Source organism: Crotalus tigris, unplaced genomic scaffold, assembly GCF_016545835.1.
Source record: "Crotalus tigris isolate CLP2741 ecotype Arizona unplaced genomic scaffold, ASM1654583v1 scf7180000017729.2337069, whole genome shotgun sequence".
NCBI lineage: Eukaryota > Metazoa > Chordata > Lepidosauria > Squamata > Viperidae > Crotalus > Crotalus tigris.
In genome coordinates, this window is record NW_024096596.1 from 51,951 (window position 1) to 538,210 (window position 486,260).

Consider the following 486,260-nt stretch of genomic DNA (forward strand, 5'->3'; position numbering starts at 1 on the left):
CTTTGAATCCAAGCCATATCTCATTAGAGCCAGTCACACCAATGGGCAGAGTGAAGTGGCAGCACTAAAGTGGAAGAGGTGTCATAAAACAGCAGAAAATTATAACGGTTAGTTCTTACTTAACAACCTAGTTCAGTGGCCATCAGTTACAACAGTGCTGAAAAAGGCAATTTTTGAGTCATCAAAGTTGCAGTCATCGTAACAACCCCATTATCATGTGATTCCCATTTGTTAGTTTCCTTGCCTGCTTTTGACAAGCAAAGTCAATGGGAAAGCCATCAGGAAGTTATAACTTGTAGTCACTGCATTTAATGACTGCAAGTGAGTTGCTTAACTATCAATCCCAGAACTGACATGGAGGGAGTCTTCGACTCTAGTCACAACTGGGACTAGACTTTCTTGTTAAGCAAGATGGATGCTAAGTGAGTTGCACTTGATTTTACAACCTTTTTTTGCTAGAGTTTTTAAGTGAATCACTTGTTTAAGTGAATCAGGTGATTGTCCATCTTCCCCAATTGACTTGGCTTGTCAGAAACCTGCTGAGGCAATCGCAAATGGCTATCACATGACCTTGGGACACTGCAACTGTCATAAATACATGCCAGTTGCCAAGTGCCCAAGTTTTGATCATGTGATCAGGGGGATGCTGTGACAGTCATGAGTACTGCTTGTGAGTCATTTTTTTAGTGCTGCTATAGCTTTGGTCACTAAATAAATGGTTGTAAGTCAAGGAATATCTGTAATAAGTCAGTATGGTCCTGTGATGTTTCGCTTTATAACTGCATTGCTTTGGTGATGAAGTTGCTGCAGTCATTAAATAAGGAGTAGTTATTTAATTTGTTATTGTTTCATATTTTGTTGCCAGAGATGCTTGAGGGTTTTTCTGCTGTACAAAATAATTTGGCTCTCTGTTCAGTAGGAGTTTTCTCTATACATTTAACAATACTTGATTTTTTCCCCCAAACATATATTCTCATATATCCAGAGGTTTTATTGCATATTAGTGCTTTCCTGATTATTTATTTTTGGGAATACCCACTGGGTGAAAGCTTTTTCAAGAATACTGTTTTGCTCTTAGTTTGTCTGAATGGGGCTAAAATAGAAGTCTTATCATTTTGACCTACTCTTTGTCTCAAAAATACTTGAGGCAAAAATGTTTAATCTTCCGGATGTCACGAAAAAGTATCACAAAGTGTGTTTGTGAACCACAACTCAACACAGAATAAACTAGAAAAAAAAACCCAAACAACATCAAATCAGATATTTTCTGTGCCTGTTGTTTTCACGTAAAGCCTCACGGTGTTGAGGAGGGTGATCTACAATTTTATACACAAATAAGTTCTCATCAGTTAAAAGGGACTCTGTGAACTTTTGAAAGTGTTCTACCTCTCTGCCTTCTGGCAGCTGGGCATAGAAATGTCTTTCGTTTTAAACAGGCTTTGACTAATTAATTTATTCCATCTGTTGTTTCCTTTACCAGTGCAACCATGACATGGACATTTCCGAAAAAGATTTTGTTCTTATATTAATAACTAAGTCATAGATGAATGAAAAGGTAGGAAAAGGGAGGGAAGGAGAGAGACTGAGAAAGGAAATAGGGAGTAATTTTTGCATTCTGAATGGATTTCATGCCGATTGCTGATGTTTTCAATTATGATGCATGTATTAAGAAATCAATACACCTGATAACAATTCACGCAACTGAAAGAAGCAAGGGAAACTTGTATGCTGTAGACGTATGTCTGAAATATATAGTATATTTGCTTTATTTTTGTTCTCTGCTATAGGTTTTCTTTTATATTTATTTCAGCTTTTTAAATTGTAAGCTATCCAGAGTCACTGTGGAATTGGAAGGCTTCAAAATTAAAAATACTAAATAAAATAATTATAGTTTTGTACATGCCATATGAGTTGTACCACTGAATTAATGTGAAAAGTTAATAATCGGCAGGACCTCACAGGGGTGACAAATATCATTTTGCAGTCCATAATATGATAGTCTATTTGGCTATTAACTTGCAAAGCTGTATATATATACTGTCATCGTCCTATTTAAGATGAAGATGAACTGTGGAATAATGGATTTGGAGGACTGGTTTGAATTAAGGATATCAGGGATAAAGTTCCCGCTTGGCCTCAAAACTTTCTGAATTACTTAATCCATGACAAAATCTATTTGACTAATCCCACTGAAAGGAAATGCATATACAATTGCCCTCGACTTACGACCACAAGTGAGTCAAAAATTTCTATTGCTAAGGAAGACAGTTGCTAAGTGAGTTTTGCCCCATTTTACAACCTTTCTTGCCACAGATGTTAAGTGAATCACTGCAGTTGTTAAGTTAGTAGCACAGTTGTTCAATGCATGTGGCTCCCCCATTGACTTTGCTTGTCAGAAGGTGGCAAAAGGTGACCCTGGGACACTGAAACTGTTATAAATACATGCCAGTTACCAAGCATCCTAATTTTGATCACGTGACCATGGGGATTACCTGTACTTAATCCATCTGACAAAATCCATCTGACTAATCTCACTGTATGAAAATGCATGTGTTGATATTCTGAGTTGCCTTCAGAGGAAGGGTGAGACCTAAACATTTTTAAAGGTCTTCGGTGCCCTTTGGGTAGAAATTTGTAATAAAATGAGGAGGAGGAGGAGGGCAAATGAAAAAGTGAGTGAGGAAGTTCTTAATACTAATCAACAGTCAGCTTTTCAAGTCCCCCAATTAATTGGGGGCAATGGACCAGCTACAAAACCAACAACCCAGAATTTCATTCAAGCTATTATGATTTCAGTAAGATTCTATAAGATTAAAATATTTTATCTTAAAGATCACCTTATTATAGAAATCTCACATTTAAAAAAGGTGTTGGAATTGCATAAAATTTCAGTGATACTTTTTAAAAAAAAAAAAAACTACTATTATTTTGTTAATGTGGGAATCTCTTGAAAGTCTTGGCAGGCCCCCATCTCTGCAATTCTTATTTCTGGTACCATTTTTATCTAATAGCGCACCCATGATTTGACCTAGTTACTTATGGAAATTATCCAGGAACTATTTATGATTAAAGTAGCATCATGGCTATTAAGTCCTTGAAACGAAGGTGAAGAAAGAGGACACATCTCTTGTAGAACAATTCTCTTTATTGTGCTTCGCCAAAACTCCAACAACGAATAGAGACACGCAGGACTCCTTTTATATGCCCAGATCCCCGGACAACATAGATACATACTCAGGCATCTTTCGCGCCTTGCACACGCACGCAAAGCCAGCGCCACTCAGTCTGGTCCTGGGCAGCTTTTGCAAAGCCCTGGGATCCTTGCAACGTCCCGAGCCTGCATTTGCAGGCTCAGGACACAACACCCCTCCCCCCTAGTTGGGACAATCCTGACATATAACACGGAAGGAGTTCCTGACTGTTGACTCCCACAACTTCCTATCCTTGTTTCCCTTATCACAAGCCACTTAAAATAATAATCAAAACAAATTACATTATTACAAATATTTCTTAAGGGTAGTACCCCTCGTAGCTGGACAGAAACTTTACAAAGTCTGAAAGATATTTGGGGGGCTTTGCCCTTTGCGACCTCCTTGGACTGGGAGAGTTCCCTGGGTCCAATCCTTGGCCCACTATGTTAGGCGAGCGAGGACATTGCTGCCCCCTTGCTTAGGAGACCCTGGTGTTGTTGGCTGACCTACCTGCTCGCCTGCCAGGCTCAGTAGGTCAGGGCTTTGCGGGCCCCACTACCTGGTTGATCTGCTGATCAACCCAGTACCCTCTGCTGATTGGCTGAGCCCTCTACACTCAACCCAACTCCCTTGGATGGGTGGTATTCCCCAGATCCACAATGGACCCCTCTAGGGAGCATTGTCCCTCGAATCCAGGGTCCATAGAGGGATAATCAGGGGTGCCTACAGGCCTCCGGTATTCCATGGACTCCGATGTGATGCCTGGGGTGCCAGAGTCAGGAGTAGCCTCTCTGTTTGCCCCCTGTACAGAGGACCTCCTTCTGGTAGCAATTGCAGAATTGAATCTGCTTCCTTGCTGTATTGCCAGTTCTTGCACATTATGTGAGTTATGTGGATACCCCTGGTTAGTCTCCCTGTTTGGAGTGTTACTGTTTCTGTGTGAAATATGTGGATGCCCCCGGGGTGACTCTCTGGCTGGAGTACGTATTGGTGTGTGGAGTATTTCTCTGCCCCATGAATTCCTGTTCAGAGCACTTGCGGAATCTTGGGATGGGGAATCAATGATCACCTCAGCTGCTGTTAATGGCTGCTGACATTGATCCTCAGAATGCACTCTATAACCTTCCTCCCCCCCCAGGGCCGAACCAGGAGTAGAAGGGTGTAAATCCAGCCTCACACGCAGCTGATCTATGTGCCGCCGAAGAACGTGGCTGTCTTCCAAGGACACTTCATAGGACAGAGGTCCAGAGACCTTGCAGACAACAGCTGGCACCCATGGATGACCCAGCCCGTAGTTCTGAGTCCAAATTGGAGCACCCAATTGCAGGCTCCTTGGTGGCCGTGGATGCGACCCCTGAGATGCCACCCGGTCTGGGTGCAGTCTGTCCAGCTTAGTGATGAGCTGGCGACCCCAGCGAAGTTCAGCCGGGCTCTTTCCGGTGGCAGTGCAAGGTGTGGTGCGATGTGCAAGAAGAAAGTCTGCTAACCTGTGATGCCAATCCCCATACATCAGTCTCTTGAGGGCGTCCTTGGTGGTGCACACTATACATTCAGCCATCCCGTTGGTGGAAGGGTGGAAAGGAGCTGAAGTTGCATGGCAGATCAGGTTGGCCTGAAGAAAAACCTGGAACTCAGAAGAAGTGAATTGAGGACCGTTATCTGAAACCAGAACATCTGGAAGGCCATGAGCAGCAAAAATGCCTCGCAGCACCTGGATAGTCTTGGCAGTAGTAGTGGAGGTCACAGGGACAACCTCTAGCCACCTGGAATGGCTATCAACAACAACCAGGAAGAATTGCCCCTGAAAGGGCCCAGCGTAATCTATATGTACCCTAGACCAAGGGGTTTGAGTTTCTTCCCACCTATGAACTGGGGCCTAAGACATTTTAGGCCGTGACCATTGGCACACATGGCACCCATGCACCTGGGCCTCTATAGCCTTATCAAGGCCAGGCCACCATAAATGGCTGCGTGCAAGCGCCTTCATCCTGACTATCCCAGGATGTCCCTCATGCAGAGAGATTAAGATTCTAGACCTCAATGAGACTGGGATCACTACCCTATTGCCCCATAATAAACATCCCTTGAATGTAGACAATTCATGCCTCTTCTTCCAGAACCCCTGGAACTCTGTGTCAGGGCACGTGTCAGGCCAAACTGACAATACCCAAGTCAACACACGTGTAAGAGTGTGATCAGTGGCAGTTTCAGCAGCCACATCCCTAGCATTGAGGGGAGACTCAGGCAACTCTTGAATGGACAAAATATTTATTGCAAGAGCAGGCTCCAAAATTGGCAGAGGCAATCTACTCAGGCCATCAGCATGGCCCATTTCCTTTCCAGGTTTGTGCACCAGCGGGTAGTCATATGCTGACAAAAAAAATGGACCATCTCAGCATACAGGGGGAAAGTATATGAGGGGTCTGTTTGGTCATGGTAAACAACCACAGCAGTGGCTTATGGTCAGTGTAGACCATGAAATGGCAGCCATATATGAAATCATGAAATTTCCTAATATCAGCCACAATGGCCAGCGCTTCCCTATGAATCTGGGCATAATTACGCTCAGCAGAAGACAGTGTTCTAGAATAATAAGCCACAGGGACCTGTGTCCCATCATCCATCAGATGGCTAAGAAATGCCCCAACTCCGTAAGGAGAAGCATCGCAGGCAATGCAAACAGGCAGCTGCTCACTGAAGTGAGCTAGTACAGCATTGGAAGTAAGCAAGGCTTTAACCTCATTGAAACTTTTTTCGTGGACCTTAGTCCACTGACAACAGGCCTGTTTGTCTAAGAGCCTATGCAAGGGTTCAGCTATTGCAGCTTTATGTGGCAGAAAGCATGGTAGAAATTCAAAAGGCCCAAAAAGGCTTGTAGCTCGCCCTTAGACTTAGGGCTTGGGGCCTGCTGGATGGCTTTTAATTTAGCTTCAGAAGGATGAATGCCCTGAACATCTATTCTGAATCCCAAAAAAATCAGTTGAATTTACACCAATCTTACACTTGTCCTTTTTTAACTTAAGGTCTGCTCTTCTAAAACGAAGCAAGACAGCACTTAATCTTTCTGCCAATGATTGAAATGATTCCCCAGCAAAGAGGACATCATCAAAATATGGACAGACTCCAGGAACACACCTCCATGTGTTATCCATGACACTTTGGAATATGCCAGTGGCTACATTCACCCCAAACTGCAGTCTCTTTACTTTAAAAGCTGCTCTATGGGTCACAATTGTCTGAGCTTCAGCAGCAGCCTCATCAACAGGCAACTGTTGATAGGCCTGTGCCAAGTCAAGTTTCACAAAAATGCACCCCCCCTTTCAGGGAAGCCAGAATGTGACTCACTACTGGTACTGGATAAGCGTGTTGCTGTAGTGCCTTGTATAGTGTGCATTTGTAATCTGCACAAATACGTATGTCCCCATTAGCCTTAAGAGGCGTTACTATTGGGGTCTCCCAAGGACTAGAATCAACAGGTTCTAAGATGCCCTGCTGGAGCAATTTATCCAATTCAGCATCAATCTTGCCTTTGAGGGCAAAAGGTACCCTCCTAGGCTTGATCCTACTGGGTACTATGGAAGGATCTCAACGCAATGAAACTGGAGGCCCCTTGTAGGATCCAAGCTCAGAACTAAACACATCTGCAAATTCTTTGCAGACTTCTGCAAGTCTTAATGTTTGCAAATGGTGCAGCCCCGTGACCTGGATTCCCAGAGCCACAAACCAATCGAGTCCAATGAGACTCGTGCGTTCATCCCCAACAACCAACACATCTAATGGACCCTCAAAATTCTTGTACTGTACCTTAAGGGTGGCCTCCCCCTTAACACACACCTTAGAATTCTGAAAGTCTGTGAGTTGGATGGCCTGAGTTTAACTCGAAGGCCACAGCTGCTACAAATCTTCCTGAATATGTTGAGGGAAATTATGGAAAGAGCAGACCCAATGTCCAATTCCATGGATAAAGGAACCCCCTGTAACCTTACTTTAAGGGACAGTTTGTTCTTTAGGGTTTTATGTGTGCCTGTCCTTAAGACACTTCTACATGTTGCACAGAAACCCACCCTATTTTGGCTGGGGACCCTGGTACCTTTCAGATGCAATTCTTCTCTAGGTTGTGTCTTCTGATGACTAAACAGACGGATGTGATGTGACCTTGCCTACCGCATGCTCTGCAAATGGCGGAACGGAACCGGCAATCAGCTCTTTTGTGGTGTCCTCTGCATGCGAAGCATTGAAGGGCTGTTGACGCCTTTTCTGCTCGCTCCTTCTGTCTTCTTCCGACTGCCTGGTAAAACTTGTCCACCTCATCTTCAGGAACTTCTTCCGACTCTTCTCGCACATTCTCCTGGTGGACAGAAACAGTCTCCGGAGAGTTTCTAGTGGGCCGCATGGTCTTTACTGCCCCTCCTGCTGCTTCCTCTGCTGTAACCTCTCACAGAGCATCTTGGAATGAGACATCTTCCTTAGCAAAGATCTTTTGCTATAAGTCTCTATTTCTCAGCCCACATACGAAACGATCACACAGACTTTCTTCTAAGTCTTTAAACTCACACGGTCTGGCTGCTCTTTTCAAGGCCGCAATAAAGTCCTTCGCAGATTCTCCTGCCTTCTGATCCCTCTGTTCGAACGTGTGTCTCCATGCAATGATGGACAACGTGGGCTGGAAGTGCTCTTTTAGAAGCTTCTTTAAATCTGTGTATGTTACACCTTCCAGAGAGGCAGGGGCCACTAGGTTTTCAGCAATCTCAAAAGTCTCTTGACCGCATACACACAACAAGGTGGCAACCTTTAGCCCATCTTCACGAATTTGGTTGACTCTGAAGTAGTTCTCCACCCTCGCAATGTATGACTCCTATTTTTCTGGGTATGAGACGTCAAATTCAGACAAGCGGTGAATCTTCACCATAGTAGCTGGCGCCACCACTCGCTTCTTCAGGGAAAGGGTCTTTCAGCCAAACTCACCCTCCAGTGACGCTGTGCTGGCAGGATGGCTGCTGATGTTAATGCCGTCTTCCCTCTGCAGGACTTCTTTTGGGTGAGTCTTATAGCTTCTTTTTGTTTACCATTTGAAGCATCCCACCTTCGTCACCAGTGTTAAGTCCTTGAAATGAAGGAGAAGAAAGAGGACACATCTCTTGTAAAACAACTCTCTTTAATGTGCTTCGTCAAAACTCCAACAATGAACAGAGGCACGCAGGCCTCCTTTTATATGCCCAGATCCCTGGACAACATGGATACATACTCAGGCATCTTGCGCACCTTGCGCACGCATGCAAAGCCGGTGCCAGTCTGGTCCTGGGCAGCTTTTGCAAAGCCCCGGGACCCTTGCAACGTCCCAAGCCTGCATCTGCAGGCTCAGGACACAACCTGATCCAGGATACCTTTTTATATTCCTTCCATTGACCTCTGGAATTTAGCTTGTGCTTCAAACTATTAATCATCAAATTCCAGTCTAGATTAACAATTTATTCAATATACTTCTGAATATACAGTAATACCCCCACCTGCCAATACTATTACCCCTAAAATATATATATATTACCTCATTTTTAAACAGCATGGAAGCATTTGAGAAGTACAAAAATAGATAGATTACTAAGAACCTTGTCCAATAATCCTTTCATTGTTCTGTCATTAAGTTGTATCTGACTCTTCACAACCCCATGGACCATAGTACACCAGGTCCCCCTGTGCTATATTGTCTCCCAGAGTTTTCCCAAATTCATTTCATTGTGCCAGTGACACTAATCATTTCATCCTCTGACGTCTCCTTCTCCTTTTGCCTTCAATCTATCCCAACATCAGGATCTTTTCCATCAAATCTTGTAGAACTAGTCAATTAGTTTGTTTTGAATTCAAATTGTTCAAGTGTCCCACACCACAATGAATTATTTAGTTCCAGTAATATCAGAGATTGGAAAAGAGAAGCTGGGGCTGCTATTTATTGATATTTACATCTTTTCAAATAATTTCCAGAGGAGATTTTTTTTTTAAGGTATAAAGGTGTACCCAATATCTGTTTACAATTTCTGAGAAACATAAAGATATGCATGTTTTTAAGAAGAAAAATGATAATAATTTCTGCAAGTGAAGCTATACCATATTTGCATAACTGAAATAGTAGCAGATATGTGGGATTTTTCCTATAACAATAGGAGCAGTGCTTTTTTTGTAAAAAAAAAAAAAAAAAAAAAGGTGCCAGAACTCACACACGTCATACAACCCGCCTTGCCTACCCTACAAGGCTCTGTCCAAAAAAGGTGCCAGGACTCACACATGTCATACAACCCGCCTTGCCTACCCTACAAGGTTCCAGCCAAAAAAGGTGCCGGAACTCCGTTCTGGGCATTCTGTGACAAAAAAAGCCCTGAACAGAGGTTTATATTATATGATTATTATCAAAGGTAGGATTTCTTCTACTACTCTATCCATTTCCAACACCGACAGGGCAAAATGGTGGTTGGTATCAATCTGCCTGTTCACATTAGCTTAGAAGTAAAAAAAAATAATTCTGAATCAAACATTTACACTGTACTCACTCTACATAGTTATCCAAGAATTCTGTCCAGTATTCTCTGCAGTAGGGATCCCTAACCCCCAGGCTGCAGACCAGTTTGTGGCCTGTTAGGAACCAAGCCATATAGCTGGAGCTAAGCGGTGGGTGAGCCAAACTGCACATGAGCAGTTTCTAAGTTGTGCATTCTCTACCTTCCCCTGCCCATGGAAAACTTGTCTTCCACAAAACCATCCCTAGTGCTAAAAAGATCTGGGAGAGCTGCTCTGTAGCATTATGAGACACTGTATTTCTGGATTGCAGGCTTTCTGGATTGTATTTGTTACACTTGGTTTTATATGTCTGCCACTATTGCTTAATTGTATTGTTAGAATGAACCAGAAAACTAAGATTACACAGGATTAACTAGAGTGAATCTGATGTCAGTTTAGTCATTCTTCATTAGAACTGACAATGGATAACAGAGGAAAAGAGATAAAATGTTACCATAATTGGAAATGGCCAAATTCTCACTGTATACTCACTATGTAGCATAGTGAAATTGTATTGGGCCAGCATCATGTAAAATGATACACACAATTCTAGTTTCCACAATTCCAGTTAACCAACTTGCAGCTAAAGCCAAGAAATACTATTTTGATCACTGTTAAGGAAACTTTTAATCCAAGTGAAAGGTTACCCCAGCAGAAACCTAAATCATTAAATGTATGGAACAAGGTTTTGTGCAAGCTGATATATTATTTGAAGTAAACCCTGTGCACAGTTACTCAAAGCTAGTAAAAACTGCATTTTGAGAGAAGCAATTTTAACAAGACCTTTGAACAAAATTCCTCTTCCAGTTCTGCAAAACCAATTACATAGATCCTTTGGACAGCTCTGCTTTATACTGACAATAAATGGACCAGAGAAAACAGCAACACAGCAAAAATGATTGGAAAGAGATGGTTCCCCATATGTAAAAATGTACATAGTTTGGCCAGTATTTGCAGAAGCAGTTAAAACCTTTTTGAAAAAAAATTGAAAAGCTTCATTATAAGTGTTCTTTAAATAGTAAGATTATTTGTAAAAGAATGTGTCCATTTATTTATGCAATTATGCATATTAATGCATATGCAGTGCACTTAAATATTTTCTGTTTCTATGCTACTTCTGATTTTTTAGTACAGTGTTTCTCAGCCTCGGGAACATTAAGATGTGTGAACTTGAAGCTGAAGTCCACATATCTTAAAGTTCCTAAGATTGAGAAACACTGCTTTAGTGTCAGGCAGAGTGGCCCAGCAGTGTTGAAATAAATTAATTAGTATTCTTCAGAATTACACAAATATCTTATCTCAGTCTCAAATGTTTTCTACTGCTTTTTTAAAATCACATGACTCAATCAAACCTATCTACAGGTAGTCCTCAAATTACGAGCATAATTAACCCCCGAATTATAGCTGTTAAATCATTGAGATCATAAACTGAGGCAAAGTTAGGGCTACTTTTCTATAGTTGTTAAATGAATCCATTTTCCTCAATGGGTGCCTTTTGCTGGAAATCGGAAGGAAACACTGGAAATTGGCAAAATTCACTTAACAAATGAAATTTGGGGCTCAATTGTGGTTGTAAGCTGAGGACTACACCCACACACAAAAACACACAAATACATATACACATACCCACTGTACACACACATATACACAGTGTACACATACACACACAACAGTGTGTGGATGCATTTTGTTTTTTGCAGAAAGCACAATCACTTGCACAATTACTTTCAAAACTATAATTTCAGCCAAAAAGCAAAAACTCATGTACCTGGGAATGGAATTTGTTGGATAGAACTGCCATTTATTGGTAGAACTGGCATAGCATAGCATCCTCTTCTACGATTTGTTTATCAACTACTGAATTCTGCTTACAAGATTGGAGTGTCCAACCTTGGCAACTTTAAGACTTGTGATTGCAACTCCCAGAAGGACTGGCTGAGGAATTCTGGGAGTTGAAGTCCGCAAGTCTTCAAATTGCCAAGTATGGACAGCCTTGCACTAAATCTATTCTCTGCTATTTTCTTGGCTCTTGTTTCTGTCCAGAGCAAAAGCAATGGAAGACAGATAACAAGAGCAGAGCTCTAACCATATTTAGGAAAGGCCATAAAGCATAATGGGATTTAAAAAAAAAAAAAAAACATCTGTGGCTGTTTCATTTTTGCTTGTGTGTGGACTTCCTTGCAACTTTCTACCCCACTTTGCCTTTTCTACAAAAATGAAACAGCCACAGATATTTTCTACAAAAATATGTCTAGGGTATATTTCACAGAATCTGAGAAACAAAAAAAAGGCATCTAGTTATCGTTCTCATTTTAATCTCTAGGTGAACTAGACATTCCTGACAATTTGCGGAATTTGATCTTAAAGGCAGGATGAGCCAGCATGTAGCAAACCTATCTGCCAAATCTCAATATATATATTTTTGCCAAGGTATCCAGGTGTTCCATTGTGTTATTGTACAAAACTAACTTTTTTTTCTCCTCATCATTTTTGAAGAGATGATCCAAAATGTTTCAGCTACATTTTGTTGAAACATGTTAGGAAGTGAATGTATTATCTCAGCCCCAATAGGTCTTAATAAGCCTTACACAACTGTTTAGGCATTTATTCTATTAACGGCTGTTCATTCCAGTCGCTACACCTGAATATTCATGATCTTCCTATTCCCAGTGGTTCGGTGTAGCAGCTGTTGGAAATCCACACAGCAAATGTTCAAGAGAGTTCCACAAATATAAACACCCTCACAGCTAAATGTTTGGGGCCCAGGCACCACCAAGGAGAGACATGAAACATTTATGTAGAGCGGGTTTAAGATTTTTTTTTTTTTTTAAGAAGACAGCATTTATAAACAACATTTATAAAGCTTAAATAGCTTTTGCTCTTTCGGGAGCAATTCAGCCTGATTTGGGAATGTTTCACTAGGGAGGAGAGAGAGTTTACATCTCACTAAAATGTTCATTCTTCTATTACACTGAATTACGCTTGGATTCTGATTTTTATTTTATTTTATTTTATTGTTTTAATATATGCCAAAGGAAAGACTGTGTGAATGTCAAAAGACAAAGGAAAAAAGAGAAAGTTAAAAAAAAAGGACCAATCAGTGTAATAATGAGAGAATTCAGTATTCATTGCCATATAGATATTTAGAGCTGAATAATGGAAAGAAGGGTTGAGGATGCCCCTATGCCAAGTGAAATATTCTGATTTCTTTAACAAGGATTTTTCTTCTCATGATAGTCTCTTGGTTGGCCCAGCAATTATGATTGCTCTATTTTCACCACTTGATCACTGATGATTATTATTCCTACACGTCCCTTCATGTCATGTAAGTATAGATGACAATATGTTCAAAGATCCAAATTTCCTGTGATAGCCTTCTCCAATTTGAAGAGCTTCTTCCATATCATTTGAAGAGACCTCTCAAACAATTGTTTTGAAAACATCTAATGACATATTTCCCCACCACCACCACCATCATACTGTGTTTATGAATTGGAGCATATTTTGAATTCTTTCCCCATTCTCCAACCCTACTTTGATATGTCTAACTATTTGAAAATATTGTTTATGATAGGTTGGATATTGAAAAGGTCTTTAAAATCCAGCTTCATTTAATTAATACTTAGTTCATAATAGGATACATATTTTTTTCAAAAAAAGTTGTCTTTGTTATTTGTAGCTACTCGATTAGGAAATTTTGTAAATTTCTTTTTAAAGGGTGTTTTCTCGTCTTTAAAAAATAAAATCCATGTTACTTTTCCTCGTCAGTTCTTCTTCCCACCTTTTATCCTTTTTTTGTCTTGGAATCTGGCTTGGATCAGGGCTGGTGATGTTTACGAGTTAATAACAAATACTCAAATGCAAATAATGTAATATATTATTTTGATCCCCATTCTCCAAGACTTTAAACTTCAGCACTACAAATCATGTTATTATTTTTGCCTTGATAACCACCCAGGATTTTTGCTACTGTATACCACTCCATTAGAGCTATCCAAGTTTTTAAAGAGCCAGAGGGAGAGAGGAAGCTTTCTTTATGACAGTATACAACTAAATTTGCATAATTCTGCTAATTATGCAGCCAATTCTTAATGCTATCAAATACTAAAAGCTGGTTTCTTTCCACATTTGAAAGAATGTGATTTCCACATTTAACATTCTGTAAATGTAGAAAAATTATCGTTTCAATATTCTGTATCATTCATACTGTAAGATTTGTTGTTGCTGTTGGTGTTGTTGTTACAAAAAACTACTTGGGAAAGTTAGCTATCATGGTATTCTTACCAAGGAAAGTTTAAGCTGAGTTTATAACAACTCTGGGCTTTTAGTAATAGAGTAGGAAAGGAATTGTTCACACACAGACCTGACTTCTGTGAACAGTAACGGTTCCAGGGTAATAATGAAATAATCTATTTTTGCCAGATGAAAGAAAAGGAGATCAGGCATGTAACATGAGCTGAAATTCATAACGATGCCAAAAGCTTATAATGAAAAATATCTAAAGAATTCAAGACTTTCTTTGTTGGATATGAATGATTTCTTTTTTCTTGTGAAAAGTCTATGAAGAACTTGAGAAGAAGGGGCTGGGTGGATTTTATGAGAAAAACCTCTGTTTGGGAAAGAACGTCTGGTGTTAGGTTGCAAGCCTAAGTAAACACATCTCACTGTTACGTAACAAGAGGCTCAGATGAAAGAGGTCGAAAGAATGATGCACGGCAAGCTTGAAAGTTTTCATCTTTTGTCTCTTTTTAGCCCAGAGAGGGGGGAGAAAGGGGTAGCAAAAATAAAATCAAAACGGATCATTCAGTAAGAGATGCTTGGCAAAGCTAACTTTCCCTTGAAACCCGGTCAAATTTAGTTATTCATAATATAATTTTTCATAGAATACATGACTTTAGCATTTCCACTTCAGCCTGTAATTCTCACTCAAGTGAGCACTCCTTCAGGCACATGCCACAAATAATTGAAACCATCCACTTTCAGTGTATAAAGTGTTTTACTTGGACATAATATGGTTGTTTCATTTTGTACCTCTCTCTGAATATTTCTGACTGGGCAAGAAAAAGGGAAGGGAGGGGGGACAAAATATTTCAGTTTTTCTGTACTCTGTTTTCTTTTCTGCCTTTTTCCTGGCATCAGTCAAGGGTTGGGTTGGACACCTGCTGAAACTGCAAACTATTCAAGGCCCTGCTAATGATTACTGCTGCTCAGGAACACATTCATGATTTGTTCTGTGCCATTTACCCTAACCTCAGGAATATCTGATCCTCCCTTTCTTCTCTGAAGACCTTTTTAATTTTAGATGTTTGAACTGTTATTATTTCAGGTGGGCGTAAACAACCTCAAGGTGGCCTAAGGAAACATTTCTAGGAGGACTATTGGGGTGCCCCTCATTGCGAAGGGGTACATCCTATATGTACATGCAGATGGATATGGTGGAGATCTCGGGGGGGGGGGAGGTTCTTTGTTTTTCAGTACTGACATGCCTATTTTACAACTTCTCCTAGAAACACTTTTTGAAACACTGTATTTCAAACGTAATTGAAAGATGGACAACTCATAGTTCAGTCCATAGTTAGAAAATGCTGATTACACTGAATTCCATATCCCTTCAGGGTATCTATGCAGGGGGTTTATGACATCACTGGGTAGGTCAAAACAAATGGTAAGAGCTGCAGAAGCCTAACTGCAGACATCTGTATCTTTTTCTCAGCACAGAGGTGCGGCTAACTGTCCATGGAAAATGAGAGTCATGTTTTCTTCCATTGCTCAGTTTCTGTAATTATCTCTGTGAATGACCTTGGAAGACAGGCAGAATGATCCACAGCCTAGACAACAGTCATACAAAAAAGGCCTTGAAGAAGGCCTGTGCCGGTGATACTGTTACAAAAATGTCAGTTTAGCACAAAAAAGACAGGATGGGAAGAAACTCCAGATTGCCCAGCTTTCATTGTCTTTAGTGCAAGATAGAGGGAAAGAGAAACTTTGTCAGGTTTTCAAGATGCTTTTATTATATCTTATGACCCTAAAGTAATGTCCCCAGTAATTCTTATGGTGCCTAATTAATGATCGGGTCTATCTCAAAGAACTGGCAGTGTGTGTGTGTTTGTTTGTGTGTGTATATATAGATATAGAAGTTTGCCCAAAGTTTAGTATTGTTCAGGAATCTGTATGTGTCTCAAAAGTACAATAACATTTAGAAAATATCATTTCTTCCTGACATCTCCTGTGCTTTTTTCCACATATCCAACTACTCTTGCCCATCCACTGGTCTGTCTCATTCTAGATCTCTCCTTCCCAACAGTCTATATTTCTTTAAGGCTGTTTTTGGAAAAAAGAATACCATTAATTATTCATTCTACCAAAATGATGATGTTACTTTCTTCAATCTTTGAATTATAAATCCAAAGAGGGAAAAATGGGAACAAAAGTATTGGTATTTTCTATTTGTACAAAGTTTACCGTACTCTTTCTGATAGTCTGTTAATTATTTTTAAGAGAATAATTCTGATTCTAGGCTAGCTAACACAGAACTAAAATATTGTGTAGACGGTGATGATGATGATTAAACATAAACCAAGATAGTGAAGGGTAATGGCAAGAGATTATTTTTCTTCTGCAAAACTTCAGAATGGTGTGCACCTTTCCTATTAGCTTCTAAACTGTCAATGCTCATTGAATTTATACTTTGTATAATTGGCCTTAATCTCCTTCATTTTGATAGGAAGCTGAATTAGTGATCAGCAAAAAGTGCATTATGTTGAAGAGAAAGGATGTATATGTTAACTTATGCATACAAGAAAGAATGTCACATTTCATTTTAGCTGCTCAGTACCTTAAAAATCCCAGTTAAACTTTATACACAACAAAACATGCATTTGTTGCTTGCCTGTGTACATATCCAAGTGCACAAATCTCTGTGATTTACACGTACACAGAGGCAGATAAATCTTCTTTCTTTCAGTGACTACTGTCTAGAGAGTGAAATAAGAAATAGTCCGTTGATTAGTAGAGTGATTAAAAGGATCATCCTAATTCCCACCTAGCCAGGCCCAGACCTCAATAATAAACACTGACTGGTTTAATATGAAGAAAAGCAAGATTTACTAGACACATCTGCTTTTCATTAGAGAGAACAGAAAGGAAATAAAAAAATGCTGACCTACCCAGTCATGGGCCACTGTGCTTTTGATTCCAACACTAACACAGAAACCTTGGAAAGCAGACCTTTGCAGGAAAGCAACATCTCCCTCTTGAAATCACTGAAATAAAACTGGCATCTTGAGTCTGTGTCAGTATATTACACATACTCTGCAGCTGATGGGATATGAAGAAGTACTATGTGGAGATGCAAGCTTGTTTCATACAATTAGTGGGTTTTCTTTGTTCACATGAAAAAGTGATCAAAATATCTTTAGTGATCCTATCTCTAGAGAATGCTACACAGGTATTCCTTAAGTTACAACACTTCACTTAGTGACCGTTCGAAGTTACAACTGCACTGAAAAAAGGGACTTACGACCAATTTTCACACTTATGACTGTTGCAGCATTTCCATGGTCATGTGATTTACATTCGGATCCTTGACAACTGGTTCGTATTTATGACGGTTGCAGTATCCCGGGTTCATGTGATCATCTTTTGCGAGCTTCTGACAAGAAAAGTCAATGGGGGAGCCAGATTCACATAACAACCATGTTACTAATTTAACAACTGCAGTGATTCACTTGACGAGTGTGGCAAGAAAATTTGTAAAATGGGGCACAACTCACTTAACAAATTTCTCACTTAGCAACATAAATTCTGGGCTCAATTGTGGTCGTAAGTCAAGGATTACCTGTATATGGCACAGGTACAGCTAAACCTGTTAAGTTAGTATAATTTCTAAAATGATTAACTAACTAATTAACTACTGTAAGCTTTTTAAGCAAGCTGCTAGCTCAACAAAATGCTTATTCTTCTAGCATATTTGAAAGGGTTATGTGAAAGCTCTGATTGGGAAAAGGTTAGTACTTATGGACCTATCTGGTGATGATGGTAGAAAACAGGAAAAAATGTAATTTGGTAGGGAAGGGAAGTAGAAGGCATGAATTAATAAATCAAATGAAAAAGAAAAATAGGGATGCTGGGTGTTTATAAACTAGGAGAAAAGCGTAGGCTGGAGTGGTTCCGAATGGAGGTGGCCTGATCCTATGGAATGAAGTTGATGAATACTAGGAAAGTGAAGATGCAGGCTTAATTACAAATGAAAGGGCTAAAATGTAGTGTAAATTGGTGTGCTATAGCTTGTGGGTGCATATGTAAATAGAAACACTGAACTGAAACATGACTAATAAAAGCTGGAAAAATAAATGAAGGATACAAGAGTGATGAGAGAGTCTGTGGGTGAGGTAGATCATTATTTGGTAAATCAAGGGTAGGTCTGGGGCAAAAATATACATGAAGAATAAGAAAAGCCATGAACTAAATTGAAGTGAAGGAAGAATGACTCTAAGAAGGAAAAGGATGAGCCCTGTACAAAAAGAAATACTAGAAAACAGATTAATTTCATAACAGAATGTAAGTAAAGAGAAGGTTGCATGGGAGAGTTTAAAGAATTATGTGACAGCATGCCATACAAGTACTGGAGTCCATGGAAAATATGAAAAGGGATGATTGGTGCAAGGATTAAGTGCAAAAAAAAAAAAGATGAGAGAAAAATATTGCATAATGAGAGGGGGAAATAATTTCAAAGAATGCAATCAAAGAAATCAAGAAATGGTTAAAAGAGCCAGATAAAATTTAGAGCAATGTTGATGGAATTAAACTGTTTTGAAAATGGTGGGAAACCTCTGAGAGGAGAATCCAGCAATGTGATGAAATTGCCTTGGATGAAACTGAAGTAATAAAATGTTCATAAGAATGTGTCAGAATTATTTATGGGGATGATAAAGAGTAGAACTGAAGCAAATGTATTGGTTTCAAGAACCTTATCCAACAAAACACCTTTTTTAGAGCTAGGGTTGATGTTTCCCAACTCCTTAGATTTAAGTGGGAGATGTCCACATTGAAAACCAAGATTGTTCAAAAAAAATCTTGCCCTTTGCATGAGATACTGTTGACACTATCCAACACAGTATTTAAGTCCTTTCATAACAGTCAACAAGCCCTCATTTTTCCTTTATAGACATATCTCACCCAACAAAATGACTTGTCATGTTGCAGGTTTTGCATGGCAGTACTCAAGATCCATAAATACATACTATAACCAAGACTGGGTTAAAATACTTCAATTTATTGTTCTTTATCTGTACTGATCATTGGTCAAATAAACTACATCTTTTTAACTTCCACAAAAAATCAGTGAGAAGGAATTCATAAACATTGCAAGAAAGGCTGCAGGTGTTGATGGCTTAAAAGGAGAAATATTAAGATGTAGATGTGATTTGCTTATGGAGGGCCATGTGACTCATTTAACATGGCATTTTTAATGGACAATTGGAAAAAAAATAACATCACTGTTTTCCCAAACAAAGGAAAAGGTAGCAAGAGTGAATATAATACTTCAAGTAGATCAATTTGGAGAGAGTGTATAGATGATATTTTTTGCTCTTTAGCAGGTCATTGTGAAATGAAAGAAATGTATTATAGGTTCACATAAGATAAATAGCCTTGATTTATAGGATGCTTCCCACACAAATGAAGTTGCAGTCTGTTAAATGTGTAAAATGCAGTGCGATTAAATACAAGATTAAATGGAATATTTGAAGATCAGGGAATAAGAAAAGGATGTATGATCACCATTTAATATATCGACCAGTACATGCAGAAAGAATTAATAAAACCACACCATACTGCATCCAGTTTTGGTCACTGCATTACAAAAAAGATGTTTAGATTTGGGAAAAAGTGCAGAGAAAAGTAACTTAAGTTGATTAAAGCCCCGGAGACTAAAACAAATGAGGAATGGTTGCAGGATTTGGGTATGGCCAGTCTAAAGTAAAGAAGGACTAGGGGGTAGTAGTAGTCCAGTGTTTGAGGGGCTGCCAGAAAGAAGAGGGGGTCAACTTATTTTCCAAAGCACCAGAGAGCAGGACAGGAAACAATGGATGGAAACTAATCAAGGACAGAAGCAGCCTAGAATTAAGGAGAAATTTCCTAACTGTGGGAACAATTAACTAGTGGAACTGGTTGCCATCAGAAGCTGTGGGTGGTTCATTGCTGGAGGTTTTTAAGAAGAGACTGGACAGTTACTTGACTGTAATGAGTTCTCCTGCTTAAGTAGAAGGTTGGATTAGAAGACCTCCAAGGGCCCTTCCAGCATTATTCTGAATTGAATTGAATTGTGATATTGTTATGTGTATGAGGAGACAGGAATGTGAATGTACTTTTGTATGCAGATAATGCCATGCCATTAGTCAGGAACTCTAATGATTTGCAATAGTCGATATGATAAAAGGAATAATGGACTCGGAAACTAGTATATCAAAGGACAAGGTTTGGCATAAGGGAGATGGAATAAATGATTGTATGTTGCAAAAGTAAGTAGACGTCTATCTTAGTTTAAACCCCACCTCCAGTAGAAGCAACTGGTCTTCCTTATCTCTCCCACACAGCTGTGCACCAATTAATTGTTCTTTAAATCTTCTCAATTCTCTCTTTCTGGGATTTTACCAACTCCATCCAGTCTCAACCTTCTTGGTCATGCCCCCCCCCCCCCAACCATTCATTCCTCCTTCATATATTAATTTCATTATTTGATCCCTTTCGTTCTCTTTATAAGGCTGCAAATATTCTTCTGGACCTTTCTTGTTTCACTTTCTATCACTTTTTGTTGCTATTCGTTACACTGGATTTGTGTTTGTGAAGGTGCACCTGACTATTTCCCTAACTGGTAGCTTACCGGCCTATGTGTGTTTGATCCAATAACCAGACCAAAATCAATTGATTCGACAGCATACTAGAACAGCCACATTGGAAGTTAAGAATGGTTTCTCTCCTGACTTTCAAAATTATTCTAAAACTCTTTTGCACAACTAAGTAGCAGTATTTCTCTGACCTTAACTGAATTTGAAAAAGTAAACTGGATCAGAGCTACTTAATGTTTGACTGGGAAACCACCAAGATTCATTAGGGCTAACCAAAATGACAAAACATGTACCAAGATGTCACAATGAATCAAATTGATGTGATAATGTACTTATTTTGTGAGACTGTATGCAAGTATGAGAAGAGTTTGTACCACGATGTTACTGCACACACTTTTGTTACATGCCCCTCCCTTTGCATCCCTATATGCACCATCATATGTCAGCACTATAGATTATACTGGCGAGCTGGGGGGGGGGATGTGAATGGCAAATTGCTTCTGTTGTCAAAAAAACATACATGGATATAGTCATGTAGGCATGAAAGCCAACTGGGTGACATTGGGCCAGTCACTCTTAGACTAATCTACCTCGCAGGCCAGTTGTTGTGGAGAAAGTAGAATGAGGAAGACATATGTCCACTGCCTTGAATTATTTATAAAAAATAATAAAGGTGGGATTTTAAAAAAAATCTAATAAATAAAAAAGAGAATAATCATGGGTTGAGATGAGTTTGGGGGGGGGAACCCTGTTTTTTTTCTAGGCTGCTTTAGGCTCCACCATAATGGCAATTTTGCCTCTCAAAATATAAGAAACAATATCATTAATTTTCTATCATTCTGGTTAGAAGGGCTTTAGATGCATGGGGTTACCTAGTCCCAGAGGCAATCACAGGAGGATCAAAAAAAAAGTCAACATGGTAGCCCCAATCATGCCACTGAAGTCGTACTCCTTTATTGAGTATGTTCTGCATGTGCTATACATGTAAAAATGGAGCAAACGTTTGCTCGCATTTCTGCAGCTGCCATGTTGACTTTCTTGATCCCCCTGCTGATTTCCGTGCCCAGGTCCCCCTTGAAGACATTTTACTTGCAATGTTCAGGGTTTTTTGTTTGTTTGTTTGTTTGTTGTCATTTAAGCTGCCCTGGAATGAGAATTTTTACATTGTAAATGCCATTAGCATTCTTCTCTCCCAGCTATCGAAATAGACACAGGTAGCCCTCTACGTACAATTGAGCCCAAAATTTCTGTTGCAATTGAGACATTTGTTCAGTGAGTTTTGCCCCCTTTTACGACCTTTTTTGCCATAGTTGTTAAGTGAATCAGTGCAGTTGTTAAGTTGTTAAGTGACTCTGGCTTCCCCACTGACGTGGCTTGTCAGAAGGTTGCATGACCCCAGGACACTGTAACTGTCATAAACATAGAGTCAGTTGCCAAGCATCTGAACTCTGATCACGTGACCGTGGGGATGCTGCAACAATTGGAAGTGTGAAAAACGATCATGAGTCACTTATTTCAGTGCCGTTGTAACTTTGAAGGGCCATTAAACAAACTTGTAAGTCGAGGACTACCTGAATTGATGAACAGCTTGGAAAAAGAATGTGCTCTCTACTTGTGGGGAGCGCAGAATCCTCCAGAGTTTCCTGAAAAAAGTCCAGGAGATGAAGCCAACAGGGCTAGGGTGTATGGGATTTACTTATTGTTACTAATATTGTTGACTGGGTGCAGGTCAGAGAGTATAGTGGGACCTACCATGCAGCAAAGGTGATATAACCTCTCCACCATCTTTGCAACGCCAATGAAACACCCAGGAGGGATTTCCCAGATCGTTGGATGTGCTGCTGAACGCTGCTCAGACAAAGTCAAATCACTCTGTAGTTTTCTGGCATAATTTTGCAAAGTTTTTTCAGGGGAAAGATGTTCACAACTGTTTCCAATTTAGATGCCACAATTATTGCAGAAACTGTTGAGTTTACAGGGACATTATCTAGTCAGAGTTTGTGGGATAGGTTTCAGTTATTGTGGCCTGAGGAATTGAAAAATATACTTGTGGGAACTTGGCCAGCTACCTGCTCTTTGCTTTTATGGCTGTTAAACCCAAGCTGGAAGGATCCAAGCCGGTGGATCAAGGGAGAAGTCAATCATCTTTGTGTGAGAGAGTTGGTTGCTGCCTAAGGAAAAAAAAACTGGTTAGACCTCTTGAAGAGGCAGCTCCTCAGCTCTGATTTTTTTTTAAAGTTGCATTTCTTTGGAGCAATGGGCTAGAAAGATGTTTATTTTTACCCAAGAAGATTCCAGATTTTAACCCTTTCTACCCATGGTGATGGCTTACTGTTCAATGCAGAGTGTATTTATTGCAGCTCCTGACTGTTGCATTCCCCCATTTGTTTACCTCTTTCTAGACAGTAAAAGCAACAAAAGAATGGTGGGGTACCTCACCAGATTCTGACCATTTTTCCTGTCACTTGGGCTAGCAAGAAGTGGCAAAATGCTTGTCAATTTGGTTGAAACAACCAAAGCAGAGAGACATGTGTTTTATAGTTCCATCAATGAACATGAAAAAGAAAAAGAAAAATGAAGCCATTTCTCTCTTTCCACAGGTGAATTTGTAAGGAAAAAAAAAAATATTCCCATAGAGATCAGTGACCAGTGAGTGGAAGAGAAGGGCTGATCCTGCCATATGCCCAGTAACTCATTGCCCAGTAGGCAATGAACCAAACAGGGCAGTGCAACTAGAGGTGATGTGCAAGGGAACTATTTTAATTCTGATCCAATACTCAAGGACATTGTTATCACAAATTATTTATAGCTTGCCTATAAATACATGGCTTTGGGTGGAGTTAAAACAGAGGGGGGGGGGGAAGAGCAGCTAAGAACACTTATAAACACTCAAACTAACCCAAAGCTATCTGAGCCCCAGACCATCTCACAAAGCTGGGTTTTTTTTAGTGCCTTGTGAAAGGCCAGGGGGCCAAGGCAAATCTAATTTCTGTGGGGATGAAGTTCTGGGGAGGCACTGTAACAAAGACCCTCCTCTTGGGTCAGAATAACAGTTGGAAGGGACCTTGAAGGTCTTGTTGTCCAACCCTCACTCAAGCAGGAGACCTTATACCATTTCAGACAAATGACTGTCCAGTCTCTTCTTAAAGACCTCCAGTGATGGGACAACCACAACTTCTTGAGATAAGCCAGAAAATACTTTTAGTTTGGGTCTCTCCTTGATTAGCTTCTATCCGTTGCTTCTTGTCCTCTCTTCTGGTGCTTTGAAAAACAGGTTGACCCCCTCTTCTTTGTGGCAGCCCCTCAAACATGGAAATACTGCTATCATGTCACCCTCTAGTCCTATATTTCATTAAACTAGGCATACCCAATTCCTACAACTGTTCTTCTAGTAGGCGAAACTCTTGCGGTGATACCTCTGTTCTATGCCAGCTTCTTTCTTCTAGTGCAAATTTGCCTTTGAAGGTAATTAAATACTTATAGTAACATAAAGGAGAGTTTATAAATCAATGGGCTAGCTGTTTTAAAATTGTTGCCTGGATTATTTTTTCTTCCTTTTTTTATTTAATAGGCATAAAAAATACACACAATATTTTCTTCTTTTACTCATCGTAGGAATAAAATAAGGTTGCTCCCGAGCAAAGGGTAACAAATATTAAGATTGTTCCAATTTTTTCTTTCTAAAAAAAAAATGGTTCCTTCACTTTCCACTGGGTTGATTTTCTCAAATGTAACAGATTGGCTTCTGTTAGATGACACAACTGTTTGCAGCTATTTCCAGGACTAATCCAGATGTGAAAAGCATTGAGCAAAAGACCTGAAGAAAGAAAATAAAGAAGGAAGTGTCATATTGTGGTTTGTATACGAGTAGTCCTTGACTTATAACTGTTTAGTGATCATTCAAAATTTCAATGGCACTAAAAAAAAGTTGACTTACCATCAGTACTCACCCTTACAACTATCACAGCATACTCACAGTCACATACAGCAATCAAAATTCAGGTGCTTGGCAACTGGCATGTATTTACGATGGTTGCAGCATCCTTGGGTCATGCGATTTCCATATGTGACTTTCTCAGCTGGCTCCTGACAGGCAAAGTCAAGATTCATTTACAGCCAGATTCATTTACAGACCATGTGATTTACTTAACAACTGCAGCGATTTGCTTAAAAAGGTGGCAAAAAAGATTGTAAAATTGGGTGTGCCTTGGTTAACAATGGAAATTCTAGTCCCAGCTGTGATCATAAATTAAGAACTGACTGTAGTACCCTACATGAACCATGATTCCATGGCTTGTTCAGCTCAAAGAAGCCATTTCTTATCCTGTAAACCTATCTATAGTCTCTCCTATCCCTCCACTTGCAGAGAGGAAATATTTAAACATACAGTAGAAGGAAAAAAAATAATAAAAAGCTTTCCAGGTTGGCTAAAAAGTTGTACTGCAGGGTTCAGGCTCACAAAAAGCAATACAATGCACAATACAGACAAGGCTCCTTGACTGCAGAATTTGTCAATGTATACATTGTGCTGGGACAGAAAATGTCTGGGGCAAAACTGGTGTGAAATTTTTACCTGGCTGGCTGGGGAATTCTGGGAGTTGAAGTCCAATGGTCTTAACATTGCCAAGGTTAAACACCACTGCTTTAGACTCTTCCTCTAGTCTAATGATTGAATAAGACATTGAATTCACCTGAAATACACGCTGAAAATGCCAATGAAAAAGACTGCAAATTGACCTTATTTAAAAACAGAGGTCAATATTTGTTTTGGAAAGCAAAAATATGATCAAAGGTCATATTCCTCCATTTGTAAGTAATATTCACTCAGGATGATAATGATTTTCTAAAAATAAATTAAAATTATTTTAGATTTTTTAATGCAAATTACTAGAAAGGTAGCAAAAGAAATCCATAAGAAAATGAATTTTTTGCTGTATCATTTTTTTTTTACAATTGAGTTGTTTTATTTAACATGGCAGCTCAGTATTATTTCTCATGCACAGTAGATTGTTGCTTGTTTAGACAGGTTTAAACATAAGGTGAACCTTTTCTATCGTTTGAATATTTTAGGTTGATAACATTTCATCCCAGCGATATACAGAATACTATTCCTTTTTAGTAATGATCTGAAATTTCCCATAAGAGGATTAACAGCCTTGATCTCCCCTCTATATGAAGACATAAATAAATTAGCATCCTGTGTGTAGAACATTCAATTTTACAGTAGGTGGTGTTCTTGTTACGCTTTCATACATGGCATGCTAATTAACTATCTTAAAGAGAACATCATTAAATTATTCCCTCAACCCGCTTAAAACATTTCAATGTTTAATGTACTCCACCACTTCAATTATATTTAGAAAGAATAGCATAACCACAGCTTTCTTCCCTAATGGCTTTCAGAATAGATTTTATATTTTACTGTGGACACAGAAGAAATTTGAGAACAGAAAGAGAAGCCTGTATTCCATCTGTGATATTTAAACTAAAACTGTCTAAGAAAATTCACAAAGGAGAAAGCCTTTTGTCTGTCCGAAAGTGTTCACTTATTTGCAAAAATGCTAAGTGTAACTGATGCAAAAACTCGAGTTTTTTTAAAAAAAAAAAATTAGAAAGATACTTACCGATTTGGAGAAAGATGCCTGAACTTTTTTTTTCTTTTTCTTTTTTAACTGTTCTCAAAGGTATTACAAGCATGTTGAGGGAATGCTTTGGAGAAGATAAATGCACAAAAGCTCCTTTGTTGACATATCTGAAATTAAGTACCAAGAGACAAAAGGGGCTAGGATAGTGTGGCTAGTCTGTATATTATAACATGGTTTTCATTTTAATTCTGAACTAGGAGCAAAGGGGAAATACTTGCCTTTAACTCTTTCCTGGTAGAGTCTGATATAGAAAGCTGGTATTTTATACCATCTCACCAGACCTTGTAGCTCCAAATAAAGATATGCTGCAGTGCAGTATCCCAGCCCTTACCAAGCACATCTGTTTGCTGGCTGAATAGGGTAGAATTTCTTGTCAGGTGGATTTAGTTTGAACACTTTTCTTGGGTAGTAAATAGGACTTAGCAATAGCACTTAGACTTATATACCACTTCATAGTGCTTTACAGCTTTCTCTAAGCAGTTTAGAGAATCAGCATATTGCCCCCAACAATCTGGATCCGACCTCGGCTAAATCAACTTTGAGCCGGTGAGAATTGAGCTGCTGGCAGTTGGCAGAATTAGCCTGCAGTACTGCATTCGAACCACTGTGCCATTACGACTCTTTTAACCCCTTAAGTAATTCTATATAAAGAGGAAAACAGCAACTGCAGTTTTGCTTTCATCCATTGCTCGTATCTGAGGGAAAAGATCTTAATATCATGTGAAAATACATAATTTTAGTTGAAAGAATTCTAAATAGTGTAGTCCATTAACTTCATATTAGAGAAGGGTAAGATTAAATCTGGGAATTTAGCATGTAGGAAAAATGCTGGTCCACTTCCTGATGAGGTGCTGATGACAGTGTAAGGCAAAGCCAGAGTCAAGACAGATATTGAGTGGCCACTGACTGCCTGACCATCAGTGGAAGGAATGTGGCAAATACTCTCCCAAACTCTGGAGAACTGGTTAGCTCCTGGTGCTGGAGGACTGGGCAGCCTTGTCTGGCATTGGCTATTTTGGCATTTTATTTGTCTGGGATGCCAGTTTGCTGGCAGCAGAAGCAGACAGGACCTCTGCCAATCCTGTCCTGAAGGCATTGCCAGAAAAAGACTGGCTGCCACTCAGAAATTCCCGGATCAGACTTTGCTGTAGGAACTTCCTATACTATCGAGGTCATTCTGAAGGTTGGCTTAGAGGAGGGTGATTATTTATTCTTTCGTCCTTTGACATAGCCTGGAACAAGAACACAACTTAGGATAGCTTGAAAGCCAGATTTTACCCCTGCAAAGCTCCTCGGAGTTGCTCCTCGCCACGGACGGAGATATCTCCCTGTCTCTGCTAAGGAGGCAGTTGAGGAGGCAGGCTAGGTATCCAGTATATACTGAAGATGGGAGTGGGCTGACTGGGGTGCCTGAGGGGCTTTGGAATCACCTGATTCATGATGGGGGATTGTGATAAATGATAAGTGATAAGTGGGCTTTCTGGGACAGAGGCTATTGTGGGAGAATGAAACTATAGTTGTGATGAGCAATGGAAGGTATGGTAGGAAGCTCTGGGTGGCTGGCATCCAGAGAAAGAGTTCACATCTTTGATTGTTGCCCGTTCAGCACCTTCAGCTTCAGCCTTCATCTCAAGAGCCAGAATATAAATCTTTGGAGCCCAGGAGTTTCAGATGCTGTTAAATGCAAGGCTTATCTGTAACAAATCCATATTCATCCATAAATTAATCTAAATGTTGGCAGAAGCTGTGAGAGTCTGGATGAAGAAAAGCAGGCTTTAGCTCAACTTTACCAAGACTTACTAGGGATTTTGCCTCAGCCCTACTCCCAGATCCCAGAACTGGAGATTTTACACTTTGGCCCTGGATGGGGTTGCATTTCCCCACTCATACCTAGTGTACAATCTTGAGGTCCTCTTGGATTCACGGCTCCTGCTCAAGGAACAGCTGCCAGCTCTAGTTAGGAAAGATTTTGCATAACTTCATTTGGTGGGCCAATGCCACCCATTCTGCGATGAGGACAACTTGTCGATCATTCATGCCTCTTGATTGGACTATTACAATACACTCTACACGGGACAGTCCCTATAAATTATCCACAGTTTTGACTGGTCTAGAATGCAGGAATGTAGATCATTATGGGTATAACTTGGCATATCCATATAACTCTGGTACTTTGCAAGCTGCACTGGGTGCCTCAGTTCCTGGGTGCAAATCAAGGTGCTGGTTAACTTCTATACAGCCCTACAGAGCCCAGGATGGCCGAGACTTCATCTGATGATGTCTCTGGGATCATTTTGGGTTTAAGAGCCCTGAGGAAATTGATAGGCTCAGCTCTGCCAGTTTCTGTTTGAATTACAGTCTCTCATGGCTAGTGAAGACTTTCCATGAGATGGCTGTTTTGCTGAGGAAGTTGTGTTTTCATTGGGACTGTAGTGTGTCCCTGCTCAAAAAGCTTTCACTCAATCTGATTCTTTTGGATACTTTAGGTCTGTCTATGCCTTTCCTTTCTACCCAAGTAGAAAACAACTGTATCCCCAGAGAGCCCTAGGGCCCTAGATTATTAGAAACTGCAACAGATTTCAAGCTAGGGTACATCAGAAAAACTAGATTGGTCATGGTTGCAGATGGAAAGACCAGGGTTGGGAGATTCCCACTAACATTGGAGTCCTTCTTGGCATCTCAGTAGCTTTCAATACTATCAACCATACTATGCTTCTGGAACATCACCGAATAACTGGACTCATCTTGCAGTGGCTCTTCTCCTTTCTGAAATGATGTTTCCAGTTGGGTGAGGGGAAATATATGCTTGAAAACCTCTACTTTGTGAAATGCCTCATAGTTGTATCCTGTCCCTACTTCTCCTTATCATCTACAAAAAACTGTTGGGGAAGAGCATTATGAATATGATGATTATATCCAGCTATACAGTTCAGCTCCAGGCTGAAAAAAATGATACGGCGGAAGTGCTGGTCAAGAGCCTTTAAGCCGGAAGGTCTGGATGGGGAGAAACAGACTCAGACTGAATCTCTCCAAGATGGATCATCTTAGGGTTCGTGGGCCTAACAAGTGCAGTGAAATACTGATTCTGAATGGGTTTGTATTCTTTCATTCAGAGTGGTTTGGGAGTCCTTCTATACTCATAGCTCCTGCTTAGTGAATGATTGGCAGGTGCGGCTAAATGGGCTTCAGCACTTTCTGTGCACTTATTGCATACTTTCCTGAATTGGGAGGACCTGCTCACAGTTACACATGTCCTAGTTACCTCTCAATTAAATAACTGTGGTACTCTACATGTGGCTACTCTTAAAGTACATGGGAAAGGTAGAGCTAGTACAGAATATGGCAATCTGGACAGAGATGAATGTATCCTGGCATACCCTGTGTCCTTGCTATTTTGGAAGCTGCACAGGTTGCCAGTTGGCTTCTGGATACAATTTAAAGCCCTGCTTGTCATCTTTAAGGCCCTTCATGCCTCCCAACTTTGTTAGGACTGCCTTCTCCTATATACAAGCCCACCCTACTTGTGCCAGCAGAGAGGGTCTACTATAGATTCTGTTAGTTAAAGAACTCTGACTTTTGGGATCTAGAAGAAGAACCTTCTCTGTCATAGCACCTGTCTTTTGAAACATCCTATTCTTAGGATAAGATCTGTTCCCATCTGCATATCCTTTCACAGGAGCCTGAAGACCTGGCTTTGTGGTTGGTCTGGGGACTAAATAGGAGAGTTTCACGCTGGAGGTGGCTGCTGGATTGATGGCATACTCCATCTCTCCCCCTCTCTGTTCTCCACCCATCCACTCAGCCACCATCTTTTTTATCATATCATATTATTAAGTAAATTAATAAACAAGCAAGCAAGCAAGCAGCAATGGATATATGTCATTGAATGAGGGATTATTAGGAAATATTTAGATTCAACTGAGAGACTGAAAAATTGTTGGGAAAGAAGACCATACCAAGTCACTTTTATACTGTTGCCAAGAAATCTACCTGAATGTATCCACAAAGCCACCTCCAGTTGAGCCTGACTCACAGGAATCTTTGCTTTCTTCTGCTAATCACTCCCACAGTATGCAATAGAAGTTAATCTACTAAAACAGTGTTTCCCAAACTTGACCATTTTAAGGCATGTGGACTTCAACTCCCAGAATTCCACAGCCAGCAATGCTGGCTGTGGAATTCTGGGAGTTGAAGTCCACATGCCTTAAAATGGTCAAGTTTGGGAAACACTGTACTAAAAGATCATATTGACCTTTGAACCCATTCCACCAAAATCCAACAATCAGCTTCATAATAAAATCTTACGCTCCACGCAGTTTTTATCGAGCCTCGACCAAGGTGGTCTGGTGGTCTGCCTTACAAGTAAACTTCTTTGAAGTTGAGTGGGGAATAATAGCAGGAAGCTGGAAAGGACATCCAGGATTTGAAAATATAGCTTAACTCCCAATACTCACTCAAGCCAGTACTAGACAAGGATAAAGTTCTCTACCAATTAATCATTAAGATTGTCCAACAAGTTTGAAAATAAGTAATTTAGTAGAAACTATGTGCAAGTAGACCTCACTTGTCAATTCCCTTGTTTGAAGGTATGATAGTGCTGAAAAAATAGTTCTGCAACCAAGGCACACATTTATGAACATTGCAGCATCCCTCATTCATGTGATCACCATTACCATCAGTACACATCCTGTCACTGATCTTGGTCTTAATTTGTTTCCCCATTGCAGATGGTGAGATTGAGTGGGAGGGATTAGAAGAGAATAAGTAAGCACACAATAAGAAACATATCAAGTGTTTGCTAAGTGCACTCGTGGCTGCTAGTACATTGCTTTCAATCTCTTCCCTACTGTGTTCCTGCTTACTCTCTTCTAATCCCTTCCTCTCCAACAACGGTAAATGCATAATTAATTTCCTTCTTGCTATATACTCCAGCACTGGAGCATTCCAAAAGACAGGGGAGTAGGGAAAAAGAAAGTCACAGTCACAATCATGTAATCTCCCACTTAGCAACTACTTCACTTAAAGAAATTGCTGCTGGTTTTAACTAGGGTCACTAAGTGAGGACTACTTGCATTTTGTTTTATAGTATGGGTATGAGACAGGAACAATCACTTAGCCGCTATCATTTTCCATATTTCTAAAACATTTGGGTTTTGTCCAAAATTTTTCAGAGATGCAGAGAGGCCTGGGCCAAATCCAGTTTTTGAGGTCCTTAGCTTTAATAAAAAAATTTAAAAAATAACAAAATATGAAAATAAACCTCAGCCTTCAACCAAATGAGTCATAATGTGAAAAGCAAATATTTCAATTTTAGATTTTTAGTTTAAGGTCTCCTGCCTAAATAGTTCTTTATTCCACAATGGTATTATTCTTACAATTAATCTGAAAATTCTGATTAAACTGTAATGATAGGGTAAATAATGGGAGATAAATAGACTGAATATTCTTTGAGAAAATTTGAGGGAGTTAAGCAAGTAAGTAATATTATTGTTAAATGTATGAAAAGTTGAGATAAACATCCTTAATTTTTGCTACCATATCTGATCTTCTAGCCCAGGGGTCTTCAAACGTGGTCCTTTTATGACTTATGGACTTCAACTCCCAGAATTTCTGAGCCAGCGTGCCTGGCTGAGGAATTCTGAGAGTTGAAGTTCACAAATCATAAAAGGGCCAAATTTGAAGACCTCTATTTTAGCCAGTTCAATTCTGCTAATCTGATCTCCTTTTCTCAAAGCTGCAATTATTCTTACAGATGCAGCAATCTGGTCTCTCTCCATTCCATTTGGATTTTATGAAGTTGCTGCCATTTTGAATAGCCTTATATAATTATGTCCAAATAATCATTTGCCATATACAAATATCAAGAATGAGCACGTTGTACCACATTCCAGGTACTTGAAAAGCAATTTAGTAACAGATTTTCAAACATATGTTCAGTGAGTTATCCAGAATGTTTTCTCCTTTTTGTTCTTGTTTGTACTCTACTTAGGCTGTCTGAATAAAAACACCAACTATTACAAAAATGGAAATGTTTATAATCTATAATATAAATATGGATAGAAACTTGTTGTCTTGCTTTGTCAATGTCTCAGGGTTGCTTAAAGATGTCTAAAGCAGTGTTTCTCAACCTTGACAATTTTAAGGCATGTGGACTTCAACTCCCAGAATTCCACAGCCAGCATTGCTGGCTGTGGAATTCTGGGAGTTGAAGTCCACATGCCTTAAAATTGTCAAGGTTGAGAAACACTGGTCTAAAGGGACCCATTTAAGAAGATACTTAAAAATTAAGAAACTCCTGATAAGGAATTTTACTACAAAAAAAAGTCAACCGAATTACTTACTGACCAAATTTCCAGTCCCAGCTGTGGTGATAAGCTGAGAACTACCTGTATTGGCAAACAAAAATTTCCTATTTACCCCAAACCTCACAGTTGCAACAGAAAGAAACTTAGGCCAATTGTCCAGAGACTTCATTGACTGATCACTGTTTAGAATAGAATAGAATAGAATAGAATAGAATAGAATAGAATAGAATAGAATAGAATAGAATAGAATAGAGCTGGAAGGGATCTTAGAGGTCTTCTAGTCCAGCCCCCTGCTCAAGCAGGAGAACCTATGCCATCTCAGACAAGTGGCTGTCCAGTCTCTTCTTAAAAACCTCCTGTGATGGAGCATCCTCAATGTCTGAGGGCAAGCTGTTCCACTGATTAATTGTCCTCACTGTTAGGAAGTTTCTCCTTAATTCCAGGTTGCTTCTCTCTTTAATCAGTTTCCAACCATTGTTTCTTCTCCTGTCCTCTGATGCTTTGGAGAATAATTTGACCCCCTCTTCTTTGTGGCAGCCCCTCAACTAATGGAATACTGCTATCATGTCACACCTATTTCTTCTTTTCTTTAGACTAGCCAAACCCAAGTCCTGCAGCTATTCTTCCTATGTTTTAGTCTCCAGGTCTTTGATCATTTTAGTTGCTCTTCTCTGAACTTTTTCCAAAGTCTCAACATCTTTTTTGTGATATGGTGAACAAAATTGGTTGCAGTATTCCAGGTGTGGTCTCACTAGGGTTTATAAAACGGTACTAATACCTCTCTTGATTTTGATTCTATGCCTCTGTTTATACAACCCAGGATTGTATTAGCACACTGCTGGCTCAAGTGATCGTCCACTAGGATCCTAAGGTCCCTCTCACAGTTTGTGGAAGGAGTCATCAGTTTCACTTCATGTACTGATCTTAATCTGGTAATGCTGTAGGGCTTTAACATGAAATAAAGCTATCTGATGGGATTTCAGTTGACTTACGAACTTCTAAAATTAACAGGATGGGGAGAGAGAGGCAGTAGCTAGACTAGTTTCAAGCTGAACTACATACAGTACATGACACTTCAAACTACAAATAATTTCCCTAGCCTAGAATTGACCTGAATTCAACAACTTCTGCTTTGGAATTCTACAGTCAACAATAGGTGAATGCCCAGGCTTCTAAGTGCTGTAGTGCTCTTAACACTGCTCTTAACTACACTGGAGAAATAATATGTAGCTGTTGAAAATGGTACCTACCTTGGTGCAGAATCTAATCTTCTAACTGGAGTGGTTTTTCTTTCATTTTGCACAGTTTAAACAAGAGATAAAGAACAGCACGACAGAATAGTAAGACAGTGACATAATAGTGATACTTGGACTGGGTAGTGAGGAAGTGAGAAAGTATAAGCAGCTTTGTGTGTGGAAAGCAAAGAAAAGGAACTAGTTTTTGTGAAGCTAAAACAAGAACAACCCAGGTGGGGAATTATCAGAACAGGGATATTTGCAGCATATGGTCAAAAACATCAAGATGGTGGTTGGGACACTGTTATGAGCTTGTGCGATACATATGAAAAACAAGTGAAACATTCCTGTGGCCACCATATTACTTTTTTTTTTTTACCAAATAGCCCTGCAGGAAAACATGGCCCACGTTTTCCATGGTGTCATATCTCCCAACTGTGACAGTACGTCTAGGTTTATTAGCCATTTGCTTGGGGATTGAAAGCTGGTGCAATGTCTTTTTACCAAGCTGGACTAGCAAACATGTTGCCATAATGTGAATTATATATGTTTCCAGTTCTTAACACTGTTCCAGAATGGGGAAAAAAACCTTGTTAAAGGAAAGTCATCTAATTGGCTAACTCATGAATTCTGTATGGAAACAGCACTCCCTATTTTTTTAAAAAAAAATCTGATAAAATTGAAATATATTGAATGCTGATAGTTAATAGATTAAATGTTGATTAAATGTTATGGTTTGATTCTTGCTCATTAAATATATACCAATATCTGCATTATTTACTGTTCTTTTTTCTTCTTGCAGCTGTAAGCAACCATTTTAAGTAGCAAGCAATTTAAATTTGAGTTATGAAAGAAACAATTTCAGTCTTAGAGAGGCGAGGACTTTTCTGTAGAATATTGTGAGGAAAGTCTTTGATTTTGACACCACTTTGTGGTTAAAAACATCTCCCGCGTTTTTTTAAACTATAAATCCCTGAAATAGTTTAATGAACAATTGTTAAGGTTTCTACAACTGCTGCAAAGTATGTTCTCTCCTCACACCACCAATGTTCTTTGAGTAACCCACACACCAAATGTATGTTTATATAAAGCAGCTTGTTTAGAGGCAGTTGGTACTTCTGTATATGACCTCTTGTGTAAAACACAGCATGTCTGGCTTCAGTTGTGTTATTTTGTCAGCAGGTTCCAGTCTGGTCTAAGCTAGAAGCAGCTCTCTATACAGCTGGTCAGGAAAAGTGGACATCTGTGCAAAAAATAATAATAACCCCAAACGGAATTCCATAGAATATTGTTCTATCTTGGGAAATACAAAGAATTTTTTTTGTATTTGTGACTTACACATCTTTGAAAGATCGTCAGATTGTACAGTAAATTAGCTAGCTTCATGGACAGGTGAGAAGTTTAAGATAACTCTTTTTCCAAAGGGAAACATGTTTACTCCTCTGCCAAATAATAGGACTTAAGTTAAAAGGATTTAATTTCATCAGAATTAAAATAGTTAATCTTGCATTAGCAATTATTTGTCTTTCTTTCTGGTTTTCCTATGACATCGCATGGATATTATACTATTATCATTACTATTACTATTGTAAAATTTAACCAAAAAGATATGTCTGTATTGATTTCTCCTTTATTAATTACACAATAATTATAGAAAATGAAGGGCCAACAAATACAGCAGTAATCTACTCTAGCAATCAGGTCATTTATTTTAAAATAAAATAGTGATAAGCCTTAGGTTTTCATGGAAATTAGCTTGTATCAGATACTTTCAGGCTGCTTAAAAAAAATTGGTTACCCCCTACTGCAACTTTTATGAAAGTAATGGATAACCATTAAGGAAAAAAAAATCTCTTTTTTCTATCTCTCAAGGCAAAATGTAGGAAGGAAAGAAATCTGTCCTTATTGTCTTGATTTCATAGCAGATTCAGAACCAAAATTCAGGATTTTTGCATATATCCTGCAGCTGACTGAGAAAATATTCCTATGAACCAACTTGAAAAATGTATCAGTTCGGCTCAGATAACACATGTATCAGTCTTCATCAAATATTGTATGCCTCATAACACATGTTATGCTCAATCACCAGAATTCACTTTTTTGCTAGGACTTCTGTATTGTTCTGTTCCCTGTGGTGGCATACAATCATCAGAAAAAGGATGAAAAATACCTTAGTACTACAACCATATTGATTCAGAAATGCAAAAACAGCACCATTCGTGAGGGACCGATCAGAATTTAACATCATCTAAATCAGGGGTCTTCAAACTTGGTCCTTTTATGACTTGTGGACTTCAACTCCCAGAATTCTTCAGCCAGGCATGCTGGCTGAGGAATTCTGGGAGTTGAAGTCCACAAGTCATAAAAGGGCCAAGTTTGAAGACCCCTGACCTAAATGTTCAGTCAAAGAGCCATACTTTAAAACCCTGTGAAAAGTTAGCAGGGAGCCGATACTTAATGTGCCACGGCCATTTGTTTTATAAAAGGGGGCCACCACTGAGCAGGTAGAATTCCCTCAGGGATGGGACCACAGCAAACTCTGCCTCTCTAACCTTCATTCACACTCCCTTGGAGGTCTAAAAGAGATGGTATGAAGGAAGTAAACAACCTTGAATGTTTATTATTTAAACAATAATAATGCACCAAGCTTGAATTTTACCTACATTATTATAACATGAAAAACCTTTTGCAGTGTTCAAAGACTCACAGAATCAATGAACCACGGGACTGATTAAATGTACATCCAAATATATTGCTTTTCCATTGCTTCCCATGGAAAGTGCTTGAGTTTCCATTTCCAAATTTGCATTTCCATCCGTATATGTAGTGTGAACTTGGAATAGATATACAGTGTACCTAAATGCAAATTCAGTGAGATCAGTGTAGGATAGATAGATATTATCTGTCCAATATTTTTATCATTTAGCCCGGGGTCCCCAACCCCTGGTCCATGGATCAGTACTGGTCTGCAGCATGCCAGCAACTGGTCCACACAAACAAGCAAAGCCCCATTCGTGGGATGCAGGCAGCACACAAAACCACGCACTCTCCGATCTGCAGAAAAATTCTCTCCACGGAACCAGTCCCTGGTGCCCAAAAGGTTGGGGACCTCTAATTAAGCCCATATAAAACCATGATTCCTATGCTGGCACATATTACATCACTCTCTCCAACTGTTTTTTTCCACCAGGAGTTCCTTAGGTAGATTGTTCAAAAGTGTGGGTTGAAGATAAAAAGCAAGAGAAGAAATACAAATCATTGCCTATCCTAAGTCTGTTCTTTATTTGGGATAGGAAAGATAGAAACAAGCAAATATCAGAGGCTTCACTTTAAATAAACAATGTAGAATTTGAAAACTTCTAATTGATAGAAAACCTAATCATCTTTTTTTCAGGAATGAAGTTAGATTTATGCTCACAAGCAAAATTATACTGTCTCTATTCAACATGAATAGTCTTTGCTGTCCGCTGAGATAAACCAGTCTTGTTTTACTGTTTTATGTTTTATGTAGATAGGCATATATATGTATGCTATTGTAATGGTATGCGGTAATGGCCTTGGGAGACAGGGGAAGAGCCACAGCCAAGACAATGGTTGGACAAGTGGCAAATTAGCCCAACATCTTAGAAGGGACCCTCCATAGTTTCTTGGGCTGTATAAAGACAATGGGAAAGAAATGTACCTTCAGATTTATACTAATGTAACCTTACAATAAATTTAGAGCTGGGAACACGCTAAGCATTGGTGTGCTTCTTGACTGGACTAGCTCACAAAGCTGACAGCTATTTTTCCATTCATGAGCTTCCAGCCTCCTCTCCTCTCTAGTCAAAGTGAAAATTCAGATGTATCTTGATAGCAATAAATATGTGCCAGTATAGCAACACTGAGGATACAATATTGAATGTGGTTCTCAAAGAGAACATGTCATTGCACCAAGTGGTGTTTTCTTCTAAAGACATATTGACCAGCACGCAATATGGCACCATCTACCAAGATGCTCCATGATGACTAGGACAATTACATGAACTAGGTCAAGTTCAATCTCAAATATTGGTCCTCCTGGGATTTCCCAGAGGGATTCAATTTGGAGATTACACTACATACAAACAGTCCTTGACTTACTTTGAATGGTCATTAAGCAAATGGTTGTAAGTCAAGGACTACCTGTAGTAGTAAGTTATGTCCTGATTTTCAGCAAATTCTACAATGAACTCTTTGTAGACTGCAAATAGCAATAGCACTTAGCCTTATATATTACTTCAAAGTGCTTTAGGGCCCTCTCTAAGCGATTTACGGAGCCCACAACAATCTGGGTCCTCATTTTACTAACCTCGGAAGGATGAGTCAACCTTGAAGCTGTGAAGATCGAACTACTGGCAGTGAGTTGAATTAGCCTGCAGTATTGCATTCTAACCACTGCACCACCATGGCTATTGTTATAGCTTGTTTAGAGATTGCTTGGAACCCTGGTGCCACCAATGGATATTCCAATCTGCTGAATCATGTTTTTTTCCATAAGATCATCTGTGAAACCATTGAAAGATGCAAAACTATGACTTCTAGTTGAATCCATCTGGAGAAACATTATGTGTACTAATGGCTGACTGCATAACAATCCCCCCATAAAATGTGTCTCTAAAGGTCGGATATGACATTATTGGCAATGCAGTAAGATATAGCTGGCTGTAAATTCCAGAGTTTCTGTAGTCTTAAACAGATGGCTGTGAACCATTTATGAACATATGCCATAGAATATCACGAAACTTGTATACTGCCTAAAATATAATCATTACCATGGTTTTCTTCTTCTTTTCATTACGGTATTTATGTACAGCAAAGCTTTAACAGTGAATATATTTTCCATGTTGACAGAAGTTGGTGAATACCTTCTTAATCCTTTCAATTTCTCCATTTCTGAAATGGATTCAATTAGGATCTTCCAGTCGTGTATCCCTCGATCCTTTGATTGCTACAGTAGCAATATAGTGTTAGTAATCTGTAGGCTACCATTTGGGTTAATGAATCGGCTTGGCTTTAATTTTTATCCAGATGTAATCTTTCAGATTGTAATGATTTGATTTAACATAAGCTCCTATTAATTGTAAACAACTTCTTGGGTATATGTGAAAACGGTCTCTTTAATAATGTTGCCTCTGTTTCTAATTAATCGTAGACAATTAAATGGAATCCAGATCTGTTGGGATCAAGATTAAATCATAAAACGGGCTAGGCATTTTCCATCTTTTGTGAGATCATTACTGTCAAGACCAAGATTAATCAAGAAAGGATGATGTAGGAATAAAAGCGAGGAAGCTATTTTTATACTGAATATTGTCTTTTCATTAGACTTCTGGCTTGTTTAATGCATATAATTCCTCTTACATAATAGCTTTACAATAAGATCTCAGAATATGTGATGTGGTCAAAATTCATATCATATAAGTTTGTTGGGTATGAAGGAATGTAGCTCTGAGCAGAACAGATTGGGCCATTAAGAGAAAATCTTGAGAAAAGAGTACACTTAATAAAATGGAAAGCATGAGAAAGTAAGTCAAAATAACATTTCCTTGATTTTGTTTAGTATAGGTTGAGGCAGAGAGAAATTTGGGAAAATCTTTCAAAATCATCTGTGTGGTTTTTTTTTTATCCTACCAAATAGAGAGCATCCCTCAAATATCTGCCATGCCTGCTTTAAAGGGCTGACTTTGAGAGATATTTCCAATATAGAATCAAGACAAAATCCAAGTACATAACATATTTGTGGCTGATTAATCTTTGATTGGCTACAAAATTCTTACATTTCTTTTGCTCATGTTCAATGTTTGGCACATATTTGTTAATGAGTAATTTTGTAGGAGTAAAATTTAATGGGCAAGATGCGCTTGGATTAAATCCTGTTAATTAAACAGCACATTTTTTATGATTTGTAAAATGGTAAAGGAACATCAAACTAAAATATGGGAATGAGTAACACTATGTGTCTTTTTGAGTAAGCAGTACAATAGATTAAAAATGAAGTCATCCTAAGAAAAATAAGCCAATATGAAGGGAAACTGAAAACATATTTTGTTAAAATACAGCAGAAAGGTAGCTTAGAGTTATCCCCAAGCTACAGAGGCAGCAAGAAACAAGACCTCGGAATACAAGTATAGTAGTCTTCACATTATGACCACAATTGAGCCCAACATTTCTGTTGCTAAGCAAGACAGTTATTAAGTGAGTTTTGCCCCATTTTGCAACCTTTCTTGCAACAGTTTTCAAATCAATCATTACACTTGTTAAATTAGTAATATGGTTGTTAAGTGAATCTTTGTTTCCCCACTGACTTTGTCAGTAGGTCGCTAAAGGTGATCACATGACTCCAAGACACTGCAACTGTCATAAATACACACCAGTTGCCAAGTGTCCAAATTTTGATTATGTAGCCATAGGGATTCTGCAATGGTCATAAGCAGTGGTGGGATTCAGCCGGTTTGCATCAGTTCAGCAGAACCGGTAGCTAAATTTTTTGAGTTCGGAGAACCGGCTGGAGGAGACCTCCCAGGCCTAGAACAGCCCACTGTAAGTGCATGGATGCCACTTCCGGAAGTCTGTTCTAGGCCTCAGAGGTCTGGAGGAGGCCTCTCAGGTCTAGAACAGCCCACCAGAAGTGCATAGATGCCACTTCTGGAAGTCCGTTCTAGGCCTTGGACACCCAGGCCTGCATCAACTCAGAGAACCGGTTGTTCAGGCATTTGAATCCTACCACTGGTCGTAAGTATGAAAAATGGCCATATCACTTTTTTCAGCACTGTTTTGACTTTAAACAGTCACTAAACGAATGATTGTAAGTCAATGACTACTTGTATGTGTTACATGGGGGAAAAATGTTAGCTGCTGCATTTTTTTGTACCATCTTTTCACTGTACATACCTCATAGACATTGCAAATGAAGCCATTGGAAGCACATTGGAGCATAGGAACAAAGGGGTCAAGAACATATGATGATGTCCAATGAGATCAAAGGCATCATCACATCATTGCAAATTGGCCATGAATGGCATACTTGTGCCATTTAGTTTGCTCTCCTGCTGGATGCCCATGAGCAACATGAGTAACTAGCTGATGGACAGGGAGTACAGAGTACAGAGACTGTTTGTTGTGTGGTGTGTTCATGGGGGTGGAAGAGATAAAAGAGGCAAAAAAATCTTGGAAAGCAAGAAACACAGTTTCTAGTGCAGGGGTTCTCAACCTTGGCAACTTTAAGACTTGTGGACTTCAACTCCCAAAATTCCTCAGCCAGTAAAGCTGGCTGAGGAATTCTGGGAGCTGAAGTCCACAAGTCTTAAAGTTCCCAAGGTTGAGAACCCCTGTTCTAGTGTGAGAAAAGGGGCATAGATGAAGGGTCCCCAACTCCCGATCCAGGGACCAGCACCGGGCCACGGCATACCAGCAACCGGGCTGTGCAAACAAGTGAAGCCCCATCCACTGGATGTAGGCAGCGTATGAAACCATGCCCTCTCTGGTCCGCCCAAAAAAAACTTTCTCCACAGAACCGATCCCTGGTGCTCAAAAGGTTGGGAGCCTCTGGCACAGATAATCTGCTATTGTTATGTCAAAGTTCTCACCACTCTATGCTGTAATTATTGTTAGATGCATCTGTGGCTGATTTAAGCTTGTATCCTTAGGGTAATCATCCTATGCTCATTGACAACTACAATACAAAAACTATAGCTTGGGAAGCATTTTCAGCCTGGCTGTGCCTTTTTTGTGCCACCAGAGTGAGTGGACTCCATTTTTAAAAATATTTCGAGAGTTTCTTTTTTCTTTTTTTTTTTTTTGAGGGAGTTAAAAAGGATGAAATGGATATCAATCCTTTGTTGTTGTTGTTGTTAATTGCGAAGTCGTGTCCAACCCATCGCGACCCCATGGACAACGTTCCTCCAGGTCTTCCTGTCCTCTACCATCTTCTGGAGTCCATTTAAGTTCTCACCTACTGCTTCAGTGACTCCATCCAGCCATCTCATTCTCTGTCGTCCCCTTCTTCTATTGCCTTCAATCTTTCCCAGCATTAGGCCCTTCTCCAGTGAGTCCTTCCTTCTCATTAGGTGGCCAAAGTATTTGAGTTTCAACTTCAGGATCTGGCCTTCTAAAGAGCAGTCAGGGTTGATCTCTTCTAGGACTGACCGGTTTGAATGCCTTGCAGTCCATGGGACTTGCAGGAGTCTTCTCCAGCACCATAGTTCAAAGGCCTCAATTCTTTTGCGCTCAGCCTTTCTTATGGTCCAACTTTCACAGCCATACATTGCAACTGGGAAAACCATGGCCTGGATTATACGCACTTTTGTTGGCAGGGTATCCTTGCAGAGACATAAATCATCCATTTAAACCTTTTAAACTCCAATTCTTTCCCAAAATGAATGTTGGTTCTGCTGAAGACTGCAAGCCAATAGAATTTGTGCATCTCTTATGTAAGAACAAAAGATCCATACTCAATTAAATCCCAATGAGAAGAAAACAATCAGGATATACATTACTAGGATCCAGAATTCACTTTTACAGTCATGTTTTACAAGGAGTAGATAAGATCCATTAAGTTCCCAGCTACACCATGCCAAACTGAAAAAAAAAACAACCTCTTCCAGCTCTGGTCTTTGTTATCTACTAATTCCACTCTGTTTTGCTCTGAAATTTTTATCTGGTCTAATACTGACTTTGTTATATCTATATTGTTTTACTATATACAGTGGCTAACCCGGGCAACTTTATGACTCTTATAAAATCCATAGGTCATAAAGTTCCCATTGATGCTCATCCTGGTATACAGTAATTGTGATTTCAAAGTATTTTATAAGAGCATTTATGAGAGCTTTCTTAACTGAAGACTATACAGGAAACAAACAGGTGGGATCCTATTGGTTCCCTTTGTTACCTGATATCAGTTGACTTGGCAGCTGTAGTAACAATTTAGCCATAAGATAAGAAAAAAGATAAAAGCTCAGTTCCACTGGTGGAACCCTTACCTTGTGTCCCATGTTATTTTGCACTAACCCCTTATGACAAGGACCATGAACCTGGGACTTTCTAGATCAGTGGTTCTCAACCTTGACAATTTTAAGGCATGTGGACTTCAACTCCCAGAATTCCACAGCCAGCACTGCTGGCTGTGGAATTCTGGGAGTTGAAGTCCACATGCCTTAAAATTGTCAAGGTTGAGAAACACTGTTCTAGATATTGGTTATCTGCAGCTTCCCTCATTCTGGCTGTGCTGATGGAAACATCTAGAAGCAGCAGTTCAATAACAAGAAGGCGCTCAATGGCTCATTCTGCTTTAAAGGCGGAACTATTTTAAAGCTGATCTGTTCAAAGCTGCAGAACAATTAATGTGATTTCTTCTTGTACAATAGCCAGTTAACCTCAGGTAAGCCGGAAATGTCAAATCAAGGTGAGACAACCCAGGTTGTCTTTGGGATGCCAAGTACACTGCAGCAGAAATGAAGCTTACTACAGAAGTAGGAAATTTTATGGAACTTACTTCAGTTCTGAATTAACTCGCAAGGGAAACAGAAGGGTGCCATTTCTGATTGAATTTTAAACTAGGAAAGGTTGCAAATTAATGAGAATTATGCCATCTTTGTGCCAAATGATAATTTACAGCAATTAATTATTTTAAAAAAAAAATATTTCTATCAATTATAGTAGTACTTGCTCTTTGGTGAGAAGGAGCTATTTAAGTCTCATTGAAATCCTGTTATCTTTTGGGGGGTTTTCAATTAAACTGTTATAATTTGCTTTTCATCTGCCAAATACAATAAAGACTTATTAGGCACTAACAATGTTAGTGTAACCTTCTCTTCTTCTTTTGAAGATCTGAACAAATTCCAGTCACAATCAAAGCTCCCAATGAATCAACACCCCTATTGTTACACCTGCAAATTGTACATAGAGTGAAGCATCCTTCAGCATTAATGAGCACAGCTGCAGTCTCTTACATCCAACACTTGTAAAATAGACCTCTTTAAAGTGCCATTATCACAATATTGATAGAGTTATTTATAGTACTGCAAACGTTCCCAGTCATAACACAGTCCTTGTTATTCCACACAGCCCCAATGCTCCCTTAGTAGTACATGCTGTTGCCATCTTCTGGCACTTTTCCAAAGCCCATGATAAGGCACCAGGTGGACAATCCTTCACAGATGAGCACATAAAGGCAGGAGGGGGGAAATCTTGTCAGCAGGGAATTTTATAAGCAAGGAAAAGTGAGTGTGTCTTCAGCCTGATATATTTTCATCTTTCTGCCTTCTTTAAAAACAAACCAACAAACAAGTCCTCTATGTTTCCAAGGCCCCAAGAGGTTGTTGGAAGCTTGAATGTTTCCTCTTCACTAGTGTAGTCCAAGTGAGAAAACTTCCGTTTTTGCAGAACCTGTGCTTGTTTAGCCTCACTAAAATCATTGAGCAAAGGATGGCAGAAAACAAAAACCTCTGATGCCAATTTCAGTTGCTGTAGAAGGAAAGAAGTGCTGGTGTTCTTGGAGATGAGTCTCACGGTTAAATGTTGGATGAGGTAGAAGCCATGTTGATTAGTTTCCTTGATTTCTTCTAGGTATTCAAAATGGACGGTGATTAATATTTAAGTAGGAGGACAAAATGAATCCTTCTAATATTTTAGAAAGCACTGGATATAAAATAGAATAGAAGCTCAAGCAGCAGAACCTACACCTTTTCAGAGAGGTGATTGTCTAGTCTCTTCTTAAAAATCTTCAGTGATGGAGTGCCCACGATTTCTGGAGGCAAGTGTTCCACTGGTTGATTGTCCTCACTGTCAGGAAGTTTCTCCTTAATTCCAGATTGCTTCTCTCTTTGATCAGTTCCAACCATTGTTTCTCATCTTTCCCTCAGTGCTTTGTTGAAATGCTTGTACTATGGTAGTTCCATGGACTCAATAGTTTTTGCTTATTCCTAAAAATTAGGAATACAGGTAAGTAGGATTACAGGTAATCCTCAATTTACAACGGTTCACCAAATAACTGCTTGAAGTTATAACAACACTGAACAAGTGACTTATGACCATTTTTCACATTTATGACCGTTGCAGCATTCCTATGGTCACGTGATTTACATTCGGATGCTTGACTACTGACTCACATTTATGATGGTTGCAGTGTCCCAGGGTCATGTGACCTTTTGTGATCTTCTGACAAGCAAAGTCAATGGGGAAACTAGGTTCACTTAACAACTGTGTTACTAATTTAACAACTGCAGTGATTCACTTAACAAATGTGGCAAGAAAAGTCGTAAAATGGAGGAAAAAACTCACTTAACAAATTTCTCACTTAGCAACATAAATTTTGGGCTCAATTGTGGTCATAAGTTGAGGACTACCTGTATACATATATACGCATTGGAAGATGTATGTATTTTTGTTACAATACAACTGTCAACTTCTGAAACGATCCTGGCTGAAGCCATCTTTTTCGTTCTCAGTTGCCACATAGATGGGGGGAGAAGGGGGAAAGTAGTAGTGCTTTTTTTACCACAGACAAAACACCAATCAGTCTCGTGGGAACCAAGGCCATTCCCACAGGTGCAGGAAGGAGGAGCAAAGATGATTTGAGAAGCCAATTACTTTCATTGGGCAGCGTGATTTATAGCATAGTAGAGGGGAGGGGAGTATTACTTTTAGTTACTTCGAATCTTTAGGGAAATTTCAGAGTTGGTTTCACTTTTGACTGTGCCAATATTATGAATCCAATAAACATGTGCTTTGAGGAAACTGCAAGCCTTGGAGTTCTATATGTGGCTTCATTAGTCAGAACCTTGACAACAACTTTACTGAATTCAGAAACCATTCACCATCTACCCTTTTAAAGATCTTTTTTATTACAAGCAACACTACTGGACTAGTTTGGCCCCTTTTTAGCAAGAGACCAACCCATAATTTATTTATCCCACCTTGATGTATGATATTTATTTTGATAACACATCAGGTTTGTACATGAAGTATTTTTTTAAGCAAATTTGTCAATCTGTAAATTAGTGTTTACAGATGCTTCCATGTTCTATTGGCTTATGTTGTTTTCCTTAGATCACAATCAGTCAACCTGGAAAACAGAGTAACAAATGTGTGACTTGTACAGAACTGGTCAAAACTGGTTTGCATTTGCTAACAACAGTTTTGAAGTCTCGTAAGAATAACCATCTATCCTTAAAAGGCTAATAGGAAGAAAGGATGAATAGCTTCAGTAGAGGAAAAGGAAAAAATTTCTCTTTTTAAAAAAATACTGCTGTAACAACGTATGTATGCCTGGGTTCCTCTGAAAATTATTTTCACCTTGATCTATTTTCAGTTTCACATCTCACAGGCTACTCTGATGAAGACAGCAATTTAACTATACTGATGCAACAGCAGGCATTTACAGCCACAATATCCCTTGTTGTTTCTCAGATTACTGTTGATTCACCATGGATGCTGCTTGCTGGAGACCTGCTTTCAACTAGATAGATAATACTGTCAGAAACACTCATCAATATAATCCACAACTGGCTTACCAATACCTGTCATCCTAAGGCGGGCTAAGATGGGAGTCTTCACATGATGATGCATTAATGAAATAGTGTCCACTTGGGAGGGAGAAACACCCAAACATATTTCAACAGTTGACCCATAGCTAATAGGTTGACACACAGGTGACTATTCATTTATATAAACCAGAGGTGTGCAATCTGTATTGGGCTAAAGATTACACAAACTCTGAGAAAAGGAATTTCAAAAAAGAGGAGCTAAGAAGCGGCAAGGCAAGACAAAGATTAAAATTAATTCAATGGTCCTTTATTTTTAATGTAATTAATTAATTGCAGCCAATATGATTTCTTATATATTTAATCATATTTCATCTCATTAGATGTTACTTTAGGAGGCACTTTTTGAGTGCATTCAAGTCTTGAAGGGCTAATGTAGCCCTGGAGCTGCCAACTGTGCATCCCTGATCTAAAGGATCTTGTACTAATTGGGCTTTTCATAGTCAATGAACAGTTAATGTCTAAGGAGTCTGAAATGGGGTTGTGAATGAGTTCCTCTGAGCCAAGCCACCTCCGTTGGTATCATCCTTTCAAGAACAAATTGAAAGGATTGCTTCTGAGAGAGTCTCAAAGGAGAATGTCAAAAGATATATTATGGTAGGATAGCTCTATATAGAAGACATATTTTGGTTTTGAAGCCTTTTGATGGCAAAGTGATAGGTTCCATTCTATCTTACTCCAGATTCTCCTCTTTTGTTGTATTTTGTAAGGCAGCAACAACCCTCCTTTAACCCACCAATGTTCCCATCACTCAAGAAAAGGAACCTGGGAGTGAGATGTCTATTTCATTGTACGATTTACTTTCTCTACTCTTCTCAAATTAGCATGTAATGTTTTTCCATAGCAGCCTGCCATCCACATACCAGCTGTGCTCGGTCTTCCTACCTTCCAAAAAGGGACGTGTGGGCTCTTCACAAAGTGTTCCTCTGCTGTCAAAATACCGTCTTCAGGCAGCATAGGACTTCGTTGTGTATACCCTGCAAAATTAATACACTTAAAATCAGAGAAAGAATTCTCATAACTCATTTGGGACTGTTTTTTTTTTTAAATTTGGACATTGGTCAAGGACAGCTTATTGATTGAATCTAACTGCATATATTTCCCAGCTCTTATTGAAGCCTATTTTTCATGTCACTCGAGAAGGCTGCTAACGTTTCAGTAAGAGAATATGCCAGAGCACTGCTTTAATTCATTATCTTTTGGACACACAGTAGTTGTGGTTTGGCCTGAATTAAACCCTGTGGAGAATGTGATAGTGTAATTACTTACAGGTATCCTAAACTGCTTTTAATTGAATTCTCTGTTAGAGTATTCTTTTGATTTCATTGCAGATTATTTCATCTCAGAAATAAATGTTAGGTGCAAGTTTTATCAACCAAGAAGTTATTATTTTGGTACTTCATGATCTGGAAAGTTAATGTTTTAGTGAAACCCCATTTAATGAAGAATTAAATAAAATTTTCCATCCTCTCACCCCATGCATCATAATATGTATCCCTGGTGACTTCCAAAGGAACAATTTGTGATTTTGCTTGTCTCTAAATCCCGAGAGATCTTTATAGGCAAAACTGAACATTAGCTAGATTGCCTTAGTCAAGCAAAGTCTTTTGCACATCCAAAAATTTATGTCATCCTGCTACAAACTGTAGTTAAGATCTATATGTTCCCAGATTAGAATGAGCTATGGGCTGTAAAGAAAGATGAGGTAATGTTGACAATTTCTGAGACTGCATAATGCAGCAACTTCTGAAAACATAAACTTCCTATCAAGCGTTACTTGTGAATCTTCCCACATTACATTAAGAAAAATGGTGTCCTGTTACATCTGGGGTGCCATGTTGCAGGATATAAAAGCCCACATACAAGAGCATGTCTTCTATCTGCCATAGATCTTAAATTTGGTTAGGTTTAAAAAGCACAAATTTCCACCATAGACATTTGGCCCTGAGGAATTCTGGGAGTTGAAGTTGAAGTTCACAAAACTTAAAGTTGCAAAGACTGGGCAGCTTTGATTCAAGCTGGATTTCTGATACTTTTCATGGGTACAGCTTTTGCAGACGACACCAAGCTGGCAGGAATAGCCAACACTCCAGAAGACAGGCTTAAGATACAGAAGGATCTGGACAGACTTGAACACTGGGAACTATCTAACAAAATGAAATTCAGTGGTAAAAAAGCAAGGTTCTACATTTAGGCAAGAAAAACCAAATGCACAGGTATAGTATAGGGGGTACCTTGCTCAATAGTAGTAACTGTGAGAAGGACAATCACTTAAATATGAGCCAGCAGTATGCTGCAGCTGCCAAAAAGGCCAACACAGTGCTGGGCTGCATTAACAGAGGGATAGAATCAAGATCACGTGAAGTGTTAATACCACTTTACAATACCTTGGTAAGGCCACACTTGGAATACTGCATCCAGTTTTGGTCACCACGATGTAAAAAAGATGCTGAGACTCTAGAAAGAGTACAGAGAAGAGCAACAAAGATGATTAGGGGACTGGAGGCTAAAACATATAAGGAACGGCTGCTGGAATTGGATATGTCTAGTTTAATGAAGAGAAGGACAAGGGGGGACATGATAGCAGTGTTCCAATATCTCAGGGGCTGCCACAAAGAAGAGGGAGTCAAGCTATTTTCCAAAGCGCCTGAAGGCAGGACAAGAAGCAACAGATGGAAACTAATCAAGGAGAGAAGCAACCTAGAACTAAGGAGAAACTTCCTGACAGTTAGAACAATTAACCAGTGGAACAACCTGCCTCCAGAAGTGGTGAATGCTCCAACACTGGAAGTTTTTAAAAAGAGACTGGACAGCCATCTGTCTGAAATGGTATAGGGTTTCCTGCATGAGCAGGGGGTTGGACTAGATGACCTCCAAGGTATCTTCCAACTTTATTATTATTATTATTATTATTATTATTATTATTATTATTATTATTATTATTATTAGCTATTAATTGGGGCAGGAGGGGAAATGGTGTAGAAGTGATTTGCCATTGTTTTTTCAAAAACGTTTTGTTTCAATTTGACATTCTAGTCTGCAGCTCAGGATTCCTTATCCAAGTCCTCACCAGGACTGATCCTGTTTAAGTTTCCAGATCAACAGGCTTGGCTAGGTGCTACTGCTTAGCTGGGAATCACAGAATAGAAAATTTACTATGGTTTCCTGTGCATGCATTTGGAAATATGATCACATAATCCAAGCTTGCTTGCTTGCTGTTCCCTACATCAACAACGCTTGTGGTAAGTTAGGCTGAGAGAGAGTGTCTGGCCCAAATTCACCCAGCTGGTTTTCATGGCTAAGATGGGGCTAGAACTCACAAATCTCCTGGTTTCTAACCTGGTACCTTAACCTCTAGACCAAATTTGTTTCCCCGCCCCCCCCCTCTCTCTCTCCCTCCCTCCCTCCCTTCCTCCTCCTCCTCCTCCTTCTTCTTCCTTCCTCCTCCTCTTCCTCCTCCTCCTCCATGCTCAGCGAATAGTCCTCAATGTCACAAAATCCATATGGAGAGAAGTACCGTATATGCCGGCGTATTAGGTGACCCGGTGTATAAGATGACCCCCGTCTTTATCGCCAAGCCGCATTCCTAGAATGTCGTCTTATACGCCAGAAACTACCAGTATTTCCAGCATATAAGACAACTTGGCGTATAAGACGACCCCCGTCTTTGGCGCCGAGTTTAGCACTTCCAGAAGTTGTCTTATACGCTGGCATATACGGTAAGCAGTGGGGTATCACAAGGCTCTGCCTTAGGCCCAGTATTCTTCAATATCTTAGATGAGGGAATAGAAGAACTCATCAAATTTGGAGATGACACTAAACTGGCAGGAATAGCCAACACCCCTGAAAACAAGCTCAGGATCCAAAAAGATCTTGACAAACTTGAACAATAGGCCCTATCCAACAAAATGAATTTTAATGTGGAAAAAAGCAAAGTTTTACATTTAATCAGGAAAAATCAAAGGTACAAGTACAGATTAGGTGAGACCTAGCTCAAAAACAATAACTGTGAGAGGGAACTTGGAGTCCTAGTGGACGATCACTTGACTATGAGCCAGCAGTGTTCAGCAGCAGCAGCCAAAAAGGCTAATACAGTCCTGGGTTGTATAAATAGAGGCATAGAATCAAGATCACAAGAAGTATTGTACCACTTTATAAAACCCTAGTAAGACCATACCTGGAATACTGCAATTGCTACAAAAAGATGTTGAGACCTTAGAAAAAGTTCGGAGAAGAGCAACTAAGATGATCAAAGGCCTGGAGACTAAAACATATGAAGAACGGCTGCAGGAATTGGGTTTGGCTAGTCTAAAGAAAAGAAGAAACAGGGGCAACATGATAGCAGTATTCCAGTATTTGAGGGGCTGCCACAAAGAAGAGGACATATATTCTCCAAAGCACGAGAGGGCAAGACAAGAAACTATGGTTGGAAACTGACCAAAGAGAGCAGCAACCTGGAATTAAGGAGAAACTTCCTAACAGTGAGGACAATTAATCAGTGGAACAGCTTGCCTCCAGAAATCATGGGCACTCTATCCCTGGAGGTTTTTAAGAACAGACTAGACAATCACTTGTTTGAAATGGTATAGGTTCTCCTGCTTGAGCACGGGGCTGGACTAGAAGACCTCCAAGGTCCCTTCCAACTCTGTTATTCTATTCTATTCTATTCTATTCTATTCTATTCTATTCTATTCTTATTCTTCGCCATATATATGAATAGATGCTTGGCTCTAACTATCAGTTCTGTCTTAGTGGTCCATATTTGATGACACTCAGTCTAAATAATTGCAGCATATTTTCAAATAAGCAAGCAGAGAAAGTGAGTGTGTGACAGTGATTGTGACATCTATAAAATGCTTTATAATCAGGACTTACACCCCTCACTGAAATGGCTATATCATAAATTAGTACATTACTGAATTATCAATTGATTCAATGGACTCAGTTGTTGTGACTAAATAAGAAGGACAAATCGACTTGTATCACTATTTAATTTGCAATTCTGTCATCACATTGTCCAAGCTTGTAATTTAGTGATAGATGATCATATGGGAAATTTAACTCTTATTCTTGAAAGAAAAATAAACTACCAGTCCTAAAGCTGAATTTGAAAACTTGTAGATAATGCTTGAAGAAATGTCAAGAATTAAGTGAACACCTCAATTCCAAGACTCAGAATACCAGATAGGCATTTTTATGATTATCAATAGCATGTTAAATTGGGCAAAGCAAAGCAAGGATGTTTGCTGTAGGATTGATTTGCACTAGTTAGGTAGATCATAGTTTTTTCAGCACCAAATTTAGATTCTTGGGCTGATTTTTACATCATTATATTTTAGCACAGAATCTTGTCTATCTTTAGGGATCAGTAGCAGTTGATACGTCAGGTTCACTCAGGAATTAATTAAGAACCAGATTCCACAAAGACATATAAAGATTTCATTAGTACACTTGGTGTTATTGAGTTAAACCAGCAAGGCACTTGGCTTACGGGATTTCATTCATTCCTAATGCCTGTGGCTTTATGTCTGCTCTACACCTTTCCAATACACCTATTCCATAATTATTTATGTATATATTGAAGTTATTTCTAGCTTTTACTCTGATCGCACTATTTCACCTGCTATTTCATCGGTTAACAAAATAAAATCTCTTGGGTTCATTGTTGCCATTGTCAGAATACTTTTATCTCAACATATTTAGTACCTTTTCCCTTCCCCATCTGAACCAAAGATTATACTTGGCACAGATACAACTTTTACTGTCCACCAATGCAAAATATATTATGGGAAAATACAGGAGCTTTGCATGTTGTCATGCCAATCAAGCAGGCTTCAGCAACACAAACTCATTAAATTCAAGCAATCAAGAAATATTTTATTACATAAAACAGGGTCCACAAAATATAACAACTAACAAAATGATGCTGGCATTGCCTTTAGACACACTTTAAAAAGCAGGAAGCCAGATTGTTAATCAAGAGAGTGACCTGCTCATCCAAATTTCTTCATGAGTTGCCATGGAAAATAACCATGGAATTATTTATAATAACCTTGAGCTGGTGGGAATCAAACTGCCGAAGTGCTAGCAGAATTAGCCTGCAATACTGCATTCTAACCACTGGACCACCACAGCTCCTCCTTCAAGCATGAAAGAGAAGATCAATGAAGCTAATTTATTGCTAAAAACCTATATACCCAGGAATCTTCTCAACTAACAATTACATCTGATTAGTAATTAGTGTTAGACAAGGATCAATGGTACTGAGGGGAAAAGTTGAACTTAGTTTACTTGTGGCTGTGTAGGGATTATAGGCTGATCCCCTTTTCACTCCATCCCCCACCATTCCTTTTCCTACACCACCTTGGATATTGCAGAATATTGTGCAAATATAATCAGTCTGCTATATGGTGGTCTGTTCTATACTATTAAAAATTACACTGGTGTTTGCATTAAGATCTTCCAATTGTTGTTGTTTTTATTTAATAAATTATTCAAAACTATATTTTGTTGGGATTTGTCTGAATTATGTACAGTGGATCCCATTCATTAGAATTGTCACACGTGGGCTGCAACAATCCTCTAGACCAGCGGCTCCCAACCTTTTCTATACCCCGCACCCCTAGAACACTTCTGATATAGTCTTGCACCCCTTACAAAAGTTCAAAATAACGGCAAACAAATTATGCTTATACGCTATAATTTTGAAAACCCAAGTTTTTTCACCTCCTGGAATATCGTCTCACACCTCCCAGAGGTTGCGAGCACTCCGGGTTGCGAACCCCTGCTCTAGACCATTAGATGACATTGGAAGTGGCCACTAGATGATAGCAAAGAACTGTTTTCTCTATCACTTTGCTGCCACCTAGTGGTCACTTGGATTTTTGTAGTTCAGATGAGCAGCCTGTACAATTCCTTCTACAGTTTCAAAGCCATTAAAAGCTTAATACAAATTTATTGCCATAGCATGGTTCCTCTGCCTTGTTGAAAAGCAGCAGGGCACATAACTGCCTCTATTTTCTTGTGAAAAGAAATATTTTAGGATGGTGTGTGATCATTTACCACACCTGTACTTTAGAATTCTTATTTGCATGTGCCTTATAGTGACAAGAATACAGGTAGTTCTCCACTTAAATTAGTGACTGTTCGAAGTTACAAAGGCATTGAAAAAAGTGACTTACGACCATTTTTCATACTTACGACTATTGCAGCATCCTCATGGTCACATGATCAAAATTCAGATGCTTGGCAAATGACTCATATTTATGACCATTGTAGTGTCCTGGGATCATGTGATTCCCCTTTGGTCACCTTCTGAGCAGCCATGTCAATGGGGAAGCCAGATTCACTTAACAACTGTGTGACTAACTTAATAAGTACAGTGATTCACTTAACAATTGAGGCAAGAAACACTCACTTAATAAACGTTAAGAAATTTTGGGCTCAGTTACGGTCATAAGTCAAGGACCACCTGTATGTGTCCTCCATGCTTCTAAACAGTTACTAAACAGTAGCTGGCTCAGGAATTCTGGGAGTTGAAGTCCACGAGTCATAAAAGAGCCAAGGTTGCCTACCCTTGGACTAGATATAGGCCAATAATGCATTGATCAGAATGATGGATTCAATGCTTCCTAAAGTCTTCCATATCCCGTGTATTTTTTAACTTATGGAAGATTTTATGGCAATCTTGCATCTGCCATTTTTAAAACCTTTAATTAGCACATTGTAATTCAATGATGTCTGTGCATTGGGCATTTGGGGTGGGCTCCTTGACACTTCTTCAAAAAGTGTGGCCAATAGGCACAAAGGATTAGAGACTAATTTTCAGATCACAATATTTTACCCATTTCTCGGGAGATTCCACAAAACCCAAATCTGAGGCCGTTCAAATGTTATTTTCCTACAGTTTTTTTTTCTAACATTAGAGAAGGAAGATGGAAGAAGAAGCCAACAAGCATCCCAGAAGCCAACTTTTGCAACTGAGAATTTTAAGCAGCTCTCTTTTTTTTTCAGTTTTTTTTCAGTTGGTGGGCTTCAAAACCAAAGAATGGCCCATAAAAGTTCTCCGAGACCACCAAGTTAAATTCAGGACTTTGCAGGTAAAGACTACCACTTAGTTAAGAAATCACCCCTGTCCTTTCATCTTTCTCTTTGTATTTTAGGGTGCTCTGCCATAAACTATTTCGTATTATTTGTCGAGAAAGCACATGACAAAACATTGGCTACTATGTCTACATTTCTGAAACGTGAGTCTGCCGAGTCATAATTGAAGGTTTGAAAAGCAAATGATTTGAGTGCTAGTTTTAATTACCGCTTCGTGAACTTTTAGCGTATGAGGATTGTCACAACTTTCCTTGAGGATTAATTTCAAGCCAGACACTACAGTGCGAAATTATTAACTTGTACTTTGGATCGCCAATTATCTGCATTACAACATTTATGCAATTAGCTGTTTAAGATGTCATTATATTTGCCATCTGGTACACAGGAGTTTATGCATATGAACAAGCGCGTGTTGAAGTGATTCTCACTGTGTGACTCTTGTTCTCTCCCAAATCGCTGGTGTAATGAGATGGAGACACTGTGTACAATATATTAATGGCAGGTGCATATCATCAGCCTCATTTTAAAAAAAGATTGTCTCTTTTTCTTTCTTCTCCCCTCCCTCCCCCAATTTAAATGAGATGTCATAAGTGCTGAAAAATGAATTGTTAATATGTAATTTAGCAATGATTCAGGACAAATTTCAGGCATAGAGCTTCAAGGTTTTCATTTTGCTCCTTCTCAGACACACAGGTAGTCCTCGACTTATAACCACAATTGTGCCCAAAATTTCTGTTGCTAAGCAAGACAGTTGCTAAGAGAGTTTTGCCCCATTTTACGAACTTTCTTGCCACAGTGGTTAAGTGAACCACTGCACTTATTATGTTATTAACATGGTTGCTAAGTGACTCTGGCTTCCCCATTGACTTTGCTTGACAGAAGGTCGCGAAAGGGGATCACGTGACCCCAGGACACTGCAACCGTCATAAATATGAACCCACTGCCAAGCATCCAAATTTTGATCAAGTGACCACTTGGATGTTGCAATGGTCATAAGTGTAAAAAATGGTCTTAACTCATTTTTTTCAGTGCTGCTGTAGTTTTGAACGGTCACTAAATGAACTGTTGTAAATCTAGGGCTAACTATAAGTAATCCTTAATTTACAACAGTTCATTTAGTGACTCTTCGAAGCTACTTCAGATCTGAAAAAAGTGACTTTCTCACAAAGGTGCTTTTTCAAAAGCACTTGCTGAAGGAAAAGTCTTCAGTCCAGTCCAAGCTGGGAATAAACAACATGGTGACTACTTTAGAAAGAAAGTTGCAGATTATTGAAGAGGAGAGCCAGACAGAAAGATGGCTCTGGAAGAAAGGAGAGAGCACATGTAGTAGAGAGTGGGTTTTTATACCTTCTTGAGCTTTTGTTTGAAGTTGTTTCTGTGGTATGAACTTTGACCTGAGTCTGAGTGTGCCTTTCTGGTATTCTGATGGTGGTGGGTTAATCCTATTATGTCCCAAAGGTCATATCCTGCTTCCCTGGAGCTGTGGCTGAGGACTGTTGGATTTTTGGTGTGAGGGATTGTTGATTTTAGGGATCTTTCTTTCTAATCCCAGTTTCCTGACTCCAATCTTTCTGACAAGATTATCACATCTGCATTTCTGTCTGGGCAGAGAGACTTGGGGGGGGGGTTAGTTTCTGCCTTTAAAATCCTTTGGGGGAATATATTCTGCCTTTTTAATATTTCCCAAAATATTTCTTTCTCTGCGTTCTTCCCACACACCTTTGGGACAACCATGACCTGGATGACTGAGAATCTCCAGAGACTGTTTTTCATACTTAATGACTGTTGCAGCATCCTCATGGTCAAAATTCAGATGCTTGGCAACTGGGTCATATTTATGGCAGTTGCAGTGTCCTGGGGTCACGTTATCACTTTTTGCGACCTGACAAAGTCAATAAGGAAGCCACATTTACTTAACAACCAAGCTACTTAATTAATAACTGCACTGATTCATTTAATAACTGTGGCAAGAAAGATCATAAAACAAAGCAAAATTCACTTAACAACCACCTTATTTAGAAATTTGAGGTTCAATTGTGGTCGTAAGTCAAGGACTATCAGTAGTTATGTCAGTGGGCGAATGGATCAATTGACAGATCAGTCAATCCACTGTAATGGAACATGATAGACAGAGAAAGTGACAAGTGATCTGGTACTTGTAAAGACAAAGAATTTGGCAGGAAAAAAACGTGCCAACCTTTTCTAAGAGGTACCGTTTTTATGTTTGAAGTACAAAATATTGTTTTGCTTTCATACCTAGAATGAAATATAAAGTGATTTGTTCTGCAGAAACTTCTGCATTTATCTGATAACCTTCAAGGGCACAAAATATAATTTATCTTGGTATTGTAAGCAACAGTTTCTTTCCCCCAAAAAAATCTAATACAATAAAGTTGTAACTCATTTCAGCAAGTGCTAATAACAAATCTACTCCTGCAATCATTTATCTGTAAATTAAACCACTGAATGTGCAATTGTGTTGATATTATTTAGGGCAAGGCTTTTCAACCAGTGGTACGGGTACCACCTGTGGTACATTGGCACCTTGCAGGTGGTACATTTCCCTCCTAGAAAAGTAGTGGAGGAGAGGAATGAGCTGAACCGGTGGCAGCACTGTACAAGCCTGACCAAGAGACAACTGGAGCTGCAGGGCTGTCAGGGCTCAGAGGAAGTGCCAGGATCAGCACCAGGTTCCAGCTGGAGCTTGGCACTGATCCTGGCGCTTCTGCTAAGCCCAGAAGAAGCACTGATCAGCTGGAATGTTGCAGCATCTCCAGGGTCTTGTAATTTACATTGAGATGCTTGGCAATTGATTCATATTTATGATGGTCATGGTGTCCCAGGGTCATGTGAAGTGACCAAAACCTGCTGCAACCACCCAGCAGACGGGGGGGAATAAAAACCAAACACCCCCTACCCCACTCTGCTGCCAATCCTCAACAGAAATGCTCACAACAATGAAAACCTCAGATAGGAGGAAGAGCGCCACCAGGTGGGCAGGCAGGTGTCTTGCTCAGCTGTGCCTTGGGGGGCACTTTTTTCAGTGCCATTGTAACTTCAAACAGTCACTAAGTGAACTGTTGTAAGTTGAGGATTATCTGTACTTCATCACTTTTTTTCCTTTTTTTTTTTTTTTTTGGTCATCAAGTTTTTGACACCTTGCTAGGCGACTGGTGGTACTCGGATATTGCTGTATCCTAAAAGTGATACAATGGGTGAAAAGGTTGAAAAGCCCTGATTTACGGCACATAAGCCATAATATTTTTCCCTTAAGGTGGGCAAGTCTTCAAAGGATGTTCTCTATAGCCTATAGCTTTATAGGTTCAAACTTTAGATACAAACTAACAACAAACAAACAAACAAATCTTAATCTTACAACAGGTTTGGAATGTATTATTATCCATCTTGATAAATTATTGAATTAATCTCCAGTAAAAATAAAAGTTGGTAGCCCCTAAACTATGAAGAGGAACAAAGTTGGCCCTCCGTTTGGTTCAGGGACTATTGACAATTCTAGGATTCTTGGATAGACTGTAAACACTATAAAGATGTAACCACCGGGAATCAAGGTTTCTTTTAAAAAGTAAGAATGTACTTTTTAGCTGAGCTTCACTATTGGTAAATTGCAAATTTACACAATTATGCAGGGGGTTGCTCAACATAGTGATTTATTACTGCCTTCTTCTGGAATCAGTCTCTAGCCTATACAATAGTCCTTGACTTATGAGACAGCAATTAAGCCCAAGATTTTCTTTGCTAAGCAAGGCAGTTGTTAGATGAGTTTTTGCTCCATTATACAATCTTTCTTGCCACATTTGTTAAGTGAACCATGCAGTCATTAAGCAAACCTGGCTTCCCCCATTGACTTGTCAGAAGTTGGCTTGGAAAGCTACAACTCATGATCATGTTACCCACACATAGTACAACTGTCACAAATTCATGCCAGTTGCCAAGCACCCAAACTTTGCTCATGTGACCATGTGGATGCTGCAGTGGTTATAAGTGTGAAAAACAGTTAAAACTCACTTTTTTTCAATGCCGTTGTAACTTCAAACAGTCACTAAACAAATGGTTGTAAATTGTGGACTAGCCCATTTTTTAATTTTTTTCTTATTGCAAATTTTAAAAGAAACATAAAAACATTTAGTACGTATATAGCCAACCAACAGATTATCCACTATTAACAAAATAAAAAATAAATGAGACAAATACCCATTAAGACTTAACATTACATTAATATAAATTACCTAAATACATCAAATATTAATAATTAATACAATACAATACAGTATAATGCAGTACAGGACAGGACAGGACAGGACAGGACAGGACAATACAATACAATACAATACAATACAATACAATACAATACACCTCAAAAAGAGCCAGGTTATGTTTAATAAATTCACCATAGAAAAAAAATATATATCTGGAGAACTAGGCATAGTAGACCACTACATTTACCTTGGCCAACGGATCTCAATGGAAAGTGATACAATAAAGGAAATTGAACAGAGCATTAAATATGGTTGGCAGGCATTCGACAAGCTAAGCGTAATTTTCAAGAACAACTACCCCCTATGCCTTTCAATCAGTGTGTGCTACCTGCTCTAACATATGCCGGTGAAACATAGACACTAACCTCACAATCGATACAAAAGCTATGAGTGGCACAAAGAGCCATGGAAAGATACATGCTCGGCATTACAAGACAAGATAGAAAGACCCGTACATGGATTAGAAAACAAATGAAAGTATCTGATACCATCAAGAGAGTAAAAGAGTTGAAATCAGTGGTGGGATTCAGCCAGTTTTCACCAGTTCGGCAGAACCGGTAGCTAATTTTTTGTTGCCCAGGCCCAGAATGGGCTTCTGGAAGCAGCATCCACACAAAGAACCAGTTGTTCATATATTTGAATCCCACCACTGGTTGAAATGGAAATGGGCTGGTCCCATAGCAAGGAAATGATGACAGGTGGACCAAGACAGTCATAGAATGGATCCCACTTGATAAAAAGCATCCACAAAAGAGACCTAAAACAAGATGGACTGACCACATTAGCAAGTATTTGCAGGCTCACCCGGCAAAAGAAAGCTCAGGACCGTATTGGTTGGAAACATGCAGAAGAAGCCTTCATCTTTGCAGTGGATAGACAGTGGACAGAATGATGATGAATATATAACATAAAATAATGTAATGTAATATAATGAAACATAACATAATATATATACATGATTTTTGCACATGATTTTTTTTCTATTCTTGTAAAATATTATGAAATCTATGCAAAAGGCAAACATAGTGTCTTTTTTTATTAGTAGGGGAAAATTGCCTTTTCTAACATTGATAAATTTTACATATTGTTTGAATTCAGTCCTATATTTCCAGAGTAATACTACATTTCCAAATTTTCTGGTCTATGTCAATGCCTGATACATTCAAAATTCCTCAAAAATCTTCAAATTCAATAATCAGGAAATATAATTCAAAACAGACATATTCATATATTTAAGATAAAACATTTACTTATAACTGTAGTTAGGTTATAAAATTAATGAAAAAGGATCAATAAAGGACATATGGGTTATATGGGTTAACATACCTTCAAATTTCTTACATCACCAATAAAGAAAAACTACAGCCCATCCTTTCTATTGCATTGCTTGAGGTATCCAATAAATTTGGGATAAATTTAAGTTTTTAAACAGCTGTATCCATTGATATTCTACTATGAGGCATTCCAACTTTTTATTTCATTTATATCAGCTAAAACTTTCATGTCTGTAACCTTTAACTGGGTGAAATGCTGCATCATAGAGCATCAATTTTTGAATCACTGATTTCATTGCCACTGTTATGTGCATTAGCAAAGAATCTTTTATCTAGTCAATCTAATACCTTAAAAGAATTGTTATAAAGTGATTGATTTAAAATAATTACTCCACACTCTGCCTATATTTTCCAACAGAAACAGGACAGATTTTTATAGTAGAATTTTTCCATAAAGTTAAGTATTCAAGAAATTCAGCACTCAAATCCAATAAATGGCCCAATATGCCCCAATATATCTTACTACTCTCAAACCCAGGAAATGAAAGACTTTTTTAGGCATAGATGGATCCAAGTATTGCTAAGAACTTGATGGAGGTAAGTTGCAATTTCCCAATTAAACTCATAAAGATTGATAGTCAGCTGAATTTGATTCAGATATATAGATATAAATGTCTATATAGATATGGGTATAAATATAGAGATATAGATACTGTATAGGTATGTATATATACATACTGTATAGGTATGTATGTATGTGTGTGTGTGTATACATACATATACATATACATTAACAATTACACTACATATATATTGACAAGTTATAAAGCTAAAAATTCGACTCTTGGGTAAGTCCATAATAAAACCAATAAATACTGATCACCAAGAGGAAAATAGTAAAAAAATTTAATGAGCCAAGCTTTCATCAGGGCTTTAAAAGTAGTCCCTGGGAAAGAGCCTTTATACGATGTTAGTAGCCTTTATCCGGCTTCTAGAACGTGTTATTGGACCCATTATATATATATAATGTGAAATAAAATAAGGTGATCACCAGGATAAAATCATAAACACAATTTTTAATCTACAAAACCAAGCTTTCGTCGGCCACACTACCGACATCGTCAGGGTATAAAATACTGGCTGGCTGCCTCTGCGCTTTGACCCTGGATCGGGTCATTGGTCCGCTCATTAGCATCGGTTGTGTAGTTCTTAAAGGGGCCGTTTCTAAAGTTGTCCTCTCCTCTCCAGTTGCTGTTTTTTTCTTTGTGCATGTGTGGATGCCTGGAGATCCGCTGTTCATCCACTCCCAGTCATCTCTCCCCACCCCCTCATTCATCTTAGTGTGCTTCAAGCTCTGTTTTTCTATTTACCAGCCCTGTTGCTTTCCTTGCCTGTGTGTAAACTCCTGGGGGTTGGTCGTTGTTGTTCCTGTTTCTTATTGCCCCCCCTTCTCTCTCTCGCTAACGGGTGAGCTCCTGTGTGTGTTAATGGGTTGCTAACCGGGCGTGTCTTTGGAATGGCTCCACTACTTGTTACCCTCATTGCCCCCTCGGTACATATATGAGAGCGCAGGAGGTACCCATCCCATTTGCGCTCGCTATTACTCACCTGTTCTCCCATTGATCAGGGCTATAATTCTATTGCCGAGTCATTCATAAGGCATGCCTCTGGTTCATTTCTCCCATTCTTAAGTTCTATTGCCCCTCCCCTGCATCTATAGTCATCCGAAAGCAACCGGACTGGCAAATAGAAGAACAGAGCTTGAAGCACACACGCTAGATAGCGCAGCAATACAGAGGCAAACTAAGATGAATGAGGGGTTGGGGAGAGACGACCGGGAGCGGATGAACAGCGGATCTCCAGGCAGCCACACACGCACAAAGAAAACAACAGCAATTGGAGAGGAGAAGACAACTTTAGAAATGGACCCTACACTACACAGCCGATGCTAATGAGTGGACCAATGACACAATCCAGGGTCAAAGTGCAGAAGCAGCCAGCCACATAAAAACGGACTCCCAAATCCAGCATTTTATACCCTAACAATGTCGGTAGTGTGGCCGACGAAAGCTTGGTTTTGTAGATTAAACATTAGTGTTTATGATTTTATCCTGGTGATCACCTTATTTTATTTCACATTATGTGTATACCCAGGATTCATGTTTTTAATACTATTAAGGATAGATAGATAGATAGATAGATAGATAGATAGATAGATAGATAGATAGATAGATAGATATAGATGATAGATAGATAGTTATAGTTATACAGATATACAGTGCTTTTTTTGTAAAAAAAAAAAGGGGGGGGGAACTCACACAAATCATACAACCCACCTTGCCTACCCTACAAGGTTCCATCCAAAAAAGTTGCCAGAACTCCGTTCTGGGCATTCTATGACAAAACAAAAGCCCTGCAGATATATAGATAAAATGGATGTATAGATATAGATGATATAAATGGTATAGTTATAAAGGCAAAGGCATAGGCGTATATATAAATAATAAAATTCCTAATGATACTTTGAAAATCTGGTAAGTTAAAAGATCCTTCTTCAAAAAATGATGTGAGTTTAGCCATACTTGATGACAAGTCTTCCCACATAAATGTTTTTGATAATATGTTAATTCAAATAAAATAACAGCTCTATCCTACAGCCCAGACACTTTTCAATAATCTCTAAGTATTGCCCAGACTGCTGGATTTTAAAGACCAAATCTACCAAGTCCTGTCACCTGCTGAGAACATATTTAAGTACCTGATATAAATAAAATTAGTCCTCTGGAAAATGTCATTGATTAGATATATAAACTAATGAAAAGCTAGGACATTTTCTGTCGTCCAGGATTATTTGGACTAGAGGTTTCTTTGGGCATGCCTTCAAGTCTCTGAATAAGTCACGTGCCCTTTATTCACAAATGCTTTTGATTCTATTATCTTCAGCAATGAGCACTTGAAATGTAACTATGTTTTTTTATTAGACTGTAAAAATTAAGCTGGCCTGCATTTGTATAACTTTGGCTACTCCTAACACATTCTAGTATCTGATTTTTCTTTCTTTCCTCATCTTCAACCCCTAGTACAGTATTCTGAATTGGCTGGAGCAATGAGAAAGGAAAGGAGGCATTTGGATAAGGTGTGTTTCCAATTAGAATCCTTGAGAGCTACAGTATTCTTTCCATGTATTTATGTCCAATTATCTGGAACTTCACTACTGAATTACATTAAAAGGGCGCCCTCTACTGTCACATTATATTAAGGGAGTAAAGGGACAGTATGTGTTGCCTTAGACAGAGCCAGTGATTATAATACACCATTTTCTATGAGCTGTTCAGTTCCAGCAGGAGGAAGTGGTCCTGGGGCATATATTTAAAACATCATGTTCATTTACACCATTCCCTCTCCCACTCTTAAAAAAAATCTGCTGAAATTTATACACATACACACACACACACACACACACACACACACACACATATATATATATATATATATAACTCGCTAGATTTTTTTAAAAACACAAAGATTTTGAACACCCAGTTTAGCTAGACATGAAGGTTGCAGTTTAATTATTAGAACAAAGGCTGGTCTTCTCAGTGGAGCAAACTCAATCTTAAATGTAATGTGTTAAATTAATGCCTAAAGGACAGTATTGTCTGGACCTAGTAAATGATTTGGGAACAACAGACTTGCAATGATCATAAAGCTAAGGTGGAATATCTCTATCTATCTATCTATCTATCTATCTATCTATCTATCTGTCTGTCTGTCTGTCTGTCTGTCTGTCTGTCTGTCTGTCTTCTATCATCTATTTATCTATCAAATTTCTGAACTGCCCTTCTCCCTCAAAAACCTGTTGGAACTTTTTGTACATTGAAGAAGAAAACCATTGCTTGACTCCAGTTGACTTGTTTACTTTTCTAAACTCCCTGCAAAAATTACACTTCTTTTTTGGGCAAAAATGATCTGAAGTAAGCTGGTACTGAATTGCGTATGTAATTACTTATCATCATAAATCCAACTGAATAGTTAAAAAAAATGTGTTATGAATACTAGGGATACTGTCCTAGGAAAAGCAGATTTCTAGCATTAAAAATGAGCTACTTGTAAACATAAGAAAGGAGGGATACAAATAAACAAATAAAATATGTCTCTTATATATTGCTTCCTTAATTTTTCCCTAGTTGGCTTTTATCATGAACAGTGATCCATGGAACTTATGTTTGGAAACGATACACTGAGTCATTTGGAGCAGCGTACTGTAGAAATATTAGCAATAAATAAATACATCTGATTATTACTTGCCTAACTACACTAATTAGAGGGGTACAATGCCATAGATCTGTGTTGTACATACTTTAATGCAAATTTCTTTACCTAGAAGACAAAGCAGCGGAATTTGGTCTTTGTTCTTTTGACAGAATTCCCTTCTGTTTTTGTTTTTTTTTTTTTTCAGTCAATTACAGGGCCTGAAAATAACATTAGGATCTGGTTTAGATTACATATCTCAAATGACACCAAAATGACAAACTGTCCATTATTATGTCACCATGCAACTATATAAGGGGCGGAGATTCTTTGCAATGCACATTTTATCACAATGCGGAGTTTCTTTGCAATGCACATTTTATCACTTTGCCCCACTTGCAGATGCCTCTGATTTGCACCTTGCACTAAACCAACATGTTATTTGCATCTGTGCGGCCTAGTCATTATGTTTTGGGATTTAGCAAGTTATACAGTATAAACAAAATGACTTGTGGCTTGTTCCTAGAACTTTAAAATTGTGGAATTGAAGAGGCCATTTAGGCCCTCATGACCAGCCCTCTGCTTAGTACATTAAAGGGTTAAAGGCCACCAAGTCTCAACTCAAATACATCTAATAATTGGTAGCAGTTGTACTGTTCAAATCCTTTTATTGTTAGACACTTTTTTATAACGGTCAATAGGGACTCTGCTTTCTATAACTTAAAAATCCATTATTCTATGTCCTGTATTCTGAAACGAGAGAGAGTTGATCTTGATCTTCTTCCATAGGACATTCTTTCAGATGTTTGATTGTTTTTTTTTTCATCATCCTTCATTCCTGTCTGTTCTCAAGTTAAGCATATTCTGCTCATTCAGTAATTATTAATTGGGCTTAATTTTTAGACCATAGAGCATCTTTTTTGTTCTATTTTGAAGTTTTTTTCTGCATCAGTTTTAAAGTATTGGAAGCCAAAATGTAATATAGTGTTTGAGGGGATATCTGTCCAATGATGAACACAATGGAGTGACTTTATGTGATTTGGAAATCATTGCTGCCCAAAATTGCATGTTCCTTTTTTTAACAATATCATGTCATTGTGTACATTTAGTGTGTAATCAATTACTATTACAAGCTCTCCTTGCTCAGGAAGAGTTACACCGAAGTGTAGATGAGACAGCACAAACATTTGTACATGTGTACCAGCAAAACTTCATAAAGTGAAACAGTCCAGAAGTGGGAGTTGCCTTACTGATTTATAATCTGGTGGGTTTGAATTATGTGGGGTTAATTGTGAGCAACAATGGTGCTTAGTGGTTGGAGTAATCTGCCAGCATGTTCTGAAGCATTTGTTATGTCTGCAAGTGTTATAAAAGTCATCATTTCATCATGTTTTATTTCTGTGTCTGAGCTATCCTTTGGTTCTGTGTTGCTTCCCAATGCATTTTTAATGACGTGGAACAGGAGAAGGTATTGATTCTTCTTGTATATGCTATGGAAATATTTGAATTTAGCTTTTCCGAGAGTTAGTGAGTTGCAGTGGGTTTTTAGCTACCTAAAACGCCTAATCCACAGAGCAAGAACACACTTCCTGCTATGGAAGTGAAGGATTTGATCAGTATGGGTGAGTTTTCTCTAAACTTGGAACTGCAAGCTATTATCCCTCAGTATGGTGATGAAGATGTCCAGGAATGTGAGTTTATCATTTGTCTCTGTTCCTATAGTGAATTTGATTCCTGGGCATGTATAATTCAGGGTCTAAAGTTGTTAATAATTTGGCTTTTCTTCAAGATGCCAAAAGTGGTCTCGACATAATTAATTGATACTTCTAGGTGATGCATAATAGCTTCTGCTATCTATCCTGATAATCCAATTCTTGAAAAGATCTGATTCACAAAACAATGGATTTGATTTTTCGTTTCTCAAATGAGAAACTTCTGCAAACTATTAAGATTTGCTTTGATTTTTTTTTTCTGCCTTCTGAGGTATTGGCTATCCCCATCAACTTTTCATTACCTGCAAATTTGATAACCATTCCTCCAACCTCTTCATCCAAATCATTAATAAAAAATATTTAAGAATTGGGACTAAGGGCTGGAATATGCAGCACCTCGCTTTATACGTCTCTCCAATCTGATGCAGAAGATTGGTGAATATGCTAAGTATGATTGTTGAACCCTGCAGCACAGACTTTTCTGCAAGCCATTGTTAAGCAAACATAGTTTAGCGTGATGCGTCAACCAGGTCTCTCTGATTCTTCTGTCTGTTCCTTTTTTAGCAGCATCCTTTCAGAGCTGGATCAGATGGAGAAAACCACAGAGAAGGAGTTGTGTGAATTGGCTGCAGTTATTATCCTGTGCAGGATTAATTTCTCCCTGAGTATAAGCAGGTCCAAAATGTTCTTGTGGGACCAACCATTTTTAAAACCACTATATCAAATGGGCAAGTCTCAGCTGCAAAAACAATGCTCCTGAGACCCCTTTTTCAACCTCTTGGCTTTCGTATATTTTTTCCGTTACACTGCAAAAAAGAGCAGGGCGTGATTTGTTCATCTGCAATAGCCAAAATATACATCCCTTCAGCTAATTCAGTTAATAATACATGGACTTTGGGTCCCCTTCAGCAGCCCTTCCCCTCCCTTTTGTATGAATTAAGCAGAAGGCAGCCCAATATTTTTCACTCTGCAAGATCTTGTGTGTGTGTGTGTGTGTGTGTGTGTGTGTGTATGCGCACGCGCAGCTAGAGAGTTATTTTTAAAAGTACACTTTAAGTAGCAAAGTTGAGTAGAATGGAACGAAAGATAAGGAAGATTTGTGTGCATCCATTTATTTCTTTTTTTAAAACAAAATTTTATTAAGTTTATATAGATAAGGAAAAATAGGAACAATACAGGTATGGTAAAGGGAGGGGTGGAAGGAAAGGGGAAGGGAAATCCATTTATTTCTTTTAAAAGTCTGTCCACGTGCACACTTTTGGTATAGCTTTACATTCCCTTTTGGAATCAGTTTGCCTTTTCCATTTTGTTGCTCCATTATCCCTGATTATCTCTGAATATATGTCTCTGCTTTTGCTGACGAAGCTGTGATTCTAATACATTTGTTTAGAGTTATTTTCGCATGTTTTGATAGGACATCTCTACCATAATACCACCTTTGAAAGTATGCTAACATGGTTCACCTCTAGGTGGCGCACTAATTGTGCCTTCCTGCTTCCAGCCTGAATAACTACTCAAAGCATGCCTTTGATTATCCTGCATGCTAAACTCCAGAAATATTTAACTGTTTCTCTTAGCTTCCACTATTGATTTTTGTTGTTCCTGTTGTTTAAAGATATAGATACCTCCCAGTCCTTGGGGCCTGGGGCTTTCTCTTGATGAAGAAGAATGTTTTCCCTTCAAAACACATTTATTCGTAAAGTGGAGAGAGACTCTGACTGCTAAAAGCAACATTAATATGCAAGCTAGCTTGCTTTTACAAAACCATTCACTATCCCAGACAGATTTCCTGCTTAGACCTAGAAAGGGGGAAATTGAGGAGAGATCAGAGGTTGCCCAAAATCAGATCAACAAGAACGTCTGCATCAGAAATCATTTTATATCAAACAGTAAAGAAAAATAATTAATCATGCTCAGTGATGTGTAAATGTCCCAGGCTGTATATATTTCCCTGGGTGGCTGTATTTCTGACGTGGCAATATAGGATGTTGACCATGAATCTGTCACAGTTTGTAATGCCTTCACCAAAACCCATTTAGGATTACACTGTTTACCAGTACACCTCCAGAGGTGGTCTAATTTTCACTATGGCTAGCTACATTTCATTTTTGCTACCTCTATGTTTTAATTGTTGAATTCTGCAAATACATTAGCTAGGGATTTACTATTCTTAGTATTTCATAAACTATATGCAGATATGTCTTATTCTCAGCAAAATCAGGAAAATTCATGACATTCTCAGCAAAGTTTTGGAAAAGTGAAACTTTTGTAGTAGTAATCAGACATAGCTGATAATCTGTAAATCAAGTACTGTAATTCGGTGTGAACCTGTGAATCATAGAAAAAGCCCTTCTTTGAGGTAGATGGTTAGTCAAATATGAAAAGGGAGGGAGGGAGGGAGGGAGGGAGGGAAAGAAAGAAAGAAAGAAAGAAAGAAAGAAAGAAAGAAAGAAAGAAAGAAAGAAAGAAAGAAAGAAAGAAAGATGAGGAATTTAGTTCTGAAAATGTAGTAGACGCTTCCCTGCACAAGCTGGAAATCAAATTGCTTTTCCTATTTTAAACTATGGGTGTACAGCTATATATGTTCTGGGTATTTCTCTGGGCCCAGAAGATGACATTTACCTCCAAATTAATTATATAATCCCATCTAATAATGTAGATATTTTTAAATAATAGCAAGTATATTAACAATACATATGTATAGCAAATACGTTAAATCAATCAACATGATTTATAAGTTACAAATTGGAATTAAAATTTATTTTTGTACACTATAGTAACAGCTTTAAATTGCCGCTGATTTTTTTCCCTCAGTGATGTTCTTTAAAAATTAAAAATGTCAATATCAATTTACCTTCTCCATGTAATATTAATTTTATAAAGCAGGATTTAACACTCTTTCACACTTTCTGAAACTGTGATTTTAATATATATATGTGTGTGTGTATGTGTGTGTGATTTGTTAACTTGAAAATATTTTTGATATAATCATATGTAGTAATAAACTGAGGTTGAAAACACATATTCAGTATTTAATGGGAATAATTTAATAATCTTCTCTCCTATGAATTAAGGGAATAGCTAACAATTATTTTTCACTAGTTTCTTTAAGCTAGTTGATGGCGTATTAATTATTTTGATTTAATAATGTTAATTGATTGTGGATTCTGGTCTTGATATTTATTTTAACCTGTCTTTTAAACAAAATATTTTTTTAACAAATCAATGAATAAAGATTGAATTTATTTCAGACCACTTATGTTTGCTTTCTTACAGCATATTTGCACTGATCTAACTATACTAACTGCACTTTCTGTTCTGTATTTTATTTAAAATAAGAGAGAAAGCATTATATAAAGACAAAAAATATGGTCTGAACATTAATGTCCAAAATTTGTAAAATTGTCATATAGACATCAAATCAACTTACGTCTCTGTGTAGTTTGGTTCTAGACATCAGAAACCCTGAAGAATGTAGCTTAAACAAATAACCGAATATATTTTGAGACTCTACAATGATCTTTTAACAGTATAAAAGATATTGAAAGTTGTGATAGATACACACACATGCACATGTTCCATACCCAGAGTAATATATGCTGTGATACATATAAATTCACAGTAATAAGTAAATACAAATATCCTGTGCTATTTAAGTATATGCCAATTTTTATAGATAGCTTAATTATCAGGAAATAACTCAGCTTCAATAGAAAAACATATAAGAAATTCAATTGGCTAAAATCCATAGGCTAATTAGGATTAAATTGTTGGGGGCAACATGCCGACTCTGTAAACCTCATAGAAAGGGCTGCAAAGCACTATGAAGCAGTATATAAGTCTAAGTGCTATTGCGATTGCTATTAATTGTGGGTAGTTTTATTTTTATTTTTTAGCCATCAAGAACTTACAAAGTTATAGGAGCCAAAGAATCTTCCTATATTTTGAAACAAAGGAAGCATGAATTAGCCCTGAGAGCTTTAAGATAGATTATTTTTTTACAAAAATGAATTTTCACAATACTTTAACAAACAATGTTATTGTAAAAAAAAGAGTCATGATTAAAAGTTGCACGTGGAATTATATGAAAATTTGTTTCAGGAGCATGCTTTATTTTTTGTTCAAAATAGGCATTTTAAGTTTAAGGAATGGTGGTGGGGATTTTTTTTAAGTGAACCAAAGTTAGCCCTAGAAACAGTAAAAAAAAACATAGTCCAGCATATATGTTTATTGTATATATAAATTTGCATCTCATATACCACAAAAACATGTAAAAGATCAATTGAAGTTATAAAATGGAATGAATCATTAAAATATATATGTAGTTTGCACTAATTATTTAGAAGAAATTGGAACAAACCTACAGTTCTTTGCAATATAAATAAGAAAGTAAAATTGGGACCGAAAGTTATATCTACCCAAGTGAGTGTACCTTATGTACAGATATGCTTGCAAGAGACCAATTGCAGTGCGAAAGAGAAAAATACCTATTTATATGAGAAAGAAATTAAAAGATCTTTACATTTTAGATTTGGGGGAATTTGTGTTACTTTGAAACTGCACTATTGTGCCTGTTTATTTAGAAATGAATCCTATTTCATCTAGTGAGGCCATTCAGATTTGCCATCTAAAAATAGTTTTCAAACCACTATTACATAAAATGGTTAATTTCAGTCAAGGGAACAACAGATAGGATTCAATCCTGGATTAATATGAATATAGATATAGTTTACTTGTTCCTTTTACCTCGGTATCTGTTTGTTGTTGTTTTTTTAAAAAAATCTATCCAGACATTTTTAATTGCATCTGGAATCTTGACTTGTACACTGAATTTGGCAAGAATAACTGAAGTCAGCAAAGAGACTGAAATTAAATTTTGCATATGTTCTACCTTTAGGCTTCATTACAATACTCAATGCAAAGGTAATGTGGAAAAATCAGCTGGAGCTTCCTGGCTGTCTGTAAGTTAGAGCAGGGTTCTTTTCTTCTGTTTTTTGAAAATGATTTCCATCTGCTTTGGACCCTCTGACTCTTATGATAGTTTGTAAAAGCGGAATTATTTTTGTAGGCCCAGATTTTCAGCTTATGTATTGCTCAAGGAAGACTTCTGACTTGATGCCACACTTTTGTCATGTCATGACTTCTGACATGATTCCAAAATGGTCCTTAAAGTAAAAATAAAATCTTTGGTTGATTGGCTTGAACCTCCATAAATACATGTCATATATATATTGGGGGCTTAACTTCAGAGCCAAATAGAAAGTGGAGATAGCTTGCTTCAAATCCTGCCATATGAAAACTCCCTGGTTGATATTAACACATCATTCTGTCATTCATAGTCCTCTGAGTAGCATTATATTGATGTAACTGATATTTGCCATTCAGACACCAATGTCTATGATATTTGCCATTCTATCTATATCCATGTATCTTTACATTGCACTTAAGACCCCTCTATGTCTCTAAATGAGACATTCAGTAGGGCAGGCATGTCAAACTCGCGACGTCACGTGACGTCGCGCAACGTATTGAGCCTGTTTTGCCATTGCCAGCAATGGGGTGGGCGTGGCTTCCACATGATGTGTCCAGCCCACAGGCTGGCTGTTTGACACCCCTGCAGTAGGGAATAAGAAACTATATTTCAAAGCCATTTTCTTTCCAGTAATAGAATTAATAGACTTGAGACTTTCTAGCTTTTGAAACAAAGGGAAAGTAAATTGGCCTTGAGAACTTTAAGATAGATTACTTTGTACAAAGATGAGTAAGAACTACAAGAGATAATGACAATATACGAACTTGGGAACCATTACATTGGAGGTAGAGATGGAATTGTGAACCAAAGAGTGGGTGCTTACTTATACAAATGCCCACCTAGAAATTTTTAAGAAGACTAAAGGCAGTCATAGCTGACTTGGATCAACTTACTGTAACTTCCTTCCATTCTGTTCACAAACCTGGTTTGAAGCAGCCAATAAATACATGCCTTATAACTGTTAAAGTCAACTCATGTGTAATCTGAAGCCAGATTTTTTTATTATTATTATTGAACCTCCAAAGCCACTAGGAACATACTATTGATGCAGCCACATCCCTGGGTTGGGCAAGACTACAATTTTTGATGGATTGCAGGGGGTGGGGGTGGGAATCTCATGAATTTGCACAAAGTAGATGCTTTGAGGGTGACATTAGGCGAACTTTTCTGTCTCCATCTCAGGAAAATGGTCATGGCGAACCATTCCTGAAAATTGTATCAAGAAAATTGCACAAACTTATCTGCCAACCACCACAAGACTAGACAAAGGCACTATCTAATATAGAGAAGATCCTAGTTGCCTGTTACACAGATTTTTTTTTCCTACGCATGTCATATCATCTTCAACATTTTGAGATTTATCAATCAGTCTTGTAAACTTCTGATTTACCGGTATTCCATTGGAACTTATTTAGGACAAGATTCCAGTCAAGTGCAATCTTCATATATGACTGAAACTGATCATGGATCAGTTTGATCCATGTAGTTTATCACAATAATACTCTCTCTCTGGTTTTTGGAAATGAAAAAAAAATCTGGTAACATATCCATCACTCATCAAAGTGACTTCTTGCTGAAAATAATGGGTATGTTATCAACTGTTCCCAATCTTGTTCTCAAAAATGAGAGTCAAAAAATGGCAGGTAGACCTTTTACAAATAGCAATTATTTTTTAATATTAGCAGATTTCAAAACTTCTTAAAAACAAATGTATATCACTAAAGTGCAAGTAGAAAGCAGTTAAATTAAATGCATACCTGCTTCTACTTAATGCAGAACAGCAGTTGTTACCTGCAAATAGCACATGTGGATCACTCATTGACCTTAAGGACTAGCATAACACTTAAATATAACATAGCGCAAAATATACATGTACAGAGATAATATCCTCAGGACTGTTTTCTGAAAATCGTCAGATGCTCATATACTTTCCAGGACTATAAAGAAAATGCATAATATGATATAGAGCAGTGTTTCTTGATCTCAGCCCCTCTAAGATTTATCACTAAGAAATTCTGGGAGTTGAAGTCCACACAAATTAACATTGCTAACTTGAGAATCACTGATACAGAAGACAGAATTTTAAAACTATGTGGTGGCTTAGGGTTATTACTAGTATCCTCTCTCAGATTAGAGGTCCTATGTATGTTACTCAAACTCTACTGAACTAGTGAATTAAGTTTTGGCTTACTCCTACAAAAATATACGTATACATAAGATTACAGCTATATTACACAACAAATAACCATTCAAATACCCTTTGGAGGTTCTCATCAGAAGGATATTTGGATGGTTATTTATTTTGTATTGTAGCTGCAATCTTTTGTGTGTGTGTGTGTATGTGCATGCGTCCGCATGCCCACCCTTCCAGCCAGGTTCAGTAATGAGAAAAGAACATCTTTGACATTGGCCAGGATACCAGTTTCAGGAATGGAGGAAATGTCTATATTGGCTTTGAGCCTCCCATCTCAAATTATCCTCTTGGTGGGGATATTTTGCAGTGAAATTCTAATTGCATTTGGCTGTGCATGATTTAGCTGCTTTGTGCTATCACAAACCCTGCCTTGCCAATCATTCATACAATGATAACAGCATTTTTTTTAAAAAAAAGACCTTTCCTATCAGGAGAGGGACTGTGAAGTAGTAGTCATAATAATAGTTTTATTTCATATGTGCTAAATCTAAGGCATTAATTTACAATAGAGTAAAAAGAACATAAAGTATAACAAGATGGGACACTATTCTGAAGTGGAAAAGGTAGAATATATTCCTATCCCTCTATTGCACATTTAGGGTATATCAGTGCTTAAAGAGGTGTCTGTTTATCTGTATCTCAACCTTGCATCCAAGAAGGTAGGAAAGATTACACAGAGTTATTCAATTTGATCCTTGCTCTGAGCTAGGCTGGATAAAGAGGTAGTGATGTGGCCAAGGTCATCTAAGGTGCTATTGTGACTAAAATGTAATTTAAACTTTGCTTTCACTGGTCTAGGTTCAGTGCTAATCAACTCTCCTGACCAGGTGTTCATGGGGACATAATATATTGAATAACACTGTGGTGGGAATAGGAGACTTTCTCTGAACAATATCAGCATTGGGTCTTCTCAGTGCTCCTTGTACCACAATCTCTCCTCCTCCTCCCCCTCCTCCTCCTGCTCCTCTCTCTAGAGCTAGTTTTAATACTTAGTGATGGGCTGGGCCAGTCCCTGCAGTTTTCTTAGCAAGTGGTTTGCCATTGCTTCCGTCCTAGGGCTGAGAGAGAGTGATTGGTGCAAGGTCTCTCAACTAGCCTTGTATTTAAGATGGGACCAGAACTCACAGTCTTCCAACAGTCTCTCACTTGATGCCTTATCCACTATACCAGACTTGCTCTGCTCTTACCTCTACTTCAAACCAGAAATGTCATCAAACCGTATTACAGGGTTTTTTTAATTAATTAATCACTTGGCTAGTTCTTCAGGGTCAATATCAATTCTTTCTGGACAAGCAATTTTCCAAACACAGAGTTCAAAGCACCCTGTCCATTTTTTTTTACAAGCCCATTTTAATGTTTTGCTCCTGTCTGCTAGGTTGAGCCATTATAATTGATATACATAACAGCGAACCTAAGATTCAGATATTTCAGAGTGCAAAATTGTAATGTTATTAATGGAAATGGGAAATGGCTTCCTGATAAGGATGCATAGTTTCAGTTTAATTAAATAATGCATTAAACAATATCTCAACAAACTACAGAGTATCATTTAAACAACAGAATGTGCTATAGTAACATGGCAATAAAAATAAATGCATAATCTCAAATTGAAACACATCAGGCTAGTTTACAGTTATAACAGTTGATCTGTGAATGAGATGGGTGGTTTCTAAATTTAATATATAAATAAGTAAAATATGGAGACAGAAACTAAAAACAGGTCAGATAAAAGAGTCAAAACTCAGATGCATATGTTGAGATATTTTAAATGCTTAGAGAATCAGGAGAGTAGTAGCCTGATAAACACTGTACATTCTGATGAACTAGGGAGCCACCACTAAAGAAGGCCATTTCTTTTATCATGGGGGGGGGAATGTCACAGAATGAGAGAATCATGGAAACCAGGCATATGTTTGAAACTATAGTGGAAGCCATTTCAAATCCACATTTTACTTTTAATCCAGAGAAAGTATGTTAAACTCAGCACTGATCATCTTTAAAATGCCTATCTGTTGTTGATATAGGACAGTTTGTTGGTGCACTGGACAATTGTGAGTGCAAGTTTTCATTCAACTGAACCCCAACTGTGTAAAACCTTGGATGATCTTGAAAAAGTTAAGCTGGGTTATCCAATTCTTCCTTGGATGGGAGACTACAGTACTGGGAAACCTTTGAGATATAGACCCAACAGCACATACACCAGAAGAAGGTAATGGGAAACAAATATTCCCCATTGTTTCCAAGAAAAGAATCTAAACGTGCCCATGTAATCCCTAGAAGTGGTGCCCGATTTGAAGGCTGCTCTGCTTTCACCCACAGCCATTCCCAGGAGCAAGTCATTCCCTTTCACGTGTTTTCTTTGACTGAATTCAACCAATGCTTGGAAATACTTAATTTGAACAAGGTGGAACACATTTCCCAGCAAGGACGGCGATAATGCCTGGAAAATATTCTGAACCCATCTATGGAGACCTCATACAGCCGGGGGGGGGGGGTGTTCTACCAGGAAAAAGGAAAACGCGAGTGTTCTTTGCCTCGTCCCGGGACTGTTTTTCTCTCGGCGCCCGTTTCGTGGAAACAACCCCCCCCCTGCCGCCGCCGGGTCTCCTGAGTCTCCTCTCCACTTACACGCGTCCGTGGCCCCTGCAATTCTCCCATCCCTGTGCCTTTAGATCCTAGTCCAGCCGCAGCTATTGGGGTCGTGGGGAAAAACAATCCCGGGGAAAGTCTAACGTTCTCACTTTCTTGGGCAGAAGTGGAAGTTCATCTGCCCGGGACTCCCCACGCCAGCCCTCCGCTGCTGGGCTTACCTTTCCCCCAACCCGGCTCGGTCCGCAGCCGACCAGCCTTCCTCTCCGCTCCCCCGCCTGCGTGTGCGTGTGTATGTGCGAGATGAGTGGCGCCGGAGGGGTGCAATTACCCGGATTCTGACACGAGCGGCGTCCGCGTCAGTTTCAGCCTCCTACCTACGTGCCCGATTCTGTTGTCTGGAGCCCGTCTCCCCTCTCGGCCCCACCGCGCACCCCCGTTTCAGTCTGCGCTCCAAAGCGCTTTCCCACTGTAAGGACCAGCGCTCTTCTCTTGGATGGGAAGCTGCGTGGGATTTGCCTAATTTGCCCGGGAGGAATAATAATAATAATAACAGGGTTAGGAAGGAGGTGCAGCTTTGCCCCCACCACCGCCGTCTCCAGCGACTTAGAGCTTCAGCTTTGGGGAAGTGATTCGCGGGACGCCGCTCAGGATCGCTGCGTAAAATTTGGGAGATCTTTATCCATCTTTGTTGGCTGGATTCTCCTCCGCGTTGCCACGTCCATCGTTCAGAGGAATATTTAAAAAAAAAAAAAAAAAAAAAACCACTCCGCACACTCAAGCTCTGCCACACACGCGTGCGCGTGCACGCACACAGACACACACGCTGGACTGCGGCAAAAGGGGAGAGAGAGAGAGAAAGAAAAAAAAAACCCAACAACGCACCACTCAGCCGCCTCGCTACACATTACAGTTGTGCCGCAACCGGAGCGGCTGAAGTAGCCTCGGCGTGGATTGTTTTGTTTTCCCCTGCCTTCTTTTGGCTTCTTTCTGCCCGCCGCAGAACAAGCGCTGGAGATCGGCGAGGATTTGGTTCTGTACCCGAAGCTGCGTTTCTGTGTCTTGGCAATTGGTGTCCGTCCGTGTCTTGTCTTGTGTGGCTTCTTGACTTTCCATCCGTGTCGTGTGTTGTTCCCCTCTGCATCGCTGTCCCTTAAAAAAAAAAGGGGGGGGGAGATTGAGAAGGCAAAATGGCCCATATTGTGTCCCTATTAGCAAATGCTTGTTGTCTGCGGGAGGGGTGAAAGGAAACTGTGTTGGGGGGGCATACTTTGGGGAAATAAATGTGGCTTGGAGGAGATATTTAGGAGCAGGAGGAAAGATGAAATATTTTTCACGCCCATACCAGTTGGAAGGAGACGCCCTTTGGGGTGCTTTCTTATTCTTGTTTTGGCTACTATTGTTAGCATTATTACTATTTGTTGGGAGTGGCTAGTGATCGATTAAAACTGTCACGGTTGCAATGGGAGGGTCTGAGTCATAAATTTTATCACCACCACCACCACTACCACCACCACCACCACAAAATCACTGTGACCTCTGTGCGACCCCCACCCAGTCCAAGTCACGTATCGCCATTGGGGCTGAACCTGGAGAAGGGCAAGGATGGCTGATACAGCTGAGCCCACCAGCTTCTCTCCTACCTCTCGGGTTTAAAAGAGAGGCCACTTTTACCAGGATGCTGAAAAAAGGGAATCAAATGATCATTTTCGTAACTGTAGCAATTGCTTCCAGAGGCCCCCCCCCCCTTGCAGGAAAGATGTCAAAAAAATATCACCATCCCTTTTCTTTAAGAATAATTATATTTATTTTATTCATCATTATTTCATATTGATTTACCACCTGTCTCTCCCGGACAGTTATAGGTAGAATGAGATGTGTATTGGGGAAGGAAGTGATGGTTTAAAATACTCTCCATTACAAAAGAGAAAGGGAAAAATCTCTGATAAAGCCTATAGGTTGCAGAAAGGCACAGTCTAATGTGTGGTGGCAGGAATTGGCAAAGTATTGTTCTACTTTTCTGTCAATTTCCGATGCATCCTCCAGGGAAGGACCAACTACACGTTCCCCTGCACTTACAGGTTAGAAAAGTTGTAGACTTACTGTAGAGTTACCTCCCAAATCTAAATGATTTGTAAGTAATGGGGGCAAAAAGGGTATTCAAATGACATTCCCTTCCACACCGACCCTGTACTCTGCAACAACTGGAAAATGAAAAGTTCATTGGTTGTTTGAATGCAGAATTTGTCCTTGAAGTAAAGTGCTGTGTGTGAGACTTGAAAAATGGCTTTTCAAGGTTCATTAAAAATAGAAAGAAAGAGTCAGTCAAAGCCAAAAGAGGTATTTTGTTTTTAAACTGCTTGGTTATTTAAAGTACTAGTTAGGACAAAGCACTTTTGGGGTATAAGCCAATGTCAGTCTGCCAAATACAGTTAATATGCACAGAGTTAATTTGTGATTATTTAATTATCTATCTAGCCCAGTCCTAAACCAGCTGCATCAGCAGTTAAACACTTAAAATGGGATGAAATAATAGCAGAATGACAGTGTGGGCTTCTGCCAGTGATTTACAGATGCAGCATAGTTAAAAATTGGGGTGTTTGGGGAATTTGCTCTTTTTAAAAATTAAGTAAGTTGAAGCCTTCAATTTGAACAGGGAGATTTGCTTTAGCTAAAAAAATATTTACCGGTATTAAATATTCTAACAAAAAAGATGTTTCATGCCAAACTTTATACTGTGGTTGTCAGTTTGACAACTACTTCCATTTGCAAAAGAGGGATAGTGGGATGGTAAACCCATTCCACGAGTAGCTGTTTTCCTTCTATTTTCCTTCCTTCATTTTTTCTATCCACAGTGAATATATATTAAGGAAAATGGGGTGAAAATATTTGCATAGTGTTTTTTGAACACCAAGATCTTTCTGTCTGGAAGTACTCAGCATGCAATTATGATATGCAACACAGTTGTTCTATTGTAGGCCAACCGGAGCAGCTATAACAATTGTTTAAAGACTGAAATTCAGAATAATGTTCAGCTTGAATTTAGGCCTGGTCCCTACCAAGTACATTCTGTGGAATTCTGTGAAGATGTCTATGGAGTGGATATACTCAGATATATAGGGTGATATTAAGAGTTCAGGAATTAACAGCTTGTACTGATTGACTTAAATAGATGTAAAGTCTACTGATATTGATAGGCTTTACTTCCGAATAACTCTTCTTGGGAACATAATCCAAAATATAATTTACTTGTAAATTACTTGTAAAGTTTCTTATTCACTTTTCTATAGAACTTTGTAATATTTTGTAAAATACGAATAAATACTGTGTTTAAAATAAATAATATAAATTCAGAACAAAATAAGTCAAACAATTAATACTACCTGTGGGAAAGTTGTAAAGGCTCTAACTAGACATATTTCTAGGCAAGTATGGAGTTAAAACATTAAAAATATTTTAAATATTTACAATTCTTTTGACACTGTTAGTTTAAAGTTTAAAACTTTTCCAGTTTTACAGTCCCCATTATCTGAAAAAAGTTTTTTTCCTCTTTTCCATGTGTTAAAATCTCTAATGTATATGGATTATTTATAAAGTCTAGTGTAGGAATCTGTGTTCCAACAATAAAAAATATGAACCCAAAGCTAAATCTTTGGTATTTTGTACATAAATCCATATTTTAGATAGTATATTGCTGTTACTTACAAAGACCTCATTCAGCATTTAGTGTTGAAATTTATTTAGTGACAGGCATTAGATACATATGAAGCAGAAATAAAATGAGTTACCAGTTCCTTTAATCCTTTAATAAAGTCAACGGAAAGTGAAAAAGTTGGCCCATGCCATTAAGTTCATTGTTTTCTTTTGTTTTCTTTTCATTTATTTGTATTGAATTCAGTGTGGGTGAAAAAATGTATGGATGAAAAGTAATCACCCAGTGGGAAAAATATTCTTCGGACTTCATCATACTAACCTCAGACACATGGATGTCCCAGTGGAAAGGGCCTTGCTTCAAATAAATAAATAAATAAATAAATAAATAAATAAATAAATAGGTAAATAGGTAACTAAGTCTATAAGCCAGAGGTCCCCCATGCCTGTGCAAACAAGTGAAACTCAATTTGCAGGATGCAGGCAGCACACAAAACCACGCCCCCTACAGTCCACAAAAAAACTCTCTCCATGGAACTGGTCCCTGGTGCCCAAAAGTTTGGGGGGGGGGGCTGCTGCTATAAGCAACAGCTGCAGAAAACACGGTATTACTGCCTGGAAACATTTATAAAAGTGATGGAATACCTAGGTAATCATAGTTTCAAGAGACCCAAATTGCTGTTCATAATTGCTCTTACAGTTCAGATGATCTTGCTCGGTTCAGTTGATTAATCAGAAGCCATCTTTTATAAATCCTTTGTTTACTGAATTTTAATTTCAACAGAGTTGAGCAAGTGAACTCTCAAGTCTGGCTAATAATAATGATTTTATTAGGTTTAGTTGTCACTTGACTCCCATCAAATCTGGGTGGTTAACAAATTACTAAGAACATTCAAAACAAGAAAACGACACAAAACAAAAAGATGGTAAAAGTAACAAACCCAAATGGGGACAATGAAAAATAAATGACATGATAGTGAAACAACCACATCAGCCCTTCAATTAACTATTGAAATGCGGGGGGAGTAAGACATATTAATGCTCTATTGCAAATTTTGATAACTCTATTTTTTCTACATGCATATATTTTTATTGCTTGCTGCCTTGTTTATTCAGATTTATATGGACTACATGTTGGAATAGGTTTTATATTCTCCGACCTCCTATTTATAGTTTTTTCTATCAACTGGACTGCAATCTTTTCTGAAAGAAAGTGCAATTAAACTTAACAATACGGCTTATTTTTGAGCATAAATGAACAGGATTTTGTTCTTAAGAGTTATATGCTGTTTTTAATGGAATATTGGATAAACATAATATTTAACGTTGATACCACTACATTTAGATAGTTTTATCTTTAGTGTTATAATGTAGATAAATTCTATGTTTGTATTGCTGAAGCTGAGAGATTTATAACTATGCTATCAGCATTGATCTCCTTTTAAGAGGGACAGTCCTGATTAAATACCCCACAGTTTTAAGTGTGCAGTGAAAGGCTTCATTGATTATTTGTACCAATAATTGATAAATGTTCTTAGTATAAGCAATAATTAGCTTTTAGTGCTAATTATTTATAACTTGACACAATATAAAATTATTGATTTGGAAGGCAAGACCTATCGGTAGTACTAAAATATGAAGACCCAAATTTCTAAGTGCAGATGAATAATAAATAGTAAATTACCATTGGCCTAGTAGACAATCACTTGAGGGTGATTTCTAAAGTCAAGGATAGTGTTAGATGTTGAGCTGAATCAAGGGCATCAGTTATGCTCAGAATAGGCCCACTGAAATCTGTGAGATTTAATTTAGCAACAAAGCATTTATGTCTCCCTGGTTTTAATACATCTGCCTCCAAGCAAGCCTAAATCCAATCTATTTTTTTTTAAAAAAAAAATACTACTAAAGAAAGATCATTTATATATTATGCATTGATGGCAGAATTTGCTGGAGAGTGATTACATGTATATTACTGTTTTGTATCTTTAATTACATATACAGATTTCTTAGTTTCCTTTCTTTTGAAGCTAACAGCTAAGCCATAGCTGTCCAACCTTTTGGGTTGCCTGGGCCACATTGACTGAAGAGGAATTTCCTTGGACCACATGTAGAAGATATAATATAGTTATTGTATATATAGTGCATTGACAAAGTATTCAAATACTTTCAAATCTAAATGTCATTTCAAATCCAAAAGCTTTGGGGTCTGAAAAGATTAGATTCAATTAGTACCCTTGCTTAATTAGAAGCACTTTTACAGTAATAACAATCTGGGGAAAAAATTTCTGGATCAATTATTTGAAATTTAGTTCCACATTTCATTCTGAAAGAGAAGTGAGCCTTACTAAATTGCCTTCATATAGTTCTCTCAAATGTTATATACAGTAAATAAGAAACTTCCTTTTTTATATATAAATCTTGTGGGGCCACATCACCAGTGCCCAGGGCCGCATATGTACACCTGTGGCCTGTGGGTTGGACATGCCTGCTCTAAGTATTCATTTTAAATTCAGTTTTCACTTTCAAATTAATTTGACCTTGGAGTCAAAATATATGCTAGACTACAGCAATGTTAAAAAAAAAATTCAGGTAAATATGATGTGCATTCAACAAATAATAAGAAAGAAGACAATAGTTAAACTTTCCTCATCCAATTGCTTTTGTCCCCTGCAGTTTTTTAGACTATTGCTTATATCAGTTTCAATTCTGTACTGGTTGATTTTTACAATTGTAGAGACTTACAGGATTGTCTACAGCATGGAGTTTCAGAGGAATGATTAAGTATTTTCTTTCTTCCTGGAATCCTTTTCTCCCATGCAAATCATCCCTGATCAAGAATGTTTTGTCAGAGTAAAAAGAAAATTAGGTTCGCAGATGACTGGAGTGTAACATGTAGCTTGCCCTTGAACATCCAAGGCAATAGTTCATCAATTGTAACCTAATTAATTAGGGATATCTTAGTTTATATACAATTGCTTCTTAAAAATATACACTTGTTTTTTACTATGGGTTAAGGATGATGAGGTCTCCATGAAAAAAATGGACTATTTTAAAAAAATAATTTATTAAATATTATGAATGAAAATGTTACCATGCTATTATTACATGGATTTATTGGCGCCACAATTTTTCTTTATCCAATTTGGCTAGGAATAAATGATATTGATAAAACTGCCCAATTTGGCAAGGTTTAGTGTGAAATGCTTAGACCCATTAGCAATTCCTTGACCAAGATAGGAAGGACGTAAAAACTACTGTTGGAAGATGTTCAAGCTAAATTTTTTAATTGTTTCCAGTAGGATGGAAGTTCAGAACTATGTGAATGTATTATAATATTTTTATTGACATAAGAAGGTGATGTCTTGAGGCTATAATCAAGGAGGTACTCTCTATCTTGCTTAAAGGACATTATTAGCACATCACTTAACAGTTTGTTGCTTCCAATAAGCATAATGATTAGGAAGAGGTAGAGAAGGAGGAAGATGGGGCAAAATGTTAAAGATATTTAGGATTTTCTTTGTTTTATTAGATTACATTAAACCTATTCTAGAGCTTATCTATCTTTTTATGTTTCCCAGTTCAAGATAGTAAGAAATGTGCCACTAGTTTTTAGAAGTTATGGCCAAAAATGGCTTTGGGACATACAAAAAGGAGACTTGGAAACTGCATGTAGTCTGGTATTCAGATTGCCCATTTCTGCAAATCACGAATGAGAAGATGTCCCATCTAGTCTTGTGTTGGCATCTATAAATTTATCTCCTGATTTGCAAATCCCACAAATGTATTAACTGAAATAAATATATGATTAACATACATAGTAAATCTTAAGCAAGAAATAATAAAGACTGGATCAGAATTTCCGGGATCAAACATCTACCCAACCTTATTATTGGTTACCAGGCTTGATAAATCATTGTTGCTTAGTTACTCATCATTACAGTGAAAAAAAAAACATATTCATCAAGAGCAACAAACTGCCTGTAACAGCCAAACCCCTGTAACTTCTGAGTGCTTGAGCCGTAGTAAACACAATAATATGCAAAGCTTGAAAATCAATCTATTATTCAACTCAGAGACATGGTGATTATAAAATATCCATTTTGTTATTTTTAACACTGCACTGAAATATATTTTAAATGTATTCAAACATGCAGTCAGTATAAAAGGAAGAATATACACCAAGATTCCCAAGTCCATCAAAACTGAAAGAAACAGAAGTAGGAGAAAGAAAGGCAGCGATTACATTCTTTAGTAAACCATGGACAATTACTATAAATAGTGCTTGCTTTGTTTGCATCATCTTTCTACTTTATTGATAGAGCTTATTCGGAGACAGCAGTTGCTTGTCTTAAAATGTGTTACAAGCACGTTTTGAGTTTGGCTGGATAAGCTTTTCAAATGAATATATCACATCTAAGATGGGCTGCAGTGGTGCCTTTTATTCAGCTGCTCAATTTGGCATTGGTTAGCCTCACTTTTCCCAATAGGGACTTTGCCAAAGCAGGCCAAGCTTTTATGATTACAATGGTTGTTGGTATTATTATTGCCACTGTTATACTATTACTCCTGTTCTTTTCTCTCTCCCCCCCCCCCCAGCGTTAGTGCTTCTCTATTGTCTGGAATCTGTACCAATCACAGCAGTGTGACTGCTTATTAGCCAAAGAGGTTGTATCCATATTAGGCCAGCTCTCCACTCTATCCATTGGCTTCTTGTCCCTGAAGACTGGCAGATTGAGTTTACAATGACATCATTGTTAATAAGGTTGTGAACGGTTTGGGTCCTGGCCATGAGTGAGATTCACTTTTAAGCCTTTCTGTGTGGAATATACATACCTCCCTATGTTCCAGATACAAAGGGTCAGATCTGAAACCATTTATTATGCTTTTGTGATGATAGTTTTGACAAAGGAAAGCTCTCGTGTTTCTGATGCCTGCCTTGAGGATCTTTCCATCTTTCAGAAAGATGTTTAACCAGATGTTTTATTGTTTTTAGTAACTTACTTTGACTCCTGCCAACTATACAAATGCAGCAAAGAAAACTGCACTGATGTTGCATCATAGTTTATGTGTACTAGGATCTAGTGTGTAAGTCCAAAAATTAAAACTGACCACGCAATCTAGAGTTGATACCTGGATAGAAAAGCAGGTGAAAATGAGCAGAGACAACTTTACTGTTGTGTTTTCAATTTTTCAGGAAACGTATACCTCCTTCAAGTTTGTTTGAAAACTTTAATTTCATAAAGTCAGAAAATGAAACCTACAAACATTTACAAAGAAAAATTAAATGTTTGGCATTGTTAAGTAAGTAATACATTCAGACTTTTTATTTGAAATGGCCAAATATTCAGTTCTGACATGCCTCCTTAAGTGAAGCCCATCAAAGGACTTCTTTTCAATTTTTCCATGTCCATGCAAACTTTTATTCACGGGTTTTTAAATATTTTAAATATTTTAAAAATATTAATATTAATATTGAATATTACTTTTAGGTTATATTTGCATGGATAATTTAAATTCACTTCTGTTGTTCTTTGGCGTTATTGTTTATATCCTATGTATTTGTAAATATTGCTTTTAACTTATAATTACTGTATACATTTGTGTGGTAAAAATATTTTTAAAGTTCTCTGGGAACACTTTATCTTGGCATTGTAAATATATAAGTAAGTTGATATTTCTTTTTCCTTCCAGCTTTCTTTAGCATTAGCCTAGAGGTTTCTCAGCTTGGCAGATGTAATTTGGTAATACTTAAAATGTATATTTTTAAAAAAAAAAGAAACTCCCCCCCAAAAAAAAATAAATTTCCCAAATGGGAGAGAGAACTATGTCACTGGAAATTAATGATGTTACTGAAATTATCCTATATGTATTATGACATCAAGTTATCTACAATAAAGCTGATACAAAAATCTTGGACATGTGTTTTATTGAAGATGATATCCGATATACAAGCTGAAAATCACATGGCTGTCCTTTTACTATTTCAGTCCGTAGCAATACTGTAAAAGAAATTACACAGATTGAGGAAATAAATGTTATTTTTATATATAGGGATAAATAAACTATATATATTGTAACACACCTGTGTTTATTTAGTCAGGCATACAAGTAGTCCTCAATTCATGACCACAATTGAGCCCAAAAATTTCTGTTGTTAAGTGAGATATTTGTTAAGTGAGCTTTGCCCCATCTTACGACATTTCTTGCCACAGTTGTTAAGTGAATCACTGCAGTTGATAAGTTAGTACGACGTTGGTTAAGCAAATCTGGCTTCTCCATTGATTTTGCTGATCAAAACATGATCATATGACCCTGACACTGCAACCATCATAAGTCTGAACCAGTTGCCAAGCATCTGAATTCTGATCACATGATCATGGGGCTGCTACAAAGGCCGTAAGTGTGAAAAATGTCATGTCACTTTTTTCAGTGCTGTTCTAACTTTGAATGGTCACTAAATGAACTGTTGTAAGTTGAGTACTACCTGTATTTCACTGAGAGCTACTTCTACCATTCTGGTTAGTAGTTCCTAGCATGACTCATTTTAATGTTCTCTGATCTCAAAGTATTTTCTAGTCCTATAAGGTAAACTAGAGATACAAGATGTTAAAACTAGACTTAATGGGCTTTACTATTCAATGGTGGGCTTCCAAGTACTAAACTAGTTCCATGGAAGTCAACTAAACACATGCTTCGTTGCAATCTAGGAAATACCAAATCACACTATAATTTTTATTCTTAAATGTGTATTTCAAAAATAAAAATGTCCTATTCTAATCATCTCCCTCAACTGGGTGACCAGGAACCACAGTGTTCAGAGAACAATGATCCATCCAATTCTTAGAACTCCACAAAAAAATGATAGCAACAATAATGCAGGATATTTAGCTGTTGCCATGGCTCAGTTGTGTTATGTAATAATATCAAGAAAAGTTCCATAGGAATGTTTGGCTTTTGAAAGTCTTCTGCCATAGACTTGCAGTAGTTGTCAATGATAACAACCAACGCATGTTATGAACAGTGGTACATTTTGAACTTAACCTTCCTATTACTTTCCCTCCATATCAGTGGTTCTTAACCTGTGGGTCAGGACCCCATTTGGGGTCGAACGACCATTTCACGGGGGTCGCCAAACAATGCAGTCCGCCGTTTTTCCCCCTTTTTTCCTTAGCTGTGCTACTCCCTTTTATTCTATTGGCTTTTGAAAGCCAATAGAATAGACTCTCTTGAATAGAGCCTAATTCTATTGGCTTTCAAAAGCCAATAGGAATTGTCCAGGCTGTCTCTGCCCTGCTGAGCCCACCAAAAGTCCCATTCTGCAAACGGTGCTGCACCAGTTGAGTAGTCCTCGACTTACGATCGGTTGAGTAGTCCTCGACTTACAACCGGTTGGGGGTCGCGACATTAAAAAGGTTGAGAACCACTGCTCCATATGTTTGTCATTCAATGATATTCTATTTGTTGGCATGTCAAAATATGATAATCTAACCTGCTTCTTTCATGTGCCTCTCTTTATAACCCAAGGTGTCCCAAGGCCTAACTCAGGATGGACATAGAACAGCATTCCTTGTTTCTTTAACACATCACTATATTTTATTTGGCTTAAGTGTTAACAGATTCTCAGGAAGGCTTCTGTAAAAATAAGGGACTGACTTGTCATGCTTTTGCAGTCAGTGAATCAAGTTCATCTATGTTCATTTTAATTGACCACTTAAATGCATTGGGTCTCCCTAAGAATAATAAGGTTGGTTTCCAACATCCCAAAGGTGCTTTACAAAAGGCAACTGGATTTTCTTAGTTTTTTCTTGATTCTTGGATGAGAAGCAAAACATTTTCAAGAAGAAAAAAAACTAAGAAAATCCAGATGCTTTTTGAAAAGCACCTTTGAAATAACCATGACCTGGATGATTGAGAATCCCCACAGATGTTGTTTTCCAACCTCCTGGCACTCATTCCTAAAGATGGATTCTGAAAGCATGAGTAATAATAAAATTGCTGAACTTGCTTTAAAAATACTTGTATCTATTAATATTACAATGTTACTGTAACATGTTCCATATACTAAACATTATTTCCAAATCATTTTGCTGGGCTAATTACAACTGTGTTCACTGAAATTTTTAAATTAATCTATACTACATTGCCTATCAGGTTAGTTTTCTGCTACAAGTAATTAGTTTTAAACAAGTGGTAAAAATGAGGATCTGTTTTTAAACTATTCAGTAATATTCACAGGAGAAACTTATTTTTTTACATCTATAAATCTGTATGTAATTCAAGTTAATTTCTATAAAGAAAAACGTTATATAGGAATGTTCTGAAACTCTAGCCTTACAAGAGCCTTCCTTTTATTCCTGTGAAATTTGATACAGGTACAATTATTTATTTTGTGAAAATGGGAGACTGCCCCCATATAGCAAGTATTGAGAATTATTTAACTAGCATACAGTAATTAAATCTTGCTTATAAAAGGTCTGTTTCATTGGATTTCCAGAATTCTTGAAAATTCCAAATTTTCTTGAATAGACATTTCAGTAGTGGCTAGGACAAATTATTCCTTATGCTCAGCTTTTTCCAGGCAAAATATCACAAGACTTACTTGAGTTGTGGCTAACTTGGTGTGTGCTGCATAGTTCTTCAGAAATGGCCTTATGCAATATGTCCCATAGGGCAGGGCTTTTCAATTTTTTCACCCATTGTACCACTTTTAGGATATGGCAACATCCAAGTACCACCAGCAAAGGGTCAAAAACTTGATGACCCCCCCCAAAAAGGAAAAAAGTGATAAAGTACAGATAGTCCTTGACTTACAACAGTTCACTTAGTGACTGTTCAAAGTTACAATGGCACTGAAAAAAGTGCCCCCCAAGCCACAGTTGAGCAAGACGCCTGCCTGCTCAGCGGCGCTCTTCCTCCTGTCCGAGGTTTTCATTGTTGTGAGCATTTTTGTTGAAGATTGGCAGCAGGGGTGGGGTAGTGGAGGTGTTTGGTTTTTATTCCCCCTGTCTACTGGGTGGTTGCAGCAGGTTTTGGTCACTTCACATGACCCTGGGACACTGTGACCGTCATAAATATGAATCAGTTGCCAAGCATCTGAATGTAAATCACAAGACCCTGGAGATGCTGCAACATTCCAGCTGATTGATGCTTCTTCTGGGCTCAGCAGAAGCACCAGGATCAGCACCAAGCTCCAGCTGGAGCCTGGTGCTGATCCTGGCACTTCCACTGAGCCCTGACAGCCCTGCAGCTCCAGCCATCTCTCACTCAAGCTTGTGCTGTGCTTCCACCAGTTCAGCTCATTCCCTTCCCCCAATACCACTTTTCTAGGATGGTTGCGTACCACCTGCCAGGTGCTAATGTACCACAGGTGGTATCCGTACCACTGGTTGAAAAGCCCTGCCATAGGGTTATTAATTTACAGTCTAAATCATTCTGGTCCCTCTCTTCCCAAAGATTTTCATTCAAAAGAAGGAAATTCTGATTATTCATAAGGAATATATCAGGAAATAAACAGCACTGTAGGTTGTAATTAATTATTAACTTTTTATTAACATAGATGTTGATTATCAGACTGAACATTCCATTTAAACTCTCCATTAACTTGTCATATGAGGCCTTCATTCCACAACCTGTTCTTCTTACGCTTACTGGACGAATCCTCAGACAGGAAGTAGGTATCTCAGTCTAGATCAGTATTTTTCAATCTCAGCAACTTTAAGATGTGTAGCCTTCAACTCCCAGAATTCCCCAGCCAGTTCCCAAATCCCAATTCCACACATATCTTAAAGTTGCTAAGGTTGAGAAACACTGGTCTAGAAGATGCTCCTAAGAGAAACCTAGTCTTTAAAAACCCTTGAGGTACAGTAATGCCTTTGCTATTACTTTAATTTCTATGGGCAACTTCAGCACAGACTTGAGAACTCTCAGAACAACCTACAGCAGGGGTGTCAAACTGCCGGCCTGCAGGCCAGATGCATCATGCCAAAACCGCACCCACCCCATTGCCGGCAATGGGAAAAAAGTCATGATACATCGCGACACTTCATGTGACGTCGCAAGTTTGACACCTGTGACCTAAAGCATCTCCTGGTGCTTTCCTGAACCTTGTTTATGTCAATGACAACATGACACAGTTGACCAAGTTTAAGCAGCAGGTAAAAAAAAAACAGCTTCCCAGAAGATTAGCTTCCCCTAACCTTCCTAATCTTCCTAGCCTTGTTTGATCAATGTTTTCATGGGACAGATCCTACAATAGCAAAAAACAAAAAGGAAAATAACAAAGGGAAAGAGACTCATCCTAATTTTGCTTATTCCTAAATAGCTTGCTCAAGGGACCACTTTCAATATTTACTCCCTATGCCAGTGGTGACGAACCTATGGCACGCGTGCCAGAGGCGGCACTCAGAGCCCTCTCTGTGGGCACGTACGCCATGACCCGGAGATGGCAACCATCTCTCTTCAACCAGCTGCCCGCTAACTTGCTGAGGTCCCATATGGATGGATGCATCCCAGCACCCATGCGCTCGCTGGCCTCTGTGTGCAGGGGCCAATGGTGTCAGGCAGCAGCCGTCCCGGCCCCTGTCTCACCTTGTCTCACCTCACCCTGCAGGACGAGCCTACTGCCCACCTCCCCACCTGCCAGAGACCCCCTGGATCTCCCCCCAACCCTGCCCAGCCCTCACAGGCATCCCTCCCCATGAGCAACATCGAGGTGATCATGCCCACCTTGGTCACACCCACCCAATCTGCCATGACCACCACAGCCACTCCCATCCAGTGCGTCATGCCCACCTGGCACCCGGTGATAAATAAGTGGGTTTTGGGTTGCAGTTTGGGGACTCGGTCTCTAAAAGGTTCGCCATCACTGGCCTATGCCAATGTGTTTTGCTTTGGTTGCCATACACTTTCCCAAATTAAGAGCTGAAACTGAAAGGCTTGCAGCAAATTTTTCAGGTGTTTGTACTATATTAGTTTTCAGTGGCCTGGTTTTCACATATACAATGCCGTTTACTGGCTCAACGGTGAGGAACCCATTTTAACCAGTCAGTACTGTGACAGAACAGTATTTTTAAGCCTCCACGCAAGAAGTTGAAATTGACTGATTGATTGACAGTTTGACACCCCTGCTTTAGATGCTGTAATCTGAAGCCATAAAGATTTAATAGGTTAATAACAGTATTCTGAATTGAAGGTGAACTGGGATTCAATGGAATTTATAAAAATGAGACAATATATTCATAATTCCCATTTCCAGTCAGTACTCTTGCTGCAGGCTATCTTCAAATGCAGATCCACTTTTACAATATTAGTCTTAGTAATAAATTGTCAGGGCAGAAATAAGTCAGCCAAGGTTATCTTTATACAAATAGGATTAGCTGATGCATCAGCCCAAGCCAGTGGTGGTGAACCTATGGCACGGGTGCCAGAGGCGGCACTCAGAGCCCTCTCTGTGGGCATGTGTGCTGTCGCCCCTGTCCTAGGCCTTCAGCTGGGTTTTATAAAACCTTTTCGCTTTAGGCCTCCGCCGCCATGTGCAAAAAAAAAAGGTTTAATCAATCAGTCAATTTCAATTTCTCGCGGGGAAAAAAAGATCTTGCAAAGTTGGAATTGATTGATTGAACTTTTTAGTCCCACCCAGTCTGCCATTACCACCGCAGCCACGCCCACCCAATGGGCCACACCCACCTGGCACCCGATGATGCATAAGTGGGTTTTGGGTTGCAGTTTGGGCACTCAGTCTCTAAAACAGTGGTTCTCAACCTTTTGGGGGTCACATGAGCCTTTCACAGGGGTCGCCTAAGACCATCGGAAAACACATATTTCCAATGGTCTTAGGCAGGGCTTGTCAATTGCCTTCTCTCCCCCACAGCAGTGCCTCCCTCCTCCCCTCTGCTCCATCTCACTTGTTTGTGGAAAATATGCTGCTTGGAGGCAGTCTGCACGAACTCTACCAAATGTGCCCTGCAGGGGGTGCATGAAGAGCACAGGCACAGAGCAAGGCCCCGCCCTCCCCAGAGACTCATTGTGCAGCAACTTCTTCTTGTGCATGCAGGTCAGCGAACAGGAGGCTGCCACAGCACCCAACTCCTGCGCCCATCAGCTGGCGACCCCCAAACTTGCGTTTGTCAGCTGGGAGGTCTGCCGCTGGCCGCTGGTCTCCTTTGCCACCCCGCCCATCCTTGACTCCTCCTCCACCCATTCATGTCGAGCCCACCGGGGCTTGACAGGGAGAGAAGGAGGGAAGGAGGAAGGGACTCCTCCTCCTCTCCTAAGCTTCAAAGCATGATCGGCTTCCCAAGGGGGCCACAATCCTCATGAAAGGGGGGGAGAAGCAAAGGGGGCGAGAAAGCTCACGGCGGGCTCGAAGGAGCACCTGTCAGCATTGGTGACGAGAAATTCCCCATAAACCCAGGGAAGGGGTGGAGAAAAGGAGCCCCCTTTGGGAGGAAACCGCCACCTTCTTCTCCTTGGCTTTGTGCTCTTCTGCTCCTCGGCAGCCAGGCTGCCAAGCCTCTGCTGGCTGGAACTTCCTTTCCTTCCCTCCTTTTGGTCTCTTCCTCTTTCCCTCCCTCTCTCATTGTCCCTTCCTTCCTTCCTTCCTTCCTTTTCCTTTGCCTCCCTCTTTGTCCCTCCTTCCCTCCCTCTCTCCCATTGTCCCTTCCTTCCTTTCCTTCACCTCCCTCTTTGCCCTCCCTCCCTCCCTCTCTCCCATTGTCCCTTCCTTCCTTTCCTTCACCTCCCTCTTTGTCCCTCCTTCCCTCCCTCTTTCCCCTTGTCCCTTCCTTCCTTCCTTCCCTCTTGTCCAGGATCAGGGTGAGCCTCTACAGCTGATCCACGCTTCTGCAGAGCAACCCAGAAGCAGATCAGCTGTAGCAGCTCTCCTTGGCTCCTGGAAGAGAGGGAGGGAAGGAAGAAAGGAAGGGACAAAGAGGGAATGAGGGAAGGGACAAGGGGAGAGAGGGAGGGAAGGAGGAAGACACTAAGAAGGAGGGGAAGGAAAGAAGGAAGGGACAATGGGAAAGAGGGAGGGAAGGAGGAAGAGACTAAGGGAGGTGAAGGAAAGGAAGGAAAGAAGGGACAATGGGAGAGAGGGGGGGAAGGAGGAAGAGACTAAGGGAGGTGAAGGAAAGGAAGGAGAGAAGGAAAGAAGGAAAGAAGGGACAATGGGAAAGAGGGGGGGGAAGGAGGAAGAGATTAAGGGAGGTGAAGGAAAGGAAGAAAAGAAGGAAGGGACAATGGGAGAGGGAGGGAAGGAGAAAGAGACTAAGAAGGAGGTGAAGGAAAGGAAGGAGAGAAGGAAGGGATAATGGGAAAGAGGGAGGGAAGGAGGAAGAGACTAAGGGAGGTGAAGGAAAGGAAGAAAAGAAGGAAGGGACAATGGGAGAGGGAGGGAAGGAGGAAGAGGGAGGTGAAGGAAAGGAAGAAAAGAAGGAAGGAAGGGACAAGGGAAGAGAAGGGAGGGAAGGCAGACAGGCACCCACCCCAGTCCCATCCCAGAGACCCACAGATTCCCCCCCACAGGCACTCTGCAACCTGAGTGATCAGCTGGCCACACCCCCTGGCCATTGATCACGTGACCCTGGGACACTGTGAACGTCATAAGTATGAATCAGTTGTCAAGCATCCAAATGTAAATCACATGACCTTGGGGATGCTGCAACAATCATAAAGTGTGAAAAATGATCATAATTTGCTTTTTCAGTGCTGTTGTAACTTCAAATAGTCACTAAGTGAATTGTTGTAAGTTGAGGACTACCTATACTTTCCCATTTTTTCCTCTTTTTTTTGGTCAAGTTTTTGATACCCCCCCCAGCGAGCTGGATGGGGAGTTGGGGGTCACCACAACATGAGGAACCTGTATTAAAGGGTCGCGGCATTAGGAAGGTTGAGAACCACTGCTCTAAAAGGTTCGCCATCACTGGCCTAAGCTGTTAAAAAATGTGTTGTGCCACAAAGGGACTTGTGTTTCTAACAATAAAGCTCAACCTAGAAAATTGTGTCCAAACTTAGTGGGTAGAGAAGTATTCAATCCTATCCAGAACTGGTTGAATACCACTCATTTAGACCAGTAAGGAATTTGGTGGAAAGGAAAGATGCATGACATCAGGACACTAATATTTTATTCTAAATCTCTAAATGGTCACAATTAGTGGTTCTATATAAATATTTCACAGCAGGGGGGATTAAATGACTTTTTATGGAATTGAGGAGGAATTCCCTAGTGCAGGGGTAGGCAACCTTGGCTCTTTTATGACTCGTGGACTTCAACTCCCAGAATTCCTGAGCCAGCATAGCTCAGGAATTCTGGGAGTTGAAGTCCACGAGTCATAAAAGAGCCAAGGTTGCCTACCCCTGCCCTAGTGCTATGTTCTAGAGATGCCCATTCAGGTATCATCAGAAGCACCAGAAAATTGGGTTCATACACACTCAACTGAAGCACTTTGCTCAGGAAGGGGATTTGGCTCACAGACTTATAACTGCACAAGTTTTCTGGATTCATTTTTAGGAAGGAATGCAGCATAATCTTATTAATGAGATTAGGACTACACATTGGTCTAGCTGAACACTCCCATACTATTATGTGTAATAACAGGCGAAGAGAAACAGTCAAGCAACCGGCTGATTGGTCAAACTCTATCAAGCATTTTTCCCTCACCTTTAAAATTGATGCATGTTTTATTTGAATATCAACAATTAATGGATAATGTGGCTGAGAGAAGCCTTCCCACTCTTAGGAAAGCTCAAAACATTCTTAAAGACTCATCTCATTCTGGACATTCTTTTTTTGAACTATTACTATCGGGCAGACGGTACAGGATAATAAAAACAAAGACAAATAGGCTGAAAAATAGTTTTTATCCCAGAACTGTAACCATAGTAAATATTACTAGTGCAACGTTGAAGTGCAGTATTAGGGACAGCGCAATGGTGAACAGAATGTGAAGGATGTGTGTATATAATGTATCTCTTTATTTGTGGTTTTTACTTGTTTGTAGTGTGCTCTGTGGACAGCACTTAATTCCATTGTGAATTACACAATGACAATATTCTATTCTGTTAAGTTGTGTGGACTTCGCCAGTACTGGCTGGGGAATTCTGGGAATTCAAGTTCACACAGCTTAACATTGCTGAGGTTGAGAAACCCTGCAGTAACTCATATGTATCATTAAAATTTTGCTTGGATATAATTCCATCTCATTCAAAAGAATCCATGCCTATGAAGTGGAAGGACAAATAACTGATTCGTGTAGAAGGAGATCTGCTCCTTCAATCTAGGAGACTTCCCACTTGTACTGAAGCACAATACTGTACAGACTTGCTTGGCCACAATTTTTTCCATCACAGGCCAACAATGAAAAAAAGATTAAGTCTTCCTTAGCTATACCAGTGGTAAAGCAATGTTTTCCACCTTCACCGGTCTGTATTCAGGGACAGCCACAAGGTGTGTACTATCTTTTATACATTAACAAGATGTGTACATTATGCTGGAAAGAAATTCAGGTGACCTAGACTAGGGGGAGGTCATTATAAAGTTTATGACAGGTACGCCGATTCCTTTCCATTTCCTGTTCAGTCTCTAACCCTAAGAGTGCCATTCTCCCTAAAGAGCTGGATACAGTATTGCTTTGCCAATGGCCTATCAAAACTGGGCAACTGTGAAAAAGTAGAATGTCAGGGACATTCAGGCCAGATTGGTCTAGTGCAGTGGTTCTCAATGTTTGTGTGACGGCAACCCCCATCACACAAATGTTCTGCGCATGCGCGGTGCGCATGCGTGGCGGCGCCCCCTGAGGGGAGAAAATGGCGGATCACATTCTTTGGCGACCCCCGAAAAATGGTCGATCGACCCCAAATGGGGTTGCGACCCATAGGTTGAGAACCGCTGGTCTAGTGGTTAAGGTACCATGCTAGAAATTGGAAGAATGTGAGTTCAAGTCCTCTCTTAGCCACAAAAGCCAGCTGGGGCCAGTCTTTCTCTCTCAGTTCAGCCCACCTCACAAGCCCAACCCACCTACAAATAAATAAACATTATCTCCACAACGCTACAGAGGAATAAATGGAATAGGATGCCAGGCTAGAAACCAGGAGATTCTGAATTCTAGTTCCACCTTAGGCGATGAAAGCTTAATGAGTGTCTTTGGCCATTCATTTTCTTTCAGCCCAACCCACCTTGCAGGATTGTTGTGGAGAAAACAGGGGAGGAAAGAAAATGGACAGTCCTCATTTAATGACTGTTCGAAGTTACAACAGCACTGAAAAAGTGACTTATTGACTGGTTTTCACACTTACCACCATTGCAGCATCTCCATGGTAACATGATCAAATTCAGGTGCTTGGCAACGGGCACGGGGGTTATGTAATCAGCATTTGTAACCTTCCCAGATGGCTTTTGACAAGCAAAGTCAATGGGGAAAACCAGGTTCACTTAATAACATGATTCACTTAAGAACTGCAGTGATTCACTTAACAACTGTGGCAGAAAAGGCTGCCCTATGGGGCAAAACTCACTTAACTGCTTTGCTTTCTGGTCAATTTCAACTGTATTAGGTATGCTCCCTGCTTTGAGTTATTTATTTTTTTAAAAACCAAACCAAGAAATGTGGGTTAAAAATAAATCTGGAGAACTGACATTCTTTATCCATGCAAAAGAAAGTGCTGCTTATCCCTCTTCCTGACTTTTTCTTTTTACTTTATTCAGCTGAGTTTTCAATAAGGAGGGGGACATAGGAAAGGGCACACCTAGAAGGGGGCCATCTCTGCCCCATCCCTCCTGCAGCGCCAGGACCGGCCCACGACATCCACCAGGGGGTGATAGGCCGAAAAGGGGAAAGTCCCAAGAATCCACCCACCACTTTCTTTCCCAGGGGTTGCAGCCCCATTCAGAGGTCATTGGAAGGGACGCAGTGGAGGCGGGTCAGGGTCGGGTGAAATCTGGGTGGCAGGAGATGAGCAGCCCTTTCACTCAACAGTGTAAAAAGTTCAAGGTTGCCTTTTCTGCAGGCTGGATTCTTTCCCCCCCCCCACTGGCAAACCATTTGTTCGGGGCCAATTCTGGGGGGCTCCGAGAGGGACTGAGTGAACGTGCCAGGACCGGGCTCGCACGTGCATTATTAATCTTCCAGGCTTAGGCACGCACCAGATCCACAACTCGTCCTTCTCGGCTTCCCCCTCCCCCCCTCCCTTTTCATTCATTCAGAAAGGGCTCGCACTGCGCATAAAGAGCGTTTCTCCTTTTTCTCCTTCCTGCTGTCGCCGCTGCCGCTGCGAAGCTTGGAATTGGGCCTAGACCGTTGGCAGCGCCGCCTGGACCAGAGCGCAGCCTGAAAGGAATTCCGGCGGCGGCGGCGACTGCGATTGGCCCAGGGCTGGGGCTCCGTGAGAACAAACCTCCTTCGGGTGTTTCTCTCTCTCTCTCTCTCTCTCTCTCTCTCTCTCGTGTGTGTGTGTGTGTGTGTGTGTGTGTGTGTGTGTGTGTGTGTGTGTGTGTGTGTGTGTGTGTGTGTGTGTGTCCCCTATGCAAATTGCAGCCGTTGCGGAAATCCACGCGCTGCCGCGAGGGGGGGGATGAAAGAAGGAGAGATCGCAACCGACTGCAAGTGCTGCAAAGTCTAATACCAGTCTCCAAACGGAGAGAGGCCGGAGTATCTGAAAACCCAGCTATCGGTAGTTCCCTCGGATGGATCGCCTTCCAAAAGACACAGAAACTAGCCAGAATGCGCCAGTGCTTCTCTAATTTTTATAATGCCCCCCCTCTCTCTCTATATATATATATGAACACAGAAGCTTGCCCATGAAAGTGTTAATTAGGTTTTTTTTAAAAAAAAAAAAATCATAAGCACGAGCCATTCCAAGTTTTCATCATTCCACGGTGAAGGAAAAAAAAATAGAAACCCTATAAAGTCAATCCTTTAGTTCTCTTTTAAAAGTTGCTCACGTGTTTTTTTCCCTTCAATAAGGGACTTTTGTAGCCTTCCCTTGATAAAAGTAGGAAAGGGACACAGTGCGGTACAATGTCGCGAGTTTATAATGGTTATTATATTGCAGACGTTTGCTTAGTGACCTTTTTTTCGATTTGCTACAAAATAACATGTGTACTCAGTGCACTATGCAGAGGAAAGCGGCAGGGTGGGAGGATTTGTCTATGCACTAGTGTTTTCTTTTCTTTCTTTCTTTTTTCCTCCCCAGCGATTTAGGAAAACCGCTGAGCTTGACAGATTTCCCCCCCCCCCTTTGCTTCATAGCGCTTGCTCGTTGCCCCCTCCCCCCTCCCGAAAAGTACGTGCTCTGTTAAAAGACGTCTGGGATCGGCAGCCAGGTTAGCACAAAAGGAAGTGTCTAGACTTGGGATGTAATTGACAAGCGCATTCTCTAATCAGTGTAGTAAAGCTTTGTGATGGACTCCAGCGCGGTCCAATCAGAGAGCAGCCTGGATGTGGTTACGTTCGAAATATCCCAAGTGGGAGAAGGCGGGGAAGGGGGAGGGGAGAAGAGCGGAGTTAGTTGTAACCCTCCTCCCATATTCTCTGAAGTTTCTTCCCGCTCTGGAGCGGGAGGGTTAGCTACAAATGGTCGAGCGGATACATCCAACTACTCGCCTATTCAAGAATCCTGAACAACAAGAAGAGGGTGGTTTGTTTTTCCCAAAGAAAATACTGAGCTGCATTACTCTGGCTTGTAATTCTGTCACTTGAAAGACTGGAGTTCTTCCACTGGCTTTGCCCCATATTTATAGTCGCTGTCAACGGAATTTAATTTTTAGGAGGGGGGAGGGGATAGATATGACTCCCCCCCCCACATTATTATATTTGAATGCTTGTACAGGTAATCCTTGATTTACGACCACAATGGAGCCCAAAATTTCTGTTCTTAAGTGAGACATTTGAGTTTTGCCCCATTTTACGACTTTTCTTGGCACATCTGTTAAGCGAATCACTGCAGTTGTTAAATTAATAACACGGTTGTTAAGTGAATCTGGTTTCCCCATTAACTTTGCTTATCAGGTCACAAAAGGGGATCACATGACTCCAGGACACTGCAACCGTCATACATGGGAGTCAGCTGTCAAGCATCCAAATTTTGATCAATGACCATGGAGATGCTACAGCAGTGGTAAATATGAAAAAATAGTTGTAACTCACTTTTTCCAGTGCAGCTGTAACTTCGAATGGTCACTAAATGAACTGTTGTAAGTTGAGGACTACCTGTACTTTATTCTGAGTGACCAGCTCTATGGTACTGTAAATCCATGATTGTACTGATTTTGTCCCAGAAGAGTGCAGCCTGTTTACATGGAATTATGACACTCTGCTTTCTGGGAGGAAGCACAACCAGGAGTGAACCCATGTGTTAACATGGGCTATAAACTTTTTCTTCCTCTACCCAAGTTAGTGGTTATTGTCCTATATGTATTTTCCCATTGAAGCAATAATGGCACTGTCCAGCCCAACATGGACACCTAACTCTTTGTTAATCTCAAATGCTGCATACACACTAGTTTAAACCAGGGGGCTGAAAAAAGTGGATAAGTCAGGGATCTTGTAAACTATTGGGAAAAGTGAGTGGATGCAAAGATGGGTATGCAAATAGGTGTGGTTCTTTCCCACCCTTCCTGCCCATACTGCAGGGAATATAAGGAGATTTGTACCCAACTAGTTAGAAATCTGGCCCTATTGTTCCAGAATCCCACCACCCAGAAGAAAGCAAACTGAAGATAACTTTTGGCCTTGGAGATAAGATCTACACCCCTTATTTCGGTGTAAATCTTGAAAGCTGCCTAAGAAAATGTGTCCTTGAACTCAGCTGGGCTTCCAGCAGACTGCATCAAGAGTCTCCTTTAGCAAAAAAAACACACAAAAAAACCACTTGCCTGGTACAGTGGTGTAGGGTCTCTGCACACTTTTATTTTTGGAAAAACTTGATGGCTGACAGAATCCTCAAGGTTGAAAATTTAGTGGGAGCAAAATCCCACAGAAGTCCTGGGTATTTGTGTTGAACTGACAAAAGCAGAGTTGTGCCTTCTGGGTGCAAAATATTGTCTCCTTGGCCCTGGGAGACTTTTTTTAAAAAATTGGTTTGCATATTGTACAAGGACTTGGAAGGGATGTTTGTTTTAAAATAAAAATTATGGGGTGGAGAGGTGGGGGAATGGTGTTAAAATCCACCATTAATTCTGACTTTGAAGTCATTCTACTCCGTAGTTAGCTTCCTTTTCGGCCCGACCAACTAATCTCGAGGAAGTGGTTTCAAACATCCCAGGCTCAAGTTTTTAAATCATATTAATGCAATTTCCCGTTAAGCTTCTCCTTAATATATATTCAAGATGGTCCGTATAAGTGAACCCTTCGCAACGTAATTTATATATCTAAGAGGATTTCACAGAAGCTGGCGAGGTAAAAGTTTCTGCAAATAAAACATTGTAAATGCAATGCCGGGCAGCGTGCCAGGTACAATATGGATAGCAGGGATCATGGCAGAAAGTCTTTTCACAGAGACATATACCATTTCACGGTAGCAGCCTATAGCGCTTTTCAAAAGTTCCCATTTTCAAGGGAAGACGTGCTGGCTCAAGTGAGATTTTTGTCCTGGTTTTGTAATGGAGGAGCGCTCTCCTTTACGTATACTTGGCTTTCCAAGCTTTTACGCGTGCACACACACAAACGCACGCACATTTTAGATTTTGGAGACTTCTCCCTCCACCCTCCGTGAGAGAAACCTTTCCGGAGAAAGATTTCATACCGTTCTCTCTCTCTCTCTCTCTCTCTCTCTCTCTTTTGTACCTCTCTACCTCCTTTGGGGTCTGGGAAAAGAAAGATTTAAGCTTAGGCTTTATTGTTTGTGCCTCCCCCTTCTCGATTTTTCACTAGCTCTACTGTGTTGGGGGGGTGCGTGTGTACTTATGTGAGGAAGAGGGAGGGAGAGAGCGCTCCTCAGAGCATTTTTGTGTAGGTTTTGCGGGCGGGGGAGGGGAAGGCGAGGAGGGAGCGGATGTGAACGACTCGGCGCTGAACTTGGATGCAACGACTGCCTAGAGGGCGCAAACCAGCATCCCGCGTCCAAAAGTCTTACGAAGGGCGCCAAAAGTTACTTAAGATAATATTGCTAACCACAAAGAGCTGGAAGTCGTGGAGCAAAACTGCTTGCCAGCGAGGGAAGGACAGCCAGGGGCTCGATCCTGCCTCCATCACCAGTTCCTTCTTGACTCTTTCCTTTTCCTCTGCTAGGAGAAATTGGAGCAACAACAACAACAAAAAATCTGGCTTAAGTTACACAGAACGATCAGGAAGGAGGTGGGGGAAAGTGTGGGGGAAAGGGGGAAAGTTTGAAATGGACACCCACAATAGAAAACAGAAATATCATCAGTTCCCCCCCCCAAAAAAAACCCGGTATTAAACCATAAAAAATAATAGTTTTTGTGGTCTTTTGCTCAACAAAATAAGCTTAGTGGTCTCATTAAACCCAGTGCCTGCTTAACTTGTCTGCCCGTTCACACAACTATTGGGACTGCTACAACTGGTGCCAAGCTGTCAGTCTGTGGCTAACCAATGGGGCACTTTCACTACCATGGGTAGAGGTTTCAGCTTCCCCTTGCCACCACAGACACCGCTTTGGAAGTATTTGTGGCTGTAGTGCCCCACAGATGCCAAAACCTGTGTGTGGTGTCTGGTGTAGGGACTGTGAATAGCCTCAAGCTGGACTGGTTGTGGTAAGCAGCAGGAACTACACCTAATCTACATCTGGGATACAAAGCAGAGGGCAGGAAAATGTTCTCTGGACGAGCAACATTCTGGAGTTCAGAAAATGATGAAGAAGGAGGGCAAACCACATTTGGAGCATATAGAAAGTAATAAAAAGGGTGTTTTCATGGTATTTGAGTTGTTTTTCCTCAGTATTTTTTCTCTAAGCAAGTTTTGTCAACCAGAAAATCCTGTCCAGGAAACTTGGAAAATGAAGAAATCCCATTAAATTTTTTTCCATGGCTTTATTTTAATCAAAGGTATCTTGACCACTTTTTTTTGTTGTTGTTCTTAAGAAGCTTGGAACTGAAAGTAAAGCCTTCACTGAAATCAACTATCTGCAACCTACAAATCATAAGATATGAATGAAAGATTCAAAATGAATCAAGTAATATAGTAACATAGGCCTTATCCCCTGAATAGACTTTTAAAAGTTTTCCTGCCTTTTTTTTTAATAAGTCTGTAACATTTTAAACTTTCAAGGCGCCTAAATCTAAGCTCCATAAAGGAAGACTGGCAAGCAGAATGTGGTTTGTCTTGTGGTATCCTCTTCCCCTTTTTAAATGAATGGTTATGGATCTGTCAAGTGTCTGAAGACTGCTGTTTTTTGGGGGGTGGGGGGAAATGGAAAGAAGATCAGAAAAGACTCCACTTAGTAGATTTAGTAAGACTGGAAAGAAAATATAAAGCTCAGGGCAAGAAAATGCTGGCTGGCTGGCAATTTTCCAAACCCCCAAAACCAAAGCTTTTCTTGTGCCAGAACAATGCATTATGATAAATAAAGGATGGAAGGCTGGATTCTTAGTTTAATCACTTTTAAGTAGTAAATACTGATGCTTTCTTCTTGTGGGTTGCAATGCAGTCATTAAGTTCTGCATTGTTAGTAAAAGCAGCAAAGCTTTAACATTTTCAAAGTGGAAACAAACAAGCATGGACATTCATGAGATAGCTGGAAAGTATGGTTTGGTGCTGAGCTTCTCACCATGATTATTTTGTCAAATGAGCCATACAGATTGATGAATGTCAGCATCTGTAGGTAAATGCATTGTCATCTGTATTATTTAAAGAAAATAACTTTCAAAACCCCAAAGAATTTCACTTAGGCAGAACATTCTTTTTGGGGTACCCCAACAATACAATTTTGCTACATGGAGAAGTGTGTTCGCGATAGATATAGTGGGCTGAATCCTCTGGACAGATTATTGCCACCATCAGATTTATGAATGGTTCTTCCTGGCAGAAAATCTAGAAAATTCTTTTTTGGGGTACCTTAACAATACAATTTTGCTACATGGAGAAGTGTGTTCACGATAGATATAGTGAGCTGAATCCTCTGGACAGATATTGCAACCATCAGATTTATGAATGGTTCTTCCTGGCAGAAAATCTGCAGGAGATGAGCGGTAGAAAAGTTTAGTTCGAAATCCTTCGGAAAGAGAAAGGGAAAAAAAAAAAAAAAAGACGTGTGTGCACATGGGAGTCGGGGGTGGGTGGGCGAGAGACACCGAAATGCCAAAAAGAAGTTTTGGTTCCTTAAGCCCATCCTGCATAGCCTATTGCCGCTCGGGAGCCCGACCTGCAAGCGGCTCCTAATTGCGTTCCCAGTAATGCACTGAGCGCGGGGATCTGGGATAGGGAGGGCTGGCCGAGCAGTAGCACTGCAGCCCCCCTCCCCCGGGCAAGGCAGCGAGCGAACGAGCAAGCGAGTTGCTGCTGCTGCTGCTGCTGCTGCTGTGGAGCGGTGCAGAGCGGAGCAGAAGCTGGCTGGAGGCACGCTGGCAGGCACCCGGAGAAGCTGGAGCCCGAGGCTTGCTGCTGCTGCTGCTGCCGCTGTCGCTGGAAGCGTGGGGAGGGTGGGGGGGGGGAAGTGTGCACTATGCCTTTAACGCCTGGGTACAGTAGACATGTATAGTGTGTAGTGTAGGGAAACTCTAGGCGGGGTTAAAGTTCAGCCCATGGAGCTGATCAGCGCTGGCTGCAGTTTAGCAGAGTTGGAAATGTGAAAGCAAGAAGCAGGCTCGGTTCTTCCCCCTTTCTTTTTTTTCTTCTCTCTCTCTCTCTCTCTCTCTCTTTCTCTCTCCCTCTTTCTATTCCTTCCCCTCCCCTTCTCTCTCCTTCCCCCCCCCTCTCTCCCCCTCTCACTCACACACCTCCAAGCCACAAACCCCCCACAGCAATCATGTACTCTCCTCTCTGCCTTACCCAGGTAAGAAGCTCTTCGGATTGAATCGGGGGGAGGGGAATGGCGGAGGGGGGGGGTGCGGGAGGGTCGTCTGAGCGTTGCGGGGGGGGGCGCGTCGAGGGCGGGAGGGCGAGACCCAGCTTGCGGAAAGTAACTTTCTTTTCCGCGAGGTTACATTCTTGCTCTGGCTCGGCCATTTGTATAGACACATGGCTAATGGCGCCTTGTTATTAAGGTTTTATTTAATTAATATGGGAATGTGCGAGTTTTTTGTGTTTGGAGAAACCGGGTGTCTCTCGGCAATGGGGAGGGTTCGTACCGAAATGCGGTGTGGATGTCTGCGTTATGTGGGGTGTTTAGGACGATCTGCACGTGTTTACCAGCATTACATGCTTGGTCATCTGAAATCAATACTTACTGTTTGTGCTTCCGAAGCGGACGAACGTGGAACAAACGCAACCCAGATACAATTAGATGCTTTGTGTGTTGTTTTTAAAGTGTAGCATTAAGTAATTGAGCGCTGCGTGTATTCTTTTCCCCGCCTCCCGGACTGCTGGAGCTGCATTGCTTCCCCCCCCCCCCAAAGTCCTCGCACACTTTGGTGTTGGGTATACGTGTACTGTGTTCGGCAGCCTTGGGTTCAGCCTTTGCCCGTACGCGGCGTGCAACGTGTGCTCCAGTCCTCGTCGGAACCGGAGATCTGTAGAGATGCATTGCACCTAAGCCTCTAACTTTCCCTCCCGTACGTCGCAGCGCGCTTTGATGGAGAACTTAAGAGCTTTAAGGAATCCACATTGCGCACCGCTCTAGCTGCAGCGGCCGCAGTTCTGCAATCCGTTCCGTTATTCTCCTGCACGGCCCAGTTCGGGATCTTCGGAGTGTCCAGCAGCCTCCTGCCAGGCGGCTGAGCAGGGCTACCCATCGCCAGTCAGAGCTGCCCTCCTGGCTGCCTCTAACGCTTGTCACTTGCTCGGGTGTCATATTTGCCTGAGGTTGTTTCCTTTGGGAAGTTAGGTTTGTTGTAATGTCCTGCCCGGGGAAAGAAGGAGGCGGGGAAGGGAGTTGCTGTTTGGAGAAAGTTGCTGGGTTCCTTTTGTTTGCAGCTGAGCGAAGTTCTTCGTGGATTGCAAATCGTTCCAAGTGGGTCTCCAGCCCACTTCGCGCCTCCCCAGATCTCCTGATTGCGTTACTTTGAAATTTGAAGAGTTGTGCGGATGACGCCTAAATACTACCCAGGCAGATCTTTCTGGGAAGCTGCGAACTTTTAGGAGTTCGGCAACTTTTCTAACTCCCTGCATAACTCCCCCCCCCCCCACACCCCTTAGCGCTTTGCACCCCCCCCAAAGAAAACTCTTATGCAGCGCCAGATTTTTTTGGCAACATTCCCACACTACCCCCATCCGTGCTCTTTGTGAGATACGTTGCCACGGTTTAAAATCAGAAAAATAACTTGCATTTCTGCTTCTGCTGATGGTTTTAGCAAATTACATTGTTCGCCCCCTCTTTTTCTAACTGATAATCTTTGTTAGACCTTTGGTGTTTGCCCTTCTGAACAGTGAAACCGGAAAAGTTCCTAGGGAAATTGTGTAGTTTCTTCCATTGCCATTTCAGCACTTCTGTTCCCTATAGAAAAACAACAACACTTGCATACTTTAGTTACTAAATGGTGACAAAAAGGGTAGTTTGGAATTGAGCACTTTGAACACCTTTAAAACACCGGAAAGAGGGAAGAATGAACAATACACGTTTCAAATATTCTAATAGAAACTTAGGAATGAATAACTTGGAAAGAATTGTGCCCAGTGATTCACAAAAGCTGTCACCTAGAGCTAAAGAATAGATTTATTTATAAGAACATATCAAACCAAAAGTACTACACAATGCCATTAAACTCCATTGATTTACATTGATTATAGGTAGAAGATAACTGCTACTGCATTTTGAGGGTGAATTTTTCAAAGCCAACTTTTTCAGAAGTTTTATCTCTCACAGAAAACTCAAGTCAGATCTATTTTCTGTTTGTTTACTTTCTTAAAATAGCTAATATTTTTTTATTTAAACACAATAATCTGTTCTCGGTTGCCACCTCCCACAAGGGGGGTGACTCTATTTTATTAGGCCTTGCTACACATTTATAAGTTTTCAGATCTATTTTTTTTGTACCTTGGTCTTTAACCTAAGAGCTACTCTGTGGCATGTTGCTTTCCAGTCTCATAGTACATTTGGAAACGTTTAGTGATTCCGAGACATCTTTATAGAGAACCTGTTTAAAAAGTTGTGCACATGGCACCTGATTTCAAAATTAAGAAAGGCTTAGCTTAACATGTTATTTTCTTTAAATTTAAATAGTCATCCACAGTACTGGAAGATTAGAATATAATACCTGCTAAGGGGCTTTCTACATTTATCCTGTAATATAGGGGAAATTACCTGTTTGCTGTTTATTATATACTGTTTTGGCTTTATTTTAATATAAGCTATTATGTAGATAAGAGAAGATTATTATGTAGATTTATGGACAATGGAAATATTAATGCTGTGAAAGTGTATAAATCTGACAAAGTTTCAAATGGAGCAGACCAGTGAATTGTTTCTAAATATTGCTGTGTTATGTTTTTACTTAAATATGTATGCTTGACTTTTGTGTTGTATATTCCATATTCAAATATACGTTAACAAGATTTTTCTTAAATAATTCAAATGGATCTATAAATATGGCAAACTGTTATTTAGAACCCATAGCTGTGAACCATAAAAAGTATTATAAACTCACTTTTGTTATTTTCCTCTCCTGCCAATCTGAAAGATATAAATGGGATCATGTGATATATAAAAAAATCCTAAAACTCTTCATTTAATTTTCTAGCACTTTTATTTATAATTACAACTTTAAAAATAAAACCATACATAGCTATATTTTCTTTTTTGGGGTGGTAGTTGTTACTTTTAATTTTTAAATAATTTTGACCCACATCTAAATGTTCTTAAATTTTCTGGCTAACCTGGAAATCAATAATTCATCTTACATATACATAATAATATTGGTTATCTTAATTGTGAATATACATAATAATATTCCTTATTTTTTTTTAAGACAATGTATTATAGAGTAGACAGATCCTTGTTGAACAATTGATCTTTCATACACTGTTTGGCGGAAGCCAATCTGGATAGCATTACTTATATCAGCAGTGGGGAATCTCTTAATTATATCATTATAAGAAACTCATTTGGTGGATTTTGAATATTTTAGGTAGATTTTTAAGCTATTGTCTTCCTTTTTGAATCATATTTAGCATTGCTAGATTTCATAATATGGTAACATTATTTCAAAATGTGAGCCTCTAGGTATAGTTAATAAATGGTAAAAAAAGTTTATAAAATAAGGTCAAGATGCATTTAAGAAAGTACAAAGATTTGTAGTAATCTTTTATTTTAGAATGGGTAATTTTGTAGATGTTGGTATGGCATAGAAGGATAAGCATTCCCAATTTTTTTTTTTTTTTTGTATCATTGGCGATTATAAAATGTATGCACATGAGAAAGGCCTTAACATTTTCTATTCTGTGCATAATTGTTTTATCTTTAGTTGTAGCTCCTGTTAGTGAATAGCTTGGATTTGAGAGAAAATGTTTGAAAATATAGCTATTTATTTGTCAATATAATATTTTTTCTATTTTTTATGAGATTTATGTAAATTGCTACTTTGTTCCATGTAACCATGTATTAAACGGTATAAATATTAAGCCATTTTTCCTTCAAAATTTGGCAATACACTTAATCTAGTTTATATTATTTTGAAAAATATTTTCTATAGAAAATTAATACAATTCAATATTTTCATTATATTGGTAGAAAACTGGTAATTATTTTTAGAAGATAGCACCAAATCCAACTGGTAAAACTCTTTCGTATATTGTGCTCTATTATCCCTGATTGTTTGGTTCTGAAATTTCCTACATTTGATCAAGGAATTTTAGATACTCCTCTAGCATTTCATAACAATATCCTTTATAAGAATACCCATCAAATTATTTTAAGAATTGATTAGTTTTAATCAATTAGTTTTAATCAATTAAATTAAGAATTAAGAAATTTAGACGTCAATCTTATTCATTATTAGGGGAAGTAAGTCTCAATGAATTCACAAGAACATCCTTTTGAATAGGCATGTATATAGATTTGCACCGTAGACATTCAGTATCGAAGGACATATACTTCTAGCAACACGAGGAAGACCATGTTGTCTTCTAGTATGCCAACAGCGCTTCTTCCTCTTCTTACCAAGAAAGCCCAGATTCAGTAAGAGACATCCTAATATTTTAAAATAGTGCATTTTCTTGATCACATTTTTACATTTTTTTCTATACATGGTTTTATAACTAACTGCATATGTATCAATAATGGGCACCGATACTAATTTCAGGTGGTGTTTTATAGCAGTGAAGGATGCTTTATTTATTTAAATATTTACAATGCAATCTTTCTTACTGTATGGTAGACATTGGAGAAATGTTTAAAACCACTTTTTGGTTTTATAACAGGAAAAATTCATATAAAAGACACAAAAAGGTAGACAATGCTTTCATTAGCAACGATTGTCCACATAATATTTTTTTAAAAAATGCAGAAGCCTTTGTATACATGCATACATACAATGCATTTTAAGACGCACTAGCTTTTCAATTCTATTTCTCAATTTTTTTAAAAAATATTTGTGGCTTAGAGTATACAGTATTAAAGCCATAATATATTCTATGCCATTATTGTTTCCTAAATAAAGACCAGAAAGCTTTGTTGAATGTTTCCTGTTTTATTGTGTGTAGAAATTATTATTATTTTGTTAGTGCAAAATTCTTTTGATATATTTCACTTTATTTAGCATTTTATTGTGTTATGTTCACAGAATTAACCTTGAATTAAATATTTTTTATCATATATCAGATGATAATTGATTGAACATGTTCAGACTTTCAAAAGTTAAAATTTTGCCAATTTGGCAAGCATATAGCATATTGGTCACACTCACAAGAGGGTCATTGAAAAAGCAAAAGAATATACTACTTCCTTTTTAAAAAATGGATGAAAATTACAGTGGTCTTATTGCAGACTTGAAATAATTGATTTTGGAGTTACCTTGTTGACTTACATTGAACTATTGTAAAGTCAGCTGATTAAAGCTTAAGAGTCTCACCTTTCGGACCCAAAATAACATTTGCTGCAAAGTCAGTGCCATGAGTTGTATTGAATTTTCTTGTTTTAGCAAATGCGATTCACAGTGCTATGGCAAAATATTTTCAGCACTTAGTGTCTGGGACTGAGTAACAGCAGAAAGTTGATTGCATGATATATTTTAGAGATTTTATTGTTTTATCACGATGTAGAAACGTTTATGTCTGTACATAATGTAAGTGTTGCTCTGTTATTGGCCTAGTTATAAGCTACAGTCACCAGTTCAGAAAACAACAAACCCTTCACACCTCAGCTTTCCTTGTGGTAATTTTTTTTTTCACTTTGATTATTTTCAGGATGAATTTCATCCCTTCATTGAAGCACTTCTTCCCCATGTCCGAGCATTTGCGTATACATGGTTCAACTTACAAGCTCGAAAACGAAAATACTTTAAAAAACACGAAAAGCGCATGTCAAAGGAAGAAGAAAGAGCGGTGAAGGATGAATTGCTAAGCGAAAAACCTGAGGTTAAACAGAAATGGGCATCCAGACTTTTGGCAAAGCTTCGGAAAGACATCAGGCCTGAGTATCGGGAAGATTTTGTTCTAACTGTGACAGGAAAAAAACCTCCTTGTTGTGTTCTTTCCAATCCAGACCAGAAGGGCAAAATGAGAAGAATTGACTGTTTACGGCAGGCAGATAAGGTCTGGAGGCTGGACCTTGTTATGGTGATTTTATTTAAAGGTATTCCGCTTGAAAGTACTGATGGCGAACGCCTTGTAAAGTCCCCACAGTGCTCAAATCCAGGGCTGTGTGTACAGCCCCATCACATAGGGGTTTCTGTTAAGGAACTCGATTTATATTTGGCATACTTTGTGCACGCGGCAGGTAAGTGCCTATATTTAACATTGTTGAATACGTTTGTTGTGCAAGGATTTAACTGAATGGTTATTCCAGTGCGAGGCGTGCTTGCACCTGACCATGTAAGTTAATTAAACTGTTGCTTTGCACTGTGTCTCTGATGGTGGTCCGGATGTCCTCAGAAGCAGAGGGGCTATAGATTGTGTAAAACTGCAACATTGTTAAAAAAAAAAAGTGATTGTGGAAGAGTGGTGTCTTTCACTATAGGCCTAATGTGCAGTGTACTTAAAGCATCTTTATTAGAATGCCTTTCGAAAATGCTTGTCACTAGAATGTTGTGCAATTTTTAAGAATTATTTTTTCATTTGATGTAAATTTGGCCATGAAGAAAAGAAATGAAAACAATATTTATGATATAAGCCAAGTGTTTAATTGGTTAGCATACTTAAAAAGAAGTGTACAAAGATGGAGGCCTTACCAGCTGGTATATATAGCTATAGATTAAATAAATTTCTGCTTAATGAAGGAAGAAAAATTAAAAGACATTCTTAGTAATTGCTCTATATAAATAGAATATTATTGATTTTGAAGGACGGTTTATTAATTTAACAGTGCTGCATGTTGGAAAATAGATATATTCATTCTTTTTTTTTTCTTAATGCAAAACGATACATTTTTCTGTAGCCTGCTTTGAGAAAGTTTGTTATCTTACGACTTTTGGAGGCTAACATAAGCACCAGAGTGATATTTCTAAGCAACTCATTGTAATTTAGTTTTTCTAAGAGTTCAGTTTATTTCAGATGTGGAAAAGAAAAGACATAGGTTTTTCAATTTGTTAAATGCATACATCTGTGTTTGTATGCAGCCTTTTTAAATGTGAGGCATATTGTTAACTTTTAAGTGGTTTTGTACAAAAGTGAAGTTGCCTGTGTCTCTTAACAGCTTTATATGTATTAGTGTTACTGTGATAATTGGTATATGCAGTTAAATTTTTGGTTTTGTGCTACGGAATCACACAGAGTGGTGTGCTCTGAATATGAACTATTATGCACTTTTGACTAATGAAGCCTCTGAAAATATTGAGAAAGAGATGATTAAAAAAAAAAACAATACTGTAAGTCAATGACTTTTATTTGGGATCTCTGTTTTGTGTGTAATAATGACTGGGTTTTATTAAGTGCAAATGTTTATAATAGATTGTGGCCTCTGTGAGAGTTCATAGCTATATATAGTGTGCTGAGTGGAAAAATACATGAATTAAGAACAGATTTAAAAATACAAACGTTTAATAAATTTGGTGTTAAGGGCATATTGCAAACTCTTTTTGCACATTTGTTGATGTACAATGCAAATTTTAAATTGATTTTTAAAGGATCCATGATATTTCATCGAAAGTATTTGTTAAATGTTATTCCTTTCTCACTTTAGTTATTTAAAGTTGTTAATCACTAACATTGCAAAAAAGCTAAACAGCTATAAAAACTTTTCTAGAACTATAACCATGCAATAATATTATTAGAAAAAATAAAATGCACAAAGTGGAAAAAAAAACCCAATGAATACAAGTAGGCCAAATATAACCCCTTGCTGTCATTATAGATGTTAAAAGCATATTGTTATATTTTAATTACTATTCTTCTGCTTTGCTATCACTGAAGAGTACCAAATCTCATTTTGAATAACTTTTTCAATTATTTTGGAAACCAACTAAAGGTATCGAACCATATAATTTGTTTAAAACTTAATTCGTTTGAGTTCAGCAGTGTTTTTATATAAAATACAGGTGGTACTTGTAGTTTTATTTATAAATAAAAATAGATTTGTATTGCTTTTAAAGTGTGCATTATTATGGGTTTATTACATGTATGTATTATATCACATGTTTTATGCCATGTTTTGGAAAATATTTCAGTAATCACCTGTAAAGAATGAAAGGCATTCCTATTATCTTTATATGCAATATATCACTGGCAGCATTCATTATTTGTGAACGAGGAAGAAAGATTGTATTTGACATCTGCTTTATTCTTACATTTCCCAGAATCCTTTGTCACCCCAGAGTACCAGTGAGGTTCTCGCTAACTGCCCGTGGATAGCTGTAGTAATGAAACCAGCCTTTATTTAATTATTTTTTATTTATTTAATTTATTAAATTTGTAGAGCCACCCAACTCACATGTATGTGACAGTTTACAGTTTACATCAGATGCGAACACTAACACAAGTGTTAGACATCCATTGTTGTCAGATGTTTCCAAAAGGTGATAACCTCTTAATTATAGTAAGAAATTTGCCAGTATAAAATGAAGAAATAACACAAAAATCAGCTTACGTGCAGTGATAATTGAAGAGCAATTCAGAAATCCTCAACATTTTTATGTGATAAAACTTTGTCAGAAGTTATCAGAAATGGACAGAAATTCACATTGTGTAAGATTTTTCTCACATGTGTACTAAAACTGTTGCAATATCTTCACTTCATATATTATTACTATTACTTTATACTCTTCTGAGGTAATTTAATGCTCAACCCATACTAGACAAGCTGTCCTTTTCTTTTTAAAAGTTCACTTACCACTGTTGATTTAAAATCTCTGTTTTTCTTCATTTTTCTTTTTTTAGTCTAGTTTAGTCTTAACTTTTAAAATTATTTAGCCACCTTGTCCTATTCCAAGTAGGCTAAATCACAAGAAATATTGGTCCTATGTAGTAACAAGTAAATGCAATTTTCTAACTAAAAAATATTTTCCTTATATTAAAAAAACCTGAGTAATAAATCATTTGCTAGGAGGTCTCAAGATGTTGCTCTGATTTTACAGTACTGAAGGGGGAAAAAAAGCTGATTCTTGTAAACCTTCATTAAAAAAAAGGGATCTATATCTATATCTGTATTCTTTTAATTCTGCTTCAAATGACAAGTTGGAAATGACTGTGGCAAACGCTTTGTGGGAGTATAAGTCTCCAGGAAATTTATGACCAGTCTTTTACCAGATGATCTGTATCAGAATCTCCCATATACTAGGCACGTGGCAAGGTCACCATTTAAGTTGTTGGGGTCACAACCTTCGCCACCAGGCATTTGACCTTTGTGATAAAGTTAACCTTTGTTCATTAGGAGGCACTCAAGCAAGAACTTCCTTGTTTTTTACTGCGGCAGCTAACATGATCACATTGTTAAAAGTGATTCTTAGCTCAAGTATTGGGTTCAGTGAAAAAGTTTAAAGATTTTCTGTGTGGATTTCTTTTCTCCTTTTTTTTTTCTTTTTAGCCTTTTTCCTGCAGGCAAAGCTGTGTCCTGTTGGCCACACAATAGTCCACGGCTTTGTCTATTGTTTGTTTTGGATATGACTTTTAATAGCACAAGCCTATTCATTTTTACTCTGAAGTAAACTCCATAGCCTTATTCCATAGTGAGTTTATTTATTAAAGAATGCAATCTGTATTTAAAAAAAATAGTTAAAAAACTTCAGGAGGAATTTTTCAAAATGATAAACTGTATATTGAAAAAGTTAGGCCTTTTACATTTGAATTAGGTTGTTTTATATAGATTTTAATGCTATTAAGTACTGAATCAAAACTAGCTTCGAAGCCAATTTAATTTTGATAATGGTGAAAAGGTATTTTGTTCTAGAAATAAATCAGTGTCTAGTAGAGATGGGATCATGTCTTTAATCTGAAATAAGCTGATATGTATTCAATAATAAAATATATTGGATACTATTATAAGACTTGGGCTTTGTAATTTTATAATGTACTCCTCTGATATATAAATTATACTCATTGTACTCATCCTGATCTTAGATCATTTTGTATTTTGCAGCATTTCTGCAGGTATACTTGTATAGGAAGTTGCAAATAAAATAATTACAAGTCTTTGTAGTCCATGATACTTTCCAGGAAAAAAAATATATATTATTTTATCGCATTATTTCTACATCAGTGTAGGACTGAGAATTTTTCTTAATTATTTAGCTTTTTAAATAATAATTTCTTTTTCTTGTTCAATATGTTATTATTTACTATAAATAAAACAAAAGTCTGCTTATATCAGGTTGCATTTTCCTAGGGTTTCTAGTTATTATTGCTATTCTTTCAAATGATAGTACAGTTATTCATGATTTGCTGATGAACCAGATGGCCAAGGTAATGGACTGAGAACCTGCTCTATACTAATAAAAAGCAGATATAAGATCACAGAGGTTTCTAGTTTCTCCTGAAATGGATTGGAAATTTCTTTCAGAATTGTAAGTGACTCATAGTAAAGATAATTAATTTCATTTTAAATTTAAGCATTACATTTAAGCATTAAATAACATTAAATATGCTTTATTCACAATATCTGAACCAGATGCCATAATGGATTTAGATTCAAGTAATTTTGATCGTCTGTATTAGAACTTAAATTATTTGGGTATCCAACACTGTTTGGATTCGTGTGTGTACACTAAATGAATAAATCACGAGGGATCATGATTTTAAATATGACAGTCAGAAACATTTTGAATAAGTTCTAGGCAAGCAAATCTCAATGATATTCTGATGAGCAGGTGAGCAGAGGTGCTTGTATCTTCTGCACAGTTGGAAAACAATTGTAAATCAAAGTTGTATGTGCAGAATGTTTTGGTTCCTGCAGAAAACCTACCTGCCCTTGTGATAGGGCAGTGGTTCTCAACCTTTTTAATGCCGCGACCCCCAACCGGTCATAACTCGAAGACTACTCAACTGGTCGTAAGTCGAGGACTACTCAACTGGTGCAGCACCGTTTGCAGAATGGGACTTTTGGCGGGCTCAGCAGGGCAGAGACAGCTTGGACAATTCCTATTGGCTTTTGAAAGCCAATAGAATTAGACTCTATTCAAGAGAGTCTATTCTATTGGCTTTCAAAAGCCAATAGAATAAAAGGGAGTAGCACAGCTAAGGAAAAGGGGAAAAAATGGCAGACTGCGTTGTTTGGCGACCCCTGTGAAATGGTTGTTCGACCCCAAATGGGGTCCCGACCCACAGGTTGAGAACCACTGTGATAGGGATATATCTGTGCACGTTACATATTCGGCTAATTATGCTTTACCGTTTACATAAGGAATCCTAATATGAGTGAGGCAGCAGAGTATCCATATTTTTCTGAGTTGTATCAAAAGCAATGAATTATAGCAGAAGGATTGTAAACCTTTTCCAAGGCATTTTGTTCAGTTACATTTATACCAATGCAAACTGTACCTATAGAGCATGTTGATGCTGCAAGATGATTTTTATATTACACTTAACTCTAGTTTGGACCATAGTTTTCCAACATTTTATTGATATTGGTGGGAGGATATGCAGATTTTAGCAGTTTAGCACTTCAGCAGAGTCTGATACTAGAGAATTGTCTCCCCAAAGAGACTTAAAGGTAACTTGTCCCTACATCTCCGCCAACTTGAGATCTGAAAACAGCTGTAGGATCAAATTGTAGAAGAGCTATTTACATTATTAACACTTCAGCCAGTCTTGATTCTTGCACTTACAAAGTTTTTGTGATGAATTAACTTAATCTCTCAGCTAAAATGCTTATGATCTGATCTCTCATACTTCTGACTCTTGTCTCTCCTGTGAGAATTAGTGTTGTACAAAATTCTGTCAAGGGTTTGCCAAGATAATGCCCTTCCTTCAAGTTTCACATGTTCAGAATGGAATTCTGCAAGGTCTACCCTTTGACTTGGAAGAGTCACCTATAAATATTTGCATGGTTTTTAATCTTAACTGCCAAAAGATTTTATATTCAACTCCAGGTTTCAACACTTGATCTAAAACTTCATAGAAAAGAATATTTTCTATTCTGGCAAGCAGAAGATTCTGTTTCTACTGTTAGCAGTGAGTGATTGTACTTGACAGAAGCAGGATTTAGATGAGGACAACTGCAATTTCCCTGGTGCTGTAACTGAGATGGTAAGCATTCATTCTAATTTGAACCCTAACAGTAGTGGAACTTAGGAGTATTTGCTATATCATGAACTGTTGGCACCTATTCAGTCATGAGGCTAAGCTTTCTCCAAAACAGAAACAAATAAAGCCAGGCAGTATGCTAGGGTTTTAATATTTCTTAGAATTCTCCCAGGTGTTTTCAGAAAAGAAATATCACATGATTTAAATGCTGTTTCCTGTATCCTGAAATAGCAGATGGATCCAATCAGTCAGAAAAGAAGGTTCCTAGTCTATGCTAGGAGAGATGGCCAAATTGACTGTGCAAATAAAAGAAAAAGAACATAAGTACTTTTGTTTCTACTTGAAAACCGCTTCTGGACTTTGTGCTTGAGGTGGAAAAAATGATATTATGATTTTGGGTTTTACTGATTAGACTGATTTGCTGATACAGAAATGGCTAGTGCATTCTACTATAGAAATGTAAAAAGTTGAGATTTGATTTTAATGTCTGATTTTACTGCAACAGGAAGAGTCAGAAGTCAATGCCTTTTGTTTCTTCCCCTCTCTTTCATTACATCTTTTTTTTGTTTTCCCTTTCTCTACTGTTGTCCCTTGCTATTTGCTTTTGTATTTTCACATTTTATGTTATAAATGAATAAAACTAATAAAAGAAAAGAAAAGAAAAAAGAAAAGAAGGTTCCTAATGTAACATTAAGAAAAGCCTTTGAATAGAATCCATTGCTTTTATAGCTATGAAGCCAGCATAATAGTATAAACATTGCCCAATGTCCTGGCCAGGCTGGTCTTTCTTAAGTTACTGTACTTTTATATTTCTTCTTTTTTTTACCCAATGATGAATAGCATTAATTTAAATCTATTTAAAGCAAGTGTGGGAGAAACCACAGCCTTTGTTGTGGTCAGTGGTGTACATAACAGGGTTGGATGTTTCACTTGACTGAGGCCTGAAAGTTGACTATAGTAGATGCCATGTCATCTGTTTTCTAACTCTGCATGAGAAGAAGTGAAAGTTCTATTATAATGACAATAATTATTACAGAATGGGTATTTAATGTTCCCAGTGGCAACAACAGAGCAACAACAATTCAATTTTCTGTGAAAATAACCATCCTGAAACCTAATGGAGTCCACAGTCACAACCAGTCAGTTTTTATATGCTCTACCCCCCCCCCCTTTTGAAGCAAGTCCCAATAGTAAACAGCTCTCACAGTTGTTTCAGTCAAAGTGTAGAATTGAACTGAAGGATTATGATGTTAGGTTTTGTGTTGATGATCTTTCTCTTAATGTACTCAAAGAAGTATAGGCGAAATTGGACAACATCTGAGGTTCCAGTACCTCATTAGAAATGTGCGAATTTATGACAGTAATAGCCTGATGTTTAGACTTTTAGACTCCTTTCTATATAGTATATAGAAATTACAAAAAAAAATTCTGGGGTGCAGCATTAGAGGATCACCACTATATAGAGTTTTAGTCAGACCCCATTTGGAATACTGTGCCCAGTTCTGGAGACCTCACTTAAAGAAAAACACAGATAAGATTGGGCAGATCCAGAGACAGGCAACAAAAGGCACAAGGTCTGATGGGCAGAAGCATATTAGAGTTTAGAGAAACAGAATATGTATAGCCTTAAGGACAGAAGGGAAAGGAGAGACATGATTGAAACCTTTAAATGTATTAAGGATGTGAATAAGATTCTAGAAAGCAGTATTTTCAATAAAGTATTAAGCAAAAATCAAGAACACAGGGGCATAACCTCATACTGACAAGGAGGGAAGTTCAAAAATGTTAAAAAAGTATTACTTGAAAGAAAGAGTAATGGAGATTTGGAACCAACTTCCAGCGGAGGCAATGAGTCAATCATCAGGAACTGAGTTTAAACATTCTCGAGATAAACAAATGTCCATCATCTGACAAAAAAAAAAAAAAAAACCCATTAAAATACCTCAAAGGACAGAATCCATGGACTACTAGGTCTTTTTTTGCCTTCAGTTTTCTATGTTTCTAAATTGATGGTCCTGCGGAATCAGTTGAATTTTGTAAATGCGTTCTGCAGCTTAGAGAAAGAAAGTGAGATCTGTGCTATGTTTTAGTTCTAATTCACTCCAGTTGGATTTGCAGTGCAGTGAATACCTGGAATCTCTTTACTTTTCTTTTTAAAACAGTGTAGCACAACTTTTAGCATTTATTGTATTTTTTGTTGCTCCTCTGCTGTCTTAGAACCTTTAAGACTAAGCCTGTAAAAACTGTGTTCAGTCAACAATCTTCAGCTGATTAAGAAAATAGATTGTGGATGGACAGTCTTTTTAAAGGCACACAATGATAAAGTTACAGCATATTAAACCAGAACTGTTAAGCCATGGCTTGTTAAATGTATCCTAGTGGCCAGGTTCACAGACCACACCAAGCCAAAAATGGTATTATGGGTTAGAGTTATGTGTGAACAAGACTATTTTTGTTCCTTTGCTTTATCATTTATAACCTAGTCCTAGATAGTTTATAAATGTATTCTACCTGTAGTACATTTTTTGGATTCTTAGCTTTCTCCTTTTGCTACTGCTGACTATGTACTCAGGAAATTATATGGTATACTACTATAATATATACATATTAATTGTTATTCTACTTATTGCCTTGGCATTTTTTTTTAACTATATGAAACCATAGGCTACCTATGAAAATAACAATACAGACACAATGATGTCATGATGGAGATCATGCTGTTGTGTACCTGTCTTTAATGGCTGGTAAAAGTGTGTAGATTGTTTATACAAATGAAACCAAATTAATGAACAGAAATGATTGACTAAAAATACAGATTCACATAGTCAAAATGTAAAGAACTAGGCCACATCATAACAGTGCTTAATGAATTGATCTGCACTGAACTTACTGTAAAAGAAAAACGGGACAATTTTTTGGGAAATCTCTTATCAAATTTTTTTTTCTGTTTTGAAATAAATTAATAATAAATGAAATGAATTAATTATTGGATTATTTAATTGCATTAGTAGAAAAACAGATATTAATCAGTTGTTTCCTGATGGCAGTAATTAGGAATTTTATTTTATAGTTAGGATTTTGTTCCTGGGATTTCAAAAATCTGTTTCCTCATCTGTTTTGGATACATCTCCATGAAATTTTAAAAGAATGGATTTGTATTCTGATGTCATTTGAATATTAACCACATCTAATTCCATAACTTAATTTTAATCTAATCCAGGAACTATTTTTTTACCATAAAATACACCATTTCTTTGGAAGTAGATAAGAAAAAGTACAAGAGAATTGAGATAAAATGGAAGTGATTAAGGTGGTCAGCTAAGTGATCTGAAGCCTGCATATTCTAATGCAATTTCATTGTCATGAATAAATCAGTTTTTAGTTCAAGAATATCTGGGATCTGGCTTTTTTCCTGGAGGCACAGGTGGCAGTCTTGGACCAGAATGTTTTTTATCTGTTTCATTTGCTACTCCAGCTGTGCCTGTGCCTGTATAAAGTGGACTGAGTAATCATCATCATCCATGTCTTTGTAAAATAGAGAACAGAGTATTGCAGTGTCTTGATGCTATTTATCTACATTTTTAAAGATTTACAGACAAGTGTGATGATAATACGGCCACATCCTCCAAAAGTACCTTTTTGGTATTGAATCAAAGCATCGTGGAGTCCTGTGAAGTATTCAACGAACAGATTAAATAAAGTATACTTAATGTCATGTATGAAACAAGCACTTACATAGAGACGTTTAGTAGTATTGAGGGCAACATTTTTCTCCCAAGATAGATACTCCATGAGGATCTGCTAATCTCAGAATTAAATGTATTACTGTCTGGTGAGATAAGAATAGAAAAATGGAAAAAGCAAATAAGTTGTCTTCTAACAATTTCTTTATATCACCGTCCTCCAAACTTTCTGGCTCCATATACCAGCAGCAGAGGCGGGCAGGGGATAGTTTTGCATGTGTGCATGCCGCTTGTGCAAGTGGAATGTCCCTCACTTGTCAGCCACTTCCATGACCCAGTTGCCAATGAGCTGTGGACCAGTGGCAGTCCGTGGACCCAGTGTTGAGGACTCCTGCTAAGACTTCTTTTAAATGTCATGGAGTGTATCTTCCTTCCTTCCTTCCTTCCTTCCTTCCTTCCTTCCTTCCTTCCTTCCTTCCTTCCTTCCTTCCTTCCTTCCTTCCTTCCTTCCTTCCTTCCTCATTTCAATGTAAATTATTAGGTTTTTGAAAATACCAATTCCATTTCTTCACCTCTTGACTATGAGTGGTTTGCTTTTCTATTAGCACATTTATCTTGACTGAAATCAGCCATAAGATTAATTGCAGATACAGGCGTCATTCAAATTAGTTACATAAAAACCAGGGAGTTAAATCGTTCTGTAATTCCCATAAGAATCAAACCGCTTTTCTGCTAAAGTCATTTGCCTACAACATGTGCAGGGCATTGAGGATGAAAATGGATATAAGAACGGAAGTTGAAGCCTTGACTACATCTGGCAAGTTCTCTTGTTTACAGTTTTTTCTCTTTTCTTCCATTTTGTGGGTCATAAAGGAAATATTGGCAAGGTATACAATATTGTCAAAATCCTGCATGTATAAAGATAGCCAGTGAGGGAAAAATGAACTTTTGATGTGTAGAACAAGATTTTTCTGGTAGATTTTTGGGACCAAGTCATTATATCTGTGAATTTGTTTATTGATATTTTCTCAGTGTAATAAATGAAGTCATCAACTAAACTAGTTATTGTGATGGGTTTGTGCATTGCGTAAAATCAAAGCCAAACCACATTATGACGCTGAATATGTCACACAATGGTATTTCTGCATTTTAATGGTATTGTATATTCTCTATAATTTTTATATAAAAATAAATATGTAGATTATACCATGGTGTTTCCATTATGACAGCTACATTTTTAAGTAAAGACTATAACTTGGAAGTTAGATAAATGAAAATTACATATATTTTAACATACCTAAAAGACAGAAAAATATTACCAGGTTTTAAAAAGCTGGTCAAAATCCAATCTTCTCTTTAAAAGAAATGTATTTGTATTATCACTTTATTTGCATGGGCATTCTTAAAAGATTAAATTATCTTGATTGAGGTGCATGAAGAGTGTAGAGTACAATTTAAAAACTATTAAATATCACTATAGCAAGGAATATACTTGGAAACATAGCATCATGAAAATGGATGTACAGATTTTAAAGAGGGTATGTGGTACTTAATGTGCAACTTTAATGATAGCTGCTTTTGTGAAGGCAATATAAACAGCACCTGTGTTACGTTACATTCTGAAGCAGAATGAAAACTGCTTCAGTGTGATCTCTTTCTAACTCACGGAAAAGCCCAAAGAAACCCTTGATTAGATACTGCTCCATTTGGGGAGCTGGATGGAGTAATCAGCAAATGGAATGCTATTGAAAGATGTACATGCATTAGAAAATAGACTGCATTTATTCTTTCTAGAAGTACATATTTAGGAATTCTATCTGCTGCATTGCCAAACTTTGTTTGCTTAAAGATGCAATGTCTGTATATCAATGTTATATCAATGCCTCTTATTAGCTCGAGCCATAACTCATTTGTTTGTCCCTAGCAAACTAATAGACTGGTCTTTAGTGTACAGCTACAAAAATGGGATTATTGCAGTCAAAAGGTACCATGTAAATATGTACCTTTTTATTTATATGTTCTTCAATTATGAAAACTCTGGTTTTGTAATTGTTACACCAGGGTATTTAATTTACATTTGCATTTAATTTACGTTACATTTACATATTGGCCTTCAAGACTAGATTTTTCCAGAGTGGCTTAAATTAATATAAAACTCAAAAACAACTAAAACAAGTAAAGTATGATTCAAATCATCACGATTACAACAATAACAAAATAATTTGATGATTATGGGTAACCTTTTCCTTGTCCTTTACTGGTTGGGCTTTGGGGAATTGGAAATTCAGCAATGTTTGGAGAAGCTACATTTATTTATTTATTTATGAGACTTATATACCGCTTTAAGTGCAAGCACTCTCTAAGCGGTGTACACCAGTAAGCAATGTATACATATATTTACATTGCCCCCAACAATCTGGGTCCTCATTTTACCTACCCCGGAAGGATGGAAGGCTGAGTCAACCTTGAGCCGGTGAGATCTGAACCGCTGACCTGCTGAACACAGTCAGCTAAAGTGGCCTGCAGTACTGCACTCTAACTGCTTTGTTTGGTCTATATGGTGAATTAAGACCTTATCCAGATTCTCTGTTTTGTTTTATATTCTGCAATACGGCAGGATTTCATGAAGTAGCCCAGAAATCTTTAAAAAAAAGTTGAAATTCTATGAAAAGTAAGCATATTAGCAAAATATTTTAATAGGATAATGTGTGTGGGTCCAGAATCCTGTCTGCATGTGATGTCTTTTGTGCAGACATAGCTCAAGTACTGGGAAAACTCCCCTTTTCCCCTCAGTCTTTTGGGTTGCTGTACTGACATTCTAAAAGTTTCATGTATTAGTTTGTCTTGGATCTCAGTGCTGCTATTTGCTAGGGTCTAGTTTCAGATGTGTCTATAATGCTTATCTGTTCCTTTATTGTCTGTGTTGCCTAGCTCCCTTTAATCTCTGCCAGAATGCAAAAAATCTGTGTGTTCGATTTCAGTGTGTCACTCACAATACTTTTAATAACTTCATGTTCCCTTTGATTTCAGTTATCAGAAACCGTCTGGCTTGATTTTCCTGTATCATGGTTAGTGGCAGGCTCAAAATGAATTGTTCATCCAAAGAGATGATGCAGCATCTGAATTTGACAAGTTCTTTTATGTCGCTTTTTCTATAAAGAAAAAAATCCTTTTCAGATTTTCTACTTTTTTTTCAGTTAAAAAGTATCACTTTTTCTTACATAATTATTACAAGTCACAGTTTGAAGCTTAGCAATATGCAGAATCTAAATGCAAGTTAATCAAGGATTCTTTGACTTGCTTGCTGTCATCTCTATAACCTAGCAATGGTGCAAGAAGCCGAGGGAGCTTTTAGAGGTAGAATAAAGGAGGAATTATATATATATTTGTAAATATTTCGGGTAAATCCAATTTTATGTGCATCACTCATTGGAACAGAGAAATAATGGGGACTGTGGATATATAATGACTGAGCTAGTTACACTAAATATGAATTGATGCTTGTATGCATTATTGCTCAAAACTCTCAAGTATCTTGATTTGACATTGAAGACCATGTTCAGGGATGAAATACCTCAGTGACCAAGATGGGCCTTCTTCTGGCATGTTCTCAGTTTTTTATGAAACTTGGAGCAGCCTTAGTCTCTTGATATTATGGAATTTGATCTGATTAGGAAAAAGTTGTTTACAAGATTAAATTCTTACTACAACGTCATAATGAACTTAAACCTTTGTATCTTGAGTGTACAGTTCAGGAAGTGGTAAAGATTTCTAATACACACAACTTTTCAAAGTTCTCCAGCCCAGGGGTAGTGATTATAACAAAGCTAAACATCAGAACCAAGGACTACAAAGAGACTTCCAAACATCTCACCAAGTGGAATATAGATACAATGGACAATAGAGACTGTCAAGTTTGTTTCATATTTGGGTCTTATGATCACTAGTAAGAAATCTTTTTTAAAAGTCTTTCTAATGGAATATATTACAAAGGAACATTTCCAAATGTGAAACATGAGAGTCTTCTACAAGAGTGAACAACCAATGAAAGCACTATTGAGTTCAGTTGGACTTTCTTTAAGCTGGCACAGAAAACCTATGATTGATTTCCTATTTATTTCTGTTTTTACTTTTACCAAGAAGATGGCCCAGCTTCTTAGAACAATGAAGTAGAAATGGGTTTGTATTAACTTTAGCAAGCACTGAAGGCTCTCTATTTTCATTTTGCTATGAATATTTATTATGGATTCTTAAAAGATTGGAAAATGGACATGTGTTGGATGTTTCTGCCTTTCATCTTGTAAAAAACATGTAAGCAGCTGCTCAAATCTTAAACATTGTTTTAAACAAAGAATGAACCAAGATTCATCCTTTAAAAATGGTGAATAACTGCATTAAGGCACTTTTCTGGTACCAATATAAAATGGTAAAAATCAAGTGTGTTTTTTGAGAAGAAAAAATACATCATGTAATCTAACTTAGATTTTCTAAATGAATATGTAAGCAACATCATAACAATTTAGTTACAAACAAATGGACAAGTCTTGAACCAATTTTTCTTTGCAAAATAATTATTTTATACTTACAGCAATTGTTCCTCTCTACCCCTTTCTATAAATCAAGCAACCAAATATTACATTATATTTTGCAACACTGAAAATAGAAGCATTTATAGAAGTATCTTCCTTTAAGCAGTTGATTCAGACTTCTGCTATCCAATGCATGTGGATGGGAAATTCCCCCTCCATCCACATGCATTGGATAGGACAAGTCTGAATCAACTGCTTAAAGGAAGATACTTCTATAAATGCTTCTGTTTTCAGTGTTGCAAAATGTAATGTAATATTTGGTTGCTTGATTTATATATATAGGTCTCCCATCCTCATTTCTAAATGTGCATTTCTTCTTGATGTGGTCCTCCTTTCCTTCCAAGTTATACCTGTGGCCAGATAACGTTGGCATTTTCTGATCCAATATGGCAGTAATGTTTTCCATTTTCTGCTGACATAAAGCTTGTTGGTCCACAAAGCTGTCCTCTTTTTAACCACCTTTGACTGCTGCTCTGCCCTTCCAGTCACTGATTGTTTTCCTTCATAGTGACTGTGACCTGGACTACAGGAGCAGTGCAGGCCTGTAATATAACACTTCCCAGGACTACAGCCAAAACTGCTGTCAATTTTAGTGATCTGTCAGAAGAGAAAAAGGCAGAGCTTTGTGTCACACATGAAGTTTTCCAGGAAAAAAGAAATAGCCCTTCCCCCTTCTAATTTCTGAAATATATAAGACTGGCTCTTAGTTTCTTGATATAGGCTGTTAATTATTTTTTTACAGATGTAAATTTGATGGGAGGAACCATCTCCATTGATTTGTTGGTCACATCCATCAGACTTGTCATGAAGAAGCCATTTGCTCTCACTAGGGTTACATTACCACCAGTTCCTCCCTATAGAAAACATCACAACTTTCAACCATTGAGTCAGTATCTGAACGAGGTAGAGATGTATACCTGAGTGTCATCAGCATACTTATGATACTAAGTATGAGCTCATTCAGCAGCTTCATGTATATATTGAATATGAAGAGAGATAACAGAGCCCTGAAGCACTCCACATAAGAGGGGCATAGGGGGGACTGGCCACTGAAGAAAAAGAAGAATCATGACTCCCACCCCAATCCTTTAATCCTTTATTCCATTCCAGAAGGATACCATGGTTGATGGCTTGGGAGAGCTAGGATGGATGTATCACCCACACCCCAAGCCCTCCAAAGGTCATCCTCAAGCAAGACTAATTTCAGTACTATAACCCAGCCCAAATTCCAGTTAAAAAGGATGAAAATAATCTATTCTTCCAGAGCCCTTTGGAGATGAGTATCAATGAGATTTAGAGATCTCATAACAAAGGTTTTATCCTTTGTTATTGAATTCCTTATTTTCAAGAATTTCCAAGCACATCGAGATTCTTGAAAAATATAGGCATTTTGAGGAATATTAAAGATGGATGAACATTCAATGAAATATAACACATTTTGGGTGGGAGGATTCTTTTATCAGTTTTTCGTCAAGATACAACATAATGTCCTACATCTCTTTTTATAATTCATTGTACTTCTGTTTCAAAGTAACAATATGTAACTTCCATGTAGCAGGATGTATGTAATAAAATAATCTATGCTATAGGGGGCCAAAAATCAATTGTGAAAGAAGTAACTTTATGTACTTGCAGTATGAATTATGCTAGAATGTCTTTTCTTTACACAGTCACATGCTGAACAAACAACCTTGTTCCCAGAGAAATATTTGCTAATACTTATATTCTGGACTAAGTTTATACATTGGTTAGTAACATGGTAGAACTAGTTTGGTGTAATGTTAATGCATCAAGCTAGAAGTTGGGAGATTGTAAGTTTCACCTTGTGCCAGTCACTCTCTCTTAGCCCTAGGAAGGAGCAAATGGCAAACCGCTCCTGAAATCCTGCCAAATGAACTGCAGGGACTTGTCCTGACTGACTCAAAAGTGCCACAATAAAATAAAAAGGCAACATTGTGCCTATGGAGATTTCTCTTGTTTCATGGCAGGTTCTGTATCTGATCTGAAGAATGTATGTATATTTGCCTATGTATGATATTCTAACTAAAAATTAATCCACATGCTTATATATTTATCATAATTTACAAGGTGGCATCTTTATTTTCAAACATGCATATTGGCTCCACATTGGTTCTTTAGAAGTTCTCAAATATTAAAAATTATGGATGCAGCAGTGTGCCCTCTCCAAAAAGAGCTGGGAATTATATTAACACAAGAAGGTAAAATCCTAGTGAATTGAATTCATTGACAAAGGCCATCTCTACTTTTTCTTTTCTTAGTTGCCAATTTTGTGATTTACTGTGCCCATCATTCATCCATTTTGTGGCTAGGCAAGTCCTTTATTGTCAGCCATTTTATGAAGTTGTCCAGAACATACATTAAAATTCCAGATGTGCTCACTTATTGCCTCCTCCTGGTTAACAGCATTTGTAGCGATTGATAAGAATGCTCATATTTTGCTGATTTTTTTTAAAAAAAGTCTAAATAATAAGATAAATAATACCAAATTGGAAAAGGAATTACACTTCCATCTACTTAGTAGAAATGCATTTTGTAGTTAATGCTATGGTAGCCTGTGGAAGGGCCTTTAAAAAAGCCATTATTCACAGTTACTTTTTCCATCCTGCCAAGTGGCAATCTACAATCTCATCTCAGTATGTAGTTCAGTTTGGAAATGCTTAAGACATTTAGATTGCCCGGATCATCCTGAAAAAAGACCCACTAAATTTAGGATTGCATTGTTTCATTTTTTTTAATCTTTTCTCCATCTCAGAATAGTAATAATTATGTAAAATAATGATAATTTGTTGAGATACATAATATCTCAAGAGGTATTGGACTCACACAGCTCATTGTCCTTCGCAGCATGATATTCTGGGCAAAACCCCAAATACCTCATTCCTAGAAGAATTTGTTTCCACTGAGGTCACAGCTCTTTCTTTTTCCTTTTTGTGGCTGTAGACTCTTTTTGAAGGAATTGTGGCAAATGCATTCTCTCCCCCCCCCCCCCTAGCTTAGTATGAGGACTTCATCCAAAGGCAAAAGTTGCATTATTGAAAAAGAATACCTACTGCAACTTTTGCCTTTGGATGAAGTCCTCATACTAAGCTAGTACAAAGTCTGATTCCTTCCTTGGTGATGGGCGTGACTATATAATTTCGGAATTGTGGACAGGAACAGGCTGGTTGAATAGTCAGCCAATGCTGTAACAGCTAATGAGGGATGAATTGTGTTTTATAAAAGTGAAGTAAAATTTTCGGACTGTTTTAATTTTAATTTTATTTTTTTTACTATGCATGGATATATTTTCTTAACACCTTTCATCCCATAAGCTGGACTCTAAAATGTTTTCAATCTTAGGAAGGATCAACAATAAAACATTTTCATTGTTCTTTCTTTTTTTAAAAAAAATGGTAGGGGGAGAGCCTTTTGCTGAGATGACCTGTATGTTAGGATAATATCTTTTCATATTTGAGAAGAAGACAAAGGAACTACAGTGCTAAGCACAGAACAGTTATTAAAAACAGTTGCAAAGCATATAAAAGGTTCCGTGTGTGTGAAAAACGGGACAGCTGTGATGGTCTATTGGGAAAGTATGTACAGATGGTAGTAAGGAGGAGAATGATGACTGCATGGCTGATAAATGAAATACCAGAAAAAAAGGGGGGGATGCATTATGTTGGTTGATCATTGTAAATTATACGTTTTTGGGGTGCAGTATTTAATTCTTGGTTTTCCAGGGATTCAGCCAGCAAATTTAAGTGACTGCAGAGTTTCAGGTCAGATTCTGTTTGCAATATGAAGAAAATATTTTACAAATTACATGACATAGGATTATTAGAGGAAATAATTAAACATATGGTTTTCTTCACATTTACCATGTCACGAGTTTGTCATAATGGTGTCCATAAGACTCTGCATGAATTTTGGTCTGAATTAGTCACAGTTAAAATGTGGGATTTTTTTTTAGATAGTGATGATGGTGTTTGTTTTCTGTTCATAGAAAAAGTGAAAGTAAATGACACAAACCTGGATTTGGCTAATTGGTAGGAAAAAAAATAAAATTACTTCATTTAAAAAATAAATGGAAGTAACTAATATTTATTTATTCTGATATATCCCAGCATCCTATCAAATATATGTAGTCTTGAATATACAGTAATTTCTTTAGTGACCGTTTGAAGTTAGGAAAAATGTCTGGTCCTCACACTTGCAGCCAGTCTTCACACTTATGACCTCATACCACCTTCATGATCATGTGATTACAAATCTGGCACTTGGCAACGGGCCATATGATCGCAATATATAACCTTTTTTGCTAGTTTCTGGCAAAAAACATCCATTTGGAAGTTTGTCTAATGACCATGGATTTGTTTAATGACTGATGATTCATTTAATGACCATTGTAAAAATGATCACAAAATTGGGTCCAAATCAACTTATGACTCCATTGACTTACAGTGGAAATTCTGGTACCACTTGCAGTCATAAGTCAAAAGACAATAATGACTATAGTGACATATGTTACTATTCAAGTCTCATTGAAATGCTTATCTCTGAGTCATAATGAAAAGAAAGTTGATGGCTGAAGAACCAAGTTGCCAGGGTTCAGACCAAACCCTGTCCCCAGATAGATGACATTAAAGTTTCATCATACTACTTCACTGTTTATGTACAACAATAGTCATAACACTTGGCTTTGGGGAATAATGCATATATAAATGATCAATAATATATCTACATTTCAGGGAACGTGAGTCAACTGAGGGAGTTTCTACCTATTATTCCAGCAGTTCAACAGGAAGCAAGAAGATGTGGGCATAGAAACTGGTTGTATGGTTTTATTAGTGAAAAAAGTTTCTAATATAAAAAGAACTTCCTGCTTCTCCAGGAATCTATTCATCCTCTCCTGAACAGGAGAATGCCATCAGGAAAAAGAAGAAAGTCTGGCTACCAGTGGAATATTTTTCTAATAGTTTAAAAGAAAACTTTCTTTTCTGAAAAAAGAAAATGTGTGTATTTCCTGTTTTAGAGGCTATAAATTGTTACACAAAAGCTTTCAATGGATATTGAAAATCTATTTTGAAAGAACAGCCCATTGTTTTTCCTGTTCCTTTAGAGCTAGTTTAGGCCTCCAGTTCTGCTTTAGGGCACCATTCTCCTTAAAAAGAAATCCCATATTTTGAAAAACCCAACACATTTGTCTGACAATAATTGCCCATCTGTTTGCCATTTGATAAAACCAGGAAAGATAATAAAGTTTCAGTAACAACAATCCAATAGTTAAACCAGTAGTGTTTCCAGTGGCAATGTACAGCTCTGAAAACTGGACAACTACAATCTTGTATGGTAGCTAGACTGAACTAAGACTCACAATAAATGGCCAGGTGGATTTATTAAGATGGATGGGTTAAACCTGGGTTTTCCTGCTCTGAGTCCAGCACCTAACCACTATACCATGCTGGATCTCTTACCCTGATTGCCTTATCTTATAGAACAATTCTTGACAATTCTTCCCTAAGTTCTGCATTACAGCTCTTCATATTCCTGAAGACAATTAATAAGTCTCTATGGAGTTTTCTCTTAATATGTAGTATAGTTCCTCATAGATTTTTTCTTCCAGGTCCTTTAACATTTTAGTTGCTGGTCTGAAAATGCTGAGTTGCTCTTGATGGTTTGATGGGCAGCATATTATTTTAATAAACAAACATGTATTTTGTCAACGTCCTTCCTAAAATGAAGACACAGTATTCTAGGTATGGTCAGACCAGGATGACAGAAAAGATTGCTGTTCAATATGGGCAGGTTGAATAGTAGGTTGATTAAAGTTAAGTGTTCTTCAATTGGAATAGATGTAACTGCATTACATTATTAATGTTCAATTTGTAGTCTACCAAGATCCCCAGATCCTTTTTGCATGTGGCCCTGCCCAATAGAGTCTGTTCCATCCTTAATTTCTGCCTTGGAATTTTCTTTTTTAAATGAAGAACTGCAGGAGAAGAGGCAGAGCCTGGGGGCAGAGTCAAGAGAGGACTAAGCCCAGAATCATTACATGTCCACACATGCTCCAAATCCAGCCCCCCCCCTTGAGTTTTGTTTACACTTATCTAACGTCAATTTAGTACTGACTATTAGTTGACTAGATTCTTGTTTATAGGCTCAAGCAATAAAACTTTATAGAAACTTAATGTATGGTCCTGATTCTTTGTGCCTGACAAGGACTTTGCATTTGTTTCTGTAGAAATTATTCTTGTTGGATCCTGCCTACTGTTGTAACTTGTCACAGGTTTTTTCCAGCATTTTTCAAATTATTCTCTTCAGTCCTTGTTGCCCCATTACTTGCTGTCTTGTGTGATTGTTCAAGATATAATCAGTAGATGAAAGCATTTTCCTTAATAATAAATAGGTTCTAGTAATGTACCTTTCTGCAAATAAACAGTGTCCAGCTGCATTGTGATCCTCAGTGATGTCATCTTACTCTGTTTCCTCCCTGTGTTTTGTCTCAGAGTGCGTTGCTCCACAATAGCATATTTCCAACCCCCTGCCCTACACCTGGAAATTGATTGCTTTTGTTTTAGATTGGATTCTCTCCAAAATTGCACAGTCTTGGTTGCCAGCCTAGCAGTTCAATATACTAATGCATCAGCTTTAGTGCTTTGACTTTCTGCTCCCTGGTACTTCAAGTTCAAATCAGAAATAGGAATTAAATATGTGACTTTGGAGCAAGATGCTGAGTTTCATTTATGCTAGTTCAAATATTCCTGTTAACCATATAGTTCATATGGCCATAATTTTCACATCAAATAAAATATGGTCCTTTAGCACTAGGAAATTATGTTTTAAAATGCCAGCCTAATAGGTAGCATTAAAAAGCATGAAGTGCTTGGTCTATATGTCTCTATTTTAGTGTTTATTCTCTCGCAACAGTCAATAATTGTACCGTGGAAAATGGAAAATGCCTTAATGAATTATTTGTTCATTAAAGTTTCCTACGAGCCTCCATTTAGTATAAATTGGCAATAGCATAAATGACCATCTAAACATTTATCTCGTTTGCAAAACTCTTGATGTATTTTTTTCATACAATTTGAACAAGTCCTTCTGTCCTAAAGCATTTTTTTAAACAGGGCATAAAGTTCTTGCCAAAATTACTGAAGTATTTCAGCACAATTTTTGAAAAGTAATCTATAATTAAACAAAAGGTGGAAAAGGAAGAAAACAGCCATTTACAATAGTTATAAGTGTGTGACTGGAAGAGAGCATAATGTGTATTCTGGTAACATATTTGTAAAATATCTTGTAAAAAACCATCAAAAAGAGTGCATGTCTTAGGAGCATTATAATTTTAAAACCCACTTGAGGCTTGGATAATTTGTTTTTATTATACAGCAATCCCATCAATTTATTTAAAACTCCAGTGAAAAAAAATACTATCTTTTTATGTGTAATCTATTTTGTACTGAGAGACCTTTAATGCTACTTAGTAGACAATAATTTTGGGGGGGGGGATGTACAGTGAAGTAATATTGTAGTTCATATTTGTCTGCATACCTCCAATACATCAGTCATAATCAAAAGTTCTAAAATGATAGAGAGAAGGGAGAATCCATCCTCTTTGACCATCTTATTACATCTAGAGAAGGCTACCACTGTCATCATTTTATTGAAAGTAGTCCGAAAGCAGTTTAACAATTGGGCATTCCTGGTACAGAAACAGCTTTGAATCCATTAGATCTGAAGCCCTGACCTTCTCCAGTGAAAGTCCCAAATGAGTTTCACCCATGCAAGAATTTCTCTGTCATTTCAATGGGGTGGGGTATTCTGAAGGGAACAAAAGATGAAAAATCATGCCCTTATTCTCCATCCTGGCTACTTATGTCCATCCAAGGTTTGGAGTTATAGCTTGGTTCATGAGAAGCATTACAAATTAAAGTAGTGGGTTCTCTGATTTGATTTTCATAGGGATGGTTTATGGATGTTTATTCTGAATCACATTTTTTTCATTTTTTTGTCACTGATAAAGGCAATAGTTATTGTAAATCAAAAGAATGTTAGATACATGTTGGAGGAATAGTGGGTGTCTCTTAAAATATTCCCAAAGTTGAGTAAGCTATTGACTAATGGCACTGTCAGATTTCTTCTGGCCTAGAGTAGAATTGGAAGCCTTGTAAGCAGTGATTCAAGATGTAGGTCCTTGATAAGTTATGTTTATAGAATGAACTAGAAGAAATCCAAGAACTGCCAAGTATAAAATGCAAATATTATTTATTGTAAAAATATCTTTCTCCTGTCCATGTGGTATTGTTATTGCCATTGACCAGTGAGATCTCAAACTACCTGCTTCTGCTATATGGATATTAATGATATAAGAATAAGTATAATATAAGTGTTGATTCTAGAATAGTGGTCAAAGGAATTAAATTTTGAATCAAAAGCATTTCTGCATGGAATTTTGGCACTATTTCAACAGTAATTCTGCATCTCTAGATTTGCCACACTTGCATTTTTGTTGGCAATCACGATAGGTAGGTAGGTAGGTAGGTAGGTAGGTAGGTAGATAGATAGATAGATAGATAGATAGATAGATATACATATATGTATATGTATACATATGTTTGTGTATATGTGTTTTTATGTATGTATATACATAAAACATATGTACACACACATAGACACACACAAACACACACACATATATACATATACATTTAAATCTGTTTGAATGCCAGAAATCTGTTTCAGTAAATGATGTTTTTCCCTGCTAATGGAAATAGAATGTTGAGGAAAATAGACTGGATTGCTTGTTCAGTTCAAGATATTTGGGATACCTCAGTTCCTCTTAGATGATATCACACAACTTTGATGTTTATTGCAAACAGTAAAGAGGGTGGGAGGAAAAAGCTATATGGACATTAATGATATAAGAATACGTATAATATAAATGTTGATTATAGAGTCTGGCATAGTGGTCAAAGGAATTAAACTTTGAATCAGGAGATTTGACTTTAAGCTCCATCATAAGTACAAGGTGGGTGACCTTGGGCCAGGCAAACTACTTCTGAAAATCTTGCGAAGAAAACTGCAGGGACTAGTCCAGGCAGTTGCCAGGAGTCAAGACTGACTCAAAGGAACTCAGCCCAATTTTGATTAACTGCTTACATGCATTGATGAACACAAATAACACATATATAACATTTTAGGATATGAAGGCAATTTAGTAAGGCTCGCTTCTCTTTCAGAATGAAGCATGGAACTAAATTTCAAATATTTATCCGGAAAAAGGATTTTCATTCTGTTATTAGTGTAAAAGTATTTCTAATTAAGCATGGAAAGTAATTGAATCTAATCTTTTCATACCCCAAAGTTTTTAGATTAGAAATGACATTTATCAGCTAATTTTTCTTTAAAATGATTTTGTTACGTTATATAATAAATTAAAATCCCCTGAAAGAAAGATGAAACATTATGGCTTTAAGTACAACACAGATAGCAGTTAATATTCTGATAGTGGAATGCAGTTTAAGGACATTCTTTAGTTGAAGAGAGAGAGGGAGAGGGGAAGATTCCATTACATTCAGCACAGTATGAGACTAAGTCAAAGTAGTTTCACTAATTAAATTCAATTGCCATCCATTAGACCAATGGAATGAGATGAATCTACTATACAGCTGACACAGCACAGGTATGCAATTTGGTTAAATGGCTATTTCTAAACTGCCACACATATTTCTTTGCTTGCTCCTTTTTTTAAGAGTTAGAATTTCTGCATGCATGGTGCCTATGTGTCTTAAAAAAAAAAAAAAACAAATCAGAAGCCTGCTGAAGGGCAAAGATATCAGTTTAAATTATTGGTCCCTAAGGAATACATGATAGTGGTGAATCAGTTTGAAAATGTGTGCCGATTTAAGTTTAAAATGAGTGGAGTCAGTGGAAGAGAGACATAAGGTTTGGGCCCTACTGGCTGTTTCTCTTTGGGCCATTAAGTAACGATGATTTATTTATCAAAGGACCAGAATCCATTTTTAAACCTGCTGGAAGCAAGTGCTGTTTTGTTTAACAATTCAGGATTATTTAGGTTTGTGTATAATTAAAAGTAATGCGATTTTAAATTCGGATGGTAGCTTTTTTGGCTTAATTTGCTGGATTAGGACACTCAGCCTGCCAGTAGAAGAATTTTTTATAATTGCCTATACTGACTTGGCAAAGACAAAGTTAGGTGACCAGGAAGCCTATAATGCTTCTGAGTGCAGAATCGCTGGTCCTACCAAGTTGAAATGGGCTAAAACTAGACATTGGGGAATTACACTTCAGGAGGAATAACAGAATAGTATTTTGCACTGAGTTAAGAAATATTGATATCCTTGAACTGCTTTACATCCCTAAACTCATGAGGTAATATATAGACATCAGAGTTGACTCTGTTGTAAATGCCAGTTGCTTACAACATAGTGCAGAGAGCAAGCCAATAAAGCCCTCACGGGGAGCAATTGTTGATTCCCATGTGAAGTTAGACATGACAAAATCCAAACGTATCTACTTGGCTTTACCTCAAACAGACATTTGTTGGAAGGAATGCTGTACAATTAAATCTACAATATGGGCATGTAATTGTCTTTTTTTAGGGCTCAGCAAAAGCTGCAGTGCAAAAGTAGAAGTCTTACAGTTGAGAAAGCGGAACCATCAGCCAACATTATTCATTGAAGGATGTCATTACTTCACAGTGATTTTTCTTCTAGACTTTTCTTGAAGGCATTTGATAAAGTAGATCACAACCTACTACTTGACAAGATATAAAAATGTGGGTTAGACAGCATCATCACCAGATGGATTCATAGCTGGCTGACCGGCCGTACCCAGCATGTGGTCCTGAATGGAACCGCATCTACATGGAGGGAAGTGTGTAGTGGGGTACCCCAGGGCTCTGTTCTTAGCCCAGTGCTCTTCAACATCTTCATCAACGATTTGGATGAGGGGATAGATGGAGAACTCATCAAATTTGCAGATGATACCAAGCTGGCAAGAATAGCTAACACTCCAGAACATAGGCTTAAGATACAGGAGGATCTGGACAGACTTGAATACTGGGTGCTATCTAACAAAATGAAATTCAATGGTGAAAAAAGTAAGGTTTTACATTTAGGCAAGAAAAACCAAATGTACAGGTATAGTATAGGTGGTTCCTTGCTCAATAATAGTAACTGTGAGAGGGATCTCGGAGTCCTAGTGGACAATCACTTAAATATGAGCCAGCAGTGTTCTGTAGCTGCCAAAAAAGCCAAAACAGTGCTGGGCTGCATTAACAGAGGGATAGAATCAAGATCACATGAAGTGTTAATACCACTTTATAATTCCTTGGTAAGGTCACACTTGGAATACTGCATCCAGTTTTGGTCACCACGATGTAAAAAAGATGTTGAGAATGTATATCTCCATTGACAAAAAATTCTTTGAATAGCTGTTTTTGGCATAGCTCCACATGGGTATCCTGTTTCCTTAGTGATTGATTCCCCATTTCGTTCAGGCATCAGAGGCTCTCGGCCACTACAATAAGGCCCATTGTAGAGATGTACTTCATTGGAGTCCTTCTATATATCTAAATATATTACAGTAGCCAAAATCATTGCTTATATGAAATAAAATCAGTGAAATATGAAAGGCAGTATGATTTTTTTTTCCTTAAATGCAGAATAGCAGGCCTATATCCTTGTTTCCTGACCAAAAAAATGCACATATAAATGTTTGGATGGATACGGAATAAAGGAAGGAGAAATTTGTGACTATTAGTGTTTCTTTGTAGAAGTCCATTTACCTTTGATATTTCTAATGCTAAATACATTTTTTTGAAAATTCTGTTAGTGAACTCATTACATGATGTATATTTTCAACTATGGGGGCATAGAATTGTAACTTCAGTGTAATTAATTAAGTTCTTTCAGCATAAAAACAAAGCTCGTTTAAGGAGTAGGGTGTTAGTATATTAACATCTCCCAAATTGACAGAGTATATTATTTCAAAGTGTTTCTATCTAAAGAAAAGTAGGTGCTCTTTTAAGGTTTAGATAATATTCGTTGTTCTATCCAAATAAAAAACTCTGTCTAGAGATTGATATATTCATAATAGTTTGGGTTCTTGAAATAGGTGTTTAGTGATGTTACAAATTAAATTGGATATTGCTAATTAATTAATTCTAATATTGCACCTTTGAATTGATTTTAAAATTATGAACTATATGTTGTTGTATTTCCAATAAAAATTTGCTTCCTGCTAATTTTGATCAGACATTGCAAGTTTTTAGGAAAGATGGTTTTGAATTTATAATTAAGACACTGAGGCTGCTTATGCATCATTTCATATACATGGTTAACATACAAGTATACAGTATTAATTTGTTCCTTACATGTCACTGAAGACTTAAGTACTATACTATCTACAAAATTGGATGGGAAACATGTGGCCCTGTAGCTATTTCTGAGCTACAACTCAACCCAAAGTAAAGTTTGGAGAATGTTGTTTTGTGTTACAATTTCCCACTTCGGCATGAAGGACATAATGCAAATGATTGAATAACTAAGCCATTACTTTACTTAGGACTGATTATGTGCCATCAAGTTGATGTCAACCCTTTGAAAATTAGAGATATAATGTATTCAATCCTCAGTTTATGTATCTTTTTAGACATAGTTCATATGTCTAAAGTACTAACCACCATTAGTACTTCATGTACTCTAATCCTGTGTGCAATGTATTATAGCAATGGTGGTTAATACCACCATTTGTATTTGTATACAGGATTATAGTAGGATGAAAAGAGATAATGCTTCCATTGAGTAGAATTTTTTCATAGAAGAATTTTCGTCTACACAATTTCCCCGTTTCTTGGAGTGCTGAAGGAAAATTACCATCTGTGTCTTACTATTAATGTGAATGGGGAACTATGCATGAATCTCATGTGCTTTCAAAGCCAAATGTTTGTAGAAGATAAATCTAATGTAAAGCTCTGATGATCATTAGGGCATCTGCTTCAGCAATGTTCTATCTTATGTTTAGATTTTGACTTTACAACTGAAAAAACTAATCTCTTTCAGTTACCATATTTTCACCAAATATAAAATATCCTTTTGATTTCAAAGATGGGTTCTTGGGGAAAAGGCACAATCTTCCTTTGTATTATTTGGAGAATGACTGTGGGGAAAAAAAATAAATTAATATGAACCACCTTCAGATTCTTTTCAATGACAGAAAATGCACAATTGGCTAAGAGCTCCAGTGCCGATGGCCACCTGGTATTCAGAGATGCATTTCCCCTCTAACAGTCTGAAAACTCATTAGAAGTAAAGTCTGGATTATAACTATTTATGAGTTTTGCATAGTGTAAAACACGCAAATTTAAAGATGATATCCTAAGCTGAAAATTAATGCTGCGAATTATGTGCATTACGTGTAATGCTTTTTAACTGTCTGTCCAGCTGTTTGGGCACAGCACAATTTCAAAGGCAGAAACAGGAAAGCAGAAGATGAAACATCATACAAATGTTAATTATTTCAAGAGTTGCAGTGGTCAAACTATTGAGTTAAGAGGGTATAGATTCTGTTCAGATCTAACTAAACTATGAATTTTATTGGATTATTTTGGACCAATTCATCTCTCACAGCTCTAAATAAATAAAATAAAATGAGCTTTGCATGTTTTTGTATCCATTTACAATCTATGCCATGAGCTCCTGGAAGAAAGGTAGGATGTAAATGCAGTAAGCAAGGGAAATATATAATATTTGAGTGATGGCATCAGTATGATAGCAGCTGGGAGAATGTACATACATAGTTGTGCAAAATACTTTCTTAGTTGTAGTAATATTTTGATGGTGACATAAAGAATGCCGAAGTTTGCAGTGGAGAATGAAAGTAAGAAAAAGTGGTATAGCAGACTTCTAGTCATAATTAAAGATTAGTGCCCAAGACTGCTGAAAATAAGCAAGTTGGGAGAAAACGAGAATCTCATTTATGTTAGTTACCATCTGTATCTGTGATGTGTGCAACAGTTCAGCAATCGAATAAATTGATTTTTGGAATAATTATAGATCAAAGACAAATGTAGTTGTTTAGGGAGGTTTTCTATTATTCTATTTTATTTACACGTTGTCATACATTCTGGAGCTGATTCCACTCAAGTGCTCTGCAAGCAGCACAGAATGTCCAGATCGATTCTTCAGGATTTTCAATATAAAGAACCATTGCGTACTTGGATTATTAATTCCTCTTAAATAAAAATGAGTATCATTGATCAAGAGAATTGAATTAAATACACAACCAAAGAAAGCACTACGAAGTTAAGTGATATGCTCTAAACTGTTTTAGGATGGACAGATACTGTGTGTCCTGTCCTAGGAGCAAATGTAAAACAGTGCATCTTACAATCATATTAATCAAGAAAATTGTCATTCTAGAGCATTTCTCATCTTTATTTGGCATACATTTGTTCATTTAAGTAATTAGACTAATGGAAATAGCTCTTTTTGATATTTAATTAATGGCAAGTGGTTTTTAAAACATTCACCCAAAACTATGATACTCAAGGACTTCAATATCCTGACTCATAGTACTTCGTCAGAAGCTTGCCAGTTGTCTTTACTTTAGGCTTAATTACACATAAAAACATCTCCATGCAGGAACATTTTTATTACCTCATTGGATTTTAGAGAACTCTGCTTTTAAGTGTTTATAATGGTTTGAAAGAACAGGAGTTACAGATACCTCAAAAATAAAAATTCTTCAATCTGAAGAATCAAGTTTTTCTCAGAAATAATCCTTATCATCTGATTCAGTTGCCAGTCTTTGCTGACTGATTCTCATTATCTTGAATCATTGATTACCTACAGATCTCAGTCATTTTTCTCTTGTTCCCCAAAATTCACTTATCTGATAATGTGTCCCTGGCACAAAATATTTTTCATTCCAAGGCAAAGTCCAAATTATAATCTTTCATTGTATTGGACTGCCAAACCAGTCTCTAAATTTTCTTCTTTGTAATACAACAGTCCTTAATGTATTTATAAAACCTATAAAGGTAGTTCTCGACTTACAATCCACAACCAAGCCCAAAATTTCTGTTGCTAAGTGAGACAGTTGTTAATGAGTTTAACCCATTTTACAGTCTTTCTTGTGACAGTTATTAAGTGAATCACTGCAGTTGTTCAATTAATAACATGGTTGTTAAGTGAATCTGGCTTCCCCATTGACTTAGCTTTTCAGAAGATCGCAAAAGTTGATCACATGACCCCAGGACACTGCATCTGTCCTATATATATGAGCCAGTTGCTACGTGTCCGAATTTTGATCACGTGACCATGGGGATGCTGCAACGGTCATAAGTGAAAAACGTAATAAGCCACTTTTTTCAGTGCCATTATAACTTTGAATGGTCACTAATTGTTGAAAGTTGAGGACTACCTGTAGAATGCAGTGCAGGCTGTTTCTGGATAGAGCTGCAAAACCTGACTTTTCCTGTTGGAAGGATAGGAAATCTTATATGAAGAGAGAGAAGACAGAAAACCGTCAATTAAATGGAAGCAGAAGAAAGAAAAAGGACAGGAAAGAACATAGACCAGGTGATAAAACAGATTATATTGCTGTTACTCACAAGTAAGTAATAATAATAATAATAATTACTTACTTGTGAGTAACAGCAATATAATCTGTTTTATCTCCTGGTCTATGGAACGCTCTTCTTTTGGAATATATACTATACATATATATATCTAGTCTTACTATTATATTTTTAAAGCACCTTGAAGATCCAGATTTTTCCCTTTTCTGCCTTTGAATGCAGCTTCAACTACTTTTAATAAATTAAAATTTTAAGTTTTTTATGTTTTAATTTTTGAGATACTTGTATTAGAATTTTATGATGATGCCATAGTAGTAAATAACAGAAGAAACAACGAGAAAAAAATAAGATTAAAAAAGCATAATGTAAAACCGAATTCTGAGATGAGTGCCCATGAAAAGGTCAGAGATGGGGAAAAGGAGAACTCATAAAATATGAGTAGAGATTTTGTCATATGGGTTCACTATTGTTGATTGACAAGGCAGTTGAAGTACTTTTTCCCTGCTGAGAAAATATTAACCAGAAAATATTAAAATCAAGAATGATTTCCATGTTACATTAAGTACTCCTGCTATTTATTGTTTACTAGAAAACAATCCCTATACACCAGTGGTTCTTAACCTGGGTGATATTGCCCCCCAGGGGGCAATTTCATTTTTCAGGGGGGCGATGGAACAAAAGGGGGCAACGCGGGGCGAAGGAACGAAAAGGGGGCGATACTGGGGTGATGGAGCGAGAAGTTTTGGGGATACTTTTGAGACTTTTTCGTACACTGAATCGCTGTGTATCTGTCATACAAAAACATCAGATCGCTCGCTATTAGTGGATTGAATTGTGTTTTCAAATGTTCCTCCAGCTAGCTTCAGTACAGAACGCCGTACATATGTGAATAAGCATCGCTTATCTTCATGCGCATTGCGCAGCAGCCTCTACCCACACAGTGGCCCGCCATTAGCCAGAATATGGGAGATATGGGAAAAAGACTGGAAATAAATTATTTGCATTGATATGTCCTGATGACAATTTTAAAGAAAACAAAAAAAGGGTTTGCATAAATTGAAAAATTATTTCCTAGGTTGTGATTGAGAGGTTATGTTGGAGGGGGGCGATGACAACTTCCTCATCGGCTCAAGGGGGGAGATTTGTTCAAAAAGGTTAAGAACCACTGCTATACACTATGGTCACATTCCTACTGATGTCATCATATGCTGAGAGAGGGTTTAATCCTTTTCTTAGAAGTTAGCCATTCAAAGTGCAGGTACAAAAAAATGTTTCTTTGACTTACCCATACCCATACATACTAGCTCTTTCCACATTTAACTTCTCTGTTGTCACAATCAACTTAGTTGTTATCCCATACATTTACGTCTACCTATATACTATTACAACTCTCGCTATCATGCCCTTTCATTTGCTGAAATGATGCATCGTGGAGTAACAATTTTTGAACCAAGGCGCCTCAAATGTGCTAACTGACCCAGCATGTTCAAAATCCAGTACCCATGATTCTCAAAGAAATGAATGTCAGGAAAGTTGTGGCTGTTTCAGTGCAACTGGCAGCTTGGCTGCTGCTGCGGTCATGTTTTCAATTTTCTGTGACAGTTTCCCAGCCAGTCATAATCCCTTGCTTCCTTTCCCACCCATCAGCAGCCACTTACCTGCCTGCTGGAAAAGTGAGGGGAAGGAGGGAGGGAAGGAAGGAAGGAAAGAAGATTTCTTATGCTTCCTATCAGCTTTTCACAAGGAAACTCAACAGCAGGATTGCTTTCCTCATAGTTGGCACCTTTTTTGGTGCAAACCAAACAGAAAAGTGGTAGGCAATTTCACTGATCAGCCAAAGAGGAGGAGGAGGAGAAGGAGGAGACTTCACCAGAGCTCTGCTGAGTGTCATGAAAGGAAGGGTATATTATATGTGCAAAGAAGAATTAGCAATGGACTGTGGGCTTTTATTATTCTGAGATAGATAGATAGATAGATAGATAGATAGATAGATAGATAGATAGATAGATAGATAGATAGATCGTCTCATAGAGGCTAAATGAATGATAATAAATACATAAAATACTCTTGCTTTTTCAACTGTATCACCTCAGAAAGTATTAATTAATTTAAATGCTGTCTCTTTCAAAACAACTGGAACTTGACATTATCAATGAAATATCGACAATCCAAATAAATATAGCTTTAGATTATTCTGTAATCAGCATATTGTGAAGTTGCAATTTTTTGTTTCTTTTTATTTTGTATTTTTTATCATGTAAAAAACAAAGGGAAAAAACTTCAAGCCATCTGTATGATCATTAACACTTATGAGAAGAACTTCTTGATGTATAAGTACTGTGTTTGATCATGTTTGTTTGAAATTTTAAAGACTGGAATCTGATATTTTGATGTTCATTCTAAATTCAATGTTTAAAAGGGGAATCTGGGTAGGGAAAATTAATATTTGATCATAAACAATATATTTGTTGAAATTTCTCTTAGTAATAAATTTGTATTTTTCATTTTCTTTAATTATAAACAACTCTATACTGTGCAAAACATTGAAAAATGAAACTTTATAGTGTTAATCTGAGCCAAGCTCCTCAAAGGGTTAAAGCAGCCACGTTGGCTTTAAGGACTTTCCTGGTTTGCACATGTCCTTCTTTGTCTAAAGCAGTGGTTTTTAATGCCGCAACCCCCAACCGGTCGTAAGTCGAGGACTACTAAACTGGTTGTAAGTCGAGGACTACTCAACTGGTGCAGCACCGTTTGCAGAATGGGACTTTTGGCGGGCTCAGCAGGGCAGAGACAGCCTGGACAATTCCTATTGGCTTTGAAAGCCAATAGAATTAGACTCTATTCAAGAGAGTCTATTCTATTGGCTTTCAAAAGCCAATAGAATAAAAGGGAGTAGCACGGCTAAGGAAAAGGGGAAAAAAATGGCGGACTGCGTTGTTTGGCGACCCCCGTGAAATGGTCGTTCGACCCCAAATGGGGTCCTGACCCACAGGTTGAGAACCACTGGTCTAAAGTCATCATCTAGATCAGGGGTGTCAAACTTGCAATGTCACATGTGTCGCAATGTATCACGACTTTTTTTCCATTGCTAGCAATGGGTGGGCGTGGTTTTGCTATGATGCATCTGGCCCACGGGCCAGCAGTTTGACACCCCTGATCTAGACTAATACAACATAGAACAAAGATGAGACTGGGATAGCATTTTTTTTCATCCAGGTGCAGTAATTTAGACCACAAAAACCCAGCATTCTAAGGTGACAGAAACTTGCTGTTTTTTGCAATTCCTGTTATGTCTTTGTCCCCTGGAGCCTTACTAGAACACAGTTCATATGAATACTGCGTGATGGCTATTTGGCTTAACATGCAGGGTGATTTCATTTTGGAAACCATAAAATATGACATAGTATGTTTAGTGAGTAGAAATAGTTCTGACAGTTAAGCAAAACAGATTTACTTTTCTCCCAGGATGGGATAGCATGAAATACCTAGCATTACTTTCCATATCCCATCTGCCTTTTGGCCAGGGTAAATCTGCAAATGCCTGGGTTATGTGAAAAGGAAAAAAAAGGCCATGGATGGAGTTACATCACTTGGAGTGTGTCACATAAATCTCTTGGATGTCTTTAGTGTTCACACATCACTTGATTCCTTTCAGGATGAGGAGATGTAATGAATTTTGCTAAATAGACTTCAGCTGAATAGATATCATGCTGGTTTGGACAATATATACAACAGATAACCCAGGAAATGCTTGGTTTGGTGAATGGTATGCAAAAGCAAGTTGGTGATTTGTAGGAAGACAAAAAGAAAGTTAATGCTACTCCCTTTTGCATGGGGAGAAAATAGTGCTTTTTTGTGTCTTGATTTCATTTCCTCTGCTCATACATTTTTAGTGAATAAAAAATGTGTGGAAAACGTGATGTTTTCATGTACCATGCACTCATGAACCTTTTTGTTTATGTGCAGTATCTTTGTACAGAATGTTGCGTTGATTGGGGTTTTGCATCCATCCTTCGTTGCTAAATGGAAACATTCTGTTGTACAGTTCATTCTTTGTACATATTTCCTAATGTTTCCATATAGCCTGCATGTGCAAAAAATACTTAAATTACAGAAAAAAATGTCAAACATATGTAAAATACGAGAAGATTAGTAGTAATAAGAATGAATTAATTGTGGCTATGGCAGTCAAGACATCGTAAAGACCATATTTTTAGAGTTTTAGGCAAATCCACATGTCTCTCAGAGTTTGCTATAGATTTATGTTAATGTGGCTAATTAAATTATACAACCTATTTAGTCCTACAAAATGGATAAAAGCAGGCTGACATCCAGGAAGTTATAAGAGCACTACGGATTTTTAATACTAATGCTAATCATTGTGCATCATGAATCTTCTCTGTCTAATATGAGTTGATGGGGGGGGAGATGGTACTGATGTTTGATGTGCAAATAATCTTGCTAAAAACATCTTTATAATAAAATTTCAAAATACACATCATTGCAATTGGATATTGTATCTTATGTATTTTCTTTAAAAAAACTGAAGCTATTTTCCAAGCTGCTGGCTAATGAAAGTAAACAGTTGCCCATAGACCTGTGAACAAATATATTCCCATTTCTCAGTAGGAAATTAAACTCCTGTGTTTGTACTGTACATGTAGTGGCTCTTTTTTTTTTTTTTGCATAGCTAAAGAAAGGCTGAGCGCCAAAGAATTGAGGCCTTTGAACTATGGTGCTGGAGAAGACTCCTGCGAGTCCCTTGGACTGCAAGGCGTTCAAACCGGTCAGTCCTAGAAGAGATCAATCCCGACTGCTCTTTAGAAGGCCAGATCCTGAAGTTGAAACTCAAATACTTTGGCCACCTACTGAGAAGGAAGGACTCACTGGAGAAGGGCCTAATGCTGGGAAAGATTGAGGGCAATAGAAGAAGGGGACGACAGAGAATGAGATGGCTGGATGGAATCACTGAGTAGGTGTGAATTTAAATGGACTCCAGAAGATGGTAGAGGACAGGAAGACCTGGAGGAACGTTGTCCATGGGGTCGCGATGGGTCGGACACGACTTCGCAGTTAACAACAACAACAACAATTGAAAATTTATGCTGTATTTTTCAGGATTAAAAATTATCCTATTTCTGCTGTAGGTGTTATTTCAAAATTCTTCCTTTTCCTTTAAAAAAATGGCCAAGAAAATCTATATGCTATAATTCCTGTAATTATTTTTTCCTACAGTGAATACATTGTTGCTTCTAAATCTTTCCAGAGAGCCTTGATAATAAATCAATTTCATAGAGAATACTATCAGTCTCGTGTAATTTTTCATTTTAAAAAGAAAAAAAAAACCTAAGGGTTTATTGCTTGCCTGGTTTAAATCAAAGTTACAAAAGTCTTGCATGGATGTGGCTGGGTTCAAGTGAGGCTACTTTGAATGCTTTACCAAGCAATTAAATATAGGTGACGGAAATGCTACTTTGCTAATTTGAGCGGAATGTTTAAAACAAAGTGCTACTGTTTAATCTGAGCACATGACGAGCAAATGAATGTTTGAATGAAATGACATAATTGTTGGTTAGTCTGTATAATTTAGAGGGGAACGTGGCTCAGCACAAGTTTCAGTTCTTGAACACTGGGAAGAAATTTTATTTCAGAGGAGGAATTTTCTTTTGAGAACAAGTAGCACAGTTATTTTTCACTTACATTTATTAACTTTCAAATATACAAGCATATCTTTACTCATACTGAGTACCTCTTGCTTAAAGAGCATTCTTTTTAAGGTGTTTTCATAGCATCTCACATTTAGTCTGTAGACCCTTCCCCTTACTTACTTGGGAATCACCCTCATTGATCTCATTGAAATAGATGTAAAGACTATAGAATTTTCTTCTAACATCTTAGTTTTAAATATAATACACAAGGATAACAGTATAAGCCTGACAGTCCATCTGGAAAATTAGAACACGAGACAGAGAAAATACATGAACTATAACTACTGTAATATTTATATTTGTATGTTTGTGTGTGTGTACATGTGCATATACCATACATAGGATCTTACCATAAGTAGTTCCTGATGTACCACCACAATTGAGTCCAAAATTTCTGTTGGTAAGGAAGACAGTTGTAAAGTGAGTTTTGCCCCATTTTATGATCTTTCTTGCCACAGTTAAGTGGAACACTGCAGTTTTTGGTTAGTGCAGTTTTTGGTTAGTAACATAGTTGTTAAGTGAATCTGGCTTTTCCATTTGTCAGAAGGTCGCAAAAGGTGATCCCATGACCCCAGGAGACTGCAATTTCGAATGATTACTAAATGGACACTTACGACAATGGTTGTAAGTTGAGGATTACCCGTACTGTGTTTTCATTGTGTTCAGCAGTCAGAATTCTTTCTGGTAATCTGGTAGATAGGCAGCTGTATAAATTGTTGAATAAAATGTCCAGGTTTTTTTTCTTCCTGGACTATATCCATTTTCTTGGCTATTTGGAAGTAGTTCCAGTAAATACAGTTGAGAAAATTTTCCTCTTGACAAAATTAATAAAGGATTGTAGCAGATACAAAGTGGCTTTTCGTCTTCATCCATACAGTGTATATATATTTTTAGCTCTACCAATACAGTGTCCATCAGGAATGTGCATCGTTATTGGATTAAATCTTTTGATTCATTAATTTTGGGCCAGATCCAGTTAACTATAAGCCTGGCTCAGTCCCATCAGTCTTACTTGAAATAAATTAAGAACATGCATTATTCTGAAACTTATGATAGTTAAAAAGTTCAGTTTTCATTGCTTTACGACAGATGGTTTTAAGACAGTGATGGCAAACCTTTTAGAGACCGAGTGCCCAAACTGCAACCCAAAACCCACTTATGCATCATCGGGTGCCAGGTGGATGTGACCCATTGGGTGGGTGTGGCTGCGATGGTAACAGCAGACTGGCTGGGACTAAAAAGTTCAATCAATCAATTCCAACTTTGCAAGATCTTTTTTTTCCCTTGAGAAGTTGAAATTGACTGATTGATTGAACCTTTTTTTTTTCTACATAGCAGCGGAGGCCTAAAGCGAAAAGGTTTTATAAAACCCAGCGACAGCGTGTGTGCCCACAGAGAGGGCTCTGAGTGCCACCTCTGGCACCCGTGCCATAGGTTCACCACCACTGTTTTAAGACATTAGTTGGTTAAGATCAGCATTCCTATTTGGGGGACGTAAATACCATATTTTCCGGCATATAAGACGACTAAGCGTATAAGACGACCCCCCAACTTCGGAGAAGATTTTCATGGTTTAGAAAGACGTCTTATATGCCAGAAAATACAGTACATTCTTAGAAGATTTTAAGTTTCTGGCTTAGCACCTTTTCTAAGATATACTGTATTGAGGAAATAAATCTTTTAACTTAAGAGCAAGAAGTACTACTAGCATTTTGCTGTACTTATGCATTACTGGATATGTCTTTGTGTAATCTCCCGTATAATATCTTACAATTACTATTTTTGAGCCAAACACTTATTTAAAAAAGACAGCCATTATCAATTAGAAAAAAATAATTTGCAAAAACTGATTAGAATTCATATGTACACATGGAGGTGGTATTTTTATGCATATTTGTGCACACACATATATGTACACATACCCTGATTTTAATGATTGTACATAAGAAATTGTGGAGATAGCAGAAAAAAATTACATTTTACTGAAGTAATGGCAGTAACTTAAATTATCTTTAAGATCTGGTCCGTATGATAGAACTTAAAACTTTTGGAAAAATGCAGGAATGAACTGAAGGGGAAATATGGATTGCAGGGATCTTAATAAATAAATAGGGCTACACCTCTGGAATGTGTACTTTAGTTATATGCTGACTTTAGTTAATATGCTCAATCTTTCCGATTAATACATACAGGGAGGCTAAATGTAAAAGAAATAGTTTCTGAAATGCATTTTTTAAATGTTACCTGCATATTAGAAGATTAGTATACATAATCGTGTGCAATAGACTAATAGATACATTTTCATTTTTTAAAGTTGCAAATGTTTAAGGCCTCTATGCCAGAGCATCTGACCTCTTCATAATAATTAAAGTGGGCTTCTCCATATGCAATAAATAACAAGCCATCCTCTTGGGCAGCTAGTAATATGCTTGCTCCATCTATCTATTTCCTTTTTGCTGTCTCATACATTTTAAATAAATGGACTTAGAAGCCTGTCCTAAGTTATGGGTGTCTTTTCAGTAGGTCATTACACAAAATGAGAGTATGGTTAATCCTTTTATTTCTTCCCCCTTTCATGACTCCTGTTTCATTCAAAGGAAAACATATATATTTTCTTTTGCTTCATTATTTTAATAGAACTAATCAATTGTTGTTTCTCAGTTGACCTTTTTGTTGTTGGTTTTTTTGGGTTTTTTTTTTTTTTTTGGCCATGTAGCTTCTCTTTGAAAGGAAGTCTGGAATGGGGGAAGCTTCTTCTTGTACTCTAGGGAAGAAGATACTTAATGACTAGAAAATGAAAGAGAATTTACTTGGGAAAACTGTGGAATTAAAGTTCCAGATGAAACATGCACCAATGATGCATAACATTTTTGTTAATTGGGTCTTAACAGGTTTCTGACTCAAGCTGCAGTCATTTTAGAAATGGGTCACACTAGGAAGTGCCAGCAGGGCATCCCTACAACTTACCAGAACATTTGACTTGCAGTAAAGCAGCATCTACAGTTGAACTTATCTTGTTGTGTAATAAATCTGTTTACTTCAGTGCAGTTATAACAGCATGTACCCATTTGATGAGCTTGTTGTGTGTTTACAGTTGGAAAACCCATCCTTTGGGGTGTTTGGCCTTAACGATTACTATGTCTGGAGATAGCATCTGTGGATAGCTTCAGCTTACAATGAATGGCAATAGCCAAAAATCCAGGCCATATCTAAACCATTTAGATAACAAGGCTGGATAAATGGGAATCAAGGACATTGTGGCATTATGAGTGCCCTCAATAATCAAGTGATCCAAATTAACAACAGGAGGAATTGGAGAATTGCATTGCACCAACCCTATTTGATATATCGAAGTAAGCCAGTTTGGTCTAGAGCAGCGGTTCTCAACGTTTGTGTGACGGCGACCCCTGTCACACAAATGTTCTGCGCATGCGCGGCGCCGCCCCCTGAGGGGAGAAAATGGCAGATCGCCTTCTTTGGCGACCCCCGAAAAATGGTCGATCGACCCCAAATGGGGTTGCGACCCATAGGTTGAGAACCGCTGGTCTAGAGGTTAAGGGATCAGGCTAGAAACCAGGGGATTGTGAGTTCTAGTACCACTTTAGTTATGAGAGCTGGCATGGGTGACTTTGTGCCAGTCACTCACTCTCTCAGCCTAACTCACTTCACGTTGTTGTTGTAGGAAAATAGGAAGAACAGGAAGTATTAGATATGTTCTTTGCCTTGAGCTATTTATAAAAATAATAAATGTGGGATTAAAAGAAATCTAAAAAAAAAGACATTTCATCTGTGGGGACATCCTTAATGTATATCATGCTTGCTCAGGAAGAAACAGAGTGAGGCAAGACTGTTAGTAATCAATTTCAAAGCACTGCAGATGACAAAGATCAAGGCTGAAGAAGATAAACTAGCATGCTTAGTCCATCTTCCTATTTTAATCTGTTAAAGCAAATTCAGATACTTAGGTGCTCACAGAGTAATCATTTTGCATGCATCCCCCATTGGTGTTCATGTGGGAGATAGTTTTGTCCATATTCTAATTTGTATGTGAAAGTCATGTTGCCAGAAAGAAGCATTCCATATACATGAGGCATTGATGTGAAGACATTTGAAAAAAACTCCCCCTAGATTTTCTGTGATGGTAGAGTTCCACAGAGAACTATAGTACTTACATGCATGAACATCTGAATCGGTTGACTTCCTTCAGCCTGTATAAAAAAGGGCAGGCGATAACATTCCCACAGTAGGCATCTTATTTTACTGTTCCAATCTTTTCTCTCTGTGTTCTCTGAATTTTTGAATTCCAAATATGTATATAAAGCAGTGCAAAAGTTTCTGCCTTTTCTAACCACAGATTATGTAGTTATACTGGTTATGCCAGTTAAGATTCACTTGTGCTAAATCTTATTTCTGTATGCAACCCATATCTGCTTTAAATTAACTAAGAAGACAGTAAAAAGACCAAAGGCATATTACACACATATATATATATTTGCTTTATGAAATTTTCAGGTCTGAGTAACCTATGTTTGCTTCAGTTATATTATCTATATCGATATTACATATGGACACAAACATTTTGTCATGAAAGAATAGCTAAATTGATTACATACTCTTTCATGAACAAGAAAAATGTTAGTTTACTTGAAAAATATGCAACTGCAAAAACAGGTAGAGCAAAGACCTGGAAATTGAGTCCAAAGGAAGGCTAAAACTATTTTATTGAACTTGGCTGTACAATAATAATGTAAACCTGCAAGCTTGATTGTACTGTACCTCTTCCCCCATTTTTAGACAGTTAATCAGGGAAGTGTCTGTCTGAGCTACTTCAAAATGTTATTTCCTTGCTCTGGACTTAAATGTTTCCAGTCCTTTTTACCTAAGTAAAGGTTCCTGCATATTTCCATCCTTATCCTCTACTGGTGGAGTAAGATCCATGCTTTTCTAAGGAGGACAATTGTACTTGGGTTTTTCTACATGGCATTCTAAAATATTCAAAAAGACTGTGTGCAGAATTAAAAACAATAATAACTGAGGAATATTCAGTCATGGAAATCTCCATACGTTGTTTCAGCCTAATGACCATTCACGTCAATGGTGTGGTAGCATTCTATATCATTTATCCCTTGTTTAGAATAAATGTCTGAAAAGAAGAAATTTAAAGGCACCTTGCAAAGTGAAATAAAATTGTGAGACTCCTGAAGGAAATTTTGCAATGATTCAGCATTTAGAACAATCATTGCAAGACTGAAAATAGAAAGTTAAGAACAAGTCCATCTATAGTTGTCAAAGCCCGGCAGCTGTACTTGGCACTATGCTAACATTCAAAGCTCTGAGAAAAAGTGGACTTTTGATGTATATTTATTAATTATTATTATTTATTAATTAAATGTATTGGTCGCCAATCTTACCACAGGTGCTTCCTGTATGTATACATGTATGTGTTTCCTGTTACCCAGCCATCTGGCATTTCCTTTTCCAAGAAAGAAGGGCAAGAAATATTCTGTATTATATGATACAAATTGCAAGGTAGGAATGTAGTGATATGAAAGTTGATGTTAAAATAATTGTGGCCATCAAACCTGGTTTTCAACAAGGCTGTGTTTGTAAGTGTTCTAAGTTCTTACGGTCATTTTGGATGTTCTGCATCTTCAGGGAGTTGAAGGAAGATGTCTTCATTAGTTACAAGTTATTGTTAAAAAGGCAGAAGGAGCAACTGGAAAGAAAATTACCAAAGAATAAGCACAGCATTCAAATAAAACCAGACATGTCAAACTGAATTACAACAGGCAGATAGGATCTAGCTGATGGAGAGTAGGCTGAAAATGAAGGTCTGTTTGAGCAAGAGATTGGTTTTGTTGACCAACAATCCCTTTTAAAGAGCATCCTATAGTAAGATGAGCGCAGTTGGAAAACAAACTTAGGAATATATTTTCAGTAAATGTTGGCCCAGTCCAGTAAATTTTGTATGTCCTAACTCAGTCGTGTGCTGGTCACAATCTGAAGACAGAAGAGATTTAATCTTTAGCTAGATACAGCTGAATGATTCCAAAGAAAATACAGTAGTTCAAATAAACTAATGCAGGCAGATCAAAGTCAGGCTTCCCTAGCTTGGCATAGACTTTGTGCTCATGCAGAAGTTGAAGTACTAACTGTATATGTTCCATGTAGAGAGTGGAATTTTCAGGAGAAATAAGCAAGTAGTCCAAACAAACCTACCAAAAAGTTTTCAAAGATCAGGAATGTTATATTAATAAATGAATAAATCACTGAGAACAAGACACATATTCCCAAGCTGTATATTTAAATTTCCATGCTAGGGATCAAAGACTATTACACATTTATGGCCTTCTTTCATGTAAATCCAATCCAGCTTGGTAAAAATGGATGAATTCTCTACTATTCCAAGACTTTCAACATGAGTGAAAGTGGATAGAAATTCCTACTACTACAGCATTCTGGTGCTAGTATTTGTGGACTATATGGAAGAATCTATCCTTTCCCTCAAAAAAGATAGAATCAGTTTTAGTGTGAGAAGGATGGTGAGATAAACCTTTTCTACATATTTTCCAGTTTTCTTTTATGAAGGCTGACTTTGTCTTTGATATTGGGCACTGGTGCATTATAGGAATCTGAACTCCAGCAGTGAGCTTAATAGAACAGTCATAACATTGATGTGGTAGAGGTGAAGTCCTGTGGCTAGCTTCAGTCCCAGAAGGTCAGATCTAGACCATTTGGGACACTTGCAGCAAAATATGACCTTTTCTACACAAGTATGGTGCTTAGTTGATGAACTAGAAGTGGGGTGTTAGCAAGGCATTCATACGTAACCAGATTCTCCACAGTATAAATGTAGATTTTGCATATATTGATGCAGCTTTTGTCATGCAGAAAATCTTCATGGTTCAGCTTCTGAAATATCTGAATTGGGAGGCAAGAGCAGGTGGGAATTCTCGTATAAATACTCTGGCATATTTTCTCAGGTTTTGTATTGATACCAAAACATTGAATTAAGAAAGGCAAAATCTCTGGTTCTCTGCCAAATTAGTTTAGACTGTATTTCATCTGATAAACTCCTGAGCTACAACCAGCATTATTGTAAATGATGGATAGTGGTTGGAAGTCATCCATTTGATGGTATCATAAAAGATTCAGGAATATCATGAAATTGGCATAGTTGCCTTAGTGTTTCTCTTTATTTCAAGAAGGCTTCCCATTTTGCAGTCATTGGTTTGATTATCCAAGATGAATTATGGTAAGCTATATATCGAGTAAGCTAAATCATAAATTTACAAGGATATCTCTCATGCTTGCCATTAGAGACATGGGTATTTTTTTGTTGGACAACTTCTGTTGCAATATCAGTGGCTAGTGGCTATTCTTCTAGGAGCAGAACTAGAACTACTTGTTGCTGAGTTAGCTGTTTCATTATCTGTATTAATGTGTTGGTTGATTCTGATACTGGACAAAGTACTGGTCAGCATGCTAACAAAAGTATCTCTAGCCTTTGTTTAATCTCAAGGTCAGAGGGTGGGCTGTGATCTCATTGTGTTGGAAGTAATGAGATGCTGAACTAGCTGTCAAGGTGTTATGCCAAGCTGGGCTATAAAACTCTTTTAGCTGCACATTCCCAACCAAGCAGAAGGATATGAAATACGTTTCTTTACTACACAGAATTAGGAAGCCATATGTACAAAGAAGCTCTATGTAGAGTAGCACAAAATTGTGTGTGTGTGTATACATGTATATATACATGTATGTTTGTATATGTGTATATGTATCTACATCTAGTACCTGACTCTATCTCTATCTCTGTCTCTCTATCTCTGTCTCTATCTCTATGGGAGTTCCAGTGTTCAAATCCGGGTTAATCTGGGTCGGTCACCGAGATCGGAAGTTTAATCTTCCGACTTTTGGACTCCTGCTGGAGCCCATCCTCTCAGAGAACTTCTCTGTGGGCTCTAGCACAAGTCTGAAAGCTTGGAAGACAAAATGTCTGGTCCCAGTGAATGATCCAGATTGGCTCCTGCAACTATGAGGTCTTCATTCTTATATATATATGGAAATTTGTATGGCATTCTTTTTCTGCCAAAGTAACATATTACAGTTATGTATGTATATTCTTGGGTATATGTAGAAGAAACTATTATACAAATCAGCTTATCTAGCAGCAGTTCAACATGGTGTAAATGAAAAAAGAATAGCTTCTAATCAATTCCACTACTGATTTTCCCTAATACTGGGTAATGCTGGACATTAGGTGAAGCCTCACTCCCTACAGAAAATAATTGCCCTAAAATAGTTGTAGGAAATTTAAAGGTGGACACACACTGCTATTGAATGGGGATATTTTTGCGAGAAAGAGAAACCAGAATTCTGTAGTGGGAACAATTGCAGGCTTGTTGGATATGAACCTGCTCTTCAGTTGTTTTTAAAGAACAACATGTCATTTCTCAAAGGAAAGTGGATGTATAAATTAATTTTCTATGGAGGAAGTTAACTGGTCTGTACAAAATGTTATTGTCTTTGAAATTCCCAGTGGATGTTTGGAATAGAGCCACAGAATGCTGTCACAAAAGCAGATGACAGTTACATGTTTTCAGAAGCTGAAAGGTTTCCCAAAGTCCATACCAGAGTATTTTCAAGTAATGATAGTTAATAAACATATAGGATCCTCAACTGTATGTTTATTGCAAATACACGTTTCTTCTGAAGTTACAGCATTACAAAAAGTATCAATAATTGGAAAAATTAATCTAGGGCTGTACCGCTAACTTAAGTGAGGATGCATAAAGTAGTTTGCTCCAAATTAATATTTTGTAATTGTTGCCATTGGCTACATGGTGGAGAACTTTGGGAATTTTAATTCCACATATGAGGAGGATGTGAGTTTGGCCTATATTTTAATAAGATATGACAAGATGCAAAATGACTATATGAACGATGGAGAAACACTGAAATATCCCCAGCGTAAAGAATTTAAAATTAGCAGAAATGGTTAATCTGTGTAATATGGTCAGAGATAAAAAAATAAGTACTATAATAAAAAACTGAAAACCTTAATGGACTTTTTGATGAAAATGGAAAAAAGGGTGATTTTTAGATTTGTTGATTGAAAAAAGAGTTAAATATGGGGCAGAAGGGGTCTTTATAATGTAATCTTAAAAAGGGGAAGAAGAATACAAAGTAAGAACAGAGTAAGAAGGGCCTTTGGAGATCTTGTAGTCCAACCCTGTGATCAAGCAGGAGACCCTATATATACCCTTCTGGACAAATAGCTGTCCAATCTCTTCTTAAAAAGAAAATGAAGTTTGTTTGTAGTTGCTGCTAGGAAGTTTGCAACTTTTTTTTCCCTAACCGTATTGCTTTTCACACTTTCTCTGTTGTTTTGCTTCTTTTTTATAATGCTTCTTTGTATGTTTTCATGTTTATCTATGAAAAAATCTTTTCCCTATGTATAAAGATCGGGCATGGCAAGAGAACAATTTAATTTATATTGCTCACATTTAGTACTCTAAGCGATGTATGTTATCAGATCTGAAGCAACGTATTTATTATAGCAGAGGAAACGAAAATAATCTATATTTTTGCAGGGCTCCTTCCTGCTTCTTTTTAGGAAAAGAGCAAGCTGTTATAACTTAGGAAAGCTCTGTTAATAGTTAAAAGTGCAACATTATCTACATTGGAATTATTGCCAAGCAGATACAGGATTTTGGGATTTTCTCAGAGAATTCATACAATTGGTGTTTTGTTGAGTTCTCCAGTTTTTTCCTTATTCTTGTTTTCATTGTTTTCAAATAACTGAAAGACAAAATTTTATATTATTATAAATATAAATTCTATATTTGGGATATAATACTAAATTATTTCCCTCAATAATCCTAAGATTGTGAATGTCTATATTAGGTTTGTCCAATCCGTGGCTCATGGGCCACATGCAGCCCTGGAAAATTAGTAATACAGCCCCACAGGTGAGGCTTCATTATAAATTTGTATAAGGACATAATTTGATTCTTAATGATTCCAAGCATGGAATTTATCTTTGACATCAGTTACATTTTGAGGCGATGCTGCCATTAAACTATCCATCAGAACTTCAAATTTCCTTCTTTTGTCAATCTCTGCTAGCTCATATCCCATTAATGTATAAATGAAGTTTGTAATTTCTGTGCCACTAGGCATACTAAACTTCATTTTTCATTTTGAAAACCATTGATCTAATTTGGAGAAATCCTTTTGGTGTTATTCAATTCTGTCTTTAATTTTCATCATCATCATCAACATCATCATTATCCGTTTAGGCATTGTCTATCCACTGCAGGATGAAGGCTTCTTCTGCATGTTTCCAGCCAATACGGTCCTGAGCTTTCTTTTTTCCAGTTGGGCCCACAATACTTGCTGATGTCATTGATCCATCTTATTTTAGGTCTATTTCATGGATGCTTTTTATCAAGTGGGATCCATCTATGACTACCTTGGTCCACCTACCGTCAGTTCTTCTTGCTATGTGACCAGCCCCTTTCCTTTTCAATTCTTTCACTTTTTTGATGATATCGTATACTTTCATTCTCTAATACATGTGCAGGTCTTTCTATATTTTATCACCCTGAATGTAGTTTGCTAATATCTATCAACATAGCTAAGCTTCAGTCTTTAGTCCTAACACAAGATCATAACATTGATTAATTGGAAACTTCAGTCTGGATATTTACACCAGCAGCATTTCACATTTACTGTATTTTCTGACTCCTATCCATTGTTGTTGTTTAATCAGTTACTATTCAGGAGAACATTTGTCCTCTTATCTCATTGAAACTGAATTTGCTCAGTAGCCTTTGGTTAGAGTTCAAGGATACAGTGCCTGTTAGGTCTCCCTTGTCTATCTGCTTGCTAACCTCCTAAAAAAAAATTAGATTGATGAAACAATTATTTTTCTAGAAGCACATTTCAGCAAGCTTTTCAACTTCTTTTCCCAGAACAGGTGTCATAAAAGTTTTGTGGATACGTGGGACATGATTTTAACTCATAGCACACAAGACACCTCTCATGGATTTTTCTTTTCTTAAACATGCAAAACACTTAAGATTTCAGATATCAAATATAATAAAGGCACTAAAATTTTTCCACTCTTCTAATGAGCAATAAGGAAAGGCCATAAACAGGTTTCATTTAGTATCTGCCCAGGTAATTAGAAGTTATCTCTCTCCTAGATATGTAAGGAAGTTACTTCTATATTTATACTTCTACCTAAATATTATGTAAGGGATGGTTAGACTTGCTGGCTTTCTCTTTCAGGATGGCATTTTTTTCCTGGTGGTCGGCCAATCATGCTTTCTCTCCTATCTTCTTCAGCTTTCCATGAGAGTTGGCTGTGATGTGTAGAATAAGTTTTTGTATTTTGACTTCCAGTGAGTCTTCTCTAGAGCCTCTGCTTATCTCCAGTTCAAGAGTCCTGCACCTGGTTCTCCTGGAACCAACAGTGTCTCAACATTTTATCTGCAGCTATTACCCTTCTTGTTCTTCTTCCCAGTATTCCTTTTTTTTTTTTAAGCCTTCAGTTTTCTCCTTGCCAGCATACAGCAGCAATATTCTTCTACTCACTAGGCCTGCTACATATCTGTTGGGTAAATGAATGTCAGGATAGTAGAAAGCCATGGGAGAATGAGTTACCTCACATGACCTATAGCAGTATTTCTGAACCTCAACAACTTTTAAGATGTATGGACCTCAGCTCTCAGAATTCCACAGCCAGTGTGGGAAATTTCCCAGCTCTGGGAGTTTTAAGTCGATGCATGTTAAAGTTGCTGAGGTTGAGAAATATTGGCCTATATAGGTATCATTCTTACTTTGAAAAAGGAAATCACATTAACTGTTTTCCAGTCCTCAGGAACAGTCGCCTACATTAAAGAAAAAAAAATGCAATTTAAAAAAAAATGAAAATAACAGTAATTTCATTTTTTTAGTTGTTCAGAAGTTTTGCATGAATTTATTTATTTTTACTTTATTTTAATTTATAAGTTTGTGTGTGAGAGAGAGAGAGAGGGAGAGAGAAGAGAACAAACAAGACAAAAGAACTATGTGTGGTCATTTTCTGTGCAAACATAACAGCATACTTCTGTGATCACTGCCATAAATGTATCTTTCTTTGTCAACTTTGCTTGACTTGACAGAATTATGGTGCGTATTTTATGTTTGCTTTTACTTTTATTAATGATTATAGGTTTATGTACTTTATTGTAATTTTCTCTCAAGGCTATAATAAAGGTTTTGGTTTGGTTTGATTTGATTTGATTTGTATAGGTAAGAGGAAAGAGGACTGGGGCAATGGATATGTATGTTCATTCATTCATTTATCTCTCTTTAAAAAAAGCTCTTACTCTTCAATTTGTCTATCATGATGCATAAAATTATAGGATCTTATCAGTCTTTCTACCCTGGTACAGCTACAGAGCCACATACAGTAAATTGGTGTAGCTGAAGGATCCCAACAGGAATAGACTTACCACCATTGTTCTTTTCCACTGCAACAATCAACTAGGCTTTGCTCACAATGGTGAAAAAACAAAACTTGTGAAATAGACTGATGCTATTTAATGCCAAGTCAGTCTGTAGTAAGACCTTCCTGACCCATAAATTGGATGGCTTGTGTTACCAAAACATTGGTGAGGGAGGAGGAGGAGGAAGAGGTTTCCTCTCAGAAATCTGTCCCACCTAAGTTTCATATATTTAGCATCAGAGGTTACTGTTGTCATCCATAAGAATATTGCACGAGGAGGCACTCCTCTGCAGGAAACCAGATATGAGGTCTTGTTTGTGCATTTGAGCCAGAGGGGCCATCTGCTGCACATTAGCATCCTTGATAGGATTGGTTCGCCTAATCATTGAGGTCATGGTAGAATTTTTCCCAGTCAATAACATTTGGGAATTTCAACTTATCTTCCCTTGATTAGATTCTAAAAACAGCTTGGTGTCCGCAATTGCTTTGAGAGCCATGGACCTGAATCAGTTCATCAATGGCATGAGAGATCACACAGGCATGATGTGATTTCAGTGTGGAGATATTGAACTCCATCCATTGTCATAGACACATCACTCCTTGATTGCCATGGAAGTCTGTGATGCAATCCCTCCCATGGTACAGAATTATATTACTGAACTCCAAGCACCTGGTGGATCCTGTGAGCTTTCTAAGGGATCTTAGGACATTTCTCAAAGTGGGCTGTGGGAATAGTCTCATTGGTTGAGACTATAGATTTCAATGGACCAGAGAGGCATCTAGGTGATGGAATGGCTTGCTTTGAAATAGCCTCTCCAGGTTTGTCCATTTACTTTAGTCCCTTGGTTTAATGAAGCGATAAAGAGATAAAGCATCTGGGAAAATATATGGGGAACCAAAGGAGGAAGAGCTGATTTGAGTCTGACTGGACCCTGAAAAGATCTCGACACAGTGGCAAATTGAGTGACAAAAACTAAACTGCCTTTACTACTTCTATCATGGCTTGTTCCCTTTTATGGAAGGATCTTTGCCAAAACTATCTGAAAGTCTGTTGTGAAACATTTTCACAGTATTTGGCAAACAAAACCCCTTGGATATAAAATGAACTGAATTTCATCTGGAGAGTGCCAATGAAGTTGACTAGGGCCTCAGCCTATGAAGTGATCGAAGAATTGTTTGCGATTCCCATAGCCTCATTGTTGGATAAGGCCCTTCATGAGGTAGCAAGAAGTAGGATTTAATCAATAAACAAAACAATTGGGTGGTCTATTGTATCTGAAACAAGTGGCGAATGTCTGCTGCTCAAGAAGCCTTTCCTCAGCCAAACTGTCTTGGACAAGTTAAATCTGTTTTCTATCTCTTTTTCTTGGAAGAGTTGTGGAGAAGATACCCTTGAAGAAATGGATTCTTCATTATTTGGACCTTTAATGATCAGGGTTCAGACTGGGTTAGAGCATAGAATTTTTATTAATCATACTTACCTTGCATGACAGTAAGCAAAATGCAACTGTCCTAGTCCTTCTCAAAATCTCAGCAGCTTTTGATACCACTGACAATGGTACTTTTTTTGATTCACCTCTGAGGAGTTGGATTGGGGGTACTGCTTTGCAGTGCTTCTTGAATACGTTACTTATTTTTCTTTCTCTATCAAAACTTACTGTTACTAATATAAGTAACACTAGGGCTATAGAAAAAATATAGTATAGAAAAAAACCTATGAGTATATAAAAACATTCCAGAAGGTTTAGAATATAGATAAAATATGAACATGAGGCCTGCATACACAATGGGGACTTTTTTCAGACTCATTCTTGGCAAACAGGCCTGCTAACAGGATATCCTTGTGTATACCTCAAGTTCTAGGAACCATTTTTATAGTTAACCTTAAAAAGCCTCACCCACAATGCTTTCTTTTATTGTTGAAGTCATAAACAGATGTGAATGGTCTTGATAGAATTCTTACAAAACAGAGACTTAAGTATTTGATTTGGATTGATTTGGTGCCATGCCAAATTAAGAACGCTATTGAAATTATAAACATATCCAGTTCTAGCTGGTATAATATTTGTACAATAAAACAAAACATAAAGAGAGGATGAAAACATAGGAATAAGGAATGCATTTCCTCCACTATCTTTTTCTTTTTTACATGTACAGAATTGGAATGGACAGACTGGCTTTTATTATGGTGATATACAAATACTGTACTGTAAGCTATATTTGTTTCCCTCCATAAGCTTGTACAAAATTAACCCCTTATGATTTAGTATAGTAGTTGATGTGTGAATTATGAAGGAAGAGACTTTTCACAGGACCTTTAGTGCAATTCCAATAAAGAACCAAAAATAAAAGTGTTCAAGTAAGTGTGTATAAGTTTTATTTAATGGTTGTATTGATTGATTATCTGATTGGAATTCTCTTTATTTTTGTAATGGAATGTGATATAAACATTTTGCCAGCTGCTTCATAAGCCTGATGGTCTTTGTTAGCTTTAGAAAATACATACAAACTTTTTTTATGCATAAGTATACCTCTGACTAAATTGGGGCTCTTTGACCACTTCTGTTTTCAATTAATAAATAGAAAAAAATTATAGGCTTTTAGACAAATTACTCCATCTCGTTCAAGCTTCACTACTTGTCCCATTTCCAGCTACTTATTCATAATCCACTTTTCACTAGTTTGATATTCCTAAATTATAATGTGACTTTTTTGGCTCTTAGCTTAATATGGTATAAATCTGTCCCAAGATATAAACTGTATTCTCTGTTGGGCCAACATAACATTCATTGAAGCCATAATATGTTACTGATTAATGAATCTGAACTTAATCATGGCTTGACTTTTTGCCTTCACTGTAAACCTTGTTCTGGTATTCCAGCATGGTGTCCAGGGCCACAATTGTGTCTTTACATACTTTACTTGATACCTATCAATTTAATGGGTATGAATTTAATCAAAGGAAGTGATGCGGCCGGCAATGTCCAGTTGGCTTTCTTTCACACCTTTGTGCACTGATATTCTGTTTACAGCTCAGTGAGCTGGAGTTGTCTATCTGCTGTGAGCAAAGATGCAAAAATCTAGGCAGCCAGTAGATATTGATATCTTAAAAAAAAAAACAGTGACTGCTGCAGAGGTCAGAAAGCAGGCTTCCCCATCATTTGGCGCCATTAGCAAATTTCAGTCTACATTTATGGTCCCTTGTAAATTGCTAATACAGTCCTACCAGGTAAAAACAAAATATTTAGTGAAGTTATTTGGCTTAATAAACATGATAGAACAAACTAAAAAAAACTCCACTGATAACCCTCAACTATTATAAATATACTGGAGTACCCTTACTATCTTAACTGCTTAGTCTCTGCAGCATTAGACTATAAACAAGGATAATTGAAGTTTCCATTTTAAATTTTCAGTTGGTTTTACTCTTTCCCATCCAATTTGGAAGCTTGAACCCTGCACCCCTCTCCCCCCCAAAAAATTAAAAGACAGGAGCATCCCATCTTTGACAAATGGCATTTGCATTAGTTTAATAGCTGGACATATCTTGTAATTGAAAATCCCACAGAATTGGGTTTTTTAAAATAATGTGTTAAAGAGGCAGAAATAATCTGTTTTGTTTTTGAGCTTATCTACCCAGAGATTTCTTACAGGGCATTTGCTTGTTTGCAACTTGAATCCACAGTAAAGCACTAGGTAATAATTAAGGATGGCTAAACGATTGTATAATATCACAGAAAGAAGTCTTGGTTATGGAGCATTGTTCCATGGTTCCTTAATCCTCATCATCTTTCCAAAACTTATGGGTAGGAGAGGGAAATGTCCAAAGGGCATTGTAAAATGGTGTAAATGCCACCTGCATAACAGTAAGTTGATAGACACTCACTGTGAGGCTGATTACACCTGCATACTACTGAAATTGATGAGCTTCCTCCACACTGATTACCATGGCCTAAAGCAGGGGTTCTCAACCTTGACAACTTTAAGACCTGTGGACTTCAACTCCCAGAATTCCTCAGCCAGCTTTGCTGGTTGAGGAATTCTGGGAATTGAAGTCCACACGTCTTAAAGTTGCCCAGGTTGAGAACCCCTGGCCTAAAGAAACAGAATATCCTGTAATAATTTCTTGCATATTTAGAAACTGCAAAACAACATTTTGGAGTCAAAGGGTATATTTTATATTTGGAAATCTTGGGGCTGGTATTCTTCAAATCATGGCTGTTGTGGGTAGCAGTAGAAAATAAATATTTCTTCCATTTCATTCCTGCCCTTTCGCCTCTTGATGCTCCATATCATCCCAGCTTGTCTTTGACAGCTTTCTTGACAGAAGGGAGGCATTTGCTGATTTCTGGGGAAAAAATAACAACGCCCATTCATTTGACAGCTGCTGCTGTGTAAAGGCTATAAAATTATTTCTGATCATGTGAGTAACTCATATTATGACCATAAGAACTTATGGCTGGATTTCTGTTTCCAATTATGGTCACAAGTCAAAGACTATCTGTAATTAAAAATAACATTAAAAACCATAAAAAGACCTGTGTCAGAGCACACTTTCCTTCCTTTCAAGCGTAAGAAGTAAGGAGCCAGAATGGTTTAAATGACTTCAGGTTTATTGTTAGATAAGCACCAATGGAATTCAAGATAGGCTGCACTTACAGTAGGTCTCTTGTGGGTGCGAAGGGACTCAACATTGATGTTGTGTTTGACCCCTCCCTTGGGTTCAGCCTAGTCATACTCCTACAACAGCCACTTTGCAAGCTCCATACCCACCTTCCTAGATCCCCAGACCGGAAGGCAAAGCCAAGAGTTCAGCCTATTCTGAAAAGTCAGCAAATTTTGTCAGATTTGACCTCAGAATGAATGAAGTTCTAAAGAGTGAGTGTTGTGACATGCTCTTATGAAGTGGGAGCTAGAACATGTAGCTAGGACTCTAGCTTGATTAGGCACTCTTTTCCTTCTTGATTAGCCCCAAATCCTCAAGGGTTCCGTGAACTTAATCAAGCTATTTTTCTGGATGAGTTTAAAAACTCATCTTAACAAGGCGAATGAACTGAAGGCAAGTTAAGCTAGTGTTTTAGGTCCTCATTAAAGGCCACAGCATGAAGCCCAAGGTCTGTGTGTATGAGCCTGAGATATGCTGGCGTAACACAAAACATCTCGTATTTACATTTAATTAGACAAATTATATGCAACCTAGTTGATGCCCTAAGAGTGTAATCAACATTACGGTTAATAAGGAGTTTACAGACAGCAGGGGAAAAAAAATGTAAGCCCTGTACTGAGAAGAAAATTAACACCAGGAGCCAAACTTAAAAGCTCACATGAAATCTCAATGTTGCTTTGTTATAGTCTTCTTCCTGATTTTTTTTTAAAGGTATTATTTATGGGGACTTGCCTCCATTCTGTTTAAGGTTTGCATGACTTGCAAACCTATCAGGTTGAAATATGTTGCGAAGGAAAGTTGTGGTGGTGGCGTTTTTTTTTTTTTTCTATGCAGGCCTTGCTGCCCAGTTAATGCTGACTCATGCAGGTTCAGTGAAATACTGACTGTTTTGGTCAAGCAAACAGAGAGGGCAAGCAGTGAAGGAAAAGTCCGGGAGGAAATGTTGGATAAAAATGGTTTGGTAATATACTACGAACTGGGGACAGAGGCAGCTTTCTCTTTGGGTGATGTCCCTGATATTTACTAGCTGCCTGTTTATTACCATGCTTATCAGCTAAACAGCCAGCAGATATAATCTGTGCCTCACCTTTTTTTTTTTTTTTTTTTTGTAGTCCTTTTATTTTAAACAGGAGGCTGCTGACAGGACATAATCCACCTCTTTTTTTATTGCAGGGTTTCTGCATGTGTTATAGCTCAATCCAGCAGATAATTCAGGAACTTGAAGTCTTTTCCCTGTTGAGCTAAACTGGTGGGGTCTTGGCTGACTTCTCATAAAAACCAAGGCTGCTTAAAGTAAACAAATGATTTGTTCATGTCAGAAGCATGTTACTGCTTACCCAGATAGCGTGCTGAGTGATTAATGCTTTTGATAAATGGTTGTTTCCTTGCATGATTTTTAAAGTACAGAATGTTTGTTATAAATCTGTTAGAAAAACGTGCCCCAAGTCTGTCCAGCACCCAGTGAGTTCTGCATGGATATGGATGGAAATCAGGTGTTAGACTTCAGTTCCATTCCATGCTCTCTGGAAACTTTTGAAAGCCCAGGATATGTAAGGCTGGTGTATATCAAACCTGGTCATTAGGACTTTTAGAGAAAACAAAGATAACGTTGGACATGATAGTCAAGCCAACAACAAAGCAAGATCTGCCTTGCCATGTTCTCCCTTGTTTCCTGTTACTTATTTCCCCTCTTTATGGTGAATTTCTCTGCTCTTTCCCATTGATTCTCCTATTGACAATGGGCTGCCAAAGAATTTTTCAGAAAAATAGCTGACAACTCTTTTTCCTCCTCTGGGTGTCCTCTGTATGCACTGGGATAACTAGGTCTTTATAGCAACTTCAAAAGTGATAAGTCATCCATTGTGATAATCCTGTAGTGAGTTGCATGAATGAATCAGCATACATTTTAGCTCCCTTACTGTCAAAATTTAGCTGGAACAACTATCACTTCGTATTTATTATTACTGTTGGTCATATAATCAGCCAGATTTTATGTTAGATTTGGCATTTTTATCCATCTATCAAGTCCTTTCTATCTATCTATTCCTATCTGGCAGATGTTGTGTGTTAATGCTAAAGGTATAATCCCAGGAAGTAAGCTGTTCTCTGTTAGATGGCAAATAATAAAATGAGTGTTGCTTTGTCGTGATATAAGTTCCATACCTTGTGAATGTGTTTCATGTCACATATATGTACTGCATGACAGGGACGCAGGATACATTGTGCTGCAATTGGGTATTGGGTTAGTCTATAACAGTGATGGCGAACCTTTGAGAGACCGAGTGCCCAAACTGCAACGCAAAACCCACTTATTTATTGCAAAGTGCCAACATGGCAATTTGATTTGAATACTGAGGTTTTCATTTAGAAAAAAACAACTCATACATTAACATCTTTTGTCTTAAAAGAAAAACACAATACCAAAGCTTTCAATGATACAAACCACTTTTTACTGAAAGGTAAAAGTTTGCATTTGGCATGATTTTGAACAATTAATGTGATTTTTGCTGTTGTATGCATGCTGATAATTTGTCTGACCTTGGCTTATACTTTGTAAGTTTGAAAGCAACACATGCAGCACTTGGGTCATCTGTTAGTCTGTTTCTGGTATCAGATTTGATATAATTCAAAGCTGAAAACAGTGTGTTCATTCTGGAGGCTTGTTTTGGCTAGGAAGGGGCTTGAGAAATGGCTTTTTCCTGCGAAAACCTAGCCAAAGAGCGAGGCGCATGTGCCCACAGAGAGGGCTCTGAGTGCCCCCTCTGGCACGCATGCCATAGGTTTGCCACCACTGGTCTATAACATGATGAGATATAAAGAATTTCAAGGGATGATGCTAATACTTGTCACGTAGCTAAGAAAAACTTGGATCGACAAGTGACAATTTATTGTAGAATAAATTAGGATTTTTTTAAAGTTGGTTTCATTGAGGCTCAATGTGTTACAGTTACATGGATAAAAAACAGATTTGATCAGAACTTTCTAGATCAGAAACAATACTATATGCAGCTTCTGCTTCTTGCAACCTGTAACGTACTTCTTGTGATCCAAAACTAAGAAGGCAGTTGCTGAAGGAGAACTGCCTGTGTGCAGAATGAATTTTTGAGTTTCTATCTCCATAAAATATAAATGTTCTTTTGAGACACAACCCATGCCTTTAATTTATTAAGATTCATGATCTTTTTATGATGGTTCTTAAAATGCTAAAAACAAACACATCCCTGCTTATAATGTTTCCATTTTGCTTTTATTCTATCATGGTAGGAAATTATGTAATTTATTTGGCAAGAGAAATTCCTGCTAACAACAATCTAAAAAAAAATGCTAATTTTAATTAAAAAGTACTATTTTTCCAAAGTTTCCTTTGACTTTTCATCTTAAATTTTTGAATTTTTAATGTTGAAAGTAACTTGCAGAAGAGAATATTGATTTTCCCTTTGATGTTTTAATAAAAGTTTGCCAATTCGTACTCTCTAAAAAGGTTTCTTTGTCCAGTACCATATCATCATCACCATCATCATCAATCATCATCATCTTGTTAGTCTTGGGGTTTGGTTCTGCTTTAATTCCAAGAACTATATTAACTTTAATTTATGAGGAATTTTAATTTTGTTTTGAAAAACTTTAATGTAATGATCACATATGGCAGAAAGTTTCTCCTAACAAATATTTTTTAAGTAAAATGTGATTTGACAAATATTAATGTATTAAAATCTTATGAAAACTAGAAACGAGAAAATTCATATATTAGCACCGTGGTTATAGCTTAACAATGGTATAGACAATTGAAGATGAATTTTCTCCCTCTCCTCATATCAATTATAATAAAAGCTTCTAAAAGTGAAAATGCCTAAACTACACTGAGTTATTTTTTTATTTTATTCAGTTAAAATAAACAATTACATTGTCCATACTCCTATGTAATATGAAATCATAAATATTATTGAGGATCTGTTCCTCCTTAACTTTTGTGGATGAGCCTTTATGGTTCAAAGATACAATTAAACAATTTATTTTAGCTATTGAAATAACAATCCTGCATGTATATACACAGACCCACTGGGTTTTTAGATCATTACTGAAATCTAGATCAGTGAGAGAAGATTGTTTTGTCTTAATAGTACACCAGCACTTCCCAGCCTACACCTCCCAAAATATTGGAACTGCAACTCCCAAATTGCAAATTCGAATGAAATGTATAATGTTCTAAATTGTGGTAAGGTTCAGTAGATATTTCCAAGAAGCGTACAGTGTTTTGGTTCAGTGTTAGTTGGTCCTTGGTATGATAGGGTCTGCATTTCAGGATAAAAATTTAGTTTGAACATACTATGTGTACTCCAAGTACATGTAATCAATTCCTTCTTCCATCATGTTTAAACAGTGCAAATTATTGATGTATTTTGAAGAGATTTACCTAAGGCTTTGAGGGACTGTATCCATCTGGGGAAATAAAGAATTTTCACATCTTCCAAAGGTAATGGGAATCACAAATCACTATGCCTGGCATTACAGAGATTACAAATTGTGTCTTGCAATCTGCACAAAACCCTTAACATTTCATTTACGGACACACCTCCCATTCTGCCAGTGAGATGTAATAGCAAAATTGTTTGTATCTGGGATTTCAAAATTTTATTCAGCATTTTTTAAAAAAGTGGAAAAAGCTGTCATTCATTTATTTCTAGCTTAATAATCTGCCCTCCCCACACAAAGAACAATTAATCAGGGCTCTAGGCACCAGCTCAAGGAAGCAGAGACTAACCATATAATGGTTTCCTGCAGTGTGAACCTGTTTAGTGTTAACTTTAAATTAATATTATATTATATTAATTGTAGTAATGTAACAGTAATGTACCGTTATTCATTTCCAGTTCTTGCAATGAAGACGTGTTCCTTAAGAGGATTTGGCCATATCATTTTTAAGTATGTTGAATGTGAAAACCATTTTGTTTATTTAATTAGTAAAAATGTTGTTGTACTCTGTCATAAATGTTTTTAAGGCTATCCATTCATCACTTCATGTGCAGCTGATGGGATTGTTGGAATGACTCTTAATACTTAGGCGTCTCAAGTGGCTACTTTAAGTGACATTTTCTGTTTCTGTTCCTGTGTCCTTTAGCAACTTCCTTAGGGATGCTTGATTCACACTTTTTTAGAATTCATTTAAGCAAAGCTCTTAAGGAAGCATTTGCATTAGGCAATTGCTTTCACTCTTACTAGTTTCAGTAGAATGCAAGCATTCTAAGTAAAGTCAACTAAATATTTACTTAAAGATCAGTATGATTCAGAATGATCCATGAAGATCAAAAGCTGACAGTGCTTGAGGACATCTAGACTTATGTTCAACAGAAGTTTATATGCAAAGCAGCCTGTCACACATTAACCCAGGGGTCCCCCACTTCTGGTCCGTGGACCAGTACCAGGCCACGGCATGCCAGAAACCGGTCCACACAAACAAGCAAAGCCCCATCCGCAGGATGCAGGCAGTACACAAAACCACGCCCCCTCTGGTTCATGGAAGAACCTCCCTCCACGTAACCGGTCCCTGGTGCCCAAAAGGTTGGGGACCTCTGCATTAACCTAGACCAGTTTTAGATAGACAGACAGACAGACAATTTCTATCTCTCTGCCCCCTTTGTATTTTCAAGTAGCACTTTTAAGCAATATTTTTCTCAGGAAACTATCAACTTTAGGTGACGGAGATTTATGTGCTGCTGGAGAAATGAAAGTGAAGAGCTTCTCACTCAAGAAGCAGAACTAAATCAGTTGCCGTGGATTAATGGGAAGCTGTTAAGAGGCCTTGATCTGGAGGCTAATGGTTAAAATTGACTGAATGTCATATTTAAATATTCTAATTTTTTTGTATTTGTAGCATGTAGTGTCTATTAGCATATGCATTGTCCTACATGAAACCTTTATTCCATTTAACTTAAAGCCTGCCACTTTAGTACTATTGTTTACATTTGTATAAAGATTTAACTAGTACAGTACTTGCCAATATCTTGATCTATTCCATTTTGCACAGTGAAGGTTTTTCATTAGCACAGCATTCATGCATGTGTGATAGTAGCTAACTGATGTAATTAACCAGCATGTCAAAGGCTATTTATTTCTTGCACATGCAACAATCTTTCTGTGGTAAAGAGTGGTTTCTGCTGACATAGTGTGTACGTAAACATGCTAAACTACAAGCCATTGCCCTCACAGTCTGCACTGTACTTGCAAATTACAAGTACTGATTCCATTTAAAGTAAGGTTAAAATAATGAGATTTGCATTAAATTTACCAGGGCATTATGTGAAGATGCAGTAAGGAGTACAAATTAAAGAGAGATCAGAAAGGAGAGTCATAAGTCAAGGAGAGGAAGAACAAATTGCCTGTTGGATTGTAGGTCAATTAACTGCAGAAATGTATTGCTGTATTTCTGTGCCCCGTGTGCTTTCTTGCCTGTTGCTTTTTGATTTTACTTCTTTAATCAGTTCTCTGACAAAGCCCGAGGGACTAATCCTCCAACTCAATTTGTCCTTCTCTGTGAATACATGTAGAATTAAGCCTGCTGCTAGTAAATGTCTGTGGTGAATAATAATAATAATAATAATAATAATAATAATAATAATAATAATAATAATAATGCCAAATGCCAAATCCAGTCTGAACATCTGGCTGACTGTGCGATGATCGATAATAATAATAATAATAAATGATAATGATAATAATAATAATAATAAAGTTGGAAGGGACCTTGGAGGTCATCTAGTCCAACCCCCTGCTCAGGCAAGAATCCCTATACCATTTCAGACAAATGGTTGTCCAGTCTCTTCTTAAAAACTTCCATAATTGGAGCATTCACAGTTTCTGGAGGCAGGTTGTTCCACTGGTTAATTGTTCTAAGTGTCAGGAAGTTTCTCCTAGGTTGCTTCTCTCCTTGATTAGTTTCTATCCATTGCTTCTTGTTCTACCTTCAGGTGCTTTGAAAAATAGCTTGACTCCCTCTTCTTTGTGGCAGCCCCTGAGATATTGGAACATTGCTATCATGTCCCCCCCTCGTCCTTCTCTTCATTAAACTACACATACCGAATTCCAGAAACCGTTCCTTCTAAGTTTTAGCCTCCAGTCTACTAATCATCTTTGTTGCTCTTCTCTGTACTCTTTCTAGAGTCTCAACATCTTTTTTACATCATGGTGACCAAAACTGGATGCAGTATTCCAAGTGTGGCCTTACCAAGGCATTATAAAGTGGTATTAACACTTCATGTGATAAATGTCTTTAGAACTTAGAAGTTTATTTCCTTCACTCCATTCCTTCACTCTATTCAATCTATTTACAGCCTCTTTCAGAATCAAGGGATCAGGGTCTTGAATGAGATTTAAGAAAACTATGCATGCTGAAATATGGTTTGTCTTTGGAGCAGGCTCTTCAGGAAGAACCTGCCTTATTAAGTATGATACCAACATTATTTCCACTCTGAAAAACTCTTATTGCTGGAAACACTACACATTATCCCTATACAGCAGATATAGCTTTAACATTTTAGGATTGTATTTGTATGAGTGGGGGATCATTTTTCATTTAAAGAAAAAGTGGAGATCCAGTCTCCAAATCACATTTGTTCATTTATGCAGAGATTTTTTTTTGTTTATTCATTTGTATTCCACCTTTATTATTATAGCTCAAGGCAGCAGACATATCCAATGCGCCTTCCTCCTCCTATTTTTCATTTAAAAACCCTGTGAAGTGGGTTGGGTTGAGAGAGAGTGAATAGGCCAAGTCACTCAGCTGGCTTCCATGGCTAAGGCGGTACTTGAACTCACGATGTCTTGTTTTCTACTAGACCAGGGGTCCCTAACCCCCGGCCCGTGGACCAGTACCGGCCCGTGGCATGCCAGCAACTGGTCCGCACAAATAAGGAAAGCCCCATCCACAGAATGCAGGCAGCATACAAAACCACGCCCCCTCCTGTTCACGGAAAAAATCTCTCTCCATGTAACCTGTCCCTGGTGCCCAAAAGGTTGGGAACCTCTGCACTAGACCAAAAATGGCTGATAATCAGGGCAAAGTCAATGGTATAACAGAACTAGCAAATGCAGAACCTACTTCTGTACAATATGATGTATGGAATTACATGATATATTGTCCTTTATGGTCACTGCAATACACTCTTTTATTTTTAGGAAGAAACTTCAATTAATGATCTAAAGCAGGATTTCTCAACCTTAAGAAACCTTAGACTTCAACTTCTAGCCTGCTGGCTGGGGAATCCTGGGAGTTGAAGTCTACATATCTCCAAGTTGCCAAGGTTAAAAAACCATGATCTAGAGCAGTGATGGCGAACCTTTTAGAGACCGAGTGCCCAAAATCCATTTATTTATTGCAAAGTGCCAGGGCCGCATCAGCATTGTGGTGCCCTCAGGGGGGAGGCTCCTCTGAGTGCTGCCTCTGGCATGCAAAAAACGGGGGCACAAAATGGGCCACCATGCTACAAGGCACAAAAATGGCCACTGCTGCGCCGCGGGTTGTAGATGCAAGGTGCCGCACCACATAAGAACAGAGCAGGGCTAGTGAGTATCATGCAGGTATTAGCCCTGCCCCATTTGCAGTGTATTGAGGCTCACAGCCCCTTGTGTGTACGCACGCATGTAAAATGTTTTCCCCTCCCTTTTCTTCCAGTCCACCAATCGACAATGGTTGGTGACCTCTGCTCTACCACCTCTACTTGAGCTTGCTAGTCAGCTGCTTCGCCTCCTTTGGGCTGGGCAGGGGTCCTGCTCTGGGTGGCGGTGGTGGCCTAATGGACCTGCTCTGAGTGCCGCCTCTGGCACACATGCCCTAGGTTCACCACTGCTGATCTAGAGTTAAAGGAAAATAATCACCCTTTTAAACTTCAAAATGTGTAGATAAAAGAAAAAGTTTTTTTTTAAAAAAAGAATTGAACCCCAATTTCCCCAAATTGCTATATCTGTATCTGATACATTACAAACTGTGTGCTATGTTACATCTCAACCTCTGCATCTTTAAGATGTGTGGACTTCAACTTCCAGAATTCCCAGCCAACATCCTGGAAGTGTACACATCTTAAAGCTTGCTGAGGTTGACAAATAATGTGCTAACAGATTTCTTTTGCTTTTTTTTTTTTTTAAATTCTGAAGGATTCTAAGCTTAACATGAAGCCCAGTAGTCAGTTAACATGTGGACATGCTTATATCCTGGAAAATACAGTGCAAATAAGTTATCAGAATTGAACTTCTCTTCTGAATGAAAATGTGTCCTGGCAAAAGATGCTGGCTTATTGATCATGAAGAGCTCTGATCTTGAACATTGTTGTTAACACCACACACAGAAACATTTTGTTCCCAGGAGAGCTTTCAGATAAGGCCACTGGCACTGCTCTGGCATCATACAGCCACATAATTTGTCTTAATTTTTGTGGTACTGTCTAAGCAAGGGTTAGTTTACAGGAGGCCACCACATAGGGTCTTATAAAGACCAGCAAGCATCTTCATGTGGTCTGCTTGGCAATAAGATGATTTAATAATCTGTGTGCCCATTTTAAAGAGGTTTGGCTGCTTACCATCCAGCCTGCCCTCAGGCATGCTTTACTTAACCATATGCTGCCATAGAAGCAGCTGGATTTGATTGCATCTACCAAACTCTGAGGTTTATCCTCCAAACAGCTCAAGGCTTCCACTTGACTTGGCTGTATGCCCCTGAAATCATTTGTGTTTTAAAGGAGGACAGTGAAAACCTTTAGCATGTATCTAGATGTTGACAATCTGAATTGATGAATTGATCCTCTGAGGGTCTATAAGCAATTTGCTGAAGCATCAGTAATAAAACTCTTGACATTATCTGCTGCTTACTTGCTGATATTGTCTGTTGTTGAAATTGTCACTAAAAAAAAAAAAAAATAGTTTCAGTGCCTCCTAAGATGCAACTGCTATTACTGACCATTGTGTTAGCTGCACCGTTTTAAGCCTTAACTACTGATTCTTTTATTTGATTTTAGTAATTTATTTTTCCTTATATTTTTGAATGGTGAAACTTAGGCGTGCATTCTGTTTTAATATAAGCTAGGATAGCACTGAAGCCAAATAGTGTTTTAGCAGTTGAAATCATATTGCAGAATGCCCTGAAGTATAACATACATCAAAGATGTATCGCTGGATTTCAGTAGAAATCTTGCTTATTTCTGAAGTAATAAATACCAAAAAGTTACCTAGAAGCCCCATAACATCTCTTTAAATTTGGCCCAATATCAGAGAATATGTTAGAGACATGGGAAGGTTAACTTCAATGGCAACCAAAAAGATTTGTGGGCCACTAAGGCCAATTAAATATTTGTGGAGCATACTTTCTTTGATATTTGACCATGGACCCATTTTTTTTTTCATTTTCTCATTTTCACTAGTCTTTGTTATTATATTGTGCAATCCTATGTCTTTGATATTATCTTGATAGTAATAGATTGCCATTCCAGCAGGATGATACATCCAACCAAGTTTCCCTAGTGGCATTCATAATATTATTGCCTTATTCACCTATGATAAAATCATTTGCCTTTCAATAATGGAATTATTAGAGTAGAAAGGAATGTATTCAGTTTTTTAATATAAGGAACTCATTCTGTTATTGAGCTAAAAGCATTCAGTGATATTTATTGTAATGGGCCAACAGACCAGGAGATTCTTAAAACTTGTGTTGCCTTTACCTTCAGAAGAAGGAAAAGATAATGAAATCTGTTGCTCCTGCTACCTCGGGTTCCTACCGTAATTTATAATGTGAATAACTGTACTTTTTTGTTTGAGATTTATATATTTTTAACCTCTTTGTATTTTTCCTGATATGGCATTTCATCTGACAGGCTTTATAATATGGAATAGATATTTGTGTGAAAGGTGGGAGGTCTTAATTATACAAAACATTCTTTTCTTGCACCAACATAAAGCTCATTTTGCAGACATTCGTCTGTCCTTCTTCTAAAGGACCATCCAGCTCTGTCTTTGCCTTGGATTCTTTTTTTATTATTATTATTGAAAATTTTTAAGTTTTACAAAAAAAATTCCCTTCCCCAAACTCTCCCAACCCTCCCCTACCCTCCCCCGACCTTCCCAGAGCTGAATACAGGCTTAATTAAATTTTTTTTAAAAAAAATCTTAAGACACATATAAACCATAAACAAATCTAAATACATTAATTAAACAAATTATAAAATAGTTAACAATGATATATAAAAAAATACAAGAAGAAAAAAGAAACAGAAAAAGAAAAAATCAAATAAAAAAATAAAAATAAAAAAATTAAAAAAATGTCTATAAAATATCTTAAATTTTAAATATAAATTATTCAAAAACTAAATAATATTTTTTTATATCCAACTTATATTGTATAAAACCTATCCATTTTTTCCATACCAGGAGGTACTTCTCTTGCGATTGATCTTTCAAGAAAGCCGAAATCTTTGCCATTTCCGCCAAATAAGAAACTTTAAGAAACCACTCTTGCAAAGTAGGCAAAGATTCCTTCTTCCAACATTGCCCTACTAACAACCTGGCCGCTGTGATTAAATTTAACATCAATATAATCTCTTTACTATCACAATCAGAAACAATACCTAACAAAAACAATTGTGGGGTAAATTTTATCTTTCTTCTAAAAATTCTTTGAATATTCCACCATATCTTAATCCAAAAAGCTTTTATATTTTTACATGACCATCAGATATGATAATAAGTAGCATCCAAACATCCACATCTCCAACATTTAGGCTGCAAGTCAGGATACCTACGAGACATTTTTTGTGGATCAAGGTGCCATCTATAAAACATTTTATAAAAATTTTCCCTTAAATTTTGGGCTTGTGTAAATTTAACATTCCTCACCCAAATAATCTCCCAAGTATCTAATGGAACCGGTTCATCAAAATTTTGTGCCCATTTAACCATACATTCTTTAACTAATTCTGCTTCTGAATCCAATTCTACTAACACCCCATAGATTCTCTTAATATGAGTTCATCTTTGATCTTTTATTTGTTTTAACAAATTCTCATCTTCTCTAAGCAAACCCATGTTACGATCTATCTTCCACCTCTCCACTATTTGTCTATACTGAAACCATGAATAAATAATATTTTCTTGTGTTAAATCTTCCAAAGATTTTAATTGCCAGTTTTTACCATCCCATCTAAGTAATTGTGCATAAGAAACACTATCCATCTTGACTCCTCTCCTTATCCCTTCTATCGCATGCCATGGTATAGCCCATAGTGGAATTTTAAAATCACTTCTGTAATATTTCTTCCAAACCCGAAGTAAAGAAATCCTTATAATATGAGATTTAAAAATCCTATCAACCTTTTTATTAAAAATTAAATAGGCATGCCATCCAAAAAGTAAATCCCAACCCTCCAAGAGGAATACTTCTACATTTGTTAAATTAACCCAATCACTAATTAATGTTAAAACCGCAGCATCATAATACAATTTCAAATTCGGTACCTTGAGTCCACCTCTCTCACGAATATCTTGTATAATTTTAAGTTTTACTCTTGGTTTTTTCCCTGCCCAGATAAATTTATTGATACCTTTCTGCCATTCATTTAAATTAACCTCATTCTTTAAAATGGGTATCATTTGAAATAAAAAAAGAAACTTTGACAGAACATTCATTTTAATTGCTGCAATTCTCCCCAAAAGAGATAATTGCAGCTTCTCCCAATTTTCCAAATCTCTTTGTATTTTGACCCACAGCCTTTCATAATTATTTTTATACAATTTTGCATTAGAAACAGATAAAGTAACCCCCAAATATTTTACCTTATTAACAACCTCGAAATCTGTCAACCTAACCAGGGTCTCCTTGTCCAGATTGGTCATGTTTTTATCTTTGCCTTGGATTCTGAAAGGATGAACACAGTAATTGAGGGAGGTCTTTGGTTTGAGAAAATTGGAAGTTTTATTAGTGTTGACAGTGTGTGAACTTGACATCTTTGTAATAACAAGGTTTAAAAAATTGAATTATTCATGCCTTGCTTTGAATGTGGGCTTACTCTGTTACAGTAGCTATAGTTGAGAATATTTGGGAAAATATTAATTAAGTAAGCAGCAATGTTCTAGAACAGAGGTACCCAACCTCTGGTCCGTGGACTAGTATCGGGCCGCGGCATGCCAGCAACTGGTCCACACAAACAAGAAAGCCCAATCCAGAGGCTCCAGGAAGCATTAAAACCACACGCTCCATGGTCTGTGAAAAAAACTTTCTCCATGAAACCGGTTCCTGGTGCTCAAAAAGGTTGGGGACCTCTGTTCTAGAAGATTATGTGAGATTAAACTGTTCTAGAAGATTATGTGAGTCCAAAATTAATCTAAAAATTCAAAAAGTATTTCAGAATGCAGTTACATTTCCAGACACGTTGAGTCATGGTTCAACATAATCATAAACAGGATTCAGCTCTAACCAGCACGAGCAATTGGGAGAGAATTTAGAAAATTTAGTAATTTAGTTGGTCATAACTGTCCCTGTCATTCAGATGGGAAACTGTAGGTACCATTGTTACAGACAAATCAATTCTAGAGGGCTTTTTTTTTTTTTAGGAGATGAAAGATGAAAGATGAAGCCCAGCTATTATCTTAGATCATGTATGTCATGTTAAAAGATGGTTCATTGTGATGCATGAAATCAGCCCAAATGAACCAGACTATTGAAGTAAGATTTATAGATAACAGTAATACTATAATATAAGTATCAAAGTAAACTCAGAGTTAAAGTTTACAATGATATTGCTTGTTAAAATGTTAGATCTAAAGAGGTGGTTTATGCAGATTTTAAAAGTATTCATTGAGATCTGTGCCATATGTTTTAGAGTGGAATACCTGGATATATATATTTAGATTTAAACATTTACATTTAATGTGATATTTTAAAGGGATGTCTTCTTTATAGCTGAGAAGAACTGCCTGATGCATAGAGAAGCCTGCTGAAGATGAGATATTTTATTCAAGACCCAACTATAATATTTTATTAGCTGATATCTTCCTTTGCTTTAGTATCAAATAAATATTCTACCATAGCATTGATAGTGCTATTGAGATAAAAGCACTGGACTACATGGCTATTAAAAACCTCCTAAGTAATTTTTGCAGGTCGTTGGAATAGAAGAAGAGGAAGAAAACTTCATACAAAGTAGATTCCAGTCTGCCACTTTAAATTTACCCTGGACAGTCCCTCTAAATGTCATGAAAGTTTTCTTTTCCTGTTCAGGTCTGCTTCATTCTTTCACAATGTATTTGTTTGAAGTGACTCCTATGCAAGTGTGCCCAAAGTTAATGCCATTTGTCTAGCTTTGACACATGGTTTACTTTACCATGTATTGAAAATGGAATTAACACCATTACTATGGAGGTCTGTGCTACAAAGGTCAGTGAAAGTGCAGTGCACAGAGTTCTCTACTAAAAATACACAGCACAAAATATTGTTCTTGTTATTTCCAAAGCTCGTGATAAGATAGTTAAGGAGGAGGTGTGAATTATGATTGTGAAATAAACTATAATGCCTGAACTTCTGTGTTTGAATTGTACTAGGCACATAGATATTTGAAGAGTGTTTACATTTCACACTGATGCACACAATTCTTGGGGCACTTGTATACTTCTGTATAAGTGTGTACATAAGAGAGAGGTAGGAATCATGTTTTTTTCTGTTAATCTTTAATCTAGGAAGGAGCATAAAAGTAGATCCTGGGTTTTTGCATTCCGGTGGTTGCATTACCTTTGAATCAGCATTGTATTGTTGCTATGCTGGCTGTTCCTTTCTACATCTTTTTTCTCATTTTATTATTTAGTGAAGTGGCCCCCCAAGATCACGGCATGTAATATAAATCCCATTAGAAAATATTCTGTGATGTCAGAGTATAGACACTTTCATGTATTTTTTTTTAAATTAATACACATAGCCCTCAACTTAAAACTATTCATTTAATGGCTGTTCACAGTTACAACGGCACTGAAAAAAGTGACTTACGACAAATTTTCACATTTATGACCATTGCAGCCTCTCCAGGGTCATGGAGTCAAATTTTGGATGCTTGTTAACCAGTATGTATTTACAATGAATTGCAGCCTCCCAGGGTGCTGGGATTTTCACTTGCTACCTTCTCAGGTAGCTTCTGACAAGCAACGTCAGAAAGCCAGATTCACTTAATCACCCCATGATTCACTTAACAACCGTAGTGATTTGTTTAACAATCATGGCAAACAATATCATAAAATGGGGCATGACTTACTTAACAATTGCCTTGTTTAACATGGAAATTACCAATCTATATTAAATCAACGTCTAACTCAAGTTTCACCAAAACAGTATTACCTGTTATATAACCCAAGGTTAAAGCCACATTACAGGTAGTCCTTGACTTACAACTATTTATTTATTATTTATTAATTGCTTGAAGTTACAACATCACTAAAAAAAGTGACTTATGACAGTTTTTGTAATACTTAAAACTGTTGCAACATCTCCACATGGCCACATGTGTATTTATGGCTGGCTCAGGAATTCTGGGAGTTTGAAGTTCACAGGACGGAAAGTTGCCATAGTTGTTCGCCCCTGATCTACACTGGTGTCTGCTGGAAGTTGCTCCCTGCAAGGGAAGGGAGAGGAAAGTGATGAAAGCTAGGCTTATGTTGTTCTGGAAAAACACACGCAGGTAAGAGAGAGACCAAGAAGCTCCTGGAGACCTTTAAGGTGAAGGGGGATTTCAGGGATCTGCCTCCTAGAACCATTGGGCTTGTATCAGAGAAAATAATCCTCTTGGTAGCTTGATGAATTGCTAGTCATGATTATGGGACATGAGATAATGTGATACTGGAGGACAGTACTCAGTTGAAAACAATCTGACCAGAGTATTGGAAAACACTTGAATTCCTAGGCCAGTGGTGGTGAACCTATGGCACATGTGCCAGAGGTGGCACTTAGAGCCCTCTCTGTGGGCATGCGTGCTGTTGCCCCAGCCCCGCCTCCCCCGCAGTCCCCTCCTCACCAGCATCCCCCCTGGAGGAGAGTTGCCCCCAGGTGTGGACGTGGAGCAGCACAGCCAAGCACATGGCAGCCATACAGCGGGGGCAAGACTCCATTCTCACGCCCTGTCACACACAGATGATGCGTGAAGTGTGGAGGGCATAGCCACCATGGCGCTGCTGGGCTGCCTGGGTGATCAGCGGGCCGTGGAGGTGGTGAGTGGCCCTACGGGTGGGCGGGGTGGGGGCAGGGCAGTTTTGGGGCACTCAGTCTCTAAAAGGTTCGCCATAACTGTCTTTTCTAGGTTCACGGTTGGGTATATTTTGCCCAGAGAAGAATGGGAAAACATACTGCACAGATTTATGAATATATTTTGGTCATTATTAGTGATTTTAGCTTAGTTTAAACCTATACAGTGATTGTCTTTTTATTTGAGTTTGTTCACTGAAGAGCAATGGAAAGCTCTCAGAGGAATAATACTGCTTTGTAACATAACAAATGCCTTACTAACTTTTTTTCCTAAACTTGCTCAGATTATACAACTGATATGTGAAATGGATTCTGGTTTGGTAAGAGAAGTGCAGTGAACATACTTGTCTCTATCCAATACTTTTCATAAATTTGACCTATTTATTGGGTTATATCTATCCTTATGTCATACACATAGGGCAGATTAGTAGGCTTGTTAGTTTTTGCATCTTAAATAATTTTGGTATCTTTTTGAAAATATTTAAAAGAATGTCCAGGCTCAGTGACCAAGAACACCAAATTTGGTTATGTTATATCTTTCCCCCTTACATAAAGGGTTGTCACTTATGGAAATAGCAATAGCACTTAGACTTATATACCGCTTCACAATACTTTACAGCGCTCTCTAAGTGGTTTACAGAGTCAGCATATTGCCCCAAACAATTTTAATGGTTATATAAGATAGACATTTTATTTTATATACTTTCTAATCCTGAAACCTTGTGATTCCTGTAGGAGAAGGAATGGTAGAACCTGGGGGCAGAGTGAAAAGAGAGAATCAGCCTAGAATTCTTACTTAGCCACAAGGTAACTTAGTTCAACCTCCCCTCTTGAATGCCATTGACCCTTATCTAACTCAAACCAAATGCTGACCATTCATTAGCTGAGAAGATTCTTGTGCATAGGCTTTTAGCAATAAATCAGTTTAATTGAATCTTCTGATAATTACTGATGTTGATCCTGTGGTGAAATTCATCGATCTTAAAAAAAGGTAGTGTTTCTTACAAAAAGTTATTTCTCTGTGGTTACAGAAGAAAATAAATTAATGGGCCAGAGGAAACTGGATGAGGTCTTGTATTCTTGCTGCATCTTTACATTGACCTATTGAATAGGAATATTCATTTTCTTTGTCTCAGGACTCCATAATAGTTAACTGGATAGTTGGAGATGATAGTATATCACACAATCCTAGAGCAGTACTTTTCATGATTGTATTAATTCACCCTAATAAAATAAGTCTTTCTGCTTTTATCTAATCATTGGCAAAACTTGTATCTATGTTTAAGCATCCTAGATAGAAAGCAATATTATCTCTTCTTATTTTATCTAGCTTCTGGACAAAGAATGCATTTTCTCTAAATCTGGTTTGAATTTTATTCATGCCTTTTTTCAATGCATTGGAGAATTTGTTCCTAGCTGTGGTATGTTGATTTGAGAGAGATCCGAATTGTATTCCTCTAAATGGAACCAACATGAATCCGAATCCTTCTGCATCTTCAGTAGGGTCTGCTCTTCAAAGTAGACCTAAGTAGGAAACCAAACTTGTGGATGCTAATTCTTTTATTGTAAGTTTACAATAACAGAACCTTGCAAGTCTGAATGTGCTTCTCTCTTCCCTCCCTTCCCTCCCCAGAGAAATAGGGAGGCGCAGGGCTGAGAAGCTTTCTCAAATTACATTTCTGTCTTGGACTCAAATTCCTTTTGTGTGATCATTGTCTTGGTTGTGACTCTTGCTCCAGTTCCTCAAGGTTACTTTTACAACCCATTACAATTACTTTTTCACAGTATTGTAGAGACCTTGAGATGTAGACAGCCCGAAAAGAATGGTACAATTTTCCCTAAAATTGTTATATAAAGTAACTTTCAGGGTGACTAAAAAAGAAAGAGAGAGGAAGAGATTTAGTTTTGTGACCGGCAACTCTAGTTTCTATTTACAGTGAATGATTTGCTGGGACTTGCCATCCAAGTGTTGCAGTGAAGACTATAGAAGCAATTTATCTGAACCAAAATGGTCTCCCAAAAGCAAAAACAGAAATGTTTTGAAGGAAGTTGTATTACAGGGAAGAGTTTATTATTGGATGATTATTTGGAAAATGCTGAATGTCCAGGTTGAATCTCTGTCATGAATCCCAATCCAATAATCGAGCTCTCATCTGAAATCTTGCATTGGGAACTGAATTGAATCCTGGAGACAGTGTGTTCTCCTGGTGAATGAATACCCTACATTCAGATATATTCACTTATCATTCTTTGCTAACCTAATACATGCCTAACATTTATTAACTTGAAGGAAACATGTAAACATTTTTTTCTTGACAAAACTACATTAGTGTTACCGTATTGGTAATAGCGCATCATAGTTTGTTTTTAAAAGAAAAGAAAATGCAACGTATAGTGATCTTTTAAACACAACAGGTGTCAAACACTATTAATATATAATCTATTTATAGAAATGAGAATTGTAGGGGACCTGTTCATTGTGTTCAGGTCAGAATTGAACTATTAATAAAGGACCTAAAACATTGCAGCTACTTAAAATTATTAAAACTCCTGAAGCAAATAAAAAAATTAAATTAAATTAAACCTTTAATCTTTCCGTTCTATCCAGCTACCCTTTTGACAAATTGTAATAAATGACATAAGCTGATTATGTTGCAGTTACATTGTCATGTCTTCTTATTGTAAAATAAGTTTTTAAATAGCAATAATAAGGTTTCTTATATTTTGACCTCATTTTATTTGAAGCTGTAGGTTTCTGAAAATATTTAGATATGAATCAAACTGTGAACTTACTCTTTTCAAAATGCCGTTTCTAAAATTGTTCTTGGAGAGGAAAAAAAATCCACACCAAATTGATATTACAGTAACCACTAACCATTGTAGCTCTTTTGTTTATACATTTGGTAATGCATATTCTTAGAATTAAAAATGGTTTTTATAAAGTTAATAGTTCTGAAAGTAAGAAATCGCCTTAAAACTTTTAATCCATGTAGCTTTCTCAGAATAGATTGAAATACTGCTTTTTATTCTTGTGGGATTGCTCATGAATTGAGAGGAATTATGTTTTTTTTCTAGGAATTTGCAGTGCTTCTTCTCCCATAACAAGATCCAGATGATTCAATAAAATGCTTCTGCTTTCTTGGTCAAAATATATTGCAATTTATGTTGTATGCTATAGGACTTTGTACCCTATGGTGAACTTTTTACTGTAGGCAGTTTATGATGAGGATAAGGCTTCTACAAGAGCTTTTGCTGGGGAAAAATGCAGATGAATTTTAAAAGAGTTGGATGATTTGATTTGAAAAAATTCAAAATCTGTAAAATTCCCAGAATTTAAAACGGTGCAGGAAAATATCCATGTTTAGTTTTTTTCAGTAGAAATCCCCTGAAATCTGATACACATATAATAATTATTCTTTAGTTCCTAGGCACCCACAGGATGATATTACATATATTCTACCTAGTGATTAGAGGTCTACTCTACAACAGGAAGATTTAGGTTAAAAAAAAAAAAAAACCAAACCCCAAAATATCAAGCCCTCATGAGCAGAAGTCTCAGTCCTTTCTTTTTCTTGTGAAAAAAAAAAAGCCAGTGTTTCTTCAAGAACAGTTTTATTGTCCGTACATTTGAGGGTTACTGTATATACCTAGTCTTCTGTGCATAAGAATTATAATGATGTGATCGAAGCTTTATCCATCGTTTAAATATCTTTTAATTTGAAGTCAGATTAATTATGGTAGCCAATATGATCTCTATTAAAAATCAGTATGTTTTATTTTATTTTAAAATAGAATATGCATTTTACTTTCCTCTCAACTATCAGAAAACCAGATGAGTACCAGAAGGAGACAATTTTAGAAAACTTCAACAAAAATGTACTTGATTCATACAATAGTATCCTCACTGGGTAGGGTCTAAACCATAAAACAATAAAAGTTAGAGCTTGATTTTTTTTTTTAATCTTAACTCTTTTTTTCCCATCTCTTTTTCTTCTCTTGATTGCAGCCCTTAAAACTGAAGCAAAAAGTATGTGAAATTCAGAGGACTTCTTTGAACAGATTTGAACTCTTGGCTACATATCAGTTTTTTCCCAGACTTGTTTTCTGTTTCAACCAGACTCCTCTATGTGGCCAAGATTCTAAAATATAATAAAACAGCTGAGGTTATACAGCAAATTTTGAAATATCACTGTTGTTAAACTTCTCAAAGAACAGCTCTTGAGCAGCCTTTCTCAGTTACCTAGTGCAGTTCAACCCATCTAATCTAACCTGTAGCTTTGCAGAGTGACAATTGATTGCATTATCCCTGTGTAACAATACTTGGCAGAGTAGTAGACTATTATACAAGCTCTACAGCAGCATGGATATCTTAGAGCAGGGGTGTCAAATTGCCGGCCTGCAGGCGGACACGTCACATGGAAACCACGTCCACCCATTGCTGGCAATGGCAAAACCGGCCTAATACATTGTGCAACGTCACGTGACGTCACAGGTTTGACATGCCTGCCTTAGAGTGGTTATGCCTCCTTGGGACTCCAGTAAGAAAGCGTTCTTGAAAAGCTAAATGGGCATGCACTACAGGCAGTCCTTGAGCTATGGCCACAACTGAGCCCCAAAATTATGTTGCTAAGTGAAAGATTTGTTAATTGAGTTTGTCCCATTTTATGACTTTCCTTGCCACAGTTGTTAAGTGAATCATTGCATTAATAACATGGTTCTTAAGTGAATCTGGATTTCCATTGACTTTGCTTCTCAGAAGGTTGCAAAAGCTGATCACATGAGTCCGGGACACTGCAACCGTCCTAAATATGAACCACTTGCCAAGCACCTGAATTTTGATCATGTGATCATGGAGATGCTACAACGGTCGTGAGTGTGAAAAACGGTCACTAAATGAACCACTGTAAGTCAAGGACTATCTGTATTTCCTGCTATCCTGTGAACACTGCTCACTTAGGGAAAGTCAGGGCCTGTTGTCTGTGTGTGGTACTCTGTTATGGCCAAGTCTCTCTAGGTCTGGTTACAAAACCGGATAGGGTCAATGGCAAGACAGGAGTTGCAAATCAGCTGGATGAAGGGTTAAAAATATCATATCAGTCCTCATTTCTTTTCTAGGGTAGGTAGTTATTGCTTTTCTGTGCCCTAATCAGGGACTTTTTAGTTATCCAAGGAATCATACAAAGCCTCTTAGACCATCGTGTTATGTTTCCATTAATGTGGGATATCTTAGGTTTCTCTCACATAGCAAATATTAATGGGTGGACAGGTACGAGACTTAGAGCTCCTTCTGTAATATGTTGTAATATATTAGCTGGCACTGAAATGCAGTTGAAGGGCATAGAACATTGGTTAACCAAAATTCAGAACATTGATCCTCATATCTGACCTGAAGCTTTTTACTGAGAGAAAGAGGAATAAATGAAACTTTTTTTCCATTTATATGGAAGAGATAGGAAAAACTGGTGCTACAGTATCTTGAGTAATCTGGGATGGTTCTAGGAGGCAGAACTGTACCACAGACTTCACTGATTCTTAACACATCTCTAAAAAAGAACCATTGACATTGCCTGCTTATAGCAGTAAAATTAAGTAGCTAATAATTGGCTTTACTGCCATCATCATCCTGGATGGGACTGGAATTGATTGGGGTTTACAGATGTTCTGTCTGTAGAACCATGGCAGGAACATTATCTGGGAACCAGGGTACAATAAGAGATGGGGTATTTATTATCATTAATCACCTTTATTTTACAGCAGACTCAGACTGATATGGAGATTACATATAGTCCTAAGTCACGGCTTACTTTGACACAGTTTGTTGAATAAGCCACACTTGGTTGGGTTCACATTATATCAACTTGTAATTGCTTTACAAACTTTAATGATTGAACCGACAACTCACCCTAAGGTTTTTCATACCAGGGTTTCCCAAAGTGATCGGTATTGATCACTATCACATCAGAGGTGATAGAACTATCCATTATTGTTGTTATTGTCATATGACAAATGTTTGTGAGTTGATGAGCAATCTGAAATTTTATGCAGGGGTCAATGAAGGGGTCAATGAGCTGAAGAGTTTGGGGACCCCTGCTCTATAGTATCATTAGAAAGTTTAAAGATGACTCTTTTCAATATTAGTATGTGTGCTTTTGAGTGGTGAGCAGCCATATTCCAAAATCAGCCTTTAGATTGTACTTCTGCTTCATCCCTTTGCAGTGCATCCTGAGAAACAGCTCTTTGAGAATAACATGTTCAAAGTAAACTTGGATTCATGATAATATGCCTCATTCCCACTGAAATGAAAAAACAATATCTAAACAGTATTGTTCCAGAATTTAGACTGAGAACTTTCATGATTTATGTTCTTCGATTAAAAAATAGAAAATGAAGACAAAAAGGTTTCTTCTTTTTTCCTATAAATAATCCCCCCCCTCCTTTATGTGGGAAATTGTTTATATTTTGAACAGAAATGCCCCACCTGCAGCTCAAAGGACATCCACAGTGTAGACTTACCACTTCTCCGTGAAAACCTGACCTTCGTTTCACAAAGTCTTTGGATGCAGGCCATTGCATTTAGTCTGGCTATCAGTGAAAACAGAATCTGTCAGTTTTGAAGAGCACAGATTACAAAGGAATGTGTAGTTTGGAAACGTGGCAGCACACAGAACTGTGTATGATTTAAATTAAATCTTTTTGGGAAAGCTGAATAACTGCAGGTCACATTTCAAGGAAAAGCAGCCGTAGAGAGGGTTGTCTGTGGTTTATCCACTATGTAACAGACCAACTTTCTCTAGTTTTAACACAGGGCAGAAAAATGGAACTGGTCTCCTTCAGCCCAACCACACACAGCTTCTCAGCTGACCACAAAAAGGAAGCTAAGCAGGCAGGCTGAGGATTAATATCCACTGTCTCTCTTAAGCCAAGAGGGTGTGAGAACTTTTTATAGAGAGCTTTTTTTCCCTTCCTTGCCTTTTGCCAGACTGAGAGTGTGGTCAGAGTTTAGACATCTTGAAACAAGCACAAGTTTGCATTACATTGTGTTCCAGGCTTCTTTTTTTAAATTGCATCTTAAATTCATTTATGCCCACTGCTGAGCTTTTAGCAGGGCAAACCACTAATAGCTTTGTGCTACTTTCTGGAGGAGTAAGAAACATTAAACAATATGTCTTGAACATTCTAGGCAGCTGGCAGATTCTGACTGCCTGACAGGCTAGACCCGTGTTTAATGAAAGAATAAAAATCAATTCTTTTTTTTTTTCACTGTCTTCTCCCTATTTCCCTCAAATAACATAATACGTTTAAAATATTCCATTTCTAAATTATATTTCTATTACTACTAAACCTGTTTTAAAACTTTATCAGTTTACAATTACCAAAATCAAATTTCACTTTAACTCAACAAGTTATCAATTCAGGAATCCCTTCCATATATATTCTAGTTCTTAATTTCTCTCATCTCTCCTTTTATCACCAATCTCATATATTTCTTCTTCCATTACACAATAGCTATCTTAATTAAAAAGTAATGTTAATTCACTTCAATTCATTACAGAAACTTCAAATTTCATCCAATTGATTGTCATACCTTATCACATCTATGTTATTGTACAAAAAAAATCATCTAAGTTAAAACACTCCATTAATTATTAAAACCATCCCAGTCTAAAAAATCAACGTTTTTTCAATTCCAATATATGACAGGCTAGACCCATGTTTAATGAAAGAATAAAAATCAATTCTTTATTCCATGAAAAGAATAACATTAAAATTATGGAACTCAGTTATTAAACCAAATTCTTGAATTAGTATTTTGTAATTTATTGATCTTCTAAAAATATAATCTAGTATTTCTTCTTTGTTGCCTATTTTGCACTTTGCACAATTGTCTGAATTTATATACATGTCATTACAGTGCAGTGATAGATGAAAGGCTTTTTTTAACTTGTATTCCTAGGTTGTACCTCTGTTCTAATATTAATATCTGTTCTGCAGTGTGACGTTATTAACTGTATGATGTCATAATAAATCTAATTTGTGTTATTAGTTAATAAGGTCATTTTGTCCATGGAAAACTATATACTGTTATTGGTAACTGTACATATGTTTAATCAAAAAGTAGAGGGTGTGTGACTGGCTCATCCAGAATTGTTTTTGATAGAAACAACAAACTTGATTTCCGGTTGAATATTACATTTCAAGGTTGTTATTAAGAATATTTTATTGAAGAAATAATGTTCTCTGAAACAAGCATGCCATGTAGAAATCTCCTTCTTTTCAGATATTATTTGATTCTTTGTTCTTTGTTTATATGTGACTTATCACAGAACAGGAAATAGAAAGTAAGTAGAAAGCTTTGTGTTAATTTATTTGTGCTGAATTGAAAGGTCTGAACTGAATCCTAATAGTTTTTTTAACTGTTGAAGAGTTATACTATAATAAAAGGACTTCATTGGTTACTATCTTATTTTAAACTCTTTTCTGAAGGTACACTGTACTGGTTTCAATACATTAATCCTTCAGTAGAATTACCAAAATCAATAATTAAGACAGTCTAATTGTATCTTTATACTGTATAACAAGGAAAACATAAAGCACCTATGTTGTACAAAATAAAATAACTATATAGTTATAGAAGAGACAAACAGTCGGTATTTTAATTAAATTAATAAGTATTAAAAAGGAGATAATAAGCAAATATGTTATAATGCAAAACTTTGGTCCTATATGCTCCAACACCTAGGATTCCAATAAGACATGTACAGGACTAAGTATAGACACTTTCCCTTAGCATTCAGTAAGCTCCGTATTACTTGATTTGATTTTTATATATTATTTCAAAACAATTCAATGGAAAGTGAGTATATTACAAAACTGTGCAGCCTCAAAAGTTTATTAGTAATCATCTCTCAAAGCCTAGAGGCATTGTATAAAATAAAAATGATAGGAATTTTAACCCTCTGTTTCATTTGAAAGACTGCTTACCTTCCTTCAAAAGGCAGAGGTAAGCTGGGAGGGCAGAAAATATCCTAGAAAGTTAGTTGGGAAGCAACTTCATCAGTTTATCTTCTGGTAAAAGACAGCCTGTGATATGCTCTCAAAATCCATATTGCCCATGATTCTTGGGACCTTTGTTTAGAACTGATTCATTTGTTACTTCCAAGGAAAAAATGACAAAAATGACTTTTCTTTAGGATTCAATAGCCAAGCATTTCTAAAAGACAAAATTTACAATTACATATTTTCCGAATAATTCAGGAGATCCAGCTTTTCATTAACATGCGCTGATTTACAATACAATAAGTTAAATATATTTGTTATCCCATGATTATATAGAAAGCAGTTGGGGAGACAATGGGGTAGACTGAGATAATATGTTCCCTTTGCTATTGTTGTATAGGCTTTGTAGATGCTTAGGTTTAACTGTAAAGAGGCAAGAAATCTCTTTGTGTGAGTAGATATATTTTCTTCAGTAAATTCTTTTGGGCTATTATTTCTTGGCCATTAAAATTTGCTATCTTGATACTTGGTTATTCACTATACACTATAAAATATTTATTAAGGTTATAGAATTGTAGTGCACTAGGAAAAAAATGTGGAACAATATGCTTGCTGTACTTCTGGATAAGAACATTTTTACTGGGTTGCATCACTGTCTGTAAATTTTATTGATTATAATTAAGTTCGTCTGTATTGTCTCTGAGAACATACATAGGATTAAAATCAATATATTCATTAGGAAAACCAGCTTGAAGGGAGGGTTAGTAGAAATAAGCAGCAAAACTGCAGCTCTGCTTGAATTTATAAGCATCAGAGGCTCATCATATTTTTCTATGAGAGGGAGGATTGGAATACTATTTTGTTAATTTATCTTCATATTTAGCTATTAGCCCATTATCCATATTCTTTATATAAAGCCTCCATTAAAAGCAGAACTGTTCTTTTTGTCAATTGCAGGTTAAGCTTTGATTTCAGGTATCTAATTTTCATCCAAGTGGCTTCAGCTGCATTAATTTCCACAATACATCTGTCCTGCATCTGTATCGACTACTTTGATAACATATGGAACTATTATATACACACAGAATTTCATGCTGTCACCTTCCTAAATTTGTGTTGAGTTAAATGGGCAACACTTTCTTCTTTAATTTTCTGCAGCACAAAAAATGATGTACTTGAGCTCTCTAATTTCATTTTTTTAACACTTTTAATACTTTTTAAAATGTTTTGTTTCAATTCAGCACAGTTTCACAATTCTATTATTCTCTATATAGAAACAAAGACCTTTGAAAATGTATTTATTTATGGAGCATTATTTTAAAAACACATCCAATAAAATTATACTTAAATTATAACGGATTTTGCAACACAAAGACTTTCTAACAAAGACCCAGAAGAAGAAAGTCTAAAAGGAATATCCTAAAAGGAAGGATATTCCAGAACTTTGATGGTACACAAATTAGCACTGCAATTATACTTTGCATAATCCTTGTTTTGACTAATGACAGTTTGATATATAAACCACATTTGACTTGCTTCCTACATAACCAAGCAATAAACCACACTTGGAATACCTTGGCCACACTTGGAATACTGCATCCAGTTTTGGTCACCACAATGTAAAAAAGATGTTGAGACTCTAGAAAGAGTACAGAGAAGAGCAACAAAGATGATTAGGGGACTGGAGGCTAAAACATACAAGGAACGGTTGCTGGAATTGGGTATGTCCAGTTTAACGAAGAGAAGGATGAAGGGGGACATGATAGCTGTGTTCCAATATCTCAGGGGCTGCCACAAAGAAGAGGGAGTCAAGCTATTATCCAAGGCACCTGAAGGCAGGACAAGAAGCAACGGGTGGAAACTAACCAAAGAGAGAAGCAACCTAGAACTAAGGAGAAACTTCCTGACAGTTAGAACAATTAATCAGTGGAACAACCTGCCTCCAGAAGCGGTGAATGCTCCAACACTGGAAGTTTTTAAGAAGAAACTGGACAGCCATTTGTCCAAAATGGTATAGGGTTTCCTACCTGAGCAGGGGGTTGAACTAGATGACCTCCAAGGTCCCTTCCAGTATGTTTTATTTGCAAACCTCCTCTCCCTGTCCCCAGAATACACTGGTCTAAAATGCCACATTCTATACATACAAAGCAGTGTGATCAAAAATATCACAAGTTCAAAGGGAATCAGTATAAATCTGAGTGCTTGAATTCAGTACATTTTAACAAAGGCTTACTCTGTAGCAAAGAGATAACAAACAATGGCAAAACCCGCATGCTAGGCTTTACTTAGAAATATAATTTCCTTCCCCCGCTACTCTCAACCCAAAGTATTATTTTTTTTTTCTGCTTATTTTCTTTAGTGGCCATGCCTAGAGCAAAGGTACCTCAGGCACAAAGTATTTTTTAGGTATACTGGAAGAACATTGGTTTACCAATTTTATTCCTGGCAACAGTATACAAAGAGGCCTGGAAGCATCTGCTACAGCAATATCTCCTTTGTTTTGTATTTTTTCGGTTCATTAAAACAGATGTTAATTGTGGCTGGTAGTGGAGAATCTTTCCCTTAAAGTCACTTATCAGCAGTTTGGTTTTGCATGGCTGCTTAGCTGATGGGGAGCTGTCCATTTATTTAAAAAACAATGCCTCAGTTATCATATTGTTTAGTGTAGGGTGGAGAAATGAAACATTCAGATGAGAGCAAGAGTAAAGGCGCTATCAAAAGCATTTTTTTTCTATTCAAAATTTGTAATGTTAGTAGATCAGTTCAGTGTCATTGCTATTTGTTAAATATTGCAATGTTTTTAAATATTTAGAATTTTATACAAAAGCAGACTTCATTAATTTTCAACTTTATTTGTATCTATGTGCAAGACTTGTTTCAAATATCCTAATTGGACAAAATTACTATATCTTTTGTTTAGGATACTCTTAGACTACGAAAGGCATATGAAGGAAATTCCATCCAAAATATAAGTAGAAATTCTTATTATATTTAGTGCAAGTTATTACTGTACACCAGGGGTGTCAAACTCAATTTCATTGAGGGCTGCATCAGCATTGCAGTTGCCCTCAGGGTGGGTGTGGCCAGGGTACCGGGTGGGTGTGGCCCACTGGGTGGGTGTGGCCAGTTCTACATCATTTGCGTCAAGGGTGCCTGTGGGGGCCTGGGCAGGAGTGAGATAGATCTGAGGGTCTCTGGCAGAAGGGGGTGGGACCAGGGCAAATGCCAAGGCATGGTCCACTGGAGGAGCCTCACTGTTCCTCTCAGGCCATGCGGGGAGGGGGACTTATGGAGCTAAAACTGAATGCGTTTCAGCATAGATGGCCAAAATTGTACATTGGCTCCCAGCTGATCCGGGGGCCGTTTCCTCACTGTTTCCAGGATGGCTTCGCGGGCCATATGAAACCACTTTGTGGACCACATCTGGCCCCCGGGCCTTATGTTTGACATGTCTGCTGTACACCATTCACAATATATTCAGTAAAATGAACAGTGGTTGTCATAGCCAATACATCTTGTTGTTTAAGTGATTTATGAAATTAAGTTGGTACAATTGGGAGAGTTAACATGTCCAAATTTTTAAAAAATCGAGCTTATTCAATATTATTCATCAGTCTAATATTGAAAGTGAACTTGAAAGTGAATATTGAAACCTGAACTCAATATGTGTTTCATACAAAATCCTTCTTAGTTTCCATTCTGAAAACTTATGCTCATGAAAATAGACTATCTGAGATCAAACTGGATTATCAAATGAAGCAAAGAAAGGTGTGTCTTTCTGCTCCATCTGACATTTTTTTGCTTTTCTTGCACTAACCAAAGTGCAGTAGAGAACGTGTTATCCACAGACACCTACATTTATACACATATGGTCTCAATTGATACCTGGAGTTTAATAATAAGAACAACGTCAATAATAGCTGGCTGAGAATAAAGAGCTGAAAGCCAACATCCTGCTTTTAGACTTCACATAGAGCCCAAAACTAATTAGAAAGTAAAGATTGTGGAAAGGGGGAAGCAAGTCTGTTACTCAGAAAGATTTAACCTAAAATGTAAAGGAAGGAAGGGATAAATCATGCAGTATGGAGATGACATTCCAGTAGAAAAATAATCCAGAAGATTCTGGAAAGGTCCTATGAAGTGAGAAAGGGAAGTTGGAAGGTTTTTTTAGGCTAGCAAGGTGAAAGGAGGAAGAAAACAGGAAAATGGGGACTAGGATCAAGGAATCTACCGAGAGCAATGGGGGATTTAGGAGTAACTATAAAGTAATCCAAACACAGAGGAGTAAGTAAAAGGTGTAATCAATTGGTTGTATTTTCAGTGTTAGTGAGAGAAAATGAAAAAAAGTGAAGAACCTGTTATGTGCTTAGAATGTGGTGTGTGAGAGAAGAGAGAAGCTGTGGTAAAATTTGGATGAAACAAACTCTGTGCATTAAAACCCATGATGTACACCTGTCGTGTATTCCAATACTGAACAGATTTAACATGCTCCCCAATTGTCCATTCTATGAAATTGATATTTTGGTACTAACTGAATCCATCGTGGCACACATTTTGTGAGAATAGCCATTATTCATGGCACATATTGTAGATAGTGCCCATGTTGTTTCAAGATGTGCATGAACTCAAACAAAGTTGAAGATCTCACTCTATCTGCATGAATTATAACACATGTGCTATCCCATAGTACAGTGGTGGCAAACCTATGACACTTGTGCCAGAGGTGGCACTCAGAGCTCTCTCTATAGGCATGCATGCTGTTGTCCCAGCCCCATCTCCCTCCGCAGCCCCTTCATCAGCAGCCCCCCCAGAGGAGAGTTGCCCCCGGGCGCGGCCCGCATGTAGCAGTACAGCCAAGGACATGGCAGCCAGGCAGCGGGGACAAGACTACGCCCTTGTGCCCCATCATGCACAGATGATGCTGCAGGCGTGGTTGAGGGCATGGCTGCCATGGCACTGCTGGGCCACCTGGGTGATCTGTGGTGGGCCGTAGAAGCAGTTGTGGGCTGTAGAGTGGGTGGGCGGGCCATAGGGTGGGGTGGGGGCAGAGCAGGGGTGGGCAGGGGGGGGCTGGTTTTGGGGCACTCAGTCTCTAAAAGATTCGCCATCACTGCCATAGTATGTAGTAAAGTCCTGGAGAGAAGGGAGATATGTCACCCATACTGCATGGCTAACTTTCATACACACTGAGATGCAAAATAGGCCTGAAACCAAAAGGAAAAAATCTGGTGCATACAAAAATATCTATCTTTTGTTTTTGGGATTCATAAATTGGAAACATAGGACAGTACTGAAGGAATTGCATTCCTATCCAGTGCTTTCTCTTTTGGAGCTCTTGACATGCTTATTAAAACAGGTTTTTAAACATTGAAAATATGAATTATGAAGATTTTTATGTAAAAAAATTCATACAATACAAGAAAGAGTGAGTGTGTCTTAATATTTTCTTCTGCTTTTCTATAATTTTTTTTAAGGTATTGATAGGATTGTATTGTATACAATGCCTTGAAGGGTATCTGTTCTAAAAAGTGGCTTAGAAAATCATTTGCTGAATTCATTAAATTGATAAGCAGAACTGCTTAGTATATGAATAAGTTTGGGAAAATATTGCTCTGCAAATTTTATAATATGACATTTGTTCATAATAGGACATTTTTATATACTAAAGTTAGAAATTATGTTTCACATTGTTAAAATAATGGAGATATTTTATACCATTTGCACACGTTGCATTTTTCTTCTTTAAAAATATGGCAAAGACTTTGGACTTAACATACCAAAAGTCAGTATAATATAAATGAGGTTAACATTAAAATAGCTAACATTAAACTTAAGCAGCTTTACTGGCTACTTTTTAGCTAAATATTTTTCAGTATTTACCCTTGTATAGGTACGTATTTATCTATATATACCTTTTAAAAATATTTTAACAAAATCCACAAATAACAAATAAATTCCCCTTAGAATTTATATATACACTGATGTGTAATATCTCAGAATGTAAACTCCACCTTCCACCTTTCACAGGTAAGGGCAGGGGTAAAGATTTTACTCCTGTAGTTCTGTTCTTTTCTCCCCTGGTTCTTAGTGGGGAGACTTGCACATGATTTTTACATCCAGTGTGGTTTGGACATACAATCCTGTTTTAACATGGTATCTTTGTTTTATTTTTGGCAACCAATTATTTTTTAAAATATGACTTGTTATTGCCATATGTTTGGCCTTGTTTTGTCTGTAGCCAAATATGTGATTTTTGGTTTGGCTTGTTCGACAGTGGTTAAACAAGTCTTGGTTTAGCATTATGTATAAATGTGGGTGTCATCTTTGCACGTGGAGAGTAGCAAGAAATTTTCCTCAGTTTGAAGGGAGCTACAGAAAAAATAACCAGAGGATATCTGTGAAGCTATTTTTTTGGGGAAGCAGTGTCAGTAGATTAGTGGGACAGTTCATCCCTGTTCTGTTTCTATTTAGCTCGCTTGTTGCCAGTTGAAGATATTGCAAAGATTGCTATAACATCAGCATCACAGAATTGCTGCCCATAACAGAGAAAAAGCAGCTCTCTTGAGTCTATCTTCAACCCTTAACTGTCACATTTATAAATATCATGATCCTATGTGAGATCCTGAAGTGGAAATTTAGGATGGATATAGCTATATATATTTCTGGCTGTTAATCTGTGGAAATTTTGATTACTGAATATACAGTTCTCCAGCAAGGATTAGCCAGTTATTTAAGTCTTAATAATCACTAGGGTATCTTAGATAATGTGACATTCTACATGCTTTATCCGTCCAACATTCGAGTAATTGAATTGTTGGTTAATATTCATGCAACTGAGTTATTAATCAATAAAACTCCCAAAAGTCAACTTTTAAGACTTTCGGGATATATGATTTTATTACTAGTGGTGGGCAAAAAAAGGAACAAGAGCCCAAATAAGGGCTATTAAGGGAAAACAGAGTAAACTGCAAGTAAAAATAAATAAAATACAGGGTTTAGGTCAAATGATATGTTCATGAAGAACCATGGAAGGGCATAATAAGCCTGGTTGCATTGTTTCATTAGATAAAATCTAAAATCAACTTTGGTTGACACTAATGGTCATAGGTGGACTTCTCTGTCACTGACAATTTGTAGTACAAATACATATAATACACGTGTCCCCTCTCACAAACCTGTTACTTCAGCTTGTGTTTCTTTGGGCTTATTTATGCAATAAATAGGTGCATACTTTAAAATTAAAATTTAGAACACCTGAGTCCTTTAAATTTTCTTCCAGCTTGTTGTTTTTGTTATGCAAATATCTTGAGCAATTTCACTGAATAAGACTAGGAAAAAAGAGGAAAGATGCTCTATGGATAAAATCATTTCTATAAATAAGAGTACATAATTGGATATTTGCAATCTTATCTGCTGTATTAGAAAATGCAAAAACTGTTCCCTGAATTGCAATTCATATCAGAAGATTTTTTTTTTTTAAAAAAAAGATGTTTTAGTGGGGCGCTGTCTTATAATCTTTCCTCTAATTTTTGGTCTTTTAATTATTGGTGAAATTTATTTAATAAATTTATTTGCTGTCTGTCTTGCTTTGGGGCTACTCTAAGCAGCTTATATAATAAAAAAGAGAAAGAAAAAGAAGGCTAAACTTAACAGCAGTAAAGTAATGGAACAATGGAATAAACAATGAAAAAGAAAAAAATAATACAGTGATATGAGAATAATGGATAAGCAGGGAGCAAGGAGGGAGGTGGAGTTTAAGAAATAAATAACTGCATGTAGGAAGTAACAACTATGTTAACTAGCTTAACAACTGCAGTGATTCACTTAACAACTGTGGCAGGAAAGATCGTAAAATGGATAAAACTCACTTAACAATTGTCTTGCTTAAAAATGGAAGTTTTGGTCTCATTGTGGTTGTAAATCAAGGACTACCTTATTGACTTTATGCTCCAGGCACATGATGGGTATGGGTTTATTTAATTCCAAATCTAATGCAGATGTATTGAATTAATCACTATTAAATAACAATTCACTAAAAATAAGATCCCACTTGTAAAATGAATGTAAACACAAACCGTTTTCTTTTTTTCTATTCAATCATATCTAATTCTCAGAGTCTGCCTGAAAAACTCCCTCCAGTTTTCTTGGCAGGGTTTTTCAGAAGAGGTTTACCATTGCCTCTTTCTTAGGATTGAGAGAAAGTGACTGGCCCAAGTTCATCCAGCTGCTTCATGCCAAGGCAGGACTAGAATTTATGGTCTCCCAGTTTCTAGCCTGATGCCTTAGCTACTACCAAACTGGCTCTCAGTATTCTTTTACACACATGCATGACATGTGTCAATGCACATATAAAAGGCAAGGTCTCAAGTAGTACCCACCAATTTAGCACCTGCCATCTTGTCTTTTTACTGTCTCCCCAATCAGACTGCTGTCGATGTCACTGGCTCCTCAGGAACAATGTTTATGCTCTGAATGGCCCCCAGAAAAAGGAGGAATGATACTTAGAGATTCAGTGTAACTTAATGAAAACATGTGTATTCTAGCATGTTATATTGGATGAATACAAACAGCTGTACCTTGGGGAGAAAACTGTTTAAACCAGTGGTTCTCAACCTTTTTAATGCCGCGACCCCCAACTGGTCGTAAGTCGAGGACTACTCAACCAGTTGTAAGTCGAGGACTACTCAACTGGTGCAGCACTGTTTGCAGAATGGGACTTTTGGCAGGCTCAGCAGGGCAGAGACAGCCTGGACAATTCCTATTGGCTTTTGAAAGCCAATAGAATTAGACTCTATTCAAGAGAGTCTATTCTATTGGCTTTCAAAAGCCAATAGAATAAAAGGGAGTAGCATAGCTAAGGGAAAGGGGGAAAAAATGGCGGACTGCATTGTTTGGCGACCCCCATGAAATGGTCGTTCGACCCCAAATGGGGTCCCGACCCACAGGTTGAGAACCACTGGTTTAAACCCATTTATTTCTTAAGATTAATTTATAATGGTAAGTGTCTTAATTTATTAATTTGCTGCCAATTTACTTACTGTGTTGAATTCTATAATACAATGTTTATGCTGCACATTGAATATATGAAATGTGGTATTTGAAAGTTCTTCAATGTTCTTAGAACCATAAAAATTATAGAAGTTAGAAATCCAATAGGTCAATATGTTTTTCTCTCGAAGTTGCTCCCTACAGTATGTTTATATTGTCCAGCTTTCCCTTTTTATCAGTTCTTTTGTGAGATTCTTTTTGCAGGTCATTCGGTTGTATTGCAAGGACAATTTTCATAATCTCCTGAATGATTTTAACTTTCTTAATTTAATAACTTGGTTCTTAGCTTTATCATCTTGTATTACTCTTTTCTGATGTTTATACTATTAAATATTTAGAGCCATCTTTGATGCTGTTGCATAATCAAGCTGTACATGTTTAGCTCTTTGAAGTGTTAATCATTTAATCCATTTCTCTAGTCCCTAATTAGTTTGGTGGTTCTCCTTTGATATTTTGTGTAGTGGGCTACAACAGTGAGCATTTTACTGAAGGAGTTGGAATTTTCAACCGGCCTTTCTGGGTGGCTGATTAGAGATAAATCACTTAATGCAGGGGAAGAAAGTGAAGTGTGAAAGTTCATGAAGAAGAGAAGCATTTTCAGACACTTGATGAATCTTGTTAGGGTTTTGTCATAATGGACAAGTACCTGTTTGGCCTACCTGTATTCTTTTATCCCATAATATGGTTACTCATAACAATGTTATTTATATCAGGTGCCTTCTGCTTGCATTCTCCAATTTGCAAACAAATAAAAAGAAGGCAATTTCCTTTGCTGGAAGGAAGACAAGAAAAAGTGGAGTTCATGAAGAAACTCAGTATAGTCTAAAAAAATAGAGGAATACAATTTCACTTGAACATGTTGGCTTAAAAGCATATATGATCCTGAAGAAGCAAAACCTTGAATTGTGTTTTGCACTATGAGTGATTCCTTTTTTGAATTAAACTTCATACTGTATAACTTCTTATTTGGTACTCCTAGTTCCCAACCTACAACACATTGCTTAGAATGTCTAGTCAGAACTAAATTATACTAATTTCATTGGGACTTGATAAGGATTGTAAATTTTAGCTTGCGATAACAGATTACTTTACAGTCAAAAGTGACAATGTTTGATTTAGCAAAATATTCAGACCAGGAATTCTTACTGCATATACTCACCAGCACTATTGTTAGGGTCCATAGAGAATCTTTAGAGCGGGTGGTGCTAAATTGTTTGTCCTTTATGTGTTTGGGCTGTAAGGCATATAAGGGACAACTTCTGTGGTTTAGGTAGTCATTTTACCTCTTAACTCCTTTAATTCTTCTCTCTATAATTAGCAAAACAAATTGGTCTTTCCATGTCAATAGTATCATGAGCTCAGCTGCATTTGGGAGGTACAAACAGCCCCCAGCTGCACGTAGCAAGTGCATTGATGAGATGGGCCAATCTTTCCTTTTTGAATCCATAGTAACTTTAGAGAGAAATTTATTTATGGTATCCTACTTGTGCTATCATATTTATTTCATGGGTTTGTATATCCTTTAGATATAGTTGATCTCAAAGTGATTAAAATATAATAATGAAACCTATGTATTAAAAAGAGGGGAGCCTGCAAAGATGAAGTGAGGAAAGCTAAGGCTCAAAATGAACTAAAGCTTGCAACCAAAGTCAAAAATAACAAAAAAAAAAGCTTCTTTCAACATGTAAGAAACAAGAAAAAAGTGAAGGAAATGATCGATCCATTAATGGGTGAAAGTAGCAAGAAGGTGACAAGCAACAGGGAGAAAGCACAACTATTTAACTCGTTTTTCGCATCCGTCTTTACACAAAGGGAAAAAACAGACCAACCTATCAAAAATAGTGCTATAAAAAACAGAATAGAAATACAAGTTAAGATAGGCAAGAAAATGGTAAGTGAGCACCTCTCCAGCCTAGATGAGTTCAAATCACCAGGACCAGATGGATTACACCCCAAGGTTCTCAAGGAACTGGCAGATGTGATCTCAGACCCACTGAACTATATTTTTCAAAGATCCTGGAGCACTGGGGAACTACCAGAGGACTGGAAAAGAGCTGATGTAGTTCCCATCTTCAAAAAAGGAAAGAAAAATGGATCCAGGAAATTACAGACCTATCAGGTTGACTTCAATACCTGGGAAGAGTCTGGAAAAGTTAATCAAACAACAAATCAGCGAACTCATATAGGTAAACAAAGTCATTACTAAAAGCCAACACAGGTTTGTCAAAAACAGATCATGCCAGACAAATCTTATTGCATTCTTTGACCAGAGGAATGCTGTGGATATAATTTATTTGGACTTCAGTAAGGCATTTGACAAAGTAGATCACAACCTACTACTTGATAAGATAGAAAAATGCGGGTTAGACAGCAATCACCACTAGATGGATCTGTAGCTGGCTGACTGGCCATACTCAGCGTGTGGTCCTCAATGGAACCACATCTACATGGAGGGAAGTGTGTAGTGGGGTGCCCCAGGGCTCTTTTCTGGGCCCAGTGCTCTTCAACATCATCAACGATTTGGATGAGGTGATAGATGGGGAACTCATAAAATTTGCAGATGACACCAAGCTGGCAGGAATAGCCAACACTAGAAGACAGGCTTAAGATACAGAAGGATCTGGACAGATTTGAACACTGGGTATTATCTAACAAAATGAAATTCAATGGTGAAAAAAGCAAGGTTCTACATTTAGGCAAAAAAACCAAATGTACACGTATAGTATAGGTGGTACTTTTCTCAATAGTGGGTAACTGTGAGAGGGATCTCGGCGTCCTGGTGGACAGTCATTTAAATATGAGCCAGCAGTGTGCTGCAGCTGCCAAAAAAGCCAACACAGTGCTAGGCTATATTAACAGAGGGATAGAATCAAGATCACGTGAAGTATTCATACCACTTTACAATGCCTTGGTAAGGCCACATTTGGAATACTGCATCCAGTTTTGGTCACCACGATGTAAAAAAGATGTTGAGACTCTAGAAAGAGTACAGAGAAGAGCAACAAAGATGATTAGGGGACTGGAGGCTAAAACATATAAGGAACGGTTGCTGGAATTGGGTATGTCTAGTTTAATGAAGAGAAGGACGAGGGGGGACATGATAGCAGTATTCCAATATCTCAGGGGCTGCCACAAAGAAGAGGGAGTCAAGCTATTTTCCAAAGCACCTGAAGGCAGGACAAGAAGCAACGGGATGGAAACTAACCAAAGAGAGAAGCAACCTAGAACTAAGGAGAAACTTCCTGACAGTTAGAATAATTAACCAGTGGAACAACCTGCCTCCAGAAGCGGTGAATGCTCCAACGTTGGAAGTTTTTAAAAAGAACTGGACAGCCATTTGTGCAAAATGGTATAGGGTTACCTGACTGAGCAGGGGGTTGGACTGATGACCTCCAAGGCCCCTTCCAACTTTATTATTATTATTATTATTATTATTATTATTATTATTATTATTATTATTATTATCGATCATCGCACAGTCAGCCAGATGTTCAGACTGGATTTGGCATTTTGTCTACCTATCGAGTCCTTACCCAGGACCTGGGATAGGCAGATGTGGATGTTTGATGGTATTACAGATATCGTCGCAGGATGGAAGCAGTTCCTAATAAGGCCGCCTTTTGCAATTGACTAATAGCGAATTTGTCAATGCCAATGGTGTTCAAGTGGTGCTCCAGTTGTTTTGGGATTGCACCCAAGGAGCCTATTACTATTGGTACTACCCTTGCTTGCTTTTGCCACAGTCTTTCTATTTCTATTTGTAGGTCTTTGTATTTTGTTATCTTCTCCAGTTCTTTCTCTTCTATTCTGCTATCTCCAGGCACTGCCACGTCCACTATCCAGACTTTTTTGTCTTTCTTATCGACAATTGTTAAGTCTGGGGTGTTATGTTGCAGGTGCTTGTCTGTTTGAATTCTGAAGTCCCAAAGCAGTTTAATTTTATCATTTTCTATGACTTTCTCTATTTTATGATTCCACCAGTTTTTGCTTACAGGCAAATGATATTTTTGGCAGATCTTCCAATGCACCATTGTTGCTACTTTGTCATGCCGCTGCTTGTAATCAGTTTGTGCAATCTTTATTATTATTATTATTATTATTATTATTATTATTATTATTATTATTATTATTATTATTATTACCACCACCACCAAACTGGGATTATTCATTTCTCTGGCAAGGCTTGAAAGATGAAAACTCATTTAACAACCCTCTAAATCATATAATAGTGACCACCAGTGCAGGAGGGAGAGCTATCCTGGGTTCAGGCATCACTCCTGATAAGGTTTATTTGTGAGTGGTTCTTGGCATAAACCTCAGGGTCTCCTTAAGTGTCTTTTCTGGGCATCTAGGTCAGAGCAGTCATTGTGTGAAGATGTAGGTCTTTAAGTTTTTAGGATTTTTTTTTTTACTCACCAGCAATGCAATTGTTTCAGCAGAAATATTAGCTAACTCATGGGTAAGTAAAAAGAACACAAAGCCATTCTCAAATTTAAGATGCCAAGACTTCCTTCCCTCCCCACCATCAACGGATTAATAGAGATACCTGGAACAAGTGTGAAAGAGTTTGATAAAGGGAATACATGAGGTTGGACTAGAAGACTTCCATGGTCCCTTCCAGCTCTGTTCTGATTGGTTGTTTTCTTACTCTTTTCCTTGTCATGTTATCTTAGTTTCACTTAACTTCTGTCCTGCTTCCTCAGCCATAAAGCTAGTCTGCGTTGGGTTTGTACCTCCAAAGAGCTTTTCCCAAGGTTTTCTTTATTGTTGTTTGTAAAGTGCTTTGGGAACGTGCCGAAAGACGTGCAAGGAATCATTATGGTTAATAATCCATTATTTAAAATATTTAGGGCCATTGAGAAAAATAATGGCACGTATGTAGTGAAGTGGTTAATGCGATTGCATCTCTTACAGGTTTCACCAGATACACTCACTGTACAATGGATAATTGTTAGCTCTTGTTGTGCAGATGCTGCTGCAGATGGAGCCCTGTACCTGCATGCATAGCAAATGAATTAGACTGGCAATCCCCTTTATAAAGCATAAATATGTAATTTGTTCAGCTGTTGTAATTAAATATGTATGTGTGAAACAGCCACCATTCAGGTCATTAATGATGCGCTATGCCAAATTAGAGCTTACAGACAGTAATGTACATTGTTGTGCAGTGGGGGAATTGCAAATAACATAGCTAAGCCTTTTCCTAGTAAAATGATGGATTCAGTGGCATTAAAGGGAATATTTATATTTCTGGCATTTTGATTACTTCAGACTATATTGACATTAATGTACAACGAAAGAAAGCACAATTGGATGCTGTTAGTTTTATTTGATTATTGTTTGAACATTTTAAAATGCCCTTTAGGTGCACATGTTGCAGGATTTTATGGAGTATAGCATTTTGTATCCATTCGGTACATATGCTGATTCAGTAATTAAGACACATAAAAGCCTCAATCCATACAGTCTTGTGGGTGCGGACGTTGATAAGCACACAAGGCATTCCTGTACATAGAAAGACTTGCCCAAGTGCAGCAATATAAGACAGAATTTTAGATACACATTATTTCTTGCATCATGTTATATCTGACAATGGGGAAATTACTATTGTTTAAAAACTCTATGTGTACATTGCATGTATGTTTCAGACTCTTCATTGATAGTGGAATTAGTTCACAAATTACCATTGCTAAATAACTTTCCATTTCCCTACTAATCTATAAGATCTGTTAATTATTTCTCATTAATGTATTTGTGGCAGTTCAAAATTCTTTTCATGTATGTCACTTGCAGTATCTTCCATAGGAAATAGAAAGAGTCCAATGAACCACTGGATTAAGCAGATGACCATGACCAGAATATGATTCTTATAATCCCTCAGTTTTAAAGAAAGTTTTTTATTCCTTCATCTCTTGTAGGGATGGGATATTTAGGTACAGTTTTGAGAACAATATTTTGATCATGGCATGGAAGAATGAAATCTGATCAGGTACTGATCAGATCTTTTGTAAGAATAAAGCAACAATATTAAGGAACAAAATTAAGAAAAGTCTGAAGTTATGGGACTATAATATTGCAAAATATAGACTATTTTACATGGAGTTAGACTTAACCTTAGAGTACAGTCTTTAGGATTCTAGTGAAGAAAATATTGCAGATTTTAAAATTGCTGAGATTCTTCTTTCATTGAATGATTTAGCACTTAAATTAGGATGTGTCCTGTCATAATTTGCTTATTATATTATATGCATTTGGGCATCATTATTTTGTATTAATATTTCAAATATAGATTTAATACATTATTAAAGCCAGATTTTCATTTGCCCATGTTGATGTAACTAGGTTATTTTCTTACTGTGTATACTTGGTCTGTATTATGGTTTTACACATGTTTTGTTTTGATTATTAGTAGTGAGTATACAAGCACTAATCATGTTGACCTTTCTGACAACAGAGTAACAGAAGGAGGGACCTTCCAGAATTAATTGCAACTTGTTCTCAGTGGAACAGAACATTTTTTATTATTCTCTGTTGCATGTTTCGGATTGGTTTCTTCTTGGTAATGTTAGTGGTGGATACCTAGATTTAAAGTAAACTGATGTAAGTGACATCACAGTTGCTTTGTAATTTGGGGAAAGATTGGACCAGCCAAGTAGAGCCATTGAGAACTATTTCATAAAAGCCAAGTAGTAAATGAGATTAAGTACCAGGGCACTTTTCTGCATCTGTACTTCTGAATTTGAATCTGCAGTTAAGCAAATTAAGAGTTAAGAGTTGGTAGTTTCTTCCCTGGGAAGTGCTGTTTAGCGTCACTCACTATCTTCTGATTTATTTATTTTTTACAACCATCTGAAGCTGCTTAGGAGGATCATCAAACAGTTCAGGATGAGGTATCAGCACCCTCAATACCTAGTTATACAGTTCCATCTCAGGCCAAGTGGTGGCTGTAGCTAGGTCTCAACCTGGAATTTAAAATCTGTGAGACTTAATGAAAGAAATTAAACCTTTGCAGATGGAGGTCCTGTTTGTGGAAATACTACTTATCTTTTGGTTGACCTTATTCTGAGATGAGTGGCACCACTCCTGAAGGACTGCATCTGCAACTTGGGATTCATAGCTACTGCTGGATTTGCAAATGAAGTCTACTGAGGGATCTATTGTTCAGATTGGTGTATCAGTTGCAGACCAACTTGAACTAGGAGGTCTTAGATTTCTTCAGTGCATGTTCCATTAGATTGCCCATAAAGACTGCTAGTAGCCTACAATTCATACAAAATGGGTCACCCCATCTGCTGCTGGATGAACAGCTTTACTGCTATGTTACAATTGTTATGAGTGTTGCAGTGACTTCCAGTAAGTTTCCAAAATGCTGACTTTAACCTATAACTTCTTTGATGCTTTTCAGGTTTTTTTTCAGGATTGTGTTCTTCAAATAAAAAGCACCTTGTTCTGAAGACTTATAACAGGAGGGGACAGTTATGTTTCCTCTCCATTCAAAATACTGATGAAGAGTATGGAGGCACTGTTCTTCATTTTCAGCCCTTTCTCTTTGGAATAGCCTTCCCCCAGACATTGGACAGGCCTCTAGCTTGATACTGTTTAAGAAGACTTTAGAATTGGTAGAGTTCCAGGAATATTTAAGATATAATTGCTACCACTTGATTGTGTCAGGGTGCATTTTGTTTAATTTGTTATTTTTAATTAAATTTAAATTAAACTGTAAACTGTTGGGAACCTTATTGGAAATACTATGATATAAACACTGTAAATAAATAGATAAAATATAATATAACGCTAACAACTTGATTTCATTAACTTGATAGTGACAATTCTGTACTAGTGTAGTTTGATATGAGTTAATTCATGTAGATATATTAAAGTATTAGTGTAAAATTTATGTAAATTTTATTTAAATCATTTGATCATGAATTATATTTATATATAATAAATGTTCATTCTTTCTATTGTTATATGACAAAGCAATTAAGCTTTAGATTTAGGTTAAATTAATTTAATGAATTTCAGACAGAAACAGATCCCCCCCTCCATGTAGACCACAATGAATGTTGACATATAGAAATATTTTTTCCAGATTAGATGTGGGTTTTCTAATAGGAAAGTTTCTGCATTTAAACTCATTCAATGTTACTGAGATTTGCTGTTTTTATAATGGTTTATTTTATTTCCTCTTAAAGTTTGCAATTATCTTGAAAATATGAAAATAAACCTGTTTTGAGAGGATTGTGGTGCTAATGGGAAATGTAAATTCTGTAAAGGAATAGGGTTCTGTGGAATAATTGAAATCTCTTGGGTTTACCTTCATTCATCTTGGAACTACCTTTTCCCCTCTGAAGTAACACACTTTTCAATTCCATGTTGATTTTAAAACAAAGCATATATCATGAATCTGAGAATGGCCTTAATATTAAGGAAATTTAAATGAAAGAGAGCACAGAAAAACCTCTCTGATAATGACTGATAATGAATCAATCATTTCTATAATTCCCATTATATTATAATTTTCCAGTTACCTACTTACCTAAGAATTATGTATCCTAAATTTTCCTCTGACAGAACTACCGGTAATTTTTCTATTTCCTATTACTTCTGTTGCAACCACCTTTTCCTTAGCTTTTGTGACTAATACTATTTCTGGTTGTTCCCTTTAATGCATTGGGAGGGTTTTTTTTAAAAAAAAATTATCTACAACATTTGATTATTGATTTAATATATAGATTCATAAGCAGCCTTCCAGTTCCAAGGGCTCCAAAGCAGTTTATAACTGAAATGAAAACTATTTAATTCAACATCTGAAAATATATTTAAAAACCAAAAGTCAAAAAGAGCAATAGCAACAATGGGGTAATCCATATAAAATGCTGACTACTGAAGCAGCAGGAAACACTCTTAACTTCTAAATTAAGATAAAATGTTGATTATCTAAATAAGAGGATAATGGTTTGCACTGAATTTCTAGACCAAGAAACTTTATACCAACACGTGGATTACATATTAAAACACAGTGGGAAAAACCAGATACTCACTTTGAGTTTTCTGGAATATTTAGCACTTGACAATAGTGTATATCCCTTACAGCACCACATATATACAATTGTATGCGAAAGGTATTTCAGTTAGCCATATGTCTAACTATTTGGGCCTGCAGCACTGACCAGTTAAATGAAAATACTTGAGGGAGAATCAAATGGAGCTGGTGTTTCAGCAGAGCAGATGACATGATGTTAATCTTAATCCTTCAAGGTAATCTAGAGAAGAAGTACACCAGGAGTACTGGCATTATTTTTATTGTAAAGTTATGCTTAACAAAGGTTACTTTAATTTAGAAGTCTGAAAGCATTTATTTATTAATTAAATTTATATATCGCCCATCTTGCCATTGGCTTGACTCTTTGTCCCCTCCTTTACTTTCCCCCAAAAAAACTAGGGATGGTCCTTTCTGAAATCCTTCAGTTATTTTCATTCATCTAGATCAGAGGTGGGGAACAATGGCTTCTTCATGACTTGTGGACTTCAACTCCCAGAATTCCTGAGCCAGCATGGGAGTTGAAGTCCACAAATCATTCCCACCCCGATCTAGATGTACCCACTAATTTTTCCCCCTGAAATTAACTAAGATTTATATTGAATTGGAGACTCTTCAAAATATTCCTTCAAATTGAGATATGTAACCGCAAGGGTTGTTCTTAGCCAGCCAGACATAATTCAACATTGTACCATGAGGGTACTACCATCCTCAATATAAGCAGGAATGAGAGACATCTATTTTTTTTTTTTAAAAAAGAGAGGCCTTGGACCTCCAGAATGAAAAGGCGTTGTATGAAAATGTCCTGGGCCTTGTTATCCTTCTTAATTCTCTTCCTCTAAGTTGATGATGTTTGTTTGCGGAGGAATTATTTCTAACTCTGACTGTACCTTCTTCTGTAAACAGAGGATCAAGTTCCAAATCCATACTGAAAGTAAAAATATGGGACAGCTGTTTTAATGTGACTCATCCTACCTTCCTAAACTGAAAAGATGTGTAAATGAATTGGCCCTCACTGTAAACATATTAAGCATGGAAAAGCTGTGTTAGATACAGTAAATCAGCCATTAATAAAAAGGGTGGATACACACTGGTGGCATCTGGCCAGGTTCTTTATGATAAGCCTTTGCAGGCGTGGGCCAATCGAGTTTGATAGTTTGCTGGCATTGGCTTCTTCGGCCAGGGCTGCAGTAAACACTTTTTCTTGAAAGTTGGTTTTCTGTTGTGTCTGGCAGCCACACTGGGCTGCTTGAACTTTAGCCAGAGGCAAATATTTATTCATCAGAGCATGCAGTGTTCAACTGGTCAGGCCTGCAAGAAAGGGGGAGAGCAGTTGGGCTCTTTGACCGTAAAGGATATGTCTCCTTTTTTTAAAAAAAAAAATGGCATTTATGATGTGGTGAAATGGAGCTCCATTTGAGTCTTATTTCAGTGTCAACTGTGTATCTTGTAACATAAACTTTGCAAATTTGTTTAAACATCAGGCTTAGATGTATTTTTAAAAGAGGAGCATCCTGATCTGAGCTCTGTTCCTTTAATTCCTGTTGGAAAGTTTACAGTTAATATTTTCCCTGGAACGCTGTCAAGCTTTTGACAGAGCCTGAGTGTATGCTGAACTGTGAAACTGAGAAGCAGAGCAAGTTGTGAGAAATCTGTTTCTACTCAAATCTGTAAGGTTTATAAAAACTTCAGAGAGGCAGAAAGAGGGGGAGAAAAAAAATCTGAGACTGGCTCTCATTTTGCTTCTCATGGAGCGCAGCAAGTCCGCCATTTTAAGAATTCAGCAAAGGGCGAAGCTTTCAGACTCCTTACATGGCGGCTGTATTTACTTCAGTACCGGCCAATCGTACAGTCTGTGCCAAATCATGTGACATGCCACGAATGCACTTACAGTCATTTCCTTGTTTCTAAAACTTTGTTACCTCGATAGATTACTTTACCTTGCTTTTGATGCCAAATGTTCTTTGCCGAACGTGTCTTGCAAGCTGGCATTTGTCCACAAAGTTATTTTAGTAGGTTAAAAAAAATCTTCAAGCACTTGAGCTGTGTGCATTCTTTATGGAAAATGGATTTCCCCTCCTGGCCTCAATCCAAAAGCACAGAACACTCGCTGGGCGAGAAGAGAGCTTCTCTGCAGAGGAACTGGTGGACTGACACACTCTAAATTTTTGGCACTTGACCAGACAATGAGATAGATGCCAGAATTCAACAAAATAACACATTATTGTGTAATAGGAACAGGACTCAAAATGAGCAAAGGCTCACAAGAACTGAACACCAGTGCTGCTTTCTTTTTTTAATATAACAGAAGCTCAAAACGGCACTTTAAAAATGTTATTTCAGAAGAAGGAAGGAAATAGAACTGTAAAGTATTGAATGAATACAATCATACAGTTTCAACATAAAACAGGAGAGCTGGAGAGAGGGAGGGAGGGAGGGAGAAAGAATGGATTAAAATTACTTTAATGAGGATTTTTTCTGTCTCCCAAACTTGCACTGTATTATTCAGGTTAACCCAATGCTTTCCGATCCAGAGTTCTAAATTATATGGGAAACATTTTAAAAGAGGACACTTTTTTATTTTAAGAGTCCACAAACTCAAAATCTTAATTTTAGTGTTAAAAATAAGTTTTAAATTCTTAAAATCAAAGTTGTCAGTGAAAAAAAGATAAGAATGGATTGCTAAAGCATGCATGTTGTTATATTATTCATATAGCAACTAAAATCAAACTGTCTTTAAGTTAGATCTGTTAGATAGTAAGTTTTATGGACTAGCAGAAGAATGTGACATTACTATATCTCACTGGGGTCAATATGTGCTACACTACTGTGATGCTGACATAACTGACTTTGGTACTACTGGTTAGGAATGGCTATTTTGCTCAGAAATCATCACCACCTATAGGACAACATATTGAATCAATGGGTAAACCCAAACATATTTGCCCTTTATCCTCATAATTAGACCTCATAATTAGAATGTAGGATAGGTCCAGGCTTTTTTTTCTCATATAACACCCAGAACAGAGTTCTGGCACCTTTTTTGGATGAAGGTTTTATGACATGTGTGACTTCTGGCACCTTTTTTTTTTTTTTTTTTTAAAGAAAAAAAGCACTGGATAGGTCTAATGTGCAGTCACACAATTCAAATAGCAGTGTATTCGACCTAACTAGTAGACAGAAATCTCATACATCAGGGGACAAGATTGCCATAATCTCCTACAGAACTTGACTTTCATAAATGGGAACTTCATTTGATGAATTGAAGTATTTGACTGAAACAGTCAAGGTTTCAGGAGGAGGACATAACTTTAATACTTGATTTCTCAGAACTCTTAGAGATACTCTGTCTCAGGACTCCAGATAAAAGGACAGAACTGGAATTTCAACTTCAATCCTGGAACTGGGGCTGCATTGATAAATTTTTCCACAGAGGTAAGCCAATGATTGGGGGAATGACAAGGAGGAAATACTGCCTTAGGGTAATAATGAGAAGAAACAATACTAGTTAAACCTACTAAAATAATAAGTTTTACAAACAGGGGATGTAGATCAAGTGCCTTGTAGAGAAAGAAGGGTCCTAGTGGCTCCCCAATTCCAAAGGCAAGTAAACTTCATAACATTTTAGTGAGGACACTGGGGTTTGTAAGCATGTGTAATGATAATGATAATAATAAAGTTGGAAGGTACCTTGGAGGTCATCTAGTCCAACCCCCTGCTCAGTCAGGAAACCCTATACCATTTCAGACAAATGGCTGTTCAGTCTCTTCTTAAAAACTTCCAGTGTTGGAGCATCCACCGCTTCTGGAGGCAGGTTGTTCCATTGGTTAATTGTTCTGTCAGGAAATTTCTCCTTAGTTCTAGGTTGCTTCTCTCCTTGATTAGTTTCCATCCAATTGCTTCTTGTTCTGCCTTCAGGCGCTTTGGAAAATAGCTTGACTCCCTCTTCTTTGTGGCAGCCCCTGAGATATTGGAACACTGCTATCATACCCAATTCCAGCAGCCGTTCCTTATATGTTTTAGTCTCCAGTCCCCTAATCATTTTTGTTGCTCTTTTCTGTATTCTTTCTAGAGTCTCAACATCTTTTTTTACATTGTGGTGACCAAAACTGGATGCAATATTCCAAGTGTGGCCTTACCAAGACATTGTAAAGTGGTATTAACACTTCACATGATCTTGATTCTATCCCTCTCTGTTAATGCGGCCCAGCACTGTGTTGGCTTTTTTGGCAGCTACAGCACACTGCTGGCTCATATTTAAATGATTGTCCACCAGGACTCTGAGATCCCTCTCACAGTTACTTATATATGGGTGAGCATCAGACATTCTAGACTTTTACAACAGCTAGCTACATATGAATTCATTTTCTTTGCAGAAGTCTGACACATTGAGTATGAAAAAAAAGTCTATATATCTATTACCTATAGAAGTGCCATTAAACAGAGATTAAAAGAACAGGGCCAAAGAAGGAATGACATCCAATAATGAGAACTAGGAGAGTAATGGCTTATTTAACCCTCTTGTCCATCTGTTTCCAATCACAAATTAAACACAAGATCTGTTGCATCCATTGGTCATTGCTACTTCATATGTATCTTTTCTCCCCCACATAACCTGGCAAGCAACAAATTAAGAGGCAAAGATGTTCACTACTCTAGTGTAAAGCACAGTGTAAAGAGCTTTGTGGACAAACCTAAAGCAGAAAACAGCAGTCGAATAATTCTCCTTTGAAGCTGCTTCCCACTTTGTCCTTTCAGAAGTCCTGTGTTTGAATAACAGACCATTATACAGGATGGGCAATTTATTGAACATGGAATGATACAAAGTGTTGCAGCTGTTCTCATTCTGTCTATCATACAAGTTGTTTTGGAGCTGCGCCTCCTTTCATGTATAAGGCTGCCAGGATTTTCCACCTTAACCAATGTTGTTCAATAAAAATTATATTTTACCTCAATTGTCATGAGAGTTAGCTGTTTCCTTTCTTCCAGTTATTCACTACAGTTTGGGGGGGGGGGTGGAATAAGGCATATTGATCTGAAGAGATGCTGGGGTCCTCTAACATGTTTTAGTAGGAATAACCACAAAAACATCCAAAGGGGAAAGATTTTCTTCAGATTTGAATATATATTGCTTGCAAATTAGAGGTAAAAATGTCCAGTCTTTAGACTTGAATGTTATTGACAAGCTGTATTAAGATCTCAGACAGTCTTATCCAAGGATGTTTATGGATGTTTCTGAAGTAGAAAGTTCTGCAAGTAGCAAAAAATTCAAAAACATGAATAAAAAGATATTTAGCTGTGACAGAAAATATTTAGAAACTATTATTTCCTTCAAAGAGGGTGTTACATATATTGATTGAACAGGTGTTTACACTTTTACACCAGACATAGTCAATGTTTCCTTATTTCATTTCTTTAAATGATGTCACATAAATGGTATATATTTAGACTTGTAGAATGGTTATATATTTAACTTTGAACCATGTAATAATTATCTCAGCCTCTGTTCATGAAGCATATGGTATGACCAGAAGTGCCTAAGTGTTTGCATTTATATTTACACCTCACCACACATGATGTTCACAACAACGTACTCTATATGGGACTGCGCTTAAAAAGCACTTGAAAGCTGCAACTGGTCCATAATGCGATCATGTGGCCTATGCCCATGTAACACCACTGTACCAGAGTTGTACCAGATCCCAGTAGGCTATCAGGTGCAATTTGAAGAGCTGGTTATCACCTACAAAGGTCTCAATGGCACAGTGTGTAATGGTATGTGGGAATGACCTTGGGAGATGGGGAAGAGCCACAACCAGGCCAATAGCGATATAAGAAACAGCTTTACCCCTCAGCAGGTATGTGGGCATGACAAAGTCAGGAGGGACCCTCCCTAGTTTCATCAGCTGTAAGAATGACAGCAGAGAAATGTATTTTCAGATTCTATTAATGTAATCTTACAAAAAAGATGAATTAGTTCAACTGGATGTGCTTCTTGTCTGGACTATTTCACCAGGCTAAAGGACCAGGCTATTTGCAAGATTGCCTTTCCCCCATTGTTTCTGCTTGTCCTACAGGTCCTTTCTATTAAACAATGCCATCTTGCTGGACTCTGAAATTGTGATTTATAAGTGGCAGTGCCTAACCTGTGGAGTACTATTCCCCTGGAATTTTAAATGGCCTTGATCCAGTTATATTTTTGCAAGAAATTGAAGACCTGGTGTTTCCCCAGATATCTGTCTCTATCTATTCTGACAGCTTAAGGGAAAGTAGACATCATATACCACACTTTAGAAATTAAACTTTTACATATAACTATATAGTGGCACAGTACATGTTTAATTCATTATAGTGCATCAGATAGCTACAAGTACAGGGGATATTTGGTGGGTCTCATTTGGAACATTTGTGAGGAGTAAAAGCTTTATGCAGTGTTTTTTTTTTTTAATGTGTCAGTTTAGGTGGCAGTTGTCCACAGAAGCTAAAGTTGCTTTTCTTTTTGTTTTCCTTCTCTGTTCTCATACTAGTTTAAGAATGATCCAGGGCTTAGGGTTGAAAATGTTAGAATTCCAAAAAAATGTTCAGCTTATGGTTGAAAATGTCTAAAAATTATCCAGACTTAGGGTTGAAAATATTTTATTTTTCTCAGTTGTATCCTCCCAGTAATTGATCAAGCTGAAATACCAAACTCCAATAGACAAGGGGAAAGAAATAGCTTCTTCATGTTGATGAATACACTGGGTATGAATATCTGTTATCTTTTTTTTTAGATTATGTATGTATGGCAGAAATCCCATTGCTATAATTTGTTGTTGCATTTGTGCTGGGTTTATAGATTGCATGGTTGCTAACAATAATAGGACCAGAAGAACTGTCCTGCTAGATCATGTGAAGTTCCATAATAGTCCAGCAGTTTGCATCTCACAATGGTAAACCAGATGTTTTTGGATTCCTATGCAATAGAAATATGCCACTCTTTCACTATTGCTTTTCTTCAAAGAATATTTGAAGAATCCTAAGTCAAGTTTATAAGATGTTAATATCTGTTATATGCTTCCTTGACAGGAGCAGTATAGGTAGGTAGCTACCACCATGAAGATTTATCCACCTTAAGTGATATTTAGATTCACACAACCTAACAACCACATAGATAGATTTTCTCTGGGACAATTTTCCCTAACCTGGTTTTCAGTTCTTTTCATGGTGCACTCATTGCCAGAATAATTGATTCTACCCACTTTATTTATCTATATCCCCCTATTTTGTTTTTACAAATAACTTGACACAGTGAACGTGTTCTGCATATCTTCCTTCTATTGAATTGAAGTGAATACTTTAGTTGTCCAAGCGTGATTAGACACACAAGGAATTTGTCTCTAGTACAGAAGTAGTCAATGTACTTGCAAAGCAACAGTTAGAATAGTAATAATAATAACAATAAAAGACCAAAGTAAAGACAACACAAAAGATAAATAATAATACTATTAATCCTTATTATGATTTATAATAATAGTATTTTCCTCAGAAAATAGCCCTGTAAGTTGTGTTGGGCTGAGAGAGAGTGAATAGCCCAAGGTCACCCAGCTAGGATTCATGGCCAAGGTGGAACTTGAACTCATGGTCTCTTACTTTCTAGCCTGTTGTCTTAACCACTAGACAAAACTGGTTTTCATTGCTGCTGATTGTCCTCTTCTTCTTTTTCCTTCTACTTTTTCCAACATTAGAGCTTTCTCTAGAGAACTAGGTCTTTGCATAAACTGTCTGAAGTAGGATGCTTTTAGCTTCATCAGTTGTGCTCTGAGTAAGAACTATGGTTTGCTTTTGGGGGGGGGGATAATCTATTGGTTTGTTTTCTTGGCTGTCCATGGTATTCTCAGGAGACTTTTCCAAAGCCAATATTCAAAAACACTTGTTCTATCCTCAAATTCCAACTTTCACTTCCGTGGGATGTCATAGGGAATATCATAACTTCCACAGTTCTGATCTTTGTATGTATAGCCACATCGCTACAGTTTGAATATCTTTTGGAAGACCTTCATGATTGTTCTACCAAGGTTTAGTCCTCAGAATATTTCTTGACTGCTTTTTACTTTAGTGTTGATCATAAAAGGCTCAAGCTGTCCATGAATAGAAACAAACAATCAAACAGAAAAACACACTCAAATGCTATAAGAAAAGCAACCTTTTGGAGGCAACCAGACTTGCAGGACTCACCACCATTTTGACCAGGACCCCGCAAAAGAGGCAAGTTCCAAGAGCTCTTTTGAACCCATCCAGGGTGGGCACCAGGCATATCTCAGAGTGAGGTAAGGGTGTTCAGTTTTGTGTATTCATAAACCCTGCTGACTTGTTTAGGAACACTGGTTGATAACTCCTACTTACTAAAGAGTCACCTGATTGAGACTAAGGGAACCTGTAAAAATATAAGATTGTATAGCACAGGCTGTTAGGGCAGAAGACTTGATTCTCCATAAGTATCATTAGCCTATAGCTCACACAGTTGTGGTTATTTTTGTTTTATTTTAAGGATTGAAAATGAGCCCAGGTGCAGTTAAGAATAGCTGATACCAAACAAACAGCAATTCACACTTACCATACGGGAAGGATAAAGCAATGTCATGTACATAAGCAAAAGACAACTGACATTAACGCAGCAGGCAAGGTGATTACTTAGCAATCTAGTAACTATATGTGATCATTATTGCTGGTTGGTGGGTTGTTTAAATGAGTACCTGAAGGTTAAGTAATAGCTGTAGGAGGGAGGAGAAAGGAATGGGGGGGGGGGTGAGAAGAAAAGGAAAGGAGGTGATAAGAAGGTAGGCAGATGTGCATGAGAAGCTATGCGGATATCTTGGGAAAGAGATTATTTGTCTGTGTTTTTGTAAGTGATACTTATGGGCTTTGATTGTATTTGTTAGAGACTCCTGGGGAATAATAATAGATTTTGAAGAGATTCTTTTATTTCCGTAAATCACCTACTCTCAGATGAATGTTTTCATAAACTATCAGCTGTTTTAACCTATTTTAGCCTTTTTAAGCCTATTTTTGGGACAATAAGAATAAGTGTAATAAACAAGGAAATATCCAGAAGGTTTTGATTTCTCCTATGTTATAGTCCAGTGTCTTGTTGTATTATTGGCCACATGGGAAGGGCTATACAAATTAAACAGAAGTCAACTGTTGTTTTCCAAAGTTCTATTCAAATAGCTTTACCCAAAATATATCTTGACTCTTAATTTGTGATCAAGATATAAAATATAAAAACAGAGCTTTTGATGTTAGATTTTGATTATCTGAATATATATTCACTGTGAGAGGAGCCTCAGTAATTCTAATATGAATGCTACATTTTTATGCTCTATGGGTTGCTATATTAAAATATGTAACAAAAATCTTTGTAGATTTGTAATAATGTCCATTTTACTTGTTTGTGACAAATAATTTTCATAGAAAATGATCGTGAAATGTTTCTATGTATGATGGACCTGTTCTATTTCATACTATGTTACCTTAATGGAATAAATATGTATTTATTATTTTCGATTCTTGCATCAATGTGATTGAAAAGCATATTTATTATTTAGTTGTCCTGGCAATAGTGATCACTATCTCATTTAATTGAATATGTAATGGAGATGTATTTGCAAATTTTTATAGATGCATGCATGCGTAAGTGGAAATTTATTTAGGGAGTATGAGCACCAAATAAGTATTTGCTATCAATCCAATTTAATAGATTTGCAATTACTGAGGATAAAACTGTAATATTTTTATTTCTTAGAGTGTAGCAGTGGCTTCTCAAGTCTGAATAACTGATGCTAAACTCAAATTTGTTTTATGGCTTTCCAAAATTGAACTTGAAACAAAGTTCAACATTATTTAAATTCATTTATTTACATGTCCATTGGCAAAATCTATTTTACTTTTGAAGTAATTCAGTGCAAAATAAAAAGTCAAACAAGATAGCATAGAAGATGATATGTAATCTGTTAATTGCATACTTGATCTTAATAACAAAGTATGCTTAAAAACATTTTTATTAGGACCACAATAGTGTAATTAATCAACTAACATTTTAAAAGCTGATTAAAAATTACTATTTGAATTCAGAGCTTGTTAAAATCTGCTCACATGAGGATAGGGTATCTAAATGCCTTAATTCTGTTTTCCCTTGACCAGATCTGTTAAAACAGAAGTGGAAATGCTTTTCTTGAAATTTGTCTTCAAGATTGGCAGAAATTTTAAGATGAAATTAATGAAAGAGAATAATTATTCCAAACTCAACTGAAGTTAATAAAAAAAAAACTTGCTTAAATTTGTTCTACAAATCCACCATTATGTGAAAATTATGAGTGGTTAAGAAATAGAGAACTGAGAAATAAAAAAGGAACATTTTCTTAGTACCTTTTTCAGTTTTAAAATTTAAATAAATCAGTTTGGTTTTCTCCCTACACTTGGTAATATTGGGTTTTCACAGCATTGCCTGATAAATTGGAAAACAACTAAAGATGAAGTAATCTGAAATAAATGTTCTAAACTTCTAGAATGATTAGAGATCATAATTGGTTGTTCCTTGTTTTCTTAAAAATAAGGGTTCTGTTTACAATTAAAATTAGTAATGAAATTTTTATATCAACTTTGTGATTGAATTTTTTTTATATTTTATTATGAATATTACTGAAGTATCTTCCAGTTGGCCTCTGTTTTTGTTTTTTGCAGAAACATAGCTTTTAACAGTAGCTATAACATTGTTAAATTCTGAAATGCATTTAGTTTGTTTTCAGTGTGTAACTTTGAAAAACGTTGGGAAGATCAAACTATCTTTTTACATTTCCATCCTTTAGTTAATAGAAGAAATACAGATTATAAAATCTTCAATATATAGTGCCTTAGTCTTGTTTTGTCTCTCTATAACTGCTTGCTGACAGAGGCTAATGCTTACACATAAATACTTATTTTTTTCTTCCTCTTTTGCTGTAGACATTCTTTTTTATGTAATGTATAGTAATTATGAGTATCTATACACTTACACATTGAACGTACATAATAACACTGAAAGGTAGATGGTTTGGTAGTTTTAGTCATTTTTTTCTTGCACATATCTTCACCATACAGGGCAAGCAGACAGCCTGCTATTGTGAAGTAAATAATGCAACCAGAGGTGGGTGGTTTTTTTTTTTTTTTTTTGTGGGTTTCTTTTAGCAGAACCTTCCCAAACCAGTCTGACCTAGCACCTAGCAATGTTCTTGGCTTTGCTCAGCAACAGCTTGGGAACCCAAATTTCCTTGTGAACCCAGATGGCAGTGTGTAGCCATATGTCAACAGCATATGCCACCCTGATTTTTTTTTTTTTTTAAAAAAATAATCACATCAATTTTGCCAGCTACATAAATGGATCTTAACCCATTGTGCAGCAAAAAGTCTCTTCCCTGCCAATCCCATTTGTCCTCTATGGACATGTGTCTGCCCAGGCAGCATCATTGAAAAAGTGTAATTATAGATGCTATAGCAACATTTAAAAAAAAAACAACAAAAAAAAACGAGTATTCTGTTTCAGAGCCATTTGTCAGGCTTCTGTTGGCCTTGATGTTGGGGAGAGAGAGAAAAGTGAGGAGAAAATTTATCTGTATTTGAGTTTTTGATTAGGAGATCCAAACGGGCTTTTAATTTCTTCTTAGAATCTGTTCACTTTCAAACCAGTTGAACTGAACCTCTTAGAGTGAACCATTCTCAAATACAGAGCTGCAGGGATTGCTTTTTCAGCCTCCATACTGTTAATTGCTTTCGCCAGTAATCCACAACCATTCAAACAGAACGACAAAATAAATATAAATTTGCTGTCCAAGTCAGTATTTCCATAGTAAATATCTCAGCTACGATAATCAAAACCAGCTTCCCTTAATATTAATGGTACAATTTCATGGTTAAATTGAAATAGCCTTTGCAAACAGCAGTCTAATTTTGGATTAAACAAAACAAGGAAGGCTGCACTGGGAAGTTGTATCCTTATCATCAACTGAAGCTTCAGTTTTCAGAACTGAGGTTGTATTCCAATGTGTTATGCAGCACATTTTCTAGATTTGTCCAGACGTAAAATCCACAGTGAAGTTACATATGGGTTTATTCAATGATTATGATGAAATCCATATGCAACAGATTGTGAAAAGAAATCAAGTGTCTGATGGATTAGAACACAAGTTTTCACAGCCAAATTTTTTAAATCCAATTTTGAGCAAGAACCACTTTATAGTAAATGCAAGAAAGAAACATCCTGTATCTATGATATACTGTTCGATAGGAAATTGGGTGGTAAAAGACAATTTTCGAAACCATGATGACTAATGCTTCATGACCTTTGACAAGGGTTAGCAGCTACTGAGGTCTTTGTGGTAAAAACATTGGTTTCTGAAACTGACTCATATCCTCTACATATTTTCCTTTTCCATTTATCTTGGGCATCCTGTTAGTCCTTGTGAAAACTAAATTATTCCGACACTAGGATGATGAAAGGACTTTTAAATTTTCATGCGGGTTAGCAAACTTCTGATATTTTATTTTTAAAGAGATGTATTTTATTCTTGTAATTACTATAGAAGCTCCCTTTTTATGACCCTGTAATCCCTTAATTCGGGGTAAAGTCAGAACAACTGGATGGAGCTGAGCATTTACTGGCTGGATGCCCTTCCTGATGCCAAGCTGTTACAGAAGGTGTTCCCTTGTATCTTTGCATAGATATACATAGATAGGTGCTTTGCTTTGCTACAGAAAACACTTCTGTCTTCAGTAGGAATGAGAGCGGTAACTCATATGGCCACAGAATCAACAATTTCTGGCTGTACAATTGTACCAATAAAGACACATGTTGAATATGTGTGAGTGTATGAGAGTGTAAATAATAATCTGAATTAGGCTAAGGAATTCAATCAGCAGCAAAACACATTAAAAAATTCCTGCTTTCAGTGTAGGTACAGCTGTGTTGATATTATAATATTAGATCAGACTTAATAAGAAAATAGAGCATCAGCTTGTACACATATTAAAGTGGTATAAAAGATTTATATACATAATCCAATACAGAGTAACCTTCTTTTAACCTGTGCTTTTAGAGGGCTCCATTGAGTTTCTATAGCAGGAATTCTGGCTCCACTGAAATCAATGGTTATATTCCCATTAACTTTGATACAAGCATATCGTTTGAGGTGTGAAATAAGAATTATGGATAACTTTAAACAACAACAAAAAACAGAGTGAGAGACAATTCTTTTACATAAACTAGAAAAATGTTCACAGAACAACAGAAAGAGATTAATGTAATTTTCTCAATATAAAAATTATTTATTGGTTGATTCTTATGACACAATTTTTGGGAAAATTCAATCAGATTACTGTAAAATTATTCCATTAAAACTGGTGATAATTCCAGTACCCTTTTGGTCATTATATTGCAGAGCCAAACTCTGATTGTCAGAAATGGAGATTACCTCATTGACTTCCCTGAGAAATCAAGCCTGACACCACATTGCTTAATTTGCATTGCTATTGATTTGTCCTGCAGTATTAAAAACCTTGTCACAGATAACCAATGATGTCCATTCCAGGGCTAACCTATTGGTAGTACATCTATTAATAACAAAGTGGGAATGTAAGAAATAAATGCACTGTTCTTAATGCAGACCCATATTTTTTACTCCAATTTGATATTTCTACACACGCGCACACAACTAAAGATTCAGTGCATTTGATTGCATTTGAGATTGTTTTCCATCCTCTGTGGCTTTTTTCCCTATACATATATTGATGCTGAGGTGGCAAAATAGTTCTATGAGGTTTCTTATTGTTGATTCAGATCCACTGCAGTTGGTGGCTGGAATCCAAATAGCTACTTCAAGCATCCTTAAGTGTTTTAGCCTGGCCACCAAAATTTTTCTTCTCTTTTCCCTTCTGAAAAATAGATCACCATACACATTGCAAGCAATTTTTAGAAGTTCCTTCTGTTTCAAAACAGGCTTGTGCTGTAGCATGGTAGAAATGCAGGCTCTACATATTAGGGAATACAAAACTAGTTGAAAATTTCAAATGTTCACTGTTTGAAAAAATTGGTCCATGTATATATATATCCCTCCCCTTCAGATGTAAATAAAAATTTATGTTAATTCAAAATGATGGTTGAGAGTATTTCTTTTTTTTTCATTAAAATTATATGGGACTGCTTGCATAAACATATATACATATTTTTTTCTTCTGTTCTCTTTTTCTAATTATTCTGTAAAATAAAGTAAGAAATAAAAAACCAAAGGTCACAATGAATGCTCATGGAGTGAAGGCAGAATACTGTAACATTTTTTGGAATATATTTCCTTTCAGGATCTTTCTGTTTGAAAATCCATTAAATATAGCATTTAAGGCAGAGGTCCCCAACCTTTTGGGTACCAGGGACCAGTTACGTGGAGAGAGGTTTTTCCGTTGGCTGGAGGGGGCATGGTTTTGTGTGCTGCCTGCATCCCACGGATGGGGCTTTGCTTGTTTGTGCGGATCGGTTGCTGGCATGCTGCGGCCCGCTACCGGTCCACAGACCGGGGGTTGGGAACCCTTGGGTTAAGGCACCACGCTAGAAACTGGGAGAGCATGAGTTCTAGTCCTATATTAGGCACAAAACCATATGCGTAACCTTGCAAACAAGTGATGGCAAACTACTTTCAAAAAATCTATATAGGAGAACTGTAGGGACTTGTGCAGGAAGCCACCAGGAATCAACACAGATTGTAATGTGCATACAAACATCTTTCCATTTGGAGAAAACTGTTTCTTCATATTGGATGCTCTCTAATATCTCTAAAAGAACATCATTCCATTTGTAATAACCAGAACTCAATGGGTTTTAACTTCCAGCTAAATATATATTGTAGTACAGGTAATACTCAACATACAAACAGAACTGAGCCCAGCATTTTTGTTGCCAAGTGATATCGTTGTTAAGTGAGTTTTACTTTTTTTACAGCCCTTCTTGCCAGAGTTGTTAAGTGAATTACTGCTATTGTTAAATTAGTAACATAGTTGTTAAATGAATTTGGCTTTGCCATTGACTTTGTTTGTCAGGTCACAAAAAATGATCATGTGACCTTGGGACACTGCAATGATCATAAATATGAGCCATCTGCCAACTGTCTGAATTTCGATCATGTGACCATGGGAAGGCTGCAATATGAAGAACGGTCATAAGTCACTTTTCAGTTCCATTGTAACTTTGAATGGTCACTAAACAAATGGTTGTAAGTCAAGGACTATCTGACTTACAAAGGTAGATAGATACAATGCAATGCATTTATGCACCATTTATGTATGGCTTAATGATTTGATTTAGTTGAATATAATTTGTGCACCTAATTTTTCACTTTACATTTTTAAGTTATATGGAATTCAACCTATTTTTTTCAAATCTTGCTGTGCTCTAGTATTAATACAATATTTTCTTCCTAAGATGCTGCTATAATAAAGTGGCCCCATTTTTATGTGCTCAAAAGCTCTAGACTAGTCTTCTTGTGTAGTTATTACTGCTTTCTGCATTACTTAAATGCTTGGTTCCTAATAGGAGTATTATAAAATCTATGTTTTTAAATTTGAAAACCCCCACCTTGGTAAGTAGTTCTGACATGAAATATAATTGAAATAGCTGATGTTTGTTCAAGTGTTTCTAGAGAAGAAAAATGAAATATCCCTCTAGGAAATTTTAAGTTACAATTGTTTCAATTGTAAGATATAAGCAAAACTAACTTCTGTGTATTGTTGCACCTAGTCCAGGAGTAGGCAACCTTGGCTCTTTTATGACTTGTGGACTTCAACTCCCAGAATTCCTGAGCCAGCATAGCTGGCTCAGAAATTTTGGGAGTTGAAGTCCATGAGTCATAAAAGAGCCAAGGTTGCCTACCCCTGACCTAGTCCAACACTGCTTCTCATCTTTACAGGGGAGTTTCCTCTGAAAGGTCTTATGAAAGTTAAAATCTTCCCCAAGAAGATTTTAGAGAAATAAAGCAATTCATGTATAAAATCCAGAATGCAAGCTGAATGGATAATTCTAAAATCTTAGTCTAAGACAGGGGTAGGCAACCTTGGCTCTTTTATGACTCGTGGACTTCAGCTCCCAGAATTCCTGAGCCAGCCATGCTGAGGGGAAAGGGAGAGGTTTCCAAGCTGAGCCAAGCTGGCTCAGGAATTCTGGGAGTTGAAGTCCACGAGTATAAAAGAGCCAAGGTTGCCTACCCCTGGTCTAGGAACTCATACCCTGTATTTTGCTAAACAAATTATATTATGTGTGCATATGTCTTTTGACTGTCACTTTTTTAAATGCAAAAAATAAAAATGAAAACGCATCATATTCCTTAGAGCTGAAGCTATTTATGTAGTGCAGTTCGGCCCAATTGTTCTTTATGTATTAATGAGTGTCTCTTTCAAGTATAGCTAATTCTGATGCCTTTATATATATATATATTTCTTTGTACCTTTTTGGCAACAGTATCTGAAGGACCAGATCCAGATCCTTCTGGAGAAACTCTATGTGGTTGCTAAGAGTTGATTCCAACTTAGTAGCACATAATCACATCATCAATAAAAATTGCCTGCCATGGCCTTCCTAACGTTTTTTTTAATGTCCCAGTTTAATTTATAAAAATGACAAGACAAGAGAGTAGAAATGAGAATGTACTCTTCATTCACCACTTCACTATATAGTTTTCCCATCGACCAAAAACAGAGTACAGGAATATCAGCTTCGAATCTCTTATTTGAGGTAGTCTGCAGAACCATTGAAGCAAGGAAGAAAAGACAGCTTGGGGAGTTAAGAAAGAGGTCCGCCCTTTACACCCCCAAACAATTCCATTGAAACCACAAAAAGAGATGCACCTCCTTATTTTCAGATACTAATTGGTTTCTGGCTGCCTATCTTTAGTTAAATATTGGTTAAAAGTTATTAGGGTTAACAATTCAAGGCCACAGGAGGAGAATAAAATTTGACTTTATATGAACTGTTAGTCTGTCCTGTACAAACATTGATGTGGTTTGGTTTGGGAAGGGTTCATACTCCAGCAGCAGCTTCTATCTGTTCATGTAATGGCTTATTTTGCCCTTTTGTCCTTTGTACATCTGCGACTCTTCCAAGACAATTGGCAAAGTGTTACGAAGAACAGATGTTAAGGAATTGTTCATCTGTTATCTGTAAATCCCACTAGTGAGTGACTTGTAATCACAAAATGCTTCCAGGAATATTTCCTTCAAAAATTCAAATTATATGCTGAAAGCAAAGCTATACATAATTTAAAACTATGGGCCTTGTTTGACCAAGGATTATGAAGTAGGTTTTAAAATTTTGTTACGGATAGTGTTCAGGAACATAGTGATTTGCACCACCTTGCTATGTATGCTATATATTTATGCAAGGTTGGAAGAGAAAAAGTGACAAAAATGTGTTTGGTTGCTGCCAGGAACATAGAACAAACCTACTTTATTATAGGTAGGCATAAAATTTGGGGTTGTTTTTTCTGGACTTAGAAATTATAGTTGTCCCTTTTTTATTAAAAACAAACAGTACACAATAAGACAACTTTGCTGATCAGAATGTATTAAAATACAGGATGCCCACTCATTTTAAGCTAAATAAAATATTTTAAAGATCATTTATGCACAAATGTGTTATCCCATTGATGCATGCCAAGTTTATCTTCCTGGCTATTAACTGCGTTTGGCACTAGTGTGCCTGAAACTGCTTATGGATATTGCATTTAGTAGAAAATATAAGCATTTCATAACTTTAACTACTTTTTTTTTCTAATCCAACCAAATCCTTATATCCTGTTGTGTTATACCTAATATTTGGCTGGCTGGCTGGCTATAGGAATCATTCGCAGCCAACTTCAGAATGCCAAACTTATGATCCATATCTATTTTGGCTAATAGGTATTCATGAGGAGGAGTAGCCATGATAAATTTCTATATTACCAGATTAAATATTATAGACCCCACAAATTATTAATTCTAATAGCATTGTATGGTATGTATAGTGTGTGTATTTGTTTGCATCCGTCTTTAATTTGCTTTCTCGTAGTTTGTAAAAAAGGAAAAGAATACTGAATGTTCTGTACTTGCTACGCTGAAAGCTTCAACATGCACTTTCCATTGTATCAGAAAGAGAAAGTGTGTGTGTGTGTGTGTGTGTGTGTGTGAGAGAGAGAGAGAGAGAGAGAGAGAGAGAGAGAGAGAGAGAGAGGCTGACTTCATCTTCTGTGCCTGCCTGTAGCCTCAAGGGACTGTTCTATGAGTCCAGGGATGCCAAGGCAGAGAGCTTTTCCTCCTGGCCTCAATTCCTTGTGTTCTCTAGCCAGAGAGACAGTGGCTGAGTGCCACAGGGATTTCCCTTGGACTTGGAACACCAGAGCAGGAAGCTTTAGCAGGTCATAAAAAAAAAAAAAACCTGAAACAGAACAGATAAACAGAAGCTTCTCTTAGGATAATAGAGACAATTCATCTGAACATAAAGCACAAGCAGTTGATTACTTAAGCTATACTTTTATATAGTGGAAAGCTTTTACTCTGGAGAAAATGATGTAATTTGGACCTAGTTCCCACTTCTCCTATTGTATAGGTATATGAATATGTATATATTTTGGTCATCCCTAAAGCAGTCATCTGAATTCCTATTTTGCAGATGATTCAAGACTTATTTGTTAAAAATATACACTTTTATTTTGTTAATCAAGGTTTTAACTGTGTTAGCTGTGTATTCTGATATTATAAACTGCCCAGAATTTTTTTTTTGAATGGGTAGCTATAATAATTTAAATAAGAATAAGAATCTAAATTAAGTATTTGGAGCAGGGAAATGGGGAAAGACTTAAAGACTAGTTGCAAACTGCTTTTCTATTCTAATAAATTCAGTCCAAAGTATGATCTTAGTTATAGATTCACTTAAGATGAACATAAACTCTGCAGGATTTTTCTACAGTCCCCTTTAATTTTCACAGAGCAAAGAACAGACAGTTTGCTGCCTGAGGCAGAACACCAGATGATACCTTCTTGATTCAAGGTGCACAAAACCCAAGTTATTTGGACCCAAGGCAAAATAAAGAAATGTACAATAATCCATGAAAACTCCTCATATTAATCTGCCTTTGTTTTGTATTTGAAATGACTTGTAAAGACTACAACAAATTGAAGATATACTGAATTTACCCCTTTCAGGATTTGTTTTTCATAGTATTAATTGATATTCTAAGTCTAGTCTACATCTAGTCTTATGTTCTCAAATTTTTATTAGATTTCTAAACAAAGATTGGTTTACCATCTGGATGTATTTCAATAAGGTACTAAAATCACTAGGGAAGAAATCTGCACTAATTTGTAATAGACTGTGTTCTTATTCAATATGATCAGAGTGTACTTTAATATAAATCTATGTGTCTTTTAGATAATATTTTTCAGAATATTATTAGGTTTAAAAGGGACCAAGAAGAATTATATCTTTTAGCATAGTGTACTTAAAAGTACGAGCTAGTATGTAAAAGAGAATTTCAAATGGTAGTTGAACTCATATACCAACCATGGCAAGTTCCTTATATTTAAGAACAAGATTATCATGTGACCTATTAAGCAGAAATTTGGAATTAATACATATGAATCCATATATGCTGTTAGTAAATCCATAATTAGATTTTCCATTTTAGGTAAGGCAGAGGGATCATCATATTAAGATAATTTTCCAATTCCTCAGATATGCTAAAGCAGGGGTCCCCAACCTCCGGTCTGTGGACCAGTACTGGGCCACAGCATGCCAGCAACCGGGCCACACAAACAAGCAAAGCCCCATCCTCGAGATGCAGGCAGCACACAAAACACACACTCTCCAGTCCATGGAAAAACCTCTCTCCACGGAACCGGTCCCTGGTGCCCAAAAGTTTGGGGACCTCTGTGCTAAAGAGTATGTTTTAAAATTCATTGGATGTGTATCATGTCAGGGAACACTACCCTATCCTTTCTCTAATGAGAGAAAGTGATTAAATCTACACGTGTGTCATTTCAGGTGATTCCTCTAAAGTTGCTTTCAGTGTGACACACTGCAATGGTATCACTAGACTTCTGTTACTTTCTGCAATGTGTACAACATAAGTTATTTTTCATGATACATTTTATCCTTAGTGCCACCTTAAGCAGAGATGTAAAATAAAAGCATACCTGCAATAAGAAAATAGAATATAAATAGATGTAAAATAGAATCATCCATGCAATAAGAACATTGAATCCTCCTGGAAAACCTCAGTGAACTTCCTGGTATTCTTGATTACTTTTCAAATTCGATTTACTCCAGAAAGATTGGCTTTTTCATCCTATTTAGAAATTGAACAATCAAATATACTTTCTTCATTTCAAGATGCTGGCTTTATTTCTGTAAACATAAATGGACAAAATATATTATAGTTCTCATTGACACTTGGTTTTAAGCCATCTTCTCAGCATCAGCTGTGGTCTCATGTGTTTTCTTTCAAATAAAGCCCTCGGCATCCATTTATGGAACACAAAGTTTACAGCTGATGCCACAAGAGACAAATCTACAACTTCTTGTAGGAAAAATTAGACCCCCCCCAATTTCTCCCATTTTTTATTTCCACAGCTGAAGTTCATGGATTCTTGTTCCTGTGAAAAGGGGGCTGTTCAGACATGATTTTATTAGTATCCAGGTTCTGATTCACTTGGTTTCTTTCCATCTGCTTATCATATATCTTTCTTCCGCAGTTATTGAGCCAGAAAAAAAAGAAAACTTTTGCATTTCACATGAACACTGTATTTGCCCATCCCTTTCTTCGCCATATTTAAGCCAACTAATTTAAGCCACCAGAACAAAGACAAACATTAGGTATAGGAACAGATAGCAGTGATACATAGTAGATATTGTAGTGCAGGGCTCCCCAAGCTCCAGGCTGTGGTCCGCTACCAGGCTGTGGCCCATTTGGAACTGGGCCGTGTGAGTGGCTGGCTGGTGCATATGCTCTCAACTTGCATGAGCAGTGGGCCAGTTCCCCTCCCCCCCCCGGTGAACTGCCAAGCCGTAAAGGTTGGGGACCACTGTGTAATGGTTAATGACCAGACACGCAAATCATACCAAATCACGATTAAAGAAGCATAGCTCAGGAATGAAATATAAAACAACCCAGGCAAACATATCCTATACCAGCAACATATCCTAAATGAAAATGTTATACCTTGGAGCAGGGATGGTGAATCTTGGCATCTTTAAGACTTGTGGACATCAGCTCCCAAAATTGTCCATTCAGCATGGCTGGCTAGGGAATTCAGGGAGTTGAAGCCCACAAGTCTTAAAGTTGCCAAGATTGGATGCCCCTGTTGTAGAGCCTTCACCAGTTGATAATCATTGGATTCAAACTGCTGAGGGAGATGATAGTGCAACACCTGCTCCCAAGTCAGCTTTTCATTCTGAGGAGCCTTCTCTTGCAACTTGCAATTCAGTCTGATGCCTTCTGATTTTTCCGTCCGCATTTTGAACCACTTGCACTTACATGTCCAGCCATTGAGTTGACTCTGCTCTGAGGATCTGGGCATTGCTGATGGGAAAAACTGTGCAATATACATGGTTGCTACCTTTGTTTCTTTCTAAGGGCAAAAAGTTCTGAAATACTTCTGAAATTAAATTATTCCCCCTGCTACCACTAAATAACCTTGCTAGCAAAGCAATGTGGGAGAACTGGATTTATACTGTAGTAGTGGGCATTTGCCATTTTAAGTGAAAGCACAATATTAAACTACTCTAATTAGCTCCTGGTTTCTAGTACAATTGTTAGTGGGTGATATATTTTTGCATACATACTAGCATCTGTCCTAATAAATGGTAGAGAAACCAATACTACTTTATTACAGGTCAGTTTCAAGGACAATCATTCCTTATACTCTTGGAATACCTAGAATGTGTACCTACTACTGTGTTTCTCCAAAAATAAGACCTACCCCAAAACTAAGCCCTATCTTCATTTTTGGGCATGGGCCTAATATTAGTGCCAGATGTGAATGGAAAAGATACCCCTCCCCCGTAAATAAGACCTGGTGCCCCTATTGGAGGCAAAAAAATAAGATTGGATCTTATTTTGTGGGAAACATGATAGCCTGAAGTCTTAAGCAGACTCTCAGATAGTTCTGAGTTCTGATAAGATGAAAGCATGAGATATTTTAATGTTGCACAGAATTTTCCCACAACTTTATCATGCATTTGTAATAATTTGTAGGAATAAAATCAATGAATGGATTTTCCATCATAATTTTTATTTTCCCTTTAGTTATAGTTATCTACAACAAATCCATATTTTTCACAGACGATACTCAGTTGTAAGTAGTTTTACATTGTGATATTTTTAAATTTGACAGCAGCATCAACTTTACTAGACAATTAACCAATTTATTATGACAAGTGTGATATTAATAGGGTTGATTGAGTGATGCATGCAGTACAGCTACAAGAAATTAAAGACACCGTCATTGCTAAATCACTTTTCCATCAAATATGAACTGTAAACATATGAATTCATTTAATTATAACAATGTCAAGTATAAGAGAAAATGTAATACTGAAGGAAGGGCTTTCATGTCATAGTAATAAAGGCAAGTATTTATCTTGGTTTGGCAAGTTAACTTTTTGTTTAAATAGTTGGCTTTGCCTAAATAGAATGTGGTTTCCTGAAACCCACAGTAACTCCTGCCCCCTGTCTTGTGTTATTGCAGAAATGCTAAACCATAATCATGTGGTATAAATGATTAATGTAGGCAATATTATTGAGGTCTAAAGAATGTCTTCATTTTCATTCTTTTCTTGGCCACTACACATACCATCATTAAATGGTAACCATTTGATATCACAAGGAAATGCCTTTCTTTTCAGCATAACTCACTCACTTGTTTTTAACATCCTGATATTAAAATTGCAATCCTACATACACTGCCTTGAGGTCCTCTCCTTAGAACTGCTTCATATCCCTTAAAAACAAATATGAGACCGGGTGAGTAAAAAAACATCAGTTAAAGCTTGAACATGCTGTATGTAGGTAAGAATGTTTGTAACTCGGTATGTATACTTAGTGTTAAAACACCTTCAAGATGAATTCATGAGTTTGGTCACATAGTTTCCTAAACAACAGTGGGAAATGGGTTGCCACTACAACTCTGGGATTTTCTGTAAGGAGCACTAGTAAGCAATCCTGGTCTTCTCCTTGATCCAGAGAGGAATTCAGAGAGCAAATCCACTCACTGGCTTCTCTTTCTGTGATGGTCACTCTGCAGAGCAGTCTTCAGTCTATCGCCATTTCCCTGGAAGTTCACCCTTTGTGTTTGTTGAAGCTATAATGATTGACCCTTTTTTGATAGATGACTGCAGCACAATAGCTCTTAGAACTGATTCATAAACCCTAAATATATAGCTGTATCCTATGTTTATCAAAAAAAAATTTTTTTGAAATACAACCAGGTAGAATGTGTTCACAAATCTTAAAAGTAAAAACTATTTTATATAAAAAAAATACCAGCTAAAATGCAAGATCAGACTTTTGAGATCAGTACGTTGTCTACCTAAAAGCTCCTTTGGGCACATTGATCTAAATCACTAATACGTACTCCCTGGCATAACCTTGTCACAGATATTTTTGTTGCTGAAACCTGGCCACAGTGACAGAGGGAGGCAGGGCCGATTTATATTGTTGCTGGGAGAGAGGAGGATTGTTAAAGGAATTACACCTTGGATTTGATAGCTGATGGGTTCAAAGTAAGACCAGTACATTTGTGACATGTGTACAAGGAAATTCCATTGCTGACAGTGGTGATTATTAACAAGTTTCAGTCTTGGTAAGAGTTAAATGTATTGCTTGGAACATGATACTGAAATTATGACTAAAGCAGGATATGGCTGTAGGCTTGATTATTCTTTTATTGATAAATAAGACTGGCGTAGAGTTAATTTCAGCACTGTAATTGAGCAGTGTATTCTGGGAGTCAAAAAGCTCGGTAAGATGAAAAAAATATTTTAGAGACTAATCATGAGAAGAAAGAGGCCTTTCATAGCCCATATGATGCTGCTGTCAGAGCTAAAGGCAGATAATGATTCTATCATAATGGTACATTGTGAATATTTAAGCTGGAAAGATTGGGACAAAATGAATAGACATTGTCAGTTTGGAAACTTGAATATTTTATTCTCTGGATTCCAGGAACTTTCAGAACTTAACATAGAAACATTTTTACTTCAAAAGTTGACTGTGGAGAGGCATTTCTCTTATGCCATATAAAGGATTGCATGTAAATGTAGGACCTGATAACCATTGTATCTTCCTTTTTCCTGACACATTTTGATAGTCATGATCTTTACACCTTACTCTATTGGTGGTTAATTTTTAATGTCTTCTAGGAGGTTGTGGGGGGGATTTTTCCTTATTAGTGACTACGAGAAAATACTCTTCTACTACCAGTAAATTAATGTGTTTAATACAAATAGTGATATATATGTTGTGAGCCCTATAAGAAAATCTCACAGCTGGATACTGTGGCCTTGGTCCTTACTAGTACATTTCTGCTTGTCTTCTTTAAACATTTGTTAAATACACTTTCATAGTTTCCCATGTGTCTGGAAATGTTACTAAGAGTAGAGAGCAGGCTTCCTTCACCAGCTGTTTTCCAGATGTCTTGGACTTCAACCCCCAGAATTCCCAGCCATCCTAGGCCACTTGGGAATTGAGATCTAATACATCTGGAGGATAATAGTTTGGAGAACATGACTTTAGAATTCTTGGATTCTCAGCATTAATTTATTTCATCATTTCAAATGGTAGAAATTGAAGATTAGAGATAGTTTGTTCCCAAAAAACGAATGATGAAACGCAGATTTATTTCACTTAATCAGATTGACAGAAACTCTAGTTTGAATAATTTCCTCTCTTTAGGAAATAAGTAAAAGGCAAGCTGAGATCAGTCATTCCTTTTACCAGTCCCAATTAATTTAATGGGAATGGTTTTGTACCAATAACTGGTTCACTGAGCACAATAAGAAAATTTTATTTGTGTAAACTCTAGTTAAATTATCTCATCTTATTCAGTAGTATAAGGAATTCCTGTTTGAATTGGGGTTTTGTTTTTTTTTGTATCCATACAAACGTACTGAAATGCCAATCTACCCTGTGCAGAAAAAGAATTTAAATCAAAATATTTTAAAATACCTCCATCAGTTTTGAGTTCTTTCTTAATAACAAATAACTTCACATTTTGGATGACTAAGATTTGTGAATTAAGATACCAAATACCTTCTGAATTAAGAAAACAAATGATACAGCTTCATCAAGCGGGAAAGGAAGATAGTCCAGCTTGCTTAGGCCCAGGTTTGGGCTTGCTTACATCTGCACATCACTCACCTGGCAAATAAAGTTCATTTAGGCAAACTCTCAGTAGATCGCCTGTTTTTCCTATCTGGCTGTAACTACAAAAATAGGTAGGTAATGAAGCATCTGGCAGGTCATCATCATATAATTTGTTGTGTCCAAATTATACATATACCTATTAGACAGCCCACTGAAGACAAAGAGGGAGTATTGCATCCATGAATAGGAAAAACTAATCAATAAAAAATTGGAATTTTCTTCTGAATGTAATATTAGTGAAAGTGTAATATTCCCTGCCATAATGCATTTATTGTGAAATTGGAGCAGATGGCATACCCTCTTCTTTCTGGAACTTTAATGAAAATGCGCTGAAAAGGAAAAAAAGGCAGAAAGAAACTTTCTCCTGCTTCAGCAGTTATAGGTATAGAGTTAGATCTCTTTAAGAGAACTCAGCTGGATCTGTATTGCAGAGAATGTACACACCACACCGCTTAGCAAACGGTACGGGCAAGAACTGATCAGATCTCATCAGACCTACCCCTTTTTTCATATCCTCCTCATTAGCATTCTGGAATTAATTCCTCAAATCGCTAAATAAGTTTCCCGTATCCCTGATGTCCTCATAACTGTAGATTTATGGTTTTGAGATTTTAACATATCAAAGCTGAAGATTAAGTATCTTTAGCAGGGCATATATTCCAGTAGACTTTCATTCTGAACAATACTGTATCTGATTTGATAATAAAATGTAACAAAAATTTTTACACAATTTTGGTTTTGTTTTTTTTTTCCCCAAAATCAGCCCCCACCATACACAGACTTTCTAAATACATACACATTAATTTAAACCAGGGCAATTCAAGCTTTTTCTAAAGGAAATTGATTGAATAAAGCAGGTATGGTCTCGACTTGTTATGCATACATACCTTTAGGTAGAAAATATGTAACCATTGATCAGAAATAAAATTGAAGAATATTGTTATATGTTTGGCGGATAATAAATTACCAATGAAAGAGAACACTTGTAGCTCAGGACTGAACTGTGACATTTACTGTTTGATTTTCTGGTGTATTCCTGATCCCCGTTTATCTGGATATTGATTGCTGGCAAGGAGATGTTCTGATATTTTTGTTTCCTTTGTAACTTTTTTATTATTCCTTTTGAATGGTATGTAAATATTGTTTAGCTCCATGTGCCTGTTGATCGCCAATTTATCTGAGTCCCAAGCTTTCAGGAATTACCTAAGATTTTTGGATTTAGCTTTGTCTAGGATGCTCACAGTTTTCCAGTTGAAATTATGGTTAGGTTTGTCCATGTCTTGTGAAATTAAAGAGGTTTCTTTTTTTTAAGGAGTCAGTATCTTCTGATAGCGAGCTAGTGTACAGTACAATTGGCTAGATCAAAAGTTTCTTCTTTTATGTCACAGAGACGAACGAAAGTTATTTTCCTTTCTTTTCCTTTTGAACTGTGTGCATACAAGAGAGAGAGAGAGACATTAAATTAATGGGAGATTGAAGGCTTAACCTTCCTCAGCCTGCATGGACTATTTCAGATTTAGATCAGTATTACAGAATTTTACCCAGCAATTAAAAAATGGATCCACTACACAGTAACCTATAATATAAACTATATTTTAACCCTAATTGCATCCTATCATTTCATCGGGGCACATTAAAAACATAAAAACATGATAGGAAACTCATTGGGGCAAAAATGAAACAGTCAATGAGGAAGAAGAAAATATTCTGGGCAGAACGCTTGAATCACTTTGTGTGCTTACTTGGTCTTATCTATCAAGTTTATGAAAAAGAGTTAAGGTCACTTTTTATGGATTACCATTAAATTAAAGGTTTTTCATAAACCAGTTTGAGAGAGAACTATAACTGAGACAGTTAGAATGGTATCTCACTTTCTAGCAAAATTGCTCAAACATTTTTATTTGGTTGATTCAAGTACCCCTGAATTATACAAATTATATAAACCAACTTTAATTTAATGATAACCCATAAAAAGTAACCTTAATTACAGAGCACAATTGCTGTGTAATTCTACTTTCCGTTAGAACAGATTTGGTAAGTGAAGCAGTGACTGCTTGAGATTAGTAAAGACCTGCAGAAAGTTAAAAAGTAGGGAATTTATTCTGGTCACTAGCTTCTTCTTGGTAAGTGCTTCCAAACTCAGAAAAATGTCTATTTTGGATAACATCATACTCCCATATAAGTAGGTTTTCTGTTTCTGGGTTGTGTTCATTACTGGATTCTGAAGATACCCATAGTAAGGTGATCATATAACCAAACTATTATATAACCATTACCATATATATCATATAACCATAATATTATAACAGTAAGATTATCAAATAATCAGATCTGGCTTGCTACTTATGCAGTAAGTAGCAGAACTGAAGAAGCTTCTTGGAAAGACATTAAGCCTAAGATTATTTTTGTTATACTACCTTAGACATGACTACAGAGCTTCAGGTTGACAAAAAAGAAAGATGGGAATGAAATTCTGGTCAGAACTACATATATATAGTTTTACTTGATGCTAAAATCTCTACTATATTATTCTTTATAAATGTTAAAAAAGAAGAAACGGAAAAAGACACCACCTCCCAAACATAATGTTAGGTAAATATTTAATATCTGATTCCCCCCCCCCTTTTTTTTTGTACTTTATCCGATTTGCAGTGCCTCTTGGCATAAACTTTAGAATCATACTCTAAATATTTGTAATTACCTTGCTGAGTAATACAATATCTATGGAATGAATATCTGTCTGTCTGTCTATCTAAAATTATTAATATATAATATAATATATTAAAAATAATAAAACATCTGTTATATATACTTTTAGTTTTGCCACCCCCAAGCTTTAGGTTCTCAACTTTACATTTTTGGTACTGTGTCTTTTATCATGTTTTTATGTGTTTTGTCTCTGTATCATATCTAAGTATGAATTCATATGAGTGGTCTTGATTTTTGAAGTCAGACTACTTTTTTCAGTAATTTGTAGGTAGGCCAGCCATTGTATGTTCTGGTTTTTGCTGACCCTTCTTATATTTTAATATTATTATTCTGAATTCCTGATTAGCATATATCACATTGTATGTTGTAGTATTGGGTATTTGCAGTATCAAGTTAGAAAAGACCGGCCTTAATTTATTCAGGTGTGCTGTTCCAAAGGTGGAGGAAGATGAAGATTAGTTAGTCATTTGAGTAGGCTTTGATATCTATAGTGTCACAATATGTACAGTTTTTCCTTTTGGTATTTTTATAGATAACAATAATATCTTCTTGATGCATACTGTCTTCTGTTTTGAAAGATGCTTGTGTGAAGAAAGAGGGTGATTCTTCTAAAAGCATAATCAATTAACTGTCTTTTTAGTAAAGACAGACTGTATTTAGCAATGGCTATTGTTGGGCTAGGAAAAAAACTGTTTTTGTAAAGTTTCACTTCTGAAGCTTAGATTCTTGAATACCAATAGAGTAATGAAATCAAGAGAAAGATGGTCACCCAGGGAGCAAAGCAGCAGTCAACATACTTTTTTAAAAGGAAAAAGAAAAGAGGGAAAATACACACATCTTCACTTACCTTTGTGTAAAGACAAAAGTACAAGCTGACACAAATTTGGGGGGAACTTTTCTTTTAAAACTGGAATGCATGGATTAAATGCCTGATTGAGAGTTTAGGAAAGCTTTAGGGAAGAGCAAAACAATTCAAGCCATATGTATCAGGCACTTTGCCAATACGTCTAAGCCACCTGGCTACATATGCAGCCAAATATGCCATTCTGACTAGCCAGCTTTAACCTACAGCCAGCTTTTATTTTAAAGCTCTTAGAAAGCTCTAAAGCTCTAAAGACTTGCCCACCACATCCCATGTCTCTACTGTCAGTAGTTTGTACACATTTAGACAGATTCTGTAGCTTGGGCTAGCCAGATAGTTCCCAGCGCCTTTTGTCTGGAGTGCAGTTCAGTCAGGTTGAACTGGGGCCGTAATATGAGTCTGGGAATAACAAACTGAAGCCCTCACCCAAATGCCACAATTAGATTAATTGACTGACAAGCCACTGATTCATTTCTAAAGCAGTAGAAATTCTGTGTTCTATATCCTTAGATCCTACCAAGGAGTTTTGTCAGTTTTGCAACAGAATATTTTCATGTCCATTCTGCACGGGGAGTGAACCTCTAAATTGTTTGAGCCATATGGATGCCTTAATGCTTTCTAATTTGGTTGTGATTTATGCAGTACACGACTTCTGAGAACAAAGGCAGGAATTAGTTCAGCAAGTATTTGATAACATACAACTAGGAGAAATACTGATACAAGTGGGAATAATAGATTATCACTGTATACAAAGTTATATACCGTATCATTGCAAAATGCTTTGTAGGTCTTATCTTTTCAACACAACACTAATGCCTTCACATAAAATTGGTAATTTCCCTATTTTTTTTAATAGAACATATTTTATTCAGATCGATAGACTATTGGGGAAATTTATATGGGAAAATAGGCCCACCAAGAATTTCATTGGCTAAATTGAGATTGTCTTTTGACAAAGAAGGTTTGAATTTACCAGACTTCCAAAAATAACACTTTATTAATATTTTTATTGTTTATATTAATGGGGAATCAAAATTTAATTTAATATCAGCTTTTATAAGCTTTAATGGAAACTTATTACTTATTTCCAATAATAACTTTGCAATTACTTGGATCAATCTATGCTTAAAAAGCCCTTTTATTTTCTGATTTAGGCTTAGATTTTGATGCTGAATCTTTGGAATATTTTATGGAAGAATTCTATTGGTTGTCCTTGGCTTATGATCTTAATTGGAACTGGAATTTTGGTTGCTAAGCAATGCAGTCATAAAGCAAGGCATTACATGATTGCAATCCATGTTGCTTTAAGCGAATTTTACCAGTCATTACCTGAGGGCCCACTCCAACCCAATCCATCTGATTTTGGTCTGAAGCCTCTTCTAACTACCTCCACCTGCTATCTCCCCAAATTGCTGCCCTGTGCCTCACTTTGTGGGGCATATATAAGGTGCTTGCCATGCTCTGGGAAGTGGCTCAATAATACCATACCATCACATAATCTAACCAATATCAGTACTGTCAAGCACCAGAGAAATCAGAAGATCCAGGCAGTTCAAATGAGTATAAAGATTTAAGCTCTCTACAAGAATCTGAACTACTAATGGTCAAAGCAATTAGGTGGTAGATAAGGAATTCACAGTGGGCTGGATTTGATACAATACAAAATGCAGTACAGTACAGTACAATACAATACAATACAATATAATACAATGCCAGTTTGATGTAGTTATAGGAATTGGGAAACTGGGAGTTCTAGTCCTACCTTAGGAACAAAGGTAGTTGGGTAACCTTGAGCTGGTCACTCTATCAGCCCTTGGAAAAACACAATGGCAAACCACTTCTGAAAACTTGCCAAGAAAAGTGCAAGGATCTGTCCAGATAGTTGCCAGAAGTCAATAGTGTTTCAAAGCTATTTGAGACACACAAACTGGAATACAATACAACAATAGTATAATTTAAACAGGAATGAGTGTTAGAAAGCTCAAGTGCCTACGTACTGTATGTGCACATCAAAAGTAATGCAATCATGCCACAGTAGAGCAGAGAGATTAGAGAGAAAGGGATTGGGGAGATTGGAGTGAAAGGGATTAGAGAGAAAGAAAGTAAGATGCTTGCTTTTCTACACATCTTAAACAATGAGATCATCCCAACAGTGAGTAAAGCTTACTTTCCTGCAATCCCTTTCTCTTCAATTTCTCTGCTCTGCAAGGGGAAAAAAAGTAAAACAAAAAACCATAGATCAGGCAGAGGACAACACATCCTGACTTTAATAGTGATTACGTGACTGAAGGAACACTGCAAAGTGTATAAATGGGCCATAATGTTATTTTTTCAGCACTGTAGTAACTTCAAGGGATAGTTGAATGAGAGGTAAGAGGAATATCTGTAGAGCTGTAGCTGCAAATCAGTATTAGCTCTTAGATCTTAGTAAGTGGATTTTCAGAGTTGAATATTAAAAAATATATATTGACCAAAACACCTAATTCTGCTTAACTTACTTTTGAAATTTTGGACACATTTGTACCATTAAAATCCAGAATGACATAAAATCCAGACTTTTAGAAAGGAAAACAACTTCAGGAAAGAGCCGTTTGAAAAAGTATGGAAATCCATGGTAATGATGCTGCATTTTGTCTGAAACAAAGCTCCTTCATAAGTGCCTGAGTAAGGAGATCATGAAAAGCTAGGTGGAGTTTATCACCTATGTTGTTTCTCATGTTTCAGAAGTATTCTTTAAAAGCAGCTAGTAAAAAATCAACATCTCATTTGAGCTCAAAATGACCAGGGCATATTGCAATTTGTAATGCTATGTTAAAAATAATTCATTCTACTTATCCAACAAAACATGAATTTAAAGCTGGAAAAGTTAATGGGTGCAATACAATGGTTCAGAAATGTATGTGCAGCAAGGAAGGGGCAGAAATGCCACTGCTGAAAAAAGATTTAAGCATAAGTCATAGCAAAGCCAATGATTTGCAGTATTTTTGTCCATTACAGTAATGGCATGAGTGAAATTCAGAGCTTATTAAAAACCAAAAAAGGGCAGATAAATTGTTCCAATAATGATGTCTCAATATATTTTTTGATAGGGATATTTTTTTAAAATAAACTGTTTTTAAAAGCTTTTCTATTAAAGTTTCTTTTGCTGTGTTTATGCTATGGAAAATGTGTATGACAATTTATATCCTGAACCACACGGTATAGAAATGGGGAAGAAACTGTTTATCTAGTGATGAAACACAAAGTTAGAAGTCTTTCTTAGGTTTTGAACACCAGCCAAGTTATTTCAGAATTAGATATCAAAACATTATGATAGAAATATATTTGCATTTGTTTTTAAATTAGGGAGGAACAAAGCTCAGTGTTTTCTTTTTCAGCATCTCTCTGATCTTTAGGTGGCAATAAGCCTTAATTAAGTTTTCATAAATATTGGTGTATAATTATTAACCCTATCTTTCTTCATCGTTTTCTATTAAAATGTGCTTAAAAATCAGTTAAATTTATAAAGGGGCAGGAGAAATAAACGCTAACATCAGAGTACGTTGAGTTGAACTTGCAAGGGGTTGCCGCTCATGTCAGCAACCAAACTGGGTTGAATGTTACAATTCAACCATCTACCAGAACCGGAACTATAGGATGAACTCTATGACTATGCATGCTTCGAAGCACTTTGGACTTTGTACAAGCCTGAAGGAAAAAAACGGTTGTGAAGAAACACTTCCTAAAGTTAATGCAATTCTTAAAGCAGCCATAATATATTTAGGCCAGGGGTAGGCAACCCTGGCTCTTTTATGACTTGTGGACTTCAACTCCCAGAATTCCTGAGCTAGCCATGCTGGCTCAGGAATTCTGGGAGTTGAAGTCCACGAGTCATAAAAGAGCCAAGGTTGCCTACCCCTGGTTTAGGCTCACAGGGAGTTAGCCCTAACTTCCAGTGAGTGCTGATTTTGCATGAGATACAAAGTACTTCTTTTTCTGAACCATTTTTGAAGCTTGCAGAGCCTTAGTAAACTACCCTTTGGGGTTAAAAATGTGAGTTTGCTTCTAAATCCTATATGTTTCCATGGTATCATTGCTTGATTTCCTCAAAGTACATCCAAAATCACCTTGATTGATCATATACATTGATCTTTTACAAGAAAAGCCCAGAATCAGGAGGTCTAGGGCAAGATATTCCCCCCTCCCCCATATGTAACTTACAGACTCTGAAATTTGGGTCTTCTCGGGGTAAAGCCATCTAAAGTTTTGCTGCAGTTAGCCAGGATGTCTGTACAGGTTAATGCAGGCTGAAGGCAGATATTCAGTACTGGGGACTGATAATCCCATTATTATTTGCTTAGTAAAATTCAGACCTCCAGAAAAAAAATATCTCAGGAAAAATTGCCCAGTACTTGTTTGGCGACGAGTTGGTTGTTAAGCAATGCTGGCTGTGGAATTCTGGGAGTTGAAGTCCACATGCCTTAAAATTGTCAAGGTTGAGAAACACTGTGCTAAATGAAACACCAACTGTGCTTATGATTTTACTTCAGCTTTCCTTTGCTTTACAGGACTGAAAAAAAGTTACTTTTTATTTACCATCTTAACTGCAAATGGTTGCTGTAGGAGACAGTCACTAAACAAGGGCTAACTGTAGTTCCTCAACACCATGAAATTAGGGAAGCTGAGAGATTGGGGTGGGATTTATCAGCAATAACTCTTACATTGTGAAATAGCTTCCCCAAGCAACTACACTAGTCTCAATATTGTCCGTCTGAAAGCAAATTAAAATGAAGCTGTTTTAAATTATTGACAAAATTTCCTTTTATTTTGCTCAGATTAAGTTGCTGTTTTTGTATTACATTGTGCTGTTATATTGTGAGTCTTTTATGATTAAGTTTTCAGTTTTGCTTCCAGTTTGTGCCTTGCTGTGGCATGGTTGCAGCAAGTTTAAGAAATCAGATCTAATAATAAGTACATTTCGTGAGAATTTCCCCTCCTTTTCAACAGCATAGTGACAATTTGATTTTAAATTTACCACCTTCTTGAAGACTGTTAGCCTTGGAAAAGATAATGGTACCTGCTGACAAAGGAAAGTTTACTTTACTATTTTGAAGTCCATCCATTTTTATTATATATCAAAATGTCCTTTGGGACTTTTCAGTCCACAGTGGAATTCATTGCATTATCAGCCCCCAGTACAGAATATATCTGTCTTCAGCATGAAATATCTTGTGCAAATACTGTATCCTGATTCGCTGCAGCACAAATGTTAGCTTCTGTATCCTGAGAAGACCTGAATTTGGGAGTGAGTAAGTTAGAGAGGAAGGTGGGTGAAAGAAATCCTATCTTGTGCGAGTCCTCCTGAGCCTCAGCTTCTTTTGTAAAAGATCAATATATATGATCGATAGTTGGTTTTGAGTTGTTCACTACACAGTGAAATTTTTCAAATGTAAACCATGAACGTCTGAGTTTCAGACATTATGATGTGTTAAAGAAGGTATGATAGTAGCTACAGTCATCCTAAATTACATTTTATATTTCTAGTGACAGACTTAGTAAGATGAGAAGGGAAGGAATTTAACATTTCTAAGTACAAATCAATTCTGTGCTGTTGCAGTAGCTAAGTCATACAATTTGTAAAAAAGCTGTTCTGTTTAAGTCCTTGATCAGATTATTAATTCAAAGGTCATTGCTCCAAAAATTAATTTTATAAAAATGTGGGTCTTATTAAACAATTACATGAACATATTTATGTATTTATTTATTATTTTGGTGCTTTGTGACTTCAGAGCAAAAACAAACAAAAGAAAAAACAGTTACAGAAAGAGCTAATTTGCTTTATTAACAGAATAATAGTGTTTGATTTAATTAATAAGAATCCTAGTATTCAGAGAATTTTATTTCCAATCACACAAAATGTAGACCAGTGACAAATTGGAATCATAAAAATCAGTATTTCTTTAAGACCTGGCCACAAATACTCATGTATGTATAGAACTGGAGCCATTTATTGTTATAAAGACATGTCATATTATTTTTATTGTGATAATTTTTTTACTTTTTGTTAAAGTACTTTTTATGTTTTCTTTATCTTTTCTCTTACAATGTTTGTATCACCATTACTATTATTTTTGTGTTTCGCTTTTTTCTTTTTATTATTAATTAAAACAATAAAGACCTGGTTACTAATTGAATACTTTAAATTTTTCTCTATTAATTAATCTCTCTCCTTTTACTTTGTGAATGTTTCCATCTTGTTGTTGTTGTTGATTGCGAAGTCATGTCCGACCCATCGCGACCCCATGGACAATGTTCCTCCAGCCCTTCCTGTCCTCTACCATCTTCTGGAGTCCATTTAAGCTCACACCTACTGTTTCAGTGACTCCATCCAGCCACCTCATTCTCTGTTGTCCCTTTCTTCTATTGCCCTCAATCTTTCCCAGCATTAGGCTCTTTTCCAATGAGTCCTTTCTTCTCATTAGGTGGCCAAAGTATTTGAGTTTCAACTTCAGGATCTGGCCTTCTAAAGAGCAGTCAGGGTTGATCTCTTCTAGGACTGACCGGTTTGAACGCCTTGCAGTCCAAGGGACTCGCAGGAGTCTTCTCCAGCACCATAGTTCAAAGGCCTCAATTCTTTTGCGCTCAGCCTTTCTTATGGTCCAACTTTCACAGCCATACATTGCAACTGGGAAAACCATGGCCTGGACTATACGCACTTTTGTTGGCAGGGTGATGTCTCTGCTTTTTAGTATGCTGTCTAGATTTGCCATAGCTTTCCTCCCCAGGAGCAAGCGTCTTTTAATTTCTTGGCTGCAGTCCCCATCTGAGGTGATCTTGGAGCCCAGAAAAATAAAATCTGTCACTACCTCCATTTCTTCCCCATCTATTTGCCAGGAATTGAGAGGGCCGGATGCCATGATTTTGGTTTTCTTAATGTTGAGTTTCAAGCCAACTTTTGCACTCTCCTTCTTCACCCGCATCAAGAGGCTCTTTAGTTCCTCTTCACTTTCTGCCATTAGAGTGGTATCATCTGCATATCTTAGATTGTTGATATTTCTCCCGGCAATCTTAATTCCAACTTTTGATTCATCTAGCCCTGCCTTTCTCATGATGTGCTCTGCATATAAGTTAAATAGGCAGGGCGACAGTATACAGCCTTGCCGGACTCCTTTTCCAATTTTGAACCAATCAGTGGTTCCGTGTCCAGTTCTCACTGTTGCTTCTTGACCTGCATATAGGTTTCTCAAGAGACAAATGAGATGGTCTGGTACTCCCATCTCTTTAAGAACTTGCCACAATTTGTTGTGATCCACACAATCAAAGGCTTTTGCATAGTCAATGAAGCAGAAGTAGATGTTTTTCTGGAACTCCCTAGCTTTCTCCATGATCCAGCGTATGTTGGCAATTTGATCTCTAGTTCCTCTGCCTCTTCGAAATCCTGCCTGTACTTCTGGTAGTTCTCGATCCACATACTGCTGGAGTCTAGCTTGTAGGATTTTAAGCATAACTTTACTAGCATGTGAAATGAGTGCAATGGTGCGATAGTTTGAACATTCTTTGGCGTTGCCTTTTTTTGGAATTGGAATGTAAACTGACCTTTTCCAATCCTGTGGCCACTGTTGAGTTTTCCAAATTTGCTGGCAAATTGAGTGTAGCACTTTTACTGCATCGTCTTTTAAGATTTTGAATAGCTCAGCTGGAATACTGTCACCTCCACTAGCTTTGTTGTTGCTCAGATTTTCTAAGGCCCATTTCACTTCACATTCTAGGATGTCTGGTTCAAGGTCAGTGACCATCTCATTGTGGTTATCTGGGATGTTAAGCTCATTCTTGTATAGTTCTTCTGTGTAGTTTTGCCATCTCTTCTTAATCTCTTCTGCCTCTGTTAGGTCTCTGCCATTTTGGTCCTTTATCATGCCCATCTTTGCATGAAACGTTCCCTTCATATCTCCAATTTTCTTGAAGAGATCTCTGGTCCTCCCTATTCTGTTGTTTTCTTCTATTTCTTTGCACTGTTCATTTAAGAAAGCATTCTTATCTCTTCTAGCTACTCTCTGGAATTCTGCATTCAGTTGGGTGTTTCTTTTTCTTTCTCCCTTGCCTTTCACTTCCCTTCTTTCCTCAGCTATTTGCAAAGCTTCTAGCTTCCATCTAGCAGCTGTTTATAATAAAGTTTTGACAATGAAAATTCTTTGGTGAATCTATATAACAGGTGAATAATCAAACATTTAGACCAGGGTTTCAAACTCAATTTCATTGAGGGCCGCATCAGCATTGCGGTTGCCCTCAGGGGGCCGGGTGGGTATGGACAGGGTGGGTGTGGCTACTAGGTGAGTGTGGTTGGAGTGGGTGTGGCCTACTGGGTAGGTGTGGCCAGCTCTACATCGTTCACATCAAGGGTGCCTGTGGGGGCCTGGGCAGGAGTGGGACAGATATGAGGGTCTCTGGCAGAAGGGGGAGGGACCAGGGCAAGTGCCAAGGCATGGTCCACTGGAGGAGCCTCACTGTTCCTCTCAGGCCATGTGGGGGGGGGGCTGGATGGTGGTGCCAGCTGCCTGGAGCCCTGGCAGCAAAAGTCAAATGCCCAGCCTGGCCCTTGAGCATCCATGGCACCAAGCCCAGCCCCACTTCCTCAAGGCTGCTCAAGGTTCTCCTGGTTCCTTGTTGTTTCCAGACAGCTTGTGGAGCTAAGACTGAATGTGTTTCAGCACAGATGGCCACCACAAAATTGTACATTGGCTCCCGGCTGGCCTGGGCCAGGGCCAAGGCAGAAGGGGCTGTTCCCTCACTGTTTCCAGGATGCCTTCGCGGGCCACATGAAACCACTTCGCGGGCTGCATCTGGCCCCCAGGCCTTGTGTTTGACATGTCTGGTTTAGACACATAGCCAGGGAAGATTGAGCTTTTGCATGGCCTTTTTAAAGTAATATTTTTATGGTGCACAAATTGATACTCCTTATTGAAGTCTGCTGCATCATCATGCAATGCAATTTTTGGTGATGCTGGATGAGACTAAATTCCAGTTAATTTAGCATTCTTGTATGAATACCAGAAGCTGGTAAATTTATTCTTTCAGTGAGCAGCAAATAACCTTCTGTCTAATTTTCTATTATATTATGAATCAAAGTTCCCACAAGAAATGGAAAATGCATAAAATATTTATCAACACATTACATATCATTGAAGGTTAAGCTAAAGAGATGTATCTATTGTTATTTCTCAGAAGGAAAGACCATTGCAAAGTGGCGTTAGCTTCTGATTTGCAAATTTCCATGTTATGCCAAAATTAAAAAAAAATGTCAATTTGATCTGCAAAATGAATTTTGTATTCTGCTTCAAGAGAGAATCTTCTAGATTGTCACTGTATCACTGTTTTGTCTAAATATTTGAAACAGCAATTAAATACATCAATAAACTTTAAAGTGTGCATATATAGAAACCTATCTTATTATACTTTCTGGTATCAATCATGCTGTATTAATTGAAAGGATTTGGTCTAATCTCATAAAGAAACAGGTAAACTCTTGGCTTTCCTCTAAAGTAAGAATATATCATTCATGCCATCCATTACTGTGCTATAATTATGGTAAGTGAAGCAGAACAGAATCGATGGAGCAATTTATCAATGCATTCTAAACTTGTATAGCACAGATGACATCATACAATTGCAGATACTGTTCCTCAGACTATAAATGTCTAGCAAGGCTGTGTTGTTCCTCTCTCTTTCATTCAGATACTTTCATACTTAATATTTTTGCTTTGAATTTGTATATAAACCTGGTCATTTATTTTTTATATTAGAAAGAAGAAAGGTAAGATCTCAAATTACAGATTTGGTTGTTACAAGGACCAGTGGTAAACTAAGGACTTTAATGGTGAATGGCCTAGGGCTAAAAAGAGAAATGCAAAAGGCTTGTGTATGCAGAACCAAAATAAGATTGGTAGCATGGGTTATAGCAGAGTGGTGATTCCTAGGAAGGCCGGGTACATGTTGTTATTTCCTGTACATTGTCCTTCAGTAGTATGTGCATATTTTTTTTTTTTTTTTTGGTTTTTCCATTATTTTTACTAATAAAAATTAAAATGAGATGCTTGGAAAACAGGTTTGGATGTGTTCGACACAGAGTCAAATCATTGTTAACACTGTAAGCTGTGGTCCACTTTACATTTTTAACAGTCCTAAGAAGAATTTTGAGGATATAGATGTTCTTAGCAGCTGTAGAGTATTGAGGATGGAAAGACAACAACATTTTTGAGTTATACATCTTGAAATTTTCTTGGTTTCAAAGGGTATGCTAAAAATTTGAATTCCAATGTCTATAACTACCTTGTGTGCTGCAGGGCAAGCTACCATATGTAATATCACAATCACAATTATACAGATTTCACGGATTTCTCTATTGTTTTCAATGAGAACTCTCATTTCTGCACTTGAAGAGAGAGAAACAAAACCATAGGAACCAGATGTCATGCATGTGTGTTTCTATGGCAATTACATCTGTGATTGTGGTAGATGTTCAATTACTAGTTACTTTCTGTTGTTCCCCTTGTATCCTCTTTCAATTAAAAAGAAATTGAAATCAACTTTCCAATAGTTTCACTTTATGAAAGAGGAACAAAAACGATTTAGTGTGCTCCAATTCCTACAGAGAGAAGAAAATCTGGAAGGGGCAACTATGGGGCAGTTTCTCGCTAATTCCCCTACTGTGCAGAACCCAGAGAAATAACATAAAAGCCTTAAACCTATGAACAGGAAGTTTATAAATAGCATTTGAACATATCTTTGTTGTGTGGAATTTGCCTGTGAGTACAGATTCTGTAGTACGAAGGCATAGTTTGGTAACGTTGCAAGATTGTTTGGAATTTCTGTTTTAAAAATGCATAGCCATTTGTGTTAAAGTCAGTAAGAAATAAAGAAATAAAAAGATAGTATAGTTTTAAAATATTGGGAAAATGAGGTTCCTGCATATGGCTGTAAACTATAAGAATTTGGAAGGAAGTGAAATACTGCCTGAGAAAGCAGCTGACATAATTGTTATGTTTCACTTGCTTTTTTCTCATATCTGAGTTAAAACTCCTCTTTATCTGTTTCCCCATGTGAACTTTTCTATTTTCTTTATCCAAAGGAAATAGTGATCCTGTACTTTGACTTCAGCTAGAGTTACAGAGGCCTCATTAAAGATTAACAAATGGGAAAGTGCATTTTCTCTTTTGGAATTCTTGGTCTGTCACTTTTTAATTGCATGTCGATTATAGAGATAGTACGTGATTTTTGAACAATCCAGCTGAAATCTCAGTAGTTTTATTTATTTATATATCACACCGGCCAATCTACTCAGGGCTGTAAAATTCCATATGATAAACCCAAAACCATTTATGAGAGCACAATGTTCTTTGTCTGCTAAAGGATTAAAGCTTATACACTTTTGAATTTCCCTAATAAAAGGTGTTGTGTTTTAAGACAAGGCTGCCTGGTTTGGACTTCAAAAATCCAGATGGCCCTTAGATAGCAGTAGAGTTATCAGCACATATTTGCTATGATACATGTGATGTGGAAAGTAAAGACCAAACGGGTCCCAAAGGTGGTAGGAGGACTCAGAGATGTGATTCCAAAGCTGGGAGAGAGGCTCCAAAACTTCTGTCCAGAAGAGTGCAGTGCTAGGAACAGCTAAGATCTCTCATACAACCTTCAAGCTCCCAGCCTCTGATAGAAGACCCAGAATCAAGGGAGATACAGACCACCCAAAAGGGTGAAGAAAGGGGAATTTGAATAATCTGTTTGCTGGATAATTTTATAAAGAACTAATTTACCTGAAAGCATACCATACTGTTTACTTTGGAGATTACTTAACCAGAATTCTATTTAAACAAAATCAGTTCTAAATTGATGCCAGATAAATTCTCAAAATGGTTGCCAAGCTATAAAATGGCTGCCAACCCCTGACTATACAGAATAAGTCCAAAATAGTGAACAACTTTGCAGAATTTCACAGGCTTTTTTTTTTTCTATGAAAGCAAGGAAGATGCTGAACTTGGCATCAATTTCTTGGCACTCCAGTTTATAAAGTCATCCAGAGATCCAAGTTGTAAGTATGTTCTTGTTTCACAGAATTTGGCAGAGACCTCTTTAAAGAAAGGCATGAGGAGAACTAGCTAGTATAAAATAACAGTACACGTTTCCTTTCCTTGGCTACAGTATACTAAACATGAACTAGAAGGATATATTATTTTCAAAGAACTTTGAAGTAAGCAGCTGTCAACAATATTTTAGACTATTTTCTTTTGTTATGTGCTTTTAAACAAATGCAAGCTTTATACATATAGTAGAAGCTCTAAATGTATTTAGGTACTTGCATTTGTTTACTTAACATTTATAGTAAGTTGCATTCTGGCAGTGGAGCTACTTAGCAGATTGAAATAAAATCATAAGGTTGAATTAAAACACACTGCTGTTAGTGCTGATTAGAATTTTAGTGTAGTGTAAATACCGGATGTCAGGTCCAACTTTTCTGTGATCTGGCAAAGATTCAACAGAGATCTCTTGAATTACAGAGAAAACAGCATACTGGAATGCTTTTTCAGAACTTGAAGTCTTCGAATTTAGTTACTTCTACTAACCTGCTGGTAATGGAATTTAGTTACTTCTACTAAGATGCTGGTAAATAATGCAGTTATATACTATATTAAATAATTTCATAGTAGTTATAAAGAAAGGGGGAAAAGAAAATGCAGTGTCATACCTTCAAAACAGAAGAAAGTTGGAATGCATTCAAATCCTAAGGAATTGTTGGTTTAATGTTTGTCTGAAAAGACAAGCATTGAATGCACCATTCAGTAGAAAATCTGAAATACAGGTTGATTGCCTTACTGGGAGAGATTCCTGCTCTCAGAATGTAAAAAGGTTCTATATGAATTTTAACAAAACAGTTATTTTTTAAAATGTCTTTTTATGTAGCAAAGTCAGCTTGGCTTTGTTTCTTCATCCTAAGGATTTCCTGGGAACTTTTCCTTCAGAGAAATGCCTATCATCTGTAGGCAGTGTTAAGCTAATTAATAATCCAATTAAAAGTCTACATGCTTCACTTTTCCTTCTCTCGGTCATGAAATTCTGTAGCATTTCTCTGCCAAAACAGAAACTAAACTATGATCCCAAAGTAACTACAAAAAACAAACAATACCCTATCATGATAGAAAAGTCAAATGTATAGGTATATAGATTCAGCTGCCTTAATTTTTCAGATGTATATTCAGATGTATATTCTATGCCAGCACTTATCTCACAGTCATACTGATGATCTGGTTTCCATTGTACATACTATGCCCTCTTCTGATCCAGCAGAGTGAAAAATCTAGCAGAGTTGGCCCATGTACTTTTCAACTGCTGCATTGTAGGCCAAGGCAGACTTTTCAGATCCAGACTCTTGCAAATTTCCCAAATAATTGCTAAATATAAATATTGGAAGAGGCACACTCTTTTCCTTCCCTCTCCATTGCAAGATCTGAACTTAAAAATACAGACAACAAGCACCTAAGGAGAGAGCACTGTCTATTAAATACAGAAATTCTAAAGTTTCAGCTTGGACTTCCCACAGCATGCTTAAAATAGTGGCTGTCTTCCTAGTGAGTTTTATCTCTATCAACATTTACAAAGCAAGAAAAGTCTCCCTCCCCCCCCCTTGCATTGATAGCCCATTGATTGCTCCTCTTTCTCTCACAGATGTCGGCTCTCCATTTTACTCTCTGGCATTGTGTTTCCCTACTTCATTCATAGGCCTTTTGCTCCTCTCTGGAACTTAGTTATCTGACTATTTGAGTATCTGCAGTTACCTTGCTTCTATTAACTGTGTTACTCCTTCTGATTTTGGCCTGCTTCACACATCTTATTAAGCCATTACATTGTTTGTTTGGTTTTGGCTTAGTATGATGTGTGAAGTCCTTGTGGCCTGAGTTTTTGGTTCATGGCCCAGGCTGACCATATATAACAATAAGGATGACTGGGTACAAATAACCATGAACATCTCTGGCATATCCTTTACATACCATACATTCATCTGTCTATCTATCTGTCTATCTATCTATCTTTCTATCTATCTATCTATCTATCATAATTTAACAAACTTTGGGAAATTCATATAACATTTAAAAGCACTTAAAATAAATATCAAACAGTTTTTTTGTGCACCTTTAAGTCAATGTTGACTCCTGGCAACTGTCTGGAAAAGTCCTTTGATTTTTCTTGGCAAGTGGTTTGCTATTGCCTGCTTCTTCTGACTGACAAGACTGGCCCAATGTTATCCAGCTGACTTTTTGCCTGAGACTAGAACTCATGGTCTCCCAGTTTCTAGCCTGGTGCCTTTACCCTTACCCCAAAATGGCTCAGATTTAAAAATTTTAAAATTGAAAAAGATTCCATATCACAATACTGCTCTGTTTTGAAATGCTCATTGGAAGAACCAGGTCTTGGCTGATTTGGTAAATATTAAGAGCATAGGGTACAGCTAGAATTCTGGGATGGATTATCCCTAGATGATGAAAAAAATGCTTTTAGGCTTCCATTTCTCCCACCCAGATTGGGTATGGTCACTGAATTCAGGGAAGCATTGAGTTATTACACTAATACAGCAAGTTGTTTGATTTTGAATGAATGTTTTATTCAAACCTAGCTTGTAGCAAATCATGACTTGTGGTCAGTATCAATATACTTTCCATATCTGAGATTTATTCAGTAAATCACAGATAAACAAACTATGGTTTAAAGCTGTATGTAAACTTGGTTTCAGACAGTTTACCTTTGATGTAACTAATCAGTTTAGTAAAGTTAGCATTGTTTATTATGAGTATTTGCTTCCTTAGTTTTAAAATAGCTTGGAAAGAAGAATATTTTTTTGGCATGTATGCATTTAGTACATTGTGTGTGTCTGTGTGTGTGCTTGTCACATAATTCACATACTTTCTGTAAAGTGAGTTTCAATGCAGGGTCACCCAAACAGCTGTTATTTCTTTTAATAGCTTCTTTAACCTACGTGCCAGCAAGTCAGTTTACAAAATCTGTTTTGTTGATGACTGCTGCGATAATAATTGTGGTGTTTGTGGCTTGGCAAAAGCTGAGGGTCTCCTCCGAGGACTCTTGCCAAAACCTTTGAAGGGGTTGAGGTGGATTCCCTGCCAGAATGAGTCACTGCTCTCTGTTTTATTTAGTGTCCTTTTGCCAAGACTTTAGACACTTTCTGTTTTCATTCTTTTGTAGGCTTTCCTTCCCACGTTGTGGTTTTCTTCACAGCCAAAGCTCTGGGTTTGCCAACATAGGTGAGAGAGTGTGACGAACTCTCCCAAAGCTTCTGCCAGACTATTTTAGGCCAAGTGATTTTTTTAACCTACAGAGCATGCTCAAATGTAAAAGTGGAATCCAAATAATAGTATGTTTTCAATGTAAAAGGACAGATTCAAATAGTACAGAAGAAAGTAGTTTCTCAAATTATATAAGTTACAAAAGTGGCACACTATCTTCTCAGGAATAATGCAGCATTTCTTTTAAGAGTATTCAGAATAACAAACTGCATACATGTTCTCTGAGCTAGATTTAATGATTGCACGCCATACGTTTGACTTAAATAAACTGTGAACTAACTGGTCTGCTGCTGACTGTGGCTTCTACAGTGATGCTGGCATGTGTTTGAGAGGATTAGGAAATACTTTTGGAACTGGAGCTTTAAAAACAAGGAGATTACACCCTAGAGCCTCAGAAGTATGAACCAGATTGCTGAGATATTACATTTATATATGCATAAGCCACTGAAGCTATTTCTGTTTTAGTGGAGGTAGTAGCCAAGTCCACATACTGCACTAATCCTTAAGGGCACTTCCACACAAGCTCTTTGCCCTGTTTCAGACCTCTGTGTTCTCATGTTGTCATCTATATTTACACTGAGCTGATTTATGTTTGTTCAACTGCAGTGTATCCCAAATCGCAAAAAAGGGAGAGATCTATTTGCAGAAACACTGTAGAGTTCATGAGTGGATTCTGTCGGTTCTTGTGCTACCTAAAGTCATTTATTGTGGCTTGTAAATTTGTGACTTTACATGATCTTAGCCAGCAATGGCAAAAGTACATATTGGTGAAGTTGCAATAGAAGAATATGAAACAGTTAATGGGAGGAAAAAACTGGTCTAACATTCCTTTCTCTCTTCTTCAATGAAATTTGATTATTGTGGCTTCTGTTATAATTAAAGAAATGCATAGTAATTCCCTGGGATCAATAGATGGGAAGAATGTAATTACTTTAATTGTTTATAGACCTTAGTTTTTACATTTTCACAAACAATTTGAAATTGAATTAATGATATTGCAAGGAACTATTATTTAGTATTAGACTTCATAGAACTGTGTATTTATTTAAGGCCTAGTGTTTCAGAACCGCAATCCAACAAATCTCTTGAAGGCTAGATTTACAAAGGCAAGATTTTTTTTTTAAAAAATGAGCTAGTTCTTTTTAAGAGATCCTGCTGCGTTTTGCACATGTTCAAATGCAGGTTCTTATCAAACGATTTTCTGTTCAGTTTTTTTTTTTTTCTGTTCTGCTGTAGAAGAGCAGAATTAAAAAGATGTCTGTTCTTGGAACTTTGAGTTATTTATAAATGATTTTATTAGTTATAATAGTTAATTTAAGACTTGCAGACTTTGTACATTTGTTGGACTCTGAACTTAGTTGCTGTTGAAATTTTGACAATAGTCTACATTTGTTTTAATGAACAAAACTAAGTAAATGTTTTTGACAATAGCCGAACTTGTTTTAATGAAGAAAACTGAGTAAATATTTTAAGAATTCTATGTCGCTTTCAAATTTGGTATGTTTAGATGAGATTGAAAATCTTTATGTATATGTGTTTCTTGTATTTTTTTGGCTGGTTGAAAAATAACGTAAGTGGAGTAGTTTTAATGAAATTTATTAAGTTTGGCTTATGTTATCATTTTTTGTCACAGGGGGAAAAGGAGCATATGTAATATTTTTTGAAAGTCCAAAATCCTGAAAAATCTTGTTAAATGCCACATTTCATTGTGATTCCTTTAAGAAAGAATTTCATTTGCTGGAAGTTGTTCATTTTAAGGAGTATAAATACAGTGGAAGCTCCTTTTTAAAAAAACTATTGAAAATGGAAACAGTGGAAAGAAAAAGTAAAGGCTTTTTTCCTCTTCAGTGTGACAAACCATAGAATCTAAGACAGTAGAACAGTGAATGGCTGTTGGAAAGTTTCTTTCTGTTCACCAGAAGGTTGATTATCGTGATAATAGAGCCATTCAGTTATATATTTTTTCAGCATAACAAGTAATAAAATAATTGTACATGGAATCTTCATAGAACTCCACAATAGATAAATGGGTTAATTTAAGAAAAGGAAAGTGAAAGAAAATTTCATCAAGATAATGCATCCGATTAATTAAAAATATTTGCAAAAGTTCCTTTGTCTTTAAATAATATCCCATTAAAGTTGGGTGAAGTTTACTTGAAGCTTTTTACTTGAGACATTTCTTTTAAAGCTTCATTTTGTTCTGTTTAGCAGCTCAGTCACATAACATATCGAAAGACAGCTCTTTCAACAAACATTTTGTTTTCTAAGGTTCATGTAAGTATTTCACATCAACCGCTAATTCAGTTAAACAAAATATTTCCATCCCTACAGCAACAGAAATAGTTCATAGGACCTCAGAATTCATGACAACTAGGTGTGTTGGAAAGACATAAAGTCAATGTGTCAAGCGTTCAGATTGGACTGTATGTATTTTTACATTTTAATAAGGATCTTACAATTCATAAAGGAGGCAAAGATTATGATTAGATATTTTCAATATAGTAAAAGTGGGCTTTGGATACTCTGGTTGGTGAGTCTTGGCATGATAACCCTGGTTTGATATGGATTCTATCTAATGGAAATGAAATGATGTAAAATGTTCAGCTGTTGAAGCATAGTGGCAGAACCATAAAACTTCACTCAAGGTAGAAACATCTAGTCTAGTCATTCACTGCGAAACAAATTCCCCATTCTCAAGAATAGCAGCTAATACAATGACAGTTGATGCAGCCAAAATATTTCTTTCTTATGTGTAATCTGTTATTCTGCCTAATGTGTCAATCAGTGTAAGGATGACTTTGCAAAACCTTTTCATAATTTATCCATTTTGATAGATCTCTATAGAACTATATCTCTTTTCCCCCTTTTTCTTGAATAGAGGTAGTCCTTGACTTATTTCAGTTCATTTAGTGACTGTTCAAAGTTAAAATGACACTGAAAAAATGACTTATGACTGTTTTTTACACTTCCGACATTCACAGAATCCCCTTGGTCACATGAGCAAAATTTGGATGCTTGACAACTGGTTCATATTTATGGCGGGGGTCATGTGATCAGCTTTTGTGACAAGCAAAGTCAATGGGGAAGCCAGATTCACTTAACAATAATGTTATTAGCTTAACAACTGCAATGATTCACTTAACAACTGTGGCAAGAAAGGTCGTAAAATGTGGCAAAACTCAACAAATGTTTCACTTAGCAACATAAATTTTGGGCCCAATTGTGGTCATAGGCCGAAGACTACCTGTACTGCCAGGTAACATATACTGTATTTTCTTTTCAATTATTGTTACATTTTATCTGTTTTGTTCTAGAAGGTGACTTCCCAATTTGTATGCAAAAAATCCAGTAAAATGGAACAGCATTTCCAAAACATTGTTTTCGATTTCGGGAGTGTAGCAAATTACAAATAACAGCCATAATACCTACTCTGTAACCGCATTGATTATTCAGCCTGAACATTTTTGTTCCATCAGCTAATTATATAATTATTAATGCTTGATGATTTTAGTAGGGCAGTCACATGTGAAGTGTACATGTTTGCCACAACTTTTCTCATTTATGGTCGAGAGCAAAACTGGCTTTTCTTTCCTTGGCCTTAAGTGCCAAAAACATATGTTCAAGGTTTGCATTATGATTGTGCCTGGTTTGGGATCTTGCTTCAGTTGGTATCAGTAGGGAGTTGATATTCAGGACTCCAGAAATAGTAATAAGTATATACATTTCTCTTAAGCATGTGCAAGGCTGCATGATAACTATCTAAATTTTACTTCTCTTTTCTTTCTATTTATTTTAGTTCCGCATTCTGCATGGGGGGGTATAGCATTCAGAGATCGTTGCTCTTGACTTTAAAGGCTCCCTTTAATACAGTGGTTCTCAACCTGTGGGTTGGGACCCCATTTGGGGTCGAACGACCATTTCACGGGGGTCGCCAAACAATGCAGTCTGCCATTTTTTTCCCCCTTTTCCTTAGCTGTGCTACTCCCTTTTATTCTATTGGCTTTTGAAAGCCAATAGAATAGACTCTCTTGAATAGAGTCTAATTCTATTGGCTTTCAAAAGCCAATAGGAATTGTCCAGGCTGTCTCTGCCCTGCTGAGCCCACCAAAAGTCCCATTCTGCAAACGGTGCTGCACCAGTTGAGTAGTCCTCGACTTACGACCGGTTGAGTAGTCCTCGACTTACAACCGGTTGGGGGTCGTGGCATTAAAAAGGTTGAGAACCACTGCTTTAATACCTTATTTTGGGGTTTCATTTCCTTTTGAATAGGGAATGGGTGCAGAGTGCACTGGCATTGACAGAAAAAGTTGTATCGGTGCATTTGTGTTTTGTTGGCTTTTGCAACTTGCTGCTAATTTTTCAGATAGTGATTGTTACTATTGCTACAATTACTGCTACTGTATGAGCACTCTATTTGGTCAGTGATAATTACTATCTTGCTGGCTAAAGAGATATAAAGTGTGCTAGAATTAAAAGACCTGCCTGTTTTGTTACTTATATGCATACCCAAAGTACTCAAATGGAGTCACCGCATGTATTCTCCCATTTCTGTGCCACATTAACACGAAAATAATTGATACATTAGGTGAATAAATAATGGACATTGCTAACTTACAAGTAAATGACAAATAGGTGTACATAAATGAGACAGATTGCAGATGGAATGTTTATACAGAGGAAGTCCTTTACTAGCCACTACTCCTTGATTCTTGAAAGGTTAGGAAAAATCAATTTCTTGAAAATATTAAAAAGAGTATGAAAGATTTTTCACTCGGTTTTACAAGTGTAAATGGCTTCCCTTTTTATTTTTGTCTTTTAAAGTGTACATTTTAATAGGTACTTTCTGAATTTCTAAAACCTTGCTCTGATGAAGCAGACCCTATTCCTTTGCTATGATGGGTGAGAAGCCTTGCATTTTGCAGCCTTGAGAGAAAGAATTCTTTAAATAGGGCTCCAAAAATAAATTCCAAATTAAATTCCATAAAGATGTTTTGTCCAGGGAGCAAAAGTGCACTGTCTGCAGTTCTTGGAATCAGCCACATCTTCCAGAAACATGTGGTAGCAGAGGAATAATTTAAATATATCTGCTGCTACTTGCAAAGAAGAGAACATGTAAACATTCAAGTAATATCCATCTGAAGCAGTGGTTCTCAATCTGTGGGTCGGGACCCCATTTGGGGTTGAATGACCATTTCACGGGGGTTGCCAAACAAGGCTGTCTGCCATTTTTTCCCCCTTTTCTTTGGCCATGCCCCTGACACTTGGTGATGTATAAGTGGTTGGGGGTCACCACAACATGGGGAACTGTATTATGGGGTCGCGGCATTAGAAAGGTTGAGAACCATTGATCTGAAGGGGAAAAAAATTAACAGTAGTGAGGAAAGGAAGAATATTTTATCCATATTTTAATCTATAAGAGAGATGTCAGTGAGATGTCACCAAAAACTGGTTTTAGTACCTGAAGTCACCTGAAATCTTAGTACCACTTTATAATATCTTGGTAAGGAATATGACATTTACTGTTGGTTGCCATGATATAAAAAAATGGCAAAACCCTAGAAAGAGTGCAGACAAGGGCAATAAAGATGATTAGGAGAGGCTAAAGTATATGAAGAATGGTTGCAGGAATTGGGTATATTTAGTGTAATGAAAAGAAAGACTAGGATTGACATGATAAAAATATTGGCTGCCACAAAGAAGAGGGTCTGTGTGTATCAACCTATTCTCCAAAGCACCTAAAGGCAGAACAAGAAGCAATGGATGGAAACTAATCAAGGAGAGAACTAACCTAGAAATAAGAAATTTCCTTGCCTTAAGAAGTTCCGAGTGCTCCATCACTGGAGGTCTTTAAGAAGTGATTAGACAACACTTGTCTGAAATTGTATAGGGTTAGGGTTAGACTAGAAGACCTCCAAGGTTTCTTCCCATATCGTGTTATTGTGTAGTAAAGGTCAATGTGGTCTCAGTGGTGGTAAGAGCACTCGGAGCAAATCTGGGAGAATGCTTATTGTCTGTTCTTGTACACAGATCCCAGAGCTGTCCGTTCAGAAGAGGGGGATGCTAGAAACCCCATAGTTAGTACTATGCAGAACCCTTAAATTTCCAGGCCTCTGTTAGAGAGCTGAGATCAAAGAAGGCATGTACCGTTCATAGGGCTGAGAAGGGAATTTATATGATTGCTTTCTTGAGGGTTTTTTTCCTTGAGCTAACAATAATCAAGACTATTGTTTAAAAATAAGGAGCTTAAAAAACAGATTGCAGAGTTTGCACACAGTGAATTGTAATTAAAGTTTATGAGCTGCTTATTATATCAACAACTGTGGCAGGAGAACCCCTCAGCAGCAGGTGACCCTAAACATGTGATGTCCTAGCAGCCAGGATCTCTTTTTTCCCCCATTGGTTTAACAATCTGAAAAACTAAATTGAAAAAAAGCCCGGAGGCTGTATATTTTCATTGGGCCCCTGGGGAAGTATGGAATACAGCTTCCTTCTGCTTTGTTGGGATATAGCCAAAAACTTTCTAGAAGTTGACAGAGCCTTGTTGAAGAGGGAGAAACCAACCTTCCACCCATCACCCATAGGATTCTAAATCTGACATTTCCCACAGTTTCTTTAAGCAGTGATGTCGTTGTGTCAGCAATATGGTCTGAATCTTATGCATTCTATTGTTAGCAAAGTTTCAGTCAAGCTTCCAAGAGCTTTCAAATGCTTCTGTCCACTGTCCAGAAGTTCCTTTGGTAGAAATCTCCCAAGAATTACAAAATACTGAAAGCGTATCTACAGTCTGAATTCAGTACATGCAGTTTCATACCAAATTTGTTTGAATACAAGAAGAAATAAAGTGGAATGAGCTATTCCACATTTGATTAATCAGGCATAAAATATGTTTTCTGCAATTTTGTATGTATCGCTGAGATAAAATACAGTATAAGTTTCAGGGAAAAAAACCCATTCATATAAATGTCTTTTTTATGTTTGAGAAGTGATACGTTGTAAAGATTTGGTATATGGACAGAAAACTTTTTTTAATTTCAAAACTGCATACTTGACGAGATAAGTAATTGGGAATTTCTTTTGCATAACTTGAATTGTGACTATTGGGCTTCAAGAAATATTGTAGACATTCCTGTCATTCTATTTCTCAGAGGTCTTTGTCATACTTTCTTCCTGCAAAGGAAAGCAATTCATTGCTAATTATTTTACTGAAAATAACAGTGTTCCTTAAGTTATGCAAAGGTCCTGGCCAGAAATGCTTAATAAAAACCAATATGAATAAATCTATTTATGAAGATCTGAACTTATTTATTTATTAAATTTATCCGCCACTGGTCTCACTATCCAAAGTGACCTTGGATTGTTATATATTGCATATGTTATATGCTATATTTTGTACTAACAAGTATACTTTTAGGACTTACTGTACTAATGCCTATAATCTATGGCAGAGGTCCCCAACTTTCCTCAGTTGGCGGACCGGAGGGAAAGGGAAGGGGAAACATTTTACGCATACATGTGATGCAAACAGGGCGGTGCTAGTGCACAGAGCCCCATTTAGGCTATGTGGAGCCCCATTTAGGCTGCACGGAACCCTGTTTAGGCTGTATGGAGCCCCATTTAGGCCACACAGTACCCTTTAGCTGTGTGGCCATGGCGCTAGGACGAGTGGGGATGAGTAGGCACACTGGCCAGCCTGTCCCATGGCCCAGTGACCACGAGGCCATGGCCCACAGGTTGGGGACCCCTTATCTATGGGGTCTCCTCTCCTACATGAAAATAAAGGGTGGGGTCTAGGAAATGATCCTTCTCAGTGACTGCTTCCACACTATGCTCCTGACGTATATAGGGCTCTCAACTTGCCATTTTTACAAAAGGCGATAAAGGCCATTCTGTGAGACATATAGGAAAGGCTGACTTACAGGTTGTAATTTCCATAGATTGTGTTTATTCTATTTTTAAGAGGCTGGATATTTATATAGGGATTGTATAGTTATACTGATTAACAAAATAAATAAATAAATCATTCCATTGTGATAAACGTTAGATTTGATAAGAAGGTAAGCAGTGTTTGAGGAGTTGGAACCCCTACTTCAGCCTCTTGAACTTCTGGAAGCTATTTGATGATAGGATATTAGAAATTGTTCAGCCTGTTTTTCAGGTTTGGCAGGCAGGAATAAAAAATTGAGAGCTTCTAGGCAATAACTGCTCTCATCCTTTAAGCCTTAAATCTTTACAATTAAAAAATGTTCTGAAATTACCATTTGGAGAGCCCGGGGATGGAAGAGTTTACTGTAGAATCTGTAAAATGTTTACACCAAGCGTAACGTTCAGAGTTCTGCAATTACAATAAGGACAAATATGAAAAACTGTTTAAAAAACAACATTGAAATGAGCACAAGAAAAGCTGGTCTACAAAAACAAAATATATTTTAGTCAAAGATCATTCTAAATTTTCTGTGGGATATTTCCAAGGCTCTTCGTGTTTTTTGATAAATTATACATCATTTAAATACAAAACATCATAGGGAGTGGGACTCATACGTTTGTTAGGATCTAGTATATATCTAGTGACAGTATATTTCAGGTAATATTCTGAGTTAAATATAGGATAGGTTTCACCATTTTGTGATCCTTCTACAGGTATCCAGGTGGCTATAAGTAAAAATCCTACCAGAAGTGCACTATCATTTCTGTGATATTATTCTGAGATACATTTTTATATTGCTTGCAAATTAGTGGTTTAATGAAACTGCAGATTTCAACTGCAGCTTCCCTGATTGTAGATTTCAATTAGGTATGCTTTCTGTGCTTGCTTGCTCTGTGGCTTCTCTGTGCATGTGGCAAACAAAGCGGAAACAGAAATGGGCAATTACTTACAATGCACATACTTTGCACCTCAAATCAGAGCTTCCCAAAACCACTGTACATAGATTTGTAAGTTCTCAGGAGCTAACTCACATAAAGTTTCCTTGATTTGTTATTCCAGGGCTTAAAATTGGGCACACAGAATTGAATGATGTCAGACAAACATAACGATTCATTTTATGATGACAAGCTCCAGTCTCTTTTGGTCTATATAAATTTATTGTTTATACGACCCTTTTAAAAGCAATTTTGTTGTGCTTATTGAGCTGCAGTGTTGAGGCATGATGATCAGATTGGTTTATGATAAATATACTGATGAGACTACATTGGTAATTCATTTTTTAAACAATAATTATTAATGCTTATTATTGTATGTAGTGTTTTTTACATCACATAATTATGTGGAACATTGACTGATACATACCCAATCTGCCTACCTCCTGATTTCCTTACTCACAAAGAACTATAAATATTGACATCTATAAAATATACATTCAGTCGGATTTCAGAATAAATTTGATGTTTTGATCTGGATAGCTTTTGGGCAATTGAACTGTATGACAACATCTTTTAAAATACTCAAGCTAATGGAAGTATTTCATTTAAAAATTATCTATTTTCACTACAGTTTGCTAATAACATTCAGAACCATCTGAAATATCAATAAGTTATTGATAGATGATTATTATATTTGTAATACAATAACATTGAATTTATAGTTTTTTCCTTGCAGCACGGTTAACCAAATTTTCAGAGTCATTTAAATCTATATATAAAATTGTTTATCAATATTGCACTAAACCATATTTTAGAAGAGAACAAAGTGGACTAAAGTGTCTTCATAAAGGTTTTCAATTATAATTATAGATAGTATTTGTGAATATTCTCTGCATGGATGCACTATCCAAAAATCACCCCGATTTAACAAAAATGAGAGCTGAGCTATTATCTCACTTCTGTTTTAATTTAAAGGAATATGTTTCAGCTAAGAATCCATCAAATTATCTGTTTTTTTTCAAATTTTTCCTTGGTTCCTAACAACTTATATGGTCATTACCTTTATTTTCCATTTAACTTCAATATTCAGTAGCACTGAATTGACAAATTTTGAACACATATAGACGGTGCTTTTTTTTCTTTAAAAAAAAAAAAAAAGGTGCCAGAACTCACACACGTCATACAACCCGCCTTGCCTATCCTATAAGGTTCCATCCAAAAAAAGATGCCAGAACTCCATTCTGAGCGTTCTATGAGAAAAAAAGCCCTGCATATAGATATAGAAAATATAGAAGATATAGAAATTTGGTGTGACTCATTTAACAATAATCTTGCTTAGCAATATTAACTCTGGTCCCAGTTGTGCTCATAAGTCAAGGACTTATACCTGTATTTGTATGAACATAAGTTCAATTTCTTATCTGATTAAAGATCAAAAGCTTGGAAGATATTTTAACTAAGAGAAGGTAAACTTATTTAATGTACAGATGATTGGAATCGGTTTTGGTAATTTTACTAATTATAATTATTGAAAGCATATGGTACATGAATAAACGATGCAATTTAATGCATCCTTCTCCAGCCTTTCTTATACATTGGTCTGCTTACCTGCAAGTTGTAGCCTAATGAATCTTAAGGCTACCAGTTTAGTTAGGCATAATAGACATTTGAGAACAGCTGGGAAATAGTGGACAGTTATTGTTATTAGCATTTGTAATTGTGTAACATGACTTTTATGCAGTTTACTCAAGAAAAGAATTCAGGAGTATCTTAGGATGAAAATATTTTTTACTGTACATATTTAAATAAATAGGGAATGTTGGGTTAACTCTCCCCCCCCAAATAAAAGGTTCCTAAGAAATTAAATCTGTAAATATGAGGTAAAAGCCTATTGTGGTTCCTGCGATGCTTTCTGGCAAATATGAAATGATGTAATGATTAGATAAAGATGTAGCTTAAAAAGGGTTGCTAAAGAATCTAATATTTGTCATTTTAATCAAATGGATCAAATACTATTTTTAATTACCCTTTTAATAATGTTCTGCTAATAACTGCAGATAATGGAATAAGATGTATCTAAATGCAAGTATTTAGTATCCAAAGCTCTTGTAGAAGTGCAGTATAAAAATAGTTTATACCGAACAGTACTGTGTTCACATACCTCTGTGGAGCCCGTTGAACATAATGTAATTTATAAAATAAACATACATAGAATTCCTTTATCAAATAGAATATAATTTCGTTAAATATTTGTTTTTTAAAAGACAATAGTATAGGTCTGTGTATATTATTTATTTTTGTATGTTCATATATTACATGATTGTAGAACAAACTGTGTAATTAGGAACGCAGAACAAATTTAGCAAATCAGCATGTTTGTGTAGTATGTGTTTTATATTTTTTGTCTTTATAGGGTACAAATTGCTTTAGTATGCCATATTATTTCAGAGAATATCTTATTTAATTCAAATCCCAGTGATTTCATTAGCATTAACAAGGGCAGCCATACAGTTTATGGAACTCCTCCATCAAAACTATTTTAAGAAGCAGGACTAAGATAATTGTACATTACAAACCTATGCTGATGTTAATAACTAATTGACTCAATTTAACATCATTTCAAATGAATGTTGGAAATGTAAATGTAAAGAGGGGAGCTTTTATCACTTATGGTGGACATGTGATAAAGCAAAGAAATATTGGAATAAGATTCATATCCTAATACAGAAAATTCTAAAAGTAAAGATAAAGATGAAACCAGAAATTTTTCTTCTGGACATAATGGAAAAAGACTTAGGACAAAAAATTGGAACTTTGATCCTATATATGTCAACAGTAGCAGGCTATTGTATGCACAAAAATGCAACGACGTTTCAATTCCCACTATGGATGAATGGCTACAGAAGTTGGAGTTGGAGTTGGCAGAGATGGCTAAATTGACTGTTTTGATTAAAGAAAATAATAAAAGTACTTTTGTTTCCACGTGGAGATCGCTTCTGGATTTTGTGCTTGAGATGGAAAAAAAATGAAACTTTGATCTTGGGATTACTGATTAGATTGAATTGTTGTTTATAGAAATGGCTAGTTTATACTACTTTGGAAAAGTAAAAAGTAGAGGTTCAATGTTAAAGATTTATTCTACTGTAACAGAGGAAGTCGGAAGTCAATGCTTTTTTTTTCCCTTCCCCCCCTCACTTCTTCCCTTTTCCTTCCCCACTGGGTCCTACTATTTGTTTTTTTGTTTTTTGTATTTTATTTTATAATCTAATAAAATGCTATAATAGACTAAAAAATGTAACATCATTCCTTGCATCCATATAGAGGCCTGTATCTACTACTGTAACTGCAACATGCTTTTGTTTTTAGAAGCATTATATTGTTCCAGATGTGGCAAGGAAAATAAGGCAAACTACCAAGCTATTCGATGAATTCTAGATAAATTATTATGCAGAACTATACTCATTTAGATGCAGTACAATCAATTTCAAATTGCAGTACAAATATCAGCATCATGTAAAAGCATTGAATGACAAGCACCATAATCATATGGTAGTCTTAAATTAAATAAAGCTCTCAAAGTTAATAACCAAGGCACATAAACAGAAATATTGAACTATTAGGAACATGAAGCTTTTGTGAATCATCTGATTCTCACTCTATCCCTTAAAATTGTTCTTTAGCAAAGCTTGTTGCTTTTAAAGCTCAGGATGTACAAAATTAATGGCATTTAAAACAACATATATGTGACAGATAATATAGATTATTAGTTTGGGGTAAATTATTATTAGCTATGTTATTAGCATCTTAGTAATAAACAGAAATGATCATGTTTGAGGTTCAGACTATTATATTTAGGATATTACATATAAAGAGTGGTATCTCCATTATTACTCTAAAGTCATTCATTTTTCTCCTCAATTCAAAAGTTGGAACAGCTAGTACTAAAGAAAAAAAATTGAATCGTGAAAGAACTATTTTCCTGTCTGCAATATCCATCTTGTTTTCTTTGCTATTAAGTGGTTAATAACATTTGTGTAGCATAAACTTTATCTGCTAATTTCATGAATGCCATTTTATTCAGCTTACAAAGGGGAATGCTACCACACAAAATATAGAAACTGACAGTTGAAAAACTTGGACCCTGCAAGTGCTCCATTCAGTAGCTACATTTTTTTTCCTTTGGAGCACTTTCTCATTCTGATTGGATTCAACTCCCTTTGATTGAAGATCTTTGAACTTTCAACTTTTGGTGATTTTGAAGTGTTTAAGAATAAAGAGTCTTGTTGCTTGGCCTTGCAAGATACTCTGATATTTCCACTCTTTTTTTGTCTGTTTTTATTTTTTCTTTTTGTGTCAGTTTTTGACTATTTCTGTTTTATTCTTGTCCTTTATAGTGATAGATACAAGGGAGGAAGAAGAGCAGGGGGCAAACATTTCTCATTGCCCTCCTAAGCCACCCACTTTTCTTTCCCAAATGGGGTCAGTGCTGAAAATTAGGCATTTGACCAAATTTTGATGGTATGATCTCAGAATTGCCCACTTTATAATAGCTGAGAATAAGTGTAAAGAAGTGTTGTGCTTTTTTATATTTCTGGGCTGTACATGTTTTCATTCCATTATGTGATTAACCTGGCATACTTTTTTCATGTTTCATATCTTTGACTTTGTGCAAGATGACTTAGTTGAGTGAGTAACAACATTTTTAAAGGCACTCTGTAAGTCTTGAAGTCTAATTTTTTTCAAGTGATGCCTGACATTACCTCTTGATTTGAATCAGAATAGATCTTGGAGGTCTTCTAGTCCAAACCACTGCTCAAGCAGGAGACCCTACCATTTCAAATAGATGTCTGTCCAGTCTTTTCTTTAAAAAGTGATGGTGCACCAGCAACATTTGAAAGCAAGCTGTTCTACTGGTTAATTGTCCTCACTGTTAGGAAGTTTCTCCTTAATTCCAGATAGCTTCTTGCCTTGATTAGTTTCCATTCATTGTTTCTTATCTTGCCTTCTGGTGCTTTGGAAAATAAGTGGACCCCCCCCCTCTTCTTTGTGACAACTCCTCAAATACTGGAATACTGCTATCATGTCACCCCTAGTCCTTCTTTTCTCTAGAATGGCCATACCCAATTCCTGCAACTGTTTTTCATATGTTTTTTTATCTCCAGGCCTTTAATCATCTTAGTTGCTCTTCTTTGCATTCTTTGCATCATTCTTTGTATCATTCTTTGCCTCTCATGCATTACCACTGCAGATACTTTCACTGCATCCTGAAACATCTAATATCAAAGATGAATTAGACTAAAAGTAGGAAACCACTTCAATATTTTTTCAATGGGAAATGCTGTTCAACTGGGTTGGCTGTCTCTATCCCATTTCACATTTAATGCCTTGGTTCTAACCACAATCATTGTATTTAGATTGACAGAACTTGAGCAGATCCTACCTCCTTTTTAAAAAAACAACAACAAATCACATTATTGATTTATTTGAAAAATCTTGAAGACCTCTCTCTCTTCTGGACCTCAGAAATTATTTAAATCCAAAGATACTTGTTTCTTCTATTTCAAACGTCTTGAAACATTTTAAACATTTGAGATCTTTCACTTGACAAGAAGAGGACAACTGTCCTCTAATCCTTTAAAGCACGGGTCCCAACTCCCGGTCCGTGGACTAGCACCGGCCTGTGACATGCCAGCAACCAGGCAAAGCCCCATCTGTGGGATGCAGGCAGCACACAAAACCATGCTTCCTCTGGTCTGCAGAAAAACCTCTCTCCATGGAACCAGTCTCTGGTGCCTAAAAGGTTGGAGACCTCTGCTTTAAAGTATTCTGAGAGAAATGTAGAGGCATTACTTGAGTTTCCATACTGCAAAATAGTTTCTCAGTCAAAGGCTCTTTTTCAGCAGTGGATACATTGTGAATACTGCATTAATTATTAGTTTTTAACAGAACATAAATGTCTGAGGTTTTATTTTTATTTTTATTTTTTTTTAGTTTATTCAATCCCCATCCCCTGTCCTGGGATTGTGATATTTTAGTACATCCCATTCTTCCGGTGTAGAGTAGAAATTGATTAGCGAAGGAGTTTTCAAACTTTTTCATGTTTTGGAATCAATTAAAAAAATTCCCAGAACCCCTGATCGAAAGGGAGTGCCTTGTGATAGAAAACCAGCTGGTTTTGAATGTTTTGAATGTATTTCAAGAACAAATTGGAATTGTACTTATACATACATTTTCTGATATTTTGAAATGCATCTCTGTTTCCAACATTGTTGACCTTTGTAGCTTACTTCTTCTAGTAATCTGGAAATATACAAGAGATTGCCCAAGGTAGTATTTTTATTTATTTATTTACATCTTGCTTTTATTCTTTTTTTATAAATAGGGCCATGATAGTAATATTCCTTTCTTCACCGATTATCCCTACAACGATTTTCCTATCTTGAATTTTGGAACCTAATCTATCAAGTTGGTTTTTTTACAGACTTTTTTTTTTTTAAAATCCTTAAGTAACTCAATCTCAAAAAATAATTATTTTTAGCAGTGTGACTTTTTGCAATTGTTTTTAAATTATATGAAAATAAGCCTACATTTTAAAAGTAAAATTTGGACAAAAAAATCTAGATTCATTCTTAATTTTGGGATGCCATAACTAAGATTAAGTCCACCAAGATCATCAGCTTCTTGGCAATGTTAAAGTTCCAGTCAGTGTTTTAAACTGTTTGTAGTGCCAATACACAGCAGAACTTCTAAATAGTATTGTTTAGCTATTTCAAAAAAATTGAGATTAGTACAGTGTGAAGTAATTTAAAACTATTGTACAGCAATTAATTTAAATAACAGAGCTCTGCATATGTCTAGAAAACCATATATTGCCAATTGGAAGCTCTCTAAATTTTGAAATGATCCAATAAATTCAAATTGTGTTAGAATTCATGGATATGAATAATGTAAATTGGTTATAAGGGCATACTAGGAAACAGATAATAGGATGTAGACTCTAATTTGAATTCTTTTTATGAAATTCACTGAAAATAACCTGAAATAAAGTGTAATATAATGTAATTAATAATGAAATGAGAGTGTATAAAGGGAAGTCAGCAATGTTTACCCATATGTTTTGTTGTGACACTTAAATATTATGTTTGGTTTTTATTTGGGGAATGCTTAGAAATTAATAATCTGTTATTTAATTTTCTTTCTCCCTAGCATTATATATATGGCATGGCTGATGAAAAGGGCCAATAACTAACTATCCACATGATTTAAAGCTTTAGTGGAAATTTACTCTTATATTTAGGTAATGATATGCTAGTATTGCTAGCATTTAGTATTGCTACTAAAATAGTGGTGGAGCTGGGAAAAGAATTATTATGATTTTGCAAAGGAAAATGCACTATATTACTGAATCCAGTTAGGAAAAAGTCTTTGGTGGCAAATGTAATTGTGACTCTTCTGCCACAGAAGAGTCTTTTCGTTGTAGCAAAAGAGCAACTTTTAGAAGGATCTTTTCACAGAACTTACATTGATGTTTTAGAATCCATCCATTAATGTACCTTTTTTACATAAAGCAAAGCCCCACCTGCCTTGTTATAGAATCCACTTTACCTTTTATTTATATCACTATATCAGCTGTCTTCTCTTTTGGATCTGAAACAATCGAACAATATACTGTTGGATTGATTGTTAGTTTCTTTTGACACGCAGCTAAAAAAAAGTGACTTCCAGTCTGGACAGTGGGTGCTAAAAGAAAAGTACCGTCAATACTCTGACTCCATTAAGCTCTGTTTGGCAAAAGCTTAATGCTGGTTCATTGCCGAGAGAATATTTGGATTTTGAGTCCTATCTTGTCGGCAAATTCAGAGCAGGGGAACTGCAGGAGACCTAAAGGAGGCCCCTTCAAGAGCTCCTTCCTTGAAGCTGTACCTTTCTTTTAGACAGTTGTCATTATCTTTGTCTAAAGGTCACGGCCAAATTGAATAAAAAGAAAGCTGTGTGTTCCTGTCGATGCACAAAGGCAGTATTGACTTTCCTAATCCAGTTTGCCGAGGGGTGAGAGAATTAAATTAGATATCTAAGCACAGAAATTGAGAGCCTTTGAAAACAAAGATAAGGAGACAGGCTGTATTTGCCTCCCCCTCTCTTCTTCTTCTTCTTCTTTTTTTTTCTTTCCCTGGGAGCAGTAGGCTCACAATTTTGCAGGTGTGTCATCTGATCCATGGCTTGCATCGATCAAAACTGTGCCAATGCATATTTAATTAGCAAGGGGACCCTGGATGCATTATGGCCATCATCCATATATTGAATGGACTGTCAGACTTTTTGAATGCTTCCCAAACCCCCCTCTTGCTTTGTTGTTTGGGGAGCTTCTGCATTTTGTCTGAGCAGCCAAAAGTTTCTTTGTTTTTAGTTGCTGATGCATACAACACCGCTGAGGAGAATACAAACAAGTGAAGTCCTGAAGTGTTTATTTGGTCTAATGGGAAGGGAGCGGGGGTGAGGATTGAAAACCTGGGCTTTAATTCCTTTGGGTAACAGATTTTTACCCAACTGATTTTTTTAAAAAAATGAAAAAAATAACAACAGTTAAATGGGATTTCAGACTATTATATTCAAGATAAGGCATTTTATGACGGCTTTAATTAAAACATGAATTAATGCTACTGCTGCATTTTCCCCTTGTAATAAAACAAGGGAAAAGAACTTTTTAAAGTAAACATTGAAGTGTATTAAAAGATGGGAACAAATCTTTCTTCTACACACACACACACACACACACACACACACACACACCAATAACTCCGGGCCAATACATTTAATGCTAAAATAAAATAAGTAAACACTGAGCACAGTTTTATAGAGATTTTGGCGTTCTGCTCATTATTGCCCTCATGTATTGATTCATACATCATAGGTTACAATAAGGATTCCCCATGCACAAAAGCTACTTCAGAGTTTCTGGGAACTCCTTTTTATAAGACAATTCAGACAAAGTGTTGCTTGCTAAACAGATGTAATACACAAAGTCTGCTCAGAATAAAGGGCAGCAGACTGCACATGTTTTGGTTCCATTCAAACAAGCTAGCTAGTTGTTTTTGCTCATTTGCTTAGGAGCTGGCTTAGCACAGTTTTCCCGGTAAAGTAAGGAGGAGTGGGAGGCTGGGGGGGGGGGTGGTAAAAGGCCACAAAGGTTTGCTGCAGGGACTCCTGGGAAGTATATTTGCATACATCTTCTCACAAAGGCTGACTGCTTCCTGGCTTAGACAGAGTGTTGCCTGATAAACAGACTTAACACACAAATGTCTGTCTGGAATAAACAACAGCAAGCTTTGATTTACATTTCTATTATCAAAGATAATCTCTCTCCCAGTGTATGGGAATTAAAAAGCCTGTCACAAAAATGAGTCTGGAATTGCGGTGATTTTACTACTATGTCAGACTCTCCCCTTCCCCCGCCCAGGAGCTGATGAGATACAGTAGAGTTGCTAAAAGCAGGGGAAAAATAATTAGGAGTTAAAGATAGCCCAAACGGTGGAATATAGGCGTATCTCCAATGCAAAAATAAATACATCAATACATCTAAATTAACAGATAAGGAAAGGAATCCCTCATACACTTTATTGATTTGCACCTTGGTGGTGGTGGTGGTGGTGGGAAATAATACTTTAGAAGGATATAATGATTAACTTCAATGAGATGCAAAAGTCTCCCAGAACATGATTCCAAACTTTTCAGCTCTTTGTGCTCCAACTGTCCTCAACCCATCTGCAATGGCTATGGATAATAATCTCATCCATCTGGAGGATAGTGGTTTTGAAAAGGCTACTATAAGCAGATCAAACAGGAGGTATGAATGATGCAATTAGCCAACAATGCCCCCATTTCCAGAGAAAGAAAAGGGTTGCCATATTTATCGACCTTTCACCAATACCAATATTCTCGGGGTGATCCACAGCAATAAGAAATAAATCATAACTATCAAACAACCATTTAAAAGTTAAGACAGTCGATAAAGGTTGCCAACATTATAAGCTTGATAGTATTAACTTCACAGACGTATTCCCTATTCGAAATGTAAAAGGGTTTTTTTATCTTTAAAAGTAGATTTATAAGGGTAACAGATTCCCATATCTAAATCATTTGTAGCAAAATAATGACTAAATTTGTTTCAGAAAAAAGGGTCAAGAGGTTTCATGTTCATGTAACTTTCTGTGGTTTTTAAAGAGGGATAAAGTTTCAAGGATTTTGATATAACATTACTGTGCCTATGAAAGTCAAGAAATCCTGTCTAAAGGCTACTTAGTTTCAGAAAATCTGAAATGCTTTATCCAAAATAAAATGCTTGACACATCTCTAATTTTCTCTTTTCCTTTTTATCATAGAAAGTGTCTGATTCAAATCAATTTTGCAGAGATTATATATTGCTGCTAGTACACTTGCTAGTGATCTCTGTCCTATGAAACAATACATGTAACTCTTGACTAATTTGTTCCATAATATCCCTATTTCAGCCCCCAAAACGTTTTAAGAGTACACTATCAAATTTTGTTAGCTTTCTGTATAAAAATATGCTGTAGCTCAAATTGTTATTCTTCACTATAATGCCTCTAGCTCCATCTGTAGTAAGTTATGTTGGGCACAATCCATTTTTAAATTCCTTGTCGGAGGCCAGTCATGGGTATAACTTTCTTTTATTGCAGTTAATGAAATGTAAACTTTTTTTAGTCTAATTACATCATGTGAACCTTGCTATTTTGTAGTTATTTGTGTTTTTAACACTATTTGACAAATGGTGAAAACTGATTTGAAAGAGATTCATATGTAATACCTAAATTATTATGTATGTGTCCAGTAGCTTTATTTTTTCTAAATGGTACAGTGTAGCTTTTGCTTGTTTTTCTTTCTTTCTGTATAGAATTGAACATTAAATGTTCATTTTATTTAGAGCTCTAAATGGTAATTTAACAAAATGCATCTGAAACTTTTTTTTACTTTTATTATGAGGGTCTGGATGGAGGTGAACAGGCTTAGACTCAACCCTGACAAGACCGAGTGGCTCTGGGTCTTGCCCCCCAAGGGTCATCCTGATGGTCCATCATTAGTCCTGGGGGGGGGTAAATTTACCTCCCTCATGCAGGCATGCAACTTGGGTGTCCTCCTGGACTCACAGCTAAATTTGGAACAACATCTATCAACTGTGGCCAGGGGGACCTTTGCCCAGGTTCGCCTGGTGCACCAGTTGCGGCCTTATTTGGACTGGGAGGCTCTACTCACGGTCACTCATGCCCTTGTCACCTCAAGACTGGATTACTGTAAGACATGGATTACTCTACATGGGGCTACCCTTGAAGAGCATTCGGAGGCTGCAGTTGGTTCAGAATGCAACCGCGAGAGTGATTGTGGGTGCACCAAGGTACACCCACGTGTCACCTATGCTCCGCGAGCTGCACTGGCTTCCTGTGGTTCTCCGGACACAATTCAAGGTGTTGGTTATCACCTTTAAAGGCGTTCATGGCTTAGGACCAGGTTATTTACAGGACCGCATACTGCCGCATAGTTCCCAGAGACCGGTGAGGTCCCACAGATTGGGCCTCCTTCAGGTCCCGTCGGCCAGACAATGTCGGCTGACGGGCCCTCGGGGAAGGGCCTTTTCTGTGGTGGCTCCGACCTGGTGGAATCAACTTCTCCCCGAGATTCGAACTACTCCCACCTTGCCGGCCTTTAAGAAAGCCATTAAAATTCTCCTGTTCCGGCAGGCCTGGGGTTGATGTCCCCGGGGGGACCGGGATACAATTGGGACATGCTGTATGAATGCACTTATTTTACTGTTTTATTGTTATATTTATTGTTTTAATTTTGTATGCCGCCCTGAGTCCCTAGGGATTGGGCGGCATATAAATTTTATTAATAAATAAATAAATAAATAAATTATCTACCTCTTTTATGCATCTACCTTTTAAAACTGCATGGTCATACAAAGGGTAACGAATGCAGGATATTGTATGCAATATGTGGTGAATGTGGATTATGATCTACATTTTAGGTATAGTGAAAATTATAGCTATTTTATCGATAAATCTGCTAGGCTACAAAATGTTGCAAGTAGGCAAATTTCTATCAGCTTGGTGGGGTTTTTTTCTGATCTTTTTTTCTGCAACCCACCCTCCTCCCACCCCAAATCTACTCCTAGCAATTGTGGTATCCTAGAGAGCAGATTTCAGTGGTGGCTATTGCCACCTTCCTGTTGTCAAGGAAAAGTGGAGGAAAGCAATATAAGCCTGCTGGAGTAGATCACTGGTGGGATGCTAATATGTGTGAGTGTCTCCTTCTCTCAGGTAGCTGCTAATAGGTGTCTTACTCCCTCTCCCATGCCTTTGGGTGCAATGCTTGCATGCTTTCCATCCTACAGGAGGCCCACAATGATAGTTTTTAAGGATGGCATGGGAGAAGAAAGTTATTTATAACATTTATAAAAGGGATGAAGCTGGTTTCTAGTGACAAGCTGGATATAGTAATATTCTTTTAACTCCATCTGGAAAATGCAATCCCTTCAGTTTTCTAACTTTTTGTACTTGAGAATTGTCTACACCAGGGGTGTTAAACTACCAGCCCACGGGCCGGATGCATCATGCTGAAACTGCACCCACCCCAGCTCCGGCAATGGGGAAAAAGTCACAATACATCGCAACACATCACATGATGTGGCGAGCTTGACACCTTTGACCTACACTGTTCTCATGTTGTCAAGATTAAGTTTCTGTTCATCGGCTCTCATCCAGTTCATTTCCTTCTCCTGGTGTTATCTCACCTCGTTGAGATTTGAGAGATATAGTTGAGTGTCATCTGCATATTGTGGTCAGTGTGATCAAAGTAAAAGTAAAGTAAGGTTCTACATTTAGGCAAGAAAAACCAAATGTACAGGTATAGTATAGGGGGTATCTTGCTCAATAGTAGTAACTGTGAGAGGGATCTCAGAGTCCTAATGGACAATCATTTAAATATGAGCCAGCAGTGTGCTGCAGCTGCCAAAAAAGCCAACACAGTGCTAGGCTGCATTAACAGAGGGATAGAATCAAGATCACGTGAAGTATTAATACCACTTTACAATGCCTTGGTAAGGCCACACTTGGAATACTGCATCCAGTTTTGGTCACCATATGTAAAACAGATGTTGAGATTCTAGAAAGAGTACAGAGAAGAGCAACAAAGATGATTAGGGGACTGGAGGCTAAAACATATAAGGAACGGTTGCTGGAATTGGATATGTCTAGTTTAATGAAGAGAAAGATGAGGGGGGACATGATAGCAGTGTTCCAATATCTCAGGGGTTGCCACAAAGAAGAGGGAGTCAAGCTATTTTCCAAAGCGCAAGAAGGAAGGACAAGAAACAACGGGTGGAAACTAACCAAAGAGAGAAGCAACCTAGAACTAAGGAGAAACTTCCTGACAGTTAGAACAATTAATCAATGGAACAATTCCAGAAGTTGTGAGTGCTCCAACACTGGAATTTTTTAAGAAGAAACTGGACAGCCATTTGTCCAAAATGGTATAGGGTTTCCTTCCTGAGCAGGGGGTTGGACTAGATGACCTCCAAAGTCCCTTCCAACTTTTTATTATTATTACTATTATTATTATTATTATTATTATTATTATTATTATTATTATTATTATTATTATTATTATTATCAATCATCGCACAGTCAGCCAGATGTTCAGACTGGATTTGGCATTTTGTCTACCTATCGAGTCCTTACCCAGGACCTGGGATAGGCAGATGTGGATGTTTGATGGTATTACAGATATCGTCGCAGGATGGAAGCAGTTCCTAATAAGGCCGCCTTTTGCAATTGACTAATAGCGAATTTGTCAATGCCAATGGTGTTCAAGTGGTGCTCCAGTTGTTTTGGGATTGCACCCAAGGAGCCTATTACTATTGGTACTACCCTTGCTTGCTTTTGCCACAGTCTTTCTATTTCTATTTGTAGGTCTTTGTATTTTGTTATCTTCTCCAGTTCTTTCTCTTCTATTCTGCTATCTCCAGGCACTGCCACGTCCACTATCCAGACTTTTTTGTCTTTCTTATCGACAATTGTTAAGTCTGGGGTGTTATGTTGCAGGTGCTTGTCTGTTTGAATTCTGAAGTCCCAGAGCAGTTTAATTTTATCATTTTCTATGACTTTCTCTATTTTATGATCCCACCAGTTTTTGCTTACAGGCAAATGATATTTTTTGCAGATCTTCCAATGCACCATTGTTGCTACTTTGTCATGCCGCTGCTTGTAATCAGTTTGTGCAATCTTCTTGCAACAGCTTACCAAGTGGTCCACTGTTTCTTCAGCTTCTTTGCATAGGCGGCACTTACTGTCTGTTGCTGTCTTCTCAATTTTGACTTTGTATGCATTTGTCCTTAAGGCTTGGTCTTGTGCAGCCAGAATTAGTCCCTCGGTCTCTTTCTTCAATTTTCCTGCTCTTAGCCATTGCCAGGTTTTATTATTATCTGCTTTCCCAGCTATTTTTTTCATGTATTGGCCATGTAGTGCTTTGTCTTCCCATGCCTCTATTCTGTTCTTCATTTGGTCTTTCTTGTAGGCCAGTTTGGTCTCTCCAGTAGTTAGTAAGCCTTCCTGATATACTAATTTCAGTGCATCTTCATCATTGTTCTTCAGATATTCTTCCAAAGCCATTTTTTCTTCTTCAACCATCTGATGTACTTGTAGCATTCCACGCCCACCTATTTGCCTTGGTAGATAAAGTCTGTCAATGTCACTGCGTGGATGAAGGGCATGATTCATTGTCATTATTTTTCTGGTCTTCCTATCCATTGCTTTTAGTTCTGCTTGAGTCCAGTCCACTATTCCAGCTGTGTACCTAATGACTGGGATTGCCCAGGTGTTGTTGTTGTTGTTGTTGTTGTTATTATTATTATTATTATTATTATTATTATTATTATTATTATTATTATTATTATTGTTACTACTACTACTACACACAGCTGAGAGATATGGGGGGGAAATGACATGCTAAAGGTAATGTGTAGTCTTCATATGACTTCTGTCCATGTAAATGCAGGCATTTCCTGTTACAATTCTATTCTTATTTAAGAGAAACAATGAAGTTCTTGTTTAACTTTCTAACTACTGTATCCAGTAAGCTATCCATGATACGGTATCAGAAGTCAGATTTTAAATGTGTGCCTTCCTAACATGAAAAAAGGAAATCCTTTCTCTTGCTATAAACACAGACATTAGATTGTTCTAAGAAAAATGCATTGCATGGCGGAAAATATCAGAATGCAGATGACTTTCTATTGTGATTATTTTTTAAGATGAAAATGTAGCAGAGAAATGTTTCTTAAGCTATGTTTTATATACAGATATGCAGAGAGACGCATTCACAAACACAAACCCTGAGCATTGTCATTGATGATACTACTAATCTTTCCTGAAATTCATCTGTTTGAAAAGAGGATTTTTGGCAATCACTAGAGTCCAAACGAAATATCAAAATAGTATGTATGTTGAATCAGCTATTAAGAGTTTCTTTTTAAATATCTTATTCCAGAGAGTGATAAAATATGCCATTGTAAGCAAGTTCATACAAACCATTAAGATTTATAAACTGTGTACTAAATACATGGAACAATTAAGTAGATTACTTGTTTATTAATTCATTTAATTTATGTTGCCCGATTCCAAAATTACAGTCTGTGTAGCTCACAACGGAATAAAATAAATGCGATAAGAAGAGACGTAAAACAAAAACTATAGTAAAAAACAAGAAAAGCAATAAGATAGTAAACCTGGCAACAACTCAAACATCCCACAGAATCGAGTGGGAGACTTCCGCTACTCTATCCTAAGGCCTGGGAGAATAGCTAGGCCTTTATGTCACTCTGGAATGCCAGCAAGAAGGGAACCATCCTGATCTCAGAGAAAACCTCATTTTTTAGAGGGCAGGTATTGAAACAGGGGAGGCACACTTGCTCAGTTATTATGGATGATAATGTAACAAAAACAACAACAACAACAATAATAATACAGTTGGAAGGGAACTTGCAGGTCTTTTAGTCCAACACCCTGCTCAGGCAGGAAGCACTATACCATTTCAGACAAATGGTTGTCCAGTCTCTTCTTAAAAAATTCCAGTGTTGGAGCACTCACAACTTCTGGAATTGTTCCACTGATTAATTGTTCTAACTGTCAGGAAATTTTTCCTTAGTTCCAGGTTGCTTCTCTCTTTGATTAGTTTCCAACTGTTGCTTCTGGTCCTGCCTTCAGGTGCTTTGGAGAATAGCTTGACTCCCTCTTCTTTGTGGCAGTCCCTGAGATATTGGAACACTGCTATCATGTCACCTCTCATCTTTCTCTTCATTAAACTAGACATACTCAATTCTAGCAACCATTTCTTATATGTTTTATCCTCCAGTCTCCTAATCATCTTTGTTGCTCTTCTCTGTACTCTTTCTAGAGTCTCAATATCTTTTTTACATCATGGTGACCAAAACTGGATGCAGTATTCCAAGTGTGGCCTTACCAAGGCATTATAAAGTGATATTAACACTTCATGTGATCTTGATTCTATCCCTCTGTTAATGCAGCCTAGAACTGTGTTGGCTTTTTTGGCAGCTGCAGCACACTGCTGGTTCATATTTAAGTGATTATCCACTAGGATACCAAGATCCCTCTCACAGTTACTACTATTGAGCAAGGTAGCCCCTATACTATACCTGTGCATTTGGTTTTTCTTTCCTAAAAGTAGAACCTTACTTTTTTCACCATTGAATTTCATTTTGTTAGATAGTACTCAATGTTCAAGTTTGTCAAGATCCTTCAATATCTTAAGCCTATCTTCTGGAGTGTTGGCTATTCCTGCCAGCTTGGAGTCATCTGCAAATTTGATGAGTTCCCCAACTATCTCCTCATCCAAATCATTGATGAAGATGTTGAAGAGCACTCGGCCCAGAAAAGAGCCCTGGGGCACCCCACTACACACTTCCCTCCATGTAGATGCAGTTCCACACATTGAGTACGGCCGGTCAACCAGCTACGGATCTATCTGATGGTGATGCTGTCTACCCCACATTTTTCTATCTTGTCAAGTAGTAGGTTGTGATCTACTTTATCAAATGCCTTACTGAAGTCCAAGTAAATTATATCCACAGCATCTGATCCACTGTGGAGATAATTTACTTGGACTTCAGTAAGGCATTTATGTTTGATCAAAGGAAACTAGAGTTGCACCAGTCCTTTTGACTAAAATTGACCAGGTAGACATATGGGAGATAGGCGGTTCCTCAAATAACAGCGCTGTATTTCATGTGGGGTTTATAAAGTCATAATCAGCTTTTGAATGCACCTTAGCAACTTGTCCAGTTCTCAAAGCATTGGTGTCCTATGGTCATATTGAAGTATACCCAGGGCCCTGTGAAGCATATTGCAATAATTGAACTGTGAGGCATGGATGGCTTTCTGAAGAGCTTCCTGATCCAGAAAAAGACATAACTGATATATTTAGGTTACATCAGATTCCACCTTGATGGACTTTAATCTGTCCAATGACTTTTGGGGAAGGCCTGTTCTTCCTGTGTCTAAAGTTACAGAGAAATGGAAAGACACTGAACTTCCCCCACATTTTGAAACTATTACTAATAATAATTTATTAAATTCATATAAATATTTATATTTAATAATAACATAATCAACACAATACCAAAAGATGGGGGGTTGTTTGGAGTCCAGAGAAGAGCAACAAAGATGATTAGGGGAGTGGAGGCTAAACTGTACAATGAACAGTTGCAGGAATTGAGTATGAGAAAGAAAAGGACTAAGGCTGACGTAATGGCAGTCTTCCAGTATTTTATGGGCTATCACAGAGGATGGGGTCAATCTATTCTTCAAAGCACATGTGGGCAGAACAGGAAGTAACAAATGGGAGCTTAAGAAACAGATCCTAATCAGAATTAAAGAGAAATTTAGGTCAGCAAGAACAATTGATCAATGGAATACCTTTTCTTCAGAGGTTGTGGGTGCTCCATTACTGGAGTTTTGCCTGAAAATGGGGTGTCCTGCTTGATGAGAGGGTTGCACTAGAAGACTGCCAAGCTTCCTTCCAACTCTGTTATTCTGTGTTATATATATGCTACCTGGCTCCTATTATTCTGGATATATTGTAAAGCACCCTTATTTGTGGCACTTAAAAGATCATTGGGCACAATTTTATTTCACCAAGCCTTCAGTCCCTGTTAAATATTGGCATTCAGCTTGGGGGAGCATTTGTATATGATTGTTGTCTTTAAATATTTTAGTGTTTCACAGTCTGCCAAGATTATTCTTATTTTGGGGGGGGACTATAAAAACTATACGATAAAATAAGTAAATATTTTGTCATTTTTTAAAAAAACAAATGCAACCAAATCATAAGCGGTATGAGGCTTTATACTTTTGGCCCCCACTCAGTCCCAGTTTGCATCGTGGGCTAGATATATGCGTATTCTACATTAGCCAGAGGTGATCTTTTTATTTATTTATTTGATTGCTGTTTGGCAAAGCATGAGGCAGATAGTTAGATTTAATTCAGAAAATTGGTCTCTTCCCCTGCACACCCTTTATTGGTCTGAATCAAGCTCAAATGTTCTGCGGTTACTTTTGAGTAAAAAAAAAAAAGTGGGAAACTAGCTATTAGCTACATTTAAAAAACAAACAGATTTCCCTGCTTCTGGGACAAAGAAAAAAAATATTGCCCTCACTTATTTTTCCTAGCTTATTTTTCAGACTCTAAAATTCACTAAGAAGGATCTATAAATTAAAACAGCTTATTCTATATTTTTATAGACATGGGTAACTCATATAAATATGAAAAATGTAATATTTTAATAGCAAGCAGTTAGCATGTTAATGAATTTTGATAACATTAGAATATCCTCTCTGAGGGAGATGGGCGGTTAAGAAATATGAAGTCTAAATAATTTTTTAAATAAAAATATTATAAATTTTTATAGATAGAACATCATTGGAATACAAAGCCAAGGTTTTCACTGATAATATAAAAGTAGACTTTGACTTATGATCGTAATGGAGCCAGCCTATTCCAGTCATAAGTTGTGATGGTTGTAAAGTGAGTCACTATATGATTGGACCCATTTTTACAACCTTTTTTGGTTGTAAAGCAAACACTGCAGTTGTTAATCAAAATCATTGTTTGCTATGGGATGTTTTTGCTAAAAATTGGAAGCAGGTGGTTTTGGCAAAGATGTCATAAATCACAGTCACGTGACCAGTGCTTTTTTTCTTAAAAAAAAAAAAGGGTGCCGGAACTTACACATGTCATACAACCTGCCTTGCCTACCCTACAAGATTCCATCCAAAATAGGTGGTGGAATTCCGTTCTGGGCGTTCTATGAGACAAAAAGCCCTGCACGTGACTATGGGACAGTGCAAATGGCCATATGTGCGGATCAGTTGCCAAGAAGCCAAAATATGGCCACAAAACCATGGGGGAGGGTCTGACTGTTGGAACTTTAGAACCAGGTTGTATTACTTTTTGGACAGGGTCTGTTGTAACTTTGACAGTCCAGGACTACCTTTATAAACTTTGAAGTCTTAAATGACGAATTTTGGCTTCAGGTTTTTTTAAAAAAATGCTATAAAAATAATATAAATCACTACCTTGCTTCCTGTGGGGACTGTTTTGTTTTTGGGTTTTGTCTATTAAAAATCCTCAGACTATAAAACCTATTACTCTTCCACAGTCAGTTCCTATAATTTTGGACCATATTTATGTCTTTTAGATTCAAGTCAGTCAGAAAGTCCCAGCCAGCCAAGCGAAGCTGATATTAAGGACCAGCCTGAAAATGGTGAGTTTTGCCGAGCTTATGTCAATTGAGTCTGTATGTCTTTTAGGGAATTTCAACTACAGACCCCCCAAGAGATGCCTTAGGTATATTAGGTATGCCCATTTTTCTTTCAAGTAAGGCAGGGGTGGGAAACTATGGCCCTTTTAGGACTTGTGTACTTCAACTCCCAGAATTCATGAGCCAGCATGGCTGGTTCAAGAATTCTGGGAGTTGAAGTACACAAGTCATAAAAGGGCCATGGTTCCTCACCCCTGAAGTAAGGCCTGAATAGTTCTGAACAGGCTGTTATTTGAAGCTGCAAACAAGGCGAGTGAGAAAGCACATCAATTTTGGCTACACTTTTGCCATTTTCTTTTTCATTGAGAAAAGATGAAGAACTGAAAGGATAGCGGAAAAGATCAGAAGAATTTGGATTCAGTTGAATTTGGATTCAAGGCAAGTTCTAAAGGATAGTATCATGGTTCCTTTGATTACTGTGATTCAAGTAGGTAGTAATAGAGCTTGATAGAAGCATGGAAGTGAAGACTGCAAGGTGGTGCGGCACAGGAAATCAGAATGTTATTTGGAATGGAGTCATTCCTATTGAGCAGACCTACCTCAGTTTTTAACAAGGGGCAGATTCAGCAGTGTTCATTCACCTTCTCTGTTGGAATATAGACAATTTAGGGAGATTAGTACTTTCATCTGTATAAATCATTGAAGTACTCATCAGTGATACATTTATCAGCATTTTCAGAGGATGCCTCATGGTATTAAAGACGCAAGAACATTTCTTAGTATTTGCAGAGCCATACCACATCATGTATAAAAAAACTGAAAGGAAAAATGTTGCCTTAAAATTCTCAATTATTGCCAAAAGAACAAATAATTATGAAATTAAGGTCTTTAATACTTGGTCTTGAAATATAGCATACAGTTTCTTACCTATAGTTCGCTTACTGCTATCAGATTAAATTCTTTCATTTTACTGATGCTGGAATAGGTGGGAAACAGAATTAAAAGAAATACGAATCCACCAACATTGTTAACAGTTATGATTTGGCAGTAAACGGTTGATAATTCATGGCTTTAATAAAAAAAATATACACATTTTTCAAATAATTGGTTATATTTACATATAAACTTGAAAAAGGTATTCATTAGCCCAGCTGTTCTCCTGTGCTTGCTGATTTAATTGCCTATTAAAAAGAAGGTTTTTTTCCCTGAATATCTTCAATATTCAAATCAAACATCTTGATAATTTCAAAGCATGCCCTAACTCTGTCTTCAAAAATGAAAGGTACTTTGTTCTTTCTAATAGTAAAAAGTATAAAACAATTTCTTACATTTGTTCATGGAATCTTTGTGATAATTGCACTGAGTTTGTTAATGTGATATAGGTAGTCAATTATAGACTTATTTATTTATAAAGGTAATTTTGGACATACTGAAAAAAAACAGAAGTATGATCAAGTGAAATCTAAGTGGGTCTAAATTGTAGTATGAAACTTATTTCAGTAAAATTTAAATTTGTGCTTTAGTGTCACTTTTCAAAGCAAGGTCTATGGACTTCAAATACTGTACATCGAACCTGGATCTAGTTTTGCAATAATAGAAAAGTGAAAAAAATGACATTTCCATCCCTCAAATGCTAGACAGAAGAAATTGAGTAAGCAGCCTAGAAAAAAGTGTAGTCAAAGAGAAAGAAAAGAGATGGAGAAACATACTATAAAGGGAATAACCCCCCTTTTTAATTTAAAGGAACAAAACTAGTCACCTCTTGAATGGCTAATCCTTTCTAGAATAATCATAAAGAGATGAGTCTACAAGTTTTTCTTTTATCTCATTTTAGAAGGCCACACAAACCCTAAAATGTTAATGTTAATTATTATTAGGGAAAAGAGGCCAACTCTTGAAACTGACTCATTTTCATGAAGTATACTTAGAGTTATCCATTGAAATGCATGATTTTTTTGGGGGGGAAATACAGATTGGAGTCATGGAGATAGTTACTTTGGTAGGGAAAAGTTAAAAAAATTCTTTGCCGATACAAGTTTTTCAGTTCAGGACAAATCTTCTTTTCCCATTAGTACATGATCTTTTGGTTTTGAGAAATGAAGAGAAGATTCTGTATTCCATGTTCTGTTTTGAGACTTGTACTTAACATTTAGAAGCAATATGAAAAAGTTGTTAACAGAATAACAGAGTTGGAAAGATCCTTGAAAGTTAGCTAATCTAATCCCATACTCCAGGGGGATATCCTGTACCATTCCAGACAACTGGCTGTCCAATCTTTTCTTGAAAACTCCAATGATGGAGCACCCATAACTTCTGGAGCAAGCTGTTCTACTGGTTAATTGTACTCACTGTCAGGAAATTTCTCCTTAGTTCCAGAGTGATTCTCTTCTTGATTGGTTTCCATCCATTGCTTCTTGTCTTGCATTCAGGTGCTTTGGATAATATGTTGAGCCCATCTTCTTTATGGCAACCCCTCAAATATTTTGCATATATTTCAATATTTACATAATCTAAATATATAAATATATTGGATTATGTAGAACAGTGGTTCTCAACCTGTGGGTCGGGACCCCATTTGGGGTCGAACGACCATTTCACGGGGGTCGCCAAACAAGGCTGTCCACCATTTTTCCCCCCTTTTCTTTGGCTATGCCCCTGGCACCCGGTGATGTATAAGTGGTTGGGGGTCACCACAACATGGGGAACTGTATTATGGGGTCGCGGCATTAGAAAGGTTGAGAACCACTGATGTAGAAAGTCAGTAGTTTAGATCACCACTGACCTTATAATTGCATTACTTTGATTGACATTAAAACTAGCCTATTGTAGTAATACAGTATAAGAATAAAACTGAGGATGGAATAAATAAAACCATTATCTAACATTCGTTTGCCTTTGCTGAGAATCCAGGGTATCAATAAAGAAGAAAACATGTAGAAAGGTTGCTAATTTAAGCAGTAATTTTAAAAGATGTTAACAGGTGTTGATATTAATCGTATTCCCATGAATGAAAGTGCATTATATATCACCCTTTTAAAATTACTTTACCAGTGGTAGCTATTAGCTTTTTGTCCAATCTTTTTAATTTTAGGAGATTTGTTTCCCAGGAGTGATCTTATGGCTGCTAAATTAATTCTGCATTTTTCACTAGATGAGGGAACAAATTCTGCCTACAGCTGATTAATAATAGTGCTAGTAGCAGGAACAATAATTTATTACATTTATATACCATCCAACTCCCAGCAACTGTGAACTTTATAGAAATCTAGTCTGGGGAAAAATTGGTAGGCACAAATGCTACTGCCAGTTGTTGCTTTGTCATGTATAGAATAACTGGAAAACTTTTGCGGACACAATTTCTGGTTGATTTCCAACCAAAATTACTCATTATTTGAAAAAGTTGGAAACCTGAAAGATTATATTGTAACCATTATTTTTATTATTGTATTGGACATTAGAAAAATACATTAAGCCTCTTGTTTAAAACCCAGATTTATTCCAGTTAGTCGTAGAAATCTATTAATTTCAGTGAAACTTACATTCAGGAAAATGCTTAGACAATTGTTTTATAGCCTTGGGTTGAATACACTGATCCATACTCTATTTAATCATGGTTTGGTTTGTTGATCTCATCACAACTGTACTGGGCTCATATATGAGATGATAAACCATGGTTTACAAACCACAAGAGTTCACTTAATCCCAAAGTCATGGGATATTTACTTTGTAGGCTTTCATCAGTAAAAGTAAAAATGATCAGTTGTAATTAGAATATGAATCAAAATTTGATTCCCACAACACTTCTCAGCAATTGAAATCTTTTACACCTGTTGGACAAGTCATTTCTACCATCCTTTTATATTATATTTTTCTTTTATCAAGCAATCATTGTTCCACATATTTACAAAAATATGCTATGTAACTCTTAGCTAATAATAATAATAATAATAATAATAATAATAATAATAATAGCCCAACCTGAATGTGGCATGGATTGACTACAAAAAGGCATTTGACTCTCTGCCACATGACTGGATAATCAAGTGCCTAGAAATAACAGGAGTCAGTAGAAACATCAGAAAATTTGTGCAAAGATCGATGGCACAATGGAAGACACAGTTGCAGATCAATGGTGAGAGGCTGGGAGAGGTTAATATCAAGAGAGGAATATTTCAAGGAGATTCATTATCACCATTACTATTTGTTATTGCACTGTTTCCTCTGTCAACAATACTGAATAACTCAGGACATGGCTATCAAACATCAAAAACATCTGCCAGACTATCCCACCTCCTTTACATGGATGATCTGAAGCTGTATGGAAAAACATCATCTGAAATAGAATCGCTGCTCAACACTGTCCGTATATATAGCCAAGATATTGTAATGGAGTTTGGCTTGGACAAATGTGCCACACTTACTATCAAACAAGGAAAAATAGTGAAAACTGAAGGAATCAAGATGCCCCACGAAAATAACATTAAGAGTCTGGATGAGGAAGAGTACTACAAATACTTGGGTATCCTTCAAGCTGACAACATCAAGCACACTGAAGTCAAGAAAAAGATTAGAGGTGAATACATCAAGAGAGTGAAGAAGATCTTAAAGTCCAAACTCAATGGAGGAAATACCATAAAGGCAATCAACACCTGGGCAATCCCAGTCATTAGGTACACAGCTGGAATAGTGGACTGGACTCAAGCAGAACTAAAAGCAATGGATAGGAAGACCAGAAAAATAATGACAATGAATCATGCCCTTCATCCACGCAGTGACATTGATAGACTTTATCTACCAAGGCAAATAGGTGGGCGTGGAATGCTACAAGTACATCAGATGGCTGAAGAAGAAAAAATGGCTTTGGAAGAATATCTGAAGAACAATGATGAAGATGCACTGAAATTAGTATATCAGGAAGGCTTATTGACTACTGGAGAGACCAAACTGGCCTACAAGAAAGACCAAATGAAAAACAGGGAAGACAAAGCACTACATGGCCAATACGTTAAAAAAATAGCTGGGAAAGCAGATAATAACAAGACCTGGCAATGGCTAAGAGCAGGAAAGTTGAAGAAAGAGACCGAGGGACTAATTCTGGCTGCACAAGACCAAGCCTTAAGGACAAATGCATATAAAGTCAAAATTGAGAAGACAGCAACAGATAGTAAATGCCGCCTATGCAAAGAAGCTGAAGAAACAGTGGACCACTTGGTAAGCTGTCGCAAGAAGATTGCACAGACTGACTACAAGCAGCGGCATGACAAAGTAGCAACAATGGTGCATTGGAAGATCTGCAAAAAATATCATTTGCCTGTAAGCAAAAACTGGTGGGATCATAAAATAGAGAAAGTCATAAAAAATGATAAAATTAAACTGCTCTGGGACTTCAGAATTCAAACAGACAAGCACCTGCAACATAACACCCCAGACTTAACAATTGCCGATAAGAAAGACAAAAAAGTCTGGATAGTGGATGTGGCAGTGCCTGGAGACAGCAGAATAGACGAGAAAGAACTGGAGAAGATAACAAAATACAAATAGAAATAAAAAGACTGTGGCAAAAGCAAGCAAGGGTAGTACCAATAGTAATAGGCTCCTTGGGTGCAATCCCAAAACAACTGGAGCACCACTTGAACACCATTGGCATTGACAAATTCGCTATTAGTCAATTGCAAAAGGCGGCCTTACTAGGACTGCTTCCATCCTGCGACAATACCTGTAATACCATCAAACATCCACATCTGCCTATCCCAAGTCCTGGGTAAGGACTCGATAGGTAGATAAAATGCCAAATCCAGTCTGAACATCTGGCTGACTGTGCGATGATTCTTAATAATAGTAATAATAATAGAATTGGAAGGGACCTTGCAGGTCTTCTAGTCCAACCCCCTGCTCAGGCAGGAAACCCTGTACCATTTCAGACAAATGGTTGTCCAATCTCTTCTTATAAACTTCCAGTGTTGGAGCATTCACAACTTCTAGGGGCAGGTTGTTCCACTGATTAATTTTTCTAACAGTCAGGAAATTTCTCCTTAGTTCTAGTTGCTTCTGGCTTTGATTAGTTTCCAACCATTGCTTCTTGTACTGCCTTCAGGTACTTTGAGAACAGCTTGACTCCCTCTTCTTCGTGGCAACTCCTGAGATATTGGATCACTTCACCCCTCGTCTTTCTCTTCATTAAACTAGACATACCCAGTACAGCAATCATTCTTTATATGTTTTATCCTCCAGTCCCTAGTCATCTTTGTTGCTCTTCTCTGTACTCTGTAACTGGATGTAATAAAGATGTTGAGACTCTAGAAAGAGTATAGAGAAGAGCAACAAAGATTATTAGGGGACTGGAGGATAAAACATATAAAGAACGGTTGCTGGAATTGGGTTTGTCTAATTTAATGAAGTTGTCCAAGACTAAACAGAATTGTATTGTTTTTCAACTTGTTTGTATATATGTGATTGTCACCCATTTTAATGTTTAAAATGTTTTTGCATTAAGAGTTATGAAAGTTGTAGGCATGTGCATATTTACTTCTGGGTACACTTGTTAAAGTTTTATTTTTTTCTTTGGGTCACATGGCATACTACTAATATATTATTATCTTCCAGTATGTAGTAAGAGGAACAGAATATATTACTAGGAGTAAATTACTACAAGTTTAGTAACTCTTTCCCTCATTCCCATCTAAAAATTCATTTCAGAAATATTCTTCTGCCTTTTGAGAGGCAAAGAGGAAGAAATTAGCGCTAGAAAATCATTCAGATAGGACAAGTTATTTATCTTTCTCTGCCATTTTTGATTGACATATAACAATAGTCACATTGAATTGTGCATTTCATGTGTAAATTAGTCGTAACTATACAAAAACACTATTCCTATACATTACTGTCTTTTTCCTCTTCCATTGTCAAACAGAAATTAGTATCTCAATTCTGATTTTCTGTGAAATCAGAAAATCATTTTCTATATATCTGTAGAACCAAGTGATATATAGCTTTGCTGTAACTCATTCAGTGTGTGTTGAGAGTATAATGACATCATGTTCAACGTTGTCTAAAACTTTCAAAGTATCTCATTTTAGTATCCCTTCTTCTGAAAGTCACAGAATTAAAGAATCTGCTGGAAGTTAGCTTATTTATCATCATAGGGCAGTTTGGTTTATAATATTTAAATTGCAGTTCAAGGAGTATAAACAAAAAACATTATCTGATGTTGAAGAAAGAAACTGAAAGAAAGACCTTTGTACTTTCAAAGTTAAGGAGGTAAGTAGGCAGACAGGAATGCCCCCAGACAAAGGATTATAGTTCAAAATAGGATTAATCACCAATGTCAGATATAGTAGTCATAGCTTTTGGGAAGGCACATATTTCCAAAATGATTTGAAAGACGTGCTTCCAAGCTCACGTGAGTGCAAGCAGAATACTTCCCTTCTAATTGTTAAGGTTGTGTGAAACCAAAAAATAAAAAAATAAAAGGTTGCAGATACCTGAAGTCTCAGGCTTAAATCAGTTACCTGAAAAGGGGACAACTATTTTAATGAATAGAAGTTCAGTGCTATGTTTATAGGCAAAGTCTGTAGCCTTTCTTTACATCATGTTCAAAGTATGGCCTAGTAACTTTCCGATAAAATGTGTTGGTATAAATATGAGGCATGGCACTCTCCTTTTTCATTCCATGCTTGAGAGAAGACCGAACGCTTCATTCTGGGGTCATTCCACAAAGTTTCCTCCACTTGGAGTTATGTAACTTTGCTTTATTCTAATTGGAATGGTTTCAAATATACCACACTCAAATCAGGAAGGGGGAGAACAAATTCTTGTCAAAGAAAATTAATGATTTCCCATTCCATGAACAGGGCATCTTGATGCAGCTTGATTGCATGGCATAGTGCTCCTATCAAAATTTTCAGGCTGTGATACTGGAGAAGAGTTAATAAGTACTAGACTTATAACACACTGCAGTGAACTGAAAAACTGTGAACAGTTATACAACTGTTTCACTGTTTTCCCAGAATGAATCTGAATATCAATTTAATTGAAATTCAAATTGTCTAAAAGATGCCAGACAGAAAGAGTCATGTGTACTGGTAATACACACAGAAGTGATCTCCTGATTCCAGCCAGAGAAAAAAGACATTAGACTGGCTTAATGAAACATCATCCCGATTTCTTAGTGCCAAGCTACATATTTCACTAAGTGGCTTTGTACACTTGTCACAACTTACCCAGACTTTCCCTCATGGGAAACACATCTTTCTTAAGCAGCAGGTAGAGTTGGCCCCTTCACAAACGCAACGGAGAGGCCAAAGTTGAGAAACACTGTTCTAACTCACCTTGTTCCATGAGTTAATTTACTTTTGCAAATATGCAAGTATGTCCGTATATGTACTGTATGTAAGTTATGTACCAGTATGAGTTTTCTTAATGAATGTTTTAAAATGTAAATTTTATGTACCAAAAACATAGCATCTCAATGGAACTCTGTTATAGCACCATTTTTATATGGTATGTATGCAGCTTTTTTGAGAGGCATGTCTCTTTGGTATTATGATACTGTGATATACGTGAATATAGAACTACAGTGCAATTTGGGGCGTGTTTAATCAGCAATGTATTTAATTGAATTCGATGACACTTCTACCCAATAGGTTCTGGGAACCTATCATTACTGCCGTTGTTTTCTGAATGCCCTGTTATAGATATGGAACATAGTTGAGGTTCAACCCAAAATAAATTCAATCCAATTCACAGTCAATTCTGAAGACACTATTAAGGCCAAATCTGGAAGCTGCTTCATCAGTGACCTCTATAAATTTCAGATTTGCCAATTGATGAAGGACTACAAATTTCACAGTAGTTAACCATTAACCTCCACAATATACCTATAAAGAAGGGAAAGGACTCAAGCAAGCAAGACTCATATAAAGTACTGAAATATGAAGCAAATGCTTTGAGTTTGACAACATTTCTCCATATTAGTGACTCCAGAAAGAAAAGGAAATACAAGTAATGTCCACCTCTCTGGTTGCAGCAAACAGAACATATAGTATATTCTTGTTCTTCTGTCATTCAAAATGACAACAATGAAGGGGTATCTAATAGCTTCTCCTTTGCGATCTCCCTGTCTATTAAGAACATCTGTGGGAAAAAGGTAAAAAAAGAGAAAGAAATCAAAATGGTGAACATAGAAACATGTCTACTGTCTTGCCATTTTTAATTCTCCTCTTCCAGTGTCTCTATCTTGAGGAATCTTTACAGAATTTTGTCAGACTGCAATTACCTCAGATGCAGTTACCTTTCAAAAAGACTTTCTCTGACATAAATAGGGTAGAGGTAGAATCAAATGGCCATAGCACACATATCTTAGCCATGCCTTTTTTTAATACTTAAAAAAGATCTCACCCATTTAGTTGTTATCAGGATGTATGAATTTCATATACGTGCCGTCAAAAGAAGTATGGGCAAGCACATTACATCTCTGGGATTCATTAAAGCAGACTTTTTTTCAAGCTGAAAAAGAGTAAAGCTATTTTAAGGAGTAGATCAATTAAAGAATGTAAGTTTGTGTTAAATGCAACTTACATTAAATGTAATGTAAGTTTAAAGAGGAAATAATCCATTTGCACCTTGTCACTAGAGCACGGGTATCAAACTTGCCACGTCATGTGACATGTTGTGACATATTGCGACTCTTTTTGCATTGCCAGCAATGGGATGGGTGTGGCTTCGGTATGATGAAACCGGCCCGCAGGCCGGCAGTTTGACACCCCTACACTAGAGCAAGAGTAAGCCAGGATATGGCACAATGGAAAGGGCCTAATGAGGCCATTGATGGCATGGTGGGCTGCTCAGTTTACTTCTTGAGAGGATCTATCTCTCCGTCTACTAATGATCATTAATTGTATTCTATTCTGATAATTTTACATAATGGTTAGATATTGGTTATCTTGTAGAAAAAAATTTCTTGTAGAAAAGGCTTTATTGCATAGAATATCCAGTGGAATTTCTAGCTTGTTGTACAGTATTTCATCCAGATCTTCTGGAAAAGGCGTTGTTCCTTGCATATATTTTTTTTATTACTGCAGGTTTTTTTTAATGTGCAGATGTATTTGCATATCTACATTGTCATAAATGGTAGCTGTTTTAATATAGTGTTTAAACCTATTTGAAGATTTGAAGTTTAATTGGCACTACATTGATTTTTTTTTTAATTCCTTATTTTTTCTGGCATTCAAAAAAACCAAAACATTATTAGGCAAAGATTTCAGATTGTGTCAACGGCATTATTGAATTACCAGATTCCCTTTATTTTTTCCAAATATTCAGATATATTACTTATCTAATGTCTTGAGGCAGTTTAAGGCATTTATGTTGGTTCTTCTTAATATTTTACACCTTCAGAGGTAAATTATATAATATCCCTATGGTCTGTTTTGTGGCTCAGAGAAAGGCTGAAATCCTGATTAACTCTCCTCTTTTTTACTCATTTTATTGAGATAGCAATGCTGTTCATATCACTCCATTATTACTAATAGTCCATGTAGATTTGGTATTTTTTCTTGTATCAGATACAGGTAAAATGCTACTTTCAGCATGTAGTCAAATTTTGTGCTGTAGCTTGCCAGGTCCATTAAATTAATTTTCGGAAATTGTGTTTGTGGTTAGTTATTCAGACCATAAACTTTTTTCTATATCTGACTAAAGTGAGTTTTTTTTCTTTGTTGTCTCATTATTTAAGATTGGTCAATGACCATAATAAAGATTTGATTGGCTGATTGATAAAATTGGATGCAATTAATGTATATATTCACAATATTAGAAATGAATCTTTCTGATATTCTGTATGTGTACCTTTTTAAGATTTGGGACTAAATTATCATGCATTTCCATGACAAATGGTTTGAGTTCAAGGGGAGAAGTAAAATAGGAAATTAGATAAGTGGATTGAGAAAAAGAGATAACTAAAAAACTAAAACACAAAAATGAATCTAAATTAGTCTTAAATATATCAAGAGATTTAAATGACTGGATATAATCATGTAATCCTCACTTTAGCAACTCATGTTGTAAAATTAAGATGATATAAAGTAACTGGGCCCCTGCACAGGGAACATTGAATGTTTAGAATAAATTATATAAGAAATGGTCATATCTGCTATTCTGCTTCTTCTCCCACTGAAATGAAATAGATTGAAAAGCTTGGAAACCAGAGAGCTTGGAGTAATGATGCAATTGGGATAGCAACTAGAATGCAGACACAGAGAAATTCAGAGTAAATCCAGTAAAACATCAGCTAGAGGTTACAATGACACTAAAGAAGGGTCAGGTTTTCATCATTATAATGTCTACAAGGCACTATCCAAGGAATGTTTTTAAGCAGAAAGAGCCTTGTGCTTGGGATAATGCATTCCTACTTGCTAGGCATTGCATAAGTAAAATTGTTTGCATTTCCTGCATTCTGAATTCATGTTGACTGCAGTGCAGATGTGGAGAGCTTCTAAACCTTTGTCATAATTACTTGAACAGATTTCAAATGTTGCTGCCTCAGGACACAAGTGGGGTGCTTAGAGATGCGGAATCTACAATTGATCTTCCAAATATTTCTGAAAGAGAAGCTGTCCCTGCCACTTCTATCCGTTCCTTTCAGCATGTATTTGTTTCATGAGACTGTAAAATTCAAAGGTGGTTTTTACATTCCTCTATCAAAACACATCTGCAATAATAATTCACAACTAGTAACATGAAAATGCATGAAGTTTAAAAGCCAATAGAGTTGCCCATCCAACTCAAAAGAAATACAGCTGATCCTCAACTTATGACTAGTCCTTTTAACTTCTTCTGGCTGTAGTAAATCATTGCAAAAATTGGTCACTGGCTTCCCTTAGTTCACCAGAAGACATTTATATGAACGTTAATAGATGGCTTGAGTGCTTTACTGTTGCAATAGTAAAGAATTTTGAAAGTTAAATATTAATGACATATTAATGTCAACCACTACTAAAAATGAAGAATTAAAATGCTCAGGAATGCAACTACACAATCTTTTCGTTTGCATTCCCATTTGGACAGATTTCAGGGTCATTTAGTTTAGATCTCAAACACATGAAAAGTCAGTAACAAAGAAAGATGGAAGAATGGAGCATGAAGGCTTTGTTGCTGATTTATTATCTAGCCCTGATTAATGTGGAACATATTTCTGTACTATAATGATGTGCAAAATGGATACATTTATCTCCAGAACTTTGTGTTTTTTTTTTTCCTGGGCAGGCCTGTTTAATTTTGGGATAGATTCTTCACATTTCTGCTTGGGCATTTGGGCAGAGGTAACCAATATAGTGAGATAATATTTAGCTGTTTGTCACAGCAGTTAAACCCTTAGCAGTTTTGGGTGAAAATGTGCTCTATAGTATACTGTGTCTTTCCCCTGTCCCATGTCAGCTATGTATTTCTAAATATGTAGAGCCATTTTCATGCAGGGCACCAAGGAGGCTTTGTAATGTATTTCTTAAAAAATTTATTGTATTTCTTCTTTTGTTTGTAAAACAGCAAAATCAAGCAAAAACACAATGCTAATTTTTAAAAAGAAGAATAATTCATAAGAATTATTTTTAAAAGAAGAATTATTCATTTTAAGAAATGAAATCTGATACAGATTTCTGATCTTTTTTTTTTCAAACATTGCATTTTTCTGGTATATCTAAATATTATTTGCCGTCAAGTTGGTGTCAACTGTAAGCAGCCACATGGATAGATGCCCTAATAACATTCAAACTCTGATCACAAATTTCATCAACATCTTGTACTTGGTAATGACAATGGTGCTCAGCAATATCTTTGTATTCTTCATTTGGCTTTTGTAAATATGGTTACCAAATAATGGTATTTTTTACAAATAATATTACCTACCCACAAGCACACACACACACAAAAATGAGTGAATGTGGTTCAAGTAGTTAAGGTGATAGATTAGGAACAAGGAGACTAAAACATTCTAGTCCTCAGTTAGACACAGAAGGCCTAGCCAAAGAAGTTGGACAACATCTACCAATCTTGCACTGAGCTAACATAATCCATAACCTTCAATAAATAGGCTTTCATTCTGCAATGAATTGATTCAGCTGATAATTTATTATTATTATCAGCCTAAATCCATTCAATATATGATATAGATAGACTTTATTGAATATTGTATTATGTTTTTATTATTAACCCTTACATATGTGTATGTTTTTGAAATTACCCTTTACTTACCATTTCAACAATAACTAAATAGCTGTCTAGAGAAAATATAAGAGAGTAAGGTCACCAGGTCTTAGTATCAGTATCTGATTTTAAACATACCAGTTGTAGCTATTTTCTATGTATTTGACAATTATCTTCTAAAAATGTGATTATCATGAACATCAAGGAAAGTGCATTGCATGTGTCATAATAAAAATAATATAAATATGTAACATTGTATTTATGCCATGCATTCTATATAGCATGCATGCTATATAATTTGATGTTATCATGGCTTGTGCTAAGTCTATGGTTAAGAGTTTCCACAACTACTGATTGAAGAATTATGTTCCTTCAAAAGATGAGCTTAACTAATCTTAATTTTTTCCTCCAGATACTTTATAGGAGGACCTTAAACCTATATTAGGAGAAGTAAATTCTAATAAGATGGAATGTAAAGCTTGGTTCATAATTGTGGTGGTCTATCTGGGAACAGTAGCATTTCAGATACTGTAATATGTGTATTCTTGCAAAGAACAGAATCATGCAAGTAGTATTTTTCCCCCATGACATCAAAGCAAAAGTTGGACTTTTGGTCTATGGAAGCAAGATAGAAAAAGTATTTGCATTTTTAAACTTAGAAGTTAGTGAAGATTTCTGAAAATAACAAAGCAGCCAATCTCCCCCCCCCCCCAAAAAAAATAAATGGATCATCAGACAAATCATTCCGAAGTTTCTCATTCAAGGCATAATAGGTTCATATTATTATTATATTTTGGACACATTATGTAAAGATTTATCTCTCTTACAAAACCTATAATCCTGGTAAAGATAGAAGGAAAGAGAATGGGAAGTTGACCATCAGCAATGTGGATGGACTCAGATTCAGCAGAATAGGATACACTGTGGGAAGACCAGCTTGGGACAGATTATCCTGGAAAAAAATCTATGTGTTTGCTAAGAATTAACAACTTGATGGCATATAAATCATCAATCTTCTTGGACTAATACTACTAACTACTTAGCGATGCAAGGTAACTAAATACACTTAAGGGTACATGTCAGCATAACAAACATTAGACATTTGATGCAGGTTTATGTGCGTGTATGAGAAAGCGAGAGACAGAGAGAGAAAGATTGCCGAATGAGTAGTTTCAAGGTATTGATGATAAATAATAAATCTGTGGTAAATACTCACTTCTGAATTGTGCCATAGTGATATGATCTTTTTCATTCTAAAAAAATTCTAAAGAATTTCTTCTACAAGATTTTTCTTTTACAAGAAACTCTTTTCTTTTTTCCAAAAATTTACTTTTTGGAACTAAGTAAATCCCTTGGAAATGATTCTAGTCACATAGTTACGTGTTGCCTATTTTTACTTTGGTAACAAGAAGAAATAATGCATTGCAATATTTGGCTGACTGAATTTAATCCATTTTCTCTCTTAACCCAATTAAATAAGCCTCAAATTCCCAAGTGGAACATTTATCTAAAAAAGTAATAATAATTTGGAAATAATTGCCCACTAGCTATCTTTGGCTTTCTAAAATATACCAGCAAAGGTTCCTGAATAGATTACATAAAAAGAGGACTTGTCCTTCCATCTGGATTAATCGGGGAAGAGGTAGGCCTCTACCTATTATTTTAATAATCACTGTTTTGTATCTTTTGCATGCCTTATCCTATCTTAAATCACTGAGGGAGGTTGAAGATTTTAAAGTTGAATCTAAAAAGCCGCCATTGTTATTTCATTTATTACAGATACAACCAGCCAACAGCACTATGGCAGCAATGATTTTAAAAGAACATCTCTTTATTACGTCTTTTTGAGAGGCCATAACTATTCCAAAATGATTAATCTTCTATAGAGTCCATTTCAATTATTTTGAAAGGAATTTGAAGAGTGTGTCATAATCTAGTCTGACTAATGGAAATGTTTATTAATAATTATGATTCTACTCTGAACATTTTTCTTTGGATTAGAAATGTGCAAAACCAAAAATTGCTAACGAGGCATCTGTTGTTTTCTCTGTTGCAGATCCTTAAAGGGTATCTGTGCTATGAATAAATTGTTAATTTTTATTTCACTCCAAATTATTGGGTTTTTTTTTAGTATTATAGCAGTACTTACTTATTTCATCTACTTGCCTTATATTCATCTTTTGAAGTTTCAATTCTAATCATATTTTTTGGATATTAAAAATCTGGTAACAAAACATCTACAAGCAAGAAACCAAGCTCAGAGACTATCAAGGATTTCTCTGGGTCATCTTTTTCAGTCATCTGAATGGGAAGCTAGCAACTTTAAGTTGCATGGACTTAAATGCACACCAGCCTTGTAGGACTGTAGCTTATGATGACAACTTTGATATATTTTGCAGGCTCTTCTCTTTAAGACTTTTTGGCGTATAGTATAGAGACAAATTTAAAAGGAAAGGCTGTCCTAATTATCTGTTACAGTTTTATAGTACAGGTAGCCCTTGACTTACAACCACAATTGAGCCCAAAATTTATGTTGCTAAGCGAGATATTTGTTAAAAGAGTTTTGCTCTATTTTACAACTTTTCTTGCCACCATTGTTAAGTGAATCATTGTAGTTAAGTTGGTAACCTGGTTATTAAGTGACTCTGGCTTTCCTATTGACTTTGCTTGTCAGAATGTTGCAAAAGGTGATCACATGACCCTGGGACATAGCAACTGTCATAAATATGAACCCGTTGCTAAGCATCCTAATTTTGATCATGTGACCCTGGGGATGTTGCAATGGTCGTAAGTGTGAAAAATGGTCATAAGTCACTTTTTTCTGTGCCTTTGTAACTTTGAACAGTCACTAAATGAACTGTTGTAAGTCGAGAACTACCTGTATTACAGTTTAGGATGACTGTCTCTATTTCAGTTCTGTCCTGAAGTGACAATAATTCTTCTACACTCAACAGATGCCTAGCTTTATTAACAGTCCAGTCTGCTACAGGTACATCTCCGTCCTTTTCATCACATCATCTTTCATGCTAATTTGGAGAGATTAGACTAGTGCTTGTCAACCACAGCAACTTCAGTTCATGTTGACTGAAGAATTCTTGGAGTTGAAGTCCACACATTTTAAAGTTGCTGAGGTAGATAGAACACATGACTTTCGCGGAGGCATTTACTCGCATAATATCCAGTGCTTTCCAAAACACAGTTTTAAGTGTTCTTTTGGGGGAAAAAAACAAGATATTTGGTTTTTTAGATATGTTTTTTAGTGCTGTCCTAAAAGAATTTTGGATCTGTGTTTCAAACAACAGCAATTGAAAGTTGATTGAAAGCAGGAAAAAGCCAGCTTCTGCCAGCTTCTAAGAGAAATGAAAGGTTGATAATAGTTTGACAGAATAAAAAAGGGGAAAGAATGAGAAATAACTACTGTATTTCAGTAAAAAAAAGGGGTTATTAAACTAAACAGCCATTCTGTCATCAAGTACAGAAGAATTTTATTGGTGTATTTTTTTAAAAAAGAGAAGCAAATTACCTTGATCTAAACTATCTGTTTACACTGTTAAACAAATAATAATTAAGATCATGATCAAGTTAATACATTCTCCTCACATTAAATATATTGCAATATTAGGTAAACAGATCAGTGCTTGGCAGAGTAGAAAGGCATAAATTGAGTAAATAAAATATAAAAGAGAGTTACTTTGTGGGGGAAACAGAAGGAAGAAGTTGTAGTAGGTATGTTTGCCATCTTGAGTTATTTATAAAACAATAAAGATGGGATAAAAATACCTTTGAAAAGTGTTTTATATTTGTTCTTTTGGATAGATGTAATAATATCTGAAAGTATATCTTCATACTACACAAAGAACAAATTATGATATTTTTGTCCAAATTAACTGTTACCAAGCCATCTATAGATACCGTAATATATTGATAATATATGTAATATATGTAAACAAAACTTTCATGACCCATTTATGAATCTTAATCTGACATTTGAATATCATGAAATCGAGATCACAGTCATAATTTCCAAGCCAGATAATGATTTACTCTTATCTTATGTAGTATACAAGAAAGAAATATAATTGTTAGCCTTGCAAGTTAGTCCAGACAAGTCCAGTACCATCTCTATCTTTATTGTAAGGTTATATTAACATCATCTATACTAGTCTAAAACTACATCTCCCTCATCTAACCTTTACAGTCCAGAAACTATGAAGGGCAAGCTATGATGTTTGCCATGCTTCATTTGTTCTGTGGGCTTAGCTGTCTCTTATCTAACTGTTGCATAATCATTCTCATATCCCATTACAGTAATGGTATTCCAAATTTTTCAGTTTTATATATAGACATGTATTCTAGCTAGCAACATTAAGTTTGAATGCAATGCAACTCAGTAGGAATGAGTTACACAAAGGGGAATATGTCAATGAACATACACAGAGTGGAACTTATTCTTGGATAGATAATTTTAAATATGTATAGAACTACTACTACTTTAGTGAAGAGTTGCCATACTTAGAAAATATCTTATTTAAGAGATTTGTCAATTGTCATTTGTAGTTTTGAGCAATTGTCACAAATTGCTAGAAAGTGTTAACAAAGTATTCATTATTGCAGCCTATTAAACTGGAAGCAGGAAGCAATTTCTACTCTCATGTGGACAGGCTTAAAACCCCATTTCTTAAGTCATACACTCTCACTTCCAACTATTGTAATTTCACAGTACAAATAGTCCTCACTTATCAACCACTCATTCAGTAACCATTTACAGTTTTTACAGTGCTGAAAAATAATTTTACAACCAAATCACAACCTTCATAGCATCGCTTATCGTCATTATAGCCATTACACATTGTATTGTGCCTGACTTTGTGAGTGTTTTTTTCCCTTTTTCACCTTGATCTGGCATATTGCTGTTATTTCAGTGATTCTTTCAAAGAGTCCCTGTAAATAAGGTCATAGGTTTCTAGTTCATAGATATTACTAGAAAATACTTGATTATTTATATGTTCCCATAATCACCCAGGATGCATGATAATTAATATGTGGGTAGGTCTTTGTGTGTGTATATGCAGTCAAAAAAAGTGTACTTCTGTTTTATTTTTCCTCTGAATTATTTTGATGTTTATACTTTCGTTTCTCCATTAAAAAGAGACAGCATGGCATAAATTTCATAATAAGTAAATAACACAATAGATGAATTGCTGAGTTGTAATTTTGGTGGGGGTTATTTTGCTTAATCTGTACATTTGGACAAATTTTACATGTTACCTCAAATTATCTTCTGTCACAAGAAAATATTCATGATTTATATTAGTAATATGTGGTCAAGCTGTCTTAGCCTAAGATAGAGATTGCTCTGTCTGAGGTTTGCAGACCCACACATGAAGATACAATTGCTAAGACGTTAAGCAGATAACAGTAGACAAGATTGCAAATCAAGATCTGTGCAAAGAGAGCTTGCTTGAAGAAGAAGAAGAAGAAGAAGAAGAAGAAGAAGGAAGAAGAAGAAGAAGAAGAAGAGGAAGAAGAAGAAGAGAAGAAGAAGAAGAAGAAGAAGAAGAAGAAGAAGAAGAAGAAGAAGAAGAAGAAGAAGAAGAAGAAGAAGAAGAAGAAGAAGAAGAAGAAGAAGAAGAAGAAGAAGAAGAAGAAGAAGAAGAAAGTTGGGAGGAACCTTGGAGGTCATCGAGTCCAACCCCCTGCTCATGCAGGAAACCCTAAGTCAGCTTGAATTTAATTAGTAGTAGAGTGGTCCAAATTTGTTCCAGGAGTTAAAGTGCTAAGTCACATAGTGATCAGTCCAATAGTTCAGATTAAAGTAAGCAGAAGAACAAGCATCACAAACTCAGAATCCAAACAGTTTTTTTTCCTACAAAGACTAAAGGCAAAGCAGCTACATAAATCTGTCTGCAGGTACTTGACTGTGATTACTCATTTCTCACCATATGTCTAGTGAAGAGCCTCATTGAGGAACATTGCTCTGCTTCCTGCTACATGCGTCTTGTAATGGGGGCTCGGTGGAGGTGGTGGCTAAGAATTGTGCCTCATATCTAACTGCTCCAGTTTATTAGGACATGCCTGGGGCTGCTTAGTCTCAAATGAATCCTGGATTAATGATTTCTGAAACTGCCAGTCCACAGATTCAGCTGGAGCAATACTGTCAGACTCAGATTCTGAATTGTGGCTCATAAACAGAGATAGTTCATAGGACTTAAACCTAGGATATCTAGCTGGTTTTGACATTTTGACCTTCAAAATAATGGGTTATTTGAGGGACTGCCACTCTCCAATTATACCTCTCCACCCTATCAGATCCAGTACAGAGAGCATGCTGCAGGTTCTGTCATATAGAGTGTTATATTTGGCTGTGGCACATGTTGTTGAATGTCTTCTCCTTGAGGTTAGGCTGCCACCATCGCTCTTGACTTTCCAAAAGTCTCTCAAGACCTGGCTGTGCCATTGGGCCTAGGAACCCCAGGGAACTGGCAAACTAGTAAGATGGCTCGGTTATTATTAAGCCCCCTTTGCTGATTATTTTTTTAGCTACATTTTATATTTTTAAAATGTTTTTAATCATCATAAATATTGTTATTTATGAATGGTTGTTTTTTTAACTTTGTAGAACACTTGTTTGTAAGATGGGCAGCTATATAAACTTGAAAAATAAATAAAGTAAATAAATGGCTACATAAAGGAAAATAACATTTGATGTAAAATGCTTTTATAAAAACAACAAACAACTGTAACACCTTTATATCTGAAAAAGCTTTGGAGGATTGAAGCTTTCTTATGTAAAGATTGTGTTGCCTTTTTTTTCTTTTCTTTTTTTTCCTTTTCTTTTGAAAATACTTTCAAACCTTTTTAAACAACTGTTCTTTTAAGATTTCCTTAATGCAACTTCAGAAAATGAAGAATACATCCTTGCCTCCTTCCTTGAACATCTGAACGGATATTTATGACTAAATATTTCTATGAAAAATAATATTTAAAATGAGTTATCCCATTTCTAGATATGATGATTTAATTTTAGTAGTTAATTATGGTCAGGTAAATAAATATTTATTAAAATGACTTTCTTTTCTTTCAGGTTTCCAGGGTTGTGTTTTAATAAGTACGATTCTCATGGCTATGGGGTTAAATTTTCTAAATTCTCACCATATATCAGTCTAGCCAAATAGCAATTAATGATAAGTGAAAAAATTAAATATTCAGTTTCTTTCACATTAAAACTGACACTGACTTATTTGACAATACTATCATTAAGTGCTTAAGGATAACAACATCTGTAACTTTCTTGTGTTTTTTAGGACATTTGGGCTTCCAAGACAGTTTTGTCACATCAGGTGTTTTCAGTGTCACTGAGCTAGTAAGAGTCTCTCAAAGTAAGTACAATAATTATGCTACTTATTTCCTTACTGTTTTCTTTGTTTAATCCACCTCATATAATCATTATATAAAAATGAAGCTATTAGTTACATATTAAAAGATCCAATTTTACAAAAAAGTTACCTTGCAAGTTTTATCTTACTGGAAAATGAAATATGTTTCTAGTGTGGCAGGTGTCAAAGATTCAGTTGATTAGGCAGTTCTAGTATTAACACCAGGTTTTTGGCAGATCATTAGAAACTAGTGCTCTGGGAAGAGTTGTATCACTGTATTATTTGTATTTGATAGCCAGAACAAGAATATCTTAGGACCTATTGTGTCTCAAAACAAGATGTGGATGATTTGCTATTTGTGGTAGTAGTTTCATAAAGAGGCAGCCTACCCCCTAATCTAAACCATTTCAGTGGCAGTTGATTTGCTTTCAAAATTAGAACACTGATTTATTTAACTGGCTAAATAAATCTCTTTACACATACAATAGCACAAAGATTTCATGTCTATTGTCTATGAGCATGGAAGTTCAGAAGCTACCTTGTGCATTGATTTATAGAGACACAGATTTTAGGAACCTTAAAGGTAGATTTCTACCCTAATGTAAAATCATACTCCTTTGTAAAATAGAAGCTCCAATTTTTCTGTACTCTAAATATGACTAAATTTTAGGGTTTCTGACAACTAACCCATACACAACTCAGTCTCTTTTTTTTTAGCCATTCTTTTGACCTTTACAGAATGCTAATGTCATTAGTCTGAATGGCATGCTGCAGTATGATCATTACCAGTTTGTCAATAATCACCAACAACAGTGAATGAGGAATACCTGTCACCACCCCATTCTATTGATCAAAGGTTTCTTGATTGTATTTTACTGTGACACAATCTAGAGTCCAAGGAGACAAGGAGAGTGCTTTTGCTGTGCTCGTTGACAAGTGTGTGCTAGGGCTTAACAATTTAAAGTTATGAAGATTTTCAGCTTTAGTAAAGTCCCACGTCAAAAATTTTATCCTGTAATTATTGCTATCTTTATATTTGTAGTTTAATAGTAATTTTATTAAAAATTACAATTACAATGATAAAAATTAATACAAGTTAAAAATAAATAAAATATATTATGCAGAAAAGAAAAAATCTAAAATAAAAAATAAAAAATAAGACTATTGTGAAAAAAATAAACGTATAAAGAAATTACTTCACTATTCATAACAATTTTAATAACTTATCATCTCTTAAAATACAGCAAATGATCTCTTCTTCCCATATCTCATCTCTTATCTGTAAACAAATCCTTAAAATCTTGTCATTCAGTCTTGTTCAGAAAAGTCCCTTTTCAGAGATAACAACATACCTATATTAAATTGATCAAATATATTTCTTCCTTTTACTTCTATCTTGATTAGTTCCTTCAAATAATGTCCTAGAACTTTTAATTGTTTTCTCGGTCTCTTCTCACAAAACTCTTTAAAGAACTTTAACAAGCTTCATTTGTACATCCAATATATCCAGGCCAATCTCTTAGTTTGATATTTGTATATTCCTTTTTTATTATTAAGATGTCATTATATATACAATACCGACAGAGGATAACCGGATGTGCCCAGGGTGGACAATGAAAAGGGGAAGGGGATGAGAGTTAATATTATGGGAGGAAAGAAGAATAAAGGGGTTTTGGAGGAGATGCCAGTGGGGGTATGAACTGATTGGGTGGGAGCTTGGCTGTGTTCTGATTGGATGGAGGTGTGTTCTGATTGGTTAGGAGCTTGGCTGTGCTCTGATTGGCTGGGGGGTTGGCTGTGCTCTGATTGGCTGGGGGATTGTTCTGTTTTGGTGGGGGCTTTGTTGTGCTCAGGTTAGTCTGAGTTGCAGGGGGGTTTAAAATGGTGAACTGCATTGCTATTTTTTGGCTTCGCGTTCGTGGTCGTGCCTCATCTTCATGGTGGGTGTCAGTTTGCTTCATGTATGGATTGGAGGGGTTTAAAGTGGCTAATGATGCAGCTGTGGTCTGGCTTCTGGTTTGTGGTCGTGCCTCATCATCAGTGTGGCTTTGGGTTTGCTTTTTGCGTGGATGTGTGGTGGTGACATCCTGTGTGGTTTTTGTGAGTGTGGGTCTGGTGTCATTTTTTGTGTTAGGGAGTCGTTTGTCAATAAGGGCGGGTTTCCAAATGGCTGGTAGGCGGGAGGTATCAACAAACAAGATGAACAAACGAGATGATACTTCCCACCTACCAGCTGAAAAAACAATCAACAAGCAATTTCCAGAATTGATTAGAAAATGTGAATCTAGTGTCATTTCAAAGGCACAGATTGTAGTTTGAGCAAGATGGCTATTCTCAGATCTCTCAATGCATTAAACCTGTTGGCAGTCTCATTACAAGGAGCAACTGTCTGGAACACTGGTGGGTGATCTCAAGCCCATTCCCTGTCCAAAGAGGAAATATTAAAGAGCAGTCTACTCATTCCACCACAGTCGTCAGCTCTGCTTTTCATAGAGCTCTCTTCAGACCACTCTTTCTTCCCTGGAAGTTTTTCCTTATATTTTGTAGTTTTAATTGCAGCAGATTTAGCAGCTAGTACCCTCAGAAATACATTCCCATTCATTTCAGTAGAAAGCATTTACCTGCTTGGATGCTATGCTTATCAGCAATTTTCCATTTAAACTGTATAGGGATCTCTTGGTGTGTATGAGTTCTGAATCCCAGTTTCAGGAAATATCCAAAGCAATGAAATATTCGTAAAGTATTGGCCAAGGATTTCTCCCTAAGGCAGACATCGTTTGAAGAAACATGATTGTTTTTGGTTGCTGCTGATTTGAAATATATACTCAATATTTTAGATTGCAACCCAGTTCGATTAAAATAATAAATCAAAATCTACAAAGGTTAGATAAATTTACAACATCTGGAAAATAACAATCTGCTGTTGCCATCAGGTATGTTGGACAGTGTTTGCAATAGTGGACTAGAATAAAATCCTTAGATTGGCATAAGGTGGCACCCTAGTATTTGGGACTTGCAATAATTCTGCTGCATAGCATGAATCACTGTTGCTTAAAAGCAATAAAGACAATAGTAATTGCTCATGTATAGCATGCCTCCCCAAAATCACCTTGGGAGGTGAAACATTCTCATTATGACTTGAAAAGGTTTATAAGGCAAAGCAGCAGCATTTCTCAGTGGCAATTTAGTATTGTAGCACGAATGCAGAAGGTTTAAAATAAGAGTAAGAGGAGAATGAAATTGGCAAGCAATCTCAGAGAACAGGATGTGCAGCCATTGATCTACCCTTACTACAGATAGTCCATGACTTACAACCACAGTTGAGCCCCAAATTTCTGATGCTGAGCGAGATATTTGCTATAAGTGAGTTTTGCTCCATTTTTCGAACTTTCTTGATAACCGATGATAAGTGAATCACTTCAGTTGTTAAATTAGTAATATCGTGGTTCAGAGAAAACGGCTTGCCCACTGACTTTGCTTGTCCGAAGGTCATAAAAGATGATCACATGACCTCTGGACACTGCACATGTCATATATATGAGTCAGTTGCCAAGCGTCCAAATTTTGATCACGTGACCCCTGGGGATGCTGCAGTGGGCGTAAGTGTGAAAAATGGCCATAAGTTACTTTTTCAGTCCCTTGATTTTGCTTGTGAAAAGATTGCAAAAGATGATCTTACCTGTGCCAATTCCCTCCTAGATTTTAAAATACTGGATTTCTAGGATTTTAGAATATTTGGGAGAGTCTCAGTATTTGGGAGAGTCTCTCTAAATAACCACTGCTCTGGGTCAGGAAATGATAATATCTGGGGACTGGCCAAAGGAAAACTGTTTTGGTCACCACTGTTCTCTTCAGTATGAAAACCTTATATATGAAAAGTAGCATATGTATTTCAGAATCTTGATGCCAATTGCAAGACATTTATGTATCCTGGCCAGTTTTCAAACAATAACTACCTAAGCTGGCAATTAGGATATAGTGAGAACTTTCCAAAGATTAGCTAGGAGACCTGTTTGAATTAACTATATGAAATCATGGAAGTATAGCTCTTGATAAATGGAAATTATGTGCATTGGTACCTTGGTACTCATCATTAATTAGTTCCAGGGGGTGCCAAAAATGATGAGTACCAAACAAATTTTTCCCATAAGGAATAATGTAGTGAGTCACAAGGCAGTTGACACCAACAAGATCTAACTTGTGCATTGAGTACCAAATGATGAGTACCAGACATAATTTTTGTGTCAAAATCTTTGAGTACCAGCTGAGTACCAAGGTACTACTGTACCAATAATCTGCCTTCATATTTTAAAGGCTAAGCATCAGGGTTTCCAGCAAGGCGTTTGAACCAGGGCTGACATTTTACTGTGTTCCTTATTCAGTCCTTTAATTAATTAAACATTGGTAACATACTCTTACATTGCATTTGGTCTGTAATTATGTTGTCATCTCAACAATAATGGATTTTGGTAAAAGTTAAACAACATGATGGTCAGGACCTTTTGTGTATGTGCAGGATGAACCAAGAGTTGATCTTGTTCAAGTAGAAGTACTGGTAGTGCCTCAACTTGCAACTGTTTGTTCAGTAACCATTCGAAGTTATAAAAGCACTGAAAAAATTGACTTACAACCCATCCTCTCATAACCATTGCAGCATTCCCCTTAGTTGCATGATCAAAATTTGGGTGCCTGGCAATGGGCATATATTTAATATACTTACAGTGTCCCAGAATCACATGAAGGCTATTTGAGACCATCCTAGCTGGCTTCCGACAAGCAAGACCAGTGGGAAATGCCAAATTATCTTAATAACCTCATGTTTAAGCTCAAACCAAAGAAATGCAGTGTTACTTCAAAGCAGCTTTCTTACTGTGCCTCATCTATAGACAAAAATCTTGTGAAAATAAAACAACTGCTTGCATCATTAAAGATATACTGTACTCTGAAAGCTTTTAAGGAGGAACTATCCTGACCTCCTTTCTCCCAAGCAAAATATTCAAACCTGCTGTATCATCTGGAATACAGCTCTTCCTTCCTGGAAATCCAGACTACATTCCACATCACATAGCTTAACAACTTCACTGATTCATTTAATAACCGTGGCAAAAAAAAAGTTTGCAAAAGCAGGCACGAGTCAGTTAATACCTGCCTTGCTTAGCAATGGAAATTCCAGCTGTTGTCGTAAGCTGAGGACTTACCTGGTATGTTGAAAAATAGACATTTGTGGAATCTATAATTTTCAGGTTCCCTTGCATTATACATTAACTGTGTTGATTCCTTATGTAGAACACTGCAAGCTTTCTTCTATCATTCAAGAGTAGTTAAATTCCACAGCATGATAGTACAGTATGAAAAATATTTATTTGGAAACCTTGGCTTTCCACAAAGCATGCCATTTGAGTTCAGACATAAAAAAAGAAAAGAAATATAACATAAAATATCTATAGGCTTTGAATAGATGTTGCTGCATCCTTGCCTTTTGTATGACACTACACTATTCAATGGCAACCCACTCAAACCTTGCTTTTAATCAATATTCTATTAAATCAGTATAAAAAGTCTCCATAAACTTAGTGGTCACCTATGTATATAAATGAAATTCAGTATAATTAGATGGTCAATAGTGTGCTGTAGAAGTAATGTTAAAATGAATTTGCAGCTGGCAATATTATACAAATTTCTTACATAAGTTTAATACAATAGTCTGAAAAGAAAAAAAACTAGCCACAAATTTCAGCCATATTTTACAGATCATGTTTTCCCTTTATTTTGATAATTGATGAAAGTATCTAGTACTTAAAAGATATTATTATTTCTTGGGTCATCCTCATTTAATCAATTTAATATTCTGAAATATTGTTGTTATGCTTACCAAAATATATGTGAAGTCAAAGCCAGTTTTGGATGATCCATACACTGAAAAAAGTGTAAGCCATAAATGCACAGAATATATACATTTTAAAAGAAAAATATTTATTTTTATAAATAAATTTTATAAAATTTTATAACATTCAGATAAATGCAACAAAAGGTAAGTGCAAGCTACTTTTGGGATCAGTAAGAATTCTATTTTGTTTGAAACAATCATCCCAAACCGTTGTGTCCCTAAAGTTTTGCTTGCTGCTGGAGCTCTTGCCTTTACAATTTTTATGAATAAATAAATAGAGGCTATAAGCTTAATGTATAAATGTATAATTAGTAAATATATATTTTAAATTCATACTTCCCACTAATTCAGTAAAAGGAAAATTGTTCATCACATCATACAAAATGAAGTAGTTAGGCTGCAAGTCTACTTTTATATATATTTATATCTATAGATATATAGATACACACACACACAAACACACAAACATGTACACACAGAAACTTATATATAAAGGTTGGCTTGTATCCCTTCCATAATATTTGTATATGCCCTCAAGCTATAAGCTATTAATGTAAAATTAAATCAAGCCTCTTAAATGAGCTATTAAATGAGAATATAAAGACAGAAGATATAATTGGAATATAGATTATACATATTTAACTTATCCATATTTAACTAGAGGTAGGTCCCATCAAACCACAGACTTATGTCTGAATAGATATGCTGTTGATAGTGTTAAAAGATGAGGTCGTGCGGCTACTTACCTGAGGCCAAGCTTCATCAAATAGGGTAATCATAATTGATAAAAAGGCTCTCTGCATCCTGAGTGTGTGCATTTTGAGGTTGGTAGGGTTTGAGCAACAATCTGTTGGCTTGCAAGGTAGTATTGAGATCAGAAACCTATCTAGATCAGAATTATCTAGATGAGAGAATCTAGGTTGCACAGAATAGCATAAGTATGTTTGGACTAAAATTGAGGTTTGGTTGGGCTTCAAACATGCTGACTAAATTAAGAATGATAGTCTAGTCTACCGTACATTTTATTTTATTAAAAGGTACTATGTGAAAGCCATAATTGATCAAATGTCATGAAGGACAGGAGAAGTTAATATTTGTGGATCCATTTTCTGCTGATTGGTCAACACTATTTTTTTCAGTGTACATTGGCTAAAAATGGGTTTATCAAGTTTTGGATGTTGTTATTATTTTCTTTAAATTCTTTTTACTTTATTTTGTTTAGAATTGAATGGCATATAAATCACTCAAGTAATAAGTAAATAAATACAATAAGATGATACTATTAGGAATGCAAAAATGTTCAATAAAATTCAAGTTAGGATTCGATCTTATAATTTTAGGGCATACATTTCCTTTCTAAATATTAAGAAACCTTAAAGAACATCAGCCTTTATATCATCCTTCGAAATATCTAATTACATGTTCAGAGAGAAGCCTTGCTGGCTATGCTGTGGCTTTTGAAATGATGTATTGCCAACATGTCCACTATGGCAGTGTTCAGGTATCTTTCTTCTGCTGGGACTGATCCATTTAGCCTTATCAAACTCCACCTTTTTAGATGAGCCATCTCCAGCCATAGACTTCTTAACATTATTTTTGAATTATTCTGGATGGCAATTCTGCATTTTGATAGATTTGAATAAAGTTTTGGAATTTTGATGAAAAGTAGTATGATATACTTTTATGTATTATTTGAAATCCTTCTTTGAAATTTCAATAGCGATCAGGAAAAGATGGAAAGAATATGTGCTTTCTTATTCTTCCCTTCTTCCATAATCACCTGAGCAATTGGTATATATTGCCAACAGAAGAAATGTAAATATAAAAGCTAGCATCAGATTTTATTATGTCATTTCAAAACATTTTGCAGATCTGATTTTTGTAACATATGTTGAAGGTCTTTCTAATCATAGCATATTTCATCAATTAGGTTAATAAAAGTAGGTGAAGAATGACGTATATGGAGTTGTCTGTTCAAGACACACAAAAGTGTTATATCCCATGTGGGATGTTTTGGAATCTGAACTCAATGAATCAGCTTGGAATTCTCAATACAACAAAATTTCCTCCAATCCTTCTTTTGGGAAGTTATCAGGAATTTATGAAAAAGGCATTTAATAGATGATATTTCACTCTTCTAAAATTACTAGAGCAGTCAAATGCTTCCTAGATTGTGCTGAAGGAGCTGGAGTCAGATCCCTACATATTAACATCCCTAGTGGTACTGCTCATTATTTATTTATTTGGGCAAAGAAATTTAGAAAATTACTTCACAACTGTTGGCAGTTAATACTACTTTCCATGTATTGCTTGTATGGTATGCAGCAAAATAAATTAATCCATTTTTCTCTGTTAGTATAAGAAAAAAAAGATTTGGCAAATCTCTGGGAAACTAAAATATATATTTTTAATTAGTTTGATATGATACATTTTAATTTTGCCTTATTTTAATTACATTGTTTTTATTCATACATTTTGTCATTTCTGTTTTATCTTGCTATAAGTCATCCTCAGTGTTCTGTGGAGAAATAAAGGGAACATAAATAAGATTATATCTATTTAAAGAGAGAGGGGGCATTAGAACAGTGCCTTAGAATCCCATCTGGGATTATTTTTATGAAAAAAAATGGGGAAAACATCTATACCAATGTATGAAATTTAAGAATCTAACTGTGTACTATTGAAAAATTAGCATAGAAATAAAGAATGTTAAAGAACTCTTCATCTAATTATTAACTGATTTACATTTCCTTTCTGTTTTTCAGCTATATTAACAAAAAGTTTCCTAATCATCTTTATTGTACAATAAGTTCAATATTTAATATTGGATTTTTTTTAAAAAAAATTGCATTTTTCTTTAAAATTGTAATCTATTTGTTTAAGCACACTTACTATATCTGGCTGTCCATCTACCAAAAGGAAGCCTTGAGATGTAAGTGGGGTATATATCAATATATGTACAAACACACATGTTTGTATCAGTATTATCAAAGAGTGGGGGTTACCCTCTTATTGTTTTAATCATTATTTCTTATTGATGTTTGTCTCTTGTATTGAAAAAAGATAAAGAAAAAAATAGCGTAGGATTCAGCCCCTAGGAATCATGATTAATCTTTTAGCTGGACCTACTTATAGGTCTTTCATGAAAGAAAATTTATCAAGGAAATGGTTTTTAAAACACAAGGATGTTTGGCCAAGAAGTTGGTAAAAGTATAAAGTAGATGCGGCAGAGTGTACTTTTAGGATTGATTTCCATTTAAGTCAGACTGACTGCAGTGTGGTCATTTTTCTAACCATCACTGTTCTTACTGCAGCAGTTTGCTATTTGCAGGGTGTCTGAATTATAGCAGTCCATGTCTCTGTTACCTTTTACACAAATTACTTAACACTGGTTTCTTTTCCCATGTAAATTTATCAGTTTTACAGCCCCTTGTCTCCATGTCAGGAAATTTTAGCAGACAGCACAAATTGATAAAATGAGTTAATTTTATAATGTCCCTTTTATTCTTAACTTCATTCACATGTTGTACAGGAAACATAGTGTAATTAGATGGTAAATAAATTTATTTTCCAAGTTAATTCCATCTAAAGATCAGAGTAGACTAATTCCCATTTTGATAACATTCTTTTTTTTTTCTGTGCTCTTAAAATGCATTGTATCAGTGCCCATGAATTCAATAGCATTCTGTGGTAGACATCAGGGAACAGTATAAGGATTGTATTCTTCTTCTTAGTGCAACCTGTTTTTGTATGCTTTAACCAGAACCTACAGTATCTATTACTTCATGTATTGTAATTTAGAGCAAGAACCATCCTTTGCATGTCCAAAGTCCCAATTTCATTGCATGGCATGGGTGGGAAGGACCTCAGATTGTGATAACCTGTTTTGTAGCCAAGGAGCACAGTGATAAAAATAGTTATGTCATAACCAGTTGAGTGTGTGTTGTAGTAATAAATATTGCTTGGGCAAAAAAAAGTGTGTGTGTGACAAGACACAGGCAGTCTGCAGATGGCCATCCCTACAGTGGAGAACCTAGGTCAGAGTAGACCAAACTGAATCAGAAGAGCTGTGTTTACCTTTGTGTTAGCTGTTGAGAAGCCTTTTGAGGTCAAAGGGAATACAATGTGGTACTACATTATATGGGCATGCTGTAGGAAATTCTTAAATGAGTTTTGTATTATCTGATTGTGATGTATATCTAAGTTTGAATTTTTGGGACGTTACTCTTTAGCACTCTCTCTTCCTAAGTAAAATCTTATTTTCTTCAAGTTCTCAAGAGGGTTTGAGCCTGTGATACTCTGCTGAGGCCATGCCAGTTTCATTTCTCATTTTCTTCCACCAGAATGAAAAGGGATTTTAATGCATATTATCTCTGCATTTCAGCTGTAAAAGCCATTGTTGCAGAAGCTCATCTTAATATAGTGGCTACTGTTATCTGGTTTTATCAATTGGTTTTATTCAATGATTTTCTTATTTGTCAAATGTTAAACTATTAATTATTCTTAGTATTGTTAGGTGCATAGTGCATCATTTTTCAGGTGCTGAATGACTAGGAGTAGATCTGGATCAAACTCCATAGTTCTTGCAGTAGAGTGGATACCTTCGCTTTTCCTATATCAGAATTCATTAGAGTGATAGCTGTGTTATTGGTTGTTGTAATTTGATGCATATTGCTATTTTTGTGAAGAATTGTTCATATATAATGTCAAAGGATGGTTTGACTATCTGTAGTGCACAATTTCCAGAATTGCTCCATTCATTAAAGGATGTAAGCTGTAAAACCTTAATTACAGCTGAAAGTATAACTTCATTTGCATCCATTGATGACGAATAGTATGTGATTTAATACCTCTAAATATATATTTCAAGTGATGAATATGAATTTGTGAATAAGCACTATTATGTGCCTATGATTGAATAACCAGTTTTGCGCAGTGTTTTTATTTGCAAAAGTTGAAACTCCATTGCAATATACCTATATACTAATTCTTGAAAAAAATACAGTTTCCTTATAAGAGGTAGGAGTAGGCTTTAGATTCTTATCAAAAACAGTGTTAACTGCATGCATATGTATCAGACAATGTAACGTTAACTGGAAAGAGCTCCAGTGACATCGTATGTGAATATCAAATCCATATTAGGCTTCTTTTACTTTGCAGAAGAAGGAGTTGGTAACATTTTTGTAAATATATAAATAAACAACTTAGTTGCATGCATGTAAAGTGAAAAGAAACTATAGCAACTTACAAATATAACCATTTCACAGAACAATAAATAGTTGGTTTTGCAAAGTTACCCAATGTATGTCATGAGGAAACTTTTTCAGAAGTAGCAATACTTATATAGTGTTAACAGAGGAGGAGGGTATTCAAATATATTAGTAAAAGTTAGACTTCCCTTTTAGAAAAAAATATTTTCGAAGAAAAGATTAAATGAAAAATGCTTAATGCTATAGTGCCAGCTATCTCATATCTTTCGATTTGTAAGCTGGTAAAGTCATCAAAGTGAAGGAGATAATTTTTCACATGACTTCCTGATTTTTTTTTCTCTTTTTTCCCCCAGCACCAATAGCTGCAGGAACAGGCCCTAATTTCTCTCTCTCAGATTTGGAAAGTTCCTCGTATTACAGTATGAGTCCAGGAGCAATGAGGAGATCTTTACCAAGCACCTCTTCTACCAGGTAATTTCTCTATAGTATATTTGTTGAGTTAAAAAGTTGTGACATGATAAGTGTTTGGGGCAATCAAATATGGATAGAAATTGAAAGCTACCTACAGATATATAGAGTCTTATCACAAAAGAAATCCCAGCAAAGGAAATAACTTTATTTCTACAGGGAACATCAGTGGAACAACCTGCCTCCAGAAGTTGTGAATGCTCCAACACTGGAAGTTTTTAAGAAGACACTTGGACAACCATTTTTCTGAAATGGTATAGGGTTTCCTGCCTGAGTAGGGATTGGACTAGAAGACCTCCAAGGTCTAATCCATGAATATTCTAATCTAATCCGTGAATTTGGGGGGCAATTGTTTCAAGTGGCAAGTTATGTACAATCGTCTTTAGAAAAATAAGTACCAGTAGCCATTCCTCTCAAACTCAACAACTGTGCCATTGCAGTTACTTTTAACCAGCAATCTATGCACTAACATCTTATGATATGTCCTTCTTTTTGCCTATTATAAAGAGACCAGGTCTCTCTCTCGGGCCAGCATATCTCACTAAAGTAAAAATAGGAAGAGAGTGCTATATACATTGCCTTAAACTCCTGAAAAAAAGGGCTGCATGTTAACCTAACAAAAGAATAGAGTATTTTTATTTGTTCTTTCAAGAGTTACATCATAATATAGGTACTCCTCGACTTATAACAATTCATTTATTAACTGTTTGAAGTTAAAACAGCACTGAAAAAAGTAACTTATACTGATCCTCACATTATAACCGTTGCAACATCTACATGCTCCCATGATCAAAATTCAGATGCTTGGCAACAGATTTGTTTTTAAATGGACCTTTTTTCTCATATAGAATTGACTTTTTGTGGAAACTTAATATTAAAAATTGGAAAAAAGATAGTGATGTGGAAAAATTAAATGGAAGCAAGGATATTGACTTTGGATCAAATGATAGATGATTATGAATTCCAAAAATACTCTACGTTAAGAGACTAAGATCATCTACCTTCTACCATATGTAACCTAATAGCCATATTTACAGTTACAACATTTGTTAACAACATTGGTTGGGCCAGCAGTGTTTTCAGTTCCTGAGACATCTGAGATATTGGAACAACTTGTTAAATCCTTTAAAAATATACACTACCAAATTAAGATATAAGAGGATTGCAGCAGGTTAAGGGAAATAGAGAAGTAACATCTTCATTTCTTATATGTTTAACTGAGATTTAAAAAAAAGAAAAAGACACCTTGGGAAAGGAAAGCTCATGGTCAGATCTTTGCCAGATCATTTACATAGCAAGAAACCATGCTTCCTATTTATATTTCTGTGCCATATGTATAAGACATATTTAAATTGCTAGGACTGTGATATTGCTGAAAAAAATCATGTAAGTTTGAACAACTGTTGTTTAAAAATCAGCTCAGAAATAAAGAAATAATAAAATTGCCATCTTAACTCCTTTTGCTGCATTTGGTTGCTTCACAACTAACATAAGAGTTCCTTTATATGTGTTTAGCAAAAGAAGAAAGTCTTATGGAAGTAACATGTAAAGTTGTCCTACAAATTGTTATGTGTAGAATTTTAAAATACAGTTAATCCTACAATACAGGTTGTCCTCAACTTACAACAGTTCATTTAGTGACAGTTCAAAGTTACAACATTACTGAAAAAGTGGCTTATGACTATTTTTCACACTTGTAACCATTGCAGCATCCCCATGGTCATGTGATCAAAATTCTCTCAGTTGGCAACTAAATCATATTTATGATGGTGGAAGTGTCAGAGGATCATGTGATCACCTTTTGCAACACTATGACAAGCAAAATCAATAGGAAAGCCAAATTCACTTAACAGCCATATTCCTAACTTAATAACTTGCAGTGATTCATTTAACAACTGTGGCAAAAAAACCTTTGTAAAATGGGGCAAAACTCACTTAACCAACATAAATTTTGGGCTCATCTGTGATCGTAAGTCAAGGACTACCTGTATAAGCCATCCCTAGCTATTAGTCTGTGATAACTCATTTATAATCAGGGCCTTTCTCCCAATCAAAATAATAATAATAATAATAATAATAATAACAATAACAACAACAACAACAACTTTATTGTCACTTTGAAAGTACACCAATCGGCATTCATCACAATGAAATTTCGTTGCATACAGCTCTCAAAGGGTTACCACTTCTGATATACACTCCTTGTTCATGGTCAGCTCAAGTTACAGATCTTCCATTTTAGTCTCTAGCGAGCAAATGATGGCAAATAGGACAGATGGAAATGGAGCTCCATGTGGATTATCCCTCAAATTAGCTTGTATTCCTGCACGACAACCTCGCCTCCTTTCCTTTTTCTGATCTTGTCTCTTCCACCTTTTCCTTAAAGAGGCCTCACTCCTTTTCGCCCCTGGAGAACGCTGCGGCCGCCACCAACTTCTCCAAAAGAAAAAAGAAAAAAACTTAATATTAATATGTATCGGTAAACAGTACATCCATTTTTAGGGTTTCGCTTTTTTATGAGAGTCCTGAGTACTGTGGATATAGTTCTCATTAATTAAACTTAGTTTCAGACTGTTTGCTTCCACTCCAAGATTGTTAAAATAGACATGTTATCAGTGATACTTAAGGCACAACTGTCATTCTTATCTGCTTCTACAAATACCTGATAGCAGATAAGAAGCTAAATAAAATAGCATCAGTAATGAATAGCTGCACAGTAGGTTTGCTGTTTCCTCATATTGCATTTGTAAGTCAAAAAAAGTCTTAAATTATTCATTTCTAAATGTATTTACTTGGAAGTAGGTTTATATTGATTTCAGTAAATTTACTTCAAAGTACATTTTAGGATTGTTGCCTAGCAAAATGATTGAGGCAATGATTGTATGGTAAGAACAATCTGTTGTTGACATTTGCATTTCCTCATAAACGTGGGCATCAGAAGATTTTTTTTTAGCATTCCTCAGTTATGGCAGGACTCTTGTTACAATTATTTTAAAAATAAATGACTAACCATTCATGAGATCAACTGAAATATAAGAGCAGCTGAGGTCATACAACTAAATATGCCCACTTATATTTATGCCAGCAATGCCATATCTGTGTACACCTACCTTTGTGTAAAACTGAAAGACTTATGAAAAAGGGAACACATTGAAGGAAGCATAGTTGTTCCTCTCCTTAAGTATTAGAAAGAGAAGAAACTATGCAGATAGCAAGCAAAGCATACATTTTTGTAGCTTACACTTCAAGAACAATACCAAAGATGAAATTATCTACATGTATAAGGAAATCCCCAAATCTATAAAAATAGAAAATAACAAGTACAATAAACCCTTGATGAAACAGTGTAATACAGAAGAAGGAGTATCTTTGAGATTCATATGTTCATCAAATGGTATATAGGCTGTTACACAGGTATAAATGGGATATTACAAGTCTAAAACAACATGTAAAATGGTGAGTGGTTTTAATCCACTGCATCTGAAGCATGCCACTGAGGTCCAATAACTTGAGGATGAGTGTAAGCAAAAATATTTTAAGGAAGCAAAAAAAGCAAAATTAGGATAATCCAGTGCTCAATGATCATGAATAGAAAAACTGAAAATGTGATTATCTGCTTAGCAACCAAAATTCTGGTCCCAATTGTGGCTGTAAGCCAAAGACTACCTGTACAGTATGAACAAATGTAACCAGGAGCAATATCTCCCAAATCTTATTTTTTTTGCTCTTGACATGCCAGAACTGGTACATGTACTATACCACATGGCTATAAAAATGATGCGAATTTGCTTCAAGGAATATAATAACCCAGAGGAATCTATTGTAAAAAACAAATCTACCTCATCCTGCACCTCTGAATTCTTTAAAAACAGAGGCACATATAATGCAGTGCGTTGTTTGGAATGATCCAACCAGTATCTAAGGATAGCTTCTTAAGAAATGGAAATAAGCCACACGGCAAGCTTTAAGACAATTTCATTTGCTATCTGGAAATGCAGTAAAGTGGGTTTCAGACAATTCTCCAAACATATGGAGACTCCCAACAGAAGAATCGCTCCTGAACCAATGACTGTTTCCCTGTACAGGAAAGAGAAATTCTAAATGCATAGATTGTTATATGCATATGTAGCATACAGTTCTTTGTTCTTTTCTCATATGATTTGTGGATGAACAGCAGGGGTGTGGCTACTTAGCCATTAGCAGTGATGGCCCCATGTAGCTGTGTATCTAACTCAGTCTTATTGTGTATCTAACTCAGTCTTAAAATGTACAATGTATATATCTGAATCCTCAACACCTATTACAGATATAACTGAAACCAGCACGCTTTACACATGGATCCCTCACATGAAAACACATCCTCTTTATTCTTGTCTTTTCTCCAGTAAAGGAGAATATTTGTAGCTCAGGGTTGACATGAGGGGTCCTTGGTGCTCTCTGAGCTTGCTTGTTTTCTTGCAGACGTTTCATTACCCAAACTAGTGATGATGTTGTCTAGTTTAGCTAATGAAACGTCTGCAAGAAAGCAAGCAAGCTCAGAAAGCACCAAGGACCCCTCTCCTTTCTCTTTTCAAAAATGGGTTTCTGTTTGCCCAAACTAAAAGAGAAGTGCAATTCCATCTGTGTTGTTGTTTTTTTCAGAGAAACTGCCTGCCTATAACCATCATAACTCAATTTTCTTCAAGAAAATGTTCATGGAAAACCTTATTTTCCACTGTAGGGCATGATGTCAGGGTGGTTAAAAGAGCCAGAAGGTTAACAGAGAAAAGAAGGTGCAATAGTTATATCACCTATAGACATGATAGCAGTATTCCAATATCTCAGGGGCTGCCATAAAGAAGAGGGAATTAAGCTATTCTCCAAGGCGCCTGAAGGCAGGACAAGAAGCAACAGGTGGAAACTAATCAAGGAGAGAAGCAACCTAGAACTAAGGAGAAACTTCCTGACAGTTAGAACGATTAACCAGTGGAACAGCCTGCCTCCAGAAGCAGTAAATGCTCCAACACTGGAAGTTTTTAAGAAGAGACTGGATAGCCACTTGTCCGAAATGGTGTAGGGTTTCCTGCCTGAGCAGGGGGTTGGACTAGATGATCTCCAAGGTCCCTTCCAACTTTCCTACTATTATTATTATTATTAAGAACTTGCCATTTGTCTTGGAATGTAACCCTGCAAGATAATCCAATATTTTATTTATCTCCCTTCAGGCTGTGTATTAATGCATATATGCTTCAATTCTAGTTCCACAAAGCGTCTCAAATCTGTAGAGGATGAAATGGACAGTCCTGGTGAAGAACCATTCTACACAAGCCAAGGGCGGTCTCCAGGAAGTGGAAGTCAATCAAGTGGATGGCATGAAGTGGAGCCAGGTAAATAAAGTGAGGCATGTGGCTTTGGAGGAAGGGGGAGTTTTTAGCATTCCTGAATTCCATTTACTTATTCTGATGAGAACTAGTATTAATGTGTGAACTGGTATTTGAAAGGCTATGGGAGTTGAATACATCTGCAGCTGTAAATCCTTTGTTAATATCCATTTTGTTCTTTAGGCAGGCATTTGTAGTGTTGAATAATGGTTTCCATGGTTGTCAAGGTTTTCTTAGCCCAAAATATTACTTTCAATTAGATTGGCTTGCCCCCAAAAGGAATGTATGCTGCAACTGTATTTTATTGTAAAACGACAGATGCTTGATTCTTAAAAAAAAGAAAAGAAAAAGAAAACCTTTCAAATTGTTCACTTAAACTGATTTTATTCTGCAATGGCATTGTAGGAAAAGAGGTATTTTTATTAATTTCAAAGTTGGTACTGTGGCTTTATTAGGTAATTTTCAAGTCTATTTCGATTTAATGTTTGTATAAGTTGCTATATGTTTATTTATTTGAAAGATCGCCATCCAACGAGCAATTCTGGATGGCTTACAACAACTGTAAAACCAATAAATAAAACAATAATTTAAAACAATAAAAAGATAAACAGAACATTCTTTTTTTCCCCCTTGGGATGTCCCTCAGACATTCTGCTTCCATGTCTTCCAACCATACAATCCCAGCCCATAAGTTAAAAGCTAGGTCTCAACAGCCTTCCAAAAGGCTACAAGGGTGGGAATTCTCAAATTGCCAGCAGGAGATGGTTCCATAAGGTAGGGGCAGCAACAGAAAAGGCACACTTCCAAGATTCTGCTAGATGGCAAGATTTCAAGGAGAGGATTTGGAGCATGCCCATCCTGGTGTAGTAAAACGGGCTGATATTAGTGAAAGCGGGTCCTATAAGTAACAAGGTCCCATGCCATGTAGGGCTTTAAAGATGAGCATCACCTTGCACCCGGGAAAAAAACTGGAAGCCATGCAGTCAATAAACAATACACACACACTCACATACAGATGTAGATATACAACTTATTTTAGGTGTATTTCCTTGCAACGTAACACTAAAGATTTCTAGTACGCTTCCAGGCTGTTTCGGGTTCCTTGGAGTGCAGCTTATCTTCCATACTTTCAGTATAGGAAACCCTTGCAGAAAGATTATAATGTCATGCTGATTTAATGATTTCTTCCCATAAATCCTATAAAGTCTGGGCTTTCTTTTGACATTGGGATGGTTGAGGGAGAACAAGGTAAATTTAATTCAGATAAAATGGAAGATGTTTTTTTAAATGAGAATTGTGTTATTCTAAGTGATCGTGTGAAACCAGATCAGTTATCTCCTCCCTGAAAGACAAGGCATCAGCTTGGGATGCTTCTGTTGGAAGTTTATCGCTATCTGGAGAAGAACTCATAAGATCAGTAACAATTGAACCTGGTCTTATCTGTCTATGAGTTCATTGCTTCCAAGAAAAACTATTTTGGAATCCTCTATATGGGCCAGCTTCATATCTGCCACAGTTATATGACTGGAAAGCACGAGAGACAAAGGATGTATCTATGGTGGCCAATATTTTTGATGGTCAGTATTCCTCAGATAATTACATTATATATCCCTTTAGAATACTGGCTTTAAGCTGGTCTTGTGAAGTCCTCTGCAACTCCGACTTTACATAACAGTATAAATAGCTTATATGTTTTCTAACTGCACATCTTTCTGATGTATTTTTCAGTCTCTGTATCCTTTCTTTTGATTCTATTCACCAGAGTCACCAGAGTAGCTTTAAGGTATTTTGAAAGGATTTATTAATAAACAAGCAATAACTTTCAACTGCTGAAGGACATATTAATATCACTGCTTGATATGATATAAGTGGTATGGAAAAATAGAACCTTCAGTTTTAGTATGAAAATTCTATTCCTTGCCTGCTGCATGTTTTATCGCATGCAATAGTGAAAGGCAGACACTGATTTTGGATTTCTGTTTCTGCTCTAACCAAGAAATAGTGAATCAGTGCAACTGGACCATATTACCTGATAATCATAAATGCAATCCAACTATATGGCATTCCCAAATCAGAAGAAATAGATAACTTAGAATTTTCTCCAAGAGAAATTTTCTCTAACAGAATTTTCTAACAGAAAAAAAGTAAAAAGATTAGAAGTGAACAGGTAGAGATCACTTAACGACCTTTCATTCAGCAACCATTTGAAGTTATGATGGCACAGAACAAAAGGCAGTTGTGGCCCAGTCAACAAACTTACAACTTATGTGGGAGAAGCAGTGAAATTCTCACCTAATGACTGCAATTGGGATTACCAGATCTGCCATTGCTAAGCAGTGCGTTCACGTGATGCTGATGGCGGCTTTATTTGATGATGGAAATTATAGCCCCAATTAGGGTTGTTAAGTGAAGAGAGTAGTTCACTTTAGGGAAGAGTGCTGATAAATTTCTGGAGGGCCTGGAAAATGAGAGAAGCAATAAACCTTAATGTTTATTATGTGCTGCAAGATGAAAAAGAAAAACTCTGTGAAATTATTAGACCTCAGGAAGCAAAACAAACTGGCACGTATTCAAAAAAAGTTGAGTAAAAAATGAAGGAACAAAAGACTTAAGACAGTAATGGCAAACCTTTTAGAGATCGAGTGCCCAAACTGCACTCCAAAACCCACTTATTTATCGCAAAGTGTCAGGGCTTTGTGGTGCCCTTGGGGGGAATGGCCCACTGGGTGGGTGTGGTGCAGTGGTCATGGCATACTGGGTGAGAGTAGCCAGGGCCAGTCCCTCACCATCTCCGGGGCATCCCTGGGGGGCCAACGCCGCTTGCTCACTCACTTCCTGCCCTGTCACTTCCAAATGCCACGTGCTCGCTATTCTGGCAAACTCTGCTGGGGCAGCGGCACGCGTGCCCACAGAGAGGGCTCTGAGTGTCATAGGTTCGCCACCACTGGGCTAAGAGGAATAGACAGGATGAGTTGTAGGAAAGAATTAAAATCCAGAACCTTTGCTTTGGTTTTCATCATGGCCAAAATAATATCATATATTTATACCTTTTTTCTGTCTTTTTTTTCTTCGCTAGTTGTTTTACCATAGTGATACTGACATCAGATAAGTTGTGCCACTTTAAAAAAAAACAAAAACAAAGTCATGTTTTCATTCATTTCTAAAAAATGGGAGAAAGACTGTTTTAAGCCTTTTAAGTTAATAACCTTTGGTGTTGTTAAATTTTATCTGTACTGCATGATTGATTGCACATAATAAGGTAGCAATTCACACATACGAATAGTGTGAGAACTGTGGGTTTAAATTAATGCTTTATTGTTGCAAGTGTTGGAATAAACTCTGAAAAGATTATTCCATACAGAATATGGACAAGTTTAAGGATATCCACACAAGATATGTCTTGGGAATGTTGTTCCTTTTTTTAGTTCCAAGCAGACAGTATATTAAACACTGTCCGAAACTCTGTTGTAGCTCTAAATTTATTCAGTCTTATAATACACTGTCTTAATTCTTACACTGAGCAGGGGGTAGGACTAGATGAGCTCCACTCCTTTCTGACTTTCAAATTCTGTGTTCCTGTGATTTGTGGCTCAGTCAAGCAAAACACTGCATTAAATCTTCGCTCCTAATATTGTACTCATGGAGACTCACATCCATTTACCTGCACTCCAGTGTGCTTGGGGAGTTCTCAGGCCTGGAATGGCTGGAGTCTGCCAGAAAAGATGAATTTCTTTCACACAGGAAGACTCTGCAAAGTAAAACAAAGCAGACACGAAGTAAATTATTTCTGCTTTTCAAATATCTCTTGTGGTATCCGCTTTACTGTTACTTTATCTCAGCACTTCCATCACGTAAATTTTTGCTAACAGAGAAGGAAGGCAAGAGGAGATAATGAAGGTACTTGGTTAGAAAGTCAATGCAGCTTCAGTCTTGGATTTGCACTGTACCACAATTCTATAGGTGGCTTTCTTTTAAAAATTAGTATAATCAGTTATACAGATTATATAGCTGTGAATGCACCTAAAAAGCTCTTGGCTTCAAAATTCATTTTATTTTGTTCTGCCACAGTCAAATGCACTCTGTGAAGCTGAATAATATAAAAAGTTGCCTTTTACCTCCCCCCCCCCCAAATTGCATTCTTTAACCCACTAAAGATGCTGTGCCCTTCCTTCATAATTAATGTGGCCATTTTTAAAATTGACAGTTGTCTGGCCTATCATCCAAACTTTAATAAACATTACAAGCAGATATTTAATTTTAAAATGAAAAGTGTCCTCTCACCCCTTTTAGTGAACATGAATATTTTTTGTGTGCCTAAAATAGTTTAGGTACAGTACTACAGTATTTTTTTAAAATGTGACTATTGCCCCTCAAAAACAAGCTTAATTATTTGATAATTTTGCAGAAGATCCAATCTAATTGGCTTGTCTGGTTGCCTGTTTTTCAGTCATTTTTGGAATTGGGAGTTATAGGCAAGTGGCCAATGACGAACCATAAAGCAGGTGATTACTGTACTATTGTCTGACATTAAAACACAGGTTCAAAAGCCAGAATTAGTTTTATCATGTTGCAGAGCATGGTTCATATTTTTTTTTCTCATTGCAATTTGTAACAAATGCCCAAGGTAGTATAAAGCTTTGGTCTTGTATATTGGATGAGTGTAAGAGACTGCCATGTGAATTTTGAATAAATCCTAGGAGATTCCTAAGTCTGTTGAAACAATGTCCTGAAATAACTTTGGTGCTAATCTTATATGTATTTTATAAAATTCTGGGAACCTTAGGGGTCCTTCTGCTTTCTTTATTACTATTTCTTGAAAAATAGGAATCTTCTGCTTATAGGTTTCTGTTATAAGGTTTCTGAAAACTTAATCTCTATACACAAGTGCAAGTTCCATACACCCTGTATGGAAAAGATATGCAGGAAGCAATAAGAAATCAGATAAGTAACTGCCAGTCCTTGTAAAGAATGAGGCATGGTTAACTCAGAGTAGAACAGAAAGCAAAACAGAAGCAATTCTTAAGGTAACTGGGGAGGAATTCTCTTATTTCCCAATTGAAATACCTTAACAGAAAACAACTGCAGAAATTGGGTGTTATCACATGGCCTATTTTGGCATATTGGAATAACTAGGTTTTACTTTTAATATGACTAATGCACTTCTTTAGCTAATTTTATGGTTATGGGATTGAATTCCAGGATTCCATCATGAAAATCATATTCTTAAGTGCTACAGCAGTGCTAAGAATGTCTCAACTCCTACAATATGTTATCCTTAAAAGTGAGGAAGAGATCACTTGAATTTAAAGCCTAGATTTAAAATATGTATACTGAAATACAATAGCCTCTTTATATAGTTTGGTCTAGTGCAGTGGTTCTCAACCTTTTTATATTAAGCAGGCGGCGCACATGCGTGGCGCCGCCCCCTGCGTGGCACGCTGGCGCGGTGGCGCCCCCTGCGTGGTGCGCATGCACAGCACGCACGCGCGGCGGCACCCCCCATGTGCTGCCCCTGCGCGGCGCGCTTGCGTGGCGGCGCCCCCTGTGCAGCGTGCATGCGTGGCCCCGCCCCATGCGCCGCCCCAGAAAAAAATGGCGGGTCGCGTTGTTTGGCGACCCCCGTGAAATGGTCGTTCGACCCCAAATGGGGTTGTGACCCACAGGTTGAGAACCGCTGGTGTAGTGGTTAAGGCATGAAACTGGAAGACTTGAGTTCTAGCCTGCCTTAGCTATGAAAGCCAGCTTGGTGACCTTAGTCTAGTCACTCTCAGTCAGCCCAATTCACCTCACAGGTTGTTGTGGGAAAATAGGAAGAGAAAATGTGTTTGGTATGTTCGCTACCTTGAGATGTTCATAACAAATAATAAAGGTGGAATATAAATAAACAAATAAACAAGTAAGTTATAACTTTTACAATTCCCAATCACGTTTCTTTCAAAATCAATTCTTTTTCCACTGCTATGTGCTTTTTAAATTTCCCTCAGCAATTAAAATAATAATAATAAAAGCTATATAGCTTAGTTTCCTTTGCATAAAAGCACACTGAAGAATTAATGGATTCAGTACAATATGTGCTTTATTTGTAAGTATTTTGTTATATGTTGGGTATTTGTTTGCCTCCCCTTGTAAGCAGAACACAAGGGGAGAGCAAACAAATACTCAACAGTCAATCCAGCTGTTATTTGTGTTGCTAAAACTGCATCAACAATTCCAGCTATTGCCATCTCATACCTTGTAACTGTCTGTTCACTTCTCTTTTCTGGTACATCTATAGTCTTTCTTTTCTTTTTTCTGTCATGGGGTATATTCTATAAGATAAACATCTTATAGAGCCTGCACCCAAACCTTCATCTTGTAGATGATTTATCTGTGCCTAGCTGGGGAATTCCAGGAATTCAAATCCACTTATCTTAAAGTTTCTGAAGTTGACACTGGTTTAAAAGACCATTTACCATAGTAATAGGAAACTTCTGTGGAATAATTGAATTTCAGAGGTTCTTCAGTCTAGTTCACACAAACTCTGCATTAAATAGCAGGATCCAATATGGGTCGGTCACTGGAATCAAAGGTTTAGTTTTCCAGGCTTTCAGACATGTGCTGCAACCCATCTTTAGGGAATTTCTGACTATGCTTTGGGCTATTCTGTGTGTGGTATTTATATGGTGCTGTGTGTGGCTTTTTAGATGTTGATTGGGTGTTGATGACTGGCTATTAAGTCATTGGCTGTTGTTTCCTTTTGCTGCAAGCCCTCGACTCCTAAGTACTTGATAAACTGGTGATAAATCAATACTTCTGTTGACTTGAGGGGCCTGTTTCCCAGGCTTCAATCACTTCCCTGGCTGTTTTTGTGCCTGCTTATCCAACAATCTTAGTAGCTGCAAAATTCAATGCATTGATTGAATATATTCAATTTTTCAGCTACTAAGATTGTTGGATGAACAAGGCTTTACAGAGAAAGATTCAAATTCAAAATAAGGAGGAATTTCCTGGCTGTGACAGCTATTATACAGTAAAACAGCCTGTCCCCCTGGAGTCATAATTAAAGGTTCTCAAGCAAAGATTTGTCAGCTTTTTGTCTAGGGTGATAATGATAATTCGTTCCCTGGACAAGGAACCTAGACCAGAAGTTCCTTCTAACCTTCAATGATATGAAATACTTTCTCCCACTTCACTTATTTCTGAACTGCTAGGCACCCTTACCAGTAAAACACTGGGCCAGCCATCAGTTTTATTTTCAGATACCTACCAGGCATTTGTGATATCCAAATATATTTGTGAAACATGTTGTGTTGTATTGTAGCTTTTATTTAATAAAAATAATGTTTTTAAAATATACAGTAGATGAACAAGGAATCATCCAATTACCAAAAAAGAGCATTGCTACCTATAGGCATCAAGTCACATATGTAAAACAATCATTTACTATATATTCCTGATTAAAGAAACACAGCCAATCCTGTAATAGTTTTTTTTTTTTTTTGATGTTCTGTTGGTAACCACTAGAAGCAATTGCCATCCACTTTCAGGCATACGATATTTCACTGAGACTAATGAATCATCGTAACTGCCTTTTGTATACTTTCAGAGTTTATACAACCTCACTTCAGTTATGCCCATCTGGCTATAGCCAACAAAAATCTATTAATGAATATGAAACTACAATAAATGCAGCAGGTCAATAGTAGGACTTGGAGACAAGTAGGAGCTTTCCATTGCAGCCATTAAGTGAAATAATTAAATACCCTTCATTTGTTCTTATAGACCTAGATACGATGACAGAAACTTAGCATTGGATCAATATGTCTCTCTTTCTTTGCAATTTATGGAGCAGCCAGTGACCATTATCTGTGACAATCATCTGTTTCATTGACATCATTGCATTAAAACTATAGAAGTTGTAGATGAAAGGACTGTCAGAAAAATTGCATCTTTTTTCTCTTAGGCAATGCAGTATATCTTCTTGGGCTTTTTTCTAAATATGAGTCCCTTTCCAATATTCCCTCACTATGTGGAACTTGTTTTAGCTTGGTCTTTAATATACCTGTGGAAGTCACAAGGTTTAGAAACCATATAGTGGCCTCTTTCTATAGTTATAGAATAACAATAAAAGGAAAAATTCTGAATTTACTTTTAAGGTTCCACCTATAAAGGGAAGACTAATTACAGGTAGTCCTTGACTTACAACAGTTTGTTTAGTGATTGTTTGAAGTTACAAGGGCATTTTAAAAAGTGGCATCTGTTCTGTTCCAGCCTACGTGAGTCCTTGTTAAGCTCACAAGGAGAAACCCCTCTTCCAACAAGCAGGCTGGAACCTCAGGGAAAAAAAAAAACTAATCCCCTTTTATTATTCACAGACCTGAGTCAATGTCCAAGGCAAACAAACACAGTTCACAGAAACTTGATCCTCAACACGAACGGTTACCTTCGGCAACCAGCACCTCCCACACCTTCCCTTTTATTATGCAGCCAAGGCATGGCTTAAAATATCCCTTCTCCTTTGCCTTTGGAGCCGCCCCATTGCATTCCTCTGTCCTACTCTCTTTTCTTTTCTTGTATCCTGGATATCTCCCACCTGTGATTCATCACTGTCTAACTCAGACTCCCAGCACAGCTGTGTCTCAGCCTGAGCACGAGTAGAGGGGCCAGGTTCCTCGTCAGACTGTAAGTCTTGGAGCTCCTCAGAGCCTTCCTCTGACCCTGATGTAACTCCAGGACCCTCCTCCGCATCTGATTCCTCAGACTCAGCTGCCAGATCCACTGGCTGGCGAGCAATCACAACAGCATCTGACTGTTTTTCACACTTACGATTGTTGTTGCAACATCCCCTTGGTCATGTGGTCAAAATTCAGATACTTAGCAACTGACTGATAGTTACGACAGTTGCAGTGTCCCGGGGTCATGTGATCTCCTTTTGCCACCTTCTGACAAGCAAAGTCAATGGGAAAGCAGGTTCACTTAACAACTGCAGTGATTCACTTAACCACTGTGAGAAGACAGGTTGTAAAATACGGCAAAACTCACTTAACAACTGTCTCTGAACAGCAAACATTTTGGGCTTAATTCTCAGAAAGAAACACACTTGGAGGGGGAGATAACATTTCAATCTCGGTACCCCCAGAATGAAAGTTAGGATTGTGAAACCTGGTTTTAGCCAGAATAATATGCATTAAATATGAGGGTATTTAAATCCTTGTCTTGGGAAAGTAACACGCTTGTTAGAACAGATTTTATCCCAGCCTTCTTCTGTTGTTATTCATGCATCCTCTGTAATCTTTGAAAGATTACAGAGAAAAATAAATTGGGAGAAAGCAGGAAAACACACTACAGCAGTATCTCTATTTCCCCTTCTTTCTCTCTTCCTCCAACTATTACATCCCCATAGATTATTTCAGGTTTTTTTTACAGCTGAGAAATTTACTGAAGTTATGTTCAAACTATAAATGAGCTTAGCAATTGTAATGGAATGGGCAAATCTGTAAGTTGCAGCACCCTGTAAGTTTCCAGTCTTCTCTTCTAGAAAATCTTTGGGCCTTTACTCCCAAACCCTGCTTCTTGCTTTGAAGTAGCAGTTTGATAGTTTTTGCTGAAATTACCTACCTGTACCTTCTAGAAGCACCTCACCTGCTGTCCCTGTCCCCCTCTCCCTTTCTGATGCATAAGAGAAATAAGGTCTTCTCCAGCAGCACTCTCTTCCTAGCGGACGAAAGGGAAGATTGCAAAAAGAAATGATTTGAAGAAGCAAGAGCCAGACTAGAAAGCAGAAGACTGTGAATTCAAGTACTGCCTTAGCAGTGAAAGCTGATCTGGGACCAGTCACTCTCTCAGCCCAACTCACCTCCCAGGGTTTGTTACTTATTTACACACACACACACACACACACACACACACACACACACATTCTGGGAATTGAAGTCCACATATCATAAAGGAGCCATAGTTGCCTATCCCTGATCTAGAATGTTCTAGTTTTAGATATTCCTAGTTATTAATCTGAGGCTATGGAGAACTCTGTTAAACCCCATTCTTTTACCAACACGATCCCACAACTTCTGTCCTTTAAAAAAAAAACCTAAAACTTTTTCCTATTCCAGCCGATCAGAGCTGAGGGCAATTTAATCCTGAATTTCAGGGGTGTCAAACTGCCAGCCAACAGGCCGGATGCATCATAGCAAAACCACACCCACCCCATTGTGGGCGATGGGAAAAAAAAGTCACGATACGTCACGACGCGTCAGTTGACGTTGCAAGTTTGATACCCCTACTGTATTCTGTGGCCACAGTAGTGACAAATCACACCTCCTTTTTATGAAAGGTGGATTACATGCCTGAATCTATGGCAATGAATATTATGTGCCTGCTTTTGCAGTGGCCATAACAGTAATAATGTACAGCCTGAAATACAATGTTCTCATTTAAACATGCAAACAGATTAAAGTACTTCATATCCATAAAAAGAAATAAAGAAAAGTGTCTTCAAATCAACTTTGATTAAAATATCTGAATATTTTCTGAACACTTCTCAAAGGTGATGCCATGTATATAATATTAGATGTCAAAATATATATAAGAAAATCATTCGTTCTCCTAGCTAGATTTGACCCCTGCCCCCAAAGTCTACCTATATGACTTTCGATGAGCCAAGCAACATACATACATACATACATACATACATACATACATACACATTGCAGGATTTCTTACTTGGTTTTTTGTTTGGGGGGGGGATTGCCTGTTTCAAATGTAATTTTTAAAGAATTTGTTTTTCCTTTCTTTCAAATTTTGTTCTAGGACACATTCTGTTCTTTTGCTATTATTTATCTCTCTTGAACACATTGAATTCTGTAATCATATTTTGCTTTGCAAAACTCTTTATCTTGTGTCTTTCAAAAGACAACTTAACTTGCAAGGATCGGCGTGGACTGAAACCATGCTAGGTCTGCAGCCAGCTCAAATTTAGGCTGTGAAAGCATCAAGAAAGTTATGGGTGCTGGCTAAAGCCTCTTCTACGTTAAGTGCAGATTTAACAAAAGAACGGTGACCTCTGCTTTTTGCGGTCCTGATGTGTCAATGGCTGCTGCCTTTGCTGCTCCCACGTTGGAACACTGCATTGCAGATACTATTTGAAAAGTTCATGACCGAAGCATAATTGAAGTACCTCCTTAATTTTGGTTAGTAAGTTCCTGATAAATATTGCATCCACAGTCTGAAATAGTTTCCTGCTTGTCCTTCACAACATCTCAAGGTGCTAAATTTGGTTTCCAAACAATCATTGTTTTTATCAGGTTTCTTGTGGAGACAATTGGTTATTTATGCCATCATATTTTTAATTTGGAGTCTGCTAAACAAGATTAGCTCTTGATTGACAATGAACGGAGATGGTCTGAATTCCGTAGATCCTATATGGTCATTATAAATCTGATATAATAGCATTCTCATTTATCCAAAGGTATATTTTATTCCAACATTATTTTCCTTCTATGCTTTGCTGAAAGATTTTTTTCAGCCCATTTCAATACACACCTGATGATAGCTAGTAAATCACAAAAGCTAAATAACAGCATTCTTCATTAAAATAAATTTTGAACACTAAGAAATCCAAACCATAGATTTTGTTCAGAGCTCTACCTAGTATATAAATGATGAATAAATCAAAGATAATTTCTCTTGTCTGTGTTCTACCTGCATAAAAAAAAAGTTCTGAAGTTAATCAGGTCTCCTTCAAAACCATCTCCAACTTCTATTTTCCATCAAAGAGAAGTTTATCTCAATTAACTGATAAAGTATCTCTTTTTGAATTTGTGCCATTTTGTGATCGTTCTGCCTGTGTTTGGAAACATAGCTTGCTGACTGACGAGCATGGATGCAAATAGGCCGAATTCCTGTTTACAGTCCCTTAACTTTTAATAGTTCTGTAATAGCAAAACGCTCTGTTGAAATAATTCTTTTCCACACAGTATCCATTTTGTTGAACTTTTTTGAAGGTGGAATGTGAGGGTGTTGCAAGATAATGGCAAAATGCATTTGTGGTACTTTAAAGAAAGAGCACAAACTATGTGGAATGTGTTGTTCTCACTGTAAGATAAGCTAGAATTGTTAATCAAATATTTTCATGATATGAAGGCAGTTAAGAAAACAGTAAAAAATTTTACTAATTGCTTTCTTAGGTAAACAGATCTATCATTAGGTTGTCAGGAAGAGTGACACTGAGCAGAAACACCCTGCTAATCCCCAAAGATAAGTATTTAACATAATTAGGCAGACAGTGTCTCCTTTGTTGTACCGGCATTAATCAGGAGGAAAAGCTCAATTTTACAGAAAAGAGTTTCTCTCAATATTCCTTTGTGCTATTTCACTACTTTTGTGGAGATAACATACTCAAAGTAATGACAGTCATAGTTTGGATGATAAAGTTTCTTGCTATTTGATATATGCAACATGAATCCTTATTTTCCATATTCTTGCTTTTCTCATGTGGTTGGGGGAGATTCTGATAACTTTTTAAAAATAATTTGGTTATCTTAGGAGACTCATAGCTGAATGTAGTGTGTGTGTGTGTGTGTGTGTGTGTGTGTGTGTGTATGTAGGTCTTTGGTTATTCGGGTTTTCTCCTGCGTAAAATTGGAAGTGTATTGGCGACGTTTCGACGAAGTCCCATTCGTCATCTTCAGGCTGGTGTTTTCGGCGTCGTGCTTCTAGGAGCACAAAGCCGAAAACACCAGCCTGAAGGTGACAAATGGGACTTCGTCGAAACGTCGCCAAGACACTTCCAATTTTACGCGGGAGAAAACCCGAACAACCAAAGACTTACATACAAATACCCGCGAAAACCTCAGAAAACATATTGGGCCATAGATTCAATTTCAGTGAAGTTAGCGTGCTGGCAAGTGACAATACCAAGGGAGGCCGCCTACTTAGGGAGGCGTGGCTCTCTAATAACAGCTCTATTAATCGGCACGTTGACCTGTGTCCAGCATATATGGCGTTAAGATCGTGGAGTGCGACCAACCAGCTGCCCCATTACCGATGACCTAATAACAATCCTGATAATATCAAGGGGAATATGCCAACCCCCCAACTGGCTCGGTGTAAGCCAGATGAGGAAGAGCAATTATGGAGCATTCCTACCACTCTTACAACACCAGCACAGATCCAAAGGAACAGCAGAATGAATCTGGCAGCCTGCCTGCGCCTGGAAAGAAGCGAGGCAACCGATCTGGAGAGGAGGAGACGACCCCTCCACTCAGCTGAGACGGCTGAATTGGGATGGGAAAATGAGCAAGAGGGTGGCATTTACGAGACCGAACTGTTGCGCCTTCTACCCATAGACTCCAAAGACCCCCACGATGCGCACATGGGCACGAACGATGTTAGAAGGGAGAGGAGAGCGAAAGAGAAGCACGGCGGCACTCGAGAAGATCGTAATTCTACTACCTCCCCCAGACCGAGCCTCCGAATTATAACGCATGTGAAAGGAACACAGGAGGCTCAGGAAAGGGGGAGGAGGAGTAAGACGACTGAATGTAATTACAGTCAGGGGACCGCCCCCCCAGTAGACAAACAACCCATCAACCTATCCCAGATCACCAGCATATCGCAACCAACTCAGAGCGACTTACAGGATTGTCAGATGACAGTTGGATGGGAGGAGAAAGTACTAAAGTTAAAAGAGAAGGCTATCGCAAAAAGAACAGCCAAGCGGAGGATGATTGGGAAAGGAAGGGGAGGTGTACATTACCACTCAAACCTGATGGGGAGGATGGGTTGAGGAACAGAGATAATTTGAATGGTAGGGGAGTTATCCCACCCATCCCAGAATCGAAAGAAAGGAGGAGAGACGACAACACACACGTAACTAAGAGGAATAGGAGGAAGCAAACCAATCAAGCGCAGTTGAATCAATTAGGCCCGGTGACGAGATCGAGGAGCCGGGCGCAGACTCTGACTTGCCTATAAAAAAAACTCTCACACTTTCTGGCGCTCTAGCCCTGATGATGCCGGCAGGGACGGCGAAAGCTTGGCGCTTTTTAATTAAACTTTTATAGTTTTACTACCTTGGTGTTCATTTTATTTATTGATATATATATATATATATATATATATATATATATATATATATATATATATATATATATAATTCTGCTTAGTAGTTCACTTTCTTTTTTAAAACAATTGCGAGGGGAACCCAAATTAAAGTTCAGCTACAGAGAAAGAGAGGATTAACTTTTTTCTGTACACTTTTATTTGTTTGTTTGCTTAAGGCTGCCTATCTTACCATAAGGTAACTCTGGGCAGCTTACAGTCATAAAAATATATTTAAATTAAAACAAAAATAAATTAAAATCAAAGATTAAAATCTAAGGACATATGGGAAGGGCAGGGGTGGAATATATAATACCTCTAATGAGAGATACCTGTCTTGACTTTTTAAAATTACACTAATTGTGGCCACACAATTATTCTCAAAGAAGAGAGGCTGTTTTGACTAGTTTCATTTTCCTCAGAACTCCTTAAAAAGTGTCTTAAGACAGAAGTTAGCCTGTCCTTTCCAGAATGCAGGAGCATTTTTAAATGAAGAAATTTCATAAGCACTAAATTTAAAACCTGGACAAGTAGATTTAGGAATGGCACTTTCTTCATTTGAAAATGATGTTAGAAGGTTTTTTTTCTTCTTAATGTCCTATTCCTCAGCAAGGATCCCATCAGCAAAGAAAATATGGAAGTAAAACACAAGATCAAAAAGCATAATTAATTAATGTTTGACATTTCTCTGCTTTCTCAAAGGCTTTGCAAATTAAAAGATCAGTGGACCTCATAAAGTAACAGGTATATGTGAGGTTGGTTTATTTGTTGGACAGACTGGAGAATAGAGGTGAAAAATCAAATGCCCCCCTATACAGTAGTAAGGTTTTCAGTGCAGATGCTAAACTAATCTAAGCTTTGCTTTTAGCTGACAGAACTTTTTCTGAGATTCTTTACACTTCAGTCAATTTTAAGAAGGCTCATTGAATTCTTGCTCTCCTCTACAAAGCATTTTGATAACCTTCCAAATTTTGCTTTAAAGTCATCGTAGTTTACATTTGCACTTTTAAGCTTTTGTAAAGGCAGCAAAAGCATACATGTAGCAGAACCTGGATCAGTTGTTAGAATTTACATAGTTTTTTTTTTGTTTGTTTCTTTTTCTTTTTTTACACCATGACAATTTATTGAACTTTTTAGTTTCATATTTAAATGATTTTGTGAATTGGCCAGAGTCAATGACTGAGGAGGTATGCAAGCATGGTGATATATAAATAGGGGTAGAAATACCACCATTAATTTGGAACAATATTTATCTCTTTGCCTACTTCCCCCCTATAAACTTTCAGGACACCTTGTAGAAACATCTCAGGTTGATTTCTACAGGAGATCAAGCAGGAGTATCATTTAGCAGTATAAATATCTGGGAGATAAGAATGGTTCATCAATGAATATCTATGGCTGGAGGCGTAGAAAACATTATGATAGTAGGCCAGTAAATCCAGCTAAAATTTATCAGGTTAGGTGAGGCGTGTTAAGCACCTAAGTAGAATTGAAAGTAGAATTGAGAGTTAGTTTGTTTAGCAAATTTATATGGCCACCCATCTCTTTGGATGGGTGACCAGGGAGACATAAAAGTAGCACCAATGAAAGCAAAATTGCAACCTTTTTTGCTGGAGTTGTGAAGTGAATCACTACGGTTGTTAAGTAAATTGTGTGGTCATTAAGTGAATCTGGCTTCCCCATTAAGTTTACTTGTTGGAAGCTACCTGGTCAGGTTGCAAATGGCAATCACGTGATACCAGAATGGGCAACCATCGTAAATACATGAAGGTTACAAAGCTCCTGAATTTTGATCATATAACCATGGGAATGCTGTGGTGGTTTTAAGCAGGGGTCTTCAAACTTGGCCCTTTTATGACTTGTGGATTTCAACTCCCAGAATTCCTCAGCCAGCATGGGAGTTGAAGTCCACAAGTCATAAAAGGGCCAAGTCTGAAGACCCCTGGTTTTAAGTATGAAGACTGGTCTTAATTCAGGTTTTTTTATGCTGATGTAATTTTGAACAGTCACTTAAACAAATGATTGTAAGTCAAAGAGTACCTGTACATTTATGGCTTTTCATCTCCTCGACAAGAATTTTTTTTCCTGTGTTCTGTTACTTAAATTCTTATTTTTTGAATCTTGTTGCCTCTGAAAAGTTCAGTTCATGTTAACAGTATTGGAATGTACTATATATCAGTTAACATAACTATATACAGTACCATTATTTTTCTTGTTAAACTTTTCTTATTACTTGAAGAAGCTTTATGATGGTCATAATCTTTTTCTATATACTATGCATGTCTTTCAAAATAAAAAAAAGTAAATTCTTTTAGACAAGTCACAACTCTCCCTGACTTCATAGACACATCCATGCTGTTTTCTCGGCAGCACTCTGGAAATGGTTTGCCTTTGTGTTCTTTTGGGGATATTATTTGAACCCCTCTGTTTAGTCTGCAACCAATATTCAATGGAGATCTGCCATCTTGATACTAATAGGCCTATCCCTAAGGAGTTTTTGAACGAGGTATTGTCGTCTGCTGAGACATCTTTGTAATACATGCACTTAAAACATCCTTTTAAGTCTGTAGTTTTGGGTATTCTGGACATCGTAGAATTTTTTATATACCTTTTCACAAACATTTATATTGTCACAGAACCGAGTTTGGGTGCTGTCTTTTATTTTTGAAGGCTGGGGTTCTTTTTTCAAAGTCTGCCAGCATTCCAACATATATTATTACAATTTCAAAAACTCCACAGATAATACACTTGATAGTTGAGGAAGGCAATTCCAATGATCCATTAAGAAGAAATTCACTGGCTAGGTGGATATTTCAGAAAAGCAGCACAGGCAGTAGCATCAGGAGGAAAAAGCATATCCAATACCATTCAAAAGCATAAAATAATTTGAACATGATTGCTTAGTTGAATGCGTTCACAGGAAGAATGGACAGGTGGGAAAGCAGCCAGAGGAAGTGATGGTTTTTAGCTAGATGCTGTTTACCAGTTGGATTTGCTCCATACAGAAGATAGTCTGATAGGATCAAAATCTAAAGCACTTTTTGCTCTTAAAGTATCTTAAAGCAGCACAGAACTGTGGTTCCAGTAAACATAAGGAAATAATTCTTATCAAAGAAATGTTGCATTATGACAGCTATAGAAATCTGGGGCCCATATGTCTAATTTAAACAAATTGATTGATGATGCATTAAAGTGGATCCATAGTAAAAAGGCTTAATTAGATCATCTTAATATGATCGCTAAATCTGATGCAGTTGGAGAAAAAAAAATGCCCTTTTGGTGACTCTTGGGATGAGAGAGATTCAGTTTGTTGATTCTCTTATAAGGTGATCTTTCTTTTCTTTCTCTTTCTTTTTTTCCTCTGAGTTCCTAAGCCAACTACAGAATGTACTTTTGTTCTGGTCAAATTTATTCTGAGCCCAGTTTATGTTTACAGCATCATATTTTTCAAGAGATGCACTCTTACGTAAAGGCACAAATGTATGCATACATAGACACCCAAACATACTGTGCAATTCTTTTAAAATAGGTGACTTGGAACACGCAGGAGGACATTCAAAGCACCTCTTCTGGAATCATTAAGCAGCTGCTTATGCATCTGTTCTCGAGGCTGCTTCTTGGTCTTTTGGCCTTAATGGACACCCACAGCCACTTCATTGCTCTTTTCCACAAAAATGCTGAGACACCCAGGAGCAACTTCCCAGATAGCCAAGTGCAAGTGCTTCCCGAAAAAGACTTAGCTGTTTAATTATTCAGTAGATGATCCAGGCATATTCCTACACATCCTGTATGAGGTATTTCAAAGAATTTGCACAGTCCTAACTCAACATGTGCAGGCATAACAGACACACTTGTTCAGATTATCATTCCTTTGGCAATTCATCAGTTTTCATAATGTGCTGTGATAACAACTGTAAATTTATCGTTGATCAATGACTTGCAGAAGTTTCATATTTTGGTAGTTTTATCAATGTTTTTTTTTTTTTACCCTGACTTTTCTCTGATTTATTCCCACTGTGCATCTGACTTTCAGAGCATAATTTTTACCTGCAAAAAACAGCTTTTGAAGTCTTCACAGTAAGTCATCTGAAGAATATGAACCCTTAAGTCATTACATAGGGCAGGAATGTTCAACTTCTGTAGCTTAAAATGCCACCCCAGGCTTTGCACAGCATGTCAAAAATTTTGAAGGGGGAGAGATAAGGATCTGTTGGGAGGATGAAGAGTTGTAAGCAGTGTATTTTGTTTTTTAATTTCTCAGATATTTGGCCACTCCCACTCTGGATGTTGCAAACGGAATGATGTTGGGTTGGGTTCCTATTTTTCTACTCCTGACATAGGGCTTTAAGCCATTAAGAATGAGGATGCCTTGATCATGACAATAGAGAGCTAACATTGCATAATTTAGTGTTAATTATAGTAAATGTGCGAGCTGTAAGCATAGGAACAGTAAGTTTTCAATTAATGAGAATAATTTCATGATGTGTGGTGATGCCTGGCAGGAAGAAACAAACTGGTGCCCCTTAAATACTATGGACTTACTTCCTATCACCACAGCCAGCCTACTTAATGGCAAGAATCTACCCAAAACCTTGGCACTACAGAAGGAAATAATTAGTAAGAATGCTGATGTTTCTTGCAAAGTTGTTTTGATGATTTCAAAATTCAGCTGCTAGTAGCCACTTTTGCTTTTTTCTTTAAAAAAAAGTTTTAGTTGTATTGCTTTTTCAATAATTTATAACTCATATGTACCAATAAAGGAGAATATTTGTAGCTCAGGTTGAAATGAGGGGTCTCTAGTACTCTTTGAGAAACAGCACTAATGATGTTACCTAGTTTAGGTAATGAAATGTCTGCAGGAAAACAGCCAAGCTCAAAGAGCACCAAGTACCCCACTTAAACTCATTTGTAACTGGCAAGTTTAAACTAGTCAGCTTTTTATTGATATTTCTTAAAATAATTAAATCTGTCTTCTTGAGTCTTCATGTACATTGGAGCCAGTGCTTTGATAGTTGTTAACTGGTGGGAAAACAGGCATAATAGATGCAATTTTTTTAAAAAAAAAAAACAGTCTTGTGATAGATTTAGGTTTATTCGGTATATCCACAATGATACAATAGACTGTGAAACTGGATTTTTGTTGCATTATTTTTATAATGTTTACATGGCAGATAATGGTGATAAAGATACTTTTATCAACTTAAGAATGAAGCCAGGAATGTATAAAAACAGCCTTCCACTCCAGCTTGGTGTTGCACCATGTATTTAAAAGAATTCTAACTATGCTACACAAATAGAAAGCATTAAAGTTCATCTGATAACTGAGAGATTTTGCCAAAACAATCATTAAAACAGCTTTATTTTGGCAAGCCTATTTTCCTTTTTTTTTATTGTCCTTAGTTTTTTCCTCTTTAGTACAAGCAGGTAAAAATTCTTGTGCCTTTGGTCATCTTCTCACTTTCCCATGTTTCAGTCCCTCACAGAAAACAAAAGTTGTTCCAGATTATATCCTAAACCACTACAGCATCTGGGTGGGGAAGTTGTCATCTGCCAGTTCCACTACCATCAGCAAAACAGCAGGAAATGGATGCTCCCTGTATGATTAAGATAGCATCATTATTATTATAGGCTAGGCTACATTTCTCATTTATAATGAACATTTTCTTTCTGTTGTTAGATAGCACTGGTCATAAACATGTATCTGTATAACTTCAGTTACTATTTGTTAACTTCTAGTCAGATGATGAGCATAGAACTATGTGGTAACAGTTCAGAAACAGATAAAAGTTTCTTTACTGCCCGCTATCCAATTTTGAGAAATTAATTATGAATTTGTTGCACAAGATTCAGTATCAAAAATGATTCATAGTGGTAGGAAACTTTGGGAGTCAAATTTAAGTAAACAATTGGATGACACAATGGAAGGAACCCTTACAGAGATCTCCTTTAATGCAGAGTTACGTTGTAAGATTTTACAACACTGTTATGTTACTCGTACAAGAATCTCAGATATAATTATTCTGCAAAGTGTTGCAATCAAAAAGGGACAAAAGGTGAAAGTAATAAGTGATCTAATTAATTCAAAAGTAACAACACTCGTTACCTTACTTCTTTGGTACCTCTGTTTGGAATTGCAGTATATAAATTATGAGACATGGGTTCCTGATCCAACCCAGTCTCATCATCCATGATTTTTTTTCATGTCAACAAAGAGAGCATAATTGCATTTGGCTAAATTCAATTACAGTCATCCACAAAGATAGCTAATGCATTTAGTCACACGCAGTCATACCTCGCGTAAGGCCATGCTCATTCCAAAGAGAGGGCAAGGTTTGAGGATATGCCTCCATCTGATCTACATTTATTTATTTATTTATTTATTTATTTATTTATTTATTTCTGGCCTAAACCCTTCTTTCTACTTGCCTCAGATCTATAGCTTAGATAAAACAATATTCCGTTGAATAATAAGCACTACTACATGGCATATTAGTCAGTTTGGTTTTATTTTGTTACTCTACTTTCATCACATAATCCTTTCATATAGTGTCAGAATGCCTTTTATGTTGGTGGAACTTGTACTTTTCAGCCTCTTGAAATTACTCAGTTTTGAAATGATTCTGATTTTCCAGTGAATATTCAAAGTTTTATCTCCATTTGCAAGTTTCATTTGCAGTGTTTGTCCCAGATAGATAAACATTTAATCGAGTATGGACTAGAAAAATAAATCAGATGCTGATTTAAATTAACAGAGTGAATAAATGAAAGAGACTATGCTAAGAAATATCAGCAACCTTAACAAAACACAGGGTACTAAAATGGCCTCTTGGTTTTTGTGTTTTTCTAAGTATAAATATAGCCATTTCTCACAAAAGACATTATCAAATGTCTGGAATAACTTTAGAAGAATAACATTTATTTTAGATTATTCTTAAAGCTTTCATTCTTGCATGCAGGTTCACATCTGTATTTTACTAAGCCATCTGATTTCACCTTCAAACAGAATATTATTATAGTACACCAAAAATGATGCATTAGGCTTCCATTGATTTGTGCAGTACAGAAAAAGACAAAATAGGATTTTTTAAAAATTATTTATTTATTTATTTATTTGTTGACAGCGCAATGCAATGAATATAATGCTCCTTCTATTTTTCTGCACAGTGACAATCCTGTGAGATAGATGGGCAGAGAGTGGATGACTGGCCACAAATCACCCAAAATAATAATAATAATGTGCAATGAACCATAATAATAATATTAATAGCATATTATATGGAATATTGGGTATTGGAAGAATCTCTGAAGGACAGTGAAGATGCACTGAAGCTAATATACCTGAGTACCAGAGAGACAAACTGTTTACAAGAAAGATCAAATGAAGAATAAAACAAGAGACGTGACAAGGCAAAGTATTGCTATATTACTACAATAGCAGGCAAAGGAGATAACAACAATGGCTAAGAGCAGAAAAATTGAAGCAAGAGACAGAGGGGCTAATAGCAATAGCACTTAGACTTACATAGTTCTTCATAGTGCTTTATAGCACTCTAAATGGTTTGCCAAGTCAGCATATTGCCCTCAACACTCTGGGTCCTCATTTTTAATTCTGATTTTAAGACCAAGCCTTAAAAACAGGCATACAAAGCCAAAATCAAAAAGACAGCAACAGGCAGCAGATTCTACCTCTGCAAAGAAACTGAAGAAATGCTGGACCACCTAGTTAGCTGCTGCAGTAGTACAGACTGATTACAAGCAAGGGCATGACAAGTAGCAACAACGGTGCATCGGAAGATCTGCAAGAAATGCCATTTGCCTGCAAGCGCAAACTGGTAGGACCACAAAATAGACCAAGCAATAGAAAATGAAGAAGCTAAAGTGGTCTGAAACTTTAACATTCAAACAGACAAGCATCTGCCACAGAGCACCCCAGACGTAATTGTGGATAACACACAAAAAGTCTGGATAGTGTACATGGAGACAGGAAAAGAGAAGAGAAAGAATTGGAGAATGCCATAAAATACAAATATCAGCAAATAGAAGTAGAATGGCTGTGGAAAAAGGAAGCAAAGATAGTGCCAATAGTAATAGGTGCTGTGAGTGCAGTCCAAAATCATATGAAGGACCACAAGCATTTTTCCGGCATTGCTAAAATCACCACCAGTCAATTACAAAAGGCAGCTTTATTTGGGACAGCTTACATCCTGTGATAATACCTTTAACACCATGAAACAACAACATCTGCCTATCCTGGGTCCTTGGGAAGGCCTTGACAGGTGGATAAAAATGCCATATCCAGTCTAAACATCTGGCTGACTATGCAGCCAGCCATAACAATAATATATTATTGTGGCTGTGTTAATGTAATATGTATAATTTTTATAAAACCATGCTATGTGTATGTATGTATATGTATGTATGTGTATACATATATATATATATATATATATATATATATATATATATATATATATATAGTTTTTAAAAAATTGAATGGAGCTGTTGGTTTGCTACATCAAACAAGTAATTCATAAAAGTAGATGAGAGTACCTAGCTAACTTTGTGAGAGTTCAGAAGCTAACCAGGGTTGTGCCTGGTTATTTTTTTAATGGGAATTCACTAGAAAATACCAGTTCACTAAGCTAGACTGGGAAGTCAAGCAACATTCTATAAAAAGGCAGTGACAAATAGCTTGTATATTGCTGTCAAGTAAACTACATGGATGTGCCCATGTGGTCCTTAGATGTTGGGTTCAGCTTGAAGACGATTTTAACATTTATATGTGTTTGCTCAGAATTCAGCCATTTATGCCCTTTCAAAAGGTTAAATTGGTTATGGATATCAACAATAAACAGGCAGTAAACTGATAATTTCGCATTTGATGATTTTACATACATTATCTTAGTAATTCTTATAAAATTCTATGAAATAAAGCTGTATGTTGATAGGGATCTCCAAGTTATAATCAAGCAATGGGAAACTGCTTTCTTAGAAACAGATCTCAGTGTATGAAGCAGATAGGGATCTCCAAGTTATAATCAAGCAATGGGAAACTGCTTTCTTAGAAGCAGATCTCATGTATGCCCCGGTAAATCTGCATAGGATAGCAGTTTAGGGGCTACTCATCACCAACAAATCATTATTTACACTAGAAAGTGTAATTCCCATACTTCCATAATTCAAAATTTAACTTTCAGCTGAATTATATCAAGGTCAGTTGAGCTAATATAGTCATTTATGATCATATTATGACTGCAGCGTTAAGAACATTTACTTCTAAGATTACACCTCCTCGAACATAGTGAATCTCATATGAAAGTAAAATTTCTGATATTAAAGTGAACTCATGTCTATTTAGAAATAAAGCACTGTTCAGTTCAGTGATTTTTTAATGGCTTAACTCCATTAAAAAGACCTTATAATGAATATCAGCAGAATTTCACAGCAGGAGTTGACCTGATGCTGGGTTGTGTGGCATAGAGCCTGGGTACTTGAGAGCTGTCTGTCTTCTATAGTATCTGCCTGTCCTATATGATCAAAGAACGTTGCCTTGCTTTGGGTCCTGAGGATTAAGCCATGTCATCTGGAGGGACTTGAAAGTAGCCCTTCCCTGTGACAGTGCCTGTCTTCCACAAATGTCTGTTCAGCCTCTACCATAAAGTAAGCTCTAAAATATATCTTCTCCCTCAGGCCAATCTGGATGGTAGATCTCTCTTGTTTGAGAGTGAAGAGGGAGATTGTGATTTCCCTCCCCCCCCCCCCATTCTTCCCTTGGAGTGATTGGAGCAGGGTGTTTGATTTTTCTCTATTGTTTCACGTTTGCAAAGCCACCCAGAATTATGTTTGGGGTTGGATAGTCTAGAAATTGGAAATGCATGGGTAGATAGATGACAGACAGACAAGCCGACAGGCAGACAAGAAAGACTAAGGACTGCCCTTTATTCTGACCTAACCATTCCTTCCTGTCCTGTGCTTCATTAAATTTTAGGCCTGCATCTTAACACTGTATGTGTGTATCTTTATATACGTCTATCATGCAGTAACATTACTGTATACAACATTTCAAAGCAAAGATTAATAAGTTACTTGTCCATACTGATTATTTCCTGAACAGATTTGTTCCATAAAAGAAGGACAGTGTGTGTGGGGGGGGAGGCAGTCTTACCGGTTCTCCTTTCCCTCCAGTGATTTCTCACAATGCCCTAGTAAAGTTACCTTGTCAGTCCATGCAGAAAATATTGGAGCAGATGGACAAACAAGGCATCTCCCTGTGGTTCTGATAATGCTGAAGCTGATTTGTTTCAAGTGATGTTAAAAAGTTCTCAGCATCTTAGAAAGTTTGTTTTCCAGTAAGGATTTTTTTCAGAAATCAACACTAAGTAGGAGAACAAAGCGCATATATACTCACATATAACAACATTCAAATTGCAGTGTGCTAAATTGATTTGGGAAACGACCTTTTAACCTGCTATACAGAACAGTCTTTCCTAATCCAGTACCCTCAGATGTGGTGGAATGAAGCTTAGTTGGTCATAGTTGCCGGGAATGAAACAATGAACAAAAGGTTGGGAGCAACTAAAAGAAAAATTCAAGAATACTGTTATTCCCACAAAATGTTTCTGACCACAGAAATGCTTTTTACAGAACCTTTTGCAGCCTTCATTCTGTTACTTGACTTATTGTAAACTACTTCAAATTCTCAGAGACTATGAAACAAGCAGGAACTTGAGAGAGAAGTGTTACTCATTCTCACAGTCTGATCATTGAGGTTCCAAACCACTGAACTCTGTTGACTTCCCTGAGACATTTTTAATACCTGTTCATAAGCTGGAGAGAATAAACGATAGAACGATCCCTTAAAAACACAAACACATCTCAAAGTAGCGTTTATCGATGGAACTTGAGAAGAGTGGTAATGAATGAGGTGCCAGTTCCTGCCCTTAGAGATTTAAAAAGAAAAATATGGCTGCAGTTTAATGTGCCTTTCTTTACCTCGGCGGTAGCCGCCCATTGTTCCCAAAGACAGTCATAAATAAAAGTAAGCTTGCTGTTGTATGCAGTTTAATTTGTCCTTTGAGTTTATCTATTTGCTTTCGCACCCAGTTTCCAAATGCAGAGGCATTTTTTTTTTCTGTGAGCTAGCATTATTAAATTGCACGTATCAATCATTCTTGCCAGGATTGCCATCGCCAACTACATTAAAGAAGTCAGAGAAGTCTGGTTTCAGCAGTCCCTCGCCTTCACAGACCTCCTCCCTTGGAACGGCATTCACCCAGCATCATCGACCTGTCATTACAGGACCCAGAGGTGAGGCTTTACCAAAACATCCATGACCTCTCGTTCCATGGCGCCTTTGTCCCCAGGTTGGGATATATGAGAACATTCCTCTTTTGGGCACCAGTGTGGTGGCTTTTGAACCAAAAGTAGACCAAGGCTTGTTAATTTTGTTCCCTCATTTGAACCTAGCTTAGGTTGCTTCATGGCAGTCTCAGGAAGACAAATGGAGAGAGTTCTAGCTAATCAATGAAGTTTTATGATTTGGAAAGATAAACATATATTTGTAGGTGGATATTTACATACAGGTATTTGTGTCTGGTTCAGTCAAAGTGAAACCATAACCTGGATGACTGAGAATCTCCATAGACATTCAGTAAAAGTGGCATTCTGTTCTGTTGCAACAGAGCTTTAAGTCCTCAGCAGTCCATTAAATGTCATTTTATTTTTAATAAGTAGTGTTCACTCTGAGTCTTTAACCTCCTTACTATGAGTCTTTTTAAATGGTTTATAGTATTCTGGTTATTGGTGTTTGTTAGAATATTTTGTGGCTTCAAATAAAGCAACTGACTCTTGATTTCCTGGGGCTGAATAATTAGATGTAGATTTTCAAAAGTGTAATTTATAAAAGAAAAGTTGCACTGACCATACACACACACATGTACGTTTGATGCGTTTGATTTCCATTTGCATAAAGTGGTAGGTTTTTCGCTTTGAAAATCAATTTATTCTTTGCTTAAGGCGCATATGTAACATGTCTTTTACTCTTGATAAACTTTCTCATTAAAAATGACAAAGTAAAATAGATACTTGTGACATAACTTTTCTCCCTATTGCAGTATTGTTTTTTCAAATATATAAATTGTATATACATAATTACTAGGATTCATATTTAAAATAAAGAAAAAGTTGAGATATTATTTTCCTTAAAGCTAGTTTTATGTGTCTACTCAAACTTATTATTGTGGAAAATTCTTTCAGGTAATTAGGTAAAGGTGTCATTCTTAAACGCTTGTTGTAAATGATTATAATATCAACCTTAAGCTCACAATAGAAGTTGGTTAAGTAATCTCCATAGCTTTCAAAACAAAATCACTTTCTGCTGAAGAGCTAGATGGACTTATTGGCTGTCAATCATGTGGCCTGTTGTTTGGAAGCCCACATACATTTTAAAAACAACCTTGATAATTGGTGATAATAGTAAGGTATTCATAGTATCAAAGTTACATTAGCAGTATATTCAGCTGTACACCAGCTGATTGTAGAGTCTCACCCTGAAATTTGAACAAGTTAGACTCTCAACAGGAATTGCTTCCAGAAGATTGCCATTGCTAATATGACACTGCATGCAAACCAGATATGGAGCTCAATTGATTTTGGAAAAGCTTGAAAAATTTTTTAAGAATAACAGTGTTAGTATATTTTACGCGTGGGGGGGGGAATCCCTTAGGCCCATGACAATTCAAAGACTAATAAATACATGATATCGTAAGCTTTCCCAGACAAAAAAGTCACTTTTAAGCTTTAGCTCCCGAAATCTGTTGGACTTTAAGTTGCCATATGACTTGGTTGCTAAAATCTTTCCAACATTCCTATCATATTGTAAATCACCCAGAATCACTGTATTAGTGAGATAGGTGACATAAAAATTAATAAATAAATTGTGATAATTCTTGATACAGCAAATTGACTTTTGCAAACATCTGAACACACTAAAGATTCATTCAGCTTTCATGGGCTTTTTAGGGATCTGTCTTTGGCCAGATTTCTTGAATTGGTGTTCCTAACTGTTGGCCTTTTAAAGAACAATCTTAATTTAAAAAAGCATCCAGTGGAAAATCTTGTTATACTTTTCCATAGAGCATTGATGTGAAAAAGCACTTTTTACTTTAAAAGCAGCTGCATTGACCAAACTCATCTCAAACCTTTATGGCCTAAGCTGCATTTCTTGCCCCCCCCATTCAATTAAGAAAAGCTGAATTTAGTCTGTATTGCTTCTCTTATTCAGCAAATCTAGATATAGGTCATTGTTAAACAAGAATAAGGTGAAACCTTGAGCAGAAATTTTAACAAGATATGATTTATGTTTTTGCATCTTTGACTCTTCTGATCAAATTTAGGTGGATCTATTAGATTTCTACTGGGAAGGGGGCAATTTTTCCCCACTCACACTTGCTATTGTAGTACATATTTAGGCTGCTAACAATAGTTGCTGTCTTAATATGTTGTCAGATAAGTTGAATTCCTTAAATTCAAGTTGAGGTTTCAACCATCATAAATTCCACCCCAGCATTTGTATTCTGCCCATAAATTAGATTTGAAGTGAGAGTTGACTCAAATGATAAAGAGCCCCATGATTACTATTCCACACGAACAGATAAGAATTGAAGACAGAGAAAAGACTGTTGTATGGATAGTACAGAAACAATGGACAAAACACAGAGTATTCTAGGATGAACAGCTACTTTCGCTGCAAAGCAAATTTATGCTGGGACATGTGCAGGTTGACTGTACATCCAGATTATATAACTTCTGGTCAAATATGATGCAGCTGGAGAGCTGAAAGAAAAGCAGAAAAGCATCACTTGCAGGCAAAGAGGAAGTCTCCTGGTGGGTGGATGAATAGATGGAACGATGGATAGATGGATAGCAAGTTTCTTCAGGAATACTCTTTAATAATAAATAACTCTACATAATTTTTTATTCTGTACATTTGGAGGTCACAGTCAGTTAGGCAATTTTGAATGCAAGGTATTTTATTTATTTATTTATTTATTTCTATCCCACCTTTATTACTTTTACAAAAAAACTCAAAGTGGCAAACATATTCAACATAACTTCCTCCTCCTGTTTTCTCCACAACAACCCTGTGAGGTGGGTTGGGCTGAGAGACAATGTGACTCACCCAAGGTCATTCAGCTAGCTTTCCATGAGTAAGGTGAGACTTGAACTCATGGTCCCCTGCTTTCTAGCCTGAGGCCTTAACCAGTAGACTAAACTGGCTCCTATATATATGGTAATAAAATTAAGAAGCCAAGGATTTTGAATAATTTGATCATTGCTGTCAATTTTTTTATCATCTGGGAAATAAAGCAAGTATGGATCAAAGCTGAGTGCAATCCAAAATCTTTAGAATCTTTGTTGCAACATAGAAAACCTACATTGTATTTATCGTAAAGAAAAATCTTGAAATTGCAAATTCTATATTGCTTAGTAAATGCTATATTTTAGATATTCTCCTATTATAGTATTGAGATTCCCAATGTGATGTCTGCCATGGTTACTTTCCTTGGCCCCTACCATATGTTCCTCATCCTGCTCCATATGACTTCTCAATTTAAAAAAAAAAATCCTTGTACTCTAAAAATGGGAATAGAGCGTTCCTCAAAGAAAATAGCATTATCAACTGTATTTCTAATAATGCCTCTGGCACCATATTCATTTGACCCATAAATCTCCTTAAGAAATAAAAAGGTATTGAATATATATTGAATCAATAAAAAGACAAAAGAATCTAGGAATGAAAGGGAAAACCTATGGGAGCCAAAAGGGAGAATTAATAAGAAAAGAGGTTGTTTTGTAAGAACTACATCTGCAGTTTTTGTCTTGTGAGTTTTTGCTGTAGTATATTTTTTTGTACCCATGACACATTACAGGGATGCATTTGCCTGGTTTATGTGTTCACTTGTATATAGACATGTATGGTTCTGAATGGTATTCATTCACTTTTTATGAAATGGCTATTTTTCTGGGATTTTCACCATTGCCATTCATTGTTGAATATTTATTTATTTATTTATGTATGAGACTTATATACCGCTTTAAGTGCAAGCACTCTCTAAGCGGTGTACACCAGTAAGCAATGTATATATATATTTACATTGCCCCCAACAATCTGGGTCCTCATTTTACCTACCCCGGAAGGATGGAAGGCTAAGTCAACCTTGAGCCGGTGAGATTTGAACCGCTGACCTGCTGAACACAATCAGCTAAAGTGGCCTGCAGTACTGCACTCTAACTGCTGCGCCACCTCGGTAGACAAACTTCTACCGATTGTAAAAAAAAACAAAAAAACCCTATAAATTTCAAATAAACTCTCTCATCCTGAACATTCCCAGATCACCAGATAGTTGGCAGGCAGTAATCTAGTAGTCCATAGAGTCTGCCCTCTTGAGGGTTTTTTTTCTTTTTAATTTATGTATTTATTATTTTTAATTATAATTTTTATTCATTTTTATTTTATTTATTTTTGTCAGATACTGGACATGTGTTTATCCTATGCATGTTTAAACTTAGTTACTGATGATTGACCTATTATCTCTGCTGGTAGTTGGTTCCAAGCTTCTACTGCCTCCTTCTATGAAGAATTACTTTCTAACATTACTTTTGAACTTCCCTCCTGTCACTTTGAGGTTATGCCCCTGTGTTCTTGATTTTTGCTTAATATTAAGAATGCCTTCTAGAACCTTATTAACACCCTTAATATATTTAAAGGTTTCAATCCTATCCCCCCCCCCTTTCTCTTCTGTCTTCCAGGTTGTACATATTCAGTTCCTCAGCCTCTCCTGATATGTTTGTCCCTTAGACCTTGCACATTTTTTGTTGCCCATCTCTGGTCTTAGTCAATCTTATCAATAACTTTTTTTAAGTGAGTGAAATGAAACATTTGTAACTGAACTCACTCGTATTCTTTTTTATCCTTATTACTCTTGTCTATATCTTCTCTTTTCCCCTGGTACATTTATTTCTTACTAAATTGTTGGTACTCCGTTTGCAATCCCTCTGGGGCAGGGATCTCTTTCTTTCATAAAATGTTTTATAGACTGATATGTAACAGTAATTAATAATAAATTAGGTAATTATAATATATAATCAGGTAATACAAGCTTCGACTTGCATAAGTCCAATAATTTTGTAAATTGGAATGGGGTTTAATTTGACAGGAACTTTGTGTGAACCTTAAGCTTTGAGGAAGTGCTCCAATATTTTTAACCTATTCTTCACTTCTAAAACACTCTCCTTTGGAAAGCATCAGATAGATTAAGATGCATTTAAGGAAGGATTTTACTGCACAAAAAGATGTGATCTTTAACTGCTGGACAGCTGTAGTTCTTAAAGAAAGTAGCAGGGCAAAGGATGCAGCCAACACCTGTTCTACAGAGAGCTTCATGGAGACATCTAATCTCCTGCTGCTCTCAATTGCATGGCACCTCAAGGTATCTTGGGTGAAGGATTGGACATTTGGTTAGTTACAAATGTCAGATGTGCTTATGTAGTCTAGAGATGGCTTACCCATAGTAGATCATACATTGCAGAAATATTCCATTTTGTTTTCAAATAAAGACCTGTGTAAACTGACTCTAGATTTTCCAGCTTTCAGTTGGTGTGAACTGAATGAAAGGGATTTTTTTTTATGTCAAAGAAAAGTTTGGTGTAGTGGTTAAGGTGCTGGCTTAGAATTGTGAGTTCTAGATTGTGAGTTCTAGTTCTGCCTTAAACATAAAAGCCAGCTGGATGACTTTGGCCAGTCACTTTCTCTCAGCCCAACCCACCGCATAGGGTTGTTCTGGTGGAGAAAATAGGAGGAAGAAGGAATATTATTTATTATTTGCCACCCTGATTTACCTGTGAATTAATACATGTGAAACAAAATTAATAAATAAATAGTTAGATGCTTCATTCTCCATTGGATTTCAGGCATTACCAATGAAAGACATGTTGATACTCTGAAAGCTGTTGGACAGTACATTCATTAAACTAACCTGACTAGCTATTTAGGGTTTCTATTTAAAGTGGTACATTCTTGCTCTTGAATGCCACTCATGTTAGCAAGAAGCTTGCAGATAATTAAAACTGAAACTAAACAAAATTCAAGAAGCGTGTAATTGAAGTACTACCTTTATTGGATTTTAAGGAGTTGCCCTATGACACAGAAAATATTTAAAGAAGTGGCTTATTTAGTTCATCTATATGTAAGTGAACAGTTTAAAAGACTACTAGTCTAAATTAACTATGAAGCCCACCCACTGAGATTATCTCATAAAGGATTCTCATTGTTCAGATTCATTATGTGCTGCCATTAAATAATTCTAGATAAATGCATAACTAATAATTTGCACAAGGATAGATGTGGGGGGGCACCATGCTTAGTTAATTTATTATTCTGCTAACAATTTCTAGAGTAGCCTTTCCTATGAGAAATTATGTTAACATGCTAGTCCACTGAGGACATAATACAGCAACAAGATGATGTGCCCATTTAATCCCTTTAAGAGGCAAGAAATGCCCGGAGAGGAAAGTGTCAGAGAGAAGAATGAGGGTGATTAACCAACAGAACCTAGATTTAAAGTTTGATTCAGCGTATTACAACGATAAGACTGAATTAGGATTAACTTCTTGGGAAGCATTGACAAGCTAAAGATCATTCTGCAGAGAAGGTAGCCAATGGCTACATCAGAAAGAGGAAAAAGTGAATGGATCAGCTCCTCAGAACTTCTTTCCAGAGCAAGGAAGGAGCCAGGATCACCCACAAATGCTCCATACACAAGTTCCTGCAAGGAGTCTATAAGACAGCAGTCTCCAATGGGTTTTACAACTATGGAAACCAGGGAAAGTCATCTCACCTAAGTTTGCATACTTCCTTTCTTAACCACCTTAGGAAATTGCTTGTTGATGGCTTTCCGGGTGTTAACCTTCCTTCAGAAAGGAAAGTTTTATTACGCTAGTGAGTTTCCTTCTATCCTTGATGAAAGACGTTTTATGCATGTTTAAGGACTTTACAAAGAGGTTTCTTTTTATTTTTGTATAAACAGGGTGACCATGATGTTGATTTTGGAAAGTTATAAATAGATGAAGAGACTAGAGGAACTTGACATAATATTTCCTGTGGGTTGTCTCAAGTTTTCAAATAATGATTTTGAAACTAACTGTAAGAAATCCTCCTGTGGGAAAATGTTTTGATTAGGAAAAAAATACCATAAGAGGGATTTTGAAAGTTGACTAGAGGGAACCAGAGAGTACTAAAGATTACAATTAAAGAAGATAGTAATACAATTGAACAGTATTATTTGACTGTGGAAGGATATTTGAGAATAATGCACTGAGAAATTATTCTTAAGATTGTCTGCTACTATAAAAATGGTTTTAAAATAAATTACAGAAAAGGAATGGATTTTATTGTACAAAAGAGAGATTGAAGGCAACTTGAAAGGGGTTTTAAAAGTGACATTTACAAGAATGAAATGGGGAAAAAATGTAAACCACAAAAGTGATTTACAAATGAAACTTGCTGATGTCTTAATAATCAAAGAGGACATACAAATAATAAATCAGAAGAGAGACTTGGATAGGTTTCTAATCTTAGATTTACAAATGAATCTTATTAAACAAGTGAAGAATTTCTGAGAGGAGACAAAGAGAAAATAGTAAGTAATCTAGTTGGACAATATTTAAAAGTATCAAAATCAAGTTTTTAAAAATAAATTGAAAGAAAATAAACATATGTGTTTCTAGTAGCTCTTAAATGATTTTTTTAAACCAGGACTGAATGACAAAGCTTTAAATATTTGTTTATAGATAACAGAAAGAAAAGGTATATAAAACTGATTTATTTGATTATGATTAAAATATATGTGTTATTATTCCTTGTAGCTCTTAATGGACATTTGCTTATTAGGACTGAATAATGAGATTTCTTCATTTGCCTGTTGATAAAGATATATGATATATGAAGAAGTGATCTTTTACTGAAATATCAGAGAAAGTGTTAAGTTACTGAAGTTATTTCTATTTGTTTGGAGGGAGTGATATTTTTCTATATCTTTCTTATTAGATTTTTTGGGGGCAGTGTTCATTTTTTAATATTCTTTTTAGTTTGTGTTAGTTTTTCCCTTGTATTTATAAACTTTAGTAGGAATTCCAAAGGTGCTTTTTTCAAGAGGCAACTGGACTTTCTTGTTTTTCTTTGAAGACATTTCGCTCCTCATCCAAGAAGCTTCTTCAGAACTGAAGAAGCTTCTTGAATGAGAAGCGAAACGTCTTCAAAGAAAAACAAGACAGTCCAGTTGCCTCTTGAAAAAGGCACCTTTGGGACAACCATGACCGAGAATCTCCATAGACATTTAGTACAAAATTGTTGTTGTTTTTTTTTAAAAAAAAAAGGCTGAATCAGAGCAGGAGAGACATTTGAACACATTTATGAATGTGATTTTATGTATTTCTGAAATAATAATAAAAATTATCCCTCCCTGACGACAGTATTTAGCGTGTTCTCTGATGGCATATTTATTTTCATATCTTTTGTTTGATATGCCCATCAACATCAAACAGGGTAATAAACTCTAGTGCTTTTTACTCAATTTCCTTTTATGCTAATTTCTCTATCCTCTTTAGAGCTCTACCCCCACCAAAATGCATCATAATGTTTAAATACACAACGCATGTTTAAGCATCAGAGTTCAGGATTTCCAACTTCTCATATTGACAGACCCATAAATCACATTAAATTAAGTGAATTACTGTCCCATGCATCTATAGCTTTAACAGTATTTATGTAGTGTCATCTTACCCTCTCCAGAATGGGAAGGAAGAGAAACACTGATATTTGAATTGGGAACTAGACCTCTAATAACATAACAGCAATATATCATTCAGATTTATCAATTCCATTAAGATGCCATTTTTAGTATCAAAGCAGATTTATATCACTGCCTACAACCCCCACCCCACCCCCTGCCAGGATTTCTATTTGTATTTCAGATGTTACCATCTGCATTCAATTATAGGAATAACCTTACTTTGTATCAAATTATGTACACAACATGGTTCAGAAGTCAAAATAAAACTCTAATTCCTTTTTAAACTATGAATGCCAAGCCTAACATTATAAGCAAAGAAGTGTACTTACAAGTCAAATCATTTAATCTATTGTAACAGTTCTAAAAATGGCTTGTTGTCTTGCTCAATTATCCACTGACTTCACCAGAATGCTAGAACATTTTTGGCGTAATAATAATCAGTGTCTGATTTCTTTCCTTTATCATTTTAGCCCTTTAACAATTCTGTAAAGGAGGCTTGGGTAGTGGTGACTAGATTCACATTATCCAGGAAGTTTATCTGGCCAACAAGGAAGTTAAACCTGAATCTCTATGTTCCTAATTTAACACTTTAATCCTGATTCATGCTTCTTTTTTTCCATTTATATCCTTCCTTTCTTCTATCGTGTAACTCAATTCATAGCTAATTCCCTGGTAGTCTCTCAGGTAGCCACTCCAATATTGAACATTTTTATTCAGTATAGTTATTGCATCATTCGTTCACAGCTTCCCCTTTTATACAGACATCATATTTGCCCAAAAGCAGTTTTACCCTGAATTTCAGGAAGTGTGTGTAATTAATTATTAGATTAATCTACTCATAATCCTACAAGTCCTGCTGTGCTGAGTCATTGCAATGGAACTGTTCTTGAAAAGGATGAGTGAAGAACATTATGACTGTATGCCAAGAGTGTACATTCCTTAAAGAGTCATCCAAGGCACAAAAGTCCTCCTAGCTACCCCATTAAGGTAGGCAGACACCTGTATTGAGCAGAACTGGCATAGGAAGATACTGGAAACAGAAATTATCACTTTAGTAACAACAACAAAGGCATCCTTTCATACTCTCATGGAAAACTACATGAATAGAAAATATAAAATGATTGGCAATATAGTGTGGATGATGAGCCCCTCAGATTGGATGGTGGTTAGCATGCTATTGAGGAGGAGGTGAGGATCTTTCAGGGCATATGTTTATGGTGTGGCTAGATGGCCTTTGGGATATCTTGTTTCTGATGTTACTTTTCAGAAGAAGAAACTTTCAAGCTAAAAAGACAGAATTATAGTGGAAATGTGGAATGTAAGAAACATGAATATGGAACAACTCAGCACAGTGAAAGATTAAATGATCTACTACACATTGAGATCTCAAGCATTAGAGAATTAAAGTGGACTGGATTTGGACATCTTCAATTATATCCTGTATGATCTCTTCCCAATCCAGTTCTTCAGGTCTTCCATTCATTGCCAGTGTAATCAACTTCATCTACTTTGCAGCTAGCCATCTTCTTCACTTTCCTTACAGTTTTCCCACCATTATAGGCTTCTCAAAGGAAAACAAGAATAGAGAGAATCAAAACAAACATTTTCTGCAGTGTCTAGTTTTCTCAGCTTGTCAACTTAGGATCATATTCAGCTGAAATCAATTCTAGTATTTCCTTTTCCCCGTCCCTTAAATGTCTGTATGTGACAGATTTGTATGTGCACGCGTGTATATGAAAACATACACAGGAAGGAAAAGCAGCCTTCCTATAAGATATATTCTAAATCTTTTATTTACATTATCTCTTCTGAGTTCAGTATATGAGAAATTACATTCAATGAACGGAAATTCTAAGGTTGGCTTTTTGGAATTGCTAAAATAGATGTGTATGTTTTATTTAAATAGTTCCATTTGAGTAAGATTAAAGAACTAAACAGATTTTACAATTTTTTGTTCATAGATTTTTATTGTTAGTTGACCATAGTTTCAAGTTAAGCCATATTTCCTATTGATTTTAATAGTGCTGGATTGCCACCAAATTTTGAAAGCTATTTATTCAGACTTCTGTTCCCTACCTCTTCAATTGCATTATATATAGTTCAAATTTCTTTCAAAAAACTTGACCTTTTGCCAGCATTTCTTATTTAAAAGTCTCTCTTCTTGTTCCTACCCAACACAGCTGTTGCTAGATTTAAAAGCATTTGACTTCAGCCAGCATGGTGGCTAAGCCAATTAATACTCTAATACAATCATTTCTGAAAACAAGTATTTTGGCAGAATAAAGAATGGGATATATCTTGCATAATTTGAATTGGCTCTTGCACTGTTATAATGGTAGAAGTGACATTTTGGATCAGAGTAGTCTGAAGCATCTCAAAAAGTGAGAAAGAAATATCAAAAGGAATTAATTTCAATGTTCTTTTTAATACCAGCTTTCTTAATTGTAATTGGTTCTTTAAAAAATAATGCCAATAGAACATTGTTTTGATTCGTTTAAAAAAATATTCTGGTCTCAACAGGTGGCAGCACCTGCCTAATTTTGCCCAGGTTTAGAAGCTAACCAGGCCTGGCACCTGATTAGGACATGAATGGAAACACTCCTGGGAATAGCAAGAGAGTGTAGATTAGACTGGGGAACTGAAAATCATCCTGGAAAATGGCACCAGGAAGTCTTTAGATTGCCAGGATAACTATATGAAATACGTATGGATTTACCAGGAACCAAGCTCAGCTCAAAAGAGACCTTACTTTAAACTCGTATTCTTTATAAGTAGATGAATTCATGTGCCACATCTTTTCTCATTAGGCTTTGAGGTGAGTAGATTTATTTTAGCCATCAACTGCACTAGGTTGACCATAATAACAAGAGCTTATCTTATTCCTGTTCTAGCATTACAGAGAACATCTTAGGTTGTTTTAAACTTCCTTTGAACCCTAAATCTTTTTCCAGCATACATCAATTTTCCTCAGATTATTAAACAATTTTGCAGACTAGGAAATTATGTTTCTAGAAAGCCAATGTGGCTGACTTAACAATGACTTCATAGATTTTTTCCCTAACAATTTAAATAAGTAATGCAGTTGAAGAGATGGAAGAAGCGTGTGGACAGATAGTTGGTAAAAAAGATAAAAAAAAACAGGAGTAGGCTACCCACTGGCTCCATAATATTCCGGCAACTCTTGTGGTGATCACTTGTATTGTAACTAAAATTGGGCAATAGTATTTGCCACCAAATTATGGCGGCAAGTGTCTGCTTCACTTAAACATTCTTCACTAAGGTATGATTGTTTGAAAAGAGATTTGTTATCGACCTGGCTTCATCTGTATCTTTTCCAATGTGCCTTCAGCATGCTGCAGAAGTCATTATAAGACTCACAGCCTGAAGTGGGGAAATCATGGCATGGACTGAGAGACTAGTAAAGCAGGGCCCTTTATCTATGTGAAGATTTGCTGGACAAACAAGGAAAAGAGAATTACATTGAGATCTCCAGTTCTGATGATTGTGGAGCCAGAGTTGGTTTCAGTGAATAAATTTCAGGAAGGAAGTTATAAACAACTAGTACCTTGGGCAGAATAACTGAACCATTTATCTTTATAGAAATTTCATTAAACTTCTCTTATAAATATCAGTGAAAGACAAATAATGTATTTTTATCTCCTAAATTGATTCATTCAACCCTTGCTGCTCATCACTAGGTTGTCTGTATGTTAGTATCTCCTGAATATTCAGCACACTTTGAGCCTCATTCAATACGTTTCTTTGAATACACAATAACTTTTATAACTTTTATTGTTCTTTCTGGTTTACAAGTGCAGCGCATGGACATAGATAGCCATAAAAGTTTAATAAAGATGGCTGAGAGAGGTTGAGTGTATATTTTGGAAATAAATTGAAATAAATCATAGGAGCTATTTTGTATAAATGTAATAGGCTTGTATGATACACTATGCTAAAATGAAGTAAATCAGCAAAATTCAAAGACCTCATCTTAGAGTGCAACAAATGAGAATTTATTGTGTAGGATTCAGTCACCTTTATTAAGGTATTATTTTCATTTTGAATAAATTACATTTCTTAAATATTCAAAGCCTCAACATTATTGATACTAAGAAAAAGTAGTTTTGTCAGGGACAGAACAGCTATTAACACTTAGAGGATGGTTGGTAGGTGGGGAGTTTTTTGTTTTGTTTTGTTTTTTTATAAAGATTTAGCTAATTTGTTTGAAAATTGAGTTGTTCGGCTAGAATTAAAATTGTGTTATGGTTTTGTTTGTTATCTCTTTTTAATTGTGTGTTGCATATATGGAATCTTAGGTTCTTTTGGCATCTTCCATAGAGTTTATTTTTGTTCAATCCTTGTCTTTCTAACGAATGTTTAAATCCTGGAAATGAGCAGTTGCCTTCTAGCAACTGTCTTAGATTGGCTGAGCTCCAGATTCCCTAAATTTCTGTTTAGTTTTCGTTTTCTTTTCTAACCCTTCAGTCCTCTCATGATGGGATCAGATGGGATGTGAGGAAACTGGTTTATAGTACAGGGATGGTTGCAGAAGGGATCTAATTTTCCAGTTGCTATTTATTCCCAGGCATGGGTCACCTCAGAATTGAAGTACTTCAGATGGAGAGACCGATTCGACCCTGAGGACACCTTTCTTATTACATATGGCCCAGTATTAAGCCATTCAATGGCACTGCTGGGACTTCAAGAGCATTTAAGTTTTCCTTCCAAATTTATAATTGACAGCAAACCACCTTTGCTGGCCTGTTTTTTTTGCCTTGGGCCAATTCAAAACAACTCACGGACTGCTTTTTGTGTTGCGATCGCTTTGCGATTTCTCAATGACTGCACTTTACCCTCCTTGAAGCAGTATTCCTAAAACTTACCTGGGAACATGTTTATTCATTTCTAACTTATAAGAGTTAAAATCCAAACTTTTTTGGGGGGGGGGAATACAAGAACGCAAATTGTATAAAAATAATATTCTGCAGCTGAACTGAAAAAATGAAATAAATAAAGCTGCAAGAGCATCCCTGTTATGTTACTGCCCATTTATAACTCAAAGTAAAACTGCTCCCTGTGTGCAAACCAGAATTATGCAGAATGTCAATTAAATCAACTGTAATCTCCCAGATACATTTTTTATTGCTGGATTCATTAGATAGGCTCTTAAGGTAATGAATAGTCGTCACTTTTACCAAGGACTGCTGATTCCTTTATAAATGATGACCACTAAAAAATGCAGAAGAGACATTTTAAAATCTGGCTGTATTTACACTCTGCCTTTATACTTCAAGTAAAGTAGAATTTAGTATGACCCAACGTATTATGAAAATCACTACTAGAAATCAGCTCTGTACTTTAGGACATATACATTTCAGAACATTTGTTTTAAGATTTCCTAAGAAAGCAACATAAAAAGCACAAAATCAGATAATTTGTTTTTATCAAATTCCAAAAATCTATTCTTTATAATGTATTTTGTTTTCTTTCTTCTAGCAAGTCCACACGCAACACCATCGACTCTTCATTTTCCAACATCACCCATTATTCAACAGCCTGGGCCATACTTCTCACACCCAGCAATTCGCTATCATCCTCAGGAGACTCTGAAAGAGTTTGTCCAACTTGTCTGCCCGGACGCTGGTCAGCAGGCTGGACAGGTGGGGTTCCTAAATGTAAGGAAGCTGTTTCTACTTTTTTTCAGAAATTTTGTTTCTATAACCATGGAATGATAAGAACAGATTTGTACACATAAGAAAATCAGAGTGTTTAAGGGGCCTAAACCATCCCAAAATAAATATGTTTCATTCATGTTATGATTGGAGTTAATATAATTTAAGTGGTCGTTAATTGGCTACCTTGTGCCCATAATTTACACCTTCTACATGCTAGAATTTAATCAATTTTTGCCAGTAATGAAATCTATTAAAGTTTGATGTAAGTGATGAATGCAACATACTACAGGTAGTTGTCGACTTACGACCACAATTGAGCCCAAAAGTTATGTTGTTAAGTGAGACATTTGTTAAGTGAGTTTTGCTCCATTTTACGACCTTTCTTGTCACAGTTGTTACAAGATCACTGCAGTTGATAAGTTAGTAACCGAGTTGTTAGGCGAATCTGGCTTCCCCATTGACTTTGCTTCTCAGAAGGTTGCAAAAGGTGATCATATGACCATGGGACACAGCAATGGTCATAAATATGAACCAGTTGCCAAGCATCTGAATTTTGATCACATGATCATGGCATTGTTGCAAAGGTCATAACTGTGAAAAACAGTCATAAGTCACATTTTTCAATGCTGTTGTAATTTTGGTCACTAAACTATTGTAAGATGAAGACTACCTGTATATATATTAACATTTTACAATGGATCAAAGATTATAAATAAATTAACAGTTCATATTGACCTAAATACCACTTAGACAGTGCCACAAAAGTATTTAATACTATCACAAATAGGACCCAGATACCTTACTCTGAATAAGCTCTTAGGATTACACTGTGAAGGAGGCAAACAGGGAAGTATAAAAGCATCCCAGGTCTATGTAAGCCTTGAAAACCCAAAACTACTATTATATCTTACTGAGTATGTTTACTACTTATTTGGAAAGTGGGACACAGTTGAATTGTCAAATATTGATCACATATTATCAAATTCTTCTTACATACACAAAAAAGCATTTTTATTAACAGATTAACAACAGACAAAACTATACTACTTACAAAAATTATTGATAACCTGTAGAAGATTTCAAAGTAGCTACCAAAAGATTTATGAGATGCTCTGGCCTTTTTCTGACATACTACTCTGCTGCTGATTAGCATCACAGAGTCTGCATGATCCTGTTCCAGAATGTTTGAAAACCTGAATTGCAGCCACAGAGAAATCAAGGAACCAATATGCCACAGAGGATTTGGGCTGCCCACAGCCAGTTTAGAGGTTCAGTGAAACTTTTAATTGCAGTGGAATGGAAGCAAAAACTGCCAGTTCTTCATTTTGTGACCATGTCAAGGAGGAAAAAGCACATGAGGAAAAGCTTTTTTTCTTTTTTTTAATATTAATTTTATTTAAAATTACAATTAAACGATTAAAAACTAACAAAAATCAAAGAATAAAAATAAAAAGAGCAGAAACAAAAACAAAAAATAGAAAAGAAAGAAAAATAATATAACAAAAGAAAAATACATACAAAAATGACTTTCCCCTTCTTCACAAGTAAACAATTTTAGTAACTTAACCACCTTCTCTTAAAATACAACAAATGATCTCTTTATCCCATATCCAATTTTTTATTTATAAACAAATCCTTAAATCCTAATAATTTAGCCCTAGTCAAGTAAATCCATTAAGGCTTCCCAGAGATAGCAATATATCTATTTTAACTTTGATTAAATAAATCAAGTTTTATCTTCCTTTTTACAACAGTCTTGATCTTTACTCCTCTCAGATAATGTCCCAGAATTTGATTTCTTGTCTTTTCTTGTCTTGTCTTTTCCTTTCACACAAAATTCTTCAAAGTTTTAACAAGCCTCTTTTGTATGTCCAACATAGGAGCATCATCCTATGTTATTTGTATAGTCCTTTTAATTATTAAGAGATCAGCTGATTTCTTTTATATGCTAAGTATAGATAGCATTTTTTCATATCATTCTTGTTGCCTGTCATTCTTAACTCTAACTTTGAATCAGTCCCAATTTTGTCAGACAAAGCTTGTTCCTCTTTCATACAGTAACTGTATCTTTTAAATACAGCTTATAGAACAGACATTTTTAAATTAATTTCTGGGTCCATTGTTCAAAAATATCCTTCAATATATCCAATGTTAATATATTTTGCTTCCTTTTATATTATTAAGTTGAATGTAAGAGCTTTTCTGCTTTAGTTTCTTTTGGTTTTCTCTAATGGCCAACCTTCAAAGTATCATCCAAGAAAATTCAAACCAAAGCATTTTCCCACAGAGGAAAAATTCTTATAATTATTTCTAAAATCATATTTCAAATCCATCTGGATCTTTAGTCTGTTTGTAACTTTTATATGAAATTTAAGTCAAATCAATTTTAATCACTCTTTTGCTATTTATTTCAAAAGGAAAAAAATAAGTCCTTAAACTTGTATTTAAAAGTTTTTTTTGCTAAGGGCTGAAGGAAACTCACCTGGTGCTATAGAACATTTTGTTACAAAGATTCTAATAGCAGAAACAAGCCATTTCCAAAAGAAAAGGAGGTATATAAATACAGTGTTATTGTAAAGGCACCAATTATGGTTTGAGCAACACAGTTATTCTTTGTTTCCCAGAGTTCTAAACCCACCGGAGACTACTATCCAGAGCATTCATGGACAATCTCAAGTCCCCTCTTTGTCCAGAGAGGAATTACAATGAACAGGTGTACTTGCCACCTATTCATTCCACCGTAATTGTTGGTTCCATTAAAAGACTAGACATTCCACAAGGAAAAAGCTCTTTAATGTACTTCCGAACTCTAATTTTACTTACATCTAAATCGGACCTCTCTTGCTCACAACACAAGATGTACAAAGCCTAACACTCTGAGGAATACATTTGTACTGCTCTTTGGTTCTGTTAGGAATGTTGCCTTCTCAAGTTCATTCATAAATGCTAATTATTATAGTCTATGTCCAGTAGAAGAAGCTACTTTTATGTCTCAGCTGAGCAAAGGTAGCGGAAGAGATGAGGATGTTTTTCCCTTCTCTGCTGAAGCACCACTTTCTAAATTAGTATGTTTGTGGGGAGTGATACATGCATATCAGTGTTTCTCAGTCTCAGTAACTTTAAGATATGTGGACTTCAATTCCCAGAAATCTCTAGCCAAAATTTCTATAAATTGAACTTTACGTATCTTAAAGCTGTTGAGGTTGAGAAACACTGATTGATGTATATGCAGACAATGGCATCCATAGGGGGCTAAAGTAGTCAAGATCTCCACCTTTGTACATTCATGCAACATTATCATAAATACCAAAAAGTGGGGCTTCATTCACATAATTGTGATGGTCATCTTGACTTTTTGTTCTCCCCATGGACAGTCCTATATGCGTATACTTTCTTTCTCTCTAATTCTAACATCTTCTCATTCGCATCAAACATTATTATATTGCTAGTATTTGCATTATTATTATTATTCCCCATGTTGCAATCATTGCTTATTCACAGCAATTTTCTGCTTATAGAGTATCTGATCATTGCCCAATAATATATATGATTTGAACTTCACATTCATGTTCAGAAAAAGCGTCAATTAACATGATCCCAAAAGAGAACTATTTAGTTTCTTATGATCTGATTCCAGGATTTCCGAGGTTAACTCAAAATATAGAACACTAGTAATTTTTATTAATTATTTCTGTAGAAAAATGAATCAAAAACAGCAGTTTTAAATCAGCCACATTTACTTTTTTTTTTAATGGCTTCTTGTAGCATTTTAGATTTACTTGACCAGCACTTGAACTTAGGAAGATAAAAGTACAGTTTCTTATGGTCTGTTATATCTAGGAGCTATTATCTTCTTTCCTTATCACTGAAAAATTAAACAGTGTTCCAAAATTTTGGTTGAATTATCTTAGGTTGTTGTTAAATTTAACAATTATCTTCAGGTTACTAGAATAACATTCCATTTGTATGGACAAATTACTACCTTGGTGTATAGCCTTATCTAAAATAATATTTGGTTGTCTCACAGTAGAGTACAAGTGAAAAATAATGATGGCCATAGTTATTTTAACTCATTACATTTCTGATAGCAGAATTTTTCTTGCTTTTAGCAATTTAGCACTACATATAATAAAAATGTTAGTGTTTTAGATCCAAACCTTAGAGTTGGATCCATAGAACAACAAAGTGCAGAAGAAAAATAGCTACCAGCTGTATTGCATAATTTCTTAAGAAGGTATTAAAGGTATGGAAGTTACATCAGAGAATCACCATGTGTTATGTTTGTTTTATACAGATTCATTTACCAATTGCTACTTTGAGGTCTGGCTATTGTCCCTGCAGTATAAACTATATGAAAAACAATGTAAGATGTTCTTATAAATAAAAGTAAATCTCTGGTCCTGGTGACCAACCCAAATTCAATCCCACATCATTATCCCATGTATGTTTGCCTTCATTCATAAGATGTTCTCTCAGGTATTCTTTTATATAAACTGAATGTATGCATTCTTTTTGATTGACATGCGTTTTTCTTGTCCATTTAAATATTTAGCCATATTATGTTTATGCCATGTGTATTTATCCCAGTCATTCGATTCCAGAAGCAATTAATGGTTCATTTTTCTTCTGTATCTGACAGCCCAATGGTAGCAGCCAAGGCAAGGTGCACAATCCATTCCTTCCCACACCAATGTTGCCACCACCGCCTCCTCCCCCAATGGCTAGGCCTGTGCCTCTTCCAGTGCCAGACACAAAGCCTCCAACCACATCAACAGAAGGAGGTGCCGCCTCTCCCACATCACCCAGTAAGTAGAGCCAGAAGGAGGAAACAAGAAGCTGACATGGTTTGAAAGAGATTTATGTTTTCATAGTTCCGTAAAATGAAACCTAAATTGAATTAAAACTTTCCTCTCAATAAGTACATCAACTAATGATTTAATGAGGGGGAAAAATGACCGTGCAAATAAGCAATGGAAGTTTTCGGCAAAATAGCATATTTTTTGAGGGGAGAAGAGTTGCAAGCAATATGATATATGCAGTATGTCTGATTCTTATTAATATCACATGCCTTCAATTAAAAGTGCATAAGCTTTTTTCCTTGTCAAAATTTGTCACTGTTTTACAATTTTCAACAATGCAGAAACATCTCATGCCCAATTTTTCTAATATTTTATACTGATCGCCAGAATGCATCTCTGGTCTAATGGTCATGCTGGCCTAATGCTTTACAGCTTCCAAAGGGGAGAGGAAATTTCTTGGTGATTTGTGGTCTTTACTTCAACTCTGAGAGCAACAATACATGTCATCAGACTAAGAAAAAATGAAATTAGTAATAAGTTATTGCAATAGTATTACCAAAAGAAGGAAAAAATATCAAGAGAAATTGTCATTAATTTAAAACTAGTTTTGAAGCATCTTTAAAAGTACCACCCATAAGCAAAGATCTCTGAGCAAAAAGTCTTAAAATCTCATTTTTGGGCCATCCTTACTATAGAGAAAGAATCTGACAACTCTACAGTCAAGCTGCTATGGTGATTTAGCTGTTGTTTGGGTCTGCAGTAATATTCTTTGTTCTAGTTCATTGCAAAGAAGCCATTTTTAGCAGTGTGAAGCCAATAAATGAATAAATGAATGAGCAAAGACATAATCTGCAGTCTTGTCTTTGAAAGCTTAAGACTTTGGCACACCATATCACACTGATGCTCTAATCTGTTTAGATCCATATGTAGGAATAAAAATATTTCACATTTAGACAACCACTTTTTCTTCTCTGAAAGAGGTAAAAACATGCTAATAAAAAGAAGACTTTAAAGAGCACTGATTGAATTAAGTTAAGTACCCATCTTGATAATTAAGAAGGTAACAGTCACTTTATTCAAGGCTATTAATAAAATGATAACTAAATTTAAAGGCCTTTTAGCCTTTACTATCACTACCACTAATGTTGATAGTTCGTAGATTCAGCACATCCACTTTGTCTTACTCACTCATGACAGACTATTTGACTGAAATAAGAAAATGATATAAAATGCTTTGTAAGTTCCAAATGCTGTATTAAAAAAGAATGTTGCTGTTCACTCTGACAAGTGAAAGTAAAGTAAAAGTAATGATTGCAGTATAATGTACTATACAATGTACAGTGTAAAAGTACATTGCATGAAGAAAACATATATTTTTATAGCCTGATTTTTCACACCTTTTATTTCTGTTTCTGGCCTGTAAGACAAAGAGTTGTTGAAACACAATAAATTGCATTCCTAATTGTTTCTTCTTTGATTTTTTTTTTCATCAAATGCATTTCAAATGATGGGTCACAGCTGCTGTGTGCCTGAAGCTTTGATTTAAACTAGATTAAATAAAACTGAAATTTCCTGATTGCTGGATTTGTTAATCCTCCCAGGGATTTATAACTTGTATAGCTATGGAATCTGAAACATGACTGAAGGCAGTTTCACAGTTAGCCTCCTGAAAGCTCAGATGGGAACTTCCCACAATCACAAATAGGTGATAAATTATTATTTGGAAAAAAAATGAATGATATGCCATAGTAGATGAATCTTACATTAAAACAAGGTGAGTAGTTGAACTGGCTGGCTTTGGAGGATTATTTTTCATATTTCTTCTGTCGGGTTCTTGTCTGCATCTGTAGTACAGCATCTGTAGAAGATCAAATATTATCACCAATCATACAACAATAGCAGACCTGCTTGTATCGTGCATGCCATCCCCTTTGGAAAGATGAAAATGCATGCTGTATTAGATTAAAGCTGCCTGGGATTTTGCTTTGTTGACTATATTTCTTTGAAAGTAATAATTATTTCAGAAAAAAAGGAATTTTAAGACTACCCTTTGTGCCACAGGAAATGAAAAGCAAATCACAAGTTCCATGTTTTGGTACATTGAATTAGAACTTCTGGTTCGGTGCTGTCAGCTCTAATGTGTAACATCTCTAAAACATTAATCCTTCCCAGATACATTATCTGGGACCAAGCAACTGGAGATAATGTCTGTTACATTTCAGATATTTGGAAGGGTAAATATGTAAGAATAATAGCAACCAGAACAACTATTATTTCAGATCAGCATTTTTCATTTCTTAAGGGCTTCTCTAAAACAGATTATTGACGATTGAAATATTTCCTAATGGCAATGATTGTGGCATTCAGAGGATGTTAAGAGAGTGTGAAGTGTCTTAATTTATTTTTTGTTGTCTGTCTATATTTCTGTCGTTCATTCATTATAAACCCTGTACTCTTCTGCGTCGTGACCTCATGCATGCAGAATCTGTGGTTTTGCTCTCTAAATAGAATCAGAAACATAATAGATAAATAAGAGTACAGAGAAAAAAGTACAGAGTAAAAGAGTACAGAGAAGAGCAACAAAAATGATTGGGGGACTGGAAGCTAAAACATAAAGAACAGTTGCTGGAATTGGGTATGTTTAGTTTAATGAAGAGAAGGACGAGGGGGGACATGATAGCAGTGTTCCAATATCTCAGGGGTTGCCACAAAGAAGAGGGAATCAAGCTATTCTCCAAAGTGCCTGAAGACAGGACAAGAAGCAACGGATGGAAATTAATCAAGGAGACAAGCAACCTAGAACTAAGGAGAAATTTGCTGACAGTTAGAACAATTAATCAGTGGAACAACCTGCCTCCAGAAGCTATGAATGCTCACTGGAAGTTTTTAAGAAGAGACTGGACAGCCATTTGTCAAAAAATGGTATAGGGTTTCCTGGCTGAGCAGGGGGTTGAACTAGATGGCCTCCAAGGTCCCTTCCATTATTATTATTATTATTATTATTATTATTATTATTATTATTATTATTATTATTATTATTATGGATCATCGCACAGTCAGCCAGATGTTCAAACTGGATTTGGCATTTTGTCTACCTATCGAGTCCTTACCCGGGACCTATTATTATTATTATTATTATTATTATTCATTTAGATCCGTTTTTTTCAAACCTGGGCTTCAACACCCTGAATTCCCCAATCAGCATTATCAGAATTCTGTGGTACAAGTCCGCACAAGTGAAAGTTGCCAAGCTTGAAAAACTCTGATTTAGAAGTGTCAAAGTTACTACTAAGTTAATAACTATATTAGAGATGTTTTGGAATCATTCAGTCTGCATTTACTTCAAAACGGGACTGACTGCTTGCAGTATTAGGAAAAAGATTTACGAATATAAACTTCAAGACTGACAAACAGCGTATAAAATTGGATTAAAATATTTGAAAACACATATAAATAGGAATTTGTGTTGATGATGCATAAATAAGAAGTAATCATTATTATATTACGTTATAGCAAAAGTTATTTCAGATCTGATGTGATGAGCTTCAGCCGCCTTGTTTAGTAGCTAATTAGTAAACAGCTAATTTATTGGCACATAAAATTAGGTTTCACTTGTATCCTTTCTACTTGTAGTAAGTTGCTTTGATAATGTTACAGACTGCTTTTAACACAAAGATGTAAGAACATGGGTATTACCTGCACAGGTCATATTATTTGTTCATTTAACCAATATGACTGGTTTCGTGTATCCAAATCTTGAGCAGAAGACTTTTGATAAAATGATATAATATCTAAGAATTTTTACACTATGTATGTATATATGTGGAGGGTGGATGCATACATTACACAATTAATTCTTATGGTCATGCTTTTTATGATGGTGCTTGCTGAAATATATTGTTTATTTCTGATTATTTTTTTTTCCAATGAGAAGCTCACTTAAATTCCTGACTGTTCCCTACCTATATATTCTATTTCTTGGAGTTGCATAGTATTTTATGAGAGATCATTACTTTGAATATCTAATTAATGCCATTAACTGCTTTTTTAGGACACTGGAATAATGCACAAAGCCCCAGTCTTCACACATAGATAGTTTTTATTTTTTTTAAACAAGAATGTATATACTTACTTGGGAGAACATGTTTTATTCTATATTAATCACAAATTATTATTCTAAAATCTGCAACATTACTTATAATAATATGTAACAGTATCATACAGTATATTCTTATATTTGTATTTGAATAGTATGAAGAGTTGAAAAACAGCAGTAAATAAATCAATTAGTGACTCTAATTTTAAATCTGCTAAAGACTTATTACAATGGTATATTTAAAAAATCCCTCTAAAAGTAAAGAGGATGCTCATGTATTAAAAATTAAATGTGCATATATCAGGGAAAGCTATACATGTGCATTAGTGCAGTTGATTGGAGTTTTGGCATTTTGGAATCTGTGTTAATTTGCTATCCAATCTGATATGTTAAAAGGGAAGGGAAGGGAAGGAAGGAAGGAGGGAAGGAAAGGAAGGAAGGAGGAAAGGGAGAGATGAAGGAAGGAAGGAGGAAGGAAGGAAGGAAGGAAGGAAGGAAGGAAGGAAGGAAGGAAGGAAGGAAGGAAGGAAGGAAGGAAGGAAGGAAGGGATCACAAGTATGATTTTTATTTTTATTAATGATTTGGGTTCCAAAACTTTGGGTTTCTTCCCCTTTTAAAAATGGCCATGACGATTATAGCACCAATTTTATGAATGTGCAAGTCTCTTATGGCAGCTGCTTTCTGATTGTAATCACGGTGTGTTTCCAAAACTATATACATAAGAACCCTAACTCACCAACAAAAATAAATTCCTTTGCCTTCTCTAGCAAAATACATGTTTCTACCAGAGTTGGTATCAAAATAGGACACCCTGGGAAGGCAGCAAAGGCACATGAAATGAATTCTTTGATCTGCTGAATTCAAGTCATCTTTGTAGTCAAGAAGCCCTCACTATCAAGTTCCTCAACTACTTTCTCTCAGATAAATCAGTGGAAAAGGAGAGGAAAAAAACTCCCAAATTGACAATCATGAAGAAGGCCTCTCTATTCTCATTTTGTCATGCCCAACCCCTTAACAGAACAACAGTCTGTGGAAGAGCAGGCTGCTTAGAAAATCTGGGCTGCCTTCTTCCCCTCCTATTTATTTCTTTTCCCCAGCGTCAACACAACAGAGTTGACAATAAAGCTACAACCTTGAAAAAGGTACAGGAGGGAGAACAGAGTCGATGTGTGCTTTAGAAGCTGTGCAACCATCAGGAAACAGAAAAGCAGCTGAATAAAAGGGAGTGGATTGTGGAGAGAAAAAGAATTGTAGAGCCACAGCAAAGCAAAGCGGGACATAGAAAGGTGCAAGTACAGGTAGTTCTCGACTTACAACGACAATTGAGCCCAAAATTTCTGCTGCTAAGTGACACAGTTGTTAAGTGAATTCTTACCCGTTTTACGACTTTTCTCACCAAAGTTGTTAAGTGAATCGCTGCAATGGTTAACTTAGTAACATGATCGTTAAGTGAATCTGATTTCCCCATTGACTTTGCTTGTCAGAAGGTCGCCAAAGGAGATCACATGACCCCGGGACACTGTGCAACTGTCATAAATATGAGTCAGTTGCCAGGTGCCTGAATTGTGATCACGGGATCATGGGGATGCGGCAAAGGTTGTAAGTGTGAAGTCACCTTTCAGTGCCACTTTGAGTGGTCACTAAATGAACTGTTGTAAGTCAAAGGCTGCCTGTACTCTATACTGGCCAATAATAGAGAAGGAAAAACAACATTAGAAATCTCAGAGAAGTATTTAAGGCAGAAGGTGGAAGAGCATAGTAATAGTAAAGAGGCAATGTTGTAATAGAATAGTCATAGAATTAAATAAATAAAGTATATTAAATAAAGTATGGAGGGAATATTTAATAGAAATTGAATAATAGTATAGTAAATGTTTTTAACAGTAATTAGCATAATAATATAGAAATAATAGCAATACTTTTTTTTTCGAAGTAAGTTATCTCTCCCAAATCTATGGGGATATATAAAAAGCAACAACCTATGCAGGATCCAGTGCTTTTTGTGCTTCTGAATCTGGAGCAGTCTATTCAGGCATAGTTTAAAAAAGAATCCTTGATATGGTCAGTAAAGTTTTATAAATCAGAAACAATCTTCTTCCGTTCTACCATATTTAGAATTTCTGTGCCCGCTGCAGTGAATCAGATTTTGATTATAAACTAGTTGATAATAGAGGTGGTATAGTCATAGCCCCAAATCATGTGCTATAACAGCTAGAGAGCCAGAAATATTTGTAATTTTTTAAATTTTAAAAATTGCCAGTAATGGAGCCAAAATTGACTATTAAGGATAATAGCTTTACATAAATGCCATTTTCTATAAATGCCTATTTAAAAACTACACTTGCAATTTATTATATTATGCTTATGAGCCATTCATCTTATCACTTTTGAATAGAAGTGATTTGTTTTGAACTTAGAACAGTTTAAAGCACTGGTCACTCAAACATATTATTGCAGTCCCCAAGACTTCTTGCCTATGGATCTTTGTACAACAAAAGCAATTTGAATTAACTTTCCATGCTTAACTCCAAATACGTAGCTTTAGTTGACATTAAAATGCAAGATACTCTTCTGTTGCCCACTGATGTCCATATTTATTTCTCCATCTTTTGAAATCCAGTTGTCCTAAGTCAAGATTCTTGATCCTTATAACGTGACTCCATTTTCATGTTCAACATTTGTTTGGGTGGCTCTGAGATCAGTGTTGTTGTTGTTGTTTGTTTGTGATCTAGTGCTGCTTCCTGAACGCATGTGTCCCTTCCCTTCACAGCCTATTCAACACCCAGCACCTCCCCTGCAAATCGATTCGTCAGTGTTGGACCACGGGATCCAAGCTTTGTAAATATCCCTCAACAGACACAGGTGGGACGCTTTCAACTTCCGTTCTGTTTGCCATGCTGTTTGTTAACAACTTTGTTGTTCTTTAGTGTTGCTTTGGCAAGTGATTTGTGTCTCTCCATCAGTCAGTTCATCTTCACAGTCTGAATATTAGTGAAATGTCACTTCTGGTAATTGTTTGTTTTTGTTTTGAGAAATTTTCACAGCAATAGTGTTTCCCCCCCACACACACACACAGATAGTTATTTTCTCTTTCTTTTCTGATAATCTTCTGCTATAAAAATAGTCAAATGACTACAGGTAGTCCTCGACTTACAACAGCTCGTTTAGTGACTGTTCAAAGTTACAACGGCACTGAAAAAAGTGACTTATGGCCATTTTCACACTTATGACTATTGCAGCTTTCCCTTGGTTATGTGATCAAAATTCAGCTGCTTGGCAACTGACTTATAGTTATGACGGTTGCAGTGTCCCGGGGTCATGTAATTCCCCTTTTGCGACCTGACAAGTCAAATCAATGGGAAAGCCAGATTCACATAACAATTGTGTTACTAACTTAACAACTACAATGATTCATTTAACAATGGTGGCAAGAAAAGTCATAAAATGGGGCAAAACTCACTTAAATATTTCGCCTAGCAACATAAATTTGAGGCTCAATTGTGGTTGTACGTCGAGAACTACCTGTACTTTCAGTTCAGAATATTTTTAATGTTTCATTGGGTGCACTGACATCACATGACAAACATTATAAGAAAAGCTGTGCCTTATATGCATTTCATGTAACTGCAAGTAGAAAGTCCAGTCCTATTTTGGCAATTAGCAACTACTGTATATTTACCAATTCATTCTAATTTAAAACTAATTTTCCATATGATAAGTTGAAAAGGAAAAAGAAAAGTCTCCTTTGAATCAGCTTTGACACCTGCTAAAAGGCAACAGCCCCTGGTCTCCCAAATATTAACAAGATCTGATCCTGCTTTATTTGCTTTGACTTTAGCCAAAGTCAGACATAGTTACTCTGGAAATAGTCCAAATAAGTGGAACATACTCTTTGTTCATATATTTAATATTAAGAGTGTAAGTTTGTCAATTCAGTTAATTTCCAGTCAGGTTAGATAATATTCAAGGCAGTTGCTAAAGAATTTCATCACTGCATGGATCAAAAATACATTGAATGACATAGAGCAAAGAATGCAGAATGAAATAGATAATCATATTATACTGCATGCTTGAGATCCGTGATTTCTCCATTGCAGAAAAAAGCATGCAATTTCAAACAAACCATCCACCTTGCTATGCTTGTTCAATGCTTTTTAAAAAACCAAGCAAACCAGAAACAGCTGATATTTTCTAATATATCTGTAACCTGTAACAATTTGACCACTCTATGGAATTGTAAAAGCTGCAGTATGTTATGAATTGCCTATGCTTAAATGAGATTAATTATCTTTAATAAGAATGGCACCTAATTAAATGTGGAATACTGCTAGCATACTGTGTAGGTCGCCATGATATTTAGCTCATGAGAGGAGTAAAAAGTCCCATAGAAAGCAAATACTTCTGACCTGACTGAAACAATTCTTTTTTGGTTCATGCAACCGTTGCAGAGAATGTATTGATTATCCTGATTCCATTAGCCCTTTATTTTGTGAGTTCATAATGAATGATAAATTAGTTCTCGTTAAAGCTACTTTTGAGCAGATACCTTTAGCCTTGCACCATTAGTCTAGTTAAGAAACGGATAACTGAAGGTGGGCATGTCCATCCAATACATAAGCACATTTGTTAATTAAACATTTACTGTCCTGATCCTGTCAAATTCTTTGCTCACATATTTTGCAGTGCATAGCCTTTGATGCACCACTCAAATGCTAAGTGCAGCTTCCAGATGTAAAAAGGTCGTATGTCCTTGGCTGGAGTAATTTTGTTCTAGATTAGCCACAATCCTTGACCTGCTTTATCAGGAAAAAAAGCACCAACTGGAACTAAAGGATGCTTATAGCTATATGTATATGAGAAAGGTTGAATGGATACTATTAAATTCAATCAAAGCAAGGGGCAAAGTTAAAACTTTTCTAAATGATCTCACATTATAAAATAAATAAAAAATATTGTATCTAAGCATTAACTCACTTTTATTTAGAACCTAATAATATGGAACCAAAGTTAAACTTACTTTATTTGCCATCTCTCAAGAGGTGTTCAGTTATATTACTTAATAATATTCAGCATACTATTGAAAACAAATAACAGAGATTATTGGGATAGGCACTAAATTCTATAAATGGAGAAAAGAAGAAATCCCTAAAATATGAATAATATCCTTTGTAGTTTACAGAACACAGTTCCTTCAGAAAAGACAAGATTAAAAATTGCTTTCAAAGACTTGTTTCTTAGCATCAAATAGAACATAATTTAAAAAAAAAAAATCCCTGGACCATCATCCTGAGTTCAACCAATATTAATTTAACCTCAGTGATGTTTAACTCATTTGAATTTTATTGTACAAATGATACCACTTAATGGACAATCTTTTGCATTCCTATGAAAAATACAGAAATTGAAATTAACTTTTTAAAACAAATGTATGTATATTGTATAATTTTAGATGTTTTTATTAAAATGCGCATTTTGTTAGTCCTTCCTGGTTTTGCTCTTGAATTTTCCTTTGTAAAGCAAAGTTGTAAACGATTAAATTTGTTTATCCGTATGACTTTCTTTCAGACAGTCCCTTTTCAGGTTTGTCCTTATGGTCACCATATCAATAATTTAACATGCCATAATTGCGAAGAAAGAAAAGAATCAGTTGCGTTATTTATAAAAAATTTCCTGTGCAGTGTTTTAAAAGTCCAAGAATAAGATAGTGCTGGTTTTATTTAGCAATTATAATTTTTAAATAATAATTAAGCATTGGAACATGCTCAGTCCAGTGTGGAGAGTTGCTTCTGTATAACAGCTCACAACTAAGTTGTGGACCTTGTCATCAACTGTTGGATAACATACTGAATAATCTCTCTCCTAGTTTAGGGAACATCGCCAGATCTCAAATAGAGATTGCCTCACATGAACCAAGTGCAACAAGATTCAATACTTTGCAATCATACGCCATGCAGCTAATTGCCACAGTTTGCATCTGAAAACTGGGCTTGTGTATCTTTCAGTGTGATCCACAAAACAATCAATGTGCCCCCTGAGCCTGTTATAGGTACAGCATATTTTTACAAAGATACTGCTAGTCACCTTTTGTAGATGAGCTTTTTTTTATTAGCTTGCAGTGATTGGACACAATAAACAAGAATAGTCAATTTAAGCAATGAGGCAATCAATAGTCACCCAACACCAGCAATTAGCTAGAATATAGAAAAAGGCAATATCGTATCATATTCACAAATCCTGTGAGCTGCCCTCAGTGATGAAGTCAATAATTTTCACAACTCAGAATGAGAGCACTGTTGGCTTTTGAAGTGATTTCTCCATTTGCAGTCTTCAGTAAGGGCTCTCCTTTATAGCTGCATAGATGGAAGTGGTTAAATTGTGTTGGATTTCAAGCCTCTGTACCGAACAAGGTCACAGAAAGTACATCAGCTATTCAGGGAAATATTTTAACTCTTTGAGGCCTATTTCCATTGGTTAAGTAGCAGAAAAGCAGCCTACATTTCTGTACTTCTATAGCTCCAGCTCCCTTGAAGCACCTCTAATTCAAAGGCTGTAACAAGAACAGAATTCACTTACGTTTACATTGAAACCATTTCTTTTTTAGTCTAAGGAATTCTATTAATATTGGGAGGAATTTTAAAGCGAGTTGTTTAAAGCTACAGTTCTGAAGCCAATTATACAATAGTTTATAAATCCTATGCAAATTTACTTAAAAGTGCATCTCAGTGAACTCAGTTCTGCTTCTGGGCAAGAATATCTTGTTAATAATTCCATAGTGTTAATTCCCACAACAGGGTTTCAAGTGTTTTATTTTATTTTATTTTATTTTATTCTTTGAGTAGCTATCAAAAGCACATTTTTTGTATCATGAAAATAAGCATGATTGGACAGAGTACAATCATTCTAAAATGAATGTCTTTGAACTAACTTATTTAAACTTATTTTAAGAAGTCCTAGAACTTAAAGACAAAAATAATAGCTGCCATTTATGTTCAGGTTTAGTATTCTCGAGAACAAAATTATTTATTTATAAATTATTAAAACAATTGAAAATGATAATTTGTTACTATCTTAAAATCTGGACATTTGAACTTTATTTTCCTTCTTACCCTGTACTTTGTGCAATAAATGATTACGATGATCTTCCCCAATCTTGCCCCTCTATTGATATGTTTATCTACAACTTCTCTGATTCTCTGCCTATAAAGCCAATGTCATTGGCTGATGGGAGTGGTAGCCCAATATAGCTGCTGGATTCTTTTGGGAAGAGTTACACTGTAGCCTTCCTATGTAGGGAAAGCTACAATGTAAATGTATTATTTGACTGGATGAATTAAAATGTTTAATATGTAATTGAACTTTTTTGCTTTCTTTCAAGATAATAATCCTTTCTTAAATAAAAGGTTTGTAAAGATGTACAAATGCCACCCTATTTGTACCCTGTGGCAGCAGACATCTGCTGAAAATAATCAATTCTCTTTCTTTGATATCTAATATTAGGGACTCAGGTGATATTAGATATGCTGTGATTTCTTTATGGCAACTCTAGCTCTCAGATTATTAGTTCTAGGAACTGCTAATCCATGACACTCTAAAACTTGCTTTCCTTGCCAGCTTTCATTTGGAGTAGTGATTCTTACAGGTGAGACAGCATAGATGCTTTGCTTGCTATCATACTAGTCTGTTTAAGGACCCGTGGGGAAAGCATAGGATCTTATTGCTATTTCCTGCTCTTTTTAAGATCTAAAATGAAAATAAGCAAGAGTTATAAGCAAGTCCTTCTAACTGTGGGTGTTCCTTTCCCTTGCTTTCTTAGTGTGATATTGCTTTCTAATTTAGAAATGACATCTTTGGAATTTGAAGGAAATTGTGTCCAGTTTGCATAGGGAAGAGGTCACTAGTCCTGAATATCTTTGGAAATATAGCTCCTCCCAAAAATCTTTTACAATAGTTAACTTCTGGATTTGAGCTAAAAGCTTAAGTTTTACTTTTTTTAATATAGTATTTTTTCATTTTTTGATGTGTTTCATTTCAGATGGATTGGGGTTAATTTAACTGTTGATAGATCAGTTGTGCAAATTGTCCATTTCTTGATTACATTTACACATACACATTTACACATACATCTCACCTTGCTTTATTTTTTGTTAAACATTTCCTATTCTATTTTTCAGAGAACATAGCTAATACAATTAAAAAGAGAAAGAGATAATCCCTGCCCTCAATCTCACTAATTAAAAGGGAAATAAGCAGGACCAGTGAAGGGGTAGTTTTGGGAGGAAAGCAGTTCTATCCTTCAAGGCCAGAGCAAAGGAGAAAGTAATAAACTAGCATTTAAATCATGTCAGCTGCTTAACTTCATTGTTTTTTAAGATTCTGATTCTGAAACTTGATTTGGAAAATGATTCTATTCATCTGTCTTCAACACCTATAGAATGAATCTTCATACACACACTGTAGTTTCTCCTTTAAAGCAGGGAATAAAGCTTTGCTTGATAAAGGAGAAAAATTCTTTAATGATCAGTCTATAACAGTGTTTCTCATCCACAGTGTTTCTCATGTGGAATTTTTGAGTTGGAAGCCCAACCATCTTAAAGTTGCTGTTGCTGAGGTCAAGAAACACTGTCTAGAAGAAAATGCTTTAGATAAACTGACTCTACCTAGGAAGAAAATGAGCTAGATTCATAGGGGAGTCAAAATAACCATCATTGGCCTTATTTCAAAGTAGTTGTGAATCACACTATTGAAAGTATTAAGAAAGTATCTAAAAGGTTAAATCATAGCAACTGGACCAGAAAATTTGTTAATCTGAGGCATTTCGCTCATTCAAGCAACATCATCAGTCAAAACAAAAAAAAGAGATAGGTAGAGTCAGAGAGTCGTTGGAATGTACCAACTCTTCCCATACCAACTTCAGGGGTTTCTGCCCAAGTTGTATTGCAATATGTCCATGCATACTCAATCATCCAGGCCAAAAGTATCTAAAAGGTTAAATCATGGCAACTGTACCCAAATTGGGTCTTCATTGACATATTGCAATACATTGTGGGGAGAAACCCTTGAAATTGGTATGGCAAGAGTTGGTACATTCCAAAGATTCTCTGACTCTCTGCCTGTCTCATATTTTATTTTGACTGATGAAGTTGCTTCAATGAGTAACAAAACATCTCAGATTAACACATTTTAATACCTTTTAGATACTTTTAGATACCTGGATGATCAAGTTTTCATTGTCATAACAAGTATATTTCAAACTCTTCCTACAACCTTGGCTGGGAATTTCCTTCACTAAAGCATCTATTGCTGAGCATTTCCAATTTCATTGGAATCTATTTGTAACACATATATACAGTATAGCTTTCTAAAACCAGTTGTGTTAAATCTTATATTTTTAATCTATTAATTTTAAAAGTCTCTAACTTACTTATAAGACCCGTCATTTATTTGTTTGGTTTTTATACACATGGGCTTTTTTCAAGATTAGCGCTCTAAATACTCATTTGATTTGTGAAAGTTAGCAAATTTAGTAAATACGATAAACGTGCTATAGAGATTTCTGTTTTGATAAGTAATTCTTTCTGCCGACTGTATAAATTTCCTTTATATAAACAGATACTTAGCAAGACAATTCTGCATTATTGCACTCAACTTTTTATGCAAAACTATTGCAAATAATTAAGTGTTTGATTTAGTTGAAAAGCACTTGGTTTTCTATTCTCGGCTGAATTTTTAATTTACCCTTGGGTTTGCATTTAATGGCAGGAATGTGTTAATATAGATTTCACAGTAAATAAAATAATGCTTTGACAACTTTAATCTCCTCTTTTGCTCTCCTGCCCCTCCCTTCCACACAGTCCCATCTCCCAGGCAGAGCAACATAGAAAAATCAGGTAGTAATCAAATAGTCAGAAATCTGTTTTTCATATTTGTAGAATGCTACATTTCTTATTGGCTGATGGAGCATTAGAGACAGAGATGGAAGACACTGTGATGCCAGTCATATGAAGAATTAATATAATAAAGGTTGGATCTTAAAAAGAAAGTTAAAAAAGGATCAGGTAGTCATGGACAACTACATGGTACAAAAAAGCATTATTCTTTTTTTTTCTGTATTGCTCCTAATCTGCTTCTTAGCACTAATTATTCAGCATGTTGAAAAATAAAACTGCCAGACTGAGAACCTCAAATAGCAATTCAATCTGAATCTCTGACAGCCACTCCAATGGTCTTTACATAAGTTCACCTAATAGTACAATCAATATGATGATCATGTAGGTAATAATTTATTATAAGAAGTCTTTCTGATGGATTATGATATTGAATTGTTAAAAAATCTCTTGAAGTTAGTCAAGTTTTGTGCCATTAAACACATATATAGTGGTAAAGTTAAAAAGAAAAAAATTCAGTGTAATTCAGCTAATTTTTAAAGTCCCTTTGAGAAGTTACACATGAACCTGAGCTGCTAGCTGTACTTATTAAAGCACTACAGAATTTATAATGCTCTGTGCTTGTTTATACATTTCTCCAGCGCAGAAGCAACCTTCCTTCAACCTGTCCCTTTGCAAACATTGTTTCCATGTAAGGCAGACCCTAAAATGCTCTTAGGTCTTCTTTCACCTTTATTTTTCCTTACTGATTTCCTGCTCTCTGCTTCCACCTCCCCAACAACCTTCACAGCAGATGACGGTGTATTGGATTAACCTCCCTTGCTGCTGCATTAGATCCCAATCGATTTATTGACTCTGTCAGAGGAGCTAGTACAGTAATTGTTACAACAGCAGAATGGAAACCAAGAACATGTCCACATAAAAAATAAATAAAGTATTGTTGATTTTTTTCTCTTCATCTTCTTTTTTCTTATTCTACAGCTTTTGTTTTGTCTACACAGCTAAGGATGCTTTGCTTTTGTTTATGAGCTCCTACTGCATTATTAATTGTAACAGTTAAGAGTACATATGACATACCTATCGCTGTACTGAAAAGCCCCAATTACATCATAGTAGTTTGGTTTGGCATAATTTGGGAGGCCCTGCTCTTCTTTGATGGTTGTTAAATGATATCATTAAGTTACATTTCCTTGTCTGACACAGCCCATCTGTGTGATCAGCCATGGATGTAAAGAAAATGAACGTGACACCCTAGAATTACATATTATGAAATGAAAAATGCTGTACAAAGTTAACATACTGTTAACTTCTATGCATAAAGTTCATTCTTACAATGAATTCTCTTTAGAAGGAAAAAGAAATCTGCTCTTTTAGTCTGCTTCAGACTAAATTGCAAAGCAAACTATGTAACTTTCATGTTTCATCATAAGGACAAAGGTCAAAATACCCATTTTCCTAGCAAGCAGAAACCACAAGTGTAGTTATAGCCTGAAAAGTAATCTTGTAAAAACACTTTGGTGGCAACCATATTTATTATTTTTGAACGATTGCAAAGCATTTATCTTCAGTGAATAAGGAGTCACATTATTCAAGCAATTGTTTAGGGCCAAAAATAAATTTGGAAGCATAGTAGGCCATTTGATTGCAAGAGATGAAGACAGCAGAATCCAAAAGAAATTATGTGTGCCTAAATTTAACTATACAGTTAAATACTTATATTGCATGATTTTAATGAGGCTCAGATTAATTAATTTCTTTGATTAGTACTCTGTGCCTTCTAAGTTGAAATCACTTTCTTGTGCTCAAGTCTTAATTATTAAATAAAAGTGAAATATGTGGAGGCTGCCAATTAATGGGACTGTGATAAGCCCCACTTGACCAGCTTCAGGTCACTTCTTACCTGCTGGTATGTGTAATGAGCTGGAGTGATCACAAAATTGTATATTTCAAATTTCAGTTACAAAACTATAAAATACAGCATTTTATTTCAATATTGTGAAGTACAATAAGTGTTGAATTAATATTCTATTTGTTGATTTTCATAGATCTCAATATTGACGAGAATAGATCTCAGTAATAAAATTACTTGACTCTTGATTAATATGCTACATATTAAAACAAAGCACATAATTAGAATCTGATTTTTAATAAAATTTTGAAGCTATAGTGGAATGTAAAGAAATATATTGTGTGTTAAAACAGTTAATCATTATTTACAATTTGTATTACAATGCTAGGTCAATTATAAATTAAAATAATTTTAATTCTACTCTAGAACAAAAATCTTTTCATCTTGTCCAAGGAAATTCCAGCCAAAATACCCTTTTGAAACAAGAGACAGTGAGGTGATTTTCTGTAGTCATTTCTATTCAGGTCAAAAACTCACTGCATTTTAGTGTGACACATATATGCCTTAAATATAAATATAGATATCTCTGAAAACTTTTCATATTACTGCTGTCTAGACAAAATTAAATACATTGGGAATGTTGGACCCAGAAATCATAAATGTTTGGACTAATCACATGGCTTTCATCCAGTTAGAAGCAGTGAAATAAACTACAAGTTAATTTTATGCTAAAATGGAATTATACTGTAAATAAAACAAAAGGTAATTTTATGCTTAAAGGGAATCCCCCACCCCCATCTTTTGGTTATTTACAAAAATAATCTAAACACGATATAAAGGCTTTTGTTCTAAGTTAGAAATTTGATAAAACGTATTTAACTTAATTCCAAACTGAAAATAGAAATATTCTCATTGTCATTATTTAAAAAAAGCATCAGAAGCATTTATTATACAACAGCCACTAAAACCTCAGAGGTCATAAGTATCACCTATCAAAAAGCCTTCACAAAATGTAGTGGTAGTTAAAAGTTTGTGAACTTTTTTGAATTTTCAATTTTCTGCATAAATATGACCTAAAAACATAATTTGTTTTCCAACCAATTTTAAAACTGGATGAAAAAATTCAGATAAGTCAAAAACATTAAACTTGTTCATTTATTTATTGAAAAAAAATAGATTATATTTAGGTAGAAATATTGAAAATTCAAATAGGTTCACAAACTTTCATGCACCACTGCAAATATTGCTTTGTTGTATAAAAAGAATACATGGAACCCTTTTTCCAGGCTCCTTATACTTTCAACATAGTCCTGTGTCATAAAAAGTATTTTTATATAATTATGAGATTTATTTTTTATATTAGTATTTTTTGTTTAAATTCACTTTAGAAGTATCGGCCATGACAATCCAGATTGCCATAATTGTACATGTATGGTAACTGCATTAACACTTTCATGGTGTTATTTTTATTCCAGCTGATACTTGGCTTTCAAGATAACTTTTGCTGCATTGACATATTTCAAAGACTTTCTGGAAGTACATAGCTATTGGGGGCAGGCAAGACTTGGCGGGACTACAGATGCAAGAAGTGTTAAAAACAGTGTCATTTGTGTATTTAGCAGTGTAACACTACCTGCTGAATTCTCTTGCTTATTTTTTTTTATATTCCACCTTTTCCTCAATCAAGATGTTCAAGCAAAAAAAGATAAAAATGAGATAAAACAAGTAGACGCTATACAATATCCATAAACCCAAATATTGTGATTTGAATTCCTTATTTCTTCATAGCACCATTTAGGATTGTCAATAAAATATGTTGCATGAAGAATGTTTCACCATTTGGGACTATGACAGTGGTGGTGAACCTATGGCACGCGTGCCAGAGGCAGCACTTGGAGCCTTCTCTGTGGGCTCATGCGCCATTGCCCAAGCCCCACCTCCCCCATGGCCTCCTCCTCACCAGCAGCCCCCATGGAGGAGAGTCGCCCCTGAGCGCAGCCCACCCGGAGCAGCACAGCCAAGGACATGACAGTAGGGCAATGGGGACAAGACTCTGCCCTCACAGCCTGTCACGTGCAGTTGATGCTGCAGGGCGTGGGCGGAGGGCGTGGCTGCTATGGAACTGCTGGACTGCCTGGGCAATCTGCAGCAGGCCGTGGAGGCGGTGGGTGGTCCTGCGGGTGAGTGGGGAGGGGCGGAGCAGGGGTGGAGCATGTGGGGTGGGGTGGAGCAGGCAGAGAGGGGAGTGGAGTGGGGGGTGGGGCTGGTTTGGGGGCACTCGGTCTCTAAAAGGTTCACCATCACTGGACTATGGCATCATTTTTCCATTTATGTATTTATTTTCCTCATGTTGCTTATTTATAGAGAAAGCATTTTATCAAATATACCTATTTTGTTCCTCTTAAGGCTGTCACATAATGCTTTTATTCAAGCTCTTTTAGTACTTTTTTCTTTTTTCACTTTTTAAAACTACTGGAGGGCCTGAATGCAAAATGTATTTATTAAAAAAGATTCCTTTGAAATCCCTTGTTCATGAAGTGACAGTGATAATAGGAAAAGAGAATAGGGAAGCCATTTATATAGTATGCAAAAGTTTGTTGCATACATTTTGCTGCACATGAGCTGTAGTGGTACAGTGGTTAGAATGCAGCATTGCAGGCTAATTCTGCTGACTGCCGGCCTCCTGCAGTTGGATTCTTACGGGCTCAAGGTTGACTCAGCCTGCCATCCTTCCAAGGTCGGTAAAATGAGGGCCGAGATTGTTGGAGGCAATATGCTTACTCTGTAAACTGCTTAGAGAGGGCTGTAAAGCACTGTGAAGCTGTATATAAGTCTAAGTGCTATTGCTATATTGAAACAAAGGTGAAGTAAATCATGGCATCTATATTCTACTTGAAACTGTGGTTGTATAAATGTATCCAGAGACATTGTGAAGAAGGTTCCAAAACAGCTACCCAAGCCTAGAAAACATATGCAGTTGCTTTAATGAGTCAAGAGATTTTTGTGTGGTTTGCAGTATATTTTAGAATACCTTTTGAAGGATTTGCATAATCCTAACCTTCAAATATTCCCAAGTATGTTCACAGTTTGTAGGAGCAGGCAACCTTTTCACACTGACTTGGCTGCAGTTTAACATTGCTTTTGTCCATGTAGTTCAGGGCCACAAAAATGGATTTGAAGCTTACATCTACAATATTCCTTAGCTGAACTCTAAAAATGAAATGTGTGATGGAACTTGTAGTTGCATCTGGTTAGTTTCTGTTTCTGCTTTCTCATAATCCTACCATCTCACCAGATAGTATTAAGCCGGGCCACCATAGGAAATCTTTCAGTCTAAAGGACACAGAGGTTCCAAGTATATGGCAGTATTTATTTACTTTAACTTGAAGAAGATATATATCACTTCCAATTAAATGTACAATGCTTTGCATCAATATTGTCATGGGAATAATGCCATCCCCTTCCTTCTTTGAAGGTGATACTCTTATTGTGCCACTTTCAAAATTGCTGATTGTAACAAAATGCTAGCTTTCTGCAGCAATGCATACTTTGAGAATTGCTTTCTGTTTTTGGCTAATATATTCAACTCTACCCAAGTCCAACAAGTGGGTCAGAGACCAGATGGAGAGAAGCCACTAACCAAATCATCCTCGAGACAATTAATATATTTTAATTGTATTTAGCAATCATTTAGAAAAGAAGAATAGAATACTTTATTCTATCTGTTATTCCTAGTATATATAGTAAGATATCCGTTTGAATTTATTTTATTCTGGAGCCTGGCTATGATTCACCTTGAATAAAACTATAAGTACAGTCTTGAGAATGGGCTTATTAAGAAGTTTGCAAAAAGTGGAAGGTAAAATGAACAAAAATGATAAAAATATATGCCAACAGTTATATTAGATTATGTTCCATTAAAACAATAGTGTATTAAATGTAAAAAGAGAGAGAGAGTATAATCTAGCCTACAGTCTCCTTTGCTCTTTTCTCCAGTTATGAGAAAACTGTATGCTCCAACTTCAAACTTGTGCCTGTGGGTCTCAGATGGCTGAGAAAGGACTGTAGGCTGTAGCTGCAGAACATTCCTTTTGTGTGCCCTGGAAACAGTGCAAGCTAGCACAAGAGGAGTTTGGGGAAATCACATGTAAATGAAGAATAGCTGTAGACTCCCAGGGAGAATTGAATTGTATGCAGTTTATATCTCAACCTATGAATGTGTTCCAGTGGAACTGGGCATTCAAAGTATTGCTGGATTCAGCAGAAAACTATTTTACTCAAAATACAGTCCTGCTGCAAAAATGATGTTCACCAGATAAAGAGAAAAAGAGGTCACTCTGTAGCCCCAATTTTCAGAAAAGCACCTGGGTGGGGTTTTTTTCCCCCTTTCATTCCTGTGTAAATATATAGATGACAATACAAACTGCAACTTATACTGTCGCCAAAGTTTTAGAGTGAAGTGCTATGTGTTATTTATCACATAGCATACCGCACTTTAGTTTGAATCAATTTTTGATTACTATGAAAATTATAATATTTTAAATAAGCTTTTTTTTTTAACTTAGGACTCTTTTCAAGTCCAAGGTTCATAAATGCAGGCTTATAGCAGGCACTGTCACATAAAAGAATGTTAATTTTCTATCCTTCTTTTCCCCTCTGTACATTATGAATGGTCCATCATGTTACATATTTAATAGTGTCTTCTATTTTTTCCTCTGTCTCAGTCAGAGGAAGACTACATATGTAACTTTTCACTAAACAGAAGAATAGATCCACAAAACCACTCGGCACAAGCAGATTTTCCCCTTTCCAATTTAATGAAAATTCTGGTTAGTTTACCATGCATCAAATCCATGGAGAAACCAATGCAAATATTTAAAATGTGCATTGGTTAGACTGTAATTTAAACTAAGGATACTGTTTTTTTGGAATGCTGATGTCTAATATAATATGAGCAGGAAACAATCCATTTATATGTGTGTTTTTAGAATGGTGAAGGAATTATATCACTGTAAGGGAATTTTATGTCTAGTATTAAAATACAGGATGCAATACTTTGGAAGTCTCTAAAAGACCGAATCTTTCTTTCCACTTAATCTTCTTGCTGTACTTCAGTTCTTAAGTAACTTTCATTTCACAGGCTTACTTTAATGGGTACAATCCTTTTTTTTTTTTTCATGAAAAAGGAAGAAATAAGCTGCCTTTCCTGGGAAAAAAAGATTTACAAAATGTAATCATTGTTGAGATACTCTCTTTGAACTGGCTTGTCTGCAGGGGTGTCTGGCTCCCAATCTTCCCATTTCTTTAGAATACCCTTACTAGTTCTTCGAGTAGATCAGGTACACTGGTGGTTCGCTGCTTTGATGTCTTGAATGAATGAAAGAAAAGCATAATAAAAGGGAGCTGTTGATCAAGCATAAAATACTCTTTAAGCCGACAGAATGGCAGAGTTAACACATCCCTAAGCTGCTTTTGGTTTTTCTCTTTTTTTCTTCACATTTTCCTGTGCTTTGTGTACAGTGGGGGTTTGTACTTTTTTTAAACCCTCTGATCTATGTACTATGCTACCCTCTTATAATAACATGAGAATGGGATTGTTTCTTTCTCTTGTTTGCTTGACTACTTTCCCTTTTCTTTTTATACTTCCTTCCTCTCCATTAGCAAAGTCTAAATTTGTGTTTGAATGTGTGTGACCTTGAAAGTTGAGGATGTTAATTCGAAACAAATGGGATAATAAATAAAACTTTTAATTACCGTATTCAGAAACATGATTTTTTTTCCTTTAAAGACCTTATAAAAATAAGAACATTAATCTTATTCTTTAAAAAAAATACACTGACAATTTTTTTCCCTTGGAAGCAGAAGAAGGTGAAACTATTTTTTCAATAGTTATTTATTTTTTCAATAATTTAGATCATGTATTCTTATCCATAATTTATGCATCATACTCAAACTGGCAATCTGTCTTGCTTGCTTGGATTATATTTCAAGGTTTCTCACCGATTATTTTTTTATTATATTACTCTGACACTACTTGTGACTATACTGCTGTTAAACTACCCTTTGAACTAAGTCTTCTGTTTTCAAGAATAGGGAATTCATTGTTTTGAATTATACTTTATACATGGCAAACTTTCTGGATCAATTGCCAGTTCTGCTTAATGTTCAGAAGCCTGGAATCCATAGAAATAATTGCTGTACAAGTTTTGCAAAAGGATTTCAGTATGCCCCAAAGAAAGAAAAGCAAAATAAAAACTTTTTTTTTTAATTTTGCCGTTCAACCTAAACTAGATATAACTGAAAAAAGATTTCTTAATTCACAGAATAAGAATACCATTCAGTACTAATTTATTGAAAGTACTATGAGCTGAGGTAGTTCTCACATTTGTTTGCTTGCTTGCTTTAGTATAACATTGAATAAATGTTTATATGTTAGTGCCATTCCTTTCTATATGCTTACTTGTCCTTTTATTACTGATGTTCCTTTCTTTCTCTTTTTTCTGGATTGAAAACAAAATATCCTATTGATAGGTACCTAGGATAGGAAGAAGCTGTATGCTTCCATCTCAAATAATCAGCACTGGCATATTTTGTTTTACTTACAGAAGAACAGAAGAAGGGGCAAAAATATTGACTGTGCTGCTGGCCAATCAAATATACCCACAAAACTCACAAGTAGGATATGAGGAAGATAAAGTTGTTTTTTTCCACAGTTGTCCTGTAGCAAGTTGTCCTTAAGACAATACTGTCTTTGAGTTTAAAAATAATATACTGTATAGCCATCAGAGGTGATAGATAAAGATAGCTTGATTCTCCATCATTATTGCTCCCTTGAAAAAACATCAAATAGGTTACCATCACCCTATCTGACTGTCACAAATTTAATTTAAATTAACAAAATAAATCAGTAAAGTAGGTATTGTGTTGTTCCGAATCAATTAATGATACTGAATTCTAATGTTCTAAGAAGATGAAAACTTTATATAATTTTATATACAACACTTACTTTGTACATTGAGGTTTAAGATCTATGTTCCAAAAAGTCACAAATTAAAATGTCACCTCAGTTATGAATTAACCCAATGGCCTTTGGCTAACTAGCACCTCTCAAGATTAGCTTTCTACAGCAATATAGCGATAATATTAATGAGAGATAGATATAAAAACAATATACTTCAGCAGCATTGTCTTCATAAAGTTTTTGATTCATTTGCACTAGAAAAAAATGCACAATAAGTTTATTTCTTTCTTTATTTTATAATATTAATAACCATTCCAAAGAGTTCTGACAGCATGCAACATCAAGTCAAAGGGGAGAGAAAGCATAATAATAAATGCTTAGATTCAGAATTATTATCAAATCAGAATCAGTTCTTGAAACCTCATTTGAAATGGGACATATTTAATGCTCGGAATGACAGTAATGTGATAGAATACATGTACTTTGGAGAAAAGGGTATTCCATAAGATGAGGACTCTTACAGAGAAGTCCTGGTATTTCATTCATATCTTGGGACCTGCACAAGAGGGGCTGAGTTTTAGGGAGTCCTCTCTGGGTGACCAGTCCCGTTAGCAAATTCATTTCTGAACAAGACATTGTCCGAAAGTTTCCTGGAAACTTCAGTAAATTTAATATAGGTGTAATTCTACATGTATGGACTTGCGACGGCTCTCTTTGGTAACAGCTACAGCTTCCAACCTGTCTCCAAATGCAGGCCCACGAACAACACTGTGCTGTAGTCCAGTCATGTAGCAATCAGGCTATGAGCTACTGAAGCCACTTAATAGTTGTTACATTTAAAGAAGAGATGTGTTTACATCTAGTGGACCAATTTATTAAATTCTGAAATCTGTTTAGCCCCAAAGAATCACCATTCATGTGGATACCAGGGCATTCCAATTATTGAAAGGCTTCCAGAGCCAATGTTACAAATGATTAGTTTTATTGCAGTGATTAGTTTTATTAATTGATTTTTTTTTCAAATTCAGCACCATAAATGTATGCATTTCAACCTAGCTTGCATCACACTGCCTACATCAATACTCTGATATTGCTGTGCAATGGACAAAACGCCCGGAGAAACTTGGGTTCAGGTATAAATATTTGTGACTGTGAACTATAATTAACATCTGTTTTTCAGTCTAATCTGATTTTCAGCATTGCTTGATGGAGGAAAATATGGGAGAGGGTGAAAAACCAGTACACAACTAATTTTGATATTTTGAAGAGAGAATGCAATATAAATGTAATAAGCTGCCAGAGTTCTCTGTAAAACTATTTTAAAAATTAAATCCATGTATTAATGTTGTTAAAGAACTCATTTTGCTTTGAGAAGGAAGTCAACTTGTCACATCTAGTTTGGATTCCATATTAACTTCCACAATATTTATTTTTGCTCTTAAACATTTTTTTTAAATGACTGGGTTTGGAAAAATAACCCCCCCCCAAAAAAAAATTCCTCTTTTCCTACGGTTTCTTTTTTCCTAACATCACCTTTTTAAAATGTACTGATAAAAAAACTTTTTGACAGAGCTTGGTTGGATTTTTAGCCAAGCAGCAAAAGGTGGTGATATGATTTTAATGATCTTTTGAAGTATTTTCTATACTGATAGCACAGCCAAAACTTGCAAGAAACGTACGTATTTTGTTACGTTTTAAGTTGTGGTGATTCTTAAACTTTATTTGAATTTCTTTTCTTTTCTTTATAGAAGTTTTCTTTCCCATTAGCATTAGATATAAGCTGACATTCTCCAAGCAATGGCATCGCCACTTCAGGCTCTCTGCTTAGGATTCAGTCCAAAAGATATTGTTTATGGTTCATAAAATCTTACAACTGTGACGATTTTAGGATACTAGCAGTACTGTACAGGGTCTCAACTTTCATTGTGCTGTAAATTAAGGAGGGGGGGAGTATGCTAATACCCCTTAGAGGACATTAAAACAGAGCTCAGCAATGGTTAAATGGAATTTTATAAGTGCATTCAGTGTAGAACTGTTTTGCATTACATGAGTTGAATACCTTAGAGATGACACACATCTGCAGGCACTTTATTAAATCCTTAGTCAGCACTTTTGAACATGATGAGATTACTTCTTCATTTGACTGGAGAAAGGAAAGCTAAGATCTTGTACCAGGCTGCAGAATTCTTTTTGATGTTTCACCTTGAACATTTGGGAAAGGGCGGTGAAATCCATTTTATGGACTGTACAGAATTGCAATAGCTCTGGGTGCAGGCAGACAAAATGTCTGCATGCAAGCTCAGGCAGCATCCTGGGAGTATCTGATACAAAGGATTTCTAAGAGCAAGTATAGATCTGGACAGTTCCTGGGAGAGCTTATAAAAACAGATTAAAAGTAATATAGTGGAATTTCTTTCTCTTTTTTTCTTGGTAAAGAACTTAGATTGCAGCTTTATAATGCACCAAAACAGTTGGAAATTTCATTGAATATAAATATATAGATCTCTTGGCACACCACAAGTACCCACTGTTAACCTTGCTTCTCCAACAATGAAAGTTCATCAAAAGGATCATTTGCCTTTGAAACGCTCATGTAAACTTTTGATCCAAAAGGAAAGTGGGGAAAAAAAAACACACCAAAAGAATAATCGAACACTGCAGAAGTACTACTTTGATTAACTATTAATTCATTTGTTATTAGCTTGAGATAGGTAGTAAAATTAAAGATACATAGGCTGAATCTAATAAAAGCACATGAGCATATATGACACTGTGACATTTACAGAAACTTCAATTGGGTTGTAATTGGATTGTGACCATATGGTTTGATCCGCAAAGAGTTAATGTTGTTGCCCTGTTGTCTCAGGTGTGATTGGTGCCTGCAGGTGTCATGTTGACACCTCCAGTGCAGGGCAACTCTGCACCTTTATTGACATGTTGCTTGCCAAGAATACAATAGCACTCTGTCTGCAAATCACTGCTAAAATCATCTTTTAAAAAAAAATGAAAGAAAAAGTTTGAAAGCCTTAAGGCTTCGACAAAGGCACAAAGAGCTGCAGTGCGCGCTCAAAACTCCCGAGTCAGCAACTTCTATTGATTAAAAACTAACCTTTAAAGTAACTCTCGGAGTGTGTGGTTAGCATTTAAATTTAAACATGTCATGAGTTGATTTGTGTTACTGCATACCAACTCCGAAGGAGTTACATTCACATCAGGGCTTTCTCCTCCTCCTCCTCCTCCCCCCCCCCCCAATTCCCTTAAGCGGCTAAGTATTTCATGAAGTGTCAGTGGGGCAAAAAGAAGGGAGAAAGGTGTTTATGAGGAGCCTTCTAAGTTTTCTTTCCCATGCAAATAGTCAATTCCTCCCCCCCTGCTCTCCCCCCACCAAAAGAAAAGTGTGGGGAGTGCAACACAATAATTAGCCCTTTGTCTAACTTTCCCAAGTGCCAGAGAGAGGCCGATTAATTAAATATACAACAGCATTGGGTTTTGGAGTGGGGGTCTTGCTTTCTGGGTAGGTCATAAATTAGGCTGAATAAATACTTCAATGTGTTTGCAGTGGGCCTGCTACGTCAGAGCCCCTGGAAGGTTGGTGGGAGGAGAGCCTTGTGTTTCTTGCTAATGATAGTCACGTCTGGGTCTGTCTGGTTGCTCCTAGCAACCAGACATGATGTAACACCAGGATGAACTTGAACTTGGGGACTTGAAAAGGAACAATAGACCAGAGCAATCAATAAAGCCTATTTCAGTGAAGGATTACAGAGCTGCTTTGGAGTAACCTTGTCTGCAAGGCACACACTGAATAGTAAGATGGGCAAAGAAAGTTTTATACCCTCTTTTTTTTTTAAAGGAGGGCAGAAGCACTGCAGAATTCTTTTTTTAAAAGAAAAAGTTATGCAGTGAGTAGCAGAGGAGAAAAATGTTGTATGGAAAAGGGCACCTCCTGCTGTCCAAAATGCAGATTGTGTATCACCCAAAAAGTGGGGCTGTGTATACAGGCTGCCTTCGGCAGTAGTGTAAATTAGGTTTAAGTCTTCTACCGCATGTTCCTAAGTGATCCCAGGCATATTGATATCCAGATTCAGAATCAAATCACTATACTACTTTTCAGCAAGTAAGTACTCAGACCAAATTTAAGTAGCCCTATCAATTATTTAAAGCTTCTAAAGTAAACATTATATTAGATCCATAATCAAGCCAGATGGCAGGGTTTAGACTCTTGATAGGAAAGTTTGGACTAGTGTTTGCCTGACAATTAGAAAGTTGTCCAACTTTTTGAATCTTGATTCAAAAATGGGGCACTGATATATAAAAAAAATGCCTGTTCTGCTGCACAAAGGAGTTCTTGAAGGTGGCACAGACACACGTCGTGAAAACATTTAAGAATTGAAACGAATCTTGGGTTTGTTTAGGAAGAGTCCTTATTTGCAGATGAAGGTAATTTAAATTAAAGTATATTTAGTATCAAGGTTTTTAAATTTAATACTTTCTTGATGGCAACAGCATAAACTATAACTCATACAAAGCATATTTATGAAACTAGACACTTACTCTGCTTTACTAAATGAATTAATTTTCTCAAAATATGTTCACGCTAATCTGGCAGATAAATCTGTGTCAAGATAATGAATACAGATTCTTTAATCACCCAAGGAAATTTTTGTGTAAAAAGTTCCAAAACAAACAGATTTCTATTTAATCTCAGCCAATTTCAATCTGATTTACGAAGAATGGTGAGAAACAATAGCAGATGTAAGTGTATTAACTTTGTAAATGTCCAAAGAACTGGGTAGTAAAGTGAAAAACGACACAAAAGTATACACATTGACAAGTTTCTCTTTTACAGTTAAATATTTTAAATAAAACAATACTTGTTTAACATATCTTCATGACATTCTGCCAAAGCTTAAACCATGTAATCTTTAAGCCAGCCAACTTTTCCCATTTTTTGTCTTGTACAAGCTGTTTTCTCAACCTTGGTCAGAAAGAAAAGAATATTTCTGATAATGTCCCACTTCTAAAATGCTCTCTGAAGAAAATGTCCTTTGGTTTTTATTCATTTTTCCTGCCAATCAATCCCATTCTATGGGGCATATCTTCACCAAGACTTCAAAGTACTTCGGTATCAGCCCTGAATATGTCTGATGTCAGCTGATGTTTGAAGCTGATTCAGTTTATTTCCGATTATAAGCCAGTTTATTTGAAACCAGAGTAAAGCTGATCCTTCCGCCTCTTTTTGAATTCATGAACCTCTTCAGAAGTTATCAGTTGTTTATTTTCCCATCGATAAAAATTCTTTTTTTCATCATGCCTTCTAGCTCCTGGACTGAAGGCAAAAATCACTCTCTTTCACATCCAGTTCCTATTTGGAACATATTTACACTGTTTACAAATTTTATAGTGTCCTTCTTCACTTTGTTTACTGGAATAACAGGCATTTATGATTATTGCTATTGAGAAAAGCATTTATTTGCACATTTGCTGGCATGGTAGCCTTATTATTGTAGCCAACAAGAGATTTTTAAATGCAATTGAGTTATTGTTAACTTAGCTATTGATAAGCCACCATTCACCACCTATTTTTTCCTATTCTGAAAGATATATTTCAATGAATGTGAAACTATCCCAAATCAGTTGGTTCCAAAGTGATGGGGAAGTCTCAAAATTACAAAATCTCTTTCAAAACTTTCCATAGCCTTGTTATTTTGAAATTTATAATCTCATAATTCATGATGAGATCATTAGATTCTCATTCATGAATAATGTTATCAGTGTCAGTACATATTTGAAATAAACCTATATGTCTTATAATGAAGATATTGAGACTAAAGACTATTCTGAACTTGTTAAAAATTGTATTTTATATTATGACATGATTCTTTTTGTTTACTGTAATAGAACAATAGATTTTATCTCAGGTTTTTTACTTTTTAACATAGATTTAGCATAGATCAGCAACAATTGTTTCTTAATTTAGGACTTGTCTTCTGTATTTTAAATTTAAGCTGAGTTTAAGATGCTTTAAACAATTTTGCACCTCCTATTTCACAGACTTCCATTGCAAAAGATATATTTGTAAACCAGAGTACTGAAATAGAAATCTGCATTATAAAAGTTTCTTTTTTCTACATTTTATTTATTTATTTTACATTTATTTATTAAATTTCTATGCCTTCTCCCATACAAGATGACTCTGGTTGGCTATAGATTAGAATAGCCAAGGCAAAGTGGCTATGCCTTAATATGATTGTACTGGATGTTAGTCTTGAATTGTTTGAGCAATCAATGTTGTTATAATTATAGGAAAATAAATACAATGCCATACTTAAACAATATTTTGGTCAAAATGTTTCCTAAATAAATATGAACTTTGATAACACTTGCAAGAGCATATAACTGTTTAGACTCTGATGAAAAAATGTCAAGTAAGTATATTTAGGAAGAATTATTAGTCAATTATGTCAAGCCACAATTACCAACTTTGTGATGATATTAATTAACAATTTGACAAATTTCTAATAGTGGAAACCACTGCAAAAACTAAGTGTAACAGAGAGTAACAAGTCCTCTCCCCTTAACACCCTGTATCTCTTCTTTTAGCCTTTTTTAATGAGTTGTGGGCATGCGGTTACTTAATATCCCCTGTGCTGTCATATTACATAAATTCGTATTGGTATGTCCATTCAATATCGTTCATTTCCCAATTTTTCAGTGAATTACACAGATAAATAAGAGAATGAGGATGCACACTTTAATCTGACTTGATTAGCTTCACATTCTAATACCGAAACAGTGAAATTAATGGTTCCCAGTTTTCTTTTTGCAGTCTTCATCCATGTCAATGAATTTATGTTACAATTCTCTCGCAGGCCAATAATTTTGTTTCCCTTTGTCTTCTTTGCAGTCCTGGTACCTGGGATAAAACTAACAGTTTCCCACCATCCAGCAGACAGACCACCTGACCCACGTTCGAACTCTGTAACATGGAAGCAGCCACAAAGCAGTGTTGTTACTTCACGTCCATGGAAGGAGAGCAGACAGAGATTGACATCAAGCAACTGCTCTTACTCAGAGACGGCAAATGTTATGATTGAGCATCAGAGGCCGTAATATAGTGGGGGGGAGGAGGGAGTTTGAGGGTTGGGGTTTTGGTTTGGTTTGAGGTTTTTTTTTTAAAGAACACCTTAGTGACCGATGTAATTTCTCATATGGTGCTGGAAATGTTTGAGCTTCATATTTTTGAAGTGTTTCAAGTGATAGTGTAAGAATTAGGGACATTGAGTAGCAGAGCGAGCCTGCTGGCTACTTACTGACTTGCTATTGTAACCCTTTCCATACAGCACCTAACTGTTTTACAGTATTTTTTACTGATTAATTTCCCATACAAGTGTGAGACTTACTGAGAGATCCGAAGAGCTACACATAAATAACTTTATAGTAGCTGAGTTCTTCAGTATGACACTTACAAGACAGTCATGGGGCATGTTTTTTCTGTAACATATCAGGATTTTTTTTTTAATTTTGCAATCAGCAATTCAATATATGACACGAATCATAAGATGGTAATTGACAGGTTGGTTTCCACATAAGTGGCAAAGAAATATAAACCATCAATCTACTACAGGTCAAACAAAAAAGAAAGAAAATAAATGCTGCACTTAACATGAAACATTTTTGACAATTTTCAACAATGACATAAAATTCATATGGAAATGGGGAAGTTGGTCTGTTTTGATAGAAACTGACAGGAATCAATCAAAACAATTGAATTTTGAATTGAGAAAAGTGCAATTTCATTGGATAGCTAAATATCTTTGTAAGATAGAGATTGTTGAAAATTCTATTTTTGTTTTCCAAGTCCTTCCACCCCAGGACTCTAAATTATTGGGGTAAAAAACAGCCTTGAAAGAAAAAAAAGGGGGGGAGCTATTTTTGCTTTTTATGTTTTTTATTGTTAAACTTGTATCCCTTTAAACTGAAGGAAATTTAAAACGTTCACACACAAAATTTGATGGTGCTTTTACCACAATATGTTATCTTCATTAAATGCTAATTATTTTCTGTTATCAAAGCACATAATTAAAATTAAATCATAATATCTGTTCATTATATAAGCTAAAAATCAATTATCATAGAGTATGATAATTCTGACAAATCATACATGTTTCCGGCAATATAGGGTATATCACTTCTTAAAAATATCTTGGCCACAGTTTAATGCAGAGGAAGGCATGCTTAAAAAATAGCTTTAAGCATTTTGTAGCCTGCATTGGATTGTGGTCTTTTAATATAATAAGAGATAGCTGTCCAGAAAGTAAAAATGCCTCTGTGTCCCTGAACTGGCCTTTTCTTTTCTTTTCTTTCTGGACTGCAAAGGCATCAGTAGAGAAGCAAAATGTGGATTTATATTTTATGCCAGTTCAAAGTGAGGGCACTTGCTTAAAAAAAAAAGAAAGTTTGGACCCCAAATGTCCTGTATCTTATGTAAAAAAAAAAAAAAAGGAAAAAAAACAGCAAAAAAAGCAGCAAAAAAATGCAAGTGATTTTTTTTCTTCTATCAGACAGCGGAGCACCCCTTTGCTTTCCATGCAACTTTAAGAAGGTTTCCTATATTATACATATATATACGTTCTGGTTGGCAAATCTAGCTAATCAGAGAAAGTCTCTGCATGTTCTAGTGTTAGTAACTAATTTTTATATAGTTAATGTAGGGTAAAGTAGAGTGCATTAAGACACAATATTGTAATCCCTAATCCAGGCACTTGCCTTTAAACTATGTTTGTTCGGCCCTTCAGAAGGGTTTCTACTACTGTCCTATACAATCAAGTAAACTGAATTTCTTGGGAAGACACTTTGCTCCTCATCTTTTCCCTAAAACTTTGTTGTTTTGTTTTGTTTTGTTTTCTTGATTTGCACGAAACAAAATAATAATAATAATAATAATTCCATATCAATGTGCCTTGCCCTGGATAGCGATTATTTGTGGAATTGTTGCACATGTTCCTCTATTGAAAGGGTTATTTTTCCCCCCCTAGTCAAGCATTTGGAGACACTTTTTTGTAAATGTGACTTTTATGTCCGCCATTGTCAGTTTCAGCATCTTAGAATACAATAGAAGGTTAGTTGTTTCACAGATAGGGGTAGTGTTTTCTTGTCCTGTACGGTCAGTGGCAGTGCTATTCTGATATCTGTAGATGCTAGAGTATATCAGTATTTTTGATGTGGCTGCATTTTACCATTTTCTTTGGAGTCTTCCTTTTGTTCATTTTTATTTTTTCCCAGATATATGAAAATATGCAATACCTGCTTATATCACATAGAAGAAAAGCTTAGCAATTCTTAATTTTTCTTTTAAGTCTTTTTTTTTTTAATTTGACCAAAGTCGGTGCTGCACTTGAAGCAGCATGTTTTAGGTGTTTGTCTTTGTACTTTTTTTGTGTGTGTGTGATTTTTGAATGCACACGCAGGAAGGGCTCTTCTTAGAGAAGCAGTCAAACTGTGAAGCACTAAGCTGAACCCTGCTTCAAGCAGTTTTTGTTTTTCAATTCTTCCTTTCACAAGCAAGCCTTAAAAAAAAAAAAAAAACACCTCCCGTTTTCTTCAAATCCCACACCCATTTTTATTAGCAGATTGCAATCAAACCACATTCAATAAAAAGTATGAAATGCCCATTTTTATATGCACGTTTTTAAACTTCCAAGTTCTGAAAATTGTTTACTGGTTATTCTCTATTTAAGGAAAAAATGTTTTGGATTTTCATATATGTCAAATAAGTGGTTGAGTAGTCATTTGCTCTGTTGTATTGTGTGATTGTTAGTATTATGGTATCACATCCACTAGCCAGCATCCTTTGCCTTCCCTATAGCACTTAGCAGGGCATTACCTTATTAAGACATATGTGCACTAAAAATAAAAAAATAAAAAAATTAGCAGCTTTCAGTGCTTCACAGTGAAGGGGAAAAAAAGCCTAGACAAACATTTTGTCAGAACCTTGCTCTAAGCCAAGGTATTACCAGTAAATTGGTTGTATATACAACAAAATTGCACCCTTTTTTTAAAAAAGAAACAAAGCAAACTAAGCAATAGTTTGGGCAGTTAGTTGTTTTTAGTAAGCATGTGATAGTCATGGCCAGAAAGAGAGAGAATCAAAGCTGCCCACTCAGAAGCTATGTAATGTGTATGTTGTATAGTTTTATTGATTACACTGATTTATTCTATCCTATTTTATAATGCAGGACTTTTGTAATGTTGTTTAAATAAGGAAAAATTTCTGTCAAATTAGCTTAGTGAAATTCTGATTGTTCGTTATAAAGGCAGCATTCATAGAATTGCTTTTTTTCCCCCCCTTTGGGAACTGGATTTAAGTTAAAAACTTTCCTGTTTCCTTTTTTGTATGTATTTAAATACAGTTTCCCCCCCCCCTTTTCTCAATAGTATAGCATATTCCTATGCTTGAGAAGTATAGGCTACTGAAAAACCATTGTAAATGGACATTACAGATATGCTGTATTTTTGAAGGCGTTTTATCATATTAAGTTTGAAGGTGGTAAAGTTAGGGAATTCTGATTGGAATCACACAAAACAAATTGTTTTTAAAGGCTTTAAACATTAGGTTTGTGGTCAAGGGTGTTTACCAACAGAAGTTGTAAAGTATTAAAGGCACTAAATTAACTTTTGTTTCATCTTGTTGTCATGCAATAACAGCAGTTTGAATCTATTCAGGTGTGGAGAACAGAGTTTTATTCCTCAAAGCAGAGTGCAGAATGTAGATCTGAAGGGAGGCAACTGCATGGGGTGTGCAGTCCTTAATAGAAAAATAATCTTGGAACACACACTGCGGAATCAGATTAACATATCCATTGCCCAATTCAAAACTGCTTTTTTATTCTTTGCACAGACAGCTTTTCTGCCCAAGTCATTCTTTCAAAATGACTATATACCCAACACCAACCCTTTTGCCTCCTTATCCCAAATAGAAACAGCAGTTCTTTCCTTGAATTAACTTAACTAACAGAAATTTTGTTCTCTTGATCTCTTTCCAAAATAGGGCTTAGCGGATTGTCATCCTGCACACCCTCGAGATGTTGCATTATTTATTCGTTGTGTTTTATATATTTTTTGAAACCAGAGGCTAATGCAATCTTCCCCAATCTGATGTTCACCAAGGGTGTAGGACTGTGGCTCCCCTCATCCCAGGATAGCATAGTCAGTGACCATGTTTGCTCATGAAGATAAGCTGTAGAGAAAAACGTGGCTGGAAAAACCTTGATTGGAGAAGGGCACCAGCCATGGGTGTACCTTTTCTGCAAGGAAGTGTCCAGTCTTCTCTTGCAAATTGGCAAGCAAAAGAATAGAATTGGTGAGGGGTGTTTTTCATGTCCGCAGAATTCAGTCAGCCCAGAGGAATATGCAAAAATCCCTCTACTTACTTTTCTTTCAATGTCTTCTCTTTGTTCCATATAGTTTTCAGCTTTATAGTAACAGTATTAAATTTACTGTGTGTGTGCGCGCACACACACACACACACACACAAACGAGAGAAAAGGCAAAAAAAAACTCACATCCAAATACATGGCATAAAACTGAACTTTTTTTTCCTTGTAATTTAAAAAAAAAACAAATGTCAATATTATTCTTTGCATTGTGTCTCTGGAAATATCTTTTTATGGTTTTACTTTGGTAGAAGGCCTCTATAGAACAAACATTGCAAACCACAATGGGGATGAAAATGTAAGGAGAGCTTCAATGGCACCTAAAAGAAACTCATCTTTCATGCAATCTATTGGGGAGAAACTCATGAAATAAACTCTGCCTGCCAGGCAAGGTTTCCATTAAATTCAAGCTTATGAAGCCAATTTTGTCTTGAAGTCAACGCATGTATTACTGTTGGACAGTAAAACCCGGCTATGCCATCATCAAGTCCAAGGCTGTGCAATAGTCTAATTAGTATTGAGTACCATTTCCCTTTTATTTTTTCCAATAATAAAAAAAACAACAACAGTGGGATGAAAATTGCTTTGATATATAGCAGGTAACATTGAAGCTATTCCATAGCACTTAACTGTAGTGAATACTGTGTCACCAATTCTGAAATCAATTTAATGTTTAATGCAAACCCATTACATGGTGCTATTACAGGCTGGCAAAATGATTTACAAAAATGTGACAACTTGGGCTCAATTCACTCTGCTTTCTAACAATGTAAATGCATAGCAGTGTTTATCTGCATGAGAACTATGCACTAATATAAATCTGAAAAAAAAAAAAGAAATATATCAACTTTGGTATCTACTTTCTGTTTACTTCAATCCTTGCCTTTTTTGGTCATTGTTATAAATGCCAGCTTTAGGACAGAAAGAAATATAAGAAAACCAGCATAATACCTGATATATTAAAAATGTAGTGCCTGTGAAATCTGTATTATATTGCTCTTCTGAAGTTAAGATTTTTCTACACCAGTAGCCTTCGCTGTCTGTCAGAGCCTTCTGATATAGGTGATGTAAAATAACCAAACAATATTAATGCATGCTATTCCATAATGCTTAGTGAGCTGTATGAATATTACTCAAAGTTATGTTAGTCTTTTTTTTCCTCTCTCTCTGATTTGGTCCTTGTCAGATAGGTTTAAAGATATTTCACCGAGAACACAATTCTGTTTTTTCTTGGTTTTGGGTGTTTTCAGTATTTTGGAAATACACATTTAACTTAAAATTCAATTCAGTATTATTTGTGGGGGGCATTCTTCACTCTCGAGGGCAGGTCTGGGGTTTGAAATCCAGAAATCCATGCCTGGTGGTATATTTTCTTTGCTTAAGCAGCCTAAGAACTCTAAAAGCTTATCTCAGAAGAAAAAAAAAACAGACATAAGACTTCAGTGGAACCAACAATTCTCAAACTTGGAACTGACATTGAAAATGTTTTCCTAATGGACAGTGTTTAAACCAGGTACCCATGCTTGACCCTGTTTCACACCAGACCTCCTCATTTAACAGAAATGTGTAAGAACTTTAAAACCAAACCTCATACGGCTATTTAGTTTCCATGCACTGCTGTTTTTCTTTTTTCTTTTCTTTTTGTCAAAATTCTGTATAAACTTCGGGCCCGATTCATGAGTGGTCACCAGGAATTAACATAGGATTTTGGCATTCAGGTTGGGTTTTCACCCCCTCCCCCCAATCCAAATGGTATAGCTTTCTTTTTCTTTCCAAGATTTTCATTCGGCGTACTGCTTTTATTTAAAGGCTGTCAGACAGGCCTTTAAAATATTAAAGTAGGACATGAAGAAAGGAAAATGTGAGATTGTAATGATTTAAAGAGAGCATTTTTATGCACTCTAGACTGGATTGGAGAACCGTTCCCCAGAGCAAAATAGTATTCCATTGGCTATGGAAAACTAAGCGAGATTTTGCAGAGAGTTTGTTCTTTTTTGCATAACGTTGCCTAATGCAATGTCAGGTGTTTCATTTGATCCATGCTAAGCAACATCTCTCTTTGCACCTCCCTAAACTTCCTGATTTTATTTGTTTTTTTAAAAAATACTTTTTAATCCTGGGGAGGGGGGAAGAATCACCATTAATGAGAAGCAAGCATGCTGCAAGGCAAGCTCTTGTTCCTGATGTGACATTAATTTACAAGGAAGCCTCTTTGGCCCAATCAGAACCCATAACACTTCAAGGAAATAAGGGACAGATCTATCCAGTTTTTCTAGGATTCAACAATGTAACTCTAAAAAGGATGATAGGTCCAATCTCAGTTGTTTGCCTTTCATTGGTTCATGAGAGTTTTGTATCTGGCTTTGCCAGTGTTGCAGCTCTTTTGTGAAATCACAAGACCTTTTCATGACACATCCTGCCAGAGTGTTCAGGATATCTTTTTAAGACACCAAAAATATTCTCTGACATACACCCCTCCCAAAGTTCACCCATGCTTTAGATCAATCTTTTTTTTTCCTTTCCAAAAGAAAGGAAGAAACTAGGAACAGTCCAGATCTAAGGAATGGGAGTAGCATAGATAAGAGAGCTGGCAATAGGGTGGGAACGACCATTCAAGTTGAGGAAAGATTCTATGTTCATGTGATCTTGGAGAGACCAAATATGGAACAGAGAAATGAATCTAAGAATCTAACTCATTGATGGCGAACCTTTTAGAGACTGAGTGCCCAAACTGCAACCCAAACCCCACTTATGCATTGTCGAGTGCTGGGTGGGCGTGGCCCATTGGGTGGGCGTGGCCCATTGGGTAGGCGTGGCTGCAGTGGTAACGGCAGACTGGATGGGACTAAAAAGTTCAATCAATTCCAACTTTGCAAGATCCTTTTTTTCCCCGCGAGAAGTTGAAATTGACTGATTGGACCTTTTTTTTTTTGCACATGGCGGCAGAGGCCTAAAGCGAAAAGGTTTTATAAAACCCAACTGAAGGTCTAGGACTGGGGCAATGGCAAGCGTGCCCAGAGAGAGAGGGCTCTGAGTGCCGCCTCTGGGACCCATGCCATAGGTTCGCCACCACTGATCTAACTAATCCTTCACATTCTGCTGGAAAAAGGCAGCCAAGAGGTTTAGCAGTGGGTTTCCCCCCCCCCCGGCTTGCAAAGTATGGTAGTGGGAATATTCTGCAAATAAGAATATCTATAATATAATACCTGCCCTTGGCTTCTTTGTACAGTTAGCCACTCACCAGTCCACTTACTCAGGTCTAACAATCAAACATTTGATTTGTTTTTTTTTTCGTCTTACACAACAATGCATTCTCATGTGAAGATTTGCTGCAAATTCACTTAATCCTTGCTTTAATATCCCTGTGTTTCCACTTTTTTATGAATCGGGTCCCTTGTGCCTCTAGTATCCTTGTATTGATCCTCATAGTTACCATTTTAGGTTTACTGTGTTCTGTGAAAATTTGAAATTGGTTGAGAATCACTGTGGGCATCCATTCTTTTCAACTAAATCTGCAGATTTTTTTTTTTTTTTTGAGCTGGTGTGGATTAGTTTAACTCTTGTATTCAACCATTAGTGCTACCACCCTCTCACATTACAATACAATTACTGGAAGCAAGTACTGCATTTCCTATGCAACAAAAAAGGAAAATAAAAAATTGCTAATGCTAACAGGCTTTGTTGTTCTTTAGTTTATGACATGCATGCAAGTATCTGTGTTATATATATGCATATATATATGCAGAATTATGACTAGCTGAGATTTTAATACTGTACCCAAAAACTGCTATGATGAGACAAAACAATTAGAGTATTGTTAGATCATTGTTGTCACTTCACAGATATATCATAGTCTTTTTATCTGGTTCTGGTTGTAGCAAATTGGCAGATCCAGAGACTTTACCTTACAGAAAAAATATCAGGAATGTGGTAGCATCTTTTGTGATACAGAGTGGGTAGAGACTGCTGGAAATTCTACATCAGTCTAACCACTCAATATATCTAATGAACTGAACTTTTAATTAAATGTGTCAGTCACAAAAAGTGCAACCAGATTCTTGATTTTTGCCCTCATAGACTAACATGGCTCTTCTCCTACAATATCTAGTCTACAGCATTAAGAACTCTTCACTAGCTAAACAGAATGCAACTAGGAATGCCTCCAACGCAAAAATACACATTCGCCTCCCAGGTGTTGTTAGGTACAATTAATTCAAGTTCAGAGAATTGGATGCACTGTTATCTCAAGATACAATCTACAGTACTGGGGCAGATTCTTGGATTCTGAACAGTTCACTGAATACAGGTAGTTTTTGTTATTTGCAAGAATTATACCCTACTATACAATCATAGTGGAGAGCAGAAATAGTGGGCAAGACCTGGGAGTACTAGGGAATTAGGCGCCTGAGGTGTAAAAAAAAATGACTGAAAAATAATCCAAATTCACCAAAAGCAGTAGGAAAAGAAAACAGAAATAAGGATCTGATGCCTTCGCCACCTTAGATATTCTCTTCCATTCTATTTTATTGTGTATTTGTATGCAAAGGAAGTAATGTGTAGAACAAAATATAAAGTGAGTATGTTACTGGGATCACTGGGAAATGTGGGAGTGAGTGTAGATGCAAATAGAATAGAACAGAACGCAAATAGAAACACACATCAAAACCTGCTAATGCACAAAAACTTACATCATGGCTGATGTGTTTCTATTTACCAAGCACAGATGCACAAAACTGCAGATTACAAGACCATGGATAATATCCCATGATAGGGGCTTAGCTCTTTTCAGGCAACTTGTTAGCGCTCACATGGTAAACAGTTGTTCTCCTTTGTAAAATGATGCGTTCTTGTTAGTCCTTTGTGAAGATATGATTTTCTGGATTAAAAAACCTTTATTTCCATTTCTGACCTATAACCCTGCTGTCATTTGTCTGAATAATGAAAAGCATTGAATTTCTCTGCTGTCTTGGTAGGTTCTTTGGCAGTCAATAGGAATAGACTTTCTTCCATTGAAAGAAATGCTCCCCTTGATTTTTTTTTTCTTCAGTAGTCATCTTACCTAGTGCATTTCCATCTGGAATAAGGGCAGTTAAAGTATTTGCAATCAATCTCCCTTCTCTTAATTCCATACAGCTTTGGTATCTTGTTAATAACACTTTTACTAGCCTGGTATTTGTGTAGGCATTATTTACAAATGATCACTCACATTTCTCTTTGCTACACATAGAAGGGCTTCTCTAATGGAAGTTTACCATTTATTACTACTTTTTATCCTGAATCAGGAAACAGTCGCTATAATTCATGTGAACTAAGGGGAAGCAGTCTTGAAATATAAATCATCCTGCTGGGCCTTCTTCTGAAATTATGTTTCTCCAAGGCAGCTTCCCATAATTAAGGTTTCTGACCTTAGAAGGTCATTCTAGCATAGGAAGGCATCACTGGGAAAAGATTCTCTATGTCAGGGGTAGGCAACCTTGGCTCTTTTATGACTCATGGACATGGCAGGCTCAGGAATTCTGGGAGTTAAAGTCCGCGAATCATAAAAGAGCCAAAGTTGCCTACCCCTGCTCTATGTCCTATTTGGAGGGATGAGAACTATTTAATTCCGTCAAGTATCAGAATCATAGAACCTGAAGCTAAAGTAAACTTCAGAAGTTGTGGGTGATCCACCCATGGAGGCTTTTAAGAAGAGACTGGACAACCATTTGTCTGAAATGGTAGAAGGACTCCTGCTTGAACAGGGGGTTGAACTAAAAGACCTCCAAGGTCCCTTCCAACTCTATTATTCTGTTTCTAAAACTAAGTCTGCTACCATAAAAGTGGACTTTAATTCCCAGAATTCCTCTGCTGCACACTGCAGGAAATTATATAGCCACACACCAGTGATAGAATAGAGTTAGGAGGTATCTCTGTCAGCAATGCTGCATTAGTGGTATTAGTGGATCTCTGCCTTGGGCAGGATACTTAGCTAGATTATTTCCAACATCATTTCCAGGCATCATAGTAATTCTATGACTGTCCTTAACCTGGTCATCATAATCATTGAACTATTCTTTTCAAGATTTTAGCATCATTCGATTGGGATAGTCTCCCTTTCATTTTAGAAAAAATGTTCTTCCAAAAGAAGAAAATCCCATTCAACTAAGTCCAGATCAAAGCCATTGAAATGTCAACATTTCTGTCCTAAGCAAGGGGCATGTTTTTATAATTCTACATCTACTGTTGAAAGAATGCCTTACATGATATCCTCTTCCCTCCCTTTTGCACCCTTGCAGTTTCATTTTACTTCTATTCACAGTCAGGAACAAATCATCTCCACATTTTGCTACACTGTAAAGATAACCATGAATACAGATATTGGAATCGATTGTACTGGCCCAGCACAATAAGATTAAAATTAGGAACTTACTCAGCATTTTGCTCTTTTGATGAATGAGGCCAGCCAAGAATCGGATAGCAACTCTGTATTGTCCCCTCTGTCCTGTTAGATAATTTCATTCTACGTTCCATATCTGAAAGCAGAAATGCAGTCCCTCGTTTTTCAGATTGGCTGTCCATTTGGATTTCCTTCCTTTTGAACTACGCAACATAGCTATAGAATTTAATGCATGACGAGCCAGACATTCGGACTGGGATAGCCTTGAAGAGACAACTACAGTGTTTACCAATAGGAACTATTAACTTTTTCCTTTAGTGGAGATGGTAGATTAGATTTAGATTTAGATTTAGATTAGATTAGATTTCGCAATAATAATAGATAATAAATTATTTATATTCATATAAAATAACTACACATGATAAAATCAGAAGATATAGATCCAGGGACACACTTTCCATCCTGTTATGCCTCAGAGCAAGATTAAGAGTCAATTCTTTGTTGTTTTTTATTTCCCAAAAAAAAAGAGAATAAAGAAAACCTCCTGTCCTATTCCGCCAGGCCTCAAATACTAGCAATATTTCCTCTTTCTTTTCTTTTCTTTTCTTTTCCAGTAGATGTAGAGCAAGGTTCACGTAAATGTCAGAGCAACAACCAGTTATTGGAAAAGGAAAGAAAGGGCATCTCTGCTTACATTAAAATCAGGACATTTCTGGGCCCAGTTAACTTCTTACAGTTATATACTGTGATTTTACTTTGCATACTTCTTACCACAGTAGCATTCGTCCCGTTTGCTAATCAAAATGACCACAGGTGGGTATTTTATTTTTCTGAGAACCTTGGTGCTCTCTGAACTTGGTTGTTGTCTTACAAATGTTTCATTACCCAACTAAAAGGCTCAGTGCTAGAAGGCATCGGTGCTAGCACTGAGGATGTTACCTAGTCTGGCTAATGAATCATCTGCATAAAAAGAAACCAAGCTCAGAGAGCACCAAGGACACTCATTTCAAGTCTGAGCTACAAATATTCTCCTTTATTGGCTTGTACATTTGTTCAATATAACTGTGTATGTATGCACCTAACACACATATGCATACACACACAATTATCCATAAAGTATAGTTATTTATACAAAATTAAAGCATGAAAAGGCATATATCAGAACAACCACTTGTAAAATGTATTTCTTATGAACCAGTTGGTGGTATAATCACTTCTAGATCTCGTCTTTAACATTGGTACTCAAATGTGCCTTTCTATCTAAAAGGCTGCTAGTTTGAAAATGGCAAAAACTGACATTTTCTATTACTAATTTATTTCCTTTAGCCACCTAGCTATCTTAATCCATATAGTTGAAGAGTGGCTGGCTTTATCTGGTTAGTTAGTTTTCTTGACAAGATTTTTCAGAAGTGGTTTGCTATTGCCTCCTTCCTAAGGCTGAGAGAAAATGACTGGCTCAAGGTCACACAGCTGCTTTCATGCCCAAGTCAGGATTAGCTCTCACGGTGTTAAGCCTGATGCCTTAACCATTCCCTCCAAACTGGCTTGTACAGACAAAAGAAGGTAGTTGGGTGGGTGAGAGAAAGAGAAAAAAATCTTTTTTATTATTATTCTGCGGTGTTTCACACCAACAACCTCCTGAAGGCTAGGCTAGCTCCTTTACCACTTTACTGCTGATGGTATGTAACTAAGACTTTGAGAAGTGAATGGTTGTTTCTGAGCTTGTTTTCTTGCAGACATTTCATTATCCAAACTAGGTAACATCGTCAAGAAAACAAGCAAGCTCAGAGAGCATCAAGGACCCCTTCATGTCAACCCTGACCTACAAATATTTTCCTTTATTAATAATGATTATTTCATCTGGGATTTGCTTCTTCCTCTGCAAAGTATCCAATGAACTGTTGGACTAAAACTGATATAATGAAACCATTTCAGTCTGCATGGGCAAGAGCATTTGAGGCAACAGATGAGAGAAAGAGAAACAGGTTTTTTTCAGACCACATCAGGAAAATGCACCGGAGGTCAAATTTTGGTGGGCAAGAAGGGGTAAAGGCTGATGTCCATTTCTGCTTTCCAAAAAGAGATGCTGGGTCAACCATACAAGTAGGCGGCATGGATAAGCCCTCAATCAAACATCACTAGGTATCTACTCCATCTTTTCTCACTGGAAGATTATTCTGTAGAAGAAAAGAAATGAATTAGTAGAGGGTGGGAGGAGAAAGCCTAGAATATGACTGCATTGCATCTTCTTTGATATTCCATGCAGAAAAGCATTGCACAGTCTCTTCTAGAGACGCCTCTATCAAATGGAGGGCTGGAGTGTGACAAATGACAAAGGCTCTCTGGGGATTACTTACTAAGTAGGCAAAATAGGAGCTCTCTTTTCTGAAAAATCAAGTAAGAGAAAATCCCTTGCTTCTCCTCTTAACAAAATACTCAGTCTCCAGGAACAGGAGATCTAAACCAGGTACAACAATAAAATAGAGGTAGAGCAGCCATGTTGTGTCTTCAGTTCAACAAACAACTGGACCCGTCCTTTGAGAGATGCTCATTTGGGAATGCAGCAGTAGCTCATCTGGGAATGCAGCATTTGAAGTTCAATGTTTGGTATACTAAGTCACTGGAAAAAGAGGGCATCTTTCAGTTTTACACAACCTTCCTTTTGATGCTACAAACAGATTGACTACTAGGGATGACAGAATGTAGAGAGAATTAGTAGAGGGACTCCATGCTTCTATTTCTTTTGTCTGTTGTTCTCACACCAATCTGTGTGGTTCAGTTTTTCAGCTGACTTTCTCACTCTCCATAACAAAGGATAACACACTACAGGCACTTCACTGCAAATACATAAACATCATCAGGAGAGCTGAGGGCAGCAAATAATCAGGAGTCTGGTAGTCCCTTTTCTGACAAATTTGTGTTAGCTGCTGACCATGAAGGCTTAAGCTTTTCAGTAACATTTTGTTGGTTTGAAAAAGTACTATTAGACTCCTGATTTTGGGGGGTAGAAATGTACTATAAATAACTAAAGTTTTCGAACTACATGGTGATTCCCCAAAGCGGTGTTTCTCAACCTCAGCAACTTTAAGTTTCTGGAGGATTTCATCTCCCATAATTATCTAACCAGTATTCTGGCCCTTAAGGACCCTACTAAGCAAAACCTATACAATTAAAATCCCACTAGGTTGATTAGAACTTTCTGTCAGGTAAGTGGATGTACAGGACTGTCGTTTTGACTGTATTGCCTGATCATTAGAAAAGGCAAAATATGCTAGGTCTCTGACAGGTTTTGTAAGTTTCAAAGATGTGTACTGGTGAAGCACCTCTTTGGCCAACTCTTGATGAAAAGTCCCTGTAACGGGAGTCCATGAGGTTAAGTCTGTTGTTGTCACCTTTGAGTGTCTCCAAGATATGCAGAACACACCCACCTCCAGAGGAAGCAATGCACCTAATTTCACCTAATTGGAAGTGTAAAGCTTTACTGTTCGATGTCATAGTGCCACTTCACTCCTGGCAGCCGCACAAAACAACATGGTTATTAGCAACTCACCCCAGATGGATCCTGCCCATTTTTAATGTTCTTATGTTCTTTCTACAATGTATTTCTTTTCTTGGGTCTTTACAAATAATTTTAATTGTGAAGGCTAAGGAGTTTTCTTCCAGACTCTACCTGGGAAGTCTCCCTGGAATCTTCTTACCAGAGCTGAAGCACAACTTCTGTCATCCAAAATAACTTACCAAAGCTAAGGTGACCCCATCCCAAGATTGTCAAGTAAATTTGTCTGTGAATCATGAACCCCTGTTTTTCAACAATAATTTATCTTCAGGCCATTCTCATCCTCATGGACAGCTTCTCTTTCCATGTTTGTGATCTTCTGACATTCAGATCAAAATGAATCTCTGGGGAGAAATATCCTACTCCAAGTGTGGGAACAACTGGCCAAGATTTTCAGTGCATACTGAAGGTTGTGTGACCCCATTTGGACTCTCCTGATATCAATTACCTTTTTGGTCTTCCTCTGGAACTTTAGAAGATTCCAAGGTTGGTTGCAACAACTGTGTTTCCTCTGCATGGTGACAGCTTAAGTCTCGCAAGAAATTCTGAGATTTATTTCTTGGGCCCAGTTCAAAACTCCTGTTGCAATTTCTGTGCAGGTTCCCCATTTTTGTTTTCAGTATATGATTCTATTCTGGCAGATGTTAGCCTTGCTTTCTTGCTGGCTGATTTCATGATTCTGAGTAAATTCATAGCCAAAGAAGTTGAGCTTGGATGGAGAATATGAAGATAGTATCTTGGGATAAAGGCAATTTTTCACTTTAACCTATGCCTTCCAGATTTTATTTTATTTTCAAGCTAATGGTGCATTTAAATTGGCTACTATGCAATTCAGTGGGAGAATCTTTGAATAACTTAATATTTTTCTGTATGTGTTTCTATTTCCAGCTTATTTAAATTGTAGTGATATTCTGAAGGGATCCCTTGGATGTCATTAAAAAAATCAGCATTTTAAATTCATGTTATGAGCTTATTGGGCTATTTAATATCTTCCTTAAAATATAAATGTTTCTGGTGATATGGGGCAAAAGGGAATGGGAAAGCAATATTAAGGGAGTAGGTTAATCTACTGCCTTTTATCTGCCAAAGAAAAGGCAGCCAGGAAGATATTTATTAGTTCAATACTTTGGCAACATGGTATTAATTGCCTCTGAGTGTTTTGATAGGTAGTTAGCATAGGGCTATTAATGAAAATAGAACCACTTCATTTTAAAATTAACTACTTGGCCATTCAGCAACATGAGCTGATAAATTATGGTAATAAATTTGAAATGGAGATTTATGTAATCATAACTCAGATTCTGTGCTGTTAGACACATCAGATGAGGCTGTGTGATAACATCAGGGTAATCTTCCTTCTCACTTTCTAGGAATAAAAGTCATATTTTTAAGGATTCATTCACACTCGGTTTACTCCTAAGTAGGAATTACTTACTCCCTTTTCTACTTCCTTCTTCGGTTGGTTATTTCTGTGACAATGCTAACTTCAGAATGCATGGCCAGTACCAATTGGAGCTGCAAATTGTCCTGTCCAAAAAAGTTACTTATGTTTTGTGTTTCTTACTTTTCTCCATAAAAGAAATAAGAAAAAACCAGAGGTGCAAGTTTTTCTTCCCCCCCTCAACATCAATGACATAAGATGCCTCAAAGAATGATTTAAAGAGGATGATGCAATTTAATTTTTCAAGTAGGACCTCTCTATGTATTGAAGTGGCTATCTAGAAAGTAGTGAAGGAGACCATGAACTTCTGAAAGAATAGGCTAGAAAGATATTCCTGATGTGGAATCAAAATAGCAGTTACCATAGTATAAGACAGCAAATCTTAGTTTTGTTTGTGCTGAAGCATTTGCTAAGCAGCTGTAAGAGTAAATCCAAAAAGTAAATAATTATTTCTTCCCCACTGTAATCTCATTACACAGGAAGTGTATTTCAATCTTCTCTAATATAATTCTTTCCAAACATTGGACACCAGTACCCAAGGCTTTTTTTTCTCATAGAACGCCCAGAACGGAGTTCCGGCATCTTTTTTGGATGGAACCTTGTAGGGTAGGCAAGGCAGGTTGTATGACGGGTGTGAGTTCTGGCATCTTTTTTTTTTTTTTTTTTTTTTTTAGAAAAAAAGCACTGCCAATACCTGTAATTCCCAGATAAAATCAACATTGGTGAGGAATGTTGAGACTTAACATGCAACACACCTGGATAGGATGTTTAAAAATAAGTATGTATGCAGGAAAATATAATACATGAAGTTTTCATCATTCATAAAATAAACAAAAACAAAGCCCCATGTATTAGTAAGGTGACCAACTGTCCTCCCTTAGGGAGGACAGTCCTCCTTTTGTGAATTCTGTCATACCTCAAAAAGTGTCCTCCTACATGTCCTGCTTTTCGATATTTGAAGATTAATCTGCAGGGCTTTTTTTTCTCGTAGAACACTCAGAACGACGTTTCAGCACCTTTTTTTGATGGTTTTTTTCAACTTTTGCATGAGCTGTGCTACTCCCCCTATTGGCTTTCAAAAACCAATAGGAATTGCTGCTGAGCGCACCAAAACACCCAGCCGGCAAATTTTGCACATGTAAGTTGTCTGCAGTGAAGGCAAATTGACAGGAATTTTGCACCCTTCCCTGCTACCCAACTACACCATCTCCTAGTTAGTCCCGAAGACACCTGGAGGAGACTGGAACGGCGACGCCACGCTAACTTTCTCTTGATCTTCGGCCCTGCTAGGGCAATAATGACTGTGGGCGCAAGAGGCAGGGGCGGCGGGGCTGCTGCAGGCAGGAATGTGAGGGGCGGTGGTGGCCGGTTGCCCCCCGTGCTGTGGGAGCTGCGGGGCCTGCTCTACATGGGGCTGTGCAGGGTGGGTGGTGGTGCTGGTGGGGCAGCTGCAGGCAGAGTGTGTCGATGGCGGACTGCCCCCCAGGGCCAGAGCTGGTGCAGCTGGTGCTTTGGGAGCCATGGGGCCCATTCTACACAGCGGGGCAGCAGTGCTGGCAGGGTGGCTGTGGGCGGGGGCGTGGCATGTAAGCATAATTACAATATAAAATGTTATTGTTACAAATATTTTTATTATGCATTTATGATATTATAGTGTATTCTGTATGATTGTTGCAATGAATAAAATGTTTCTTTTATTTACGATATTTTTTTCTTCAATTTATTTGTGTCCTCCTTTTCATTGTAAAAAAGTTGGTCACCTTAGTATTAGAAAATGCTCATTCACAAGCATAATTGAAATGCTACTATGCCAGCAAACATATTACACAGCAAGTCAATATAGGACACCCTAAATATTTCAACCAGAGAAAATTGTTTCTTTGCAGGATCTTGCATGAAAGTTATACTAGCATAGACTTTCTAGCCAGTCATGAATAAATTTCCTTAATCAATCTTCTTTTGAACAACTATTCATCTCTTGAAAGAAACGAATGGCAGGTAACAGCCTTAGGTGGCTCTGAAATTGGAGAGGTAGACTCCTAAATGTAATTCATATTATAGTACTTGCCTTTATATTATATTTCTATGTGGAAAACACTATTTCAGTGACCCTGTTAGGAACAGCTTGATTGAAGAATGTTTTCTCACAGGTTCTTGCTATGTCAGCTGAATAACACAAAAGAGAGGGGCCAAGAGCAAACAATACAGACAATAAAGTAACAAATATAATCCATTTATTAATAGTGGTAATTAAGAACTTTTATACTCTGATTTTCTCCTCAAAGAATGGCATCACTGAAGTGGTTTGAAAGATATTAAAATAAACATGTAATATAAAACAATACATAACATGAAAAATCAACACAAAGTAATCACAATCATAAGTAGGATCCCACTGAAGAAATTAAAAGGAAGACGGGATCAGATAGATTGGTGGGTGTCTTATTGAATTGGCTGCATACTTTTTCCTTTTTTAGCCTAATGAACTGTGACAGATGCCTCTGATTAGCCTGGCAAGATGATGTTATGAGTAACTTCTGAATATATTATTGTATTCATTCACTGAATTCGATAACTGAAGATGCTAATAATCAGGAAGCTCTGATAATGATAAAAGTCAAGGAGTGCAGTGAAAAAACTGGGTAGAAAATAAAATATAAAGACCAAACTAGTGACAATCAGTCAGTGAAATAACTGAAATGGTGGATAGTTTCAGCCTTATGGGATCACCCATCCATATAATAAATCAGCAGTCAAGAAACATCTTGTAGGCTAGTACTTATTGGAGTTTGAAGATATTGTACAGGGGTCTTCAAACTTGGCCTTTTTATGACTTGTGGACTTCAACTCCCAGAATTTCTCTGCCAGGCATGCTGGCTGAAGAATTCTGGGAGTTGAAGTCCACAAGTCATAAAAGGACCAAGTTTGAAGACCCCTGGTATTGGAGAAGAAACTACAAAGGTCTTGCATGCAGAGGGCTTTCCAATCACAATTTATGAATATTAGTATTGGGAAAATCTAAAGAAACCACAAATAGCAAGAAATCAAACCAATGGATCAGAGAACTATTCAGAGTTCTCATTTGAAGCACTCAGATTATCATGCTTTGAACATATTACTTGAAGATATAGCTTCACTGAGAAACCATAATGCCGGGAATGGTAGAATAAAAGAAAAAAGATGACAGATCTGAAGAGACAGATCATCCTGGAAAAAGTCAGTCTGCATGATTGCTAATCCTCAACATTGATATGATGGCACATAATCAATTATTTTATTGAAATGCTTATGCAGAACATTTATGTATGCATATGTATCTGTGAATATATGCCCTTCATTTTTATTTCATTAGTGTTATTCTGTTAAGTTGTTTTTTTTTTGCTTCTTTCTTTATAATGTTGTTTGTATTCTTTTTCTTTCTGTTTGGTTTCTGCTTTCAGTGATAAAAACAAAAAAGATTTAAAGAAATAATAATAATTTATCTGATTTTGGAGTGTGTATGTGTCAGTGGCTTGATGGGGGATTACTGTATCTTGATGGATCATCATGGATTCCAAAATAATGCTTTATGTTATTGTAGTGTTTCTCAACTTTGGCAAATTTAAAATTGGTGGACTTCAACTCCCAGAATTCTCCAGCCAGCATAGCTGAGGAATGGTAGGTAACAGCCATTTTAGGTCCACATTTTGACTAAAACATCCCCAAAGAATTCTGGAAGTTGAAGTCCACCCATTTTAAACTTGCCAGGGTTGAGAAACACTGTGCTATTGTATTATTAGAACATTTATTTTCTTACCTCTTGCTTATCTTCACAATCTTAAACCTCTACTTTCATATCTTTGTTTCACTTCCCTTTGCTGCAACATAATCCATGTTTTAGTCAAAAGGTGGACCTTTAATTGTCCTGCAACCATTTTGGCTATATTTATATATTCCTTCCTTTCTTAATTAAAACAATTACATTCCAACGGAAATGTCATATATAGATTTCCTGCATTTTATTTCTCACAATGAGGGGGAAAAAAGAGTGAATGTGACTATGAGAAACTATGAGAAACATGACACAGAGACCAACAGAATTCTATGTAAATACGGGTAGTCCTCGATTTATAACTACAATTGAGCCAACATTTCTGTTGCTAAGCAAGACAGTTGAGCAAGTTTTACCTCATTTTACAACCTTTCTTGCCACAGTTGTTAAGTGAATCACTGCAGTTGTTAAGTTAGTAACACAGTTGTTAAGTGAATCTGGATTCCCCATTGCTTGTCAGAAGATTGCAAAAATTGATCACATGACTTGGGGACAACTGCAACTGTCATAAATAAGTGTGAAATAAGTGGTTATAAATGGTTATAAGTGTGAAAAATGTGCATAAGACACTTTTTTCAGTCCCATTGTAACTTTGAACTTCACTAAACAAATAGTTATAAGTCAAGGACTACCTATAATCCAGTTTCAAACCATACTGGATTCATTCTCAGCTGCTTCACTGCCAGTTTTGCTTTGTGTACTTTTAGTGTACATTAGCTGGGACTAGATTTGAAGTTCAGCTCTCTGAGAAGAAATAATGGGAAGTCTTTGAGTCCATGGCTTTGATTTGTGAGACCATCTCCCCTTGAAGGATAAGTAGAGGATTCCTTCTCTTCAGGAAAAAAAATCTCCTTCAAAAAACATATTTTGTTCCTGAGTGAAGTATGTTTTATGTGAAACTCAACAAAATATTGTATTTATTTATAAATGTGACAAATGTAAAAGGGTAGGATCAGTATTTAAATTATTGATTGTGAAATATTTAAGGATAAAGTAACCATCCATCAACATACACAAGAGGGCTAGGGACAGATTTATGAGGTTTGAGGTTTTTCAGCTTTAGCTGGCTCTTGGCATTTCTATTAATTATAACCCCAAGCATTACTTTCTGCAGAACTTGTTACAAGTATTTATAAAAGATGTCCCTGTCATAGTATTTAAATATTATTTGTGCAACTGGAACATGTTTTCTAGTGAGGATTAATATACTGCCTGATTTAGGGAGCAAATTAAATTTGGCGGTATAATTCACAAGGAACAAGAACTTTCTTTTGTGAGATATCAATGTTCTTTTCAATATGAATAATTGCACCTTGATGCTTATGGTCAGACTCCTGATGTCACCTTCAGATTTCATTGTATACATTGTATACAAAGTCTTCATTAAAAAAAATCAGATTTCTCACTTGGTCAACCAAAAGAGGGATATTTATATATATTGGGTTACAGAGAATAATGTTTCTGGGTTCACTAGGGCTAAAGATATAGAAAAGATTAAGAGGGGGTTTAATGTAAGAGTTTAGCCATGCCATCTCCTGGTTCATGTATATAATTTGTACCTTTTAGTTGTCTTCCCTGTGCAATGAGAGCTTGGCTCAAATCATTTCCTAAGCTAAAAGCTTGTAGATGATCAGTGGCTTAAAAGCTCCTACATCACTACTGATGATGACTCTCATCTTTGTGAAGGAAAGGCAAATGTTTCCTCCAATCATTCACAGAAAGAGACCTGCTTCCAGAAAGGTAGTAAACTTGAGAAATATCTTCATGATTGCTACCATCTAGAAATCTTTTAGGCCAGTGGTGGATGGTTTCTGTGGTGACTTGAATACTATCTTCCAAAAGTGTCAGGTCTAAGAACCATTGTGAGGGGATCAAGGTTTTAAGGGATAAAATGAATACCTTAAATATCTGCAAGGCCTAAGATGTCCCGTTAGTCTCTATTTCCTCCCCCACCCCCTGAATTGACCCAGATGACTCAGGAGACTTTGGAAGCACAAAAGTGATGCTAAGGGATAATATGTCTACACCTTTTGCCCACCCTGTTTGGCTGAACACCTAATATTTGGCATGAATACAGAGTGTTGAGGAACCATCTCACCCTGATGGGACTAGTCCACCCCCATTCATTCCAGTAGAAGGGGTCTACTTCAGATCCAAAGAATTTCAGTTGGTGGGACCCAGGAGAAAAGCCTTTTCTGCTGTGGCCCCTGCCATCTGCAATATTCTCCCACTGAAGGTGAGGTCCACTGCCCCCTGTTTCCTGGTCTTCCGGAAGAGCCTGAAAACCTGGCTCTGCTGTTTGGCCTGATGGCTAATATATGCATGTTTTGTCACTGTGAACTTTTCTTGGTTATTTTATTATGATTTTTAATTGTATTTTGTTTTATTGGTTTTATAAAATTATGTTTTTGTACTCTTTGTCAGCTGCCCAAATTTAGTTGTTTAAGATGGGCAGATTTTGGGATAATAATATATTTCAGCTTTAAGTTTTAAACCTTTAATGATAATATTGTTTAAACCTGTGTTTTGAAGGGATTATAATTTGTTTATTTCAGTGAGGGGATTCTAATAAATTTGTGTTTTGAAGGGAGTATAATTTGTTTAAGTTCCAAGTAATGCTTAAATTTGGTTTTTAAATATTATTATTAATATTTCTAAGAGAAAATAATTTGTTTAATTAAATGTCTAGATTTGTTTAGGAAAGAAAGTAATGCTTAAATCTGTGTTTTTGGAGGAAGTTTATATAGAATGATGATTGTATTTAGATTTGTTTAGGATTCAAAAGTGTTTCAAGTTTTTAAATATTATTATTAATATCTTTAAGAGAAAATAATTTGTTTAACTAAATGTGTCTAGATTTGTTTAGGATTTTTAAGTTTTTTTTTGGATAGGTGAGAAGATTATGAAGATTGAAGGAAATATGTATTTACTTTAAGTTTTCTAAGAGTATTTAGTTTTGATGGTATAACAAAGGTTTATATATTTATTTTTTTGTATTAGGATAAAGAAAGAGGGAGAAATTAGATTTTACATTATAGGTATAGATATTCAAAGAAAGTAATGTTTAAATTTGCGTTTTTGGAGGGAGTTTATATAGAATGATGATTGTATTTAAATTTGTTTAGGTTTTAAAAGTGTTTTAAGTTTTTTTCTCAATTAAGCCTGTACTCAGCTCTGGGAAGTCCAGGGGAGGGTTTGGGAGGTTGGGTAGGAGGGGGGTGAGGTAGGGTTGGGGGGGGTATGGGAAGGGGATTTGTTTTTGTAAAATTTAAAAATTTTCAATAAAAAAAAAAAAAAAAGATGGGCAGAAAAAAGGAGGGAGAGAAGAAGAGACTGAGGGAGAGAAAAAGGGCCGGGGAGGGAGGGAGGGAGGGAGGGAGGAAGGAAGGAAGGAAGGAAGGAAGGAAGGAGGGAAGGAAGGAAGGAAGGAAATCCAAGTACCTTTATTAAGCTCTGGGATTTGTTTTTTTTTTCCTTTTGTAGTCTTCTTTTGGTTAAACAAATTTAAAAACAGTAAAGTAACCCAGAAAAATCTCTAAAATCTTGTTTACTTGTACAGGATAAATAGATCACAGAAGTCAATAGTTCTGCAGCTCCACTTAAAATGAGGCAGAACAAATGAGATTTGTTTGAGGGAATGACAATTCATGCCTATTTAGCTAAATTAAAACTGACCAACTGTAGTTATGAAAAGACAAGTTGCCGCTGCGACAGAAAACAAAACACATCATGGAAGTTGGTAGGGGTAGTTCAGAGTTTCTGAATTGAACTCTTTTCCTATCAATGTTTGGAAATTTTCACTGTTAGCCAATTTGCAAAAAAGTTCACGCAATTAGACTCCTATGCTCTTGGCAGCCTCTCCTGTTGTCTTTTTGGAAATAAAATGATTCTTTGGCCAAAGGGCTGGATGGCATTAATCAAAACACAAACTACACATGAATGTGCCTGACTTCCCTATTATTTGTACAAATCCACATTTATATTTTAAGAAGAAAAACTTACTATTCAAAAAGAAAACATGACTGGAAATCTTGGCTTCTCAGATCTATAAAAATGTGGCTAAATGAGAGGAATATGCTGTGACAATGTGCTACGCATACAGTGATTCATAGATAGAGAAAATGGAAACAGATACAGTATTTTTTTGTCCATGGTTAGAATAGGAGAATCATTCATTCATTCATTCAACTTATATTTATTTATTTATTTATGAGACTTATATACCGCTTTAAGTGCAAGCACTCTCTAAGTGGTGTACACCAGTAAGCAATGTATATATATGTATATATTTACATTGCCCCCAACAATCTGGGTCTTCATTTTACCTACCCCAGAAGGATGGAAGGCTGAGTCAACCTTGAGCTGGTGAGATTTGAACCGCTGACCTGCTGAACACAGTCAGCTAAAGTGGCCTGCAGTACTGCACTCTAACTGCTGCGCCACCTCGGCTCATCCATCTTGCCTGGATGTGAATTGGGTGAGTCAATGAAGTTAATTTTAAACCAAAGAATATGTCCTTTACATCAGGGGTCTTTAAATTTGGCCCTTTTATGACTTGTGGATTCAACTCCCAGAATTGAATATTATTCTCTGCCAGTTCTCTGTAACACCTTAAAAACACATCAGGATGGCAAGCTCTCAAGAAAAAAAAGTGTGTGTGTGTGTGTGTGTGTGTGTTTCTGAAGTTGGGTACTAACATTGCACCCTCTACTCTCCAAACCCTTTTTTGCCCTTGAATTTGGAGTGCTGTATAACTTCAGCATAGCAGATACCCGTGTTTCCCTGAAAAGAAGACCGGGTCTTATATTAATTTTTCCTCCAAAAGACGCATTAGGGCTTATTTTCCTATTAGGCCTTATATTCAGGAAAATACAGTACTAGCTGACAATCTTAACTGGGGCTTATTTTTGGGGTGGGGCTTATAATTACTAGTGTCCTGAAAAATCATGCTAGAGCAGTGGTTCTCAACCTGTGGGGCGCGACCCCATTTGGGGTCGAACAACCATTTCAAGGGGGTCGCCAAACAACACAGTCCACCATTTTTCCCCCTTTTTCTTAGCTGTGCTACTCCCTTTTATTCTATTGGCTTTTGAAAGCCAATAGAATAGACTCTCTTGAATAGAGTCTAATTCTATTGGCTTTCAAAAGCCAATAGGAATTGTCCAGGCTGTCTCTGCCCTGCTGAGCCCGCCAAAAGTCCCATTCTGCAAACGGTGCTGCAAGTTGTCTGCAGCGAAGGTGAGCTGTCTGGAAGTTTCCACCCCTCCCTGCTGAGCAACTACTAAAAATGTAAGTAAAAGAGGCCCAGGGGTGGGAGGTGGCAGGCCAGCGGGCTCAGGAAGGGTTGCTGGCCTGTGTGGGGCCCGGCGGGTGCCTTACCTCTCTTGGGCTGGGCCAGCTGGTGGCCCAGCCAGTGGTCAGCCTGCTCCATCTCTGCTGCTTGCCAGCTCCGCCTCGGCCGGTGCAGAGGGCGGCACCACGCATGTGCGGCGCTCCCGGGCAGGGAAAGTCATTGACTTACGACCGGTTGGGTAGTCCTCGACTTACGACCGGTTGGGTAATCCTCGACTTACAACCGGTTGGGGGTCGTAGCATTAAAAAGGTTGAGAACCACTGTGCTATAGCTTATTTTCCCGGTTGGGTCTTATTTTGGGGGAAACACAGTATATGCACATGTCTATTGCTGGTCTACTACACTCCCATTTATGAATGATGAAGTAGGTAGAACTGAGCACGTTCAGTAGCTGAGAGTCAGACACTGAAGGTCAAGGGGAAAAAAATAGAAAAATAAGGGGCAGATAAAACAGCACAGCAAACAGGACTCACAAATACCTGTTGCTTATGGAGTAGGGGAGGTAGATAAGAACAGAGAGTGAGCAAGGCCCCTTCCTGCCTGCTGTGAGCTATTTGCATCTATCTTGCTGGAAACAAGGTGCGAGACCAGATGGAAATTTACTATGGCTTACCCTGGCGGTTCTGTTCTCCATTGGTTACACAATGTTTATTTTGTATTAGTGTAATAAACAATGGTTTGGCATTCATGTATTCGGTTTGTCCTGGGGAAATAGAAACCCCGTGGAGGACTGTAACCTCAGCTGAACTCTTATGCAATGAGCAACAGCAAAAGATGTTTTTTGCATAATTCAGATTGTGCTAAAAGGAAACATTTCACAGTAGTTAATTCTGTGAACAAGCCATCAACAATTACATTATGTCCAAATATAAAGAGGAGTCCAGGGCTGTTCTCTGAAGCTGCTTTATACATTATTCCATTTAATTTAATTTGATCTATTCATCCAAATTACAATTAACCCTTTCATGAATGGTTATATATAATATGCCCATTATATTACATATAATGAAGGTTCTCGGTGTCCATTGTAGCCTTTGGAGTCAAGACAGGGAGATTATGCAGGCTAGAACTTCCAGACAACTTGCTATCTGGGTAAGTTCATTTAAAATAGAATAAAATTCTGCAAATGATTGATTTACACACTAGAGAAGAATCTTTTCCTTGTTAATGTCACGGACAAAGGACAGGGCAATTGGGGGGAAAACAACAACAACAACAAAAAAGAAAGAAACTAGCAGTGGTCCCATTCACTTTTGCCTTCCTAGCTTCCCCAGAGATGACACCCATGACAATCTATTCTTTGTTAAAAAAATTCTACACTCTTGAGGTATAAAAGTAGTTACTTCTTTTAGTATCCTAGGTCAAAATTTATTTATCAGCTGTGCATGCCACCTGACTCCCAACGATTCAAGGTTGTTCAGCAGATTGGAAACCACTAATATACACAGGAGTTTATGAAAAGTCAAGAGATACAGCCTTATTGTATTGTTTTCTACACTTTTTAATTATTTTGTCTCTTTTCTTTATCTATTCCTTTAATCTATGTAAAAACTCTTCATAATTTTTTTTTTACAAAAAGAAAGAAAAAAATCAGTCTTGGTCAATACTACCACTGTACCGTAACTCCACAGAAGTGTGACTAAATGTTGTTGTTCACTCATGTTGTAATTTAGAAAGATGAAGGCTAAAACTAAAAATTCCAGTTAAATCTGGAAATGATTAGCACATTAAAATTGCCTATTGTAATATTAGATTCTTTCCCTTAAAAACCATACAAATAGTCCTTGGCTTATGACCACAGCTGAGTACAAAATTACTGTTGCTAAGCAAGGCATTTGTTAAGTGAGTTTTGCCCCATTTTAGGATTGTTTTTGCCATAATTGTTAAGTGAATCATGCGGTCATTAAGGGAAACTGGCTTCTTTAAAAAATAGTCCTCCATGTTGTGTTATAGAGGTCTATCATCATGGCTTGTTCCCCACATGTAACTCAATAACATTTAGCAAAAAATCTGTATCTAATCTTCATCTTGGAGCAATTAAGACATGTCACCAGTCCCTGTCTCAATTGCTTTAAAGAAAAAAATAAAGGGCATTTGGTGTGTTTTACTTTTTTAAATCAATCATGAAGTTCACCCAGAAGAGAGCTTTTTTGCAACGTTTCTTCTTCAGTGTTTACAGCAAGGTCTAGGTTTCTATATAGGATTTCAGAGCTGTGCAGTTATATAAGTAAAAGAAACATCCATCATGAATACCTTTATAATTACTTACCATAAATCAGTATTATAACTTTTTTTTAAAAAAAAAGGCTTCAGTAGAAAAGCTTAACCTACGATCAAGCGTTCTCTGGTTGAAATTAATGAGATTTAAATTCCTAACTTAAGTGTATCTTAATTTTATCTTTTACAAAAGAATTCATTGTAGGCAAATTGGTAATTTCACCTTTTGCCTGATGATTTACTGCAGGGCTTTGCTGAAACATAAAGCCATGTGAGATCCCGGACTTCCAGCCTCTTCCCCCCCCCCTCCCGTTCTGGTGCAGGGCCACATACTTGCCACTGCATACAAAGCAGGTATATGCCAAAAAAGCCGTAAAGTATAATGAAAAAGTGCAGGCCTGGAAGAAGGCATAAATAACGCACATTCAGCAATAATAATTGAAATGGGGTGGAGGAGTTATAGCAGCCTTGGGACATAAGTAAGTTACATGCCCTTGACTTCTTCAGGTTGTAGTTGTGATTGTTATCTCTTGATTCACTGATCATGAATAATAACCAAGCTCTTTTCGGTTCCTTTGCCCCGTTCTTCTCCCAACTTTGCAAAAGGCTGCTGCAGTCATTATTCCTCCTCTGTTGCCTTTGATCTTCAGCAAATTTTGCATCCAGTTTTCTAATATCTTATGGCATCCTTCCCCCCTCCTCTTTCTATAAAGAAAGAAACTTCAGAATGGAGAGCGGAGGAGACAGGGAGACTTCCTAGATGTAAACAAGGGAAAAAGGCTTTCACTAATAGCTAAAGTGCTCTTCCTGGAGGAGAACATAATGTATCAATCGTCTTTTATATATAATCCTATCAAGTTTGCATGGTATATCATGCAGGTTCCAGTTAGAAAAATAGGCTCCCAGATTTCATTGCAGCTCACATTTCCTTCAAACTTTCATTTTTCTTCTTCTTAACTTCAAACCCCAGCCACTTATCACAGCCTCATAAAAATAAACTTTGCACAAACGTCTCCAAGCTTAAGTATTCTTCTGCACTAATAATGTGCTTTGTTAAAAAAAGAAGTTTAAAACAAGGTCTGACCCGAAAGAAAGGTCAACCACATTATTAATCTACGGATTTAAAAAAAAACAAAATTGCATCATCCAAACAAAATTATAATGATTTAAATTACACTAATTTGGGGATGATGGTCAATAGCAGATACAACCAGATTATATTGTTCCAGACATAAAAAATTTCAGAAATGACAATATGTACCTAATTCTCTCAATTAAACAAATTATCCTTTTGGGAGCATCCACTTTGTCCACTACAACAGAGGTCCCCAACCTTTTGGGCACCAGGGACCGGTTTGGTGGAGAGAGGTTTTTTCCATGGCCCGGAAGGTGCGTGGTTTTGTGTGCTGCCTGCATCTCGCGGATGGGGCTTTGCTTCTTTGTGTGGCCTGGTTGCTGGCCCGGTACTGGTCCATGGACTGGGGTTTGGGGACCCCTGCACTACAGCTACAGACTCAACTTCCTGTTCACTACATGGGGTGACTCTCAAAGGCAGGACAACCCAGGCATAGCTTCCCTTCATCAAGGATATGCACTGTAGATTATTTTTATTATTCTAGATTTACTGCCTAATGGGCACAATCTCTCATCTGTATTCAAAGTACTTGTTTATTTTTATTTATTTGTATCCAGCCTTTATTTTTTTACAAATAACTCAAAGTGAAAGGAAACAGATCCATCATACCTTCCCCTTACTATTTTCAGCAGTCCTATGAAGAGAGTTGGGCTAAAAAAGTAATTGGCCCAAGGTCACCAAGCCAGTTTTCATGGTTAAGTCAAGACTAGAACTCACCATTTCCCACTTACTAGTCTGGAACCTTAACCACTAGATCAAACTGGCTCTCTTTTATATTTTTATTATATATTTTTAATGTATTATTTTAAAATTTCTCAAATTATGCATTAGTTGGACTTGTAGGGATTTTTTTAATTAAAACTTGCAGGATTTGATTAACTGTAAATTGTTGAAGAAGTGCAGTATAAAGAAATATTAGTATTGCTTTTTGGGCTTGACATTGGTATTAAATAATAGTACATTTTGTATTTTCTGTGGATAGCTATATTTCTGATTACTACTTTATCTGCCCTTCTTCATACGGAAAATGGAATTTCTAAATATTTGTATTATATAGTGAATCATTTGCTCCAAAATCTGAGGGCAGCTTAATATATGAAGGAAACTTTCTTGCACACAATACTGGGTTCAACTAAAGGCAGTTATTGTGGACTTTTCCTCATTTTTCAACCCTTTTATTTTATTGACAATTTTCTTGAATTATCTGTGCACAACCTTTTTGTTTTTCCTGTTGAAGAAACCAAATAATTTTGATCTTTCTGTGAATAAATTAGGAATGGAGGCAGGGACATATTAGCCTACTGTCTGGAAACCTACAAATTTAAAGTATACTTTCCTCACTAACTGGCAGAACAAAAATATAATTTGCACACCGGCTGCTAAGCCATTGCCTGGGCCTATGCTAAATATCACATGACCAGTTACTGATTAAGACCCTTTTAAAATAATCATTTGCCGGTCATATCTTTAAATTAATTAATTCAAATGATATTTAATTCATACTGTTGTACTTTCATTGCTTCACTGCTTTACAGCAGACATGTCAAACACAAGGCCCGGGGGTCAGATGTGGCCCACAAAGTGGTTTCATGTGGCCTGCAAAGCCATCCTAGAAACAATGAGGGAACTGGCCCAGGCCAGGCAGGAGCCAATGTACAATTTTGTGGTGGCCATCTATGCTGAAACACATTCAGTCTTAGCTCCACAAGGCCGTCCAGAAACAGCGAGGAACCAGCCCCTGCCATGTCGGCCCCGCCCCCTGAGTGCATGCTGGGGAGGTGTCACCCTTTGTGAGGAATGAAGAAATGGACCATGCCTTGGCGCTTACCACGGTCCCACCCCCTTCTGCCAGAGACCCTCAGATCTGTCCCACTCCTGCCCAGGCCCCCACAGGCATCCTTGACACGAACGATGTAGAGCTGGCCACTCCCACCCAGTAGGCCGCACCCACCCTGGCCACACCCACCCGCCCCCTGAGGGCAACCACAATGCTGATGCGGCCCTCAATGAAATTCAGTTTGACCCCCCTGCTTTACAGGCATTCCTGGACTTACAAACACAGTTGAACCCAAACTTTCTGTTGCTAAGCAAGACAAGTGAGTTTTAAGTGAGTTTTGCTCATTTGATGACCTTTCTTGCCAGAGTTGTGAAAGGAATCACTGGAGTTGTTAACTTAGTAACATAGTTGTTAAGTGAATCTGGCTTTCCCATTGAGTTTGCTTGTCAGCAGTTCGCAGAAGGTGATCACATGACCCCAGGACACTGCAACTCTCATAAATACAAACCCGCTGCCACGCATCCTGAATTTTGATCACATAACCATGGTCAGAGTTAGGCAACCTTGGCTCTTTTATGACTCGTGGACTTCAACTCCCAGAATTCCTGAGCCAGCATGGCTGGTTCAGGAATTCTGGGAGTTGAAGTCCACGAGTCATAAAAGAGCCAAGGTTGCCTTCTCCTGACCATGGGGATGCTGCAATAATTGGAAGTGTGAAAAACAGCCATAAGTCACTTTTTTTCAATGCTGTTGTAACTTCAAATAGTTGTTAAGTCGAGAACTACCTTTACTATTGTTGTATTTACATTTTTATCATTTTTTCCCATTTTATTGTTGAAAGCTACCCAGAATAGCCTCATGGTGAGATAGACAGCAAATAAATCTCAGAAATAACTAAAATCAACTTTCCGTCAGGACAAGGGTCTTTTGCATGGTTTGTGACATCTTTCAACTGATCCAATTCAGTAAGGCCGAAGAATTCTGAATTCCACGGTTTGTGGAATTCAGCGCTGTATTTCATATTACCTTCTTACACATTGCATATTTCTGTTCCTCACCAATAAGGGGATTTCAGCCCTGAAAAGTAGTCTTAGCTCAAATGGTATGAATGACAAGGTCCAACGGATGGAGTCCCTTTAGGTACATAAAACTTTTCCTTTAATCTGATAAAACCACTAATGCTAGACTCATGTTAAAGACATTAGAATGTCTCCCATTGAAATATGAGCCTCGGAGGAACAGTGTGGCTAAGCCTATGGTATAATATTACCTCAAGTGAATGGTCCTTACATGTAATCAGAAATACAGCACAATATGCATATTATTTCATTGCAACTGACCAACTTTCCTTTCAGGTTACCTGGACTTCAAAGTTTATAAACAGCCATAAGAAGAGAGATGTTTCTCTATCAAAAGAGTGCCGTTCAGAAATAAAAGGAAATTAGGATGTTTGTCACCCCTCCCATTCACTTCATGTGGGCCCCAGGGCAGTCTTTGAGGGTTTGGTTCAGTTAGATTCCTGCAGACTAGATTAACTTTAAAAGCTGTGAATAACCTATTGAAACCATTGTGGCTACTCATGTGCTTAAATTTAATCACTTACTTAAGTGCTAACCTGGATCAGTGCCAGGATAAGCTTAAAACCAAAGATGAATGAAGCTAGACGTATTCTTGGTAAAACCCAGCAAAGTTCTAGAAATAGGAATAGCTAAGAAGATGAAAAAAATACTTTAGATTAAACAATTACAATGTCTTCTCCATTCGAAATTCATTAATTGAATCAGACCATTCATCTTCTTCACTGAAAATCTAACTCGTATGAATTATCCTTGTGAACAGATACTGATTAACAATATCACTTGGTACTGGGCCCACTTAGTAACTGAAAAACAGTTGGTTTAACCCATCTGCACATCACCTAAAGATTACACTGTCAGAGTTTAATATGTATATGTGGATTAACCTTATACGCACAAACTTACGAAAGACTAGCTATAGCATCAACTTATTTTGTGACTCTTTCTTCTGAAGTTGTTGCAGTGCTGCCCAGTTTCATTTGGAAACAGCTGTTGTGTTTTTCTTATATCTGCCTTTCTATATAGCTATCTCATCTATCACATATAAACAACAGGACTAGTCTGAACATTGGCAAAAACAGAGAAGAGAAGGACTTCACTAGTCCAGTTTTAGAGATACAGATCTGAGCTGTAAAAATTTGGACAAATACCATCTTTGAAATGACTACTGGTCTTACAGAAGTAGCAGCCCATATCAGGTTCCTCTAGCCCTAAAATGGCTGAAAGAACTAGGCTGTTTCAATTGTGTTTGATTCTTTGTTGATTACATTTTTACGTAACCCACCTTCCCTATAAGGCAGGGGTCTTCAAACTTGCCCTTTTATGACTTGTGGACTTCAATTCCCAGAATTCTTCAGCCAGCGTGCCTGGCTGAGGAATTCTGGGAGTTGAAGTTCACAAGTCATAAAAGGGCCAGGTTTGAAGACCCCTGCTATAAGGTGACATGTTGGGAAGAAGCAACCTGTAATAAGATATGTAGAGAGGACACAAGGCATCAAAATAAAAAGAAAATTTAACTAAAGAAAGAGGAAAACTAAAACAAAGGTCAACTAATACGTATTCTAAATAAAATAGCAAAAATTGGATTAATTTGATTAATTGCTTGCTCAGGAAGACCTTTGTATTCAGTGTGAACATGGAATTGTTTTCTAAACAAACGTTTGAAAGTTTTCTTATTTATGTAGATTTGAGATGGTGTCTCAGGAGAGACAGGTAGTTTGGACCAATGATGACCTTACTTCCATTTATAATGCAAAAATCTCAGTAGATATTTTATTTATAGAATCATCTGACCTTCTAAATAGTTCTGAGTTTCCATATCACAAGGCAATTTAGCCAGTTGGGTTATGATTAAAAGGGGTTAGACTGGGAAAGTTGTACTGGGATAAATCCATAATAATTAAGGTAAGTGTTTTCCTTACAGGTTTTGAATATCAAGAAATTTATATCATGCTGTTGATCTACATTAGAATATAGCAATTTAATAGACCCCACTGATTCTGCTAATGATATTTTACTGTTGCACTTTGGCCTGGTGCACTGTGAATGTGTAAAAGTGGTTGTATTAAGTTCACCACAGCACACTTGTGAATGCATGCACATAGCTGTAAAGCTACTAGAGGGCAGTACTGAAAAATTGCCATTGAGGAAATAAAATGCCACAACAGATCAAAGGAATTTCAATGTCAGTGTTGCAGGAAACCAGAATTATCTACAGAATGAGCAGTAACAGCTCTGCAGAAACAGTGAAGCTCCATCAAACCAATAATGCACGGTCCAGAAAAATAATCTTTAAATGTAGATCTCTTGTGATAGATAGTAATTGCTTCAGCAGAGCCATTATAGCCGATTAGGTCAATATTCTACATTGTTAAAGTGCTTTAATTAATACACATTTACATAAGATAACATAAGCTATACTGGGGAAAAGTGGAGCATAGAATCTAGCTTGCACTGCAATATCAGTATAGTGCAGTTCAGTTTGTTTTAATTTATTAAAATGTATATCAAAAACTCAGGATATCAGTTTCGTTACAACTATCTTCCACATTTATCACTGGCATGTTCTCATGCTTCAGGAAATAAATAGAGTTATATGTTTAAGAACTGTATGTGAAAAAATGATGTTCCCAAAATTCTGCCAAGGTGGCTTTCGTTGCCAAATGCTTTTTCAGCTTTTCTTTGGTTTTTTTTTAAACGATGGAGTTATATAGATATCACTCTGATTTACACGAAATTCTGATTTAGATTCTTTTATAGGAAAAAAAGAAAGACTTGCTTCTTTCTCATCTTTAATTTGTGCTTTACAAACTAAGGAGTAATTCATATCTCTGGAGTTAAAGCAACCATCTACATGAAGGAAGCCAAGAATTCAAGTAACAGCTAGGCACGCATCAAAAACTTCCATACTTCCTGAAACGACAATAATGGATTACTCTGCAAATGTTTGTTTTTCTGGCTCCTTTCCAATTTAAAGTGAAGTGGCAAAGGAAACTAGTGTCAAAAGCTAGCTTAGATGGCAAACTCTTCATAAGTACCAAGAACCGTTTCAAACAGGGTTTCTCCACACCATCGAGGTTTCATGACCCTGGATGTCAAGAATTTCTTTAGGATTTCAAAAGGACTTGAAGGAGAAGACCTCACTGGGTTACATTTGGCTCTGAGTGATGGCGCTGGCATCATCAGAAGGCAGAAGGGAAGGATTGATTAATCAGTGGTTCAAAGCCACAGCCACTCAATTGAAGATTAACTGCACAAATCTGTGTATAAAGGCCAAGTATTTCCAAAATGCTCTTTCCTTTTCTGTTACCTGGCTCCCAAATCAACTTTAATTGGCAGACGCTCTATCTTTTCTTAGATAAAATGCATTCCAAACACCCTGAGGACTGATTGTAGCCTTTGTACCCTCCCACAGGGAAGAGTATATACCTGCCTATCTTCATCGGCCAGATGTTCTTCAACGAGCATCCTCCTTTCTTGTTATTGAATCAAAATATGTAAGATGTCCTTCAGATCTTTATTTTATTGCTTAATGTATCTCTCCTCATTTTTTAAAATATATATTTTTAATAAGACTGGTCAGTTAATTTATCATGGCAAGCATTTTTCCACATTCTTTTCACCCTCTTTAAAAACAGCCTGCATTGGAGTTTCAGACTGTCTCATTATAGGGATGCATTTTTGGGTTGGGAGCCCACTTTTTTTAGGAGCAAACACTGCTTTAGCCCAGTTGCTTCTCATTCATTATTTTATGAATATAGAAAGCAATAATAATTGTTAGCAATGGTATTATTGCAATTAACTGATAAATAAAATGTCTATAAGTATATAGACAGACACATAAACATATTTATCTGGGGGGAAAATGGGTTTAAGATTAAGAAAGGCTACAGATAATATTCAGAATCAACTGCTGTTTCCCAGTACAGCAGAAAGTCTATAGTAGTGGTCTTGAGTAAAAAGAGACTTCTTTATTAAAAAAGAAGGAAGGAAGGAAGGAAGGAAGGAGAAAGAAAGAAAGAAAGAAAGAAAGAAAGAAAGAAAGAAAGAAAGAAAGAAAGAAAGAAAGAAAGAAAGAGTCTGAATGTTTCATTTGTTGTGTCTGTAATTCTGTGAAGACTATCTTTTCCTTTCCATTTTCAAATCTGCAACGTTAATGGGATTCACAAAATGATTAGATTTGATGTCTAACATAAGTTCAGGAAGGGAATACAAGTAATCCTTGACATTTCTGTTGCTAGGTGAAAAATTTGTTGAGTGAATTTTGCCCCTTTTTACGACCTTCCTTGCCACAGTTGTTGAGTGAATCAATGAAGCTCTTAAACTAGTAACACGGTTGTTACGTAAACTTGGCCTCCCCACTGACTTTGCTTGTCAGAAGGTCGCAAAAGCTGATCACACATGACCCCGGGACACTGCAACCGTCATAAATATGAGTCAGTTGCCAACTGTTCAAATTTTGATCACATGACCATGGAGATGCTGCAATGGTTGTAAGTGTGAAAAACGGTCATAAATCACTTTTTCAGCACCATTGTGACTTTGAACGGTCACTAAATGAACTGTTGTAAGTCAAGGATTAGCTGTACTGTCGTGCCTTCCCAGACGTCACTTCTGCCTTCAGATTAGGATTGCCTTTATTTTCTGAATCTGAACCTTGAGTAATATAATTTGCTCTGCTGCAATGTCTCTTTCAAAATGGTTTAAGACCAGAATGAGGACAACAATTAAATCTTAAATAATAGATCTCAGTTTAATGCTCTTATTCCATTTGGATGTTAAGCCACCCCTTCAGTTATCTTAGATGTGTTTGGGAGGGTAGCAAAGAACATGAGGAACAAAGGAGACAGGGTGAGCTCTCCAAACATGGAAATCAAAGAGACACAAGCTATCCCAACGACGCTTTTTCAGGAGGCAACTGGACTTTCTTGTTCTTCTTTGAAGATGTTTCACTTCTCACCCAAGAAGCTTCTTCAGCTCTGACCGGATGGTGGGAAATGGAAGGATTTATGCTATGCACTTTGGGATGAACGCCCTTCAAATAGTGTGGGATTATGAACGGATTTCCAGAAAACATTTCAGATTACAGGAACAAGACAGAAAACATCCTGCAGCCAGAAGGCTCCACCCACATTTACACTACTCAGGTGATCTTGAGGACACAGAAGACCTCCAAATGGCCACAATGACTCTCTAAAACAGGGGTTCTCAACCTTGGCAACTTTAAGATTTGTGGACTTCAACTCCCAGAATTCCTCAGCCTGCTTTGCTGGCTGAGGAATTCTGGGAGTTGAAGTCCACAAGTCTTAAAGTTGCCAAGGTTGAGAACCCCTGCTCTAAAAGAATGCAAATGACCAGCTGTCTGCAAGGAATATAAATCATTCCATTCCTCACCATCCAATCAGAGCTGAAGAAGCTTCTTGGATGAGAACTGAAACGTCTTCAAAGAAAAACAAGAAAGTCCAGTTGCCTCCTGAAAAAGCATCTTTGGGACAAGCTAATACTACTTTTATTATAAAGTTATAGTAACAGAATCCTGAAAGTATGAATGCACACACACAAACCCTTTAACTTTATGAAAACTAAGGAGGATCGTGTCTGAGGAGCTTTCTCAAATTACGTCTCCGACTTCTTTTATCTGACCATTGCCTCGGCTGTGATTCCTCTTCCTGTCCCTCAAGGTTATTCCTTCTGTCCATTACATCCAGCAAGATAGCAGGTCTTTATGACTAGCTTTATGCTTTATAACTAGCATCATCAAATTGCCTCCAAATGATCCAAGGGAGAAAATACAGGTAGTTTTCGACTTAACAAGCATTTATAATGGGGCTGAAAAAAGTGACTTATGGCTGGCCCTTGCCTTTAATAACTGTTGCAGCATCCCCGTGATCAACATGATCACGATTTGGGTGCTTGGCAACTGTCGTGTATTTACAGCTTGCCATTTGCAAGCATTTCCTAGCCGGTTTCCCACAAGCAAAGTCAATGGGGAAACGAGCCCTTAAGCATCACCAATCGTTTCCTTCCCTGGTGCTTCTTTTGTTAGGCTCCTTCAATTTCTTTCCATTTCTAATACCTCAATTAAGTAAGCTTTTGCCATAGTCTTTGCTCAAAGTGTTCCCAATCTCAGGCAGGCTTCTTTAATCAGTGCCTGCATTATTGAAATCTGGCCAAGCTTATTCAGTCATGCATCCTCCATGTGATTTGTTTTGTTTGTTTTCTTAAACTTGGTTTTTGTTATAAGAATTTACTTGATTTCCCTTCCTTCCCAGGCATTTTCTTATCTGCTTCTATGCATGTTTCCTTAAAAACTACGGGTAATCCTCAACTTATAACCATTCATTTAGTGATCATTTGAAGTTACACAATGGCATTGGAAAAAAAATGACTTTGACCGTTTTTCACACTTAGGACCGTTGCAGCATTCGCGTGATCAAAATTCAGATGCTTGGCCACCGGTTCATTTTTATGACCGTAGTAGTGTCCTAGGATTGTGTGATCACCTTTTGTGACCTTCTGACAAGCAAAGTCAATGGGGAAACTCAGATTCACTTAACAACCATGTTACTAACTTAATTAAAGTGATCCACTTAACAATTGTGGCAAGAAAGAAATGGGGCAAAATTCAGCTAACAACGGTCTTGCTTAGCAACAGAAATTTTGTGCTCACTTGTCGTTGTAAGTCGAGAACTAAGTACTAAAAATGTACTTTCATTTTTAGAAGATAGTGTTGGGTCTACTAATGCACTGTGCCATGTCTCTTGACAGATTTTAATCCTGCTTCAAGAATAGATATGCTAATAGGTTCTTTGAAACCTGGTTGTCCAGGAGTGATGAGTGATGTGGAGAAAATAAGGGCATTTGTATATAGTGGGTGTTCACAGAAATTAAGATGGCAGCAACCATCACAATCAAAGCCATCATCTTAATGCTTTAATGACAAACCCCCTCCTTCTTCACAGACATCCCTGTAAGAAGCAAACCATTCAAGCATTATGTTTTGACACCTAATCAGGTTCCTTAAGGCTGAAAATCACTAGGGCTTCCTTTATTACTTTAAATATTTTACAGCATGGGATGGCCAATAGGATCTGTACATTATCAGAGGTTATTAGAGACCCTAGCAAATCAGAAAGCAGCCAAGCTTAGTTATATGAAACCAAGCAGAAATCAAACATGGTGGAGAAAAAAGAGTAAAAATCAGAAACGAAGCCCATTTGTCTTTTTGACGCTCCTGCTCCCCCATCAAGGCCATTAAATTTTAGGTTTAAAATTGCCAAGCTCTACCACTGCGAGCTGGCACTACTATTAGCCATTGAGTTGATTTATATCTTTCTCTGGGCTGAAATTTAGCACACATAAAACAACTTTTGAGTGGATGTGAGACAGATAAAAAATATAAGGTACTACAGGCATAGAAATCCACATTCCCTTGATCAACCGGTCAGTCCCAGCAAACTGTACCATTAGAATAAGATTTTCCACTACCAGATCTGCAGAAATACCAATAGTTATATTTGTGTAGAAACTGCATAGGTATTATGACTTCTTGGTATTCACAGAAAGAAAACATACAAGAAAAGAAAGAAAAGCAAAAATAATTTATCAGAGTTATATATGATACGCTGAACACTGGGAATAGCATTTTGGGCAGAATACGGGTTTGGGAATGGTTATTTAATCTAAAATGTGCATTGTTTTTATTTCACTTTTACACCGAATCTTAAAAAAAATAGTCCAGCTGTTTGATTTTAAGGGAAAATTTGTTTATCAAAGACTATCTCAAGCTTTACTTTTGTTCTTAACTTGTTACTCCACAGGGCTATCATTACAGCAGAGTTATGATTTGAATAAACTTTGCAATACAAATGAAGGTTTGTGTGAAAGCGGTGAGTTTCTTCAGTCAGCAGCCATTAACAAATGGAAAAAAAAAATACAAAAGTTGAGAAAAAGTTGTGGCGGATCTTGGTGGATAAAAAACTGAACGTGTGCTAAGGTTTACGATGCAGATGCAAAGAGCAAATGCGATCATAGTTTACAACCAAAATAGCGTGTCAAATTGAAAAAAAAGTAATTGTTAATCTCTATTCTACACTGATCAGAAACATCTGCAACATGACATCACATTTTAGGAACAACTTTTATAAACTCAGATAAAATCAAGATGATAAAGATCTTGGAATGACTGATGAGCAGTTGGAAATACTGGGTATGAGAGCTTGGAGAAGAAAAGACTAGAGGTAGTTCTCGACTTACAATTGCAGTGTGGACTGGAATTTCTATCATAAGACATGATAGTCATAAATCGAGGCACCCACATGACCAGAGCCAACTTTATGACTTTTTGTGATGATCATTAAGTGAACACTGTAGTCATTAAGCAAAAGTTGCAATCATTAAGCAAAAATGTTGGTGGTTAAGCAAACACTGTGGTCCAAAATGGCTAGAAACTGACAAAAAATCATAGTTACATGACTGCAGAATGCTGCAACCAGCAATAAAAGTTAGCTGGTTGCCAAGCAGCCAAAATGCAGTCATGTGACCACTGTGTTCACGCAGCCATCAGGACTCTAAACTGGGTATGTAGATTTGAGTGGTCGATCATAACTTAGTAATGGTTGCTAAGTGACTGTTCATTAATAAAGGACTACCTGCATAGGTAGACCCAACAGTTTTCTTCAAGCCCCTGAAGATCTGGCATTTGTAAGATGGGACACAGGGGTCCTTGGGTCTCTCTGAGGTATTCTCTTGTAGACATTTCATTACCCAAACTAGGTAACATCATCAGTGCTAATAAGGAGTGGGGTTTGTTCTCAGTTTATATTCTAGTGTCTTGCCCTGTCAGGATTAGTGGAGGTGGGACAGACTTGTTCAAAATTGTTTTAGAAAAGAGAACAAGGACAGCCTTAAATTCAAGAATATAGACTTTGGGTGGACTCAGGAAAAAAAATCCTAATAGTGAGAACTGTTTTAACAATGCAAAATTTTTCTTCACCTGTCAGGGACCGAATCAGGATGTAGTGCGTAAGTCTTTTGGATTCAGCATTTTAAAAATTTAGAAAATGCCTAACTTAATATGTCAAACAAACAAAAGAGAAACAATTCTTTACTTATTCATTTGTTTAAAAAATATACAGTCCAATCACTCATGTGTGATCTCCAGGATCTGCCACACGCCGCTTATCTCCATGTGGTGTTCTCTTTTGTTGACTGTGGCTTACTTGAGACAACTCTGGGCCTTTGAAACAGCTTTGGAAAATGCTCTTCTGCAGCCTCTGAAGCCTCCCAAACCCACACAAAAGTACACTCCATTCTCATGCACTTTTCAGGGGCTCTGGAGGCTACCTGAGAACACCGCCCTCTCTTGTGACTTCTGGAGGGTCCAGAGGGCAGGCAAGAGCCTGCCTCATCCTCAAGTAGCCTCTACACCATCCAAAAATTGTGTGAGAATGGGGCATGCTTTCAATAATATTTGTCGGATGTTGGTGAATGCTGGCGTATCATCCAAATTGTTGTAATGTGTCATCTTTGTCAGATGTGTCATAGATTCGCCATCACTAGGCAGAGGGTTGTTTTTTTTTTTAATAATTTTTTATTTTTCCAAACTCTCCCCCATACATATACCGTAATACTTATCAGATATTAACATACATTCCCTCCACACTCACATACAGATACTTTTAACAAAATGAAATAAATACATACACATAACTTTGGTGTTGCTCGCCCATTTTCCCTTTCATCATATCCACACTCCTTCTTCTTTACCTTCTTTCTCCTTTTCTTCTCTTCCCTACTTCCCTCTTCTTCCTCTCCTCTCCTTCACCACTCTCCTCCCCTTTCCTCTTCCTCCAGCCTTCCTACTTCCTTCTCCCCTCCTTTACTCTTTTCTCTCTCCTCTCCTTTCTTCATCCCTCTTCAGATACAATTCAGGGGTAATGTCCGAGCAACTCCAGGCAGAGGGTTGTTGAGATGATGTTCCAAATCCATTTCAACCCTTACAGTAAATGATTCTATGATTATGAACCAGATATATCTAAATGTCTTTTCCAGAATCAACTAGAAGAAGCATGAGGGTTTCTTTGCCTAATGTGTATGTAATTGACCATTTTAGTGTGAGTTGATCAAAATGTGCAAACACTAAGATAAGAATGGGGAACTGTGTTTCCTGCAGATATTATTGGACTATAACTTCTATCATTTTGGGCATTGACCAAACTGGCAGAGATTAATGAAAGTTTGAGCCAGAAAAATCTGGACAATCAAAGACACTCACCACTCATTAGTGGATGGATGGAAATCTGGTACATTTCATATTGTAAAACATAAACATACTTTAGACAAGTATGGATGGCTGGGGAATTCTGGGAGTTGAAGTCCACATATCTTCAAGTTGCCAAGGTTGGGAAACATTGCTTTAGATGATGGAGTGTACTTGCTGAAAATTTTGGAAATTGGTGAAACAGTGCTAAGCCTTCTCTTTGAGGCAACATTCATCTTCTGAAGTTTTAAAGTTTGGTGGGAGAGTGATTTGACTACACTGTTAGTAGGAGAAGCCAAAGAGCCGAGGTGGCGCAGCAGTTAGAGTGCAGTCCTGCAGGCCACTTTAGCTGAGTGTGTTCAGCAGGTCAGCGGTTCAAATCTCACCGGCTCAAGGTTGACTCAGCCTTCCATCCTTCCGAGGTAGGTAAAATGAGGACCCAGATTGTTGGGGGCAATGTAAATATATACATACATTGCTTACTGGTGTACACTGCTTAGAGAGTGCTTGCACTTAAAGCGGTATATAAGTCTCATAAATAAATAAATAAATAAATAAATAAATAAATAAATAAATAAATAAATAAAGGCAGCCTGAATGACTGCTGACTGAAGGCAAAGGAACCTTAAAATGGCCTGGACATTAATTTCCATCACATCTTAGTCTGAGCTTTTCTCATTATCAGATGAGTCTACACTTTAAAGGACTTTAATTATTTAGTGAATTTCCAGCCTTCTATTTATCTGAGATGTTGAGTGTGGCAGACTCTTGTTTGCTTAGGCAGATGATTAGCAGTATAGCTGGCATTAAACCATTTGCTTAAGTAGGCAATAAGCATCAGGCAGACCAATAATTAGGCAGTGTTCAAGTGTTAGGGCACCAAAATGAGTGTGTCAATAGCCTGTCTTATGCTTTCCTAAGGATTTGGCTGCATTGCATGTGTTGAGTAAGATTCAACTCCTAGTTCAGTAGATCTTTGCAACAGGCAGCATAATGTCTGGGTCCAGTTTTAGAGGTCCTTTTATTGCTATAGCATAAGCTTACTTTAAGTGTCAACGTGCAAAAGAAAAAAACCTCAAGAATAGAGCAGAGACCATCCAGCAAGTATAATTCTGCAAATGAGATCTAAAGAATATTAAACACACTCTGTTCTTGCATGAATTTGACCTGTGCATGCCCACAGAAAGGGGGCTCATTTTATTAAGAAACAACACAAGGGGCTTATCCACACTGCCCCTTGCACTGGCATGAGATGCCCCACTGTTTCCCAAACACATTGCTTCTATATCTCAGTGTCTTCACAGATCTCAAGCAGTCAGAGGACAACTAAAGATATTATGCCTAGAAATTATGTTTTCCCTAAGAGTCACCTCTAAGACAGGGGTCCCCAACCACCAGGCCATGGACAGGCACCGGGCTGCAGCATTCCAGAAACCAGGCTGCACAAACAAGCGAAGCCCCATCCGCAGGATGTAGGCAGCATGTGAAACCATACCCCTTCCAGTCTGCAGAAAAATCTCTCTCCACGGACCCGGTCCCTGGTGCCCAAAAGGTTGGGGGCCGCTGCTCTAAGACGTTGCATGCAAACAAGATAGGATCCATTGATGTGCACCTGGGAGAAGACCTAAAATGAAGCATTTCATGCCAGCAAATTTTCTGGCAGCTTCCATTGGTATTGCTGATTTCCTCTGGCAGCCCCCTATAACAAGTTAATCTCTTCACCTGTCTCTCAATTTTCTTTTGAAGGTAAGGGAGACCAAAATGCTACCTTTTGCAATCACTTTTGTTCCTGAAAAGCATTTAGGAAGTACTCAGTGGGGGAAGGTTCAATGAGTAGTAGCAATGAAGGCGAAACAGCAATCACTGGAAATTTATCCCCATCCAGGGGATAAATAGCTTTTGCACAATGAACAATCCCCAGGTGCTAACAATGAGTTTTTAGGGAAGAGAGGAAAGAAGTTCAATATCTGTACTCTTTACAGGCTCTTTTGTATGATGCAATATTGTAGGTTAAGTAGAAGTGGGGATTGTATGACTCATGTGCATTAGAGAGAAGAGTGAGGAGCGTGAAAGAAGGACAACGGAGAAAGAAAAAGAAGAAAATAAAGGGTCTAAGTTGCCAACTTGTATATAAAGATAGCTGTGAATAGACCAGGAGATGGAAAGAAGAAGGAGGGCCAGGCTACCTTCCCATTACATAGTCCTGGTTCAGGGTGGACATAGCTTCCTGAAGGGGATCAAAGCAGAGAAGGAAGTTAGATGTTTGTCAAGAATAGTTGATTGCCAAGGCTCTTTGGATTGCCAAAGCTAGCCATAATTCTCCTGAGAAAAGGAGGAAAACAGACATGTTCAATGAATGGATGTCTGTATATTGTTTCCCAATCTGATCTGATGGCTCTTTTAATGGAAAGGGGGAATAGCCTTGAAGGACAAGAGGAAGAGCTACTATCAGAGCAAGATAGTGATCAGATAAAAGAAACCTGAGTCTGGGGCAGAACTGTAACATGAGAAATACTGGTCTACATAACTTTGACTTCCTGCTCTGATCTACTTTGAGAGGCTGACAATGTTTTAGGGCTGTGAAGAATAACTCAGCAGGGCTGGTCCAGAGATCCAGAAAGACCAAGGAAGCAATAATTAGGGGATCTACACTCAACCCCTAGAAAGCCCAGCAGCTTCTTTGAAGCTGTAGTGAGTGGGAACTAAAACTACTATTTTGAGGGTAAAAATATTTGTGATTACAAATGGGACAAAGCAAACAAATAAACCGAAATGCAAGCAATTTTTACCCCTGTGTTCTTCAGGAAATACTTCTTTAAAACACATGGAATCATCTTATATAGGTGCATTAGTTTATTGAGAAGCTTTCAGTTGTTAAAGAATGTCATAAAATAAATTGATAATTTTACAGAAACTAATCAAGGAGAGAAGCAACTTGGAATTAAGGAGAAACTTCCTGACAGTTAGAACAATTAACCAGTGGAACAGCTTTGCCTTCAGAAGTTGTGGGTCTTTCATCACTGGAGATTTTTAAGAGACTGGACAGCTACTTGTCTGAAATAGTATAGGGCAGGGGTAGGCAACCTTGGCTCTTTTATGACTCGTGGACTTCAGCTCCCAGAATTCCTGAGCCAGCATGGCTGGCTCAGGAATTCTGGGAGTTGAAGTCCACGAGTCATAAAAGAGCCAAGGTTGCCTACCCCTGGAATAGGGTCTCCTGCTTGAGCAGGAGGCTGGACTAGAAGACCTCCGAGGTCCTTTCCAGCTCTATTTTGAACTTGAATTTGATACGCTTTTATTTTTTAAAATAATTTTAGAAACTGATCTTAAAAACATTAAATCATGGTCTTCATATTCAAGACACGTTTGTCTTGCAAATACTTAGGGTTACATTTTGCTTTCAAACGGTATAAATCTCAGAGCGTTTATGTAAATTTCTCAATCTTGTTTCGTTTAAAAAAAGAGGGGAGTTTAATGAAATGGTTACTTAAACTGTGCATACAATTAAATATATTGACACCACCCATTTGTACCTATAATTGATGTCTCTGTGCTGTAGGAAATGCAAGTTCTTTTTCTTTACAATCTCAGCATTATGCCTTTTTTTCCCAGGGACCCTGTTTCTTTATGCACACCAATTGTCACCAGGGGTGGGTGTTAGGGAACCAGTGAGTTTAAATTATTAAACTTCTAAGCATCTGTTAAGGATTCAGTCAGGTGTTATAAAACTTACAGTACATCAATTTACTTGCTATATTAATTTTAGTCAAGCACCTTGACAAGAGGATGGAAGTGTAACATCGCTCTCTTTATTCAAACTGAATATAAGCGCTCCAGAAATATACAGCTGCCTTGCCTCTATTAAGATTTATATCCAATGCACATCTAGCACCTACGTCAGAACGCAGGTGAATGGCAGGTCTGCATTGTAAATGCCTGAGGTAACTATAAAAATATAAATGGTAGAAAGGTTATTGATTTTTTTCCTCAAGGCTACAAATTAGAAATAGCAGGCTTAAAAAAAATATATCCACTGGTCTACTCACCAAATTTTAATTAAAACATAAATAAATCATGATAGCCTCAGCCCTTGAATATAAACAATGGGAAAGATGGCATACTTACAATAACGTGTCAGTGTTGTGTAACGAACAGGCACTGCAAAAACACAACTCAAATTCAAACCAGATCCCCAAATTAAATAATACTGTATGCAAACTATTTATTAGAGTAGAAAACTGATGAAACCGCACGTTGGACTTTGGGAAAAAAGTCAGGAAGAAGAAATTTACAAATTCCTGCATTTTATTAAAAAAAATTAATAAAGTCAAGCCCGGTTCTGATCATTCATGCCAGATTGTGGGGAAGGGTGGTGGTGGTGGGGGAAGACATATATTGTGTTATGGATTTCCCCAGTGCTATGAAAAATAATATGGTGAATTAGGAACCGAAAAACTGTTGCTTCATCAGCTTGCAAGAAGAAGGCAGGACAAGGAAGAGAAGGTATTATCAGATGCTTTCTCTAACAGCATTTAATCAAATCTGCAGTGGACAAAACGGTTAACTGGAAAACAATCATAAAGCTGCACTGTGATACTCAATTGATTCCCTTGTTTTAGTAGCAGGAAAGGCTCTCTTCCATAGAATCTAGCCCAGTAGTGGTGAACCTATGGCACAGGTGCCAGAGGCGGCGCTCGGAGCCCTCTCTGTGGGCACACGCACCGTCTCCCCAGCCCCGCCTCCTCCCATGGCTTCCTTCTCACCAGCAGCCCCCCTGGAGGAAAGTCACCCCTGGGTGTGGCCCACATGAAGCAGCGCAGCTAAGGACATGATAGCCGGGCAGTGGGGACAAGACTCTGCCCTTGCGCCCCATCGTGCACAGATGATGCTGTGGGGAATGGGCAAGGGCGTGACCCCCATGGTGCTGCTGGGCTGCCTGGGTGATCTGTGGTGGGCTGTGGAGGTGGTGGGTGGCCCAGTGGGCAGGGTGGAGCAGAGATGGGGGTGGGGGGCGGTTATTTAGCACTCAGTCTCTAAAAGGTTCGCCATCACTGATCTAGCCAAATAAAGACTCTCGTGTTAATGCTGAGAGAATCTTAAAAAATGCTAAGGTGAGATCACAAAATTAGAAAAGATGGGGAGGAAAATAACTTACCTGGGCATTAGAACTAGATTGACTAAGGGATTCAGTCCTATAGTTATACTGTAGACAACACTTTCCTTAGAGGGTTGGAGACAATAAAGCAAAATGTTTCTCAATTTTATTCTTCTGAAATAGAAATATACTGTGATTGATCCTGTACCAGGGGAGTGATCCAGTAGATCACTCAGTAGAGTTCCAATCTGCCTATGAGGAGTAGAACAGAACCTGAAGGATTAACGAAGAACAGAAAATCAAATTCTTCTAGGAATACCTGGAAGTGAAATATAACATATACTCCAACGCTTTATCCAAAGATAAAGCAGCCAGAATACAGACTGACCACTATTTTAATCAACTAAAATATACTGAGTCATGTCTTCATTTCTGTAGTTCATTGTTAAAAATGCAAACTGCATACTTAACAGAATAACCGAGTTGGAAGAGACCTTAGAGGTCTTCTAGTCCAGAGCTCCCCAATCTTTCCGTGTTGGTGGCCTGGAGGGAAAGAGAGGAGTAGGGAAACAGGAGCCTGCGCAAGTGGGATATCATGGTTCTGAAAGAAGAAGCTTTTTGTGCACCCACAACGGCACTGGTGGCGGTACTAGGGCCCATGTGCATGCACAAACAGGGCCACTAGCACCTGCATGGTGGCACTAATGTGAGTGGGGAGGGTGCGTGCACACCAGCCCTTCCTGCGCCCGGTGGCCAAGAGGCCACGGACTGGTACCACAGATTGGGGACCCCTGTTCTAGTCCAACTCAGGCAGGAAACTCTATACCATTTCAGACAAATGGTTGTCCAATCTCTTCTTAAAAAGCATCCATAACTTCTGGAGGCAAGTTGTTCCACTGATTAATTCTTCTAACTCTCAGGAATTTTCTTCTTAGTTTTAGGTTGCTTTTCTCCATCCATTGCTTCTTCTCCTGTCTTTAGGTCCTTTGGTGCTTGCAAATTATTCAGTGCATATTACTTGGTTACAAACTGTAATTCGATAAACTTTAGATATTAACTAGAAATCATTAAACATAATCCCTTTACTGATTTTACATGTGAAATAGTTTGAATGCAAATATCACCCAATTGCAAATTTTTCTACTGTTTTCATTACAGATCTCATTTTGATATTAATCAAGGATTCCCAACTGACAAACACTTTGTTCTGGAATATTTTGATGATTTTTCCCCTAGTATCTTCATCTCTATCAGTTGGTAATTAAATAGTGCTCCTATTTCAGATTAATTATGTAATTTTGTTAAATAATAATAATAATAATAATAATAATAATAATAATAATAATAATAATAATAATAATAATAATAATAATGAGCAACCAGGGCCAGCAGCTGCAGAACTACTGGAAGAAAAGGTGTTTACCCGTCGCAGATACACAGTGATGGAAAACAAAGAAATAATGATCTGTTACTACAGATCAAGTCCAACAAGAAGAGGATATCTAAAACGAATGCACCAGTTCTGGAAAGAACAACATCCAGAATCAGAAATAACAGAACAGAGACTAGCAGATCAACGCCGATTTATAACACGAAATAAAGTATTCACAGAAACAGAATTGGACGAACTGCAAAGGTTTACCCAGGGCAAAGAAATCAAAGCCTTACCAGAAGTAATTCAGAATGTAGAGGCAAACCAGGGGGAGTTGGCAGTGAAGGAATCCAGCAGAGATATACAACTGTTCTCATTTGGAAACCAGGCACCTCTACCTCAGGAAGAACAAAACCCTCTAACTAAAGAAATAAAAGAATTGAAACAAAGAATAACTGAGCATCTAGAACAGCACAAAAACAACAGAATAAGGCTACCTGCATTGAAGCTTGTTCCAAAGAAACAGCTAGCACAAGCATTAAAAGATGCAAATATTGCAATATCAAGTATAAGCACCAATTCATTGCAAGAAACAAACCAACTAATGTACAGCACAGCTGCAGTTATAACAGAATACCTGGGATGCAAAATCAACAAAGAAGAAAAACAAACAAACAGTGCACCAGAAAAATGGAAGGTTAGACTAGAAAATAAGATCAGCAAGTTAAGATCACATGCAAGCAAGCTAGAACAGATGAAAGAAAAGAAGCTGAAGAACAAGAAGACCAAAGAATACCTAATCAAGAAATACCACTTAGAAACAAGGAAGATCAAGGAAGCACTGGAAATAATAAAGCAACAAATAACAGCTATAGCCAGGAAAATCAGTAGATATGAAGCTCGAATTGCAAACTATAGGCAGAACCTCCAATTTCAATCCAATCAGAAACGTTTCTACCAATCCATCAATGGAGAAACTGCAAGGAATCAGTCAGTACCTGACAAGGAAGAAACAGTGCAGTTCTGGAAGCAGATATGGGATAACCCAAAGAAATACAACAAGGATGCGGCTTGGTTAAAAGAGGTGGATGCAAATAAAACAGAAGTTGAAATGAAAGAACTAGTAATAACAACAAAAATGGTAGAAAAAAGAGCAAAGAAAATCAAAAATTGGTCAGCACCAGGTGAAGATGAACTGCATGGGTTTTGGTTGAAACATCTAACTGTTATACACCCACTCATTGCCAAACAGTTCAACAATATACTACAAGGAGGAGAAATTGAAAAGTGGCTAACAACTGGGAAAACCTACCTAATAATGAAAAATCCAGCAAAAGGGGCAACACCAGGTAACTACAGGCCAATTACCTGCTTACCAACAACTTTCAAATTACTAACTGGTGTGGTAGCTGATGCAGTGCAACAGCATCTAGTTGAAAACAATCTCTTTCCACCTGAGCAGAAAGGAAACCGCCCCAATAGCAGAGGAACAAAAGATCAACTCCTAATAGACAAAATGATCTTGGAAAACTGCAAGAGAAGGAAGACCAACCTGAATGTGGCATGGATTGACTACAAAAAGGCATTTGACTCTCTGCCACATGATTGGATAATAAAGTGCCTAGAAATAACAGGAGTCAGTAGAAACATCAGAAAATTTGTGCAAAGATCGATGGCACAATGGAAGACACAGTTGCAGATCAATGGTGAGAGGCTGGGAGAGGTTAATATCAAGAGAGGAATATTTCAAGGAGATTCATTATCACCATTACTATTTGTTATTGCACTGTTTCCTCTGTCAACAATACTGAATAACTCAGGACATGGCTATCAAACATCAAAAACATCTGCCAGACTATCCCACCTCCTTTATATGGATGATCTGAAGCTGTATGGAAAAACATCATCTGAAATAGAATCGCTGCTCAACACTGTCCGTATATATAGCCAAGATATTGTAATGGAGTTTGGCTTGGACAAATGTGCCACACTTACTATCAAACAAGGAAAAATAGTGAAAACTGAAGGAATCAAGATGCCCCACGAAAATAACATTAAGAGTCTGGATGAGGAAGAGTACTAAAATACTTGGGTATCCTTCAAGCTGACAACATCAAGCACACTGAAGTCAAGAAAAAGATTAGAGGTGAATACATCAAGAGAGTGAAGAAGATCTTAAAATCCAAACTCAATGGAGGAAATACCATAAAGGCAATCAACACCTGGGCAATCCCAGTCATTAGGTACACAGCTGGAATAGTGGACTGGACTCAAGCAGAACTAAAAGCAATGGATAGGCAGACCAGAAAAATAATGACAATGAATCATGCCCTTCATCCACGCAGTGACATTGATAGACTTTATCTACCAAGGCAAATAGGTGGGCGTGGAATGCTACAAGTACATCAGATGGTTGAAGAAGAAAAAATGGCTTTGGAAGAATATCTGAAGAACAATGATGAAGATGCACTGAAATTAGTATATCAGGAAGGCTTACTAACTACTGGAGAGACCAAACTGGCCTACAAGAAAGACCAAATGAAGAACAGAATAGAGGCATGGGAAGACAAAGCACTACATGGCCAATACATGAAAAAAATAGCTGGGAAAGCAGATAATAATAAAACCTGGCAATGGCTAAGAGCAGGAAAATTGAAGAAAGAGACCGAGGGACTAATTCTGGCTGCACAAGACCAAGCCTTAAGGACAAATGCATACAAAGTCAAAATTGAGAAGACAGCAACAGACAGTAAGTGCCGCCTATGCAAAGAAGCTGAAGAAACAGTGGACCACTTGGTAAGCTGTTGCAAGAAGATTGCACAAACTGATTACAAGCAGCGGCATGACAAAGTAGCAACAATGGTGCATTGGAAGATCTGCAAAAAATATCATTTGCCTGTAAGCAAAAACTGGTGGGATCATAAAATAGAGAAAGTCATAGAAAATGATAAAATTAAACTGCTCTGGGACTTCAGAATTCAAACAGACAAGCACCTGCAACATAACACCCCAGACTTAACAATTGTCGATAAGAAAGACAAAAAAGTCTGGATAGTGGACGTGGCAGTGCCTGGAGACAGCAGAATAGACGAGAAAGAACTGGAGAAGATAACAAAATACAAAGACCTACAAATAGAAATAGAAAGACTGTGGCAAAAGCAAGCAAGGGTAGTACCAATAGTCATAGGCTCCTTGGGTGCAATCCCAAAACAACTGGAGCACCACTTGAACACCATTGGCATTGACAAATTCCCTATTAGTCAATTGCAAAAGGCGGCCTTATTAGGAACTGCTTCCATCCTGCGACGATATCTGTAATACCATCAAACATCCACATCTGCCTATCCCAGGTCCTGGGTAAGGACTCGATAGGTAGACAAAATGCCAAATCCAGTCTGAACATCTGGCTGACTGTGCGATGATCGATAATAATAAAAAAAAAGTTGGAAGGGATCTTGGAGGTCATCAACCCCCTGCTCAGGCAGGTAACTCTATATTATTTCAGACAAATGGCTGTCCAGTTTCTTCTTTAAAACTTCCAGTGTTGGAGCATTCACCGCTTCTGGAGGCAGGTTGTTCCACTGGCTAATTGTTCTAACTGTCAGGAAGTTTCTCCTTAGTTCTAGGTTGCTTCTCTCTTTGGTTAGTTTACATCCATTGCTTCTTGTCCTGCCTTCAGGCGCTTTGGAGAATAGCTTGACTCCCTCTTCTTTGTGGCAGCCCCTGAGATATTGGAACACTGCTATCATGTCCCCCCTCGTCCTTCTCTTCATTAAGCTAGACATACCCAATTCCAGCAACCGTTCCTTATATTCCTTTAGCCTCCAGTCCCGTAATCATCTTTGTTGCTCTTCTCTGTACTCTTTCTAGAGTCTCAATATCTTTTTTACATCATGATGACCAAAACTGGATGCAGTATTCCAAGTGTGGCCTTACCAAGGCATTGTAAACTTGGAGTACAGCAGAGGTCTTCAAACTTGGCAACTTTAAGACTTGTGGACTTCAACTCCCAGAATTCCTCAGCCAGCTGACTGAGGAATTCTGGGAGTTGAAGTCCACAAGTCTTAAAGTTGCCAAGTCTGAAGACCCCTGGAGTACAGAAATTAAAAACACATGGAAAAACCAAAGATTAAAGGATTTTTTAAAACCAAAAGAGCAGTAAGGATGAGACAATCCTTTTATGACAGACAATCACTCTAGGCCCTCAAAAGCTGGTGCAGGAAAATGAAGCAAATAATAAACCTTTAATAATTTCAAAGATCAGCTACCACCAAAATAATAAAACAAAGGAATTTAAAAGGAGTAAAATATATCCACTACTACAGAATTGCACATTTTGGGGTCAATTGTGTACTTGCTTTTACTTTAGACATACAAAATGTGACTACAGTATTGATGATAATATGATTAGAGTCTGAAAGATTGACATAATAGTCATCTGCCCCTTCTCAAAAAGATTATCATGCAGATGATCTATAATCCTTGAATAGGCCGTTATAAAAATTGGGATAAAGCAACCCATTGGATGGTTTCAGTTTCTCCAGAATCACATGTGCAATTAATAGACTTCACCCAGTAGAAACATTGATAGGAACACATGGTTCTTTACCCTTTCCCAGGCTATAGAAAGATATGAGGAAACATGCAGGAGGTTCCCAGGTGTTCTGTGACTCTGAGAAAGGATGTCAACTTCAGATGGATGTTCAGGGCCATTCAGCCTTTGAGGCATTGTCTTTTTATCTGGTCATAACCAGAGGATAGAAGAGATTCTACAGACTGCTCAGAGAAGCTTATTTTTTTCTTCCATGCTGATAACCATGGAGAAGGACATCTGTTACAAGTTTTCTAGGGGAAACTTTGATCTTCTGCCTATATGTCATGATTTGCTTCTCTCTTTTGGGCATCCCAGTCTTGAACCTGAGTAGGGTTCCCTTGGAAGCTGCAAGCATGAATCTTAAGAGTTTGTACGATTCCATTTATTGGGTATGCTTATTTATTTTGTGGATGTTTTTATTGTTTTAATGATATTTTAAATTGTTTAAATTGTTTTAGAATTGTAAGCTCCCAAAATCACTTGGTTGATTTGGTGGCTATAGAAATTTTGAATGAACGAATGAATGAATGAACGAACGAACGAATGAATGAATGAATGACAGCCTGGGCTCCATACAAGGTTTGAGCAGAGGTTAAAAACATTTAGGACTATGATAGTGCTATGAATCAGGTGGTATATTAATTTATTAAATAAATAAAACTAGTCCACCTTTTGTCATGGTTTTGACAGATGAAACTCTTCAAAGAACTTTGAGGCATTGTTTACCTTAAAGAATCTTTATTTGAGTAGCATAGCATCGGCACTAACATAAGCGAAGCCAAAAATTGACTTCCCCTCCCCTGAGCACATAGTATCAAAGCACAATTCCCTCCCCCAGTTAACAGTCATAAATCACATTCCCCAATTAGTTTGAAATGGGGGCTTTCCCTCCAGCTCTCCATCCCCTCAATTCTTTATTATCTCTTATTTCAATAACCTTGGTTCTCACACTAGGTTCAGTATTATTATGTCTAGCTAGACTCTCATGCACATTCTTCCCCCCAGCATCATCTAACTCTAACTCTAAAAGCAAAAGAAGAAAATGGTTGCGTCTCCATCTGTGGTCAATGCAAAAACATCCGATGTTAGCAGCACTGACACTTCTGATGCTTCAGAACTGCTTGATAGCCCCTCAGAATTTCAAAGCTTATACTTGAATAACATATGCTTGACAGACTTTCCAAGTCCCATTGGCATGGCAAACCACTTCCAGATAATCCAAAGAGATTATTTGTAGGAAGATGCTCTTGATAGAGAGGCAAGATCCATTACCAAAGCCAGAAGGGAAAAAAACATAAATCCAAACCAAGAAGAAAGTACGCATAAGCAGCTCAGAGAGAAATCTCCCTAATTTACATGAGTATAAAAAGGGGAGGAGGCACAGCCCAACCAGACTTGCAAGATTATATTACTTTAACCAATCTGGGGAGCCGTCATTGGAGCTGCACTGACCTGCTGATGGGCCGCTAGATCTCTGCTATAGCAGCTGGACTCAGACTCATTGAACTGCTTGGAATGGGGCCAGAGGGGGTGGTCTGTAGCTGGCTGGGGTGAAGGGAGCCGAGGACGAGGTCTGAGGCCGATTGGGACGCGGCCCCCAAAAGCCAAAGCAAAAAGGCTGGTGGGCATTACAGCCAGCCATTTGAGGCCATGCGGCTGGATGCTGGTTAGATGGGTGGGGGTGGGGTTTAATTAGTTTGCTCCCAGCGCGGACTTTGAAAGCGGTGTATCTTTGAACTGCATGCCGAAGGTTCCTCCAGTAAACCAATAACCACCTGTGAACTGATCGGCTCTGTGTCTTTCTTGTCAGGGGTAAGTTAGGATCTTTGACATTTAGTTTCCATCTATAATCCACTTCTATTTTTTTAGGATTTTTTTTTTACAAATATCAACCCTTTAGATTTCTGGTAATTTATGACCAACTTTATTTATTATATTGAACCACAGATATCACAAAATTTTTGATATCCAATGGTTATAGATAAAATGACCTGTTATCTGCATAGAGAAATAGAGAAATTTTGTATCCAGAAATGTTAGGGGCATGAAAGTCGGGGTTATTTAATGAACTTGCCATGAAGTTGATACACAATAGGAGCCTAAATACAGCCTTGCTGACTTCTTTTTCTGTATAGGTTCTGGTAAGCAACTTATAAAGGCCATGCTTCGCTGTAAGGGAAGTTTCAAAAACATTTTCCAAATTAAAGAAAAATAAACACCAATCGATATTCATATTTCTGAGTTTCTCCATAAGAAGATGAGAGATGGGAGATAAAGCAAACATAGCCTTGAAATCAAGAAAGGACACATAAAGGAAAGATTTTAGTTTATAGCTATGCCTCTTGGTTAGATGATACCACATGAAGATATGATTTGCTTTGGAGCAATCTGCCTGTTCTTTTCCAATTATGCATTCAGATTCCATCCAGTCTAGCCGTTTTGGGTTCAGATGTGTAACATGTGTTTTGCTTACTATGTTCAGAAGGCCGAGGAGTCTGTAATTAGCTGGCTAATAGTAATAATAATAATAGTAAAGTTGGAAGGGACCTTGGAGGTCATCTAGTCCAACCCCCTGCTCAGGCAGAAAACCCTATACCATTTCGGACAAATGGCTGTCCAGTCTCTTCTTAAAAACTTCCAGTGTTGGAGCATTCACTGCTTCTGGAGGCAGGTTGTTCCACTGGTTAATTGTTCTAACTGTCAGGAAGTTTCTCCTTAGTTCTAGGTTGCTTCTCTCCTTGATTAGTTTCCATCCGTTGCTTCTTGTCCTGCCTTCAGGTGCTTTGAAAAATAGCTTGACTCCCTCTTCTCTGTGGCAGCCCCTGAGATATTGGAACACTGTTATCATGTCCCCCCTCGTCCTTCTCTTCATTAAACTAGACATACCCAATTCCAGCAGCCATTCCTTATATGCTTTAGCCTCCAGTCCCCTAATCATCTCTTCCTTATCATCCTGCAATACCTGGTTCTGACCAATTCTTGATCTTCCTTGCCCTTTTCTCCACCATTTGTGCGGTGATTACAAGTTCTTTCCTTTCAAGTTCTTTTTCTACCTTCTTCACCTTTTTTTTTTAATCCAAACTGCATTCTTGTTGAATTTTTTTGGGTTGCCTGATGGATGCGCCCAGAACTTCACTGTTTGTTCTTTGTCAGGTGTTGACTAGTTCTCTCCATTGATGGATTGGTCGAAACTGTTTCTGATTTGACCGAAATTGAAATGGGAGATTCTGCCTGTGGTGTGCAATTTGAGCTTTGTATCTGCTGATCTTCTTGGCTATGGCAGTTATTTGCTGCTTTATTATATCTAGGGCCTTCTTTATCTTCTTTGCTTCTAGGTGCAGTTTATCAACCCCCTTGGATTGTCTCGTCAACCATTGGCAGTGGCGGTGGATATTGACCATGTGGGAGAACTCTGGTCTAACTCTTATTCAAACACCATTAAGATAACCATAAATGTGAGAATTAGCTTTACCATAGTTTCCAAAGATTAAGACAGATGACACTTTTTAAAAACAATGTAAAGAGTACTTTATCGAGCTCTAAAGATTCAAGATGTTTCCAAACGTTTTAAAACCGAATAAGGCACATGTGTGGCAGCTGGTAGTACAGATCGTAGTTTTTTGTTTTTTAAAAAAAATGCTTGTTAATTTAACAAAATAGTAGCTTAAGTGTGCTTTTGGGCCTCCTGTAAATTGTCAGAATACAATTGAAAAGGAAATTATAAAGATTGTCTCACAACATGCCTGTCAACAGCCTTGTTTAGTTGTCTTTATGTATCTCTATTGTCTAGGATACCTTTTATGTAAATGAAAAAGCGGATGAGCTTTTTTATCTTATCTACATTGTTTCAGCAGAATAGAAGTTTCCTTTTAAAAGTTTTCATAAAATAATCTCTGATATCTGAATCTGCTGCCATCTAGTGGCCCAACAAAAATTTTACAAGCCAGCCAAACTTCTCTAGACAAAGAAGTATTTGTAAAGACGAATGTTATTAAAAAAAATTATGTTGCCTTTGTTAAGATATATATATACTGAAAGAGGCGTGGTATTCCAACAAAGACGTGGTTAATCGTCACATTGACCTACACCCAGCGCAACAAGCATTGAGGAAATGGGATTTTAAACACCATGCCAATCGTTATAAGCGGTCTGAACAATGCTTGTATAGCTGTAAATGTGACGGGATACCTGGCCTCCATCCTGAACAGATAGATGGAACTTTGGCTAACCCTCGACACTCCAGGGGCACCCCCGTTTCGCCCGATCAACACCAATACCATTCTAATAAACGTCTGGGGAGGCCACTACTGCTAAACACATATAATCATCCACTGATGGAAGACCTCCCCCTTTCCCAATATCACCACGATAAACCCCCACCCCTGGAACTTAACAACAACTATGGAGGGTGTAGAAGATCCAGCATGAGGAGTTTACAGTCCGACACTGTGAAGAACGTCGACGGAGATCAAAAGAAAAAAGGGGGGGAGGAGAAGAATGAAAGCATGGCTCAATCGCCCAGGCATACGGTGAAAGGGAGAGACACGGTGTTCTGCCTAGACCCTCTCCAGACAAGGAATACCCCCACCAACGATCCAGCCCCCCCCCCGGGACGAACACTTTGAAATCGCCCAAAAAATGAGCACAAGAGAGGAGAGAGAGAATGCAGGGAATCAGAATGCAGAGATCCGGAGACCTGGCGTCCGCCTGAATGTCGCTCCAACTAGCAATGGGGAAGAGCGTGTGATAGGGAGGAGGGGGGATGATGAATTGAGAGGCAGAGTAAGGACCCGATCACGCAGCAAACAAATGGAACAGTGGAGAACTGTCAACATGAAGATTGCCAGGACGGAGGAGGAGGGCATAGACCCCCAAACATGCAACACCCGTATGAAGGTTACTCATGACAGTGGAGGGGTGAAAAGAGAGGGTGTGGAGCAGGGATGGAGAAAAGCATGGGGGGGGGCGTTTGTGATCCCAGAGAGGCTTGTAATACTGATAGAGGAGAAACGGATGCCCCCAGGGTGGAAAATGAAAACGAAAAGGAGATGAGGGTCAGTATTATGGAAGGAAATAAGGATAAAGGGGTGGTGGAGGAGATGAATGTTAGTAATGGAATGGTGGGAGGAATGATCCGGAAGAACCATAGAAGGAAGCGCAAGGAGAGTAATAAAGAAACATCTGGAACACTAATTAACCGGCCGGGACCGGTGACGCGGTCCATGAACCGGGTGCAAATGCCAGCTAAACCCATTTAAGTCATCATTGTTTACTGGCTCCTTAGCCCTGATGATGTTTGGAGTTTCCAAACGAAAGCTTGGCAGCTTTTAGTAAAGTATATTTTTATATTTATATTCTCCTAGTGTTCGTATTTTATTCGTACCATATATACATACATACATACATACATACATACATACATATATATATATATATATATATAGAGAGAGAGAGAGAGAGAGAGAGAGAGAAAAAAGGAGGGGGGAGGGAGGGAGGGAGAGAGAGATCTGCAATATACTTCAATTTCATCTGTGCACTTTGGCAAGGAAGTGGTATCTTCAAAGATAACATTTTTTAAAGAAATGGAAGCATTCGTCACATTTCAGAAGGACTTGTCTATTTTTAATAAAGAGAGCAAGATGGCCCTTTCAACATATGTTCCTTAGAAGAAGGAGAAGACCAATTGGGATATAGATCCAACTTTGTCATTCAGCAGGATGAACCAGCGTCCTTCAGCTAATACCTTGCAGGGAATGATGGTGTCTCAATTATGCAGCAATGTTTCTTTAAGTGTTCATCCTAGCAACAAAATCTTCTTAGGCTTTGATTTAGACAGAGTGCTTTGCGGCCTGGTTAATAATGCTCGAACAGCTATTAATCCAAATACTTGGCAGGCGAGATTTTTCTCTGAAACTTGGGAAAAAGAAGTATTGTTGAATAATGATTCAGAACACAAGAAACAAATTCTAGGTCAAAAAAATCAGGACAGAATTATTTTGAAAGAAATTTTGCCAAACCTCTCAAAATTTGCCTATTTTTTTTTTTTAATTGTTCCATCAGAATGCCTGGGAAGAGAAAACAGAGCTTCTTCAAGTGTACTGAAAACAAGCTTAATTGGCTTTCTTCCTTGTCCATCACTAAAAGCAACCAATCAAGGAAGAGGGGCAGTAGTACCCTTCCCTAACTGGAAATCTCTCTGTGAATTCTTCGCATTCAGGGATAATTGATTATGATGAGATCTATTAGTTAACGACAAAAGCTGGGAATTGGCTTTTCATTTTTCCTCTTTGCTTCTCACTGCTTTCTCCTTTTGTGCTTTATAAGGATGCTAGTATGTTCAGCAGAAAATATAATCAAGACAGACACTTAACATTGCTTTTGTTTTCTATCCAAATGTAATTTTATTATTTTAGTATATTCATTTTTAATAAGTAATTGGGCTTGGCCACCGGATTTACTGTCCCAGGACTTGAAGCTTGCTCCCCCAATAAAGATCTCCATGCTACCAACTGCTTTTTACGTAAGTGTTGTTTATCTAACTTGTAAAATGTCATTTGGCATACCTGCACAATAAATTCCAGCAACCTGTAAGTGGCACATTCAGTTATCTGAATGCTCATTACCCAAATTTCTCATTGTGCTCCAGGGTCTTAGACTAGGGCATGCCATTTCTGTTGTGCATTAGTCAAGGACTGGAGCTTAATTCTCTTGCAATGCAGGAAGGAATACCTACTGGGATGGAAGTGAATTAGACAAATTAGTTTCCCTGGCAGCTTTTTTTTTACCCCAACAATCAATGTCTAGTTATTATTTTTTAGCTTCCTGAATTAAGGAATCCATTGTTTTGTATATGGAGCAAAGATGAGAGAGCTACACAATGAGGTAGAAACGGCTTTTGTTACATATGTTCATAATCAATACCAGGCTGGAAGCAGTCCAAGGGACTCGCGGGAATCTTCTCCAGCACCATAGTTCAAAGGCCTCAATTCTTTTGCACTCAGCTTTACTTATGGCCCAACTTTCACAGCCATACATTGCAACTGAGAAAACCATGGCCTGGACTATACGTACTTTTGTGGGCAGGGTGATGTCTCTGCTTTTTAGTATGCTGTCTAGATTTGCCATAGCTTTCCTCCCCAGGAGCAAGTGTCTTTTAATTTCTTGGCTGCAGTCCCCATCTGTGGTGATCTTGGAGCCCAGGAAGATAAAATCTGTCACTTATTTCCATTTCTTCCCCAGGGCCAGATGCCATGATCTTGGTTTTCTTATACAGCTAGTCCTCTTTTAATGATGGTGATTGGAACTGACAACTCCATCTCTACGCAATGTGGTTGTAAAGCATGACATCACATGACTGCAATGACTTATGGTGGCAGTTCTGGCAATCAGTTGTGCTGTTGTCAGGTGAATCTTGCAGCCGTAGCATACTACAGTCGTGTGTTCACCATTTGAGGTCTCCTGCCGGATTCCCCATTGACTTTCATTGGCAGGGAAGGTTGCAAATGGCAATCACCTGACCATGGGATGCTGCAACCATCACAATTGCAAGCCAGTTGCCAAGCAACCAAATCACAATCACATGACCACAGGGATGCTGTGTCACCCACAACTGTGAGGAACAATCATAAGTTTAAACCGGGGGTCTTCAAACTTGACCCTTTTATGACTTGTGGACTTCAACTCCCAGAATTCCTCAGCCAGCATGCCTGGCTGAGGAATTCTGGGAGCTGAAGTTCACAAGTCATAAAAGGGCCAAGTTTAAAGACCCCTGGTTTAAACGGTCACTGAACATGTTGTTGGTGAAGAAAGGTTGCCTGTACCATAAATGACAGACTTATCACCCAATTTATAACTGTTTTATTTATACTGTTTTATATAAGTATCGGTCTTGTTTATATATTTGCCAAACCTGATGGGAAAGCCAACAACCCTCATCCTGGATATAACTCCTAGACCTCAATAAGACTTTCAGTTAATTTATCATAAAATAGCAGCATAAACATTAATTTCAACCCCAGATGAATTGGTAACATTGAATTAGGAAAAGCAATTAGGAAAAGCAAATCACTGTTTCCTATTTTGTTAACAAAGTTAACAGAGTGGCACAAAAATCACATCAATTTGCTTATTTAAAAAGCTGAAGAAAAAAAAGAAAGGAAGCTAAACTAGGACTAAATTTGCCTTTCATTAACTGGACTACCACATTTTTTCCCCCAACATGTTATTATTATGGTTCATCACACAGTCAGCCAGATGTTTAGGCTGAATTTGACATTTTTATCTGCCTATCGAGTCCTTCCCAAGGACCTGGGAAAGGCAGATACTGTAGTTTGGTGATGTTCAATGTATCTGCGCAGAATATAAACTATTCCAAGGAAAGCTGAATTTTGTGATTGCTTGATAGTAATTTTGTTAGTGCTGTTGGTGTTCAAATGGTGATCTCCAGTTGATTTGGGATTGCACTCAAGGCACCTATTACTACTGGCTATTATTCCTTTGTTTTCAAACTTTGTGTATTTGTGACAGGTACTTTAAACAACATTTCTTCCAGAAGTTCTGCAGCTGCTCTGATTGCTCAGCCAATGGTCCTGAATCCTGTAACCCATTTGTCACCAATTGTTCAGGAACTCCACCTAGCTCAGCTCTTGTCAACTTGGGCAATTACCAGTCTGGTGTGGGTTTCTGTAAATTACACCCTACCATATCATTTATCACCGGCTCATGGTTGACTCAGCCTTCCGAGGTCAGTAAAATGAGGACCCAGATTGTTCAGGGCAATATGCTGACTTTGTAAATTGCTTAGAGAGAGCTGTAATGCATTGTGAAGTGGTATATAAGTCTAAGTGCTATTGCTATTATGGAAGAGACACTCTTCATCCAGCTCCTCTAATGAGACGGCCTAGTATGGTTGAATCTTTGGCATACCTCTCATTGTTCTCATAGCACATAAGCCCCACATCAAGGTAGTACCTCATAGGGGATGGAGGAGGTTATTTATTTTTATTCATCGCATAGTCAGCCAGATGTTCAGACTGGATTTGGCATTTTTGTCTACCTTAACAAGGACCTGGGATAGCCAGATGTGGATATTTGAATTGATGGTATTACAGATATCGTCGCAGGATGGAAGCTGTTCCTAGTTGTTGTTCTTGTTGTTATTATTATTAGCAAATTTTTCTCAAGCGACCAGTGAGCACTTTCTTTCCTCTAAAATGAATAGCTGCTTAAGAGACAGGGAGAGACATGCTGTGAGAAAGATCAAAACTTTAAAAGCCCAACTGTGATTAATAACATCCATAAAGTTAATGTCTAATTTGACCTGAGTTTCCATAGAGTGAACTACATAGTTTATAGGAAGAACATTATCATAATTTGCTTGAGATTAAGCATGCAGGTGTATATGTGTGTGTGTGTGGCCTTCACACAAATCCACCATCACTTATGTGTCACCTCTCATTTGGATTACTGAAATGTTCTTTAAGACCACTTGGAAGCTGTAGCTGGTCCAAAACGTGGCAGCATGAGTAGTTATGGGCACCCTTTGGTACTTTCATGTGAGTCCTCTATTCCTTGAACTGAAGTTGGTGTTGATTGGTTTCTGGGGGCAATCCAAAGTGCTGATTGTCATCCATAAAGCTCCTCATAGTTTACAGGTCTGGATGTCTGCCAGAGTACCCATATCTTATAATCCTATGCAATAAGATCTGGATTGGCCAATCCTGGATATTTTCAATAGAACAATATTTATTTTATTTATTTTATTATTTTATTTTATGAGACTTATATACCGCTTTAAGTGTAAGCACTCTCTAAGCGGTGTACACCAGTAAACAATGTATATATATATTTACATTGCCCCCAACAATCTGGGTCCTCATTTTACCTACCCCGGAAGGATGGAAGGCTGAGTCAACCTTGAGCCGGTGAGATTTGAACCGCTGACCTGCTGAACACAGTCAGCTAAAGTGGCCTGCAGTACTGCACTCTAACTGCTGCGCCACCTCGGCTCTTAATATCATTTTATGGGACTCAGGAATCCTGCCTGACATATGGAATAGCATTCCTCCTATGACCATTCATCTACTCATCCATCCATCCATCCATCCACCCATCCATCCATCCATCCATCCATCCATCCATCCATCCATCCATCTACCCATCCATCCAGTGTTTTTGTCAAGGTGGCAAAAGTTCCTTTTAAAAAAAAATGTTATACGGTACAATATTTTAATAATTGCAAGTTTCCCAGACTCTTTTTGGAGTCAAACAGCCTTGAAACCCAACACGTGATTAAAAATAGCCCCAGCCCTATTATCCTATTTAAAAACTAACTTTGTGAGGAGTTACATGACTTTGTTAGGAGTTATAAAACTGTTGTTTTAAACCTATCCATGTAATTCCAAATGTGACTGCTTATCATGTTCACAATGAAGAAGAATTAGAGGGGGGGAAAGCAAACATTGATCATCAAACAAATCTGAGTTCTGACTCAAACTACAAATGACCAGGCTCAAATTGTTCTACTTTGGGCACATCATATGAAGAGCAATCTCTTTAGAGAAGATGCTAATGCTGGGGAATGTGAAAAAAAGAGGAGATGATGACCAGCAACTCAGTTACAGAAGCAATGGGTACACTATTTAAAAAACGAAAAGACTAGCTAAGGGACAGATCACCGTGGAGAAAACTCTATCTAGGCCATTACTAAGAACCAAAACTGACCTGATGACACATAATCAATTTGTTTATCAATAACTCTGGGGGAAAAAAAGCTAAATGTGATCAAGATTGTCTTTCATTATTAAAAGAATTTCGCTATTGTTGTTTTTTTAAAAACAGGATAATATTATATGTTGTAGACCAGGGGTAGGCAACCTTAGCTCTTTTATGACTCGTGGATTTCAGCTCCCGGAATTCCTGACCCAGCCATGCTGGCTCAGGAATTCTGAAAGTTGAAATCCATGAGTCATAAGAGCTAAGGTTGCCTACCCCTGCTATAGACCAATGTAACTACATGGATACAATTGTTTTGATCCCTAGATAATGGGATCAGATAAGAACATGTCTGTTCACAGAATGCCATAGGGTAGAGTGACCTGTCCTCCTTCCCCAGACTACACACAAAGAGACCCACAGATACACTGAATTTCAGGCTTATGCTTGTTCTGGCTCCACTTTCACACTCATTCATAGAAAATTACTCAATATTGCTTAAACTATCGTAGTTAGTAGGTATCAATAACCCTTATTCTACCACGGAGCCTTCATGGTCCCATCAAACTGATTTTCCTCTAATGGTAGGCTGATGATAAAATTATTACCAGAATCATCTTTCTCTTGCATTATTCTGTCAGTAACCCTATGGCAGACTAGGACTACACACAGAGAGACATACAGACACACAAATACTGGAACATCAGACTTATGCTTGTTCTGGCTCCGCTTTCACATTCATAGAAAATTACTCCCTTAAGTTGCTCTTAAAATTCCAATCACTCATTCCTCTGGCAAGAAGCGAGGGCATATTTGTGCAGCAACAATAAATGAAACAATCCATTTGTACTGCATTTCTACTTGTATCTTTCTTGTGCTATCTAATCTATAGGAAACCTGTAGCAGTTGGAATGAATCATTTTAGTTTGATAGTTAACCTGCTTGAATCTTGCCTGTGTAAGGAAACCCTATGGTGCATAAAGTTCACTCCATCTTTTTTCTTAAAAAAAATAATGTGTGTGTGTGTGCTTGTTTTGTTGGTGAGGTGGGAAGTGAGCCTAACAGTTGACTCATTACTCTAAACAAGACTTACTGTGGCTGACGGTCAACATTCTTCTTTCTGAATTATCTTTATTGAAGATAATAAGGCCAAAAGCTATCACCTCACTTTTAATTGGATTAGTGTTTCTTTTGCCCTTGAAATAACAAATAGGTGCATCTTGTAACTCTAGAACAGGCATCATCTCTCAGATTAACATAATTTAAAAATTAAGGCTCATTTCTGCAGGTATAGTAAGCCCATCCCAGTGTCCCAGTGCTACGAAGAGACTTAAATCACTTTTCCTGTAGCCAGTTTCATAAATTCTGCTTATCTTTTGCCAGTCCACACAGAACCCTAAACTATCATATGGTACAACTGTTGGACCTAGTGTGCTGTGTGAACTCATTCATTATGTCTTATGAACAGTCAAAGGGTTAAACAGTCCTGATTTGACCTTGGGTGAACCCAGTCTCTTCCAAGGCTAGCTGCTTTTGGGATGAACAATGGCCCGGACACTCTTTGAAAACAATTCTGAGGTACTTTGTGAGTATAGCAACTATTCAAGCAGCCTGGGTTGTTTTTTTGTTTTTGTTTTTTTGTCAAACTTCTGCACAAGACTGAGAAAAGGAAGTGTTCTGCTTTAAGAGTTGTATTAATCCAATTATTGAAGAGTTATTTCATAATACCTCATTAAGTCATGATCTTGCAGAGTGCCTGATTCACTTTGCCCTTTTGCTCTTGCATTTATAAATGCAACTTGTAAGCCTATTTTTGTATTGTTGTGCTGATCAAAGGCATTCCTCCAACTCTATTTTGGGCTGAAGGTTAACTTGCTCTACCTTTGCTTCTGATATAAACTTTGCTACCCTGTCCTCAGCCCCGCCAGTTCTAATAGTTAGCATTGTGCTACATGCATATTATGCACCCATACACACAAGCTCACCCACACGCCTGCTTCAATAGCAGCGCACAGCACTGTATGCCATTTACGAAAATACATAATTGAAATCACAGCCTAAATGTGTGCTTAACAACATACGCTTTGCAGTCATCAACGGAGTTGTTTTGAAAGCTAGAGTCCTTAAAGGTTTTCATAGTTGGAGTCAAGAGCTCTGAATTTGGTATGACTGTACCACAAAAATGAAAACCCGTGGGGATTTGTACCGGAATAAACAAAACTCTGAATATTACTTTTCATGATTAAACCTATTGCTCTTACCATGTATTCTGTATCACAAGAGGAGAATTATAATAATGTGTGATCAGAGGAAATACAACAGTGTCTTAAGAGTTATGGTGGCGCTGTGGTTAGAATGTAGTATTGCAGGCAAATTCTGCCCACAGCCAGGAGTTCGATCCTGAACAGCTCAAGGTTGATTCAGCCTTCCATCCTTCTGAGGTCAGTAAAATGAGGACTCAGGTTGTTGGGGGCAATATGCTGACACTGTAAACTGCTTGGAGAGTGCAACGGGTCAATATATAAGTCTAAGTGTTATTGCTATTATATTTTCATGCTCATCTGAGCCCATGGCAAGTACAAAGTGAAGGAAAGGTTTTCTCCTCCTTAGTTGTCAGCACATGATTCATTACTGACATTCAGCTGCCAAAATGCTCTGGAAATGGTCAAAGCCACAATATGGCATTAGATGAACATACCAATGCTAGTAATCCACTAACCTTAATCACAGCATAAAGTATGAACAATATTTAGCGAGTTACTACAATCTGTTTTAAAACATGTACTTTGATTTATTAAGGAATACATATTTCCAAGAGCATAATGTTCTCGTGTAGACTGCCCAAGGAGCACAGGTCTCAAAGATCAAACCTTCAGTAGAGAAAAGATCCATTTTGGACTTCATAAAAAACAGATAACATTCATAAACGGAATAAATAATAAATATTTATGAAACTTAGTTTAGGGAATTGAACCAGGTCTTCAGCAATTTTTTTCTACAAAGAGGGAGGGAATGGCATTGTGATTATTCATTCCATTAGGGAGAGAGTATCAAATCCCAGCTGGAAGGTTAGGCAGCTGACCTTTAGCATATCTCAGTGCAACCTGCAATACCACAGCCTTTGCTTTTAGGCAAACACAGCATGAAGAATCCCACAAAAAATAAAAAATAAAAAAAAATCTTGAATGCAGCTGTATCTTCCAGAACAAAGTCTGTAGAAAATTTGGCTAATGCCAGATGAGATTCAGACTCCTTTTTTCTATAGTCTCCCAGGTGCCCAACCAGCATTCTCAGAAACCTAGACTCCCTACCACAATTCTTCTTTTTACAGAAGCTAAACAATTTCAGAAGAGTCATAGACATTTTAAGAAACACATCTTGGAATCCACTTCTATAATGACATCTACTGTAAATGTTTCATAATGCAGTATTCCATTAGCAAAACAAACCCCTTACTCCTTACCCTGAATTACTCATTCCCTGGGCATCTACATTTCCCAGATACAGCTCTCAGAATAGATCTTAATGCCATCCTCATCTCAAAAACTTGCAAGCTGGAAGCTTATGTTTACAAGTACAAAGATATTTCCTATTGTTCACATGAGCTATTTATCTATTCCACTAAGACATGGCTAGTTATAATGTTGGAAGAAAAAATTTTTCACGAGGGAGGCCTAACCTTGGAGAAAACATTGTTTGCAGCATAGTTTATATCAGGCTCAGATGGCCTTACGATTGAAGGTATTGATACTTTATAACACAATGTATAGGATCTTAACCCATAAGCGTAACACTCAATTTGTACATTTTATACATAGGTTTCAAAACATTTCTAAATTCTAATAATTCAATTAATTAGTCATTTGAAGATCAAATTCAAGGTGAATGTAATAATAATAATAATAATAATAATAATAATAGTAAAGTTGGAAGGGACCTTGGAGGTCATCTAGTCCAACCCCCTGCTCGGGCAGGAAACCCTACACCATTTCGGACAAATGGCTGTCCAGTCTCTTCTTAAAAACTTCCAGTGTTGGAGCATTTACTGCTTCTGGAGGCAAACTGTTCCACTGATTAATTGTTCTCACTGTCAGGAAGTTTCTCCTTATTTCTAGGTTGCTTCTCTCCTTGATGAGTTTCCACCCGTTGCTTCTTGTCCTGCCTTCAGGTGCTTTGGAAAATAGCTTAATTCCCTCTTCTTTATGGCAGCCCCTGAGATATTGGAATACTGCTATCATGTCCCCCCTTGTCCTTCTCTTCGTTAAACTAGACATACCCAATTCTAGCAACCGTTCCTTATATGTTTTAGCCTCCAGTCCCCTAATCAGCTTTGTTGCTCTTCTCTGTACTCTTTCTAGAGTCTCAACATCTTTTTTACATCGTGGTGACCAAAACTGGATGCAGTATTCCAAGTGTGGCCTTACCAAGGCATTGAAGATTGGTATTAATACTTCACGTGATCTTGATTCTATCCCTCTGTTAATGCAGCCTAGCACTGTGTTGGCCTTTTTGGCAGCTGCCGCACACTGCTGGCTCATATTTAACTGATTGTCTACTAGGACTCCGAGGTCCCTCTCACAGTTACTACTATTGAGCATGGTGCCACCTATGCTGTACTTGTGCATTTGGTTTTTCTTGCCTAAATGTAGAACCTTGCTTTTTTCACCATTGAATTTCATTTTGTTAGTTAGTGCCCAGTGTTCAAGTCTGTCCAGATCCTTCTGTACCTGAAGCCTGTCTTCTGGAGTGTTGGCTATTCCTGCCAGCTTGGTGTCATCTGCAAATTTGATGAGTTCCCCATCTATCCCTTCATCCAAATCGTTGATGAAGATGTTGAAGAGTACTGGGCCCAGAACAGAGCCCTGGGGCACCCCACTACACACTTCCCTCCATATAGATGCAGTTCCATTGAGGACCACTCGCTGAGTACGGCCGGTCAGCCAGCTACCGATCCATCTGGTGGTGATTCTGTCTACCCCACATTTTTCTATCTTGTCAAGTAGTAGGTTGTGATCTACTTTATCAAATGCCTTACTGAAGTCCAAGTAAATTATGTCCACAGCATTCCTCTGATCCACTAATTTTGTCACTTGGTCAAAGAATGCAATAAGATTTGTCTGGCATGATCTATTTTTGACAAACCCATGTTGGCTTTTAGTAATGACTTTGTTTGCCTCTAGGTGTGGGCAAGCTTGTCACTCTTTGAACATGAAAGATTAACATCTTTAATCTTTATCTTTAAATTGGAAGATTATGTATGTTATCTACTTAAGATATTTAAGAAACCTTACATTGTGTTCAGTGGGCATATTTTCCTATCACCAGTAATTTTCCACTGCATTGTTCCACTGCATTTCAAGAGTAACCACGCTCCAGCAGTTGCACTTTATTTAAAGAGATTTCTTTATCATTTAACTTTATTACAGCAGGCACAGCCTGGATGCAGTTCGAGTGACAAGGACTATTTCCTTAATTACTGTACATTGATAATAGCATTTACTCTGGCAACCCCAATGCTATTCAATCAAGTGAGATTCAATACAAAAAAAAAGCTGATTTGCCAGAAGGAAGATGAGCATAAATGCCTGGCATCATATTCTATTTTTAAAGGTAAAGTTACTTCTTGCAGAATTATTATTAAGAAATGTAATACAATATTCTTCCGAGTTTTGCTCTAAAAAACCCCCAGTCATCTGCCCAAGCTAATGATATTTTCCATTACGTATCTCCTCCTATCACCTGTTTAAAAACATTTGATCCCATTCTACTTTGAAAAACAATGGGGGGTACGTGTTTCTTATCTTACCCAGATGTAGATTTTACATTTATTGTGTCAAGTTTTTCTCCCTTTAATTTTGTATTGCTGCACTTAGTCATCGCTTGATTAAGTGATGACTAAGGGGAATGGTTTATAAAATTGAAATTTTGCAGCAAATGTAGTACATGCTGAAAATGCCGACTTCAGCGTTACACACATCTTTTGTTAGAAGGTTATGGAGGACATTTAAATATAAAGGCAAACTATGATGAGATCAAAGCTCATAAAACAAACGAAACCTCTATAACCGTGTATTAAATTACTACAGGAAAAAAGAAATGACCTATTCTGATAACTAATTTGAGTTCAACAAGACAAATTACTAAAGGAACGACAAGGCTTATTTTCCCCTAGTTTCTTAACCAAAGAAGCAGAAAAATAATATACTTTATGCCTTTTTCTTAAAGTGAAATAGCATCTGTGCACATGAAACACCATAATGCAGACAGGTATATAGTAGCCTGAGACTGCTCTAGTTCTACCTCTGTTTGCTTACAAGAGGATAATCAGAGATTATTTCCATAACAGAAATCTACTAAAAAGAATCCATGTGTGGAATACTTTTAGTAGCGGCAGGAGTTGCAGAGTATTTCAACATCATTTTTTAAAGGGCTTGTAAAGTGGATTTGACTTTAAACAACAGCTAAGGTTTTCCAAGCTGACAGAAGTGACATTACTACTAACCAGTGTGGTACAGGGACACAAGGTATTTTATAATTGGTGAAGTGACATATATTTATGTTTAGATTCCTCAAGAACAGCAAGATAAAAATGCTACAAATATTTAACTCCAACCTGGGAAAAGAGACAATGATGTAAATGTTCCTAGGGAACAATATTCTTATTCTTTTGAAGGAGGTGAGCCAAGACACTTAAGCTCTGGAGAACCTTTAACATAGGAAGCTATTTATCATAACAAGCTTGGTTGAGACTGCTCCCCATACTGAACCAATTAGAGAAGCTTATTTCGTCATACTTCATAACTCGCAATGATAGGTTTCCAAGCCTGGCGCAGTGCAGTAATTGAATTTTGATCAAACACACATGGCCCATAACCCACTATGTGAAACTTTCAGAACAGTTCACAGCTTCTAAATATCCCATCAACTTACTGCCAAAAGTACAGAATGTGCTTGATGTGAGGGAGGGAAGGAGTGAATGAGCTGGAACCTGGTACATCTGCATAACAACACATTCTGGTGTGTGATTTCTCCTTTTCAAATAGCAGTAGGGAAAGGGATGTTGAGCGATGAGGTAATTTCTTCCTGTTTTTCCCTTTACATCCACACAGAGTTTTCAGTTTTTGTACAACTTGTATAAAGTCCTTTGGGCACTAGGTCATGATGCATTCGTTATTAAAAGTCCATCTTTTGCTTTTATTTATCAAATAATTTAAAAGATAAGTCACTGTCTTCTTTTCAATAAGGTTACAGTTGGCACAAAGGCTCTGACTCCTTTTGTAGGATCAGCAGAGCGCATTATAATATAGCCTACTATTTTTCCTTTGTGCACAAAGAGCTGACAACAAGGGTTGATGAAACTTCTCAATCCTCTGAAGACGGTCCTCTTTCATAATTTCATACGCAGGCATCTTCTCACACTCAAATAAAATAAGTGAACTCCTGGGGTGGGAAAAAAAGATCAGCCATAAAATGGGTGCATAGCCAAAGTACAAGAGAATATATTTAAAGCTTTCCTCCTTGGCAAGTAACAACAACAACAATAATAATAAAGCTGGAAGGGACCTCAGCTAGTCCAACCCCCTGCTCAGGCAGGAAACCCTATACCATTTCAGACAAATGGCTGTCCAGTCTCTTCTTAAAAACTTTCAGTATTGGAGCATTTACCACTTCTGGAGGCAGTTTGTTCCATTGGTTAATTGTTCTAACTGTCAGGAAGTTTCTCCTTAGTTCTAGGTTGCTTCTCTCCTTGATTAGTTTCCACCCGTTGCTTCTTGTCCTGCCTTCAGGCGCCTTGGAGAATAGCTTGATTCCCTCTTCTTTGTGGCAGCCCCTGAGATATTGGAACACTGCTATCATGTCCCCCTTTGCCCTTCTCTTCATTAAATTAGACATCCCCAATTCCAGCAACTGTTTCTTATATGTTTTAGCCTCCAGTCCCCTAATCATCTTTGTTGCTCTTCTCTGTACTCTTTCTAGAGTCTCAACATCTTTTTTACATTGTGGTGACCAAAACTGGATGCAGTACTCCAAGTACACAGAGCACAGCCCAAAAGTTTAGGATTGTACAGCTTTATTCCCCCTTGCAATAGCAAAATAAAGGACTGTTATACAGAGCTTGAAAAGCAGTGGTACCATATTACTAAGGAGGAAAGTTAGTTTGTCTTCAACTTTTTTCCCCCTTTATTTTACTCTGTAAGATTCCGTATTCAGAAAAGTTACCATGCAGTGGACACCCAATGGAACTTTCTTCCGACAATGTCACCACGTACTTCAAACATATTTCCACCCACTGCTGGCAAATTCATAGTTCCATAGCTATGTTGGATAAACATATTTGTTTTCCTTCCTTCCTTATGTCATTGTCTATAATCTAAGGCAGTGGTTCTCAGACATTTTGGTCTCATGAACCCTTCACCTTCTTAAAAATGCTTGAGGATCCCAAAGAGCTTTTTGATTTATGTCGGCTATCGATATCTGTGTGTCTGTGTGCTTTTGAGTCCCTCTTGACTCTTGGAGACTGCCTGGATAGGTCCCTGCAGTTTTCTTGGCAAGGTTTCAGAAATGGTTTTCCATTGCCTCTTTCCTCAGGCTGAGAGAGCGACTGGCCGAAGACCACCTTGGCAACTTTGTCCCTATGACAGAATAGAACTCACAATCTCCCAGTTTCTAGCCTGATGCCTTAACTGCTACACCAAACTGGCTTTTTGATATATACTATATTAGAAATTAAACTGAACAATTAAAAAAATATTTACTTTATTTTGTGCACCCCATAAAAGGGCCTTGGGGACTCCCAAACTTTAAGAATTGCTGATCTAAGGTATTTCTACAGTGTGGGATCCTTAGTACTCTCTGCAGACATTTCATTATCAAACTAGGTAACATAATCAGTGCAGCCAAAACAGCCAAGCTCAAAGAGCACCAAGGACTCCACAGTTCAACCCAGAGCCACTAATATTCTCTTCTACTGGTGCACAGTATTTAAAACTACTGCCTAAACTTGATATGCTAGATGTGAACTGGGACATTAGATACTTGAGGCCACCTTCTTTGAACGATACAAAGATACAATGCAGCAGTTGTAGAATCTCACTTTAACTGCTGGAATGGAATACTCCTGAATGATGCACTTTTGTTCAGCTTTCAGTTGTTCACACACTAATTAAATGTTACTTATTTTACCCCAATTACAAGGCAGAACTTAGAAGGCCATGTGTCTGCATACCTGCCAGACACAAAGAAGTCACTACCTTTAACAGAGCAATCTATATAAAGAAACCTCCTGATACCAACCTATCTAACAAGCTTACTAAGTTCTATAGAACTAATATAAAAACATATTAAACCTTTTTCCTGTTTAACCTATGCATAAAAGGTAGAGCTGTCAGGACTAGCAAAGACATGTTTGTACTTAGTATAGAGATTATTTTTGGTCGCCACAATGTAAAAAAGATGCTGAGACTCTAGAAAGAGTGCCGAGAAGAACAACAAAGATGATTAGGGGACTGGAGGCTAAAACATGTGAAGAATGGTTGCAGGAATTGGGTATGTCCAGTTTAATGAAAAGAAGGACTAAGGGGGACATGATAGCAGTGTTCCAATATCTCAGGGGTTGCCACAAAGAAGAGGAGGGTCAACTTATTCTCCAAAGTATCTGAAGACAGGACAAGAAGCAATGGACTGAAACTAATCAAGGAGAGAAGCAACTTAGAACTAAGGAGAAATTTCCTGACAGTTAGAACAATTAATCAGGGGAACAACTTGCCTCCAGAAGTTATGAATGTTCCAACGCTGGAAGTTTTTAAGGGATTGTCTGAATCACTTGTCTGAAATGGTATAGGGCAGGGATGTCAAACTCAATTTCATTGAGGGCCGCATCAGCATTGTGGTTGCCCTCGGGGGGCCGTGTGGGTGTGGCCAGGGTGGGTGCAGCCTACTGGGTGGGCGTGGATGGAGTGGATGTGGCCTACTGTGTGGGTATAGCCAGCTCTACATCGTTCGCATCAAGGGTGCTTGTGGGGGCCTGGGCAGGAGTGGGACAGATCTGAGGGTCTCTGGCAGAAAGGGGTGGGACCGGGGCAAGTGCCAAGGCATGGTCCATTTCTTCATTCCTCACAAAGTGTGACATCTCCCCAGCATGCACCCAGGGGGGCGGGGCCAACGTGGCAGGGGCTAGTTCCTTGCTGTTTCTAGATGGCCTTGTGGAGCTAAGACTGAATGCGTTTCAGCATAGATGGCCACCACAAAATTGTACATTGGCTCCCAGCCGGCCTGGGCCAGGGCCAAGGCAGTGGGGGCTGTTCCCTCGCTGTTTCCAGGATGGCTTCGCGGGCCACATGAAACCACTTCGCGGGCCGCATCCAGCCCCCAGGCCTTGTGTTTGACATGTCTGGTATAGGGTTTCCTGTCTGAGTTGGAATAGAAGACATCCAAGGTCCCTTCCAACTCTGTTATTCTGTTAAGCAAGGAGGCATGGGTTAGCGATACTGACATTTTCAGGTTAAAGGTTTGAAGGCAACAGAACTGAGAAAGCTGTCTACATGAAACATTTAAGTGGAGCACGTTTTCCTTAAAAACTGGTATCAGAGGAGACAACATTACAAAAACAGACCAAAACCTGAAACTGTATTAGAAGGATACTCACATTATTTTTTGGCTGCGCTTCTGCTGGTAGAAAATAATGAATTGTGCAAAGGAAAAACATATTTTTTCCAATTCTTAGACGTGAACATATACTGTGGTTATAAGCAGACTGTGCTAGAATAATTACCATACTAAAAATCAACCATCTGAAAGCCAAACCTTTTCCCTGCTTATCATAAAGCAAATAAAAGTATTTTTTTATTTTTGTCTGAGGGAGAAGCTGAAAATGAACATAAGTCCATTGTTATAAACAATGTAGTTCTCCTCTGTATAAATGTACAGTTCTGAAGAGGGATAAAGCAAATTTCTTCAGAAGAGGATTTACACAGCAATTACATTAATAGATTATGATGTCTAGAACTGTCAAACACAATTTAGGAACATGACGCTTCATATTCAACTGCTGAAACTACTATATATTTTCTTTGTTTTCTGAAGGATTCCACAAGCAGGCACATTCTTTTTTTAATATATGCAATGAACTGTTAAACACACCACTTAAGCCTACATAACCTCCCATAAAGAATAAGTAAGAAATCCATAGATAGCTCACAACATTTTAAAAAATAGATGGATTGTATGTAATGTTATCATTGAAGCAAAACCTAGGAGTAAAACATTCAGAATTCACAACTGGAAATTTAAAAAGTTCAGTTATTTGCTTCCTACTATTAAAGCCTGAACCTTGAATGTGAATTTGGCTTAAACAGAACTCTTTTGGTCTTATTGATCAGCGCGGGATAAAAGAGACGTTGCTGCTGAGCTGAACAATGAAAATTCTAAGTAATAGATGATAGTTAGACATATATGCCTATAGAAAACAGGAGACCTAAGTATGAGGGAATCAAACTAAAGAGTTTTGCTAAAATACATTCTGCAGTTATTCCTTGCCCATAAATGCTTATGAATCCAAATATAGCCTGATTTACTAAGAGAACATAATTAACATCAGGCATATCCACTGTATGGAAAAACATTGTTTCTTACTGTCTTCCAAACTACAACTCAGATAACTACAATACCAATATGGCTACTAGTAATGAGCAGATTCAGCCACATTATTTGGCATCCTCTAGTACAGTAACACCTTCATCCATTAACAGAATAGATAGATATGTACGGGTTTAATTATCGAAAATGTAAATGGCATATGTGGCAGTCACCTTATTCAATAACGTCAAGGTACAGTGAGGTATTCTCTTTCCAGTCCACTTTTCCAGAGCTGACTCAAGAAGTAAACTTACTGCAGAAAATTGGGAAGCCATACCTAGCTTCATCTAGCACGAGAGAGGAATCCTTTCTTTTATATATGTTTGAAACTTGGATCTCTACTCTCTGTCATGGTTCCGACAGATGAAACTCTTCAAAGACCTTCGAGGCAATGTTTACCTTAAAGAATCTTTATTTGAAAAGCATAACATCGGCACTAACATAATCGAAGCCAAAAACTGAATCCCCCTCCCTTGAGCACATAGTATCAAAGCACAATTCTCTCCTCCAATTAACAGTCATAAATCACATGCCCCTATTAGTTTAAAGCACGGGCTTTCCCTCCAGCTGGCCAATTCTTATCATCTCTTATTTCAACAACTTTGATTCTCACACTAGGTCCAGTATTATTATGTCTAGCTGAACTCTCATGCACATTCCCCCCCCCTTCCCCAGCATCATCTAACTCTAAAAGTGAAAAGAAGAAAATGGCTACATCTCCATCTGTTGTCAAAGCAAAAAACATCCAATTTTAGCAGCGTTGACACTCTCACTTTTTCATGCCAACATTTGTGTGGCTAATCATTTCCTGACTTTGATGTTTTCTACCGCTTTCTTTTACATGAGAATCCGAGTCTCCCCAGCTTCAACCCTTACACCAAAAATGCCCCTGGAACAGGGGTGGGCAATTAATTTTCCCAAGGGGTCACATGACAATTTGGGACTGATGTGGAAGGCTGTGCTCACCTATCCCCAATGCTGCTGCCACACTACCGATGCCAACACCGCCCCTATGCTGCCAATCCCCTTTCCCTGACTCCCAGACTGGGATGCCCAGGTTTGCCTTGGAAAGTGTGTCATTCTGTTTTATTTTTACAGATTTTACACAGTATAATCTAAGTCTAAATTTCAGAATTTGGGATAGACTGTAACATTCAGTGGGTTTTTGGATTGCCACTGAACGTTACAGTCTATCCCAAGTTTTGAATTAAGCTTTTAGATTCTACTGCGCTGGCTAATTCAATTCATATTAATAGCGTGAAAAATATTACTTAAAATGTAGCTGCTATAATGATATAACAAATACCTCAGCCCACTGTAACAAAAAGCTTACGTACACACTTAATGGGTTGAAGAGCTTTACTGAAATAAGATAACTATAATTAATATCTCATGAGTTTCACCACTTAAGTGCACATTCTGTTCCTGGGTGAAGATATTTATCACATTTAAAGCCTTTAATACACACCGGCAGTTATAATATATTTACTACAGTTGCCTTATCAAAGTAAGTTAAGAGGTAACTTTATTTTGAAAATATGACTACATGTTGAACTTAAACTATGTCATTTTTGCATGTGATAAAAGAGTGAGAAGGACCATCTGAGAAGTTTGTCAATATAGATAGAAGAGGACTTTAGTTACAATTGCCTTGCAGTTGTACAATGTTCTACAATTGGAACATTACATCAGGTCTTTAGGTATCTCGTACAAGTGCCTTATTTAGTCTGAAAGCTGACAGCATGACTTTATACTACTTACTGTTCATTAAAGATACATACAGTATATTCTTTAGAGATATGGAGGGAATTAATGTTACAATCTCAGTATTATATGGGGGCAAAATGAATTCAAAATAAGCCTGGTGTCCTACAGTAAAAAAAAAAAAAAAAAGGTGATGTGATACTCAGTGCTGAGTGCTGCTTCTCATCTAGACCCAGAAAAATTAACCCAAATAGTGATTTTTTTTAAAGATTATACTTTAAATTTTTTCCCATACTAGACAATAGAAGCAACAGTAAAAGAATTTGTTTTCCTACCAGACTTGCACAAAGGAGCAAAAGAATGACAGCAATAATTTGAAAAATACTTCCCCAAAATACAAAAGAATCCCTACATATTTGCCTGAGGTTTTGTCCTTATGTACAATACAAACACAGAGCACATTTTCTTGTATTTAACAAGCTGACAGCAAATTTCAACAAATGTAGAGTAATTGTTGCATTTGGAAATTCAACAGTTCAAAAGCCTAACAGTCCGTCTATATCTACATTTTTGAACCTGGCAGTTTTTCTGAAAAACACAGCTTGCAAAGAAAGGGGATGATGACATTACAATCAGCCATGAACAAAGTATTTAAAAGCAGCACTCAGGTTATCAGTCAGTCAGCTTTTTGTTATTTCCAAAATGATTCTTAATTTCTGAACACGTGTTTAATTGACTTTTCCCTTGTCTCTATCTACTTTTCAACTTCAGGCCAATGACAACAGGGGTGGATCCATGAATAGAGTTTACTGGCTAACATAGTATTTAAATTTTCAGGGTTTGGATAAATTAAAAAATATGCTACCAAACACAAAATAAAACTTATGAATATATTATCTTTTATCCCATGATTAAAAGAGTGAAACACTGCAAGTTCTGGATGCTTTGTGCACACTTTGGCTATGTTTCACTATTTTGACAGTATAAATGAAAAACAAGGAGACTTCGTGCATGGAGGAAGAGTAAAATTGATTGTACAACCTACTAGCATGTGATTGTCAACATTTAAAATATCTTCTTTTTTTTGAGTGACAAGGAAAAGGATCAACTGGATGACGTTTTCTTAATTGTGGTCTCTGGAAAGCAATTTTTAGCATTTTTGTGTTTTTAATTTTATATCCAAGACAGTGATTGAATACATGGGACAATGGGCATCAGGCTAAATATCAGGAGACCAGGACTTTTAGTCCCGCCTTAGCCATGCAAGCGGTCTAGGTGACCTTGGGCCAATCTCTTTCTAAGACTAACTTATCTTATAGCAGTGTTTCTCAACCCTGACAATTTTAAGGCATGTGGACTTCAACTCCCAGAATTCCACAGCCAGCAACGCTGGCTGTGGAATTCTGGGAGTTGAAGTCCACATGCCTTAAAATTATCAAGGTTGAGAAACACTGTCTTATAGGCTTGTTGTGGGGGAAATAGGAGTAGGAAGGTGCATTGGGTATTTTTTCTGCCTTGAGTTGTTTATAAAAATAATATAGGTGGGATATAAATTAAACACTGTAAATTGTCACTATTGTATCTTACATTCAAAATCTAATTTTTAAAACGTTTCTTCATAAATATGGACAATTTCATCTTGTTCACAGATGCTGAACAAGGATAAAACATGTTTTTCAGAATTGTTAAAAATATATTTCAAAATCAATTTTATCAGAGAGCACATATCTACACAGGACGGATCTTCTTGTTTTTTAGGCCCTTTTTATGTTATTGCCCATTATAAATTCATCCCCACTGAAAAAGTAATCTCTTGGTGTAGGATGGCTATGTATACTGTATAAGTGGAGAGAGCCACCAATCCTGATAAAAAGCAGCAAGAACCACACTGAAAAAGCATTCAACAAGATCGTATCGATCCCTTAGCTCTTTCCAATTAAGTTATTTTTACAGAGAGTTTCAGAAATCCTAACTGAAAGGAATGAAAGGAAATAGCTTTATTATTTCATCCCTCTATATAAAGCAGGGTTGGGCAACTATGGCAACTTTTTGACCTGTGGACTTCAACTCTCAGAATTCCTGAGCCAGTCATGCTGACTCAAGAATTCTGGGAATTGATGTCCGCAGGTCATAAAGTTGCCATGGTTGCCCACCCCTGCTTTATATAGAACAGTGGTTCTCAACCTGTGGGTCGGGACCCCATTTGGGGTCGAACGACCATTTCACGGGGGGTTGCCAAACAAGGCTGTCTGCCATTCCCCCCCCCTTTTCTTTGGCCACGCCCCTGGCACTCGGTGATGTATAAGTGGTTGGGGGTCACCACAACATGGGGAACTGTATTATGGGGTCGCGGCATTAGAAAGGTTGAGAACCACTGATATAGAGGAATGAAATAATAAAACTATTCCCTAGCCCTGGTATAAAGTAATCTGTGTTTGACAAAAATGGTTTGATTGGTCAAAGACAACATTTTTGATATTTGGATTAAGGAACTTACTGGTAAGATTAAGGGTACATTTGAGGTTTTCTATATGTATCATTGGTAATACTCAGCCTGGTAAGCCTTGCACCATAATAATCTATTATGTAGTTAGAACCATCAGAAGGACCCACAATCTGGAAAAGAAAGTATTACATCGTTAAAAATTCTGTTCTAAAATACACACCACACACAGAAATCTTCTGCAACCTTCTCCATATGCATGATGTTGCATTTAATATGACTAGAAAACAACTATAAAACTCATAACACGTATGAAATGTTCCTCGACGTAAGCAGACAAATAGCCTGTACGTGTCTTAGGGAAAAGGCATTTCCCCAAGTAGTTAAAGGCTTGGAAAAACAAAGTGGGAGAGAAGAGAATTCTGACAGAACATTGGCTTCGCCTGTGTAAGCTTCCACAAAGTAGGAGAACCTGTAAAATATATTGGTAATTGAAAACAACAGGCATATTTAATTCTTACCTAACCTAATTCTTATGAAATTGTTAATTTATCTGAGAAGAAGTTGCACCAATTTGCTTATAATTTTGCGGAATCACAGTGCCACAAAGTTTTGAGTTAAGAAGGAATTGTAACTAACAAGTTGGTCTAGGACAGTGGTTCTCAACCTGTGAGTCGGGACCCCATTTGGGGTCGAACGACCATTTCACGGGGGTCGCCAAACAACGCAGTCCCCCTTTTCCTTAGCTGTGCTACTCCCTTTTATTCTATTGACTTTTGAAAGCCAATAGAATAGACTCTCTTGAATAGAGTCTAATTCTATTGGCTTTCAAAAGCCAATAGGAATTGTCCAGGCTGTCTCTGCCCTGCTGAGCCCGCCAAAAGTCCCATTCTGCAAACGGTGCTGCACCAGTTGAGTAGTCCTCGACTTATGATTGGTTGAGTAGTCCTCGACTTACGACCGCTTGGGGGTCGCGGCATTAAAAAGATTGAGAACCACTGATCTAGGACCAGAAACCCAGGTTCGGGTTCATTATCAGTCATTAAAGCTCTCTGGATTTTTCCCTTTTGCTATATTAAAAATTACATGGAAATTAATTTCTGAGGTTATACGTGGAATTTCAAGTACCTTTTTCATACGAAATATGGGCAAATTTAATTCCAAGGAAAAAGTATAAAAATGTGTATCACAAATATTCCATCGGGAGAAAAATAAGAACTGATGCATTTCAACTTATGAAACTGCTAGGAGTGCAACTAAAACTACTGGAGTTTAATGAACTTTTTAAAATCCTTTAAGACTTTGACTAAGAGGAACCAATATAGTAGATCTGGCTTGTATGCAACAATAGAAACTAACTTTCTAATAAGCAGAAACTTTGCACTAGCAAATGTTTCTGCTTACATTTACACAAGGGAGGTTTGCATATGCATGTACTTATTAAACATCCATTTAATAAAATATTCAAATATACAGTAAATGTATTTTTATGTTTTTCCAATTTTTACACATTCTTCTGAATATATATTTAATATAAAAGGTTCTCTGATAATTTTGCAATATAGGAAAGCAACATAATGATATACAGGCAAGTTGATGTTTAGATGTCTAAATGCACACAATTTGTATAGGCTTTTTCTTATCTAAAAACAAATCAAAAAACCATAAAACGTAACATTCTTCTGTAGTTCTTGTCACAAGCTGCTTTCAAAACTGATGGGAACATAAAAAGGCAACGTGGGAGTCAACTATTCATATTTTAAAATAATTAGTAATGTGCCTGAAATCTGTTGCTAGATGTCTAAGTGCATCTCAGACTTTAAAAAAAAAAGGACCTTTATACTGGATGTTTTGAACTTACCTGCATTGAAATCAAAATGAAGTCAATCAAACTACCAATTCCACAAAAGCCTACTGTGCAGAACTTTAACAAACCTGTGGAAAAAAAGTTGCATTTATGCCATTGAGTGGATGTATTTCAGAGTATTACAGTTTTTTTTAAAAAAAATTGTCACTGTAATGATTTATTCATGCCCCTAAAATTATGAATTACCATAGGCATAGGGAATTTTTTTTACTGTTTCTGAATTAGTAGATTCTTCTTAATCCATATACACAGAGAATCCTAAAGAAAACTATAAACCACTGAAGTTTCAATATCAGAAGGGACCGCTGAAAAACAAGCCAAAGGGCAGTCAAGGCAACTTTTTAACAAGCTTGAAAGAACAATGGCGATTCTTTAAATTGAATAGAAATACCAACTCAATTTGTGGGACAGAGGGAAAAAAAACTTTGTTTGGTGAGCGGCTAATGCAGCAAATTGTACATAAGAAAGTAGTTTACACATTTAACATAAATCAACGTAAAATAATTTTGGTAAAAGACAAGAAGTCTTTAGTACAGTCCTTATCTCCAAGATGACAGGAGATTCTTTCTTATTTCTAGCTATTAGGCTGGATTTATTTTAGGCTGGACTCCTAAAGCTTGTGGTCAAATGATACTATTATACTATAAATCTGCAATTACCAAGTTAATTATAATAACAATCCATCTTGGTCTCCTCAGAACCAAGTATTAATAATCTGATTTGTCCAATTTACACATACCTATTCTTTGCAGTTATCGGGCATATGTCTCACTTACCTACTGTGAGCAATAACTTCACAATCTAAGTAACGTGTCTCTGGGCAAAAAGGGCAGTATCGGATCTGTGGACATTTCTGCAACTAGGAATCCCATGGGATGCTTTTAGAATTAAATGAATAGCAGCTATGTGAGGTTCTAAATAGTCTTGGGATTCAGAAAGGGGGTAGGTTTAGTTTAGCAAAGGAAAACAGATTTGAATTAAAGTATTTCTTTATACAAACATCAAAACAAACAAAAAAAGGTAAGAGCTCGTAATTAGATGAAAACTTTGTAAACACAGCTGACTTTGCTTCCAACTTCAAAAATCTTTTAAAAGTTCTCAACAAGTAAGACATCAGCAGCAAACCGTACTAAAAGTACAAAGTGATTCAAAATGTGAAACACGATTGAAGTTACTTGAGTATCACATTGTAAGGCTGGCTTTCTGCTTATTTTTCAATTATTATGTTTAGCTTTCAGTCTAAAATAATGGAGCAGTGGCCCCCGTGAAGCTGTTCAGAAAAAAATATCTTAACATTTCTAACAGTGCTGCTTATTCTCCTAAGCAAAATCTGTACACAAAACTGTATCATGGAAAAGGATAACCTGCTCAGAATTATGTCTTAGCAACTTTTATTATGTGTGGATCTGTCTTGGCTAAGCCTTCATAAACTTCAACCAGTTCAAATCCTGACATCCATTAGTGTGATCTTATTATACTAACGGAATTTCATAAGATGTTAATTTGTTTCTGGACACAATTCAATATACTATTTTGACTTTTAAAGCCCTTAGTTTGAGATGCAAGTGCTTTAATGGAATATCTGAATCACGGGAATCTGAAGAAATAATTATATGTTCTCCTCCAAATACCATCATATGAAGTTAAACAGGTGGCTTTTTCTATGAACTCAACCAACTATAAAAACTTTCTGCTAAGAAATGACAGCCTACCTTTTTTAATTCTATTTATAGATAAGACAAATCCTGTCTTAGTTACTATTTATTATTTCTGTACACAAATTATTTTTCCTCTTTTCAAATTGCTGTTTTTTGTATGGAATCATCAAGCTACCAAAAATACAGCTTATTGTAAAAACGTTTTAGTAAATAAAACTGGAAAGCAGTAAAACCCTTAGGTTAATTTTTAACTTAAGACTTGTGCTATATATTATTATACATACAGTATATATATGACAAACAATTTTCTTTAAGTAATTACTGACATCCAAATTATAAAAGGCAGATACCAACAAAAGCACTAGTTTTTAGAGTTACACTTCTGAATGAAAAAGTATTCCATTTTGGATTTTCTAAGTATTTGCTGATCTTGGCCACTGTCAAGTAACATAGTTTCATATAAGGCCCACTGATATAAAAAATCCTGAGTAAACAAATAACACCAACTCTTGATGCTTGTTTCATTTAATGTATAAATTAAGTCACTGAAAGTTCCATGCCCCCTGGAGCATAAGTAACTGTCACTTTAGCTCATAGAAAGTTGTGGCACCTCTTTTAGTGACAAAACTAACAGTCCTTCTTCTTCTTCTTGTGCCATATCCGTTACCGGACGTTGGCAATCATGTTGGCGATCCTGTTTTTATCAGCAGCCACATGAAAAAGTGCTGCTGAGTTTTGTCCAAACCAATCCCTTAGATTTTGAAGCCACGATGTTCTTCTTCGGCCTGGACCTCGTTTGCCTTCAATCTTTCCCTGGAGGATTAAATGGAATATGCCATATTTTTCTGGGTGTCGCATCACATGTCCGAAATATTCTAATTTTCGTTTTTTAATTGTTTTGATGATTTCCCTTGGCTTTCCCAGGCGGCTTTCTCTCATTTTGTTGTATAGGAATTCTGATCCATCCCTCCAATGAAAACAGTTTCAACTTAATACATTTGAGGATTTTCTAGCATGTGCTCATCTTCTCAAGTCATACTATATTTCTATGAGATTTGGGTAAAGATATTTAGATTCAGAAATTGAGTTTCTTCTTCTACATCCATTGTCATATAGACATCCTTATAAGTTTGGGATCAGTCTTCTTGTCTGACTTACTTGTGTTGGGAAACTCCCAGCCAGGCAGGGAAGGAGGAATCAAGTGGGGATCTAGCCTTGAGTCCTTGTGCAGACTCAAGAGACTTAGGACTGATCCTCCTAAGTTCCCAGGGGAAGGCAAATGGGCCTGAGACTTCTAAAATATTCCACAAAAAGCAGAAATTTGTCCTTCATTCAACAATGGCAAACTCTTCAGCTCCTGAGGCAGCAAAGCATCTCCCAAACGTAACACTACCACCTACTGCTACCATCATTGACAGCTGGCACAAATTTCCTATTAAAGAATGCAATGTTTCATTTGTGACATCCATGTAGCCAATTTTGGATTATCTGTTGGTAGAGTACTCTTCCATAGGTCTGGAGCATCATCCCTGTTTTTATTTGTTTGTTTGTTTGGCAGACTAAGACAAGTATCAATACTTTTAGTGAGTCGTGGCTTCTACTCACTCATAAATCCCACCTGATGATTTTCTTACGATAAAGCTATAATCATCAGTTTTAGCAATTCTCTATTTATATATCTCTAGGATCCACATGATGTTCTGATAATGTTCAGTTGTAAAAATATGGTAACTGAAAATCCCAAAATGGTGGATATTCTTTCATGGTAGAATACTGCAAGAATCTATTTAATACAGTACTGTGTCATTTTCCGCACCTCCACCCCACAAAATCTGTTTCTAGCAAGCAGAAAAAATGCAATGGGTTAGAAGCCCATTGAGAAATTCCAACACAACACTCTATAATCTATAAGAATTCCAGATAGTCATAATATCTCAAACTTCCAGATAGAATCATTAAAATCCTTGTTTTTTTCCTTCCCTAATCTACAACACACTATAATGGGGTTTTTTCCCCCAATAAAAGCCTTATTGTATGGGGGGGAAATCATTTGTGATTTTTCACAAATAAATAGATTTATGGTAAGCAAACACCGCTAATACTTACTGGGCAATGTTTTAATTTTTCAAGTGCAACTCAGAAGGAAATCTAGAATAAATTATCCAACCCATCTTTTTTATTGTGTGATGAAATACAAAAATATAACATTCTTGGAGGTTCTCTATTTTATATAAGAGAGCTTACAATTCATTTAGTGACCATTCAAAGTTATAATAGCACTGAAAAAAGTGATGTCCATTTTTCACACTTACAACCATTGCAACATCTCCATGGTCACGTGATCAAACCTTGGATGCTTGGCAACTGGCATGTATTTATGATGGTGGCAGTGTCCTCACCTTTTGCGACCTTTTGACAAGCAAAGTCAATGGGCAAGCCAGATTCATTTAACAGCCATATTAATAACTATAGTGATTCACTGAACGACTGTGGCAAGAAAGGACATAAAATGGGGCTAAATTCACTTTAACAACTGTCTTGCTAAGCAACAGACATTTTGGGCTCAATTGCGATCGTAAGTCAAGGACTACCTGTATTTGCCGAATATGTCAACCTCTTAATATTCCAGCTTGATATCTATACAAGACACTGTCAGTTACGAATACAAATGGAATATAAATGAATTGATACCGAACCATTCACTTTTATTTAGACTAATATTTAAAAGTAGGAACTAACCTAATGCAGGATATCCTAGATAAAACCGATCTGCTCCCAACCAGCCAAGAAACAAAGACAGAGCTACTGCTACTTTATAGGAGTAACCATTTCTAGAAATAGAAATAGGACAAAAAATTCCTGAATTAGTTGCTGGGTTCTTTTTCATCACTCCATTAATTATTTGACGCTAGAACTTTCAAACTGTCAAAGCTTAAGCAAATGGAAATCCAGCTACACTTTACAAACAATAATACAAAAAAGGAGTGAATGATTTCTCCATTTATTAGACTGCTAATATTTCATGCGACAAAGAAAGAGACATTTCAGAGCTTGAATTACAATTTCAGATTTGGCTCTTCTTGTACAAAACACAAACCTAGTAAAGCCAGTTTGAGTTACTATAGCCATTTTTATAAAACAAAGTAAAAACAAAGGAGTGTTTTTATTGATTTTTCATACCTCAATATTTTTTAATTCAACTGTATTACAGTATTACATATATCTTTGAATTATTGCAAAAAGTATTTCAAAATGCATTGTAATAATAATCTTCATTCTCCTGGGACTTGATCCTTTCTGATCCCAAGTATCATCCCTAGTATGATAGCTACAGTATATGATCAAATAAAACAGGTATTAATTAAGACAGGTCTGGTATCTCTCCTCTAATCTCCTCCAATCTAACAGAACTGAAAGGAAAGTACTGCAGCACATTTCAAAACAATAAAGTAACTTAGGTACATATACAAATATGTAAGTGTTCTATAATTAATACAGCAAACACTCACTACCAATTGAATTCTTACATATTACACAGAGTTATTACTTACACACTTCGACACTCAATGGGCTGGTAAAATCCAATTTCCTTTCCAGTAAACTGAGTTTCATTTCCACTGAAATCTTTACAAGTAATATTTGGGGCTGGAAGACAGGGAACTAAAGACATAAAAATAACACAGCATTATATATAGAACATCAGCAAAACATTTCAAATATAGAGCTCATAAAGCAAATATCTTTTTAGCAAGACAACTAACGTATAGCAGATGTTAAATTTAATTTTAATTTTTTAAAGATGAATAATAAATTAACTTCAAAAACTAAACATACAGTAAAACAAAATTTATTTTGCATCTATAATATTAATTCATGTCTAAAACTTATGTGCGGTCAAGAAACATTTATTGCAATAACTAATAGAATACAAATGCTTTTAATAAGGCTTTATATTGTTTTTTTCTTGTTTTAAAATATTTTTATTATTTTTTTTTTGCTTTTATTGTATTAATAATTGTTGCCAAGCCATCCAGAATCATATAGATGAGTTGGACAGCAGTATAAATTGGAATAAACTCATCACAAATCTTATTAATTCATTTCAAATATTTTTGCAGGGAAAGACCCCATGTCTACTTTTTTTAAAGCAAATTATGGTATCTAAGAAGAGGAAACATATACAGTTCATCCACTGGAAGCATTTGATTAAGGAATACGCAACATTAAATATATTAAGTAACTCTTACCATATGCAGTGTGGTTAGTACATTTCATGGGTTCTTGGGTTGCATTGTCTATTTTAGGATCTTTGCATATATATGTTTGTACAATTAAGGAAAACAAACATAACCCAAGTTTCTGCAGAAGATTAAAACTAGCATCATGATCTAGATTTGTTTTCAATTAACCAAAAATTATATAGGCTGAAGTGGCCATATTTCCTTCTTTTATCCAGAAAAATAAGCGATACAGCAATATTTAAGCTGGAGAAGCTATTTAAATCAACAATATGGCCTTCTTTGGCCTGGAATCTTCCAATACTCTGGAACTTAAACTACTAGAATTTCCCATCATAGCACTATGGTTGTTCCTAGCACATCTGGAAGGCATCATATTAAGACTGAACAATAGGTTTAACAAGGTAACACATAATGGGTTTGCATAAATATACACTATAATTATTTCTTTGGCTTTACAGTGTTGTATGAACTTATCCACTGTGCTTTGTAAATCATGGCTTATGGTTTGGAGTTATATGAAAAGCTAACCAATTTTGGCTTATACAATTGTATACAATTATACAATTAATCATGCTTCAGCAACCTATACAACAATCCATTTAGTGACTGTTCGAAGTTACAGCAGCACTGAAAAAAGTGACTTATGACCCTTTTTCACACTTATGACTGTTATAGCACCCCCATGGTCACGTGATTTACATTCGGATGCTTGACAACTGGTTTATATTTATGATGGCTGCAGTGTCCCGGGGCCTTGTGATTATCTTTTGTGACTTTCTGAAAAGCAAAGTCAACGGGGAAGGTAGATTCACTTAACAACGCTGTTATCAATTTAACTGCAGTGATTCACTTAACAAATGTGGCAAAAATCACTTAACAAATTTCTCACTTAGCAACTTAAATTCTGGGCTCACTTGTGATCATAAGTTGAGGGCTACCTGTAGTACCTCTTCATTGCAAGGATTAAGAGAACGTAAATTAAATTTAGATTTTGTTCTGGCCTCATTACCCACAGGAATGTAGCTAAGTGCAATCCTTAGCTCTCCAAGGGTTGCAAAGCCTGACTTATTACGAACCCAGCCATAAATTTCTGCTCCAGGTCTCTTTCCACTCATAAGGGACGGAAGTGGGTACATTTATTCCACGCTAGGCCTGTTGGCGTCTGCTATAAAGCCTTTGGTCCATCAATCCTCGGTTGTAGTCAATAACCAGTATTCCACTTAGGACTACTACCTGCCATTTAGTGTAATTCAACAGGTGCAGCTTCCTCAAGCACCCGGCTCATTATGCCTCGCGCGACCCTTTTAGAACATAGAGCGCCGTCCCGCCCCCTTCCTCGACCTCCCTCCCCCTCCCCCCGGCAAAGCCCATCACCACGGTGACCGGGTTCCCTTGGCATCCTCCCGCCTTCAGGATATTGGCCGATTCGCAGATCTTCGCACTTCAAGGGAGCATCGTCGCTCGCCACAGCCCGAGCTGCGAAATAAGCCAGCCACAAGGTCCCCAACGGCCAGAGAGGTACCATGCCGCCTATCTTCGCTTGACAGCGGCTTCCCCTTCCAGGTGGGAAAAAGAAACCTCCTCCTCCTCTTCAGACGTTGCCGTAATCCTTTCGCGGAACGCTAGACGCCATCCCAGAGCGCGCGAAGAAGGGCAGAACGGGCTGTCCGTCCCCCTGTGGGAAATGGGAATCGCCTTGCCCGTAACAAAGATGGCTGCATTTTCCATTGTCTTCTTAGGGACCGAAGGCAGAAGCCGCCGGCTTTTTCTCGGGCAATGGCTGCAACAGGCATCAAAATGGGAAGCCGAGCGCCCTTACTAAAAATGGCTACTCGGGTTCAAAGCAACGGAAGGAAGTAAACTGGGATTGATCTTTTTGGGAGGGCGGAGAAATTGAACCGGCTGTTTGCTATACGACGTTTGAGGTGCGCAGGTTCAGTTGGTTGAGTGGGTGCTGATGGAAGGCAGGAAGAAATACGGAATAAAGGCGAAGTGGACGCGTTCGCATATAATCCATTGTCATCTAATAATTTATAATAGGTACACACAAGTTGTTGGAGGGGAGGGGAAGTCCGATCGTAATTCTTTAGTTGGGTGTGTGCAGAGGCATGCTCTCGCCTGATTTTGCTTTCAGGCGGACCTCGGGCTAAAAATTGGAGCTCTGGAGCAACCACCCATGTTTGATTCAATGGATCGGGCGTTTTCCCAACGCCTCCACCCTGATGAGCGAGCTTCAGCCAGAGGGCTACTGGTTTTTCCTCGTCAACTTGGTGATACCTATGAAAGAACATATTCTATGTTATCCCCAGTAGCACGACTACCAGCAATTGAGGACCGATGTATTTGCAAGAAACCGATACTATGTATTGTATTGTTTTACTAACATTCTGTAGTTCTGTTCCTTCTCATTTATTACCAGCATCAGCAAAATGAATGGCTGCGTTGATGCTTCGCTGGATAGACATTTTTGGAAATGAAGTTAGTGCTGGTATACAGTCTGGCTGTTTTCTCCTTCCTTTTCTTGGTTACCTGATACATCTAGCACTTTTGCTGAGGAAGTGCCAATTCAGAGTCCCACGGGTAGCTTCTTGATGAAGTAGTCTTAGATAATTCTTGTAATTATGGGATCTATTTTAGTTGTTTCATTTTTAAAGGTATTGAGTAGAAAAACATAGGCTATCATGCAACGTGGAGCTTAAGGATTGCACTCAGTGAATAGCGGCCGAGTATAAAAAAACACGGTTTTAATAAAAATAAAAACCCTAATGAAGTGATATCTCTTCTCAAGAATAATTCTTTTATGACCTTTTCCCGGAAAAGTGATCCTTGGCTATTGTTTTAAAACTTATTTTCAATTAGAACTAACCTCTACCTTTTCTTCCTGTGTTTTACCCAATAATTAACTCCAAAGTATTCTCATACCTCAGAAGTATTCTATCCTTCCCTTAATACAGAAGATGTTTTACTGGTATCAGCCACTTCATCAGCCATAAAAAAGACAAGAATGCCCACCCTTTGAAATAATGGGCATTCTTTGAAGTCACTTAAGTAATAATGGCAGTTCAAAATGGTCACTTTCGTGTTTGAACTTTCCTGGAATGAATGCAAGGTAGTCCTAAATTGACATATCTTCAGGAAATATTTTTACCTATTTTTACCATGGCATATGAAAAAGCAAGGGTTCCCTCAACTTGTGTTACTTTCTGCAAAATATTTAATTGCTTTTGTATTATTAAATATTAAATTAATATTAGATGAGCTGCTCTGAAGAAAGCCAAACCAGGGATAGATGAGAGGTGCTGGGGATTTGAATGATAGGTTAAGTAAAGGGATACAAAGAATTTGTGGGGTAAGAAGAGCAGCTTTTAAGAAGAATAAAACTCAATGGGAAGGAGCTAGTATGGTTCTTGAAAGTGAAAAGACAGAATATGCCAGGGAATGGAATATATATAGATAGCGACTTTCTCATTAAACTTCACAGTGTCCCAGACTACAATTCCCAGCTAGCATGCCAAACTCTTGTGCTGATTGAGAATTATGAGACCTGTAGTTCAATGCCTTTTTAAAGGACTAAGCCACCTTAATTGGAATGTATGCTTCGTACCATGATAGGTTTAAAGAAACTCAACTTTTATCACTTTTAAATACAGCTGTCAGAATACAGTACAATGTGGTATTAAATACTAGAAATGCAGAGATTATACGTTTTGAGTAAAGAAATTCCTAGATACTAAAAAAAAAATGAAGTTTAGTTTACAGTATATTGGGGCCTCAGTAAAATTTTGTTTAAATTGTGGTTTTTACTGTATTTTGTTTTTTATTTGCCATACAGAGTTTTCTTTTGGTAAATGTGCAGCTATATAAATGTATTTAATAAAATGAGTAATATTGACATCTATACAATGAACTTAAATGTACCTACTCAATAGTTCTCTTGAAGGTAATGAGGCTTATTTTCAGGTTAGTGGATACTGATGACTTCATCCTAACTCACTGTCAACAAATGTCCCCAACCTTGTGCCTCCAGATATGTTGCATTAAAATCCCAGAGGTCTAATTCACTACATCTGGAAGAGGCTGCTTCAGACAGCACATCAAACAAACATGATGCCCAGGGACTGAGTTTGGTACTTTCTTCATACGTATGCTTCAAAATAGCAGTCAACAGTGTTTTCTTTCTCCCATACAACACATTGATTTAAAAATTCTTGTATTTGTTGCCATAATAAAGGACAGATATTTGCATGATTTTTGCCTCAGGCAAAAGCCCATGTGGTTAATTCTGAGTGCTTATTTCACCCTAAGTAAAAAAAAAAACAACCAAACATTTGCTTTCACCTTAGGCAGCAAAAGGTCTTGGGCCAGGGTTTATTATTTTAAATATTCCATGCCTTCTTTTGAAAGATTATATTAACAATGCATCTTTTCAACAGCAGTCCAATTCCTACAACTTTTAAATCTCCCCGTTTTAAATAATGCACATTCATTTAAGAGAATGAACTACATTGGTTCCTTATTTATTGTCAGAGACCAAATCAAAAAGGTGATATGATCAAGAGGTAATGTATTAGCAAGCTACCATTTAAATCTCCTAAGCAGCAACATACCATTCCAAAGTAGAATGTGTTTAGGCCAGGGGTCTTCAAACTTGGACCTTTTATGACTTGTGGACTTCAACTCCCAGAATTCCTCATCCAGGCATGCTGGCTGAGGAGTTCTGGGAGTTGAAGTCCACAAGTCATAAAGGCCAAGTTGGAAGACACATGGTTTAGGCCTTTTGGCTTTTATTGGCAACTGACAAAACTTCTGTGACTTTCTTAAAAGGCTGAAGTGAAGATGTCTTCTAATAGAAATTGTATAGTCTCAGATTTGGATCATGCTTAACAAGGAGCGGATATAACTGCAGATCATCTGTCAAGGCAGACTGGACAATGCAACAGGATCTGTTATAATTTTATGGATATATCTTAGCATCTGTAGTAGTAATCTGGACAGAAACTTTTCAAGTCATCCTTCCACCAGCTTTTTCACTGAAAAAAAAAAAAGTATTTTGCAATAGCAAAGAGATTATTCCCTGACACAGAATTTGGAGTCTTAGCTCTTCCAGGGTGTAGATCAAGACTGGGAACACTTTATTTAATTCAAGATATAGTTTTCTTTATTTGTAGCCTTTGAGTTGAGAGGCTAAAGACAGAACAATCATTAGCAATAGTTGTTCAGTGCTTAATTCATTATAAGAATGAATTAAGCACTGAATCGCCCTTCAAGTGTAGTTTCAGCTAATATGTTAGATAACATATTCTTATGCAAGCCACTATAAAAATAGATCCTAGTTGAAATCTTATTATGAGCATGATGGATAAATCAAGGGGGATGGAGAATAATTCTCACAAATTTAGCTAGGCTGAATTTAAAGCCTTTAAAGTCTTTGTAAGGATAGGCTTGCATACCATAAAGCAGAGCTGACATTATCCTAGTTCTAAACAATTTAACTGCTACTGAGACAAAATTGTTACCTTTATGGCTTACAGTTAATTATAGTATTTGTGCATTGGATAAAACCTTGTGAATTTGTTATCATTTAGAGGATGAATATTTAAAGATCTTAATTTGTTCTATTTGGATGCTGTCGACGCAGCATTTATATTGGCAACTGCAGCATGCTTTGGTAAATAGGACCATCTTTGTTTTTATAGTTAATTACAATTTTTTTCTTGGTGGCAAAAACTGGCTAATGCTAGGTGGGTTTTCTCAAGGTCTGCCTGAGTCTCAGAAAGAATAGCAGCCTTTGTGTGTAACAGTACAAGGTGGGTCTCTTGTGTTACTACTTGGCAAGGAAGTTTACTGCTTGATAAAGCCTGTACACAAAACAGTTCAAATGAAAACAGGATAATGGAGGAACAAGAATACAACCTTGTTTAACATCCATTTAATTTACTATAATTTCAGAGATTGGGTCACCCCAGCACCTTGCTCTTTTTTTAATTGGGCTCTGAGTTTGGAGATTTTCTTTTTTCTTTTAAATGACTACTGGGGGTTATTCCAGCAAGCAGATAAGTAAGATCACCCTTTGATTGATTTTATTCAAGGGGTAAAGCTGCCCGACTCACCAAAGCAACCCTGAGAACCAGAAAATTAAAAACATCAGTATAATAACAATGGATAGAAATATAAACATCACCTGAGTCTATTCATGACAAAGATCTACTTTATTATTACCCGACAGTGATTCAGTCAGTCTTTGGGTAAGATCAAACGTCCCATGTCGCACGTGCGTTTGGGAGAATTGGGTGGCCAGGCCATTATTATGATGTTTGTTACTGTCATTTCGTCTTTTCCAGGAAAGCTTTTATGGCATTGTGGGTGAACATAAAGCTCATTTCTATACGTTTCCATCTATTATCTGATAACATATTCTATAGCAAAGATACCTAACCCATACAATATTAAACCAAAATGTGATTTGATTTTTTCTTAGCTTGATGTATAAACATACCCACTGCATTACTGTCTGAATAGAAGCTTTGTGTAATTTTCCACATCCTGTTGCCATTAAGCCGAGCCCGTAGTTTCAGTAACAATCAATATTCTCATTTATTGAAACTTCATCATGTAAAGAAAATGACAATTACGTGATCTTAAAAAGAAATTTTGAACGGATTGATTCACTTGGTTTGCATATCTTTAATAGCTTGATCCACAAAAATTCTTGATTTTCAAAAGCTATAAAGCTGCTTTGCTTCCTAATGTCTCTGTTATTTATTAATAATGTTTATATACAACCCAAACCCCAAAGGATCTGGGTTTTTAAAATAAGAGATAAAGTGGTAGAAAAATAAAAAGCAGCAGATTATTTATTTTCTTCCATTTACACAGCATCTCATCTCATAACAATTCTGAATGGTTTATGGCACTTCAAAACAATACAATGACATGAAACAAAAACAAAAACAGCAGCTGAGGAAATACTCTAAATAAAAGAGATTCTCTGTGATTGCAATGGCAGGATTGAGCTTGTAGGTAAATGAATGGAGGTCTCTTCTTCCAGTAATTTTCTGGGTCTATGCAGTTTATGTCCTCCATTATCTTTGACACAGTAGTTTGGTAGTTATCACAGCTATTGATAGTCCTTGCTTAATGACTGAATTTGGAAACAGAATTTCCATTGCTAAGTAATGCTGTTAAAGAGAGCAGTTGTCAAACACATGACAGCAATGTCACTTGAATGCGCCACTTTGCAACAACTGTTCCAGAAGTTGTTAAGCAAGGACCGCATGGGACCATGGCTTGATTTTTCCTACTGGCTTTCCCATGACTTTGCTTGTGAGACAGCTTCAGGGAACATTGCAATCACAATTATGTGACCATAGGATGCTGCAATGGTTGAAAATCTGGCTGAGTGCCCAAATCGCAATCATGTAATGCAGGGGCACTGCCACAGCCAGCACTTCAAGAACCAGTCATTAGTACCACTGGTTCAGTGCTGTTGCAAGTTCAAGTCACTGAATGAATGGTTGTTAATCCAGGACTACTGATACTGTCTATTTTCCAGGATGCGCCTCACTTGGTGAGCCAGGGAACTAGGCCTCCCACAATTTGTGTTATTTTCTAGCACACGAAAAAAAGAAAATAACTTCTATACTGTTACTGTCCAACCTTATAGCACTGAAGCATTTGACTAACAGAATCAGCTCCTTATCATCTTTGTGGGTAGGCACATTTCATAAGATAGTGGTGGCGAACCTATGGCATGGGTGCCAGAGGTGGCACTCAGAGCCCTCTCTGTGGGCACGCATGCCGTCGCCCCAGTCCTAGGCCTTCAGTTGGGTTTTATAAAATCTTTTTGCTTTAGGCCTCCACCGCCGTGTGCAAAAAAAAAAAAAAAGGTTCAATCAATGAGTCAATTTCAACTTCTCATGGGAAAAAAAGATCTTGCAAAGTTGGAATTGATTGATTGAATTTTTTAGTCCCACCCAGTCTGCCGTTACCACTGCAGCCACGCCCACCCAATGGGCCACACCCACCCAATGGGCCACACCCATCCAATGGGCCACACCCACCCGGCACCCAACAATGCATAAGTGGGTTTGGGGTTGCAGTTTGGGCACTCGGTCTCTAAAAGGTTTGCCATCACTGTCATAAGAGATGGATAAAAATCACACTTTAATACGGGAAAAAAAAGAAAAACGTAATTTTTTTATTTTATATTATTTTTTTTGTATTTTTATCTAGTCACAAACAAAACATTTGTGTCAAAAGAGATAAAACTATATATAGTTGTTCAGATCAGATATCGTCTTAAAAGAATGACTATGGAGAGTCTCAGTCGTCCAGATCAAGGTTATCTCAAAGGTGCTTTTTCAAAAGGGAACTGGACTTTCTTGGTTTTTCCTTGCAGACATTTCGCTTCTCACCCAAGAAGCTTCTTCGATTCTGAAGCTGAAACTGAAGAGGCTTCTCGGATGAGAAGTAAAACGTCTTCAAGGAAAAAAACAAAGAAAGCCCAGTTGCCTTTTGAAAAAGCACCTTTGGGAGATCTTGAAAGAACTGTGGACACAAAAATAGAAATCAGAATCTCTGGCACACCACAAAATGATGGTGATCTGCTCTTTCTTGCGTATAGCTCTGCTGTACTATATTGAAGATTCATGTTAACAAAACACACAATGCTTGTGATGGTATAGAAACAATCAATAAAATACTAAATATCACACTTTAAACACATGAAGATAAAGTTAAAGAAAATAATCTTCTGTTGTATTACTAGCTAACCTTTTCCTTTTCCTGTTGAGAATTGATGATCCTTTGGAATATGGGTCAATTTGTTACCTGAAAAAAACATTATTCCTACATATTCCAAATTAAACCTGAGGTCAAGAAGAGATTTGGCCAGCAACTTCTGTCTGTTAAAACATTCCTCTAGCACAGGGGTAGGCAACCTTGGCTTTTATGAGTGGACTTCAACTCCCAGAATTCCTGAGCCAGCATAGCAGCATCCCCATGGTCACGTGATCAAAATTCAGACACCTGGCAACTGACTCATATTTATGACGGATGCAGTGTCCTGGGGTCATGTGATCACCTTTTGTGACCTTCTGAAAAGTAAAATCAAGGGGGAAGCCAGATTCACTTAACAACTGTATTACTTTCTTAACAACTGCAGTGATTCACTTAACAACTGTGGCAAGAAAGGTTATAAAATGGGGCAAATCCCACTTAACAAATGTCTCCCTTAGTAACAGAAATGTTGGACTCAATTGTTGTCCTAAGTCAAGGACTACCTGTAATAACATTTCTGAAAGCCTTAAAAAGATTACAGTCTGAGGTGAAGTCAACCAATCATACAACGAAGTGATATATATGTGATTCTATCACTTAGCACCAT

General features: G+C 37.0%; 2 protein-coding genes and 3 long non-coding RNA genes across 21 annotated transcripts; 2 read left to right on the plus strand and 3 right to left on the minus strand.

Annotated features, from left to right (window-relative positions):
* Window positions 1–23,874: 23,874 nt before the first annotated feature.
* On the minus strand, window positions 23,875–76,955 carry LOC120306232. 9 transcript variants are annotated; one of them, XR_005556206.1, is made up of 8 exons: window positions 75,986–76,955; window positions 47,221–47,312; window positions 38,103–38,296; window positions 36,436–36,628; window positions 26,212–26,339; window positions 25,161–25,249; window positions 24,538–24,673; window positions 23,875–24,404 (listed from the first exon to the last, which is right to left on the minus strand). It is a non-coding gene; the product is annotated as an uncharacterized LOC120306232 (long non-coding RNA). The 9 variants fall into 9 exon arrangements; XR_005556200.1 differs by having other exon boundaries at window positions 23,875–24,673; window positions 36,480–36,628; XR_005556199.1 differs by having other exon boundaries at window positions 23,875–24,673.
* A 26,051-nt stretch (window positions 76,956–103,006) lies between these two features.
* Window positions 103,007–395,398, plus strand: NFIA (nuclear factor I A). Of its 8 annotated transcripts, none has more exons than XM_039339041.1 (11): window positions 103,012–103,355; window positions 108,860–109,391; window positions 278,365–278,430; window positions 298,929–299,003; window positions 310,451–310,568; window positions 315,804–315,931; window positions 341,183–341,311; window positions 355,351–355,514; window positions 360,169–360,334; window positions 367,196–367,287; window positions 390,024–395,398. In XM_039339041.1, exons 1-11 carry the CDS (start codon window positions 103,329–103,331, stop codon window positions 390,039–390,041), a joined length of 1,515 nt encoding a protein of 504 aa, XP_039194975.1. In that variant the 5' UTR covers window positions 103,012–103,328; the 3' UTR covers window positions 390,042–395,398. The 8 variants fall into 8 exon arrangements, with proteins under 8 accessions (XP_039194980.1, XP_039194979.1, XP_039194975.1 ...); XM_039339040.1 differs by having other exon boundaries at window positions 103,014–103,355; window positions 355,351–355,529; XM_039339044.1 differs by lacking the exon at window positions 103,012–103,355 and adding an exon at window positions 107,179–107,633 and having other exon boundaries at window positions 355,351–355,529.
* On the minus strand, window positions 312,862–326,645 carry LOC120306236. 2 transcript variants are annotated; one of them, XR_005556209.1, is made up of 6 exons: window positions 326,627–326,645; window positions 325,523–325,618; window positions 319,587–319,673; window positions 318,973–319,043; window positions 318,218–318,383; window positions 312,862–312,998 (listed from the first exon to the last, which is right to left on the minus strand). It is a non-coding gene; the product is annotated as an uncharacterized LOC120306236 (long non-coding RNA). The 2 variants fall into 2 exon arrangements; XR_005556208.1 differs by lacking the exon at window positions 326,627–326,645 and having other exon boundaries at window positions 325,523–326,547.
* Window positions 395,399–458,699: 63,301 nt separating the features above from the next.
* TM2D1 (TM2 domain containing 1) lies at window positions 458,700–478,549 on the minus strand. Its single transcript, XM_039339048.1, has 7 exons — window positions 478,294–478,549; window positions 476,882–476,955; window positions 476,186–476,294; window positions 475,374–475,465; window positions 470,971–471,044; window positions 469,164–469,282; window positions 458,700–460,768 (listed from the first exon to the last, which is right to left on the minus strand). Exons 1-6 carry the CDS (start codon window positions 478,398–478,400, stop codon window positions 469,172–469,174), a joined length of 567 nt encoding a protein of 188 aa, XP_039194982.1. The 5' UTR covers window positions 478,401–478,549; the 3' UTR covers window positions 458,700–460,768; window positions 469,164–469,171.
* A 192-nt stretch (window positions 478,550–478,741) lies between these two features.
* LOC120306238 lies at window positions 478,742–481,123 on the plus strand. Its single transcript, XR_005556211.1, has 2 exons — window positions 478,742–478,915; window positions 479,010–481,123. It is a non-coding gene; the product is annotated as an uncharacterized LOC120306238 (long non-coding RNA).
* The last annotated feature ends 5,137 nt before the right edge of the window (window positions 481,124–486,260 follow it).

Bases quoted from the DNA above. Each gene is read 5' to 3' on its own strand.
- NFIA (XM_039339047.1), top strand. From the start codon at position 103,329: ATGTACTCTCCTCTCTGCCTTACCCAG. The intron at 299,004-310,450 runs GTAAGTACAATA...TTTTTCCCCCAG, and splicing joins GCTAGTAAGAGTCTCTCAAA to CACCAATAGCTGCAGGAACA. The intron at 360,335-390,023 runs GTAAGTAGAGCC...TCTTCTTTGCAG, and splicing joins CGCCTCTCCCACATCACCCA to TCCTGGTACCTGGGATAAAA.
- TM2D1 (XM_039339048.1), bottom strand. From the start codon at position 478,400: ATGGTACCTCTCTGGCCGTTGGGGACCTTGTGGCTGGCTTATTTCGCA. The intron at 476,956-478,293 runs ATATCCTGAAGG...AATTGTACAAAC, and splicing joins GAAGATCTGCGAATCGGCCA to ATATATATGCAAAGATCCTA. The intron at 469,283-470,970 runs GTAAGTTCAAAA...TTTCTTTTCCAG, and splicing joins TCATTTTGATTTCAATGCAG to ATTGTGGGTCCTTCTGATGG.